Genomic DNA, 421,598 nt, shown 5'->3' with positions numbered 1-421,598 from the left:
TCCAAAGCTACTGTAGAAGATGAAGTCCCAGCTCATATTTTGATGGGTTGTTACTGGGTTGACATGCTGGTACAAAATTAAGTCCTTGTTTCATAATTTCATTGTAATAGGTAAGGGCCTCATACTGCTCATCAAAACTAGAATTTTCACTGATAAAGGAAGATTCATTCATTTGGTAGGTATTGGGAATGTAGTGGTGGAACAGTCAAAAGTCTCTTGCTTTGTATAACTTACATTCTAGAGTAAACAATTAACATATAATCAAGTTGCCTGGTGCTTCTGGGAAGAAGTTTGCATGCATTTTGTTCTGAGTTTCATGGGAAGACAGAGGAGAAATTAGGTGTCATTTTGTTTCATAGATTACCTCCATGCTATGTTGAGAACTGTGTGAGGCAGAGGCTAAGAAAGCAAACCAAGAGACTGAGCAGAAAGCTATTGCAAAAGCAGATGTGATTCAGACTATATTGTAGGGGTGGAGGTGTCTAAAGTGGTAGGATTGGTGATACATTTATAGGTAGAGCTAAGAGGACATGGTGAAGTGCATTTGTGTGGGGAATGGAGGAGGAAGAAAAGTCAAGAGTAATTCATGGAGAAGGGTGATGAGGTTTGCTGAGTTGAAGATGGGAGGAGCAGGTCTACAGTTGTGTTTTTAGGCTTGCATTCGTCCAAGTAAGTATGTTCAGTCAGCAGATGGATATGGAAACGTTGAGCTCCTAGAGCCTGAAAAATAGGTAGTATTTAATCCCATACAATAGGAGTAAGTGTAGAGAGAAGACAGCCAAGAACTGAGCCTTGCAGCAATTCAGTCTTTGGAGGTTAAGAAGACATCTTTAGTAATATTAAATGAGTGATCAAGTAATCTTATCCCAGAACAAACTCAAGCATTAGATTTTAGGGAAAAAAAACAGAAAGCTATGACATTGGACTAATTCCTACTGTAATTTTGGAAAATGAAACCTAATTCTTTTTGAAACTGATTTAATTAAATAGTTTTATTGATGCATTCTATTTCTTTAGTAGTGAATCTAATTAAGCCTACTTTTTGGTACCTCTACTCTGCTAACCAAATAAAAGATAAGTAACTGAAGAAAATATTTTTTACAATTACATCTTTTTATTGATTGATTGATTGATTTTTTTGTGGTACTGGGGCTTGAACTCGGCCTACACATTAAGCCACTCCACCAGCCCTTTTTGGGAAGGGTTTGTTTTTGAGATGGGGTCTTGCAGAACTATTTGCTCTGAACCACGTTCCTCCTGAGTAGCTAGGATTATAGACATGAGCCACTGTCACCCAGCAAGAATTAAGGTTTTTAATGCAAGTTATCGTTTTTTTTTCATTTTTCTTTTATTATTCATATGTGCATACAAGGCTTGGTTCATTTCTCCCCCCTGCCCCCACCCCCTCCCTTACCACCCACTCCGCCCCCTCCCTCTTCCCCCCCTCAATACCCAGCAGAAACTATTTTGCCCTTATTTCTAATTTTGTTGTAGAGAGAGTATAAGCCATAATAGGAAGGAACAAGGGTTTTTGCTGGGTGAGATAAGGATAGCTATACAGGGCATTGACTCACATTGCTTTCCTATGCGTGGGTGTTACCTTCTAGGTTAATTCTTTTTGATCTAACCTTTTCTCTAGTTCCTGGTCCCCTTTTCCTGTTGGCCTCAGTTGCTTCAAGGTATCTGCTTTAGTTTCTCTGCGTTAAGGGCAACAAATGCTAGCTAGTTTTTTAGGTGTCTTACCTATCCTCACCCCTTCCTTGTGTGCTCTCGCTTTTATCATGTGTTCATAGTCCAATCCCCTTGTTGTGTTTGCCCTTGATCTAATGTCCACATATGAGGGAGAACATACGATTTTTGGTCGTTTGGGCCAGGCTAACCTCACTCAGAATGATGTTCTCCAATTCCATCCATTTACCAGCGAATGATAACATTTCGTTCTTCTTCATGGCTGCATAAAATTCCATTGTGTATAGATACCACATTTTCTTAATCCATTCGTCAGTGGTGGGGCATCTTGGCTGTTTCCATAACTTGGCTATTTGTGAATAGTGCCGCAATAAACTTGGATGTGCAGGTGCCTCTGGAGTAACAGTCTTTTGGGTATATCCCCAAGAGTGGTATTGCTGGATCAAATGGTAGATCGATGTCCAGCTTTTTAAGTAGCCTCCAAATTTTTTTCCAGAGTGGTTGTACTAGTCTACATTCCCACCAACAGTGTAAGAGGGTTCCTTTTTCCCCGCATCCTCGCCAACACCTGTTGTTGGTGGTGTTGCTGATGATGGCTATTCTAACAGGGGTGAGGTGGAATCTTAGCGTGGTTTTAATTTGCATTTCCTTTATTGCTAGAGATGGTGAGCATTTTTTCATGTGTTTTCTGGCCATTTGAATTTCTTCTTTTGAGAAAGTTCTGTTTAGTTCACTTGCCCATTTCTTTATTGGTTCATTAGTTTTGGGAGAATTTAGTTTTTTAAGTTCCCTGTATATTCTGGTTATCAGTCCTTTGTCTGATGTATAGTTGGCAAATATTTTCTCCCACTCTGTGGGTGTTCTCTTCAGTTTAGAGACCATTTCTTTTGATGAACAGAAGCTTTTTATTTTTATGAGGTCCCATTTATCTATGCTATCTCTTAGTTGCTGTGCTGCTGGGGTTTCATTGAGAAAGTTCTTACTTATACCTATTAATTCCAGAGGATTTCCTACTCTTTATAGAGTTTGGGGTCTGATATTAAGATCCTTGATCCATTTTGAGTTAATCTTGGTGTAGGGTGATATACATGGATCTAGTTTCAGTTTTTTGCAGACTGCTAACCAGTTTTCCCAGCAGTTTTTGTTGAAGAGGCTGCTATTTCTCCATCGTATATTTTTAGCTCCTTTGTCAAAGGTAAGTTGCTTATAGTTGTGTGGCTTCATATCTGGGTCCTCTATTCTGTTCCACTGGTCTTCATGTCTGTTTTTGTGCCAGTACCATGCTGTTTTTATTGTTATTGCTTTGTAATATAGTTTGAAGTCAGGTATTGTGATACCACCTGCATTGTTCTTTTGACTGAGTATTGCCTTGGCTATTCGTGGCCTCTTGTGTTTCCATATAAATTTAACAGTAGATTTTTTCAATCTCTTTAATGAATGTCATTGGAATTTTGATGGGAATTGTAATGCAAGTTATCTTACCAAGTTGCCCCTTGTAGATTAGTGACTTACTTCCCTGCTAGCACCTCTAAAGGGAAGTTATTCTTGTAATTATTCTACACTGAGAAACTTTAGGATTCTTCTATAACCTTTCCAAATGAAAATTTTGCCAGAGGAAAAATATTAAGACATGGCATATCTGTCTTAAAATGTAGTTTCCTTGCCTGGCAAATTAACTTGCAGACATAGTTTTTTGTTTTGTTTTGTTTTTGCTTTTCACATTTCTACTTTAAGCCTGTTTAATTTAAAAAACTAAAGCTTTACACTTTCGCCTTGCTATAATTAATATCACTTGATTTTTCTGATTATAAGACAGACCACTTTATAATTATATTCTTCTGCCTATGAAAATTTAAACACAAGTTTCTAATGTCTGGCTTGCTGGTTTCCCTGCCCCCCCCAAGGTCTGCCTTTTAATTCTAGATTTATTTAAATTTTTTATTCTGTACATCTAATAGGATATCTTGTGAAGCTTGCCATTTTGTGGGTTTTGTGGCTCTTTTCACTTAACAAAGCCTTTTCACCTGTCTTTGAAATTTTATACTTCTAATACCCCTAATGAGACAGTTTTTTTACTCTTAGAGAAAAGATGACATGCAAGGTAGTTGCTGTGGTAAACTTAAGGTGAATCTTCTGTTTCTCTTTTACTCCAGTGTTCTTGACCTACAACAAGGTTACATAAATAAAAGCTGCAAAATAAACAAAGGTTAATTGTTTTGCAGCAAAAAGTTAGATGACTTTAGGTGAGCTGAATAAAAGGTAAGTACACTATTCATTTTCTATATTGTATTCCAATTTACCACAAGTTTGGCAGTTTTAAAACAATAGACATTTGTTACCTCACAGTTTCTGTGGGTCAGGGGTTGGCACAGCTTACCTGGATCCTCTGCTCTCAGACACAGACTGGGTACTATCTGCAGGCTCAGCTGGGGGAGAATCTGCTTCCCAGGTCCCCTTTGCTTGTTGGCAGAATTCATTTCCCTTTAGCTATACAATTGAGAGCTCTGTTTCTTGCTTGCTGTGACATGTCCACCCTCAGCACCTGGTGGCCCTAGAATCTCTAGTTCTTTGCCTTGTCGGCTTCTTCAATATGCCTGATTAACTCATCAAGCTGGCAAGGAGATCTATAGTTCCATCTAGCTAGTGAGACCGAGTTACTTAGTTTTCCTGTCTGATAGCTGCTTACTCCATGTGAAGCAAGGCTGGACTAGTGTTCCCAAGTGGTGGCTGTTAAGACCAGGTTTTCCCACGCTAAGATTCCACCTCACCCCTGTTAGAATAGCATCAGCAACACCACCAACAGGTGTTGGCGAGGATGCGGGGAAAAAGGAACCCTCTTACACTGTTGGTGGGAATGTAAACTAGTACAACCACTCTGGAAAAAAATTTGGAGGCTACTTAAAAAGCTAAACATTAATCTACCATTTGATCCAGCAATACCACTCTTGGGGATATACCCAAAAGACTGTGACACAGGTTACTCCAGAGGCACCTGCACACCCATGTTTATTGTGGCACTCTTCACAATAGCCAAGTTATGGAAACAGCCAAGATGCCCCACCACTGACGAATGGATTAAGAAAATGTGGTATCTATACACAATGGAATTTTATGCAGCCATGAAGAAGAACAAAATGTTATCATTCGCTGGTAAATGGATGGAATTGGAGAACATCATTCTGAGTGAGGTTAGCCTGGCCCAAAAGACCAAAAATCGTATGTTCTCCCTCATATGTGGACATTAGATCAAGGGCAAACACAACAATGGAATTGGACTATGAGTACATGATAAAAGCGAGAGCACACAAGGGAGGGGTGAGGATAGGTAAGACACCTAAAAAACTAGCTAGCATTTGTTGCCCTTAACGCAGAGAAACTAAAGCAGATACCTTAAAAGCAACTGAGGCCAATAGGAAAAGGGGACCAGGAACTAGAGAAAAGGTTAGATCAAGAAGAATTAACCTAGAAGGTAACACCCACGCACAGGAAATCAATGTGAGTCAATGCCCTGTATAGCTATCCTTATCTCAACCAGCAAAACCCCTTGTTCCTTCCTATTATTGCTTATACTCTCTCTACAACAGAATTAGAAATAAGGGCAAAATAGTTTCTGCTGGGTATCGAGGGGGTGGGGGGTAGAAGGAGGGGGTGGAGTGGGTGGTAAGGGAGGGGGTGGGGGCAGGGGGGAGAAATGACCCAAGCCTTGTATGCACATATGAATAATAAAAGCAAAAAAAAAAAAAGACCAGGTTTTCAGTGTAGTCCAAGACTTCAGTAGATGTTTAGAAAATGTTATAATATTGCAAACTCATCACCTTGCTTGTTTTGAATGAGTGCTGAATTAAGCCATTCTGTATTTGTGAAGTTCTTTTGGACTCCCAAGGACGACATCTATAACATTTGTTCCCTCATTGCGCCAGCCTTTTAAAATCTTTTCATATTCTGATTTTTTTCTCTTTTTTTTTTTTTTTTCTTTTTTGGCAGTAGTGATGACTGAATTAAGAGTCTCCTGCTTGCTAGGCAGGCACTCACATGTAAGCCACTCCACCAGCTCTCATATTCTGACTTTTATCCTAAATACTACTTTTTTTTCATCTCTTAAAAAAAAAAAAAGGAATTGTTTTGTCTTCCTGACCTCAGCAGGTTAATGCCACAATTCAATGTGGACCTGCATGGGAAAGCATCACAAAATGACAAGTCAATTTTTTAAATTTATATAACCAAGATTGCTTATAGATTAAGGGAGCTATTAGACATCTAATAAATGTATATGATATGTAATAAGCTAACAGGATTTTGAACTTCATTTAATATATTACATATCTAAATAACTTTAAATTTTTCTAATCTTGTACGAATGATATTTTTCTTACTGATAAATGCCTGTGGGCATCTAGTGCTAAATAAAGACCAAGAAATAATAAATAAGAAAGTAATATTGGCTTACAAAGGTAATGTTTTAATTTGTTTCCACTCATACTGCCTCAAAACTCAGATTAAGACAAAGAGATTACCTATGACAAATAAATATGTAGACATTAGATCCTCAAAGAAATAACTTACTTGTTCAAGTTTGGACAAAAGCATTTCATTGTTCTGTTTGGTTTCAGTGATGGATTTTTTCATATTGAACCAGGATTTCTCCCAATTTAATAATCTTGAGTTGGTAACAACCACTATTCAATGCAAAAAAGCTTTAAAAAGCTTTAGATTATTATGAGATCGCAATAATCAAGATAAGTAGGGTTATAGGTAACAGAAAACCCAATTCAAAGTAAGTAAGACCAGAGGAACTGGAGACAGTAAGCACTGAGAATGCCTTTGAGCATGTTGTTCGATCTTGAGTAGAGATACAGGCCACAAGCTGCACCAAATGTGGGGTCAGGTGAGAGATGTTTTTAGAAATAGAAAATACTAAAGGATACTTGTAGATGGAAATGATCAGCCAGAGAGGAGAAGAAGGTCTACAGTGCTAGAGAGATGTCCTTGAACAGATGAGTGGGCATGAGATCGAAGGCACAAGTGGCAGAACTGCCTTGGACTGTTGTATACACTCCAGTGTAGACAGTATGTCCGTGATAACAAGAAGGAAGTGAAAGGTATGGATAAAATTGTTTGGTGTGTGGTGGTGGGAATATGTAAAACTTACTTCTTATTGATTCTATTTTCATTTAATTAGGAAGCAAGATATCAATTGAAGGCAAGAACTGGAGGAGAGGTTTAAAGAAAGTAAAAAAATTATGAAAATAGATGTCTTGGAGTGGAGGATAGGAAATTAAACAGACCAGGAATATAGTTCCAAGTATCAACTCCAGACACAAAAATGTCCAGTAAGAATCTACCTATAACTTGCCTTCTGTGTGTGCACCCATGTATGCATGCCTGTGTATGCTGCAGATTGAACCAGGGCCTCCTGCATTCTCCCAATTTGCTTCACCCCAGCCCCCTGGGTCTCCTATTAACAGCCTAGAAATCTTCCCTTGAAGCTCCCTGACAGCTTCCTGTAAGGTTTGACATCAGTCCTGGATTTTCTAATATGCTTGGCCTGCCTGGGAAGGTGACCTTGGGTCTGCCTTTCACAGCACTGTTTCCTTGGCAACTAACCAGTTAAGCTAGATGAGGAATGGGGGCTGGGGAAATGATTTAAATGGTAGAGCATCTGCCTAGAAAGCATGAAGCCCTGAGTTCAAACCCTAGTATCATACACACACACAAAAAAAGTAGCTAAGGAATGTTTTCATCTTATTCTTAATAGTCTTTATTTTATATATACATAAATGTGTGTACATACATACATATGTATATACATACACACATATTATTGTACTGGAGGTACATTGTGGTATTTGCAAAAGTGTTTACAATGTATCTTAGTTAAATTCACCCCCTGCATCATTCTCCTTTATTCTCCCCTACCCCCACTCTTAGAATAGTTTCAATAGGTCTCATTTTTCCATTTTCATCCATGAGTATATAATATTTCCACTGAATTCAGCCTCCTTTACCCTTTCCTTATATCCTCCCCGGCTACCACTGGTAACAACCCCCAGACAGGACCCGTTTTACCTTCCTGTCCTTCAGTTTTGAAAAAAGATTTTTTGTTGTAATTGTTTGTTTAAGATAGCTATACAGGGAGTTTCATTGTACCATTTCCATGTATATATGTATTACAACCCTAATTGGTTCCTCCTTAGATGAGGAGTGGTTTGTGCTGGGAACTACCTACCTGTCTTATTTGCTGTGCAATCCCTAATTCCAATGTTCACTTGGACTGGGAACACTGGGAGCTGACACCAGATCGAAAACTTGTGAAAGACCAATCAAGTGAATCTATGAACCTTGATCTTCCTAAGCAGCACACATGCATGAGGGGTGCGTGGGGGGAAGCAAGAAACCGTATACATGGGTAACCCCTGAGCCTCTGGATAGCATACAGGTACTATGAACATAGTATTCCTGTCTTATATCCTTCTACAGAGTTGTTTTTTTAAGTATTAGAATAAAGTCTATGGACCTTATATGTTTGATTGACAGTCTAAACCTCTGACCACTGCTGACAAGGGACAGAATTGTGTTGGAAGAAGGATTGGTACTCAAATCCTTAGCTCAATTTATCCTTTCCTATCTTTGTGTTTGGAAGTGGCTCACAGACCCATGTACTAGCAAACCAATCACTGTCAAAGGAAATGAGACTTCCTTGATGCCTTGTCAAAATGCAGTTCACCCATGGCACGTGGTGGGTGAGAGGAGCACCTCCCCAAGCACACAGCTTTGTGGGAGTGGGCAATTCATGAAACATAGCTTATGTTAAAATGAAAGGAACTGGGGCTGACAGTGACAGGATACTGGGTAGGCAACCAGGTGCACCAGCTGTATCTAGAAGGCATGTGCACTGGGTAGACGAGAAACCACTCTCAGGTCACTATAGTTCTTTGTTGAGACAGAGCTACTAGTGTCAGAAAGTCCTACTTACTAGTTGACTCACGTTAGACCAGATGGCTAATGCAAGCACCAAAGTAATCAAATTTCCCATCCTCTAATATAATCCTCACATTTATATGAAATTCACATTTTAATGGTATTAAAATATTTTGAGCCAAGTGGCTCACACCTATAATCCCAGCTACTTGGGAGATGGAAATAAGAAGATTGAGGTTTGAGGCCAACCCCCACAAAAGTTAGCAAGACCCTATCTGAAAAATAAAAAGCAAAAAAATAGATTGGGAGCATGGCTCTCGTGGTGGAGCACTTGCCTAGCAACTACAGGGCCCTGAGTACAATCCGCAGAATTGCCAAATGTGTGTGTGCGTGTGTGTGTGTGTGTGTGTGTGTGTGTGTGTGTGTACACACATATATATTTAACTGCTAAGTCCAGCCAAATAATTTCTATTACACATATTTTTTGTGATTTCCTACCATGTTTGAAGTGCTGTGAATTTACCAATGTCCAAGGAAAAGTGGACATACTTGTAAGTGGCTTACTTTTTTTTTTTCAGTACTGGAGTTTGAACTCAAGGCATTGTACTTGCTAGGCAGGCACTCTACTGTTTGAGCCATACTCCCAGCCCTATCAGTTTATTTTATATTCATTGGTTCTTTTTTAACATGACTCACCTGTAGACTTAGCTCCTTAGAGGCATGTGTGCCACAGTTGGCGACCACTGGTCTTATTTATCCTATACATCTAATACAGATAAGATACTTGAAGTAGTGCAAAGAGCAGGCAGACCCTTGCTCTTACACTTTAAATTTTCTGAACAAATGATTAAACCTCTATGAGTCTTAGTTTCTTCCTATCTAATAGGGTTGTTGTGAAGATTAAATAATTAAAATTTTAATACATGTAAGTCTATTTAGGCTGTTTTGCCATGGAAACCTGAGTCCCAAATTTTAGTGGCTCACACCACCAGAGGTACTTACTGCTCACATCTTGTCCTTGATGTGAGAGCTGTGGCTTTGCTCCCAGTTCTTACTCATTCAAAACCAATGCTGGAGAAGCAGCTTCTGTCTGGAACAGGAAGAGGGAAAAGAGAGGTGCCATAATCTCACCATGGCTATTAGAAAGAACTTCTTCTCAGAAGGACATCACTTCCATTCATGTCATTGGACAAAGCAAGTCATGGCTGAACTAAGATCAATGCAAGCAATCATTCTGTAGGGAGAGGCCCCAGAGGGAGGGCAGTGAATATTTTGACAACCATATACTCTTATCACAGCACATAAAAGCATAGCCATCAATGTTAGTGCCCTTGCCTCTTTATCACCCTGGACAATCAGACTTCTACAGTCTTTCAACATGGACTCACACCAGTGACTCTCCATGAAGGCTCCAGGCCTTCAGCCTGGGACTAGGACTGCATCATTGGTCCTCCTTGTTCTGGGGCTTTCAGATGGAGGTTTTCTTGGACTGAGAAGCTACAGCTTCTCTGGCTCTCCATAATTGGACTATCTAGCCTTCAGTCGTCAGGAGGTAGAGGACACATAGGTCCTAAGGGAATCCAGAGCCACAGACAGATGGAGCTTGGTTCCCTGAATGCGCTATATGAAGGAAAGCCATGCCTGCCAAACAGGAGCCGTCACCTTGGACTTTGGAGTCTCCAGCATGACCCTTAGTGAATTAATTCTTTCTGTTCATCAAGAGACATAGCACACAACAACTGTAAATTCTCGCCTATTGAGTCTACGTAAATGAACAATACATGGTTCCTGTCTACAATCTCAGGAAAATATGGGAGAAAAAAATCTAAAAACTGTAATAAAGACAAATCTCACAAGAAAAAAGGAGTGTAGACTCAGACCACCTCTGTTTGAATCCAACCATCATTTCACAGCTGTGTGGCCCTGAGCAAGCTGTTTAACTTAACCTTCCCTGTGCCTCAATTTCCTCATCTATAAAATAGGAATAATAAGGTCTGTGCCACAGAGATGTGGATTAAATGATTCAGTACACAAAGTGTTAGAACAGTATGCCGTGCACAGTAAGCCCTATCTTACAATGAGATTAACTGTCATTGCTGTTGCTGCTACTTCATAGAAAAAACTGGCTTGAAGCCAGGCACAGTGGCTCATGCCTATAATTCTGGCTACTTGGGAGGCTAAGATCAGTAGCTCAGTCCCAGGCAAAAAGTTCATGAGACCCCATCTCAATGGAAAAAGAAAAAAAGTTGGTCACAGTGGTATTTGCCCGTTATCCCAGCGACAGTGGGAAGCTTAACATAGGAAGATTGTGGTTCCGACTTGACTGGGGAAAAAAGGGAGACCCTATCAGAAATAGCCAGAGAGAAAAGGGCTGGAGGTGTGGTTCAAGCAGTAGAGAACCTGCCTAGCAACCAGAAAGTCCTGATTTATAACGAGTGCTGGCAGAGTGGCTCAAGTGGTAGAGCACTTGTCTAGCAAGTACAAGCCCTGAGTTCAAACCCCAGTATCACCAAAAACAAGGACAAAAAAAAAATCTCCGCAATGTTATTCTAATAGTGGCCTTGGATCTATATAATTGGCAGAACGGTTATTTCTGGAAATACTGTAAAGGGTAATAGTTGAAAAGATCGACTCAAAGCCAGGCATGATGGTATATTGCCTGTAATCTCTGGGGAGGCAGAAGCAAGAGGAGCCAAAGTTCAGGGCCAGCTCCTGCAACGTTAGGAGACCCTACCTCAAAAACAAAATAAAAACAAAAGGGCTAGGAAGGTGTGACTAAAATGGTAGAGTGCTTGCCTAGCATACTCAAGGGCTGGGCTGAATCCCTAGTACTTCGGGGACTGGAGGAAGCATTTGACACAGGAGCTGGACCACTGGGGTCAGACACTAACTGTTCCACTTTTATCTTTTTTTTAGGAGCTGGGGATAGAATCCAGGGCCTTCCACATGCTGGGCAAGCACTCTACTACTGAGCCACACCTCCAGCCCTAACTTTTCCATGATTAAGCTGTGTGCCTTTGGGAAACAACTTAACTCCTGTGTACCTCAATTTTATTATGAGAATAACAGCTGTACCTTATGATGGTAGGAACATTATGGAAATTACATGAATCAGTGTATGTGAAGTTGTTAGAACAGCACCTGGTGATAAATAAAGGTTCAATAAATGGAAGGCACATAGTGGAAATGCTTAATAAGTATTAACTGTAAAATAACTATAGTAAGTAAGTATAGTTTTCCCAAAGGACTTGGAAGATTGGCTATTTGAATTGGTGTGAAAGTGTCTCCTATGAAGTCCTGACCCAATGTGAAGACTAGAGTTTGCAGTGGACGCCCATGGCTGTGTAGTGAGGCTACAGGCTTAGTGAGTCCAGGCACCTTCCTGGGACGTTGCCCAGCTCAGAAAGGACTGCTTCCTGTAGGTGGGCTGTCCCTGGGTTTACACCTCATGACATGTACATGTGAAAGCCAATGCTTACCCTGCTTCCAAGATGACTGAACACTCCACACATGGAGTTCAGGACAAATGACACTTTGTACCCTGAGATAAACCAGCAAGACTGGAGTCCCTCTGATTCTACTCTCCAAAGTAATGAAGCTGTGATTATTTCCTGTTAACCCAGACACACTAACCAAAATCATTTTATACCAGGCTTTTGCTAAGCTGTTGTCTGAAGCTTTAGAACCTTTGAGAATTTGATAATCATGTACAGAAGATGCTATTTGCCCTCGAGAGCAGACTAAAGCAATAGCTGAGCTGCTTTCCATGTGCTTTTCCATCAATGCTTCTGTTTGGTTTTCTAATTTGGAAACCTGATTTTAAGTCTGACTCCCTCTCTTTGCAATTTTATCTTTCCTTTTCTAAGTGTTTCTACCTTGACTATAGCTGATTGAACTAGGGGTACATTGTCTGGCCCACCCCTGAGTTCCAATGCTTCGATCAATGTTTGGCAGACATTGGGTACTCTAAATTGGCTAGAAAAATGAATTAATTCTACTCATTCATAATTGCAGGGGAAGAAAAACAATCCTTGCTTTCTACCCATCTTAAGTTCATTGACCAGGGCCCCAGTAAATTAGACTGATTAAAGACAGATTAACAAGAGAAAAATACACAAATTAATTTTCATGACACGGGAACTGTTATCAGGAAATGTAGACCTAAAGAAATGGTGAAAACCTGAGCATCTTACTAGATTTGATGAAGAATAGAAAATTATGGGAAAATGCGATGAGACAAAAAGACTCTATGTGAACTAAGAGAAGTGAAGTTGGGAAAACTCAGCAAGGCCTGTTTTGAGGTTCCTCTTAGCATCCTCCATGTCAGAGATAAGGATGTTCCTGTCCCTGCAGGTGTAGGGAGGGCACCTCTCAGGTGAGACTCTTATGACCCGCCTCAAGGGAAGGTTGGGGAGTCTTTCCTGCACACAGTCTTTCCCACATTCCTTCAGTTTAGAATATCTAATATGCCAAGGGGCCATATATTGGAGCCATTTATTCTGAACCCCTCCATAGCCAAATTACAAATCTGTAAGACTTGGTACCTGATTTGAGTTCTTCCGATTAGAAACATTAGGTGAGTCATCTTGAATGCTAAGACTTAAAAAATGATAAGCACCTGACTCCATGGAATGGGTTTCATTGGAGCTTCTCTTCCAGTGGGCCAACCACTCGGAATTTGTGCAGCCTCAGAAGTCTCCATGTGAGGTGATCCGGGCTGGTTTCTCCCAGCAGCTGCCTTGGGTTGTAATGAGCCATGAAGAAAAGGAGATGGACAGCCCTGTCTTTCTCCTGTCTCCATTCAGAATGCAAAGGCATGGATTTGCTTGGTTTTGTCTGTGACTTTTTCTTTCTTTCTTTTTTCCTGGAGTAGTACTAGAGTTTGAACTTGGGCCTTCAGATTGCTAATTATGTGAGACTTTTATGAAACATTAATTATGCAGAGGAAGTTTGCTTTAAATTGTCTTTTCCTTCCAAACTTTTCAAAGGAATGCCCACAGGCAGCTAATCAATGTAGGAATTTTTCTTATATTATCCACTAATTGCTTGTTCATAATAAATCTCTTATTTAATGAGCATTTTTCTCTGGTGAAGTGCTTACTCCTTGTTCAAATATGGAGACAAGTCATTTCCCACCTCAGTTAAGCAGTAAACTACATATGTATAGCTCATTTTTGTTTACTGTGCACTAATTTTATTTACCTCTGTCTGAAAGAGAAATTTATCCTTAAACTAAAATGCCATTTAATAAATTTAAGTGCTCCTCCAATTTGTAAAAGATACAAATTTACTGTCCGTTTGTTTCCAGAGAGTCCTGAAGTTTTATTTCCTTGTTTTATGAGTTCTTAAGTTTTCTCCTGTGTGTGTGTGTGTGTGTGTGTGTGTGTCTGTCTGTCTGTCTTAAATATGTAGTTGAGTCATTTGAGAGGGTATCATTCTTTTATAAGTTTTTTTGTGTTATTTATATATATTGACAGTACTGGAGTTTGAACTTAGGACCTCACACCTGCTGGCAGGCACTCTACTTCTTGAGCCACTCAGCACTTTTTTATGCTGGGTATTTTCAAGATAGGGTCTTTTGAACTGTTTTCCCTGGGCTCATGATCCTCCTGATATCTGTCTCCTCAATATCTGGAGTTTTTTGTTTTTTTGCAGTTCCGGGGATTGATTTTGTTTTTTGAGAAAATCATTTTCAAATGATGGAGCAGCCTCTTTGACAGTGTTTTATTATCCCCTTTGATCTGTATTTAGTTTTGTAGAGGATTCATTTGTAATAGTAAACTTTTAAGGCACAGAACATGGGGCAACCATTGGTCCTGCCTTCAATACAAAACCAAGAGTCCTTGGTTTAAGTGCCTCACTGTGTCTAATTTACTGGGGCAAGGAAACATTTGCCTTAAGTCTCCTTTATGACAAATCTTCTGCTGCCTTTTTTGTTTTTGTTTTTGTAGTACTGTGGGTTGAGCCATCCCTCCTGCCCTATGACAAATCTTCTGAATTGTACTCTCTATACTGTTTCCTCGTTTTCTGACTTTCATTTGTTTTATATTAGTGTTACAATGCCTACACTTCTGGGATAATTTCATATATTTTTCTTTATGAGGTGATATGTGGGATCTTGGATGAAATAGACTCATTATCAACTCATGTATTACTACAATCTGACACACTACGTACTACAATCTTGCCAACAATCTGATTCATTATCACTCTCTGCACTTGAGGTCATTCTCATTCTCTCTCTAGAGGTGACCCCCTTTTAGTCTATTGAAAGTGTATTTAATTGAAATTGCCACCATGATTAAATTAAAATGCAATCAAGTTGTGAGAAAATTGCATGTCTACATGAATACAAAGTCATAGTCATTGTCAAAGGATGCTAGGATAGATAAAATGACCTTGGAAATGGCCGTGTTACAGATATCTGCACACTGGGCTCTATCCCTGTTAAGGAAGTACAGACAAGGTTTATGTCTTCAGCATTTCTTACTGCACCAAAGTTTCACCAGTTAGTTACTGAGTATGCCTAAGTGATTCTGATTATTTTTAAAATCTAGAAATGTATTTTTTTCCGGTTGGGCACAGCACAGAAGTTGAGCTTACTGTTAATGGCCTGCACGCCCAGTCCCTGTTAATGGGAACCACTGGGATCTTCTCCAAGCCCTTGAGTATTAGATGAATTTTTTGCGGTTAGTGTAGCAATGGTCTTTAAGTTTTGAAGTCCCTAAAGTCATCCCTTTGACTCAAGCAGCCACTTCCTTTCAGCAATGGTAGATTAGATGGCTTCTGTGCTAACACCATGAAATTTTTGTTTAGTTTTTATTTTTAGCAGATTTTTAAAATTCTATATCTGTTTTGTGACTTGCCTTGGCCAGAATTAATTAGTAGGTGTCACCTGTATGACAGTTGGTGCACTGGTGGTGGTGTGGGAATCTCAAGCTGAGATACGGGACACTGAGGCAGATTAGCAGGAAGCAATGCTTATGGTGCCAGCACAGACCCAGCGGACTCCTGTCCAAAGGCTGAGCCCCGAGAACAAAGGGGTCTCACCTTATACACCCTTGCAAGCAGGTTACAGAAGCAAAAAGCAAAGCTTAGCCCACATATGGCTGCATGTGACTTCATTGGCTATTTCATTCCCCCAGTGTTATGTGACCTATTTTATGTTTTAATTTTTTAAAGTTTTATCTCTCTGCTTTGCCATCCCTTCCCCCCTGTGTCATTATCAGAACATGCCTGTTTCTCTTCTGGTCCTCCTCCCTGTTACAGCGTGATTTGATTGAAATGGTCAGATCACATTTGACTTAGAGGGGCAAGTGTCCTGCTCCATTATGGTGTCTGCCATGAGAATGGATATTGGTATGGGCTGTACCTCTACCATCACGTAAACACGGCAAAGCCTTTGAAAAGCAGTGAGTTAATGTCAATGCTATCCCATTTTTCAAAGTAGAAAATTTCAGTGTAAGAGAAAGCAAGAAGGTCGGGCACAATGGCTCACACCTATAATCCCAGCTATTCAGGAGGTAGACATCAGGAGGACCATGGTTCAAGACCAGCCTGGGCAAAAAAGTCCATGAGACCCCTATCTTAACCAATAAGCGAGGCATGATGGCACATGACTGTCTTCCCAGCTATACAGGAGGCTCTAGGAGAATCACAGTCCAGGCTAGCCTGGGCAAAAACATGGAACTCTATTTAGAAATAGCTGAAGCAAAAAGGGCTGGAGGTATGGCTGAAGTGGTAAGAGGCCCTGAATTCAAATCCCCATAGCACCAAAAAAAAAAAAGTCATTTGCTTCCACAGTCTCCTCCCCTATTGTTACCTAGTGAAAACCTAAATAAATTCTCCAGCTTCACTTGCACTTAATTGACTTAAAGATCACACAGGTGGGCAATACATTATTAGTTGCCCTCTGGCTTTGCTGTAAATAGTGCCTCCACTGTGGGTTGTGATAACAGTTGCCAGGTTACTTTTCAGCCTGCCATCAGGAGCTGGTGGTGTGTCTTCAGCTTAAGCACCCGGAGTTCTCCAGCCAAGATGAGGAGGCCGATTAGCTCAGCCCACAATACAATAAAGGCCTGCTTCTCCCTTTCTTGGGGGTGCAGCCTGGTCTGTTGGTGCTGGCTGCCTTCTGCTCATGAGCTGAAGCCCCATTTTCCACATGCTTGGCTCCATCTCATTTCTTTGCTTTCATGCCAAAAGACTCCAAATCCCTGGTAGCATTAGGATTTAAAAAATGTATTCTCCTCTCGAATCTAGGTCCTTGAAAGTTAATGTCTCTAGAGAAAACTATTAAGCCTGCATTTCTAATTTCTATTCTCACCATAACAGCTTTTACAATATTAAGACTCTGAAATATGAAGAATTATTCCCAGAGGAATTAATGAAGCCAGAGGAGTGCCACATTAAGCAGCTGGGTTTTTTTTTTTTTCTCCCTTTTCTCCTGTTCTTCCCATTCTAACACATGCTTTGGTGATATGATCACCCAACCTGCTGGGTATTTCCTTTTGTTGCTGTTGGGTACTTTTGGTGGTACTGGTGCTTGATCTATCTTTCTGTTATCTATCTTTATTTTGGGGATGCTGGGCACCAAGCATGCTAAGCACCCACTCTACCACTGATGCACCTCCTACATCTTTTCTTTTTTTATTCGTTTTGAGACACAGTTTCCCTATGTAGCCAAGGCTGTCCTACTGAATTGAGATATGTTGAATAATTCAGTCTAGATCCAAAATATCTCATTTGAGGTTTGGGGTCAGGACTCGGGTGGTACAGCACCTGCCTAGCCAGTGTGAGGCCCTGTTTGAACTCTGCACCAGATAGATAGATAAGACAGATAATCTTGTAAGTCATCTGTGGTAGCACACACCTGTAAATCCTAGCACTTGAGAGGCTGAGGCAGGAGGATTGCAAATTATAAGGCACAGAGAGAACTTAGTGGTTACTTAAGATGCTTATAGCCCTCGATCTGGAATGACAGAATTGCTCCTTCTGTCATTTTCCCAATCTCATCTACGGTATTGCACGCCATTCTGTGAACAGTCTTAAGGGGCAGGGACTGTGTAAAAACTGGAGGAAGTTGAGAACTATCCTAGGATACTAGGAGAAATTAAACTGATATGGCTAAGCATGTAGAAAGGGAATAATAATAACACAAAGGAGCCAGGGGCAGGTGCAACGCCACATCCAGGTACATTTTGCCAAATATTCTGCTCCACCATGGTCCCGGAGTAAAGGTTGACGACTGACTAGAGTTAAAGCTACCTCTTGGTGTTACCAGTGAGTGGTCTCTGAAGACCCTGGTCAGAAGATTCTTGTGTCCTGAACAAAGCTTTGAATGGAGATATACCTATTGCAAAACAGAACAAAGTTTTATTGCAAGTAGAGAGAAAACATTGATAGGAGTTTTAAATAAAGCATGGCAAAAGAAAAGCAGTAGTCTCTGATCAGAAACCAAAAAACCCTGATCTTTGGTAGAGGGGTGATTTATGTACCGCAAGGATAGGGAAAAATCTGAGTGGTCTTTGTAGAATGGGCTAGGACGTCTACAAAGTAGCACTGGGTCCACTCTTCCCCCAGGACATGGTTTTCCTTTCTGTGTCTTTTCGTATCTGTTGTTTCTGGATGTTGATGTTGACGCATCCTAGGGTAGATAACTCAAAAACACTCTGGCTTCCTGTGACCTTGGTGGATTATTTTGATCCTAATGGAGGCTGTTCAGTGTTTTACTCTCAGAGACCTTAAAGAATCCTGCATTTTCGTTTCTCATTGCTTCATGGAGCTGGGCTAAGGAGGGGTTGTTTCTTTATTACTAGCCTGCCTCATTGGTACAGCAGTCAAAGTGTTGCAGGATTCTCGAACAGAGACCGGATGCTAAGGCAGTTCCGTAGGAAGCAATGTTTATTGTGTCAGCACAGACTCAGTGGACTCATGTCCAAAAGCTGAGTCCCGAGAACAAAATGGACTTGCTTTATATAAGTTTGCAAGCAGATTACAGAAGTGTATGGGTACATACTGTTTTATTGGGTACTTTATCCTCAGTGCTACATGACCCATTTCATGTCCAGCTGCCTCAAGTTTTAGTTTCCTGCCATGCTGCGCCCTCCTCCCTGCTACATCATTCCCCCCCTTTGATTCTCAGACCCAACTAGGGTCAAAGAGCATGTAAAGCAACATTACATGGGCTTTTTTTTTTTTTTTAGTGGCCTCTATGATAGTCCTGATAGACCATAATGCCAGGGGGACCAGACAGGGTCATATTAAATATGTCCCCAAGACAAGAACCGTTGCCCCTCTCAGAGTCTTGAATCTGCCCAAGGTAGAGAACCACCCTGTGAACAAGTCATTAGGATTTCACCCTTTCCAAGTGTGGATGGGGACATGGGCAATCTTTTTTATTTTGTCTGTGATTTCTTTATGACTTTTTTTTTAAAAATCATCAGTCTACAAGCAGCAGTTGCTTAGGCTAAATTTTTTATAGACGCAAGCAGGTAGTCTAGAGCTAAGCAGTTTTCATAGGTATCATTGTGCATTTTAGTGCTTTGTTTTGCTAACAAATTGAGGGCTCTGGAACCATGAGGGGAAGCCAGATCAGTAAAACCAGACAGTACCTGCACATTTTGTTCCAAAAGAAACAGTTGCTTATCCCACCAGGAGGTGGGATAAGTGAACAATTTCTTAGGCTTTTTAAAAAAATTTTTATTTCATTCATATGTGCATACAATGTTTGGGTCGTTTCTCCCCCCTTCCTCTTCCTTACCCCCCCAACCATGCTCCCTCCCTTACCCCTCCTTACCCCTCGCTACCATGCAGAAACTATTCTGCTCTAATCTCTAATTTTGTTGTAGAGAGAGTATAAGCAATAATAGGAAGGAACAAGGGGTTTTGCTGGTTGAGATAAGGACAGCTATACAGGGCATTGACTCACATTGATTTCCTGTGCATGGGTGTTACCTTCTAGGTTAATTCTTTTTGATCTCACCTTTTCTCTAGTGCCTGGTCCCCTTTTCCTAGTGGCCTCAGTTGCTTTAAAGTATCTGCTTTAGATTCTCTGCGTTAAGGGAAACAAATGCTATCTAGTTTTTTAGGTGTCTTACCTATCCTCACTCCTCCCTTGTGTGCTCTCGCTTTATCATGTGCTCAAAGTCCAGTCCCCTTGTTGTGTTTGCCCTTGATCTAATGTCCACATATGAGGGAGAACATACGATTTTTGGTCTTTTGGGCCAGGCTGACCTCACTCAGAATGATGTTCTCCAATTCCATCCATTTACCTGTGAATGATAACATTTTGTTCTTCTTCATGGCTGCATAAAATTCCATTGTGTATAGATACCACATTTTCTTAATCCATGCGTCAGTGCTGGGGCATCTTGGCTGTTTCCATAACTTGGCTATTGTGAATAGTGCTGCAATAAACATGGGTGTGCAGGTGCTCTGGAGTAACCTGTGTCACAGTCTTTTGGGTATATCCCCAAGAGTGGTATTGCTGGATCAAATGGTAGATCGATGTCTAGCTTTTTAAGTAGCCTCCAAATTTTTTTCCAGAGTGGTTGTACTAGTTTACATTCCCACCAACAGTGTAAGAGGGTTCCTTTTTCCCCGCATCCTCGCCAACACCTGTTGGTGGTGGTGTTGCTAATGATGGCTATTCTAACAGGGGTGAGGTGGAATCTTAGTGTGGTTTTAATTTGCATTTCCTTTATTGCTAGAGATGGTGAGCATTTTTTCATGTGTTTTTTGGCCATTTGAATTTCCTCTTTTCAGAAAGTTTACTTCATTTGCCCATTTCTTTATTGGCTCATTAATTTTGGGAGAATTTAGTTTTTTAAGTTCCTTATATATTCTGGTTATCAGTCCTTTGTCTGATGTGGAGCTGGCAAATATTTTCTCCCACTCTGTGGGTGTTCTCTTCAGTTTAGAGACCATTTCTTTTGTTAACCAAAGATTTTTAGTTTTATGAAGTCCCATTTATCTATGCTATATCTTAGTTGCTGAGCTGCTGGGGTTCAATTGAGAAAGTTCGTTCTTATACCTATTAATTCCAGAGGATTTCCTACTCTTTCCTATACCAACTATAGAGTTTGGGGTCTGATATTAAGATCCTTGATCCATTTTGAGTTAATCTTGGTATAGGGTGATATACATAGATCTAGTTTCAGTTTTTTGCAGACTGCTAACCAGTTTTCCCAGCAGTTTTTGTTGAAGAGGCTGCTATTTCTCCATCGTATATTTTTAGCACCTTTGTCAAAGACAAGTTGGTTATAGTTGTGTGGCTTCATATCTGGGTCCTCTGTTCTGTTCCGCTGGTCTTCATGCTGTTTTTGTGCCAGTACCATGCTGTTTTTATTGTTATTGCTTTGTAATATAGTTTGAAGTCAGGTATTGTGATACCTCCTGCATTGTTCTTTTGACTGAGTATTGCCTTGGCTATTCGTGGCCTCTTGTGTTTCCATATAAATTTAACAGTAGATTTTTCAATCTCTTTAGTGAATGTCACTGGAATTTTGATGGGAATTGCATTAAACATGTAGATTACTTTTGGGAGTATCGACATTTTTACTATGTTGATTCTACCAATCTATGAGCATGGGAGATCTCTCCACTTTCTATAGTCTTCCTCAATCTCTTTCTTCAGAAGTTTATAGTTTTCCTTGTAGAGGTCTTTCACATCCTTTGTTAAGTATATACATAGGTATTTGATTTTTTTTGAGGCTATTGTAAATAGAATTGTTTCCATACATTCTTTCTCAGTTTGTTCATTATTAGTGTATAGAAATGCTAATGATTTTTCTATGTTGATTTTATATCCTGCTACCTTGCTATAGCTATTGATGGTGTCTAGGAGCTTTGAGTAGTTTTTTGGGTCTGTAAGGTATAGGATCATGTCGTCTGCAAATAGGGATATTTTGACAGTTTCTTTACCTATTTGTATTCCTTTTATTCCTTCTTCTTGCCTAATTGCTCTGGCTAGGAATTCCAGTACTATGTTAAATAGGAGTGGAGATAGTGGGCATCCTTGTTTAGTTCCTGATTTTAGAGGGAATGGTTTCAATTTTTCTCCGTTAAGTATAATGCTGGCTGTAGGTCTGTCATACACAGCTTTTATAATGTTGAGGTACTTTCCTTCTATTCCTAGTTTTCTTAGAGCTTTTATCATGAAATGGTGTTGGATCTTATCAAAGGCTTTTTCTGCACCTATTGAGATGATCAAGTGGTTTTTGTCTTTGCTTCTGTTAATGTGGTTTATTACGTTTATTGATTTTCATATGTTGAACCACCCCTGCATCCCTGGGATGAAGCCTACTTGGTCATGGTGAATAATCTTTTTGATGTGTTGCTGAATTCGGTTTGCCATTATTTTATTGAGGATTTTTGCATCAATGTTCATTAAGGAGATTGGCCTATAGTTCTCCTTTTTGGAGGTGTCTTTGCCTGGTTTTTGCATAAGTGTAATACTGGCTTCATAAAATGTGTTTGGCAGTTTTCCTTCCCTTTCTATTTTGTGGAACAGTTTAAGGAGGGTTAGTGTCAGTTCTTCTTTAAAGGTCTGATAGAATTCAGCAGAGAATCCATCAGGCCCTGGACTTTTCTTTTTGGGGAGACTCTTGGTTGCTGCTTCAATTTCATTTTGTGTTATAGGTCTATTCAGGTGATCAATATCCTCTTGGTTCAGTTTTGGATGATCTTTTGTATCTAGAAATCTGTCCCTTTCTTTAAGATTTTCGAATTTATTTGAATATAGGTTCTCAAAGTAGTCTCTGATGATTCCTGGACTTCCATGGTGTTTGTTGTTATCTCCCCTTTTGCATTCCTAATTCTACTAATTTCGGTTTTTTCTCTCCTCATTTTAGTCAGGTTTGCCAGGTGTCTGTTGATCTTGTTTATTTTTTCAGAGAACCAACTTTTTGTTTCATTAATTCTTTGTATGGTTTTTTTGGTTTCTATTTCGTTGATTTCAGCTCTTATTTTTATTATTTCTCTCCTTCTATTTGTTTTGGGATTTGCTTGTTCTTGTTTTTCTAGGAGTTTGAGATGTATCATTAGGTCATTGATTTGGGATCTTTCAATCTTTTTAATATATGCACTCATGGCTATAAACTTTCCTCTCAGGACTGCCTTAGCTGTGTCCCATAGGTTCTGGTAGGTTGTGTTTTCATTTTCATTGACTTCCAGGAACTTTTTAATTTCCTCTTTTATTTCATCGATGATCCATTCTTCATTAAGTAATGAGTTGTTTAGTTTCCAGCTGTTTGCATGTTTTTTGTCTTACTGCATTGTGATCAGATAGTATGCATGGTATAATTTCTATTTTCTTATATTTGCTGAGGCTTGCTTTGTGCCCTGGGATATGATCTATTTTGGAGAAGGTTCCATGGGCTGCTGAGAAGAATGTATATTGTGTAGAAGTTGGATGAAATGTTCTGTAGACATCTACTAGGTCCACTTGATCTATTGCATATTTTAGATCTTGGATTTCTTTATTGATTTTTTGTTTGGATGACCTATCTATTGATGATAATGCGGTGTTAAAGTCTCCCACAACCACTGTGTTGGTGTTTATATATATGCTTTTAGGTCTTTCAGGGTACGTTTGATGAAATTGGGTGTGTTGACATTGGGTGCATACAGATTGATGATTATTATTTCCTTTTGGTCTATTTCCCCTTTTATTAGTATGGAATGTCCTTCTTTATCTCGTTTGATCATTGTAGGTTTGAAGTCTACTTTGTCAGAGATAAGTATTGCTACTCCTGCCTGTTTTCGGCATTGGCTTGGTAAATCTTCTTCCAGCCTTTCATCCTAAGCATATGCTTATTTCTGTCAGTGAGATGGGTCTCCTGTAAGCAACAAATTGTTGGATCTTCCTTTTTAATCCATTTTGTCAAACGGTGCCTTTTGATGGGTGAATTAAGTCCATTAACATTAAGCGTTAGTACTGATAGGTATGTGGTGATTCCTGCCATTTAGTTGTCTTAGTTGTTTGAAAGTTTGATTGTGTGTACCTAACTTGATGTTACTCTCTACTGTCTTGCTTTTTCTTATCCTGTGGTTTGGTGCTGCCTGCCTTTTCATGGTTAAGTTGGGTTTCACTTTCTGTGTGCAGAATCCCTTGAAGAATCTTTTGTAGCGGTGGCTTTGTGGTCACATATTGTTTTAGTTTCTGCTTATCCTGGAAGACTTTTATTGCTCCATCTACTTTGAATGATAGCTTTGCTGGGTAGAGTATCCTGGGGTTGAAGTTATTTTCATTCAATGTCTGGAAGATCTCACCCCACGCTCTTCTTGCTTTTAATGTTTCTGTTGAGAAGTCTGCTGGGATTTTGATGGGTTTACCTTTGTATGTTACTTGTTTTTTCTCTCTTGCAGCCTTCAATATTCTTTCCTTAGTTTCTGAACTTGTTGTTTTAATGATGATATGTCGTGGAGTAGTTCTATTTTGATCTGGTCTGTTTGGTGTCCTGGAGGCCTCTTGCATCTGTATGGGAATATCTTTCTCTAGTTTGGGAAATTTTCCGTTATTATTTTGTTGAATATATTATGCATTCCTTTCGCTTGCACCTCTTCTCCTTCTTCGATGCCCATGATTCTCAAGTTTGGTCTTTTGATGGAGTCAGTGAGTTCTTGCATTTTCTTTTCACAGGTCTTGAGTTGTTTAATTAATAGTTCTTCGGTTTTTCCTTTAATTACCATTTCATCTTCAAGTTCTGAGATTCTGTCTTCTGTTTGTTCTATTCTGCTGGATTGGCCTTCCGTTTTGTTTTGCAATTCTGTTTTGTTCTTTTTTCTGAGGTTTTCCATATCCTGGCTGTTTTCCTCTTTAATGTTGTCTATTTTTGTCCTGAGTTCATTTATCCGTTTATTCATTGTGTTCTCTCTTTCACTTTGGTGTTTATACAGTGCTTCTATGGTTTCCTTTATTTCTTCTTATGCTTTTCAAATTCTCTATTTTTGTTGTCTTGGAATTTTTTGAGTGTCTCCTGTACATTTTGGTTGACCCTATCCAGTATCATCTCTATAAAATTCTCATTGAGTACCTGTAGGATAACCTCTTTCAGATTATTCTTGTGGGCTTCATTGGGTTCTTTGTCATAGTTTATCTTCATTTTGTTGGAGTCTGGATCTGAATATCTGTTTTCTTCATTTCCCTCTGGTTCCTGCACTAATTTTTTGCTGTGGGGAAACTGATTTCCCTGTTTTTTCTGTCTTCCCATCATTGCCCTTGGTATTGTTATTGTCCCTGTACTGTGTGTGATTATTTTCTAGCTTGTAATAATAACAATGGTGATATTTAGAATGGAAGGGTGAGAGGAGTGGGAAAGCAAAGAAGGTAAAGAAAAAGGGAAAAACAAACAAACAAAAAGTTTCAAAGATATAAACAGGAAGAGATAGTGTACTAATCAACAGTAAGCTAAACAGGCATTAGAGAGACAGAGAGAAGATTGAAAATAAAGAAATAAAATTTTAAAATTCTCCAAGTTCAAATACAATGAAGTGTCAGTCTTAATAATTTTGGTGTTAGTCCCTCAGCCTCCAATCTAGGAGATGGTGTCTCAGAAGTAGTTCTGTCATTGTCTCATCAAAGGGGAAAAAAACACACAATAAAAAAACACCACAAAGTGTCCCAAGTTCAAATGCAATACAGTTTCAGTAAGTTTTTCAGCTTGCAGGTGTAGTTCGGTTGTTGTCTCATCAAAGGAAAAGAAAAAAAAAAAAGTCTGGAGACAGGTCTGTGAATGGCTATCTGAGGCTGTGGCTCATCTGCCCACTGCTGTCAGCCTGCTGTTGCTGGAGGCTTTATTTATGCAGATCTGAGGAGTGAGCTTAACACTCACCTGGCCCTGCAGGCTTTGTTCACTCAGAGTTCTCCTGTGCGTGAGCCACTGCTACAAGCTTTCCCCTTTCCAAGCACACTGGGGGAGGTGACACTGCACCCACTTTCTCAGGCCTGCGTGTTTATTTACAGCTCACGTGGGAAGTGGGTCTTTCCCCCTCTCCTGTGGAGTTTTCCTCCCACTGCCACTTTTACAAGCTTTCCAGCTCCTGGTTGCTGGGCGTGTGCTGTGCTCCTGCCTTCTCCAGCTGGGTTGTTGTGTGGGATTTCCCCTCCCCCACCTTCAGCGCCCCGGGTGCCCTGACCTCTTTGCTACGTGTCTTTTTTGTCATTGTTTATTCAGTTTTTTTTCTCTTTTTTCCCTTGGTGGGGATTGGTCTGTCCAGGGGGTTATGCTGATCTGGCCTAGGGTTATCTGTGGGAGTACCATGTGCCGCTTAGCTCACCTTGTGGTTGGTCTTCCCAAGCGTTCTGGGAGCTGGCGTCTGGCGGCACGGGAGCCCTCCTGGTTTCTCCATTTAACGTTGAGTGGGGATGCTATGTGCATGCTGGGGGTGTGGGAGGAGTCGAAGTTTTGCCTCTTCTCGGTATTTTTTCCTATAAGGTGTATCTCCAGTGTCTCTCCAAGATTTTACTTTAGGAAGCACGCATTCTGCCTCCTCCCTCTAGTCACCATCTTGGAATCTTCTTTCTTAGCCTTTTGTTATGTGTAGATTAGTCAGCTTTCAGTGACTAAAGCAAGGCTGTTGTCTCGCTGCCTGGAGGTAGCTGGAGATTCTGGAAGGTCCTCCTGAGGAAGGGCACAGGTATTCTGGAGGGTGATTTTACATGGTGAAGCCAGATCAAGGATGCCCTCCCACTCCATAGAAGCTGGCTTCACTCAGCTGTGGTGGATCCAGGGAACGATCTCTGCTACCTTAACTGAGCAGGGGTAAACAAAATAACATCAAAAGGGTCCCTGCAAGGGGTTTTAACAGTTGGAAATTCCATTTCTTTATCCAGATGGCATCCCCTGGTTTGTAAGAGTGTGTGGGACTTGTCTAGCTAATGGGAAGTCTCTCCCAGACCCAGTCATTGATTTTCAAGAGAGTCACACTGAGGGTCTGCATCTGTTGTCTCAAGGTGAGGTCACCTATTTCTTTGAGGTCCTCTTGTATACTCATCATTAAGGAGGGTGATCATCCACAAAGGACTTTCAAGGGTGAAAATCCTATCTGTTCATGGGGCTAGACCTAATCCTTAGTAATGCTAGGGGTAGTAACTGATCCCACTGTAGATGGGTCTCCTGACACAGTTTTTTCAATTATAATTTTAGGGTCTTATTTATATTTTACTTTTTTTGAAATTTGGGGGCTGTAGGCCATATGCAACTTTTAGGTGATTCCTAAGCCCTTAGCCATCAACTACACCACCTTGACCACAAAGGCCAGTCCATTATCTGACCCAGTAGACACGGGTATCCCAAACTGAGGGCTGATCTCCTTTAGCAGGCATCTGGCTACCTCCTGGGCTTTTTTAGTCTGCATAGGAGAGGCTTCCACCATCCTGAGAAGGTGTAGATGAACGCTAATAGATACTTGCACCCTCAGACTTGTGGCATTTTAGTGAAGTCTACAGTCAGGTTTTTAAGAGGAATTTCATCAACATTTTGTACCTGGGGTGGTGCTCAGTTCCTGTCAGGGATTGTTTTTGGCATTCAGGCTACATCTTTTACATATTACCTTACTTATTCTGGAGAGCTTGGTGACATAGAAATGTTGGGCCAGGGTGACCTTGAGGATTGTCCACCCTGAATGGGCTCCTTCATGGAACTGTTTGACAAATGTGGGAGCCAGTGACTCAGGGATGGCAATGTGACCATCAGCAAACTTCCACCATTCATTCAGTAGAAAACTTCCCTTTTTACTCTTGAACCAGGCCTGTTCTTGTGGTGTTCTGTGGGTCCCATTTAGCTGAGGGCCATGGGAACAAGGCGGTGGTCAAGGCAGTTGGGGTCAGTCCCCTTGTGAGGGTTGTTTGTTTGGCCTCTCTGTCAGCTCTCTGGTTTTCCCAAGCAATTGTTGAATCTCCTTTTTTGTGTCACTGGCAGTGTGTAACTGACCCCCATTTAGGGGCCCATAGCATTTTGAGGATTTTTTTGTCCATACTTGATATTTTTTCCTCCCTGGTTAATGAGTCCCCTTTCTTTATATAGAACCCCATGGACATGAATGGTTGTGAAGGCATATTTAGAGTCAGCATAGATGTTTACTGTACTCCTGCAGTGAGCTGGAGTGCCCATGTGAGGGTGACAAGTTCATCCTTTTGTGCAGAAGTTTTAACCGGCAGCAGGCAGGCTTTAATGACTGAGTTCAGAGTTACCACTGCATACCTAGCAAAGCATGTGCCATCCCAAACAAAGCTGTTGCCATCTGTGAAGTATTTAATGTTTGGATGGCCAATAGGCTGACCAGTTAGATCTGGCCAACTTGAGAAAACCTCATCCATAATGTCTAGGTAGCCTAGCTCCAGGGACCCTAAATTAACCATGAAAAAGGTGGCCGGGTTTACAGTCTTAACCTTCAGCCGAATGCATGAGTTTTCACATAGCATACTCTGGTATTTGACTATCCAAGAGTTGGTCAGCCAATAATTTCCCTTGTGCTCTATGAGTCAGGACAGAGTGGGGAACCTGGACAGTGAATTCTTGCCCTAGGGTGAGTTTGTCTGCTTTTGCCATCAAGACAGTGGTAGCTGCTGGGGCACGCAGGCAAGACGGCCAGCCTTGGGAAATAGCATCGAATTGTTTTGACAAGTAAGCCACTGGGTAGTGCCAGAAGCCTAGTAACTGAGTTAGGACCCCAATAGCTGTTCCTTTTTCATTCATGAACTTACAAGAAAAAGGGCTTCATCACATCCAGCAGGCCTAGAGCAGGGGCATATGTGAGTGCCCTCTTGATTTTTCTAAAGGCTTTTTTTTTTCCTCTTTTTAGACTAAGGGGTTCCATTTTCCCCCCTTTTGTGGCTTTACAGAGGGGCTTGGCCAAGAGAGAGTAGTTATGGTTCCAGATTTGGCAGAAACCTGCAGCTCCCAAAAACTCTGATTGGTCAGCAGGTCTTGGGGGCTGGAATGGAACAGACAGCTTGTTTCCTCTTGGGGTCAAGCCTGCATTGCCCTTGGGACAGGTGAAACCTGAGATATTTGATGGTGTCTTGACAAATCTGGTCCTTTTCTGAGAAACTTTGTATCCTGCCTCCCATATAAGAGAGAGAAGGAGGTGAGTCCCTTTTATACAGTCCTCCCAGGTTGGTCAGCCAGCAAGAGGTCATCCACATACTGGAGGAGTGTACAGCTGTGCTGGTCAGCTGAGAAAGCTTTGAGGTTGGATGCCAAAGCAGTTTTGGAGATAGTGGGGGAGTTTCTGAAAGCTTGAGGTAACTGAATCCAGTTTAGCTGTCCCTTTTTTCTAGTGTTGGGATTTTCCCACTGGAAGGCAAAAATAGGCTGGCTCTGTGGGGCCAGGCAGATGCAGAAAAATGCACCTTTATGATCTAGGCAGGTAAAAAACTTTGCCTTAGCTGGGACAAGACCTAAAAGCTGTGGCGCAGAGTAATGGTTGCTGAATTTACTGCCCAGAGGTCCTGAACTGACCTGAAATCCTCAGTCCCCAGTTTTTGGATGGGTAATAAGAGAGTGTCCCAGGGTGACTGGCAAGGTCAGAGGATCCCATATTTTAGGAGTCTGTCAGGGTGTTTTTGGATTTCAACCAGGGCCTTGTGGGGAATGAAGTACTGTTTTTGGCTGATGGGGGTGGCTCCTGGCTTTAGTTCCACCACTACTTGGTGCACATTTTGGGCCAGCCCAAGGGGATTATCTTCCACCCATGTGGAATCTTGAAGGGAAGCTCAGAAATCTCAGAAGACCTTTCCTCAGGGACATAGAGCCACCACTTCTCTTCTTATGTGACCATGAAGATTAGTGTCCAAAGGTTAAGTCCCGAGAACAAAGGGAACTTGCTTTATATATCCTGGCAAGAAGTGTATGGTTACAGAAGTGTATGGTTACATACTATTTCATTGGCTACTTTATCCTCAGTGCTATGTGACCTTCCTCATGTCCAGATTCCTTAAGTTTCAGTTTCCTGCCATGCTGCCCCCTTCTCCATACTACAAAAGGTCCCCGGCAATGATCCCAATAGGGACTTTCCCAACTCTAGAAGCTAACTAGAGGCTTCATGTACATCTCATTATAGTTATGGGTTCATGTATACACCTTCCCTCAAATCTGAGGGCACTATATTAGGAAAGCTACTCCTGGTTCCTGGAAGTACCCTCTTATCTCCTGGAAAACTTCACAATTATATACATATCCTTAGTACATCCACAGAAGTACCTAAGACTAGGGCTCGGGCACTTGACTGCTTGGTCAATCTGCCTTCACTCAGTTTCCTTTGGGGATGTATTTCCACTTTATAATCACTTCTGCTTTAATAAAATATAGCTTTTGCTTAAATAAATCTGCTCTGTTAATGACTTCTTTATGTGTCATCCCCTGAATTCTTTTTTTGGTGAGACCAAGGACTTGCCATCTGTTACCCCTGATAAAATTGTGCCATGTAGACGATTGGGGAATTGTAACTAGGGGAGTTATCTTTATTTGAAGGATCATTGAGATGCAGGCTAGATCTAGTCAATGTGACCTCAAACTGTTGACCCAGGATCACATTTTAATTTCACATAAAGAGTAACTATTTGAAGGTGAAAGCTGCCCAGAGAATGAATATGAGCTGGGCTATTTTGAATGAAGTGTATTCTCCATTGCTAGAGGTCTCTATAGATGTTGATATTTTTCTGATAAGGCTGAGGAGCACTGGAAATCTTGTTTAAATGAAGATAAACTGCTTCTTTCAGTAGGTCTGCAGCACAGCCTGGGTTCTTCCATGGTCCTAACAAGCTCCAGGTGTTGTTGATGCAATGACTTTTAAGGTCCTTTTCATGGTGAGACTCATTTCTATGAAGTAGCTACATGTCTCCTATACTGACTCCCTTTGTCCTCTACATGTGATCCTCTTAGAACCATGTGTAAAGATAACCTTTTGGAAACTTCCCAAAGAAGGCCAAAGTCCCTTAAGAATACCATGTATTTAATACTCTCATGTGTTTTTGTTTAACATGTGGACAAAGACTTTTAGGCAGGCACAAAAAATGTCTTGTTTTGCAACCCACAACTCATTGTACAGTATGAGTTTTGATACATACAAGAAGGAACATGGTGCGGGTGCTGGTGGTGGCTCAGGCAGGTAATCCTAGCTACTCAGGAGGCAGAGATCAGGGATTTAAGGCCAGCCTGGGCAATAAGAGCAAAACCCTATCTCAAAAATACCCAATACCCAACACAAAAAAGGGCTGGTTGAGTGGCTCAGGTGGTAGAACACCTGCCTAGCAAGTGTGAGGCCGAGTTCAAACCCCAGTACCAGAAAAAGGCAAGGAAAAAAAAAGAATATGGTGAAAAGAAAAACAATTCCAAATACCATGTAACAATATTTGATTCAAGAGGGATGAATAGACTGTGGTCACTGTTCATAATTAAGATGTGCCAGAGTTACTGTCCTCTTTCCTACAAGAGGGACTATATATCTGGAGCCAAATCTCATTGCTTTTGCTGTGTCTATCACATAGACAGATTAGGGAGACAATGTAACTTCCCCTCCCAACTAAGGCAGGAGGAAAATTTAAGTTTATGGCTTCATAAACTTATGCCCCAATGAAAAGGGTTAGAATACCCTCTCGTTTTTGCTAGAAACATCCCACTTAGTTTCTTCAAAGCCTCGGGTGTGGAGGGTGGGACAGACTCCTCCCTTCATCCACCATGTCCCCAAGTTTGGCAGAGATTCCAGGTTCCCTCTCCCTATACTGCTCACCTCCTTTTCCTTCCTTATAGACTCCTTGATTCTTAGCTACACATATGACTTCCCAGAAAAAAAAAAAAAAAAGACCCTCTTTCCTAGATGGCTTTGGTCATTTTCCTGATTCCTCTTTAAAATGCTGATGATGAAATTCCACTGGAAATAATATCATGATGTGAAGTTTTTATTGAATCATGTCATTGAAAGGGTATACCGTGGTACAAGGAGCCGTGAGATGATGGCTTGGATCTTCAGCTGTGTCATAGTCATTGGAAGAAGAGGCTGCTTTGGGCTACAACACTCCTGAAGAACTTCTTTAATCACGAGTCTCCCTGCCCATCAGGGGTGAAAGACACTGGAGGGTTACCAGCCAGAGAAAGATCAATTTCTGTTGTTGGTAGAAATGGTGGGGCTGTGGTAGTTTGTTTGTCCTCCGGTGGTGTCCTCTGTTAAAACACAAATCACAACCAAAATGCATTTAAAAATACCTGACATGTAAAAAATCATATAGCGAGTATTTGCTCAATAATAATATTTTAAAGTTCTATATGTAGGAAAGGAAAATGTTCAACAGATACTGTGTTTTTTAGTTTCATTGACTTGTTATTGACTTCTACTTCTTTGCATGTGTGTGATAGAAATCAATAACATTTAAGGTGTTTTATTTTTTGTCTTTTCTTTCTAGGTGCTAGGATAGAACCCAGAGACCCGTGCCTGCAAGGTAAGCACTCTACCACTGAGCTACATCCCAGCCCTACAGTGTTTTTTCCCTTCCTTCCTTCCTTTCTTTTTTGGTGGTTCTGGGGTTTGATCTCAAGGCTTCAAGCTTGTTAGGTAGGCACGCTACCTCTTGAGCCACTTCTCCAGCCTTGTTTTATGCTGGGTATTTTTGAGATAGGATTTGAAGAACTATTTGCCCAGGCTGGCTTTGAACTGTGAGTCTCCTGATCTCTGCCTCTCAGGTAGCTAGGATTATAGGCATGAGCACCAGCACTCAGTGTGTTTCATTTCTTTATGCCATTTGTGTGTGTGTATGTGTGTGTGTGTGTGTGTGTGTGTGTGTGATACTGGGGTTTGAACTCAGGGACTTGCACTTGCTGGGCAGGTGCTTCACTGTTTAAGCCATTCCACCAACCTGAGTGTTTTATTTCTTTAAAAAGAAAATTGAGTGTTCTGTTTCAAACCTTGTTTTCCTAATGCTTCTTCCGGGGAAAAACTAGAACTGGACAAAATAATTCTTTTAAAGCATCTGTTTGAAGTTGGTGGATCTAAGACAGTGAGGTTTTGTAGACCCAAGATTATGGTGAGGCAAGCATCCCAGGGAAGCTTTTGGCTTCTCCTCAAGACAATTGGCCATTCCAAAAGTATGGGTAGAAATTTTGACAAATACTCAGGGTTGTGGAATAGAATACAGTCAAGAGATACCAGAGAGAAGAGGACATGTAAGCAAACTAGGAGTGAACCAGGGGACTTGTTCTAGTCCTCACTGTCTCTGACTAATTTAAGGAGGATTGGGAAGGTCATGTCCAAGCCTACAGCACAAGAGGAAATAAGTAAATTCTCTCTGGTGGAAAATCTTAAATACCTTCTACAATTTTCCTAAACAATATCCCTGTCCACTCAATCAAAATAACCAGGCCTCCTCAAAAAAAAAAAAACACAAAGGCAAGACTCAGTGAAAAACAAAGAGAAAAAGTAGACAATAGAATTAGGCCTTCAGGAGATCCCCAAAGAGGAGTTGCTAGACACTTAATTTAAAATAACTACAATTAAAATGCTAAGAGATTCAAGAATAGGATGATAACTTTTAGTATCAAATGGACATTTAGAACTGAAAAGTAAAGAAAAAACCTAAAATTAAGAATTCAATAGATTGGTTTAATATTATAGTAAATAAAACAGAAGACAAGATTAGTGACCTGGAAGTGAATCAGAAGGAAATATTCATATGGAAGTGCAGTCAAACAAAAGGATGGGAATTAGGCATGGGAGACAATATGGGAACCAATGTGTATTTGTAATTTAAGAAAAGTAGAAAGGGAGCAGAGGAATAATATTTGGTGAGATAATGGCTAATAATTTTCCAAAAATGATGAAAAGTATTAATTCATAGTGCTAATGAAGAACCATTATGAATCCTTGCAAAAGAAATACAGTTATACTTTATAGTAAAACTTCTGAAAACTAGAAATTTAAAAAAGTAACTTCAGAGATATTTTAAAGCTCAAAGTTATGTGGATTCAAATGAGTGTTTTGTTTCTTAAAAAATTTCTTTCTCAGATAATTTTGGTAAGGAACATGTAATAGAAATTTGATAGTAAAACTAACTATCTGCAATATTTTCAAGAAATTGTATAATAATTCTTTTCAGATGGATTCACAAGGTTTAATTCTTCCATAAATTAGCAATTTTGGTAGTATGAGAATTTTAATCCATAAATAATAATTTAGAGTTTTATTAAACAGAAGATGTAAATTGGAAGAGTAGCCAGCACAGCAAAACCATCAAACACAATTTCACATTTCCTGTGTCTTTCCCTTTATTTGTCTGAGCTCTCACTCCCCTTCTAAGTACTGATAATGATGGAAAGAAAAACAAACTTACCTGGTTATTTAAGAATTTACATGCTCTCTGACATTCCTGCAAAAAAAGAAAGCAGTGATATGACATTTAATTGTTGGGGAACTTTAAGTTTAAATATATTTTTTAATGTTCTGAAGAAAATAATATAATACTTTTGGGGCTTTTGGGGGGAGCAGTTCTAGGACTTGAACTCAGAGTCTCAAACTTGCTAGGCAAATACTCTACCACTTCAGCCATGCTCCCAGCCCACAGAATTTCTATAAATTCTGAGATTGATAAAGAAGCTGTTTTAAGCCAGGGGTTGAGGTCCACGCCTGCAATCCCAGCACTTGAGAGACTGACACAGGAGGATAATGAGTTCAAGGCCAGCCTGGGCTACATTGGTGAGTTTGAGGCCAGCTAAGGCTTCATAGAAAGACCCCGGGAAAAGCTGTTTTATGTAACTTGAGCCATGATATAAAAGAGAATTAGGAGTTAGCTGAAATGAGTAACAGTACGAAAAGTTTTCAAGATGGTAAAAAAACAACCTGGGGACCGAGGAACACAGTCCTTTAGCTGTGACCATCTGTTCAGACTACAAAAGGAGGAAAAGGTAGCACGCCAAGGTGGTCAGCAGAGCACCATGTGTTAGCAGTTCTCTCTCAGCAGGAATCCGAGCCTGCAGAGATGCTCCAAGCATCTTTAGAAGATGGAGAGTACAAGCAATGCACTAAGAGGCCACAACTACAGATCAGAATCTGTGAAAGACAATTACTGAACAAAACACAAATTTATTTCTGAGCTTGCTTGGCAAGAAAAGAAAGGAAGGAAGGGAGGGAAGGAGGAAAAGAGGATAGAGGGAAGAAAGGAAGGAAGGAAGGAAGGAAAAGCACAGGATCCTATCTGGAAAATAATTTAAAGCAAAAAGGGCTGGGGATGTGGCTGAAGTGGTAAAGTGCCTCCCTAACAATCATGAAGCCCTGGGTTCAAACCCTGGACTCCCCTCCTCCTGGGAAAAAAAATTTAAAAAGTAAAAAAAAAGCAGAAATTTGTCAATTGAAATAAAATCCTCTAAGTGGAACTTATTACATGTAACTTTTATGGGGAGTTTTGACTTTCATAATGGATGTATTAAACAAGTTTACAATGTGAAGTATTAAAAGCCAATATAGGACCGTTCTTTGATAAACCCTCTGAAAAGTAAAGCTATAAAATTAAGTAGAAAAACAAATACTCTAGTAGTTTATGACTAGTTACTCAATTGACTTCTGTTTATTTCTTTATTTTACTTTTGATACATAATAATTGTGCATATTTATGGGGCATTCTGTGACAATTCAATATATACATACAGTGTAAAAATGAGCTAATTAGAGTAGATAGACTTTCCATTTCCTTAAACTTTTATCATATCTCTGTGTTTTGAAACTTCAAACTCCTTGACTTTTATTTCAATCAGAGTTTGCTAAACTTTTAAATGAAATTTGGTGACTTTTGTTGCCCCCTTACTTGCAAAAGGGAAGTAGCTAAACAAGTTGTGCATTGAGAAGAGTGTCATTCCCCTAGAAGAGGTGACACAGGACTGTGCTGTGATGAAAAACGTCGCAGCTCTGGCACACTCTATTTTTCTGGAGGCAATTCTCCACAACTGGCAGACACTGCCCACAGAATTCCTGGGTGTTCCATTTAGACTATTTCCTATACTTTTACCTTAGGTTTTTACTTTGGAGAAAATCTTCTCTCTAAATCATAACTTCCTGGGGAGAGTCAACAACATCCCTCATATACGTTAAAAAAGACAGAATGAGAGCACAAGCAATTACCTTCCAGGTTAAGAAAGGATAATAACGACTTCCAGGACGAAATCTTTGTGCCTGTGAAAATGGAGAGCAGAAAGCATGGAGACCAAAAACATTTGCAGGAATGATAATCATAGTAATGAACTAGGAAATTTCATCTCTGAGTTTCTGGAAGGCAGGCTGTATGCAATCCTGGCACCCGGTATGATTGACTGACTGCCTCTTGTAGATATTCAAGAAGAATTTGTTTACAGAGTGAGTGAATGACTCTTCGTATGTTAGTTCAGTCACTCACCCTTTTTAAGACGAAGTAAAAACTGGAGTTGTACTCTTGCTTCCCATGTCACCTCTAGGCTCCTGATTGTCTCCAAGTCCAGCCACTCCAGAGCAATCACCACCCCCCAACTTCCCCTCCTCCCACCCCCTCAACTCCCTCACCCAAGGCTCCTCAATCTTGGTTTCTTGATTGCCCACTGGAGAAATCACCTGAGAAGCGTGTAAAACCACTGATGCCTAGATCAAATCCTAGAGCAGTTCAGTCAGATTTGGGGGAGCGGCACCCAGACCTCAGGACTTTCTGAAGTTTCCCAGGTGATTGGGAAGGAGAGGCAAGAGAGTGTCCCTGTTTCCCTGGCTTCGAATGTCTTTTCTAACGAGGTCTTTTAAAATAGATTGAAGGACTACTTTCAGGTTCAAAGGAACTCTTAAAAGGCCCCCATGCTGGCTCCTTCTTTTTGAGGCGATGAGTATAAGGAAATGAATAAGGTATGAGCCAAGCCTAATTTGCAGAAACAGACATTCAGAGGATACTTACTGAGGTGCAGTGAGCTGTGAGCACAAGGAAAGCAACCAGAATCAGCGCCTTCATCTTTACTCTTTATCTACGAGGAAAACAAGAGTGTTATTTCTTAGCTCAGGAAACATGGAGCCCTTTCCTGCTTACATGACACACTAGTTCCAAGTCAAGGAAGAGCTGGGCTGCAGATCATGCTGCTGAGAGCTGGGGGAGGGGTACAGATTATGGCGTGAAGACTCTGGAGGACATTGAGCAATTAGAACACAGATTATAACTCCTGTGCCTGAAGAATGCCAATTTACGATCTGCATCATTCACATACACTATAGAGCACTTAACGGTTATTAAGAATATTTTCCAATGAGTTTAAAAGAACATAGTCAGTCATTGCTATTAATTGTCACAAAGGATGTGAAAGACCTCTACAAGGAAAACTATACACTTCTGAAGAAAGAGATTGAGGAAGACTATAGAAAGTGGAGAGATCTCCCATGCTCATGGATTGGTAGAATCAACATAGTAAAAATGTCGATACTCCCCAAAGTAATCTACATGTTTAATGCAATTCCCATCAAAATTCCAATGACATTCATTAAAGAGATTGAAAAATCTACTGTTAAATTTATATGGAACCACAAGAGGCCACGAATAGCCAAGGCAATACTCAGTCAAAAGAACAATGCAGGAGGTATCACAATACCTGGCTTCAAACTATATTACAAAGCAATAACAATAAAAACAGCATGGTACTGGCACAAAAACAGACATGAAGACCAGTGGAACAGAATAGAGGATCCAGATATGAAGCCACACAACTATAAGCAACTTATCTTTGACAAAGGAGCTAAAAATACACGATGGAGAAATAGCAGCCTCTTCAACAAAAACTGCTGGGAAAACTGGTTAGCAGTCTGCAAAAAACTGAAACTAGATCCATGTATATCACCCTATACCAAGATTAACTCAAAATGGATCAAGGATCTTAATATCAGACCCCAAACTCTTAAGTTGATACAAGAAAGAGTAGGAAATACTCTGGAGTTAGTAGGTATAGGTAAGAACTTTCTCAATGAAACCCCAGCAGCACAGCAACTAAGAGATAGCATAGATAAATGGGATCTCATAAAACTAAAAAGCTTCTGTTCATCAAAAGAAATGGTCTCTAAACTGAAGAGAACACCCACAGAGTGGGAGAAAATATTTGCCAACTATACATCAGACAAAGGACTGATAACCAGAATATACAGGGAACTTAAAAAACTAAATTCTCCCAAAACTAATGAACCAATAAAGAAATGGGCATGTGAACTAAACAGAACTTTCTCAAAAGAAGAAATTCAAATGGCCAGAAAACACATGAAAAAATTCTCACCATCTCTAGCAATAAAGGAAATGCAAATTAAAACCACACTAAGATTCCACCTCACCCCTGTTAGAATAGCCATCATCAGCAACACCACCAACAACAGGTGTTGGCGAGGATGCAGGGAAAAAGGAACCCTCTTACACTGTTGGTGGGAATGTAGACTAGTACAACCACTCTGGAAAAAAATTTGGAGGCTACTTAAAAAGCTGGACATCGATCTACCATTTGATCCAGCAATACCACTCTTGGGGATATACCCAAAAGACTGTTACTCCAGAGGCACCTGCACATCCATGTTTATTGCGGCACTATTCACAATAGCCAAGTTATGGAAACAGCCAAGATGCTCCAGCACAGACGAATGGATTAAGAAAATGTGGTATCTATACACAATGGAATTCTATGCAGCCATGAAGAAGAACGAAATGTTATCATTCGCTGGTAAATGGATGGAATTGGAGAACATCATTCTGAGTGAGGTTAGCCTGGCCCAAAAGACCAAAAATCGTATGTTCTCCCTCATATGTGGACATTAGATCAAGGGCAAACACAACAAGGGGATTGGACTATGAGCACATGATAAAAGCGAGAGCACACAAGGGAGGGGTGAGGATAGGTAAGACACCTAAAAAACTAGCTAGCATTTGTTGCCCTTAATGCAGAGAAACTAAAGCAGATAACTTAAAGCAACTGAGGCCAATAGGAAAAGGGGACCAGGAACTAGAGAAAAGGTTAGATCAAAAAAAATTAACCTAGAAGGTAACACCCACGCACAGGAAATCAATGTGAGTCAATGCCCTGTATAGCTATCCTTATCTCAACCAGCAAAACCCCTTGTTCCTTCCTATTATTGCTTATACTCTCTCTACAACAAAATTAGAAATAAGGGCAAAATAGTTTCTGCTGGGTATTGAGGGGGGGAGAGGGAGGGGGTGGAGTGGGTGGTAAGGGAGGGGGTGGGGGCAGGGGGGAGAAATGAACCAAGCCTTGTATGCACATATGAATAATAAAAGAAAAAAAAAAAAGAATATTTTCCAATGAGTTTAAAAGAACATAGTCAGTCATTGCTATTAATTGTCATGGGTATCATTGGCCCCATGTGCTCTGTGTGATAACATTTACTATTTATTTAATGCATTAGTAAATTCTCATAAATACAAAGTTTTCTGTTTTCTACTGTGCTATTGCAAATTTCATTTTGATATGTTAGTTTTTCATATAAAAAAATTCCAAAGCGTGAGTATTAAAGAGTTTATTTATTTATTTTTATTTTTTATGTGGTGGTAGTGGGGTTTGAACTCAAGGTCTTCTTAAGCATGTGCTCTACCACTTGAACCACTCTACCAGCCCGTCTTACACCTTTTAAATAATATGTACAATGACCTTTTTGTTGTGTAGAGGTAAGAGAAAGAATTCAGGCATTTTGAACATAAATATAATTGTCACACTTCTCCATGAGAAGAATAATATTGCTTTTGTTAAGAATATATTAATTGATCCATTTTCATGAATAAGAGATGTCATTCATGTCTAACGCTTATAATAAAAGTTAATTCTGGGCGTGGCATGGCAGTGCATATGTGTAATTCCAGCTACATGGGAGATGCAGGTAGGAGGATGGCGATCCAAGACCTGCCCCAGGGAAAAAAGTGCAAGGCCTTCTCTTAAAAAATAAAAATCAAGAAAGGTCTGGGCATGTGACTCAAGTGGTAGAGAGCTTACCTAGCAATTGTGAGATCCTGAGTTCAAACCCCAGTACAGCCAAAAACTTTAAAAAATAAGAAAATAAAAATTCATTCTGGGCTAGGGAAGTAGCTTAGACCTAGAGCACTTGCCTAACATGCATGCACAAGATATTGAGTCCAGATTCCATCCCTGGCACCAAAAATGATAATAATTCTGACGTTTGAAATGCTTTTTTTTCTATTTTACAAAGAGATCTCCTACAGATACAATTTTAAAGCAGAAATCAAGACAGAGAAAAGCAGCACATATCTAATTCTCTTACAGCTGTGATAGGCCACATGAGAATCCATCCTGAACCCTAAATGGCAACGGCTGGTTAAGCATGTTAGCAGCATTTGACATGGGAAGAGTGACTGTAAGAGGGACTCGAGGTGATAATTAAAACCAAACTTATATGCACACATCACCCACTGCAAAGCCCACATTCCCCATGCTCACTCTTACACCTGCTGACATTCTCCTCATTTTCTTTTCATATACTGCTGGAAACACATAGGAGAGACGAAGGAATATGCATTTTCAGAGTAACTAAAAAATTCATTCTATAGAATCTTTGACTGTTCTTCTTCCACAACTGGTTTTTACATAAACTATTTAAATCCCTAATATAACCCAGAACAAACATCTCAGTAACATTAAAAATATATGCCAAAAAATATGTATATATATATATATATATATATATATATATATATATACATGTGAGCATAAAGACAGCATTTAAAGAACCAAATAAAAACACAAGCTCTGACTATAAAAGTGAATTAAAATGGTATTGTCAATGTACTGAGGTAAATTTGCTACCTTCTAGTTGTCCACCTCTTTTATAAGGTAAATTATTTATAATTGAAAAAATGTTACCTTATTCTGCCAGGAAAGATGAACTGTCTTAATATCCTTCAGATTCCCTCTGCAGCTGTGTTTCGAGATCAGGATAATGCAAGGTATTTATATGTGTAGATGCTAATGATAGGTAATGTCAGTACATCTAAACAAATGAGTTCTGATGACCCTCATTTACATATGATGGGACAGGAGTTTCTTTGGCAGGTCAGCACTTTCTTTTTTTTTTTTTTTTTTAAATTTTTTTTTGGTGGGACTGGGGGTTAAACTCAGGGCTTTGTGTTTACAAAGCAGGCACTCTACCACTTGAGTCACTCTTCCAGTCCTTTTGGTCTGATTATTTGGGAGATGGGGTTTTGAGAACTATTTCTTTGAGCTAATTTTCCAGGTGGGCCTTGAACCACAATCTTCCTGACCTCAGCCTCCTAAGTAGCTAGGATTACAGGTATAAACCACTGGTACCTGGCTAACACCTCATTCTTTGTGAGACTAATACCCTATTCCTGTTTGATTATTATACATTTCTGTGATTATTCATAGCATGAATAATTCTTTCAGGAGACTCTAGGGTTTTCTAATGAATAATAAGAAGTGCAACAATTAGAAAAGTACCATAATGTAGTACTTTGGATAGAAGATGTATCTTCAGAATTTCAAATTAGAAGACAAAATAATTCCACTGAAATCTGCATGAAGTGTGCAATTTCAAAGCCCATTCCCCAATCTCATTGGGTTGGGAGTCAAAGGATTTTGTACAGCTAAGTAGAGGGAGAACTAGACTGTGTCCTGTCCATACTCAGTGCTGCCCATGTTGCCTCCAGCTGGTGAAGAGCAGTTATCATCCAGGGCTTTCCTTTCCTCAGAGTCCAGCCACAGGAATAAGAAACTCATCCCTTTTCAAGTAAAAAGTCATTTGTGTCCAGTATGTGTAACAAGGTAAACATTCATCTTCTTTCAGAGAGGTCTTCCACTCTCCTCTTCTGTAGGCTCCCTTCTAAGGTCCTGACAGCTTAGTTTGGTATCTGCAGTATTTTTACCAAAGACTCGGTTATTCAGCCTTCAGCCACATCCCTGTGGGGCATCAGTAGCTCAGCCAGTCAGTTCCTTGCCATGCCCAATTCCTTTGCACAATGTTTCTTCAGAGGAAGCTGAAGCATATGTAGCAGTAGGGACTAGAGAGTGTGGTTCTGGTCCTGTTGTGAGGGGAGCAAACGCAGAAGTGACTTTGGGAATGCAAGGGCAACAAATAACAGAAGAATGTGAAGGGAACAAATGGCAGAAGTGACTTTGTCTTAGATAAGAGGGACAGGAGGGCATCCTTAAAAGTAAACATCTAAGGAAATGTGAGGAACAGGCCTCTCACCCACCTAATAAAGTACAGTGATCTCTCTCCTAGATAAGAGAGACAGGGGAACATCTTTAAAATAAACAGCCAAAGAGATGCAAAACAGGATCCTCAAGGAAAGTAACACAGAAACCTCCCAGCAGGATAGCAAAAGGAAGTTATAAAACGTAAATGGTGGAGCTCACGGCCAGGGCAAACTGACCAGACCCTCCTGGAATGTCCAGTTCAATAAGGAGAGGGACACGGATAGGTGCCAACCAATGACAAATGTAGTTTCAAGTTAAAATAGCTGGACCTCTTAAGTCAGGCATTGCCTTATATCATCTAGTCTTCAGCCTTTCTTTGTCTTAGCACTTTCACTAAGTCCTATCCCTCAGGGTGCTTTGCTATCTTTTCAATAAACTTTGTGCTTGATTTACTCTTCACTCCTGGTTCAGGAGTCTTGAATCATCCATTTTGCCAGGACACGAACTCAGGATTAACCATCCAGTATCACTGCTTAGGACAGACCTAGGTTAGGACAGCTGAACAATGAGAGGCTTCCTCTACATCCCCTTTTAGAAGCAGGTGTGATGCAATCAGTGTAACAGAAAAGTCTCGAATGGTTGAAATTTTTGGGTTTTTTGTTTTATTTTGTAACACTTGGGAAATCCACTAAATGATACCAACTATTCTGTCATGGGCATGTATTCTCTGTGTGTTTTTTAAGTGGATTTAGGCTGGTGTCTAAGCCACCAGTTGGTCACTTGCTAGAACAGGCAGAACAGCTAGTTTTCTTAAAGCTTAGTAGGTATGACTAAGTCCAGAAGCTGGCCTAATTGTTAATCTACATTCCCTTCAAAATAAAAAGAATGAAGTACAATTAATTTTTGAATAAAATTCATTAAATTTTTTAAAATAGTGCATTTTATAACCAACACATGCCCCTTTTGAAAATTTGGACCATATAGTAAAGAGCTACAATTTATCAGTTTCACTTCTATGTAAATCTAAGAGAATTGGAAGCATATAGCATGATTAAAACTTGCACATGAATGTTCACAGCATATTTTTCATAATGACTAAGGTGGAACCAACACGAATACCCATCAACTGATGAGTGGATGAACATATGGGATATTCTCAACAGAATTCAGTAACTGATACATGCTACAGTCTGGAGTACATTGGAAACAACTATGCAAAGCCAAAAAGGAACAGATGCAGAGATCTCACATCATATGACTATATTTACATGAAATATTCAGAATAAGCAAATCCACAGAGGCAGAAAGTAGATTAGTAATTGCCAGGAGCTGGGTAGTAGAGAGAATGGAGAGTGACTACTAAGAAGTTTGGGGTTTCTTTATGGGGTGATGAAAATATTTTGTATTAGAAAGAAGGATACACAACTCTGTGGATGTACTAAAGACCACTCAGCATTACGCACTGCAAATTATCTCAAGGAAATTTCTTTAAGAAAAACTTATATTCACACATATTAGTGAAAAATACACATAGGAATGAAGCACAGAATCTCAATCATAGAGGTGACCATTGGTAACTTTTGATGCAATTCTACTAGTCCTCTATGTACATATTATTATGTGGCTGAAATTACTTAGTAGAGTCTTGCTTTATTAGGTCCTTCTCACTCTAAAGGCAACCCACTTTCAGTCTATTGAAAGAATATTCCTTTTCTAATAAACTTCACTATTTTACTAAAATACAGATATAGCAATGAACTATAAACCCTTTGTGAACACTGATTTTAATAAATTCTGGAGTTTATTGGATGACAGATGAGAATATGAAAAAAGAAGAAAGGGTGTGATGGAATACAGCAAAGGACCAAGAGTGATTATCTTGCCTGTTACCAGGGACCACTGTTTGCATGCCTGATCAGATTCTTATCTGTAAAGAAATGTGTAGATCTTTGCTTGTCAGTCATGGCAGAGAAGTTCACATCATGGTGGCCAGGAAGCATGGAAAGGGAACAGGAAAAGTCCAGAACACACCCTCAGTGACCTACTTCCTCTAACTAAGCCCCACCTTCTGAAGCTCCCAGAACCTCTCAAAATAGCACCTCCAGTTGGGAACCAAACATTCAACACATGAGCCTATGGAGGAAAATTTATATTCAAACCATAATAAGATCTCAGCTTAAATGTCAAATGATAAATTTTCTCCATATAAAAATTCTTCTTAAAATAAATAAAAGGATAAATAATAACTCAATAGAAATACAGACTAAGAACATGAATAAACAGTTTGCAGAAAAAACACAAATGGTTTACAAATTGACAATATTTAAAACGCATGTAGACTTCAAGCCAGCAATTCTACTTCTATGAATTTATCTTGCCAATGTAGTACAAACAGCTAAACAAAAATGGACAAGAGTGTTTACCACACTGTTGTTTATAATTATTGAAAGTTTATCTTCTATCAGTTGAAGACTTTATGGTAATTCAGAAAATGGGATACACTAAACTAGCCATTTAAAAGAATGAGGTAGATTTATGAAAAAATTAGCAACACATGGTGTTAGGTAAAAAACACAAAGGACCGATCATATAACTTCACATGCACTTCAAAAGAAATATGTACCGATGTATTTACGTGTGCCGTTAAACACTGCTGGAAGGAGTCAGAAGCTGCTAACAAGCTTTCTCTCTGGAAGAATAGTGATGTTTCAGTAATTTTTTATATTGTCTGAATTTTTAGCACATACTAAAATACATGTCATTAGTTGCAAATGTGTTTAGTACATTTTAAAAGATTCTGTTTATCTGTAAAAGTGAGGATAATTTGTTGAGTATTGTTAAGGAGGCCACTTTAGAATAAAGATCTCCAACATTTCGATTGCTAATGTTCCAAGAATGACTTTGGATCCTAAAAAATACCTCCTCTCCCCAGTTCCAAGGCAAACGACACCAAACTACTCATTGCTGCGCTTCAGTTCTGCGTCATTTTCCTCTGTATCTTTATAAGAAATCTCTCTTTACTTGAGTTAACAGGGGTCGGTTCCTTTCAATCAAGACCCAAGTTAAACTACACATATATTTTTTAAATGGTAATTTCTGTTCTACTGAGATGTTTTCTGAGTTTGGCTATAGAGAATCTACTATTGTATTAATTAGTCCCCAATTAACCTATATCTAAGAAGACACTTGTTGATCAGTAAGGGTTATGAAAACAATGTTCTCCAAGTAAAATGAGGAAAGTGAAAAATTGAGACACTCAATAAATATGAGAGGATAAATGAAAACCATCTTGCAGTCTCCCTCTCCCCCGAGAGGAGGTTGGTGGAGAGAATGACAACAAAGATGGTGAGAGCAATGAGAATGTTATTAGAAAGAAATCTAGGCTGGGTTGGAGAGATACCCTAAAAGTAGCCAGGTGCTAGTAGCTCACGCCTGTAACCCTAGCTACTCAGGAGGTGGTGATCAGGAGGATCACGGTCCAAGGCCAGCCCAGGCAAAATGAAAGTGAGACCCAATCTCAAAAAATACCCAACATGGGGGCTGGTGGAGTGGCTCAAGTGGTTGAGTGCCTGCCTAGCAAGTGTGACCCTGAGTTCAAATCCCAGTACCACACACAAAAATTCTAAAAATAAAATTATAATATGATCCTGCTATACCACTACTGGGATTATATCCAAAGGAGTGTAAGTCAGAATACAATAGAGATACCTGCACCCCATGTTTATTGTAGCACTATTGATAATAGCCAAGTTCTGGAATCAGCCTAGATGCCCATCAATCGATGAATGAATAAAGAAAATGTAGCATAAATACACAATGGAGTATTATTCAGCCATAAGGAAATAAGCTCACGTCATTTGCAGAAAAATTGGTGGAAATGAAGACCATCATATCAAGCAAATAAACCAGACTTAGAGAAAGATAAATGTCACATATTTTCTCTCATATGTGAAATCTACACTTTTTAAAAAAAAAACAACAGAATAAAAAAGTGCTTATTTGGGAAAAGGAGGGGCACCTATGGGAGGACGAAGGAGGGGTAAGAGAAGATAACAGAGGGGTGCATATGATCAAAGTACATTAAATACTTGTATGAAAATATCATTATGAAGTCCATTATTTTGTACAGTTAATTAACCCTAATAAGAAAGTGAATGGGGAAACAATGGAGAGGAAGGCAAAAGAGGAGAGAGGCAACATGAGAAGGGATCCCCCAGCCATTGCTGGCTTTGAAGATGGAAAACAGGGCTAAGTGATTCGAAGGGTGCATAAGCAGGAAAAGGCAAGGAGACAGAGTCTCCTCCAGAGCTCCAGAAGGGAACAAGCCCTGCAACAGTAGCCCTGTGAGACCCGTGTTGACTTCTAACACCCACAAGTATGAGAATACAACCAAGTTGTTTGAATCTACTAAGTTTGTGGTGATTTGTTATAGCAGGTAGGACACAAACACAGTCTACCAGTCCTAGAGCACATGCTTTGTGATTCTTAATCCGCTTTTTTTTGTGTGTGGTCCAAGTTTAGGGGGCCTTGCTTAAAACATGGCTTTAAATCCATTCAGAAGGTGGATTTAAAGAATGTAAGAAATACTGGTAAAACTTCATCTTAGTATCTCATTTTTCTAAAATATGGCAAGCAAATACTGCCTCGAATCAAAGTATAACAGTGACTAGGAATTACAAAAAATCAAATTTTATTCCAGAAACATTTTTTTGTTTGTTTGCTTTTGTGGGAATGGGGTTTGAACTCAGGGCTTCGTGCTTGCAAAGCAGGTGCTCTACCATTTGAGCCATACCTCAGTCCATTTTACTCTGGTTATTTTGGAGAGGGCGGGCAGTCTTGTGAACTGTTTTCCCTGACTGGCCTCAAACTGTGATCCTCCTGATCTCAGCCTCCCAAGTAGTTAGGATTACAGGTTTGAGCCACTGGTGCCCAGCTTCCATAAGAATTTTAAGTGAATTTGGTCAATGTGTTATCATGTTATTCTTCTGCCAAGCTCTGTTATGCTTGTTGCCTACTTCCAAATTTACTTTTTCATAAAAAAAATTAACTTACAAAAATTTTTTTATTTTTAAAATCCTTCTTATCTCAACATCCAGTGTATGCAGTCAGTATTGTGAGCATTTCCTGTGAATGAGGCACATCAAATCTCCTTTCCCTTCCATGGGATAAGTCAGCAGCCCAGGGGTTCGAAAGGTGACAGCTAGCCCTTGGTTCTGTGTTCTTACATAAGGGCAAATTAGCCTCACACTTGGAACAAACACACAGGCTTAAGTATAGTGGTTAAAAATGGTATTTAGCTCAGAAACAAGTGTCTCCACTTTGTAATAAAAACCTTGGAGTCTTTGATGTTTTTTGACAATAACTACAGCCTCTTTGTCTCCAATTTATGATTTTTGCTCTGGTTAAGATAAATACAAAACAAAATGAAGGTCTACCCTCAAAGGTAGAACCTTTCAATATGACTGCACACAAGACTTACTTTTACAAATAATTGTTGACGCTCAGGTCATGCCTACAGAAATTCCAATTTAATTGATCTGGGTGGGGTCCAGGTATCGATATTTTTAAAAACACTTGCCTCCCCAGACGACTCTACTGTGGAGGACCACTGTTGTAAGGGTGACTTTCCCATCTCCTTGCATCTTTGAGGTTGGAAGTCCTTGAGAATTCCTGCAGCTGGAGTTTGCTAAGATATCATAGTATTATAGGACAAGCAGCAGGCACTCTGTTCATGCTACATGTTACTTCTAGAATAGGAGAGCAGACAGAACATCTCACTCTTTTGATTAGAGTTCAGGATGGCCCAGTTTCCCAAAACTCGGGAAATGGACACATACTGCAGAATTGGTACAGATCTCTCAGAAAAGAGATACAGTAATGACAGCCTAAAATGTGCACTTGTCTGAATTTCCGGTATAGGAAACATCTGTTAGTAAATACAGCTGAGGGTCCTCGTTGTTGCTCTCCTGAGATGGATAATGACTCACTAGCTGGAGTAGGACACGCTTTGAGAGCTGCTGTTCTGGGGTGGTTTTGACAATACAGCTCACATATAGTTGAGTCTTGCCCTTCCACCCCCCAGATCTGTTTTCACTTGCTGATAGGTAACAGTGTCAACCAAACAAAGAAAACTGGAATTCCAACACTGCTATCTGTTCCACCCTCGGGTTTTCCATATGCCCTGTCATTGAAGATGGGAAATGCAGGGGAAAATGATTGAAATAAGAATACCCTCCCCATCCCAGACTGTAAGGAAGGCTCTATCCAATAGGCAAAGCAAAAACTCCCTATTGAGGCCCACTGAGGACCTCACATTACCTGGAGCCATAGATGTAAGCGGGGAAGTGGAGGACTCCGCTGGTGTGGGAAGCATTTTCAAGGGGACTTGCCCTAAAACAAGAGCAATCAGAACAGGAAAAAGAAGCAGCACCCTCAAATAGCATTCTATTTGCCTGTCTAAAGAGATAGCCCTGGGCTGATGTGAAGAGCTACTGTGCAACAAGACACTGTCTGCCCGTGAGTAAGATTTGCATTTGATGCAGGCACAGTACAGTACTCAGTGCCGTTACTGTGGGGATTCCAGAGGCAAGTGACCCAGAAATGCCTAATGTGCACTGCAGAGGACAACACAAGTCTGACAGTGGTGGCTCATACAAAGTGTGGCGTTTTACCAGCATCATCACCTCACTCAGGAGCTTGCTAGAAAAATGCTACTGAACGTGCTTTAATTTTAAATTTTGGTAAAATATATATAGCATAACATTTACCATTTCAAGCATGTAAATTCAGAGCATTAAGTACGACCACGTTGAGCAACCTCCCCACTCTATCTCATAAGGTTTTCATTTCCTACGCCGAAACTCTGTACCCTAAATGACCTTGGAAACAAGATCTCCTGGTGATTCATAGGCATGTCAAAATTTGGGAGGCTCCAGGCTTAGGGGACTTATTGGTTTGATAAACACAACCACAGCTTACTGTGTGATTAATGCTGTGCCAAGCATTCTGCATGCCCTGTCTCATTTGAGCCTCCTGAAACCAGAGGGCTAGGCCAGAGGCCCAACTCTAGGGGTTCTAACATGTCAGGTCGTGCCCCTCCCCCAGTACACCAATAGAGACAGTAGTGGTGAAGGGCAAAGAAAGGAGATTTATTACATGGCATGGCTAGCGCAGGAAGAGGCAAAGTGAGCAGTTCAGCCCATCTTCCAAGTACAGTCATGAGCTTTAGCTTTAAATAGAAGAAGAGCTGGGGTGGGGTGGGGTGAGTGTGGTGTGCATAGTTTAGCATCCCAAGCAAAGTGTGCCCTACTTGGTCATTATCTCCACTTTGGTTCTTGGAGGAACGCCAGGAATGTTGTTATTACTGTCGTCACTTCAGGGGAGCAATCTTGTTCCCATGAGTTGAACAATCCTGTTCCAGGGTGCAGTCTCACCATCACAGGTCATTGTCCTCATTTGGAGGGGTGGGCTGTCCTGCCAGGCTCTACTGTGCCTTTCCTTCAGGGTATGTATCCTCAACTGTCCTCATAAAGGCATTATTGATTAGTCCTGTCCTACCTGGAATCCGACATGATTGCAGGAGACTCAGGGTAAAGAAGACAGATACAAAATGGAGGTGGGGATGCTAAGCTTTTCTCCTGCTTTTAGTTAATTTGTGGGCCAAAGAAAGGAGTCATTGCTTTTTAGCAAAAGCAGTTTCTAAGTATTTGTTATACTCCCAGCAACCTGAGGAAGAAGTATTCTCATAAGTTCCACTGTACAGTCAGGGAAGCAGGCATTTTTTCCAAGCTTGTGCAGCTAGTAAGGAGTGGAGTTCAGATATCTGGGGTCTGGTTTCAGAGCTGCAAACCCCAGAAGATCTGACCTGGAAGGTGCTCAGGACTCTCTGGCAGCTCTCCCTCACTCATATCTGAAACTGGGAAGTTTACAAGACCCAAATCCTTATCTAATAAGAATGGATAAACACCCGGCAGGAAGAGAAGCAGGTGAACAATTCCACTGGAGATGTTTGGGACTGCCTGACACTTGAGTCAGCAACTGGGAAGTCAGCTGTGATCAGAAGGACACTGAAGGTGCACAGCTGAACAAGGACTGTCCTTCAGGCATTAGACACCATTCAAGGACTTCTGGCCATTAAAAGTTAAAAGACCAAGCCCTAGTCTTTTTTTTTGGTGGGGGAGGGGGAATGAAAGTGACAGTAAAATTTATCAGGAAGGCAATACACTGTGAATAGACTGGAAGTCAGTCATGCCTAGAGAGGGAAGAGAACAACGATTATTTTTACCCTGACACCAGCTTTTATTGAGGTGGAAGGGGCTTGGAGGCTGAAGCCAGGATTAAGGATAGGGTAGGTCTATAGATTTATAATATATCAAGTATTATTGGGCCCATCTCAGCCTTAGGTCTGGTCTTTGTTTTGCTAAGTAACGATCTATCTGAGTGACTCAGAAACATTTTGTGACATCGAATGACCTTGATTGTCTATTTTGATCCTAACAGGGCTGGTAAGTGTTTTTCTCTCAGAAACCTTGAAGAATCCTCCGTTTCAGTTTAAGAATCTTCCATTTCAGTTTTCTTTGCATGTGCCATCGCTCATGGCTAATTGTTACCTAACATTCCCCACTCAGGGACTAGAGACCCTGATATCTTTTAGGAAATGGGAAGTCAAAGTCATCTGGGTACTTCCTGTTGGTATGGAGCATAGGCTTAGGCCAGAAGTCTCTTGTCCTTCTAAGTCTGTCTTAATGACCGTCTCAGAACTATTCATTGATCAAAGAGCAGTTAGACCAATGGCTCACAACCCTACCTGAACAGCAGAGTCCATCATCGTGGAGTCTTTTAAAAATTCCTATGCCTGGGACCCGGGTCCAGAGATTCTGAGTTAACTGGGCTCAAGTGCCTCCAAGGCTCACAGTTGAGAAGCACTGAATCAGACCAAGTAGAGCTAATGCCATTTTTGTTTTTGAGACCATAACTTGCTACATCGCTAAGGGTGGCCTTGAACTCCTGGGTTCAAGTGATCCTACTGTCTCAGCTTCACTTTCCCCCAGTAGCTGGGGCTACATATGCACACCACCATACTCGGCTCTTGTTCTGTTCATCTTTGTCTCTGTAGTGCCTAACACAGCGTCGGGGCACTTAGAAACTGTAAATGCTTACAGGATGCAGGTGTGATTTCATTGTGGCCCCACCATACAAACAACTGCTAGCACATGGGTAGCACTTTGCGGGTTTCAAGATACTTTTGTATATGCTCCTTTCATCTAAGTCTGTTAAAAAGTAAACTGGGGCACAATAAAAATTTTAAACACTTTTTTTTTCAGCAAATAGCAATTCATGAATCAGGCAGCTCTAAACCAGAAGTGAGTCAGGGGTTCTATTTCCAAAGCATGAGGACAAGCTTTTATAGAGTGACTACCTAAGCAACACAAGGAAAATATTTGATCATAAAGTTGCTTTTTTTGTTGTATCCCTCTAGAAAAATTCTAGCTACATAATTGTGTTTATTGGTTGCTTCTGATTGGCTAAAGTTAAGTTCTGTTTTTCTTTAAGATAGACATATGCAAGAAATAGCTCAAGTTGCTGTGCATGGTGGCTCTCAGCTGTAATCCTAGCTACTTGGGAGGCTGAGATTGGGTGGATGGTGGTTCAAGGCCAGCCTGGGCAAATAGCTCTCAACCCATCTCCAGAAATAACCAGAGCAAAATGGACTGGAGGTGTAGCTGAAGCGGCAGAATTCCAGCTTTGCAAGTGGCAAGCCCCAAGTTCAAATAAACAAACAAAACAAAAGAATAGCTCAAGTTAAGTTTTGTTTATGTTTGCAAGCCAACTGGCTTTGTCTGCTCAAGGATTCCTTAGTCTCATTTCCACTTTAGTTTACTTTAAAAAGTCTCATGACTTCCCTGGAAAATATTGTTATATGATGCCCATTTTACAGATGAGGAAACTCAGGCTTAATGAGATTAGGTCATTTTCTTCTCAAACCAAACAAAACTAACAAATGGCCTCTTGTCCACTTGCAAGGTTAGTGACTGGGCTAGTTAGGTTGATTCCAGTTGTGCCCCGAGAAAGCTGATTTGATTGCTTGCTTTGGCAAGAATATTACTTTTTCCTCCCACCTTACACTGACATCCACTTTTTAAAAAATGCTTGTTATAGAAAAATTCAAATTAAAAAAGTAAGAAAATAGCTGGGCACGGTGGCTCATGCCTGTAGTTCTAGCTACAGGAAAGGCAGAGAATTAGAGGATCACAGTTCTAAGCCAGCCCAGGCAGAAAGTTGTCAAGACCACCATCTCAACAAAACAAACTGGGTATGGTGGCTTATGTGTGTTCATGCCAGTTAAGTAGAAGGTAAAGTTAGGAGGATTATGGTCTAAGACCAGCCCTGAGCCAAAAACAATTTTTTTAAAATAAGAAAGCAAGACCCTATCTAAAAAATAACCCAAAGGAAAAAGTGCGGCTCATTTGGAAAGCACCTGCCTAGGAAGAGCAAGGCCCTGAGTTCAAACTTTAGTATTGCCAAGAAAACAGTACAATTAGCTCTCATCAACAATTTCAACAATGCTCACCACGGAGACAGACTGGCTTTGTTCACACCCCGACCCTCTGTCCCAGCAAGTATTTTAGTATGTATCCACAGGGATTTAAAAATAATCTGTGTCATTACAAAAAATGAAAAATAATTCCATAATATCATCGATATTCTATCATTATTCATACTCTCTGATGGAATAAAAAGAAAATAACTGTTCCTTTGATTAAGGAATCCAAATAAGTTCTATATGTTATATTGCTCACTCCATCCTAAGTCTCTTTTAATCTTATTTTTCTTCTTCCTCTCTTTTTGTTTATCCCTTGTCATTTATGTGTTGAGGGAATCAGGTCATTTGTCCTAACGTGTCATTGAACACATTGCTTTGTGCTGTGTACTCTGAGTTTAATAGGTAGATACAGAAGCCGGGTTGAGTTTGGTTTAATTTTTTTTTTTTTCAGAACTCCTTCCTGGATGCTAGAAAAGAGTCGCATATAAGGTAGAAATTTTTGGAAACAGTGCCAAGATCAAGGCTAGGCAACTAAAACACATAAATTTATGTCCCAGAATTAAGAAGAGACCTGTGTGATGGCACCATGATGTGCCCGGTTTCTGCTGGGAAGGTTTCTTTTCTGACTCTGGTCCAGGTTTAGCCCTCCCAGATCAGGTCGGATGTCCCTGCATCCACCTCTGCCATTTCTGCCTCTGTTTCTTGATTTGTACCTTCTGGCTGTAACCCAGGAAGTAGTTCCATCGGTCTCTTTCCAGGAAGTCAGTGCTTCCCTGTAGCCCTACAAAACACTGATTCTACCTACTTGCACTTTCTAGCAGCTTCTGTGAAACACAGAGCTCAGAGTGACACCTAGTGGCATATCTACCTACCTATCTATCTATCTACCTATTATTTTTTACACCGAGGTGGCCCCTTTTTAATGGAACATCAAACCAGCTTGATTTTAAAATATGTGTGTTTTTAAAAAAATTTTTAATTACAAAAGTAACTCACGATCATAAGAAAAACCTTAAAAAATACCAAATAATATCACTGGGATTAGATTTGTTTCCAAAATTTCACTCAAATCTTTCCTGGTACATCATTGGAATAGAAAGTGAAAGTCACACCTCAACCCTAAGGCCAGGCATAACCACAGTTAATGGTAGATCATTCTTTTAAAGGCTGCATAGTATTCCATAGAGTGGGGAGGATAATTTATTCCTTCAATTCTTCAGATAAAGAACCTTGGGTAGAGGCAGGAAAGATGGGTTTTTAGTCCTGGCTGTGTCATTAAATAGGTCACATACCCAGCCACCTTAGTTTACAAATAAAATTAGGTGGGAGACAATATTGGATACTAATCAATAAAAGAACCTATTAAAATATACCATGGAAATTTCAGCAAAAGCTATATATGATCTCACTTAGAGTTACGAGTTTATGAACAAGTTTATGGTGAAATTGGTTTTGGTCACTCTTGAGAGCAATCTGGCAATATGTATCAAGCCAAAAATGTTCATACCTATGGTGGTTAGTTTTGAATGTTAACTTGACTGGTCACAGGGTGCCCTGAATTTTGGTTAAGCAGCATTTCTGGGTGTGTCTATGAGAGTGTTTCTGGATGAGATGAGCATTTTAATCAGTAGACTGAGTAAAATAGATTGCCCTTCCCAAGATGAGTTGGCCTTGCCCAATCAGTTAGAATAAAGGCCAAGTAAGAAGGAATTCCTTTTCTCTGCCTTGCTGCTGTGGAGCTGGGAGTGGACCTTGTACTATTGACTCTCCTGAATCTCAGGTCTTGTGAGTTGGATTGGAACAGACACCACCGGCTCTCCTGGTTCTCCAGCTTGCCTACTACAAATCGCTGGGCTTTTCAGCTTTCATAATCATAAGACAATTCCTCATAGTAAATTTTACCCATATCTATATTTAACTGTATCTCCCATTAGTTCTGTTTCTCTGGAGATTCCAGACTAATACAACAATCTTTCACAAAGTAATTCTATTCTGGAGGGGTTTGTGTGTGTGTGTGTGTGTGTCTGTGTGTCTGTATGTGTGTGTGTTACTGGGGTTTGAACTCAGGGCCTACGCCTTGAGCCACTCCACCAGCCCTTTTTGGTGATGGGTTTTTTTTTTCAAGATAAGGTCTTGCAAACTCTTTGCCCAGAATAGACTCAAACTGAGATCCTCCTGATCTCTGCCTTCTGAGGAGCTAGGATTACAAGCATGAGCCACCTGTGTCTGGAAGAAGGGATGGGGGTGGGTGGTACCGGGATTTGAGCTCGGGGCCTTTCATGTGCTGGGCAGGCACTCTACCACTTGAGCTACTCCCCTCGCCCAAGTAATCCCATTCCTAAGAGTTTTATCCTAAGAAAATGTAGAATTCAAAAGATTTTTTTATAAAGCAAGCTATATATACAAAGTTACTAACCACAGTGTTATTTATAATAATGAAAACCTGGAAATCATACACGTTTAACAATTGGAGAGCATCAAAGACAATTACACGGCCATTATATGAATAATTATGGAGATTATGTAGCAACATGGGAAGGTATTTGCAATTAGATGTAAATTTATTTTAAAAGCAGAACATAAAATTACATAATAACTGTAGTTATAACAAATAAAAAAGTAAATAATGAAAACATTTATATGTTTGGGTCATAGTATTATATATATAATTTTTACTAGCTTCCTTTTGCCAACATACCATTTTTAAAACAATAAATAAAACGTGTAAGAGGAACACAATGAGACGGTTGAATTATCAGTGGTTCTTAACTGGTATAGACATCAGAATTTAAAAGTACTTATATCTGAGCTCTACTCTGCGAAGATTTTAAGATGGGGCCGGGGCAGCTATATATTTAAATACACACACACACAATATACCCACCCCTCCACACCCGAATACACAGGTGATTCTGATGCACATTGGCAGCAAATTCTCAGCATAACATTCCCCAAGTCTATGCAGAGCAACAATCTTGGCACTGCCTACGAGGCACTGTGGGTGATGAAGACCAAGCTATTCTCAGCATGGGCCACTGTCATTAGTGTCTGTGGACTGTGGGCAATCTGAAGCACTGCCGTCTGAGCAGGATTGCTCCACAAGGCGAAAGGCCTCCAGGAACTCGTTGATGTCGATGTGGCCATCCTTGTTGAAATCGATGCTCCGTGCAAGGTCACAGATACAGTCATCCGTGACGTCAATGTTCATATGAGAGCTGAACAGATTCCAAGTCTGTCTGAACTCATCCAGAGAGATGAACCCTTATCAGAGGGGAAAGGTCACTTCATGAGTCTGTCTAGTCTTCAGTGTCCACTGTCTCTGACATTTGTACAAGGGCACCTGCTCCCTACTGTTAGACACAGAGGCCCAATGACTACTATCTACTATAAACTCTCAGGATGACCTTTGGTGTCTTAGCTATGACACCAAAAGTACAAACACCAAAAGAAAAGAATTGATAAACGGGACTTTTTCAAAGTTAAAAACTTTTGTACATTCAAGAATATTACCAAGAAAGTGAAAAGAAAATTTACAAAAATAAGAGGCATATACCTAATAATGTCCTATTACCCTGAATATATACATAACTCTAACAACTCAAATAAAGATAGGGGCTGGAGGTATGGTTCAAGTGGTAGAGCACTTGCCTAGCAAGAGTGAGGCCCTGAGTTCAAATCCCAGGACCACAAAAAAAAGAGACAACGAATTTAAAAAATTGACAAAAGAATTCGAATACACTTTTCTTTAATGAAGATGTCTAATCAGACAATACTTATATGAAAAGATGGTCAACATCATTAGTTATTAAGGAAATGCAAATTAAAACTATAACAGGGTACTTCACACTTAACAAGATGGCCATAACAAAGATTTAAAAAGCAAAAGCTAAAAATGGGAACTACTAGGTGTTGGTAAGGATGTAGAGATGGAACTCCCACACAGTGGTGGGAATGTTAAAAGGTATGGCACTGTGGAAAACAATTTGGCAGTTCCTGAAGAAATTAAACATGGTTACCATATGACCCAGAAATTGCACTCCCAGGTACATGCTCAAGAGAATGAAAACATGTTCACACAAGAAGTTGTGTGTGAATGTTTGTAGCCGTATTATTCACAATGGCCAAAAAGTGGAAAAAACTCAATGTCTATCCATTGATAGATGGATAAATAAGATATGGTATACCCAAAGTGTAAAAAGAATATAGAAACTACTGCTACAAGATGGATGAACCTAGAAAACACTGTGCTAAATGAAAGAATTTAATTAGCATACCAAAGGCCATATATTGTATGATATTTATAGGAAATGTCCAGGATAGGGAAATCCATAGACAGGAAGTAGTTTATTGATTATCAAGAGCTAGGGGAAGGTAGAGGCTGGGGAGTGGCTGCTAATGAGTGTGGTTTTCTTTGAAAATGTTCTAAAGTTAATTAGTGGTATATAAACTAGAAACCACTGAATGGTGCACTCTAAATGGATGAATTATATACTATGTGAATTATACCTTTAAAAAGTAGTATCCTTAAAAAAAGCCTTTGGACCAGGGTGAGGATGTACAAGACCTTCTTGTAAATTTTTGTAACTTTCTATGAATTTATAATTATTTCAAAATTAAAAATTAAAAAATACTTTGGGCATAAGATTGCAAAAGTCTTTCTGTTCTGGGCACTCTTCATTAGTTTGTGGCAATATTTAATGAAACTCTACAGGATATCACATCTTCTAATAATTATTCTTCCTCTAGGAAGTTCTCAGTCAGTTTACTTTCATTGTTCTCTGCCCCACTCCTTTCTATACGGTGTTTGTTTGCTTTGAGAAAGGATCTCGCTATGAGCCTCTGGGCTCAAGGAATCATCCTTCTGACTCAGCCTCCCGAATAGCTGTAGCAGCTTCTTGTATTGCTCAAGTACTTTTCCAGTGCCTGCCACTTATATGCATCAGTACTACTTAGTTTGCTCCCAAAATGCTTGAGTGGAAATATCAAGATGAACTGCAGACTGAAGGGTTTAAGGTAAAATATTTTCTGTGCATTGAAAGTGACAGAACAATGAGTGCATTTACCTGAATGATCACTGTCTATCATCCTAAAAATAGTCTCCAGGTTGGATCGGTTTCGATACAAGGTTTCCAGCAAACTTGACTGTATGTTCTGTAAGGAAAAAAACTCGTTTTCTTTCTATGTCTTATGTTTAGGCTTATCCCAATATATAACTAAATAGCACGATCAGCTCTGACAATCACACTTTTGAAAAAAACAAGCTATTTTACCATCCCTTCATTCTTTCAACCCCCTTCCACCTGCCAAATAATTCAGGGGCATGAGAACTACTTAGCTCATGATGGCAATGTTCTAAAATTGATTGTGCTGCTGGTTGCAAGTGTTTGTAAATACAGTCAGCCCTCCTTTCTATGGATTCAGCATCCATGAATTCAACCAATGGAAGATGAAAGATTTTGGGGGGACATGTGCAGGCTTTTGTTTTTTCCCTTGTCATTATTCCCTACACAATATAGTGTAACAACTACTTAGGTAACATTTACGTTGTATTTGGTATTATAACTAATCTAGGGAAGATTTAAAGTATACTGAAGGATGTGCGTAGGTTATAAGTAAATCCTATACCGTTTTATGTAGGGGATTTGAACATCCAGATTTTGGTACCTGATGCAAGGAGTCCTGGATCCAGTCTCTCACAGATTCTAAAAACCATTGAACTGTGTACTTGAGTAGATAAATTACATGCTGTGTGAATTATACTGCAATGAATCTGTTTTTAAAAAGTACTTTACCCGAGGTCTTACCTGTATTACATATTAAACAAGTATTTGTTTACTAAATACTTTTTTAAACGGGGAAGTAGCAAATGTTGAGGAGGCAAAACAGGCCTGAAAGTCAGGCAAACCTGCGCTTGTTTTTTAGTTTTGGTGCTGGAGATTGAACCCTGGCCTTGGCATGCTAAGCACTTTCCCACTGAGCTACACCCTCAGCCCAGACCTGAATTTGAATCACAGCTAGGAAGTTCTGTGACTGCAGGGAAATTGCTTAACTGCTGTGGGCGGTGTTCTCATAGACCTTGTGGAGCTGATCAGACCTACCTCTTTGAGTGGTTTTAAGGATTAACTGAGGGAATGTACATAAAACCATTTAACACAAAGTCTGACCCATAGAAATGCAACGAGCAGTTGTTCCTTCTCATCCCTCCCGCCTTTTGGGTTCTAAGTACTGGCTGTTTCTGAATCCCTAAGGGGTTTCAGAGTCTACAATATGCTCTCATCTGCCATTTATCACACCATTACCTCTCGGCTCAGCCGCTCTTTGGCCAAGTCCTCCAACCAGGACTGGTATCCCAGCATGTTATCTGTTGAGTTGTTCACCAGCTGTGGCCTCAGCATCCGCCATGGCAGCCCCAGGTGCAGCACAGACTCCACAGCTGCCGCCCAGTCACCCAGGGTGATTAAGCCTGCAGGAGAGAGCTGACCTGTTGACTTGTCACCTAGGAGTCTGGTTTCCTGCCCCACGCACCTGCATTTTTAATCACGTATTCTTATTTATACTCTCTTCAGATGATAGAAACGAAGGGCATTGTCACTATTTTTGTTGGTCATGGCAGAGTTTACTGGAAACTAACCTTGCCAGATACAATACAGGATTGCCAATTAAACTTGAAATTTAGACAGACAAAAAAGTATAAGTGTGCCAAATATGGCATAAAAAGTATTTGTTGTCTGTCTATAATTCAAATTTAATTAGATATCCTAAATTTTTATTTATTCAGTCTGGCAACATGACTAGAGGCCATATCAGATGCTTGTAAATAATAGCATAAAACACTGTGTGTATACGGCATTGGATGTTTATTTAAAAAAATCAGGGCTGGGGGGTGTAGTTCAGTGGTAGAGCACCTGCCTAGTTTGTGTGAGGCCCTGGGTTCAATCCTTAGCTCCACCATAAATAAATAAATGAATAAAACAAAAGCCAGGCATGGTGGTACACATCTGTAATCCCAGCAGTTGGGAGGCAGAGGCAGGAGTATCATGAATTTGAGGACAGACTGGGCTACATAGTGAGTTCAAGGCCACTCTGACCTATATAGTAAGACCCTGGATAAAAAGACCAAGGGCTGAAGATACAGCTAAGTGGTAGAATGCTTGTCTAGCATGGCAAAACCCTGGGTTCAATCCCCAGCATAGCATAACAACCCCAAAAGACAAAACCAAAAAACCCTACAATATGTGTATTTGATAGGTCAATAGCTGGTCAAAGTTCAGTTAGATAATCTATTGAGTTGAAAGAGAAAATTTTTAGCTTGGATAACACAAGAAGAGGCAAGTCCTCCATCTTCTGCTAATCTCAGCCACACTTTTTTTTTTCTTTTTGTGGTACTGGGGCTTGAACTCAGGGCCTTCACTTTGAGCCACTCCATCAGCCCTATTTTTGTGAAGGTTTTTTCAAGATAGGGTCTCTCGAACTATCTGCCCGGGGTTGGCTTCAAACCGAGATCCTACTGGTCTCTGCCTCCTGAGTAGCTGGGATTACAGGTGTGGGCCCCTGTCACTTGGCTTAGCCCCAGTCTTATAACTTCCTCCACTTGTTTTTTATTAATTTTGGCCTTGTTAGCTTTCCCTTGGTTACATTTCTTTTCACATCTCCATCTATATTTGGACAAGTTCATGTTGTGTTAAAAACATAATTTAAAAATTTACCCCTGAAATGAGACATGAAATTGCATAAGACAGAGGAAGTAGTTGAAAGGAGATTTTTGATCTATTTTTCTTTTTTGGTGGGACTGGGGTTTGAACTGAGGGCTTCATGCTTGTGAAACAGGTGCTCTGCCATTTGAGCCACATCTCCTGTCCACTTTTCCCTGATTATTTTGGAGATGGTCTCAAACCGTGATCTTCCCAATCTCACCCTCCCAAGTAGGTGGGATTACAGTTGTGCGCCACTGGTGCCTGCCTAGACTTTTGGTCTTATAGTCATTTAACAAATATTTATTCGCTAATTGCTGTGAGACAGAGATTTTCTGGCTAGGCTCCTTCCTCTCTGAATCTTTTACTTTCTTCTTACCAGTTTTATCTGCATCGTACTTCTTAAATTCACTAAGGAGGGCTGAGGAGTGAGCAAACAACTTTTCCCGAAGAGCTCTCAGAGCCGACTCCTCTACCCTGCTAATCCTGGGACAGGAGAGAAAATGGAACATTTTAAAGGTGGGACTAGAAAAGAAGTCAGGGGGGTTACTGCATTTTTACTCTCTTTCTTTTTGTTTTTGGAGGTACTGGGGTTTGAATTCAGGGCCTCATGCTTGCTAGGCAAACACTCAACACTTGAGCCACTCTACTATTTCCATTTTTAAGGGTTTGTTTGTTTGTTTGTTTTAGTTATTTTTCAAATAGGATCTCATGCTTTTGCCCAGGCTGGCCTCAGACTGCCATCCTTTTATCTATGCCTCCCACGTAGCTGGGATTCCCGGTGTGTACCACCATCCCTTTCTTAATATCTCAACCTCGCAAGGTCAGTTTTTGAGGGGAGAGATCTATCTCCTTCTTCTCCCCATTGTTCCCTACTTTCCCCTGTTGTGTGAAATAGGGTCAGTTTGGAATGATGCTGTCATCCCTAGTGTAGGATAATGACTGGACCAATTCTGAACAAAGATCATCTCTGGGGTAAAGTTGTTTAATCAGCCTATGCCTTGATTTCTCCATCTATAAAACAGGTATGAAAAGCCTACCTACCTTAAGGATTATTGTAAAGATTAAGTAAGTAAATTCATGTACAGTACTTATGAGAAAGCTGGCACTCAGAAAGCACTCGACAAACTGCATTTGTTATCATACCAAATTTTTGTGCTCTCCTTGTATTTCATTATTATGTTAAACAAAGGCAAGATTTATGAAAGACTAGTTTTCTTTTTTGTGGGTACTGCTGGGGCTCAAACACAGGACTTCATGCATACTAGGCAAGTGCTCTATCACTGAGCTATGGCCCCAGCCCAGTTTTCTCATTCTTATTGGGTCAATTGAATAACACTCTGCACAGCATTTGGCTGTAAAGTAGATGCTAAATAAATATTAGTAATTGAGAGAGCAAGATTATAGAAGATAAAGAGCAAATGGACTTTATTTGTAAACTAATCTCACTGAGGAGCCAGCTGTTCTATAAACAATGAGCAGCTAATCTGTCTTTATAAGTGCCCAGTTGTTTTTTTAACATTTTAATCATGTCCAATGTAAATGTTCATTGCAGTTTAAGGTATGTAACATAATAGTCCATACATGAGCTCCATAAGCCTTTTAAAAAGTGTGAACCACCTAAAACTCATTCCCAATTTCATAGGCATATGGAAAGAATTTGTTGTCTTATCAGAGGCTAACAGAAGTTTGGGACCCCTAAAAGCTTTAAGAACCAATTAGGCAAGGCCTTTAAACTATTTCCAGGTAAATTGTCATCATCACTAGTTGTGCTGGGATGGAGTGTGGCAATGCCCTTGAAAGCTATCTGAGTGGATGAGATGCTCATTCTGTCAAGTAGCACATTAAGCACAGATTCTCTTGATTGTGCCCCTGTGTCTACTGAAGGAGACAGACAATTATGCCTCTATGCCATCATCTCGACAGCCTGCGCTGGGCTATTCTGTTATTGTGAGAAGTGGATTTAAGCCAGCAGTAAATGGGCTCTGCATAAGGGTTCCTCTACGAAAAGCAAGTGAGAGTTGGTGGACATTGATGTCAACTGCTGCTGCTCAGAGGCTGTTCCCCTTATTACTAAGTTAACCGCTGGGCTCCAGATAGTTGATGTCATTGGGTAAGTAAATTCTGGGAAAAATCAGGTGATATACTTCATTAATGCAATCAAAAAATATTTCAAAGAGCTGGATGCTTTTTTATTACCTTATTGAAACTCACCATTTATAGGACTCCCTACAGTAGCTTCTTTTGTAGGGACAACACCTAAGTCCTAGGGAATCATAGCATTCTACTGCTGGAGTCTCCCTGGGGATTCTAATTTGGTAGAGATGGGTGAGGCTGGTTTTTCATAAGGCTCCATGGGTGACTTTTGCAGTGCTCTACCACTTGTACCATGTCCCCAGTCCCACAGTAGGTGTTGATTTTTACTTGGTCACTTTAAATTTTTACGCAATTCTTTTTGCGTAAGGCTGACTTGTATTTAATAACCTAAAAGTGATTTAAAGTAATCCACTTTTATGGTACTCCTGCAATATCTATGCTAAATACAGATTTATGCCAACTTTGTCTATTTTGATTTTTAATTCAATTAGGCTGAATAATTAAAAGCTTGATCAGTAGACTGAAGTCGCATCATTAGCATCTCATATGTTCTGAGGCACTCTTCTCTGTAGGAGGCAATATTGAGTAGTCATTGAACGCACAGGTTCTGAAATAAGACTGCCCAGGACAAGACTGTCTACCTTTCCTACAGGCCAGGTACAGAGTTAAACTCTGTTCCTTAGTGATCTTATCTATCAACCTGAAATTAACAATAACATCTATTTCATAAGCTGATTGTGAAACAATATATATAAATTCTTCAAAACACATAGCATATGGCAAGTTCTCAAGTAGGGTTAGAACTCAGAATCACAGGAGGGTGAATATGGTTGCACTACTTTCTATACATGTATGAATATGGAAGTCATTTTAAGAAGGGGATGAGTTGAAGGAATGGCTCAAGTAGTAGAGCACCTGCTTAGTAAGCTCAAAGCCCCAAGTTCAAACCCCAGTAGCACCAAAAGGAAAAAAAAAGGAGAGAGAGAGAGAGAGAGAGAAAGAAGAGTGAGGGATAATGGAGGGGGTGAACCAAACAGGGGTACAATATATGTATATATGGAAATGTCACATCAACCTCCCCCCCCCCGCATAACTATCATATACCAATAAATACTTAAAAAAAAAAGGACTCAGAATCCTCTCAACAGACACTATTTGAATAATATTATATGTTTTCTTCCCTGAAAGAATGCATCTTTTCATTGAAATCCCTTGCCAAATCTCCAGGTAGAGAAAGAACCTTTTGTTGTGGTTTATAGGGGTAACACAAACCCTATATGGACAAGAGAAAATATAAGAGGCACCTTAGAAAGACTTGGTGACCTGATAATGTGGACTTCACCTAACATGCACCCAATGGGAATAATTTTTGCAGGAAACAAAGTTATTGCTCCCATTAGTGATGGTAGAATGATGGAAGAACTATTAAGAATATACGGAGAAGGAAGAGACCTACTATGATTGGATGTGGTTTGTTCTATAAAGGTTCATGTGTTATAGGCTTGGTCCTCAGATATAGTGGTGGGACCTCACAGGGGTTGAGCCCAGTGCAAGGTTCTTAGGTTGGGGTGTGCTCCCAATGGGCTTTAGGTAGTTCTTGTGGGACCCCGGATTTAGTTCTTGTGAGAGAGTTGTTATACAGGGGCACCTGGCCCATCCCTCAATCTGGCTTCCTGTTTCAGGATGTGATCTTGCCATCTAATAGTCACTCCTGCCATGATGTCATGTGTTATCAGGCCCTCACCAGAATCCAAACCAATGGGGCTTGGATTTTCAAAACTCTGTGCTGAATAAATTTCTTTTCTTCATAAATAGCTTGACTTGAGTATTTCACTAGAATAACAAAAACAGACCAATATAAGAGCTCTGGATTATCCATTCTAGATGTTAATGCTGATATAGCTAAATGCTAAATTCTTACACAGAATTTGGATAAATTAAATGGTATCTGATACCTCAGAAGTTCTATAAAGTGCTACAATATTTTTTTCTGAAAACCACTCATTGAAAAGTCTTGCCTTTGCCTCATGGTTAGCATGTGGGTTGCCTTGTTAGCTTGATATTGCACAATATGGGGGCTCAGTGCTGGCCCCAGTTTGACGTAGGCCCCTCTGTTGCTGCCAACTTCATAATAGTTGGAGGCAGAAAAGATGGTTAATACCTGAATCAAACAGAAGAGAGACAGCATTCATGCTCATGGAAGAACATTTCATCCTCAATCTCATATTGCCAACCTAATGTCAAAGGGTGATGGTCCTCCTTACACCCATCTGTGGATCTTTTTCCTTCCTCTTCCCTCCTCCCTCCCTCTCTCTTTCTTTCCTTCTTTCCTCTTCCCTCCTTCCTTCCTTCCTCTCTCCTTTCTTTCCTTCCTTCCCCCTTCCTTCGTCCCCTCCTTCCTTCTTCTCTCCCTCTCTCTCTCCTTCCCTTCCTCCCTCCCTTCTTCCCTCTCTCTTCCTTCCCTCCTTCCTTCACTATTCCTTCTCTCCCTCCCTTCTTCCTTCTTTCCTTCTGCAGTACTGAGGTTTAAATTCTACCACTTGAACCACATCCCCAGCCCTCTTTGTTTTTTAAGTCATCAGTGCTATTAGGGAATTGTGACTCAAGTCACAGACACTGATAAGATATCCACACCCATGTTTTCACATCTTATCCCACCCCCCCAAAAAAAAAAAAAAACACCTCATTTGGTTGACTTAGAGGCAGGTTGGGTCTTGTGAGTTGGAATGGCGATTACAACTGACAGACAAAAAAGTTCTTAAAGTTGACAAACTCTCTCAAAGCAGTTTTCTTTGGAGTTTTGTGCCACCTGGGAGTCTCAGAAAAGTTTCTATTGTCAATGCATTGGAAGACACTGAATCTTCCTGGAGATTTACAATGAATCTAGGGGATAAAATGTTCTCACAAGGAAACTTGTATAACCATTTAACCAAACATTTCTTTCATTAGTTGAATGCAAACCCGTTACTCTCCTATGGAGACAGTGTACTATCGTAGTGGTATAAGCTAGACACATACTGCAGAATTTGGAGATGCTCAAAGATTAGCCAGAACACTAATTGTGCTTCTGAGAAGACAAACGATCCTGAATTCCTGCCTGGAACAGTGCAGAAAACCAGCTACCCGTAGAGTTGTTTGAGACATGGGACAGCAAGCCATGTGACTTAAAGATGTGGCTGGGAAAACACTGGCCTCATATTTCCATCAATAAAATGGTGCCACATCTGTCCCTTGCCCTCAGCGTATTGGTGAGCAGTGGTCTCAGTCAAATTTTAAAGGGGCTATGAAAATCAAAGGATTATAGAGGACCTAGCTGGTTTGAGCAAGTGTGTAACCAATATTAGGCACAGTTGGTTGGTAGAAACCAAGAGCTTTAGCTCAGCCAGACCTGAGGGGAGCTCTTTGGGCCACTTTTGTGACACACAAACCAGTATTGGTGTGGAAGCTCCACCCACCTTGCGGTTGTGGCAGAATTCATAGCCTTCAGGTTTGCATTCATGTGAACGGATCAGAAATTGCAGTTTGTACTTCTGTAGCAAATGTTCTGTTACATCAGGCCCAAAATAACAGCCTCCTCCTCGAATAGTGTTGGCCTTGCAGCCCTCCTGAGCCATGGGATCACTCCACAGGATGTCTACCACCTGGTCAGACCAAGACAGATACTTGTTCAGAGTCTCTCACATGAAAAGAGGAAGGAGAGGAGGAGGAAAATATTTGAGTAAAAATAAGTGAATAAATTTCCATACATTCAACTTTTGACATGGATTTATACCCTTAAGGCCTTATCATTATTATTATTATTATTATTATTAATTTTTTGACACTACTGGGGTTTGAACTCCTGGTTTCATGCTTGCTAGGCAGGCACTCTATCACTTGAGCCACTCTGCTAGCACCTTTTGTGTTGCTTATCTTTGAGACAAATCCAAACTTGTGCTTGCCCACATAGTTAGGGTGACAGATGTGCACCATTGTACCCGGCCATTGGTTGAGGTGGGGGTCTCACAAACTTATTACCCCGGCTGGTCTCAAATCACAATCCTCCCAATTTCTACCTCCCAAGTAGCTTGGATTATAGGCTTGACCCTGTATGGAAATGACAGAAGAGTCTCTCCAGCAGCATTCACAACACCCAGTTGTGGTCCTGTCAACATATAGCCAATATTTTTTCCTTAAAGTAATTTAAGAATTTAAAAAAGAATTTGCAGAAGAGCTGATCATTTTTTCCAGAAGCATAGCTTCTACCCTATTGTTAATACTTAGGAAGACACAGGTTGCCAGTTTTATGTGACTCAGATGAAAGAACTGTATATATTGGTTGTTGACTCCAACATACTTTCTGAATGTACTTTTAAGGGGGAGAAAACCTTGTTTGATTTATAAATATCAGCACATTGTTACTCAGTCATGTTTTGCAAAGGAGAGATCAGAATTAAACATTTTTAAATTCTAAAGTGGTATTGAAACCCAGATTGATAACTTTGGGAGAATGTACGCTAATCTCTCTCTCTCTCTCTCTCTCTCTCTCTCTCTCTCTCTCTCTCTCTCTCACATATATGTGTATATATTTATATATATACATATATTATAAAACTTCAGAGTAGGCCGCAATTCTTCCTCTTTCTCACCATCCTCCACCCATTCAATCTGCGAATTCTACTAATTTTAGCTCTTCAAACAATCTGAATTCTTTTCCTTATTGGATGAACCATATGAAATCACCATTCTTGGAGGTGAAAAACGACTGAACCCTAGCAAATTCATGTAGTCTAGAGCACAACTGCATGGGCTCTCCTTCATCATCACCCATCCCTATTACTACAACAGTCTTTCAAGGCACCTCCCTGCCAGTCTTGTCCTGTGAAATGTGCCCTCCTGAGTCCTCTGTTTTGGGAAGCACTGTGCCAAATAGAGGAGCATCTATGCAACATCCATTCTCCTCCTTCTTTACCCTCTTTCCCAGGGTTCCTTGCAGCCAGAGATTGGGGGAAGCTGCTGACTACCCTTCTGGCCTTCAGCTTCAGCAGCCATCTTGCTTAGACATACAAAATAGCACACAATGTTCCTAATAAATTATAGCTCACCTTCTTACCCATTGACACTAGGTGGCTAAACCAAGGATTCTCAAGCAACAGAGCCTGCCCACAGCCTCTTCCCATCCTTTCTAAAAATCGAAAACGTGAATCATTAGATAAGTACTAATGTCCTGAGGCATTCTAAACCCAGAGAGAGTGATGAAGAGGGGCCCTAAAATATTCCCTGAATTTAATGGAAGGAGGCAGTTGGTCCCTCCTGATGGCAGCCAAATACTAGGAAGCAGCATCTGGTCATACTCACCTGCCTCCACTCCTCCTGAGTGGGCTCTGGCAGCTCTTCAGCGTCACGGTCCCCCTCTGACGCCAAGGGCAAGGACTCCTCCCTCTCCCCGATCACTGGGAAGCCTGCTTGCTGCCGGCACCGCTCCAGCTCCAGGTCCACAGAGTGACGCACCTGCCTCAACAGCTCCTTCCGGCCAAGAGGGACGCTGCAGGGGATGCTGGAGGAGCGGCTGGCCTTGTGGGCCTTGGTGACCGAACTGAGGTGAAAAGGCGAAGAGGGGAGAGAGCGGCTTTGGGGCAGAAACCATGGGATGGGTTTCTGTGCAGAGTGGGTCTGGTTGGCTTTTCTCTTCTCCTCCACCTGTTTCTCACTTTCCTTTCTCAGTTTGCACCTCATGGTAGAAACAATCTAAACATGTGCAAAAAGATAGAGATGCTGGAATGAATGGTAGGCTCTTTCTGAGTGCCATGCTGACATCCAAGTCAATCCCAAACACTGGGGTCCATGGCCAAGTACTGGTCTGTGCACTGCTTGCTCCTAGCTTTGGAGGAGACAAATGCAGACCTTGAGAGAGAGCCTTAGAAACTTTCATAACAATTTGAAATTTCCGTGACATTCAAACACATAATCAGTGGGCTCATATTTTTTACTTATGTTTCATTTTTAAATAATTCATATTCATTGTATTTTACAAAAGTAAAGATCTGTGACAGATTGTGAAATTATAAAACCTGACCCTTTACCAGAGAAGTTGAGAAACTCTAACCTAGGTCATCATTTTCTCTCTAGGTACCTAGTGGTTTTTTTAGAGGAGGATAGGAAAGGGTAGCTGTCTCTCTCTCTCTCGCTCTCTCACTCTCTCTCTCTCTCAGAAAGTCAAGCTTTGATTCTTTCCTATTGTTCCACAGATGATAAAACAAAAAAGAAGAAAGTCTCCCTGTGATACCATCTATGGTTTCACTTTCCAGAATTTCAGATACCTGTAGTCATCTGTGGTCCAAAAATACTAAATGGAAACTTCCAGAAATAAACAATAATAAATTAAAAATTATATGCTATTCTGAGTAGCATGATGAAATTTCATGCCATCCCACTCCATCCCGCCTGAGACATGAATCCTCCCATTGTCCAGCATATCCAAGCCATATATGCTACCCGACTGTTGATCGCTTAGTCTGGGTTATCAGATGCCTTACCACAATATCACAGTGTTGGTGTTCAAGTAACCCTTATTCTACTTAATGTCCACAAAATATAAGAGTGGTGATGCAAAGGAGGTGCCAGGGCATAGACCACAGAAGGTCAGATTAACTCTGGTACTATGTGGCAATGCTGCAGGGTACATGGGAAAAAGCCCAATATGTACAGGGTTTGGTGTCATCTGTGGTTTCTGGCATCTTACAATGTATCCCTAGTAGATAAAAAGGAGTACTGTATTGGCAGAAAAATAAGAAAAGGAAAAACCAGATTCTCAGTGTGGGAGAGACACCTCTTAATGACATTTTACAGGAAAAGCTATTGTACCTATTATTTTGCCTGTTGAGGAAGGATAGTATAAAGTGGGGAAGGGGCTGTTTTTCAGCCTGTACCAAAGCAGATAAATACTCTTTTTCCAAAAGAAATTGAGTATAGACCCTCTCACTGACTGACAGCCATCATAGAGCTGGGATCAGGTCAAGAATATAGAGGAGCCAGGTATGATGGCACATGCCTATAATCTCAGTTACTTGGGAGGAAGAAGTAGGGGGATCATGGTCTGAGGCCAGCCTAGGCAAAAGCATGATATACGAGACTCTATCTGAAAAAAAAAAAAAAAACTAAAAGCAAAAAAAGGGCTGGGAGTGTGGCTCAAGTGGTAGAGCACTTGCCTAGCAATCACGAGGCCCTGTATTCAATTCCCAGTACCAAAAAAAAAAAAAAAAAAAAAGGTAGAGGACACAAGTAGAATGAATTTTGATCAGAGGAAAGACAGGATCAGACTATGGAGCACAGTGTGGCATTGAATAAAAAGAAAGAACAACCATTCCTGGGATGCCTGAGGGCTATGGTGAAAACTGAAGGAGGCAACCTCCATAAGGACATCAATGACAAAGGTCTAGTTCATGAAGGGAATTCTGTGAGCACATACTCAAAGAGTGAGACCCTTCTGCAAATAGATCTAAGGTCTATAGTACATGAAAGCCACAACCCAGTGTAGACTTGGCCTAAGACAAGAGCATAGAAAACGTGGGTCAGTGGAACTGAACGAGGCTGGAAGAGGAGTCCATATTACATAGAACAGAACAGAGGCTCTTCTCTGACAGTGGACAAGGGCTAGTCACTCCAAGGAAGTTCCAGTCTTGGCCATAGACAAAGGAAGACCAGGCAACAGCACCTCCCCTCACCCTACTACCAACTCAGAGTGAAGGCCAGTCCTCCAGTCCCACCCCTTTCAATGCTCGGGTAGCTGTAAGGATGTTAACTGAATAACCTAAGTATCCCCAGCTTTGATTCTTAAGAAGACTGATGGGTTGTATTGAGCCCTTCCCAAATAGGTGCTATTCTGAGCACTTCACATAAATTAACTTATTAACCTTCATATCACCCCTATGAGATAGCATCATCATTTATAGTGCAGATAAGAAAGCTAAGACTCTTCCAGGACTGAATCCAGCTAGTCTGACTCTGGAGCCCATGCTTCTCTGCACTTCCCGCCCAAGTGCTCCTAGACTGCACAACTTGCTTCATCACCCTCTCCACAGCTTTGAAAATCAAGTATTAGGAAGCTAATTTTTGCTAAGTCTTAGATAATAAATTATTCTTTAGTACTCTTTCCAAAGTTCCTCCTACTTGTATGTTTTCATGATTCAATAGGATTCTTCTCATGAGATAATCTGCTCTTCTGTGACTTGCTGTCCCTGCCTCCTAATGGAGATGCAGCTGAATAGAATATTTGAACTGAAAGTCTGCAAGAAACCAGGATATAATAGATATGAAAGTTGAGAAAAAGTAGGCTCTATAGTAGTATTAACATTTGTTAATATAGAATTAACAAAGGAAATACTAAGAACTGGTTTTCGGTCCCTTGGGCTCCATGTTCTCTTCATAAACATGAAAGGCGCCAGGGGCCAGTGGCTCACACCTATATGCCTAACTACTCAGAAGGCAAAGATCAGAAGGATCATGGTTCAAAGCCAGCCCGGGCAAATAATTCATGAGACCATATCTTGAAAATAACCAACACAACTCAAGTGATAGAACGGCTGCCTAGCAAGTATGAGATCCTGAGTTCAAACCCCAGTACCATCAAAAAAAAGAATAGGAAAGATTCTTTCATATTCTCTACTTTTACACAGAAGTAGAGAGGAGTTTTGTCAGGAGGATTTCTAGAGGAAGCCATTGACTATTACAGACCTCCCTATCTCCACCTCTGCTAAAGAGTTATCCTTTAATCCTTTTCCTCTCCAAACATTAAGTTTGGGTGTACAGGGACATGGAACTTATCTTTTAGTCACAAACCACATGGAGCCATGTCCAGACCTGATAGATAGGACCTGCGACCTTCTTGAACTTTGAGGTGGCTGCTTGGTGAGCCTTGAATGCAGTCTTCCTTTGGGAGAGAATAAGCCTGGTTCTATGTGTGAGAAGAAGAGTGTACATCAAAATTTGGGGAGACAAAGAGTCAAACTAAGTTAGAGTGTTGCTGCCCTACCCTCTATATGTCTTAATATCTGTCTACCCTTCCTACTTATGGATAGAATCCATGATACTTACTTGGGCACATAACAACCTGAAATGAAGATTATACTTGCAAATTTCCCTTTCAGCTAAATGTAGTCATTTGATTAAATTCTGATCAATTAGATAGAAAGAGAACTTTTGTGTACAACTGGATGTCCATAAAAGGAAAGAACACGCCTCTCTTCTACTCTTTAATTTCTGCTCTCTAGAATGTGGTGGTGATGGCTTGGAACTCAAACAACAATCTGGATCATGATGCAGCATGGTAGATGAGCAAGCTTTGAAGTCTGAGTCCCTATGACTTTGTGGTGTCACTCTACCAGCCCTGGACTGCTTGCCTCCAACCTTTATTTACATGAAAAAGATATAAATATTTTAAACCACTGTTATTTGGAGTTTTCTTTTACATCAGCCAAATATGAATACAATTTCTGCTTGGCCAAATTATAAATACAATTTCTACTTCAGTCAAGTGTAAATATAATTCCCACTTTTGTAAGGCACATATATGTTCACTTAATCTTCATCGCACCTGTGATATATTTACTCATATCCCTATTACACAGATGTAAATCTAAGATTTCAGTAAGTTAGATAACTTGTCCAAGGTCAATGAACTATAGGCAACCGAATCAGAATTTTTACCAATTTCTGTCTGACTTCATAGGCCATGGTTTAACCATGCACAAAGATATTAAATATCTTTGTGGCAAAGAATATTCTCCCAATTCCATTTCCTTCTTCTCTCTCATAGGAGTGGAAACCCCAATTTTTTGCTTGACACATGGCCAACCATAAAAAGACTTCATTTTCGGCCTCTCTTCTAGGGAGCAGCAGACCACATTCTGAGCAAGGCGGTGAGAGTGGAGAGGTGCGCAAGTTCTATATTGTGTCCTTGAAGACCAGGACAGCTCTCGTTCCCCTTCTCCCCCTCCCCTATTGCCTGGAACGTGGGTGTAGTAGCATGTTGTGTTGTGACACAGATGAAGGTGTGGGGACGACTCCCTAGGATGGGAAGCAAGACAGAGAAGCCTGGCTCTCTGGATAACTTCACAGAACAAAACTGCTATCCCAGCCAGTAACTGGCTGTTCCCAGACTCAAACCCAGACTGACTCTAAATCCATGCTCTGTCATGTACACCTCATATATACAGACTTTCATATCCATTAGAGTTGCCCAAAGTTGGGGTACCCTGGCTCTTATGGTGATGCGCTCCTCCTGTTTGGAACTGTCAGGAAAATGTCATCAAGGATGGTGTAGCAAAGGTTCCTACGTGGGACAGGCAGTTGGGGTGCAGGTGCATAAGGTGCCACTAGATAATAGATAAGAGTCTATTATTAAGAGAAAATAAAACCTTTGCTTTTTTAGGTTTCTACTTCCAAACTTGTTGCTAGTAGAATGTAATACAGTCCTTCTCCCACTCTCCACCTCCTCTCCCACTCCCCGCTTCCAACACACACATGTTATTGTAAGTTCTTTCAGGACAGGCACTGTCTCCAGTTCATCTTCCTATTTTCCCTAAAATTTTCTTTGTGCATGGTGAGCGCCCAAAACATTTTTGTTGAGTTTATTTGAAATTAGTCTCTATCTTTGTATCTGCCTAGTATTCCCCACTCCCTCGAATGTGGAAGGTACTAAATATGCACGTGTTGAGCTTGATTAAAGACACCAGGAATTACTTGGGAAATGGAGGTTTTTCAAGTGACAGTGATAGAGGGGTAGTGATTAAAATTATCTAGATTAGAGATGGCAAATACATAGCACTAGCTGCCACTCCCCTCTTGCACGCTTATGGTAGACATTACTAAACAATTATAGCACACTTGCTCCCTGAGCCCAGTTGTGGATTCTCAACCTTTCTCTATACTCTTCCAGTCAACAAGGGTCACATGCAAGATGACATTTATTTTATGTTAGCAGTGAACCAGGACATTAAAGTTAGCTGTGTATTATTTCATTAATTAGTACCTTGTGCCTATCTAGTTTAGCCAAAAGCTCCAGGTCAGTCCTGTCTGACACCCCACCATGAAGAATCAGGACTTTTTCATCAACCAGAGTGGCCAGCGGAAGCCAACAGAATACATCTTGAAGAGTTCTTAATATTTTCTTTCCATGTGTCTGAAAATAATATTAAGATGTTAGGCATCAAACAACTCACTCAACTCATCTGAACTAAGAGAAACTTTTGTTTGTAAAGGCAGCTTACCTTATATTTATGCATCACTTCCTTGGTAAAGCCATATCTAGATATAGAAGCAAAAATAGATATTAAAACAAATTTAGTGACAAGAGTTAGGACATGATAATATTTTTCTTAAAATTCATATTCTAGATATATGTACTTAAAATATTTAAAAGAGATTGAAGAAAAATCCCTAAACAGTTTACAATTATAACATTATTTATGGGTAGAGAAAAAATGAGATATTTCAATTTTCTTTCTTCCTTTTCTTTATCCATATTTTCCACTTGTTCTTTTTATTTTTCCTCCCTCTCTCTCTTTCTCTCCCACTCCCTTGTACTAGGTATTGAACCCAGGGCCTCGTGCATACTAGGCAAGTGCTCTATCATCTGAGCCATGCCCCAGCCCCATGTTTCCCACTTTTTCTATGGTGAATCCTTGTTGTTTACAGAATAGAGAGTATGAATGTGTGAAAAAAAATTAATGGTCTTATTAGGATAGAATAACATATATAAAATTTTAAAACCTTTCAAAATATTATATGCTGCTTATTCTAGTTTCAGAAATTAGAAAATTACTTTTAAATTGCATCTAAAAGAAGAAACTCTGATGAAATAATTTTTTTCACAATTGCAACAGGTAAGCATCAAATACCCAAGCAGGTTTGGGCTTGTACCGTAAGTTCACCATATGGTCCTCATGGTTTCCTCTGTTAAGATGAAACTCTTTTGGGTAAACCAACATGAAGGCAAAAAGAACCATCAGGATCTCTACTGAATCCTTGCCTCGATCCACAAAGTCACCATTGAACACATATGCCCGCTCTGGTGACGGGAGGCCATTCTGCCCAACGCAGAGATGAGTCCAAGAAGATCCCAGTGAGAGAAGAGGAAGAAAAAAATCAGGTTAAAGCCAATGGGCATCTGACCATCCCGTCAGGTCTATAGCCAATTCTGTGCTTTCTGGGTTCTTTCAAATGTGAAATGTCAGTAAAAGATGGAAACAATTTCTAGGGTGTAATATTTCCTTCCCAGTGAGACTGAGGTTATAGGATGCTCACCAGAACATACTCTTTATACAAAGACAGTGTTGCCATGTGGTGGGGAGCAAAGGGCACCAGACTCATGATCTGAAAGCCAGCTTTAAGTTCCCACCACATCATGATAATGACGGTGATGATGATGGTGGTGATGGATGGTATAGAGTCCTTCAGGAAATGCTTTGGCAAGTTTAGTGCACATATAAAGTAATATTACATTAATAAAATATTATTCTATTCATACACTTTGTTATATATTCTACATTTACAGCTAAAATAGATATGAAAATAGCTTCTGGCTGCTTTGTTAATAACCAATTTTCTTTATCTAGAAAAAAGAAAATCAATTGATAAATGATGCTTCTATTAATTTAACTAACATTTGTATTTGTTAAACAGTTTACAAAAATATGCTTGAATATAATGCAATATTGACTTTTATTTGTAATCTTTTTACTTTTTTTGTGGGACTTGGGTTTGAATTCAGGGCTTCGGAGGCTGGGACATGACTCAAGTGGCAGAGCGCCTGCCTGGCAAGCACAAGGCCCTGAGTTCAAACCCCAGTACTGCCAAAAAAAAAAAATGGTGAAGATGAACTCGGGCCTTCATATTTACAAAGCAGGTGCTCTGCTGCTTGAGCCATGCCTCCAGTCCTAATGCTAACTTTTATATCATGTATTTGCTGCAGAGAAGCATGAAGCCCTGAATTCAAACTCCAGTCACACACACACACACACACACACACAAGCACACAGGCACACACACACACACACACACACACACACACAAGCCCAAGTATTTGCTGCATAGAAGCAAACGCTATTTAAAATAATATTTTAAAGCTCCAAGCAAGCCAGGTGCCAGTGGCTCATACCTATAATCCTAGCTACTCAGGAAGCAGAGATCAGGAGGATCACAGTTCAAAGCCAGCCCAGGTAAATAGTTAGTGAGACCCTATCTTGAAAAAACCCTTCACAAAAAAGGGCTGGTAGAGTGGCTCAAGGTGTAGGCCCTGAGCTCAAGCCCCAGTACTGTAAAAATTCAAATAAATTTTAAAAACTCCAAACAATACTAAAGCATTTATTTAATACACACTGTATTTGAACTTGTAAATTAAGCCTCAGAGAAAGAAAGGAACTTAATTTGAACGTTCATACCTTATAAAATATAAATATTAAGTCATCCAACTGGCCATGTAAATCTCCTAACAAAGAAAAAGAATATCAGTTCTGACTGACCTTTACAGTTGTTTCTAATTTTTACTGTAGAAAAGAAGAATACTGAACCCAGAAAAGTCTGATAAGATTAAGAAACTGACAGCTACTGATTTTTCCATATGTGAGATAGGGATAAATATTAATTTTCCTGTATTGCAGAGATAGTTAATATTGAAATCAGAAAACAGTTTTTTCTGCCTGATTATCATGTAGAATATGATCTACAGTTTTATTGAAGTAAAGACAGGACAGAGCAATGCAAGGTCACAACCCAGATGGGAACTGGAGAGTTTGCCACAGTGTAAGTAGGAAGCTGCCATTCATTTCTGGCCAGTGCTATGAGATTTTTGAAGAGAAATTGCAAAGTTTAGACCTTATGAAATTTTTGAGTGTTGGAACACTGATTTAAAAGTTTAAAATCACTGTAGGTCAAAAAGGACACGTCTGCAGGCTGCATGTGCCCTTGTCATGCCAGTTCACAACCCCTGGTATGTGACACTCTCCCTCGCTGAAGGAAGGGGCATTCATCTACATGAATGCTGAACATCTGCAAAAGCTAGGGAGCTGAAGAAAGTGGCTAACAGGACTTCTTTCTGCCAGAGGAATGTATGTGAATGGAAGAAATAAGATTCTAGGCATTGGGGCTTGCTTGGGTGCCAATAAGTACATTGCTTGCTAATAAGGAGGGTCTGGTTATTTGCAGGAATTTTGTTCTGAGTGGGGATTCAATACGAATTGCTTGGGAAAACAGAGCAGAAGTTGAGCCTCCTGCTCCAAGGCTCTCCTCAGAACCACTCTCCTTTAAGAAAATGTGGGGCAAATATGTAAATGGTCAGTTTCAGGGTGTGCACTTTGACCTACTTATTGCCATCTATACCTCCCAACTGGTCCTTCCTCCTGGAAGAGTTTTCTAGTTTGTATCTAGCAAGGGAAGCCATCCCTACCAGCTCTTACCACACACTGTGATCTCCTCGATGTAACAGGTTGAGATCCGGTTGATGTTTGGCAGTTGTGCCAGGTGTTTCTTGGTCTCATACAAAAGATTCAAGACATAACGAGCATGAAGCTGCTGCTAGGAGGAAGAGGAGAAAGGGAACAAGATGATACTGCTGGCCTTACCTCTGTTGCTTAAGGATTCTATCATCTAAGTCCCCAAAAGTAACTTCAGTAAACTGCTCCCCATACTCTTCAAAGATCATTTCTTTTTCACCCACATTCCATCTTTGTTCTTGCTTTTCATCATCCCCATTTGTCCCTCCTGAAAAATACTGAACTCATTTCCTCTTTCTTTTTACTCTACAAAACCCTTCCTTGCCTATAGCTTAGGAGCAGCCCAAGCTTGACCTTGGATCAGAAGCCAAAGTCTAAGGTGTTTTTTATTTATTTATTTGTTGTTGGCCGCCCCCACTAGAATGTCAGCCACATAACGTCAGGGATTTGTGTCCGTTGTGTCCCCCTGCCCAGAATAGTGTAGGGCACACTCAATAATTATCTGCAATATGAATGAAAAGAGAGATCATATGATTAGGAGACGCTTTCAATCATAATAACTGGCCTAGCAAAGGGCAAGTGCCATCTCTAGTTGATTCATGGCAGGAACACCCTAAATCCAGGACCATTTTCCTGTGCACACAAGACAGAGTTGGTGGGAACCTGGCTCCCAGGTAAGCGTACTTGTTTCAGTCTGAAAGCTTCCACCAGGGAAGTTGCATGATCAGGAAGAAGTGGGAAGGAGAGGCGTGGCCCTGTGTAATTGTCTGGCACTTCTATGGATTCATAGTCACTGTGCCTCTCCATCTCAGCATCCAGCGGGAATCTCTCCTCAGTGAACATTCGGTTCAGGAAGCCCCCTAGTCCGGATAGAAAAGGTGGGTCAGGTTATGGTCAGACACGAGGTTTGGGGGTAGTTCAGTGCAGTCTTCCCTGGACTGTAATTGAAATGGGATCTGGCCATTGTGGCATCAGCTCCAGCCCAGGAGATGCAAAAGACAAGTTTAAAGGAAATGAGAACAGGTAGGTTGGACAAGAGGAAAGGGTTATGTTTTATGTGAATAAAAACATTAGCTGAAATCTGCTCTCCTTTTTTTTTGGTTCAGGGGAGTTGAATTCAGGGCTTCACCCTTACAAAGCAAGTATTCTACCACTTGAGCTACACCTCCAGCCCATTTTGCTGTGGTTATTTTGGAGACGGGGCGGGAGGGCGGGTGGGTTTTCACAAACTATTTGTGGGGCTGGTCTCGAACTGTGATCCTCCCAGTCTCAACCTCCCAAGTAGCTAGGATTACAGGTGTGAGTCATCAGGGCACGGCCAGTATCTGATCTTTGACTTTAAAAAAGATCAACACTGTCAGAGTGAGAAGAGACAGAAATGTAGAGGCCTGGGCTTGTAAGGAGGAAGAAAGGACAAAGCCAAGGTGGGAAGGGTTCACAGGCATTCAAGGTGCACCCAGTGAGGCAGCAGAGATTCAGGACATACGAGGCCCTGAGCATCCTCACACTGTCAGCCTCAGGCTCTCTAGCCCAACGGCTGCGTTCCTGGACAGTGGAGCATGAGCAAGTCCGAAAGGCTGTGGAATCAACAACCCTTTCAGCAGCCTTCAACTAATGACCGAAGAGCTAACATAAAGATGCCAGCTCCCTCTGCCTGCAGCTGGGATCGTTCCAAGGCTTCCTTTGTGCGCTATTTCACAGGAACTCCCGAGTTGCTGGGTGACTACCCTACTCTTTGTTGGCTGCCTCCCCTTTCCTGAATCCCACCACCAGTGTTTCCTGCACCTAACAAATAAACTCCTTGCACACAAACTCTTCTTTCCAGATATGTTTTGGAGAGAACTCAGAATAAAATTTCACTGTTATTCACCCCCTCTACACACACACACACGCACACACTCATTCCCTAGCTTTCACCAGAATCACGATGCTTTCCCCTTTCTGCCTTTTAGACCCCGAGGCAGGAGGATGTACCATATGGTAGTCCCTACTCACTCTCATTGTGGCTGCTGGGGGTGAAGTGGTCCATGAGGTAGCTGAAGAAATCATGGAGCTGCAGAAGAACCAGATGAGACTGGCTTTAGAAATGAGGGGAAAGAAAGCCCAGGAGTGGTCCAGACCAGTTGCACCTTCTGAGCATATAGGCCTTGCCCAAGGGCTAGAAGGCAGAGTTGGAGGTGCCCTGCCCCTCCCCACATACCTTGACCTGGTCCTGCTGGCCAGCATACTCTATTGACTGGAAGATGCTCCAGGTGCATCGCCGCCTCATCTCCAGGCGAGCCACATAGCGCCGGTACCATCTCTGGATCAGAACCGCCGCCTTGAAGGCTTGGACACAGGTGCAGATGCAAGCCTATGAGCTGGGACTCCCTGCCCTAGGGTGGGGGCAGGGAAAGATGGGACCCAGACCCTCTCCCACTGTGCATGTGGGGACAAGATGGTGCGGACAGCACTACCCACTGATGCCTGCAGGAAGTATTTGTCTTACTGTTAGCCACAGAGCTTTTCCCCCTTCCCATCCCACCCCATCTTCATTCTTGCCATTCGTTTTTTTTGGGGGAGGGTGGCAGTACTTGAGTTTGAACACTTGAGCCACTCCTCCAGCCACATTCTTGTCATCCGTGATGGTTATACTAATGTCACTGGAGGTCTTTTGGATTCCCACTCAATAAAAGCATTTTCATGTATACTAACCCCGTCCTCACCCCACCTCTGTATGAAGGTATACATTCCCCTCCACCCCCAGTGGTGCCTAAAACCACAGATAGCATTGAACCCTATATATACATTTTTTTCCTTATTAAGTCAGGAAATTTACCTTTTCATTAAAAGAAGGCACTTTACAGCTTATCTCTGATATATCTGCTATGCCAGCATCCTTACTGTAGTGCTTTAGGGCTGTTGTTAAGTAAAAGGGTTACTTGAAATTCAATACTGTGATACCGGAACAATCGATCTGGTAAGTAAGTTGACTGCTATGTGACTAATGAGCAGGTGGTATATACCTCATGGATACATGGGCAAAAGAGATGATTCAAGTACTGGATGAGATAAAGCTGGACAGGGAGAGGTTTCATTATATTGTTCAGAATAGCATGCAATTAAAAACTTATCAACTCTCCATCTTATATTTTCAGATTGTAGTTGACTGCAGTAACTGAAATAGTAAAGAACAAAACCATGGATAAAGGGATGGGCACCAGTGGCTCTTGCCTGTAATCCTAGCTACTCAGGAGGCAGAGATCAGGTGGATCACAGTTTGAAACCAGCCTGAGCAAATAGTTAGGGAGTCCTTATGGAGAAAAAAAAAATTGCCATCACAAAAAAAAAATGGCTGGCGGAGTGGCTCAAGTAATAAGAACACCTGCCTGCCAGCATGAGGTCCTTAGTTCAAACCCTAGTGCTGAAAAAACAAAGCAAAACAAAAGCCATGGGTAAGGGGAACTGGTGCATAGAGATGGAAGTGGTGGATTCTGAAAAAGTATAAAGTGGAAAGACAGTGAAGATGTGACAGGCTTCAAGAGCTGGAAAAATGTGATGGTGGGTACATGTTTTGATATGGTGATAATAATGTCAGGAGGTCTGGGTCCTACACCTGGAACTGCCCTGCCAACCTGTCTGGATTCAGGCAAGTCACCTTGTGCTGCAATGTCTTCATCTAGAAAAGGGACTTGACTAGATGAACACTAGGAAATCAAATGATAAACAAATACTCAACATCCCATTCAATGTCAGGTGTGATGAGCATTTCCCAGGCTCGTTCTTGTTATCCCAGTTCTGTGATCTGACTATGGGCTTAAGCATTCCCACCACAACAGGCCCACTGCACCTACAGGTGGCTCCTTTTTCCAGGTCCTGTGCTAGGTGACCATGAAGGGCAAGTTGGAATGCATTATTTCCTGTTGGGACCTGTGATCGAGTATTGGTGTCAGAGAAGGGAACAGCTGTTCACATAAATAACTAGATTCTTCTTAATCTCCTGGACCTGGATCTGCTGCTGCTGATGAATGGATTATTTATAGATAAAGCTGGATTAAAAAGGAAATCCTGGGCTGGAGGTGTGGCTCAGTGGTAGGGAGCTTGCCTAGCATGTCTAATACCTGGCTTTGATCCTCAGCAGTACAGATTTAAAAACCTGTGGGTTAATTCAGGTCAATATCCTGAACAGTAGACAGATTGACTTAATATAGTTAGCTCGGATTAGGGAGATAAAAAGAATTATTTCTTATTTCCTGAATAGGAAAGATGATGGTGACAAGGGGAAAGAGAAGCTGTGGGATTTAAGCAGAGCTAAATTTGATTTCCTATGAAATAAAAAAAAAAAAATTCATACTAAAAGTGTTTGTCAGAGGTTCTTGCTAAATGAGGTCCTCGTGATGACGTTGAGGCTCTGCCAGTGGAGCTCTTGTAAAACTGAGTCCAAAACCATGGATGAGATGTGCAGGGTGGGTGCTAAGGTAAGCTCACAGATTCCTGCTCCTTGCCCATACCTGCAGTGTCAGAAGCTATACACAGGTGGAGCCCAGAAAGGACTGTGAGGTTCAACAGGTTCCATGATTCTTAAGCTCCAGGAGGAAGTTTGTAGACTTCAAAGGCATTGCTCCTAACACCTTGTCCCAAGGCAAGAGCTGCCAACGACCACTTACATTTACATCCTTTGTCCTGCTTTGGCTTCTTAGGGCAGGGGGAGTGGCAACACCTCTCTTTTGCCCTCTTTCTCTCTTCCTCCCAGTTCTCAATCCCGGGCCTGGGTTACTTTAACTAAGAAGGGTGCTTTTCAATAGCACAATTCTAGATGCTTACACACCTTTTACTTGGGTTATTTAAAGCTTTTCCTGGGGTGCTAGTTATAAATGTGCCTGGCTCTAAAAACCCCCTGTGCAAGGGAACACTTATTCTATTTTATGGAATGAACTGTTGCCTGATTCTAAATTCAAAAGAAAAGTTAATTAGACTTTTTAAAAACAAAAAATTCCATATGAGTGCTGGGGGGAGTAGCTCAGTGGTAGCCTCGCATGGCAAAAGGCCCTGGGTTAGATCCTCAGCATGATGAAAACAAAAAATGAAAAACAAATTAAATCCTCCATATATAAGAACACTGTGAGAAAGCTATGAATCAAGGCAATGAACAGTGGCGTGCAGTAGAACAGATAGATTACTTATAAAAACTCCGTTTTTTCATGCTGCCCACTTACTTCCATTACCTTAGAATATTTAACTCTCAACACACCTCTGATTTGAAGCAAAAAATGCTTCTAGGAAGAATTTTCTTTCTCTAGTGGAGGTACAAGCTTGACAAAAGGTAAGCAATAAGAAAATGAATTTTGATTCCTTTAGGGAAAACAGAGGGCCTAACATTGACTTCCAATCAGAGATGGTATGCTTAAACAGACGTGTGGAATTTGCCTCCTGCCCTCTCCCCCACCCACCTCGCCTCCCAATACATAAGAAAACACTGCAAGGTCCTTCAGGTGTAGCTCAGCAGTACAGCATGTGCCTAGCAGGCTCAAGGACCTGGGCTCAATCCAAAATGAAATAAAAGGCTGGCAGAGTGGCTCAAGTGGCAGAGTGCCTGCCTAGCAAGCATGAGGCCCTGAGTTCAAACCCCAGTACCACCAAAAAAAAAAAAAAAAAAGGCAAGAAACAAGAAATGCTGCATTAAATGACTTGAAAAAAAATAGCAGATAGCTGAAGTCAAAATCCTTAAAGAGAAATATCTAGATCACAGAAATGAAGATAGACTCTGTGGCCAAAGCTACAAGGAAACACGGGCCAGACGGTCTCAGTAGCTGGGGATGGGAGTGAGTCCTCAGCTCTGTGCGCTGCACTGCGCTGTACCTGGGCTGTCTGTGAAAGGGCAGAAACCAGGGAAGTTTTGGTATCTCGTGGGAACCAGTAAATCTCTGCCTTCCAGCCCCAGTGGCAGCAAGGAGTGAACCAACCTGAGCCCGGAGTCCCTGGTGAGGCTGAGGCAGGAGGATCACAAATTTGGAGGTAGCCTGGGCTATATAGTGAGACCCTGTCTCAAAGTAAGACAACAACAACAAAATCTATGACAAAAGTATGAAAAGTTGGCTGGACAAGGTGGCACATTCTTGCAATTCCAGGACCAGACACATCTCAGTAGCTGGGGCTGGGAGCTACTTCCTGCCTCAAGAGGCTGAGGCAGAAAGATTGTAAGTTCAAGGCTAGGCTAGGCTACATAGCAAGACTGTCTCAATAAATAAATAGATGAGTAAAATAAAAACAAAAATCAAAAGAGAAAAAAGGAAAGTTAGACACACAAGATTACTTAAGCATCTACCAACGGGGAACTTGGTTGAGTAAAGAAAGCTTCTACACAGTGGAGGCTGAGAACTGTGGTGTCTCCCTCGGGCTGTGGTGTAGTCCACAGAATACACAGTGAAATAAGCAAGGCATAGGACAAGGTAAACTGGATGCTGCCATTTAGCAAAGAAAAGGGAATATATGAATACACACCCATAATTAGCCTATTTTTTAAGAAAATGGAAAAAAAAAACCAATAAAACTTTTATAGTTACTTCTCGTCAGAGAGAAGGAGCCAAGTGGAGAGGACAGAGATGAAAGATACACTTCCCAATATCTCTTCTATAGATTTGGCTTTGGAACTGTGGCTGGCAAAGGATGATGGTAAATCCTTTGACATTTCCCTCATCTGTGGTGGGGTTCTACATCTGCTCCCCTGCAATCTGGGTGGCTCTGTGCCCTCAGGGACTGAGTGAATGCAAAGGAAATGAGCCTGGGGCTTCCAGGCTCAGATCTGAAGAAGCTGGTGGCCTGTGCCTCCGGCCTCTTGGAGTTTTCTCTTTGAATGCTCACCCTAGGGGCAGCCCCTGCTACGGAAGGAGTTGGCTATGCTGTGAGAAGCGCAGAATACACAGAAAGGTCTTGGAAGATGAGAAATCAAGGCACGGTAAGGACCCAGACGCTGCGTGAGCCATTTTAGAAGAGCTGCAGCCCCAGTTCCCTGGCATCAAACAAAGCACCCTCTGGGCCCTTGGCAAAGTTCCAGCCCACAGTCATGAGCACAATAAGATAGTTGTCTATGCCACTAAGAGTTGGAATAGTTTGTTACACAGCAGAAATTAAGTGGAGCAGGAAATAGATAAAAGGTTTACAAAATTACAAAGCAAATGTAGATCAAAATGAAAGGGAACTTAACCTTATATAAATTGGTGGCATAATTACACAAAAAGGAGTCATTTCAAATAACTTTTGAAAAGTCAGTCATTTGTACATCCCTAGTGGATATATCCAGACAAAAAGAATTACAAAGAAGCTGCTTTTGCTGAGGAGCACTGACTGCTTACTTGGACCCAGGAATTTAAAACTAAAGACAGAACAGTTAGATGATTGCTGTGACCCTTTTCCATAGAAATGGGAGGAAAGAACTGACAGGGCAGAAAATGTAACCGAAACTACAAAAGGGAAAAACTTTTTGTGTAGGTCAGTTTGCTGTTTTTGATTAAATTGACATTCTTTCTCTCTCTGTCTACATCCTAGAGAATTCAAAGTTAACTCCCTTTGTTCTTTAATTAGACAGGCAAGCTCTCTACCCCTTATCACTCTCTGACCAGGAAGACATACAGCCTCAGAGAAGAGATGCCCAGCCACCTGGAGAGACAAAGGCCAGCGGCCACAGTGAACATGCCTCTGGTCACTCGGTCAAGCTGAGCCCCTGAGCTCCCCTTTAAAAGGTAGACGTTTTCTCTCAGAAGTGGCACAACGGTGCTTGGAGAAGTTGATTTTCTCTGCACCCTTCTTTGTCTCTTCTTTGTTATTTGTAAATTGTGAATCAGCATCGAGACCAGGGGACGGTTTTCCATAACATCCTCACAGACCTACCCAGCCCTCACAGCATGGTGATTACTTTGCAAATGAGAGAAACAGTAACATCCCATTTAGCAGGCATGTCACAGATTTAAAAGTTCTGCCATGCTCGCATTTCAAATAAGACCCACGATATTGAACATGGGTGGGGGCAATTGACATCTGCATCTTTAAAATTAAAAGAGTCATCAAAATTGCTTTGCAGGGCTGTTGGGCAGATAAACAAAATAACGTGTGTCAAGTGTTTACAGCAGTTCCAGGTATGCTGTGAGCATGAATAGAGGATAACTGCCTTTGTGTACTACCTGCATTTCACAGATGGCTCACCATTCCTTGAACAGTGGCAGGCAGCCAGGGATGAGCAGGGTGGGAGCCCAGGTTTCTAACTCCAATGCTGTGACCATCATGAGTCATACTCCAGATCTTCCTGCAGGACTGGACAGTTGGTCCTCACTTTGGAGGACTATCTGTGACCAGTTCTAACCAGTTACTTTCCAAAAAGGTAAAAGTCACATCCAGTTTCTTTCTTACTTTATTTTTTGTTTGTTTGCTTCGACTTTTAGAACAGCCTTCCAAAGGGTATAAAAGTCCAGATAGGGCCTAGCATGGTGGAGTATGCCTAGAATTCCAGCTGCTCAGGAGGCAGCGGTAGGAGGAATGCCATACCAGGCCAGCCTGCGGAAAGTTAGCTGGAGAAAAACAAACTAACTGGGGTGTGGCTCAAGTAGTAGCACTGTTGCCTAGCAAGTATGAAGTCCTAAATTCAATCCCTGGTACTACAAAAGAAACAGAAAAGAAAAAACCTGCAGCTTCATCCACCTCTCCTGAGACCCGATCTTGACAGGTTCACCTCCATTTATAAACACTCCCTCCATCTCAGCACTCAGATAATTCACAAACAGCTTACCTTGGATATTTCCAAAGCACCCACAAATTTTGGTGTTAATGGTAATTAATAATTACTTGGAATGCTTTGAAACTGGTCTGATACTTTATATTAAATATTCATTTAATATTCATTACAAATATGTTACAAGAGCTATTATTATTATTGCTATTATTATTAATCCCCCTGCCCCTATTTAAAAGTAAGGAAACTGAGGCCCCCAAAAGGTTAAAAAGATCTCCTAACTGGTATATGATAATGCCAGGATTTGAACCCAGACCATCTGGCTCTTAAATATGTACTGCATAATACTGACCATCTGCATTTCATTAAAAAAAAAAAGCCTTGCCATCTGTACTTGTGAAAGGGTTAACCTGGCATTCTCACCACTCCTCATCCCATGCTGTTGGTCTCTGCCTCCCCCCAAGCAGCCCCTCCCTGTGTACCTATGGCTAGTTTTGGAGGTGAGAAACACATACCTTTCTCTGCATTCTGAAAAGCAAAATGATGTTGGGTAGATGTGCTGCTCCCCATCGTTGGAGCACAATGTTCCTGCAGGACACAGCAGATCCAAGAGACAGTGAGCTGTTTGCTGACAAAAGTAAGGGGGATCCGTCATACGAGTTAGGCAGAGCATTAGTTCTGGTGAACCCCTCTGTCTGTGAGTCATGTGAGAGCATCTCCTTCCTGCTCCATCTCAGTGCACAAGGAGCTCATCCCCTGAGAATTCCCTCCATCTGTCACCCATCACTCTCCCATTTTCCACCTTTCTACTGGCATGTCCTTTGCAGTATAGAAACATGCCAGTTTCCTCTGCATTTGCATCTTCATCATCCTTTGATCTCCTCTATGCCTCTAGCTGTCACCCAACCTCTTTTCTCTTCTCCTCCAGATTTCTCACAAGAGCACACCATGTATTTTCTCCTTAGTTACTCTTAAAACTAAATTTTCATCCTCATGATCAGTCAACACTTTTGACACTTTTGTCTCTATCATCTTCGTCTTTTCAGGTTCCACCTTGCCAGAATCAAAGGCATCTGTCTCCATAGGCTTCATTTGGATTCTATGCCTTTGGACTCTCCTGAGTCTGCTCCCACCTCCCTATGTTTTCTCTCTCCTTCCTCTGTCCATCCCTTAAGTGTCATTTTTGTGCATGTTCTAGTCCCAACTGTCTGCTCTCCTCACTGTACATCTTCCTGGACAGTTAAGCCAACTGTTCTGGGTTCAACAAGCACTTCCCACCTCTCAAGTCTACACTTCTACCCAAGATTATCCCTAAACACCAGCCCCATCCATCCAGCTCCATGCTCATTAGAATGTCTCAGACTCCATGTATCCCAAGCAAAATCCATCCTCCCAAAGCCTACTCTCTCCTCTTGCCTTTCTTCAGCTCTTTAACATCCATGACCTTTGTGCTTCTGCTCTTACTGGCATGTTCTTTCTAGCCCACTTCTCTTCACCTGGCTAACGATCTTTATATTCCTCAAGGCCATTGTAGACATCATCCTCCTTAGAGAAGCCAGTTTCACTGCCCCTACTCTGAGCGCCCGGACACCCTCCTCGAAGCTCCACTCCTGAGTGCCGTGTTATAACTGGGATCTCTTGCTTGTTTGGTTTTTGGCTTTGGTTTTTTTCCATGCTGGGATCTAACCCAGGGATTCTCACATGTTAAACTTTTGTTCTACCACTGAGCTACATCTCCAATCCCATATTATAGTTTAACATCTTGCCTATCATTATAGACTATGAATTCCTTCAGAGCAAGACTGTGTAAGCAAAATTCATCACTTTATCTCAGGATTTAGCAAATGCCTAACACATTGTAGGAATTAAATAAACAATAATGGACTAGACTTTTACCGTAGTTATTCTCACACAATGAAGATAACTCTTTCTCCAGCTCTTCTTCAGGAAGCAACGTGAGATGCACTGATTTAACGGCATGAGCCAGGTATGGTGGCACACACCTGTGAGTCCCAATTACTTAGGAGTGGAGGCAAAGAGGATTGCCATTTGGAGTCAGCCTGACAAAGGTGGGAACACCCTTTCTCAAAAACAAAATAAAAACAAACAGGCCTCGAGTGTGACTCAGGTGATGGAGCAGTTGTTTAGCAAGCATGAGGTCCTAGAGTCAATCAATCCTCAGTACAGAAAAAATTTTAAAAAGAAGGAAAGAAGGAGGGAGGGAGGGAGGGAAGGAAGAAAGGAAAGAAGGAGGGAAGGGAGGAAGGAATGAAGGAAGGAATAAGTAAAAAGGAAAGAAAGAAACAATGAATTCCATTTTTTTTTCTTGTTCCCCTCCCTCCTTCCTCAGGTTTTCAAGTTTATAGTAGTGGGATTGTCAAAGAGTTGTTATCTTTTCCTTTGCAAATCAAAATGGAAGACTTGCCTTGTTGATGTTTGTCAGATTATTTTGAATAAATAACCAAAGAAAAGAAGACTATGACTTCTTTTGTGTGTGTGCAAAATAGTTCCCAGTTACATAAGATACCACAGAAGTGGAATGAGCAGCCATTATGACCAAACCAACCAAACTCCCAGTGGGTACCCGCTTGGCTTTAGAGCTGGCAGGGACATCAGAAACCGCTGACTCACAACTTACTCTGATACACTGGCAGCTTGCTTGCAGAACCATGTTGTGTGTTGAAGAGAGTCTGAGTTTTAAATGGGCAGAAGTGGGTGAAAATTCCAGCTTAGCCTCTCATTACATCTTGGACATTAAAACTCTCAAAGACTCAGTTTTCTCATCTATATATCTTTGAGGATAATAAATAGTATATTTAAAGTGCTTGATATAAATGAAAACCTTAATATATGTTGATGGACTGAATCAGATCATAATTATTTAAAAATATCATCAACTGAAAACATGTGCCTGGCTCAATTTTCAGAGCTCCTAAAAGATGTACTGTTTAAATGCAGCATGAACAAGGAGGATGGATGCTGACTTTTGCCCCCCTCCCACCAAAGGTTACAATGGAATAAATCCTCTTTTGCTTCCTGGCACCTTTTTTCTTACAAGTTAATAAATCCAAAAATGATGGCAGAATAAGGTGCTTTTGACAGTTATCTACCCTATAAAACATTGTTGGAGATAGAAATATGGCACTGCTCCAGACTGAGGAAGTGATACTGTCACAGGCCAATAAACTAAGAGTGAAAGTAAGGAAGTCTTCTATCGGGTCATAGTTACATAGGATTGTAACTAACTCTGGGTCACCAAGAACAGAAAGGATGTGCCGTCATACACCATCTGTCAGGGGCAGGAGGACCCAACTGTGATTAGAACAAAAGGATATATGTGTCCCTGCTTGGGGTTCCATGGCCTCATCTGCTTCTGTGCTATGTATGGATAACAGAAACTGCATTATAGGACTGTCATCAGGGGCAGTGAGGTTATACAAGGGGAGGACTTTGCAATTATATGACATGGTCATGAAAAGTATAGATGAGCAAACTTCTTAAATGATACTCTCAAAAATCTCCTAGAGTCAGGTAGGGCAATACACACCTGTAATTCTACCACTCCAGAGGCTGAGGCAGGAGAATTGCAACTTTGAGGCCAACCTGGGCTATAAAATGGGATCCATTTTTTTTAATTCATATGTGCATACATTGTTTGGGCCATTTCTGCCCCCTGCCTCCCCCTCCCCCTCCTCCATTCCCTCCCTCTCCCCCCCACCTCAAAGCAGAACCTGTTCTGCCCTCTTCTCCAATTTTGTTGAAGAGAAAACAAAAGCAATAATAAGAAAGACAAAGCATTTTTGCTACTTGAGATAAGGATAGCTATACAGAGAGATTCCTAGCATTGCTTCCATGTACAAATGTGTTACAACTCAAGTTGATTCATCCCTACCTGACCTCTTCACTAGCTCCTGATCCCCTTCCCATATTGACCTCTGTCGCTTTAAGGTTTCTGTATTAGCTCCTCTGCAGTGGGGACATCAGACACTTTCAAGTTTTGGGTTTCCTACCTCTCCCCATTCCTCCCATATGCGCTTTCCCCTTAGTGTGTGACCCATGTCCAATAATATTACTGCATTTGTTTTAAACATATGCAGTCTAAAGTCTGCATATGAGGGAGAACATGTGATTATAAAATGGGATCCTGTCTCAAAAAACAACAAAAAACCTCCTAAAATACCTCTCTCCCCACAAAATGAAAATCGCTTTAAGTAATTTCATTTACAGAATCAACCAAATACATCATGGAGCACTAAAAATAATGAAATTGTGTTCAACCATGACAAATAGCAAGGCAAGTGATTCTCTGAAAATATTCCCAAGAAGAAAAGCAAATTGAAAATCAATGTGCTGCTTTGTAAGCAGGAAGCTTTGAGTTCAAACCCCAGTCTCATCAAAAAAAAAAAAACAAAAGAAAAGAAAACCAATGTGCTAATCCTAGCTACTCAGGAGGATTACACTTCAAGACAAGCCCAGACAAATAGTTCATGAGACCCTATCTTGAAAATGAGCAACACAAAAAAGGGCTGGCAGAGTGGCTCAAGTAGTAAAGTGCCTACCTAGCAAGCATGAGGCCTGAATTCAAACCCCAGTTTTTCTTTCAAAATGAAAGAAAGAAGAGTCTGTTTAATCTCCTCTCACCTATATTTTTTGAAAGTATATAAAAATCAGAAGTATGATAGGTAGAGAGATAAATAAGAATGATGGAGGGGGTGACTCTAAGGCACATTGTAAGCACTTTTATAAATGTCACAATGTACCACAAGTACAATAAAAATGCTAATAAAAAGTTTTAAGAGAAGAAAAAATCAGGCATATATAAAAATCAAAGAATATCATCAGTTAATAGTGATTATCTCTGCAGATAAAGGTTGAGTGGTTTTCTTCTCCCTCTCTCTCTCTCTCTCTCTCTCTCTATATATATATATATGTATATATATACATACATACAGCCTCAGCCTCCCACATGCTAGGATTATAGGCATTTACTACCACACCCAGCCACCCAGCTTGAGATTTTAATTTTTGCCTAAAGTCCTATCACCTTTAATATGCCTAATCTCAGAAGCTAAGAGGGTCAGGCCTGGTTAGTATATGGATGGGAGATTTTCACTTTTAACACATAAGTTAGTTCTTTTATAACTTTTATCACTAAAAAAATCAATAAATGATTTTTTCCCAACATTTTTATACAGAAGAAAAAAATTAGGACTGCTGTTAACTAAGTAGGCCTACATGTGGCTGCTTAAGAAGTTGAAGTCATCTACAGACTAGCAGAGAATGTTCTAAAAGTCACTAGAAAAACGAATAGAAAAGGAAATTAAAATAATTATGAAGAGAAAACTTTAAAAAGTAAAAACTTCGAAAGGATATAGAAAGTGAACTTGATGTAGCCTCACCCTGTTAAATTAGCACAGTTTGGTCATGACTAGCGCTTCTTCTGAGGGTGATTTCCCCAGCTGAGCCATCTTTTCAGGGTACTGATACTTCACACCACATGGGGAGCCTCCTTGTCCCTCTAGCACTTCACTTAGCATCACTTGTACCCAGCATAATCTTTTTTTTTTTTTTTATGGTGGCACTGGGGTTTGAACTCAGGGCCTTACTCCTGCTAGGCAAGTACTCTACCACTTGAGCCGTACTCCCAGCCCTTTTTGTTTTATTTTATTTTCAGGTAGGATATTCTGCTTTTTTGCTTGGGTGGATCTGACTCTGATCCTCTTATCTCTGCATCCTTCGTAACTGGAATTACAATGTGCACTACCAAACCCAGCTTGTTTATTTTGTTTGTTTACCTAGTTGGTACTGGTTTTGAACTCAGGGCCTATACCTTGAGCCACTCTGCCAGCCCTTTTCTTGTGATGGGATATGCTTTGAGATAGGGTCTCATGAACTATTGGCCCAGGCTGGCTTCAAACCTTGATCTTCCTGATCTCTGCCTCCTGAATAGCTAGGATTATAGATGTCAGCCAATGGTGCCCAGCCCAGCTTGTTTTTTGAGATAGGGTCTCACTAACTTTTTTGCCAGGGCTGGCCTCCAACTTTGATCCTCCCTGCATTACAAGCCCAGCATTATCATTAAAAAAAAAATAATGTAGCATGAAGCCAAGAGTTCAAACCCCAGTCCCACCAAAAAAAAAAAAAAAAAAATAGGTTAGCATTTATCTACCCTTTCAAGTGAGCCTAATTAATGGGAGGAAGGTCAGAACTTAAAGACCCTGAGCAAAGACCTCCTCTAGGTGAGTTGATGAGGTAACAAGGGCTTTCTCTGGCCTCTGTCCCCAACCAAACCTGTTTTTATATCCTGAGGAAAATATATTTGTTGTCCTCATGGTCTCACCCATTTCTGTGCTGCGGGCTAGAAAAGTTCCTTCTTACCTTCTTGGGTGTTTGTACTATGGCACTCAGAGGCAGAAACCTTCAACACACAGGTGTGATTGCCATCCTGCCTTCAGAGTTGGCTGAGGGTCTGGCTGATCTGATTTCTTCCAGGTCTACAGGTTCAATAAATAAGGTGCTGCTGCCTTAGTCTGGCACATCTGTTCTCTGAATGGCTGGAATGACATCCATAGGCCTGGCCAAGCATTCACAGTGACAGCAGTAGGCGCCCTGGCCTCAGTCAGATCAGACCTCCAAGGAGGATTGGAAGGAAGGGAGAGGCTGTGGAGCTGGGGGTGTCTCTGCACACCCAGGTCCTGCACTCGGAAACGGTCTCTCTTCCTCTCTCCCACCCCGCCCAATCCTAAATCTTACTCTCCAGGATTAGGAAAGGACTCAAAGCCATGTCTGAGAAGCCTGAGCTCCTTAACCCAGAAATAGAGAAGTGCTGACGAGACAAAGCCTGCTGGCTCCAGAGTTCAGACACCATGCACGAGGCCTGTGGCACTCTTCCCTGTGACTGGCTTTTTTCTGTTTGTAAAACCTGACTGAAAAGTCTTGCCTTTTCTACCATACTTTTCCCTTAGGACGTAATTAACATTGTTGTTAATCCATATTCCCAGATAGTTTAATTTTTTAATGAATGTAAACATTGTGTGCATGCTCATAGGTACTAAATGTTCTACGCAAAGAAATTTATACTCGGTGCCTAAGTCTAGTAGGTTAAGCTTGTTATTATGTTATTTAAATCCTCTGCATCCTCTCTGATCTGCCTGTCTTTGGGAAGTGTTTTGAAGATTTGTATGATGAGTAGAGATTTAGCAATTTCTCCTCTTCCTCCTTCTTCTTTTAGTAAAAGTAACAGTAAAGTTTATTAGGAGAGGAATGGGGGGTGGGGAGAGAAAAGAGAGACAGAAGCATTTCCTGTTCCCCACACAGAAAATGGGGGTAAAAACTCAAGCGATTTCTTCTTATATTTGAGTCTACATTATAAGTTTTGAAGCTGTATAAGCAGGTATTACATTGAACTTTGCAGGATTCCCATTAGCAACTACTTAATTATAATACATGAAGGCTATTTTTACTTTCCTGGTAGAGGAAGTATAACTCAAGTGGTAGAGTGCCTGCTTGGCAAGTCTGAAGCCCTGAGTACAAATCCCAGTCCCACTAAAAAAAAAAATCAAAAAGCACTCTGCCCTCTTAAATTCTTTTTGTCTTGAATTTTCCTTTTGTCTGCCATTAATATTTTCACATTGGCTTGTTTTTTGTTTGTGGTTAACTGTCAGAGCCAGCAGTGGGACCGTGCCTGTGTGATTTGGCATCTGGCCTTGTGAGAAAGCTCCAAGGAACTGAAGCAAAGGTCTCAGAACCAGATGTCCAGAAAAATAACAGTGCTCAAGGTTCCCCAGATGGCTTCATGTCTTTCAGATGTAAATAAGAAAGTTATGCTGACCGTGTGCTTCTCCTGCCTCTCTGTTCCAGTTTTAAAAGAGACACAACAAAGATAGAGTTAATTTTAACTGTGCATCCCTGTGCTAATGTAACCTTGACATGTAATACTTGGCATGCTTTTTCTGGCCAAATGCTCTCTGTGAAAAAGGAGTTTAGAAAAAGCAGAAATGATCTTCAATAAAGTGGCTATTGAGCACAACTCGAGAGTACCCCCCCCATCTTTTTTGGCTCCAGTCACCCATGCCCTACCGATAAATGGCAACAGCTGGTGCCCTGAACAGGGACCTGAAGGATAATTTTGAAAGTGATGCGGAGACACTCATAGAAGGAGGTGAGACAAGATGGGGCAAAATCAGTGCAGAGTCTAGCCTTTTCTTTCACTCATGCATCATTTTTTATTATGAGGAGGAGCTCAAGTTTCCAAACAGCAGTTAAAGGACTGCTTAGAAGTAATTTGTGAGTACAATCCTTGGTTTCCTAAGGAAGGTACTTTAGATGAAGAACTTTGGGAGCGAGCACATAAAAATGTTGAAAAGGCATACAAACAGGGAGAAAAGATAACCTGTTCATTTTTGGATAACATGGGCTCTGGTTAAATCTGTAATTCTTATACTTGGGGGAGAGAGAAGGGAAGAAAATTTAGAAAAAGAGACTGCTGCATCCCTTCATGAATATGAATTAGATGAAGGAGATACGGAAAAAATCACTGAGGGTGCTTTAGTCATGATTTTACTGTGCCAGAAGAAACTGAAAGTAAACCCCCATTGCTTGCAGCATTGGCAATTGCAACGGCTCCTCCAAGAGAAACTGCTGATCTTTGGCCTCCTCTACCAGAAGACGAGAAATGGAAAGAGCACCCCTATAGGGTAAACATCGAAGAGGAAATGTGTTATTTACATATTCGCCCTGACATGGGCTTGGGAAGAAAGAATGACCCTCCATTAGCAGCTTGCATTCCCATCCCCCCACGGCCACATGAATTGCTACTGCTGTTTCCTGTTATGTTTAATATGAATGGCAATAACACTTATAATGGATTGGTTATGAATTTATAAAAGACTTTAAAAAGCCTTGTGCAACTTATGGTCCTGCTTCTCCTTTTGGTAGAGAATATTTGGCAGGATGGAGCAATGATGCTGGGTAGATTCCCTGTAATTTTCATATTGTGGCAAAAATGACATTATCATCAACAGAGTTTTTGCAGTGGAAAATGTGGCTATCTGATGAAGCCCATGAAAGAGTTAGAGCTTTAGGGCAGCGAGGCAATGTTGGGGCTCTTTCATATGAGATGCTGACTGGTACAGGTGCTTGGTTGTCACAAACCCATCAGGTTAAAAATACACCCCCTGCTGCCTTGCCTCATGTGTGATGTCGCTTTTGCTGCATGGGACAAAATTAATATGGGGGCAGAATATCAAGGCAGCTATACAAAAATACAACAGGGACCAACTGAACCTTATTCTGATTTTATAGGAAGATTGGAGGAGTCCATAGAAAAATAGGTGAGAGGAGATCAAACGCATCAATTGGATTTTGATAATGCTAATGAGGATTGCCAAAATCTTATTCAACCAATTAAGGAGACTGGTGATATTATGGACTATTTAAAGGCCTGTTGTAATATGGGTACTTTCAAACACAAAGCCAGAGTTGCCGCTTTAGAAACCATGGCAATACAAAAACAAAAAACAGCCAAATGTTTTAATTGTGGTAAACCAGGACATATGAAAAAAACAATGCAAATTACTGGCACAAAATAATAATTATAACAAACCTGGTAACCCTTCCCTTCCTGGGATATGTCCAATATGTAAAAAGGGACAGCATTGGGCCAAAGAATGTTGCTCAAAAACGGATAGAGAAGGCAATCTGTTACCAATAAAAAATGTTCAGTTGGGAAACAACCAATGGGGTCACTCTCAGGCCCCAACAAGTATGAGGGCTACTTTTTTCCCAGTTCAGAGGGATCTCAATTAACTATTTCATCTCTGAAGCCTGCTACTGCCAGGAGTGCCACCCTTGATATTCCCTGTCCAAATGATATTGACATTTATCCCAACCTGTGTCCATTTAAACTTTCAGCTTATATATATGGCCCTATTCCTGAAGGGACAGTCGGACTGTTGTTGGGCTGAAGTAGCTTAACTATGAACGGGGTGACTACATACTGGAGTAATTGACTCTGATTATAAAGAAGAATTGAAGATAATGGTCTCTGTCTGTACTCCTTGGTCTTTTAAGAAGGGAGAGCATATTGCTCAATTGTTGCTGTTGCCTTACATTGGCATTTCTAAATCTTCTAATGTGAGGCCCGGGGGATGTGGCAGTATAATAAACAAATTAATTATTCAACATTAATAAAAGACAAAATCAACCTTTGTGCACTTTAAAGATTAATTGAAAAACCTTTACTGGATTGTTAGATTCTGGAGCTGGTATTTCTATTATTTCTTCAGACCAGTGGCCTCATACCTGGCCCACTAAAGATGCTGATTTTTCTACACAAGGAGTAGGTACTATGATGGCATCACAGTTACAACAAAGTGCCCAAAAACTTAAATGTGAAGGTCCTGGAGGTTTACAGGCCATTCTTCAACCATATATAGCCCCAATTCCTATGAATTTATGGGGTCAAGAGCTCTTACAGCAATGGAATGCTGAAATTTATATTCCCACAACATATTCTAAACAATCTTTACAAATGATGAAAAGAATGGGATATGTTCCTGGGAAAGGTTTAGGAAAAAATTTACAAGGACAATCTGATATCATTACACCAAATATTAAACATGATCGCCAGGGACTGAGTTTTTCTTAGGGGCCATTGAGTTTATAAATCCTGACCCTGTTGCCATTCAGTGGAAAACAGATTCTCCCATTTGGACTCCTTAGTGGCCCCTGAATAATGAAAAATTGCAGGCTTTAAAACAATTAGTTCAAGAACAATTAGAGCACAAACATATAGAACCTTCCTTTTCTCCTTGGAATTTACCAGTGTTTGTTATTAAGAAAAAATCAGGAAAATGGAGACTTCTTATAGATTTAAGAAATATAAATGCATCTATGGCAACTATGGGAGCTTTACAATCTGGATTGCCTACTCCTGCATGTATTCCTAAAGAATGGCCTTTGATTATTTTAGATTTACAAGATTGCTTTTATACTACATCTATATATCCCAAAGATAGGGAGAGGTTTGCATTTTCTGTTCCCAGCTTAAATCAGCAAGAACCTTTACAAAGATATCAATGGACAGTGCTGCCACAGGGTGTGACTAATTCCCCCGCTATGTGTCAGTATTTTGTAGGAAAAATATTACAACCTATTAGAGTAACATTTCCTGATGCATATATCATCCACTATATGGATAACATTTTAATTTCTTATACATGTTCTAAACAATTACATAAAATTTTTGAAACCACACAAAAAGCTTTACAAGTAGGAGGATTGGTAATAGTTGCTGAAAAAATACAAACTACTACTCCTTTTCAACATTTAGGTCATGCAGTTGAGCGACTCACCATTCGTCCTCAAAAATCTGCCGTATGAAACTCATTAAAAACCCTAAATGATTTTCAAAAGTTTCTAGGAGACATTAATTGACTTCGTCCTTCTTTAGGTATACCAAATTATAAATTTACTGATTTGTTTTCTATCTTAGAAGGTGATACTGCCTTGGACAGCACTCGGACTTTAACACCTGCTGCTGAAAATGAATTACAATTTTTTGAGTCACAGTTATCTGACTGCCTTACTAACAAACAGTTTGGAAATCTGTTACCCTTTAATGATAATTTAAGTCATAGTATAAGCAATTATTATGGATATATAGGTAATCATTACCCAGCAGGTAAGTTATGGGATTTTTTTAAACAAACTCCATTTATTATTAACACTATAGTAAAATTAAATCCTATAATTCATGCTTCAGTTTATTATATAGATGGATCATCTCTGGTAAAGGAGGCATACATGGACCTGATTTACATGAAACTATTCAAACTAATTATTCTTCTGCACAACAGGTAGAATTAGCAGTTCTGATTTATTTATTGCAAAAAATTACAGATTAAACCATTAAATATTGGCTCAGATTCAGCTTATGAAGTAGGACTGTTTCCTGCTATTGAAACTACTCTTATTTCTACTGCTCATAAAGTTATAAGAACATTGTTATCCACCTTACAACATCTAATACAAACCTGCACTTATCCCTTATATGTTACTCATATTAGGGCTCATTATAATCTGCCCAGCCTCTAGTGCGAGGAAATGATGTTGCAGATAAACTTGCACGTACAGTGTTTTCTTCCCTTGAAAAAGAGCATCAGCATTTACATACTAATGCCAACAGATTACACATGCATTATAAAATTCCTCTTCATACTGCTCATATCATCAAATCTTGTCCTGTGTGTACTCCTTTACATTGTAGATCTCACCACCTGGCGCTAATCCTCGAGGTCTACTTACTAATGAATTATGGCAAATGGATGTGACTCACACAACCTTTTTTCCACAGCAACCATATTTACATGTTGCTATTGATACTCATTCTAAATTCATTTGGGCTGTTCCTCAATGCAATGAAAATGTTCAGGCTGTCATTGCCTCTCTCTTACAATGCTTTGCAGTGATGGGCATGCCTTCTAAACTTAAAACAGACAATGGACCTGCATATACAGGTCATCAATTTAAACAATTTTATATGGAATGGAACATTGTTTATGTCACTGGCCTCCCTTACAATCCACAAGGTCAAGCTATTGTTGAAAGGGCACATAGAACTTTAAAAACACAATTGTTAAAAAATAAAAAAAGGGGGAATTCCCCGAGATACCTTAGCATTAACACTTTTCACTTTAAATTTTTTAAATTTACCTCAGGGTGATATTTTGACTGCAGCAGATAAACAGTTTGGTGGACCTCCCTCTTTGCCAGACATACAAATCCTGACTTGGTATAAACCTTTTAACTCTTGGGCTCTAATTTAAAAAGGGCAAAGTTTATGCTTGTGTTTCTACAGATGTCCATGGATCCTCCAAAACATTATGGGTTCCTCTTCGGACCATCAGGCCCAGGAAAACCAATGAACATTTCCAACAAAGTGATGACCGCCCCTCAGAGGGAGACTCCTAAAGATGAACAAATGGAACAGGCTACATGCAAGATACATGCTCTTACTTTTTTTTTTTTTTTCATTTTTCTTTTATTATTCATATGTGCATACAAGGCTTGGTTTATTTCTCCCCCCTGCCCCCACCCCCTCCCTTACCACCCACTCCACCCCTTCCCGCTCCCCCCCTCAATACCCAGCAGAAACTATTTTGCCCTTATCTCTAATTTTGTTGTAGAGAGAGTATAAGCAATAATAGGAAGGAACAAGGGGTTTTGCTGGTTGAGATAAGGATAGCTATACAGGGAATTGACTCACATTGATTTCCTGTGTGTGGGTGTTACCTTCTAGGTTAATTCTTTTTGATCTAACCTTTTCTCTAGTTCCTGGTCCCCTTTTCCTATTGGCCTCAGTTGCTTTAAGGTATCTGCTTTAGTTTCTCTGCATTAAGGGCAACAAATGCTAGCTAGTTTTTTAGGTGTCTTACCTATCCTCACCCCTCCCTTGTGTGCTCTCGCTTTTATCATGTGCTCATGGTCCAATCCCCTTGTTGTGTTTGCCCTTGATCTAATGTCCACATATGAGGGAGAACATACGATTTTTGGTCTTTTGAGCCAGGCTAACCTCACTCAGAATGATGTTCTCCAATTCCATCCATTTACCAGCGAATGATAACATTTCGTTCTTCTTCATGGCTGCATAAAATTCCATTGTGTATAGATACCACATTTTCTTAATCCATTCGTTTACATGCTCTTACTTTTAAGAAGAAATGTTTTCATCCATATTATGTGAAAAGTTCCGTCCCTACTTGGGGACAAATTAAAGCATTATCAGCAAAAGGTGAAAATGTCTTACGATCCACTCGAAGTCCTATCACTCCAAAGAATCTTTTCTTGGCCATGGTTGCTATCCTTATCTGTGCATCTGCAGTAAGTGGACAAGTGTATTGGGCCTTTATGCCCCATCCTCCTCTATTAAGATTAGTGGAACGGTCTGAAAGGGGGCCTGTTGTTTTTACTAACGATTCTGCCTGCCTCCCTCCTCCTTGGACAAGCACTGGACCAAATCACCCTTCAGAGGAAGGGACTGCTATGAATATGTCCTTAGGCTATGAAATTCTGCCTTTGTATGTTGGTCATCCAGCTCCTTGTCTTCCTGTAAGCATTCAAACATGGCTTAACATAAAGCCTCCTACACAGGAAAGCCATACTGGAATTGAACTATTTGAGACATTGTCTTTAAATTTTACAGAAATTAATAATACTAACATGGGAAAACCCAATCTCCCAATATGCAAGACTAGATCTTAAAAACACTGGAAATATTCCCCTCCTCATTGGAGCAATTGTTATGCCAGCGCTGGAAAGTTACTTGTATCCACTCATAGTTTCTCTTTTATTGATTGGGTCCCTCATGGATGCTTTGCACAGAATTGTCCTGAAATTGGAATAGGACGGTCTGTGATTATATTAACAGAATTGATTGGCAAAACAGTCCATTACATAGAGAACATCATGAAAGGACTAATGGCATGACATGATGGGGGAATGTCATCCCCAAGACCCTGATTGCTAATACAAAATATTACTTACCCGGAGCAATCTGAAATCTGAAAATTGGTTGCTGCCTCTGCACCGATGACCTATTGGAAAGGAAACTTTTCCAGAAGCAAATATTCCTGGTCTGATTATAGCTTTGATTATAATGCATCTTTTTGTACATAAGCATGTGTCAGCTTACCATATGTCTTAGCTCTTGGAACTTTTAGTTTTAATTTTACTTTAAAAAGTGTTGACTGCTTTGATTGCAAATTATACACCTGTGTTAACAATTCTTTGTCTATTAATTGGTCCTCTCAAGCATTGTTTATATTAAGGGCAAAAAAAGATGTTTGGTTGCCTGTAAACTTAACAAGAGAATGGCAACACTTTCCCTTAGAAGGTTTAATGTCTAAAGTAGTGTCTGAATTATTGACAAGATCAAAAAGATTTATTGAATGGGTTATTCTTGCTATAGTTGGTCTGATTGCCATTGCTGCTACAGCTGCCATGGCAGGAGTAGCGTTACAGACTTCCGTTCAAACACATGAGTTTGTTGCACAATGGCAAAATCAGTCACATATGCTATGGACTACCCAATCTAAAATCAATGAAGAGATAGAAAGCAAAATAGGAGACCTACAACAAGCTGTTCATGGCTAGGGGATCAGATAGTTAGCATACAACACCAACTAATGCTTTCTTGTGACTGGAATGTTACTATGTATTGTGTTACTCCAGCAAAATATAATGCTTCCTGATATAATTGGGAACAAATAAAATATCATTTACAAGATCTTAGAGGTAATATCTTAGATGTGGAAGAATTAAAAAGGGACATTTTTAACACATTCAAAAATAAATTGGCTGGCATTTCTTATGAAGGCTTGGCAAAAGGTATTGCAGACTCTTTACAAGGTATGGATCCTAGGTCTTGGCTTCAATGCATTACACATAGTCTATTACGAGCCAGCATTATTTTTACTGTTTGTCTTGTCATTTTTTTGTATAGGATACTCCTGTCTCCAGTGACAATTAAAATCTTACAAAACTTCCAAAGCCATGGTCACACTGGGATTGCTACATTTAAAAAATAAAAAAGGGGGAATTATCGCAGCCCGCAGTGGGACCATGCCTGTGTGATTTGGCATCTGGCCTTGTGAGAAAGCTCCAAGGAACTGAGGCAAAGGTCTCAGAACCAGATGTCCAGAAAAATAACAGTGCTCAAGGTTCCCCAGATGGCTTCGTGTCCTTCAGATGTAAATAAGAAAGTAATGTTGACTGTGTGCTTCTCCTGCCTCTCAAAGATAATTAACAAAGATAGAATTAATTTTAAGTGTGGTTCCTTGTACTAATGTAACCTTGACATGTAATACTTGGCATGCTTTTTCTGGCCAAATGCTGTCTGTGAAAAAGGAGTTTATAAAAAGCAGAAATGATCTTCATTAAAGTGGCTATTAAGCACAACTTGAGAGTATCTCCCATCTTTTTTGGCTCCAATCACCCAGGTCCTGCTGATAAACAGCAACAGTTAACTGCTATCATTCTCTCAACAGATTGACTGAAAGACTGACAAAATCCTATATTATTGAGTGTAAGGGAAAGGTGGACTATTGTCCAGCTACTAATGGTGGAAATGCAAATTGTTTCACCTTTTCAAAATTAATTAATATTTAATGTAAATGTAATTTATTAAATTATGTAGTTACTAAATTGAAATATGTAAATCACTTGATCCCAAAATTCTACTTTTAAGTATCTTATAAAGTTATACCCAACAAAAATGTATATAAAGGGGACCAGGCATGGTGATTCATGCCTGCAATCCTAGTTACGCAGGAGACAGATGTAGGCGGATACTGGTAAGAGGCCAGTATCAGGCAAAAGCTTGAGACCTAGTCTGTAAAATAACTAAAGCAAAAAGGGCTGGGACATGGCTCAAGTTATAGAACACTTGCCTAGTGAATGTGAGGCCCTGAGTTCAAACTCTAGTACAACACACACAAAAAAAGTACAGGCAAAAAACTTAAAAGGTATATAAGGGATTTTCATTTACCATAGTGTATGTAACCATGAAATATTGGAAAGTAACTTAGAATTTGTTTTGCATTGTATTAACATTTTCTAGTTTCTGTATTGATGTGCTGACATCTTAGATTCCGAGAGAGAGTGTAAGGCCTCTCTTGTGAGCTGCCTTTCCTATGCAAATCAACCAGTAAGAACCGTACCCTCCAACATCACCTTTTAGTCCTGGGCTTTTACACCCAGGGCCACTATTTCCCTGTCCAAGTTACTCCAAGGCCAGGTATCAAACAACTAGGAGTAGCCCCTATATCCAAGAGTCTGCTGGAATTATTCTATCTGGTCTTTTTGTTTTTGTATTCTGGTGCAACTGGGGTTTGAATTCAGGGCTTAGTGATTGCAAAGCAGGTGCTCTACTGCTTGAGCCACACCTCCAGCCCATTTTGCTCTGATTGTTTTGGAAATGAGATCTCTCAAACTATTTGCCTGGGCTGGTCTTGACCCATGATCCTCTTGGTCTCAGCCTCCCATGTAACAAGGATTACAGGCATGAGCCACCAGTGCCTGGCTCCAACTATCCAGTCTTAAACCTGCTTAGCCTTTCTACCTTGCCTTGCCCATTCCTTCCCTTGAAAGCCCTCAGTTCCCCTATCTTTCTGTGCTTGTGACCCAGTGTTCTGTCCTAGGGCTGTGCATGGCATGGAGTGCCTTTCGTCTCTTACAGACTGTGAGTAATAAACTATCTTCTCAATGGCAATTGTCTCCTATTTGTTGGCCTCAGCATACGTGAATAAAAATAAAATCTCTGTCTAAAACATATGCATTGTGAAAGTAAAAGAGTGATCACAATGAAAGCAATGTTAAAAAAGCTTTTCAATATGGAACCTGGAAACCATTAAGGGTACAGGACTTATGCCTGTCTCAGTCTGCTTCCTGAGGCTGTGAGCACCTCTACCCCTTACTGCAGGCATCTCACCCTGTGTCCTGTGTTTTATAAACATTGTTTCTTTCTCTCTCTACCCCTTTCACTGGGACTGGAAACAAAGTCCCTGTCATGAAGTCCTCCTGCTCTTTCTCAGCTTCAACAAAGTTTCCACCATTAACAAGAATAGTTTATTATTATTATTATTCATTTATTCAAATGTGCATACATTGTTTGGGTCATTTCTCCCCCAAAAAATGTTTGTTTCTTTGCAGTAAATCAGCAAGCACTGCTTGCCTACAGAGATGCTCCCACTTTCCCTGTCTCCTTGGGAACAGTGCTACCCGAATCTATGTCTCCCAAATTGCAATTTATAAGGCCCCAGATAAACTTTTACAGTCTCAGAGCTTCAACTGATTTAACACTTTTTTCCTCAAAAAGTCTTAACCCAAGTCCCACCAAAAAAAAAAAAAAAAAAAAAAAAAAAACCAAAAAACAAAACCAAAAAACTCTTGGTGAATACAATGCAGTTTTTTTTTCTCTAGGGAGAATTATTGCAGAGTGCTATCTACAAGTAGGGAAGAGAGGCAGAGGATTGCAGGATATGTTGTTTGATCTATTTTTATCATAGGAATCTGTTACTTGTATACTTTAAAAAAGAAGATATTTTACAAATCAACTCTCTTCATCTCCCATGCAACCACTGCTATCTTATTTTTTTTAAATACTTTTTTCTTTAAAAAAAGTATTTCTTATTTTTAATTTATTTTATCATGGTAGGAACACATGAGATTTACCCTCTCAGGTTTTTTATTTTTTTGAGACGGTGGTCTCACTATGCTACCCAGGTTGGCCTGGGCTTAAGGGATCCTCCTGCCTCAGCCTCCCAAGTAGGTGCAACTTTAGGTACATGCCAAGCTTGCCCTTATAGGTTTTCATGTGGACAAGACAGTATCATTAACTGCAGGCATACTGTCTCACAGCTGAGCTCCAGAAGTTACTCATTCTGCCTAACAGACTTTACACCAGCTGAATAGCCCATTCTTCCCCCACTCGGCCCCTGACAACCACCTCTCTATTCTCTTCTGAGTTTGACTCTGTGTGTGTGTGTGTGTGTGCGTGTGTGTGTGTGTGTGTGTGTGTGTATGTTAGAATTCAGGTCCTGTATCACTTCAGCCACACCCCCAGCCCTTTTTTGCTTGTTTTTTGCCAGGGCTGATGTAACAAGGATACAGACATGCATCACCACACTCAGTCTGAGTTTGACTATTTTAGATACCTCATGCAAGTGTAATCATGCAGCATTTGTCCTTCTGTCTTACTTCACTTAGCGTATTGATCTATGTTGTCACAAATGAGTGAAGGAAACCCAACTAAGATCACCGTTTTATAATGTCTCTTTGACAAGAATCATTTTGAGCTAAATGTAATTAAGAACTCACATACATAGGAAAAGCTCTCTGCCCTTCACCTATTTGCCTAAAAGCAGGACAACAATTTAGGAAGGTGTCCCCTCTTCCCTCTCCATCAAGGACAAGTTAATTACTAGAGAAAACTCTAGACCTGTAGCAGTGGAGGCATCTTCACAACAGACTTTTCCCATTAGTAGTATTGTTTTCCCTTACATTTGCATTCCCACAATTTGCCACCCCTAGGGACTCAAGGTCCTTTTCCTTTGTCTTGCCACTTCTGACTGGTTTTATTGCTCCTTTACTGAGATGCTATATAAACTCAAGTTCTAACTAAACCTTTGTGTTCCTCATCTCAGGGAACTCCTTTGTGTTACATGCATTACACATGAGAATAAACTGGTTTTCCAGGTGTTTTTCCGTCTTTTCTCAGTCTAATTTGTAGGGCTCTGGCCTAAAAACCAAAAATGGGTGGAATTGATAGAACAATAATGTCGCCATTTTGTAAATCGGTGGCCATTTTACCCTCTGGTCTCACTTGAGAAATGGAGCCACTCCCAATGACAGCCCTGCCCTTAAACAGAAATTCCCACGCTCTAAGACAAGCTCCCCCCCTACTGGAGACTCCTGTGCATGTGCTAACTTCCTTAACCTCCCTCCTCTATAAAAGCCACACCTGGCCCAGAGTCAGCGCTGCACTATCTTTCCCCGGCCAGCCTGGCAGTTCGGGCTTGCCATTAAACTTTGCTCTTGGATGTGAGACTTTTCTTGTGAGCTTTCTTTGTGAGTGGCATTTTTCCTAACATTTTGGTGCAGTGACTCGGATCGGGTGCACTTCCAGTGCTGACCTTGCTCTCCTGGCCCCCTCCCATCTCTCTCCTCTCTCTCTCTCTCTCCAAACTCCCAATCTCTTCCTCTGGGATCTGAGCTGCTTTGCCAGAACCCCTGATCCTAGAAGACACCCTCATTGCTCACAGGGAATTTCCTCTGCCCCAGCACACCTCCAATCACCATCCACCACCAATCCTCCCTCAAGGTCCTCTCACGGTGAGTCCTTGCACTCAGAGCCATGATCTCTTTCTCATTTCCTCAAAATCCTAGTGCTAGGTCTTGGCTTGCTCTCATCCCTGGGGACCGGGTCCCCTAGGACTTTGGGCCCTCCAGTGACAGAGACGTCCCTCTCAGGTGTTCCACCTCTACTCCCTCCTGAGGAACCTATATCTCAGGGACGCCTGTCATATCCTCTCCTCAGTTCAGCCTCACCATGGGAGTTGGACTGTCCAAAATTCCTTCGGACTCTCCATTGGGATGTGTCCTGGCCAATCTTAGGCCTCTTCACGTAACACCTGATCTTAAGCCACAAAATCTCATTTTTCTCTATAATCAGGCTTGGCCCCAATATCCATTAGACAATGCCTCCAAATGGCCACTTAATGGCAATTTCGATTCCAATATTTTAAGGGATTTATACAATTTCTCTGAGCGTGCTGGTGAATGGAAATACCCTATGCCCAATCCTTTTCCTATCTCTGCACCAAACCCTCCCTCTGTATTTCCTGTTCCCCTGCACAGGTTTTATTAGCCTCTAAACTAGCTTCTAAATCAACCAAATCCTTTCTTGAACCTCCTCTTTCTCCATGTAAGCAGACTTCCTTGCACTGCTCATGCTGCCTGTCTCTTCCTATCTTCCTGAGGGACTTTCCTGTTATGGTGTTGAGCCAGCCACTCCTTGACAACTCTGGCTTCACAGCAATTCTGGCTCTGGGGGAGTTCATGCTCCCTCCCTGTGGGCCGAGACCAAGCCCGGGGTTTATTCAGGTATACCTCATGCTACATTGGGCGAGTCCTGTTTGATTATGGCATCTGACAACTGCTTCTCTTCCCCCCCCCCCCCGTCTAATGCCTGAGACAGTGACTCAAGAATGGAGGTTTCATGTTGTTGAAGTGTTCCAGTACCAGTCAATGGGAGCGACCTAGAGGTACAGGTGATGGCTAATCCCTCAGGTGTATGTCATGCCTCCAGGCTCTGCTTTCCCCTCCCTTACCTAAGATGTCAGGACACCTTTCCTGCTCCCTCCATGGTCCCACCGTGTGTCCTTTGTCTCTGTCTGCCTTCCCCTCCCTGGGCTTACTGGAACCCTGCCTCCCATGAAAAACTTGAATCATGGTACCTTATGACTTAAGTTATTCCCACTAGTTTGCCAGGCCTCTCGGTCCAAAGCAACTTTAAATCAACTGCTGGGCACCAGCGAGGCAAAAGCATTTAAAAAAAAACTGCGGCTGCCACATTCATGCCCTAACTCCACCCCCACACAAGGGGAGGAAGGAAAACAAACAGGGTGCTCATGCACAGGGTTGCCAGCCCCTGGGCACAGCAGGAACACCTGCCACAGCTAAGAGAATCCATAGAGAGGACCCAACACACATCCTAGGCCACCAGCCACACATGGTGGTGGCTGCGGCCCGCCACCACTTCCCCTAGAATAAATGTGCGCAGGCACGAGTTCACAGGAATGGGGGAGGGATAACAGGCTGCAGGATCAGACCTAGGCAGACAGGGTCGCTTGTCCCAGGTGTATGTGTGTGGGGTGGGTGGTGCCTTGCGCAGGTCCTGCTCCCAGCCCCACCTCATGCCTCAGGCCACCAGACTCACCCCTTGTAAGACAATTTGTAGCTTAAGGTTATAGTCCCAGGAACAGCAAAATGGGCATTACTGTGGTCTCTGAACTTCTCATTTAAAATTTTCTATACTTTTGGCCTCAGCATAAATTTTCCCTCCAAATATTAGCAGTAGTCGCCCCTTATATTCTGTAAAAGGAAAAAAAAGTGAACTGAGGTCCCCCATACAAATTTTCTTTCATCTCTGAGACCACCCAGCTTGGCTCCATAATTACTATCTAGATACTCAAACACTGGCCAATCTTTGTAAGCCACAGGATAAACATGGGGAAGGAGGACCAGAAAAACCCATTATCAATGACAAGACCCCCACCCCTACTGCTCCATCCCGCCCTAGCTTCTAAGCCACCCCAATATTCAGAACCTCCTAATGGGTGCTTCCCCCTTCAACAGGCAATGGTAGGAAGAGGGCGAGTCTATGTCCCCTTCCAGTTATCAGATCTAAGGGAGATTAAAAAACATCTGGACAGCTATACTGATGCCCCAGACCAATACATCCAAGCTTTATCTCTGTGATCCAAACCTTTGAATTGGCATGAAAGGATATTATGCTTCTACTAGACCACACTCTTTCCTCATTAGAAACGCAATGGGTAGAAATTCCTAGTCTCAAGGCAGTATGTGTCTGGCAAGAGTAACTTCTTTTGATATTCGATTTTAAAAGGGCACTGGATGATAGCAATTAAATAATGTTTATCCCACATGGTCCTAAAAGATACATGAATACTCTGGGCCACTGGTAGGTAGTAGCAAGGGGCATTTCTTCCTAGACATTCCAATCCCCCTCGTTGTTCTGGAACACTGAACAAGAACATATAACCAAAACTCCTTTGTTCATGCTTTTAACCTTTTCTGACTTCATCCTCAAACAAATTTCCTTTTTTTTTTGGTGGTATTGGGATTTGAACTTAGGGTTTCATGCTTGCTAGGCAGGTCTCCTACCACCTGAGCCCATTTTGCTGTGGTTATTCTGGAGATAGGGTCTCACTTTTTGCCCAGAACAACCTGGACTGCAATCCTATTTTATACTTCTTGCTATAGCCACCATGCCTGGCTTTCCCTCCACTGTTGACATGGGGGTCTCATGAACCTTTTTGCACCAGCTGGCCTGCAACCATGATGCTCCTGATCTCAGCCTCCCAAGTAACTGGAATGACAGGTGGGTGCCACTACAACCAGCTGTAAACAAATCTCTTTCTTTTACATGTGAAATAAAACATCAAATTCTACAAAGCAGAGTGTCCATGCCTTCAAATCTTAACACTTAAATGGCGTGACATCTGGGAGAACTGCATCCTGGACCACTATTCTGACTCCCTTGACTTCAGGGAAGAAGAAGTAGGAATACAACATTAAATATCTTAGCAAAATTTTTTTATTCTTCTTGCCAATCTCTCTTGACATTTAATTAACAAAATGATAAATAACAAGAAATGATCTTGGCTTCGTATCACTTTAAAAAAGCATTAAGAAAGTAGCTGTTTAGAAAAAAAGGAGGTCCACAGATTTTTTTCTTTAAAAAAATTAGAATCATAAAAAGTGAGAATCCTATCTCAAGAAAATATGTGATCAATATATGTCAGACTAACACACCTTCCAATAGCCTTTATTCAAACTAGAATTCTCTGTCTTTAGAAGAAACTTTTAAAAAATGTTTTCAGTGATAGGATAGAGCCCAGGGCCTCCCGTTGCCCTACTGGGCTTTTCCAGAAGTACTTCACAACTAACAGAAGTCTTGCCAGCTTACTTTTTTTTTTTTTTTTTTTTTTAAACTCTCTTAGTGCTAGGGATTGAACCCAGGACCTCATGAATGCTAGGCAAGAGCTCTACCACTTGTGCCTGCCAGCATAACTTCTTTAGTGGGTAAGCAGAGGTATGATAACAGAATCACAAGAAGCCAGGAAGAAAGGGGGAGGGTACAGCCTGATAATTACCCTTCAATCGTTTAAGCCAGGATATAAACTGCATGACAACACCTCTTACCCACTGCATCAAAACATCTCCACAGTGACCTTCCTGCCTCACTTCCCAGGGTTGGAAAGCTTAATGAGGAAGGAGCCTGTATTGTTTGTGAAATGACAAAATACTTTCACTTTGTCTTAGTTTTTGAAGTGCAGCTCTTCAAGAATTTCAGTCTTTAAAAAATCACCTGTAAGGAAAGAAAAAAATAAATGTATTTAATTTAAACAGTGGCTTTTAACATTCCCACATTAAACATCAAGTCAGGTTTACACAGTCCAGAAGATCTGTGTGTAATAGGGTGGGGCCCTATCAGAAGGTGCGGCCCGGAAGGTCTGAGTGAGGGACAGCAGGAAGGAGACCCCGCCTGCTCCTTCTGTCCTTCTCCTCACTGATGGGCTCATGGGTGCCCAAAATAAATTCTGCAAGTATCCTTTGCCTTTAGAATTTGTCATCTGGGGCTGCAAAGGCATTGGCCTCACATGTACTTATTCACAGATTTATTTATTTATTTATTTTTAATTGTTTTATTATTCATGTGTGCATACAAGGCTTGGGTCATTTCTCCCCCCCTGCCCCCACCCCTCCCTTACCACCCACTCCGCTCCCTCCCTCTCCCCCCAACCCCCTCAACGCCCAGCATAAACTATTTTGCCCTTATCTCTAATTTTGTTGAAGAGAGAGTATAAGCAATAATAGGAAGGAACAAGTGTTCCTGGTTGAGATAAGGATAACTATACAGGGAGCTGACTCACATTAATTTCCTGTACGTGTGTGTTACCTTCTAGGCTAATTCTTTTTGATCTAACCTTTTCTCTAGTTCCTGGTCCCCTTTTCCTATTGGCCTCAGTTGCTTTAAGGTATCTGCTTTAGTTTCTCTGCGTTAAGGGCAACAAATGCTAGCTAATTTTTTAGGTGTCTTACCTATCCTCACCCCTCCCTTGTGTGCTCTCGCTTTTATCATGTGCTTAAAGTCCAATCCCCTTGTTGTGTTTGCCCTTGATCTAATGTCCACATATGAGGGAGAACATACGATTTTTGGTCTTTTGGGCCAGGCTAACCCCACTCAGAATGCTGTTCTCCAATTCCATCCATTTACCAGCGAATGATAACATTTCATTCTTCTTCATGGCTGCATAAAATTCCATTGTGTATAGATACCACATTTTCTTAATCCATTCGTCAGTGGTAGGGCATCTTGGCTGTTTCCATAACTTGGCTATTGTTATTCATAGATTTATTACATGTACTTTTGACCAAGTGTGGCCCAATAAATAAATAAATAGCCAGGTGCAGTGATCACGCCTGGAATCACAGCTACTTGGAGATCGGGAGGATCACAGTCAAGGCCAGCTGGGGCAAAAACATGAGACCCTATCTAAAAAAATAACTAAAGCAAAAAAGGGCCGGGAGTGTGGGTCAACCAGTAGAGCACCTGCCTGGCAAGCACAAGGCCCTGAGTTCCAACCCCAAATCTCAAAAACAAAAATTTTTAAATTCTCAGGAGGGCATTACACATCTGTTACAGTAGATGTAGAGAAGCACCATATTATTGTCGGTTTTGTTTAAATCGTTGTGTGATCTGCTGAGTGTTTCCCTGTCCTTCATTTTGTGAAAATCTGCCTCCCAAAAAGAAAATGGTGCCCAAAACAAGGTAAAAGTGAAAGTGCTTAATTTAAACGATAAAGTGAAATTTTTAGATTTGTTGAAAGGCAGCATGTCTTTAGCAGAAGTTGGGCACCATTATGGGAAAAATGAATCAAGCATCTGCAGCACTCAAGATTAAAAGCGTAAAATAAGATCTTTTTGGTGAGCAGTATTACTGTGTGGTTTCAAGTAATGGATGCTTGGACCAACTGTATGTACAGTATAGATAAATTGGGAGTAATTTTAGAGTACTGAACGCTACGTATCCTGTGCATTAGTGTGTCTTCCTCAACAGTGGTCTCCTTGGAACCATATACCTGCAGATACCAAGGGGCCACTGTATTGTGAGCCTCCATGTATGGGAAGAGATAATACTTGCCCTGAGAACAGGGGATTTTAAGGGGGAAAGGGCATAGATGAAGATTTCAGTTTCATACAAACAATTTAAAATAAACTACCCATTAATGATGATCATATGCCAAATGCTTGTCAGACAATATTCTGTACATTTTAAGGAGGCTACCACTTTCCAAGCCAAATTCCAGCCCCCTGCACCCCAGCCCTGCCCAAACAACAACAACCTGAACAACAATCTCGGGCAAACCTTTCATGCACAGGTGAATTCATTCTTCTGCTTACTTTCAGCTCAGGTTTCGGATCCTAGTCATGTACTTGTCTGGGCTGGCTGCACTCATTACGGTAGTATAAATCGTGTAGCTGAAAAGAATGAGATGGATTTTTACATCTGCATCATCCCCCCCCTTAGTGTTCCAAAGAGGAAAGGGGAAATATCAAGGCCTTCCCTAACACTTGGGATCTAAGACAAGAATACAAATAGAGGCCCATATATGTCAGAATGTGTAAAATGACAAATCAAGAGGTCAAAATATTCTTTCCTTCTATTTTGACAACACTATGGAAGACTAAGTTGGAATTTAAAATTCTGACTCCTCAAAGCTCCATGCTGTGTCAGTGAGTGAAAGCCAGCCATTGGCCCTCAAGCCAGCTGTGTCCTATCCCACAAGGAGCTTCCTTGTACATAAGTCAAACCTCAGCCTTCTCATCTAAGCTGTATCCATACCCCCTCAGCAGACAGCCCCCTCACAGTCCCCATCAAGACAGGGTGTCCACAATGGCTGTTCATTACCATCAGGGGACACCGTTCAGGGAAGAGGACCACACAGACCCTAGAAATGGGCTTGGAGTTGTTCAGGCTGAGAATCCTAGGGTCCTGAACACTTGTACCAGTCACTGTGTGGGCATAAACCCCTGGCACAGTGGACTCCTTGTATGAAGAGAGGATCATGACTAGAAAAAGACCAGAATGTAGCCTCAAAATCTCAGGGATTAAGGGAGATGCCCCCCCTTACCCAGATCCAAGGCTGAAAAATGCAACGTCATTTATTCTACACTCTGCATAGGAAGACACCTAATCATGAGCTTATGTGTACACACACACTTTTTCCCCTTCACTCCCTTCTCTATCACTGGTCTTAGAAACCAGCATCTGGAGCTGTTCAGACACAGGCAAACTTCCAGGCCCTGAGCCCCCAGCTGAATCACACATCCAGCTGAATACAGCACTATGAACACCTAAACAGCTATCAACAGCTAACAAACTTTCTTCAATAGTACCTCAGCTGTTTGCTTGCTTTAGTCTACTCTCAATCACTGTTTTAACTTTTTCTCATCTGGCAGGATGGACTTCTATTCCCATTGGTGTGTACAGCACAAGGAAACAGCAGAAAGCCAACTGTGTAAATTCAGACTTGGTTCTACTAAGCTCACATACCCAATAACCTTGAGGTTGATCATTACTTATAAAGGGCCTGAGAATCTGAGATCTGTGTTTCCTGGGGCTCAGTGGTGACTGTCATGAAATGCAGGTCCTGTTGGGTTTTCAACTATACCATAGAGAAAAAGAATGCTACCTAATAAACTGTTTATAACTTCTAACAATTTTATTTTGACAAAATATTTCAGAAGCCACCTAAATACTCATAGCCACTAATTCAGTAATTGTACTTCTGGGAATTCAGTCAGGGAAATAACTGAATGTACAAATATATGTTTCATAGTTTTAATGGAGGAAAAACTAACAAGTAGCTAGGCGCCAATGGCTCACATTTGTAATTCTAGCTGTCGGGAGACAGAGATCAGAAGGATCACAGTTCAAAGCCAGACCAAACAAACAGTTCAAGAGACCACATATGGAAAATATGCAACACAAAAAAGGGCTGGCAGGGTGACTCAAGTGGTAGAGCACCTGCCTAGCCAGAATGAGGCCCTGAGTTCAAACTCCAGTACCACAAAACAAAAACAAACCTAACAAGTGAAGAATGCTTAATCATAATTTGCCATTATGAAGCTATTTAAAATTGTGACGGCTATTCAGAGCATAGAAAATGTTTTGTTTTATTAAAATAAATATAACTTTCATAAAATGAATTTAAAAAAATAGTCAGTATATAATCACTTCAAAACTGTAAGAACAGAAAGATAGTTTTAAGCCCCTATTTATTATGTATTTATTTTTATATGGCTGTATCTGTGATGCTGGGAGCTGGACCATGCTAGGCAGGTGCTCTACCACTAAGGTAACCCCCAACCCTAACCTCAATTCCCCCATGTACTAGGGATTGAGCCAAGGGGGCCTCATGCATCTATAACTTGAGCTATGCCTCCAGCCCTTTTGTTTTTATCTTATTTTTGAGAAGGGTCTTGGTATTTTTGCCTCTACCTTGAGAGTAGCTGGGATTACAGATATGCCTCACCATACTTGGCCTTGATCTCTATATTTAAAATGAGTATTAAAAGACCAAACTTGTGCTTCACTAGGAGGAATACATTTAACAGTGTGTTGAAGTTGGTTCCTATAGGCTAGTAAGAGTCAAAAAATATCAGTAAATTTGTGAGCCAATCTTAAGTTTGAAATCAGCCATGGTGGAAGTATAGGTTACGTATCACTATTCCAAAACTCCAAAATCTAAAAGGCTCCAAAATCTAAACTTTTTGAGTGTTGGGTCAGCATTCAAAATCTCTTTGGATTTCAGATTTTCAGATTAAAGATGCTCAATAGGAAAAGTCTAGGCAAATATTCCAAAATCCAAAAACTCTAGAATCTAAAATACTTGTGGTTCCAAGCATGTTGGGTAAGGGATACTCCAACTTGTGTTTATAACATGGAAATCAACAAATGCAAATCAGGAAGTTGTTTTCCTTCTTCCCCCAAAGAGCCAGTTTACTACAGACCACTGAGTGTGATTTGTAACCCGAATAGCACATTTGTTCTTAAGACTATTCATTTTAAAACTATTTTTGTGTTCTTACAGTTTTAATTATGCAAGTGATGACCATGTTTTTAAAAATTAGTTTTATAACAGTTTCTTTTTAACAAAACAGCATTTTCTAGGCCTTGAATAGTTCTTATAATTTTAAATGGTGGTAGAATACTAATTTGTTTTCTGTATTTGACTGTTAGAATACTGGCAGGCTGGTGGAGTAGCTCAAGTGGTACAGCACCTGCCTAGCAAGCTCAAGGCCCTGAGTTCAAACCCCAATAACACAAAAAAGAAAAAAAGAATATTGTTTGTAGGTAGCCGGTGGCTTGTACCTGTAATCCTAACTACTCAGGAGGTAGAGATTAGGAGGATCAAGGTTTAAGAGCAGCTCACACAAAAAGTTCATCTCAACAGAGAAGGCTGGGTGCCTGTCATTTCAGCTACTGTGGGAAGCTGACTGGCCTGCACAAATATTGAGACCCTACCTCCAAAATAGGTGGCAGAGCACTTGTCTAGCAAGCACAAGGCCCTAAATTCAAACCCTACTACCACCAAAAGCAAAATATTGTTTGTGAAATAAAAAATTTAACTGTTACTCCTTTCATTAGACCATACTTAAAGAAAAAAACTTTCAGGGAGAAGGGCTAAGAAAGAGTAACACAGGGGCTGGAGGTGTGGCTCAGTGGTAGGCAGACTGCTTGCCTAGCAAGCGCAAGGTCCTGAGTTCAACCCCCAGACTGCTGACAACAACAAAAGAGTAATATAAACGTACATTATGTGCAAAGTGTAAATATCCCAATGAGGGCATCAGGGTGTGAAGCCCTCGGTTTCATCCTCAGCATTGGGAAAAAAAAAGAAAGAAAAATGAGGAAAAAAGAAAAAGTTTCAAATAAGATATTTTGGAGATATATTCCTATTATGGTGCCAAGTGAAAAAAAAATATGCCAGTTTGGAAAATGTCATTATACTCAAGAATCTTAAGGCACCCAGACACACTTATTCCAGATGACACCAGGAAAAACACTATTTCATGTAAAATAGGATCATTTCAGGGCTGGCGGTGTGGCTTAAGTGGTAGAGCACCCACCGAGCAAGCACAAGGCCCCAAGTTCAGACCTCAGTACTGCCAAAACCCAAAAAGGATCATTTCAAAGGAAAAATCGACTGGGTATTAGAACCTAAAAAAAACACGTTTAGGTCTCATTTGTCTTTTTAGGTTTTATTAGGCTATTTCTTGAAGAATGCTAGTTTGATACTCATGCCGTAGAGAAAGCAGAGATAAGAAAGTAGGAAATGCTGGATTTGGGAGTTTACTAAAACAAAGGAAGGAAATAAACTCTGTTTTTGCTTCTTCTATTTTAGAAATTAAACCCTATCACACTAAGCATAAGAAGGTGTCTATACTGCCAAGGAGCTAGTTTTCAGTGTGGATAAGCCAGTGAGTCCCATTCTCAAGGCCACTTCTAGAGTGGGTGATGAGGAGGAATCACTGTCTACTCAGCTTTGCTGAAAGGTGGCGGTGAGTCTCCAGAATTTACTGCACAGCTTTGGTGGCAGCTGCCTCTCAAGTTGAACTAAAAGTTTCCTGCAGTGTGGGTCCAGAGCTTCAGGAAAAGTGTATGGGTAAAATCCCAGGCTCCATGCCGGAGAAACCATGCCACAGAATGGTATTATCAAGAGTACAGGCTAAAGATAGAAATGCTAACTTACTGAATTGTCTGTGGAAGTAGGAACAGCACAGGGGCAGGTATGGAAACTCCGTGGGAAGATAAAGGAAAGCCGAAGGTGTCCAAAGCTGAGTACTAACAGAGAGCTCATGAACCCATGATGGTGTTGATCACTGTGAGGCAGCTATCAGGCTGAGGCTCTTCTCCTTTCAGTCACTCCATTCCCCTTACCTTTGGTTTTCTTCATGAATGTCTCACCTAACTGGAGATATATTTGTTTATCTCTGTCCTCTCCCCTCTCCCTCACTAGTACATTGGTACCAGAAGACTTGGTTTTGTTCACTGCAATATCCACAGCACTGCATACCTGGAACAGGGGCCCTCATCCTGGTGATGTGTAGGTGAGGGCACCTTCTGGGGCGACAAATGAACAGATGTTCTTAACATGTCACTTACTTGTTATAAACTGGAACCACCGATAAAACCTGCATTGGAAAAATATTACAAGAATTTTAAAAGGTAGAAGAAATACATGTAGAATATCTTTTGGAAGAATATAAACACTTAACATTTCAGTGTATCTGGGAGTGACAGGTACAGACCTTTTAATTTTTGCTCTTTTTCTTTTAGACAATGACCATATATTACAACTATGTTTATTTCTTTTAAATATGAAGGAAAACTTAGGTGAATATTGGCACTTTAATCTGTACAGAAACAAGTTTGGAATATGTTATTTGACTTTAAAAAATGTTTTCAACTGGATAGAACTTTTACTGCAATGTTTTGTTTGAGTTTGGAGAATTTTTCTTTGTCACTATTAAGGAAGAAACACATACACAACAACAACAAAGACAACAAACATCTTGGGTAAGGTGGACATAGGTGATACCAGTTACCTGGAAAAGCGTATCCAGGCTGAGGTTTGCTTGCCCTGTGGCGTTTAGGGCTTTGATGGCAGGTGTTCTGTAAGGACAATGGTCAAAGGTCACTAGGCATTGCAGGAAACCCCGAATCCCATCAGCTGTCATTTGGGAGGCTCCATACAAGTCCTAGTCTCATTATCTACCTTTCTTCAATAGATTCTGGCTCCCAGGCATGACTGCTGCTTTGGCTAGGTCTCATCAGGTGGGATTCATTCTATAGCTGGGCCTCTTGGCCCCATGTGCTCCAGGAAGCTGGGACAGTTGTGCAGGACTAAATCGTTGCCACTGAATATGTGGGCAGTAAAGCCAAGCCAGGTATACAGCTACCTGCTCTTTGGAGACACACTGACTAGAAGAATTTTCAGTTAGAAGGGACAATGAAAGCCCTGCATTGGTTTATCTACTTAAAGGGAATGTTTTACTTCCAAAAAAAATCTTACTTTTGAATCTGACCCTCTCATTTTATTACAAGTAGGTGAGGAGAGGCCCTCTCATAGTGAGGTCACATAGTGAGTCACTACCTGTGGGATCCAGGGCTCCTGACTGCTACCACCACCAGCTACCAGGAGGCCCTCCCTACTACCTCCTCCACACACCGCATTTCCTACCCCAGTCAAGGCAGTAGTGAGGGGACCAGGTGCACTTTCTGGAAGGGGACAGCACTGTAGGTCTCTCCAGTCCTCATGGTAGCAAGGGGGACATTCTCCTGACCACAAGAAAACAATGCAAATCAGAAAGTACAAAGAAGCCTACCTTCGGTCATCTCTCTTAGGTGCTGGCTTCCAATGGTCATAATTTGTCTCAACTCGGAACCACCTACAACAGAACACATCATCTTGTCTTAGCCAAGGTCATTCAGGACCTAACTATGGAGGAGATGTTTACAAAATAAAAATATCTCTAGTTTCACCAAATTAAAAAAAAAAGATTTGATTCAATTCTACTTACGCTCCATTCAAAGGATCTAGAGGCCAAATGTCTGCTGGGCCACCTCTGTTTCTGGTGATGACCACTCCCTCCCGGGGGGATGTACCACCAACGATGTAATAAACATCAGCAATGAGGGGAGTCTTGGCCAATTTGAATACAGCTGCTTCAAAGTTTTCTGCCTCACTCAGGGTCTGAGCAAAAAGACAAACCAACACTGACAACAGCACCCCACACAATGGTCCACACAGAATAACAGACAAATGGTCCAGAGCACATTCTCCTGGAATATTAATTCTGGGCTACAGCCTTGAGTGGCTCCGGCCTTATCCTCTAGTCAACAAGGCTCCTGACAGCGAGGAGCCTCCCCTCCCTGTCTTCAGGAACAGGGAGCCAACAACAGCAGGAATTTCTCCTGAAAGGATAGAACTGTGGACAAGTCCTAGCCTTGGTTCACCAAGCCTGGGCTGGGTCCTTTCTAGGTGGAGCACCTTCACAAGGACTCTCTTGTTTCTCCATTTAGTTTTTTCTTTCTACAGGTATTTCTTTCTTTCTCTTTCTTTCCTGTTTTCTTTTTTGACAGTACTGGGGATTGAACCCAGGGCCTTGTGCGCACTCTACCACAGAAGCCATGTCCCCAGTCCCTTTTGCTTTTTTAGTTTGTTTTTCAAATAGGGTCTCCAGCTAACTTTCCCCGGGCTTGCCTCCTATCTCTGCCTCGCAAGAAGCTGAGATTATAGGCCTCCTCCACCATGCCTGGCTCGCCACAGGTTTTCTCAAATATTGGTGTGTGCTTGGCACTGTGCTAGAGTGAGGCTAGAGCAGTAAATATGACTGACCTGGTTCTTGTTCTTCTCAGACCTCCAAGGGAGACAGAAAAGTTAGCAGCAATGGTGACACAGTAATTAACAGGTGCTGTAAGTGTTATCATTGGTGGTTATGAAAGTCATAGCAGGGACAGTAGAGGCTGCATACCAGGGAAGTTCTATAAGGGCTAAGTCGGAAGGGACAAAAAGTTAGATTATGAAAGCAGTGGCTTCAGGATGATGAGTGGGAGCTGGGCAGAGAGTTCTGGCTCCACGGATTCAACTGGCAAAGGCTTGGGATGAAAGAGTGCATGCATGCTACATTAGAGCGGGGAGCTTAACTGGTGTCTTGACTGCCTGAGGGTCCGTGAAGACTTCCAAAGATCTGTGGCACTGACAAATCCTCAGCTTTCATCTGTGCTCCTTCCCCATGTTAATCTATCTACTCAAGAACACGCTGCAGAAGGGGCCTGCCTGTCACACCGCCACTGTCACAATGTCTTCTACCACTTCCAGAGAGAAGCACACTTTATGCTCACACCATCCTCTTAAGGCACACTATCAAGGGTGGGGTGGGGATAGCGTCACTCAAAATATTGGTGTCTGCAAAGGCTCCTTCATTCAGCATATAAATCACTCAACCCCTGGCAGAGATTTGTGACTTTTCCCTGCCTTACCCTATCATTAGGGTATTTTGACTTGAGTTGGTTTGTTCCAAACTCAGCAAAATTACAAAGCGAAGCAATAGGAATGATGGCATACCTGTTTAATTATGTTTCCTATCCCATTGCTCAACCTCCATTAAAGAATTAGTTGCCTATAACAGAGTTCTGTGAGAATAAAGCACATCATATCAATAAAGAATCTTGAAGACGCAGTGACAAAGTCAGGTAGGTGGGGACTTAATCTGTCTCAGGAGATGAAGCAAATAGGAGTGACTGCTCACTGGCATGGACTTCCTTTTAGAGAAATGAAAATGTGTAAAACTGACTGTGGTAATGACTGCACAACTCCGTCAATACACTAAAAACCAGTGAGTTGTACACTCTAAGCGAATTATGTGGCATATGAATGATTCCTCAATTAAATATACATATCTACATTATGACCCAGCAATTCTGCTCTTAGGTGATTACCCTAAGGGCAGAACACACATGTTCATAAGGATACTTAAGGATTTCCACAGCAGTCTTATTCATAATAGCCTCAAACTGGAAACATTCCAATGTCTATCAAGAGGAAAATGGATAATCCATGGCATATTCATACAACTGAGTATTCCTCAGGAACAAAAAAAGAAATGGGTCTTGGAGTGTGGCTCGGTGGTAGAGCACCTGCTTAGCATGTAAGGCCCTGGGTTAGAGCTCCAGCAATGCTGAGGGAAAAAAAAGACAGGGCTGCAATATGAGATGCAAACAATATGGGTGAGTCTAGAACATAATTACGAGTGGAAGAAAAAAACCCACAATTAAACGATGTCATTTATATGAATTCTAAAATGGGCAAAATTTTATCATCTCTGATGATAGATGCCAATGATCTGGGGCACAGAAGTAGAAGGGGTGGGATGGGGCAGGGGTTTGGAATTGATTGGAAAGAAAAGCTAGGTAGGCCTGGAGGCACGGCTCAAGGGTTGCTAGAGAGGCACTCTACCACTTGGGCCATGCTTCCAGCTATTTTTGCTCTGGTTACTTTTGAGATAGCATCTCATGTTTATGCCCAAGCCAGCCTAGACCTCCATCCTACTATTTATGCTTCCTAAGTAGCTGGGATGATGTGTATATGCTCCACCCCAACCAGCTTTCATTTTTGAGAGGTCTCTTAAATTTTTTGTCCCTGATGGCCTCAAGCCTTGATTCTATCTATCTTCACCTCCTGCCTAGCAAACACAAGACCCTGAGTTCAAACCCCAGCGCTGCCAGAAAAAAATAAAAAAAGAAGAGGAAGAAAAGAAAAAAGAGAAAGAAGCACAAGGGAAACTTCCAGGGACCCAAAAATACTCTGTGTCTTGTTCAGTTGCTGGTAACATAGATGAATGGGTCCACGCAATTGTCAGGAACATCACACTGATCCCTTAAGATCTGTGCATTTCACTGTGCATGAATTACATGCAGAACTTTAAAAACATGATTATAGTATTTAGATTCCGGTGCATAGATTTAAATTAATGTTGTACTCTTGGCGGTACTAGAATTTAATCCAGGGCCTCCTACTTGCTAGGCAGGCGCTCTACCACTTGAGCCACTCTCTCAGCAATGCTGTACTTTTACCATTTATAATACACTATCTATTCTGCTGATGGAAAACTTTAGAGGTCATCTTAAGAACGTGTGATAGATGCATACATGTCAATGTCCTCAGGGAGTGCCCACTTGTAATTTGCCACTTCCCAACCCTTCCCTATTCCCTCTTCTTCCTTGAAAACACCCAGTCACCTCTGCACAAATCAAAGCTGAGTTCAATTCACACTGGACTCTTGTCCCTACTGCAAGAATGTATTAAAATCTGGCCTTGCTGCTTTAATAAGTATCTGGCTTTATTTATCTTTACCATTTATTATTGAAAGCTTTATATACATCTGGCAAACAGCTGCTTATTCTTCTCAGGACATTCTTACATCAAAAGCAATATGGCAACATGATCATTCTAGTTTAGGAGATGAAGTTGGGGTGAGGTGAGCCCCACAGTAGTTCTACTCACAGTGCGGAGAAGCCAGCTGATCGGAGAGTGTCCCTGAGAAAGGGCGGCGATCACATTTTCCCACCACCAGCCTTTATCTGCAGAGTTGGGGAGGAACCATAAGCTTATTGCCCAAGCACCACTAAAAACTCTAAGGCTAGCCAGGTGTGGTGGCTCACGCCTGTAATATTAGCTACGCAGGAGGCGAAATTGGGAGGATCAAGAGGCGTGCAGGGACAAGAAGTTCATGAGACCTTCTCTCAAACAATGAAAGCTGGGGGAGGTGAGGCATGCATGTCATCCCAGCTACTCAGGAAGCATAAATAGGTCTAGGCTGGCTTGGGCGTAAACATGAGATGCTATCTCAAAAGTAACCAGAGCAAAAATGGTGAGCAGTATGGCTCAAGTGTTAAGAATGCCTGCCTATCAAGCCTGAGGTCCTAAACTCAAATCCCAGAAAAATTGTTTTAAGACCAGGTGCAATGGCTTATGCTACTCAGGAGGTGAGACGATTAGGAGAATTGTAGTTGGAGGCCAAAAAGTGAGACCCCCATGTCAGCCAGTATACTAGACATGGTGGTGCACATCTGTCGTCTCAGCTACATGGGAGACTTTGGATTGCAGTCCATGTCAGAACAAGCAAAAACTCAACACCCTATCCAAAAAATAACCAAAGCAAAAAGGGCCTGGTTGTGGCTCAAGTGGTAGAGTGCCTGCCTAGTTCAAGACCCTAAATTCAAACCCTCATACTGCCAAAAAATAAGTTTTTTTCCCATATTATATATGCTGATGGAGTAAGGATGGTTGATGAAGAGTGATTTTAGTAGGATCAAGTTTTCAAAGATGAAGCTTGAATTTCATGACAACCGGATGTGTGAGTGTGAGTGTGTGTGTGTGTGTGTGTGTGTGTGTAAATACATACAATAAATACAGAGGTTCTTCTGGCATGCAAAAATATGCAGATTTCATTCAAATTTGGCAAGCTTTTGTTGTTGTTGTCACTGGTTTTTGAGACAGGGTCTCCTGTGTAGTCCAGGCTGGCTTCAAACTTGAGATTCTGTTGCTTCCTCTCCTGGATGCTGAGATTACAGACCTGCACCACCACGTCCAACTTCACTCAAGGTTTTTTTTGCAATACTTAAGTTTGAACTCGGGGCCTACACCTTGAGCCACTCCACCAGCCCTTATTGGTGAAGGGTCTTTTCGAGATAGGGTTTCTTGAACTATTTTCCAAGGCTGTCTTTGAACCTTGATCCTCCTGATCTCTACCTCCTGAGTAGCTAGGATTAAAGATGTGAGCCACTGGCACCTGGCTTTTCACTCAAGTTTTGAAAGCAGAATGTTTTGTACCTGTATACAATGGTAATTACACTAAAATAAGTCATTCTATTAATTATTCCAGGCAAAATTAAATTATACTCCTTTCAAGGGAAGCTGTTCAATAAACATTAGTAAGAATGGTACACCTTTACACACGGCTGTAATGCCTTTACGTTTGATTGTACTTCATTAAATTTGTATGTTACAGACTCAGCTCAGTTATTTTACTTATTATTTATTTATTCTGGTGGCCTTGGGGTTTGAACTCAGGGTCTCGTGATTGCTAGGCAGGTGCTCCACCACTTAAGCCACACCTCCAGCCCTTTACTCAGTTATTTTGAGCCACTGATATCTCAGGTTCTATGGATTAGTTTAACAATTTGAGTCACAAAAATATGGAATTAAAGCTGATCATTTTAAATAAATGTACATGTGTTTATGAAAATTTGTAAAACCCTTACACACTGTCACGCTGTGGTTTAGCACTGCTGGTTGAGACTCTGTCTTACGGCTGATATTTGAGGAAAGGCTGAGTAAACACAGTGGGATAAAGAGCTGAGCATGGTGGCCGGTAACCTGCTCTCAGCCTCGCCTTCCAGTTAAGCCTTACCTAGGCTAAGAGTAAACCTATCAGGGGCTGGGGGTGTGGCTCAGTGGTAGAGCCTTTGTCTTGCATGGGAGGCCCTGGATTTTATTCCCAGCAATGCAACAATTAATAAACAAATAAAAACAAACCAAAGTATACAAGAACACAACGTCAACCACCTTTCTCCTTTACTCAGTGGCAAGGCCCTGAGGACAGAGGCATGAGTTTGCCTAGCTCTGTGTTTCCCACATATTGTGGAACTGAACAATGTTAGCAAAACAGAGCAGGCCACACAGGGCCCAGGGCCCAGGAGATCAAGATGATGGCCAGCTGCCTTTCCCTTCCACTTGCTGTCATTTCATCTCATAGCCTCAGTTTCCTCCTCTGCACCCTAAATGGGGTTCCTAATAGCAGATCTACCTGTCTCACAGGACTGTTGAGAGTCTAACCAGAAAATGTGAGCGTACCACAATAAAGTGGTTGCAAGTGTTGCTTGTAGAACAGCATGGATACAACTTCCTAACAATCTTCTGACTCCATCTTAACCCAACACTATCCAACCTCTACAGAGAAGCCAAAGTGATAGTTAAAAACGTAAATCAGGCCAGGCTTGGTGGTATCCGCCTGCAATCCCAGCACTGCAGACAGAGGTTGAGGCAGGAGGATGGCAAGTTGAATATATAGCTTCCATTATGTTTAAAATCCTGTGCAAAGCCACGATGAGGCTTTGCACAGTGATGAGAATTTGCACAGTGGCACAGTCTCCTCTCCTCCTCTGATGTCACTACCCCTTTATTCCATCCTGTAAGCATACTGACCTTGTTTCATTTCTGGAGTCCAGCAAGCATTCTCCTACTTATCATAAGACCTCAGGAATGGAATGGTCCTCCCCATCCTCTGCAGAGCTGACTCAGGGATCCCACGGGCTGGGCTTTCCCTGACCCTTGACCTGTAGAAATTCACACCCAGCCCCACCCTACCTCCTGCACTCTCGACTGTCTTCTCCCTCACCACATACTCTGTTCCTATTCTGTTGTGTGAAAGGAAGGGTGTGGAGAGAACCAAGCAGGGACATGGTTAAAAAGGTTCAGGAGTTTGGATTACCTCGCTCATCGCCAGAAATTGTAAACTTGTGCGGACTCTGCCCGGTCCACAGTCCTACATAGCCGATGAAAGTGGTCCCTGTGAACTCGACCTAAAGTCAAGAGAGAAGACAGCATGTTTCCATTCTGATAAAACACACGGCGACATCACATGCTTTCTCCTGCAACTATCTGGGTATTTTTTCTTGTACGTTCCAACACAATAGAAAGAACCTCTGCAACAGCATTCTGGAACAGGGCTCTCAACCTTGAGGCCCATGGACAGAACTGAGTGGTGTGAATTGGACTGAAGAAGAGGCACACCTTTATTCTCACTGACCTCTGACTGACATGGAACTGCTTCTCTGATGGCACAGAAGCCATGCAGTAATAGTGGCACCTGTGATTCTGTCCACAGTAGAAACTGCAGGTATTTTCGCATGCATGATGGTAGTCGCAGATAACTAGAAATCCCACCTCCCACAGTTGTCACTACTTGAAATCATGGTAGTTATGAGATGCATTGCTAAGTTGTACCATTTAATGTGTTAAAAAGTCTAATATTAAGGCCAGGCTCCAGTGGCTCCTGCCTATAACCCTAGTTACTTGGGAGGCTGAGATGGGGAAGATCGTGGTTCCAGGCCAGCCCAGAAAAAACATTAGCGAGATGCCATATCAAGGAACAGCTGAGCATGGTGGCATGCGCCTGTCATCCCAGTGATGGCAGAAGTGTAAAGATAGGAGGATCTCGGTCCAGGTCAGCCTGGGCAAAAAGTGAGACCCTACTTCCTAAATAACCAGAGCAAAAAGGGCTGGAAGCATGGCTCAAGCTCAAAGCCCTGAGTTCAAACCCAAGTACTTAAAAAGAAAAAAAGTATAATATTGAAGTAACTGTATTCGAACACAACTGAGTTTCTTTGTAATCCTGTGTATTTTATGTATTTACAAACATTATTCACCAAAAGGGTTCAAGCACAAAGAGGTGTCATCACAGAAGTAGCAAAAGGGTCGGAATTTAAAACTTTGTGTGTGTGTGTGTGTGTGTGTGTGGTTCTGGGGCTTGAACTCAGAGCCTACACCTTGAGCCACTCCATCAACCCTTTTTGGAAAGGGTTGTTTTGAGATAGGTTCTCTCAAACTATTTTCCTGGGCTGGCTTCACACTGCAATTCTCCTGATCTTTGCCTCCTGAGTAACTAGAATTACAGGTGTGAACCACTGGCGCCCAGCTGACTTTAAAACTTTCTGACTTAATTATCAGAGATAAATATCGCATATTTCACAACCTTTGTGACACTAAGGGAAACAAGTGGGAATGCTCACTGATAATCATCACATTTACATTTTAAGTTTTTAAAGTCATTGCGTGTATTTTTTTTTTTTTTTGCAGTACTGGGCTGCTTATAGGTTCAAGCAAGATCCTATGTAGAAAAATACTTCAAAAATTCTGAGCACTAGACTGTGGTTCTTAATTTAGCAAAAGAATTTATTGATGTGAGTCCTCTGCAAAAGGATAATACCCAAGTGTAAGCTTACTAATCGCCTGAGCACCGAGAGGGAAGCCACCCCAACAGACTTTCTCCTGGGAGCACCAGAAAAGACAGGAACGAATGAAGCAGCAGTCACTGGAGCAAGTTTTAGAACACTTGAGAGAGCCCATTTTTATTGCATTTTTTCCTTTGTGTATTTATAAGAACACTTTCTCATTATAGAATAATGGAGAAAAGTGTAAAGAAGTAAACGGATTATCCCACAATGCAGTAATAACTTAACATTTTAGATTTCCTTCAAGAATTTATTAGGCACTTACAATATCACTGTTACCACTTAAGATTGTTTTTGAAGTAAATGTTCAGCTAGATATCAATAATATGCTTTGTGTAGTCAATGAACAGTGATTAATGCTGTCTTTCTAGAAGTTTTAACAATCATGTGACAACAATAAATATTACATTCTAGTCTGGGTGGGAGGACAGTACTGGAATGTGAACTCAGGGCCTCCCATTTGCTAGGCAGGTGTTCTACCATTTGAGCCACGCCCCCAAACTTCTTCTGCTTTAGTTATTTTTTGGATAGAGTCTTGCATTTTTGTGTAAAGTCATCTAAGGACCACGATTCACCTACTTATACCTCCTGCCATAGCTGGAATTGTAGATGTAAACCACCATAACCAGCTTGTTAGTTGAGATGGGGGTCTTGCTAACTTTTCTTGCAGGCTAGCTTTAAACTACGATCCTCCCAGTCTCCCCCTCTTGGATAGCTCAGAATCTATATTCCTAGCACCACCGTGCTTTTAAAGAGACCATGCTAAAAACAAAATAACCTAAATGTAATTTTTTGAAGATCATACACAAGAGAGTGTTTGTATAGATCACACCTGTAGAGTGAAGGCCCATTTTTTATTTGGCCATTGTTTATCAAGCACATACCACATGTTTTATATAGATGACTTCATCTAACTTTAATAGCTACTTCAATAAAGTAGTTATTGACTCTCTGAGCTGTAGGCTACAAAACAGGTACAAGTAACTCTTCAGGTTCACAAGGGAAGTAACAGAAGCAGGATTCAAATCCAGGACTGCCAGCCCCTAGAGCTGGGGGTCCTTGTCACTGCAATACTTGGCCCTCCCTATTCCTGAAGCAGCCTGAACAAGGGTGGGCAAACAGAAGAAGCTGCTTCAGCATCACATATGACAGCATTATCACACCTAGAGAATGTCCTAAGGTCACTCTGTAAGTTCATGCTCAGTGACAACATATATCTCTTCTTTCTGTGGGCACAACTGATGTAACCCTCTCCTGGTTTTGTCGTTCCCAGGAGGTTGATGGTTTTCTATCTTACAGTGTCAATGCACTGAAGTTAGCAGACCATCCAAATGACTGGAACTGTGGGCCAGAAAGGTTTTTGGATATTTTATCTTATCCCACATGACCATACCTGCCCATTCCTTAAAAACTGCACATCCACTGTCAGTCTGCGTAAGACATTTCCAAAAGGATAGTCCAGATTCCGACCGTGATAAATGTGGCCTCTGGAGTCCTGAGCCACAATACTGGTGCAGAAGCTGAGAGAAGGGAAAGGACCAATGTAGTGAATGAGACAAGGAGGACAAGCCTTCAACGTAACAACTTTTCCTCCTTGCAAGTGACATATATGCTATCATTCCTATGGATTCTTGAATATGGATACATAACGCAAGCTGAAAAACACAACTGAACCCAATTCCTGTGTTCACTCAGTGTTACTAGACCTGTCCCTGGGCACACACGGATGTCATCACAAACACATCTAATGAGAACTTTACCTTGAACAACATCCTGAGAGAAACAGACCCATGCTGGGCCCAGCTAGACCTCTGAACTCTGCTCTTTCCTCTGCTTGGCTGTATGTACTCTACTAACATAGTATTCAAAGCTAGCTCAAGTTCGCCTCTCCATACTGTGAATTTTTACAGCAAGTACAATGGCATTAAGCCATTCAGTTTCCACAATTGTTTCATTTATCCACTTGGGGAAATAGCCAGCTTGTTATCGGCTGACACTGCCTGTCCCTCCCAAAGATGTAAGAGAAAAGGCTCTAAGAGAAAAGATGTAAGAGCCAGGCACCTGGGGCTCACACCTTTAATTTTAGCTACTTGGAAGGCAGCGATCAGAAGGAACGAGGTTCAAAGCCAGCCCTGGGCAAGTAGTTTGTGAGACCCTATCTCAAAAATACCCAAAGTAACCCCCTGGCAATGAGCAAAGAGACACCTCATTGGTGGTGTTGCTCTTTTATCAGTCAGGGGCAGAGCAGATGACAGTCCTTTGTTTGTCCTAGCTTGATGCTTGGGTCAGTGGCCAAAGCTGTTTCATGCCTAGGGCACATTTAAAAAAGAAAGAAAGAAAGAAAGAAAAAAACCCAACATAAAACAAGTCTGAAGGAGTGGCTCAAGTAGTAGGGCACCTGTCTAGTAAGCATGAGGACCTGAGTTCAAACCCCAGTATCACAAAAAAAAAAAAAAAACTCTCTGGGGAAGGTTTGTTAAAACATCTCAATATCCATATCCACTGAAAAGATCTAATGTTATGTGAATAATCCAGTATCTTCACACAAATAAAACTGACAGGACTGATTCTTCTTCCTTCTTCTTCCTCTTCCTTTCTCCTTTTCTTTTGGCAGTGTCCTCTATATTACTCTATATTATTAGTTTCCTTCCTCCCTGCTTCCCTTCCTTCCTTTCAGTGGTACTGGGGTTTGAATTTGCAAGTGCTCTATCACTTGAGCTACCCTCCTAGCCCTTTTTTAGTTTATTGTTCAAATAGGGTCTCATGCTTTTGCCTGAGGCCAGCCCTGGACTGTGATTCTCCTACCTCTGCCTCCCTAGTAGCCGGGATTAGAGGCATGTCCACCATACCTGACTCCCTGATTTTCTATAAGATTAAATGATACTTTTATAATTAGGGGAAAAAAAACAAGCATTACATAATTTTTTGGTTTGTTTAAAGAAGAAAGGTTGGTCAGGTTTTAATTCCTTTCAAGGTTTCTGATCTTAACTTCAAAGGGTTCAAGTCAGGGAGGGGACAGATAAAATATGGGAACTGGCTAATGCAGTTTGCAGAATCTCTCTCAAGGTGATTTTTCAGAATTGGCAAGACAACCATCATTCCCATCATGCCAAGTACTTCAGCAGGATGTAGCACACAAGCACAGTTGGGACAAGTAAGATGGGCTCTGCCTTGGGAGAGGCACTGCAAGGCTCTGGAGACTTGTGGGCTTTTGGTAGCAACCTTAGCACTCATTAGCCACTACACTGCCAGCAAGTTGCCCTCTCTGAGGTTTGGTTTCCACATCACAAAACAGAAAATACCATTTTCCCAGGAGGCTGTGTCCATGAAGGGCCTGGGACCAAGCAGGCTCATAAAGGATAGCTATGTCATCCCGATTCAAACATTCAAAAGGCCTTACTTCAGGAAACAAGAACAGAGTATTTCCAACCGCCCCTTATTTTTTTTTTTGAGATAGGATAGGGTCTTCCTACATAGCCCAGGCATGTTTCAAACTCAAATTCCTGCCTCAGTCTCTTGAGTGCTGGCATGCAACACCATGCCCACACAACATTTCCTTTGCTAATGCTGATTCAATCTGATGGTGCTTTTTTGCTATTAGGCAATTGAATACCTTAATCTGAGATCCAAAAGTGAGCAGTTCTAGGGTTTGAACTCAGGGCCTCAGACTTGCTAGGCAGGCACTCTATCACTTGATCCACTCCACCAGCTCTTTTTGTGCTGGGTTTTTGGAGACAGGGTCTTGTGAACTATTTGCCCAGGCTGGCTTCCAACCACCATCCTCCTGATCTCTGACTCCTGAGTAGCAAGGATTATGCCACTGGTGCCCAGAAAAAAGTGAGAATTTTTTTCTAGAACTTTTGCTTTAATCTGTTTACATAGCATGACTCCAAAAAAAAAAAAAAACAGTGAAAATAATCAGTGGGTTTTCACTGAAAAAGCTCCATGTCAAAATAGTTGGAGGTAGGAGAAGAGATGGTAAAATTAACTTAGTTCAGTTGAAAAGCACTTTAAAGTAGCAGGCTCACATTGTCTGTGTCTGAAGGCATTTCCTTGAGGAGGAAGGAAGTCACAGTGCTTCTAAGTGTTATGGAAGATGCTAGTTTGGTTTTAACAGCCCAAGACCTGTTTTCCTCTGAAGCTATCACTAGCTACAAGGTGTTACTGCACCAGGTGCCAAATGAAGAGTATTAAAGGCAGAAAGCAAGTAAAACCTGTCTTAATTCCAGGACCTGGTGCTAAGTCCATGAACTCTGCCTGCACTTTGCCTGAGATCAGCCACATCTCTCACACTGCTTCCAGTTTTGCTTTTAGTGTTACTTTTTAACTGTAGTCTTATTAGATACAGCAATGCTTCCTGTCACCCAAACCCTGGCAGGAATAGACTCTGAAACACCAGTCAGAATCACCAGATAAAACTTCCTGGAAAAAAGTACATTTTGAACAGTTTTGGAAGTGGGATGATGCTACCTGGCTTGCGGAAGAGAGAAAACAGAGTTTCAGGTAGGGGCAAAAGTCAGTGTTTCGTGGAAGAAGCTGCTTTCCTTCTAGCAGCTCAGATCTGCTGCTCAGATTTTCTTCCAGAGGCAGGGAGGAATGTGGTCAGCTCAGTCACTACTTGTTTTTATCTCACTGAGAACATGTCCCCTCCCACAGTAATATGACAGAAGTCCCTAGCAAGGCGCAGGTTAATCCGTGCTAGCATTAGCACCGGGCACTCACGCGGAGGACTCGTAGGCCAGGTTGACCAGGAGACCCTCTGCCAGGCTGAGGTTCAGGAAGTCGCACATGCCGCGGATCTCGTCCGTGAAGGGCTGGGGCAGGAAGCTCTCCAGTTCCCCGATCACCTTTCCCATCAACGCGAGTACCCATTTGGGGACTCTGTCGCTGGAAACGAAAAGGCATGAGGTGTTTTAGCTGCTGGGAGGACGCAGGGTGCTAGGGTGCGTGGACAAGGGGAGCAGGTGAGTGACCAATGTCTAGGTTCTCCCGAGGACTACCAACCCGTGGGGGGTCCAAGAGGGAAAAGGGAAACTGAGAAAGGAGGGCGAGTGAGGCTGGGCCCCAACGGGGAGACTCGAGGGGCCCGGGGACCTGCGAGGATGGCTTGGGTTGCGTCCCTTACTCCCGGGTGACAGCTTCGCGCCACGCTGACCCGGAACGGCTCGGAACGGGCGTGCCATCGGAGACACCCAACTTGCAATCCGAACCCCGGCCGCCCCAGCCCGCAAGCCGGGTCCCCAGCCCGCAGGCCGGGTCCCCGCGCCCGCGCTCACCCGATGACCTGCGCCACCGCGGCGCGCACCAGGTCCGGGTCGTAGTGCCGCAGCACCGGCAGCCAGCGCAGCTCGGGGGCCGCGTCCAGGCTCACGTTGAAGAGCCGCGGCGCCGGGGGCGACACGGACGACAGCCCGGGCCCAGCCAGCAGCAGCAGGAGCAGCAGCAGCGGCGGCGGCGCCAGCGCCTGGCGCGTTCCCCGACCCGCCGCCCGCATGGCTCGGCCTCCGCTGCCACCGCTGCACGGTTGCTGCAGCTGCGAGTGCGGGGAAAGAAGTAACAGGCGCCGGGGGCGTGGCCTGAGATAGCCACGCCCCAAAGGCTCGTACCCATCCAGCCTCCTAGCCCCGCCCTCGGTCCTGTGTGGACGCGCCTCACTGCACAGGCACTAAATGCCCAACGACCCCCTCGCCGCCCAAGAGTGTAAACTGGTTGGGGTGGGGATTAAGATTTTGAGTACAGAAAAGCCACTGGGGAAAAAAAATCCTAATCCACATTGTCCCTCCCCAGCTACATCTCTTTTACTCATTTTTTAGTTCTTCAAAGGTTTATTTGGATTTTGTAAGGGGCAGGAAAGTTTTGCCTATTAAATACTCACTTCCCAGCTTTTCTTTAAAAAGCTAAAAAACCCTTTTGTTTTACCTTGTTTTTAGCTAGTTTTTGCAGATAATATCACATTTAACCATGGAAACAAGTCAAAATAGGTTCTACTGACTCATCCCATTTTACTAATGAGGACTATGGGTGAGGTGAGGCGCTCTGCCTGAGATGATACGGCTTTGAGCCTCCTCTGCGTTGCTCCAAGTCAGGCTGACTTCCAAACTCACCTTCATAATCTCCAACCTGAAGTTTCCTCATCTCCTCTTTGTCTGGCCAAAATCTGGGAGCCAAAACACTTGTAAGTCAGGAAGATCATCAGAGTAGAGCCAGAACAGCTGTGGTTAGCACAGCTGTCTATGTGAAATACAGTAAGCGTGGACAGGAAACTTGGAAAATTATTTTTTTTCAGGGATCCCCCTCCCCTGCAATAGAATACACCATTACTACCTCTGATTTGTCCTATTTTGATGGCTTACTTGCTACCGGGCTCAAGTTCCTTTTGTTGTCTCTGTTTCTTGTTTCCTTGTTTCAAAGCAGAATGCCCAACATAGACTCTAACTGCAAAAGATGAGCTAGTGCTTAAGTTCAAACAGGACACAAGATTCTTCTAGTTTATTTTTAAATTTTTCTTATTGTTGTGCTGGGGGCACACTGTGGCATTTACAAAAGTTTATACAATATATCAAATATATCATACTTGAATTCAACCATTCTCCTTTATCCCCCTCCTCCCCCCATTCCTGAAATAGTTTCAACAGGTACCATTTCTCCATTTACATCTTCTAGTTTAAATAAATACACACAACTCAGGTCCTCTGAGCATCTGCAATTTAAATCTGTAAAGGGGAACTTCCAGGCCTCTGGACCCCCAATCATGCCATGATTCCTCCCCAGTAAATCAATGCATGCAATCTGGGTGCTAATGGTCAACTGTGACCACCAAGACCCCCTTTTTGAGAGGCTTCCTCAATCCCAGACACAATCTGGCTAGAACAAAGACCACAGGAAGTTCTCAAATGTCACTAACACTTTCATATTCCATATGATTTTCTTGGTTCCCATGGGCTGGTTTCAAGCCTCTGTTCTAGCTTCTTCTAGGTCTTTCCAGTCTTAATTTGCTCATTTGCAAAGCTTGAGTAACAGCAGTTACCTGTGTAAGCAAAGTGCAGTGAAGATTTGCCAGTGGAGCAAACAGATTATCTGAGTTCAAAGAGGTGTGCTTGCATTTTTTTTTTAAGTCATTTCCAGGCACTTTAAGACTGTTATTTAAAAAGATTAAAGATTAGGGGCTAGGGATGTAAATCAGAGGTATAGCACTTGCCTAGATGCACAAGGCTCTGGGTTCAACCCCCAGCACTGCAAAGAAAAATAAATTTAATAACAGGCTGGGTGCAGTGGTACTTGCCTTTGTCCCAGGTACTCAAGAGACTGAAGCAGAAGGAGTGTTGGAGCTTAGGAGTTTGAGACCACAGCCAGATCCCATCTCAAAAAACAAAAGAAGCTGACTTACACAGTGAGGCCCACATCTCACCCCTCCACCCCCAGGTTTTCAAAACACCCATGACAACATCACTGAAATGTGTTGATTTTCTTCTTTCAGGGTGGGACTGGGGTTTGAACTCAGGGTTTTGCATTGGTGAGGCAGGGGCTCTACTGCTTGAGTCATGTGTCCAGCCTCACTCAAATATATTGATGAGTAAATCTAGTGTGGTAAAGTGTTATTTGCAATTAAGCTGCATTAACCATTAACCTACTCCTGTTAAAAGGTTACATTTACAGGACAGCTTAACTGTTAAAGGGAGATCTGAAATCACAAAACTATCAGCTCTCTTCTTTCTCTGATTTCTCAGATGCTGTGCATACTGTTTGACTTATTTCCAGACCAGAGTCCAGTCTTAAAAAAACTTTTATAGATAGATGTAAAGAAACTTTTTTTTTTTTTTTAGAAATGTGATATTTTCTTAAGGTAAGCACCTCATTTGGTCCAGTTTAACAGCAGAGTGTGGAGCCTAATTCTCCTCCTCTTGTTGCAAGCTAGACTTGCTTCTACTAAACAGAATATAGCTAGCAACGGTGCCCTACTTCCAAGAGGTCGTAAGAGACCCTGTGGCCTCCTCTTTCCTCCCTGGGATTTCTCACTCTAGAGAAAGCCAGCTGTCATAGGCTAAGAATACTTTCAAAGTCCTATGAAAATGTCCATGTGCTGAGGAACTGAGGCCTTTTAGCAAGAACCAGAGAGGAACTGAGCCTTTTGGCAAATAGCCATGCCAGTGAGCCATCTTGGAAGTGGATCCTCTTGCCTCAGCTAAGCCACTCCCAAACACTGCACCCAAAGAAAGTGTAAAATACCACTCATTGCTTTAAACCACTAAGTTCTGAGATAATGTTATGTGGCAATAAATATCTAATACAGACTGGATAACACAGAAGTGGAGTCTTACTGTAACAGGATTCTAAAACTGGATTGCTTTGGAACTGGTGGGTGGAAGCTGAGAGAATTTTAAGTATTGTTAGCCAGAGTCTACATTTCCTTGAATAGACTATTGGTAGACACTGAAGGACCTGAAAGACTAGCAGTCAAAGCGCATCAAGAAGTGAGAAAAATGTCCCTGGTTCCCGTGTCAGGTAGTGAAAGAATGTTTCTACACTACTGTTGCCTATAGGAATGTAGAAAGAAAAAGTACTTAAGGAACTGGTCCTCTAGCCAGATTTCCAGGCAAAGACTGCTCATAGCAAAATGTGACAGGAGGGAGAGCAGCTACAGCAAGGACTGTTAGTAATGATTCAGGAATGGTTTCGAAAATCCCCAGGCCCAAAGTGTGTGGGGACACATACAGCTTATCACAGATATGGCATTACCTATCTCAGATTATTTGCAACATCATTGATAAAAAATATTATCCAGAATATATAAAGACCTCCTCTACATCAGTAAGAAAAAAAGCAAAAGGAAACCTTTTTTTTTTTTTGCCACATGGGTGGCACATTACTGTAATCCCAGCACAGGGGAGGCTGATATAGAGGATCATGAGTTTGAGTCCAGCTTGGGCTGCATGGGGAGACTTCACTGCCTCAGAAAAAAGAAAAAAGAAACAAAACTCACAAGCAACTATGAACAAGTGGTTGTATCACCCTCACCAGTAATCACGAAGTTGCATTTCATATTTGAAGCTAACAGCGTTGTATTGATGTGGATGTCATGAAATACAAACTCCTGAGTTTTGAGTGGGAATACAATGCAATTCAGCATTGCCTAACATTGAAAAATCACAGACTCTACAATTCAGTAATTCAATTTCTAGGTTTCTATCTAAACTTTGGTCAAAGAAAAAAACTTGACCACACCCTAGAAAACATGTTCAAAGATGTTTATTGCAGCAAGGTTTAATAAATAGCAGAAAAAGTGGAAACAATCTGACTGCTTTTTGGTAGAGAAATGATAGATTATGGATGGATGGATGAATCAAGAGTGGAACCTATGTAACAACTAAGATGAAAAAAGAACCCAAGGTTGAGTTACATAGTCAGCAAAAGAATATAAACAATGATACTGTTTATGAAAAATTTTAAGATACTAAAAAAATTTGTACACACGCACACATGCGTGTACGCAAAGTAGCTACAGGAATGATAGGCATCAACTTCAAGATAATGGTTATCCCTAAGGAGAGATGGCTGAGAAGAGCTTTATTTATTTAAATATTTATTTGCTTATTTAACCCACGGTCTCACTATGTAGTCTAGGCTGGGCTTGCCTTAGCTTCCCAAGTCACTGCATTACAGACATGTGCCTCAGGCCCAGTGTCTAATGTTTCATTCTTTAAAAAAAAAAAAAAAGAATATGACAAGACATTAATGGTGAATAAAATTGGGAAACAAACGGTTCAGTATTTTCTACATTTTTATTTAAAAAAAAATCATAATTAAAATTATGTTTAAAATTTTTAAGAAGAGGAAGACTAGGTATCCCTAAAACAAGAAGTTGTATCAGATAGCATCATTTATTCAGTTTAGCTTCCCCCATAATTATTTTCAACTTCCCCTTTTGTAACATTTCCCAGAATTATGGTTCCCATTATCATTAATTTTCTTTTCCTCCTTGGCCTAATTTCCTTTTAAAGCACCCCTGATAATAACTTCTATCAAGAATAGCAAGTCAAACCCAAGTTGGATCTTGCTAAGATTGAACAAGAAGTGTTTTAGATTAAAAAAGAAAAATGCCTAGTATAGGCTAGGCATGGTGGCTCACACCTGTAATCCCAGCTACTTGGGAGGCAGAGATCAGAAAAATGCCAATTCAAGGCCAGCCTGGGCAAATAGTTAGTCAGACTCCATCTCAATCAATCAGCCAGGTGTGGTGGTGTACACCTGTGATTCCACCTTCATGGGAAGCAGTAGATAAGAGGATCTCTGTCTGAGGCTGGTCCAGGATAAGACCCTATATGAAAAACCGCTAACATAGAAAAGGGATAGAGGTATGGGTAGAACCCTGCCTAGCAAGCACGAAGCAGGTGCTCTATCACTTGAGCCACGCTCCCAGCCCATCACTTTCTATCTTATATTCTGCTTCTGAAAATAAAAGCATGGCATTTTTTTCACATTACTATAGTGTTTATACCTTATCTCCTTCTTCTTTTTTTTTGGTGGTACTGGGGTTTGAACTTAGGGCCTCATGCTTGCTAGGCAGGCACTCTACCACTTGAACCACTCTGCCAGCCCTCCAGCCCTGTTTTGCATTGGGTTTTTTGAGATAGTCTCCAGAATTGTTTGCCTTGGGCTGCCATCAAACTGCAATCCTCCTGATCTCTGCCTCTTGAGAAGCTTGGATTATGCCCAGCTCTTATCTTCAGTTTTTATCAGTGATTGTTTAATGGCTGAATACACCCAGCTGCTTATTCCATTTCTGACATTTTCTTGCACCTGTTCTTGGCACTGCATATTATGCTGCACTGAACATTTCCCTACAGATAGCTTGTGGTAGACACTGGTGACAGTCTATGCAAAATCCATGTCCCCCTCTTCCTTGCCAACAGAAGCTCAGCTCTGCTGGGATGATTAAGGTGCACCTGAGAGGTCAACAATCCCATTTTCTGCTTTCTGGGTTTCTTTTGTTAGTAGGGTGGCTATGTACCCAATTCTGGTTAATGAAACCTAATGAGGACTGCTGGAGGAATTCTCCCAAAGCTTTTGCTTTCTCAATAAAAGGGACAGATATAGCAATGCCACCTTGCCTCTTGTTGCTGTTTTAAACACAGAAGGCAAGGTATCAGAATTATCTTCATTTCACAGATGAAGAAACTGAGGTGCAGAAGTGATGAATAACTTGTACACAGTCACACAGCTGTGTCAGAGCCAGCATTCTAACCCGAACAAAGCAGGAAAGGAGCCTAAAGACCCGGTTGGCATCACCAAGCACCAAGTGTCCACTTTCACACACAGGAGGCAAACTGCTATTTGGCTAGAGTACTTTAAAATGTACGTTCTGTTACTTGTGGTGAAACACAATCACAAATGTAGCTCTTGCCATATTTTGGATCATTTTCTATGACTAAACTCAGAAGTGGGACTCAGCCAAAGGTTTCTTAGGTTCATGGTTCAAATGACAAATTATTTTCCCAAAGAACTGTACTAACAGCACTTTTGCTGACATTAGGAATTGACTAAATCCAAAAGGGTCCCAGAGAGTGACTCTAGCAACCATCCAGTAACTCAGAGAAGACAAACAATGCTGGGGCATTTTCAAATCAATCCTTGCCTTGCCTTTTAAGTGCAGTTCCAGGGCTAGGCTGTAGCTCAATGGTAGAGCACTTGCTAGCATCCACGAGGTCCTGGGTTTTATCTCCAACACCATGCACACAAAAAGAGTGCATTTCTTCTCTAATTATAGAGAAATTTCATTAACAGTGACTCTCAGTGTACATTTACTGGTTGCCTCAAATGATTTTCTTTTGTTTCTTATACAATAGCATAAGGGGAAGAAAAAAAACATGCATGCTGTAAAAAATTGAGAGAGTAGAAAAAAGAAAAAAAAAAATCCTACAACATGATCCCAACATCAAAGGAAAGTATGTTTAATATTTGGCATATTTCCTCCAAGATTTCATTACCTCCCATTTTCTTACATGTACATTGGATTATCCCATAAATATGTATAGATTTTATTTATAAAACACATTTCCCCTTGTAAACATTTTAATGATAATTCCATCACATGAACAAGTCATACTTCAACCATTTATTTACATACTGCGATCAGACTGACAAAACATGCAAGCAAAATCACAAGAAAACAGGACTGTGGCATAAAAGTGCCCTCTACAAACATGAGTTTACGTCATTTAAACAACACAGCATCAGCTGCATGCTCTGCTTCTGTTTGCATTTTATACAAAGACTGTATGAGAAAACGGAAGACTATTTCCAAAATCCTGACCTTGGAAGAGAAAAAGTTCCAGGTCACTGCCCTACCTTCTTATGCATATTCAAGACCATTTTTACATTTCAGAAAGAACGATTCAGCGAAAGAATGTCAATCAGAACTACATTTACCACACACAGTTTAAAAATGTTATTTAAAATAGCTTTCCAAGTGGCAGAGCACCTTCCTAGCAAGCAGAAGGCTGAGTTCAAATCCCAGTACTGAAAAAAAAAATTAAAAAGCTTTACAATCAGAATATTTTGATTAAACATTTTAAACAGAATTGTAATGTAATGGTCTATATGAATTATAAATTTTCAAGAATATAAAGACACCACAACCTTTAAAAACTATATCAAAATTATACAACTTTTAAACCGTAACTTTCCTTTTTAAGGATACAGGAATATATTTCACATTGCTGCCCTGTCTACCATAAGTACCAATTTGTCAGCAGCTGAACAGCATGCTCCTTTGTTAGGATGTCCAAAGCCTCTGCCTGTGCCTTTTTTTTTAACTGACAAAACTATATATGTTGTTTTAATTTCTGTATCTACTGTGAAATGAGTAAGATAGCTAACACATTCATCACTTCATGTATTTTTTTTTTTTTGCAACTGTGCCTTTTTGATAGCTCTATAAGCTGCCTTGTATTACAAAGGCAAAAATGTGAGACTGTAAAGTTCAAGTTCAGAAACTGATGATTTCTTCAAGGTTAAAGTCACTTTGCAAGGTCATGTGCAACCTTTGCTGGCTGCATTCAACCTGTGAGAATCTGATCTTGACAGTAAACTGAAAAATTCTCAAGAGAAGATTTTCACACACACACACACACACACACACACGGGGTGGGGGTGGGGGAATCTTGGGTTTGAACTCATGACCTCAACACTTGCTAAGCAGGCACTCTACCACTTGAGCCATTCCACCAGCCCAAGATTTATAAATAATAAAGGAAATCAGATGGAAATAAGAGCCTATGGGATCAAAGACTAAAGCAGTTAAGGATATAGCTATTAAAGACAGGTATCTTTCTGCCTTGCACATAAGCCACTGGCTAGTTAAGAACAGAGTGAGGCCATGGTAGAAAAATGAACTTAGAATTCAGAATGGACTTTGGCTTCTTAGAATCTAAGTGGAGTGGAGTATACTACAGGAAGATGAAACTTCCAGGCACCACCACAAAACACACAGCAAAGCTGTGGATCCTAGCTGCTATATTTTGAACCATTCACTTTCTGGACCCCAACACATGAGGAAATGCCAGTTTAAGAATTAAAAAAGAAAAGGGAACTGCTTTTTCTGAAATACACAAATTTGCATTGGACGCTTCCTGTGAAGCAGTCAAGTTGCTGGCAGTTGACTCTGATAGCTTGACTAATCCTGGACCTGTGATCTGGGGAATCTTGGGCAAAGTCTCAAATAAATCTGAAGTCAAACTCAAAGTGAATAGAATAAACTCAAAAGGGAATAAGAAAATGTAATTTTAAGAACTGCTTTCTAATTTTGAGTGGGCAGAACATTGCCCTTTGCTCTAATTTGAAGTAACATACAATAATTTTCTAATCTCCCACAAGATCTTCTAAGAAATCTGAGGCAAAAGGCGCCAGGCTGTTTCTAAATGCACCAACCTGCAGGCACAGAGACTACCCTTGAAATCGGCTCAAGCATGCCTGTTAAATACACAGCACTACATACAACCTCATGTACCTAGTCTGACATTAGAAAGCTTTTAATGAGAACAAGGCAAATAATGGGCTGAAACTTAAGAGTGAAAGGAACCTGAGAAACCAATGTGAAGAGGCAGCTCAGGGCTAGGGTGTGGCTCAATGGCAGAGCAGTTGCCTAGCACACATGAGGCTCTGGGTTTGATCCCTAGCTCTGCCAAGAGGAAAATACAGAACAAAACCAACAACAACAAAGAGAAGTAGCTCAAATGATACTAAAGGCATTTCAAATGACTATTTACACTTAAGGCAATTTTAAAAGTGAGATCTTAACCAAAAGTCTTCCTTTACATAGCATTAAAAAAATATTGAACTGTCGATACAAAATCTGTACAGCAGGGGAGACCTGTTTTCAGCAGGTAAGCCTATTTACAAGTAAGAACCTCTTACTCTTGTAACATTGTCCTGTTTTGTTTTAAGAGAATATATAACTCTTATTCTTGCAGTTAGTCCATTCCTGCAATTCATAGAAATATGGGCCTATCTCCATAAGACAATTATTTACACTGTAAATACACCTGTTCCCACAAGCCTTGAGTGAAAGGGTTATGTCTCCCTTAATTTTATATCTACAGTGGTAATTAAATTAGTAGGCACTTAATTTCTTTGTATGAATGTTTAATGAAAACAATGTTTATACCACCACTATTCACTTTTCAAACATTCCCACCATTACCTATCTCCAAATTAAGAACACCAAATTGTTACTGAGTTTACCATGGCTTTCACAATATAATGCTTCTTGACTTTTTAAATGTTTACTTTTTAATGATTTGCCAATTTTTAGATTAATAACACAAAATTAGCATTCTCCTTGGAATGGAAAACTTGCTGGGAAGTTACTTCATTCTCTTTCTCTTTTTCAAAAGTGCATCTCGTAGTGCTAGCTGGAAGATAAGGAAAAATAATAATACTTAATAATAATACATAAACATGGCAAATCTTGAGTATTCTATTACACTAATTCTAAGAAGTTTACCGAAAAGGAATCAGAGTCCGTAAGTCATCCTAAAAAACCAGTCAATGAAGGAATCCCTAAAAGGTCAAATCTGTATCAGGGGCGGGGGTCTCCAGGGATGATACATGCACAATACCTTTCTGTCTACGTGGCTCTTGGTATTTTGGGAGTTGTGGGTGGGAAACAGTCTAAATTAAAACTAACAGGCAAGTAGATCTTTCTTCACAATCAATAAATGAGGCAACATGGACCATTTAAAGATTTTTAATAATCTTTCCTCCAAGTAACCAGAATATTAAAGAAAATCAAGAATAAATTCAAATTAAAAAAAAAAAAAAAAAAAAGGCACCAGGTACCAGTGGCTCACGCCTGTAATCCTAGCTACTCTGGAGGCAGAGATCAGGAGGATCATGGTGGGAAGCCAGCCTGGGCAAACAGTTTGAGAGACCCTATCTTAAAAAAACCCATCACAAAAAAGGGCTGGCAGAGTGCCTCAAGGTGTAGGCCCTGAGTTCAAACCCAGTACCACCAAAAAAAGATAAAGGTAAGCAAAGCCAATGTGGTCAATGTGCATACTTTACTGTGTGATAAATACCACTCCATTAATTCCCAAGCACTACTTTTTGTCCTACAAACTTTAAAAAATCTTTAGCTCTTAATTTTAACCTTTTGCTTTACTAAAAAAAAATTTCTGGAGACCAGACATGGTGGTGCACACCTGTTATCCCGGCACTCTTAAAAAAGAGCAGTCAAAAACGTGAGACCTAAAACCTTGAGGCTACTACAGGAAAGAGCAGGGAATATACTGGAAGCAACAGGCATAGGCAATGACTTCCTCAGTAGAACTCAAGTGGCTCAGTGACTAAGAGAAAGGACTGACAAATAGGACTACGTGAAATTAAAAAGCTTCTGCGCAACAAAAGAAATGGTTTCTAAATTGAAGAGGCAGGACACAGGATGGGAGAAAAGTTTTGCCAGTTATACATCAGACAAGGGATTGATAACCAGAATATACAGGGAGTTCAAAAAACTAAACTCCCGCCCCCAAAAAAAACCAATGACCCAATGGAGAAATGGGAAATTAACTGAACAGAGCCTTTCTAAAGGAAGAAATCCAAATGGCTAAAAACCATGAAAAAATGCTCACCATCCCTGACCATAAAGAAAATGCAAATCTAAACCACATTAAGATTCCACCCTACTCCTGTTAGAACAGCTATCATCAAAAACACTAACAACAACTAATGTTGGTGAGGATTTGGGGAAAAAGGAACCCTCATACACTGCTGGTGGGAATGTAGGCTAATATAACCACTATGGAAAAAACCAAAAATAAATCAGCCATACGATCCAGCAATACCACTCCTAGGGATGTATCTGAAGGAATGTAAGTCAGCTTACAAAGGCATCTGCACATCCGTGTTTATTGCAGCACTATTCACAATAGCTAAGCTATGGAAACAGCCAAGATGCCCCACTACCGACAAATGGATTAAGAAAATGTGGTATTTATACACAATGGAATTTTACTCAACCACAAAGAAGAATGAAATTTTGTAATTCACAGGTAAATGGATGGAGGTAGAGAACATCAGACCAAATACAAATGCAGCAATATTATAAAACACTGGTCACACTAAGGGGAGGTGATGCATGGGAGGCACAGGGCAAGGGAAGGAAACTAAGAATTTGAATTTGGCTGTACAGGAATGAATAAAGAAACCTTAAACTAGTTGAGGCCACCATGGGAAGGGGACTAGGGTGCAATGAAAGTGGATTAGAGGAGATAAACCAACTGGGGTTATAATACATACATGCATGAAAATATCACAAGGAAACTCTCTGTGTAGCTAGCTACCTTTATCTCAAATAAGCAAAAATGTCATGTTTTTCTTTTTATCTTCTCTTCTACATATCGGAGAACAGGAGGACAGCACCCTTACAGACAGTGGAGGGGGAGCAGGCCATCATCAGAGGGGGAGGTGGCAGGGAGAGGGGGTAAGCAGGTGAATATGGTGCAAAAAAAGTGCACACATGTATGTAAATGCAAAAATGATACCTGCTGAAACCGCTCCAGGAACTGGGGGGGGAGGAGATAAAGGGAAGTGATGGAGGGGGTGAATTCAAGTATGATATATTTGATACATTGTAAGAACCTTTGCAAATGCCACAATGTACCCCCACCCAGCACAACAATCAAGGGGGAAAAATGCACAATATATACATGTCTGAAATACCAAGGCAAAAAAAGTTTGAGGTCAGTTTAGGCTACAAGGGAGACCCTGTTTTAAAACAAACAGAAAAACCCAAAATCAAAGCCTACACTGAATAAAATCAAATTCCAAACAGGAAAGTTTTTGCAAAAGGACCCATACAGAAAGGATTATACCAACAGAACTGTTTGTTATCCTAAAACTGGAATATTACCACACAAAAGTATTGCTCTTTGAAAGGTTCCAGAGAATTGATCTTAAAATTAAGATCAATTAATTTCAGTATTATATTTCACAGATAAAATGACAGAATTTTAGCATGAGAAAAGATCTTAGAGGTAATCTAGGTTGCTTGCCTTCACTTACAGAAGAGAAAAATGGGGTGAAGCCCTCTGTTCACATAGCTATTCTAATCAACTCAAGCTAGGATTTACATGCCCCAAATGCCTCCCACCACCATGCTCTCCCACAGGCTCCATGAACCCAAGGCACAGCTGGCTTTGTACTCAGAGGCTACAAGTCGTCTCAAACGTAAAGTGCTTTTAGAACTACAATTCTGTTCTTCCACCCAGGCTTGAAGTTGTACTCACCTGCTTTTCACGGAAGGAACGCCTGGTTTTGGACCGGACATTCTGGCTATATCGCATCATCATAAAGTTCTTCTGCTTTTTCTTCTCTTTATTTGTGGAACTGGAAAATGGATTTATTTTGGTTTTCTTCCTCACAAATTCCTTTCGATCTGTCTTCCCAGCCTATCAGCACAAAAAAATTCGTATTTCTTCTTTTAACACACTTCAGAAGTTATATAATCAGTGCTTACATATTCTCTGTGCTATGGCCCTCTACTGGGTGCCAACAAAGGACACAACGTGGACAGAACACAGTCCAAGATCCCCAGTGCTCAGTCCAATGGAGAAATGGCAAGAGGTATAATGAGCAGTGAGAGCTCCATGGAAGGAAAGGTCATACTTCAATCTGGTGGGGTTAGAGAGGTTCCCAGAAAGCCAAATAAGCTGTTTTTTGCATGGTGGAGGAAAAAGAGAGGAAGGATAGAATATTGCAGGAAGTAGAGGCAATCTTTGCAAAGGTATGGAGAAGTTTCAGTACAAATTGAATGCAGAGGGTGAGAAGCTAGTGTGGGTAATGCCCAACACATTAAGGTATAGAAAACGAAGTTGGAAATGCAGTCAGGACGTAAATATGAACAGCACAGCATGAGCTAGGGGCAACTCTGACTGTAAACATTCCCGTGTTTCTATCAGTTTGATAAGCATGCTCAGCTTCCTGGCACGTGAGCGTGATGCTGCCTTTCTGCGATCTATATATTGTTTTGGCTATATGTACACAATGGTGAAAACTCGTCCAACTCAATACCTACCACCTGTGCATTTTATTCTATGCTAATTATACCTTTAAAGCACTAAAAAGTTAGAATGTATGGCTACATGAATCTCGGATTATATGTCATTTTGTCTGCTTTCTGTGTAGGGAAATTGCCTCACTCACCATTGCAGTTGCTAGTCTTGTCTCCTTGTCAGACTTTGGCTTTTTATGAAGGCGTTCAATGTCCCGAAGAGACAGTAATTCACCTCTAAAGAGAGGAGAAAAATAAAATATGAAATAACGGTAGAATTTCTCTTCCTGATGCTTTCATTACCACTCTAGCTGACTGATGACCTGGTGAAAGTGCCATTTTACCTGGACTCCTCATCACTGTCTATTTCAATGTATTTTCTCTTCTGGGCTTTCCCAGGGGCGGCATTCAGTTCTTTCCTCATTTGAGCCATACGAATTTTCTGGAAGTCTTCCTGAGTTAAAACTCGACTCGTGCTGATGGCTGCAGCTTTGGCTTTCCGTTCCTCCACAGGCATGTTGTTCAATTTCTCTGTCTTCAAAGCATACAGGTAAAGGATTAAATGGCTACAGCTCAAGGGAGAGCTTAGCCATTCGCTTAGCCATTCCAATTTTAGTCTACCAACAAGGCCCAGTGAAAATTCATCTTAATAACACAAGGAAAATGCACTTGTAAAAGGAGATTTTATGACTTACAATTTCTTGCTGTTCTTCATCGGAAGAGTGGTGCACATCAACCCACTCACCATCAGCATCTTCCTCCTCACTGAGACTGGCACTTTCCCATCCATCTGTGGGAAAAAGAGCTCAGTGGTCAGAACTACTACTTTACGTATCTGTGTATTCAAATCAAGCAATGAAAAAGTAAGATAATAAACCTCAAGTAAAAACTCCACTGACCAAAAATTACCTCGAGTAGATACTCCACTGACCAAAAATTAAGCAATACTTATTGTTAAATAAGCTATATCAATTTAATTAAGGAATGGGAACTAAGCACTGATCAAAATCTACTGTAACTCAAAACTTAAAATCACTTCCTCTAACCCTCACAATATTAAAGAGGAACAGACTCCCGGAGTTAAGTCACATGTCAGAAAATGCAGCCTACAATGAAATCACAAAAATCATGTCTGACTCTAGAGTCCACTTTTTCCACTGAATCAACTGTGCCCATCAAAACTGCACTTGAATATTTAACTTGGGCACAGAGTTCATCCAAATATATTCATGTGCAAGAGACTAGCTTCAGTTATTCAGAGAACTGAGATGATTTTGGATGTTAAAAAAAACAAACAAACCTTGTAGACACCCCAATAAAGTGGCCCCTATGATCTAAAAGACAGTGTCCCAGCTCTGTGGTCTACACACAACCAGTCATGTTAAGATCTCCAATCTTTCCATGTGGTTTTGCCCTGAATGACAAAGTAAGTGAACCTTCAGGGGTTGGGAGTGTAGCTCAAAGGGAAAGGGAAAAGGAAAGTGAAAGGGAAGGAAAGGAAAAATGAACCTTCATCATTTTCAGCATTCTCTTCTTTCTCAACTTCTAGAACCTCTGCTCCTGGAATGTAATCTTTAGCATCTAATTCTCCATATTCTTGTACTCTTGCTTCTAAAGAGGCTTCAGTAGGTTTACCCTAAAGTATAAGGAATGGTTTATAAGAAGATGCTGAGATTGCAAAACATGTGATCAGGGAAAGTATTCTCTAGGATATGAATTTAGAAGGGAATACCATAAAAATTGGAGATTACATAATCAAATAACAGTCTGCTTATGTCTTAAGTCAAAGCAAATCCCCCATGTCCACTATTTTCTCACTCTGATCCAAACCAAGGAATTGGATAACTGTTCTGATTTTTTAAGGCTTAAAAGAACTGTCTTTTTCAGTCACATACATGTGTCCCTGCTCCCTGGATAGAGGTGGGAGCTGGATGGGAAACAGCCTGTTCCATACTGGAATCAGCTACTGACTGATCTTTGAGAGAGGAGTTGTTTTTTTGTGTGTTTTTTTTTTTTTTTTTTGCAGTACTGGGGTTTTAATTCAGGATTTAAGCTAGCAAAGCAGGTGCCCTATGGCTTGAGCCTCGCCTCCAGTCCAATTGACTGATCTTTGAGATTCCAATCTGTTGAAAACACCAAAAGCTCTCAAGGTGAAACAGCTTGATAGGTCTTCAAGACTCAATTATCAGCAAAGAGCACATGCCAGCTACAAAATATTTGGGGCCAAGGGATTTGATCAAGTGCATTCTAACCTTAAAGAACAAAACAATGTACATCATCATCAATACTTAACATAGAAATATCACAAATACTAAAATTCAAACTGTAGAAACTTACTCTTACTTTCTGAGACCTTTCTTATTTATCTCTTTATTTTTCCATGTACTGGGGTTTAAACTCAGGACTCATACTTGTGAGGCAGGTGGTCTACCACTTAAGTGATACTCCCCAGCTCTTTAGCTTTAGTTATTTTTCAGGTAGTGTCTCGCATTTTTTGCTCTGTGATTAGTCCGAACTGAGATAATGCTCCTGAATTCTGCCTCCCAAAAAACTGAGTCAGTCAGGTGAGACCAAGGGAAGCACACTTTACCTACCCGGAATTTCTTCTGCAACATCTGTGGATTCAGTGTCCGGAAGAGCTGAATCAGAGTTCTAGCAGACATCATTACATCTATAAAATAATAACTCTGATTAGAAATTCTGCAGCAAAGATTATAGTGAGATAAAAATAAGTCACACTGCACCTGTGGCCTATAGAAAATAATATGAAACTTACTCTTATCTTTGTGTGTTTTATACTGAGCCAGGTCTTGGAGAAGTTCTTCAGTCATGGCTAGAGGACATCGAGCTGTTATCTCTTTTATAGCATTGATTCTAGAAAAGGAATTAAAAATAATGAGAGCAATTTTATTTAGTTCAATTTAAGAACAAAAGTAAATCAAAAGGAATTCAGGACTGGAGGCATGGCTCAAGTGGTAGATATTCTACCTGGCAAGCACAAAGCCCTGAGTGTCCCCAGAGCTCTCTCCAATCAAAAGGAACGCAAGTTGTCTTATATGGCTTAGGTCTCTAAAACTGTAGTATGTGAGGGTGCCAGTCTTAGAGGGCTTTCATTCCAGACAGTTACTGTCATTTCTTCTACTACTGGAATAAGGAACAACAGTACACAAATCCATGGCAGCATCTACTTGCCAACCCTAAAGAGAGATGGAACTAAGTCAGGTAAGAAAGAGGGGCTGGTAGAGTAAGTCAGATAAGAAAGTGGGGGCCAGTGGAGTGGCTCAAGTGGTAGAGCACCTGCATAGCAAGTGTGAAGCCCTAAGTTCAAACCCCAGTACTGCCAAAAAAAAAAGAGAGAGAGAGAAAGGGTAAAATCAACAGGGCTATATATGACATCAATATTTTCCAAGGATATAAAAAGTAACTGTTTTGGCTGTCACTTATTTATCTGGACAGTTCAGAAAATCCTTGAACCAGTGCTTATATTTATAATTTTTGAATTAATAAAAGGGCACTGCTCTAAAATTAGAGGTGATTTAATAATAAATCATTTGTTCCAAGGTTAAGACAAATTCAGGTTGAGAGAATAACATAAGCACTTAGGTTGCTCAACAACCACACATGTGAAGAAGTAAAACTGAAAAACCAAATTGACGATTAAAGGACCAATACCTCTTCTCTAGTTCCTGCCTCAAAAATTCTGACCAGTAAAACAAAACATGAAAGTTGGGTATTGGTGGCTCATGCCTGTAATCTTAGCTACTTGGGAAGCTAAGATGGAAAGCATCATGGTTTAAGGCCAGTTTGGGTAAAAAGTTTGCAAGACTCCCTTCTCAACTGACAGCTGGGCATGGTGGTACACCTGTCACCTGAGTGACAGGTGGGAAGCTTAAAATAGAATGGTAGTCCACACCAGCCTGGGCAAAAAGTTAAAAAAACAGTGGTTATTTTGGCTAAAGCAGTGGAGCGCCTGCCTAGCAAACATGAAACCCTGAGTTCAAACTCCAATACCACCAGCCCTCTTCCCTCCCCAATCAAGTCTTGAGAGAAGACTGAAGAATGTTTTAAACTGCTTTCCTACAGGTCACAATGCCAGCTGAAATTGTACACCTTGGTAACTTAAAACAAACCTAATACACAAAAAACAACTACTGCCCCCAACCATTTCTACATACCCCACTGTCATCACTTCTCCAGAATTCTTGTCAGTTACAAAATTGTTGGCCACAGTCATGAGCAATGACTGAATGATCTGAATTGGGAACAAAAGAAGAAACAATTGCAGGTGATATATCTGTGTTCACTCAAACACCTGAGAGTAGAAGATCAGCAGATTATTCACTGGGGAAAAACAGTCCTGTGTCTTAAGTTTGGGATAAGGCAGGAATCTAAAGTAAGAAAGTCAGAGACAAAAATACTCCCCTCTGGAGTTCAGTCTTTTGAGTTATGCTCAGGCTAAATTTTATTCTCCTTTAACATTATTTTCAATAGGCAGAAAAGCCCCTGCTTTAATAGAGGATAACCCAACGCTCTTTTAATCAAAAAAAGGAATTACCTGCTTTGACAACTAATCACTATAAACTAATTTGGTTATTAACCAAAATCAGAATTCTCAACTTGTTGAAAGAAACCACTGTCTACGAACTGTACAACTGAGCATCTGTGTAAATATCCTTGGGAGTTAGTGTCTTCTCTCTTACTGTGGGAAGTGGCCCTGATGCATTGACAGTGGCACTGCTCCGCATGAACTAGATCCAGATGTCAGGCTAGGAATTCTCACCTCTGGGGGTACAAGGTGATGAGAAGCTTGTGCAGCAAACAGAAGGATCTTTGTTACTTCTAAAAACACAAGAGATGAGAAAGGGCAGTTCATGGATCTGCATAAACACAGCAAAAAAATTCCAGCCTTACTGCTATTGTTGCTACTCCCAGCTATCTGCATGGCTCACCCTTTGCCTCCTTCAGGTTCCTGCTCAACTGCCACCTCATCAAAAGGTCTCCCATGACTACACAAACTAAAATAAAACTGGCCCCATACTCTCCATTGTCTTACCTGCTTTTTTTCTCTTATCTTTACCTGGACATATCATATACAACAGTATCTGCATCTCTCTCTAGAACATCAGCTCCATGAGAGTAAGGTAAGGACTTTGCTTTGTGGGCAGTGTAAAATTCTTAGTGTCTAATGCACTGCTGGCATAGAAATCACTAAATAACTACTTGTTGAATGAATAAATAAACAGAAATATATGTATAATCATATACTCTCTTTTCAAAGGAGTAGCACAGTATATGTAGAGAATACCACCTTTGACAAAAGAAAGAAGTGAGGCAAATCCTGATCTGTAATTTATTTGATAAGCGAACTTAGCTGAGTTTTTTTCCTTTTATTCCTACATCTTGAAGGATTCATGTGAGGATTTGACATGATGATGTATGGAAAGCACTTTGCATAGTACTTAATGTTAAATCCTCAATAACTGTTAGTTTCCTTCTTAACTTGGTAACAATTCAAAAACAAAACAACCATCTCTTTTTTCCTGCTTTTATGTTGTTTTTAACTGGGAAGGCACTGAGAGCAGTAAGATAAAATCCTGTTATCACAAAGTTAAAGTAAAAGGTCAAACTCCTAGAATTTTCGACATGAGCATTCAGGGTATCACAAAAAGACTGGCACTGAGAAGCCATTTTTTGTTATTATCGTTTTTTAAAACAACTTTTTCTTACAACCGACATATGGCAGAGTCTAGATAGAAAATACAGGGTTTGGTAGGCAGGTATTCTATAGCTTGAGCCACACCTCCAAGCCCTCTTATCTCCATTTTTAATGATTTTAGAACAGTAGACTATATGGTTATTCTAATGTTAAGGTCACCAAGGGAACAGGAAAGTGGGCAGTTTACCTCTCTGATGGGGCTGCAGAAACCTTTGCACAAAAGGATAAAAGTTGAAGAGGAAAAGCTGTGGAGAAAAGAATGTGGCACTTTTATTATTTATGAAACTGAAGCCTGGAGTTTCATCTTTCCATAATGCATTTCTATCACCAAGATTAACCCACTGGGAATCATTTTTACTTCTGTTGTTTCCATAAGCAATTTGTCCTAGGATGATTCAATACAATTTAGTAACCAAGGAAAGAAACCCTCTCAACTGGCCTTATGCTGATTCCTTCATATGTAAAGGAGGAAGAAAGTATATACAGAATAAAGGGAGAGAGGCAAACAAAATATAACACTCTTCCATTTTTAAAACTGGTGTGGCTATAGAATTGATGTTTTGGTGATCAAAGAAAGGAATAGCATTGACATTAAAGTTCTAAAGCAAGGGACAGAATAAAAATTCATAGAGTGTGGTAGTGCACATCTGTAGTCCTAGCTACTCAGGAGGTGGAGGCAGAGGATCACTAGCTGAGCACACTAGGCAGGCATTCCACAACTGAGTTATAATCCCAGCCCCATTTTATTCTTTTTACTTAAAAAAGTTTATGCTGGGTACCAGTGGCTAGCTATAATCCTATCTACTTAGAAAGCTGAAACAGGGAGAACCAAAATCTAAGGCCAGCCTGGGGAAAAAGTTCACGAGATCCTATCTCAACACTAGCCTGAGCAAAATGGACTGGAGGCAGGGCTCAAGCGATAGAGCATCTGCTTTGCAAGCATGAAGCCTGAGTTCAAACCCCAGTCTCACCAAAAAAAATTAAAAAGTTTAACATCACTTCTTTGTGGCCTAAATTTTTGGGCATATCTCTTTTTCCATAATGGCAGCTAGTCTAAGAGTATGTGTGAAGTTATCACATGTATACACCGTGTGTGTGTGTGTTTATGATATGTGTACAAAAATACCACTAAGGAGGTCTTGCAATCTAATTTATTATAAAGGAAGTAAGCAGGAAACTGAGCTTTGCAAGCATAACAATTTGCTACCAGAGAGATCTAGAAGTCAAGAAAGCCGTGAAGGATTAAACAGAGTGTGAAAGATAGTAAGAGTCAATAAAAATATGTGGGTTATTCTGGCTTAGGAAAATGTATATGTGATATAAAGTGAAGAAGAAAGTACAAAGAACACAAAATAGTTATTCATAAACTGCATGTATGTACAAATTAATATTCAGACTTATTCAAAAGAAAACAGTAGCAAAAATAGGCCTTTTCAGATGGGAAGACTGTATTCTTCTGCTAATTGTGTGGGTATAAGAGGTTAGGAACTGAAGTTATGACACTGTGCTACCTAATAGCTTTCCTTTCACCAAGAATTTTCTACTTGAAACATCTACCAAGAGAAACGGAATGTACTTCAAACCTCGTGAATTCCCACCAATCTGGAGATTAGGCTCATGAGCATCATCCTCACTTCAAACCTCTCCTTAGAGTTCTCTAGCTGCTTCAGTAGTTTTTCTGCAAAATCTGAAAAGGAGGTTAAAGAAGTACACTGTGGTCCATAGCCTGTACATTATCCAACAGGCACAGGGAAAAGCCTCAATATTGCCCAAAGTCACATCTTCAGGATTTTCAAGCTTTTAGCAAGATTCTAGACTGACTGACAGGTACTCCTCTTAATACCTCTTTAGTGTCTTGCTTATGCAAGTGCAGTCTACAGACCAGTAGCAGCCAGTCCATCAGGGACCTTCTTAGAAATGCAGAAGGCCCCACCCAAACCCCACTGAATCAAATGGGCACTTTAACCAGTTACCCGGGTAATCTGTAGACACATTAAAGTTTGAGAAGCACTGATCTACAGCAAGCATTAGCAAATGTTATAGTACATTAAAGACAGCACTTAAAACTCCCAACATCCACCAGGCACCAGTGCCTCATGCCTATAATCCTAGTTGCTTGGGAGGCTGAGATCAGGAAGATCACAGTTCCAAGACAGCCCAGGCAAAAAGTTTGTGAGACCCTATCCCAGAAAAAAGCTGGGTGTGGTAGCATGAGTCTGTCAGCAGCTGTAGTGGGAAGTATAAATGAGGAGGATCGTGATCCAAGTCAATCTGGGCAAAAAGTGAGACCCCCCATCTTCAAAATAACTAGAGCAAAAAGGGCTGACTCAAGAGGTCGAGCACCTTAGCAGGTGTGAAGTCCTCAGTTCAAAACCCAATAGTGAAAAAAAAACATCCAGCCATTTCCCATACCATCTAAATTATAATCCTAGGGTTAACAGGACTCAAACATCAGTACAGATCTATAAATTCTCTAGGCGGTTCTAGTTTGAGAGCTAGGGTTTTAGAACAGAGCTTCTTAGACTTTTAGTTTCCACAGACCAAGTTTTTTTCTTTTTGTTTTTTTTGTATTGGGGTTTGAACTTAGGGCCTTGTGCTTGCTAGGCAGGCACTCTACCTCGAGTCACATTCCTGGTCCCCACAGATCAGCTTAAAAAAAAGACCAATAGTGGACTACCAATTTTCATTGGTTAAATACAGTATCTTACTACTTTTGTGTTATTAAAGATATGAATCTCAGAGAGACCTGATCATCCCCATTTTTCTTATTTTGTTAAAGACTGGGAATCACTGCTTGACAACATAATTCTTTAGTTACAATCAAGTATAACAACTAGCATTTATTGATTGCTCGTAAGTACTGGGAATCTTATACTTCCTGACAACCCTGAAAACAAAAACCCAAACAGACGGTGATAAGGCCAACAAAGAATTTGGGAAATCATAATTATAGTACCTTGGGGATCATGAATCAAGTGAATAGCTGAAAAGTTAAACACCTCAGGCTTTTTCTTCTTCTTTTGTTTCTAAAACAGAGGGAGAGAAAAAACTTTTCATTCTGAACTACAGTGATAAATGTCTATGGAATTCAAAGTGTTAATGTGTTAAAGGCTGTTATCAAGTCCATCACACTATTTAAAAGAAAAATGGGACTGAGAGCATGACTCGAGTGATGGAAGGATTGCTTAGCAAGCCAAAGGTCCTGAGTTCAATCTCCAGTACCAAAAAATAAATAAATAAAAACTACTCGTGACAAATACAATAAAAATTATTTTAAAAAATGCAGTTGTACAGTGTGCTTAGCATGCACAAAGTCCTGGGTTCAATCCCTAGCACCAAAAAAGAAAGAAAAAAAATTCTTGTTCTAGAGATCTTTCAACTGGACAAAGTAAAGAGTTTCTGTCTTTTAAGAGTAAACCTTAGTCAGGCACTGGCGGCTCACACCTATAATCCTAGCTACTCAGGAGGTAGAGATCAAGAGGATTGCGGTTTAGGGGCACCTGGACAAATAGTTCTCCAGACTCTATCTTGAAAAAAATCCATCACGAAAAAAAGCTGGTAAAGTGGTTCAAGGGGTAGGCCTTGAGTTCAAACACCTGTCTGCAAAAAGAAAAAAAGCAAACCATGGAGCTGGGCATGGTGATCACACCTGTAATCTCAGCACTTGGGAGGTTGAGGCTACAAAGAGAGCAGGTTTGAGGCCAGTCTGAGCTACAAAGTGAATTTGAGGCTAACTTAGGCTACATAGCAAGACCCTGTCTCAAAAAAAAGATTGAAACTTGTGAATGGTCCAGTCATTAGTACCTATAGGACTTGAAGGGATTTAGAAACATAAACATTAAAAAACATACAAAGGCCAAACTAAGGATATTCGGATTACTCATTATAAGGAATCACATGTACTTCACTCCTGTGTCTTCTAATAGGACATCTCTAGAAAAGATGTCCTAGTAAAACCTTTTGATCAGAGCAATACAGTGAATTTAATCACACTGATTTGTTCAAGTCACAGATTTTGCTACAGCCAAATATTTATTCACTAAAAATTAGTGCTTAAATATTCATCACACACATGGTTCAGTTTTTACAAATTGCTAGTCCTCAATTTCAAAGCCTTGAAAGCTCTGGCTAAAAACTACATATTTTGCACTGCAGTGATCCCTACCTCAGTTCTCTGGTACAAGACTCACCTTGAGCACTTTCATTGCCTTTTCCAACTTTTTCTTGTTTTTTGAGCTCTTCTTTCCTGTGGCATACTGTACTAGTAGGTCTCTTGCTGTGGGTCCTTCATCCTGAAGAAGAAACTACTTTGTAAAACTGGAAACAAGGAAAATCTGCACAGAAGCAACATGGGAACCTTTCAACTACCTTTTGGTTCTTATATTCTGCACACACCTATTAAAGATGATCACAACTTCTAAAATCAAGTAAAAACTATGCATGCATGTGTGCAAAACAAGGCATATACAACCATTTTCACTGCAGCAGTGACTTTTATATTCTGCTTTTCACTTCAGTGTCATAAGGACAGCACAACTTTGTTTTATTTGAAAGAAACTGGAAACAAGTATTTATTAATAGGGCAATGCTTAAAAAAACTATAAAACATTCTTATTCTAAAATATGTGGAGGTTGTTTCTTAAGAAGACCTAAATGCACTGTTAGTACTATATATATTGACACAAAGAAATCAAGTTGAAGAATACATGCTATTCAGATGAGTGTATGGACAATGAGTATATGGAAATAAGCCTCCTACACACATAAGACTACATATACATATCCATATAAACGCACAGGAAACAAAATGATTACCTGTGAGGAAGGAACTGGGAAGTAGAAACAACAAGAAAACTTTTATAGTATCTGAAATTTTTCCACAGTGAAAATGTGGAAAAAGTGATGTGGTTACACATCACTTAAAAGATGTAATCACCTGTTTCAGATCTAGTTACCAAAATGATAAAATGGGTAAGGGAGATTTCTTTTTTAAGGAATTTCTTCTTTTTTAGTACTTTAAAAAAATTTCACCACATCATAAATCTTGATTTTTCTTTTAAAGGAACCATGATTTTATTCCCCTTCCTTCTCCCACTGTAAACTTCTGCGATATTGATATTACCTAAAAAAATAGGTTGGCAGCCATTTTTATTCTAAATTTATTTAGCAAAATAGAGGTATAGCTTTAGAACTAAAAATAGAGAATAGGACGGATTTTTTTTATTATTCTTATTATTTGGCCAATCTACTTGCTACAAAAATCTCTACATGGCAGAACTCAATAAAGGACAAAAGTAACATACAAATTTCTTTTTACTTGAGCAGTAAAATTCAGAAGCATCTGTGACTAAACTAACCTCAGATTCTGAGTCGCTGTCCTGTTTCTCATCTTCATCTTTCCCAAGGAAGAATGTCAAAGCAGCAACTAATATCTAAAGACCAATCAGCAAAAAGTCTATTTAACTCAGCTTACAACAAAGAACAAATACTTTCCTTCACACTTTATACAAGTTAGGATCTGAAGAAAAAAAAAATCCAAAGAGCAGTAAGATTTTTGCTTTTTCTCAATTAAATCTGTATATGATGTCGCTTGTCCCATAAATATGTAATTTTTGAAAGTCTTTAACTAGGGCTAGAGGTATAGCTCAGTGGTAAAGGGCATGCTTAACATATACAAGTCCGTGTGTTCAATCTGCAACACTCCAAAAAAAACAAAATCGAAAAAACCCCAAAAACCCTTAACTACATAAAAACTTAGATTTTTATAGTATCCTTCCTTTTTCCACTGTCAAGAATTTGTATATCCCCCACAAGAAAAGTGACATCACAGCCCTTCAAACACAAAGTCAAATTTAGTCCTTTAATTTCTATCAACTGTGCCCAAGCCCAATAGGAGAAAAGAATCACAGGGAAAAACTTATTAATTATCTTGTGATACTCACACTTGACTCCTCTAAAACACAGATGACCCAGGAAAGCAGTCTGAGTACAAAGCAAGCAAGCATTATTAAACAGACTTCCTTGTCCTCATGCCACTTCTTCCTCACATCACTGTGTCCTCACCTTCCATCCACAGAAACAGACCACTCTACAACAATGCTTATACACAGTCTTAGAAGTGCTCACCTTGGTGACCTTAGAGAAACATGCAGTTGTGATAACATTGACGGTTTTGGCATCATTCCTGGAAGGAGACAATGAGTGTATGGAAATAAATTTTCATTCTACTACACTTCATAATACAGACAACGGCACAAAATAAACAACGTAATGAATACATCTGCATTAGAATTTTTCTACTCTAATATTTTAAAGAATCATGGGTTGCTAAGTTAGTCAACTACAAGTGGAACATTTAAGTGAATTTTAGCCCACTCTTCATTTGACCTTAGCCAAAAGTCTGAGAAGTGATTAAATTTTAGCTCACTCTTATGATAAAAGATTTACAGCCATTAAGATGACATATTGAAGAATTTTTAATTATTAGCAACCTACTCAAGGTAAGTGGGGACAATTAATTAAGGAATAAAACCCTGCAATACAGCAAAATTCCAACCTTATAAATGCACGTTAAATAAAAAAGACCCTCACCTTTTACCATAAAATATTAACAGTGATCATCTCTGGGTGGTGAGATTATATGTAATTAAAAAACAAGCAAGCAAACAAACAAAAAACCCCCACTTTGCTAGTCTCTCCAAATGTTCTGTTGCAATGATTATTACTTTTACAGTTAAAAAAAAAAAAAAGCAAAAATCATGACTTAAGGACCGCAGCAACAAAATAAAAGTATATAAAGCATGATATTTTACTTATACAACATGAATTACTTTAAAAATCTTCAGAGTAGCAGACCAGTAGCACAGATTTTGAGGTCAGACAGACCTGGGTTTAAATTTCAGCTCTGCCTCTTAATAGCTAAACTCTATCTATTAATCTCTACTTTGTTACCGATAAGATGGAGATAATTCCCGATTAGCTACACTTCTTCTCAAGTTATTCTAAAGGCCAAATGAGGTAATGTAAAGTGCCTAATCTCAGCACATGCTCAAGAAATGGTAGCCAATGTTATCAATCTGTACTTTAAATTCCAACTTAATCTTTGACAGAGGTATATTAAAGAGCACAAGATCAAAATAGATTGTATTGAGTTCTGCATTATTTACAAATGAAAAGAAAGATCTGCTCAAGAGAGAAATTCATGTTTCTACTACCAGATGTTCCTTCTGTAGAGTTCAATCATCACATCCAAAGACATCTTGGCTGCAGTTGCATTGCTGTCTCTTAACATGGTATACATGAAATTCTGCAATATCTGAAGAACAGAGAGAGAGGGCTGAATACACTGATGGCACGATGCTGCAAGCACAGAAAACAAAAGGGTACTTACTACATTCACTTTATTGTTCTTGTGTTTTGCATTTATATTCTTGATGTCCGTCACAATATGTGTGTATAAAGTCTGAGGAAAAGAAACAGAACATACACATGAAACCTAACCAACATTTCTGACCTTGCTAAATTTGAAAAAAAAGTACAAATGTACAGAAAGACTTAATTTTACCTACTGCTCATTCTATCACAAGAGATCCAAAATAAGCAAGCAAACAAACAAAAAGCAGCTAAAAAACAAAGTTTCCTTCAAAAGGTCAAACATGGAACTTTTATTACCAATAATTCCACTCCTAGGTATTTACCAAAGAGAAATGAAAACCCATTTCCACATCAGTGTTCACATAAATATTCATTGCAGGATCATTCATAATAGACACAAAATAAGCAACAAATTGTCCGTTAAAATGTGTTATATCCATACAATGAAATATTATTTGACAATAAAAAGGAATGAAAGTACCTATACATGCTACAACATGGACAAACCTTAAAGGACATTATGATAAGTAAAAGAAGATAGTCACAAAAGACCACCTATTGTATGACTCCACTTATGTGAACAAGCAAACCTATAAAGGCCAAAAGTAGATTGGTGACCACCTACGGCTGGAAGAGATGGGGGTGAGGGAGGTGGGGAGGACTGACTGCCAAATAGAATGGATTTCTTTTAGAGTGGCAAAACTGGTCTAAAATTTGTTGTGGTAACAGTTGCCTAATTCTGTGACTATATTAAAAACCACCAAAGCAGATAAACTGCATGTTAATTATACCTCAATAAAATTATTAAAAGAGAAAAAGAAAGTTACTTCACTTACTGAGCACCTAAATGAATGCATGACAATTCTGGGAATACAAACATCACTGATGCCCAAACATGCTCCCATGGACCACTGCTAGTCTACAACTTAGACCAGAAGTGTTATGTGCTTAAATCAAATAGTAGCAGTCTCTTAATAACTTTGAAAAAATTTTAGATCAATGAATGTAGACTTAAGTTTTTCTTTCTTTATTCTGTTTCATAATGGCTGGGATATAGCTCAGTGGTTCAGGGCTTGCCTAGCAAGTGCAAGGCCCTGGGTTTAATCTCCAGCACTGCATGAAGAAAATGTGCTTCATAAACCTTCAGCTGCTGGTCAAATACAAAGTCATGAGAAAAATCTAACAAGAAGAAAAGTTAAGTTTTATTGGGTAGAACAGGTAGCTACCAGTGTTCACGTCCTGATTTAGCTAGTCAGCATAGTACAGTTGTTAAGAGTTTGGGTTTTGGAGCCAGACTACCTGGGTTTATATTCTGGCCCCTCCACTCAGAAGCTGGGTGACCTTGGGCAAATTACTCTATCTCTTTGGTCCTCAGCCTTTTTATATGTCAAGTCACAATAGCAATAATCTCTATATCAGAGGTCTTTGTGAGGCCTCTACACAAAGGCTGAGGGTGGTGTTTGGCCCACAGTCTGCACTCAGTATGTGCTAGCTATTAATACCATACTGCACACGCACATGGTTGATTTTCTTCTACTAAAATTACTCTTAACTCATCCAATGATGTAAAGCATCAAGGATCCAAGTGACTCTGAATGCTGTGTGTTTTGGTCACCTTCAGAAAGAAGAAGCTGCAGGAAGAAAACGTTGTTGCTCTTACCTTTCGCAGAAGCTTATCATGGCAACGCAGAAGTTCAAAGAAGAGCTCCAGCAAACCTGACGGATTGATGAGATTCTTATTTCTCAGCAAGATCAAAGCTTTGCAAAAGGTCTCAGGGATGAAAAGAAAACACACTATAAGACAATGGTAAAGTTAATCAAACGAAAAAATGGATCATACATGTTCCAAAGAGCTTTATGCTTTTTACTAATGAAGGCACTATTGTAAGCACCAGAACAGTCTCTGGGCACTTGTGAGGCTGAGGCAGGAAGATCGTGAGTTCAAGGCAAGCCTAAGCTACATAGTGAGACCCTATTTTTTTTTTTTTTTTAAAAAAAGACAGTCTCTGCCCTCTCTTGAGCTTACATTAGGGTGGAACAGAACAGGAGATCCACATACATAGGAGTATCTTAGATAACTGTCATGAAGGAAGTAAAATAAAATAAACAAGATTGGTAAATTCTGATTAAAGAAGGGCAACTTTTCAGAGAGATGTCAAGTAACGCCTCTCTGAGTGTTTTTTTGCTTTGCCTTCTTTCAGTGCTGGGGATCAAACCCAGAGTCTTCTACATGTTAGGCAAGTGCTCTACCACTGAGCTACAATGCCCAGTCCAAGCAAGGTCTCTGTGGAGAATGTCTTAGTATGACAAAAACCCTAATGGCCAAAGAATCCACAGGATAAGACAGTTGAGGCAACAATAACATAATACCCTAAATTGGAATAATCAACGTAAGTCTGTGGCTTCACACGAGGCATTCTTTTTTAGCACTGTGAATGGCCCATCAGTACTTGTAACACTCTTGATTACCACCAACTTCCATGTGGAGCCCTATCACCCAAATTTTGGTCTCTAATACTTCTCTCCATTAGAAGAAACAAGAAATCCTTGGAGAATAGTTGATTCCATATCTTGGGGCAGGAAAAACAGTAAGAACGGGTTTGTAACTATTTCTGCCAGAATATAAGGATGCTTCCAAAAACAGCAGGAGCACTGCTGTAAGTACTAAGAAACTTCCCCCAGCCATGTGGCAACAATATAGATAGGAGACAGTAAGGCTCAAAAAGAAGTCAACAAAAAGTACTTTAAGAGAAAGTTACAATGTCAAATAAAAAGAAACATAAGTTCAATCTTTACTGACTTTATTAAGTTAATATACATATGTATTTGTTTCTTCCACCAAAAAATATGTCTCTATCCATATAAGCAGGAAAGAGTAAACAAAAACTTGGAAAGGATTCCAAAAGTGCTGAATAAATAGCCAAACAAACTAGGTAGAAAGAAAATATAGCAAAACCCCATCTTGAAATAAACAAACAAATAAATAAAATGAAGTAGAGAAATATATGCACACATGTATTTAATAAACATGCCCACAGACCAATTTGGTTGGATACTGCCAGTCATGCAAAACTTAAAGAATATCTAATTAATTGGAAAGACACCATTCTCTTCACCAAAACCTCAAATCTGAATGACTTATGAGGACTTGAAAAGTTATCCAACAAAGGAGAAAGCCTAGGGCTGGTGGAGTGGCTAGCTGAACAAGTATGAGGCCTTGAGTTCAAACCCCAGTACTGCCAAATAAATAGGCCAGGTGCTTAAACCTGTAATCTTATCTACTTGGGAGGCAAAAATCAGGAAAATGGCACTTCAAGGCCAGTCTAGGCAAAAAATTAGCAAGACGCCATCTCATTCAATAGCTGGATATGGTGGCACATGCCCGTTATCCCATCTACAATGGAAGCATAAATAGGAGGATCACGGTTCAGGCCTGCCCAAGCATAAAGTGAGACCCTATCCCAAAAATAATGAAAGCAAAAAGGGCTGGGAGCATGACTCAAGCAGTAGTAGAGTGCCTGCCTAGTTAGCATGAAGTCCTGAGTTCAACCCCAGAAAGGAAAGGGGAAAGGGTGAAGCAAAGAAAAAGCAAAAGCAAAAGAAAAATAGAAGCCTTTCAACTGATGGGAGTCTGAAGCCCTTGGGCTGCAACGGCCCACGTTCCTAAGTCAATTGCTGAAAACCCTGGCTTGTCTGAGATGGTATTTTCCTCTTGGGGCCTAGTTAATTTAAAAAAACCCGCCAGGTGCTGGTAGCTCACGCCTATAATCCTAGCTACTTAGGAGGCAGAGATCAGGAGGATTGTAGTTCAAAGCCAGCCCAGGCACAGTTCACAAGACTATCCCAAAAAACCCTATCAAAAAAATTGGGCTGGTGGAATGGCTCAAGGTGAAGGCCCTGAGTTCAAGCCCCAGTACTATAAAAACAAACAAACAAAAAAGAAACTACAGTTTCTGGCCATGGTGGGGCATGCCTATAGTCCCAGCTATTCAGGAGGCTAAGGTGGGAGGATTGCTTGGCCCAGGAGTTCCAGACTGGCTTGGGTAGTATGTAGGATCCTGTCTTGGGGAGACAAAAAAAATCCTAGAGAAATATAAAATGACAGAATTACATAAAGCCTGGGAAAATTTAAGAATAAGAAACACAGTGGAACCTATGAACTTCACATCTTACAAGTTTTGGTATAGGATACTGACATGTTTGTGATCAAAATTATTTGTGCAAGTACCTGCTGTAAAGGTGTTAGAAGGGCAGATGTATTAAATTTGAAAATGCCTTAGGTTGGGCTGCCTGGAAGCAGAGACTGACTTGTGACAAGTATTGTAGGAGTGTGCTCTCAGAAGGGAAGGGAAGTAAGCAGGCCAGAGCAAGAAAAAAAACTCAGCCAAAGATGTGTCCTTGGCTAGAGACTAGCTTTAGTCCAATCACTGGGAAGCACAAATTTCAACAGAGCTAGATCTACCATGAGTTAAGGGGCTGGGCTTCCTAGCTCAAGATAATCAGCTAGGAGGGCAATTCCCCAGATCTAGGACTCCCATTTAGTTTAGGCCAAGGCTTCAGAGGATGGGCATCTGAGAGTCATTAGCAGATGACATTCATAGCATGTGGCAGAAACAGGTACACTGAGCTGGTACAGAAGATCTCCAACAGCACCCAAGGTCAATGTGCAAATGTTTCAAGCTTAAATTGGCTGTTTAAATGGACAAGTTTATTGAATTAAGTACTATAAAAACTACATGTTATAATTAGTGTTCTTCAGGCATATGAGATTTAAATGAGTAGAAGGAATTGTCTATTCAAAAGAGAGAAAAGAGCACCCCAGCAGGGTTAGCATATGGGAAGAACAGAAAGATCAGAGAGAAAAGTAACAGAAAAGGAGATGAGCTACGAAACAAAGGTGGGAAGCAGATCACAGGTAGGACTTGCAGGCCATAATAAGTTTGAATTTTATTGTAGGTATAAATGAGAAGCCATGTAAGAATTTTAGGACAGAATGACTGTTCTGATTTACATTTTTAAAACAGGGTTAGCTGAAGGTTGCTCTCATTTAAACACATTATTGTGTGCAACCATGAACACAATACTGCTCCTACCATTCGAAGATCTGGATCCAAGACAGTGTGATTGTAGGAGAGAAGATCTTTCAGCTCTTGAGGAAAGCTACTCAGCTGTTCTGGGTAGCAGTGGCCAATCTGTAACAAAGCAAAGGGTCTTCTGAAGTCTCTCTTTCTCTCCTGTAATTCAGATGAAGAAGGAGAGCGAAGGCTGTTCCATGGACGCAGATGGTTTGGAGCCACCAGTTTTTCCCTGTGTGCCATTTCCTCCTCGCATTCTCACAGCTCTATTCTCTGTAAAGTGTGTGACACGACCGAGAACTGGCCTGTCTGATGAATTTGGGGGAAAACCCTTGATAGTTTTCTTCTGGTTGGTTCTATGAAAAGATGTAGCAAAATCTTCTAACACGCCACAGGAAGAAAATAAAATCAGCAAAAGGGAAAGCTTTAGGAAAATTTTAAGTTTCTACCCCAAAATGGAATGAAGTATTACTGAAAAAAATATTCTGCAAATTGTGTAGAATTGACTTTTTATTTTTTTTAAATTTATTTTATTCAGAAATTAGCTTACCTGTGCCAGAAACATAACCAGCTCTGCCAGTTCTTTGCTTGGCTTGTTTGGTTGTAACTTGAAAATCTCCACATTAGATCTGTAGTGATTATACTGCTGGAGAAACTGTAGAGAAGTAAAATTTAAGTTTGTAATCCTCTATTATGTGACTCTCCCAATACAGAAAAAAAGTCTTTGACAATGGCACAGAGAAAATGATGGGACTAAATATATAAAATACTTCTTTTTCCTTATCTCCAAATGAGTTTTGAAAAATCTAAGCACATCACAGACAATCCAAAGATCCTTGAAATTATCATTAGAAGTTTAGGTAGTGTGGTGTAAAGTACAGTAAACAAGAGTCAAAAAAAACTCAGATTCTGGCCATTTTGTCATTTACAACATGAACCACGTATGGAGAGCACTCAAATCAGCAGAAAAATACCAGGCCAGAAAATGTGAAGTATATCTCAAGTACATGAAGCTCTCCTGTCAAAAATTCCTCTTTGAAATACCCACAAAGACTTTAACAGGATAGGATGTGTTAATGAAATGACAATAGCTTCCATCTACTTAGCACTTGCTATGTGCAGAGCTTATTATGTACATCAGCTCATTTAATTATGCTTAGTCCCGACAACAACCCAACGGTTTAAACATTGGAACTGGTCAGCCAAACCTCAGTTCCATGCCTTATAGTTACTCTCCTTCCATAGTCCAAGTTTTATTTTATTTTTGTGGTGCTGGGGATTGAACCCAGGGTATCATGTGTGCTCTACTGCTCAGCTGCACCACAGCCTCTCATAGTCATGTTTAAATTGTGGGTGAGAGAAAGAAGAGATAAATCTTTCTACGAGAAAGCCCTCACTAGTCAGTGAACTCCAAATTCACTTTATCTACTCACCTGTCTGACATCTGCTTACATTTAATTCATTTCCCTGACAAAACTCCTAGGCCTCCAGTTTTTTCCAAGTATAGGGAGTCAAAAAGTAGACTGCATGATTCACATGAGACCATATTTCTTGAGTCCACACCTCCACTGAGAGGGTTGAGAAAGCCCCAGTACTCTTTGTGCTATCTGTCTTGAGATGATAAAAACTAATCTTATTCTGCCCTTTATGTGCATCAGTAATCACAGAAGTCCAGGACTCCCAGGCCATTCCTCATCCCCCATACTCTAATCTTCATGCCAGTGTATCCCAAAATTCTCAGGGTAGGAACATATAACTCTTTTTAAGCAGCCCAGTCATTCTAATGCTCCATTGACTGTGGTTCTCTCCTGAAACATGGCTACATCATTTTCTTTCAGCATGTTCTCCTTGATGCTACTTCTAGAGCTCCAGACTAATTTTGTTCTTTTCCTTAATTGTCCCCACTCCCAGTGTTGAATCTTATGTCTCTAGTTCTGCCCCATCAGTAGTATGTAGATTGCTGTTTTATTTCTACCATCTTTTGAGACAATCTGAATTCCACTTCACTCTCTAACTTCCAGCCCATTTCCCCCTCTTCAGAAAAACTCTTTTAAAGAATTGTACAAGCCGGGTGCAGTGGCTCACATCTGTAATCCTAGCTACTTGGGAGGCTGAGATCCAAAGGAGCATGGTTTGAGGCCAGTCCAAGTTCGAGACCCAATCTAAATCAATAAAAAAGCTGGTATGGTGGCATGCACCTATCATCCCAGCTATGTGGGAAGCATAAATAGAAGGATGGTGACCCAGGCCACCCCAGGCATAAATGTGAGACACTATATGAAAAATCCTAGAGCAAAAAGGGCTGGAAGCATGGCTCAAGTGGTAGACTGCCTGTACAGACTCTGGCAACCACTAGTCCTCTTCCTGTCTCTATGGATTCACCTCTTCTGGACATTTCATAAAAATGGCATCATACTCCAACCATTTTTAAAGCTATTCTAATCAGATTTCTGCACCCATTTGTTTACCCAAACTGCTCCTATCAAGGTAGCCAATGATATTTACATTCTTAAATTTATGGGTAATTTTTCACTGCTTATCTTATCCCACTCATCAACATCTGACATTCTTGCTCCCTCCCTCTGAGAATACCGTTGGCACTTGGCTCCTAGGACACCACCTGGTTTTCTTCCTACTTCATGGGCAGTCTTTCCAGTCCTTTTTGCTAGTTACTCAGCAGCCCTCTAGCCCCTAAATGATGGGAGTCCCCAAGGTTTTCTTTGACCCTCTGGCCAAAGACATCACCATTTCTTACTGTGGATGATTCCAAGCCTCTTAACTGACATCTCTACTTCTACCTTTGCCCCCAATGTATAGTCCATCCTGAAAACAAGCCATGGTGACCTTGTTCTCGCAAGGCTGTTCAAATATTCCTCTGCTTCAAATCCTGTAAAGGCTACCATCCCACTCAGAGCAAAGCTGAAGTTCTTAAAAACAGCCAACTCTGTAAAATACTGCTTTATCTCATTGCGTATCACTTTCTCTTTCCTCTTTTCCCGAGTAGAACTACAACAACCTCCTTTATGTTCCTCAAACCTACCAGGCACGTTCCTGCCCTAGGGTCTTTATATTGGGTGTTCCTTCTACCTAGATTGCTCTTCCTCTAAATAGATGCACAGCTCTCCCTCACCCCCTTCAGACTTTTACTGAAGATCTTCCCTATCTATCCTGTTTAAAAGTTCAAGGTCTCCTTCATCCTTCCCCCCACCCCACCAGGCATTCTTGTGTTTTCTTCATAGCATTTACCATCACTTGAATCATTTGACTTGCTATTACATATCTGTCTCCTCCTACTATAATGAAATCTAGCAAGGGTAGGATTTTTACCAACACAATTCACTACTATAGTCCCAGTGTTCAGCACTGTGAGTAGCATACAACAGGTAATCAACAATATTTTTCTCAAATAAATGAACTTTGGTAAATGGCACTATCATCTATAGGTGCAGAAATATACATTAAAAAAAAATCTTTCATTCCTTCCCCCTCCTTCCATTCCCCAATCCACTGCCCAAGGAAATCCTGCAAGCTATACCTCCACATGGAGTAGTGCCAACTTGCCAACTTTTCCCAATTCTACTTATAATTTCAGTGGCACCAGGTCTCTCCTTGCCTGGACTACTCCAACACCCACTAGAATACCCTGTTTCCAGTGTTGCTCCTCTACAATCCATTTTATATAGAACTTTCAAGGTAAAAATTTTAAAACATAAGTAAGGTCAGGTCACTTCCCTGCTTAAACCACTTCTATGGCTCCCCAAAAAGACCCTGAGTGACGTGCATTTCCCACATAATCGCCCTCACTGCCCTCCTCTATGCCCACTACAGTTCAGTCACACTTGTTCCCCTCCAATTCTTTCCACCAAGAAGTTCTGCTCTTGTCATTCCTGTCTAGAATGCTCTTGACCTGTCTGGTACAATATCACCATTGCAGAAAATCCTTCTCTGTTCATGGTGTCTTGGTCAGCAGCCTCCTATTCTATCATATTCCCATCACAGTCCTTACTGTATGTCTACCCTTGCTAGAACAGAAGTCCAAGAGAAGAAGGCTTTTCTGTCTTTTTTTTTTTGTGGCACTGGAGTTTGAACTCAGGACCTCACGCTTGTAGCAGGCACTCTTACCACTTGAGCCATTCTGCCAGCCTTGTGATGGATTTTTTCAAGATAGGGTCTCGTGAACTATTTGGACAGTCTGGCTTCGGACTGTGATCCTCCTGATCTCTGCCTCTTGATTAGCTAGGAATAAAGGAGTGAGATACAAGTACCTGGCACATGGCCTCAGTGAGCACACAAATGGTCAACAACAGAAACAGAGTTGTGAGTTAGTTGTGAAGCCAATGCTCTCAACTTACTTCTTTGTCAATAACTGGACAGTACTTTAATGATCTCAAAGCATTGCCTACATTACTAATTACTTGTACATGCTTCTTACTGTTCACTGCCTTGATGCCTGAGAAGGCTCTATACTTGTGACCTGAACAACTGTTTGCTAAAAAGCACTCACATAAATAATTGTATGTGAAAAGATACAAATTTGAGGGAGAAGGGCAATCAGAAGATGAACTGCAGTAGCTATTGAACAAACCACAATGGAGCAAGGAAGCAGCACAAACAAGCAATTGCAGTAAATGCCCAAGAGAGAGATGTGTGTAATGCTTATGAGACAAATGGGTGTCGGAAGTACCTACCAAAATGAATCAAAATTAATTTAAAACCCCACCACCTTAATTTTGTCACTTCATAGCTCAAACTCATTTAAAATTCACAATTCATGAGGTCAGTACATAAAGCCCTTCACAATCTGGGCCTCATTTTTTCCCAAAGCAAATTCTGACATCCACGTCATGCTAGCTTCCAATGAGCTAAGAATCCTGGCTTAACTAGATAAACTAAACTCCAGATTCTGACTCTAGCATCTTGAGAACTTCCTACTTCTTCCTGGCACAGCTCAGGCCATAGAGCGGGCTCTTGGAAAAGGACAAAAGCATCTTAATCCACCAGTCATCCACTAATTCATATTAGGAGTTTCTGAAAAGGCGAGGCTGACAAACCTGATGGGAGCTGGAGGCTGAGAATAAGCCCCTTATCTCCGCCTCTAAACTAAACCCTACGGCAAAAGGAAGTTTTTAAGCGGTGTTTCCAAGGTAGTAGGTCCACAGATCAGGTAGAAAATCCAAAGGCACCGCATGTTTTTAGGCAGTGAGAAACAAACTCTAAGGCTCCTCCAAACCCTTCTCCACTGGGAAGCGACCCCTGAACCTCAGAGGAGAACACACGGGGCCAGAACACAGGGGGCCAGAACCCCGGCTCCACTCCACGCCGCCGCGGCTAGTAGATATCTAACCCTCCGCGCCTGGCCTGCAGCGTCGGCCGCGCCCCACTCCCACCTCCTCGACGTATGCCGGTGGGTCCCGCTTGATCAGGTTCTGTAACTGCGGCAGGTTGCTGGGCAGTTTGTTGTTGTTCCTGCTAGACATGCTGGCAGCAGACTGGCTCCCCGACGAGCCCTTCTAAGCAAGTTCGCAGAGCCGCCGGCTGCTATAATTAGTCCCAGTCACGATTTAGACTCTTCCAAGTGAGACCGGAAGCAGCACGTGGGACACTCGGAGGAGGTGCCAGATTGAGTCTTCCGGCGGGCTACGGGAGCCTCACGGCACCAAACTTGCTCGCACGGCCGGAATGCTTTCTCGGAGTTTGTACGCTATCTCCCCCTACCGTTGAACAACTGCTACTACTACCTCCACACCTTTATTTTCTTTGACATACATGAGCACATTTCATCATCACAACACTCTTATGGGACAGACAAATGAGGATTAGTAGTTTACTTTTAATCCCACAGCCTAAAGTAAGAAACAAAAAATATGATGTATGCATGTGGGAGTAGTTAGCACTATCCCATTTTAGGGAGGGGAAAAAGAGTTGGGGGATAGTGGTATTTTGGGTATGCCTTTAAATATTTGTTTTTATTTATTCACTTGTGCTGTTTCAACTCATCGTGGCCCAGACAAAGGGAAAGGGTGTGTATTGGATATACTATGGTCTTATTGACTGGTTAAAGAATGCAAATTTGTATTAAAAATTTGAACATGTTACAACCTTTGCAAACACTCTTCAACTAGAGTTTTATATTCAAATCCTGAATGTAATTAGAACAGGCAAATTAGTTTCTTCAATTCTATTATATACATAAGTAAACATGGGTAGGTTGAATAAATGAATAGATAAATGAATGAAATTGTGTGTTGCTTTTACCAAAATATGCTGTCACCCACTGTGTTCCTGCACTGTGCAAAGTGCTTTCCTCATATTAAGCTCCTTAATCCTCAGAACATCCCTCTAAAAGAGGCCATTATTATCTTCATTCTACAGGTGAAGAGACAGGCTCAGGGAGGTTGACTGCCCAAGTTCACAGCAGTTGAGGAATCTGGGATTTCAATCCAGGCACTGCTGATTACAACTACAGGAGAAAGAAAAGCAGCCTGGCAGCTGTTGGGTGGTAAGGGGCACCAATGTCAGGACTGTGGTGCTCCCTGTTTAACCTGAGCAGTTTCACAGAAGACCAACTTCAGTCAAGGTCACCAGTAACCATGATAGACTGAGTCCAAAACAAGACAACTCTGGAATCACATCCTGCACAACAAAGAACACACATCACAATGTATTATTCCTCTGATTTTGGAGAGTAACTATTTTATTTATTATTGAATCAAGTACTTGTGAAGTTAAGAAGTACATGCAAGCAATGAATCCTTTTCAAAAAAATTCATAGATTTAAAATTTTTTGGTTAAGTTGTATTAGGAAAAAAGCCATTCTCAAAACAAAACATATTGAAATTATTTAATATAATTCTTGTTAAGATCATAGCATGTGCTACAAATATTTATTATAAGTTACCAAAGTGTGGTTTGTGAATCAAACATTCAGACCATGCAACAAGCTTTTATGAAGCATATCTGTATGCCAGGCACTAGGCTAGGGGCTGGAAATACAAAAATTCCAAGCAAAATAATGCTTCCACATAGATCTTGGTACAAAATTTAGGATTCTGGCCAATCCTACAAGGGAGGTTGAAAAATAAAGTCTGCCAGCTGGACCAATGAAAGCTTGAGTAGAGGAAGGAGAAGCCTTGTTTGTTTTGAGAACAATGAAAAGGTTTTGTGAAGATGTTTGTATATGAGATACATCTCGAAGGATGGCAGCGTTTTTATATACACGGATACAAAGAGGAGAAAGAAACAACTCAATTAGGGTAGGTAATAATCTCCATAAACGTTTATTAGCATAATTGATTTCAAAAGAACCTTGGGGTGTTCTTGGAGCGTTTATTAGGGGTGCTTAATAAAGCCAATTCTCGCCCCAATTTCATGACTTTGTTATATTTGCAATACACAGTTATGCCATGTGATGATCAACTGAAAATTTTCTTCAAATTGTTGCTAAATATACTCCTTTCATTCATCTGACCCCATCCAATGCAATACTATCTGGGAAGGATGGGTTTGATGTACTGGTTATAGTTTTGAATACACATCAAAATAAGATGAATATCCCTGAGTTCTTCTACAGCCAGCACCTCTGCTTTCACATGATCTCTTCCCTTGCATTTAGTTTAGTTTTTGTCAGTGCTGGAGTTTGAACTGAGGGCTTTATGCATGCTAGGCAAGCACTCTACCAATTGAGCCCTGCCTCCCGCCCTTTTTGCTTTAGTTGTTTGGTTTTTTTTTTAACTTCTATTGTTTTATTATTCATATGTGCATACAATGCTTGGGTCATTTCTCCCCCCTGCCCCCACCCCCTCCCTTACCACCCACTCCGCCCCCTCCCACTCACCCCACCCCCTTGATACCCGGCAGAAACTATTTTGCCCTTATCTCTAATTTTGTTGTAGAGAGAGTATAAGCAATAATAGGAAGGAACAAGGGTTTTTGCTGGTTGAGATAAGGATAGCTATACAGGGAGTTGACTCACATTAATTTCCTGTGCATGTGTGTTACCTTCTAGGTTAATTCTTTTTGATCTAAACTTTTCTCTAGTCCCTGGTCCCCTTCTCCTATTGGCCTCAGTTGCTTTTAAGGTATCTGCTTTAGTTTCTCTGCGTTAAGGGCAACAAATGCTAACTAATTTTTTAGGTGTCTTACCTATCCTCATACCTCCCTTGTGTGCTCTCGCTTTTATCTTGTGATTAAAGTCCAATCCCCTTGTTGTATTTGCCCTTGATCTAATGTCCAAATATGAGAGAGAACATACGATTTTTGGTCTTTTGGGCCAGGCTAACCTCACTCAGAATGATGTTCTCCAATTCCATCCATTTACCAGCGAATGATAACATTTCGTTCTTCTTCATGGCTGCATAAAATTCCATTGGGTATAGATAACACATTTTCTTAATCCATTCGTCAGTAGTGGGGCATCTTAGCTGTTTCCATAATTTGGCTATTGTGAATAGAGCTGCAATAAACATGGGTGTGCAGATGCCACTGGAGTAACCTGTGTCACAGTCTTTTGGTATATCCCCAAGAGTGGTATTGCAGGATCAAATGGTAGATCAATGTTCAGCTTTTTAAGTAGCCTCCAAATTTTTTTCCCAGAGTGGTTGTACTAGTTTACATTCCCACCAACAGTGTAAGAGGGTTCCTTTTTCCCCGCATCCTCGCCAACACCTGTTGGTGGTGCTGTTGCTAATGATGACTATTCTAACGGGTGAGGTGGAATCTTAGTGTGGTTTTCATTTGCATTTTCTGTATTGCTAGAGATGGTGAGAATTTTTTCATGTGTTTTTTGGCCATTTGAATTTCTTCTTTTGAGAAAGTTCTGTTTAGTTCACTTGCCCATTTCTTTATTGGTTCATTAGTTTTGGGAGAATTTAGTTTTTTAAGTTCCCTATATATTCTGGTTATCAGTCCTTTGTCTGATGTGTAGCTGGCAAATATTTTCTCCCACTCTGTGGTGTTCTCTTCAGTTTAGAGACCATTTCTTTTGATGAACAGAAGCTTTTTAGTTTTATGAAGTCCCATTTATCTATGCTATCTATTAGTTGCTGTGCTGCTAGGGTTCCATTGAGAAAGTTCTTACCTATACCTACTAACTCCAGAGTAGTTCTTACTCTTTCCTGTATCAACTTAAGAGTTTGTGGTCTGATATTAAGATCCTTGATCCATTTTGAGTTAATGTTGGCATAGGGTGATATACATGGATCTAGTTTCAGTTTTTTGCAGACTGCTAACCAGTTTTCCCAGCAGTTTATTTATTCCTCCATCGTATATTTTTAGTGCCTTTGTGAAAGACAAGTTGCTTATAGTTGTGTGGCTTCATATCTGGGTCCTCTGTTCTGTTCCACTGGTCTTCATGTCTGTTTTTGTGCGAGTACCATGCTGTTTTTATTATTATTGCTTTGTAATATAGTTTGAAGACAGGTATTGTGATATATACAGCATTGTTCTTTTGACTGAGTGTTGTCTTGGCTATTCGTGGCCTCTTGTGTTTCCATATAAATTTCACAGTAGATTTTTCGATCTCTTTAATCAATGTCATTGGAATTTTGATGGGAATTGCATTAAACATGTAGATTACTTTTGGGAGTATAGACATTTTTACTATGTTGATTCTACCAATCCATGAGCATGGGAGATCTCTCCACTTTCTATAGTCTTCCTCAATCTCTTTCTTCAGGAGTTTATAGTTTTCCTTGTAGAGGTCGTTCACATCCTTTGTTTAGGTTTACACCTAGGTATTTGATTTCTTTTGAGGCTATTGTAAATGGAATTGTTTTCATACATTCTTTCTCAGTTTGTTCATTGTTAGTGTATAGAAATGCCAATGATTTTTCTATGTTGAGTTTATATCCTGCTACCTGTTATAGCTGTTGATGGTATCTAGAAGTTTCTGAGTAGAGTTTTTTGGGTCTTTAAGGTATAGGATCATGTCATCTGCAAATAGGGATATTTTGACAGTTTCTTTACCTATTTGTATTCCTTTTATTCCTACTTCTTGCCTAATTGCTCTTGCTAGGAATTCCAGTACTATGTTGAATAGGAGTGGAGATAGTGAGCATCCTTGTCTGGTTCCTGATTTTAGAGGGAATGGTTTCAGTTTTTCTCCATTAGGTATAATGCTGGCTGTAGGTTTGTCATATATAGCTTTTATAATGTTGAGGTACTTTCCTTCTATTCCTAGTTTTCTTAGAGCTTTTATCATGAAATGGTGTTGGATCTTATCAAAGGCTTTTTCTGCATCTATTGAGATGATCAAGTGGTTTTTGGCTTTGCTTCTGTTAATGTGGTTTATTACATTTATTGATTTTTGTAAGTTGAACCACCCCTGCATTCCAGGGATGAAGCCTACTTGGTCATGGTGAATGATATTTTTGATGTGTTGTTCAATTTGGTTTGCCATTATTTTGTTGAGGATTTTTGCATCAATGTTCATTAAGGAGATTGGCCTATAGTTCTTCTTGGAGGTGTCTTTGCCTGGTTTTGGGATAAGTGTAATACTGGCTTCATAAAATGTGTTAGACAGTTTTCCTTCCTTTTCTATTTCATGGAACAGTTTAAGGAGGGTTGGTATCAGTTCTTCTTTAAAGGTCTGATAGAATTCAGCAGAGAATCCATCAGGTCCTAGACTTTTCTTTTTGGGGAGACTCTTGATTGATTGCTGCTTCAATTTCATTTTGTGTTATAGATCTATTCAGGTGATTAATTTCCTCTTGGTTCAGTTTTGGATGATCATATGTATCTAGAAATCTGTCCATTTCTTTAAGATTTTTGTATTTATTTGAATATAGGTTCTCAAAGTAGTCTCTGATGATTTCCTGGACTTCCATGGTGTTTGTTGTTATCTCCCCTTTTGCATTCCTGATTCTACTAATTTGGGTTTTTTCTCTCCTCATTTTAGCCAGGTTTGCCAGGTGTCTGTCAATCTTGTTTATTTTTTCAAGAACCAACTTTTTGTTTCATTAATTCTTTGTATGGTTTTTTTGGTTTCTATTTCATTGACTTCAGCTCTTATTTTTATTATTTCTCTCCTTCTATTTGTTTTGGGATTTGCTTGTTCTTGTTTTTCTAGGAGTTTGAGATGTATCATTAGGTCATTGATTTGGGATCTTTTAGTCTTTTTAATATATGCACTCATGGCTATAAACTTTCCTCTCAGAACTGCCTTTGCTGTGTCCCATAGGTTCAGGTATGTTGTGTTTTCATTGACTTCCAGGAACTTTTTAATTTCCTCTTTTATTTCATCAATGATCCATCCATTTATTTCATCAATGGATCATTTAGTTTCCAGCTGTTTGCATGTTTTTTGTCTTTACTTTTGTTGTTGAGTTCTAGTTTTATTGTATTGTGATCAGATAATATGCACAGTATAATTTCTATTTTCTTATGTTTGCTGAGGCTTGCTTTGTGCCCTGGGATATGATCTATTTTGGAGAAGGTTCCATGGGCTGCTGAGAAGAATGTATATTGTGTAGAAGTTGGATTAAATGTTCTGTAGACATCAAGTAGGTCCATTTGATCTATTGTATATTTTAGATCTTGGATTTCTTTATTGATTTTTTGTTTGGATGACCTATCTATTAATGATAATGGGGTGTTAAAGTCTCCCACAAGCACTGTGTTAGAGTTAATATATGCTTTTAGGTCTTTCAGTGTATGTTTGATGAAAATGGGTCGTTGACATTGGGTGCATATAGGTTGATAATTATTATTTCCTTTTGGTCTATTTTCCCTTTTATTAGTATGGAATGTCCTTCTTTATCTCATTTGATCAATGTATGTTTGAAGTCTACTTTGTCAGAGATAAGTATTGCTACTCCTGCCTGTTGTCGGGGGCCATTGGCTTGGTAAATCTTCTTCCAGCCTTTCATCCTAAGCCTATGCTTATTTCTCTCGGTGAGATGGGTCTCTTGTAAGCAACAAATTGTTGGATCTTCCTTTTTAATCCATTTCGTCAAGCAGTGCCTTTTGATGGGTGAATTAAGTCCGTTAACATTAAGCGTTAGTACTGATAGGTATGTGGTGATTCCTGTCATTTAGTTGTCTTATTTGTTTGAAGGTTTGATTGTGTGTACCTAAGTTGAGTTTACTCTCTACTTTCTTGCTTTTTCTTTTCCTGTGGTTTGGTGCTGCCTGTCCTTTCATGGTTATGTTGGGTTTCACTTTCTGTGTGCAGAATCCCTTGAAGAATCTTTTGTAGTGGTGGCTTTGTGGTCACATATTGTTTTAGTTTCTGCTTATCATGGAAGACTTTTATTGCTCCATCTATTTTGAATGATAGTTTTGCTGGGTAGAGTATCCTGGGGTTGAAGTTATTTTCATTCAGTGCCCGGAAGATCTCACCCCCTGCTCTTCTTGCTTTTAATGTTTCTGTTGAGAAGTCTGCTGTGATTTTGATGGGTTTACCTTTGTATGTTATTTGTTTTTTCTCTCTTACAGCCTTCAATATTCTTTCCCTAGTTTCTGAACTTGTTGTTTTAATGATGATATGTCGTGGAGTAGTTCTATTTTGATCTGGTCTGTTTGGTGTCCTGGAGTCCTCTTGCATCTGTATGAGAATATCTTTCTCTAGATTTGGGAAATTTTCTGTTATTATTTTGTTGAATATATTACACATTTTCTTTGATTGCACCTCTTCTCCTTCTTCGATGCCCATGATTCTCAAGTTTGGTCTTTTGATGGAGTCTGTGAGTTCTTGCATTTTCTTTTCACAGGTCTTGAGTTGTTTAATTAGTAGTTCTTTGGTTTTTCCTTTAATTACCATATCATCTTCAAGTTCTGAGATTCTGTCTTCTGTTTGTTCTATTCTGCTGGATTGGCCTTCCGTTTTGTTTTCCAATTCTGTTTCGTTCTTTTTTCTGAGGTTTTCCATATCCTGGCTGTTTTCCTCTTTAATGTTGTCTATTTTCATCCTGAGTTCATTTATCTCTTTATTAATCGTGTTCTTTGTTTTACTTTGGTTTTATACAGTGCTTCTATGGTTTCCTTTATTTCTACTTTTGCTTTTTCAAATTCTGTATTTTTTTGTCTTGGAATTTCTTGAGTGTCTCCTGTACATTTTGGTTGACCATATCCAGTATCATCTCTATAAAATTCTCATTGATTACCTGTAGTATGTCTTCTTTTAAATTATTCTTTTGGGCTTCATTGGGTTCTTTGGCATAGTTTATCTTCATTTTGTTGGAGTCTGGATCTGAGTATCTGTTTTCTTCATTTCCCTCTGGTTCCTGTACTAATTTTTTGCTGTGGGGGAACTGGTTTCCCTGTTTTTACTGTCTTCCCATCATTGCCCTTGATATTGTTATTGTTCCTGTACTGTGTGCAATTAAGTATTTTCTGGCTTGTAATAATAGCACTAGTGATATTTAGAATGGAAGGGTGAGAGGGGATGGAAAGCAAAGAAGTTAAAGGAAAAGGGAAAAACAAATAATCAAGTAGAAAAAAAACAAAACAAAGAAACAAACAAAAAAAGTCCCAAAGATATAAATAGGGAGAGACAGTGTAGTAATCAACCATAAGCTGAAAAGGCATTAGAGAGACAGAGAGAGGATTGAAAATAAAAAATAAAAAGAGTAAAGATAAGAATAAAAATTAAAAAATAAGTAAATGAAAGAAAAAATATATAAAATAAAACAAAATAATAGTAAAAAATAAAAAATAAAAATCTCCAAGTTCAAATGCAATGAAATTTCTGTCTTAATAATTTTGGTGTTCGTCCCTCAACCTACAATCCTGGAGATGGTGCCTCAGATGTTGTTCTGTAGTTGTCTCATCAAAGGGGAGACATAAAGTAGAACAAAAGTGCACAAACAAAACAAAACAAAACAAAAACCCACCAAGTGTCCCAAGTTCAAATGCAATACAGTTTCAGTAAGTTTTTGAGCATGCAGGTGTAGTTCGGTTGTTGTTTCATCAGAGCTGGGGAGAGAGAAAAAAAGAGTTTGTAGACAGTTCTGTGAATGGCTATCTGAGGTTGTGGCTTCCCTGCCCGCTGCTGTCAGCCTGCTGTTGCTGGAGGCATTATTTATGCAGATCTCAGCAGTGAACTTAACACTCCCCTGGCCCCGCAGGCTTTGTTTACTCAGAGTCCTGTGCGCAAGCCACTGCTACAAGCTTTCCCCTTTCCAAGCACACTGGGGGAAGTGACACTGCACCTGCTTTCTCAGGCCAGTGTGTTTATTTACAGTTTACATGGGAAGTGGGTCTTCCCCCTTCTCCTGTGGAGTTTTCCTCCCTCCATCACAAGCTTTCCTGCTCCTGGTTGCTGGGTGCACAACCCCCCCCCCCCACACCAGGTCCAGCTTGTTTATTTACAGTTCCAGGAAGGATTCCTCTCCCCGCCTCTTTGGAGCTCAGGGCACCTCATCCTCTTTGCCATGTGTTGTTCTTATTGCTTATTACTCAGTTTCTCTTTTTTCCCCGGGTGGGGGTCAGTCTGTCCAGGGGGCTATGCTGATCTTGCCAAGGGTTGTCTGTGGAAGTACCGTGTACTGCTTAGCTCACCTTGTCTGTGTCTTCCCCAGTCATCTGGGCGTGGGCGACTGGCGGCCCTGGGGCCCTCCTGGTTTCTCCGTTTAACATGAAGTGGAGATTCTCTGCGCAGGCTGGAGGTGTGGAGGGGTCAAAGTTTTGCCTCTTCTTGGTGGCCTTGCCTGCAAGGTGTGTCTCCGGCGTTTCTCCAAGATTTCACTGTAGGAGGCACGCTTTCTGCTTCCTCCCTCTAGCTGCCATCTTGGAATCCCCCTGCTTTAGTTGTTTTTCAGACAGTCTTGTGCTTTTTTTTTTGTTCAGCCAGTCTTACACCACAATCCTCCTGCCTACCATACTCAGCTTATTTGTTGAGATGGAGTCTTGATAACTTTTTGCCTGGGCTGGCCTAGAACCAGAATCCTCCCAATCTTCACCTCCCTAGTAGCTGGAGTTACAGAGGTGAGCCATTAATCCAGGCCTTAATTTTTATTTTTAACTGATGTATAATAATTGTACATATTTCTAGGGTACAGTAGGTAATGATTAGGTCAGGATCAGATGAGAGTGTGACATCCTGATACATCTATACAATGCACAATGGTTAGATCAGCATCATTGGCACATTCACCATCTCAGACGTTTATCTTTTTTGTGTGTGTTTGTGTTGGTACTAAGCAGTGGGATTGTATGGCATGCAAATAGTAGAAATGAGACCAAGCCATATAATGTGAACAAGATAGGCAAAGATCCTTTCACTACAATTTCAGCTTATGAGCAGAAGGTAGCTAAAACTGATCTGATGGATGATCAAACCTCACCTATCAAAGAAATTCAATTCATTGAATTTCTAGGAAGGCTAAAGTTTGGTAATTGTCCATTGGTCAAGGGCATGGTTTAAAAAGATGTTTTCCTTTCTTGTGCTCTAGCATTCTGACCTTGGGGTTTTCAGGCTAATGGGTGATGAGTTAACCCAGAAACTTCTGAGCTACTCACCATCTTGCATAGACACAGGCTGAGGGACTGTATGCTTGAGCTGCTGAAAAAGCACAAGGGTGGGGAAGACAAGATCCAACAGTCAATAGGCCAAATTAACCCTGTATTATAGTCTTGGATAAAAAGATTTTGGGGGCTGTGTATGTAGCTCAAGTGGTACAGCACTTACCTAGCGTGAACACCATTGCTTACATATTCAATCCCTAGCACTACAAAAAGCAAAAAAAAATTTTTTTAAGTGAATAACATGTCTACATGCAGAGTTGAATAGAATTTGACCCAAGAGTTTAGATAGCAGAGGAAAACAGACACAGCATGAAGACAGATATAACAAGCCTTTTATCCCATTTTATCCACCCACCAAGTATGTGCAGGCTTAAGTGAAGTGTCAGTGTTTTAGCAAAAGCAGCCTTCACGTTTTTATAAAAGAGCCTAGGCAACCATTATCACAACCCACCTGTCAGGGGTTTTATCAAAGATAATGAGAAACTAATAATGTATTGCTCAGTTGTATGACCTCTGAAATTAGTGACTTTCAAATGAACTAAGAACAAATGCTGTGATTTTGGTATGACAGACTGTCTGACAGTGGAGTTGATTCTGGAGGCTTATCAGGGACATTTTAAGGGCTTTACCTAGGACATTTTATAGGACAAGGTTTTCCCTCACTAGCAATACCTCCTTGTCTGTCTTTGTGTGGCCAACACGTACCCCACTAGTTTTAACTCGGTTTGCCTTAAGAGGCTCCTAGTCTGTAAACATTCTAGCCTGTGGCCTAATCTGGTGTTTTATGACAAACCTGTTGGTTGAGCATTAAGTATGGAGGCAGATAAGTGCAGATTGTGCTTTTAATGGGTGGAGGGTTCAAGGCCCAGACTTGATTTCAGTGGCCCTTACCTATGTCAATGAGGATATCTGTAAATCAAGAAGAGGACCCTCATGGGAGGCAAGATCAGTTGGCACCTTCATCTTAGACTTTCCAGCCTCCTGCTCTGTGAGAAATAAATGTTTGCTGTTTAGGTCACCCACTGTTCAGTAATTTGTTATCAAAGTTCAAACTGAGTCCAAGGCCTTGTAGGATCTGACCCCAGATGACCTCTCTGGGCTCCTCTCCCATCACCCTCCCCTTCGCCCACTTTGCTCAGGAAAACTGACTCCTCACTTCTTTGTTTGTCAAGCCTCAGGACTTTTGCAAGTGCTATTTCTTGACTGGTGCCCCACAAGTCTTGCTCTCTTTCTTCTCTGCTCAAGGACAACCTACTAGAGATGCCTTCCCAGACCTGCCACCCCTCCCTCACCCTATACCCCTTCCTCTGCTTTATTTTTCCCCATAGCCCCTATTGGCCTGCATATAACATGTATTTACTAGTTTAGTTGTTCATTATCAGTCTTTCTGCTCATAATAGGAGATTCATGAAGACTTTCTGGGTTGGGGATATAGCTCATGTAGAGTGCTTGCCCAGCATGTGTGAAGACCTGGTTTGATGCCAGCACTAAACAAAAAGACAATGTTGGGCATGGTGGTCCCTGTCTGTAATCCCAGCTTCTGAGAAGCCATAAAGCAGGAGGATTATGGTTTGAGGCTAGCCCAGACAAAAAGTAAGAGAGACCTCTCATTCCTCTCATTTCAACCAAGAAGCTGGGCATGGTAGTACATGCCTGTGGAACCAGCTACACAGGAAGCATGGGTAGGAGGATTACGGTCTGACACTGGCCCCATGCAAAAACACAAGACCCTATCTGAAATAACTAAAGAAAAAAAAAGGACTAGGAGTGAGGCTCAAGTGATAGAGCAGCTGACTAGCAAGTATAAGGCCTTGAGTTCAAATCCCAGTACTGCAAAAACCAAAACAAAAATCAAAGTAAAGTTGATTATAAGTAAATAAACAAATAAAATATTGTTGGCAACAATTGTTAGATTATCCACTGGGGGAGCTCCTGCTTTTTTTAAGGAGAAAAAAAAAATCACAGTTTGACAAAATAACCACACACAAACAGGAAACAGACACAGAAGAAACTCTAGACCTTTCCAAAGCTAATTTTATTTTTCACTGTTCTTTTCCCTTTTTCTTTTTTTCCATATCTATTGTGAAGTTTCCCCATAATCCCATTTACTTCTTCAAAATCTATCAACAACAATCTTGGAGACCAGTTCTTGCCTCAGTCTTTGACTTTTTTTTTTCTCTTTTATACTACAACTGAGTTCTTAAAGTCAAAGTTTCTAAAAAAACCACTAATTTGTTTTTATTTTCTCTGCTTCTTTCTTTCTTGTTTGCAATACTAGGGTTTGAACTCAGGGCCTACACCTTGAGCCCTTTTTCTGTGTAAGGTACTTTCAAGATAGGGTCTCATGAACTATTTGTCCCGGCTGGCTTTGAACTGCAATCCTCCTAATCTTTGCCTCCTGAGTAGCTAGGAATACAAGTGTGAGCCACTGGATTCCAAGTATTTTCTATTTTTATACTTTAAATTTCAAAGGGTAAAAACATTTAGTTTGCTTTCTTTTTTGCACTTTGTTATCTTAAAAAGGTTTTAGGAGGATATATGTGATTAACAACAGACCATACATATTTAACGTATACAATTTGATAAGTTTGAGTGCATACAGAGACCCGAGGAACCACTGCCGCAATCAAAGTAACACAAATCCTGCACCTCCAAAAATTTCTTTGTGTCCCTCTGTGTGTGTGTGTGAGAACATTTAACCAACAACCCTTTTAACAAAATTTTAAGTGCACATCACAGTGTTGCTGACTATAGGTGCTCTTCTGTGCAACAGATCTTTAGGGTGGTAACATTTTAGTTGGCTTTGGAAGCTCTCTTGATTTTGTGCAGGTAGAGTTCTGCACATTGTAGTAATACTTAGCCCCCTGTGGGTATCATAAACAAAGCCTTGCTCTTATCCTTTCACCAGATTTTTTGGGGGTGCTGGAATCTGTTCACTACCTTATTCTGTAAGATCTGATGTGACCACTAGATCAATTTAGACCATGGAAAGACTTAATGTGTTTGCATTTGGGTATTCCTGACTTTCATTGTTATTGGAAACCATTAAGAAAATTCCCTCCAGGGAATCCAACATCCTCTCACATTGCTGTATAATTTTTTCGTCTCATGGGAAATAGAATAGGCTGTGGTAGTATTTTTTCTTCTTTTTTATTATCATATATTAATTGTGTGAAGGGGTTTCATTTTGATATTTCCATACATGCATATAATAGACTTTGATCAAATTCACCCCCTTTATTACCCTTTCTGACCCCCTCCCTTTTTAAAACAATTCATAAATTTCATTATTCTGTTTCATACATTCGTTTGAAGTACTTTGATTACATTCACCGCCCCCTCCCACCTTAACCCTCATATTTTAAAATTTTTAAGCAAGGTACATAAAGATCTGCGGGTGCCTTTTCAGAACAAGTTACAGTGGAGAGAACATGACTAGAATTTGCCTGTTTGTCATTCCTTATGAATCATGTCTGCCTCCTTTTTCCTATCTATGAAATATTAGGAAGCAACCTGTGCTTCTGCATCCCAAGTGATACGAGTCATGGTGACACATCCTTAAGGTTTCACAACTTCTTCTTCCAGGAAATAAATCAAACTTGTCAGAATACGTTTCTCTCCACCCCCAGAATGTTCTCTTGGATATGACCTCAGGGATCCAGTCAGTATTTTCTCTGCTGTCTGACCTCAGTCAGAGGGACCCACAGGAACACCTGGACAATTGGAGACTCCTGCTTTTAGGCAGAAGAACAGAGTGAGCGGGAACCACCTGGCACATGACTTGACATTGCATTTGCCAGGGAAAAAAGAAAGAATGAAATCCTTTTGGAGTCATCCAATTTCTATCTCACTGTAATCAAAATAATATAACCAAAAGGTAGCCTCCCAAATACTGGCAATTCTAAACCAGTTCATAAGGCAGCTTATTCTAAAATAAGAACATTTACTTTTATTTATAATTTTTTTTTCATTACTGGGAATTGAACCCAGGGCCTAGCCTTTGCTAGGCAAAGGCTCTAACTTAGCCACACTCTTGGTCTTTTTGCTTTTAGTTTGTTTTTCAGATAGGATCTTGATCTAACTTTGCCCAAGCTGGCCTCAAACCATGAACCTCCCACCTCTGCCTCCTGAGTACGTGAGATTACAGATATGTACCACCACACTCAGCTTGTTTTTGAGATAGGGTCTCACTAATTTTTGCCAGTGCTGGCTTTGAACTGAGATTCTCCTATCTATTCCTCTCAAGTCTTTTGCTATTCTTTTTTTTTTCTTTTCTTTCTTCTAACAGTACTGGGGTTTGAACTCAGGGCCTACACCTTGAACCACTCCACCAGCCCTTTTTTGTGATGGGTTTTTTTGAGATAGGGTCTATTTTGAGATACAGACTATTTGCCTGGGCTGGCTTCAAACCTCAGTCATCCTGATCTCTGCCTCCTGAGTAGCTAGGATTACAGGCACAAGCCCGGTACCCAGCTCTTTTTGCTATTCTTGATCTCCAATATCCTCCTTAGCTACCAGAGACATTCTTACTTCTTTATTATTCAGGGAAATTTAGAAATTCATGAGGGAAGAAAGCAACTTTCCATTTTTCCACAAGTAACTTTCTCCCAACTAATTGAGAGATTGCTAGCATTAAAATTCAAAAGTACAGTTTCCAGATTAAATCTGAGTCCTTTACCAATTAGTCTAGGGTATCAACTTCATTAAGGTACAAGTTAACTAGTATAGCAAAATCATTTAAAATTTTAATCAGAAAACAACTTTTAATAGTTGAAGTCACTTTAGTGGAGAGAGAAGTCATGGATTTCAGTGTGGCTAGGAGCATCCCAGGATAGAGTCTTGGAAGAGCAAGACTTGAATCACATCTGGGCAGGAGTCAAATAGAGGGGGTGGAGTCTAATGTGGATGAATAAAAGAGAATGAATTTAGCCAGGCACCCATGGCTCATGCTTGCATTCTAGATACTTGGGAGGCAGAAATCATGAAGATTGCAGTTTGAGGCCAGCTGGGGCAAATAGTTTGAGAGACCCTATCTCAAAAATACCCAATACAAAAAAGGGCTGGTAGGACGGTTCAAGTGGTAGAGCACCAGTGTGAGAACATTGCCTGTCTAGTAAGTGTAAAGCCTCGAGGACAAACACCAGTACCACAAAAAAAAAAAAAAAAAAAAAAGAGAGAGAATGAACTTGGTCTGGGGACACGGCTCAGTGATCGAGCACCTGCTTAGCAAGTGAGAAACCCTGAGTTAGAACCCCAGTACCACTGAAGTAAATAAATAAACAAATACATAACTAGATAAATACATAAATGAACCAAAACCATTTTTTTAAAAAAGAGAGAGAATGAGCAAAGCCTATGTAGAAATGAGCCTAAGTTTATATGACCTTGGTGAGAATGGTTGAGATGGATTTGGAAAAGGCCTGGAAGAAAACTTAGGATGAAGCATATCACTCAACTAAAGTATACATCCTATGTGTTTTCTAAGTGCCAGAGACTGCATGCGACAGTAGGCACACAGTGGGAGAAGATGAAGTTTCTGCAGTTGAGGAACTTAAATCTGTGTATGTGAAAGTGGGGAACAAGAAATAATCCATAATATCTTAAAAAAGATAATTTCAGATCATCACAAAGTCTGAGTATTTCATCTGATTGTGATAAAAGAAAATGACACAGATTAGGGCCACCAGACTGAAAATTGTGTACGTGTTTAGGTAAAACTAGAACAGGCATCTCATCTCTGTATATTTTATCCTTTTGTTAGTTCATATATGCATTGTTAGCATTTTCCCCACATGAATTTCTTAGCAGGAATTTTTTTAAAGCCATGTGCCTGCCCACTCTGTGAAGGAAAAAGATATAAAGTTAGCTTAAGTTAGTGCTCTATCCTATAGCCCTTAAGTCTAATTGCACACACTATCTAGACAACATGCAGAAAGTGGGCTGCTGAGTGAGGTTGTATGTCAACCACTGCCACTTAAGGAAGTCTCTCTTTTTCCTCAGAAAATCAGTTTGTGACTCATGACCACCTAACAAATGCACTGAGTGAAATTGATGGAGTTGATAGTTGCTTTAAAATTTATAATAAAGTCAGGTATGATGGTGCACCCTGTAATCTGGATGCTGAGGCAGGAGGATTTTGAGTTTTAGGATAGCCTGGACTACACAGTGAGACCCTGTCTCAAAAACCAAACAAATATTTATACTAAATCTTCAGTTCTTATTTTTTAAATAAAAATGTAAGTTCTAAACACCTTCACTTCATCCATTCCCTCATTTTGGAAACTATTCCAACAGAAAGTGTCTGGGGAGAGGATGGCTACTTTCCTGAGGATGATGAGGGAAGAAGAATCTGAAGTGTCGTTTAAGCTGAAACTTAATGATAAGGCAGAAAGAACCATGCAAAGAAGGTTGACTTAGGCACAGGTTTATCAGTTAGGGAACAGTCATTGGACATCATGGGAATAAGAGATTTACTACAGGACTCAGTGAGGATGTTGGGAAGTGAAAGTATCAAGGTACAAATCAGGAGATTGGAGAAAGAATCACTTACTGGTTCATCAGAAAGATGGACAATTCAGAGTTTGTGAGAAAAGCCAAAACCTGAGCCTGTCTAGCCGCTCTGATAGATGGGAAACTGCTGCTTCTGTAGTCCACTGGTGAGGACCTGGGGCCACTGGTGATCACAACAATGAGGAAGAGAACAAGAGAAACTGAGACCCATTGGATTCTGTCTGTATCTGTCGATAAGGCTTACAAAGACTGATGTCAGGTCACCTCTTCATTTCTGCCTTCCAAATCTCACCCATGTTCCTCCTTTGCTAACTCTAACCTCTAACCACACAGGAAAAGAGATTTTGGGAAATGTGGCTCCCAGGCTAACCAAGTTGACTTGGCACAACCCAGCACAATGGGGAACAGCGTATACAAAGGCTCGGTGTGCTTGAGAGACAGAAAGGAGAGGCTGGAGCTCAGTGAAGGAGGAGCATGGGCAGAAGCAGGCAGAGCCCGGCAGATGTAATGTGGAATCCAGTAGACACAGTATGCTTCGATGTGGTTCTAAATGGCAGGACTTAAGCAAAATGATGTTATTCTCAATGATTCTGGCTGTCATGGATGGTAGGAAAGCAAGAGAAAAACTGAGAAGAAAATGGTAGCAAGGAAAATAGTATGGAGTTTCATTATGAACATATACATAGAGAAAACTGGCCAGGGAGTCTTTTGGTCTCATTTCTCCAGCATATTTACTCAGAAGATCTCTCTGTATATGATATATGAGATGCCCTTTGTCAAGGGGAAGGTGCTGCAGAGGTATGTGGTCAAGGAGGCTCTGGTACTTTCTATACACCAAGATCTATGCTGAGCTTGTCCCTCACAACAGTCCTGAATGAGGAAACTATGCAAAAGTCGGCTGTAGTGTGCTTGACCATGGCTACATAGCTAAACAGTGTGTTTAGCTGATTAGTACCCAGATATTTCAGAATCCAAAATTTTGGCTCTTTCTCCAGCATCCTCTTGCCTCTGACATTAGGCCCTTTTGAAAATTTATGTCCACCATTAGTAGCTGATATCTGTCCAAACATCACACCTGTCTTGCCTCTCGAGAGTATTTTAAATGTATAGGCTAATATTCTCTGTCCACTTTCAAACTTCTTGGAGATTCCACATCATATAATATCTCCAGCCAAGTTTCCTAGCTGTATTAGCTTCCTCTTACTGTGAGAAAATACCTGAGTTAATCAATTTAAAAGAAGAGAAGGTAAGTTTGGCTAAGGGCTTCAATTCTTGGTGACTTGGCCTTGCTGCTTTGGGTCTGTGGTGGTACAGCACGTCATGACAGAGGCACATGGTAAAGGAGGCTGTTCACCTCATGGCTGCCAGGAATCAAAAAGAGAGAAAGAATAGGGGCAAGGCTCCCAATATTCTCTTCAAGGAAATAGCCTTTAGTGACTTAACTTCTCAGGAGGACCCTCTTTTTTTTTTTTTTTTATTCATATGTGCATACAATGCTTGGGTCATTTCTCCCCCCTGCCCCCACCCCCTCCCTTACCACCCACTCTGCCCCCTCCCGCTCCCCCCCACCCCCTCAATACCCAGCAGAAACTATTTTCCCCTTATCTCCAATTTTGTTGAAGAGAGAGTATAAGCAATAATAGGAAGGAACAAGGGTTTTTGCTGGTTGAGATAAGGATAGCTATACAGGGAGTTGACTCACATTAATTTCCTATGCATGTGTGTTACCTTCTAGGTTAATTCTTCTTGATCTAACCTTTTCTCTAGATCCTGGTCCCCTTCTTCTACTGGCCTCAGTTGCTTTTAAGGTATCTGCTTTAGTTTCTCTGCGTTAAGGGCAACAAATGCTAGCTAGTTTTTTAGGTGTCTTACCTATCCTCATACCTCCCTTGTGTGCTCTCGCTTTTATCATGTGCTCAAAGTCCAATCCCACTGTTGTGTTTGTCCTTGAGCTAATGTCCACATATGAGGGAGAACATACGATTTTTGGTCTTTTGGGCCAGGCTAACCTCACTCAGAATGATGTTCTCCAATTCCATCCATTTACCAGCGAATGATAATATTTCGTTCTTCTTCATGGCTGCATAAAATTCCATTGTGTATAAATACCACATTTTCTTAGTCCATTCGTCAGTAGTGGGGCATCTTAGCTGTTTCCATAATTTGGCTATTGTGAATAGAGCTGCAATAAACATGGGTGTGCAGATGCCTCTGGAGTAACCTGTGTCACAGTCTTTTGGGTATATCCCCAAGAGTGGTATTGCTGGATCATATGGTAGATCAATGTTTAGTTTTTTAAGTAGCCTCCAAATTTTTTTCCAGAGTGGTTGTACTAGTTTACTTTTCCACCAACAGTGTAAGAGGGTTCCTTTTTCCCCCCACATCCTCGCCAACACCTGTTGGTGGTGGTGTTGCTAATGATGGCTATTCTAACAGGGGTGAGGTGGAATCTTAGTGTGGTTTTCATTTGCATTTCCTTTATTGCTAGAGATGGTGAGAATTTTTTCATGTGTTTTTTGGCCATTTGAATTTCTTCTTTTGAGAAAGTTGTGTTTAGTTCACTTGCCCATTTCTTTATTGGTTCATTAGTTTTGAGAGAATTTAGTTATTTAAGTTCCCTATATATTCTGGTTATCAGTCCTTTGTCTGATGTGTAGCTGGCAAATATCTTCTCCCACTCTGTGGGTGTTCTCTTCAGTTTAGAGACCATTTCTTTTGATGAACAGAAGCTTTTTAGTTTTATGAAGTCCCATTTATCTATGCTACCTCTTAGTTGCTGTGTTGCTGGGGTTCCATTGAGAAAGTTCTTACCTATACCTACTAATTCCAGAATATTTCCTGCTCTTTCCTGTGTCAACTTTAGAGTTTGTGGTCTGATATTAAGATCCTTGATCCATTTTGAGTTAATATTGGTATAGGGTGATATACATGGATATAGTTTCAGTTTTTTGCAGACTGCTAACCAGTTTTCCCAGCAGTTTTTGTTGAAGAGGCTGCTTTTTCTCCATCGTATATTTTTAGCACCTTTGTGAAAGACAAGTTGCTTATAGTTGTGTGGCTTCATATCTGGGGAGGACCCACCTCTTAATGGTTACACTGCCTCCCAAGAGTGCTGCAGGCTGGTGACCAAGCCTTTAACACATGGGCCTTTGGGGGCCAGTGATCTAACCCATAGCACTAGCCTCTTAAATAACTTATCTGATGTTTAGGTCTGCACCATATCTACTTGAACTGCTTATACATGCTTCATAATATTTGAGCATATATAATTTTATGAGGTAGAAAAGGCTTATGACATTTTTGGTTTTCTGGGTTTACATCGCACTGGAACTGTTTTACCTTTGATGATTAGGAAGAAAATTGAATTCCACATAACTTCTTTTATTTTTGGCAGTACTAGGGCTTGACAGGGCCTTGTGCTTGCTAGACAGGCACTCTACCACTTAAGTCATGCTCCTAGCATTTTTTTTTTTTTGCTTTAGGTTATTTTTCAGGTAAGGGTCTACCTTTTTTTCCCAAGGTTGGCCTCAGATCATGATCTTCTTTTCCATGTAGAAGGGTCTCAATATGTAGCACAGCTGGTCTTGAATCTGTAATCCTTTTGCCTTAGTACAGGCACATGTCACCATATACCTCTTATAAGTCAATGTTATTATAAGGCATATATTTTTATAGAAGCTTCTTCTGTCCCCAACATGTCCCTTAAAGGGTTTTTATGTCTTTCTCTCAGTTAATGTTATACATCATGAGATAAAAGCTAAAAATTAAATGAATAAGGACACATGAGATTACTGCTTAACATGCAATAGTTGAAAGGCATACAATAGTTCAAGACATTAAAAACCCCCAAGATTTGTTTTCTGATCAATAGTCTATTTATTGATATCATAATCTTTAACAAAAAGTTTCAAAGTACAAAGTATAAATGCCAATACTGCTTTGGGTTACAATTTACTTGCTTAGAGAGGAGACATGTATCTGTAAGTGATGAATGACTATAGTGTGGCTATATATATTTATCATAGATACTTAGTGAAAATATGTCATTTTTGGTTTTAGTTATACACTGTCAGTTTTACCTGTGAGATACAAGGTACCTGGGTCACAGACTAACACATTATGGAGCATGTTTAGATTTTTCAGATGAGTTACATGGAATACTTAATGCTTCATGATTAAGTATTTTTGGGTGGGATCACCACTGGGCAGCACTCAAAATCATCTGCAGTGACATTATTTGGGAAAGTGAGCATAGGTTTAAATTCCAGCCAGAGACATCTCTCGCTCAGTTCAATGAACTTTCTCTCTGAGGACTTTCCAAGCCCCCGGAAGCTAACTTGGTACCAACTGCGCCTCCACCTTGAGAGTTTGCTGTTCCCTCTCGCTCTTGTATCTTACCATTCCTTTTCTTTAAGTTGGTTTGATAATTGATCATTGCAATACTTCGCAAATTATAAAATGAGGTAAACTGGCAATAAAATGGGTATTTATCTAAAGTGAGTTGTCAAAAGGATTTTGGTGGCGTGGCTATGTTGTTGGATCATAGAAAGCTGGAGCTTGTCAGAAATGGTATTGAGTAGGGAAAGGCTGGACACTGGCTGATCAGTAAAGCCCCTTGTCATTGTAATTTTATGAATAGTTTAGAATACTCACAAGTGTTTTCAACATGTGCTTCTTATTTGTTTGAGAAGCCAAGTTAACATCCTGTCATAGTAAGAGAGGATGCAGTTTCCTTCCTGGTCCCTGCAGTGACAATGACAGAGGATAATGAGAAGAGGTTACCAGGTACCAGACAATCTGGAATAGCCAGGAACAGCAGTGTCTGCTGTAAGTGTTCTGATACCTTCCTAAATGTAACAGCTACAATTAGGAAATTATTCAAAAACCTAGTTTCACTGACTTTTAAGCATGGTGGCACATTTAGGGAAATAAATTATGTCTTTTACCCTCAAGGAACTGACAATCTGGTTGAAAAGAGAAAATAAACACACAAAAATTAGTTATGTAACAACTAAGTGCTAACTTATGTGGTACTAAAAACAAGTGAAATAGGAGTTTTAAGATAATTTGAGCATATGGAATGTTTTTAAAATTTTTATTTATTTATTGTAATGTTAGGGATCAAACCCAGGCTTTGAGCATGCTAGGGAAGTGCTCTACCACTGAGCCCTCCAGAAAGGTTTTATTTAAGAGGCAGGACTTGAACTGAGCCTTGAAGACTGGATCAAGTGGAAGATGGAGTCACATGACCTCACAAGCCAAACAGAAGGTTGTGAAAGCCAAGTGCTGGTGATCTCCAGTGGTAGATCTCCAGAAACAACCAGCAAAAGTCCTTCAGATGAGTTGTGGGAGAGGCCTGTAAGCTGATTCACACGCACATGCCAACAACCATGGCAGTTTGGTCAAGTCCAGCTCAGTTCCAAACTGCTTGGCTCAGCATGCAGACTAGACCTGGGCTTGCTGACATCCACCCCAGAATACTCTCTGGAGGCCACAGTTTGTAGCCCTAGAAGCCCAGGCAGCTGTTGTGTGTGGGATGTGTTTGTGTAAACATTTGTCCAGATGTGGATATTACTAAGATTGTGGTGACAAACATGAAGAAATTTAGTTGGCTGGGATAGAAGAACAAAGACTATGATGGCCTCTAACAATTCCTAATAATTGGGTTTTAAAATTAACTCTGTAGCTTTAATTACAATTTCATAATAATGCTTTAAGTTTTCTAGTCAAATTAATAAATTTGTATATTAGAGGTTTAGTAATTTCTGCTGGAATTATCTCAGTACAATTTAAAAAAACATTGAAGCATAAAGTACTTGTTGGTAAAGAAGTCTTTTATGTAGTCTTCTTTTGATGACGACGTTGAGATTTTTTAGCTTTTTGAATTTTCTTCATTTTTGGATGTTTTTTCCCTTTCTTTTGCTTTTTCTTTTGGCTGGTCTGCAAGGAGAGGTGAAAAAGGACAATGATTTTGAGTCATATCTTTTTTTCCCTTATATTCAAACTCTTCCTGACTAGGTATAGTCTTTTTTTATTCTAAAAACTGGCTACTGGCTTAAAGTTGCTTTTCTCTCAAAAGGGTCCCTTTGATTCTCCATTTGTTCAACTTTGAGAAGGAAGCAACAGCTTTCCAATTGTTCTTCTTTTTGTCTGTTCTTCTGGCTTATTATAGACCTTACCCCAATCTATCTATCGTCCACCTGTACTGACCCCAACCCTCTGAATCTGGTAACTATTAACACTCATTTTTACATATGAGGAGGCTAAGGCTAGGACAGGGTGATTTGCCCAAAGATGGACAGCTAGTTTGTGAAAAAGTCAGTAGTCTGTCAGACTCAGAACCCAAGCACATATTCTATGGCTCTCCTCAAATCCAACTCGTTAGCATGTCACATAGGATTCTTCCCACTTTTTCCTGGTTCTCGGTCTCTGCTCTCTTTATATAAACTTCAGTTAGACTACTTGAGGCTCTCTGAGCACAGAAAGCAATCTCATGATTCTACTCTTCTATTCATGCTGTGCTTACCTTCCTGCTAAACTACTTATCCTTCCAGATCCAAATCAAACATCACCTGATACGAGAAGTCTTTCTTAATACTTTTTCCCTGTCCTTCCTCCTGGCAAAAAAATTACTCCTTCTATAATCTATATACCCATATTTTAAATTTCTTCTGTTATATCACAATTAGTATTATTTGTTGTTTTAAAATACCTGCCATAGAAGGAAAGGACTATATCTTATTACCTTGGTATTCTCAGTGTCTTACATTTCAATTCAATACAACTTAATGAAAAGATAAAAAATGCATTCTTAATAGAACTACACAGATCCTTTGTTTTCTAAAGTTAATTTCTAAAAGAAATTTTTGTTCCTCCTCTTCACCAACCTGTTTCTCCCACTCTTTCACCAATTTCTTCACATATATTGAATCTGGGTTTAGACATGTTTGATTACCATTCTTCATTGTAGCACTGCCAAAAACAAAACAAAAAAAAACCCGAGATTAATTTTTTCCTTATTAATAATTTTTGCAGAAATAATGAAAATAAGCATGGAATTGCTGAATCTTCTAATGAAACTACTTAAAAGATAATATAATATTAAAGCAAGGTAAAGTGGTCACTTTAAAAATTATACTTCAAAGAATACTTTCAAGATCTTTTCATTAATTTTCCTGTACAATCTGAGAATAAGAGTAGCTATTCCACATATCATCCTTGATTTAGGTATCAAAGGAATAAAATATGCATGTCCTTTAACAATAACAATTATAACTTCTGGAAAGCCATTAATAAGACATAAAGACAACACTGCCACAATAGGAGTTTGAAAACAGCAAAATAACCTACATTTCTAACAATAGGCAGTGGTCATATAAGTTATGACATACTCATATGATGAAACACAATTTGACTATTAAAATGACATTATTAGACCTTGGGGGTATGGTTCAGTGGTAGAGTACATGCTTAGCATGCACAAGGTCCTGGGTTCAATCCCCAGCATTATCTCCTGCAAAAGCCATCATTTAAAAAAATGACATTATTAGAGATTTACTGACATGAGAAAATTTTCATAATTATACTATGAATGAAAAATCACATTATAAAACTGTACAGTAGACTGTCTTCATCCACAGGGAGAAATATTTTAAGATATTTTACAGATGCCTGAAACCTTAGATAGTACTGAGCCCTATATGCTATTTTTTCTTATATATATGTATTCATGATAAAGTTTAAGTTATAAATTAGGCATGGTAAGAATATAAAAAAACAATAAATACTACTAAAATAAAATAATTATAGCAATATATTATAACAACATTATTAAAAACTTATTGCTTATTTCTGGAATTTTCCATTTCACATTTTTGGGCCATGGTTGACTAAGGGTAACTGAAACTTAGGAACATGAAATCAGCAGATAAGAGGGGAAGTACTATATGTAGTGTATTATTTTATTGATTTTATTTATATGGATATATGTGGATATATATGTATGTGTATATATGTATAATATAAACATACACACAAAGCAAATGAGGGAACGTAGGAAGATCATATACTGAGGGATTCATAGCATTTATCACTGGATGATAGGCTTATAAGTGACTTTTATTTTCTTCTTTTCAGCTATAAGCATTAAACATTATCTAGGAAACTATTTTCAAACAGAATCTATGTTTTTCTGAATTGCAATACTAACTAGTCCCAAATAAATGTAATTCTTTTTGTTCTTGAAAATAAAACATTTTCTACAATGAACATGTATATTACCCTTGATTTCTAATCTCTACCAGAAATTTCTTATTTTATATGAGAAGAAAAGAAAGGAGCAGACCATCTGAATTTTAACTACTTGTCTGTATGGGCAAGTAGTCTGAAGGTGATGGTCATACTAAATTCAATGTCTCTGCAATATGGCATATGTGTGTTAGATGGGTTTTACTTACATGATTTCAATTATTTCACAGGAAGGACTTGGGGCAAATTGTTTAAGGTCTTTTAAGAATTTGAGGTTGATCATTTCTTGCTTAGTGTCAATGCAGGAACAACGTAGATTCCTCATTATTGGGGTTCCTATAGGAAAGAAAAGAACAAAATGTAAGAGTTTAGGTCAAGGTCTCAATTGATATGATCCATCAAGCTGATACATTTGATGTAATCATAATTATTGCTGTCATTTTCTGAGATGTCTGTAAATCATTACCACAATCTTTTGAAGTAGGTATTATCTCCATTTTGTAGATAAGAAAGCTAAGGTTCATAAACATTAAGTAAAGAACAAAGTCATACAGCTTTTAGTGGGTAGGAGTAGGGTTTCAGTTCAAGTCTCTGAGTTCACAAGTGTTGCTCTTAACTACCTTACAACGTGAGGTGAAAAAGAAACATTCACAATATTTAATATGCCTATTGTAAGTTAAACACACAGATAAATAATTCAGGTGTGCTATGTAGATCAGTTTCTTAAGCAATTCCCAAATCCATCTATGATCTGACCTTAGTGGAATGGAGTTGGTGTAGTTTGGACAGAAAGGTCTACTTATAATAACCGATTACCATTTCCAGCCTCACCTTCTCTCTTCCCCTATTGCCTTGATTTTCAGTAGTGCTTTAAACATTTGAAAAGTTTGTTGTTGTTGTTTGTTTGTTTGTTTTTGCAAGCAATAGTGGGGATTGAACACAGGGCTTCGTGCAAGCTTGGTAAGCATTTTACACTTAAGCCCCATACCTCCACCTCCTAAGTAGCTGGGATGATTATAGGCATGCATTACCATGAAAAGTCTTTAAAATACTTTCATACTTTAATTCTTACATTAATTTGGCATGTAGTTACTTGGTGATTACTATGACACATGTTAACTACAAAATTTCCACGTTACAGAAGAGAACACTGAGCTATAGAAAGGTTATTTGCCCAAGATAACAAAAGTAGTAAATAGATTATGGACAACTTCTCTGCTTTTTAGGTTCTCAGTTGGTTAGCTGCAGATATATTTACCACGAAGTGATATCAGGGTTATGAAAATAATTTAGGACATAGTCTTTCATCTCATTATCAGCTGCCAGGCCTGCTGATTTCATCTCCCTTACTATAAATTACCCATTTAGGTGAACTGAAAGTAAAACATGCAGAAATTCCCTTAGATCTGAGAGATGTTTTCTCACTGTTAAATGTTTAAACATTTATTGACCATTTACTAGGAATTCACATACCTAGACTGAGAAGACTTGTGTTTGACTTCACAAATTAAAGTTGCAACCTTTGGACAACTGGTCACATCACCAAGATGCTTTTATGATTATGAGTATCCAATATTACTTTCTAATGCACACAGAACATTCTTTATCTGGTGAACTAAGAGGCTTTCAATATGATTCACATCTCTGACTTTACTAACCTAATATTACTCAAAATTTCTTACCTTGAACTCCAAACAGAACCAGGAAGACGATGGCCAAGAGGAAAGGAACACCACTTTTCTTCATAGTGGAGGAATGGAGTTCTACTAAGTCACTCCTATGTGGGATTTCAAGTCTGAGAAATTCTTTAGTGAATATGCTATTGGGAATCACATTTATTTAGGAAATCCATTTTCCTTCTAAACTCTGATTGGATGGTGTCATTAACTGATCTAGCTAACTAAACAAAACAATCTTCACTGGGTTGGGGGAAATCCTACTTTCAGATCCAAGGGAATTTCTGCATGTTTTATTTCCATTTCACATAAATGGGTGATTTGTAGTAAGGGAAGTAAAAGCAGCAGAACTCACACCTGCTCACCTGGGTGGGGAATAGATTACAATGAATATATTAAATGTCATAAAATAGGGATTAGAGATATGACTTCCAGATGGGAAATATTAAAGTCTGGGGTAGTATTTCCTTATTATTTGAGGCATGTTCTTCTGTATAGTATATGGTTACAATTATCTTTTTTTATATTGTCCACCCAACAACTTCAAGCACCTTAATTTCTTCAGAGACAAGATTATTTTCTAGTAGTGTTAACTTCAGTTAGCATAATGGTTCGATTGCATGTAAGAGTTCCAAGTTAACACTGGCTTATCTAAGCAGCTCATTTTTCCCTGAAAGAGGTAGGTGGACTAGTGCTTATATGGTGGCTCTTTTCCAAGAATTGGTCCAAGCTCCTCCAATCTCCTTGCTTAACTACTATTTCTAGATTGTTGCCCTCATGAACCTAGCCAAATGTAGCTTGCTAGCATGCCCAATTTCTAAGTACAGGATAGTAGGAAGGCAGAAAAGAGGCATCTCACTCCTTCTTACGCCCACTCTAGAAATTGCACCCATTACTTTCCATGCAGCAGAACTTATTCACATGGCCACAGGACACACCGAGCTGCAGGGGAAGTTGAGAAATGTGATCTTATTCTAGTTGACCAGCTAAAGATTGGAGGTTCCATTACTGAAAAATGATGTTTCTCCCTTGGGGAAGCTGAACTAGGGCAGGAGCCCAGGCCCCTCAATGGGCCCATGACGTCCCCTGACTTTGTGTGGCTTCACTCTTTCCTAGTTGCCATGTTAACATTGTAGCAGACACTCCTCCAAGCCTCAAAGATGGAATGGGCTTGTGTCTGAAAGCAGTCGCTGCCACTCCCACCCCAAAACTCACAAGAGGCATGTGGACAAAACTGAGACAGATGGGCTTCCTTAAGCACAAATACTGGTTTTTGTTATCTTTCTGATGAAAAATGTTCTGATGAACAAAGAAGTAAAATCAGGGAATCCCTGGCCTTGCCATAGAAAAGCCCAAAGTACTCAAACATCCTCAAAGAGTTAGAGTATTTATTTTTTGAGGAACCATATAACATATCCAGTAAGAAGGGTGCCAGATGTAAGCAATTTTATGAAAGAACAGAAGATAATTCCTAATTTAAAAGTAAGTCTTAGAAAGCAATGGCTGAAAATTTATGTAGCAGCTTTTGTTTTGGAAAGAAACAAGTTGAAAACATGACAAATGTATCAGTGTTTCATACTTCCTATCCCGAGTTTATTGTGAATGACCTATTTGAATTGGTAGAAATACGGTAACTTGATGTGCGTAGGAAAATCCTACCTGTCACTGAAAATAGAGTTTGTTCTTTTGAAGCACAAAGTATTAAGAAAAGAAACACACTGTGGCCATCACAACTTCATATGATTCTTTTTTTGGGTGGTACCAGGGATTGAACTCAGGGCTTCACACTTGCTATTTGAGTGCTCTACCACTTGATTTACTCCTTTCCTCCGCCCCGATCTCTCCTCTACCCCATTCCCCCCATCTTGTCCAATTTGCTTTAGTTGATTTTGTGTGTGTGTGTGTGTGTGTGTGTGTGTGTGTGTGTGTGTGTGTGTTACTGGGATTTGAACTCAGGAATTCATGCTTGCTGAGCAGGCACTCTATCACTTGGGCCACTCCACCAGCCTACTTTGGTTGATTTTTGATGGAGTCTTGTGCTTTTTTTCCCAGCTGGCCTCAGAGTGTGATCCTCCTACCTCTGTCTCCCAAGTATCTGGGATTATAGGCATGAACCACCATGTCCAACCCTCATCCAAATCTTATTACTGAGGTCAGCCAGCTCTAGGATGAAATTTAGTGTAGTTTTGCATAAATATAACTGTTCTACTACCTACATCTTTTGCTTTTTCCAAATGTTTCAATATCACCGAGTGTCCCTGATAGTAAAAGACTGGCTTTGAACTATGAGAAATTGTACATTCATGTCCATTTTCTAAGGGGTATAAAGAGCCTACTATTTTCCAAAAGAAAACTAAACATTCAGTAGCAAGCAACTTAAAAAATTTTAAAACTGTTATTACATCTGCTCTGGAAGTTCAAAATTCTTCTGGCAGCAGAAGTTAGGGCCAAGATAAGTAAGACAATGCTAATTAGAAATAATGGACACTTTTCCTCAGAGGATATTACTCTCTGGAACAGGAAGGAAGTGGGAGGACAGGAAATTACAGGATAAAAGACCAAAATAGGAAAAAAAAGTTCTCTAAACATGACCTGAGAAAAAAGAATGCGAACAAATGAAAACAAAAGAGTTTTTGTGGTTTTTTTTTTTTGTGAAACTATGGTTTGAACTCAGGACCTAAAGCTTGCAAAGCAGGAGCTCTACCATAAGAACACAAATAACAAATGTTGGCAAGGATGTGAGAAAAAAGGAACCCTCATACACTGCTGGAGGGAATGTAAACTAGTATAACCACTATGGAAAACAATATGGAGTCTCCTAAAAAAACTAAAAATAGAACTGCCATATGATCCATCAACTCAACTCCTAGGGATATACCCCACTACTGATAAATGGATTAAGAAAATGCAGCACTGGGTTTGAATTCAGGGTCTCATGCTTGCCAGGCAGGCATTCTACCACTTGAGCCACTCTACCAATCCTACAATAGAATTTTTCATTTACAAAATCAGAGAGCAGGAGGGTGGAAAAGGTCCTGCCTAGGCAGGCTGGTACCAGTGGGAGGGGGAAGGAGGTGGGGAAAGGGCATGGGAGGGTGAATACAGTGCAGATACTGTGTACACATTTGTGTAAATGGAAAAAAGAGACCTGTTGAAACTATTCCAGGAATGGGGGAAGGGAGAATAAAGGAGAATGGTGGGAGTATGATACATTTGATATACTGTAAAAACTTTTGTAAATGCCACAATGCATCCTCATCCAGCACAACAATAAAAAAATGAAATAAAATAAAAATTTAAAAAACAGCTTAGGGCTGGGCATGGTGGTTCACACCTGTAATTCCAATTATATGGGAGGTGGAGATCACGAGGAACTCTGAGGTCAGCTTGGGCAAAAAGTTAGTGAGACTCCCATCTCAACCAACAAGCTGGGTGTGGTAATCCATGTCTACAATCCCAGCTTCATGGCAGGCTTCATAGGAGGATCATGGACCCAGGCCAGACCTGGTGAAAAGCAAGTCCCTAATCTAAAAACTAACCTAAAAAGCAAAAATGGTTAAAGGTGTGAGTCAAGTGGCAGAGTGCGTGCCTAGCACGTGTGAGGCTGAGTTCATGTACTATGCTCCCGCTAAAAAGAAGAGCTTAGAAGTCTTAGCACCATAGGCCTTTACTGCTTTAAGGCTGGACAAAAATATCGGCAGAAGACAATGAAAGTATTGAAACAGTCTGACCAAGAGCTTGATAATATTAGGAAAAAAATTGGAAATATTCTTTAGTCTATAATATAGCTCGTAGACCAACTTCAGCCAGTCATTGGATACACCCATTAATATAAGAAAAAAACCTACAGAGCTGTTATTTTTCTATAAATTGACTCAATATACTATGCCATGCACAGATCTTCCTCTTCCTTCTCCACCCTCCTTGTAGACTTCCAAGAATGGGGTTTCAATGAGGTAGCTTATGCAACCTCCTTTTAAAGATTATCCTAAAGTAATCTCCTTGGAAAAATAAATCAAACCATTAGCATATAAATCATTTTTCTCTTCCCTCTCCTCCACCAGGGGCTCCTTCTCTCTCCTCTCCCTACATTGGTTGGTTTAACTCTTGAATTGTATCTAACTTCGGAGGCAGGCGACACTCCAGGTATATCAGAACTTTAGTAAAACAAAAAGAGTGAAAAATATTTCTGGAATCAAATAAAAATCATCTAGACAATGTTTCTCAACCTATTTTTCATTATACACTCCTCTTCCCTAGGAAAATGTATTTAAATGAACAGAAATCTAAATTAAACCAAATTTCTCCTTAAAAAGAGAAATTGAGTACTAAGAAATAAATTTTGTTATGTAGGGCTGAACTTACATGGGTCACTAATCATTGCAAAATCTAAGAAATCTTAGCCTTCCAAAACCAGTGTTTGTTTCCTTGAAGAAATATTACCTCCCTTTCAAAATGCATTCTACAGAATAAGGGAAAAGCAGCATTAGTATAAAATGCTAGCACCTGGTTTCTGTACGAATTACTAATGCCTAAATAGAATATTACAGAATTGTTTTTGAAGCAAACCTGTGATGACTGTTAGGAAAATGCCACACACCGCACACAAAGGAGTCTCACGAGAGGTATGTCTAAAAGTTTAATAAGCAAGGGCTAGGGATGGGCAAAGCGAGGTGGCAGGAGATAAGGGACAGTGGGCTTTGTTCTGCAAGGAATGAAACCAGCTGCAGCTCAGGCTGCAGAATGGTGGCGAGGGGCAGTTCTTATCAATGACCTTTGATAAAAGCTTACTCATGTGGTCATGCTTAATCCTGGTAGCGACTGTGACCCTGCAGAAGGCAGCGCTGGGTTCAGGTGCCAGCTTTGTAGAATGCTTCTGTGAGCCTCCGCTCTGTCCCCCGGGGACGCCAACTCCACAGGTGGTAGCTAGTGATTGACAGCAGCCATGCTCGCCAACTGCAAAGCTAGAGCCAGCGGCCAGCCCTCCTAGCGAAGCACGGGAACGCGAAGCTTCTAAGGAGAAAGCCTGAGGCCCAGCATGGTCGGCCCAGTTCACACGTGCAGCCTCTCTCGGCGTCATTCGCCTTGTTGGCTCCTTCCCAGCCCACGGTGTCTACAGGTGACCTTGTCGTGTAGCGTGCGGGCCGGGCATGCCTACGTCACCTTAGTCACTCAGGCAGGACAAGGACATCTTCTCCCAGGAATCAAGAAGATTCTAGAAGCTCGGCCCAGACTGCACTCAGTGCATGCGTTCACAACTCTTGAGAAAGGGAGCTCAGCAGGTCTGGCCACTGGCCAGGGCCTCGAAGCGCGGGTTGCAGGCCGCCGACCCCTTCCTGCTGGGGTCCGCTCACTGCGCATGCCCGGCCAGGCCAGCGTGCTTCCAGAACCTTCGTCGGCCCGCCTGCACCTGTCGCCTCACGCTCGCGCTGCAGGCGTCTGTCGTCGCCGGGTGTCCCGCTGCCTGCGCTGGTCCACCAAAGGAGGAGAGAAGCACTTTGGAGAGAAAAGGTAGTGTGTGCACCTTCGCATGGCCCCTCTGTCCCTGAAGGACCCTGGGGGGGACCAAGAGGCCCTGGTCCTGGGGACGGGAGGGAGGGGCTGCCCGAGGGGACCGCCAGCAGAGGGGACAGCGGGAGGGAGGCCGTTGGACAGCGGAGGCCCTCGAGGCCCGTGGCCTCGCCCATGGCAGAATGGCGGGCTTGCGCGTTGCTCCTCCGGGTTGGGGGAAGCCATGGCCGTTGCCTGCCGTTGGGGCCTGGGGGACGGTGTTCCAGGCCTCGGCTGTGACAGACGGCCGTTCTGGCGGGCGGCAGGAAGGAGAAAGCCACCACGGACGACTCACTTACGGCCAGTCAGGGCTTTTAGGGGAAACAGAAACCTGCGAGGAGACATGGCAGGCGTTTGCCAGAGACCTGGGAAGGCAGCCAAGGACCACCAGGACGGCTGGAGCCCACAGAGGCGTTTGCTTCCCTCTGAAAATCCCCCGTTCCGGTCCCCGCGGAGCCCAGGGTGATGTCACTGCAGGAGCCTTGCGGAGCTGGAGCCTCAGCGCTCCCGCGGGCTGTCTGGCCTTCCCCTGGTGTTTTTATTTATGGAATCAGTGAGCTCGGTTTAATTATGTGAACAGTGTGACATTGTGGCTGTCAAAGCGAGGACGGGCGGGGGAAGTTCCCCTCATACTGAAACCCACCCCCAGCCGCGTTTGAATTTCTCACGTTGCGGACTTCCCCCTTCATGCAGCAGCTATTGCTCCTAGAAAAAGTTCCCGGCTTGAAAAGGCATCTTTTGAAAGCTTCAGAAAACCCAGCTTAGCATTCTGACTCTTACTGGTCCCTTTTTTCTCTCCATGCAAGGAGTTGTTTTTTTCTTTCCAAAATATAGTCTGGCAAACGATCTGCCGACAAATGATAGTTGTGGGGTTTTTACAACGGGTCTGAATCTCAGGTTTTTAAGAGAAAAGAACAACCCCTTCCTTCACTAATTTTACTATTCTGGCTTCTTTGTTTATATTTCTCATGTAGAGCCGGAGGGCTGGGTTAGATTTGTGAATAAACCATCTTGAGAGAGACTGTCAGGACATCGTGTAAGGACAGCTGTGGCTAAATGTTGGCAGTAACACATTTTTGTTCTGTGACTTTTTGACAAGTCAGTTTATAATTTGGTGACATGTAAGTATAGTTGTTAAAGAAGCTGTTGTTTAACCTGAGGAAGAATTATCCTAAAAAGACAGAAAAGGGTTTTGTTTTTTTGTTTGTTTTTTGGCAGTACTGGGGTTTGAACTCAAGGCTTTGCACTTGCAAGGAAGGCATTCAACCACTTGAGCCACACCTCCAGCCCTTTTTGCTCTGGCTGTTTTTAAAAATTTATTTTTTATTGTGCCGGGGGTACCCTGTGGCATTTACAAAAGTTCTTACAGTATTTCAAATATATCATACTTGAATTCATGCCCTCCATCATTCTCCTTTATCCTTCCTCCTGCTCTGGCTATTTTGATCTTGCTTTTTGCCCAGGCCAGCCTGGTCCCTTGATCTCCAGTTTTATGCTTTGATGACAGGTACACACCACCATGCCCTGCTTTTTTCATTGAGATGGGGTTTCACTTAAAATTTTTTTAAATAACTACAAGGAAAAAAATCCATATTCTTGGAACCCTTATTTACTGTTGTGTCACTCATTTCAGTTTATTGATCAGCCTTTATTATGGTTCTAAACTCTGCTGCCACAAATGTTAACAATAATTTCTTCCCTCAAAGAACTTTTAAGTTTAGTGGGTGAAAACAGTATGCAGATTAACTACATAGGTGAAATGCAAAGGATTGTATAAAATTATTGGGTTCAGAGAAGGCCTCAACAATGGCAGATAGTTCAGACATAGTTGTTAGAGTTGGGTCTGAAAGGGAGAATTACCTGGAGTTTATTACTTAAATTTATTACTTGGAGTTTGTTATGTGAAGGTAGTTAAGGTGAAGGAAAGATACTATTCTGAGCAGGGAGCATAAGAAAGTATGCCAGATTTCAGAGCTGCAAGCACTTTGGAAAAGGTGGAGGTCAGAATGAGAATGAGGGAATGGTGAGGAATGGGGCCAGAGATACAACAACAACAGGAGGATGAAGGGCCTTGTAAATCTCTAGGTGAGGACACATGGACGGCTTTTAACCAAGGGAATGACACGAAGAAATTTAAACCTGTCTCATTGAACGATACCTAGTAGCTAATCTTATTTCACATAAACATTTCCTTATATCTACATTTTTTTAAAAATAAATTTTAAAATATTTCAGTAATACAATATTACTTCATTATTTCTCCTTTTTTTTGCGGTACTGGGATTTGAACTCAGGGCCTATACCTTGACCACTCCACCAGCCCTTTTTTGTGATGGGTTTTTTTTCTGAGATACTCCTTGTTGGAATTTCAAAGATGAAGTTTAAAAACATTTCTAGGCAGGGAGTTGTGGTTCACATCTGTAATCCCAGCTGCTCAAAAGATGGAGATCAGTCAGGAGGATTGTGGTTAGAGGCCAGTCGGGGCAAAAGAATAGCAAGATCCTGCCTCATCCAACAAGCTGGGCATGGTGGTGGCATGCCTGTGGTCCCAGCTGTGTTAGAGACCATAGGTAGGAGAAGCATGGTCCTAAAATATGAGCCCCTACTTGAAAAATAACTAAAGCAAAAAAAAGGCTGGCAGTGTGGCTCAAGTGGTAGAGCACCTGCCTAGCAACTATGAAGTCCTTAGTTCAAACTACAGTGTGAATCAAATACCCTGCTTCAAGCAGATAGATCCTTTGCCGGAGCAGACCCACGGATCAAACGGGAGCCAGCAAGGGGTTCATGTGCTTTGTTAGCCATTGTAGCCATCAGCCAGTCAGTCAGCCGTCATCATCATGAAGCAGTAGCTCAGTAGCAAGCCCCCATCAGCAGCAACAGTTGGTCAGCAGCAAGTGTTTCGGCTGCTCTCTGCAGTGGATTTTATACTAATATAGACAAAAGTGGGACATGAATCCAGACACTAATTACATAACTAACTGACTTTGAGTGGTTACCAAATAACAATGTACTTATATCTAGAGTTCACCTGTGTACAGGCGATTAGCTTAATAATCACTTTCCCTACACCGATGTAGTCAGAATTTTTTTTTTCTATGTATTTTTCCCCACCCCCTTTCTATATTTTCTGTAACCTTTTGACAGATCCTGTGCCAGGAAGATTAGACAAATTTTGTAATACCACTACTAATATGTAGATGTGTCTGTTTCTCAAACCTCTTACCATTTATGTTTACTTTAGTTCATTTACTGTATGAAAATTGGTATCTGAGATTGTCTTTTTTTTTTTTTTAGACATACTGACCTTTTAGCTTGTGTTGGCTTAGTACCTGCCTAGTCTGCCTTTTGAATCTGAATTGTTAAGTATAGTCAGAGTACAATAGACTCTCCTTATCTGGGGGGAAGACATTCTGGGCTCTCTGGTAGAAGCCTGAAATTATGGGTAGTACCTTCTCCCCTGTATGTACATAAATAAAGTTTCATTTATAAATTCGCCACAGTAAAAGATTAATAACAATAATAAAATGAAACAATTATAACATACTATAATAAAATATATGTGAATGTGGTGACTCTGTCTCTTTCAGAATATCTTACTATAATCACCCTTGTTGACTCTGGGTAACTGAAACTGAATAAGGGGGCTGCTACTATATTGGTATTATAAATCTATGTCAGTTCTTTATGGGTTTTGGGTAGAAATTTAGTACACTTTTAGTTAAAACAACTGCTTTTATTTTGTTGCCATCTTTTCTTGATTTTTAAAAATTTAATATAACCCATGTTGTGGGTTGAATTATGTCCCCTCAAAATCCTTGTGTTGAAGACATAACTGCTAGTGTTGTCAGAATGTGACTGTATTTAGAGATTGGGTCTTTAAAGAGGTAATTAGGTTAAAATGAGGTTCCTAAGACCCCTAACATTGGACCTGTTGCACAAAGATATCAAATCAGTTGTCTTAAATATGCTTAAAGAGCTAAAGAGTACTAGACAAAGAACAAAGGAAACCAGACAAAATTAGGATGTCAATAAAGAGGTAGAAATTACAAAAGGGAACTAAATTAAAATTCTGGATCTGAAAAATACTAAGCTAAAGTGAAAAAAAAATCACCTGAGGGGTTTGATAGCAGTTTTGAGCAATTAGAAGAAGGCAGCAGCTGATTTGAAGATAGGACAATCAAAATTATTGAGTTGAGAATGAAACATTAGAGGGCATGGATTTACCTTCCTCTTAACAGCTATTGTTGTTATTAAAATATTAAGCTTAGTTTTGAAATATTTTTTATTTTCAAAAGGCAGACAGACCCTGCTTAAACCTTCATTCTATTTTCACATAGCCCCCTACATGTATATCATGATTTCTACATGGAAGCAAACCATGACTAATTACATGAAAAATCATCATTGTAATTCATGTACAGGAACTTGAATGACCAACATCTGAAAAACCATGCCCCTAGTTAAGATTGTCAACCACTTACTGATTTACCAGTCCCTTCAACTATCTCAGCATAATAAAACTAGCTATTTGTCTATCTTACTAATTATTACTGTTCTTGTCATACATTATCCATCAGATACAGTAACTACATTTTCATCTGTTAAATATACCGAGATGTAAATTATGGCTGGATTATTTGTTGTCTTCATGTGAACAGAGCCTCCATCTTCTTTATGTGCTTATTTTTACATGTAGGTTGAGGCTTATACTATGGCTCACAGATTTTCTTAGAAACATGAAGTAGTAGAATTATCTTATTGTAGTTATAGCTACAGCATTTATAGGTTCATCTTACCATGAGGATCAATGTCCTTCTGAAGTGCAATCATTACCGTCCTCCTCTCAGATATTCCCTTATATTGACACCAACATAGTAGAATGAATCTGAGAGGGGGAGTGTTTCAGTTGACAAAGCCATCCTAACAGTTTTTTACTTTCCGCTTTATCCTACCATTTAGCATCAAAGCCATAGTAATAGCATATCTTGTACTCCTCCATAAGACAGTATCAAACAACCCATCATGAATAATTTCTAAGTTGACCAAAATTCCATTCCACCCATATTATCCTTGGCTTCCTGATTCTAGTTTTAATATTATTTACATTAGTCCTATTTCTCTCATAGTCTGGTAAACAGTTTGAAAGTAGGTACTTTGGATATTATAATGGGAGAATGTCATCATTCCTTCTGTGCTCATCTGGTGACTCAGAACTTGTAAGCTCCTCTTTTTTTCCCAAGTTTACTTTCTCTTAAGGTTCAAGAACTTTCTAAGGTCTTCAGAAAGTTGACTTGTCTTTAAAGATAACACTGATTTTCAAAGGATTCTAGCTGTGGCACACGTCAGTGTGCCATATTTATTGAATAAATATCATTCATTAAGTCAACAAGTATTTATGGAGCGCTACTATGCACCCAGTACTCTTTTAGGTGCTAGGGATATAGTAGTAAATAGTACAGGTGTAGTCCCTGCTCTTGTAGACCTTTGTGGGTATAGAAGAGACACAAATATTTACAGGCAGTGATAAGGGCTATAAGCAAAATTAAAGGAGAGTAAATAGAAGTATGATGAAAGTGGTGTTAATTTTCAGTAGATTGGTGAGGAGAACCCACTCTGAGAAGGTGACATAAATGGAGACCTGAATAAAAGTGAGAGAGCAAGCTATGGAAATGGTAGAATATGTTTGAGGCCAGTGTGGTTGGAGTAGAAAAGTAAAGGAAGAGAATGATAGGCATGAGGTGGAAGAGTTATGCAGAACTTTGCAGACCATGATGAAGGAGTTTGGTTTTTATTATGTGTGACGAATGCTCTTGGAAGGATGACAGCATTTTAACAGTATCACCCTGGCTATTGAATAGATGGTGAATAAATGGTGTCAGGCAAGAGGGTAAGTAAGGAAACTAGTAATAGTGAGCACGCTGTTATTCCAGTGACCTGAAGTATGTGTACTAGTAGCTCATTGAATTTTAATACAAGCCACTAAGTTTTAGCTTAGCATGGAGTAAGAAACTCTAGTATGTATATGACTGCTTTTCAGGTCATATCTTTCTGAGAGATAAGTAATTTTGTGGAGGTCACTAAAAAGATAAATCCTAGTCCTTTCAGACTAAAACTTGTAATTTAGTGTCTTTGAAAAATCATTTTCATTTGCTTGAACTTTTTTCCTTCCAATTAAAAGCAGCAAAGTTCTTTGTAGAAGATTTGGAAAATAAAAACAAAAAGAAATAAATCTTCTATAATCTTATTTCCCAGGACTAATGTCTTAAGGATTTCAAAATCATTTGACTTCAAACAGCCTTCATCAGTCCCCAAATGCTAATATAGTCAAGATTTCTTTAATATAGTTTTTCTTTCCAGTATTGAGAATTAAACCCAGGACCTATGTATATTAGGCAACTAGCCAATAAGCTCTACCACTTGAGCTATGCCCCTAGCCCTTATTGAGCTCTTGGTAGTTGTTTCTCTTAGAAACATTTCTGGATGATTGCTCTTTCTGCTTGTGTGTGTGCGTGTGTGCGTGTGTGTGTGTGTGTGTAGATGTGTTGCTTTCAGCATGCATATGTGCTGCTGGGGATCAAATCCAGCACCTTATACATGCTAGGCAGTCACTCTACTACTGAGCTACAGGCCCAGCCCCTCTGTTTATTTTTTATAGATTAGTCAGGCTTAATGATTTGTTCAGAATCAACAGAGTAGCCATTTGTCATTTACTTAACTGCTCTTTTGACATTGTAAGCCAGTCCCTTAATGAAGGGAGAACAGTGTTAGCTAGTTATCAAGTTCCAAATATGGAGCAGTGATTGACGAAGTATGATCTGACAAAGGAACTTAAAGAGACAAGATTATAATCATTTTTCATTTTCCAGGTCTCCCTTTTTATGGGAGGCAATTTTTTTTAGATCAGATGCAACATTTTGGTGACTATGGTCCATATATTTCCCTAGAAAAAAATTGTTCTAATGTGACCATACTATAGTAGATGCAGCTATTTGTTCATTATGTACATCACATTTTATTTGCATCAAACATGGGAATTTTCTACCCAAGAAAGGGATTCTTTTTTACTTCTGATCTAAGTTCCCTAAGGTAGTAAAGTTTTGTGGGTTTTTTTTTTTTTTAACGTATCTGTCAAGACTTCTCTAAGTTAGGTTTCTGCATAAGTCCTATTTTCTGGCTTATAATTGTTAAAAATCACATTTAAACATTCTATTTGTGGCAGAAATGAGTACATTTTCTCTAAAGTTTCTACCCCTAATTGCAATTAAATAGTGCAGTGTGATTTATGGTGGACAGGTAAAATGTGGACTGCAGCTTTTAGAACCAGGTATTTCACTTCCATCTTTTCTCTGTCATGGCAACCTTTGGTTGAGATAGAGGGAGACTGTATTTCTGAGTTGAAGAGAAGCCTCATCAAAGTATATGGAACTTCATATGAGCAGGAAATAAGCTGTCATTGCATTAGGTCTTTAATACTTTGAGATACTACAACATAATCTATTATTCTTACACAGTCATTTCTTGGTATGTGCAAGGAATTGGTTCCAGGACTCCAATGGATACAAAAGTCTACAGTGCTCAAGTCCTTTATATAAAATGATGTAGCATGTACATTTAACATACATACATCCTCCTGTATACTTTAAATCATCTCTCAATTACCAAAATGTGGTAATTCTCTTATTCTTCCATTTAGCTATTGAAGTTATTTATTTCACAAAGACATCTCACAACTGGTCATTTTTTGGGGGATTCATTCTTTCTTTTTTTGGCACTGGGGTTTGAACTTAAGGCATTATTCTTGCTAGACAGATGCTCTTACTGTTTGAACTACTTCACCAGCCCAGTTCTTTCATTTCTTTGCTAATTTGTTTTGCCTTTTTAGTATAAAGTAGAGCATATGTTAGAAAGAAAGGGAGAAAATAAGAAAGAAAGAAAAAAGAAAGGAAGAAAGAGGAAGAAATGTAAGGAAAGGAAAAGAAAAAGAATATGGAGATACAGATGAAAGCACAAACTGTCATCTGCCCACTGTCTGGGTTAAAAATAGAACTTTACCAGGCCAGAAGCCTCTTTGCTTCTTCTTGATTCCATTTTCTTCACTCCTTAGAAGTACATGCCATCTTGAACCCTACCTTTGTTTTTTTTTTTTTTTCCACTATATCTGTCTTTACTCCTTAATGAAATGTTACATTTGCCTGGTTGAAAACTTATAGGAGGATGGGGGTGTGACTCAAGTGGTAGAGATCCTGGTTAGCAAGCATGAGGCCCTGAGTTCAAACCCCAGTACCACCAAAAAAAAAAAAGAAAAGAAAACCCAAAAAACTTATAAAGCTTGTAAGTGCTTATAAAGCACATTGCATGTACTCTACTGTGACATCCGGCTGTTGCTGCTTCCTCTTTTTTGAACCTGAGGATTGAATCCAGTGTTGTAGCACTGACCTACACCTCCTCCCTTTGTTTTTTTTTTTTTTTTTGAGACAGTCTCACTAAGTTACCCAAGCTGGCCTTGAATTTCTGAACCTCCTGCCCACCCTTCCAAATAAGCCTGGGATCACAGGCTTATGCCACCACACCAGGTGAGTGACATACTTCTTTTGCACAAGATTGTTTTTGAGATTCATTCATACTGATGTGTATAGTTGTACTTTATTTTCACTCATATATATTTCATTAAATAAACATACCTCAACTATCCCCTTATGGGAATCTTTTCAGATTTTTACTTTTTTTTTTTTTTAACAGTGCTGCTATATAGCATTCTTTTTTGAGGGGACAGTTAGGATTTGAACTCAGGGCCTCATGCTGCCTTGGCAGGTACTCTGTCTCTTGATCCATGCCCCCAACCGTTTTTGCTTTCATTATTTTTAAAATAGGGTCTGAAATTTAGCCTGGGCTGGCCTGGACCATGATTCTCCTAATTATGCTTCCCATATAGCTGGGATGACAAGTGTGTACCACTATACCAGCTATTGGTTGAGATGGGGGTCTCTCTAACTTAATGGCTTTGAAGTTCAAATAGCATATGCATCAGTCACCATGTCCAGCGCTGCATGCTGCTATATAGTATTCTTATACTTGTCTTATACCATAGACAAAAGAATTTATCTGTGGTATAGACACAGCAGTAGAATTGCTGGGACATAAAGTATGTTCATGTTCAATTTTAATGTCAAACTGTTTGTCAAAGTAGTCATAACTATTTTTTCTTTCACCAACTGTGGAGGAGCATTCCTCATTGCTCTGCATCTTTGCTAACCATTGGTGTTACCTCACTTAAAAGTTTTTGCCAGTCTGATGGTGTGAAGTGGTATTCTGTAATGATTTTAATGTACATTTCCTTGATTTCAAATAAGGCTGAGCATTTTTTCACATTAAGGGTTTGTGCCCTTTTCTTCTGTGAACTTCTTACTCCCACTTTTCAGCTGGTTGTCTCTTTTCCTTTTTTATCCATGAGAATTCTTTATATATTTTAGGCACTAAAACTTTGCCAACCGATTGTCCTGCAGTATCTTCTTAGTAACTAATTGGATGTGTTGGTGAGGGACTTGCAGTATGGAATCACTCCTGGTTTGTGATTTGGGGAACTGAGTGAATGATGGTATAATTAAACTAGGACATAAAATGGAGAAGAAAAAACAGATCTAGGAGAGAAGGGAATTAATTTAAGATATTTTGATGGACCGGAGAAGTGGCTCAAGTGGTAGAGCATCCGCCTAGCAAGTGTAAGGCCCTGAGTTCAAACCCCAGTACCAACAAAAAAAGAAAAAAAAAAGAGATTTTGGAATTTGAAGTTCCTGTGGCGTATTCAGGTAGCAATGTCTCATAGAAACTTAGGGTATGGTGTCTCTGGCTCAGGCCAAGTTCTCTTATGACACATCAGTCATGTAGGAATCTTACAGGCCTTTCACAAGGCTGGAGTTAGAAGGAATATGATAATTCTCCAACTCATTTGTCCATCCAAGCTATTGATTCTCCAATCCAAGCTTCTTATGAAATAAATGCCCCAAATGACCCACACACACTTCTTCTTAGTTATAATTACTTTATTATCTTTTCTGGTCTCTCAATATTTAGATATTCCTTTTTAATATTTCCAACAGAGTGCATAATTTTTATTTTGAAAACCATCCAGCACCTTTTTCTTAATAACATTAAAAACTGTTGTCTAGATTTTAAAACTACTCCAATTACTCACTAATATGTAGTACCTATTTACACAAGTTGCTCCATATACAGCTAAGAATTCTACTTTGTACAATCTTTCATTAAATAATATATACATATACATTTCCAGACATTTCTGTCTTCCTGTTGGTATTTGGACTTATATGCATATAACCACCAAAAGAATATGGGTCTCTTGGGAGGATAGCAGTAGAAGTCTATAGAGGAAAGATTGTTCTTAAAAAAGCAAATTGTATTATTGCTTTGGTTGCATACATTTTAGTTATTTGAGATTCACACAACTCTGATAAATCTAGAAGTGAAAAGATCTCTTAGTAACCCTTAGAACATAGAGGTGAGAGAGTGTCGAGGTTTGGCACATTCTCTAAGATGCACCTCAGCATAGCTTGGTAGTACAGTACCAGTGAGGAGTTATCACTAGCTATTAGTAATAAAATTTGGAACTCTATTACTGGCGTTATTAATAGTTCAGGTTTGATAAACCATCCACCTTCTCACAGGAGTAGCAGCAACTAATTTGGTGGCTGTTGTTGGTCACCTTTTAGGAGAATTGCAAACCAGGGACAGTTAGGGCTTGACATATACTCTGTGTAGGAAAGTAATGGGAGAGGCAGCTTCTTTGTGGTCCATCCTTATAAGCAGTAGAGTGATTTGCTTCTCTGGTTTTAAGGAGATCTTTTAGACCTATAGGAAGAGAAAAGGGGGTATATTGAGTGATAGAGTCTCATTTCAGTCCAGGTTCTGCTTAAAACATACTGAGTTCATAGATAACCCAAAGATCTTCAGGTAAAAGATTTGGTGAGCTTTTCTGCTACTACTCAGTCATTGTGGATTATAAGGGCTGCTTTTTTTTTTTAGGCAAGGAAAAAGTTTGGGGAAATTTGGCAGTTTTGCTTAGTTACAGCTCTGCTTCAAGGTTGAAGTTATTACCTGTCAACTTCCAGATAATGTCAGGATAACTTCAGGTGTTTACCACATAAGATGGCACTTCAGTGTATATATAAATGGAGGTTGAAAAGGGCATGGTGGTGTCTACTTTTAAGCCAAGAGTTCCATAGCAAAGCCCAGTAGTAAATGTTTCTAACTTCCCAAGGTCTTCATTTCCTAAACAGCAGTTTTCTGAAAGCAATAGCAAACATACCTTTCTTTGCTAATGGCTTTCAATACATTCTTGATGGCCTTGGATTCTGGATTGAGACATCTCTTTTTCCCATTCTTTTTCATTATGGCACTGTAGAAGTAAATAGTGAAAATATTTAAAATAATGTTGGGCTAACAAAAGAGATGGAACACACAGTTCCAAAGTCAGACATTTAAGTTTCACTCTAGATATTTTTCTTTGCTATTCATTAGTTTTAGAGTCAACACAAACCCTTAACTGATCTTTTGTAATTATTATCACATACTTAACATATGATTACAGCCCAGGAAGTGATTATCAGATGGGATTTTTACTCACATGATCTCAACACGTGTACAAGATTGACTTGCAGGAATAATTTCAAGTTTTTCAATGGACCTTGGGTTAACAGGTTGATTACTGATCTCAATGCAGGTGCAACGTATAGTTCTAGAGAGAGGCATTCCTTTAAGAAAAAAAAAGATGGATAGAGCAGGGGAGGTTAGCACAGGGTTTCATTTTAGGCATTTAATGTGTATTGAGTAGTTTTAGCAGAGCCCATATTCCATATTGTCACATGGTCACTTATCTGAGGAGGGATGGAACCCATTGTAACACATGTCTGAGTAATTAAATAGTTGATTATCTGGAAGAAGGGAATTGCAACTTGTTGACTATAAGATCTGTTAATTAAGCTTAGTTAGCTCAGGAAGAATCTATCTAATCCTCTTTTCCTTCCCTCAGTTTTTTTTCCCTCGGTCCTCCTTTTATTCTGTTGCCTTCTTCCCTTCCCCTTTCTTTATTTTATTCTGCTTGTTTCCCTGATTTCAACCATTCATATATAAAATGGTTGTAACCAGAGAAAATTTCTGCACATTCTTATCTCATTCATTGAAACACAGTGAAACTTTCAAATATACTGCTTCTGCATTTTTAGAATTTATTCTCAGTCCTACATCTGATTTTGTAAATTAAATATACCTTGATGTTCCTTACCTTCAGTTACACTCAGTGTCAGAAAGATGAGGCAGCAAATAAGAATGGCACTTCGGTTCATGGTGTTGAGACTGGAGGTTCCTCTGTGGTAGGCTCAGAGCTTGTCTAACCAGTTGATGAGTGTCTCACAAAACATCGGGCTACTATGCAGTATTTATCAATAAAGGCATTTTCCCTCCCTAACTCTGATTGGATAACATTATAGTTGAATCAGCAAAATCTGTTGGCTGTTCTTTGGGGAAGTCCCATGTTGCAAAATCGAAGGTATTATTTTTATTTATTGTGGGCTCTGAGTTATGGAATTTCCCTCTGTCTCCTTTTTTTCAATGAGTGAGTTAGGTTTCACTTTCCAAACCATGAACTGTTTCTTGAAAAAGAGAACTTTACTGTACATAGAAATCATGTTTTTAATAGAAAGTTAATCTTAATCCTTCACCTCCTGTAAAATATCAACTTAATTTTTAAGCCAAAATCCTAAATACAGTTTTAAATTTTGAGTATGCCTTAATTATGTTTTGCATCAATGCAGCATAAAGCATAAGTAGGAATATACTGCATTATTTACTCTGTGGGTTTCAGAGATATTATAGTTTGCTGTTCCCCCCCCCCCACAATAACCCTATAATGAAGGTAGTAGTTATTTTCATTTTATTGATAGAAGAATTGTATTGGGTCACATAAAGGTTGCCATTCATTTATTTTATGATGCATTTTCCAACATTTATTTTAAACTTTTGTGATTATTTTCAGAGTCCATTAAAAAAATATCCTCAGGAATAGGAATTTTTCATCTTTTGTAGGTAAATATTTTTGGTAGCAGCAAGTTGTAGCTGATGATTAAGGACAGGTGGTTTAGTGGGTAGTGCTGTTAAGTACTATAAAGCAATAGAGGTAAAAAATAATGAGAATTCCATAAATGCTTCGGCCATCATTAGAATAAGTGACTAGCCTCCAACATAACTATTTTGAGAGAAAACACTAATCATTTAAACATTAATTTCTGGTGTGTTAAAATAAGTTTTATGTCTTAGAGTCAGCCTCTGAATGAAAACATTGTAAAATGACATCTTATAATGGTGTGAGGGCTGGGAATGTGGCTCAAGTGGTAAAGTGCTTGTACAGTAAGGGCAAGGCCCTGAGTTCAAATCCAAGTATCACCAAAAAAGGTAGAATAGTGTGAGAAAAGGATTCATTGTTATAATAGGGTTATTGCAAAAACAAAAATAATTTTTGAGGAAATAAATTTTGAAGGGGGTATGAGTAGATACAGACTTGGGAGAGCACCTTGAGACAGAAAAGAAATGAGTTAATTTAATATAGGGCTCATCTTTAGGAGACTTCAAATACAAAGCAAATGGAAGAAAGTCTATCAGTTTTTGAACTGGTAAGAAGACTAATTGAAATTAGCACAGTAATAATTGGATGATAAATAGGGACAAAATTTGGTTTCTTGGCATTCATTCTACAGGCTGGTTATTATGGTAGATGGCATTAGTAAAAACCAAGTGATAACCATATAGTGGTAGTTAGACTTGACAGTTGAAATTTAATAGTATCCAAAGGATATAGTAGTCATCACTTGTGTTCTTTGCAAGTGTGTGGCAATAGGGAATCTAAGGTGCTCCAAATGCAAGCCTGACCCTGCAATGCAATAGCCAAGACAGTTGATATTTGGAACCTAGAAAAATACATGGGAGGTCTTTCATGGTCAGGTGGCTGCAACAATATAGGGTAAGCCAAGGGATGGCAGTGATTCCATTTGAGGATCAGGCTAGTGAACCTGAAATGTACTTAGGCCAAAACTTGGCATAAGACCAAAAATGAAGCCCATCTGAAAACTAGGCACACACTTGGAGCCTCAAATCCAGGAACTCTTTGTCATTAAAACAGGGAGTAAGTTGCTGTTTGAGGACAATGAAAGTTGCATGAGTTCAAAACTATAGGTTATTATATATTCCAGGGATTGGAACAGAGCTAAGATTTCAAGTGGGAAGTCAGTGGATTTAGGTAGAAAAACAAAAGGAAGAGAAACGAGGCAGGGGCTGACGAAACCAACAAGATTTTTATTTAGCAAAAATGCTTTGCTTCTGATGAGGCTTAAGAGAAGATGGTGAAATGGGGCAGGGGTGGGTCTTCCTATACCTGTTTGTGCAGAATAAAAACTGAACTACAAATAGGATGCCAGAATATTTCAGAGATATCTCTGACATCATGAATAAAAGAAATTCTGAAAAGTTCAGCATTAAAAAACTAAAAAAGATGTATGATGATAGTCTTATTTTTGTTAGTATCTAAGTTCTCAGCCAAGATGTTATCTGTATGGCAAAGTAAAAGGGAGATTAAGGCAGGTACTTGTTAAGTGGTCTAAAAATCTTTATTGAGGAAAAAACATTTCATATTCATTGAGTTGATTTTTGTTAAACATTGTACAGAATTAGCTGTGTGTCAAGTATTAGTTGATTTATTTAATCCTTAACAACCCAGGAACTCTTGATTTTTAGTCAGTGTTCTCATACACTTTGTTATGCAGCTTCTCCAGAGAGATATTCATATCCCCTTTATTTGTGTATATGATTTCCACTTTTTTGTTCAATTGACTGAAGTCATTTTTAATGTTATTTTGGTGTTTTAGGAACTAAAACACCTAGAAAAGGTTTAAGGCTGACCTGTCTTACACTGAATTTCTTGCTAAAATGAAAAATACTGTGTGATACACATGTCTTACACATATGTGTATGAATACATACATATGTGTTATCCAGTAAACAATTAGATAGGCATTTATTCACTTGTAGTGTTTTAAAAATCGTTTTCTTGCCTAAAACACACCATATTGAGTTGGTTTCTGTCTTCAGGTGTTGCATACATATCCTGGAATTTTTGTGACTGGGAGAAAAATACATCCATTTCTTCCTACATTCTGAAACTTGTATTTCAGTTTTGTTAAAATACATAAATTTGTGTTTAAGAGGTTTTATTGAAAAATTTCAATTATCTTAGGTATTATGCAGCATCTTGTTATTTCTGCAGCTAAATAATTCCTGGGTCTTACCAGTTTGCTAAACTGTTCTTTTAATAGAAATATAGATGCCTTCAAAAATCTTTGATATTTTTAACTGTTATGATGTGTTGAATCATTATGAAATGTCTTCCTTTGTCTCTAACAATTTCTGTCTTAAAGTCTATTTTGTAGCTACTCTGGCTTTTAGTTATTGTTAGCACAATATATTTTTCTCTCATCCTTTTATTTTCAAACATTTGTGTCTTTGACTCTAAAGTGTATCTCTTATAGATCATACATACTTAGATTATGTATTTTAAATCCATTCTGACAATCTCTAGTTCTCAATTATAGTATTTAATCCATTTACATTTACTGTAGTTAGTGTAGGTTTTAACGTCTGCTATTTTGCTGTTTGTTCTTAATATATCTTGTCTTTCTTTTCTGTTTTTCCATTACTGCCTTTTTTGTATCAAATTGACTTTTTTTTTTGAGATAGGGTCTCATTGTGTATAACCAAGGCTGCCCTTGAACTCACAATTCTCCTGCCTCACCCTCCTAAGTGCTGAGATTATAAGTATGTGCCACAACACCAGATAAATGTATTATTTTCTAGTATTCCATTTAAATTGCCTTGTCTTTTCTTTTTTAAATGGCTTTATCAAGATATAATTTATATACTACACAGTTAACCCATTTAAAATATAAAATTCCATGTTTGAATATTCTCAAAGACTTGTGGGAACTACACATCTCTTAGCCAATCTCCTACCCTTCTTAGCTCTAGGTAACTATTAATTTACTGTCTCTCTTTATAGACATTTCATATAACCTGTATCCTTGTCACTCTTCTTCCTCTACACCAACCCAGTCATTCTTCCAGTTATTTTCACCTTTAGAATGATTTTGCCTATTCTAGAACTTCATCTAAATGCAATCATTTTGGTATGTATGCTTTTGTGCAAGACATCTTTCTGTGTTTTAAAGATTCATCTGTGTAGTTGCATGAATCAGTAATTTGTTTCTCGTTATTGAATTGTATTCCATTTTGCAAACAATACCAGTTTGTTTCTTGTTGATGGACACCTGGACTATTCACATATTTTAGTTATGTATAAAGCTGCTATGAAGAATTTTGTATAAATCTTTTTGGGGGTATATGCTTTTATTTTTCTTGGTTATATATGTAGCAGTGGAACAGTGATATTTCAAAAACATAAATGAACCTTTCATTCCTCTGCTTAAGATTTTCCAACAACTTCTACTTCTTAGAATAAAATCCAAAATTTTAACTTTGGCTGGTATGTATAGCTCCAACTTCATCTCACATCATTCCCTCTTAACCCTTGCATTCCAGTCACAGTGGCCTTTACAGCAGCAGTTTTCTCTATTTGGAATTCTTTGCCCACATTGTTTGCATAGCTTGTTCCTTCTGGACATTTAGATGTTGGCTAGATTATATGTTCTCTTCCCACACAGTCTGAAGCACACATGACTTATTTTAATTCCTTGCATGGCATCTCTTAACCATCTGATATTTGGTTAGCTTATTTACTTGTTTAATGGCTCTTTCTTCACAGTAATTCTATTGTAAATCCCAAGAGGACAGGGATCTTTTAAGTCTTATTTATAGTTGTATCCCTAGCAACTAGAACATCACTTGGTGTATGGGAGGCATTCAGTAAATATTGGATGGATGGATGGATGGATGGATGAATGTTTATAGATTTTAAATAACAGCATAAATAAGAATTGAATTTCTTCAAGAAAATCAGAGTTCCATACTTCAACATAGGTATTAGTATTTTCTTTACACTTAGGAACTAAATTTAACGTAAGAAGACTGTGATGTCCCCAGATGTTAACATAGATTTATGTAGTTGCAGTCATTATCAGTATTCTTCAACACAGATATTCTCAGCTAGTTATAGGCCAGAATCTTCATTTCAGGGACTCTGGTGTAAATATACAAAGTGTTATGTCATTAAAGGTTACCTAATTACTTATTGTTAGTAACTATAATTACGTGTTAAATGAATGAGAGAGAATGCAATTCTCCTCAGTGCCTCTACATATATGGCCACGGATGGTGTTAGAATAATGAGAATTATCTTTCCATTGTCTTTCCTTGATGGACTTGCATTCTAATGTGAAAGACCAAAAACCATGAAAAAATAAATAACAGTAAAAGAAACTGTCACATTAGTGCCAAATGAGTGATATGGATAATAAATAATATGGAGGTTCATAGGAGAGCATAGTCATTGAAGCCAGAGCACTTAGAAGAATCTTCAGGAAAAAAAATAGTTAGGCTTCAGATGAGTCTTAAGTGTGAATTGTAGTGTTAGACAGGAGGGGGAAGCATATGCCAGTACAGAAATGCCATAAAAAATAGTATAGAGGGAAGCCAATCAACCAGTAAGGAAGGTTTGTAGAGTCTCATAGTGGTGGTATACTAATGTCTTGTTAGGATCCTATAAGATCTGGACTTCAGTTTTACAGGTTCAGAAACTCCCATTTTCCCCAATCATTCAGAGTTCTCAGAGAGTTAATTATGTTAATTAAATCTTTGAAAGACTAAGATGCAAGTTAAAAAGACAGTATATTCATTTATAATGAGGACCTTAGCAGTGACGGAGATGATTGGTTCTGGTATCAAAGTCATTCCTTTTCTAGGGTGAAAGTACCTGGGAAGTTGAATTAGTAATCAATACATTGCCTGGTAAGAATAGAACCAAAACAAAGGATCCTTATCTTGTTGAGAATGGGAGGAAGGTCTGCTAAGGGGAGAACCTTACAAATCTGATTAACATGGAAAATCATTCAGGAAAAATCAAATTTATATAGACAGTAGTAGTATATTATTTGTTTCATCCACAGTCAACATTGCATGGATCATTTGAATGAAAAAATGAAATGGTAACTCTTTATATTTCTCTCAATTTCTGCAAGACTTTTCATATATTCACTTTCCTTCTATTCATTAATATCAGTCTAGTTTTGAAAGAAAATGAGAGTTACGGAACTAACCCAGTTTCGTTTCAGTTTCAACTGCCTTTGATTTGTTTTTAAAGCCTTTGATCATGGCATCAGGCCAAAAAACAAAACAAAATAAAACACAGCCTGTCCTGAAAGGCTTGTAAATACAGACCCTGAAAAAAAATGCTTTCCGAGAAATTATTGTGCTTAGCTGAAACGTCCTAAAAAGTGAACAGGAGGATGCCAGTGATTTCCCTAGACTGGGAATCCCCTCAGCTGTTCAGGATACTCCTTGAAAAGTATGAGAGAAGAAAGCAAAGTTTTCCTTTCTGTATAGTTTTTTTTTTTAACATTCTTTTTTTTTTAAATTTTATTGTTCATATGTGCATACAAGGCTTGGGTCATTTCTCCCCCCTGCCTCCACCCCCTCCCTTACCACCCACTCCGCCCCCTCCCTCTCCCCCCAACCCCCTCAGTACCCAGCAGAAACTATTTTGCCCTTATTTCTAATTTTGTTGTAGAGAGAGTATAAGCCATAATAGGAAGGAACAAGGGTTTTTGCTGGTTGAGATAAGGATAGCTGTACAGGGCATTGACTCACATTGATTTCCTGTGCGTGGGTGTTACCTTCTAGGTTAATTCTTTTTGATCTAACCTTTTCTCTAGTTCCTAGTCCCCTTTTCCTGTTGGCCTCAGTTGCTTTTAAGGTATCTGCTTTAGTTTCTCTGCGTTAAGGGCAACAAATGCTAGCTAGTTTTTTAGGTGTCTTACCTATCCTCACCCCTCCCTTGTGTGCTCTCGCTTTTATCATGTGCTCAAAGTCCAATCCCATTGTTGTGTTTGTCCTTGATCTAATGTCCACATATGAGGGAGAACATACGATTTTTGGTCTTTTGGGCCAGGCTAACCTCACTCAGAATGATGTTCTCCAATTCCATCCATTTACCAGCGAATGATAACATTTCGTTCTTCTTCATGGCTGCATAAAATTCCATTGTGTATAGATACCACATTTTCTTAATCCATTCGTCAGTGGTGGGGCATCTTGGCTGTTTCCATAACTTGGCTATTGTGAATAGTGCCGCAATAAACATGGGTGTGCAGGTGCCTCTGGAGTAACCTGTGTCACAGTCTTTTGGGTATATCCCCAAGAGTGGTATTGCTGGATCAAATGGTAGATCAATGTCTAGCTTTTTAAGTAGCCTCCAAATTTTTTTCCCAGAGTGGTTGTACTAGTTTACATTCCCACCAACAGTGTAAGAGGGTTCCTTTTTCACCGCAGCCTCGCCAACACCAGTTGTTGGTGTTGCTGATGATGGCTATTCTAACAGGGGTGAGGTGGAATCTTAGCGTGGTTTTAATTTGCATTTCCTTTATTGCTAGAGATGGTGAGCATTTTTTCATGTGTTCTTTAGCCATTTGAATTTCTTCTTTTGAGAAAGTTCCGTTTCTTTATTGGTTCATTAGTTTTGGGAGAATTTAGTTTTTTAAGTTCCCTATATATTCTGGTTATCAGTCCTTTGTCTGATGTATAGTTGGCAAATATTTTCTCCCACTCTGTGGGTGTTCTCTTCAGTTTAGAGACCATTTCTTTTGATGAACAGAAGCTTTTTAGTTTTATGAGGTCCCATTTGTCTATGCTATCTCTTAGTTGCTGTGCTGCTGGGGTTTCGTTGAAAAAGTTCTTACCTATACCTACTAACTCCAGAGTATTTCCTACTCTTTCCTGTATCAACTTTAGAGTTTGTGGTCTGATATTAAGATCCTTGATCCATTTTGATTTAATCTTGGTATAGGGTGATATACATGGATCTAGTTTCAGTTTTTTGCAGACTGCTAACCAGTTTTCCCAGCAGTTTTTGTTGAAGAGGCTGCTATTTCTCCATCGTATATTTTTAGCTCCTTTGTCAAAGACAAGTTGGTTATAGTTCTGTGGCTTCATATCTGAGTCCTCTATTCTGTTCCACTGGTCTTCATGTCTGTTTTTGTGCCAGTACCATGCTGTTTTTATTGCTACTGCTTTGTAATATAGTTTGAAGTCAGGTATTGTGATACCTCGTGCATTGTTCTTTTGACTGAGTATTGCCTTGGCTATTCGTGGCTTCCTGTGTTTCCATATAAATTTCACCGTAGATTTTGCGATCTCTTTAATGAATGTCATTGGAATTTTGATGGGAATTGCATTAAACATGTAGATTACTTTTGGGAGTATCGACATTTTTACTATGTTGATTCTACCAATCCATGAGCATGGGAGATCTCTCCACTTTCTATAGTCTTCCTCAATCTCTTTCTTCAGAAGTGTATAGTTTTCCTTGTAGAGGTCTTTCACATCTTTTGTTAGGTTTACACCTAGGTATTTGATTTTTTTTTTGAGGCTGTTGTAAATGGAATTATTCTCATGTATTCTTTTTCAGTTTGCTCATTATTAGTGTATAGAAATGATAATGATTTTTCTATGTTGATTTTATATCCTGCTACCTTGCTATAGCTATTGATGATGTCTAGAAGCTTCTGAGTAGAGTTTTTTGGGTCTGTAAGGTATAGGATCATGTCATCTGCAAATAGGGATATTTTGACAGTTTCTTTACCTATTTGTATTCCTTTTATTCCTTCTTCTTGCCTAATTGCTCTGGCTAGGAATTACAGTACTATGTTGAATAGGAGTGGAGATAGTGGGCATCCTTGTCTGGTTCCTGATTTTAGAGGGAATGGTTTCAGTTTTTCTCCGTTAAGTATAATGCTGGCTGTAGGTTTGTCATATATAGCTTTTATAATGTTGTGGTACTTTCCGTCTATTCCTAGTTTTCTTAGAGCTTTTATCATGAAATGATGTTGGATCTTATCAAAGGCTTTTTCTGCATCTATTGAGATGATCAAGTGGTTTTTGGCTTTGCTTCTGTTAATGTGGTTTATTACGTTTATTGATTTTCGTATGTTGAACCACCCCTGCATCCCTGGGATGAAGCCTACTTGGTCATGGTGAATGATCTTTTCGATGTGTTGTTGAATTTGGTTTGCCATTATTTTGTTGAGGATTTTTGTGTCAATGTTCATTAAGGAGATTGGCCTATAGTTCTCCTTTTTGGAGGTGTCTTTGCCTGGTTTTGGGATAAGTGTGATACTGGCTTCATAAAATGTGTTAGGCAGTTTTCCTTCCCTTTCTATTTCGTGAACAGTTTAAGGAGGGTTGGTATTATTTCTTCTTTAAAGGTCTGATAGAATTCAGCAGAGAATCCATCAGGTCCTTGACTTTTCTTTTTGGGGAGACTCTTGATTGCTTCAATTTCATTTTGTGTTATAGATCTATTCAGGTGATTAATTTCCTCTTGGTTCAGTTTTGGATGATCATATGTATCTAGAAATCTGTCCATTTCATTAAAATTTTCAAATTTATTTGAATAAATGTTCTCAAAGTAGTCTCTGATGATTTCCTGGACTTCCATGGTGTTTGTTGTTATCTCTCTTTTTGCATTCCTGATTCTACTAATTTGGGTTTTTCCTCTCCTCATTTTAGTCAGGTTTGCCAGGGGTCTATTGATCTTGTTTATTTTTTCAAAGAACCAACTTTTTGTTTCATTAATTCTTTGTATGGTTTTTTTGGTTTCTATATCGTTGATTTCAGCTTTTATTATTATTATTTCTCTCCTTCTATTTGTTTTGGGATTTGCTTGTTCTTGTTTTTCTAGGAGTTTGAGATGTATCATTAGGTCATTGATTTGGGATCTTTCAGTCTTTTTAATATATGCACTCATGGCTATAAACTTTCCTCTCAGGACTGCCTTAGCTGTGTCCCATAGGTTCCGGTAGGTTGTGCTTTCATTTTCATTGACTTCCAGGAACTTTTTAATTTCTTCTTTTATTTCATCGATGATCCATTCTTCATTAAGTAATGAGTTACTTAGTTTCCAGCTGTTTGCATGTTTTTTGTCTTTACTTTTGTTGTTGAGTTCTACTTTTACTGCATTGTGATCAGATAGTATGCACGGTATAATTTCTGTTTTCTTATATTAGCTGAGACTTGCTTTGTGCCCTAGGATATGATCTATTTTGGAGAAGGTTCCATGGCTGCTGAGAAGCTCTCTGTATAGTTTTGACTTTGACTTCTCAAAAGATTCCCTTAGACAGTGTTTGGTAATACTGGTTACATACTTTTGAATTATACTTTTCTTATTATTCACCACCAGCCAGAGCAGAAGGCAAAAATGAGTGCTGACCAAGATGGTGATAGACCCTTATGATCATGCTTGGGAGGACTGAGAGTTGTTTTGTTGTGGAAACATTTTAGACCAATCCTCATCTTGTGCTGGGGACAAATACAGAGCCTTGCATATGCTAGGTAAATGCTCTGCCACTGAGCTACATCCCAGCCCTGGTATTTTTGAGATAGGGTCTTGCTATGTAGCTCAGGCTGGCCTCAGACTCAATGTCCTCCTAGTTCAGTCTTGAGAGTGCTAGGATCACAGGTGTGTACCACCACATCTGGCTCCATGAAATAATTTAACTTTCTTCACACTTGGGGTGATAGGTTGGGAATCTAGGTATATGGTACACAATTCTGCCTCTTGCTTGTTCTGTAATCTTGAACAAATTGTTAGGTCTCTCTATGCTTTAGTTTTCTTCTCTTCAAATACTCATTGTAATACTTAACCCATCTACCTTTCACGTTATTCTGAAGATGACAGTAGGTCAAAATGGTTTTAAAATAAGTTTAATGAATTTTTTACTAGCCAAAATTTGAGAACTATAGCCAACTCTCTGGCTAAGTTTCAGCTTATCTCCTAGGAACAAGAAATGTATTCTCTGGATGAAACAATTATTGCTGAGTGGATGTGTCTGTTAGTCTACAACATTAACAAGCTATTGTCATGATTTATGGTAAAACTGAGAATTGGAATCATGTAGCAGTTGCTCAGAGGAAAGGGCTTATATAGGTAGGTTGGCTTATCTGTATGAGATCAATAAAAGCACATAGTGAATTTACAAAAGAAGACAAGGATGCCCACTTCACCCCTTTTCATTGTAGTGCAGGTCCTAGTCTAAGTGATAAAATAAAAAGAGACGTTGAAGTCATAAAGATCAGAAGAGAAGAAATAAGATCTTGCATATGATAAAGTTGTTTGCACAGAAAACCCAAAAGAATAACAAGTTTCAGAAATAATAGCAGACCTAATCAAAGTGGATGGTTAGATGATTAATGTATTATATTTTTTATACCAGTAGCAAATAATTTTAAATGCTATTTAAAAAATCATTTATAACTAGGTATGGTGGCTCATGCCTGTAATCCCAGACACTCAGGAGAAAGAGATTGGGAGAATCGCAGTTCAAGGCCAGCCCAGCCAAAAAGTTAGCAAGACTCCCATCTCAATTAAGCCTGGCGTGATGGCATACTTCTTTGATCCCAGCTACTCGGGAGGCTGTAAATAGGAGGATTGTGGTCTGAGGCTGGCCCTGGATAAAAAAGGACTAGGGGCATGGCTCAAGTGGTAAAGCACCTGCCTAAGCAACCATGATGCCCCAAGTCCAAAACCCCAGTAGCACCAATAATAATAATAAAATAACATAATTGTAAGTAAAACAATATTTAACCACATGATATTATCCTGTTGATAAAGCTCAGCAAAACTAAAAAGTTAAATAATATGTTTAGCCATGTAAATTTAAATGATAAAATTACTTCTAAAAAGGAAGTTGTACAACAGTGTGAAGGTACTTAATGGCACTGAGCTGTACTTAAAAGTGTTAAGACAGCATATTTTATGTTACGTATTTTACCACAAGATTTTAAAGCAGTTCAGGTTATTGTTTGTCTTGGGGGTTGGGAAAGGTTAGGAAGAAAAATAGATTAAACCTATTAAACCTATCTATTAAAAATAGATAGGTTAGGGAAAAAATAGATGACTATATTTTAAGTTACTGCTGATGTTCCTGATTTGAGTGATGAGCTCATGGGTCTTCACTATATCACAAACATAAATGTGTGATTGCGTGAATTAGGAATGACTGTGTTTATATCAACAACTAACATGACAAACTACATACCTGAGGTTCATTAAAAAATCATTTTACTGGGGAAGACACACAGGGAAAACAATTTACTACAAAGTTCTCATTTTAGGGAACTAGCAAGAGTAAGTTTTAGATTCCTGTTCCTCCATTGGAGAGGAGCCAAAGAAATGGCTCATAATTATGCTAGTACTTTTCTGAGTCCTATCATTTCTAAATACTAGGAAATTTCATTTCCAAGAACTTCTGTTATGTTGAATTGTAGTAATATTTTGGCTTAGGAAAGTGATTGAGGTGTTTAAGTCAGCATATTATTCAGAGATCAAAGAGCTAAAATGGGAGAGCTGGAAAGATTATGGTTAATGAAATAAATTTAATAGGTGATATGGTAGGAGATAAAACCAGAGATTGGAGAAGAACAGGACATGGAAATCGGCTTCCTTTCTCCTTCTTCTCTCTTGTCTGTCTCTCTCTCTGCCACCTTCCTTGTGTCTTCCTCTCCTCCTCCATGAGAGCAGGAAGACTGTGAATTAATATGTTTTGACAAATCCCAGAACAGGGAATCTCAAGAAATACATGATTCTTAATACAGAGTATGAAAGGTGGCTGATTTCCATACTGGTTATCTATGTGAATCTGCTTAATGTTAGAATTTATTTTTATTAAGAATGGCATAGTAGACAAAAAACACATGAAAAAATGCTCACCATCTCTAGCAATAAAGGAAATGCAAATTAAAACCACGCTAAGATTCCACCTCACCCCTGTTAGAATAGCCATCATCAGCAACACCAACAACTGGTGTTGGCGAGGATGCGGTGAAAAAGGAACCCTCTTACACTGTTGGTGGGAATGTAAACTAGTACAACCACTCTGGGAAAACATTTGGAGGCTACTTAAAAAGCTAGACATTGATCTACCATTTGATCCAGCAATACCACTCTTGGGGATATACCCAAAAGACTGTGACACAGGTTACTCCAGAGGCACCTGCACACCCATGTTTATTGCGGCACTATTCACAATAGCCAAGTTATGGAAACAGCCAAGATGCCCCACCACTGACGAATGGATTAAGAAAATGTGGTATCTATACACAATGGAATTTTATGCAGCCATGAAGAAGAACGAAATGTTATCATTCGCTGGTAAATGGATGGAATTGGAGAACATCATTCTGAGTGAGGTTAGCCTGGCCCAAAAGACCAAAAATCGTATGTTCTCCCTCATATGTGGACATTAGATCAAGGACAAACACAACAATGGGATTGGACTTTGAGCACATGATAAAAGCGAGAGCACACAAGGGAGGGGTGAGGATAGGTAAGACACCTAAAAAACTACCTAGCATTTGTTGCCCTTAACGCAGAGAAACTAAAGCAGATACCTTAAAAGCAACTGAGGCCAACAGGAAAAGGGGACTAGGAACTAGAGAAAAGGTTAGATCAAAAAGAATTAACCTAGAAGGTAACACCCACGCACAGGAAATTAATGTGAGTCAATGCCCTGTATAGCTATCCTTATCCCAACCAGCAAAAACCCTTGTTCCTTCCTATTATGGCTTATACTCTTTTTACAACAAAATTAGAAATAAGGGCAAAATAGTTTCTGCTGGGTACTGAGGGGGTTGGGGGGAGAGGGAGGGGGCGGAGTGGGTGGTAAGGGAGGGGATGGGGGCAGGGGGGAGAAATGACCCAAGCCTTGTATGCACATATGAATAAAAAAAAACAAAAAAGAATGGCATAGTAGGACTGGAGGCCTGACTTAAGCAGTAGAGTGTCTGCTTTGCAAGTGCAAAGCCCTGAGTTCAACCCCCAATTCCACACAGAAAAATGGCATAGTAAAATCCATACCACATGTTTTCATTTGTGTTAGTCTATGCTATTTTATTTATTGAATCTTAAGGACCACTTTATGAAATGTACCTGTTTCAAATAAGCTAAAATAAGATTCCATAGCAAGATTTGCATCCAGCAGTCTTAATTCTAGAGCCTCTTAACCAGACTACTACCACACTACTGCTTCCCTGTGTTACTTTTGTCATAGGCCTCTATTGGCAAATAAAATTTATGGGATGAATCAAGAAATGAGGATGCCTGATCATTTCAAATTTAGAAGCAACAGCAGTACCTGAGGAAGAAGCTGTTCTCTTGCCCAGTATGCCTGATTAGGAGCAACAGGGGTGTATATCAGAGAGTGATTTGTAAGGAAACAGGATACTCACAGCTGGAATTTTGAAAAAGATTTTACTGAAATTTTTCTTTACAGAGGTATAGGCAATATTAAAGGAACTGACAAGAGATGCTGAGGATGTTCCTTAGAGGCAAGGTAAGGAAAGGGTGTTCCTGGAACCTAATGATGTTTATTAACATAAATAATGTACTTTTATAAAAAATATATTTTCCAAAACAAATAATATTTTTTGGTGAAATCAGTTCTTTTACATTTTTGCAAATCTCTTTAATGTAAAGCTTAAAGTCCCCTAAATTCTCATAACTCCTTCTATATGTAATTTAAAAAAAATTTTTCTTTTTTGCTTCTGGGGATCAAATCCAGGGCCTCTTGCATGCTAAAAAGTGCTGTACCATGGAGCTGCACGCCTAGCCCAGAGCCCTTTAGTTTGACCATTTTCCATTAATCACCACGTTTTGTTGATTTTACCTTCTAAATATTTCCCCAAACGTTTTTCCCTTTTTGGTCCTCATCCACTGTGATTGTTAATTTTTCAATATTGTGAAAATTGTCTGCATGGTTGCTATGATTTAATTTGTTGCAATATTAAATGCAGTGTATCTTCTGGAAAACTTGTAAGAGAATGAGAATTTATCTTTTTAAGATGAATAACATCTTAATATTGTTATGAAAATAATATTTTGACTGTGGGCTTCTTGAAAGTGTCTCTCAGGGACCTCTTGGGGAGGACAGTGTCACACTTAGACAACGGCTGTGATTATCACAGAGCACATGGATCATTGTTTATATAAGTTAGAACCATTGGTGCAAAATAAAAAAAGAACAATAGTGTGTTAGTCAACCTATCATTACTGTGACAGGATACCTAAGATAATCAATTTATAAGGAGCAAAGGTTTGTTTTGGCTCACAGTTTCAGAGGTTTCAGTGCATAGTCACTTGACCTTGTTGCTTTGGGTAGGTGGTGGAATAGATCATGGTGGGAGCATATGATGAAGGAGATCTGATCACTTCATGATAGCCAGGAGACAGAGAGAGTGGGGAGGGGCCAGGGTCATATTATCCTTTTCAAGGGCATGCCCTCAGTGACCTCACTTCCTTCAACTAGGAAAAGTTCCGCTGCATAAAGGAACCACCAACTCCCAAGGTTCCACCACCTACCAAGAATGCCACCAAACCTTCAAAACATGGGTCTTTGGAAGACATTTAAGATATAAATTATGGTAAATAATGACAAAAGAAATTAATGAAGAAAAACAAAAGTTAAAAAATTAATTAAAAAATATAAATTGTGTACAAGATTATCACTTATAAAAATTAGATAACCATAAATATTTAAAGCACCTACAAGTGCTCTAAGAGTGTTAGTACAACAGATGCCAAATAGACAAATATGAGGTAGCTCACTTACTATATAACTGGAAAACTACTTCATGCAGAATCTGGTGAAAAACTTTGGGTTTCTGAGCATCTACCAAGGTATTGTATTATGAATGCTGCATTAGCACCAGTAAATACCACATTGTCTCAGTCCTGAAAGAAGAAATATATTGTAACACATCCATTTTCTGAAGGCCTCCATGGAAGCTCAGTGACTCAGATCCTAAGATTACTGAAATGCTTCTTACTCCTAGAAGGGGAAGACATTGTAGAATTATGTGTTATAAACGATGAAATGTACAGTGGACATATTAAAGAGAGGGTGATCAATTCTAAACTGTATAATGTGCAGACAATGGCCTCAAAAAATACCTAGGAATAAATCTGACTAAGGGAGTGAAAGACCTCTGTAATAAAAACTATAAGACACTGAAGAAAGAAGTTGAAGAAGACACCAGAAAATAGAAAGTCCTCTCATGCTTATGGATAGACAGAATTAATATGGTGAAAATGGCCATATTGGCAAAAGTGATCTACGGATTTAATTGCAATCCCCATTAAAATTCAAATGAAATTCTTATAGAACTACAAACAGCAATCTTAAAATTCATATGAAAGCACACACACACACACACAAAAAAAAAACCTGAATAGCCAAAGTAATCCTGAGCAAAAAGAGCAATGCAGGAGGCATCACAATATCAAAGTTCAAATTATACTGGAGAGCCATACTGACAAAACAGCATGGCCCTAGCATAAAAACAGATACTTAGCCCAGTGGATTAGAATAGTGGACATAAGAAATAACCTCACATAGCCACCTGATTGATGACAAATGTGCTAGAAACTTATGTTGAGAAAAGATAACTTCTTCAATAAATGGTACTGAGAAAACTGGATATACACATGTAGAAGACCCAAACTATCTTTTATCCTGTACAAAAATCAATTCAAAATGGATTAAAGCTCTTATGTAAGACCTGAAACTTTGAAATTACTAGGGGAAAAGCAATACATAGGGACAAGCAGAATATATAAAGAACTCCTGGGTATATACCCAAAGGAATTTAAAAAAAGTATGTAACAGAGATACCTGTACACCCATGTTTATTGATGCGTTGTTCACCACAGCCAAGTTATAGAATCAGCCTAAGTGCCCATCAGTAGATGAATGGATAAAGAAAATGTGGTACTCATACACAATTGAATATGATTCAACCATAAAGAGGAGCAAAATCATGTTGGTTCCGGGAAAATGGAGATAATCATGTTAGACAAAATGAGCCAGACTCAGACACACACCACATATTTTCTCTCATTCGTGGAGTCTAGATTTATGGGAGAAAACCCCATGAAAGTAGAAGGAGATTATTTGGGAAGAGGAAGGGATCTGGGGTGGGGGGAAGAGAGGATGATAAGAGGGGGTGAATTTTATCAAAGTATGTTATATGCATGTATGAAAATTTCACAGTGTAGTCCATTATTTTGTACAATATATGCTAATAAAGAATGAGAAAACCATATGTGAAATTCTATTAACCACAAAAAAATTCATCATGTTTTAATGAAAAAAGTGTATATGTATAAGATGCCTCAGGAATGGATTATAGTGGGTTATTTTTGAGCCAAGTCTTAGAATATGAGTAGGTAGTAGACAAATGGATAAATAAGAACATTTAATATAGAAAATATTTTGGAAACTTCATTTGAATATGACTAGAGTAGAGACTGCATGGAGTGATAATTAGTAGCATTCAGAGAGAGGCTTACATTATGCTAAGCAATGTCACCTGTTTTCTGAAGGCGATGAGGGGATATTCAAAGATTTGAAAAGGAGAATATCACATTTGTGTTTTAGAAGGTACTAAAAAATCTCAATAGGTAAAACATATTTTATTCAGGGACTATTGCAGCAGGAGAAAAGTGGTATCAGTATAGAAATGAGCTAAATTCCAGGTGCAGCATGGACAAATAGGGATTTATAGTCAAGGAGCAGTATGGAGGTGGGGATTAGTGAATGGTATTAAGGAAGTAGGGTAATTTTTGCTGAAATGACTTACCAGGGCTCTTGCTGAAGGTAGATCAGGGTATTTGGGTATCTCCCAAACAGTGGTGAGGGATGAGGAGTTTGATCAGATATGGAGGGTGATGAGAAGATGAAGGATTCTTTTTTTTCCCCCCTTTGGTGCTACTACTACCTTAACTTCAAATTCAAATCTTCAGCATTTTTCTTGATTCCTTTCCTCAGCTTCAAGCTATCACTAAATCTACAGAGTACTTCTCATTTCTATTTTGACCATTCCCTTCAGAGTTTAACCTTTTTAAAATTTTGATTTTAGTCATTTAAAATTATACACACTTGGTAGTAGTAAGTACATTCACAGGGCTGGGGATATAGTTCAGTGGTAAAGCATTTGCCTAGCATGAACAAATGAGCAAGGCCCTGGGTTTGGTCCCCAGCACTGCAAACAAACACACCTCAAAACATTCACAATTGTGATGGTTAATCTTGATTGTCAACTTGATGGGATTGACAGATACCTAGGGAATTAATAATATTTCTGGATATGTCTGTGAGGGTATCTCTAGAGAGGATTGATTTTTTTGGAAAGCAGTTGAGGAGGAAAGACCTCCCCTGGATGTGGGCAGCACCATCCAATAAGCTAGAATCAAAATGGAAAAAGAAAACTTGCTAGTGTATGCAAACTCCATTCTTCCTGAGCATGTGTGTCTATTGCTGTTGCTATTGCCATAAACAATGACTTGGCTTTTTCAGCCATTCAATGTAAACTCACACCAGCAACTCTCTGGAGTTGCATCATTGGTCCTCATTGTTCTGAGGGTTTCACCTCTTGGTCTGAGCAGCTATCAGGTTCTCTGCTTTCCAAAATGCAGTCAGTCATTATTGAACTATCTGGCCAATTCAATGGATCCCCTTTTATAATTACATTTATATTTTATTGGTTCTGCTCTTCTAGAGAACCCTGACTAAAACAGCAGTATTTTCTAACTAACATCAAGATCTAGTGCCAGAACATTTTATCTCAAACAGAAACCCAGTGTCCATTAAGCAGATATTCCCCCATTAAACACTCCTCATAGCCATTGCCAACTACAAATGTACTTTGTACTTTTAAGGATTGGTCTTAGAATTCTGGATATTTCATATTAAATGGTATCATACAACATGTGCTCCTTTGTGTCTTGCTTCTTTCACTTAGCATGTTTTCAAGATTCATCCTTACTTTAGCATTTTCAATACTCTGTTCCTTTTCATGGCTGAATGATATTCTTCAGTGTGTATGTATCACATTTTGTTTATCCATATCTTGATGGACATTTGAGCTCTTTCTACCTTTTGGTTATTGCATAGTGCTGCTATGTCATTTGTGTACAAATTTTTGTTTGAACAATTGTTTTGGTTCTTTTGGTTCTATACCTACGAGTTGGAATGCTAGGTTATATAGTAATTCTGTTTAACTTACTGCAGAGCCAGCCCTTATTGCTTTTCATACAACTGTTTCCCAAAGTTCAGGACAATAACAAGTGACTTGTTGCTAATGACATTTAACATTAGTGAATTATTCTTTTTAACTTCAGTCCCTCTGATTAAATCAAGGAGAGTCTAATTGTGAGCCTTTCAGACATTTCACCAGTTATGTTAATACCCCCTTTAACAAATACAGAGTAGGCCTGAGCCTCAGAACCTTTGGCATGTGACATTATCTAGTTGGACTTTAGTATTTTTTCATCGTACTTTGTTTTATTCCTATACCATGTAATACTGATTTCCTGTACAGTGGTAAAGGTTTGCTTTTCATAATTGAAATAATGTGGTACACAGATTGAAAAATATTATGAAGATAGAACAGAGATAATATAAAAATTGTAAATAATATTGAAATAAGCCTAAAGTTTAGAATAAAGACCTGAGCTATTTCCACATATTCCCAACTATTTTCCCTTCCTCAGTCTTTCCCACTTCCAGAAAACCATCTAGGCCATTCCCAGAATGAATTAGAATAACTTAGATAGGGCCACTCATTGATGAATGTTTAATGAATCCCCATTTCCTATGCCCTTTATCCTTTACTCCAATTAAGTGAACCTAATTATTATTCTTGGAAATCACTTTAGACTTTCCTATTACTGTTCATTCCTTCATAGCATGCTTGGTCTGTAAATTTCTCTCTCTCTCTTTCTCTCTTTTTCTCTCTCTCTCTCTCTCTCTCTGGTATTAGAGATTGGAACCAGGGCATGCTCAGAAAATGCTCTACCACTTGAGCTTTGCCCCAGCCCTTTTGTTTTTTTTTTTTGAGACAGGGTCTCATAGCCTTTGCCTGAGCTGGCCTCAAACTCATGATCCTCCTGCCTCCACCTCCTGAGTACATGTGTGTGCCACCATACCCAGCTTGTAAGTTCCTTTCTCCTTAGTTTCTGTTACTAGGGTCTGATACATGCCAGGCTCTGATATTGTGGGCTAGGAGTACAGTGGCTTTCTCACTGAGCTTATTCTTGTGGGTGAGCAGACACTAGGCACAGGAATAATTTTTTGTTACAATTGCAATAAATGGTATGATGAAAAAGCATATTATGAAAACAAATAAATGGGGCACCTAATCTAGTTGAAGAGAAGGGGAGGTTTCTTAAGCTTCTTGGAGAAAATGCCATTAATGCTGAGCTCTAAGTGACAGGCTTAGTGAGGAAATGGGCAAAGGGCAGAGGATGTATAAGGAACTGAGGTGGGAGGAACCTTGATTCAAACGTTATTTGTTTCATACACTTATTTTTTTTCCATTTATTTATATGTGCATAAAATGTTTGGGTCATTTCTCCTCCCTTCCCCCCATCTCCTCCCTCACCTCCTTGCCCCCCCTCCCTCTCCCCCCCCACCCCCTCGCTACCAGGCAGAAACTATTTTGCCCTTATCTCTAATTTTGTTGAAGAGAGAGTATAAGCAATAATAGGAAGGACCAAGGGTTTTTGCTAGTTGAGATAAGGATAGCTATACATACAGGGAGTTGACTTGCATTGCTTTCCTGTGCATATGTGTTACCTTCTAAAGTAATTCTTCTTGAACTAACCTTTTCTCTAGTTCCTGGTTCCCTTCTCCTATTGGCCTCTGTTGCTTTAAAGTGTCTGCATTAGTTTCTCTGCATTGAGGGCAACAAATGCTATCTAGTTTTTTTGGGTGTCTTACCTATCCTCATACCTCCCAAGAGTGCTCTCGCTTTATCACATAATTGAAGTCCAATCCTCTTAGTTGTGTTTGCCCTTGATCTAATGTCTGCATATGAGGAGAACTCATACACTTATTTTTCTGTGAAGAAATATAGGTATATGTTGTCTTCTCAGTAATAATGTACTGGTGTATAATACATAATCTTTTTTTTTTTTTTTTGCAGTACTGGGGATTGAACTCAGGGCCTCATGCTTGCTAGGCAAGCAGTTTGTACCTTGAGCTGTGCGCCCAGCCTGTAACCTACTTTTTAAAAATACCAAATTTATAATACCACTTTAACTCAGTGGAATTTTATTATTAAAGCTACTTTAAAAAAATCCTTGTAAGTAGACAAAGATTAATATAACATTCTAAATAAATTCCACAGAACTTATATAGAAGTCCCATTTTTTATATATAATTTTTTTTTGTGGTTTGAACTGTGGTTTGAACTCAGGGCTTTATGCTTGCTAGGTAGGCACTCTACCACTTGAGCCATATGTAATATGTACAGCTCTGCCTGATTAGAATTTGATAAAAATACTTTCATTTTTTACATGTATGCATGGCTATATAAAAAGTGCTGTGTCAGTCAAGGTTTTTTGTTACATCCAGAGAAAACAACTTGGCTACCATCAAGAGAAACTGGATTTAATTGGTAGTTGAAGAATCCACAGGAAGACTAGAGAATCAGGCTTGGAAAATGGACTAGGGCCTAAAAGAGCTAGGTAACAGAAAGAAATAATCAAAATCGTTCTATAGGAGCAGGTTTTAGGAAGCCACGGCTCTAAGATTTTTGCTGTTGCTGCTTCTGCTGCTGCTTTAAATAATTTTCTTGCAGTGCTAGCTGGAGTTCAAACTCCACAGTAGGAACAGTTCAGCTGACTGCTTGTTCTGGTTACAGGAAAGACCTCCTTTGGCTTCCCCCTTTTGGTCTGTCACCAAGACTCATAATAAGGGATTTGTCCCAAGTGAGAAGAGGATTTGGACTAGGAAGACCTCCCATCCTATGTAAAATAGTTGCTCATTACAACTACCCATTAAAATGTATTTCTAAAACAATTCTACAGGATGACATATGGCTGTGTGCTTCTCAAATACAAGGTAAAGTTGTTAAGAGTGTCCCATGTTCTGGAAAGTATATGGTTGTTTCTGATTTAAAGAGTTGTGGTAGCTTTAGCTTGTTAGCAAAAGATGATTTTGGTTTCTTTCAAAGAAAATTAGTTTTGGGTATTGGTAAATTTTATGGTAAAACACAATAAAAAAATGGATAAATATTTTTCTAAGAAACAAAATCACAGTAAAGATGATTGCCAGATCTGTACGAGTATTTTTTTCAACATATTTTTGGTGGACAAAAACATTTTGTGTTTAAAATGTATCCGAGACACTGCTACTATCATTTACAAGAATAGATAAAACTAAAATGTACGGGAAACACAAATACCATAATTGTTTTAAAACAGCTCAGTGAAAAAAAAGTTGAAAAAATAAAAAACCAGTGTTACTATTTCAATTATGAAATATTTGCACTCTTACTAGTTTTCCATAGCTTATAATGTTTTCAAAGTACATTTCACAAATTATAGTATTTTATAAAGCAAACAATGATGCATATGTACTTTTTTTCTATATATTTATGTGATACCTGATATTTAGAGAAAGAAAAACATTTGCATGAAAAATTATTTGAGAAACATTTTACTATTCACAAGGATGCTTTTGATTTATAAGGGCTTGACTCGAGTAATAAGTTGATATCGCCATTGTATCCACTAAAAGTAGTATGGAAGTAGAGCTCAAGTACACAGAGATGACTTTTAGAGACAGAAGTTTTCATAGTCACAATAGGATAATTTTAAGTATCAAATCTCTTACAAGGTTCTCTAATCTAGATGTGCATGGCTTTATATTCCAATAGGCTGGAGAAAGTTTTCTGTGGTAGAGTTCTTATAATTTCTGTAGTCACAGTTAACTTGTTCTAGATTTCAAATCCTCTCTTCCAAGACTTTGTTTCTGCTTTTTAAGAAATTCTTTCTTTGAACTTTCTGTAAGGAGAAAATGGGAGTTTTATTTACTGGGTTGTTTTTGTTTGCTCAGTAATTAAGAGTTGGCATGCAAAAACATATGGCAAGAAAGGGATGTTATCATAAACAAGGACTAACAGATCCTATTCACAAAGGATCATAGCAGAATCTTTCTGCAGTTATCTGTGTTTTTCAAAAGATCTTCCTTGGATAAAGCAATAGAAGCAATTGGGTGACCTACCTTGATTATAAGGCTTCCTTGCTTTGATCTTGGATTCATACAGCATTGTCCTTTCTGTGCTTTCAGGGTAATACTGTTAAGGGAACATCCAAAGGCATTTTAAACTTTGGGTAGAAAACAAACAAAGCAAACAAAAAAGCCTCCATCATTCTTACTTTCAGCAATCCCATTACTCACATCACTTCAATTTTATCACAGTTATTACTTGGGTAAATTATGGAGGCTTTCTCGATATCTGCCACTTTCACTGCTTTTACTCCAGAGCCTACGCAAAGACATCGCCCTGCTTTGAACATAGGGAAGCCTAGAACAGAACAGAACGTTGGTTAGTAATATATCTGATTGCAACAGATGGCTGTGGTTTGTAATCCTGGTGGTGAATGTGAGATGAGTTTCATTGATCTCACAATTTGTCAAATAGTACTTGATTCTGCTGTTACTGAGAAAAGATTTAAATAAGATGTCAGTTATTTTCTCTGTAAAGTTGTCAACAAACAATTTAAAAATAAAGGGAACCATGAAGGACATTAATTAGAGGTGAAACTTATTTGCCTCTTTTAGGCTTAAAAGTTTTTTCAGGAAGCTAACATAAGCCTATATAGAAAATCTTCTTAACAGACACTTAAAGCTACTGCTAAAGGCTCTTGCCAGATACTGTAGTCAAATAAAAAATTCCATGAAGTTTATCATCTGTAGTTTTAATAATCATCTCTAATGCCTTAAATATTTTCTACCACAGCTGTAACTTCTAATGGGTAAGGTTAAATAAAACTTGGCCATCTGTTTTAGAATAAAACTGGAATAAAAGACACTTGAAATGTTACAGAAGGAATTTGTAGGCTGAAAAGTAAAAAAGTACCATATACCTTGGACAATTGTAGCACAGAATATCACAGCCAAGACTGTACCTATGCTCTTCACATTCATGTTTCTTTATTGCTGCCGCTGCTCCTGTTCTTTTTTGATTCTGTGCTGGGAGAGAGTAGAAATGTTGAACCTGAAAGGAAATTCTTAATTGGTATATAAAGAGCATTTTATATAACTACAACCCTCTTATGGCAACAGGAATTTCCCACCTGAGTCATGTTCCTTTTTTCCAAGACTTTCTATTTTGTTTTCATGTCAGTGTCAGCTGTCCCTTAGTAATAATGAAAGTGATTTATAGCCAGGAACGGTGATTCATGCCTGCATTCCCAGCTACTCAGGAGACAGACTTAGGAGGATCAAGGTTAGAGGCCATCCCAGGCAAAAAAGTGGACCCTATCTTGATTAATAAGCCAGGTGTGGTGGTTCATGCCTATGATCCCAGCTGCCAGGAAGGCACTGGTAGGAGAACTGTGGTACAAAGCTGGCCCTGGCAAAAAGTGAGACCTTATCTGAAAAAATAACTAAAGCAAAAAGGACTGGTGGCTCAAGTGGTAGAGTGTATGCATAGCAAGCCCAAGGTCCTGAGTTCAAATCCCAATACTGCCTCCCCCACCATCCCCACTGAAAAAAAAAAAAAAGAAAAGAAATTGATTAGAATGTGGAAGTACTTGGTAAAGAGTAAAAGTGTCGTATAAAGGTAGACTAGGGTATACCACATGGGAGCCAGCCTTCTTAAGGTAGCTTTTCCTAATAAGGATTTCATTGTTGGACTATTCTGGGTAGTGGAGTTCTGATAGCCGTTTATTTCAGTGCTTTCATCCTCTGTCTTTCACATAACTATACAAAAAGACATTGATTTTATTATGACCCTTGCTTTTAAGTCTGAACTCATCATAGATAAGGTGTATATTATTTGACACCAGATGAACTTTATTTACCCTTATATATTTTGCCTATAACTTCATCTATAAAAATGTTTCCTTGTCCTTCTGTACTTGTATCCATTTCTTTTTGTGTTTTTAAGTTTTTACTTTATATTTTAGCACTAATGTTTAGTACATAAATTTGTATGAGTTCAATTATAGATTATTAAAAAAATTACCTCTTTCTCATGTAATGTTATTATCTCTTGGATTCTACTTTGATGTAATCCCTGTTTTCTTTGCCTTTTCCTCTTAAACCTTCTAAATCTGTTAGTTTTAACTGTGTCTCTTGTCGACACTTATAAAAATCATATCTTTAGACACTTACGAAAGAACTACATAATGAGCTAAGTTTTATAAAATATATTTATTGTATTTTATTATATTATTGATAATCTGCAGTCTTTTTTGGTGCTTCCTTGGAGTTTATCTTCTAAGCTTTCTTTGATTTTTTTGACTTAAATTTTTTTTTGCCTGTGTTGCTTGTGATTGAATACTAAAGCCCTTGGCAAATGTGGAGCACACATTTTAACACTGACCTACACTCCCAAACCTCTGACTTTAAAAGTTTTAAACTTTTTTCTTGTGTGATTTGAAAGGTACATATTGTTTTACATTTTGCTATCAATCCTTAAACTTGCATAAAGGCTTTCTTATCTGAATTTTTCTAATGACCTACATCAACCATTACCAGAACCAGTGAGGCTCCAGGGAGGAGGTCTTTAAAAGGAAAGAGGTCTCAGTCTTGTCCTTGAGTACCGAGTTTGTGACATTGTCACAATAAAGAATTTTAGGACACATCAAGTTAGAGACATAAAGCAAAGCAAAGGCAAAGTAAAAAGGTAGTACGCTACCCAGACACAGGTGCAGGCACATCTGATAACAGATGCAGTGAGTGTTCTAACATCAAGGGTACTTAGGATAAAAAACGTAAGTTGAGGGGCTGGCTCAAATTCACCCTGGGATGAGTGCTCCACTTTGTTTTGACACCTGATGTATTTAGTCATTTTTGGTATTACACTTGTATCAGTTAGGCCCAGAGATTTGAAGGTTCATTAAATTCATTAAATTTGGGTCATTATTTGTTTGAGCATCCCTTCAAACAAAGCATGGATTCTGCCAGATGCTCCCTTCAAGACAGGTATCCATCTCTGAGATAAATATTTTTCTTTGCAAATAGTTTTTATGCGCAGAGGAGTTATTTTTCCAAGTGTGTCTTTCTTTAAGATATCCTTACTCAATTCCCAGAGGATACTAATTATTTGGGCAAGTGGACAAGGTCAGAGGAAAGGAGCCGTACTTTTTCCTTTTTCTTTTTTTTCCTTCTTACTAACTGTTGACAGTTTATTGAGGGAGTGTACAGCTTAAAGACAAAGAAAATAGTGCCAGTGTGCTTTTAATCAAGCTATTCATTAATAGTGTTTAATCTCTGAATTCCTGGCTGCTGTTTGCCATGCCTCATTTTCCTTGATCTATCTTGCCTCACAACCATACGTAGTATCTTCTAGTTCTTCCTTTGCAAGAGTAGAGGCTTTCCCTACCTATGTGGCTGTGGCTTTGTCTGCTTTTCCTCAGAGGTGAATCACAATTTGAATGCTGAGGAAAGTTTATTTAGTTCTTCACTTCAGGACTTCAAATAACAGATCCAAAGTTATGTAGGATTTGGAGAGGGGTTGGTTTTGTGTTGTAGTCATTTCACCTGAATTCCTTGACCCTTAGAGAAAAGTGAACCTAACTAGGGTTTGGTAGGTGCTAATGCGGGTGCTCTCTCCTTCCCTAACACACACTTCCTTTTTACGTCCTCTTCTAGTGTTCCTGCCTTACAGTTTCCTGGAAAGCACTACCCTTTCTATAGAAGTTCATTTGCTCATTCACTCATTCATTCAACAAATGTTTATTTTAGATGTCTGTCACATGCCTGGCATTCTTACACCTGTTGGAGATAGAGCAGTGAACAAAATCAGCCAAATTCTTTCTTGTGTATTGTAAAATTTATGGCTTTTGCCTTACTGCAGAAGACATCTGTCTGATTTCTGCTGACTCTGCAGATGTGTGTGGGTGAAGTATATCTTCAGGATTGAGTCTGATGTGCTCTGTCCTAAAGACTCTGTGTTATCATATGAGGGAGATTTTCTTTCAAAACATTCCCTCATCTAGTAAGTCTGAGACATCTCCCATTTCTATTTATAAAATTTGGTCCTTCTACCATGGAATGCACTTTCCTCTAAGTCTTGATAGCTTCATGAAGTCTTGGAATCTTCATGAAGACTTCTTAATACACAATTACCTAATGATCTACTCTTCCAATTTAATAGAACTTAACTTGTCTTGTCTAGCTTTATCTAGAAATATAATGTAATCCACATGCATAATTTAAAATGTTCTAGTAGCCACATTTAGAAAGCTAAAAACAGGTGAAAGTATGTTCAATAATATATTTTATGTAATTGAAAACATTGTATTGTGCAATCAATATAAAAACATTAAAAGAGGCATTTTACATTTTTTTTTAGTATTTGGTTTTCAAATTAAACTAGCCATATTTCAAATGCTCAGTATTCATAAGTGGTTAGTGGCTACCATATTGGATAGGAGGATCTAGTTATATTCATTTGTCATTTAATATACATGCATATAAATTAAGTATGCATTGATATTTAATTTGAAACTAAGCTAGGGCTGGAGGAGAAGACAGATGCTATGATTTTTTTGTTTTAAAGAAACTTCTCAAAACAAAACAAAACAAACAAACAAAAAAGAAAAAAGAAACTTCGCTAAGCCAGACATAGTGCCATAGGCCTGTAATCCCAGCTGTGTAGAAGGTATAGGTAGGAGGATTGTGGTTGGAGGCCAGACCTGGGCGCATATACCAGACCCTATCTGAAAAATAACTTATGCAGAAAGAGGGTGTAGTTCAAGTGGCAGGATGCCTGCCTCACCAAGTGCAAAGTCCTGAGTTCAAACACTAGTAGTGCCAAAAAAAAAAAAAAGTAAAAAAATTTCTTTAAATTTCCCCAGTAGTTTTGTTTTTTTCTCTCTCTGTTTACTAAGTCATTATATCTCATTGCTCTTTCTCTTCAAGTGCAAAAAAAGATTAAACTATATTCTGTCTCTGAGTAGTGTTTTCCTTGAATTGGATTGTTCTGTTTTATAATTCCCAGGACTACCCACTCAAATAAGTTTCCCCTTGAACTTAAAGCAGTATCTCAGAAAATGAATCTAGCTTCCCTAATTAATCACAAAAGCCTTTCCACCTTAAAAATTCTGAAGTCCGTGATCCATTTGAAGTTTTAGTGATGCTCTCAAATTATTCAGCTAATATAGAATTTTAAAATGTTCAGTTGGGGATATAGCTCAGAGGTGGAACACCTGTCTACTTAGCATCACAAATTGAAAAAAAAATTTTCAAGTTTGAAGAGATTAATGCAAGTCACTTAAAGGTAATTTCCATCTCACTAGGTCTCTGAATAATATATTGCCTTCCCCCAAAAAGTTAATACCAAGGATATTTTGTTTAGTGAAAAGTGGGTTAAAATCGGAAACTAACATTTCCATTTGTTATAAATGAGCATGACTTAACAGAATACTATTTTAAATTTATAGTAGACAGATGATTCATTCCTACAAAAGAGGTTACCAGAGATGTGTTAGGCACCTAAAATAATGTGAATAGATGACTAGATTGGTGTAGAAAGCAGACTCTTAAATACTGTAGTATAGTAGCTGATTCTCTTTATAAAGCAGTACTGGCATTTATTTTCACAATAATCAGAAGGAAAGAAAAGACTATGAGTTTGAAAACTAAATACTTTCTTTTAAAATTTTAGGTAAAATTTGAAAGCCATATATGTCAAAATTTAGAACACAGAAGAAATGCTCAAGTTCATTCAGTAAACTAGCTCTTTTCCATGCCTCTGTACTCCTTATAGAACATTTGCTGTCATTTTCATTTATTTGAGCCAGGAACAATATGTAGTTCAAAACAACTTCAACATCACCATAAACTTCATAGAAATGGTTTTTCTCCCAACAAAGGCAACTCTGTGCATGGCCTTAAGTTGGCTGCTTGGAAAATGACTGCAGTTGACAACTTGCCAGTGCAATGTGGATGTTCATGTTAATTTTCCAAGTAAGGAAACAAACTGCCCATTGTTAAGGGACAGAAACATGTGAGAGACTAACAACTAACTGAAGGAAGCTTGGTTCAGTAAGAAGGGGAAAACTGAAGCTTCCCTTACCATTAGTTACTGCCTCTGCTACTTAGAGAAGCTCGAGGGGAGGGAAATAGATCCAGCTGATACTACTTTAGGTCTAGGTGGAAAGAGAATAACAAAAGCATTTTGCCTGGAGAGCTGCACCCTGCACGTGAATATTAGAAGAGCTATGTGTGCAAGGTATGAAGCTGCATTGGATTTATTAATGTTTTTAATAGACTATAAATAAACTGACCATTTATAAGGATCATTTCAGGACACAAGGTTTTCCAGTTTGAAACTTAACATTTTAAACAGGAGAGGTAGTCAGGAATGTAATAAAAAGGATTAAAAGGACATTTTTTGTTGTTGTTGAAGGTATTTTATTTCTTATATTAAAACTTAAATGACTTTCTTTTGATTCGAGACAAGAGTGCCACTTTTTAAGTACTTAGATAAGCTACGTGTTTTTTAATTTAGTATAATATGCTGAATGCTGTTTTCTTTTTAGGTAAAAAGCCAATAAACATTCCTATCATTTTCCTGTTTCTGACTTCCTTAACATCCTAGTTCCACCTTAGAACCTACATCTTTTTTTTTTGTTTACTTTCTATGTCCCTTGCTTCCCTACTCTTAGTTTTAAGGTGTGGGTAGATAAGCAGTAAAAGGTGTGGTCAGAGAGATGTAGCTCACTCAGCTCTGCTTGCCCACCTTCTCACCTTGCATCTGTACTGGATACATAGTGGTAGAAGGCTGGATGATAAAAAATAGAATAATTGCCATTGTTTAATATCTGTTGTATGCCATAGTGTGTACACAGTGTCTCACCAGTCTTCATACAATTGTATAAGAAAAGGTACCATTAACCTCTTTTTAAAGAAACAAACAGGACTTCAAGATTACACAACTCTATTTTAAGTCAACATTTTGTAAGAAGCAGAGTCAGAGGATAACAGCAATGAAACAGCACACTAGTTCCTTTCTTCTATGTTGAAACAGAAAGGACAGGCAACCTCAGAGTTCTGACCATATCTCCCAGACCCAGGTCTCCCTGGAAAATAGAAAATGCAAAAGTTAAGTATGAAATAATTTGAGATAATAGAATCTGAGGATTCTGGTGAGGAAGCAGTTAAGAAAGCCTGAAAAGGTCTATAACCCCATTTAATTTAAACTTCAAATGATTATTGTGCAATTTGTTAAAACTTGTCCTTTGCTAGTAATGTTTTTCCTCTATTTTCTCATCTTGACTAGCAATAGTAACTTTTGGAAAGCCTCAGAACAGCCAGTGCACATTTCCATGGACAGGTTAAAAGGTGAGAGGCTTGTGTTGTTTACTACAGTTAGCTTAGGTAGACAGAAACTGATCTGAGGCAGTAGCTGAAGTTAGCATAGTAAGCAGCCAGTGTGTCAACTCTTGTTTGCAGCGGTTTATATCAGATGAAGGCCATGTTTTCTCTCAGAAGTAACAGGGAAGGATGGAGAAGGAGGCAAAGAAATGCTGCTCCCTCTTTGCCATTTCTCTATCCCACTACTTTTCCTTTAGCTTATGTTTGGAATCTTTTTTAGAGTCTCGGTAACCTTAGCTGTTACCTTTCTCTTCATCCTAAGCCCCTTCTTTTCCAGAATCCTTGAAGTTTGAGTTTACATCTTTGGAAGGATGCCAGAAGTCTGCCCAGTTAGCAGATTGAGTTCTATAAGGGTTAAGCTGCTAGAGGGAGATTTTTACCTATACTGGGGTGGGTGGGTGGGGCAGTGGACACTCCCCCAAATCTGAAGAATATGCAGAGCCCAGAGCTGGATCTGGAAAGCCAGAGAGGTCTGCAAACATGTCCTAAAAACCAGGACTCAAAAAATAGATCTCAAAAGATAGGAAGCAAGGGTTAGGGAAAGAGAAAAGAGTAGCAGGTTTAGATTCAGGTAGTAGAGGGCCTGGAAATTGCTAAGAATCAACATTATTGTTAGTAGAAGTAAAGTAATTGTAGGTAGAAAGGATACAGGTTAGATGTGTTTAACTAGACCAGAAAAGTGACAAGTTCCTGTTGTCCTTCAGGCTGAGGAGGGAGTGAATCATAGAAAGAGATGTATTCCTGACATCTCTGGGTAAAACCTAGGAAGCGTTTCTTCCTAGCAAAGTAATGCCTAGGCTGGTGGAGTGTCTCAAGCAGTAAGAATGGCTGTCTAGCAAGTGTAAGGCCTTGAGTTCAAACCCCAGTGCCTGGGGGAGTGGGGGGGGTGGTGAATGACACCGTTAGAAAACTAATGTCTATTACATTAGATTTCGAGGTTACCCTGCTAAAATACTTTCCTCATAATGAACTTGAAATACAGATTCTGTCATGAGAAAAATCATCTTGGTAGAAAATAGTGGGACTTTTTTTGAAGTCTGATTGATCATTTATTTGTTATTCTTAAAGATTCTTATTTTTTGATGGAACTCAGAAGTAGAAGTTCTCAGAGAAGGTGGCTTTCATCCTTCGACTGGCATTTTTCTTTGGCTTTCTTCATTCTCATTCTTCATTCTCTTGGCCAGAAGTTGAGCATGTTCTGAAGACTCTTCCTTATTTTTCTTAATGTGTTGTTTCTGTAGTGCAATGTACTGTGTTTGTCTTGCAGGACACATGAAGTAACAAGATGATAAATCTTAGGTGTTTTGGTCCTGGATGATTTCCTTCCTCCCTTCTTCCCTTCCTCCCTTTCTTCCTTCTTCCCTCTCTCCCTCCCTCAGGGCCTTGTGCTTGCTAGGGAAGGGCATGTGCCATTTGAGCCACACTCCCGGCCCACTTTTGCTTTATTTTTCAGGTAGGGCATCCCATTTTTGCTTAGGGCCAACCTCAGACTATGATCCTCCTACCTCTGGCCTCCCCCATAACTAGGATTACAGGTGCATGCCACCATGACCAATTTATTGATTGAGATAGGAGTGGGGTCTCACTAATTTATTTATTTATTTTTTTGCCCAGGCTAGCTTTAAACCATTATCCTCCTGTTCTTCTCTGGAGTAGCTAAAATTTCAGGCATAATCCACTGTGCCAAACTGGTCCTGTGTTTCTTTCTTTCTTTGTTTAAGGGTTTTCTGACAGTGCATTGGCAGACATCATCTTCTTTAGAGAGATTGAAAACTTTGCAAATTCTGCTAGCTCTTTTGGGTCCAGGATGACAAAGCACAGTAGTATCTGTCAGTCCAGGAATATCCTTTCTTCTTCTTCTTTTTTTTTATAATAACCAAGTTGAGAATACTCATATTGGCATCCATACTGCAACATGGAAAACAGATATATATTTATTTGGTGTGACTGTAACAAAAGGGCAGAGTAATTTAATTGTAATTATAGAGATGTATGTATGTATAACTAAGAACATTCACTTTCTTTTGCTCCTTTGCTTCAAGAGTGGCTTACTCTCTCACAGGGATCAGCTGGAAATCTGTAGCCATTTAGCTTTACCATCATCCTCCTGCTTCCTGGGAGTTAAAAATGCCTTCTGAAGGTCTGACTTTCACAGACGCATCATCAAATCTAAATTTGGCATAGTCAGCAGCAGGAACCTTTTAACATATTACCCAGCAGATTACTCTGGTTTAATAAGTCCTGTGTATTCATTCACATGTTCATTTAAAATATGTAATAGTATAATTGCAGTGGGAAGTTTAAAAGGAGAAACATCTGGAGCCCCAGGCAGTGTTTTAGTGCAGTAGTTTCCTCCTAGTTTAAGGCTCCAGGGAAAATTCATTCTAGATCAAGTAGGTAAGCCTGGATGACTAGAGAACTGCAGATTTTTTTTTTTTTTTTTTTTGTGGTACTGGAATTTAAACTCAAGGCCTCACTCTTGTGAGGCAGGTGCTCTACTACTTGAGCTACACTCCAGCCTGAGAACTTAGGCCTTTTGGATCCAGAAATCTATTACAGCATACTAGCTCCCCTATGTGCAAAAGGTTTAAAAATAATTCAGAAACACGAAAACACTTCTACCCTCCCCAAAGGCAATCTGTTACTAGTTTCTTTTTTTTTTTTAATCCTTCAAGGCAAAATTTACTTTTGAATGTTCATAACAGTCAACTTGAGTTTTTATTCATACTATTTAAAGCTATATTATGACAATGTTTTATTTTGAATTTGGAATTTCATTATGGCATGCTGACTATTATAGATAGGAACTGTGTTGGAAACTAGGGAATCTTGTCTGAGTTGGTCAGACAAAGAGACATTATTAATACAGTACTAATTGCTCATACTACTCGGTGCAGTCTGAACGATGAGGTTCTGTAGAATCAAATTCAATTCAGTGTTAGCCAAGTTCTACTGCCACTCTCTTGAATGCTTTGATTAATTAATGGATGCCTTTTTCATTTTTGTATTACCTGTTTATTTTTAAAAACTGAACAACTTGTCAGCTATTGTAACAATAGCTTTCTTTGTGGTTTTTAAAATTGGAGAAAGAATAAGATGTGACTTAATTGTAGATTGGACCTTTAAGAGTCTAGATGAATTACTTAAATCTGATCTTACTAGTCTAATGTAGAACTGCACTTTCTTAATTTGACAGACGTAGAAGTTTCCACCAAGCACATGTTGCTCTGAAGACTTGAGTTAAATAGAAAGCTGATAAAATGCATATATTAACACTTAATGACTCAATAAGCTTCATAATTTTAGGAATCAATCATTACTGATTCATTCATGTATCTAGATACATTCATTTCTATCTTTCTGTTTTCTTAGTCAAAAAAAATCTCATTATTACTGAAGAGATGAAAAAAGTAGCAGGAATTTCCAGTTTTGTTTATCTACACAGTAAGCATGTAGTATGCTGCAGAAGCAATTTTTATTAATTTTTTTCTTTCCATAGGGCATTGAGTTAAAATTTGTTGGTGGCAATTGGGACTTCTTTTGTTGCCTTTAGATTCCTGGAGTGGGGGAAGAATCTAATAACACATACTTGCTTTGGAAGATCCAAAGGTCAGTGTTCTTTTAGTTTGATTTTTCTTTTTTTTTTGAGACAGGGTTTCACTGTGTAGCCCAGAATGACCTTGAATTCATGATCCTTCTACCTCAGTCTTGAAAAAGCTGGGATTACAGGTGTGTACCTCCACAGCTGGCTTGGTCTTATTGTCTTGCCTTCTTTTCTCTTGTTCCTTCACCCAGTCTTTATTCACATCTTCTTTCTCTTTATTTTGCAGTATTGAGGCTTGAACTCAGGGCCTACACCTTGAGCCACTCCACCAGCTCTTTTTTTGTGATGAGTTTTCTCAAGATAGAGTCTTGCAAACTCTTTCTCCTGGCTGGCACTGAACAGTGATCCTCCTGATCTCTGCCTCCTGAGTAGCTAGGATTGCAGGTGTGAGCCACTGGTGCCTGGCTTATTGAACCCCTCCCTCTTAAAATTCTTCTCCTTTAGTCTTTCTGTCAATATGTACATGGTTTTCCTCCTGCTTTGCTAATTTTGCCTTCTTTACAGGCCCAGTTTCTCAGCTATGTTCCTTAAATGTTGTTTGTCTTTCTTCAGAATGCAGACTAGGAAGTCTCCTCTATATTCTGTCTCTAACTATATCCTAGGTAGTGTAGTCAGTGGTTGTGTTTCAATAATTGTATGTACATCAATGGTTTACAAATTATATTTCTAATCTAGACCTCTTCTTTGCGCTCTAGACCTGTATATTCAATTGCTTACTCAACATCTTCACTTTGATTGATACTTAACAGGTACTTCCAACTCAACAAATCTATACCTAAACTCCTAAAATCTTTTCCTGTATCTCATCTGAGGCTGTGGCATTGTCTAATACTAACTGCAACCAGTTGTATAAGCCAGTAAAAAGGGAATCTGCAGTAGTCTCAACTGATTACTCTGCATCCATTCTTACCTTCCCTTATCTAGTCTCCAGAGTAGAGTCAGTGGGTTGTTTTTTTTTTAAGGCAGACCCAATCTTCTGTCTGGTGCTGTTGTTTTCCCTGGGCAAGGGAACATTTCAACAGTCTTGTAGGTTAAAACCAAATTCACTATCATAGCCCTGCCTGCCTCCTGAGCTTGGAATCTTCCACCACTTTGCCTCTTATTATTTGAGCACTAGCCATACTAACCTTTTAGTTCCTCAAATGTGTAGTAGTCCCTCCTACACATCCCACAAGGCTCATGCCTTTCTCTTTTCTATGCCCAAAACAGTCCCCATCACACTCCATATTGCACATACCATTCATCTTTCTGCTTTGAGGACAATGGTAGCTTTCTTTTAGTGTAGCTTTCCCTAACCCCCATCAAACTTGAACATGTTCCTTTATTAATGGATGCTCTCACAGAGATATATTCTTTTCTCAGCACTTAACTTCAATTATTATCTATTCCTCTGATTATTTAGTACTCGCTTCCACCGTTGGCCTTTGTGTGTGTGTGTGTGTGAGAGAGTGAGAGAGAGAGAGAGCGAGAGAGACAGAGTCTCACTATATAGCCCAGGCTGACCTTGAACTTGCTGTGTTATAGCATGAGATTTGATTCCTCAAATATTTTGTTCTTAGTTTTAAAGGAGAATCCATTTCTTTTCTCATTCAGGTTGTTGGAAAGATTAAGTTCTTTGAAGATGTATGACTAAGACCCCTATTTTCTTGTTGACTATGAGCTGAGGGCAATTCACAGATTCTAGAGTCCATCCATATTCTTTGGTTGTAGTTGTCTTCCTTGATCTTCAAAACCAGTGGTAGCAGGTAGAGTCTTTGGCACACTCAGCCTCTTCTTTCACAGCATCTTTATAACTGTTCTACCTTCTTCTACTTTTAAGTGCCCATGTGATTACATTTCATCAACCCTGTTGTCTTAGTCCATATTATCTTGCTCAAACTGAATATTTGAGTTGGGTATTTTATAAAGAGAAGTTTATTTCACAGTTCTGGAAGTCCAAGAGCATGTCACTAGCTCAGCTTCTGGTGAGGGCCATGTATTGCTACATGCATGGGAGAAAAATAGTAGTGTAAATGGGTTCTGTATGAAAGAGAGATCATGTGTACAACAAGACTGAGAAGAAGTTCCAGGCTTGGTTTATTACTCACAATAACTAACCCACTCTCATGAGAACTAAATTAATCCTTCAAGAGGGTGAGGCCCACGTGGCCTAATTATTTTTTAAGGTACTGGGGTTTGGATACACACTAATTACTTCTTAAACGTCCGCCATATCTTGATAACTTCCACATTGGGAATCAAATTTCAATACAAGTTTTGGTGGGGACAAACCATAGGTTTGGTACCTTAGTACCAGTGTATTTTAAGGTCTGCAACCATAACTCCACTTGCAAGGTTTCTTTTGCCATGTAATGTAATATATCCAGATTCTAGGGATTTGTATAGGGACGTATTTTTGACTTTAGCATGAGAAGATCTATTCTGTGTTGGACTTTTGATCTAAGAACTGTAAGATAATAAATTTATATTATTTTAAGCCACTAAGTCTATGATAATTTGTCACAGCAACAATAGAAAACGAATGCAGTTAATGACACTCAATTTTGAATTACAGATCAGATCTGATCTGTAATCTCAGATCATTCTCTGAACCATAAATTCAAGAGATCTTCTCCATAATACCCTGCAAGGACCTCAAACTCATTATGTTCAAATGAAACTCTTTTTTTCCCTAAAACCTGCAGATGCTTTTTCTCTTCATTGACATTGTTCCTATCCATTCAGATACTTCAGCCAGCTATCTGGTGATCATTTTATACTCCGTCTTTTCTCTTAGTCTTATTTTTCTACAGGACCTACTCTTATATAATTGTTACCAATCTTTTTCATTCAATGTAGTTACCACTGATTTAAGTGAAGCTGTCATCACTTCTCACTTGGATCTTTCATATAACCTCCCAATAAATATTCCTGCTTCTAGTTAAAAGTTCTGGCTAATTGATCCTTCTGTTCTATCAAAGTGACCTTTGTAATGGGATCATGTTTCTCCTCTGCTTGTTTCCCATTGCCATTTCAGTGAAGTTCAACTTATAAGCTTAGGTAGAAGACTCTTTTATGATCTGGTCCCAGTTTCCAACCCAGTTTTGAATCTCTCTGCTCCTTAAAAATATCATGCTGGTCAACTATAGTAGATGGCTTGCATTTTCTTGAATATGGCTGTCTTTTTATGTCATCAGTGCCTTTTCTGTACTTCTAATTCTGCCTGGAATGCTTGCCTTCTGCTCCTGCTCCTTCTCCTCCTCTTCCTCTTTTTTTTGCAGTACTGGACTGGGGTGTAAACTAAGGGCTTTGTGCTGCTTGAGCCGTACCTTTAGCCCTTTTTGCTCTGATTATTTTAGAAAATAGGGTCTTGTTTTTTGTCCAGGCCAGCCTGGACTTTAATCCTACTATTTTAAGCTTTCTGCTCTCTCTGGAATGACAAGGCATGTGCCACCCTGCCGAACTTTTTTTCCATTGAGATTGGGTCTCACAAACTTTTTTTTTTTTTGCCCAAGGTGGCCTGGAACCATGATCCTTGCATTCCTCTCTATTTCAGCCTCCTGTGCAGCTTGACATGACAGATATGTGCCACCTGGCCCAGCTATTAGTTGAGAAGGGTTCTCAAAACTCTCTGCCCAGGCTAACCTTGATCTAAATTCCTCCTGATCTCAACCTCCCAAGTAGCTAGAATTTCAGGCACAAGCCACCCCACCCTCCACCCTCCACTGAACTGACTTCTCACTTCAGTGCCTCTGCCCCATTCTAGGCTGTTGTCCTCCTTTGTGGAAGAGCACCTTATTCACAGTATCATAATTTTCGTTTATGTGCTATAAGCAGTGCATAAGGATTTTGAGCCACAGAAGTTGGTTTCACCAGGAATTTTTAGAGTTATTTTTCCTAGCTATTCAAAGGACAATTTTGGATGGCATTGTTTCAGGGATAGTTTAAGGGGACCCTTTTGTCAATTTTATATAAGAACTAACAAGATAGCATTTGAATTTGGCATTTGGAGTAGTAGTAGCTCACTGAAGAGTTACTTCAGAAGAAAAAGCTATTGGCTGGGCATGATTACTCATGTCTATAATCCCAGCTACTTGGGAGGCAGAGAGCTGAACGATTATGGTTTTGAAGCCAGTCCACGTAAAAAGTTAACAAGACTCCACCTTAATCAATAAGCTTGATGAGGTAGTTCACATCTGTCCTCCAGTTACATGGAGTAAATAAGAGGATGATGGTCCAGGCTGGCCCTAGGCAAAAATTCAAAAACCTACCTGAAAAATAACTAAAGTAAAAAATGGCTGGGGTTGTGGCTTAAGTGGTACAGCACCTGCCTAGCAAGCACAAGGCTCTGAGTTCAAACCCCAGTACAGTTAAAAAAAAATAAGGAAAAAGAGAAAGCCAGTACAGGTGATGAGACACATGTAAGCATGCTACCAGACCCACTCATCTAATCATCCACTATTCTCATCTACAAAAGGGATTACCCATTTTAATTTTGCTTCTCCTTTTTTTTTCCTTAAAAAAAAACAACTAAGGTTTCCTGTTCCAGAGGGGAATGAATTTATAATAAAAAGCATTAAGTTATTCTCAGTTCTCTTTTAAGTTCAACTGATGTTCCAACAGCAGTTAATTCATGGGGGTTTCCAGCCTTTGGCTCTTGATTACAACATTGACCTTGCCCTTGGACAGAGCTTTTTCCTTTGCTTCATGTTATGTAAAACGCTCCCCTATTTAATAGTGCCCCTTCCATGCATTTAAGAATGAAATTACGTGGCTAAAAGAAAAAAGAATTCTTCCTTTCTTTCCTCTCTTACCTAGGAAAGCATAACTTCTACAGGGCCTAGAGTAAATTAGATCTTGATTTGTGTCCTTAATCCACCAGGCCCTCTTTTGGTCATTTTGGACACCTTAGAGCTGCTAACAAGTGAACATAGCTTGTTTTCTATCCCATTTAAAATATCTTTCCCTCTTAAACCTATGCCAATTAATTTTGAATGAAGAAAAACATGGAAATAAAAATACTTTAGGAGACACAGCCTTAAATGGGAAGAGAATAGACTAGAGGGTTATGGAAAGTAGATGAATGAAGGAACAGTGGACTGGATCTGGGGTTTGCCCTAATAGAGTCTTTGTTTATGAGGCTGGCATGGGAATTGGATTAGCTTACTTTAGGAAGGCTGTCCAGTTCTGACCCATCTTTTGCGCTTTACTCACTTGCTCCAGACACACTCACCTCTGAACCTTCCTGGTTTTCCTCAGACATAGCAGGCAAGCTGCTTTTTTGTAACTCAACATTGTATAAAAGAAATATAATGAACTAGGCCTGGTGACGCTTGTATGTCATCCCAGTATTCAGGAGACTGAGACAGGAGTATGGTGAGTTCAAAGCCAACCTGGGTTACATAGGGAGACCATTCTAAAAAATAAAAAACACAAGGCAGGAAGGGAGGAAGAATGAGAGAACGAAATGAAACCCATATATATTATAACTTAAAACTTACTAGTAGTCACATATTAAACAAGTGAAATTAATTTTAATAATATAGCTTATATAACCCAATATAGTTTAAAGACATGCTTTACTTTTTTTCTTACTAGATGTTTGAAATCCTTTTGAATATTTTATACTGATAGCACTTCTTATTTAGATACTAAGTGTTCATCAGAAATACTTGATTTGTATTTAGAATTTATGAAATTTATTTTTTTTGATGGAATATATGATATATTTGATACATTATAAGAACCTTTGTAAATGTTACAATGTGCCACCACCCAGCACAACAATAAAATGATATTCAGTTGTATTTGTTTAGAGCTTTTTAGAGCAATTTCACATACATCCTTTTATTTAAGTGTCACAATCTGTCAGATAATGACTTTCTCAAGACATTCGGTGAGAGAGAAGTTAAGTGGTCAGCCTTTTCCTCTCTCTTCCTCACAGTATTACAGAGGTTCCAAATGCCAGCCAACGCTGGTCTTTTTCCAACATTTTTAGTAGGGGTTTGATTTTTTTTGAGACAAAGTTCCCTTATGTAACTCAGGTAGGCCTCCAACTCTAGATCCTCCTGCCTCAGTCCCCCAAGTTCTGGGATTATAGGCATGAATCACCATACTTGGCTTAAAGCTGGCCTTCTTTTTTTGGGTGGGACCGATGTTTGTTTGTTTTTTTTTTTCCCTCATTTATTCATATGTGTATACATTGTTTAGGCCATTTCTCCCCTCTACCCTCCACCCCCTCCCTCTGCCCTCCGCCCCAACTCGCTTTCAGGCAGAATCTGTTCTGCCCTTATCTCTAATTTTGTTGAAGAGAAAGTATAAACAATAATAAGAAAGACAAAGCATTTTTGCTAATTGAGATAAGGATAGCTATACAGGGAGATTCCTAGCATTGCTTCCATGTATACATTCTAAGTTGATTCATCTCTAACTGACCTTTTCTCTAGTTCCTGATCCCCTTCTCATATTGACTTCTGTCACTTTAAAGTTTCTGTATTAGTTCCTCTGCAGTGAGGACCTCAAATACTATCATGTTTTTTGGGCTTCTTACCTATCCCCACACCTCTTGTGTGTGCTCTCACCTTATCATGTGACCCAAGTCCAAATCACATTGCTGTATTTGCCCTAGATCTAAAGTCCGAATATGAGGGAGAACATAACTGATTTTTGGTCTTCTGAGCCTGGCTAACTTCACTAAGAATGATGTTCTCCGGTTCCATCCATTTACTTGCAAATGATAAGATTTTCTTCTTCTTCATGGCTGAGTAGAATTCCGTTGTGTATAAGTACCACATTTTCTTAATCCATTCGTCAGTAGTGGGGCATCTTAGCTATTGTGAATAGTGCTGCAATAAACATGGGTGTGCAGGTGCCTCTGGAGTAACCTGTGTCGCATTCCTTTGGGTATAGCCCCAGGAGTGGGATTGCTGGATCATATGGCAGATCTATGTTTAGATTTTTAAGAAGCCTCCCCATTTTTTTCCAGAGTGGTTGCACTAGTTTGCATTCCCACCAGCCATGTACGAGGGTTCCTTTTTCCCCACATCCTCACCAATACCTGTTGTTAGTGTTGCTTTTAATGATAGCTATTCTAACAGGGGTGAGGTGGAATCTTAGTTTGGTTTTGATTTGCATTTCCTTTATAGCTAGAGATGGTGAGCATTTTTTCATGTGTTTTTTGGCCATTTGAATTTCTTCTTTTGAGAAGGTTTTGTATAGTTCAGTTGCCCATTTCTTTACTGGTTCATTAATTTTGGAAGAGTTTAGTTTTTTGAGTTCCCTATATATTCTGGTTATCAGTCCTTTGTCTGATATGTAGCTGGCAAATATTTTCTCCCACTCTGTAGGTGGTCTCTTCAGTTTAGAGACCATGTCTTTTGTTGTGCAGAAGCTTTTACTTCCAGAGTGTTTCCTGCTCTTTCCTGTACCAAATTTACAGTTTGTGGTCTGATATTGAGGTCCTTGATCCATTTTGAGTTGATGCTAGTACAAGGTGATAAACATGTATCTAGTTTCAGTTTTTTACAGATGGCTAACCACTTTACCCAACATTTGTTGAAGAGGCTATCTTTTCTCCATCGTATATTTTTAGTGCCTTTGTCAAAAAATAAGGTGGACATGGTTGTGTGGATTCATATCTGGGTCCTCTATTCTATTCCACTGGTCTTCATGTCTGTTTTTATGCCAGCACCATGCTGCTTTTATTGCTGTTGCTTTGTAATACAGGTTGAAGTCAGGTATTGTGATACCTCCAGCATTGTTCTTTTTGCTGAGTGTTGCCTTGGCTATTCGTGGCCTCTTGTGTTTCCAAATGAATTTTAGGGTAGATTGTCCAATCTCTGTGATGAATGTCATTGGGATTTTGATGGGAATTGCATTAAACATGTAGATTGCTTTTGATAGTATAGCCATTTTTTCTATGTTGATTCTACCAATCCATGAGCATGGGAGATCTCTCCACCTTCTTTTTTTTTTTTCCCCAGTGGGACACTTTATTTTTTTAATTTCTTTTATTCATATGTGCATACACTGTTTGGGTCATTTCTCTCCCCTTCCCCCCAACCCCTTCCTTTCCCTCTACCCCCTCCCTCTCCCCCCCAACCCCCTCGCTACCAGGCAGAAACTATTTTGCCCTTATTCTCTCCACCTTCTGTAGTCTTCCTCAATCTCTTTCTTCAGGGGTTTGTAGTTCTCCTTGTAGAGGTCATTCACATCCTTTGTTAAGTTTACTCCTAGGTATTTGATTTTTTTTGAGGCTATTGTAAATGGAATTGTTTTCATATATTCTTTCTCAGTTTGTTTGTTTTTTTTTCATTTTTCTTTTATTATTCATATGTGTATACAAGGCTTGGATCATTTCTCCCCCCTGCCCCCACCCCCTCCCTTACCACCCACTCCGCCCCTTCCCTCTCACCCCACCCCCTTGATACCCGGCAGAAACTATTTTGCCCTTATCTCTAATTTTGTTGAAGAGAGAGTATAAGCAATAATAGGAAGGAACAAGGGTTTTTGCTAGTTGAGATAGGGGTAGCTATACAGGGAGTTGACTCACATTGATTTCCTGTGCGTGTGTGTTACCTTCTAGGTTAATTCTTTTTGATCTAACCTTTTCTCTAGTCCCTGGTCCCCTTTTCCTATTGGCCTCAGTTGCTTTAAGGTATCTGCTTTAGTTTCTCTGTGTTAAGGGCAAATAAATGCTAGCTAGTTTTTTAGGTGTCTTACCTATCCTCACCCCTTCCTTGTGTGCTCTCGCTTTTATCATGTGCTCATAGTCCAATCCCCTTGTTGTGTTTGTCCTTGATCTAATGTCCACATATGAGGGAGAACATACGATTTTTGGTCTTTTGGGCCAGGCTAACCTCACTCAGAATGATGTTCTCCAATTCCATCCATTTACAGCGAATGATAACATTTCGTTCTTCTTCATGGCTGCATAAAATTCCATTGTGTATAGATACCACATTTTCTTAATCCTTTCGTCAGTGGTGGGGCATCTTGGCTGTTTCCATAACTTGGCTATTGTGAATAGTGCTGCAATAAACATGGATGTGCAGGTGCCTCTGGAGTAACAGTCTTTTGGGTATATCCCCAAGAGTGGTATTGCTGGATCAAGTGGTAGATCGATGTCCAGCTTTTTAAGTAGCCTCCAAATTTTTTTCCAGAGTGGTTGTACTAGTCTACATTCCCACCAACAGTGTAAGAGGGTTCCTTTTTCCCCACATCCTTGCCAACACCTGTTGTTGGTGGTGTTGCTGATGATAGCTATTCTAACAGGGGTGAGGTGGAATCTTAGCGTGGTTTTAATTTGCATTTCCTTTATTGCTAGAGATGGTGAGCATTTTTTCATGTGTTTTCTGGCTATTTGAATTTCTTCTTTTTAGAAAGTTGTGTTTAGTTCACTTGCCCATTTCTTTATTGGTTCATTAGTTTTGGGAGAATTTAGTTTTTTAAGTTCCCTGTATATTCTGGTTATCAGTCCTTTGTCTGATGTATAGTTGGCAAATATTTTCTCCCACTCTGTAGGTGTTCTCTTCAGTTTAGAGACCATTTCTTTTGATGAACAGAAGCTTTTTAGTTTTATGAGGTCCCATTTATCTATGCTATCTCTTATTTGCTGTGCTGCTGGGGTTTCATTGAGAAAGTTCTTACCTATACCTACTAACTCCAGAGTATTTCCTACTCTTTCTTGTATCAACTTAAAAGCTTCGGGTCTGATATTAAGATCCTTGATCCATTTTGAGTTAATCTTGGTATAGGGTGATATACATGGATCTAGTTTCAGTTTTTTTTTTCCCAGTAGTTTTTGTTGAAGAGGCTGCTATTTCTCCATCGTATATTTTTAGCTCCTTTGTCAAAGATAAGTTGGTTATAGTTGTGTGGCTTCATATCTGGGTCCTCTATTCTGTTCCACTGGTCTTTATGTCTGTTTTTGTGCCAGTACCATGCTGTTTTTATTGTTATTGCTTTGTAATATAGTTTGAAGTCAGGTATTGTGATACCTCCTGCATTGTTCTTTTGACTGAGTATTGCCTTGGCTATTCGTGGCCTCTTGTGTTTCCATATAAATTTCACGGTAGATTTTTCAATCTCTTTAATGAATGTCATTGGAATTTTGATGGGAATTGCATTAAACATGTAGATTGCTTTTGGGAGTATCGACATTTTTACTATGTTGATTCTACCAATCCATGAGCATGGGAGATCTCTCCACTTTCTATAGTCTTCCTCAATCTCTTTCTTCAAAAGTGTATAGTTTTCCTTGTAGAGGTCTTTCACATCTTTTGTTAGGTTTACACCTAGGTATTTGATTTTTTTTTGAGGCTATTGTAAATGGAATTGTTTTCATACATTCTTTTTCAGTTTGTTCATTGTTAGTGCTGAATTCGGTTTGCCATTATTTTGTTGAGGATTTTTGCATCAGTGTTCATTAAGGAGATTGGCCTATAGTTCTCCTTTTTGGAGGTGTCTGCCTGGTTTTGAGATAAGTGTAATACTGGCTTCATAAAATGTGTTTGGCAGTTTTCCTTCCCTTTCTATTTCGTGGAACAGTTTAAGGAGGGTTGGTATCAGTTCTTCTTTAAAGGTCTGATAGAATTCAGCAGAGAATCCATCAGGTCCTGGACTTTTCTTTTTGGGGAGACTCTTGATTGCTGCTTCAATTTCATTTTGTGTTATAGGTCTATTCAGGTGATTAATTTCCTCTTGGTTCAGTTTTGGATGATCATATGTATCTAGAAATCTGTCCATTTCTTTTAGATTTTCAAATTTATTTGAATATAGGTTCTCAAAGTAGTCTCTGATGATTTCCTGGACTTCCATGGTGTTTGTTGTTATCTCCCCTTTTGCATTCCTGATTCTACTAATTTGGATTTTTTCTCTCCTCATTTTAGTCAGGTTTGCCAGGGGTCTATCAATCTTGTTTATTTTTTCAAAGAACCAACTTTTTGTTTCATTAATTCTTTGTATGGTTTTTTTTGGTTTCTATTTTGTTGATTTCAGCTCTTATTTTTATTATTTCTCTCCTTCTATTTGTTTTGGGATTTGCTTGTTCTTGTTTTTCTAGGAGTTTGAGATGTATCATTAGGTCATTGATTTGGGATCTTTCAATCTTTTTAATATATGCACTCATGGCTATAAACTTTCCTCTCATGACTGCCTTAGCTGTGTCCCATAGGTTCCGATAGGTTGTGTTTTCATTTTCATTGACTTCCAGGAACTTTGTAATTTCCTCTTTTATTTCATCGATGATCCATTCTTCATTAAGTAATGAGTTACTTAGTTTCCAGCTGTTTGCATGTTTTTTGTCTTTACTTTTGTTGAGTTCTACTTTTACTGCATTGTGGTCAGATAGTATGCACGGTATTATTTCTATGTTCTTATATTTGCTGAGGCTTGCTTTGTGCCCTAGGATATGATCTATTTTGGAGAAGGTTCCATGGGCTGCTGAGAAGAATGTATATTGTGTAGAGGTTGGATGAAATGTTCTGTAGACATCAAGTAGGTCCATTTGATCTATTGCACATTTTAGATCTTGGATTTCTTTATTGAGTTTTTGTTTGGATGACCTATCTATTGATAATGGGGTGTTAAAGTCTCCCACAACCACTGTGTTGGCGTTTATATATGCTTTTAGGTCTTTCAGGGTATGTTTGATGAAATTGGGTGTGTTGACATTGGGTGCATACAGATTGATGATTATTATTGCCTTTTGGTCTATTTCCCCTTTTATTAGTATGGAATGTCCTTCTTTATCTCATTTGATCAATGTAGGTTTGAAGTCTACTTTGTCAGAGCTAAGTATTGCTACTCCTGCCTGTTTTTGGGGACCATTGGCTTGGTAAATCTTCTTCCAGCCTTTCATCCTAAGCATATGCTTATTTCTGTCAGTGAGATGAGTCTCCTGTAAGCAACAAATTGTTGGATCTTCTTTTTTAATCCATTTTGTCAAATGGTGTCTTTTGATGGGTGAATTAAGTCCATTAACGTTAAGCGTTAGTACTGATAGGTATGTGGTGATTCCTGCCATTTAGTTGTCTTATTTGTATGAAGGTTTGATTGTGTGTACCTAACTTGATGTTACTCTCTACTGTCTTGCTTTTTCTTTTCCTGTGGTTTGGTGCTGCCTGCCTTTTCATGGTTAAGTTGGGTGTCACTTTCTGTGTGCAGGATCCCTTGCAGAATCTTTTGTAATGGTGGCTTTGTGGTCACATATTGTTTTAGTTTCTGCTTATCATGGAAGACTTTTATTGCTCCATCTATTTTGAATGATAGCTTTGCTAGGTAGAGTATCCTGGGGTTGAAGTTATTTTCATTCAGTGCCCAGAAGATCTCACCCCATGCTCTTCTTGCTTTTAATGTTTCTGTTGAGAAGTCTGCTGTGATTTTGATCAGTTTACCTTTGTATGTTACTTGTTTTTTCTCTCTTACAGCCTTCAATATTCTTTCCTTAGTTTCTGAACTTGTTTAATGATGATATGTCGTGGAGTAGTTCTATTTTGATCTGGTCTGTTTGGTGTCCTGGAGGCCTCTTGCATCTGTATGGGAATATCTTTCTCTAGTTTGGGAAATTTTCCGTTATTATTTTGTTGAATATATTACACATTCCCTTTACTTGCACCTCTTCTCCTTCTTCGATGCCCATGATTCTCAAGTTTGGTCTTTTGATGGAGTCAGTGAGTTCTTGCATTTTTTTTTCACAGGTCTTGAGTTGTTTAATTAATAGTTCTTTGGTTTTTCCTTTAATTACCATTTCATCTTCAAGTTCTGAGATTCTGTCTTCTGTTTGTTCTATTCTGCTGGATTGGCCTTCCGTTTTGTTTTGCAGTTCTGTTTCGTTCTTTTTTCTGAGGTTTTCCATATCCTGGCAGTTTTCTTCTTTAATGTTGTCTATTTTTGTCCTGAGTTCATTTATCCATTTATTCATTGTGTTCTCTCTTTCACTTTGGTGCTTATACAGTGCTTCTGTGGTTTCCTTTATTTCTTCTTTTGCTTTTTCAAATTCTCTATTTTTATTGTCTTGGAATTTCTTGAGTGTCTCCTGTACATTTTGGTTGACCCTATCCAGTATCATCTCTATAAAATTCTCATTGAGTACTTGTAGTATGTCTTCTTTTAAATTATTCTTGTGGGCTTCATTGGGTCCTTTGGTATAGTTTATCTTCATGTTGTTGGAGTCTGTATCTGAGTTTCTGTTCTCTTCATTCCCCTCTGGTTCCTGTACTAATTTTTTGCTGTGGGGAAACTGGTGTCCCTGTTTTTTCTGTCTTCCCGTCATTGTCCTTGGTGTTGTTACTGTCCCTGTACTGTGTGCAATTAAGTATTTTCTAGCTTGTAATAATAACAATGGTAATATTGAGAATGGAAGAGTGAGCTGAGATGGAAAGCAAGAAGTTAAAGAAAAGGGGAAAACAAATATACAGACAAGAGGGAGAAAGCAGAACAAGGTATCAGACAAGAGAGTTTCAAAGGTATAAACAGGGAGTGTTAATGTACTAATTGACAGTAAGCTGAACAGACATTAGACAGAGAGAGGATTGAAAATCAAAGATAAAAAAAATAAATAAGTAAATGAAAGAAATATCTATATATAAAAATGAATTAAAATAAAATGGAAAATAGAAAATTAAAAAAAAAAAAACCCAAAAAACTTCCAAGTTTATATGCAATGCAGTTTCATTCTTAATAATTTGGGTGTCCGTCTCAATCTCCAGTCCTGGAGTTGGTGCCTCAGATGTTCTGTAGTTGTCTCATCAAAGGGGATGCATAAAGTAGAATAAAACTACACACACACACACACACACACACACACACACACACACACACCTCAGATGTTCTGTAGTTGTCTCATCAAAGGGGATGCATAAAGTAGAATAAAACTACACACACACACACACACACACACACACACACACACACACATGCACACACACAAAAAGCCCCACCGAGTGTCCCCAGTTCAAATGCAATACAGTTTCAATAAGTCTTTCCACATGCAGGTGTAATTCGGTTGTTCTCTCATCAAAGGTAGGGAGAAAAAGAAAAAAAAGCGTCTGGAGACAGTTCTGAGAGTGGTATCTGCAACTGTGGCTTGCCTGCCTGCTGCTCTCAGCCTGTAGCTGGCGGCGTTATTTATGCAGGTCTCTGGGGTGAGCTAGCACTCACCTGGTCCCACAGGCTTTGTTTGTTCAGAGTTCTCCCGTGCGGGAGCCTCTGCTACAGGCTTTCCCCTTTCCAAGCACTGGGAAAGGTGACACTGCCCTGTTGTCAGGCCTGCGTGTTTATTTACAGTTCATGTGGGAGGTGGGTCTTCCCCCCTCTCCTCTGAAGTTTTCCTCCCACTGCCACTTTCAGAAGCTTTCCTGCTCCTGCTTACTGGGCGGTGCTGCTGCTCCTGCCGGCCGCCATGTTTATTTACAGTTCACGTGGGAAGTGGGTCTTCCCTCTGCTCCTGTGGAGTTTTCCTCCCTCCTCCACTCTCACAAGCTTCCCTGTTCCTGGTTGCTGGGCGCGCCCTGCTCCCGCCAGAGGCTCTCCTGCCCTCCTGCCCGCCCGGCTCGTTTATTTACAGTCCTGGGAAGGGTTCCCTTCCCCCAATCTTCAGCGCTCAGGGCGCCCCACCCTCTTTCCAGCGTGTCTTAACTGTTCTTATTGCTTAGTACTCAGTTTCTCTTTTTTTCCCGGGTGGAGGTCAGTCTGTCCGGGGGGCTATGCTGCTCTGGCCCAGGCTTGTCTGTGGGAGAACCGCGGTACCACGAAGCTCACCTGGTCCGCGTCTTCCCAAGCCGTATGGGCGCCGGCCACTGGCGGCCCCGCGGCCCTCCTTGTTTCTCCGTTTAACGTGAAGTGGAGATTCTCTGCACTGGCTGGAGATGTGGAGGGGTCAAAGTTATGCCTTTTCTCAGTGATTATGCCTGCAAAGTGTGTCTCCAGCATCTCTCCAAGATTTCACTATAGGAGGCTCGCTTTCTGCTTCCTACCTCTAGCCGCCATCTTGGAATCTCCCTCTCAATTTCTTTGTCATTGGTGTATAGAAAAGCTAATGATTTTTGTATGTTGATTTTATATCTTGCCACCTTACTGTAGCTGTTGATGGTGTCTAGGAGTTTTTGGGTAGAGTTTTTTTGGGTCTTTAAAAGGTATAGGATCATATCATCTACAAATAGGGGTATTTTAACAGTTTCTTTACCTATTTATATTTCTTTTATTTCTTCTTACCTAATTGCTCTGGCTAGAAATTCTAGTACTATGTTGAATAGGAGTGGGGTTAGTGGGCACTCTTGTCTTGTTCCTGATTTTAGGGGAAATGGTTTCAGTTTTTCACCATTAAGTATGATGTTGGCTGTAGATTTGTCAGAAATAGCCTTTACAATGTTGAGGTACATTCCTTCTATTCCTAGTTTTCTTAGAGCTTTTATCATGAAGTGGTGTTGGATCTTGTTGAAGGCTTTTTCTTCATCTATTGAGATGATGGAGTGGTTTTTGTCTTTGCTTCTGTTGATGTGCTGTATTATATTTATTGATTTTCATATGTTGAACCACCCCTGCCTTCCTGGGATGAAGCTGACTTGATTGTGGTGAATGATCTTTCTGATGTATTGTTGGATTCGGTTTGCCATTATTTTATTGAGGATTTTTGCATAATGTTCATTAAGGAGATTGGCCTATAGTTCTCCTTTCTGGAAGTGTCTTTGTCTGGTTTTGGGATGAGTGTAATACTAGCTCATAGAATGAGTTAGGCAGTTTTCTTTCTCTTTCTATTTTGTGGAACAGTTTAAGCAGGGTTAGTATCAGTTCTTCTTTAAAGGTCTGATAGAATTCAGCTGATAATCCATCAGGTCCTGGACTTTTCTTCTTTGGGAGACTCTTTATTGCTGCTTCAATTTCATTTTGTGTTGTAGATCTATTCAAGTGATTAATGACCTCTTGGTTCAATTTTGAATGATCATAAGTATCTAGAAATCGTCCATTTCTTCAAGATTTTCAAATTTACTAGAATATAGGTTCTCAAAGTAGTGTCTGATGATTTCCTGTATTTCTGTGGTATTTGTTGTTATCTCCCCTTTTGCATTTCTGATTTTGCTGATTTGGTTTTTTCTCTCCTCATTTTAGTCATGTTTGCCAGGGGTCTGTCAATCTTGTTATTTTTTTCAAAGAACCAACTTTTTGTTTCATTGATTCTTTTTTTTTTTGTTTCTATTTCATTGATTTCATCTCTTACTTTTATTATTTCTCTCCTTCTGTTTGTTTTGGGATTTGCTTGTTCTTGTTTTTTCAGGAGTTTGAGATGTAGATCTCATTGATTTGAGATCTTTCTATCTTTTTAATACATGCACTCATGGCTATAAACTTTCTAGAATTTATAAAATTTAAAGTAGAAAAGTAGATGCACATATCTGAGTTGTTCCAAACTTTAAGACTTTCCAAGAAACCAGTTATTTTTAAATTTAAGTTTAAGTAAACTGAATCCAATAAAAATTCAGTTTCTTCACCACCAAGTCATGTTTAAAGTACATGGTGGCTAGCAGCTACTGGAGAGTGCAGTTCTAGCTATCATTGTAAAGAATGCTTTCCTACAGATAACCACTCAACCAACTCTCTCACCTCCACAGTTTTGCTCAAATCTTAATCCTGTTATTGAGGCCTAACTTGACCACTCTTTGTAGTACAAGGTGTCCCTAATTCCCCACATTCTACTCTACTCCTGATCACACCACCGTATTTCACCTCTTTCACATTGTACAATTGCTCATTTGTTTATTGCCTCTTTCTCTTCTCTCCACGCCTTGCTTCCTGAAGGCAGACATCTTTGTTTTGTTCACTGATACATCCCAACACCTAGAATAGTGCTTGACTCAGTAGATGCTCAATAAACATTTGTGTATTAAATTTATTGGGTGATAAAGACTTGTTAAAGTTGCTAATCAGTATATACCAGATTCAAGATGTACCTCAGGGGGTAGGGGCATGGCTCAAGTGGTAGAGGGCCTGCCTAGCAAGCACAAGGCCAAAAGGTTCAAACTCCATTACCACCAAAAGTATCATTGAACAAATCTCTCTTGAATGCATCTTGAATACATTCTCTGTACCTGATAGTGTTTTAAGCTGTTAGTAGTAGGGAGAGAAATGAGGAGTGCAAAAGAAACTTAGAATTTAGTAAGGAAGAAAAGATTAACCAAAAGAAGAGAAAATGTGAAAGATGTTGAATTCCATTGTAAATACTAGAAAATTGACTTAAAATATAGCACCCTGGTTATGCTATATATATATATATATATATATATATATATATATATATATATATATATATTCCTTTGAATAAGAATAGGTATCTAAGTAGTTATATGTTTATATATCATTAACTATTTGACAGGAAATTGAGGGACACATCAGACAGGAGAACAGAACTATAAAACCTGCACTTGAAGATTAGTTTAAAACAATAAACTAATTAATATAAAAAGATAAAATAATTTTAAGCTCTAAAAATTAGATTTACACAATTCTTTTAGAGATTCATCTATTATACAAAACTCTGAAAGAAAATTATTTTTAACCTAGAATTATATAACAAACTATTAACTATTCACATTTCAGTAAATTGTATCAATACATACAGTATCCATATATTAAATATAATAAAGTAACATAATCATGCAGTATTATAGATTGCATATCATAGGGATGATGTATTATTTTGAAAGTATTAAAGAATTATGTTTTTTATTTCCTCTCTAAAATTTGTTCTTTTTGTACTCCAATAATCTTTAAGATTAAGTCACAAGTGGTCTAGAGGAGGGAAAACATGGAAAGTGTCAGAATGAGAAGGTTCATAGGATAGAGGAAGAGAAAATAGCATATAGGAAGTGTACATAGTAAGAACTAGAATTAAGACTTTACTCTAGAGCAGAGAAAAAAGAAGAGGAATCTATCAGACTCCTATGTCCTGTCTACTCTGGACTAAAACTCTAGAAAGGGTTGATCTGAGAATTTCAGACACCTTGATTAGAAAAGAAAGTATATCAGATTTTAGGGACTGATGGAATGGCTCAGGTAGTAGAGCGCCTGCTTGGCAAGCACGAGGCCCTGATTCAAGCCCCAGTACTGCAAAAAAAAGGAAGAAAGAAAGAAACATCAAACACCCTGATAAATTTGAGAGAGTCCTTCAGCTAGAAGATTTTTTTTTAGCTGTTTTCCTTTTATGTGTCCTAGAGAATTTTCAAGGTCTATTAGAAAAGTGCTGTCTGAAAAGTCAGAAATAGCAAAATAGTAGAATGAATTGAGAAGAGATCAAAGGTTCCTTTCTTGTTTTTTACAAAATTAAGGTTGTTAAGTGGAATTCCTGGGTTTGCCTTTAAGAGAGCCTAGCTAGTAAAGGGAACTGGGGCACAAACCAGCTTACAATATTCCATAAGAATGTGCCTAGTGAGGGTAAGAGGACTCATCTAGAGTTTGTGGGAAAGACACCTGATGAGGTGAGAGGGTATTAGATACTGTTTCACTTTAGGTTACCCTGTGTCAAGAGACTACAGTGATGGGATTTACCAACTGGACACCCTGATTCTGTAGAAAATACTAAGAATCTGAGACAGCCATTAAATGTCACTATTGTAGAAGACCAGACTAGTAGCTAGAACCACCAGAGAACAAATTACAATTTCCCCCAGTATCAGAGTGACACTCTGAATTTTAAATTTACTTTGAGAAGATTGTTTCAACTAGGAAGTAGCTCAGTTTTAATTGGCAAGATTAATGTTCTTCCATTCTGTTCTTCCTAACAGCAGTCCTGCCACTGAAGTACAGGTGTCTTGTTCTGGTATTGATAATTGGCCTCCAAAGAATTGTCTTATATTTCCTTTCGTTACTGTAATGTCCTGCCTTGCCTCGCCCCCTGCTGGCTCTAAGATATATATGTTTTGCATTCATCTTACAACTCTAGGTTCCTCTGGATCATCCAGCCCTCTTTCAGGCTCTTTCCTGGGCCACTGCACATGGCAGATGCTTTCCTTTGGTAGTCTTTTGTGTACCTCTATCGCTACTCAGATAAATTTCCATTTTGTCCAAATACAGGCAAGATAATTTTTGTTGTTGATGATTGTTAAATAACTGAATTTAGGTATGCTTTATCTAAATAAAATTAATCAGTTTCAATGTACAGTTCTGTGACTTTGACAAATGTGTGTTATGTAACCACTGCTACAGTTAACATAAAACATATGCAAGGAAACCCAAAGAGTTCCCTTATGTGGCAATAGTTCAGTCCTTTAAAAAAGAAGTTTTATTGAGATAATATTCACATACCATACAACGTACCTATTTAAAACATATAGTTACATGGTTTTTAGGTTATTCATAGTTGTATAGTTGCCATTAAAATTATTTTTAGGATACTAATATATGCAATAACATGGATGGGTTTCAAAGCATTATGCTAAGTCAGTTGCAAAAGACCACGTACTAACTATATGATAATATTTAAATGGAGAATAGTCAAACCTATAATGACAGGAAGCAGATCAGCAATAGCCAAGGAAGAAGATTGAGTGCAAAAGTGATAGAAAACTTCTCTGGGGATGATGAAATGTAAAATGAAACCATATCTATGAGTTATCTTCCTTAGTTACCCCTTATGTGTCTAGACCTAAAAATACCACTTATCTTTCTGTCTCTGTAGATCTGTTTTGGTTATTTCATGTAAATATAAGTGCATTGTACTTAATTTTTTATAGCTGAATAATATTCTGTTATATGGACGGATATACCACTGTTTATTTATCCATTCATTTGTTAGTGGACATTTGAGTTGAAATCTACAGCAACTATGACTGTGATAATAATAATATCACTATTAAAAGGATAATGGGAGAAATAAATATGACCAAAGTACATCTTATATATATGCATGAAAATATAAGGAAGCCATTATTTTGTGCAATTAATATACATTACTAATAATAAGCTAGGTGTCTAGCTAAGCTAGAGCAAGAGGATCAAGGTTCAAAGGCAGCCCAGGCAAATAGAGAGACCTTGTCTAAAAAATAACCCTATACAAAAAAGGACTAGCAGAGTGGCTCAAGTGGTGTAGAGCCTAGCAAGCGTGAGGCTCTGAGTTCAAACCCCAGTACTGCCTAAAAATATATATACACTAATGAAAAGAAAATTTAAATATTCTGAACATTAAAAAATTAACCAATGTAATCTTTTGTCTCCCAGATTTAGTATAAAGCCCACCAAGAAGAGCCTATAAAGCTATATTCTCTCTTGAGTGTTTGCTTTAGCTCTGTAATAAAACCTCCGATTCCTAAAAAAAAAATACTGCTATGAATATTTATGCACACACCTTTGTGTGGAAATATGTTTTCATCCATCTTGGGTATATGACTGGGAGTGGAATTATTGGGTTCTTTGGTAAATCTGTGTTTAACATGTTGAGGAAGTGTACTCCTGTTTATTACTGAATAGTAGTCCATTTAAAAATGTATTTATTCATTGATTAACATTTGGGTTGTAGCTATCATTTTGACTATTATGAATCAATCTTCTATGAGCATTTGAATACAAGTCCATATGAACACACCTCTTTTTCTTGGGTAAATTTCTAGAAGTGAGATTTAAATATGTTTAGCTTCATTTAAAAAAAAAAACCTGCCAAATATGTCTGCAATCCCACCTTCTCAGGAGTCAGAGCTAAGGAGGATTGTAGTTTTGAGAACAGCCTGGGAAAAGAATGTTAGTGACACATTATCTTGAAAAACAAGTTGGGTATGGTAGTACACGTCTGTAATCCTAACTTCTCAGGAGGCAGAGGTAAGAGGATCACAGTCAGGCTGGCTGGGCAAAAACACGAGACATTATCTGAAAAACAAACTAAAAGCACAAAGGAGCTGGGGACATGGCTCATGTGGTAGAGTACTTGCCTAGTGAGCATGAGGGCCTCAGTTCAAATTCCAGTACCACCACAAAGCAACAATAAAAAAGCCCTGCCCAGATAGTTTGTAAAAGTAGCTGTACCCTTTTGCATCCCCACAAGCAATAAGAGAGTTTCATTTGTTCTGCTCACATCACATTTGATGTCAGCTTTTAATTTTAGCCATTTCTAGTGGACGTAGAGTGGTTAGAATTTGCTTTTACCCAATGACTAATATACGTTGAAAATCTTTCATTTCTTGTTTGTTAGTCATCTGTCTTCCTTGGTGAAATGTCAATTCAGATATTATGCCCATAATCATTAAAATCAGTCCTTTCCTTGTTTAGAGAAGCTGCATCCTTGGCTCATCCCAATTTTGCTTCTTCTGTATCTACATTCAGTGGAATTGAATGAAGGTAGCTGGAGAAAACCATCTTGACTGGTTTCATTTTGAAGTCATGCACACCCTTAATGCAGCTCTGCAGTCATACTGCTTCGACTCTCACTTTTCAGATGACTGTTTCATACCTTTCTTCATTCTCTTCAAATTTCTGCCACTTCAACCTTTATCTTTTGCTACTACTTTTTGAGAAAATGAAGCAATTAGAAAGGAATTTTCACCATTACAACCTCTACTTTCCAGTGTCTGTCAATATATTATGCCTTCCTGCCCATTTATATGAGGCAAACTATTCCTGCCCTATCTAAGACCACCTCATCTATGTATATGCTAGGTCTCATCCTACTTTGCCTACTCAAGGCCACTGATCTGGTCATTCTTCTCTCCCTGTCCCAAATTGTGATTTTTTTCCATTCTCTACTAGATCATTATCCAAATATGTTGTTATTTGCCATCTTTTTTTTTAAACTGCTCTTAGAATTACCACTTCATCTTTTCCTAACCTCATCATCAAGACCATGGCCCCATTTCTTTTCCCTTTCTTTTTCCCTCCTCCTCTCCTTCCCTCTCTCCCTCCTTCTCTTCCTTCTTCCTTCTCTAACTTTTTGAAAGAGTTGAGTGTTGAATGTATTGGCTATTTCCAAACTCTCTTCTTTCCATTCTTAGACATTGCAAGCAGGCTTTTTAATCAAAATTGCTCTTATCCAGGCTGTCAGTTTTCTGACAGCCAATGACCTCAGTAGACTGAGAACTCACTTCTCAGTTTTTATCTTACTTGATGTCGAAGAAAAATTTGACACTTTTAGTCCTTCCTTTCTCTTGAAAATATTTTCTTCATTTGACTTCTGGGACTCTTGGTCCACACACAGTCTCCTCCATTTCAGGCAGTGACATCTCCATCCTTCTAATTATTCATGCTAACAACCTCATCCTTTACTTCTTTCTCTTGTAGCTCACATTTGATGTCAGTTCATTACTATTGTTTCAACCTTCAAATATACCCTGAATTTAATTCTAAACATTTTTATTAAATAATAAATTGCTGTCTGTAGGTCATTCCCATTTACTTTTTTCATTTATAATGTTCTTGAAAATGTAAGACTTTTAGAACACACAAGTACTTTTTCTTATCAAAAAGTATTATGCTTTAAAATAAAAATGAAAAAAAAGACAAAAAAGTATTATGCTAAACTTAATTCTTCAAAAATAGAATATTTAACAAGTTCTGTAAAAATGGCCTGTTTCTAATAACCACCTGAACAACAACAAAAAATATGTCATGATAGCTAATTTTAGATGTCAACTTGACATCCCTTTTCATCATAACTCTTGTATTATTATAATAAACTGTAAAATAGTCTTCCTACTTTTACCCTAAAGTCTATTATCAGCTTAACAGTCAGAATGATCCTCTTTAAAAATAAGTCAAGATAATATCATACCTCTGCTCAAAACCTCATAACTTGTTCCCTTTCTCTTAAGAGAAAAAGACAAGTTCCCTGCATTAGTACTCTTCTGTTCCACTCATTTTGACCTTCTTGTTATTCCTGACAAAGCCATAAACAGTCACTTGCCTCATGATTTTAGCACTTGCTATTCTTTCTATTTGACCATTATTCTACCACAATCATGACTGATCTCCTTCAACTCCTTCAGGTCTGTCTTTATATATCTGTCACCCTTTTCAGTGAGTCCTTCTTAACCATTCAATTTAAATTGTAAACTCCCTGTGCACTTCCAGTCTCCTTTGTAATATCTTTAAAAACAAACAACATAAAAAATAGCACTTGTTATATCCTAACATACTTACACAATTTACTTATTTATGCCAGCTATTATTTGACTGCCTCTTTCCACAAGAATATCTTCATGAGGGCAAGATGTTTACTTTGTTCACTTAATGTGCCACCAGTACTTTAAACAGTGCTTGACTATTGTAAGGACTCAAATATTTGTTGAATTAATGAATGGAAGCAAGACATGAAGAGTTGAAAACTAGAACAAACCAGGAATGGACAATACCATATTGAAAATGAACAGCAACAAACTTGTTTTGAACTTCGTCTAATGTTTGTTGCTATGTTTTTTGTGGTTTTTTTTTTTTTGTAGATTCAATCTTTTGTATGATATATAGATGAATCTGGCAAATTTTCAGAGACCAGAGACAGGAGAACCTCACTGTCTCTTCCCTGTAGGCCCACATGCCTGAGACTTAAAAGCAGTTCAGTGAGCCTAAGGCCAAACATGTATGGAAACTCTCTTTTTCCTTTCTAAGGAAATTCCTTTAAAAAAGAAAAGACAAGAAAAGAAAATGATACTATTCCTGGGAGTTTTCTCTGTGTATTTAATCTTGAGTTGCTTAGCCAGAGGGTGGGAAGAAGGCAGATGTTTTAGAATGGTCTCAAGAGTAGAGATGGATTTTTTTAGCATTATAAAATTAGTTTATACCAAGTAAAAAAATTTACAACATTGACCAGATACAAAAATGTCTCCCAGAAACACTATTAGTTTTTCAAAAAAAAATACTCCTTTAAAGAAAAAATGAAATAAAATGAAAAATATATAAATATGTTTAGTTTTTTCTTAGCAAAAAGAAAAACTTCTAAAAACAACAATGAAAATTTGTCTCACTACAAAGAGTACATTATTATTAAAAAAAACACCAACTTAATAAAAAAGGGAAAAAATAAAAGTGAACAATACTAGAATAAAGAAAAGGTACAAGTAGGCATGGTGGTACATGCCTGCAATCCCACCTCTCGGAGGTTGAGGCAGGAGGATCATGGGCTCCAGGCCAGTCTGGACTATGTAGTTAGACCCTATCTCAAAAAAGAAAAGAAAAGGAAGGGAAGGAAATGGAAAAAGGGGGTGTGGGGGGAAGGTACATGTTTGATGATAGAATAATGATATCAGTGAATCACAGTGGTTGAAGTCTGCAATAAAAACAAATCTGCAATAAAGATGTTTAAACAGTATTGTAAATAATAACAAATACTCAAGGTTAAGTTACAACTTTCAAAAAAAAAATCTACTAGTTCAAGTGTCATATCTAGGAAAGACCATCACAGAACCCTTGTTACCCCAGGGGCCTTTTAGTCAAGTTGCAGGTCAGAACACCTCTGTGGTTTTGGGTTTTTTTTTTTTTTAATATTTTTGAAGTACCCTGTATTTTAATATGGCATTAAGAACTTGGGGGTACATTTATTTACAAAATAAAAGAGAACATGTTATAATTTGGTAAAATTTAGGAAAAGTTCTCTTTAAAAAAGAGATGTATCTCAGTGGCAGAGCACTTGCCTAGTACACATGAGGCCCTGGGTTCCATCTCTAGCACTGGAAGAAACGATCAAAAAATGCAAACAAAAGGCCTCTTTCACAATCTCGTCAGTTGTGCACAACTGTGGAAAAACCACACAAATATAGAAAAAGACAAAAACACATCTAAACTGGATAAAAGCAGTTATTACCAAAAAGCTCAGAGGTAACATTCTAAAGGTGAGGATTCTAATAAGCATTTTTAATCTAATTTAAACAAAACTATTTCACCTGGGCATGATAGGACACATCTGTAATCCCAGATTATTTGGGAGGTGGAGGCAGGAGGATTGCAGTTCAAGACAGACTAGGCTACATCATAAGACCTTGTCTCAAAAACCCCAGAAGAACAAAAAAATGGTCTTTCTTTTTGGGAACAAACTCTTTTGAGAATGAGTAATTATAACTAAATATTGGAGAAAAGAAACAAAATACAAGAACAACCAATTACATTGGCTTTCACAAATCATTTCATTTGGGAGTAAAGGGAAGCAGATGAGCTGTTTCAAATCATCTGAAAACCTGTCATATAACATAGATCCAGTCTTCCAGATATGAGTCCTGGGAGAAAGGTCAAACCCACAGTCAGACCTAAGAAGTTGTGGTCCAGGAAAAAAAGGATCCCTCAGTGGCTTTACCCTGTGACCAAGGGAGGGCCATGAGCCCACCGGGCAGAGAGGGTGTCCCTAGCTGTACTGTGATACAGGTATCCTGTACTGGCCCCTCCTGAGTCTAAATGTGACAAGGGTGCTGTGGAGACCACACAGGATCCCCACAACCTCCAGTCCTCCAGTTTCAGCAGGCCCTGGAGAGAAGAGCCCAGTGAGCAAGCTCAGGGCTACAGTAAAGTTTGTTTGGTGAGGGGTAAAAAAAGAAGTCAGACATACTGACCTTCAGGCTAGGGATGTAGCTCAGTGGAAAACAGCCTGTCTAGCATGCATAAGGTCCTGATTGGATGCTTAGCACCACCACCAAAAAAATCCTGTGGAAGCTTTCTGCAGTCTCTTCTGACCTCCTTTTGGCAGCTGGCTGTATCCCTAAATCACAAAGTATGTTGTTGGGGTTTTGTTTTTAATAGATGCCTTAGACTGACTAGAGTTTGTTGTATTAATTTTATTTTTCGTAGTACTGTGCTTTGAACTCAGGGCCTTGTGTTTGCTAGGTAAACACTCTACTACTTGAGCCATATCTCCAGCCCTTTTTGTTTTTAGATAGGCTCTTGCATTTTTGCCTGTGTTAGCCAGGACCATGATCCTCCTACCTTAAGGCCTCCCTCAGAGCTGTGATGACAGGGATTCACCACCATGCCCAGCTTAGTGGTTGAGGTAGTATCTCACTAATTTTTTGCCTAGGTTGGCCTTGAGCTGAGATTCTTCTGATGTCCAAGATCCTCCTGATCTCTGTCTCTTTAAGTATCTGGGATTATAGGTATGAGCCTCCATGCTGGCCAATAATACTGTAATAGCAATAAAAGTTATCTTAGCATAAATTCACATAATACTAAAAGACTTAACCAAAATCCTCAGCAAAATAAAAACCAAACATGAAGGAAAAATAAAGATTCAGCTCATGAGGTATCCTTTCAAGTCAAAATAGAGGACTGGAGGTGTGGCTCAAGAGATAGAGCTCCTGCTTTGTAAGCATGAGGCTCTGAGTTTGAACCCCAGTACCACCAAAAACAAAGAAGTCTTACCAAGTCAAAATAGGAAACAAGTAAAGGCTTTTATTTCTTTGAGGGACCTCAACTAATGATTGCTGAATTGTTGTGAAGTTTTTGCTGCATCTGCCACATGCTCATAAGTATAGCTTTGATAAGCCTTGTCTTTGGTGGACCCTCTTAAGTTTCTGAAAATAAGTGCATGCTCCTTTCAGAACAATAACACAAAAACAAAAGAAATATATCAATGATGTATTTTCACAAATTACAAGTCAGCTATAAGACCTTAATGTACCTAACTGGGGTGTGGTGGTACAAGTCTATAATCCAGAGGCTGAGTAGGAAGGTAGTGAGTTTGATTCCAGCGTGGTTTATGTACGGAAGCTGTGCCTTAAAAAAAAAAAAACAGTACCAAGGAGACAAAGGTATGAGTTAATGTGCAAATTTAGTGCCGTTATATACTCTGCCCACTTTGCCTTATACTAGAGATTGAGTTCAGTAATATGACTGTAAAAGTAGTAGTAATAAATAACTAAAAGACCAATTTCTTCTCTAAAATTTGAGAATATACAGATTTTGAGAACACACTGTAGGCCTTGAGGCAGTATCCTCTATCTCTCTCTCCCTCCTTGTTATCTACTCCAGTATGTTAGGCTGGGTTAGCTCTGGGCTCAGCTCCAGCAAACAGGACATGATATGATAAGGGTGGTCACTTCCCTTTTTGGTCAGCAGTTTGTGGAACTTCTGCCCAGCGCAGGAATGTGTGCCTGCTTGCCCAGCAGTGTTTGTGATAGTAATACATGTAATGCTGGCACAGAAGTAGGCAAACTTTTCACCACATAAAAATGCATTTTGTAAGCTCGGGTATACTTCCTGATAATTTAAAATTGTTTCATTGAAGTAATATATGTATATGTATGGAAAAACATGTATCATAAGTGTATGACTTGGTGAGTTATCACAAATTAAATAATATGGCAGTGTAATTGGTACCCAGAACCAAAATGCAGTTAGCATTCTATAAGCTTCTCTTGAACCCCTTCCAGTTACTACCTGTTACCCAGGGTGACCACTCTTCTGACTCGTAATGACATAAATGTATATTGCCTGATTCTTGTACTCTATATTAGTTGTGTCTCTACTTTTGCTCAAAATTTTGTTTGTGAGATTTACCCACATTTTATGTATTGTTAGCTTATTCATTTTCAATACTATATAAAATCCATTGCATAGATATATTACAGTTTATCCATTCTACTGTTAGGATTTGGATATTTTCAGTTTTGGGTTATTGTGAATTGTGCTCCTGTCAACATTCTATTAGTGTATTTTGATGTAAATATGCATGAATTTCCCAGGACATTTCAAGGTTTCTTATCCCCTAGTCAATAAAATGTTGAATATTCTTCATCATTATAGCCAACATATTTACCATGTGTGCCTTACTCAAATGACAACTGTAGTTGTAGGCAACTCCTTTCCTCCCCAGTGTTCTCACAGGACTTTGTCTACACTTAAGAAAGATTATTGTCATGTTATGTTTGGGTGTAGTATGCATCTTTGTGTCTTTTATTCAGTTATGAATGCTTTTCAGTACTTTGTTTTACTTGCTCATGTATCCCATACATGGCACAGTATCTACAATTTACGTCTGTAAGCTAGTTGAGTGAATGGTGATAGCTATCACCACTGACAATGATTAACAAAGCAAGTCCTATTTTTTTTTTCATTTTTCTTTTATTATTCATATGTGCATACAAGGCTTGGTTCATTTCTCCCCCCTGCCCCCACCCCCTCCCTTACCATCCACTCCGCCCCCTCCCTCAGCAAGTCCTCTTAATTATGTGAATCTTGCAGCTTTAGTCTGACATCTCAGTATTAGGAATGGGAAGTGATTTCTTTCTGAGAAGCCCAGAACTGTGGGCTCAGAACTGAACGTGCCGATGGTTAGACACAATTGCTGTGGCTTTAAGCCTCTTGGAGATTTAAAGTGTTAACTTAAGTGATTCCAAGACCTAGTGTGGGGGCCAGATATAAATAGCAGAACACAAGTGGAGTAATGTGCCACTGCCAAGCTGCTGCTGGGGGTGTTTATAAAAAGAAAAGCATTCACTTCTCAGCTCTCACTGTCAACAACATCCCATCCTGAAGACATGCTTACCACAATTGAGAGTGGGAAATCTGTTTGAGACCTAGCATCATTTAAACCTCTTTCAAAGGCACAAAAGCCAGGTAAACATTTTGACTTATTTGCACTCAGCTTGTATTCAGAAGTGAAGCATTATCAAGAAAACTTTGATCCACTGCTTGCTTGGCACATACTGCCTTGTGACAGGTATCTACCAAATGTCATATTCTGAATATTTTGTAGAAAGGGAAGTTTAACACAAAAGTAGCATCTTGGTACTAAATTTTAATGTCTTTAGTGTTAAAAAAAAGTGCTTTTGAAGAAAGATGGGAATCTGGGGTCAAAAAGAGCTAATAAAAGAAAGACTACCTCCCTTTCTCTATGCTGTTCATTCCCATTTTCAGAATCCAGAATGTGGTGATTGATGGGATAAAGTAGAGGTTTTATTTCATTTCTAGTAATGTCAACTTTGTTGGAGGTATGTGGGAGTAACTGAAAGCTAACCTGCTGCATCCTTTTAATTGAATTGATTAAGGGCTCTGGGACAGCTTCAGTCTCTGAAGGCCTCTTTACCCTCTTATTTACCTCTTATAGTATCATAAATGCTGGTATGAATACTGGGCATTTAGCCAGTGGAGTTATATATAATCCCCTTAGAATTGGTGCCTACCCAGTTTCTCATTCTTGCCTTCTGAAAGTTATGCAAGACACTTGATTTACATTTAGACTTCTTTTGATTGTGAATATTTGGAAAAAGGAGGATACCTTAGGTAATCAGACTTGTACCACTTCTGGGCTCATCAACTCTTCCCTGTCATCCAGATGGGCCTGGCTTAGTTTGCAAAGAAGATAGAAGAATGGAAGATGTACATGAATACGTTCCTAGAGAATGTCTAGAAACTGGAAGCAAGAGGACCAGTTTGAGACTGGTGTTTCAGTTTGATGTGTTATTTCCTGTGCATGCTGAGTGGTGATTCAGAGATAGGAAAAAAAAATGTCTAGCAGTGACTCTAATGGAAAAACTGTCTTGAGCAGTAATGGAAATGGACAGATTTAATCTTGAGCAAATCACTGAAGTTTTCGTTTTCTCATTTCTAGAATGAAAGAAGGTGTTAGACCACCAGACAAAACCCAGTGGCTCTTGCAGCTATTAGAAATTCATAGTCATTTCCTGACCATCACAATATCCTCCCACAATGTAAATATATAGTGTCATCTTGCTGTCTGCCCCTCTAAACTACTTTTTTAAGTGTACTGAGTTGCAACTTTTTTCATTTTAATTTAGAAGAGAAAAATGAAGATGGGACATTTTGAAATGGTCACCATGCTGCTGGTAGCCTTGATTCTAATGGACATCTTCCAGGTAATGCTGGGAATGGGAAGCATGTGGCCACTGGAATGGAAACTCTTGATATAATATTGCCTGAAGGTGGGATAGGTAAATGAATTTATTATAAGTGGCTTTTTTCCATCTTGCAGATGTATATATGTAAGCCTTAGAAAGTTGAAAAATTAAAAGTGAAAAAGACAGCAAGAATCATCCATAGTACCTATTCAGAGGGAAAGACTCATAAGGTGTCAGTGTATATAGCCTTCATGGCTTTACTTTCTCAGTTTGTATATATAATTTATAAAAAATAGATTCAAGCTATACACAGTTTTTTTTCCACCTTGCTTTTAAAGTTAATACTGTGCTACTTATCTCTTCATGTCAGTAAATATCCTGAAAATGTTATGAGTTTTTCTCCAAATAAAATAATGTTGTGATGTTTGGTTACATGTTTTTTATTAAGCTATGTAATGACTGTTTCCTCATAGTTTGTGTGTGTGTTTGTAGGTTTGTTTTTTTCAGTCCTGGGGTTTGAAGTCAGGTCTTTGCTGTTGTTGTGCAGGCACTCTACCACTTAAGCCATGCCCCAAACCTTTTTTGCTTCAGTTTTCAGATAAGGTCTTGCAGGGTTTCTTTTTTTTTCTTTCTTTCTTTTTTCTTTTTTTTTTTTTTTCCTATTTTGGCATGGGATTGGGTCTTGGACCATGATTCTCCTACCTATACCTTCTACATAGCTGGTATTATAGGCATACACCACCAATGCCCTGCTTGTTTGTTGAGATAGGGTCGGTTTCACTAGCTTTTTGCCTAGACTGGCCTCAAACAGTGACCCTCTTAGATTCCATTTCCCATGTAGCTGGGATTACAGGTATGAGCTACTATGCCCAGCTCCTCATAACTCCCCCCCATAGAAATTTTATAAACTTACTTGCAGTTAAATCTTTAAACATTCTGTAACATATTTTATGTAAAATATAAATTGGGTATCTCACTTGATTTCCCCCTGCATTGTTAGCTGTCATATTAACTATTTGTGTTCTGATCTTGAATGCCTTCTTTAAAATATCTTTAAGCCTTAAAAATTTTATCTATTTTTGAATTTGATTTTATGATCCATTGTCTACAGAATTGTTGTGTATTTTGTAGCCTGCACATTCTGTTGTGTAATTTTTAAATTGATTTATAATTCACATACTATAAAAATTCACCATTTTAAAGTGTGCATTTCAATGGTTTTTAGGTATTTACTATATTGTGCAACCATTATTACCATTTAGTTGCATAACATTTTCATCATCCTACAAAAAAACCCTTTACCTATTGGTAGTTAGCTCTAATTCCTTCTTTCCCCATTCCCTGGCAACCAGTAATCTACTGGGTTTTTTTTTTGGAGGGACTGGGGTTTGAGCTCAGGGCCTCACACTTGCTAGGCCTACCACTTGAGCCACTCCACAAGCTCAGTAATCTACTTTTTTGTGTGTGGATTCGCTTGTTCTGGACATTTTCATTGGAATGGAGTTTTACAATATATGGTCTTTTGCTTAGCATAATGTTTTCAAGGCCCATCCATATTTTAGCATATATTAGTATCTTATTCTTTCCATTAGATGGCTGTATCATATTTTGTTTTATCCATTCATCAGTTGAGGGACATTTGGATTGTTCCCACTTTCTATTATGAACAGTCCTCCTATAAACATTTGTGTTCACATTTTGTATGAACATAAATTTTCTTTTAAATTTTTTTATAATTATTGACTTGTCTGGGAATAATATAAGCACTAACAGCATTACATAATAGCTTTTGTATATATGTAGGAAATACATATGTAAATGAAAATTTCATATACATTTCCTACATATATGCACTATGCTTTTACACTGCATGATAACCAAATTACTCATTATGAACATATGTTTCAGTTCTCTTTGGTATATACCTAGAGTAGAATCACTGGGCCATATGGTATTCTTACGTTTAACTTCTGAAGTACTGCCCCACAGTGGCTGTACTTTCTTACAGTCCTACCAGCAATGGAACCCTAATAAGGGTGCCAGTTTTTTTTTTTTTTTTGAATCCTTGTATTTTTGTTTGTTTTTTACTTTTTTTGGGGGGATGGGCATTTAAGTACTGGGGCTTGGACTCGACCTCATGCTTGCTAGGCAGGTACTCTACCACTAAAGCCATACCCTCAGTCCATTTTGCTTTTTAGTATTTTTCAGATAGGGTGTTGTGTTTTTTTACTTGGACCAGCCTCAGACTGGGATCCTCCTACCTTTGCCTCCTGAGTAGCTGGGATTACAGGCACAAGCCACTGTACTGGACCTGTTTTTGAGATAGGGTCTCACTAACTTTTTTGTTCAGTCTGGCCTCAGACAGTGATTCTCCTATCTCTACCTTCTAAGTAGCTTGGATTACAAGGATGTACTACCATACGGATCCCTTGACTTTGTTGACTCATCCTAGTTGGTGTGAAGTGGTGCCTTATGGCTTTAATTTTCATTTTAATACTCTTTTGTAGCATAATTTTAATGTATTTTTTATCAAGGTTTGTAATAGTTCCACATATTTGCAATAAAATTTTGGTAATTGAATTTCATCATAATGAGCTTACGTTCCAGTGGATAAATTAGAGGAAGAAATTATAATTAACTTATTTGCGTAATGTTTCATACCTGTTTTGAGTATCCATTTAGTCGTCCCTGAATAGTGGTAGCTTTTGTGAACTTTGTAACTGCTCAAGGCATGCACCGTACAGAACACACAATCAGCTGTGGTGTCTGGCCAGAAAGGCTTGATAGCTAAAATTAGACATATGGACACTGGTTTTAAGCATAGGGAGAAAACAGGAACATATTGGATCAACTCTAATGTGATGTAAGGAATGTGAGAGGTAGTTTCAGGTCTGATGTCTTATGTTGAAGTCTTGAAGATAAATCAGGCATTGGTGCTCAAGTTGAACTCTGGTACATTCTGTGCTGCAGAGGAAGGTGCATTTCTTGACTGTGAGACAGAAGTGATTTGATCTCCTGAAGCTCAAATTCCCATGTGAGAAACTGACCTACAAACCCAGGAGTGCAGAGGTCCCTGTGACTTCCCCAGCAGAATGTCCTGTGGTTAGTAGTCCAGATAGTTTCTGGTGCTGGCCCAGTTCCCTTACCCAGGAAATGGTGTTAATAACTGTCTGCCCAACCTTTCATAAGGCTTTGTTTTACATGTATTTTATTAGTGTATATTAATTGTACAAGGGGTTTCATTGTGATACTTCCATGCATACGTACACTGTGCTTTGATCAAAATCATCCCCTCTATTACTCTTTCTTACCTTCTCCCCCATTTTTTTACAATTTTAATGAGCTTCATTCTATTTTCATTCATGCATATAAAGTACTTTTAGGAAGACAAAACACTTTTAAAAGTGCTATATAAATGCCCGCAGTCTTCATCATTAGAAACATTCTATCCTTTAAAGGCAGCAGAACATTTTGGTTAAGAGGACAAAACACTGTGACAGGATTGTCCAGGCTCAAGTTCCAATTCTATATAAGATTCAATCTCTCTGTGTCTTTGCTTTCTAATCTTTAAAAAGTACAGGTGGCTAATATAGTACTTACTTTATAGGCTTGCCATGAGGACTAAACAAGTTAATTCCTATAAAGTACTTAGTGTTTGGCATATAGAAAGAACTCTGATGATGTTTGTTAGGCCTTAGAAATTGGGTGCCCTCAGAGAGTGACTGAGAAGAGGTATCTAGGAAAACTTCACAAATGAACACACGACCTTAAATAAGAATTATGTTGTTATTGGTCGTGGTTTTAGGCAATATGTTATAAATTTGGCCTTAGGCATGTCGTGTGTGAAGGGTCTTTGGGCATTCAAGTGGAGTATCAAGTAGGCAGTTGATATACAGGTCTGACCCTTGCAAGACAGGTCAGAGATATTTAGATGATAATCAGTATTATAGACATGTGTATAGTTGCCTAGAGGTAGAGTTGAGAATTACAAAATAATTAGCTTTGAGAAACTCTTAACATTTTGTGGCTAGCTAGAATATGTTGGACATGTGAAGGAGTCTAAGAAATTCTCCCTTAGAACTGTATGGGTGGTGGAATGATGGGAAACCAAAATAGGGAAGATTGAGAGGTAATTGGGAAGTGATGTACAGATGACAAGGATATTTCTTTCAAGAAGTCTGATTGTAAGGAGGAAAAGAAGTAGTAGGAAGAAGATATATGATCAAGTTTTTGTTTTTTTTTTTAAAAAATTGGTATTCTCTCTATTTCTCCCCCACAAATACACACACACACACACACACACATAAACACACATTTTTAAATGAATCATATACATGGAACTTGTAACTTTAACAACTCCTCTCTAAATGTCTCCACAAATTTCCAGTTGAGGTTGCTGTGCAGACTTATGCAACCATGCACTATACAAGTATGAAATAGTAGAAAAAGAAGCATTGTTGTTTTATTTGTAGAAACCCATAATTTGCTGAGTGGATTCATTCATGTTGTTGTGTTGTTTTTTTGATCCATAATTGAGAATGTGGGATTCTTATTTAGTTCACCTGAATATTTTGTCAGTTTCTGTGCTAGGTGCTTAGAATTCAAAGATAAATGTGTTAACAGATTCTGTCCTGAAACCTTACAGTATAACACATAATTACTATCATGAAATAATAATTAATAACCACAGTTTGTTGAAGGGCTGGTATGTGCCAGGCATTGGTTAAGGGCTTTGTATGTATTCTTTATGTAATTTAATCTTCACAACAATCCTGTAATTAAAATATTATTTTATCTACTTTATCTTCATTTTTAAATGAAAAATTGAGACTCAGAAATGTCATTTAACTTTCCCATGTGGGAAATGAGTAATGGAAATAGAATTTGAACCCAGTTATATCTGGCTTCAAATTAATGTTAATACCACCCTGCTTCTTATATCTGTGAGTATGTGTGTCATGTAGATGATGCATTACGCCTTCCCATTGTATGTGACAGAAACACAGTTCAAACTAGTACAAAAAATGGATAATTTGTTGATTTTTATGATTAGGGTAAAACAGCTAGAATAAGGACCTCACATATGTTTTCTTCCTCTCAGTTCTGCAGGTCTTTCTTTGTTACTTTTCTTTCAGACAAGATTACCCTATGGAACTCAAAGGATAATTACTGAAAACCCCAAGCTAATGTTGTCCTGAGAATTTATGGTTTTAGAGGAAGAAAGATCCATTTTGGGGGACAGAGGGGACTTTGAATGTTCTGATTGCTAGACCTTGATCACCTGATTATTCTTGGGTCTGAAGGTGCAAAATCAGACCTATCCATGTCATATGGACAAGGAAAGGGGGCATGCCCAGAGGAAAAAAGTAATACTTGCCATTCTGTATTTATCTATTCTGTACAGTATTTTTACACATGATATTTCAAGTTATTCCAACAGTCTTGAGGGTTTGAGGAAATATAGATAATGATATTGTTCAAAGACAGGACTGCCACAAAGGTCTTCAATTTCCTGTGTACTACAGTGTTCAGATAAATGAACTATAGGTACAAGGCTAACTATAGGTAGCCTTGTACCTATACTTAGCATTTAGTCTTTCATACAAATATGTCATAGATGAGAAAACTTATCAATGGCAATGAAGTATACTTCATACATAAAGGTTGTAGGAAAGGAGTGATTCTTGGCTAGAGATGAAATGGTAGGGACAGTAATGTGAGAGAAAATTATATACACTAATGCCTTATTTCAAGAATATTACTTTCTTTTTCCTTTGAAGGTAAAGGCTGAAATGTTAGACATGGCAGATAATGCATTCGATGATGAATACCTAAAATGTACAAACAGGATGGAAACAAAATATGTTCCCCAACTGCTCCAGGAGGAAAAGACAAACCATCAACTCTTAGAGACTGTGTGGGAAAATGCAAAAATCAAATGGGAAGCCCGCAAAACTCAGATCTCTCTCCCTATGCGTTTTAAGGATAACCATGGAATAGCCCTGATGGCATATATTTCTGAAGCTGGAGAGCAAAGTCTCTTTTACCATCTGTTCAACAAAGCTGTGGAGATGGCTGGGCAGTCTCGGAAGGACTACATCTATGACTTCCCATTCAAAGCTTTTCATTTTTACCTGACAAAAGCCCTGCAGTTGCTGAGAAGACCTTGTGAGGACAGTTATAAAAATGTGGTGTATAAAACAAGTCGGGATACTTCATTTACATTTGGAGGCCTAAACCAAGTCAGACTTGGCAATTTCACATTGGCATATTCAACTAAACCCCAAGCTAATGACCAAAAAATTGTGTTAACCATCTACACGTGCTTTGGAGTTGCTGTTGAAAAATTTTTTGATAAAGAAAATGAAAGAATTGTTTTAATACCACTGAATGAGATTTTTCAAGTGTCACAAGAAGGGACTGACAATAACCTTATCCTTCAAAGCACAAACAAGACCTGTAGCTATTACGAGTGTGCATTTCTAGGTGGTAAGTGTCTGTGTTGTGTCTGTGCTTATCTGGGATGAAAGGAGTGAGATTTGGATCCAGGGAAAGGTCAGGTAAGGAGACTGAGAGGTGTTTGAAAAGAGGAATTATACTGGTAGTTTCTAGGCTAGCCCCTTTCATATACTGTTCTTTATCCAAAATTTAATTTTTATCAAATTCGTATGGCTTAAAGTTAATAAATAAAATAGAACCGAAAGGCAGTAGTTCTCAAACAGAGGCAATTTTGCCCTGCAGGGCCATTTGGCAATGATCAGAAACACTTTTGCTTGTTATAATTGAGAAAGGTGGAGTTGTCATTGACATGTAATTGGTAGAGACCAGGGACATTGGAAACAATGCATAAGTTACACCTCCCTGCCCCCTAACACACACAGCAGAGAATTATCTGGCCCAAAATGTCAGCAGTGCTGATTTTGAAAAACCTTGCTATAGGCTTACAATGAAAAGTAGCAGTCCCCTGCCCACAGTTTCTACTTCTTAGTGGCATTCATTTTAAATTATTTGATTTTTTTTCAGGTGTTCACTGTCATGCTACTAAGTAAATAGTGTGCTTATTTCTGTATTTAAAAAATGTTTAGACATTGAATTTCCACTAAAGTAAATGAATATTTTGCCCTAATGTACCATATATTAGTTAAGAATCTTCATTGTTTTCAGATTTGGCAGAAAACCTGATTGGTAATTTTCATCAGTCTAGACATAAGCTGTCTGGTGCAGTGGCACATCTACATCATCAGTAACTCAGGCTCTTTCTACTTGTTTTGTGTGGGACTGGAGTTTGAACTCAGGGCTTCATACTTGGCAAAGTAGGCAGTCTACCGCTTGAGCCACCATCTTCAGTCCTCTTTTTGTTCCTGTAGCCTTAGAGTGTTGGTTTGTAGGTTCATGTTTGCAGTGTGACTGTTTCATCTCTAGGTATCGATCCATGTCCAAGACAGAGACAAAGGGTCTGGCAGCCAAAACTATCTATTTAGTAAGGGAAATAAAAGCTTTCCCAGAAGCTTTTATTAGATATCTTGATTACATATCATTTACTAGAACAGATTCTTGGTCACTGATCGCTACAAGAAGAGCTTGGGAAAGGTAGTAGTTAGGTTTTCCAGCCTCTATAATGTAGGGAAGAGAGAAGGGAATTAGAAGTGGCTGTTAAGGGTGCCAGATGTGGTGGCACACAGTTAGGATCCCAGCATTGAGGAGGTGGCAGCAGGAGGACAATCTGGAGTTTGAGGTCGGCGGGTATACATACAGAGACCCTGTCTCAAAAAAGGAAAAAATGGGTTGGTGATATGGCTCAAGTGGTAGAGTGACTGCTTTGTAAGTGTGAAGCCCTGAGTTCAAACTCTAATCCTAAATAAATAAATAAAGCAAAAAGAAGAATAAGGAAGAAATAATTATTAGGGTAATTAATTAAAAGTATCTGACATCCACTAGTCTCCTCCCTGACATATGTGCATTTCCCCTTTTCCATTTTTTTCAATGTAGTCAAGACCAGTCATAGCTAAATCAAAGAGCTGTTTTTCTTTTCTCTTTTTTTTTTAATCAAAGAGCTGTTTTTCTATGCTTAATAACTTCTTTTCCCCCAGGGTTATTTTATGAACTTGTTTTCCTTTTTTAGTTTTCTGTATCTCATCATTAATTCATCTCCAAATCCTTTGACAGAAATAGAAGTCTCTTAATGCATTTAGATATATAATCTCTTATTTCCCCTCCTGCTCTTCCTCCCTTTCCTCTTTTGTCCAGAATATACCCACTCCTGGATTCTTCCTTCATCTCACTTTGTGAAATGCTCTTTGGACTTGGTAAATATCATGAAAACTCTCCATACTACTACTCTGAGATTATGCTTCTCTGTGAGAAATACTCTATTTCTTGGATTTATACCTCTTTCTTAAATTATTGTTTAGTTTAGTTTGGTAGGGTGGGGCTGAAGGTTCTACAACCATTTTCTGAGAAACGATACATTGAGGTAAATTTTCTAAGACTTTGCATATCTTAAAGTCTGCCTTTAAGCTTGAACAACAGTTTTTGTAGATTTGCATTTCTATTTTTTTAAGAGAAAATAGATTTATTAGGACACCATTAAGAGAAAAGACAAATGGAAGGGCAGCTATACAAAGGAGCATAGTGCATCCTGCATTTCTATTTTAGAAATTATTTTTCTTTGTAATTTTGAAGATGTTTCTTCAGTGACTTCTAGGTTCTGGAGCTGCCATCAAAAAGTGCAAAGCTTTTTTAATTACTGAAACTTTGAGGCCTGTTATAGGAGTTTTTGTTGTTTTTTGTTTATGTGGCGCTGGGGATCAAACCTAGAGCATTGTGAATGCTAGGCAAACACTTCCCCCACTGAGCTCCATACATCCTCAGCCTAAGTCTTGTTCTTTATTTTTCTGGAAAGTTTAGGGTGTTTTCCTTATTCCCCAAATTCTATAATTTTATGGTGTTGTGCCTTGATGTATATGAATAAGGATTAATAAAACCCTTTCTCCTTTTTCCTATGAAAATGGCCTGCTGATTTCTAGTACTGTTTCTCTGTAATTTGCTAAAGGTGTAATGATAGCTGTGTAACCGTCAACATTGCCTGTGGTAAACAAAACCCCAGCATCTGAGCTGGGAGGATTATGAATGAACTTTAAAAACTTGGGGGAAGGCCATAGTTTTGGGTTTTTCTGAATGTGGTGCTACATATCTGGGTGTTCTTGTCAAGTACCGGAAGGAGAACAGGACACTTGAACCAGTACTAAACAACATTAGTAGGTTCAAGAAATACTGTCTTCTTATGTGGCATAAGACTACTAAACTAAGGAGGCTCCTTTACCCACCCAAGTAATCTTGTCTCCTTGTAACTGACCTAATCATTTGGGGGTGCTAAAGAATATTCCTGGACTACTGTGAGACTTACAATGACTTGCATTTAATGCTGCCCTCCTGCTAAACAGTATGCTGTGTTCACTGCCTTGCATTCTTCTGTAAAACTCAGAAAACTGTTGAGGAGGTAGCCTTTAGGGGTCTTGTGAGGATGACTGTCTAGCTGAACCAGAGACTATGGCTGCTGGGTCAAGTAGTAAGTACTATAATAGACCCTAGAAGTAAAGTAGATTTTTAGACCTAAACTTACTGTGCCCAAGATCCTGAGAGATAAAAAGGCTGGATAGGGATAGCTGGACATGATGGCTCATGCCTCTAATCCTAGATAGACAGCTAGATCATGAGGACTGTGGTTTAAGGCCAGCCTGGATAAAAAGTTAGTGAGACCCCATCTTAACAAACAAGCTGGGTGTGGTATTACATACCTGTCACCTCAACTCCACAGGAGACATAAGATTGTGGATGAGGCCCTCCCTGGACAAAAACTCAAAACCCTATTTGAAAAATAACTAAAGCAAAGAAACAATGAAGTTATGGCTTCAAGTGGTAGAGACAGCCTGCCTAGCATGCATAAGGTCCTGAGTTCAAACACCAGGACTACCAAAAAAAAAAAAAAAAAGCTGGGTAGGAAAGTGGTGATGGGACATCATTCCACGGTGGGGTTGGGGGTGGGGGTTGATATGCTTAAAATTGAATGGCTGAAGCCATATGGCCATGTGCAAGGTTTAAGGAAGCACTCGCTCTCAGGGCCTTATATTTACTATACATGTACTTGCATAATATTGAGAGTGAATAACTCACATTTTATATTCTGTGGCACCTCATTTGCCTCACCCTAGTTCTGCATTTGAGACTCAGTGAATAGGCAGATGAAGAATGAAATGAGGAAATTGTTTTGTTTTTTTATACAGGGTCTCACTATACATAATGAACCCAGGCCGATCCTGAACTGCTGAATCTCCTGCCTCTGGCTTCCAGGTGCTGAGATTATAGGCATGCACCATCACTCTAGCTGGAATGTGTAAATTTATGTTGAAAGAAAAAATGTTCATTCTCTTAAAAAGACTATACATTGGACCTGACCCCAAACCAAGCCAGCTAGAGCCATCTTATACCAGATCATAGGAGCTAATTGTAGGCATGCATCTTCTTAGTTTCTCCTACATCACCATAGCTTAAAATTAGCCATGGTTCAATTACATATTCTATGATCAGTAGGTGCCTGAAACCAAACCCTATATATACTATGTATTTTCCTATATATGCATACTTATGGTTAAAAGTTTAATTTATAAATTAGGCAAGTAAGAGACTAACAATAACTAATTATAACAATATACTATATTAGAGGTTATGTGAATGCTATCTCTAATGCCATCTCTGTCTTCTCAAGAATATTTTCATACTATGGTTGATCACTAGTAACTGAGAGCACAGAAAGTACAACTTTGAAGAAGGGGGACTACTTATACCATAAAAATGAGCAGACAACAAAAACCAATGTGTTCCTTTCTCTCCCCATTGAGTATGTTAAACTTTACCAGTGTGTCACAGCCAGAAGTCCAGTTGTAGCTGTGTCAACAGAAATCATACCATTTTTGGTGCTCCTGTTGCATTTAGCCAAATGCTATTTTGGAGGCCTTGGTTTTATAAAAGCCTAGCTGTAAGCCAGATTTAGCACTGGTGTCTAGTTCGTCAGCTGAGGTAGGCAGTGAAACCCACTGATTCCATGTCTGTGAGTGGAATTATGATATAACAAAAAGAAGCACAGCCATTGGATTGATCCTGAATGAGCCAGGGTTCAGACCCTCATGGAGGAGTGCATTATGAGCCCTGTATATGAGAAAGGGGAAGAATAGAGGAATGGGGACTAGAAATTAGGCAGAAGTCACACAACAGTTCAATGTTCAGAAAAATCACAAGGGGAGCCCTTTCTGGAAGCTCACAGTGTACCATGTTGGAGAGCTCTAACCAAGTCAATCACTGCACCTGGGTATGTTGATTGAAGCCTAGGCTGGAGTACAAAATTTAATTCTAGTATGTAGTCCTCTGCTGCTATCTAGAGGTAACTAATGAGAATGCAAAATTGAAAACTCCACGAGGCAAGCGGGGGTTGTAGCTCAGTGGTAGAGCACTAGGATGGAAGTCTGCCATGTGAGAGACCTTGGATTCCATCCTCAGCAAAGCAAACAATAGCAACAATAAAATTTCCTAAGGTGATTAGGTAGATAACAACCAGAATCTTGTTCTATAGAGCAAGATATACCTATGCTTCTGGGTAAGAAAAGACAGTGCTTCTAAAAGGGATAATTTTTTTATTGTACCAAATTAAGTGTGCTAATCGGTCTTGGGTTATTATTGTGAACTTGTCTGTGATTTTCAATATAAAAATATATTGTGGTCTTACAAAAACTAGTTAGCTAATACTTACCTGGCAGGGGAGATACCATGATCACAAAAACTAGTTAGCTAAAAACTAGTTCAGTTTGTTAGGAAGTGAGATTATTAATATTCCATTAGATAATACAGTTTCTGATGGTCATAGATATTAATTTTGGTATCAATCCAAGATTATAAGAGTGAAGTCTGAGAAAAGAGTTAAACTTAGTTATTCTTCAAGAGAAAATTAGAAAATGATTTCAGGTTAACCATCTTTGATATTATTTTTCTAGAAAACTTGATAAAGGTGGAATATCAGCTCTATAATCAGGCTAAACTCATTATTAAAAATGACCCCATTAAAAAACTATAACTGGATTGGGGGTACTGTGACAAAATTAGAATTTCCTAGTGAAAAGCCGTAGCTTTGGGATTCCTTGTACCCTACAATGCAAATATGACAGGTTGACCAGAAGACTTCTAAGAAGTGAAATAGAGCACATATCCCCTGAACTCTCATCATTTTGATATACAGAGTAGACATAAATGATCTGGAATTTTGTTTCTGTAGACAGGGCAACTTGTATAATGCTCTACATATTTAGAGTTGGGAAGAGGGAATATTAATGTTTCCTATGGCCTTATTAGAAAGGAGGAGCCTCTGGACTCTTCTAGTGGTTAGTGCCAGCCTACTTTATTGAGCTTATTAAGATCTTTTCAGCCACCTGTCTGCTAAACCATCAAAAGGGGCAAAGATGTGCTCACTTTGGCAGCACATATACTGAAACTGGAATGATACAGAAAAGATTAGCAAGGCTCCTGTGCAAGGATGATACCCAAATTTGTGAAACATTCCATATTTAAAAAAAAAAAGAAGGGAAAAGATTTTATGGGACTACTCAAATTTCTTATAAATGCACTCCCAGCCTTGAGGGCTTCTTAAATACATGTATCTCCATTGGTTCTGATTGATATCCATTAGCATTTCCTGGGAGTAGCAAAGTGTCTATAGTAGTGTCTGAAATTATCTGGGATTAGGGCATCAATCCATATAGGACAGAGAGGAAGTGACATGTTCATCTCACCACTATGAATCAATGCCTAAACAATTTAGAAAGCTGTTTGGGTTATTTGTATATATACAGGAAGTGAGAACTATTCAACTCCCTGCAGACTCTCACCCACCTGATTCGTTCATCACTGTTCTATCAGTCAGGGTTCAATCAGAGATACCAAACTAACAGAAAATGTGTGTTTAGATATATATTGAAAGGAATTGACTTACACTGTTAAGAGAGCTAGCATGGTAGTTCTGAAATTCCTAAACCGGGCTGTGAAGAAAGGAAGTTGGAACTCCAGGGCAAAAGCTGTTTACCAGCAGAATTTTTCTTTTGGAAAGCCCCGGGCTCTTTTCTTAAGGCCTTTCAACTGATTGAATCAGACCTGCACAGATTATTTTGAATAATTCCTATTACTTAAAGTTAATTGACTGTAGACTTAAATCAAATTAGTGTTTGCTGGTTTGTTAATGGTTATTGTTTTGTCATACTGGAGTTTTTAAACTCAGGGCTTTGTACTTGCAAGGCAGATGTACTACAACTTAAGCCACATGGCTATCCCTAAATTAGTGTTTGATTGAAGCTGAGAATTGGCTGTATCTAGACAGGTTGACAGAAACTGCCCTCAACCTGTGCTAGTCATCCTTCAGTGCAGAATAAATTATTCCAAAACTTAAACAACAACGTTTATTATCTCTCAATTGCCATGGCACATAAATTGAGGCATAGCTTAGGTGGGTCCTTTTTTTTAAATAAATTTTTATTAGGATGTATTTGTTGTACAGGATGTATTTGTTGTCACATTGTGACAGTTCCAAATAGGCTTATATTCTACATTGGTTAGATTACCCCTACTGTCTCTCCCCCCCTCAACTCCTCTCCGCCCCATTTAAAACAATTGCAAGAGGTTTCTTTATTCTACTTTATATGAGTATGTGAAGTTCATCAACCATATACCCTCACCTTAATCTCCTTCATCCACCCTGCCTCCTCCCACAAGTACTCCCCCCCCCAACTGTACCTTTTTGACAGTCCTGTCTTTCAGTATTAATATTTAAGTCAGTGTTCAAAGGGGTTTCTCAAATGTATCCATGCTGTGGGTATACTTTACCTTGGTCCATTCAACCTCTTCCATTGCGCTCCCTTACCCCCTTTACCTCTTAACCCCCATTTGTCAGTAGTTTTCAATACATATCCTTACAATCCTCTACCTTCACAGATGTTATGTTTTATGCTGCTGTTGATGCTGTATCATTCTCTTTTCCTTTCCTTCCCTGAGTTCTATAATGTAGTTTAATTATTACAAACATGTTCTACATATGAGTGTATATTTTCATGTTTATTTTTGTGTATATGTGTATCTTTTGGATCTGTCTTCCATGTATGAGAGAAAACATGTGGCCTTTGTCTTTCTAAGCCTGGCTTGCTTCACATAACATGATGTCCTCCAGTTGCATCCATGTACCTTCAAACCACATGTCATTGTTCCTTATGGCATATTTTCCATTATATATATCACATTTTCAAACCACATGTCATTGTTCCTTATGGCATATTTTCCATTATATATATCACATTTTCTTGATCGATTGATCAGTTGTAGGGCATCTGGGTTGTTTCCAAAGCTTGGCTCTTGTGAATAGTGCTGCAATAAACATCACCATACAAGTGTCTCTATTGTATCCTGATTTAACGTTCCTTTGGATATATACACAGGAGTGGTATCACTGGATTATGTAGCAGTTCTCTCTTTAGCTTTATGAAGAATCTCCATATGGATTTCCATAATTGTTGTACTAATTTGCATTCCCACCAACAGTGTTGCATCCTTGCCAGCATTTGTTGTTGTTATTGCCCTGGAATATGGCCATTCTTAACTGGGGTGAGATGAAATTTGTATCTCTTTTATAGCCAGGAATGTTGAATACTTCTTCATATATTTACTGGCCATTTGAACCTCTTCCTTTGAGAATTCCCTATTTAATTCATGTACTCATTTCTTCATTGTGATGTTGATTCTTTGGGAGTTGAATTTTTGAGTTCCCTGTAGATTATGGATATTAGTCCCTTAATCAGATGAGTAGCTGGCAAAAAGATTTTCTCCCATTCTGTGGGCTGTCTCTTGATTCTGGTGACTGTTTCTTTTGCTGTGCAGAAGCTTTTTAGTTTGATGCACTCCCATTTGTTCATTGTTTCTCTTAGATTCCGAGCCTTTTGCATTTTGCTTAGGAAGTCAGTCATTCCCTACGCCTATCTTTTGCAGTGTATTTCCTGCTAGTTCCTATAGTTGTTTCAAAGTTTTAGGCCTTGTGGCTAAGGTCCTTAATCTACTTGTGAGTTGATTTTGGCACAGGGTGAGAGACAGGGGTCTAATTTCAGACTTCTACATGTGAATATCCAGCTTTCCCAGCAACATTTGTTGAAAGAGTCTGTCTTTTCTCTGCTATGTGTTTTGGGCTCCTTTGTTGAAAATCAGTTGACTGTAGCTGTGTGGGTTTATGTCTGGGTCTTCTATTACACATTGGTCTTCATGTCTGTTTTTGTGCCAGTACCATGCCGTTTTTATTGTTATGGTTCTATAGTATAGTTTGAAGTTGGGTATTGTGATATCAGCATTGGACTTTTTGCTAAGAATTGCTTTGGCTATTTGAGGTCTTTTGTTTTTCCATATGTATTTTATGATAGATTTTCCTATCTCTGTGAAGAATGTCATTGAATTTTGATAGGGATTGAGTTGAACATGTAGATTGCTTTTGGTAGTTTGGCCATTTTCACAATGTTGATTTTACCAATCCCATGAGCATGGGAGATCTTTCCATATTCTGATGTCTTTGACTTCTCTCTTCAGTGGTTTATAGTTTTCATTGAAAAGGTCTTGGTTTCCTTTGTTAAATTTATTCCAAGATACTTTATTATTTTTGAGGCTATTGTAAATGGGATTGTTTCCCTAATATCTTTCTAAGTCTCTTCATTGTTGGTACATAGAAAGGCTACTGATTTCTGTGTGTTAATTTTGTATCCTTCTGCTTTGCCAAAAGAGTTTATGATTTCTAATAGTTTTTTGGTAGAGTTTTTAGGGTCTTTTAGGTATATGAGGTGAGTCCTTTGAGCATGTCTCTCACAACACTTCAGTCTTGACTGGAAAGGATCTGCTTCTTAGCTAATTTGCATTTGCATGGTTATTGGTAAGATAAAGTCCTTCCTGGGGTGTTCAGCTAAGGCCACAATGCCTTATAAACTGTTGGCCAGAAGCCTCCATTGGTTCCTAAACATAAGAGTCTCTCCATAGAGCATCTCACAACATGGCGGTTAACTTCAATAGAATGAGCAAGAGAGAGAGTACCAGCAAGCAAGTCTTTTGCAGTCTAATCATGGAAGTGATGAATCATCACTTTTGCAGTATTGTGTTTGTTAGAAGCCATTCACTTGGTTTAGCTCACACTCAAGGGGAGAGGATTACATGAGGGCGTGAATACCAACTGTCAGGATCTTGGGAGCCATGTCAGAAATTGCTTACCATAATCCCAAAGCAACCTATTATAGACTGTCACATCCTTTTGGGGATGATCCAGGGTGGTTGTCTTTTTCCATAATGATGAGTTCTGCGGTGACCTCTAGGGGCAGAGAAAACTAGCCACTGGAAACAAAGTCAGCATCTAGTCTTATAAACTAGATAATATAGTATCTGTCTGTTTTTTGCTGAGGTCATATGAACTGTGTATTCATTTACCAAGGTAAAAGCCAGTATTATAAGAATAGCCATTCATATACGAAGGTTAGAGCAAGCACACTTACACAAGTATTTCTTTCTTCCAGTTCCCTTCATTCTCTTATTCCTGGTGTTTGGGAACTCAGCAAAGACAGAATAACATGGCAAGTGTGTCTTACAGATTGAGCTGAAGACAGCCATGCCAATCAGCCCTGGAAAGGTCTTCATTAATGAAGCTGATGGTGTTTTTTTGTTTTGTTTTTTTTGAGACAGGATCTCACCGTGTAGCCCAGGTTGGCTTCAAACTCACTATGTAGCCCAGGTTGACCTCAAATTCAAGATCCTCCTGCCTCAGGCTCCTGAGGTCTGGGATTGCAGGTGTGTGTCACAATGTCTAGCTAGGCTGGTAGAATTTCTCATATGAAGTTCTTACACAAATTATCTACTTACTATGAAAGATTGGCTTATAGATTCACACAGTGTAGTAAAGACAATGTTCAGACATGCTTCATCTGCTTTGTCCTTTTCTAGATGATTTCTTTAGGTGCCATCATTCATACATGCATGCATGTGTATAACATAAAGACTGAGCTCTCAAGCCTTGTCTGTTGCATGTGTTTCCATAGAAAGGCACTGCATATGGATTTATCTTTACTGATCCAATTCTAAGTGTTCCAGTAGATTAACCATACAGCTAGGGCATTAGTATTGCCATATGAGTCTATATAAATGTATATTTTAGTTGGTCTCAAGGTGTTTCTCAGTTAGTCTCAAGGTGAACTCTTTGAAGTTCAGCTCATCACCAAGCGCATTCAAGGCAACAGTTCACATCATTACAGTAGATGGATTAGCATTCCATTGGATTTGCCCAACCTGGGGCAGGCTGTTTTTTATCAGGGAATTGTGTTATCTTTTCAGGTTCAAGTAAGACTTGAATTCAAGTCTTGCTCAAGTAAGACTACCATTGAACCAGTAGTTCAGAAAAAGTAATAAAGAAGGCTGTTGGAATTCTAATGCAGAGGTTATCAAACTTTTTTAGCTCATAGTGTCCTTAAAGTCATAATTTTTTTCACTGTGTCCCTAGGCTAAAAGAAATACCCTAGAAATACTACTAGCCCCATTTACTAAATAAAATCAAGTAATTCAGTAAGTATTTATATCCCAACATGTTGGTAACTGAAAAAATAAGGCACATACTTTTTAAGCACTATTGTTAATGGAGTGTGTGTGCTGACTGGACATTTTACAGCTTCTCAGACTTTGGAATCAGCCTCATTTCCTATTCTGCAAATTCTTGATTTTTGACACAATTGATTAAGACCCATCTTTGCAAATACATGATGTCATCAGAACAGAATATAATATGACATAATATGTAACTTTGAAACTCCCTTCTTAACTCAAGCTAGCACTCCATAGTGTCCAAACAGATATATATTTATCTTGAAATTAAGTATAACTATCTTGAAATTTTAGCTGCATGTGGTGGTGCACACCTGTATTCCTTGGCTACTGCAGGTAGAGGCAGGAGGATTGTGAGTCTGAGGCCAACCTAGGGTAGTGGGGAGAGCTTGCTTCAAAAACAAAAACAAAACCCAAACCAAAAGGGCTCGAGTGGGGCATGACTCAAGTGTTTTAGTGCTTGCCTAGCATGTACAAACCCCTGGATTCAATCCCCAGCACCACAAAAAAAAATTAAAAATATTCCTGGTGGCCCTATGAATTTACAACAGCATTCAGGGGTGGCTTAGCCACTGTTTGGAAACTATTGTGTAGCCACCTGAATTTGGCTTCTAATTGGAGGTATAATTTCCATATGACAATGGAACTTTTAGGAGCTGTACTACCTTATGGGAGTTTAGTTCAGAGACAACCCATTGTATGATAAAATGTTGCTTTAATGAGTCATGACTTTTCTTTCAATCTGTCGTCTCAGTTAGATTAGGTAACAGTCTAGCAGTAGCAGCCCTGCAAAATACTAGAAGTGCTTGAATTCAAAAGCCCAGTGGCTAACAAATACTGTGTGGTTTTGCTTCCAGAGATTCTAATTAGCTATGAATTGGTTACAGATATTTGTAATTTCTTAGGATCAAAAAGAGATAAGGGACTTCTAGGAGAGCTTTACTATTATTTGGATGGTTTCTAAGACTTCTTACTGTACAGTTCCCTGCCAAAATGTCAGCCATTTTAAATCTCCAGCATTTGACAAGTTCAGGGATATTTGGGGTTTCTTTCTGGTAGGTTCAAAATCTAGTCCTACCCCTATTCAGTCCATCCCCATACTTAAAAAATTTTAAGCAGCTTTATTGAATATAATTGATGTGCAACAAACTCTGAATAATTACAGTAAGACTTAATAAGTTTTAAAGTAAAATTTAATAAGTATATACCCAGGAAGCTATCACCACATCAAGATAAGTGAACTTTTTTTTTTACAGTCCTGGAGTTTGAACTCAAGGCCTTGTGCTTGCTAGGCAGGCACAAGATAAGCGAGCATTTTATATCCACTCCTAAAGTTTCTTCATGTCCCTTGGAAATCCCTTCCTCCCGTGTTTTCTCATTTCTCAGCACCATCCTCAGGCATCCTCTGCTGTGCTTTCTCTCTCTAAAGATTACTTGGTTCTGTCCAGAGTTTCATTCAAATGTTATCATGTCCTTGTTTGCCTAGCTTTTTTCACTCAGCATAATTGTTTTGAGATTGATCCATGTTGTTGCATGTATTAGTTCATTCCATTCTGTTGTAGAATTGTGGATATGCCACAATTTGTTCACCTGTGATGAACAACAGGTAGACTATTACTAGTTTGGGCTGTTACAAATAAAGCTTCTATAAACTTTATTTTCAAGTCTTGGTATAGATATGTACTTTTATTATATTTGGGTAAATACCTTAAGTGTCCATTGCCTCAATTATATGGTAATCGTTTGTGTAGATTTGAAAGAAGCCCCAAATTGTTTTTCCAGATTAGTTGTACCATTTTATATTCTTAGGAGTATATGAATTCCAGTTCCACATCCTTGCCAACATGATATGCTGTGTCTTGATTTTCATTTTCACAGTTCTAAGTAGATATGTGATGTTACCTTATTGTGGTTTTAATTTGCATGTTTCTAATGAATAATAATGTTGAATATCTTTTCATATACATATTTACCACTTAAATATATGTAGTAATGCATCTGTTCAATATTATGTCCATTTTAATGGGGTGGTTCATTTTTAATTATTTCCTTGAGAGTTCTTTATATTCATATATTTATTCAATATATATGCTCTTTATAAAATAAATGATTTGGAAATATTTTCTTCCAATTTGTAGCTTGTCTTTTCTCAATATCATTTAAAGAACAGAAGTTCTTAATTTTAATGGAAAATAATTTACAGTTTTATTCTTTCATGGATCTTTCTTTTGGTACACTAAGAAATACTTGCTTAAAACAAGGTAACATATTTTTGATAAAAATTTTATAGTTTTAGCTCTCATATTTAGGCTCCTTTTAATTTTTATATGCTGCCATGTATATGTCAAAAGGTTTTTTTTCATACAGATGTCCATTTGTTCCAACACTATTTGTTGAAAAGACTATTCTTGCCACATATGGTGGTACATGCTTGTAATCCCAGTAGTTAGGAGACGGAGTCAGGAGAATCATAAATTCAAGGTCAATTTGGGCTTCATAGCAAGAGCCTATCTCAAAAAGAAAAAAAAAAGAAGACTCTTCTTTCTTTCCCCACTGAATTACATTTTCACCTTTGTCAAAAAACCAGTTGCTCATGTATGTGCAGGTCTATTTCTTGACTGTCTAAATCTGTTGCATTGATTTGTCTATCTTTATTCCAGTACCATATATATTGATAGCTGTAGCTTTATAATAAACCTCATAATTAGGGAGTATTATTCCTATTACTTTATTCTTTTACTATAAACTTGTTTTGATGATTATAAGCTCTTATGTTTCCTCATGAATTTTTGAATCACTTTGTTCAGGTTCTATAATTTCTGCATAGATTTTAGTTAGCCTTGGCTTGAATCTATAGATCAATATGGGGACATTTTAATAATAGTTACTTTTCCAACTCAAGAACATAGCATAAGTCTCCATTTATTTAGGTCATCTTAATTTCTGTCAGTTGTGTATTACAATTTTCAGTGTATGCAAGTCTTCTGTATCTTTTGTTAGATTTTTCATTAAATATTGTGTATATGAAAAAGTCTATTTCACCTTTATTTTTGAAAGGTATTTTCACTGAGTAAAGATTTGAGGCTGGTAGAGGTTTTTCCTTCTTTCCTTCCTTCTTTCCTCCTCCTCCTCCTTTTCTACTGTCTTTCTGTTAGTGTGTGTGTGTGTGTGTGTGTGTGTGTGTGTGTGTGTGTGTGTGTGTGTTGGCATGGTGGGGATTGAACCCAGCCTTTCATCCATGCTATGCATGTATTCTACCATTAAGCAACATCCCCATCCCCAGTCATGGTTTTCTTTTTTTAAATTAGGATTCATTAACAGTACAAGTGGGTTTCGTTGTGAAAATTCTAGATGCTTACAGTGTACTTTGAACAAGTTTACCCCCTGTATTGTGTTCCTTAACTCTCCCTCCTTATCAAGTAGTAATTGATGAGCCTCGCTATGCTGTTCTTCATATACATATGTATATGTAATATACTTTGATCCTCTTCACTGCTCTGTACCCGCTCCTTTTTCCCTTCCTCTCCCAATGATTGCCCTCAGAATAGTCCTCATGTTCCATTATTATTCTTATTGTCATTTTAGATGTACATCTCTGCATATGAGTGAAAACATGCAATATTTAGTTCCTTGCATATTCTGGATATTAATTCTTTATATGATCATTATCTGCCAAAGATCTCCTCCCATTCTATGTGTTGTCTCTTGATTCTTGTAATTATTTCCTTTGATATGCAAAAGCTTTTTATTTGATGCAATACCATTTGTCAATTCTTGCTCTTATTTCCTGGGCAGTTTGAGTCCTATTCAGAAAATAATTGCCTATGCTTATATCTTCAAGAGTTTTTCCTGTAGTAGTTTCAAAGTTTCAAGTCTTACAAAAATCTTTGATATGTTTTGAATTGATTTTTATAAAAGATGAAAGACAGGGGTACTCTTAGTCTTTTGCATGTAGATGACTAGTTTTCTGAGCAACATTTGTTCAACAAGCTGTCTTTTTTTCCAATGCATGTTTATGGCTCCTTTGTAAAAAATCAAATGACTGTACCTGTGTAGCTTTATTTTTGGGTCTTCTGTTCCATTGGTCTTCATATCTGTTTTTGTGCAAATACCATGCTATTTTTGTTACTGTTGATTTTGTAGTATAGCTTGAGGTTCACTACTATGATACCTCCAACATTGCTCTTTTTGATCAGGATTGCTTTGGCTATTTGGGGTCTTTTGTGCTTCCATATGAATTTTAGGATTCATTTTTCTATTTCTGTGAAGAATAGCAATCATATTGATGGGGATTACATTGAATCCATAGTCTGCTTTCAGTAGTAGACATTTTCACAATATTAATTCTGCCAATCCATGAACATGGAGGTCTTTCCATCTTCTGATTCCATATTCATTTTCTTCCTTCAGGTTTTACAGTTTTCGTAATGTCTTTCACCTCCTTAGTTAAGTTTACTTTTAGGTATTTTTTAAGGCTATTGTGAATGGAATTGTTTTCCTGGTGTCCTTCTCAACCTGTCCATTGTTAATATACAGAAAAGCTACTGATTTTATATGTTAATTTTATATCTTGTTACACTGCCAAAAGTGTTTATCAATATCAGATTTTTTGGTGGAATCTTCAGGGTCTTTTAAGTATAGGATCATATCAGCTGCAAAATAAGAATAATTTGACTTCTCTATTTGAATGTCTTTTATTTTTTCTCTTGTTTTATTGCTCTGGCTAGGAATTCCATTGAATAAGAATAGGGAGAGTAGACACCTTTGTCTCATTACTTACTTCAGTGGAAAGGATTTTAGTTTTTCCCTACAGTTGCCTGTAGATTTGTCATATATGGGCTTTCTTATGCTGAGGTACATTCCTTTTATTCCTTATTCTTCAGAGCTTTTATCATGAAAGGATGTTGAATTTTCTCAAGGCCTTTTCTACATCTATTGATATGATCATGTGATTTTTGTCTTTGATTTTATTTCTGTGCTGTATTACATTTATTCATTTGTGTATGTTGGGCCATGCTTGCATCACTGGAATGAAACAAACTTGATCATGTAGTATGGTCTTTTTAATATGCTGTTAAATTTAGTTTTGAAAGTATTTTATTAAGAATTTAAGAAAGTATTTAAGTATTTTATTAATAAATTATTTATTTTATTAAGAATTCATTACTCATCAAGGAAAATTGGTCTACAATTTTCTTTTTTTCTTGTGTCCTTACCTGGTTTTTGGTATTAAGGTAATACTAACTTCATAAAATGAGTTTGATAACACTCCTTCCCTTTCTATTTTATAGAATAGTTTGAGGAGCATCAGTGTTAATTCTTCTCTAAAGAGTTGGTAGAATTTGGCAGTGAATCCATCTAGATCTGGGCTCTTTTTATTGGGAAACTCTTTATTCTTCAATATCCTTGCTAGTTATAGATGTATTTAAGTGGTTTATATTCTCTTGGTTCAGTTTTGGTAAGTCAAATGCATCTAGCCATTTATCCATTTCTTCTAGATTTTCCAGTTTATTAGAATATAAGGTTTTGAAGTATTGCCTAGTGATCCTATGGATTTTATTGGTATTTGTTGTGTCTTCTTTTTCATCCCTAATTTTACTAATTTGGAGTCTTCTTCCTTCTTTTGGTTAATGGGGCTAGAGATTTATCAATGTTAACTTTCAAAGAACCAACTTCTTTTTTTTTCCTTTTTCTTTTATTATTCATATGTGCATACAAGGCTTGGTTCATTTCTCCCCCCTGCCCCCACCCCCTCCCTTACCACCCACTCCACCCCCTCCCTCTCCCCCCACCAATACCCAGCAGAAACTATTTTGCCCTTATTTCTAATTTTGTTGTAGAGAGAGTATAAGCAATAACAGGAAGGGACAAGGGTTTTTGCTGGTTGAGATAAGGACAGCTATACAGGGCATTGACTCACATTGATTTCCTGTGCATGGGTGTTACCTTCTAGGTTAATCAAAGAACCAACTTCTTATTTCATTGATTCTCTGTTTTTTAGTCTCCATTTCATTTTCTTCCCTAATCTTTATTATTTTCTTCCACCTACTGGTTTTAGGTCTGCCTTTTTTGTTTTGTTTTGTTTTTCTAGGAATTCGAGGTACATCATTAGATTATTTATTTGAGATTTCTCTTTTATTATGTGAGCACTCATCACTATAAACTTTCCTCTAAGCAGTGCCTTTTTATATCCTAACAGTTCTGGTAAGTTGTTTTTTTCACTTGTGTTAGAGTCTAGGTACTTTGTAATTCCCCTTTTCTCCCCTATTTCTTTGATGATTGTTCAACAATGTATATCATTCAGTCTCTGTGTATTTGAATATTTTCTATAGTGTCTTTTGCTATTTATTTCTAGTTTTATTCCATCGTAGTCTGATAGAAATCTATTTTGGAAAAAGTTTCATGGGTTCCTGAGAAGAATATGTATTATGTAGCTGCTGAATGAAATATTCTGTAGATGTCTGTGAAATCCATTTGGTCTATAGTGTCATTTAATTTGAAGTTTCTTTATTGTTATTTTGTTTGGATGGACCTCTCTATTGGTGGTATTAGAGTAGTGAGGTTTCCCACTATTATTGTGTTGGAGTCTGTGCTTGTAAGTCCAGTAGTGTTTGTTTAATGAGCCAACATTTGATATGTACATGTTAACAATTGTTATCTTCTTTCATCGGATTATTCCCTTTATTAATATCAGTCGACCTTCTTTGTCTCTTCTGAAGTATGTTTTACCATGTATTAGTATATAGCTACTTCTGCCTGCTTTCAGAGTCTGTTGGCTTGGAAAATCTTTTTCCATCCTTTCATCCTAAGCCAATGTTTATCTTTGTCAGTGCATTTCTTGTAGGCAACAAATGATCAGGTCTAGTTTTTAAATCTAACTTGCTACTGTCATTTTGTTGCCTTTCTCATGTTTACTTCTTTCTTTTTTAATTTTTTATAATTTTTATTGTTTTATTATTCATATGTGCATACAATGCTTGGGTCATTTCTCCCCCCTGCCCCCATCCCCTCCGTTACCACCCACTCCAGCCTCTCCCTCTCCCCCACCCCCTCAATACCCGGCAGAAACTATTTTGCCCTTATCTCTAATTTTGTTGAAGAGAGAGTATAAGCAATAATAGGAAGGAACAAGGGTTTTTGCTAGTTGAGATAAGGATAGCTATACAGGGAGTTGACTCACATTAATTTCCTGTGCATGTGTGTTACCTTCTAGGTTAATTCTTCTTGATCTAACCTTTTCTCTAGCTCCTGGTCCCCTTCTCCTATTGGCCTCAGTTGCTTTTAAGGTATCTGCTTTAGTTTCTCTGCGTTGAGGGCAACAAATGCTAGCTAATTTTTTAGGTGTCTTACTTATCCTCACACCTTCCTTTTGTGCTCTCGCTTTCATCATGTGCTCAAAGTCCAATCCCCTTGTTGATCTAATGTCCGCATATGAGGGAGAACATACGGTTTTTGGTCTTTGGGGCTAGGCTAACCTCACTCAGAATGATGTTCCCCAATTCCATCCATTTACCAGCGAATGATAACATTTTGTTCTTCTTCATGGCTGCATAAAATTCCATTGTGTATAGATACCACATTTTCTTGATCCATTCGTCAGTGCTGGGGCATCTTGGCTGTTTCCATAACTTGGCTATTGTGAATAGTGCCGCAATAAACATGGATGTGCAGGTGCCTCTGGAGTAACAGTCTTTTGGGTATATCCCCAAGAGTGGTATTGCTGGATCAAATGGTAGATCGATGTCCAGCTTTTTAAGTAGCCTCCAAATTTTTTTCCAGAGTGGTTGTACTAGTTTACATTCCCACCAACAGTGTAAGAAGGTTCCTTTTTTCCCCACATCCTCGCCAACACCTGTTGTTGGTGGTGTTACTAATGATGGCTATTCTAACAGGGGTGAGGTGGAATCTTAGTGTGGTTTTCATTTGCATTTCCTTTATTGCTAGAGATGGTGAGCATTTTTTCATGTGTTTTTTGGCCATTTGAATTTCTTCTTTTGAGAAAGTTGTGTTTAGTTCACTTGCCCATTTCTTTATTGGTTCATTAGTATTGGGAGAATTTAGTTTTTTAAGTTCCCTATATATTCTGGTTATCAGTCCTTTGTCTGATGTGTAGCTGGCAAATATTTTCTGCCACTCTGTGGGTGTTCTCTTCAGTTTAGAGACCATTTCTTTTGATGGAAAGAAGCTTTTTAGTTTTATGAAGTCCCACTATGCTATCTCTTAGTTGCTGTTTTGCTGGGGTTCCATTGAGAAAGTTCTTACCTATACCTACTAACTCCAGATTATTTCCTACTCTTTCCTGTATCAACTTTAGAGTTTGGGGTCTGATATTAAGATCCTTGATCCATTTTGAGTTAATCTTGATATAGGGTGATATACATGGATCTAGTTTCAGTTTTTTGCAGACTGCTAACCAGTTTTCCCAGCAGTTTTTGTTGAAGAGGCTGCTTTTTCTCCATCGTATATTTTTAGCACCTTTGTCAAAGACAAGTTGGTTATAGTTGTGTGGCTTCATATCTGGGTCCTCTATTCTGTTCCACTGGTCTTCGTGTCTGTTTTTGTGCCAGTACCATGCTGTTTTTATTGTTACTGCTTTGTAATATAGTTTGAAGTCAGGTATTGTGATACCTCCAGCATTGTTCTTTTGACTGAGTATTGCCTTGGCTATTCGTGGCCTCTTGTGTTTCCATATAAATTTAACAGTAGATTTTTCGATCTCTTTAATGAATGTCATTGGAATTTTGATGGGAATTGCATTAAACATGTAGGTTACATTTGGGAGTATAGACATTTTTACTATGTTGATTCTACCAATCTATGAGGATGGGAGATCTCTCCACTTTCTATAGTTTTCCACAACCTCTTCAGAAGTTTATAGTTTTCCTTGTAGAGGTTGTTCACATCTTTTGTTAGGTTACACCTTGGTATTTGATTTTTTTTGAGGCTATTGTAAATGGAATTGTTTTCATATATTCTTTTTTAGTTTGTTCATTATTAGTGTATAGAAATGCTAATGATTTTTCTATGTTGATTTTATATCCTGCTACCTTGCTGTAGCTATTGATGATGTCTAGAAGCTTCTGAGTAGAGTTTTTTGGGTCTTTAAGGTACAGGATCATGTCATCTGCAAATAGGGATATTTTGACAGTTTCTTTACCTATTTGTATTGCTTTTATTCCTTCTTCTTGCCTAATTGCTCTGGCTAGGAATTCCAGTACTATGTTGAATAGGAGTGTAGATAGTGGGCATCCTTGTCTGGTTCCTGATTTTAGAGGGAATGGTTTTAATTTTTCTCCATTAAGTATAATGCTGGCTGTAGGTTTGTCATATATAGCTTTTATAATATTGAGGTACTTTCCTTCTATTCCTAGTTTTCTTAGAGCTTTTATCATGAAAGGTGTTGGATCTTATCAAAGGCTTTTTCTGCATCTATTGAGATGACCAAGTGGTTTTTGTCTTTGCTTCTGTTAGTGTGGTTTATTACATTTATTGATTTTCGTATGTTGTACCACCCCTGCATTCCTGGGATGAAGCCTACTTGGTCGTGGTGAATGATCTTTTTGATGTGTTGTTGAATTTGGTTTGCCATTATTTTGTTGAGGATTTTTGCATCAATGTTCATTAAGGAGATTGGCCTATAGTTCTCCTTTTTGGAGGTGTCTTTGCCTGGTTTTGGGATAAGTGTAATACTGGCTTCATAAAATGTGTTAGGCAGTTTTCCTTCCCTTTCTATTTTGTGGAACAGTTTAAGGAGGGTTGGTATCAGTTCTTCTCTAAAGGTCTGATAGAATTCAGCAGAGAATCCATCAGGTCCTTGACTTTTCTTTTTGGGGAGACTCTTGATTGCTTCAATTTCATTTTGTGTTATAGATCTATTCAGGTGATTAATTTCCTCTTGGTTCAGTTTTGGATGGTCATATGTATCTATAAATCTGTCCATTTCTTTAAGATTTTCGAATTTATTTGAATATAGGTTCTTGAAGGAGTCTCTAATGATTTCCTGGACTTTCCCCTTTTGCATTCCTGATTCAACTAATTTGGGTTTTTTCTCTCCTCATTTTAGTCAGGTTTGCCAGGGGTCTGTCAATCTTGTTTATTTTTTCAAAGAACCAACTTTCTGTTTCATTACTTCTTTGTATGGTTTTTTTGGTTTCTATTTTGTTGATTTCAGCTCTTATTTTTATTATTTCTCTCTTATTTGTTTTGGGATTTGCTTATTCTTGTTTTTCTAGGAGTTCAAGATGTATCATTAAGTCATTGATTTGGTATCTTTCAGTCTTTTTTGTATATGCACTATGGCTATAAACTTTCCTCTCGGGACTGCCTTAGCTGTTGTCCCATAGGTTCTGGTAGGTTGTGTTTTCATTTTCATTGACTTCCAGGAAATTTTTAATTTCCTCTTTTATTTCATCAGTGGCCCATTGTTCATTAAGTAATGAGTTATTTAGTGTCCAGCTATTTGCAAGTTTTTTGTCTTTACTTTTGTTGTTGAGTTCTAGTTTTATTGTGTTGTGATCACATAGTATGCACGGTATAATTTCTATTTTCTTTTATTTGCTGAGGCTTGCTTTGTGCCCTAGGATATGATCTATTTTGGAGAAGGTTCCATGGGCTGCTGAGAAGAATGTATATTGTGTAGAAGTTGGATGAAATGTTCTGTAGACACCAAGTAGGTCCATTTGATCTATTGTATATTTTAGATCTTGGATTTCTTTATTGATTTTTTGTTTGGATGACCTATCTATTAATGATAATGGGGGGTTAAAGTCTCCCACAACCACTGTGTTGGAGTTAATATATGCTTTTAGGTCTTTCAGGGTATGTTTGATGAAATTGGGTGCATTGACATTGGGTGCATATATGTTGATAATTATTATTTCCTTTTGGTCTATTTCCCCTTTTATTAGTATGGAATGTCCTTCTTTATCCCTTTGATCAATGTATGTTTGAAGTCTACTTTGTCAGAGATAAGTATTGCTACTCCTGCCTGTTTTGGGGGGCCGTTGGCTTGGTAAATCTTCTTCCAGCCTTTCATTTTAAGCCTATGCTTATTTTTGTCGGTGAGATGGTTCTCCTGTAAGCATCAAATTGTTGAATCTTCCTTTTTAATCCATTTCACCAAATGGTGCCTTTTGATGGGTGAATTAAGTCTGTTAACATTATGTGTTAGTACTGATAGGTTTGTGGTGATTCCTGTCATTTAGTTGTCTTAGTTGTTTGAAGGTTTGATTGTGTGTACCTAAGTTGAGTTTACTCTCTTTCTTGCTTTTTCTTTTCCTGTGGTTTGGTGCTGCCTGTCCTTTCATGGTTATGTTGGGTTTCACTTTCTGTGTGCAGAATCCCTTGAAGAGTCTTTTGTAGTGGTGGCTTTGTGGTCACATATTGTTTTAGTTTCTGCTTATCATGGAAGACTTTTATTGCTCCATCTATTTTGAATGATAGTTTTGCTGGGTAGAGTATCCTGGGGTTGAAGTTATTTTCATTCAGTGCCCGGAAGATCTCACCCCAAGCTCTTCTTGCTTTTAATGTTTCTGTTGAGAAGTCTGCTGTGATTTTGATGGGTTTACCTTTGTATGTTATTTGTTTTTTCTCTCTTACAGCCTTCAATATTCTTTCCCTAGTTTCTGAACTTGTTGTTTTAATGATGATATGTTGTGGTGTAGTTCTGTTTTGATCTGGTCTGTTTGGTGTCCTGGAGGCCTCTTGCATCTGTATGGGAATATCTTTCTCTAGATTTGGGAAATTTTCTGTTATTATTTTGTTGAATATATTACACATTCCCTTTACTTGCACCTCTTCTTCTTCTTCGATGCCCATGATTCTCATGTTTGCTCTTTTGATGGAGTTGGTGAGTTCTTGCATTTTCTTTTCACAGGTCTTGAGTTGTTTAATTAATAGTTCTTTGGTTTTTCCTTTAATTACCATTTCATCTTTGAGTTCTAAGATTCTGTCTTCTGTTTGTTCTATTCTGCTGGATTGGCCTTCCGTTTTGTTTTGCAATTCTGTTTCGTTCTTTTTTCTGAGGTTTTCCATGTCCTGGGTCATTTCCTCTCTAATTGTCTATTTTTGTCCTGAGTTCATTTATCTCTTTATTAATTGTGTTCTCTAAGTATCTTCTGTAATGTTTGTGGTCATAAATTCTTTCTGTTTTTGTTTATCATGTGAGGTTTTTATTTCTCCTTCAATTATGAAGGATAGCTTTGCTGGATACATTAATCTAAGTAGGGAGTTACTTGTTCTCAGGGCTTTGGAATATATCATTCCATGCCCTCCTTGCTTTTAGCATTTCTGTTGAGAAATCTGCTGTTGTTCTGATGGGCTTGCCTTTATATCTGATTTACCGCTTCTCTCTTGCAGCTTTCGACATTCTTTCTTTGTTTTGTATATTTACTGTTTTAACTATAATATGTATGGTAGTGTTTCTTTTTTGATGTTGCTTGTTTAGAGTTCCGAAAGCCTCTTGTAACTCAGTGATCCTCTCTTTCTTAAGATTGGGGAAGTTTCTGCTGTTATTTTATTGAATGAATTATCTATGTGTTTAGATTTTTACTTCTTCTCTTCTCTTTCTTATATAAGGTTTGGTCTCTTGATGGTGTCCCAGAGGTCTTACATATTCTGTTCATACAAAAAATATTAGTATTTTTTGTCTTTGTAATTACTCTACTTTCAGTCAGTGATACTTTATTTTTAACTTGTTCCATTCTGTTAGCAAGACTTTGAACTGAATTTTTAATTGGGTTATTTCATTTCTAAGATTTTGATTTTTTGAGGATTTCTGTATATTCATTGAATTTTTTAATACTCTGCATTGTCTTCCTTATATCATTCAGCTGTGTTTTTTAAAATTCTCTTTGAGTTTAATCAGCTGTTTATTTGTATCCTCTTTGAATTCTTTCAGGTGCTTATACATGTCCTCTTTAATTTCTTTGATCATTCTTATTCTTTTGAGTTCATTGTTTAAAATTTCATCCACTTGCCACTCAAGTCCTGTTTTGTTTTTTGGTGGGCCTGGGGTTTGAACTCAAGGCTTCATGCTTGCAAAGCAGGCATTCTACCACTGAGCCACACCTCCAGTCCATTTTTTGCTGGTTATTTTGGAGATAGGGTCTCATGAACTGTTTGCCTCTGCTGGTATGAACAGTGATCCACCAGATCTCAGCCTCCTAAGTAGATAGGATTACAGGCATGAGCCATTGCACCTATGGGACTGGGGTTTGAACTCAAGGGCTTCATGATTGCAAAGCAAGCTCTCTACTGCTTATTCATTTTTGTGGAGTTCTTAGCTTATGGAAGAGATGTGTTGCCTTGTTTTTCCATTTAACTTGTGTTTCTACCCTGGGATTTATCATTTGAGTCGGAGTTTTTGGTTGGAGGTTTTTAATCTCCTATGTCCTTTCAGTTGGCGTTTTCATGATGTTTCAGTAAGACTATAGTGGCTGGGTTGTGGATGGTGTATACAGTACTGGGGTTTAAACTCAGGGCCTACATGCTTGGTATGCCACTTGAGTCACTCTGCCAGCCTGTTTTGTGTTGAGTATTTTTGAGATAAGGTCTCATGAACTATTTGCCTGGACTGGCTTTGAATCATGATCCTCCTGATCTCTGCCTCCTAAGTATTTAGCATTATAAGAGTGAGCCACCAGTACCCAACTGTGATGTACCTTCTTGTTACTAGACTTGGAGGAGGGTGTCACTCAGTAGTTATAATACACACACACACACACACACACACACACACACACACACACACACACACACAGGCAATGTTGTAGACACTGAGTTCAGCTCCTTCCTCCAGTTGGAGAACTTAGCTGCAGAAGCTATCAGCCACCGTAAGATTACAGCAATCCCTAATAAAGACCAGTCACATCCATTTGCTCCAATATCTTTTGAGAAGTAGAGGAGCAAAGATCTAGAAAGACCTTAGTTAATAAAAGTAGTGATAGGAAAGAGAGATAGGGAAGATAATACTAATGAGTAATTCAAGGTGTATGGTGGTATAAGGCTGGAAAGGATGATAGTTAAGATTAATAGACTGGAGTAATAAGAAAGGTGAATGAAAAAGGTAAAAGGATTTAGTTAATGGTTTATTGAAGAAAGGAGAAAGAGAAAAGAAAAATTAAAACAATCTTAACTATCTAAAAGTATAGAATGGGTAGAAGAAAATGTAAGTGAAAGGGGTATTCTAATAATAGCTGGAAGGAAAGTATAAATGGGGGAACAATAGGAAAGGGAAGGAGAGCATATGATTTAAGATTGAATATTGGAAGATGGGTGATATAGCTTGTATGTAATGACTGTAAAGAAAAAGAAGGGAAAAAAAGCAGAACTAAAAGAAAGTGAGAGAGAACAACAAAAATACCCAAATCAAATATACAAAAAAGAAAACAGATAAACAGAAGAGTCAGAATTTTCAACTGCTTTCCAAAGCAGCTGAGTTTTTTCCTCTCAAATTCTGATTTAGTTTAGTTTTTTCCTGTTCCATTTTAGATATTTTTTACTGCTTTATATGCATGTTCTATTGCTTCTACAATAAATTACCAAAAATTTAGTGGCTTAAAATAACAAAGACTTAGTTCTTACCATTCTGCAATTTCAGCAATCCAATATGGACTTCACTGAGGTCAGTGATAAGAGTATTTGCCTAGCATGCATAAGGTCCACAGCACTACACACACATACAAAATCACTTGAAGTGCTTACTTAAAATGCAGTTTATAATCTATCCCCTCCAGAAATTCTGTGTCAGTAGTCCTGGCCAGGGACTTGGTATTGTCATTTTAATAAGCACAAGGTGATTCTGAAGTATGTGTCTAGAAAACTACACTTTGAGAAACACGCTTCAACATGTTACAGACAAAAAGCAAAGACTTAAAATTTCTCTAGTGCCTATTCCCCAGGCTATATCTTTCTACTATATCAGGAACCTTCTCATCCTCAGTTTTCCTTACTTTTACCTTAACCTCAGCTAAACTTTGGGTGAGGCTTGGCCTACCATCTCCCTCTGAGATCATATTGTGAAATAATCTCAAACTGTTCTTAAAATTTCTAGTCTAATATACATGAATTTAACATTAGGGCACTAACCAGATTCTAATAGACCCATTGTTTGCTAAATACTGGGACCAAGTTACCCAGATTTTTGGTTCAAATTCTACAAATGGAGCAGGATTTGAGAGCAGATCATAGAAGAACACATGTCTCATAATGTAGCCAGGTCTCTCAAGGACTCATCTTAGGTAAAGAGACTTATCCTTAGGCAGCTGAACTTCTAAATTAGATCAATGAATTGATCTAATTCTCTTCTCTTCTAATTCTCTTCTCTCAGTTGTAGAGAAGAGGCCATATAGCATTGAGACCTTCATAGGGGCACTCTGGGAAGCCCTTTGTGGCTCATACTGGCACCAAATCTAAACACTCTTTCACTGACCTTCTTGTCTTACTGCTGTTGGGCAAGCAGGTAGATTTCCCTTTCTGTCAAGTCTCAGGGGAATCACTGCAGTGCTAGTAACTTTTTCTAGGGCATCACTAGTGAGAGTGTGTAGGGCCTTGTAGAGGTACTTACTACTAAATGCCATGTTACTATTCTCCAAAAATTGTGGATTTCCTTACCTACAAATGAATGTACTGAGGCATACCAACTGTTTCTGTACATGATTGTGAAGGATCTTTGTTCATATATTAAAGGATCTTAAAATATGATTGAGATTCTTTTTCTATAATAGATAGGAATTGTTATAATAGAAGGATAGGTTTATTGTTGATAATGCAGTATTTGAAAAGAGGATTAATTGGGCAAGTAAATTTCCTCCTAAGTTTTGTAGACTAACCATAAACTAGAATGATAAAGTGCTAGCACTAACCATAAACTAGAATGATAAAGTGCTAGCCCTAGATGGGCCCTCAAGGGTCTTTAGACATAGTCTCCTAATGAAAGGTACAAATAAGGAAATTTAATTTCAGAAAAGGTAGATAGTTTATCAGGTCATACAACTATTTGGCAGTTATTCCGTGAATACAATAACCTAATTTTTCTGCAATTTTCATCCCACTAAATTATGAGTCTGATAGAGTAGGAGTTATTGACAGATTATATTACTTTAGATTACCAGTAGCCACAGACCAATGAAATCTTTACTATGGTAGATTATGTCTAAAGCTTTATCTTTTGTGTTGCAGGACTGAAAGCTGAAAATTGTGTCGAGAACCTAGGTAAGATATGCTTTAAATGATTTATATCTCTGTAATGGGAATTTTATCAGTGTTACTTCTCTTGAGTCAGAGCCACCCCACCATTGTACTGGCATACCGTCAGCCATCATTTTTTCAAGGCTAAATTTTGTTCTTGTTCCTATACCCAAGTCCACCTCCTTGCTGCTTGAAAGTAATACTCAGGAGATGAGAGTTGGTGGGGAAAAAATTAGTTTTATTCAAAAGCCACACCGTGACAAATTGGGAAGAGCTATTGTCTCAGAGTCCTATTTGAGAGAACTCAGGTATGTGAAGGAGTTTTTAATGAGGAGGAAAAGAAAGTAGTGGAAGGCTGTGTGGTGAGTCACACATCTGTGTTTAATAACCATCTCTGTCAGGGAGTGTTTTTTTCTTTTCTGCTGGAATATCCTTGAGATAACAGCAGATTTTAGTTTCCTATGCCAGTCCCTATAATTCCTTAGAAAATACATTATTTGTTTGCAATTTGCAAAGTTGCCTAATCTATAGTAGGGTGGCATAAGACATGGTAGCATAGCTATTATCGCTGTTACTCTATCGTTACTGTTTTCAGGAAGAGAGCTCTGTCTGTCATAAACTCCCCACTCCAACCCCACCCTTGCCTGTCTTTTCTCTCAAATACTGCATTGTCTTATGCATGAAAGGAACCTGCCATTCTTACCCCAGCCTGTCATTACAGGAACTTAAGGATTCCTGAATGCCTTGTATCACTAGATATTTTCCTTGTGGCTTGTATGCAGAGAGATAGACTCCCATTCCTGTATTTTGATAGCTCATGAGATAACATTTGGATGACTATTGAAAGAATGAAGTAACTGTGGCTCAAAGGAGAAGGATGGACTGACAGAACAATCATGTGATCTTGTTATCAGAAATTCAAAAATAATAACAGGGTTTTGAGGAAAAGGAAATAAGGTTTATTATTTGTCAGATGAAGAGGACAAGGAGTGTCAACGTCTGAAAGCCCTGTTTTCCCACTTCTGAGAGAAAATGTCCACTTTTTAAAGGGGAAGGTCAGGGAGTCAGTTTGAATACAAGGTAAAACTCATATCCCACAATAGGTGCCAGCCTTGGTTCTGCCAGTTCTCCCAGTGTTTCTACCCACATTCTCAAAGCTGTATGTCTTGGTTGACAGGTTTACTTCTTCTTGGTGGCCAGAGAGAGATAAGGAGGAGAAAACTGCCTGGTTTAATTGAAGAGTAAAGAGTGTTAACCTTGGTCTCTCCAGCATGGGGAGATTGTGGCCAGGGTGGGGGGTGGGAGGGTGAGAATTGAGAGACAGACACACACAAAGGGGAAAAATATCAGTTTGAATAACAAGCAGATTAAACTGGCCAACATGCAAACTGGCTACACCGAAGATTTTTTTCCTTTTTTTTTTTTGGTGGGACTGGGGATTGAACTCAGGGCTTCACACTTGCAAAGCAGGCACTTTACCACTTGAGCCACTCCTCCAGTCCATTTTGTTCTGGTTATTTTGGAGATGGGGGTCTCTCAAACTATTTGCATGGGCTGACCTTAAACCATGATCCTCTGGATCTCAGCCTTCCAAATAGTTCGGATTACAAGTGTGAGTCACTGGTGCCTGGCAGTTTTTTCCCTTTTGTAGTCCCAGTTACAATCTGTTTCAGCTTCCTCAGGGGGAAAAAAAAAAAAAAAAGAGACTGTAACAAAAAACTAACATTCAGAAGGAGACCATGGAAAAGATTTGGGAAGGTAAACAGTATATTCTTGAGAGTATCTAGGAATTGCATTATAAGATTTGAACCAAAGTTGCCAAAAAATGCCTTGGACTAGTTCAGGCTCTCCAAGGATTCTTTTGAAGATTTCCTTATTAAAAAATTTGAAAACAAGGATCCATTTTTAGCTGTTTCCCTGGCTAGCTTTTCTGTGAATTCTTTTTCGTGTGAAAATGAATTTACATCCACTTATCTTTGAATTCGAATTTTATATTTCTTAAATATAAGCCAACTCAAATCTTTATTATGAGGAAACATTAAAAATAGACTGAATATGACATCATATCTAAGCATACAGCATGTAATGAAACATATTTGTATTTCAGAATATATTCAGCCCATCTATGTCTATCACTCTGGTGAGTATACTCTTATTTTTAAAAAAAATAATCCTTACAAGAATATTTAATATCTTTCCTATTTAGCAAATGCATTTATTAGCAGGTCTAAAGTAGTAATTTTGAAAATATGAAGGGGGAAAACAGAACCTTTGCTGGGCAAATTTACCTCCTTCCAGTGAGAGAATTGGGTTTGAGGAGATCTCAGCAATATGGAAACTTTCTGGGGAATGAGAGTGGTGGGACCTGAAGAGCTAGTCATACATGACCAGGTCTGTGAAGTACAGATCTACATTTAGTTAAGATTGTTTATGTGGCATCAACATTAAAATGTAAATGGAAAACTCAACATGTTGACAGCTCTCAAATACACTCATGTTTGATATGTCTGCTGAGCATAAAACACCAACCTAGTTGAGAACAAAGAAAATTGCATTTATTTGGAATTACTTAGGGTTGGTATTTGGGAAAACACAGATTTCAAGCAATCTTGAAAATGCTCCAAGGTTTTACAAAATGGCAGCTGCATTTTTAGCTTAAACTATAAAAAACTTGAAAATTAGATCACTTGTTAGTCAGAAATTATCAGTGTGGGTAAAAGTTAAGCCACTTTGTAAGAAAGGGAAAGAGTGCAGTTGTATTCTTCTGGGAAGTCTGGGAGAAGGAGGTCCATTGTACAGAAGGTCATCAGAGATTAACAGTGTTTCAAGGGTCAGCTCCAATCTAGGAGTACAGGTCTGCAGCCCATGTGGGACCTGATTAATAATGACTTTCTGGCTCTATTTCAAATGCCCCAAATCAAGGCTACTCCGTTTTCTTGAAAGGTACCATTTGACTAAAATATCTGGGTGACTACATTTTTTTTTTCTGTTTCCACTTATGGAGATATAACTAAATCAATTCTTTGCATTTAAGTTCCTTACTATGCATTAGGCCCATGTGGCCTTAAGTTTTTCTTTATTGAAGAGAGAAAAAAATTCACCATTTCCAAAACCACAGTTTACTTCACGTTCAGGAGGATGCTTTCTGTCCTGGTAGAAGCCTTTCATACACCCGAGGACATGCTTCGCAAACTACCTAATTCTTACTGGCCCATTGCAGTCACACATTCTAATCACTTCATAGGGACCTCAGCTAACAATTCAAAACAGACATTTTTTTTTCTGCCTCCTTGACACTCCTAGGACACTAGCTATATATAATGGTTTACCTTATTAGAAAGGGCCAAAAGAGAGTTCCAGCTCATTAGCCAAGGAACATTTAGACTCTAGTTGACAGTTAAATGCAACAGCAGCAGTTTCTGGGCACACTAAGTGGTACTTAATGGCTACATTACCCTGAAAATAGTTTTGCTTTAGCAATAGTTAAGTCTCAATTCTTTTGATCCATTGCTAAAACTAATGGGGTTTTGTTTGTTTGTAATACAGGTGAGGAAAACCAGAAGCTTGAAGATGCTGGTATGACATTATCAAAAACTCGGGGGGTTTACATTTTGCAACAGAGCTCCTTTTATAGGTAGGAGCAGGTAGACATGCCATGGTAAGAAAAAGTGGATAAAAGGCAAGCCCACCTTGCTTACTTACTTAGTGTATCAAGTAGATTCTTTACAAAAATGACACAGCAGCTCTGTGTCTCTTGTTTAGTAATCTTTATAGTCATCCAGAACATAGAGGACAGTGCAACAAATTATTCCACAAACTCTTGTGATCTATAGCATATAAATTTAATTTTCAAGGTGTTTGTTTGTTTTTTAACTAAACAGTTTTCCTTTTTTTGGTGGTACTAGGGTTTGAACTCAGGGTGTCACACTTGCTAGGCAGGCTACTTACCACTTGAGCCACTCTGCCAGCCCCGTTTTTGTGTGTGTGTTGAGCATTTTCGAGATAGGGTCTCTTGAACTATTTGCTCAGGCTAGCCTCAAACTGCAACCCTTCTGATCTCTGCCTCCCAAATAGCTAGGATTACAGGTGTGAGCCACCAGCACTCGGCTTACTAAATAGGTCTTATTTGTTTTCCTTAGGAATAAAAAGCCAGGGCCTTATTTTTCTTACTTTGAATTTGGCTACAAGATTATGAGGAGACATGAGGACTCCTAGGACTGAGCATGGATAGTTTGGGGAATTAATTAAGCTAGATTAGAGGGACTTCATTTATTGTTTTTAAGTTCCATGCATAGTACCAAGCACTATTATATAGTATTTCCTTTAATCCTCATTCATTATAAACCTCCAACAGCTTCTTTTGCATAAATTAAAGACTTCAAGCTCATAAGGATTAAGTAACCTGTCCAAAGCCTTATGAGCCAATAACCATAATGACAGGGGAGCTAAATCAAGCAGATACTTCAGCCCAGTACCTTCATTTAAAAATTAGATATCCTAGGACTGCCTTATGATGATAAGGTTGGAGAAAGTCTTAGAAAGCCTTTGAAAATTCTTAAAGTCAAGCTTAAAGGAGTTTGGACTTCATCTGATTGGAGAATGACAATACTTTGAATGGTGTTTGTTTTTTGTGCTGCCTTTATTTTTTGGAGGGTTGGAGGTGCAGGAAGTATAGACAAAGGAGTACTAGTAGCGCAAGATAATACATCAATACTAACCAATGTATTTTTTTCTGCCTTTAGGTATGAAAAGCCTTGAACCTACTCCTGAACCTGGTAAGATAGCTTTCTATTTACTCTCTTAAGCATAAGGTGACAATGATTCCTTGGGCATTAAAGAGAATATTGTCATGAGAAAATTTTCATGAGTATTTCCCTTATAACTGTGTGATTTAGTTGTGAAAGTGTAGAGAAAGGGCCTTTGCTCCCTAGCATTCGTATGCTGCTGTAGTAGGAACATTTGCTCTGCTGGGGGCATGGGTAAGGGCCGGGATGCTGGAACCTGAATGCAGTAGTCAGCACCTTCCAGGTTCTACAGCTGAAGCTGCTCAATAGAAACTTTGGCTTCTTGCACAATTGACTGTTAGCTTTGGTTAACAGCTCATTATCTGAGACCTCCGGGTAACAAAACACAGTATTCTTCTGGCACAGACACACACAGTGCAGTGCTATGGTAGAAGAGTTCTCTAAGCTTGGTATATACTATACAATGAGGGTTTATGGAGTCAGAACTTTTCAATCAATAGCCAGAAGCTAGTTTCTGGGACCTGTGGGACTTGTATTTCCAGAGCTCATCACACGAGAGTTTGAAAATTATACTTACTGAAGCATCTTCAAGTCACTGAAAATTTCTTTTTAGGAATGAAAACTCCAGAACATCTTCCACTTCCTGGTGAGTAATGGCACACAGGCATGCCAGAGGGGAAGATGCCAATCTGAAGTGTATAGACATAACTGTCACCATTAGACATGCAGGGAAGCCTAAGTACTCTGTAAATGAAAGACCCATGGCTTTTAACTGACCAAGTATTTGTTCCTTAAGACTTGTAGTTCAAGTGTTCTTCCACTGTATTTGCCATGACAGATTTAACCTACCTTTTGTATATACAAATAAAAATGCTTTATTTTTTAAAGAGAGAGTTGTAGCTGAGAGCAAGGCCATTGAGGGACCTTGAGCTTTTGTGGCCAGAGAAAAGGAGCAGTGATTCCGGTCAGGTTCCTCAGAACTTTATGCTTACAATGGGTGGGGGAAAGTTCCCAAAATTAATTTTTTTCCTGAGACAAGAGAGTATTAAGAAAAGGGGTTGGGGCACAGATGATGTATTTTACCAGAGAACTCTAGACAACGATGACACTTCTGTGCCTCAGAGTTGTCATCTTTTAAATGTGGTAACACTTGTCACACTGTGGTTGCCGTAAAGGCAGGATTTGGGTTAAACAGCTGGGTAGACAGGCAGACCTGGCTTCAAATTTCTCCTCTGCCACTTTCCTCTGGGTAGCTTTGTATAAGTCACTTAACTTTAGTGTGCCCCTGCATCTACACCTGTTAAAATGAGGATGCTTTTGTCTTTGAGGACTAATGGGGGATCTACTGAAATAAAGTATCTGACAAAATGAATAGTAGTAAAAAGTAGCTGCCATTATTATTGACTGAAAATCTTTTTCTTATTTAGGAATAAAAGTGGTACAACCGGATAAAATGCTTGGTAACAAATCTTTTATTGGGGGTGGAGGCACCAAGGGGTTCTAAGTCCTTTAACATAATCATTTAGTTAGCGCAGGCTTAAGGGGTTTGGGGAAGACTGGACACCCAGTTTGCATGTTAGAAGTGGGGAAAAGTTGAGAACTCCTTTCAGCACGAACAACAAGCTGCTATTAAGGTTCTCTTGGGCCAAGCAGAGAACAAAGTGCTTGACCTTAAATTGGAACAGTTGCTGTCCAGCTGTGCTTGTCTATTCCAGAACGAGGCAGAGGTTTCCCAGGGTGAACTGGATCTGTGAGGGAATCTGGAGACACAGGAATATCATCATTAAAAATGATGAATGAAAAACTGCACAACATGCTAATATTGGGACCAGCTATTCTGTGCTCACAACACTTTCCCTTCCTCTAACAGACAGACCAGTTAGTTTTGCTAAGAATATGTTGTATTGTGCCCTTTCCTGGAAAGCTGTGTGTAGTGCAGGCTTTTTAAAGGCCATGTCAAAACAGTACACAGGATCTAATTTAATCAAGTAAGATTGTTCTTGCCATTTCAGAAATGAGGACCTGAAACATAGGAAGATTAATGAACCTTGAAAAGGGTTAGAAAGAGACCACCAAGACTCATATGTTTCAAGTTTTGTTCCCCTTCTGCCAAGATGACCCTTGTCTTTTAGCCAGATTTAGTTATACAGCTCTATTCTAGGCTACTAGAATTGGCATTTGGGTTTAAAGCTATGAAAATATGGTAAAATTAAGAGCAAAGGCTTTGAAGTCAGACATTGGTACCCATTCATTACCTGTGTGATAGGATGTTTTGAGGATCATCTGTAAAATACGGATTACTATACTTACCTAATAGGATTGTAAGATAAGAGTGTACATAAAGCATTTCCATAATGTATGACAGATAATAAATATTTAGTAAGTGGAAGGTGTATTGATGTTGTACTTGGGAATCTGAGTTCAGTATGTAGAAAAATGACTTTTTTTAAAACAAAATACTAACCTCTGTTTAATAAAAGCACATATTCATGGGGAAAAAATTCAGAGTGCAAATAAGCAAAAAAACCAAACCTTTCTTGAACCCCACATAACCTGTAAATCTTTTACCCTGCCCCTCAAGCCCATTCTCAAAGAAAACCAAGTTCGCTTAATCTTTAATCAGATCTTTCTCTTCTGGATAAATAGATATATAACGCAATTAACTCAAAATCTCTTTACATTTTAGAAGACAGAAGTCAAGGAAATATCAACAATCCTAGTAAGAAATATCTCATTTCTTTATCAGTTGATAAATATGTTTCTGCAATGTAGAAAAAGTGAACAATTTATTTTTCCTTCATAAAAAGAACAAAGTTAAAATATGAGTTTAGAATCATAAGAATATACATATTCAAATGCTTATATGTATGTTTGTGGTGGAGGCAACTTGAATGTTTCTTAAATTTTCAACTGTGCTTAGAGTGTGCTATTTAGAACAGTTCTCATTCCTTTCAATTCTTTTTTAAATAGCAAATATTTTTATAAAGCCTTTATAGTATTCTGAAATAAAATCCAGAGTAAGATCTTACTCATAAAAGTCAGTCTAATGTCCTGGCTATAATTTATGACATATATTTTGATACATAAATGCTTATATTACACTGACTCATAGAAGTAGATAGAGGCTTATTTATGCAAATATATTTGGATTTGAGAAGACTGGAGGCTGTTCTATTTAAGTATAAGGAAATCAAAGTGAAAAACCACAACAGACACTAGATAAAAATTTGTTTAATGTTTTTTGAAAGTATCAGAAAATATTTTATGTGAAAAAGTGCCTTAGGTTCTGAGTTTGATCACCATAAATAGGTTTTTAACTTTTTGTCTAGCAGTACATTTGAAAGTTGCACAGGAAGTAGGTTCATTTTTCATTATGCAAGAACATCCTGAGTATTTCAAGATACCTAGCCCTCTATCTCCACCCCATTGTTGCAACAATTAAAAAAAAATTTGCTAGGCAGGCATGGTGGCGGCACATACCTGTTATTTAAGCTGCTTGGGAGGCTGAGGCAGGAGGGCAAGTTTGAGGCACAGCAAGATGCTGACTCAAAAATTAGAAAAAAGGTGCTGAGCACTGGTGATTTACGACTGTAATCCTAGCTACTCAGGAGACCGGAGCGCAGCTTGAAGCCAGCCCTGGGCAAATAGTTCTGCGAGACCTTATCTCAAAAAAAACCCATCACATAAAAGCGCTGATGGAGTGGCTCAAGGTGTAGGCCCTGAATTCAAACCCCAGTACCACACACACACACACACATCCCATCCCCCCCCCCAAAAAAGTCGGGTATGTTGGCTTAGTGCCAGAGTGCTTGCCCAGCATGTGTAAGACCATGGATTCAATCTCCACTATCTCCGCCCCTCCCAAAAAATTCCCTTGACAGCTGTCCAAATTTGCCTGTGAAGAGGCTTTACTACCAACTTGAAAACCACTGGTCTATAGTAACTAATGCATGAGTGCATCTGCTCATCCATTTCCCTCTTTATATCTACAACTGCATGTATTAACTATAGCAAGTAAACTGACAAAGGTTTTTTTAAAGCCTTACCAGCTATTTTTCTTGGAAAAATATTTCAGGAAGTATGAATGGTTATCCTATTTGAATAAACATCCAGTCAGCCCTTCCCGTATAAATCAAGTATCTGAGTTTAGAGCAGTGTGAAACAGCTTATCCTATAAGATGGGTTCCGCTGCTCTTCTCTAGTTCAGACAAAAGAAAGAGAAGCACTTTTTCCCCCAGAGCCATGTTATGTGTGTAAGAAAAAACATTTGTCAGCTTGCAGAGCTTAGTGTTTAAAATGCAGATATACATCCAGTTGTATTACTGGTAGCTGTTTGAGTATGTACGTGAAGTATATTGTCTTTGTTTGAAATAGAAGAGATACAGTTAACATTGCATGTATAAATACAGAAAATGGAAATTCTAGAGAACTAGAACAAAAAGCAATTGTCTTGGCTATATATAGAGTTAAAAGCCTGTGAAATCCTAGATAAAACCTAGAGCAGCATGTCCTGATGATATATGTGGAAATTTAGCCCATCTGTAATTGACTATACTTATTTGAAACATTCCCAGTTGAAAGTATTTCAAGTAAGTTTCTAACTCAATTTCAGTGTTGTTTGTATGTTCAGAATGTATGGTAGGAGTGGATGATACTTGACACCAAAAATGATGTGTTAGTGACTGTGTGTTCTCATTAATAGCTGCAGGTCCAGTTCCTGTTCCAGGTCCCAAGACCCATCCTTCTGCATCCTCTGGCAAAATGCTCCTTCCACCATTTGATATATTCATCATTTTAATCAGTGCTTCTGCTGTAAATCTTTTTGTTGCTCCATAGTTTGATACACTCATTGTCTTATTCTTTACTTGGAATATACTACAGGGATCCCACCCACAGGAGGTCAAAAGGAATGATGTATTTTTCCCTTGTTGGCCAGTCACTTTATAAAATGAGAACTGTGTATTTATTTATTTATTTTGCAATTCAGAAAGTTGGTCCAGATATAATGTCACAAAATTAACTTTCATTTATTTCTGTATTAATCTTACAAATGAAAAAAAAAAAAACCCAAACTGTATATTTTGCTCAGATTCAATAAAAGACTTGGATTACTAAATTATTTCTATAGAATTGTCAGATAGTAAAATGTTCATTACTAACATCTAATATGTCAACGTAAACTTAATACCAGAATCGTAATTTTAGATTAAGAAACAAACTTTGCTTTCAAATAATAGCATCACTTTTCCTTCAGTCTCTTCATTATGCCTCAGTATATGAACAATTACATTTTTATAAACCCAACAGTTTACAAAATGTTTCATATAATCTCATGTTAACTCAGGAAGGTAGACAGGGAACTAGATAAGGAAAAATGAAGTTCTACAACCTAGTACCCTTTTCCCCTAGGTACTGTGGTAATTGAGTAGTGACTGTTTTAGGCATAGGCTTTGGGAACAGACTTATTTATACTTTGCCAGTATCTCAAAATGGAATTAAGGCCTCTTGCTACAGAAAATCTAAACTGCATGTTAAGGATTCAGCGTGAGGGCTAGCGGAATGACTTAAGTAATGAAGTGCAGGCCTAGCAAGTGTGAGGCCCTGAGTTCAAACCCTAGTACCACAAATTAAAAAAAAAAAAAAAATTCAGTGTGCTTTCATTCTACCAGTTACCTCTCTTACTCAAAAATTTGAGGGAAATCTGTCTTCAAGAGCTACTAGCCAGTTGAGTACTATACACAGTATTTCAGGTAAATTGACAACGGAACACAAATTAGTTACTTACTAAGCAAAAGTGGGTCTTTCTTCCACCTACCCAAATCTAGAAATTGATATAAAGTTTTAGACTGCTGTAATAACAGAATAGCACAGAGTAGGTGGCTTATAAACAGCAATCGTGTCACAGTTCTGGAGACTGAAAAGTTCAAAATCAAAATGCTGGCAGATTCAATTTCTGATGAAGGAAGGCCCTCTTCTTGGCTTGCAAAGGAAGCTGTCTTTTCACTGTGTCTTCAGTGAAAAGGGGTGATTGATAGAAGTAGGATACTAATCCCACTCACCAAAGGCTCCACGCTCATAACCTGATCACCTTCCCAAAGCACCACAGCCTCTAAGTAGTATCACATTGGGTGTTAGGGTTTCTTCAGTTTGAACCACCCCAGTTCATCAGTTGCTCAGAAGACACCTATAATTCTGTAAAAGTCCAGCTGTCCAACCAGCTATATAAACAAGGAACACAGGTTTTGCCTTACTCGTTCATGTATGTCATCACCAGTGAGATAAGATACCAACAACGACTGACCCTGTCTTTTAAAGGCAGATCTCAAGTCCTGTCTAGTATTTACCTTGTCGAACTAAGAACCTTAGCAATATCAGAATATGAAAAATGAAAGGTTAATCGTGCATACCATGCTTACTAGTGATCCACCCACTAGATTATGTGGCTGAGTACCAATTCTCATCACTTAGGTCAACAGTTCTTCCTACTGAAAAGGGGCATGCAGGAAAGAAACTTTCCTTCCATACCTGGCCATGTAGATGAGAACAACAATGTGCCTATCTTCTGAGGAGAAAATGAGCACAAAAAAAAGAAATTCCTCTCCAACACTGCTGGAATTGCAACAATGGGTAGGAAAGTATGATAAAAGAAGGGTGGTGTATAGAGTAGTATGACAACTCACATGGCAAAAACTTGGCAAAGTGGCTGTAAAATTCTAGCAGCTAACCTGGAAAGAATGATTGATTTTAAAATTCTTAGTCTTCTACACAATTGCAGCCTAGTCTGCAACAACTGAGGAGACATTCCTTCAGTGAGCCCTCAAAGGATGACTGAATACAAGGGCATCACATCCTGCACCATCCCCATAGTAAACACAACAGCAAGAATCATGGGGCTATTTCTTGTAACACCTCTCAGTATCAGCCAGAGCACCACACAGAAGTGCAGTTACAGCATTTCAAGAAGTGCCTACAAATTGCAGCTCAGGTATACAGTCTGTTTACATAAGGCCATAAATGGCCTTTCCCACAAAACCAAATAAAGCACCAGACAGAGTTATATAAAAGTAATTGCAAATTAAGAATTTATTTTAAAGTCTTCATCTTTTCTAGAAACAAGGTTTAAAAAACAAAAAAAATTGCAAAAATGGTAATTTTGTTATATCCTAATTATGTGTTCTGTAAATTCCAAATTAGTAAAATAATATAAAAATATATTTTCAAATCTTTATAGAACAAAAAGAAAACCTCATTAATCATTAAATACTTTTGGATTTTTTTGCTCCTACAGATGAATTCACAAATATAAAAACTGATGTACATATACACTTTGAACTACAAATCTCCAACAGCCAAGTAATTACACAGTTTTGTTACATATAAAGTTAATATACTTCATATTTACTTGCTATGGAAAGCAGAATGAAAAATAATCATTGAACACTGTGATTATGTTTAATGCTGTTACAAAAATGTACAATAGTACATATACTTTTGCTAATTACGTATTTCTCTTTTAAAAGTTAATACAACTTTTACATGTAACTCTTTGAAGAACTGTGAGGTGACCAATTCAGATTTGGTGAACAGCAATTTGTCAGTAACCTCAAAAATCCCAGCCAGGAGAAGAGCCTTTCTTTTTTCTCCATGTGGTCATCTTAAGAAAGGCCTGATACAGTAGGAGAAGACATTTTACAAACCTCTAATACAAGTTTATGAACTGTCAACTAAAGACACCGCCTCTGATGTGGATGGTTTCATTCAATCCGTGTTCTACCAACTTTATATCTTCTAGATCATCTTTTATGATACTTATCAAGTGGCTAAGGCCTTCCTGTTGTTGTTTCAAATGCTGGAATGAATTATAGAAAATAAAACATATTAATGCACTACTCTCAAACTGTAGGCTACTCAGATTTTTTTTACCAGCAGTACAGACGTAGTAACTAAATGTAACAAGCAACACATGTAAACATCCATAGTACATCTTTTGTCAGTAACTTTAGCTGTGTAAGCCATATTCTAAGGAACAATAAAATCAAACAATTATATATAAACAATATCTTAAAAATGTTTTTTAGATTAACTATCCCTTTTACCTATGACCAAAAACAGTATGATATTAAAACAGAATTCAAAGAAGGTACTCAAATACAGATCACTAGCAAACTAAACATTTTGAAACCAGAATTTTCATGTTTTGAAATATAGTGATGATAATGAGGACTACAGATGCTAACATTTTTGGCATTCTTCACATGTGCTCTAAGGTACTGTTCTTAATAGCTTTAATGGTAATTAGGTGAAGCTTGGGTGGTTGGAAGTTCTGGTCTATCTTGAACCAGGGCTGAAGGGATCAATAACTCAACCTATTTATAACTTATATGCAGCATACAAAGTGGGAAGGTATGAACCTAGAGCAGCTGCTTTCCAATTTAACATTCATACAGATCACTCTTATCTTGGTAAACTTTGGAGTAAGGTCTGAGATTTTGTACTTCTAATGACCTGCAGTGCTACTGCCCCCTACACTTTATGAGCAGCAAGGTCTAGGTAACTTTGGTGTCTCTACTGCTTCTAAATTCATCCTTGGAGTATGAGGAGAGGTGGGGGGGGATGATTCACTTTTTAAAAATTGTGGCAAAGTAGGCATAATACAAAATTTACCACTTGGACCATTTTTAAGTGTACAGTTCAGGGGTATTAAGTACATTCACACTGTTGGGCAGCAATCATAAGTGACAGAGTTTCCTTTTATGACTATCTTACTTCACTTGGCATAACATCTTTCAGATTTGTTCATGTTGTAGTGTATGTTAGACTTTCCTCCTTTTAAGGAGGGAATAATGTTCTATTGTGTGTGCATTTACACAGGTGTACAAATACCTAATTCAAATCCTTGTTTTCAAATTCCATGGGTATACATCTAGAGTTGGCACTGTCAGATCATACGGTAATTCTGTTTTTAGTATTTTGAGGAACCACCACACGGTTTCCCATGGAGACTGTACCATTTTACATTCTTAAACAATGTATGACAATTGTGTTTTTGCCACATTTTCACAAACACTTGTTTTCTGTTTTTTAGATAACAGCTATGCTAACAGACTTGAAGGGGTAGGCCGACACTTGTAAAAAGTACCTCTCCTATGACATTTACCTGCTTGATTTCTCGTAACAGATCCGCATCTACATAATATCTTTCTTCAGATTTAACTGCTCCAAAATGATTCTGCATCCTGATCTGGGACATCAGTTCATTTAATCGGCCCTAAAAATGAGTCAGAAATCAACTACTAATAACAGCAACCACTTTTAAAAGAGAATGGTTTCTTTTGAAAGCATGGTTTCAAAACCAATTAAACATTTCCAACTTCTCCTCTGTACATTATTTGAAACATCAGTGCAAGCCAAAGAATCATGACAGTTTACTTTCAAAAGGAAGTCTTAATTAAAGAGAACAAATGCTTAATAAACACAGCTATAGAAAAATTATATTTTAAGACTACTTGACACTTTCCTGAAAATCCACCTGTAATAAACTTTAGTTTTATGGTCTTAGAAGTGCTTGCCTTGAACTGAGTGGGTGCATTGAGTTCACACTGAATTGTATCTAGCTGAACCCGCAGCTGCTCTTCATCAGCCTGGATGGCATAACCACTCTTCCTTTGAATTTCCTGTTTGATCAGGACCTATACAAAGAAAAGCCACCAGTACTTCTCAGTTATGCAAGTAATTTTATTACAATTAATTCTTGACAAAAATTAGCTGAAAACTACACTAGCAATAGAGTGGAGTGCAACAGTTTAAGCAAGACCTGAATTATGTTTCTGTCCCTATCAATTAGGCACAAATACCACACATTGGTTTACGCTTAGCAATTGGAGTGGCAGTGTTAGGGATAATTATTTTAAAACAATGTTTTTTATGGCTTTAAAAAAAGCAACATGAACAATAAGTAATTTAAAACCAGTTTTAGACATTTACAGTCTTTCAGAATCAAGTGCATTTATGTAAAAACATAAGCCTATAATATTTAAGGTTTTTTTGTGTGGTTTAATTTGGCAGTGGGGTTGATTAGTATGGAAAGGATATAAACCAACATTTTCGGGGTATGGGCCCGATAGCTTAATTTAGCTGACCTTACTTTATTTATTTATTTATTTTTCCTTTTATTATTCATATGCGCACACAAGGCTTGGGTCATTTCTCCCCCCTGCCCCCACCCCCTCCCTTACCACCCACTCCGCCCCCTCCTTCTCCCCCCACCCCAATACCCAGCAGAAACTATTTTGCCCTTATTTCTAATTTTGTTGTAGAGAGAGTATAAGCAATAATAAGAAGGAACAAGGGTTTTTGCTGGTTGAGATAAGGATAGCTATACAGGGCATTGACTCACATTGATTTCCTGTGCGTGTGTGTTACTTTCTAGGTTAATTCTTTTTGATCTAACCTTTTCTCTAGTACCTGGTCCCCTTTTCCTATTGGCCTCAGTTGCTTTTAAGGTATCTGCTTTAGTTTCTCTGCGTTACGGGCAACAAAGGCTAGCTAATTTTTTAGGTGTCTTACCTATCCTCACCCCTTCCTTGTGTGCTCTCGCTTTTATCATGTGCTCATAGTCCAATCCCCTTGTTGTGATTGCCCCTGATCTAATGTCCACCTATGAGGGAGAACATACGATTTTTGGTCTTTTGGGCCAGGCTAACCTCACTCAGAATGATGTTCTCCAATTCCATCCATTTACCAGCGAATGGTAACATTTCGTTCTTCTTCATGGCTGCATAAAATTCCATTGTGTATAGATACCACATTTTCTTAATCCATTCGTCAGTGGTGGGGCATCTTAGCTGTTTCCATAACTTGGCTATTGTGAATAGTGCCGCAATAAACATGGGTGTGCAGGTGCCTCTGGAGTAACCTGTCTGACCTTACTTTAGAGTTGAGTGTGATATGGTAGTGTGTGTGGTGCTGAGGAGGGTCAAACCCAGTGCCTGGTATATGCTACATAAGCACACTATCGCTAAGCTACACCTCCAGCTCAATTTAAGTTTTTAATATAAATTTTTATTGGACTTTTTATTCAGATTATAAAAGTAGTATAAGTGTGTCAAGAAATACTACTGAGGGCTGGGATGTAGCTCAGTCATGGAATTGTAGAGTGCTTACCTAGCATATGCAAAGTCTGGGTTCAATCCCCAGGATCACCAAAAAAAAAAAAAAAAAAAAAGTTCCCATGAGAATTCTGTTCAAGTTCCCCCAGACTATGCTCCTCTATCTTTTTCATAAATATATATACAGTGGTTTCTAGTCATTAGGTGGTGTTTTTAAAAATGGGAATTTATACACATAATTAACAAAGTAATTAAAAAATTTCATGAAAATCCTTAGTATATTCCGATTTGTTATTTTTAATAACTGCATGCTTTTTCATCTATTATTAACCAAAAACTTAATCATTACTGTCTTGATGGAGTTTTTGTTTTTTGGGACAGATCTCATTCTGTAGTCTAGGCTGGCATCAAACTTTAGATTCTCTCGAGTTTGCCTCCTCAGTGCTGGGACTGCAGATGTGTGCCACCATGCCCAGTTCTACTTTTATATGAACAATGCTGTAATAAACAATTTTTGTATATGCATCTTTGTTTACTGGTGTAGACACCTGAGAATGAAACGGCGGGGGGTCATAAGTATGTATGATTGCAGTTCTAATACAAGTTGCTACATTGCTTTCCTAAAAGATTCCAACAATTTAGATTCACAAACTACATATGAAGAGTAACTTTATACCATATTGCTGTCAACAATAAGTGGTGGCGTTTAAAATTTTTCTAATTAAAAAACTGTAAGTGGAAGGGAATCACGTCTTTTTTCCCTTTAATTTGCAATTCCCTGATGCTAATAAGTTAAGTACTTTGTAAAGCCAAGCCTAGTGGCACAGGCCTATAATCCAAGCACTTGGGAAGCTGAACTAGGAGGATCCCAAGTTTGAAGACTGTCTGGGTTGCATAGGGAGCTCCAGGTCAGCCTGGTTAAACACAGTCTCTAAATAAATAAAGAACGAACGAACTTTCTATTGTATTTGTTCTTCTGTGAACTGCCTTTACACATCTTTTGCTTACATTCCAATTAGGTTTTCTCGTCAAATTATGGAATTTCTTTGTATAATATATATATTAACACTATAGCTTAAAATCAATGCTGTTTGCAAAATTTCCTTTTTCTGTACCCCTGACTGTTGACACATGGCTGCTAGTATCTTCTGCTATACAAAATCTTCTAATTCTTATGTAGTCAATTTTGTTTTATGATTTCTAGCTTTCTGGTCAAGTAAGTCTCTCTCCAATCCCTAAGTTGTACATGTAGCCCCACAGGATTCTTAAAAGTCAAGTCTTTAATCTATTTTCATACATAGTGTGATACAATGGTCTAATTTTATTTCATTCTAGACTGAGAGCCAGTTAACTCCACATTATTTGTTAAGTAATCCTACTGAATTGAAATACCACCTTTGTCAAATGTTAATGTCCAGACAGACTTGCATCTACTTAACAGATCTTTCTTCCATTCCATGGATCTGTCTATCCTATGCCAATACATTGATTTGATCATAACAATGTTTAAAATAGGTTCCCTTGAAAACTAGTCACCTTCATAAACATTTTAATCAATTTTTTGAAACCTGTAATTCCTTTTTTTTATTTTTTTGGTGGCACTGGGGTTTGAACTTTGGTCCTCTTGCTGCATAAGCCACTCCACCAGCCTGTAATTCCTTTTTAAGCCTTATAAAGTAGATTTAAATCTTCTCATGTAAGAATATGGTTTGTCTGTTTATAAAGACCTTTATCCAGACATTGTATTTTCTTCATAAATTTATTTCTAAGTATTTTACAGTTTTGTCATACTTAGTGAATGGTACATTTTGTATTGCCATGTGTAAAGAAAAGCTGATTTTTATAGTTTTGTATCTAGCCAGCTTACATTAATTCTATGGTTTGTTCCCTTAAACCAGCAACAACAGATCAGTCTCTTTGAATGTTCAGTTCTTTTCCAGTGTTTAGTTCTTTTCCTTGCTCATTACACTTATGATCCATGACTGTCATGTTTTGCCATTTGGAAAATCTGATATTTTTGGTTATAGTCTCTCATATTTTCCTTTAATGTGCTGATGTAGTGAATTATATTGATAAGAGTTCTTTATAATCCACACATAACAAAATTCACGTGTTTTAGATGTACACATTTGTCAGCTTTGACAAATACATATTGTCATGTAACCACTGCCACAATTACAAGACCCCAGGTTTAATCTCCAGCAGCACTACCAAAAAAAAAAAAAGAAAGAAAAAGCAGAACAAGGGGTTAAGGACACAGCCCATGCTTAGTATAGTATGCCTAAGGCCCCGGGGGGGATCTCCAGCTCCTGCACCAAAGATATAAAATGTTTTCATCACCCCCAAAATTCCCTTCTGCTTCTATCCTGAGTGGCAAGCACTGATCTGTTCTCTGTTCCATCTTTTGTGTGGCATGTCATATAAATGGAATCAAGCATTATGTACTCTTTTCATCAGGCTTTTATTTACCTTTTCACTTAGTGTAATTCGTATCTTTTTAATTAAAAATATCTGTGTTCTTTTTTGAGGTACTACAAATAGAGATGCAAAATGGTACCACTACTTTAGAAAAAAGGTTGTTACTGTATGCTACCATATGACCCAGCAATTTCACTCTAAGAGAAATGGAAGCATCCCTCCACATGTACACTTGTAAAACAAATATTAATAGCAGCGTTACTAATAGCCAACAAGTGGAAACAACCAAAATGTCCATCAATTGATAAGCAGAAAAATAAAATGTGGTAATATTCATACAACGCAATACTATTCAACAATAAAAGAAATCAAGTACTGTTACATATTACAACATGAACCTTGCAAACATTATGTTATAAAGAAGCCCATATGACTCCATTTAGATTTATAGGCAAATTCACAGACCCAAACTGGTTGCCTAGGGCTGGTGGATTTGAGGTAAAATGGAGTGATGACTGGAATGGAGCTTCTTTTTTAGGGTGCTAAAATATTTAAAAACTGATCATAGTGACAGATGCATAAGTCTGAAGATACTAAAAACATACCACTGGACTATACCCTTTAAATGTTTAGTTATACGATATGTGAATCATATCAATGAGGCTGTTAAAAAATACAGGAAAGCCATCTATATTTTTCCTCTATTGTGCAGAATAATTAAAATAACACTAGAATTAGCTCTTTAGGAGTTAGACAAAATTCAGCAATGAACCTATGGCCTTTATGTTTTTTTCCAGATTGATCATTACTAACTTTTCCAACTGTTTGGTATTTCTTTAAGTTTTTTTTTTTACTTCTCTGGAGATTACTTTTGGTAATTTTTATTTTCATAGGAAATTGTCTATTTTCTCTAAGTTCCAAACTTGTTCTGAAGTGCAGACAGAATTTTCTTACTCTTTTCTATTTATCTGTGGTAATGTTTCTTTTCTCACTAATTATGTACATTTTGCTCTCTTTTTTTCCTTTTTTTGGCAGTACTGGGGTTTCTAGGCAGGTGCTGTACCACTTGAGCCAGTCTGCCAGCCCTTTTTTTCCTTCTTCAGGCTCATGGAATAGTTAGCTATTTTGATGGCCTTTTCAAAGTTAACAGCTTTTCAATTTATTCTTTTCACTATTTTTAAATTGTTTCACTGATTTCACATTTATCTCTTATTGGTTTCTTCTGGCTTTTCTTGGTACTAATTTCTTAATGCAAGTATATATATATTTTTTAAATTAAGACTTTTTAAGCCTACATATCTTCCTATTAGTACAGCTTTTGCTGTGTCCTATTGGTTTTGATATGTAGTATTTCTGTTTTCATGAGTTTATAATTTCAGTTTTTGTGTCTACTTTTGTATTTTCACTTGTTAATCTGGAAATTCTGTTATTTTCAATCATTAAATGGTTACCCTCCTTTTTCTAGCACTCAAAATCAAAAATGTTTTTCTATATTTTGAAAATCAGATGCCAGTGAGCTTATACATGCTTTCTTTCTGTAACGATACTTTGTTTCTTCACTGTTTTCCCTCACCCTCACTAGGCTGTGTACTTTAAAATATTCTTACTCTCCTCGCCCAACCTTGTAAGATCTCTCCTCCAACTGCTATGTTTCACTGAGAAAGTTTGGTACTTTCAGACTATTATTTCTTTGTAGTCTTTTTTCCTATTACAAAAAAAAAAAAAAATCCACATTTAACAAGTATGTCACGTCACCTTATAAATGTTGAAAAATAAATGCAAATTATTACCTGTAAGGTTCTATGGGAAAGATCCATGAGCTTCCTCTTGTATTGTGCAATTTTGGCCATAGTTGTAGTTTGATTCTTTTGTAGCTCACTAATATCTTCAGATATTATCTGTTGAAAAAACTTTATTTTTTAATTTTTAAGACTAGGTACCATAGCCCAGATAGGCCTGGAATTCACTATCCTCCTGCCTCTACCTCCCAAGTGCTGGCACCACATCCAACTGAAAAAAAAAAAAAAAACGGATAAATCAAGTACGACTATCACGGGTACACCTACAGGCAGTCTAATTCTGAAGTAAGCTTGACATTCATCTCTCAAAATATACCTTTAATTCTCCATTTTATATTTCTTCCCTTATTATACATTGAGAAATTAAAAAGTACCATTCAAAGATTTATTTAGAGCTCCAGTATATTTAACAATGATGCAACTTTTAGTAAAAATAAAACATTTCAGAAGTAAGAAATTTCAAATAATATTAGGGAACAGAACCAACAATCCAGACATGAATGGAAAAAAGTTGAGATGATGTGGGAGTAAGGAACTTAGTCTTAATAGACAATCAACCTGAAACTATTGCAGAATACTTGGAAGGAGTAATCAGAGTGGACAGAAGAAGGAATGACATTAATTCTACAACTGAATATATTTTTATGCCTTTGGATCTTTGGTTTGCTCTCTGCCTGACCTAAAATCCTGCCTTATGAAGTCTTTAAATTTTAACAAAGTAGGTTAAAATCTCCCTGGTACATTAAAGTACCCCAATCAGATTGTCCCCATCATCATTCTATGCCACTGGTTTATACTTATGTGTTATAGAGAACAAGAAGACAGCAAGACATTTTAGCATGTCCACCTCTGCACATCTCCTTTTAAGGGAACAGATACACAAAATTAGGTGGCCACATTACCACCTACATTATTTACTGAAAATTTAGGAATTAAAAAGAAAAAAGAACATAAGATTTTTAAAGAGAATACTTAAAAACTATTTTAAAAGACATAATAGACCTCACTGATTAAAAAGATATGCCATATACATGGATGAAATGATTTAACACTGTGATTCAATTCTCCAGATTTAGCAATTCCAACCAAAATTCTAGCATTTTGAATAAAAATCCATAAGGAACTTAAAAAAAAAAAAAAGCTGAAAAGAACTAGAAAGGCTGGAAGCTCAAATCTATTACGTATTAAGATATATTACAAAGCCCTAAGAACAAACAAATGTGGAACTGGTGTGAGAACAGACTAAATGGCCACTGAAACAAGAGAGGGTTTAGAAATACAACACACATATACAGAAGTATGGTATAACTGAAATTAGATAATTGGGGTAAAGCAAATTTTTTATGGATATTTAAAAAACGGTTCCACTATTTAGAGAAAAAGTTGCATTTACAACATGTACTGTATATAAAACAAACTCCATGAAGACAAAGGATTCAAATATGAAAGTTAAACTCTAAAATGTCAAGGAAAAAAATGTAGGAGCTTCTTAAGCCTTCTGGGGTAAAGAATAATTTAAGCAAATTAAAAATTATGGCTATCACAATTTAAGGAATTCTATTTCTATTCAACTAAGGACACTAAAGACAGAGTTAACAACGATTAAAATTTAAAATGGTGAACTACTGAAATCCAGTAAAGAAAAGATAGGAAGCCCAGTTCTGTACAAAATGGATTAGGATTTCCACCTAATTTCTTTCAATGACTATGGCTATAGAACCTGGATGGAACACACGGCAAAGTTATTTGAGGACTCAAATATAAATAGCTGCTGAAGATCAGGATTGAAGGTAACACTGAACTGGTGGTGAGTTTACAAATTTTTCCTCTCAAGGACCCTCCAGACTAGCTTCAACACAGCCCAAAAAGTGAAAGTGAGCATAACTGCTGACAGAGTGCTAAGCTTAAGCCTACTCATTTGATTAGGAGATGCATTATAATCATTAGTAAGAAACAGGGTCTTACTATGTTGCCCAGGCTGGCCTCAAACTTCTAGGTTCAAAGGATCCTCCTGCATAAACCTCCTGAGTAGTTGGGACTACAAGCTCATGCTACCATACCCAGCCACTGTAATTATTTAAAGAATAGTTTTTGAACTTGAGCACTATTAATTTTGTGCCAGACAATTCTTTATTGTAAAGTAGTGTCCTATACAGTGTAGGATGTATAGTAGCATCCTGGCCTCTTATCACTACACACCTGTAGCACAAACTGCCAAATACATTGTAGGAAAACAAAATTACCAACACCACCACCACCTGCCACTAAGAACTATTACTCTAGAGTAACCTCTTAAAAACAAACAAACAAAAACCTAGGTGAAATACAAGAATTAAAAACAAAAGAAACAGAAAACAAAAATATGGCAAGCCTAAAGCCAAACATCATGCTATCTACAATAAACTCACCTATGATTACAGATATGTTTAAAGTAGTAAGGCAGACAAAGATAAACACTTATCAATGGAAAGGCAGAATGACTATATTAATTTCAGATAAAGCAGACGCCAAAGAAAATCACCAGGAATAAAGAGTAACATTTCAGCGAGGCAAATATTCCTGATGAACACACATAACAAACTGAATTCAAGAAAACATTAAAAAGACCACTCATCATGACCAAATGGTATTCACTCCACTTGGTTTAACACAACACAAATTAGTAAACATAGTGTATATACACACCTCTCTCTCTCCCCCCCATTAACAAAATGAAGGACAAAAACCATATGAACAGAAACAGAAAAAGTATTTGAAAACTTTAATCCCTTCCTGACAAAAACTTTCCTGATAGGTACTTGAAGGAATGTGCCTCATGAAGCCGTGTATGCCAAACCCATAGCTAACCTCCTATTGAACATAAGAAGTTGAAAGATTTTCCTCAAAGATCTGAACAAAACAAGGATGCCCACTTTTGACACTCCTATTCAATAAAGTGCTAGGAATCCTAGTTAAATAAATTAGGTAAAGCAAGAAATAAAAGGCATCCAAACTAGAAAGGAAGAAATTGTCCCTGTTTGCAGATGACATGATCCTACATCTAGAAAACTCTTAAAAAATCCACAACTTTTTCAGATCTAATAAATGAATCCCATAGTTACAGGAATCAACAAAAATCAAGTGTTTGTATACAGTAATCAACTATTTAAAAAATCAAGAGAACAATCCCATTTACAATACTGTGACAAAAAAAAAGGATAAATTTAACTACAGAAGTAAAAGATCTCTATACTGAAAACTACAAAACAATGATGAAAAAGGAACTAAAAATACAAATAAATGGAAAGATGCTCTGTGTTCATGGATTTGAAGATTCACTGTTGTTAAAATGTCCATACTACGCAGAATAATACATAGATTAAAATACAATCACTATCAAAATACCAATGGCTTGCTGGGTGCGTGGCTCAAGAGGCAGAGCTTCTGCCTAGCAAAGTGCAAGGCCCTGAGTTCAAACTCACGTACTGCCAAAAACAAAACAAAATTAAAAACCACCAAAAAATTGTTGATTGGGAGGTGTAGAACAGTAGTAGAACATTTTATTTGCCTGTCACATGGGAGGCCTTAGGTTCAATTCCCAGCACTGCCAAAAAAAAAATCTAAAATTTGAACAGAAACAGAAAGGACTCAGAATTTGAGCAAAAAAACTGGGTTAGGGCATCACTCTGACTTCAAAATCTTATTACAGAACTATAGTAATCAAAACAGCATGGTAGTAACAAAAACACCCAACGACCGACCAACAGAACAGCCACATGATTTTCAATAAAGATGCCAAGAACACACAATGGAGAAAGGACTCTATCTTTTCAAATGTTTTGGGGGGAATGGAGGTACAGCTCAGTGGTAAAGCACTTGCCTAATATGCAAAAGGCTGTGTGTTCAAACCCCAACACCACAAAAATGATTTTGGGAAAACTGGATATCCATATGAAAAATTAGACTACCAATCTCTCTCAATATACTAAATTAGCTTAAAATGGACTGAAAACCTAAAAATGGAGAAAAATTTTTCCAAAATATACATGTTATTCCCGAAATTTATAAGGAACTCAATAGCAAGAAAGCCCATTAAAAACGGCCGATAGAGATATTTCTCAAAAGAAGAAATACAAATGACCAACAGGTGTTGGCAGGAATGTTAAATTAGTACAGCAGCTCCACAAAAGTATTAAAAACAAGACTACCATATGTTCCAGCAACCTCACAATTGGATATATATCCAAAGGAAATAAAAACAGCATATGGAAAAGATACCTGTATCCCAATGTTTACTAAGACATTACCCAAACAGTCAAGATACAGACTCAATCTAAGTGTCCTATTAATGAAAGAATGAATAAAGGAAATGTGGGAGGTATGTGTGACACACACACAAATATATGTACAATGAAATATAAGAACAAAATTCTGACATTTGCAACATGGATAAACCTGGAGACTATTGTGTTAAATGAAATAAGCCAGGCACAGAAAGACAAACACCAAATGATCTCACTCATGTGGACTCTAAAAAAGTTCTCTCAGGTAAACAGAGCATAGACCGGTTACCAGAGTGGCTTGGGTGGTTGGGGGAGGAAAGGAGAGGAGAGATTGGCCAATGGATATATTACAGCTGGGAATATTTTAAAAGTCCAGAATGAGAAAATACAGAGATAAGAAAGTAGATTAATGATTACCTGGGACTGCGGATGGGCATGGGGCAGGACAGGTTAAGAGGCAGGGAGAAAAATAGGGAACGAGTGACTAATGACTATGGTACTTCCTTTTTGGATGATGAAAATGTTCTAAATTGATCATGGTGACAGGTGCACAACTTTTTTTTTTCTTTTTGGCAGCAATGGAGTTTGAACTCAGGGCCTCACACTTGCCAAGCAGGCACTCTTACCACCAGCCCTAGGTGTGCACAACTCTAAACTAAAAATTACTGGATATATTTTAAATGAGTGAACTGTATGATACATGAATTATATCTCAATAAAGCTGTTTTTTTTTAAGGAGACATTACATAATAATAAGAGGTAAATTTGCCAGGAAAACATTATTATAGATAGTAAGAACAGAACTCCAAAAATACATGAAGCAAAAATTGATAGAACTGAAAGGAGAAAAAGACAAATCCACAACTATAGTTGATAACTTCAACTCTCCTTTCACAACAGTTGAACTAGTAGGCAGAAAACATCAACAATACAGAAAAACCAAACAACACTATCAACCAAAAGTGAATCACCCAAGACTTTTCTTTATGATAGGTTCTAGAGTTTGAACTCAGGGCTCTACACCTGCAAGGCAAATGCTCTACCGCTTAAGCCATGTATCTAGCCCTTTTTGCTGTGGTTATTTTTGAGATAAGAGTCTCACTTTTTGCCTAGGTGGGCCTGGACTGCGAACCCCCTATTTTAGGTTTCATGCCTTCACTGGGATGACCCACGCACACCACCATGCACGCCCTGCTTTTTTCTGAGATGGGGGGGTCTCACAAACTTTTTGATCAGGCTGGCCTCGAACCTCAATCCTCCCAATCTTATCCTCCCCAGGTAGCTTGGATTACTGACATAAACTACCAGTGCCTAGTCAGAAAATTCTTTTTTTTGGTGGGACTGGAGCTTGAACTCAGGGCCACACCTTGAACCACTCAACCAGCCATATTTTTGTGATGAGTTTTTTTTTTTTCAAGATAGAGTCTCTCAAACTATTTGCCCGGGCTGGCTTCAAACCACAATCCTACTGATCTCTGCTTCCTGAGTAGCTAGGATTAGTCATGAGCCACTGGTGCCTGGTTAGAATATTCTTTTCAAAGGCTCCTGGGTAATAAAACCTTAACATTGAGAATGGTCAATTCTCTGACTGTAACAGAATCAGACTAGAAATCAACAAAATACTAGGAAAATCTCCAAGCACTTAGAAATTAGACATACTTTAAAGTAATCCATCAGTTAAAAAATATCCAACAGTAAAAATTACCTCTAAAGGGAAATTAGAAAATATTTTAAACATCAAAAATAAAAATATAAAGTTATGGAGCCAGGACTGGTGGTGCACACCTATAGTCACAGCACTTGTGAGGATGAAGCAGGAGGATGTAAGTTTGAGGCCATCCTGGGCTATACAATGAGACCCTGTGACCAATAAAAAAGAAAATGTAAAATTATGTAAAATTCAACTTAGAGTAGGAATTAATAGCACTGAATGTTCTTACTGAAAAAGAAGGCTCTCAAATCATTAAGCTATTACCTTAAGAAATAGAGATAGAAAAAAGAAATGGAAGAAAGCAGATTAAAGGAAACAGTAAGACGAAAAAATCAGTTAAACCTAAAACTTAATTCTTTGAAAAGATCAATAAAATGGACAAATATTTAGCAAGACAAAAGAGAATAGCTTCTTTGATTTTCCTGTGAAGAACTCCTAAGAACTTTAGTCACACCACATTCAGTACTGTAGGCAACTCCTTTTAAAAGTAGTGTTCAGGCCACAAATGGTGCCTCTTGGGAGGCGGAGATTGAGAGGCTCACTGGGCAAAAAAGTTAGCAAGACTCCCATCTCAACATGTAAGCCAGGCATAGTGGCATACTCCTATGATCCCAACTAGGCAGGAGGATCATGATCTGAGACGAGCTGTAAGCAAAAACTTGACAGCATGGTTTCAGTGGCAGAGTGCCTGCCTAGCAAGCACAAGGTCCTGAGTCAAAAGTAATCTTGATAAATTTGGTACATGAAGCCAAACATAATAAAGGGTGTAGAAACTGTCATATTTTTAGACAGGGAAGAGAGTATCAAAGAGGAGAAATCATCATGATGTTCAATATTTGTAGGGATGTCACAGGAAGCAAAGCAGTTACATGCAAAGTAATGCCAGAGAAAACTGCTAACAAGGCAGAACTTGATCAATGTAAGAGAAACTATTCACAGAGCTGGCTATAGCTGGACACTTCATAAAGCAGTCAGCTTTTTACTACTTAGAGTCTGAATGAAATCAGAAGTCCATGTTAGAGAATATAGAGGTGATATCTACATACCACACCTTCAATGTACCTGATCTCATCTATCTTGGAAGCTAAGCAGGATGGGTCCTGATTAGTACTTGGATGGGAGAATGTGGAGGTGACCTGTAAAAATCTTTAAGTATTTGATTATAAAAATCTTCTTTAAGAAAAAAAATATTAAGTAGATTTAAGCATTCAGTAATTTAAATTTGATTCATTAACATAATAACATACCAAAACAATTATATTATGACAACATGAAGAATCATAATTATAGCCTTCATTTTGATTAGATGCCATAAATAAAAGCATTTAATAAAATAATATGCAATTTCTGCCTAGAATTGGTAGAGGTGAATTAATCTGCTAGGAGAACAAATCTAAATTCATTACTAAAATATGTCAAATCAGATTTATATGACTTGGTAGACACTAAAATAAAGAAGGCAGTTATATAAAACTGTAATTGTTAATTTGCAGGGTTTTGATTCCCTATATGAGAAATAGTGCACATAATAAAATGATTAATGCCCCTAATTCCTCTTCCTACTAGAAAGCTAATTGCTTACATCTAATCTGGTCTGATGCTGCTTAGTCATCTGATCTTGAACCTTTAGTCTTCGGAGAAGTTCTTTGAAACCCACCATTGGTACAGGAATTAACCTGAAATGCAAGTGGTCAACATTAAGATCTTATGCTTATTACTATAAAATACGAGATTTTCATAATAACATTCTTCTCACATCAAATTTCTAGACCTATGATTATGAAATTAAGTGTTATATTTTATTAAACTTCCCTAGTTTACAAAAGAGGAAATACAGTTTACTCAAAAACTTGCATAATTTAAATGTAAATGTAATTAGGGAACTAGCACTCAGATTTCTTCATTCCTAGTTTTCACTATACTATATTGTCTTGCCATAGCAGATATTTAAAAAAAAAAAAAGAAAGAAAATTAAGTAAGCTCTCCTCAAATGTAAGAATTAAAAGCTCAGTTCACATTTGTTGGCTTCTCTAGTAGTAATATAGCTCATATACAAAACAAGGTGAAGATACACTTACTTTTCAGAATCAGGGTTATCCACCTTGGCTTGTTCCCAAATAATAGGATCAACACCTACCACAAAGAAAACATTTTTTTAAAAGTTTTTTCTAAAAGTTTTTCTAAAATATCTATATAGGAAAGGCTTTCCTAAAGTAAGACCCTAAACTCAAGAAGTTATAATGAAAAACAACTGCCACATACAATCACCACAAAAATAAACATTTTTATAAGATAAAACTAAAACAAAAATACAGATTGAAATATCTACAACCCATAAGGCTAACAGATTAGCTTCCAAAATAGAAAGAAACACTGTAAGTCAAAAAGGCAAAGAATCCAGTAGAAAATGGACAAAGGAAACAAGTAGGTAATTCACAAAAAATATAAACATGTAGCTAATAAACATATTAAAACGCTTTCAACTTTACTAGCCATCAGGAAAATGCAGATTAAACATTAGTTTTTGAATTTTTTTTTTTGCTATCAGTGGCAAAAAAAGAAAAATCATACAGTTCTATTAAGAATGTAACTGGCAGAGCTTTCTTTGCAAGGCGATTTCACACTATCAAACATACATGTCTAACATACATAATATTAAGTCAAATTTCAATACCATAAAAAAGTATATATTCAAGTGTTCTAAGACATATTTATAAGAATGTTAACTGCTGCATAGTTTATAATAGTGAAAACACAGAAACAACACTGGTTAAGTAAGGTGTATTTGTAGAATACTACCTAGTGTTTAAATAGAGTAAAATTTACCTTCATGTACTACCATGAAAAGTACTAAGAAATACTGTAAGTGAAAGGACAAGCTGCAGTAAATGTAGAGTGAAGAATCCTTTTATAAAGGAATGACATACATGTGCCTACATTTAAAATCACAAATAGGGCTAGAGGCATGGCTAAAGCAGCAGAGTGTCTGCCTAGCAAGCCTCCCAACTACCTAATTACAGGCATGAGCCACTGGCGCCCAGTAAGCACTTATTTCTAAATCTTTCATTTTCTCTACGCTATGACTCTAGATTCTAGAAACATACCAGCAGGAGGATTTTGTAAAAGCTGTTTGATCTGTGCAGGAGAAAGTTCTGTTCTAGTCATAGAAAGTGTTACACCAAGTTGTTGCAATTGTGTTTTTATATTGGCTTGCTCAAAATGGGCATGGAGTGTTGTAGCTGGAACTCTTCTTGAGGTACCATTTGGAGAACGTTCAACAACATAAATGACAACTTCTGTCCTGGAGAAAATAACCAATTTACAAAATACTGAGCACATAATTCATACCCCCAAATATCAACACAGCATATGATTTTAGAAGGGTACTTAGCTGAATTCACAAATGGTTTTAACAAAGAAATAAAAGTGTATTTTTCTTAAGCCTTGGAAAATAAAACTGTATTATGTTATGTTCACTTGAGGCAGGTAAATAAAATTTATTTTTAAAAAGGTTTGCTCAATTACATAGTCCTGTATAAATGTTATTTAATACTTTTTCCACAAATGAGAAGTACTGTGGAGATTCTGTAGAAACGTATGGATTGCTTCTCTGCAATTAAGACCCAAGAAGTAAAATCTGACTCAATTAGCATATCTAATAACATTCATCATTATAAAAACTATGATTCATCTAACTCTAAGATCCTAAAGTGTCTTGCTATTAAGACTAAAATTATACATAGGTCAAGGGTAGTAAACTCATATTTATATACGAATGAACAATAATCAGTTAATAAAATTTTCCTGTAATATCTTTGTGGCACTTAATTTGTACATGGCCATAATCAATGTCTCCTCCTGGTCCTGAATAAAAATTATAAAATCATTAGCATCTAATAAGTTAGGAAATCCAAAATAAAGAGGTATTTTTCAAATAGGGTCTTATATTTCTGCCTGGGTTGGCCTGAACCACTATTCTATTTATGGTTCCTATCTAGCTGAGATGACAGGTGCATGCCACCACACTCAGCTTTTTATGGGGTCTTGTGAACTTTTTGATAGGGCTGGCAAGACCTCTACCTTCCAAGTAGCTAGGACTACAAGCATGAGCCACTGTGCTCAGCTCTGCTTTAAATTTTTTTTTTTGCAGTAGTGGGATTTGAACTCAAGACCTATACCTTGAGGCGCTCCACCAGCCCTTTTTTATGATGCATTTTTCAAGACAGGTTCTCTTGAACTATTTACCTAGGCTGCCTCCTGAGTAGCTAGGATTACAGGCATGAGCCACTGGCGCCTGGCTTGCTTTAAGATTTGATTTGTGCTTCGGCAACAAAAACCACCACTGATCACTCTCTTTGGACCAGGGCACACAAACAGTATATTTAATGTATACTTACTGATCATCTGGCAATGTTTTAATACCCTCTACATTTACAGTAAGGGTCTGGTTTCCTCCCAAAACTTTATGCAGTGATTCTACCAACTGCTGCTGTTGGCTTCGAACATCTGTTTCTTTTTTGTTGAAAACTAAAACCACTAGCCCATCTTCATCTTTATTATTGGGCATACAACTATAACCTACTGCCTGTGAAATGACAAAATAAATAATATCAAAAATATGTACAGATCTTAAGTTTAATATTAATAGTTTAATATCTGCTGGGGGCAGGACAGTTTAATGTATAGTAATGAAAGGAATCAATCTTCCCATCATTCTATACTTAAGGAAGTCACACAATTATAGCAAAAACTTTATTGACCAAGAATAACATAAGCACACAGTAAAATTAAAATTTGCTTTTTGAGATAGTAACTAAAGAACATTGGCCTCTGAAAGTTTTTGATACCCATTCATTGTTGGGTGTTTCTGAAACTATGAAACAAATTTGCATGTCATTATAAATATGACTGCAAGTGTTATGGACTAAATGCATTTATTTCATTATATATCTGATTCATGGAATCTTGAACTAAGTTTTAGATATATAAAGAAGTGATTTACAAATAAATACTTTAAAGTAAAACAATGACACTGTTAAGTTACAAATGCTATGTCTATTTTTACAGTTTCATGTACCACAAAGCTATGAAATAGGTTAGTTTTTATAACATTAAACATGAACTATACGTTGCTAAAAACTGTTTCTTTTAGATAGAAGCCTTTTAGCCTTTATTACCACTTACAACTTTTTAAAAATATTTAAATTCACTCAAGAGTACATTATGTACTTTTACCATGCATTGATTATACACCATCTTTAAAAGAGAAAAAATTTCAATTGTTATATTCAACCTTGTCCATTATTGCATATCTTATCACTAAACAAAACTATTAAAATTTCAACTAATGCACTAAAACCGATAGATAGGACGAACATCCCTAATCTAAACTTTGAAATGCTCCAAAACCTGAAAACTTTTGAGTGTCAACATGATACAAGTTATACACCTGACTTCATGTAATGAATGGGCTACAGTACACAAGTGCATTAAAAATATTGTTTAAAATTACCTTCAAGGCTTATGTGTGTAAGCTATATATGATACATAAATGAATTTCCTGTTTAGACTAAGGTCCCATCTCTTAGGTATCTCATTACACATATGCAAATATTTCAAAATCTGAAAAAAATCAGTAAATCTGAAACACTTCTGGTCCTAAGGAGCTAATGGCGTAGCTCAGTAATACAGTGTTTGCACAACAACCACCAAAAAGAGGCTAAAGTATAAACATGATTACGATACATTAATTTGTTTTGAAAAATACATTGCCAGCCAGGTGTGGTGGTGCATATGCCTGTAATCCCACCACTCCCACTTCAGAGGCTAAGGCAGGAGGACCGCGAGTTCCATGGGGTAGTAGTGAATTCAAGGACAGCCTCAGTTATATAGCAAGATCCTGTCTTTTATTTTATTTAAGGGGAAAAAAGGGGGTGGGTGAGTGGAGGAAGGAGTGGCCCAAGTAGTAGAGTGTTTGCCCAGCAAGCTCCATAATTAACACAAACCCTCCCATCCCCCCCAAAAAAGAAAATACACTGCCAAGTGACCTAAATACTCCCACTGGCAGATGAACAGATTATCAAATTTAAATGAGATGGTTATTTCATAACCAAGGAATCAAAACAGTAACAACCAAAAAATGCATGATATGGTTTGACTCTGACATCCAGCTACCATAGTGGCAATAGGGTCAAACATGATAAGGAGAACTCCTGTGCACGGGCACTTCCTGGCCAATGTGAGACAAACACAACTGAAATCTAGTTTTGAATCTTCTATTTACAGGTGCCAAGTAGACCATTCTCCTGACATTTTTAACTTAGTTATAAATCACATTCTAGCTGCAGCTCAATTTTGTTTTATTCTGGTCACTTTGGAACCACACGTATATAAAAAAATCACTTGGACTTTATAATTTCTATATTTTTAAAATATAAGTGTAATCATATCACGTTCAAGAACTATTAAGAACCAAGCAACTGTTTTCAGTCTGCATCACATTCTCACATATATACTCTTTAAGTGAAGATCTAAAACAGTATTAATACCTTAAATCGACAAAAGGGATTTTCTTGTGTAAATTCCACTGGAGGAATATTATTGTTGAAATATCCTTTTCCTGTTCCCCAAAAAGCCTGCAGTTGATTCCATTTTGCCAAAATAGCATCTCTCTCATCTCCCAACAGTGTTGGAGCAGAAAGAGCACTTGCAGTATTTATCAGCTGGTTGGACTGGGTAGGAGCTTGTGTAGGCTGACTGAAGAGACCACCCAATGCTATAAAAAAAAAAAATTCAGATCCTAGGTGTAGTAGGCAAAACAATGCTTCCCCCCCCACCCCACATACATATTCACATCTACAGAACCTATATACATGTTCTCTTAATTGCAAAACAGACTTAGCAGATATAAGCACGTTGCAACAGATTATCCTGGATTATCAGGGTGGGTTCAATTAAGTGTCCTCTGACATATCAGAAGGAGAGCATTGGAATGAGATTTGAAGATAGAGGAAGGGGACTGGGGATACAGCTCAGTGGTGGAACACTCGCCTAGCATGCGAAAGGCCCTAGGTCCAATCTCTAGTATTGCAAAAACAAATAAACAAAAAGATGAAGGAAGAGGGCACAAGAAAAGAAATGCCAGAAAATTCTAGGAGCTGGAAAGACAAGGTAATAGATTCTCCACTAGATCCAAAAATAACAATCTTGCCAACTGCTTCATTTTTAACACAGTGAAACTCATTCCTGGATTTCTAATCTATAAAGAGATCAGAACTATAAAGTAATAAATTTGTTTTCTTAACCTACTTTATGACAATTTATTATGGGAACAGTAATAAACTAGTATAACTAGGACAAACTTTATAAATGTGCTTTCCTAATGATGCTATCTTAATATAGTTAATTCCATTGTCAAATTCATAGTATTAAAATTACACACATAAAAAAAGTGTGAAGAAAGAGACAGGGAGGGAGGTGGGGAGGGAGGACGGAAAAATGCTATGGACGTGGTAAAGCAAAGTTTATGAAGTTGCAGGATTTTTTTCCTTTTTTCCATTTATTTCATTGGACTTTTCTCTTGAACAATCTTTTGTTTCTGTTATATTTGTATAATAAATACAATATGGGAGATATGAAATGAGGTAAGAACAATCATTATGTCATTATCAGCTCAACAGTGTATAAATTATAGCTAGATACCTTTGTCTTAAGCTCTGAATCTTAGACTTATTCCCCTTTGTTAAAAAATGTGGTAAGTACAAGGCACCTACAAAACCAACCCCAGAACAACTCCAGGCCTAGGGCAGTGGGAACACAGACACAAGAGCTGAGCAAAAGGATAGGAGAGAGAAGACAGAGATTATTTGGGGGTTGAAATCTAATCTTCACACTGTACATTCACTGTTCTGAAAAACATTAACCTTTATTAAATCAAATTTCCAAATCTCAAAAAAAAAAAAATGTGGTAAGCAGGTGTCACCAGTGTTGTATGTATATATACACTCATTCATTCAGTCACCATGTATTAATGAAATAAACATTTACTAAGCACACATAAGTGTCAGGCATAGAGCTAAATATAAGGATACAGTAGTAAAAAGACAAAGTTTGTAAACAAACTGAACACACACCAAAACAAGTAATAATTGTGATAATCTCCTCAGAGCAATACAAAGGCTATGCGTGACTAAATAAGGGAGCTAATCAAGCCCGAGAGAGGTCAAGAGAAGGCTGTTTCATTAGAATTTCAGTTAAGGCCTAAAGAAGTAGCAGCTAGGTCATGAAACATAGGTAAAGACAAATAACATGTACAAAATCTCTGTGGAGAAGAGAAGAAAGTTGCAAGTACAATAAGAAGTACTGGAGGAGTATGAAGGAATAAAAATAGACTGGAGTGTCAAAGAAGTTAAGAGCTCCCATTTACCAAAAGTAAGGTGAACATCAAAAGGAATAAATTACAAGTGGCTCAAGCCTCTAATCCTAACTACTTAGGAAGCAAAGATCAGAAGGTTTTCAGTTCAAGGCCAGCATAGGCAAAAAGTTCAGTAGATGTCATTTCACTCAATGCCTGAGTGCCTGTCACCCTGCTACAAAGAGAAGCACAAATAGAAGGATCATGGTCCAGACTGGACTGGGAAAATGTGAGACCCTGTCTTAAAAATAACAAACACAAAAAAAGATCTGGTGAAGTGGCTTAAGAGGTAGAGTGCTTGCCCAGCAAGTACTAGGCTTTGAGTTCAAACCCCTAGTAATGTCAAAAAAAAAAGGGGGGGAGGGAACAAATACAATTAATGAAACATATTTATTAAGGTCCAGAAGAATTTTAGTGAGGAAAGAAGAAATTAAGAGAATTGTCAACTTTGCAATTCCTAATAAAGTAACTGCTTAAGACAATTATCATCAATGAGACTATCAGGTTAAAGGCTGACAAACTTGACAAAACAGATCAGTTGTCACCATCTGAACCCACTAATAGATCTTAGCATCACTAAAAATGGGGTGGCTTCTTAATGTGGTATGACAGGAGGCACATAGCACCTCCTGCATCATAGCAGTCCTGTCCAAAAAAATCAAATCCCCAAAGCTAACTTCATTTACCAGAATTATGGTTTTCTTTTTTTTTTGGCAGCACTCTGGGCCTCACACTTGCTAGGCAGGCGCTCTACCACTTGAGCCACTCCACCAGCCCCTATTTACCAGAATTATGAAGTATAAAATTAAATATTATCACAAAGACATAAACAGAAAAATAGAGAACTTGTCTAGTTTCTGCAACAATTCACGAGGTGGAAGAAAGGAGAATGAGATATTCTCAATACTAAAAAAATCTTAACGAGATGTAACAATGTGTGACCTTATTAAGATCATAAAGACCAAAAGAAGACATTTTTGAGACATATGATGATATCTGATTATGGACTAGGAATGAGGTAATACCAAGTAATTATTAGGGTTAGAATGACGTCTATGTTTTTAATGAGAGAAATACAGTACGGTTAGGGTAAAGAGATGAAATGATATGTTTGAGATTTGCTTTAAAGTACTTCAGCAATGCCAAAAAAAAAAAAAGGGGGAAAAGGAGCTAGATAAACAGTGTGACATATTCTGACTTCTGATGACTCTAGGTAACAGAAATATAGGACTATTTTTTTGGTTTTGTTAGAACTTTTCTTAATTAAATAGTTAAGTGCTTACCATACTTGAGATAATAAATGACCTTAGCTATTTGATAAGGAATAGAAACCAGGGACTGGAGACTTGGCTTTGTTATACAAAGTGTGAGAATAAATTGAAAATATTTTAGAACACAACTGAGGTTGCTGAATAAGAATTTGTAGTGGTCAATCTTCTGTACTGTATGATTTTTCTCAAATAATATCTGGACAGACATTTGGGCTTACAAATGCTTACAGCTTTTTCAGGCAAATTTGATACAAAACCAAGCAAATTTAGCATATAGCCATGACTCACGAAAATGGAAGGCCATGGAATCTAAGCTAGAGAGAGTAGCATACACAGGAAAGAGCACCGAGTGTCAGTTAAAGCCTCTGATGAAGTAAAGGATACATATATGAAAGTAGATGAAAATGAGCAATAGATTCTGGGATGTTAACATAAGTGATTTTGGAATCAGAATAGTTTCAGATGTTGCAAAGGTCCAGGATAAGAATTGTGACTAGAGAAGGTCTTTGGAATAAAGAGGAGAAGGCATGGCCATTTGAGTACATATCCATGTAGAGGCTACAATAATCAAGACTGGTGGCAGAAGTTGGAAAGAAAAGCCAGATTAATAGTCAATTGGCAAATCTTTCAATAAGTATAAGGAACTGTTTAGGAAGTCAAAAGATAACTGAGATTAGATATAGTAAAGACAGTGCAGCCAGAGAACAAGCAACTCAAACAAGCAGAGGTCTTAAAAATAAAGCAATGGCTCCACAATAGCCAACATTACACTGAATGGAGAAAAAGTGAAAGAATTTTCTCTAAAATCAGGAATGTAACAAGGGTGTCCACCCTCTCCACACTTGCTCAATATAGCGTTTAAATTCTCAGCTAAAGTAAAAAGGCAAGAGAAAGAAGTATAAATAGGAGAGAAAACTCAAATTATCCCTATTTGCAGATGATATGATTCTATACTTAAAAGACCCTAACACCGCCATCAGAAAACTCTTAAGATCTGATAAGAACTTTCAGAGAAGTAGCAGGATATAAAATCAACATACAAAAATCAGTAGCTTTTCTATACACCAATAAGGAACATGCTGAGAAAAAAATCAGGAGAACAATCCCATTCAATAACAGCTTCAAAAACAAAATAAACCTAACCAAGGAGGTGAAAGACCTCAACAACAAAAACTATAAAACAATAAAGAAAAAAACTGAAGACACTAGAAGATGCAAAGACCTTCCATGTTCATAAAATTAATATTGTGAAAATGGCTACATTACAGAAAGCAATCAATTGATTCAATGCAATCCCCACCAAAATTTCAATGTCATTCTTCACAGAAATAGAAAAGGCTATCCTAAAATTCATACAGAAGCCCCAAAGACCCTGAAAAGTCAAAGCAATCCTGAATAAAACAAGCAATTCTAGAGGTATCACAGTATTTAACTTCAAATTCTGCTATAGAGCCACAGCAACAAAAACAGCAGACTGCAGGTGTAGCTCAAGAGATAAAGCACTTGCCTGCTAGCAAGCATGAGGCCCCAAATTCAATCCATAGTACCGCAAAAGAAAAAAAGAATAATAACAGCACAGTACTGGCACAAAACCAAACACATAGACCAATGGAACAGAAGACTCAGAAATAAGCCCACACAGTTACAGCTGTTTCTTTACAAAGAACATACCAAAAACATACAGCATATGCCAAAAACATACGCTGGAGAAAAGACAGCCTCATTTAGAAGATTGAAACTACAACCCTATCTCTCATCTTATACAATCAAAATGGATCAAAGACCTTAATGTAAGATTTGAGACTAGAGGAAAATATAAGGAAAAATACCTGAAGATATGGGGTATAAGCAATGGCTTTCTAAAGAGGAATTAACAAGTAAAGATTATAGCAAATTAAAAAGCTTCTACACAGGGAAAAAAAAAAGATGAAAGTAGAAGTACTATTTGGAAAGAGAAATTAGAGTCTAAATACTGATCACCTCTGGCTGCTAAAATCAGTACAAAAAAGGATAATGTGACATTATATGCCTCTTGATAAAAAATAAACAATCTTATAACACAGTCTTATAAAAAAAAAAAACCCTGAACTATCAATATAAGTAAGCCTGTAATTCCAACTCAACTACTAATAAATACAGAGGAAAAAGGAGTATGTTAAACTATACCACAAGAATGCAATCAGTAAAGTGCTGACTAAAAAACTCTACAAGGCAAATGATCTGACTTCTTTAACAAATTAAGACAAAAGAAGAGCCCACAGAGATTTAAGAAAGACAAAACTAAACAACATTGTTTACACACTTGAATGACAAAGCTATAAAGAAAAGGAAATGATCACAAAAGACCATGGCAAAGCGTCTGGCTGTTAACTGCTTATCAAACATGAGGCCCTCAATTCAAACCCCAGTACTCTAAAAACAAACAAACAAAGACCGTAGTTCCTCAGACAGAGCAATAACTGTGAGGGGATTATGGTGGGCTCTGAAATGACTGACCAGGGTCCATCTCCTAACATGGTTACAGAGGTGCTGACTTTATATATACTTCAATAAGTTGCACTCTGGTGCAGTTTTCTGTATCTGTGTTATTTTTAAACTGTTTTTCTCTTTTTTCTGCAGTACTGTGTTTGAACTCAGAGTCTTCCACTTGCTAGACAGGTGCTCCACCACTTGAGCCATGCCCCCAGCAAAACAAGATTTTAAATGAATGATCCTAAACACAGGGACCTTATAATCCTAATCATGCCAATCAGTCTTCTCCTTAGTTGCTATCATACATAAACATGAAAAATACCTTTTGGAATTCTTTGGAAGGTATTTATAATTCTTAAAAAATAAATTAAGGAATTCCAAGATGGCGGCTAGAGGGAGGAAGCAGAAAGCATGCCTCCTAAAGTAAAATCTTGGAGAGACGCTGGTGATACACCTTACAGGAAAAACCACCGAGAAGAGGCAAAACTTTGACTCCTCCACAATTCCAGCCTGCGCAGAGCATCTCCACTTCACATTAAATGGAGAAACCAGGAGGGCCCCGGGGCCACCACCAGACACCAGCGCCCACACGGCTTGGGAAGACGCGGATCACAAGGTGAGCTAAGTGGTACGCGGTACTCCCACAGACAATCCTGGGCCAGATCAGCATAGCCCCCTGGACACACCGACCCCCAGCCAGAGAAAAAGAGAAATGCAATAATAAGCAAGAACAATAAAAAAGACATGTAGCAAAGAGGGCGGGGCACCCTGACCACCAAAGAGGGGGGAGGGGAAATCCCTCACAACAAGCCGCTGGAGAAGGCAGGAGCGGCAGCACACATCCAGCAACCAGGAGCGGGAAAGCTTGTAAAAGTGGCGAAGGGAGGAACACTCCACAGGAGAGGGGGAAAGACCCACTTCCCACATGAACTGTAAATAAACACACAGGCCTGAGAACACAGGTGCAGTGTCACCTCCCCCAGTGTGCTTGGAAAGGGTAAAGCTTGTAGCAGTGGCATCGGGCCCAGGAGAAATCTGAGTAAACAAAGCCTGAGGGGCCAGGTGAGTGTTAAGCTCACTCCCTAGATCTGCATAAATAACACCTCCAGCAACAGCAGGCTGACAGCAGTGGGCAGGTGAGCCACAGCCACAGATAGCCATTCACAAACCGTCTCCAGACTCTTTTTTTTTCCTCCATTTGATGAGACAATAACCGAACTACACCTGCATGCTGAAAAACTTACTGAAATTGTATTGCATTTGAACCTGGGACACTTTGTGGGGTTTTTTTTGTTTTGTGCTATCATATTTTGTTGGGTTTTTTTTTAGTTTTTTCTCCCCTTTGATGAGACAATGAGAGAACTACTTCTGAGACACCATCTCCAGGATTGGAGGCTGAGAGACAAACACCAAAATTATTAAGACTGAAACTTTATTGCATTTGAACTTGTAGATTTTTTTTGTATATATTTTTTCATTTATTTATATTTTTATTTTTTATTTTCAAACCTCTGTCTCTCTAATGCCTCTTCAGCTTACTGTTGATTAGTACACTATCTCTCCCTGTTTATGTCTTTGAAACTTTTTTGTTTTGTTTTGTTTTCTACTTGTTTATCTGTTTTTCCCTTTTTCTTTAACTTCTTTGCTTTCCATCTCCTCTCACCCTTCCATTCTAAATATCACCATTGTTATTATTACAAGCTAGAAAATACTTAATTGCACACAGTACAGGAACAATAACAACACCAAGGGCACTGATGGGAAGACAGAAAAACAGGGAAACCAGTTTCCTCAGAGCAAAAAATTAGTACAGGAACCAGAGGGGAACGAAGAAAACAGATACTCAGATCCAGACTCCAACAAAATGAAGATAAACTATGCCAAAGAACCCAATGAAGCCCACAAGAACAAACTAAAAGAAGAAATACTACAGGTACTCAATGTAAATTTTATAGAGATGATACTGGATATGATCAACAAAAATGTACAGGAGACACTAAAGAAATTCTAAGACAACAAAAATAGAGAATTTGAAAAAGCACAAGAAGAAATAAAAGAAACCATAGAAGCACTGTTTAAACACCAAAATGAAACAAAGAACACGATTAATAAAGAGATAAATGAACTCAGGACAAAAATAGACAACATTAAAGAGGAAGGAACTCAGGATATGGAAAACCTCAAAAAAAGAACAAAACAGAATGGCAAAACAAAATGGAAGGCCAATCCAGCAGAATAGAACAAACAGAAGACAGAATCTCAGATCTCAAAGATGAAATGGTAATTAAAGGAAAAACCAAAGAACTATTACTTAAACAACACAAGACCTGTGAAAAGAAAATGCAAGAACTCACCGACTGCATCAAAAAACCAAACCTGAGAATCATGGGCATTGAAGAAGGAGAAGAGCAAGCAAAGGGAATGCGTAATATATTCAACAAGATAATAACAGAAAATTTCCCAAATCTAGAGAAATCTATTCCCATACAGACGCAAGAGGCCTCCAGGACACCAAACAGACCAGATCAAAATAGAACTACTCCACGACATACCATCATTAAAACAACAAGTTCAGAAACTAAGGAAAGAATATTGAAGGCTGTAAGAGAGAAAAAACAAATAACATACAAAGGTAAACCCATCAAAATCACAGCAGACTTCTCAACAGAAACATTAAAAGCAAGAAGAGCTTGGGGTGAGATCTTCCAGGCACTGAATGAAAATAACTTCAACTCCAGGATACTCTACCCAGCAAAACTATCATTCAAAATAGATGGAGCAATAAAAGTCTTCCAGGATAAGCAGAAACTAAAACAATATGTGACCAAAGCCACCACTACAAAAGATTCTTCAAGGGATTCTGCACACAGAAAGTGAAACCCAACATAACCATGAAAGGACAGGCAGCACCAAACCACAGGAAAAGAAAAGCAAGAAAGTAGACAGTAACCTCAACTAAGGTACACAGAATCAAACCTTCAAACAACTAAGACAACTAAATGACAGGAATCACCACATACCTATCAGTACTAACATTTAATGTTAATGGACTTAAATCCCACATTAAAAGGCACCATTTGATGAAATGGATTAAAAATGTAGATCCAACAATTTGTTGCTTACAGGAGACCCATCTTACCGACAGAAATAAGCACAGGCTTAGGTTGAAAAGCTGGAAGAAGATTTACCAAGCCAATGGCCCCCAAAAACAGGCAGGAGTAGCAATACTTATCTCTGACAAAGTAGACTTCAAACCTACATTGATCAAACGAGATAAAGAAGGGCATTCCATACTAATAAAAGGGGAAATAGACCAAAAGGAAATAACAGTTATCAACCTATATGCACCCAATGTCAACATACCCAATTTCATCAAACATATTCTGAAAGACCTAAAAGCATATATTAACTCCAACACAATGGTTGTGGGAGACTTTAACATCCCATTATCATCAATAAATAGGTCATCCAAAAAAAAATCAATAAAGAAATCCTAGATCTAAAATATACAATAGATAATGGACCTACTTAATGTCTACAGAACACTTCATCCAACTTCTACACAATATACGTTCTTCTCAGCAGCCCATGGAACCTTCTCCAAAATAGATTGTATCCTAGGGCACAAAGCAAGCCTCAGCAAATATAAGCAAATAGAAATTATACCATGCATTCTATCTGATCACAATGCAATAAAGCTAGAACTCAACAACAAAAGTAAAGACAAAACACATGCAAACAGCTGGAAACTGAATAACTCATTACTTAAAGAACAACGGGTCATTGATGAAATAAAAGAGGAAATTTAAAAGTACCTGGAAGTCAATGAAAATGAAAATACAATCTACTGGAACCTATGGGACACAGCAAAGGCAGTCCTGAGAGGAAAGTTTATAGCCATGAGTGCATCATGGCATATATTAAAAAGACTGAAAGATCCCAACTCAATGACTTAATGATACATCTCAAACTCCTAGAAAAACAAGAACAAGCAAATCCCAAAACAAACAGAAGGAGAGAAATAATAAAAATAAGAGCTGAAATCAATGAAATAGAAACCAAAAAACCATACAAAGAATTAATGTAACAAAAAGTTGGTTCTTTGAAAAAATAAACAAGATTGACAGACCCCTGGCATCATGACAAAAATCAGGAGAGAAAAAACCCAAATTAGTTGAATCAGGAATGCAAAAGGGGAAATAACAACAAAAAACATCGAACTCCAGGAAATCATCAGAGACTACTTTGAGAACCTATATTCAAATAAATTCGAAAATCTTAATAAAATGGACAGATTTATAGATACACATGATCATCCAAAACTGAACCAAAAGGATATTAATCACCTGAATAGATCTATAACACAAAATGAAATTGAAGCAGCATCAAGGGTCTCCCCAAAAAGAAAAGTCAAGGACCAGATGGATTCTCTACTGTATTCTATTGGACCTTTAAAGAAGAACTGATAACTACCTCCTTAAACTGTTCCACAAAATAGAAAGGGAAGGAAAACTGCCTAACACATTTTATGAAGCCAGTATTACACTTATCCCCAAACCAGGCAAAGACACCTCCAAAAAGGAGAACTATAGGCCAATCTCCTTAATGAACATTGACGCAAAAATCCTCAACAAAATACTGGCAAACCAAATTCAACAACACATCAAAAAGATCATTCACCATGACCAAGTAGGCTTCATCCCAGGAATGCAGGGGTGGTTCAACTTACAAAAATCAATAAATGTAATAAACCACATTAATAGAGCAAAGACAAAAACCAATTGGTCATCTCAATAGATGCAGAAAAAGCCTTTGATAAGGTCCAACACCTTTCATGATAAAAGCTCTAAGAAAACTAGGAATAGAAGGAAAGTACCTCAACATTATAAAAGCTATATATGACAAACCTACAGCCAGCATTATACTTAATGGAGAAAAACTGAAACCATTCCCTCTAAAATCAGGAACTAGACAAGGATGCCCACTATCTCCACTCCTATTCAACACAGTACTGGAATTCCTAGTCCAAGCAATTAGGCAAGAAGAAGGAATAAAAGGAATACTATTAGGTAAAGAAACTGTCAAAATATCCCTATTTGCAGATGACATGATCCTATACCTTAAAGACCTAAAAAATTCTACTCAAAGCTCCTAGACACCATCAATAGCTATAGCAAGGTAGCAGGATATAAAATCAACATAGAAAAATCATTAGCATTTCTATACACTAATAATGAACTGAGAAAGAATATATGAAAACAATTCCATTTACAATAGCCTCAAACAAAATCAAATACCTAGGTGTAAACCTAACAAAGGATGTGAATGACCTCAACAAGGAAAATGATAAACTTCTGAAGAAAGAGATTGAGGAAGACTATAGAAATTGGAGAGATCTCCCATGCTCATGGATTGGTAGAATCAACATAGTAAAAATGTCTATACTCCCAAAAGTAATCTACATGTTTAATGCAATTCCCATCAAAATTCCAATGACATTCATTAAAGATATTGAAAAATCTACTGTTAAATTTATATGGAAACACAAAAGGCCACGAATAGCCAAGGCAATACTCAGTCAAAAGAATAACACTGGAGGTATCACAATACCCAACTTCAAACTGTATTACAAAGCAGTAACAATAAAACTGCATGGTACTGGCAAAAAACAGACATGAAGACCAGTGGAACAGGATAGAGGACCCAGATATGAAGCCACACAACTATAACCAACTTGTCTTTCACAAAGGCGCTAAAAATATATGATGGAGAAATAGCAGTCTCTTCAACAAAAACTGGTGGGAAAACTGGTTAGCTGTCTGCAAAAACCTGAAACTAGATCCATGTATATCACCCTATACCAATATTAACTCAAAATGGATCAAAGATCTTAATATCAGACCCCTAACTCTAAAGCTGATACAGAAAAGAGTAGGAAATATTCTGGAATTAGTAGGTATAGGTAAGAACTTTCTCAATGGAACCCTAGCAGCACAGCAACTGAGAGATAGCATAGATAAATGGGACCTCATAAAACTAAAAAGCTTCTGCTCAACAAAAGAAATGGTCTCTAAACTGAAGAGAACACCCACAGAGTGGGAGAAAATATTTGCCAGCTACACATCAGACAAAGGACTGATAACCAGAATATATTGGGAACTGAAAAAACTAAATTCTCCCAAAATTAATGAACCAATAAAGAAATGGGCAAGTGAACTAAACACAACTTTCTCAAAAGAAGAAATTCAAATGGCCAAAAAACACTTAAAAAAATGCTCACCATCTGTAGCAATAAAGGAAATGCAAATTAAAACCACGCTAAGATTCCACCTCACCCCTGTTAGAATAGTCATCATTAGTAACACCACTAACAACAGGTGTTGGTGAGGATGCAGGGGGAAAAAGGAACCCTCATACACTGTTGGTGGGAATGTAAACTAGTACAACCACTCTGGAAAAAAATTTGGAGGCTACTCAAAAAACTAAACATTGATCTACCATTTGATCCAGCAACACCACTCTTGGGAATATACCTTAAAGACTGTGACACAGGTTACTCCAGAGGCACCTGCACACCCATGCTTATTGCGGCACTATTCACAATAGCCAAGTTATGGGAACAGCCAAGATGCCCCACCACTGACGAATAGATTAAGAAAATGTGGTATTTATACACAACGGAATTTTATGCAGCCATGAAGAGGAACGAAATGTTATCATTCGCTGATAAATGGATGGAACTGGGGAACATCATTCTGAGTGAGGTTAGCCTGGCCCAAAAGACCAAAAATCGTATGTTCTCCCTCATATGTGGACAACAGATCAAGGGTAAAAACAACAAGCGGATTGGACTTTGATTACATGATAAAAGCGAGAGCACACAAGGGAGGTATGAGGATAGGTAAGACACCTAAAAAACTAGATAGCATTTGTTGCCCTCAACTCAGAGAAACTAAAGCAGATACTTTAAAGCAACTGAGGCCAATAGGAGAAGGGGACCAGGAACTAGAGAAAAGGTTAGATCAAGAAGAATTAACCTAGAAGGTAACACACATGCACAGGAAATCAATGTGAGTCAACTCCCTGTATAGCTATCCTTATCTCAACTAGCAAAAACCCTTGGTCCTTCCTATTATTGGTTATACTTTCTCTATAACAAAACTAGAGATAAGGGCAAAATAGTTTCTACTGGGTATCGAGGGGGTGGGGGGGAGAAGGAGGGGGCCTGGGGGAGTGGAAAGAAATGACTCAAACATTGTATGCACATATGAATAAAAAAATTTAAAAAAAATAGCATTGCAAAAATAAATAAATAAAATAAATTAAGACATCTGCTCACATGTTTCAAGCAATGTTAGGTATTACTGTTATGGTTTTCAATCTGAAGATAAAAACTTCATACTCACTAGTTTGTTGCTGTTGCTGCTGCTGTGTATTAAATCCTCCAAATCCCAGACCAGTTCCCAAACCAGTACCTAAACCAGTACTAGTTCCTGTTGCTGTGCCAAAACCAGTACCAAATCCAAAACCTTTGTTCTGAGTACCACTGAAGAGTCCTTTGAATGAAAAATCAGAATTGCACAAGTTAAAAAAATAGACCTCTACCACATTTACTTCCACAAATGACTTAAGATGGCCTCTTACCAGTAGCGCCTGTGTTTGTTGGGGCAGAAAAGCTGAATGCAGAACCTGCAGTTGTAGATGTTGTCCCAAATCCTCCAAACCCACCTAAATAAAAAAGGACAAAAACAGAAAAGAAGACTCTTTTTTATATATAAAGACAATTTATCTTCTAAGTAATCACTACATATAAAGTAAAAACATTGTGGTCTAAATTTTCCTTTCTCTACTTTCAACACCAATTTTTAAAATTTTATTAATCAAGAAGTTAATACATTACAAGAAATACGCCACTAAGTAGTTTAAATATAAATACCACAGTGCAATACACATCTTCAATTAAAGGGGCAATTAACATTTACAGATGAGAAAATATATTAGTTAAGCCTATTGCCATAACTTCAAAATGATTATGTACATTCTTTTAGAGTAAGAATTGCAGGTCCAAATGCCTAAAAGATTTAGACTAATAAAATAGTGAGACTAGGTGTTCAGTGACATGTGGAAATGTTTAAAAAGTTTAAAAAATGGCAGCATCTCTCCCCAAAATTCCAGCCGAATGTTGCAGAAGGATAGTTTAGTACTGTCATATGTTCCCATTTTTCTCAAAAAAAAAAAAAAGGAAATCTGGATCTTTTTTCCCCCTTTTCCTTTTTGGTGGTGCTGAGATTTGAACTGGGCCTCACATTTGCTCAGTTGCTCTACCACTCTAGCCATGACCCCAGCCCAAAATGCTTTAGTTATTTTTTCAAATAGAGTCTCTGGTTATGCCTGGGCATAATCATGGACTGTGATTCTCCTATTTACATGCCCTGTGTAGCTGGGATAACAGACACAGGCCACACACCAAGCTTTTTATTGGTTGTGATGGGATTTCAGGAAATGTGCGTGAAGGAGCTATCCTCAAACAGGGATCCTCCCAATCTCTACCTCCCGAGTGCCTGGGATTACAGACTTGAGCTACCATGTCTGGCCAAACCCAGAGTGCTACCCATGCTAAGCAAACATTCTACTCCTGTGCTATATTCTCACCCCAAATTTATAAGCTTTCAAATTCTAATTCAACTTTTTTTGTCTGCAGTTAACTCAAATATTTTGAAATAGTGCCAAACATATCATGTCAAGAGACTGCACTGCCAGTTTGTGACCTTGTTTTTGGTGAATTAATTTATATCTACATTAGCTTCTACTTCTACTTAGTCTATGCCAAGACTGAACAACTTTCCACAGGAAATGTACCAATTATATTTACTGCTATATAGTAAGAATGTGTTTCTTGAAGGAAGTGAAGGAAGTGGCAAAAAAGAGAGCAGAACCACCACAGGTCTCTGCATCACCAGTGGCAATTTTGACAAATTTCATTTTTAGTTAAGTCTAGAAGCAAAATCTCAACCATATCTAATAACATATGAATGGAATAGAATGCTACCTAATCTCAAATTGTATTGTTTGAGCCTTTACAGTGGATCACATGCCTAATATCCCGGCTACCATCAGGGGCTGTAGGTAGGAGGATTGCTGTCTTAAGGTTTTTTGCCCCAGGAAAAAGTTAGAAACTTCACCTGCTTAGCAAGCCCTAGTTCAAACCCCAGTACTACAAAAAATACAAAATAAATGTTTTACTTTTTAAATTTTTAACTTATTGACAGTCTTTAGCTGATTATTAATGTGGTGTCAAAAAAGACTTTCAAAACAAATGTTGGAACCATTAATGGCAAGTTATATCTCAGATTTTCAGAGATTCTAATTTTACGTATTTCTTGTAACAAAATAAATTAACCAATATTGTAACATAAAAGATATAAGAAGAAAAATCCAATCACTTGCTATTTATCATAGAATTCTGATTTGAAAAATTAGAGTAAACTGAATATGTAGGCACAATGAAATATTTTATTAACTTATACGTTCTATTGCAGTACTGCAAACTATGCATTTTGATAAAAGCCCTCCAAAGTATTAAGATTATTGTTAATCTGTGTTTATTATTCCACACTTCCATAGAATAACTATGATAGAATTTGAATTGGCTACACAATAAAACCTGTCAGTATCTTATCATGTTGAAATTCACAATACCAAAATGTTTTATTCCTAATAGTGAATCTGCATGGATACAAAATTAAAAATAAAGAGTTTCTATCAGCCTTTTGCTTTTAAGGCTAACTTAATTAGCATATGAAAGCATTCAAAACAGTCATATTATCACAAAACTTAACAGTGATAACCCCAAATGAACATGAAATCAAGCAAATATCAACAGGCTTATTTATTGTTGTTCAATTATGAGCTGGGTGGGTTTATTCGGAAACACAAATTTCAAAATAAGGTTTCTGTTTTACCCAGTGCCAATTTTAAGCAAACAAGGAAAAATAAGTATCACTATCACATGCAACCACTTCAAATATATCTTAATGGGTTATTTTACCTTTTAAATTTTCAAATAGTTTTCATATTGCTTTCAACTCAGATGCTAAGGTGATATTCACACTGTAGTAACAAGTGAATGAACAAAATTCCTGCCTTCCCAATTAAGTTTTAAGATGTAAATAACATTTACCAAATGCATATAATTGGCATGGGCATAAGTAGCATAACAAGAGAATATGGATGATAAATTCATATACGAGCAGCTAAGGAACAAGGTTTTTCTATGGAGTGAATGTATTTAAAGTAGACATAAACCTATTTTATTAGGGTTACATATCCATTATTTTGCAAAATTTTAATGGGCTTCAAACAATCCATAGATTAAAAATATCTTCATAATTATCTTTTTGAATGCAAAGATGCCTACTCTACCATTTAGAACTCAGTATTATATACCAAATTAAATTGCTCTCTGAAAATTTCCCAAAAATCTAGTAAAGAATTGGAGATTCTTTCTACAATTATGTATCTTATAGAAATGCATCCTAATCTGCTAAATTGACCAAAGAAATACACTATTATTATTATTATAGAGATGAAAAAACAAGACAGTTTACTGCTGTTCGTATAAGACTTGTTTCTCTTGGAAACACAAGGACAATAAAATGAAATTCCGATGAAAATGCAGGGAAAAAAATGACTGCAGGAGTCCAAGAATCCCAGAAAAACGGACCTGACTAGTGAGCTTATACTTTGGAAGATACAGCTAAAAATTTGAAAAATACATTCTATTCTAAATCTTAAAAATCCATACCGGATTCTTATCATTTGAATGACATATTCTGCTCAATTAAATGCAAATTTAAGGGAACGTTATAACCTTCAAGTCCTCCCCAAACCACATCTTTTAGTAGCCAAAGCTCTACTCAAATGTCTTTGATTTGACATTAGAAAATTTATTTCCCCTCCCTTACAAGACAAGCCGCTGTTCTTTCCCAAACTCTGGGAACCACGAAATATTCTTGGACTCCAGCTCCCAACACTCGTTAACACATACGACCCGCAGTATCTACCTGCACTTGCCAGACTGTTACCAAAATTGAAAGGAGTCGCCGAGGTAGTAGAAACACCGAAATTCCCAATATTAAAGTTCACTGCAGGATTAGCAGTTAATCCGAAACCCCCAAAATTAAACCCACTGGCGGTAGAGTTGGCCGTCTCAAGCCCACCAAATCCTGATAGGCGTGTAAGCAAAGAACCAAAATTTTAAAGGGGGAGGGAGAGAGAAGAAGAAAAGGAAAAGAAAGATAAGGATTAGAAGAATCAGCAAGAGCTTTCACAGAAGTGCACAAACCTGACTTCTCTCCGAACAGGTTAAGAAAGCGGAGGTGGTGGGGACAGACGGAAGGAGCAGGAGCTGGAACTCCTGTAGCGAAGACCGCAAGGGGCCGGGACGAAGGCGCCCGCCGCTCCTGGGCCGCTCCCGAGGGAGCTGCAGAGCAGCCCCGGGCTCTCCAGCCTTATACCCGCGTGTCCCGGAGGCTGAGGTGGAAACGGGGTTAGCCTCCAACCTCTCCGAGTCCCACTCCCCAGTGGCTGGAATTGGACCACAGGAAGGACGGGGCCCTGAGGGGACCCACGCGCGGCGCGCGAGCTCCAGGTTGGGCCTCGAGTACCCCGCGGCCTCCTGAGGAGCCGCCTCGGCCCGCTCTACTGTCGCCCGCCCTTTTCAAATGCTCCTAAAGTCTTCCGTGCGGCCGGGAGACCCACGCCGGACAGTCTCCGACCAGAGGGGTGGGGCGGACCAAACGCTTCCCGTCCTCCCAGGGAGAAGGGCTAGGGGAAACTCACCCGCGGGAGCTGCGGTGGCTGCAGCGGTGCCGGAGGTGCCCGAGGGAGCCCCAAAATTGAAGGCCATGTCGCGGGAGCAGCGGGAACGGAGAACCAAAACGCTGCTCCCGCGACGTGACGCCCAGCGCACCCCTCTCTTCCGTCCGGCAGGGAAACTGCGGGCGGTGCTACAGAGTTCCGCCTCCTACCACCTAGCAAAGGAGGCGCCAAAGGACCTAGGCGCAGCGGGTGGAGGGTCGAACGGGAACGCCCCCGACCTGCTCACTTCCGGGATGTTTTGAGGCTTTGCGCGGCGTGAGGTCACAACTAGTCTATAATGCTGGGAAGGCGGCCAGAGTGTGCTGACTGAGAGCACTTAGAAACTGTCTTGTCGAGGTTGTTTGGCAAAGGTCTGCAGTTACTGTCGGGATCCGTGGTGACAGCTTGGAATATGCACGGGCGAGGGACGAAGCCACCTTCCATACAGTGCGCCTAGGAGGTTGGGAGGCCCGGTGGAAGTGATGGAATCCAGGCCTGAAGGATGAGTAGGCTCGGCAGAGGTAGCTAAGAGGAGGCGTGTTGGAAGCATTCAAAGGTAATGGGAACAGTAGCAGCACGTTGTGTTTACTATGTGCCAGGCTTTCTAGTAGTCACTTTACATATTTTAATTTAATCCTCAATTGTCTTGTGAGACGTTTTCTATATTACCCCCATTTTATACAGGAGGAAATAGGCACGGAAGGGGAGTTTGAGTCCAGAATTTGTACTTTTAACCACTCAGTGGAAAGGCGAGCACTGAACAAGAGGTGGAGAGTGGCCTTAATGAAGAAAGTGAGGCTTCTAACCGCTAAAATCTGTGCCCTCATTGCACTTGTAGTATCATTTTTATCCTCAAAATAACCCGATTCAAGATTCCGTTATTGACCGCTTTCCCCAGGTAAGATGAGGACGGCACTTTAGAGATGCTAAGCAGCTTACCCAGGGTACCCAAGTCGTATTGGTGTATTCTGGAGTCTGGTTTTAAACTCAGGTTTCTTCAGAGCTGCAATCTTTAATAAAAAATGCTCTTACATTTTATTTTCTTGTACATTATGATAAGGATTTCAGATTCTTTCCTGGGAGGCAGGATGAGAAAGGTTAGAATTTTAATTACCAGAAATGAAAATGTCTGTAGTATGGCTCAAGTGGCAGAGCACCTGCCTAGCAAGCGCAAGGCTCTGAGTTCAAACTCCAGTACTGCCAATATATATATATATATATTTTTTTTTAAGTCAGAAATGAAAAACTCCATAGAAGAGTTAGAATATAAAGGTTAAGAACTCTTCCAGAAAGTAAAGCAAAATGAGAGAGGGATGTAAAATAGAAGAAAAATAAGATTAGAGTACTAATTCAAAAAGTCTAATACCAATGTAATATCCAGAAAGTACAGAGAAAAAAATATGTTCTTTAAAGTTTTTCAAGACTTGACCTCTTCCTGTCTTTCGGTTATTTAGAACATATTAAGCTCTACTGTGTGCCTGGCCTGTTCTGAGCACTAAATAAGAAAGGCATGGTTCATGTTTTTGTGAACTTACAGTTGATCAAGAGAAAGCCAGACATTAAATATAAAATCCACTTGTGATGACCATTAAAAAACGCAGTACAAGGAAACAGTTATTAAATAAGTCAAGAAAATTTCCCATAGTTGAAAGACATTTATAGATTGAAATAACTTACTAAATGCTTATTACAATGAGTGACTATAAAATTAAAGTAAGGCACATATCTGAAAATAACATTACCATGATGGCGGAGAAGCTTTCAAGAGCAAAACACGTCACACAACAGATCAAAATGATTTTAGATTTATCTATGGCAGCACTAATTAGAAGGCAATAGAGAAATGCCTTTGAATTTCTTAATATAAATTATTTTCAATCTAGATTCTTTTCCCAAACAAGATACAGATTAACTATGACAGGAGAATAAAGATATTTTCAGACAATAAATTTCTTTAAAAAAAAAAAAAAGCAAAAAAACTTTCTATAGCTAAGGCAGTTACCGGAGGATGTGCTCCACCAAGGTGGAGTCAGCTATGAAAGATGAAAGGATGACAATTGTGCCTCCTTAGAGAGCTACCAGCCCAGACTGTACCAGGTCAGAAGGTTCTGGGAAAGCCTTCTTCATAAGGATGAACAACTTAAGAGCAATATAGGCAACCAGCAAGGACATTTGGGGTTGAATTGGTGATAAATACATGGAATAAATACATGGAAAACTAGCAAATGAGACAATGTCTCAGTTAATGAGAAAGGAAAAGTAACAAAAGGTTACTACATGTCTGGTGTCTGGCTTGAACAACAGAATAGATTGTGATGCCATTCTCCAGTAATTGAAGAAGACAAGGAGCATGACTTCCTTTCTTTACTCATTGACTTGACAGGCTGACTGGGGATATCCAGCTGGTGTTTGGGTAGTGGGGGTGATGTTGATCAGAGAGGCTCAAGCATGGACTGTAACTGCAGTCAGGGAAGTAAGTGGGATTGGCAGGGGGAAGAGTATCAAAGGAGAGAAGGTTGCAGCTGAGTACCAGTTTTAAGTAAAAGGCATAGCCCTCCTGGGAACCTGAGATAGAGTGGCCAAGTCTAGCCTACTGCCTGTTTTTGTAAACTATGGCTTCATTAGAACACAATATATCATTTATTTCTATGTTTACCAACCCTGCTCTTACCCTCTGGAGCAGCCCCTGTGGTGCAGTGAGTAGGACTGGCTGAGCATGGCCTGGGCCACCCCATTGTGGGCTGCATAGAGAGTAAGTTCATTGTGACTGGGGTCCCCCTTTCTCCTAAAGAAGGGCTATACCCAACTTAAGATTTCCATGGGACTGCTGCCTTCTCCCCAGCCATGGAGACAGTGACAGTGGCATTCCCAGACAACTGTAAAGCATTGGCACTCCAAATTCAAACCACATGTTGCTCAGCAGCTTGTAGATGTCCCCATTGGTAAAGCTACTTCTTCATGCTTGTCCTATAAGAAAAGGAGTGAGTAAGAGGACATGCCCTCATTACTGAGACCAAACAGTGCTGGGGCACTGGGACAGCAGGAGGATGGAGTGTCTGTGCCTCCTTTTTTCTGGCAAACGTGGCCCTGTACATTTTTATTTCCCCACATAAAGCCCATTCCTTCACCCAAGCTATGTGACTTTGTGGCGTTCTCACAAAAGGGTTACAAATGACAGCTGTCAACTCAGAGGAGACCCATCTTGCATGCCAATGGGGACACCAAAGGGACCCACTTAACACAACAGGTTCCTAAATAATCACCCTGGTCAACTCTTCCAATTCATTCTTCACCCTGAAGCTAGAATGGGTCCTTCTAAACAACCTTGTTGTCTTACTCACCTTACCCCCACAACCCAATTGAAAATCTTCACTAGTTTACCATTGGTCTTAAAATAAAGCCAAAATACCAAAATCTTTAATATGGTTTAATGAGACCTAGTGTGGTGTAGCTTACTCCTTCTATCTGAAATGCTTTACCAAACTCCACTTCCTAGTCATGTTCCTAGAGCATCTTACAACTTAGCCCAAGTTTTACATTTACCTATATGATTATTTGGACACTGTTTTCCCCACAAGACTATGAAGTCCATATGTCTCTTTCTGGTCACCTATAGCCTAGTTTATTATAGTGCTTCACATAAAGTAGGTGATCAATAAAGTTAGATGAACACATTTTTAGGTATAATGTAGAAAAGCTGGACCTTGGTACCATATGCCGTATGATTGTGTTTATGTGAAATGTCTGGAAAGGCAAATCTATACATATAGAAAGTAGATTAGTGGTCATTATGGTTGAGGTGAGAACAGTGAGGGGCTAAACTGGCATGATAGATTTTATTGAGGTGATGAAAATGTTCTAGAACTACACAACTCAGTAAATTTATTAAAATTGTACATTTAAAATGTGTGAATTTTTATTGTACTATTTATTTATTTGGTTTTTGTTTTGTTTTTTTGAGACAGAGTTTCATTATGTAGCCCAGGCTAACCCCAAATTCAAACTCTCCGTGCCTTAGCCTCCCAAGTGCTAGGATTATAGGCATTCACCACCATGCCTGGCATTCAAATTGGTGAGTTTCATATTATATCAATTATGTCTCGATAAAGGTGTTTTAAAAATACTTAAATAGTTGAATATGAAAGAAGATAGTTATTACTAGAACTGGGACTTTTCTCTTGTACTAAATGTGTATATATGTTTTGTATTCTATGCCACTCATCCTATATCATATCTTCTTAATTATTGTTCATGGATATGTTTTTAATACTTTATTAGTCTTTTGAATATAGTTTCTGTATTTTTTTAATCTTTCATTTGGGACACTGGTCAACTGTCTCCCTCTCCCCCAGTGTTATTAATTCTCTTAAATAGTTACTCCTCTGGGACTTCCAGGGCTCTGAAGAAAACCTTGAGCAGAAGAGCAGAGTATGGAACCTTCTTGGAGTGGAACTCCTGGGCTGCCTGTAACTGTCCACAACTGAACAGAAATCAAAGGTGGTCAGAGGGGTGTGACTCAGGGCTGTCTGTCAGGGGCATTTTTCAAATGGAACTCCACAGACAACTAGACAGATATCCAAAGACACTATTCCCAATGTAATTTTGTATAAAGTTTTTTTATTAGTAAAACATTTCATTACATTAAGAATAGAAATAAAACAGGTCGAGTCACATGATGTGAGCCAACTGTGTAAGCTCCATGAAGAGAATTGTGGTTAGTATTCTTAAAGATAGGCACAAGCAATTTTCTCCAGCCATAATGCCCAGAGGGGCAAGTATTAGGATCACCTTTGCAGAATTCATATCTTAAACAACTTAAGTTAAAAATTAGCATACCTTAAATATAAAACCCCAATAGGGGTTAGTTGTGTAGTGCTTGTTCTACTTGACCATTATTGATCTTTCTAGATCATGAAGAAATAAAGTCTAGTGGGAAAAGTCTATAGCTAAAAGTGGCAAGGCCTATTTCCTGTTCTGTGCTCATCTCTCAATTTACCCTGCCTGCCATTTTGTGATGGTTACAATGCTGACAGGCTTTCACAAAGCCTTTGGGAACCTTTCCAGGGTAATGGCAGCAAGAGAATGAGCACAAGGACTAGTTTGTCATTTTCCACCTAAAACCAAATGGTGGTATATTTATTCTTCTTAATGAGCCTATAATTTTTACTACAATTTAGACTTTTCAGAAGTAAAATATCAAATTTGATTTTAAACCATCACTTTTAAGAATCATGATGCAAATATGGAATTAATATATTTTTGGCCACCTATGTGATTCAGTCTAAATGTACACTTCACTAACTGGTATCATTTACTGTATCTAAAAATTTCCTCACAGTTGATTATATAGTGAAAACAGGACTAAACCAATGACTGTGCATTAGCTTATCAGTACATTAACGTGGATAAGTAGATGCATAAAAAATAAGATATGCCAGTTATCTAGTTAAATATTGACAAATTCTAAACATCTAGATATTTGGCATTATTAAAGACTAGATATTTTTTAATTTAGTTTTTTGCATTTTGCTGATTTGGGGTATTTAATGTTTCTGTCTTAACTTACAGGAAAGTTGAGAGTTTAATGAATCGTTCCTTCAAAAAGGGGAAAATATCACATGCTACTTTAGTGTAGAGAAAGGAAAAATTGGGGCTTGTAAATTAAAGCAATTTATTATCTCCAAACATGCATAAGAAACTATGTAAGTGAAATCCCTGATTTTTTTTCCTTCATTGGCTTATACTGTAGTCCAGTTTTAAATAACAAAAACCAAAGACCCATATGATTCAGTTGTTAGGAAATTCTGTAAGTACTTTGCCAGATACAGTATAGGCTTCTCCATTTAAAATGAGTAGTTAACTTTGAGAATCAAAGAAAATGCCCTTAAATATGCTTGAAGTCTGAACACTGTGACTTAACAGTGGTTTCCAATCTTTGGTTATACAGTACTGAAAGCTAAGAAGCCTTTTGAAGAGCAGTAGCTCTGCTTCTGGTCCCAGTGGACTTTTTTTAAACCACTTTCTGTGCAGTACTTTAATCACTCATTACCCTGTCAGTAAAATGATTGTCACAGTAAGCTTAGGGCACATTTTTCTCTACTTGATAAGTGACAGTGAGCCACATAACACTGGAAGGAACTGTATCTGAGGAAAGAACTTAAAAAAACTGTCTCAAAGTTACCAAGAAGACTGCTCAGAAGAAATGTCTCTCTAATCTAGACAGGCTTCCTAAAACTACATGTAATTTAGGCTATGGGTAGATGGGTAGATTTCCTATGTTCATATTTTTATAAATAATCACAAATCATATCATAATTAATACAGTATATTTTGGCAGGGGAAAAACATCAGTCACTGGGTATATTCTCCAAGAACCATGTTTCCACATCAAGATAATTTTGACTAAAAAATAACAGTTAATGGTCTGCAAATGTCATAACATTTAGTTCTACTCTACATGAAATATTTTTACTTATACTTACCAACATTATTCATGCATTCTCTTGGTTCACAAAAGTACAACTTAAAAGTCTTTAGGAGCTAATCATTATCCACTCACAGGTACCATCCCACCCAATTCCTTCCCCCATTTGATTCTTACCCACTATAAAAGTAGTTAGAAGAACAAAATAAGTTTCCTAGAGGAATTATGGACTGAAGATTAACATGAAATACACTACATAATGCTTTGAAAGAGAAAATCCTGTACATTTGAATGATATATTAGATGAGGCTACCACTTTCCCTGGGTTCCAAACGCTTATTTACTTCCCTTTGGGGGAGTGAAATGAAGGAATACAACATAAAGCAGTACATAGGAATTCTGAGGACAAAGTTGGGTGAATGAGGCATACTGGAAAGGTTAAACCAAGTAGCATTAACAAGTGATCCAGAGACATTATACCTACAACAGCAGTCACAAAATTCCATAGCTACCAGACCCCAACAACAAAGTTATTATACAAGAGTTTATTAAATACTTGGTAGACACATGAAAATAATTTCAGAGACCACATGACTTTATAAAGCATACTGGCTAGCCATGTCAGCCTACTCTTTATCCTCTGGCCAGAATGATCTCATCACTTGCCAGCACTGCGTCTTCTCCCTCTTCCTAACAGGTCAGAAGCCTGTGTGAATATGGGGTTTTCCCTATCGTGGTTCAGGTCAGGACAGCTCACGATACTTCACCAAGCTCAGGTGATGTTAAGTTCAGTTAGGTTCGTATGAGGGGTGCTCTTTCATCTGCCGTTCCCTGAGACACAGAGAGAAGCCAGAGATCATGTCAGAAACATCTCCCCAGATGGGAAAAGTTGGGGTGGGGGAGTGGGAGGAGGTGGAGGAGGAAAGATTGACAGGCAGTTCAGGTTTATTAATGTAAAGCAAAATGAAAATACATTCTCAAGGAGGGATGGAGCAGGCTCAGGAAGGAAGGTTATGCTGAGGGTGCTGAGACCTTAAGCTTTTATTAGGGTCTGTGTGTATACAGGAGGTGGTCATTCCTGGAAGATTGGGTTATGTGTCATTAACTCCTGGGGACAGTGTTATGCATCATTAACTCCTTCCACAGTTTGAGGGGGAGGGTGTTGGCCTTGGATGGTTAAAATCATGATTGTTATCTTCCTTGGGCTGTGGGGGTGCCATGTGTCACAAGTCATTCTGTTAACATCAGTTGGCCAGGATGTGATTTTCTGGTCGACATCCAAGCCATGTTCTGAGCCATTAGATTTCCTAAGTCCCTGCCTAACCCCTATGTCAATGGGAGCGGTAACTAATATTTCCACTAGGTTTCATTTGTACTTAAGAAAATTTCAGTGACAGCAAAAATACAGACTGGAAGACCCATGATAGAATTGATAAAAGAGTTTGCCTCATGGCTAATTCAGGCCAAAATGACTAGCATGGATTAGAGACATGATGGAAGAATATGGAAGGCAGGGTGATACAGGCTAATTTTACTCATGTGGTTTCATCCTATGCCATTTCCACTTTATGTTTGTTTAGACTCTAAGTTTAGGGTACAAAGAGAAAAAAGTCCACTCTGAAAAGGGAAGTTGCTAAGCATTTAAGAAGGGCTTCTACAGAAAAGGCTCATGTTAGGTTTAGACTCTTGGTCACTTAGCCCAACTTATCTGTTTTCCCATTCCTCTAGGAAAGTACTCCAGTGTGCCAATCTTTTATTATACAAAGGTGCCTCAATCATAGTATCATCTGATACATCAGGGATTCTTTCCAAACAGGTCTCTGGCTGCCTTGTTCTATAATATTGGAGCTATTTTTATCATAGTTAATAATAACTTAGTGAGCTCTTATTGACAATATGTTTACATCATTTAATCCTTACCAAAAATTAATAAAGGTGGGCCCTATTATCATTCCATTTTACAAATGAAGAAATTGAGGCACAGATGCTAGGGTCATATAGCTGTTTATTGGCAGAACTGAATTTGAACCCAGGCAGTATGAAACCAAAGCCCAGATGCTTAAATGGTACGTATTCTTCTCTTTTCAGGTTATTGTTTTTCAAAGATTACCTCCCACAGGATATATCAAGGGGTTCTATTCCCACCAAGAGAGCTCCCATCAAGAGAGCTCCAAATACTAGAATGCACTATTCTATCACCCTGCTTTTGATGCACCACCCCATAACACCCAGCTTCTAATCTAATAATCCAGCCTACAGCCCTTCAGTAAAGCACAGTTGAGGAATTCATCAAGTAAAGTTGCCCAGTAAGAGAGAAGTTCTTCAGCCATTACTCACCTCATCCATGGATCCCTGTCCTCGGCAAGCTTGCCATGTGAAGATCAAACCAAAAAACACACCCAATGCCATGATGATGTAGGGTATGTTGGTGACAATCAAAGTGATGTTAATCACAGACTTTAGTCGACTTGCGGTCTCCTTATCAATGAGAGCACTCTAAAGGAGCAAGAAAATAATATTCCTCTGATGACTAAATATCTGGGATATAATTTGGTTTTTTGGCTATCTTTCTTTCAAGTCGTCAAACACAGTTTGGTTTTCTTGTTAGGAAGCCAGATATACTGAAATCCATTTATGAATTAGAGTAACCAGAGAGGAAATTTATTTCCTAATATCTTTTCTCCTGAAGGCATTTATTCCCCTTAACATAGGTTGGAAAAGAGGGGAAAAGTACTCAGAAATGCTGAGATACTATCTTTTGTATCAGACAATTCCAGATCAGCATTACTTCCTTTCAGAAGTTATCTCTGGTCACGTCAAGTTTGATGAATGACCCATTCTCTTAAGTTTTCACCATACTCTCTAGATCCTCCATTGTTGTCCTGTATGTTTACCTGTTTGTTTCCCAGTGGCTGTGGAAAGCCTTGAAGGCAAGACATCTCAGTCACCTCCACATTGGATATAGCACCCAGTAGGTGGTCAATTAATACTGGCTGACTACATGAATGAATGAAACACTCCAATAATGGCATGTGGGCAGTATCACTTCTCTCTTGACTTCATCTGCAGTCATCAGGACCAGACGTCTTGACAGAAAGTATTTGGTTAAGTTGTAGGGCTGCCAACCCAGGAAGTACGGTAGAATAACACTGTTCAGTATGCAGCAGAGGTGTTATCACCTAGTGTTATGGGTAAGTTATGTGAAGAGCTTAATTCTACAAAAATTATAAGCAACAGTCTGGGATGTGGCTCAGTAGTACAGCACTTGCCTAGCATGCACGAGTCCTGGGTTCAATCCCCAGTGCCAAAAATGAAAAGACAAAAAAAAGTTATGAGCAACAATTCTGGCTTAATTTGCATTAAAGCAAGTTAGGGGATTGAGTTCTATGGTAGTCAACACCTAGCCAAGACTGCTCAGGTCTTTTTTCTCCCTTCGTAAAAAGGTGTTAGAGCAGCAATTTCCAAGGTCACTTCCAAGTCTAACACTTCATTTTTCTAGAGAAGAGAAAAATCAAGCTGTTTCTAGGCAGCAACAAAAGCACAAGCTTTCATTCCATGTTCCTGGATTCAATGTACTCATTAACAAAAAAACAAAACCTGGGGTGACAAGGACTTCAAAAGTGCCACTACTGCCAGCAGTGCTGGCATATGAGAATAATCATCGAGCTGAAGAGGATGAGGCAGGAGGATGGTGAATTAGAGGCCAGCTGGGCTTAAAAAAAAAAAAAAAAGGCCATTACTATTAACTGCTGTGATCTCAAGCTGACAGAAGAGGGCCTATCTGCATTTTCACAACCTCTGGTTTTCTTGCCCCTTCCCACAAACAGTCCCAGTTTGGACCTATAAATTGGTGCATTCTGCCTGAATTTTCCCTATGAAACAAAAGATTCATTATAGAATTGCAATCACAAACCCTTTAAAAGTTTATAAAAATGGCCAGCAGGATAACACTAAATGAAGAAAATAAGGATATAAAATCTCATCTATACTACGATTTCTACTAATATTGAAACTAGAAAAATATCAGGAAGTAATAAATGAAGATAGATGTCAACTGTATTGTCTCTGAGCAACAAGTTTATTGGCAAGTTACTTTTAAAATATTTTTCTTTTTTCATTTCCCAAAAGTTCTATAAAGGGCACAGATTTTACAAAATGTGAAACATGAACAGTTTTTAAACTTGTCATTGGAAAAAATTTTACCTGTCACCTTTTTTTAAAATTAGAAACAATTAAAAAATTTTAAAAACATTAAAAAAAATTTTAAAACATTAGCTGACTTTAGATTTTCCAAATAGTAATTTTAATGTTTCCTTTTCTTGCTGTTATTAAATTTTCTACAAAGAGCAAGTATTTTTAGGGAACAGAGAAAAATAAGAACTAGGGCCAGGTGTGGTGGTACACAACTTTAATTCCAGCTACTTGGGAGGCCATAGGTAGAAGGAACATGGTCCAAGGCAGGCCCTGCAAAAGCTTGAGACCTATCTGAAAAAACAAACTGAGGGCCAAAAGAATGGGTGTGGCTCAGTGGCAGAGCACTTGCCCAGTAAACATGAGGCCCTGAGTTCAATCCCCAGTACCACCACCAGTAATAATAGTAATATTAATGGTAATGTTATATATTATTCTTATGTAATAATATGAAGAACTTTTTTCTTTTTTGTAAATTTTTTAAAATACTGTTAATAACAGAAGTCTGCCAATTGAGAATTTATTGAAGGAGAAAAATTTGCATTTTTCCATCAAAACTGGGTAGAAGGGGGAAACTGAAGAGTTATAACTACAGTAAATCTGATATGTGATTTAGAAAAGAATTTATCACAGGGGCCTTAAGTTGGCAGGGTTTCAAAGAAGAAGACAGAAAGGTTTAACTGGCCATCTCTTTGAGTGTTGGCTATTTATCCTGCCTCTAAGAGCCTGGTAGTGCTTTGTTTCACTTTTTCATTTTGTTTCTCACATTATCAGCTCCCTAGAAGGGAGTTTTACCCAACCTAATGTTCTAGAGAAGAAAACTTTCTGTCATTTCTCCAAATCAGCCTCTAGACACAGGCAGGTTCACATGTGCATTTAAGAGGAATTTTCTGAGGACAGCCAGTGTTTAAGAAGTCATATCTTAAATTACAAATAGCTAGAATAGTAGCCATCATAATGGAAGTTTTCCACACTTGGCCAGTTCAAACATAGATGTGGCTCCTGCCTCTCAGCACTTACCTCATTGAGATACATCACTGGGAAAACCATGGTTCTAATGTTTCCAGTTTCACTACAAAGACAAAGAATGATGGTATTTTAGAGACATGCTCATTATGATGGTGCACTCACCTGAAGAAACATGTTCACATGAAAATTCCAGTACTCATTTTCATTCAGTTACCTGGAATTCCCTGCAGACTCTTAGTTATGTTTGCAAACACATATAAATCAGTGTGTCAGCTAGCAATTGCAAGGGCTGCATGTTCTTGTGGTGTTTTATCAAGGCACAAGCTACTCAAGCAAACCCATCAAATGATCACTGTGCTCCCTAGAATCACCACAGAGAAGACAGCCCCGGCAGACCAATGCTGCCAATCCTTCGAACGTTGTGTAACAAAGCCACCTAAGTACTATGCAACACAAGCCAATGGACTGTTGTGCTATTTCTGTACTAAGTGTTTTGGGGACATTATTTAATTCAGTTTTTATAGCAGCCACACGCAAGAGGTATCATCACTGCCCCAGGTTTATAGATGAGGAAATTATGGCTCATAGAAACTACAGAATTTATCTAGGATCATCAAGAGCAAGTGGCGGAGCCAGGATTCTGTTTCCATTTTGATTCTAAGTTTCCACCTCTGAACTACGAAATTAAACTGCCTCAGATATACATAAGTGACAAATGCATTCTGCATATCATGACTGCTTCTTAGAAAGAACCTGTGACAAAATGTGGTTATGATACAGAAGCCTACAATCCCAACACTCAGGAAGCTGAGGCAGAAGAATCATGAACTCAAGGCCAGCCTGGGATACATAGCAAGACTTGTCTCAAAAAAGAAAAAGAGAACGGGATTAAATCTGATTAATTCAACTGAGGAAACAAATTAAGATTTATAGATAGATAGATGATATATAGATGAGAGAAGATGGTATATGTAGTTTTGCATTCTGCTTTGTCATTCAATATTATAAGCATTTTCTCACATTCAAAAAATTCTCACTGATCAGTTTTTTGGACAGGAAGTTATAATTAAGGAGTGATTTGTAGATGGAATATGGGAGGGAAAGGCTGAATGCAAGATACTATTTTAACTGTCCAAATGAGAGCTTGTGGCTGGCTCCATATAGAAGTAGAGGAAGTAGAAAGAGAGGAAGAATAGTAAACTGGAGTCAAAGTGGGTGAGGGAAATGCTCAGGGAAGTGGATAAAAACAAACTCCATATCCACACAGCCTTAACAGCTGTTCCAGCAAGTTAGTTAAACTAACTTGCCTTGGTTTCCTCATCAGTAAAATGAGGACAATGCAAAGTTGTAAGTTAATGTATGTGAAGTGCTTAGAACAAGGCCTCATCAGTGGGAAGCATTCTCAAAAGTGTTTGATTAAATGAAACAAGTAAATGTCAAGAGCAAGGCACCCTTGAAAGTGCCTATCCCTGAAGGGCAGGGTGAGCAGCTGGAAGAGGTGGGCTGTACTCTAACCCCCTCTCCCCCCCACCCCACCCCCACACACATTAACCCCACCAGAATGTAGCAAAATTAGTGTCTGCCTCAAGAGGAACAAGCTCAACTTACATAAAGTCATCCAATTTTTTGACATAAATGTTGATTTGGAACCTCTTGGCTGCTCTTAGGATAATTCCAGTCAACTGCAAATCAGAAAGGAGAAGAAAACATTAGTATTTGTTAAACCACAAACATAAATTTTTCAATACAGCATCTTTTCTCTCTCTCTCTCTCTCCCCCTGCCCCTCAACACTTGCCTGGTAGAGCATCATTTCTGTGTTCTGATAATACAGAACATGTTTGGTAAGTGGTACAAGGGAAAACATCCCCAGAACAGAATGAGTACTGATTGTATTAGGTGGACCAATGCTTAAATATGGATGTGAGTCCTTGGAAATTCTGTTAAAATGCAGATTCTGATTCAGAAGGTCTGGGGTAAGGCCTGAGCCTAGGCATTTCTAACAGGCTCTCGGGTTACTAACACTTTACATAGCACAGCCAAACAGCCCGCAGATCTTTGGTCAGATTTGAACATTCAAGCAGTTGTCCAGAGCTAAGAAGAGGGTGGTGGTCCCTGCCAGAGAATGGCATCCAAGTCTAGGATCCCCAAGAGAAGCAGCTGCAGCCATTGCCTTCCCCATCTTTGCACTAAATTATGGAACTGTGGCCATTCCTTGCCACATCCCTTGTTCTTAGTTTGGCTGACAAAAGGGAACTGACTGACTGATGGATAAGAGAGGAAGAAAGTCACACCTACTCTCATTCATTGGTTTCTCAGACATAGATGTGATAAACATAACTAAGAGTGAAAGGCCCATAAAATGAGGTGCTAAAAGAATTTCTTGCTTTTCTTTATTGGCCCTTGGTGTTCAAAGTCCCAAGAAGGAAGGTATCTGACCTTTAATTTAGCTTCAGTGAGAGAAGCTCCTGGCAGTAAGGAGAGGGAGATCTTTTCAACCTTAGTGATCTGTGCCCCAGTGGGAAAAATGTATGTTCAGGTTGAAGGTTGGCAACAGAATTGTGACCAGGTTACATGGGTCCAGTCTCAGGTGCTTTTAATGACTGCAATTTCACTTCTGTTTTTATTGTGTGTGTGGTGCTGAGGATGGATGCATGCCAACCAAGTGCTCCACCACTGACCTGCACCCCCAGGCTCACTTTCTTTTTTTAAAGCAGAATTTGCTCATCTTTTTGCATTTTAGATGCACAGAATTCAGCCTTCTAATTACAAGGCTATGAGATCATGCCTCATGCATTGAGCTACTCTTCCCTCACTTGAATACATCTATGTAAAGAAGACAGTATGTTTCTTAAGAATGCTGTAATGAACATTACATAGAAACAAAACAAAACCTCTGCTCTTACAAGGAAGAAGTATGTACTCACAGGATTAATGTCCACAAATGTCTCATGATCTTCCTTATTTGGATGCATGCCATCTATGGCAGAAATGAACTTCTCATCTGCTTGGTAAAAGTGTGGGAAGGACATGATAATGGGTGCACCTGTGTGTTGAGAGAAACAGGAATGAATGCTGTTGTTTTTAAAATCTGTCTATAAATTCTGACCACAAACTTGGTTCCTAAAGCAAAAACACACAAATGCAAACCATATATTAAGTAAACTTGGGGACGTAGGCAAGCTAAACTTCCTTTCCATACCTCCTAGTTCAAGATTTACACTTCATTTTCTGCCATTTCATGTACCCCACATTATCTTATTGCACATTATATACTGAAGACCTGGCTAAATTTATTCTTCAATTGAATCTATAAAGTGCTTTATATGCACTAAGTAATACACCCAGTAGCCCTTTGAAACTAGAACGTGGGAGGCTGAAATCAGGAGGATCACGGTTCTAACCAGCCTGGGCAAAAAAGTTTGTGAGGTCCCATCTCAAAGGAAAAAAGTTGGCTGTGGTGGTACATGCCTGTCATCCCAGCCATGCAGGAAGCGTAAAATAGGAGAATTGCAGTCCAGGCTGATCTGGCAAAAAGCAAGATCCTGTCTTCAAAATGGCCAGAGCAAAAAGTGGCTCAAGCAGTAGAGCGCCTGCCTTGCAAGCACAAAGTCCTGAGTTCAAACCCCAGTACCACCAAGAGGGGTGGAGGGAAGCTGTGGTTCACAGAAGTTACAAAATTTTCCCAGGGACATATGTGACTGTTGGGTTATGGAGGAAGAATGCTAATGGAATGAGAATGCCCACTTTAAAGTACTACTTGAATTATAATTTTCTACCCATGAATAGAATTTTTTGTTTGTTTCTATTTTTTTTTAATTGTTTTACCATAATAGACCTTATTCTCCTGAATATGTTGATGCAAGCATTTTTTAAGAGCGTGTCTGTTTGTTTTATATGACCAGCCGCTTCCCAGATCAAGGTCTGCCCGCATAAATATTCTGGGTTCGTTTGTTTTCTTCTGTCCTATTCATTTTAAGAACCAAATCAAGAAACAAATTATTAAAGGAAATGTATTCTAGATCTAGATATAAAATTTCAAACAGACCCAATCACTACTGGCAGGGATATTATTTTTGGAGAAATGAGCTCACTGGCAGGTGATTCAAATTTGCTTATACATCCACCAGCCCATGGCTCAAGGCACACATTATCTCCCACGTGCACACCATTTGCTTTTTACTGGCTTTTTCACAAAGCCAGTTTCCTTCCTTATGACCTACCATGACCTTTAAAATGTATTTTTTAACTACCTATGGAGGGCTTAATAGTTCTGAATGATTTACATATGTTATCTCTCATCCTCACACAACCTTCCAAGAAGATACGATCACCCCCATTTTATGGATGTGGAAACTGATGTCTGGAACCTGTCCTTAACCAATGTGGCCAATTTGCTAACAAACAGAATAGGACTTAATCCCAGATCTGAATAAACCCAGAAGGTTCATCCCACTAAAATATTCCCCTAGAGAATGCAAAAACAATTGAGGGTAAGCCTGGGGTTTAACTTTTCAGTCCAAATTTGGGGATACAGAAGAAGAAAGAGGAAAAAGGATTGTAGCAAGAAGTTTGAGTGTTGCAAAATAGAATCTTCCTGATGACTTTGGCAACAGAGGAAGAAGAATATTACCAACACTGCAAGAAAAATATATCTACATTTATGCCTTGACATGATTGAAGGGGCAGGGACACTACTTCAGGATTGTTTACCCAGCAAAGGAATGGGAGAGATCAGAACCAAGAATGGGTCCCCATTCCTGTTAGTCTCTACCTTCAGGTAAGGGGAACTGTTCTCTTGCACAGTGGTCACCCAATATCTAGATACCATCTTCATGAATTGTCTGGAGAGCTCGTTAAGAATATAGATCTGGAGTCCAAGGACGTATGTTTTTAATAGCTCTTCAGCTATGTAAGGCCAGGTTTGGGAGCCTCTGCCTTGTCAGACAAGGATAATAGGTATACAGTGACTTCAGACTTATCCTGAAAGGAGATTGTAAAGCCAATTAGACAAGGGAGCAAAAGTTAGCATATTACTTTATTCAGGTTCAGAAAATGGGACCTGTTTTCAGGGGAAAGGATCACAAAAAGGAAAATTTTTCCAGAGGAACTTTAAAGAGGAATTACAGCCTAAAAGGGAACCAATTTGAGTATGAGAAGACCCTAAGTTCTAATAAGGATTTACTCAGAAATAAGAATTTTATAAGAAACATGTCCCCTCTTTCAGTTCGTTTTCCAGAGTTCTATAAAAAGAGGATGCTGAATGTCTATCTAGCTATGCCATTGTAAATAATTCTGCAGTGCATAATTAATTGTTAAAACTCATCTTCAAGAGGATGAAGACACTTTTGTCAGCTGTAACACTGAAAATTCTGCCTCATTCATGAAAAGAAGCAGAGGCTCAGGCACTAGATACACTGGGAAGTTTGTGGTCAGGGTTTAAAACTAACTGTTTCAAAAATCATTGAGAATCTTTGCCAAGATATGTATTTTCTTAAAACTGAGTTGTCCAATTTCTCTTAGTGTTGTTTGGAACATGAAATCAGTTAATGCTTACATGTATTAACTACATTTTTCTGAGATGGTCTTGTTGTGTAGCCCATGCTGATCTTGATTTCTGGATTCCCCTGCCTTAGCTTCCTGATAGCGGGTGTGCACAAATGCATTATTCTTGAAAGGAAAGATTTGTTGTACATACTGGGCTGGCACTATGTTCTCTGTTGCACCCCAGACTGCCTGCATTCTAGACATCTGTAGTCATGACCCCTCTCAGAGTTCTTACCATTCTTACAGATGCTGACATTCAACACTCCTGAACCCAGACAATTTCCTTCAGGTAGACAGAAGCCAGCATTGTCGGAGGTATTGGCTAATATTTCTGCAGGCACCTTATACCGAAAGGCAGGCAGTCCTTGCACACTCTCAAAGTCACTGAATATAATATACACTGACCTGTGAGGATGGAAGAATAAAAAGTCAACACAGGCTCCAGTCAATGAGATCTGCCTGAATCAGTAAGTTAGCAGCAGGGCTCAGATACAACACAGCTAGAAGCTATGACCAAGTGGAAAATGAAGAAGCACAAGAAGGCTTGTGAGGAGCTCCACCCACTCACTGTGGAATAAGATTGAGGAAGAATTGTAGTAAAAGTGCTTAAGAGGTTGCAACTCTGGTAATGTCCAAAAATGGCCAAGAAAAGCAGAATGGGTGGTGAGAAATTAAGATAACATTTAAGCTGAGTGCAGTGGCATACACCTATATTCCCAGCTACTTAAGCTGAGGTAGGAGGATCACTTGAGCCAGGCTGGGCAACATAGACCCCATCACAAAAACAAAACAAAAAAGAGAAGAAGATAACATTTAGAATGGAGATGCATAATAAAATAAGTGAATAAAAGAGTCCTCTAGACCAGCCTGGACATATGGCAGTGAGGGGACCAAAAGTAAAGCAGAAGGAAGCAAGAGTAAGGCACAGGTAAAACAAGTGAGAAAGGGCACCACATGGCTCCAAGTGCAGAGTCTGAAGGATTTCAAAAATGCCATATATAGGACAGATATTTGATTGGATGTGCCATATGCCTACATTTCAGTCAATGATGGATCACATATGTGACAGCAGTCCCATGAGATATCGCCTAGTGACATCACAGCCACCTTTGGTTGTGTACGTACACTCTGTTTTGCAGACAATGATGAAATGATACATTTCTCAGGACCTATTCCTGTCACTAAGCAACTCATGACTGTACTTTGATGCCCATTTCCCCATAAAAAAGTGTCCTTGTTTTGCTGCCATGGCGTTCAACCTGATTCTGCGCTTAGTCCTTACTGCATTTCAAACGTGGTTCCTTATATTATAATACTATCCCCTTACGTTTGCATAGCATCCACATACACTGTCCTCACTGATCCTTCATTTGAAGGCCAAGAGAAATAGCTTCCTGGGCCTCACTTTTCATCTCTGCACTAGAGGTGTTGCTGTATCTCTCACAGTGTTGTGAATAACATGGGAATTGGTGTCCATTGTGCATATCACTTCACAGCATTTTTAAATGAAATATTTTAGGCAAACAAACAAATACAAATACCTTTGTATCTACCATTCAGATAAAATAAACATACAGTGGATAAAACTGATGCTTTCTATATAATGCATTTTGTTCCATTCCTTCTCTTCCTGCCCCTGAGGAAAGTACTGTTCCAAATCTGGGATTTATCATTGAGACAGGTCTGGGTCTAGGTATTATATTTTTACCTATTTGTGAATTCATAAACAATATGTTTTGTTGTTTGCTATTTTAGAATATGGTATAAAGAGAAGCTAGGGGTGTCACGCAGTGGTAGGGCACTTGCCTAGCTCATGTGAAGCCCTGGGTTCAATCACCAGCCCTGGAAAAAAATATAAATAGTATGCCAGTCTTTTTCTGTAATTTGGTTTTTCATTCATTATAAGTTTTATTACATTAATATACATAGATTTGGCTCTTTTTAAAATCCTGTATGATGTTCCATCCCATTTATTTATAGACTTCTCTTTTTTTGAAATAAGGACTATCTGTGTACCCTAGGCTGACCTTGAACTCTCCATCCTCCTGCCTTAGCCTACTGGTGCTGGGATGAACAGATGTGCACCACCATGTTCTGCTATATTCTTCCCCTTTTCTTTCTCTCTCTCTGTCTGTCTCTTTTTTGGAGACCAGGTCTCACTATGTAGTCTAGGCTGGCCTCAGTCTTTTGAGTACAAGGATTACAGATTGTAGATAAATGGTACCATAGCCAGCTACTCTCCCTTTTTATAAGCATATATGGCTTCCAACTTTTCACTATCACAATGTAATGAACATTTTGTCTGTGTCTCCTTGAACATATACACAAGAGTTCCCAGCCAGGAACCTACGTATGAGAGAACTGCAGAATCATGAGCCTATTTCACTTTGGCTTTACTAAACTTTGCCAGATGGCTCTCCAAAGTTGTTATACCAGATAAGAATGTGTTTCCTCTAAGCCAAATCTTTTATAAATTTCCTGTGGCCTTCTAGGTTCCCTATTGGATACATCTGACCCTCCTTCAGTCCTTCCACAGATATTTACTGAGGAAAGCAGAGCAGTTTGCTGGAAGGCAAGGGAGATATTCTACAGTAAAGGTGGGAAGAGTCTAAAAGGATCTAAGCCATGGCACAGGAAGCAGGGGGAATGGAGAGAGAAGACAAATCCCAGTGCTGTTTCTGAGGAAGAATTCATAGCTGTGGCAGGACTGAGTGAATGTAGAGGGGAGGGAGCTTTCCACTGTCACCAGGGTTTCTGGCACCACTGACCAGGTAGGTGGTGCAGTTATTCGAGACAGGAAACCATCAGAACAGCAGTGTGCAGAAGTGTGGGCATAACCATCAACGGTGTTGAGGGTTGCCAGGTCCCTTCCACAGTGAGAAGTTGCACAGGAAGCCCGGGGTGGAGAGGGGGGAGGGGCTTTGAGAGTGAAAGCAGGGAAAGGAGTGACAGTCTGAAGGGAGAGGGGATTCTGGGTGGAGAGAAGGACGCCTTCTTCCCACAGAGGAGACTTAGCATGTTCCTTTGTAGAGTAGGGGAAGGCAGGAGGCAGGGTGAGATCATGGAGGCAGGGTGAGATCACAGAGCTGGAGAGAGTAGACATAATCAATAGGGAGGTGACAGCCAAGCAAATACCCATAAACTATGAAATGTGGATGGCAGTATCATTTACTTATCTCCTGTGTACAGGTGGCCTGTTAACTGGAAGAAGACCAAGTCATATTTCATACTTGACAGAACATCATAACTAAGAGCCGACATGTGCAACTATATACTGTATGACAGGCCTTGGGCTAAGCATCTCACTAACAGTAACTTACATGTTCTTCTAAGAACCCCCAAGGTAGGTTACTATTTCCTTATTTTACAAATGAGGAAATGAGACACAGAGTGGTTAAATGACTTGTTCAGGGTAACACAACTGTGCATGGTAGAGATAAGATTCAAATCAACACAGCTAGGTTCTGGAGTTTGCACTGTGACCCACTACACTATACTTTCTCTTAATGTACCCTCAGCATTTATCACTATTATGCATAAACATCCATACATAATAAATGTATTTGCATATACCCTTTACATTTTGGGTAGCCTTATAATCAAACACTATTTTTTAAAATGAACTTATTAAAGCTTTTACCTGCAGAAGTCAGATGGGAAGACATAAAGGACTTCATCTTTAGCTATTAATGGGTGAAAAGAATCTCCATCTGTTCCATTAATCATATTGCACTGATCCGTTGTCCACCAGTCAAGTGACCTGCAATTGATAAGCACAAGAAAGGGCTTAGATTTTAGATGGGATTTTAGACTGTTTTAGATGATCAGGGCTTTTCCAGACGTAACTGGAGCTGGCTACCCACAGTATCTTATTCATAGAAAGACACAAGAGTGTTAAGGATTAGAGTAAGAGGAGAAAAACTAAGCCCTGACCCCAAACCAATTTTGATAATGGTAATAGCCCCAAAAAGTGTATCCTACAAAATTCCTCCCTTCAAAAAGTGTATCCTACATAGAGGTTTAGAAATACTGATTTACTTAAAGCATAACCCAGCTGAGCATTAATAACACAGGCCAGGGGCAGATGGACTCTGATAGACACATCCAGCTCTTTAATATTTATGACAGACCACTAACTCAGCCTACACTAACAGGTCTCTCTTCCAAAAATAACAGAAGACTTCCCAAGGATCACAAGGAAAAATCAATATAGAATTGATGTCATGCTCACTAAAAGCATATTGGAGATAACATGTTTTATTTTAAGTAGTTTTAAAAATAATGGTCCATGTAATAGACTAAATGTTTATGTCCCCTCCAGACCCATATGTTGAAATCTTAACCTCCCAAAGTGATGGTAATAGGTCCTGGGGCCTTTCGAAGGTATAAGGTCATGACAGCAGAGCCATGATGAGTGAGATTAGTATCCTTATTAAAGAGATGTCGTTGACTAACTTGGCCTTCCTCCATGTAAAGTCAAAGTGAGAAGATGACCACCTGTGGGGAACCAAACCCTTTCCGCTACCAAATCTGTCAGGGCCTTGGCCTTGAACTTTCTGGCATACAGAACAGAAAAATGAATTTTTATTTTTTATAAGTCATGCAGTTTATGATAATTTGTTATAGCAGTTAAAACTAAACTAGTACAAAAAACAAAAGAAATTAAAGGACAGGCAATAAATAGTAATTCTCTAAATTTCTGTTTAAGATGGCACTTGAAGTTCATCAGTGTTTTAAAAATATGTGAAGTCTCAGAGAGTGTGCCACCCCACAGGTCCTTAGTGAAAAAGTTTATAATGCTGGATTTCTCAGTCTACTAACACTGGGCTTGAGAAGTCTGTGGTATGGCTGTCCTCTGAAGATAGGATGTTTTGCAGCACCCCACACCTGTACTCAGTGGATGCCAGTAGTGCTCCTCAAAATTATGTCCAGATACAGATGAATGGCCCTTGGTTGAAAATTGCTAAACTAATGGATCATGTTTAGGAAGAAAAAAAAATAAACCTATGAGTAAGACTTGAGAAGAAAAAAATTATACATTAATAAAATACGTTGGCAAATTTAGTTGAGTATTTACTATAAAAATGATTTTGATGACTGGGAATAGTGACATATGCTTGTTATCCCAACACTCAGAAGGCTGAGGTAGGAAGATCGTGAGTTTTAGTTCAGCCTGGACTACAAAGCAAAACCTTATCTCAAATGATGATGATAATGATGACAGTAATGATGATTTGCTGGGAGTGCAACTGAATGGTACATTGCTTGCCTAGTATGTGTGAGGTCCTGGGTTCCATCCTTAGCACAGCAAAAGAAGAAAAAAAAAAGTTTATATTTACTTAAGAAAGTGAAACAAGCCTGGTGTGTGGCTCATGCCTGTATTCCTAGCTCCATGGGAGGCATAGGCAGAAGGATCACTGTCTGAGACTGGCCTGGGAAAAAACATGAGGCCCTATCTAAAAAAAAGTACTTAAAGGAAAAAGGGCTGGAGGCAAGCAGTAGAGTCCTGAGTTGAAATTTCAGTACTGCAAAAAAAAAAAAAAGACAAAAGAAAGAAGGAAGGAAAAGAAAGAAAAGTTGTAGACAAGAATAACAAAAGAAAATGTGCATTGTGGGTGTTAAGAAATCAGTAAGATTATTGTCTTGTTTGGAAGGAGAAGAGAGAATAAATAGCTTTACATTTTTCTGGGAAAAGTTATTGTTAAATGTAAATCATAAAAATCTTGATGTAGAGAGATGGTGGAATAGCTCAGTGGTTGAGTGCTTGCCTAGCATGCACAAGACCCTAGGTTCAATCCCCAGTACACAAAAATCTAAGCATTGAAAAGAATATACAATAAGTCCAAATAAGCAAATAACATATCACAAATGTACCCATAATTACAATACGTATGTGAGAGGATTAAATTCTACTGTTAAAAGACTGGGAAACAAGATTGGTATAAAATATGTTTCCCCTAGCCCAGAACCCAGTCACTTAGTAGCCTCCAGAGGCAACAGTGTGCCTGTTTCTTCTATAAATCCTTCCAGGAATCAGGTACTTGGTTGGGGAGGGGCTGGTGGAGGGAGGTAATGTGTGTGCTATGGTTTCCATTTGGAATGTTCCCCAAAGGCTCGTGTGTCCCCAGTGCAGCAATGTTCAGAAGTGGAGCTTTTGGGAAACAATTGGATTGTGAGGGCTCTGATTTCATCATGGATCAAACGTTTGGTAGGTTCATATTTTGAATGGTTATTGGGAAGTGATTAAAACTTTAGGAGGTGAGGCCAAGTTGAAGGAAGTAGGTCACTGGGGGTGTGCCTTTGATGGTTATATTTTGTCTCTGGCTCCGTCTTCTCTTTCCTTCTTTACTGGCAGCCATGAGGTGAGTAGCCTCCTTACCACGTGCTCCACCTCCATGATACTCTGCCTCACCTCAGACCCACAGCAATGGAGCTAGCTGACATTGGACTGAAACCTAAAATTGAGAGCCAAAATTAAACCTTAACTATTTAAAGTTGATTTCTCAGTTATTTTGTCACAACTACTGAAAGCTGACTAACAGTGTGTATGTAAATGTATGTTGATGTGTATGTGTATTTGTGCTTTTTAATAAACAACTCTTGGGCTGGGGATGTAGCTCAGTTAGTAGAGCAGTTGCCTAGCATGCTCGATATCCTAGTGTTGATTCCCAGTGAAGTAAAGTGTCATTTTTAACTCCTTATCATTACAGTATCCATGTGGTTCATCACTGCTGATGTTAGCCTTCCTGTTAGCCTTGCTCTTGGGCTGAGGCGGTGTCTGGCAGGTTTCTCTACTGTGCAGTAAATTCCCTCCTTCCTCATTCCATTCTTGGTATATTTATTGACAGGCAGATGCTTGGACATGCTTTTTAAATTTATATTTCTTAGATGAACTAGCACATTAGGGATACTGTTCAACATCTTGCCTTTTGTCTTAATAATTCTTGGAGAGGAAGCTGTATTTTGTTTTGCTTTTTAAACCAGCCAAATGACTTATATGTAAGTACTGATGGAACAAGTTAACCATTAATTCCCTGGGTTTCCTAGAATCTACCTTTGGAAGAGAAAGAAATGCACTTCACAGATATTAGTTAAGCTTTCTGTCAAATTATTTGTGAATTAGGAATACTAGAAGTGATCATGTGAAAAATATATTTATATTACACATAAAAATGTTGAAGTTTTTTTTGTCACAGTTTCTTTCACAAAAGATACACATGATGAATTTCTCCCAGAATTTGAAGCCAGAATGCAGTCTACTTCTTTTGAAGTGATACATCCAATAAACCCCACAAAGCTCATTGTTTATTCCTCTTGCCTGGATTGCAGGGAAGTTCAGAAGTAAATTTAATGTTGAAGAACAAAACTCCTCTTATTTTAGGCAGTTAATAATTAGCCTCCTGTTGCCTCAAAGTTTTATCGTTTTTCTGACTTAAAAAAAAAAGATCATTTTGTTTTCTATGTAGCTTTATTGGAAACTGCCTCTGCTCCTTTTTGGAGGTATTTATATTACTTAGGTGGTACTGGGGGTTTGAACTCAGGGACCCATGCTTACTAAGCAGGTAGGTGCCCTACCACTTGAGCCACTCCACCAGCCCTGGAAGTAGTTTGTTGATAAACTGTAAGTATTAAATAAAAATATTTCTGAAATGCTATAATTCTGAATTTTAGAGGAAAAACTCTTCAACAATCCACAACCATGAAATTGAAATAAAAAGAACCAGAATTTTCCCTCTCTCCAAACAAGTACTTGTTTGAAAGTCTTTCTGCTGTGGCTGTACATCATTGTGTGACTACTAAGGAACAGTGAGAGCTGGCCATAAGTCTGCAAATCATTAATATTTATTAATATTTAATTCCCAAAGTATAATATCCCAACTTAATTTGTAAAGTAATAAGTTGAAGACTCCTTACATATTTATACATTCTGTACATTTGCTACTTTTTTTGCAGTGCTGCAGATCAAACCCAGGGTCTTGTACATGCTCAGAAAGTGCTTTATATCCCCAGCCCTAAAAAGAATTTAAACAATAAGCCAGGCACCAGTGGCTCACACCTGTAATGGAGCCTACTTGAGAGACTGAGATCAAGAGGATCACAAGTTCTAGGCCAGCTCAGGTAAAAAAAAAAAAGTTCTCAAGACCCCATCACAACAGAAAAAAAAGCTATGGCGGCATATGCCTGTCATCCCAGCTATGATAGGAAGCATAAAATAGGAGGCTCGCAGTCCAGGCCAGCCTAGGCAAAAAAGCAAGACCCTATCTCCAAAATAACCAGAGCAAAAAGGGCTGGAGTTACAGCTCGAGCAGAAGAGTGCCTGCCTAGCAAGCACAAACCCCTGAGTCCAAATTCCAATACTGCCAAAAAACATTTTTTAAACAATGCATATTCAATTTAAATGATCAATGAAAAATTATGCTAATAAATTGTTTGACTTACGTTTTCCCATTCCACTCCACAATTTTTGTGAAGTTAAGGTAATTGTCTTCTCCAGTTAGAAAAACATAGTCTCCATCATTAGTTCCATTTTTCTGAAAGTAAGTATGAAAGTTTACAGTGACTACAGTGGTTAATTTTATGTCACCTTGTCTAGGTTAGGGTGCCCACTTGCCTACTCAAATACCAGTCTAGATGTTGCTGAAAAGGTACTTTGCAGAAGTCATCAAAACCCACATCAGTTAACTTTAAGTAAAGAAGAGTGTCCTCAAGAATGTGAGGGATGCATCACATCACATCCATTCAAAGCCTGTAAGAGCAAAAACCGGTTTCCAGAAGAAGTCTCCACAAGACTGCAACATAGAAATCCTGCCTGAGCCATGATTTCTGGGAAATTGCATAAGTACTAGCTCCTTTATAAAAAATTAATAAGAGCACACCATTATTGAGCATTTATAGTATTCCTGGCATTGGTTCTAAAATTTTGCATGAATTATCATGAAATCCTCATAACCACATGAGATAGGATGGTTACAAGTCTACTGAGCTCAATGACACAAAAACAAAAAAGCAAGCTGTATATAAAATTGTATCTAAGAAATTCTGAGATGATATGAAGAGGATATACGTGACAAATAGACTGAAGCTACTAGCACCAAGAAGGCCTTGAGGGAAGCTGTGTAGGATTCTCTCATTATTTCTTGAAGGGGAGTCTAGTGTCAGCTTACCAAGAGAGCTGTGCTTCTGGTCCTGTGGAAGCTGTGTTCTTATGGGACAGGACCTTTCAGGGAACACATTATCAGGACTGCTGCCCCAGAGTAAAGAATTTAGAGTTGGTGAGACTCTACTTTTAGGACCTCCCACTCACTGTTACAGAGATAACACTTAAAACCTGCTTGCTTTGTTAGAACAGCTTCTAAATTTTGTATACCCTTGAGGCTCAGGTGGAGGATGATTGCCCTTTGCCACAGACAAGGTGAGATGTCAAGGGATTGCACATTGAAAATAAGTTCCTTGGTGAGAATAAATTCCTTGGACAAGCAGAGCCCAAAAATAGCTACAAATTTAATGATGAGGAAGCACCTTTCAGTCTTGGAGCCCTAAATCTAACACTTTCTTCCTGAGGGGTTAATTTTGTCTATTACTAACTTCCCAACTGTGCATTTTACTCAAGGTTCTTTTGTTGTTGTTGATTACAAAACCACTTTCCTGTTCTGGCTTCTTTTCAGATCGTATAAATCTTTTGCCTTTTACCAAAACCATTTTCTTATTTTTTTTCACACATTCTACAAGGCATATAGAACTTTGGGCAATTTTGGTCTTCTCCTAGAGGAAGTCCGGTGTTAAGATGGAATCTGGCTTGGGATGCCCCCTCCCCACTGTCAGCTGTTAGAGATGGTTTGAAAGAAAATTCAACTTACCTGATAGAACAGGCCAAAATTGGGAGAGATATCAGATCTGAAAGTATGGATGAGAGACAAGATCTCATCTTTGTAGCCCCAGAGCAGTTCGTCAACCGTGTGAGTCACAAAGAGCTTCTGCTGATAGGCTTTCAGCATGGCCTCAATGAGCACCCTGAGGAAGCGGGCCTGGGCCCATTCTATGACAGTCTGAGGAGGAGAGGCAAGTTAAGACAGGAGTGTCCTCTATTGCCAAGTCACCCCCACCCTACTCTCTCTTACTACCTCTCAACAAAGGGGGCCAGAAACCAAGATGTAAATGTTGAGATTAAATAATTGGAAAACCGGCCAGTGAGCTCCTCCAGCTGCATGTGGAGGAACAAGACTCTTCAGGTATTGCCCTTTTTCATATTACAGGTTTTAAGTGTGAGCTCAGCATTCCCACTTGCAGGCTCCAAGTTATCCCTGCCACAGGAGAAAAGCTCTTGTAAATACTTCAGAGTCTTTAGACACAAGGTGGCGCCACCTTCCCCTTGAGCCAATCTGGTGCCTGGAACCTGGTGATAAACTGTACCAGTAGACAGCAGAGCCTGGAGGGACAGGATCTGGGATCTGTACTCCAGTCCACCATCAGTGTCTAGTGGCATATGGAGGATTCACTTAGCAGTGAGTGTGGGAGCCTCAGAAGAGGTGGTGTAGGTGAATAAGGAAGTTTTCTGGGTCTCAATAGAGCATGGGTGTGGTACAGGTGTTACTGCCTTATAAACAGAGCCTAGGGAATCACAGCCCAGTCTCTGCCATGTGAAAAGGGAGGAAATAGGCAATTCATGTACCTTGAGAACTTAAAATACAAGATAGGTTGGACAAGATTGGGGGCATTCATGGTGGTGTAACTATAGACAAAATAGAAATCTGATCCAAGAAGTGGTATGCAAATTCTATTGCTAGAATTTCTGAGTCAAAACAAAGGGGTGAACATTTTTTTAAATTTCTAGCTAACAAAAATTTATTACTTATCTACATAAGTACACTCAAGAAAAAATCATGAAAACAAATCCTAAAATTTGTATTTTATTATCATCCAAAATGGCCTTATTTGATAGAGTATAGGAAAAAAAGTCTAAGATTTACTTTAAAGAAAGGAAGGGGAAAATAAATATATTTTTCTTTGAAAAAAATATATATAGTAGTGCTGGATTAAATTCAGAGATTCAAGCATGCTAGGCTAGTGCTCTTTCATTGAGCCACACCCCAGCCTTGTGTGTGTGTGTGTGTGTGTGTGTGTGTATGTGTGAATTTATGCATGTATATTTTAACACAACTACATAACTAGCTCCTAAATTATGCAAAATCATAATAGCCTTATCTTTTCCCCTTTTAAAATCCACAATAATAATAGTAAAATGCCTACTTACCAATACAGGAATATTTAGTGTTCTAATTAAGTCAATTTTGGGGTCTCCAACAGATTGGTTTCGTTCAAAAACATATGCCTTATTGCTAACAGCAGATATTGTTGTTCCATTATCTCCAAATTGAACATTTGCCTTGTTCCTGAGTTCCCTAAAAGAAAAAGATTGTGTTCAAAAAAATGGATACCACTTTAATAAGCAAGACTGTCTCTTTTTGTCAGTATCAAAGTTATAGTTTTCAATATATCATTCCCAATATAAGCCAGGTGCCAGTGGCTTGTGCCTGTGACCCTCGCTACCTAGCTACTCAGGAGGTAGAGATCAGGAGGATTGAGGTTCGAAGTCAGCCCTGAGCAAACAGACCCTATCTCAAAAATACCCAATACAAAAAAGGGCTGGTGGAGTGGCTCAAACAGTAAGAGCTCCTGCCTAGCAAGCATGAGGTCTTGAGTTCAAACCCCAGTGCTGCCAAAAAACAACAACAAAAGACATTCCCAATATCCCAATATATCATTATTTCAAGAGACTGAAGATACTAAACCCTTAAAAACTGCAAATTAAGTGCTAGAGGTGGGGATCAAGTGGTAGAGAGTTTGCAAGGACCTGAGTTCAAACCCCAGTGCTGCCAAACCCCACTACCCTGCACATTAAAGCTAAAAATGTGAGAAGGAAATGAATCCTAGGAATCTTCTCAAAAAACTTGTTTTCATTCTTTTTTTCCACAATTGGGAAATACAGCAGTCAAGGGGCACTTTGACCAGAGAATCAAAGCCAATGAATTCTCTCTTGGGTTACAATTTGGTCCTGAAATATTTTTAAAAGTTTCAGTTCAGTTCATACATTCAGTTTGAATTTCAACTTGTTTAATTCTTGTGTTTAGTTGTAACCTGAATTTAATTGAAAATTCACATGAAAAATTGAGGCCCAAGGGACTAGGGGTGTGGCTCAGTGGTAGAGCAGTTGCCTAGACTGCAAAACCCTGGGTTTGATCCTCAGCACTGTAAAAATAAAAAATATAAAGAAATACATAAATAATTGAGGCACAAGGCTTAGTAAGTTAGAAGAATGCATCCCTGTTTCTGTTCCACAATTCAGTTTGGTTGAAGTAGTTTCCCCACATGAGGCACTAGGGCATCTCTTAGAAAGAACTTGGTATATAGTAGGTTAGGACAACTGTGGTCAGCACCAATGTTTGAGTACAGCAGACCCTTGATGTCAGTGGGTCTCTGTTCCAAGGAGACCACCACCGAGTAAAACCCACACATGCTCAAGGTGCAGAATTCAGTGCTGCACTGTGGATGCTTGAGGCATTTTTCCCATAATGCCATCCAACTTCCACTAAAGACATGCTGCCTTTCAACAAATGTCACATTTTCACTTTATCTCTTAAATTAAGCACATTTCCTTTTACCTCGCTTTTTGGACACCATTTGATTTGGGGAAGGCAGTTTTTCACAAAATGAAAGACAGGGAAACACATCAGGTCACATAAGGATTTAAACACATCTGATGACAATGTGTGACTGACAGCTTCTCTACATCAACTGAGCTGTGGAGCCCACATGTGGGAATTAAAAATTTGGTTTTTGAAATTTTTTACTTTTTTTATTATTTTGTTTTGACTGTGCTTGATTAAACCTGAGTGAAATGAAGCCACAAATAAGGCAGACTTACTGTATTTCAAAATAGCTGGTAGAGAGGATTTTCAGTGCTTCCAAAACAAAGAAATAATAAGTGTCTGAGGGGATAGATGTGCCAATTACTCTAATCTGAATACTGGATTGTATTCATGTATTTAAATGTCACACTGTACCCTCTAAATTACTCAATTAAAAAGAAAGTATATGTACAAAAAGTGCTTGCATCAAGATGAATAATATTTTCATGCAATATTTATTTTGGGTTTGTTCTTTTGTCTCTTGAGACAGGGTCTCACTGTACTACCCAGACTGATCTTGAATTTACTAAGTAGTCCATGCTGGCCTCAAACTCACAATCCTCCTGCCTCTGCCCCCAGAATGCTGTGATTATAGGGTACCCCACCACAACTAGCTATGCAGTACATTTTTAAATCAAAATTAAGGCCAAAAAATTCATGATGAGAAAAATGCAAATTTCTTTGAAGAAACAGAATTTGATCTTTTGTTCATCAAATGCCTTAAGCAAGTCCTGGGCCTGCCTGGTACAGAGTAGATAAAAAAAAATTCCCATATCTATTCCTTCCTTCCTATACCAATGAAGACTTTTCAGTTTGACACGGTAGCCACTGCTCACTTGTGACTAGCAAGCACTTGAACTATGGCTAATTGGAATTGAGATGCATTATATGTGTAAAATAGACCAGATTCTAAAAAATGATACCAAAAGCAGAAATGTAAAATATCTTACCTTTCTAATATTGATTACATATAGAAATGATGTCATTTTATGTATAATGGGCAAAATAAGAATATATTATTAAAATTAATTTTGCTTGTTCTTTTTCCTTAAAAAATGTGGATAGTAGAAAAACTTAAGTTACATATGTGGTTAGTGTAATGTTTATATTGGATAGAGATAATCTAAGAGTTTGAAATTAAGAGAGGTTCAGAAGGCATCAGGCAGCTGGTCTTCCCACCACTTCCTCCCAAGGCCGTTCCTGACCACACAGCACATGGGGATTTTTCTCACCCATTTCTGGAGTTTGCTCTCTATCCTAGTCTTTGGCCTTCAGTGATAAACTGCTGAGTGACATCATTAGGCTATAAAAGAATTACCATGTAGCCTCAGTAGATAGCAAGCAAGCTGAAGGCAGAAACTTGTATATTATTTCTCTTTATAACTCTTAAATTATTTCTAGATTTTAAAATAAGAATAGATGAGAAAATAATAACTAATGCATGCATATAGATTCATAAGAATGACTGAGTCTTGGTCGGACAAGATGGCTCATGCCTGTAATCCCAGATACTTGGGAGGCAGAGATCAGGAGGATCCCAGTTCAAAGCTAGCTGGGGAAAAAGTTAGCAAGACCCCATCTCAACAAAAAAGCTAGGTGTGATGGTGCACATCTGTCATCCCACAGGAAGCAGAAACAGAAGGATCACAGTCTGGGTCAGCCAGAGCAAAAATTTAAGACCCTGTATCAAAAATAACAAAAGCAAAAAGGGCTTGGGATGTGGTTCAAATAGTAGAGCACCTGCCTAACAACTGTGAAGCCGTAAGTTCAAGTCCCACTACTGCCAAAAAAAAGAAGAATGAGTCTTTGTAGCACCAAGCTATGCACGATAATCACTTAGATTTGACATTTGCACAGTTTCTTTTTTAAGGGTTTAACTCACATGATTTCATTTTACTTTTAATTCTTTCAACAAGTCCATAATACCAATACAGTATTATTGCCCTATATTACAGATGGGACACAGGATACAGATAGGCAGAAGAGCCAGAATGTGAACCCAAGCTGTCTCATAGCAGGTGCTACTCTGTGTCAGACCTCCTAAAGGGGATTAATGAATGTTGGTGGAGTGAAACAATGAATACCTCTAGCAAAAGCCAAATCTACATAATTATGACAAAGAACAACAATTATATGTCCTTCCAGTCCACAAGTAATATGTGATGAATCAGACTGAGATGGTCCTGTTCAAACATGCATGCAATATGAAGTTAGAGAGTTTTGGTTGTCTGGCTTCCAGTCCTCTTCCTGTGATAGCCTTGATTCCCTTTCTTCTCCTGCAGTGCCAGACCACTAGTCCAGGTGCCGAAGGACCCCAACAGAACCAATTCCTCTGGCCTCTAAAACCCTGAGTGCAGCACCAGAAAGAGGCATGACCTGGTAAAGACCCCCACCTCTGGTGATGCAGTGTGTCAAGATTATGCAGACGCTCCTGTGACTTGATTTGGATCCCACATACACACTGCAGACACTGGGGGTTAACTCAGGATCTCATGCTTGAGCCACATACCCAATCTTTTCACTTTTGATGTGTTTTTCACATAGGGCCTTCTGTGCTAACCTTGTCAGCTGACCTCCAGCTGACCTAGGACAGTGATCCTCCTGCCCCAGCCTCCTGAAGCCAGGGTAATCGGTCACACTATTATGGCTCAGCACTTTTGACTGATGGATTTCCTTCTTACTCCATTTATCCAGAAGTACATTCTCTTACTTGCAACCAAAGAATCCCCCATGAAAATCATGACCTAGTCATTTTATACAGAGGAAAACAAACCAACCAGGTTTAAAATTCTGGTCACCTAAAATATCTCTGATTTTTCACAGATGTTAATCCAAAGTGATTTGTAGAAGATGGAAGAGGAGAGGAAATTTCAAAGCCAAACCCATGCTTAGCCAAGGCTGGTGCCTACAAAGAAGGGAACATTTGTCCCTGTCCCCAGAGCCTCCCTGGAGTGAGCGCAAGGAAGAAGCCTGCCACAGAGTGAACTGCTTATAACTCGTGTATGCTTAGGACCCATGTTGGCCTCGCTCACCTCTGAGGAACCAGAAGTAGAAAAATGACCCATGGCGAACACCAACTTGCACACAGAGAAAGCCAGGCTAGAGAGCCAGGAGCTGGGACTCAGAATAGGTTCAGGAAGTCCAGGGGTGAACTTTGCCAAATTGTCTGTCTAATCTCACAAATCAGTGAGCGTGCTAAGGCCTTCTGTCTTCTTCACCCAAGTCCTAAGTCATGAGCCTACAAGCCTGAATAACCCCAAGCATAGGACCTGCTTCATTTATGTTTAATGACTTTAGAGATAACTTTTAAAATGTTTGCTTTATTGCTTACCCTATGACTACCTGATGTTTAAGGGGAAACTGAGCACGAAGATACCAATCATTTGAAGCCTGTAGCTTGACTTGATTTCTCAATAAGTTTAATAAGTCGAAGCCAGGGTTTTCCAAACCATAAAAGATGTAATTCCCCTGGCAGGATGACTAAGTCTGGTCACTCACAGCCAACTTCATGACTTCCCTCAGCCACTTGTAGTCCTACACCCTACACACTAAGGCGTGACTGATGCAGGGCCTTTACAGAGCATTGCCACTGAGAAAAGGGAGTAGGACCTGGCCTCCCAATCCACAAAGGCCAAAAAACCACAGAAGGAGATGGCTAGTGGGCCTTCCTTTCATACCAACATATGATAGCCCAAGGAAACCAAAATATTTCCCTTCTAAACACTTGTTGCTCTGGCAATGCCAGAATGAACAAAGCACAAGGAGAAGGGATTTTGGTAACAGTATAACAAATCTGGTTACCTTAACAACTGACACCCTAAGGCATGACTAATCAACAACTGTCATCTAGAAGCAGGGAGGCTGCTGGTAAACAGGAGATTGAAAGCCAGATAAGATCAATCACTGCCCTACAACATACTAGAGAAGACTAAAGAAACATCCAGAAATACAGACAAGAGTTTGAAACAAAACAGATCTTGGGCCTTAGACATCAAGGTTTGGTCTCTTATTTAAGTAGATGCTAATAAATTTCAGACTACAGTTTGACACATATTAATCACAGTGGTAGTGCAAGTAGTTAAGAAATGGTTAAAAAGCCAGCATCGTGGCTCACACCATTCAGGAGGTTGAGGCAGGATGATCACTTGAGCTGAGTTTTGAGACTAGCCTGGGAAAGACAGCAGAACCATCTCATTTAAAAAAGAAAACAAGAAATGGTTGAGATATGCTCCATGAACTATTTAATTAGACAGGAGAACACAGGATCTATTTTAGAAATGATTTTAGAAATAATAGCCTTAGATAAGGAATGGAAACAAAAAGAATCATTTTTAATTAGCTGGAAAATTAATGTTTGTGCATTTAATTCTTCTGAGATGCTGGATAAATTGGATGTGTACAATGTTATTATAAAACCCCTATCCTTGGGCTGGGGATGTGGTTTAGTAGTAGAGCACTTGCCTCGAATGCTGGTGGCCCTGCATTTAATCCCCAACTCAGGGATAGGGAAGATGGGATATCCTTACCTTTTAGTCATGTTGGTTCCTTCATTCATCCAATCCTTTGTTGAGAATTACCAAAAGGAGCGACTAACCTTGTTGGGCACCAGTAGCTCATGCCTGTAATCCAAGCTACTTGGGAAGCTAAGATGCTGAGGATTTCGGTTCCAGGCCAACCCTAGGCAAAAAAGTTTTTTGAGACCCCGTTTCAACAGAAAAAAATCTGGGCACAGTGCTGTGTGTCTGTCATCCCAGCAATGGCAGGAAGCAGAAAACAGGAGGATCAAGGTCCAGGCTGGTCTGGGCAATAAGCAAGATCCTACCCCATAACCAGAGCAAAAGGGCTGGAGACATGGCTCAAGAGGTAGAGTGCCTGCCTAGCAAGCGTGAAGTCCCAAGTTCAACCCCAGTAAACCCCCACCCCAAAAAAATGACTGAGCTCATTGGATAGAAGTGTAAGTTGAGAGCTGACTGGCAGGTTTTGCATTTAATCATCCAATCCTGGCTTCATTGATACTTGCCGTGGAGCTAAGAAGAAGTTACTCATGCCTTCTGTTCCTCAGTTTCCTTATCTATAAAACGGGGGTAGTTATCCACCCACCTCATAGAGGCATTGTGGGTATTAAGTCCACATGATATGCACGCAGTATGTGCATCACCTGGCACATACTAAGCGCGTAGGAAACACTAGAGGAGAAGTCCTGGTTCCTGCCCTCATAGAATCCACAGTACATCATGGAAGCTGCTATCACATGCTTCCTCCCTCCAGTAAGTGCTCTGTTGGCTGACTGCAAGGTGCTGTTGGGACATAGGGACAGAAGTCCCACATGGAGGGAGAACACTGCAGAGGTGATTTGAGAGAGCAGCAGCAAGTAGGAAAGAGGTTGGGAAGGACAAACACATCACACAGAAATGACCATTGAAGTTCCAGGATGGATGACGTGACCAAGCCTGGCACAGGAACTGAGGAGCTCCTATGCTTAACTTTCTACACCCCTGCCTTGTCAGCTAAGGAAACCCTGGAAGCTTCCACCCCAAAGAGAACAATGAGTGGGAAAGAAGTAGAATTTTGTCCTCAACATTCATAAATCATAGCAGAGACAGACTCCTGTAACAAAAGGCAGACTAACAAGAAAAAAACCAATCAAATTTGTTAAATACATGCAGTGCACATCCCACTATAGAAATCTTTTGTGCATGGTAAGCACATGTGGGAATCTTTTTCTATTTTTCTTAGTTTTGAGCAGTTCGTCTTTAAAAATTATTCCATGTAAAAATTGTTCAGTTTCTATTTTTTTTTCTTTTATTATTCATATGTGCATACAAGGCTTGGTTCATTTCTCCCCCCTGCCCCCACCCCCTCCCTTACTACCCACTCCGCCCCCTCCCTCTCCACCCCCCTCAATACCCAGCAGAAACTATTTCGCCCTTATTTCTAATTTTGTTGTAGAGAGAGTATAAGCAATAATAGGAAGGAACAAGGGTTTTTGCTGGTTGAGATAAGGATAGCTATACAGGGAGTTGACTCACATTAATTTCCTGTGCATGTGTGTTACCTTCTAGGTTAATTCTTCTTGAACTAACCTTTTCTCTAGTACCTGGTCCCCTTTTCCTATTGGCCTCAGTTGCTTTTAAGGTATCTGCTTTAGTTTCTCTGCGTTAAGGGCAACAAATGCTAGCTAGTTTTTTAGGTGTCTTCAGTTTCTATTTTGAAGAAAACAAATACATTTTTTAGCTACCAGATCCTATCACAGACGAGTGAGTCAGGCTTTGAGAACAGGTGGGCACTCTCTGGCAGCAATGGAAACAATAATGATGGTGTTTTGAAATTTGCTATCATCTCTTTGACTTTTGTGTGTGTGTGTGTGTGTATAGCATGGCTCAGAAGTAAGTAAAGAATCTAAGGAATAACAGGACACAATTTGAAAGTTTAAACAAAGTTCTTACCTCTGCTAAATTTCAAGGAAGACAATTAGATCCCTAAGAAATCAAATGTGAAAAGAATATAACTATGAGAAAATAGGCTTACCTATCAAAACTTTGGTGGAAGTAGGACTTTTTTTTTTCTTTTTTAGTTAACACATAATAATTATAAATATTTATGGGATGCAGTGCATTTCAATGTATGTATATAATATAATGTCCTCCAGGACCATCCATTACCACAAATGATAGATTTTCCTTCCTTTTTTTCTGTCTGAATAATATTTTATTGTGTATGTCCAACATGTTTTCTTTATCCACTCGTCTATCCATCAATGGTCAGCTTGGCTGACTCCATACCTTAGATGCTGTGAACAGTTCTAAAGTAAACATGCAAGTACAAATGTCTCTCCAACATGGTTTCATTTCCTTTGGAGAGATACCCAGTAGTGGCACTGCTGGATCATATGGAAGCTCTATTTTTAATTTTTTGCCTCCATACTGTTTTCCATAATGACAGTACTAATTTACATTCCCTCAAAACAGTTGGTGAAAGAGGAAACAGGATCTTTTTTAGGCTGAGAAATGTTAGAGAAATTCATGAAAGAATAGACTTAATTACATATAAAAGTTTTAAAAATTAAAAATGTGGAGCCCAGTAGGTGTCATAGGTCTATGATCCCAGCACGCAGGAGGCTGAGGCAGGAAGATCATTCTACATAATGAGACGCTGTCTCAAAAAAAAGCAAAACAAAAACACAAAATCAAACAAGTTCCACTTAAGATGCATCCTTCACATCTTTTCTTCTTACCATCAAAGCAGTAATACAAGCCTAAAAAGGAAATAAACTGCATACACAGCAAACTAGAAACCTAAAAAGAAGATATAATGGGATATTATAATTTAACAAACACAGGAGATAGGAAAATTAGTTGAAAGGCCTTAGACATTTTTTTTAAATTCTTAAAATGTTAAATAGTAGGAAAAATAGAAAAAAATGACAAAACAAAAATTAAATCTCAAAAAGATTGCAAAAGCCGTGGGTTACCATAAATCTGATACACATTTTAGGCAAATATGTCACCAAGCAAAAGGTTCCTGAGGCAAATTCCTATTAACAGACCTGTTACTGGGCTGCTCAATCCACAGCTTCACAAAAATGCAAATAAGACACTACATTCCTTAAACCAGACCAACTTGTTCTTACAAAGGACATTCATATTCTAAACTTGCCAATATGTGACACTTTAGGGAAATGTACCAGTTGTTGTGTGTCATAGTCAGGCCCCCTGCGGCCTAAGGAAAACCTTCCCCTCCCTCAGAGATTTCCTGACACCAGAAGGACCCACACTGACCAACACTGACTGAGGGGAGTGGTCACACCTCCCCTTTCTTTGTCCCACACCCCCAGGCACACGTGAAGAGCCATGACTTGGTTGGAGGGAGCCCATGGAATTGGCAAACCCTGGGACAGGAGGTACTGGAATGTTCAGTCAGTCAGCCTGCACAACAGCACCATCAAGTCACAAGTAACAGGGATCCAGCGAATGACTGCAAGAGGCAATGCAGACACCAAAGGGCTCTATATAGGGGCTGCAAATCCCAGACCTCACGTCTCAGTCAACCAGCCAGCAGCTCTCAGCAGCCTGTACGTTGTAACAAAGCCACTCATTTTCAGAACTTGATCCCTTCTTCTCAGACTTATCCTGAAGTTTCCCTGATTAAGCCTGTGGTTCCAGCTGAGCAAATGTGTCCTGTGGTTTTAATCAGTCTCGCCTGTGTCCTGCAGTTTTAGAGCACCACGGAGACTATTTCCTTCACTCACTCCATACTTAGTCTTAGACATCGGCTGTTCAGAGACGAAAGGACTCAGTACCTGCTCCTCACGGAGCGTCCAGAACTTGTTAAAATTACTTAATTACTGTTGTAACAGACACCAGGGACAGAGCATCCTAAGTCAGGACAAATCTTCAGAAGAGGCAAACTCGAGCTTAGGAAGATGTGAAGGTCAGGAGAAGCGTAATCATGATGAGTTCGTTCTTGAACCGGACAGCTGCAGGTATACAAACATGGGAGCGTTCTGGGAGCTTATACATAACTGGAGTATGGTTAGAGGGCTGGGGATGTGGATCAGTGGTAGAGCCTTGCCTAGCATGAGCTGAGTTTTAACCCCCAGGATTACTAAAAGTAAATAAAAATGTAAAAATTTAAGAATAGTTAGAATTTATCTAACGTAGTAGCCACTAGCCACAGGTGGCTGTTGTACATTCAAGTTAAGGCTAAAATCAGGCATGGTGGTGCATGTCTGTAATCCCAGCACTTGGAGACTAAGGCAGTAGAATTCAAAGCCATCCTGGGCTACAAAATAAGTTCCAGCCTAGCCTGGGATACATAACAAAACTCAGTCTCAAAAAACAAAACAAAACAACAAAATGTACATGTGATTTCAAAAAGAAAGTATCTCAATAATTCTGAATATTGCTAACATATTGAAATAGTACTATTTTGGGTTTTATGGTGTTAAATAAAATATTCAAATTAATTTTGCCAGTCTTCTTTTTTTTTTTTTTTACATTTTTGTTTTCTTTCTTGCTTTTTTTATACTAGAGTTTGAACAACTCAGAGCACTCTACCACTTGAGTTCCCAGCCCTCTTTTTACTCTTTAAATGTGTCCACTTGAAAATTTTTAAATGACCTGTGTGGCTCACATTCATCTATCAGAAAGTTCTGGTTAACATATCAAATTCTAGGTTAAAGCTGGTTGTGGTGTTGCCTACCTAAAAATCCTAGGACTTAGAAGGCTGAGGCAGGAAGACCCTCAGTTCCAGGCCAGCCTGGGCTACATAGCAAGAGCCTGTCTCAAAGCAAAAACAAAACAATACTAAGCTGGTAAAAACATCTCTGTTGACACCCTTGACAAGTACCTGGCCATCAGCATGGTGATGGTCACCATCACCGCTGGATGTCACCACCAGAGTCACTGCTGAGTTCAGAGCACAAGGCTGAGTGCTGCTGTGGTTCGGGTCAGGGTTCCCCAAAGGCCTGCATGTTAAAGCCTTATTCCCCAGAGCAGTGCTATTGAGAGGATGTGGTATCTTTAATTGGTGGGGCCGATGGGAGGCCTTCATGTGATTAGGGATATGTCTTTAAGGGGATTGTAGGACCCTAGCCACCTCCTTTCCCTCTCTCCCCACCTCTAACCATAAAGGTCCAAACATTCCACCATAAAGTGCTGCCAATCACAGACCAAAACCTCCAGTTTTCTGTGAGCCAGTTTTCTGTTTGTAAGTTAATTATATCAGGTATTTGTCATAGTGATGGAAGCTTACACAAGTGCCCAATAAATAAAAATAAAGAGAGGCTAGATCCACAGAAAGAACCAAATCTCTAAGGCCTTGGACATCACCAAGGGAGTCACTATGACCGTAGGGGTTTGAGGGAGGAAATATCAGATGTGCCCTTTGGAAAGTTACTGTGGCAATAGTGTGGATAAGAAATGAGGGCAGAGATTAAGACCAGACACAGGAACCTCATGGAGGCAAAAATGAGACAGTCAGTGAGGGACTGACTAGTCACCTTCAACCACTGAATCTGTTCTCAGAGGTTCTCAGTCTTCCCATAGGCAGTCTGCAATGAAGCCTCGACCTTTTTTTTTCAGATCAACATTTTAAATTCAGAGGATAAAATACCCAGGATTACAAAGAAAATCAATTTCAGTTGTCCCTTTGTGTCCCCAGAGGATTGGTTCTAGCTCCCCACCTTCACATCCAAATCCTCAGATGTTTACAGCCCTCAGATAAAATGGCATAGTGTTTGCATATAACATATCCTCCTATGTACTTTAAATTATTTCTAGGACACTTACAATACCCAATGCAGTGTAAATAGTTGCTACACTGTTGTATTGTTTAGAAAGTAATGTAACAAGGAAAAATGTATACCTGCTGAGTACAGAAGTAGCCATTGTAGGCAGTACACATCAGCAACAACAAAGTAATTTTTTTTCCAAGTATTTCAATCTGCAGTTGGTTGAATATGTGCAAGGATACAGAACTCACAGACACAGAGAGTGCACTGTATTTTGAAATACAGTTATCAGTTAAGAAACAACATGTGTTCTTCTTTTGTTGACACTTTAAATAGCTGTAATAGCAGGTCTGATCATTACTGAAGTTTTAAAGTATTTATGAACATTGACAATATTTCCAAGGCTATAGTATTTATAGTTCATAAACACTGTGTTTCCAGCAATGGTGAGGGTGCAGGTACTGCTAATACCAGCCATGTGTTGCACACCCTGACACTTGAAGGAAACACTGTGAGTAAATATGAGGCTACTGAGGAGAAAGGGCCGTTTTTTTCCTATTCACGTTACTGAAGACCCTGAAATTTATTCAGCAACCCCCTATGGATCTGTGGAGTCCAGGTAAAGAAACTCTGGAAAATGTTCCTGGATTTTCCCTAGAAGTAATTAGTTAAGCCCTGTGTAAATTGGAATACGGAGGACTATGGTAACAGTCAGACACTGATTTACTTCTAGGGTTTATTCCTATGACCACACATAAAAGAGCACACCTACACCAAGACACACAATGACCCAGGAGACATCTCAGCAGAGAAATACTGAGTTTGCTTGAGGTATGATTAGGATCTGTGGGTTGTTTTTTGTTGTTTTGAGATAGAGATCTCGCTATGTTACCCAGGCTAGCCTTGAATTTCTGGGCTCAAGCAATTATCCTGCCTTAGCCTCCCCGGTGCTGGGACAACAGGCAACACCACCGTGCCCTGTTTATAATCCACATCTTTTTCTCCTTTTTTCATGGGACCAGGATAATGACATAGGAACAGGCAGAAGACTCAGAGGGGAAATAGTGTGTTAGGGCAGTCCTTTAGTTCTCAAGGGGAGGTTCATTCCTTACAAGGAGGCAGAATCTCTTACCCTAAGGAATTTTGTTAAAACACCACCACCACACAGGACACTTAGATCCTAATCCTGCCTCAATTCTTGCCAGCAGGAGAGCCTCAGACAGCGTTTCTTTAGGCATGGAAGGTTTTCTTTAGGCATATAAAACATTTTATTAACGATGAGGACCCGGCTAGCCACCATGAGTACACGTGTAGACCGGCTACTTGGGAGGCTGAGGCAGGAGGATCACTTGAGGCCAGGAGTTAGGGCCAGCTTGGGCAACACAGCATAGTCCTACCTATAAATAAAGAAACAAATTAAAACAAGGACATGCTTTCTTAAAATTCTTTTATGTAACAACTGGGCTCATCATTAGGATTCTGGATGTTGATTTATATAGACTAAAACAATAAATCCACCAAGAACATCGATAATAGCAAACACTTAGTGATCACATAGTGTGTGTTAGGCAGTAGTCTGAGAATTTTATAAATACTGACTGACTCATTTAACAATCCTATGTGGAGGCACTATTTTTATCCTCATTTTACAGATAAGGAAACTGAGCCACAGTGAGCCAGGAAGTGGCAGAGGTGGGACTTAAAATGGGTCATCTGAGCTGGGGGCCGAGCATGAGCCCTTGAGGCAGGGACCAGGGTTTCTACCTCTGAACCCCTCACGTGGAGAATAATACTGATTCATAATGAAGGAATCAGTCAACTACCACTCATTGAGCAATAGATTATGACAGACTTACTAGGTATTTTGACAAGTTAGCAGTCCTAAAGAAGAAAGAACTTACTGTCTGCTTCCTCTACTAATATAATTTTTTTAACTTAGCAAGCAGAGCCTTTATTGAGAAGACTACTGGAGGGGAGGAAAGAGGTGCTACTATACTAGGGAGAAGGTCAATATTGCAAGAGAGAAAATGCTCTGAACATAAGAGCCCTGTCTCTTCTCATCTTCTAGAAAATGATTAACACTGTTCTTCTATTTCTCACATTTGAAACTGGTGGTCCCTGCCCAAGACTCTAACCTACCCGCCACTTGGTTATCTCTCATACCCAGGATAGGTGGGGCTTAGAAAGAAGTGGGTCAGTTACTGAAAGGTATCTCAGACCAACAGTGAATTCTGGAAAGTGTTTTAAATCTAGGTATGCAGGGAAGGGAAATGGGGGAGGTCCTAAAAGTCATAAAGACTACCAAAAAGATTTTAGAGTAGGGGAAGGAAAAAATAAGATTACCAAGAAACCCCCAAAGACTACCAAGACAATCCCAAAAGCACCCAGGATGGGGAGTTGTCCTTCATGGCTTAACCATGGCTTAACATGTCTAAATATACCAGGCTTGGATTCAGCCCAGTCCAGAGCCACTGTCTCTCTGTTGAGGAACCACACACGACATCAGCAGTGTTTCAGGTGGAATGGAAGCAGACTTGTACTCCCCATGAAGCTCACTGGGCAATGCTGACGGAAGCTGCAAGACGAGGACCACACTGGGTCATTCTGTATTTCCAGTACAGCAGGGAGAACTCACCTGTAGGTGTACGGCCCCACTTCTTCTAGCCGGGGTTTCTCTCCTTGGAGGATCTCCTCTGGATTGGTGACATTGAAGAAATAGAACTGGGTATACACAGGCAGAGGGGGCCTCTCCCAGGAGTCAAAGATCTGGGTGCCATTCCTTAATACCATAGTCTAAGGAAAACAAAACAAAAGGAGAGTTAAAATAAATAAATAAATAAATATATATATATGGTCATTGGCTTTAAACATGAAACAGAAGGAAGAACACTCCCTACTCTAACTTCCTAGCTAGTTTATTTTAATTATTTCATAGTCATTCTAGAGAACATAATAATAGGGTTCACTGCCCTATGAAGCCATAGGTCTTCAATAAATAGTTGAGGTTAAGGAAGTATGGTGCACAAAATCAAAGGCCCTGTGGCTTTGTTAGTCTTGAAGTTTCCATTGGTGGCACAGCTGCTATAGACTTTAGGCTCTTCTGGAAAGAGCCATGTAATCCCAGCTTGCAAGATGAGAGGACAGCACCAGTTTGGGTTCCTTACATTTGAGATGGAACAACATCCATCCCTACTAACTCCATCACCAGGGGCTTTATGTTCATTTTTATATTCAATCCCCAGAAAATCCATAAAGTAGAGATGCCTATCCCTGGTTCAATCCCAAAGAAACTGAGGTTAAGCGACTATGGTAGACTAACCTTTGCCCACAACCCTTCTTTCACTTCTACCCTTCCCAAGTGTTATAGGTTGAATTATGTACCCCTCCCACCCCAAATTCACATGTAGAAGCTGTAACTCTCTCAGTACCTCAGGATGTAACTGAATTTGGAGAACAGGCCTTCAGAGACGTGACAGAGGTTAAATGAGGTCATGAGGGAGAGATGGGATCCAATATGACTACTATCCTTATAAGAAATTTCATGGTGGCCCATGCCTGTCATCCCAGCTACTCAAGAGGCATAGTAAGAAGATCCTCATCCAGGCTGACCCCAGGAAAAAAGTGTGAGACTTTATCTGACAAAGGGCTGGTCCAACCTCAGTATTGCCAAAGAGGGAAGGAGGGAGGGGAGGGAAAAAGAGAAGAAGGAGAAGATGGAGAAGAAGGACAAATTAGGCCACAGACTTACACAAACCAAAAAAAAAAACCATGTGAAGACACAGTGGGAAGGCCATCTACAAGGTATGGAGAGTGCCCTCAGAAGACACCAGTCGCACTGTCAAAGGACAAAATCATAACAATTTAAATACCTTAATTGGCTTTATTTGCCATAAGTTAGAATAAGTGAGGAGGTTGGTGTTATAGACAGGAAAAGACTAAAGAAGCAAAGAACAAAACCTTGCATCTCAGTACTTGGGAAGCTGAGGCAGGAGGATCAACAGCTGGAGGCCAGCCTGTGCTACATAGTGAGACCCTGTATCAAAAAGCAAAAAAAAAAAATTCTAAGAAGAAAAAGTGGATTGGTCATTTCAAAGTTACTTTCCTGTAAGCAGGGATGGAGAGACAAAAATAATAGAAAAATATATAATTGACATCATCTTACTTCCAATTCCCTTTTTTTCCCCATAAAGATTAAATCAGAGGGACCTCATTATATGGATTGAGACTAGCCTGTTTGAAAGGTTTGGTTATCTGTCTCTTGATTTCTCAGGTCAGATAACTTAGTTTCAGTTTGGTGGAACTTTAGTGTGAGTGATTGCATTTTGATTTTTAGTCTGGTCTTTTGGGGACTAGTCTCAGGACTACAATGGCCTCCTGTAATTTTTATTTAACACTGCCATCACCTTGATCTCAGACTTCTAGCATCCAGAACTGTGAGACAATAAACGTCTGCTGGCAAAGCCACCAGACTGGTATTTATTATGGCATCCCTGGCAAACAAATGCTGCCCTACCCCATGGCAGGAGCACCCTCTCACTTCAGGCTTGGCTAAGAGATGAGATTTGGCTAACAGAATGTGGGTGAAATAGCAATGAGCCAATTTGAAACTCAGACCTTAAGAGGCATGGTAAGAGTCCACTGGTCATCCTGGAGATGCCACCCTCTGCCACAGATAGCTGTTGATCTTTCAGCCTACATCCTAAAATAGGAGCACGTAGGCTACACCTGAAGCTGACCAGAGAAGCCTGGCGTGAACCAAGGTTCTCTGAAGAAGCTGCATCTATATTAAAAATTCTGCACATTAAGACATTAAGATGTGCCGAGATGCACTGTTGTGGATTGACAGCCAAGATTATCTTGGGCTATTTTAAGCCCTTTACTAGGCTTCACTTTTGTATCTGATCTAACATTCTGACAATTATGTAAACGGAGATAACGTCTGAAACCCATAGAAGAGATTTTCCCCTCTGATATTCCCACCAATGTCATTTATTTGGTAAGTGTATTGATTTATAACTTTCTTTTTTTCTGTGACTATAAAAGTTCATGTAACCTCTTCCACAGTGGAACTTGTCATTCAGGGCTACCTTGAACCCATGTTCCATGGCCACTTATGTTTGGCTCACAATAAACTATTTCCTCATTTCTTTTAAAGCAGAGTTGTCATTTTACATTGACACTAGTTAGCTGAGCCAGTCAAGCTCACAGTGCGGTCAACTTACACCCTCACAAGTATGAAACTGATGATACTGGTCCAAGGCTTGGGATGGGGCTTGGGAGCTGTTTGTTAGTCACCATTGCTGCAAAAGCCTGATAAATACAGAGGCAGAAGTTCTTAGTCCTAACAGTCCTCAACATGTTAATGGAGAAAAACCTTGTGTTTTCTTTTCTCTCAGTCTTCCTTTCCTTCACCCTCTCCCTCTCTCTCTCTCCCCATTCCTCTGCCCCACCCCTCTTTCCCGCTCATACTGGGGTTTGAACCCAGGGCCTCATGCTTGGTGAGTAAGCACTCTACCACTCGAGCCATGCCCCCAGCCCCAAATCTTGTATTTTCATAGTGAAAGTTATTGAGGGACACAAGAACGATAAAAGCACAGATGGAAAGTAAACCAGTGCTCATTTAGGCAGCATATATACTAAAATTAGAGTGACACAGTGAAGATTAGCATGGCCCCTGTGCAAGGATGACACGCAAATTTATGAAGCATTCCCTATTTAAAAAAAAAAAGAAAGTAAATAAACCAAAATGTGAACCCTGATTAACTGAATATTGTGAATTTGGATCACTGTGATTTTCTCCTCGGTGAGATTTTGTTTTTTCCAGCTTTACTTACAATGAGTACAAAACTTCACGCTGAGAAAACAGGAGAGGAAAATGGGGTTTACTGGTGGCCACATTAGGCCCCAAGTGAGACAGTAAGACCCAGACTGCAAGCACGGCCGCCCATGCTACCCTCATCGCTCCTCTGACAGTGGAGCTTAAGTGACACCACACAAAGGAGCCAGCTTTCTGAACTTGTTGGGAACCACTCACTAAAACCAAACTGTGACAGTGCATGTGACAGGATATCAAGTTTGCGTAGTCCAGGCCCCCACTTGTTTTATTTCTCTGTTGTATTGTTCTGTGAGACAGGGTCTCGCTGTATAGCCAGGCTGTCTTTAGGCTCCTGAGTACTGGCATTACAGGTGCATACTACCACACCCTCAGGCCTGTGAATACATGAATGCAACTGTGGAATAAATGAATGTAGAAAACTAGGCAAGTCGAAGCCTAGTTGGGTGCTTTAAGGTAACATTTGGAGATGGCAGGACATTCACAGCCTCAGGTTGGCCATTCTGCAGAGCTGGGGATTACTTGTGATTAATGTCCATCCATCAGGTATCTATCCAAACAAAACATTGCTGAAATATTCTTGGTCTTTACCACCAGTACTGATTTGAGTTTCAATCAGATTGAAATGATAGGAACATTTAAAGACAAATCGGGGAATCCCTTGAATTTCTCCAGCCTCCAAGGTCCCATTCACAACTCTCATTTACAAGGCTTCCCACCTATTCCCCAACCCTGACGGTTCCCTGCCCAGGCACAGAGAGACTTAACCAGTCATTTAAGGCAATTAATTACCTAAGAGCTTTATGATCTTTTATCTCATCTCCTAAACACAAGCCTAAGCTATCTGAAGGGAGGAAAATGATAGTCAGTTTAAGCTCAGAGTGCAAGAAAACACCAGAAGTCAGGGGTGATGGAAGCTACCTATAATCCCAGCAATTAGGAAGGAGAGACAAGGTCTTGAGTTTGAGGCTAGCCTGGGCTTTATAGGAGATCCAGTCTCAAGAAACCAAGGAGGGGGTTGGGAAGGGAGGGAGGGAGGGAGGGAGGAACATGCTCAAGTTGAAGCAGGAAGTTTAGCCCTGGAGGCTAGCCAAGTTCATTTCCACTTTCTGATTCTTTGGGGTTCATTCTGAGGTGATTTTCTTTCACAAATAAGGTCTCTAGTCCTTTCTGACTCTAAATTCTCTACACACTATGAAATTCATCAATAAAAGTGAGTAATGAATACAGTGTGCCAAATCAACCATCTTGGCAGAGGAAAAGAAAAGAGCAGAAGCCCAGTGTAGGGTGGGGGTTGGAGGGTGGCTGCTTCTGGGGCACCTGGAGGACAGATGGCCCCAGCAGCACTGCATGAGGCTCACCTTTGTTCTGCAGGAAGACAGCAGAGGCCATGGCGACTTGGCTCTCTTTGTTTCCAGTTCTTCTCATTCCTTTAGGATCTATCGATATTTTTTTGTTTTGTTTTGTGGTGCTGGGGAGCAAACCCAGGGCCTCTGTGCCATATCCCCAGCCCAATAACATCACATAAAATCTGATTTTCCCTTTCAAAAAAAAAAAAAAATAAGGGAACACTTTTTTCTGCTTACAGAAGTACTTTCTTTGTTGCTTAAAATTTTCAAACAATGCAGAAAATCAATAGGACGATAGGATGAATGGAAGACATTCATGCTCCTAACCACATAGAGAAGTGCTATTAGGCATCTAAAGTAGCTACACGGAAATTTTAAGAATAACTAAAAATCTTTCAAGCTGGGGGTGATGGTACACACTGTAATCTCAGCACTGGAGAGGCTGAGGCCAGCCTGGGCTTCATAGTAAAACCTGGGAGATTAACCAGGTTCATTTCCACTTTGATTCATAAAAAAAATAAAAAATATATTTTTTAATCTCCTTCACACTTAAGCCAGTTTAGCCTTCTAAAACATCTCTTTCCTGAGTCAATTCAACACAGGTAGTGTTACACAATGGTCAGAAGTGTCAAATAAAAACCAAATCTGACTTGGGTAAAGAAAGGCTACTTGAAAGGATTGTCAAGGCCAGAGAGGATATTGCAGCCAGGAGAATGCTCTGACACCTCCAGGAGTCTCAAGGGTTAGGCACTTGAGGAGTGGGAGGAGCTAACAAGGTTAGAGAGAATAGGATGTGGGAGGAAGTGGGTGCTGGTGAGTGGTGGGGGCACACGGTGATTAGTGTTTCTCCCTGAGGCCAGTCTAGTCCCCAGGGGCTACATGCTGACAACCAGCATGATGTGTGACAATTTGAGGGAGAAAGGACTTGAGATTTCATCTTTTTGTTAAAGATCACCTCAAAATTGTGAAGTCCAAGCCAATCAGCGGGTGTGAGTTGAACAGATGACTAACACTGAGGCTTATCTTGCTTGATTTGCATCCAGCTCTTAGGCAACCAACCAAAAATCCACGGACAAGTGGAAGAGTTTCCAGATAGAAGGAGGGCAAAACCATTTCCAGAAGTGGTGTAAACATCTGTAAAAGAGTCTGACTTGAACTGTCCCTCCAACTTTCAGGATACAGATAAACGTTTAGTACACTTGAGTCCTTAACCAACAAAGCAAATAAAAACACTAATGGTTAATGATAAAAAAGGAGTCCTTGACAGTTTGCCAAGGGTCTCAGCTGGAAGCAGGTTGTTACGCACTGTCTGCCTGATGCCATGGTGCTCTCTGCCCTCATCACTTCTTACCAAAGCCAATGACATCCCAATAAATCCTTCAGCCCACTTTTATTCCACTCACATCTCCCCTCAGCAGTGATAGCTTTTCCTTCACCTTTGAGGTGTGTCTTTTCCTTCACCTCAATGCAGGATGTTTGTGAAGAAACCCTCTGTAAATCCCAGAGTAGACCTTGGGTTGCAAGAGAGAGAGGAGACAGGAGACAGAGAGAGAGAGAGAGAGAGAGGGAGGGAGGGAGAGAGAGAGAGAGAGAGAGAGAGAAGAGAGAGAGAGAGAGAGAGAGAACTAAGTACACAGGGAGAAGGAGAAGGAGAAGGAGAGAACAGAGGGCAGTTGTAAACCCATCTGCCAGCATTTCTAAAACAGTTGCATCTTTATTTTTATCTTCTGACTTTCAGTCATGACCACCCCCAGCTGCAATCACTGTGTGCAGCTTTATGTACTTGGGTCAAGAATTCCCATTGTTTCAGTTTTTATCAGAGTGACAGCATCAAAAGAAGGGAAAGAAAAGGGAAGGAAAGGGAAAGGGAAGGGAAGGGAAAATAATTCCCATTTTACAGATAAGGAAATGGCAACACAGGCTTTCCCAAGCCACAAAGCCAGTAAATTAAGTCAAGTCAGACTAAATTCAGGTCTGTGGTGTTGCAAAGCCCATGCTGGGCTACCCTACCATGTGGTAGAGTATCTGCAACTTAGACTCAAATAATTAAAAAAGAAGATTATCAGAAAGAGATGATGTAAATATAGAAGGATATTAACAGCTGATTACTTGAAGTGAATAGAAATATTCTACAAGATATATGTACACTAAAGTATTGTTTGCTGTTTATGGCAAATTCAAACTTAACTGGGTGTCATCTTTTATCTGGCAACCCTACCACAGAGGGATCATGAATCCATGGAGAAAGTATACATTGGACTCTGAACGGCCTGGGGAGTCACCCTTATCTCTTGAGAAAGGAAAGTAAGACAGCTGTGTGAGGTCATGGTCAGCTCCAGTCCACTGACACATGAGGAACTGAGAAAGAACTGAACCCCACATTCTCCAGGTAGCTGCCCAGCCCCCGCTGTGCTAATGTATCCAGAGAAATTGCTTCAACTTATGTCACCAGCCAGGATCTTTTGCTTTATACTCCCAGTTTCTGTCCCAGAGATACTGGGCATTCAATATTCCCAGGAGCTTGCCCTGCAAAGGAAGGACTGAGACACTAACAAGTAATAACCTTAGCCTCAAGGCCAGAGAATACTTGACACAGGATGTCATTCATTCCTCCAGATACAAGGAGCCAGTATTCCTGGTCAGCAGCCCTGTGCCAGCCTGAACATAAAGCCATGGCTTGCAAACAACTAATCTCACCGAGGGTTCTGCTGTGGGAATGACAGCCACCAGACAAACCTGGCAGTCAACTGAGTTTTCTCAGTTACCCCTAATTAAAAAAAAATCAGCTAAGGTCCTAAATCAGATTCACAATGTGCCTGTGGATAGTCTTTATTAATTTTAGCCAAGAAGAGCATGAAGAATTTTTCCAAATACAGTACTATGATACTATCAGTGAAAGAAATATTAGAATGGCACCAACAGCCAAACTAATAAATTTGGACTGAAAACTTACTTTTCTGTTAATCAGCCAAAATGTATACACGTGCCTAACAGGCAGAAGCCCTGTTTTCAAGACAAAATTTAGGTAAGGATATAAAGGCATGGAAATAAGAAAATACCATACTTGCCTAAGGTAAAAATATCTACACACAATAGTAAATTATCAATCTACAGAAACTTGTATAGTCAGATTTAGGAGAGACATTTAAACCTGTAAATAATATTATCACAAATGGGCAGAAAGTCGTTTGCTGCTTCCAAATGTTCTTCACAAAAAGAACAGCTGGCAGCCGTTGGGGGGGCGGGGAGGAAGGGGCCCAAACAATGTGAGTAAATGTAAAAACTATAAAATAAAAAAATTTTTTAAAGAGACTATTGGTTGTTGTTACCTTAAATCAGGTAAAAGGCTACTCCATCCTCTCCTCACCCACTCCATCTTGCTTATTGTAGAAAAGTTTGACAATAAAGAGAGTAAAAGAAACTTTAATTTTCTTGTAATCCATACTACTACTATTGACACTCAAGCTAATTTCCCTTTGGTCTTTTGACCATGCATACATATATGTATTTTGAAAAAATTGAGATCATAAAATGTGTATTTTTGTTTTATTTTGACCTGGACTATGTGTAGCCCAGGTTGGCCTGGAACTTGCCATCTTTCTGCCTCTAACCCGAGTGCTGGGATTACCAAATATACCACCATGTCCGACTATGCTATCTATTAATTTATATCAAGTTTTTTTCACTTGTTTTTTGTGATTATCTCACTCTTAAAGATTAAAAATATTATTTTACAGCTGTATACTTGAACATTATACTCTGATAAACCGGTTTAGTCATCCTCTGAATACTGTTGTTTCCACTCTGCAGTGAACCTTCTGCAGTTTCTCTGTCCAAGTCACCAGCTAATTTCTTAGAATGGGCTTTTAGAATTAGAAATATTGGGTCAAACTTTTTACAGACGCATGAGCCTATGCTGGTGCAGCAGGGAGGAGGACCAGAAGAGAAACAGACAGGCCTGTGTTCTGATAAACTAGCAGGGGGGAAGGGATGGCATAGCAGAGAGATAAAACCTAAAGAATCCAAACGTGAAGGTCACATAGCACACTTAGCACTAGGGTGAAGTAGCCTATAGGATTGCATGTAACCATATATGGGTTAAACCTTGTTTTGTCTTTTTTTTTTTTTTTATCATCTCTGTAACCTGCTTGCAAGGGTACATAAGGAGAGACCCCTTTGTTCTTGGGGCTCAGCCTTTGCACATGACTGCTGAGTCTGTGACAGCGCAATAAAGCGTTGCTTCCTTGCCTCAGAGTCTTGTGTCTCTGTTTGAGTTTCTCATAGCACTGGTTTCAAAGATTTTTGAAATTTTTGCTTATTTAATAGTGGCAAAAAGTCATGTTAAATAACTGAAAAGCTGGGTACTGGTGGCTTACACCTATAATCCTAGCTATTAAAAAAGCAGAGATCAGGAGGATCAAGGTTCAAAGCCAGCCTGGGCAAGTAGTTCATGAGAACTATTTCCAAAAAACCAACACAAAACAGGGCTGGTAGAGTGGCTCAAGTGATAAATCGTCTGCCTACCAAGCTTGAGGACCTGAGGCTGAGTTCAAACTCCAGTATTGCCAAAAAAAGTTGCTGGAAAAGCATATATATATGTGATTACAAATGTACAGCCAAGGTTGAGAACTGCCAGCCTAAAGGGAAAATTAGCAGTTACAAGAAATATATATATATATATATATTTATCATGTATGAGATGAGACTGTTTTAAAACCAAAGTTAATAAACTCTCCAACTAGCATAAATCTTACAGGTGAATGAACAGAAAGCTGATCAGAAGCAGGACAGGTAACAGCCTGCCTGAGCTAAAGGCAGGGCTGTGGAGTCACGGGTCAGGCTGCTGGGTGATGTCCAGGTGATGGACCAGATACAGGCTGTCTGGGCTTTGCTGTGAGCACATGCATGACTTAATACAGCCACTGGATACATTACCTCCAACGTGGCCTGACAGTGACCCTTGGGGAAGAAACGATCACAAAAGTCCTTGAACCAGCTGTCCTGGGGCGAGCGACTTCCAAAAGATAAAAATAAGCACTTAAGGAATTGCATGAGGCCTTCATGGGAATCAGCAATACTTTTAAGGAAACTGGGAACTCAAAGTCACTGCTGGTTGGTCTTTAAGGTCAACAGAGGGCTACTTAATAATGAAACACAACTTAAGCACCCATGTTGGTGTTAAAGTCTACATTCACCCAGAGATAATGCAGACCAACTTTGAGAACCCGACTGAATAGTGTATATATGGTTCTCATTGAACTCCATATCAGTAACAGCAAATACAAAACACCAGTAGGTTTGCTTTGCTTATAAAAACTGCTCCCTGAAATGAAGTAAGCCTAGCTGACTTACTTTTCCACTACTTACATTTATTCTCTGATGCACTAAAAAAAATAAGCTATCATTAACAGTCTCACTGCCTGACCTTATTTTGGCTTAGATCCAAATGTATTGGCATTCACTTTTTTGTTTGTTTGTTTATTTGTTTGGGACAGAGTTTTGCAATGTAGTCGAAGCTGGCTTCAAATCCTCCTGCCTCAGCCTCCCAAGTGCTAGGATTACAGGCATGAACCACCACACTCGGCTTGGCATTCATTAGTTTTTCACTATTTTTTGTCACAGTTTAACTCATTTTTCTTTAATTACAACTGTCATAATTTTAGCTAATGAGATCTGACAATTCACATTCAAATGCTAGTTCACGGATGAGCTGCTACTCTGAAGAAATTATTTATAGGACCACATGGTAAAATAGCTATCCTAGAAAACCTCCTACTACAAAATACCCACTAGAGTATTTTTTAAATAAGGTTCTACGTAATTACAAATGTGCAGCCAAGGTTGAGAACTGCCAGCCTAAAGGGAAAACAAGCAGTTTCAAGAAAGAATGTAAATGTAAGAACTAAGTGAAAATTGGGATAATGTGAAGGGTGGGGAGCGACTGAGGGAGTGACTGAGGATAAGGATTCTAAAATGTGAATAAATAAAAAATGTGACCAGGCTCTGTGCAGTCATCTCATTATCCCACAGCTTGTTTGGTTATGATGTTATCTGTTAAGTTGAAGCACGTGATGCATTCCTCACCTACTTATTTACATCCATGTCTCCTCTCCCTCCCATTACTGCTAAAAGAAAATATCCTTCCAGTGGGATTTACAGGGGTGGAGAGTATGGAGAGATGTCATCAAAGGATTCAAAATTTCAGTTACATAGGAGGAATAAGTTCAAGAGAGCTATTATGTATCACAGTGACTATAGTCAACACCAACATATTGCTGTCCCTGAAAATAGTGAAGACAGCAGATTTTAAGTGTTCTCACCACAAAAAACAAGTATATGAGTAATAATATACTACATGGATTGGTTTAGCCATTCCACAACATGTACACATAGAAAAGCACCATGTCGTACACCATAAATACATACAATTTTTACTTGTCAATTTTTAGTTTTTAAAATAAATTTTTAACCATGGAACTCGTGATAAGTAATGACATGACTTGTGATGAGTGTAATTCTAGCATTCTGCCTCAATCTCTGGACAGGGTACGGCACTGTTGAAGGAGTCAGGTGGGTGAGGTAAACACATGAAACAGCATTCACTTCTACACAGAAATATACCCTCACCCATTTTTGTCATGAGCCAAGATGTTTCTCTGCAGACAACAGAACAAGCATGAGGACATAATGACACAGGGCACCATTGCTGGGTCTTGGGAGCCAAGAGGGGTGTAAAAGATGGTGGACATTATGATTTGAATGCTTGTGTCACCTCAAAATTCCTACGTGGAAACCCTCAACCCCAAGGTAATGGTATTAGGAGTAGGGCCTTGAGGAAGTGATTTGGTTGTAAGAGCAGAGCCCTCATGAATGGGGTTAGTGACATAAGAGAGACCCAGAGAGCTCACTGCCTCTTCCCCCGTGTGCAAGTTAGACTGAGAAGACCTCCATCCATAAGGAAGTGGCCCTTCCTTAGGCCCCAAATCTGTCAGTACTTTGATTTGGACTTCTGAACTTCCACAACTGTGAGATATGCATTTCTGTTGTTTATAAGCCCAGTCTACGGTATTTTGTGAAAGCAGCTCAAACACGCTAGGACAGTAGGGTCAGACCCTACTCTGCACGGACTGCTGCCATACAGGACTCGCTGGGGCCAGCACTGCAGGGCATCCATATTCTAGAGAAACTGGAAATCAGGATCACTGGGTGAAGTTTCTAGATTTTGAAAGTATAAACTATTCTGAGGCAAACACGTGACCACCATCACTCCCTACAGAGTGGGACAAAATGCAAAGCTAAACAACAAGCAAACCCAAATTATGTCATTCCCAAAGACATAATTTTCATCCATCCATCCATCCTTCCTTCCATTCATCCAAGAATTTTATGGACCATCTATTCTCTAGTGTGTGTGTGTGTGTGTGTGTGTGTATGAGTGTGTGTTGCTTGGGATTGAATTTAGGGCCTCCTGAATGCTAGGCAAGCGCTCTACCACTGATCTACACTCCAAACCCCTGGCCATCTGTTTTGTCTAAAGCATTGCAGTTGGCTATATAAGAAGAGGATGCAAAATTAAGTATGACAGGACCCCACCTTTAAAAAGTTTTCAAGGTAGTTTAAAATACTAAATTATAGTGGTGATTCATAACTCTAATCCTGGTTACTGGGGAAGCTGAGACCGTCCTAATCTCAAACCCAGTCCTACCCAACCCCAGAGAGAGAGAGAGAAATTGAATTACATTGAGTAATTCAATCCTAGAGGTGACAATGTCCTCATCTAGTCTGATCGGCACACAGGGAAAGACAGATCCGCCGAGTCACTGTTTTTAACACTGGATTGATTCAGTGTTAATCAATCACTGGATTGATTCATGGGCACACTAAAAGGACATAGTGAGTAACACAAAATTCTGGTGGTTTGAAAACACTAGTAATATAGTTTCCAACTTTATCTTACAGAAATATAAAACATGGATATTATGCATTGTATAAAACATTTTAAAAGTCAACATTATTAATTAAGCTGGATTAAAATGGTCTGTGGACCCCTGGGGGTTCCTGAAACCATCTCTGAGAATTCACAGGGTCAAACTATTTTAATAATTTTAATAGTAATACTAAGTCATCATCTGCCTTTTTTACTCTCATTCTCTCTGAGAGTCAAGTAGATGGACTTTTCTACAGGCTACCCGTCATGTTAAATCATCCTGGCTCTGATAGTTAATGGAGTATGTAGCGGTGTACTCTTGTGTTTAAAATGTTTTTTTATCAGTTTTAATGTTAATATTATAATCATCAACAAATATAACCCACAGAAACACAAGTTCTTTGGGGTTCTCAATAATTTTTAAGAGCACAAGAGGCCAGAGGCCAAGCAGTTCGAACTGGATTATGAAGTCTGTAACGCCAGGACTGTGTCTCACTTGCTGTAGGAGCCATGGCCCTCAGCACTCACTCTGCCTCACAAATGGTATACTCTGTAAATACTCGCTAATAACAGGTGACTGCCAAAGCATTTACCTAAAAGTGCTTGTAGAAACAGAAAGCAAACACCTAGGAGATCCTTATTTCCCTTGGTTGTTTTACACTCGTTACCAGCTCTCATAAGTTGTCCTCTCTCGTAACGGTCCCCTCTCCTGTACCCTGTACATCTATATATGTATTTCGATGAGACAGGCCATAAAGGTCGCGTGTCTTGGCTGGCATCCTGTGTTTTCCTTAATGAGCTTATTTCCACCTGCTGATTCTTCTGTGTGAACAAGCAAATGTCTGGCAAAACAGATTGCCTGTGCAGAATGAAATCTTGCACTTTATTAGACAGTAAAGCAAAATGATTTCCATACACAAGAATCTTCCTCCTCAGTTTAAAAAATATCTTTCCTTTAATGGAAATTTATGGAATAACAGTAATTATTAACATTAATATCCTTAACTAGGAATCCCATCTCAAAGAACAAAGGCATGGGCTAAAATAATCGTTATGCAAACCCCTAATGGATCTCATAGTTAGCTCCTTAACCTGGTCCCATTCCTCATGAGTCTGAATCAGCAGGCCTGGGGTGAGGCTTGGCATTTTCTACATTTTCGTAAGGGATTTTGATGCATTTCCCTAGAGCCTACACTGAGAGCTACTGGTCTACTCTATTGTCATCATCATAAATAATACATGCACTCGTGGTCTACGTGGATTAGTAAGAGGTTGAAGGAAGCCTAACATGATTCTGCTATTTCAAGATCATGTTTCTAAAAGCTAGGGAGGGGTTAGGTAATTCTGTTTAGGAGTTAAAGAATCCTGTAAGGAAAGAAAGGCTACTGCTTCTATTTATAGCTCTCTGATTTCTGTCTGTGCTGAGCCAATCACATTACTCTGTAATGAACTTGGAAAAAGAAACTAAAAGATGAAGCATGTCCATGGGAGGCTCAGCAGCTGGGAAGCTATGCAGAGCCCAGCTTGCGAAGCCCCAGGTGAGTAAACAGCCAGGGCAGGATGAGTAAGTAGAGGAAGCTGGTGGTGGAGAAAGCAGAGTGACAGACGCAGAGTATACCTGCTTCCTGCTGACTTTCCAGTTTCTGTTGTACTCTCGGGAGGCCTGACTATGCTGAGTTTCTAACTTGTGGGTGTCTAACAGCTTCCCCTTCTAGTTTCATAAAAAGAAAAAAAAAATCCTACCCTGCTTGAGAGAGCTTGAATGGGCTTCAGCTACTTAGGGAGTATGGTTCGACTTTAATGCCAAGTGGAGGGTACTGTGTCATTGGGGTGGGACGGAAGGTAGCCATAGAATTTATTATCCAAACCAAAAATTTTTGGTAGGAAAGACAGTGCTAGAGCAAGTACATGTAAGTCAGGCAGGATGGTCCTAGGCAAATGGGACATATGGTCATCCTTGAGGTGGGAAAAGTGGATTCAATATCAGGAGACCAAGTATGCATGCCAAACTCTCTCCCTCTTCACAGGCTTTAAATGTTTCTAAGTTTCCTTGAACCTCAGTTTCCCTGAAAGTAAAATAATACTTTAATAAAGTGATCTCTAAAGGGTTTTTTTTTCTGCTTAAGAAAAATCTTAGACTAAAAATCTAAGTCTTCTTAACTGTGAATTGAGGCAACTCAGAAGATGAGGTCAATATACAAGTAGGAGCACTTCGAGATTATGTAGTTAGCTGTGGGTGTAGCTTGGTAGTAGCTGGCTTGCCTAGCATGTGCAAAGCTCTGGGGTCAATCCCTAGCACTGCAGAGAACAAAATGAAAAAGATAGACAAAAAAGTCATTTATTTTGTACCTACAATATAGCAGGCACTGAGCTAGGTGTTAAAATAAGTAGTTGGGCTATCAAATTAAATACAGTATCAAATCCTGCCTTTCCAAGCTCCTCGGAGTCAAACAGCTTGCTGGGTTTCTGCAAAGCCCTGTCCTCAGGAGTCTGAAAGGCCTGACAAAGAAGTCTTTGTTAATGCTTTAATATTCCCCAAAAAGTGTGGGCTGAAGAAGTGCTACTATGCTTCTTTTGCAAAAGAAGATTGAAGCAGCAACTGTTTCAGGGCTTGTCCGATATAAAGCAGTTACCAGTGAGGTCAAGAACATCTGGGTTCTGGAACAGAGGCTCCTCTGAAATTGTCTTTTGCTCCCCCCTTCCCTTCTACCTCTCCCTAATCCATTGCCTTAATCTGGACGGTAAGGTGAAAGCCATTAGATCTTTCCTTAGAGTCACAGAACCCAGACGGCCTTGGGAACACCCTTCCTTAGTAACTTGCTGCAGAAAGTCAAAGCCACTGCCAAGTTCTGGAGAAGACACATGCCCTAACTGAAGAAGACCCTGCCCAACCTGCCGCCTCGATGTACCTCCTTTCCCTTCCAGAAAGGCCCTTTGCACCCCTGAGTCCTGCAAGATAGGGGTTTGGAGGAGTTAGCCAGCCCCTCTATTTTCTTTGGGGCTGACTTTCAATAAATCTGATTTCTTCCTCCCAGCTCTTGTGTCCTGAATTTGGTCACTTTGAGCAGTGGAGCAGCCTGGGCATTTGATTCCAATAACATTTCCTTCCACTGTACTCCCTGGCCAAAGTAAAAGTCCTCCTTCAGTCGCTTCTGGTCACTGCAGAACTCAAGGGCAGTGATCAATTGAGACAAATTCTTCTTGCAGCAATTATTTTACTAAATTTCCCACAGTTAGCCAAACCTACATATTTGAATTTCATCCCTTTTCTATCTCCTGTTTTTGATGTAGACAAGTTAGGGCATGGGGTATCTTCAAATGAAAAGTAAGACCTGGCAGTATCAGAGTGGACCATATTCCAGATGTATTGAAGTCAAGTTTGAAGGAACTGTTCCATAGTAACAGTGATGGAAATAATGACTATTGCTTCCTAATTAGTCACCCTTCAGTCACCCATTCCTTGCCTGACACTGCAAAGTGCTCTCCACTTAGCCCCATAGAAGTACACACATAGATGCAGATCCAGGTTTTGTGAGTTCTGAAGCTTATACAATTCCCCTTCCTTGGGGAAAAAAAGTTTGGATCCAGAATTAGGTACAGAGATTTAGAAGGGCCTGAGCAAGTGAGACAGTCAAAGTTTAAGCTTTGTGAGCTTCATGGTAAATGCACCACTGTGCTTAAGATGGCTAACATCTCTCTCCCCGACTTTTACAAGTAATGGAATTGGAGCTCAGAGAAGTTAAGTAATTTGTCCAAAGTCAAAGTTTGAATAAAATGGCAAGTTAAAGATCTAAACATAGGGAAGCCAAGAGCAGTGGTACATGCTTGTAATCCCTGCTACTTGGGAGACATAAGCAGGCATGACTTCAAATAAAAATAAAATTGTTATCATTTATTATACATTGGGTATATCCCAAGAAAATCATACCCATGCATTCTGCCCATTTTCTTGACTAATTCTTATAACCTTTCTGTCTACATTGAATATTATTATTATTCCTGCTTACAGATAGGGGAACAGGAATCAAGGAAGATTAAGCAAGTAGTACATGGTCAACCAGTTGGCACATAGAGGAGCCAGTATTCATTTTGTAGTGTTTTCACCTGCAAAGTCCTGACTCACTGTCCCTTGCTAATTACCACCCTTCAGCTTACCCAGCAAAGAGCAGAACAGCAATGAGTGGCATCTAGTGAACTTTCAATATTACCACATCTATCCATTGAAAGAAGCCCTGTCCTTTCATATCTTATACCACACTGGCTAGTACTCCTGAGCTGGGCAGTTCTGAAAGTCCCCTGTGCTGTGGCTTATCAGTCAGACAGAGACCATTCTTTGTGGAGAAAGGCATTTAGAAAGACCGATACAAAAAAGAATAAAGAAACAAAGAAAGAAAGACCAACACAAGCTCAGGCCCTACCAAGCTGCCCCTCCTCTAAGAAATGGAGACCCCAGAGACTCTGAGAGTGGCTAGAGTTGAGGCACTGGAAGATCCCCCATCCTGGAGGGCTCCCCTGAAACAGCCTTTTAAAGCCACACAAAACAAGTTGTACACAGACAATTCACACGTGCCTAACTCTAGTCACTTAAAGCAAGAGTTTTTGCATCCTCAAAATAGGTCTAGCCGTGGATTGGGATGTGGAGAGTGGAGAAAGGATTGAATTTATTTTTTCCTTGAATACAGCGCTCAGGCAAACAATGGTCTTTGAGAAGCTCAGACAGTGGGCCTTCCCTTCCCTTGGCAGTGTGAATTTCTTAAAAATTAAATGATGCTTTGCCATAGCACTTTAATTTTTTCCTTTAAATTGCCAGATTCCAAGTAATTGATTACTTCTGGGAATGCGTGTTGAGGAAATGTATCTGTTGCCACCTGGAATAAGACACTTTACTAGCAGGAGTGCAGTGACTAAGGGATGAGGCCTGGGCTTTGGTATCTGTTTGACAGCAGGTGCAGATCAGTGTGTTTGTGGAGGGGAGGATCATTAAGCATGAAGTTATTGGTGCTAACAAGAAAGAGTGGCCCAAGCCAGTTGCAGTGGCTCACATCTGCAATCCCATTGGACTGGAGGTGTGACCCAAGCAGTAGAATACCTGCTTTATGAACACAAAGCCCTGGGCTCAAACTCCAGTTCTACTAAAAAAAAAGGAAGAAGGAAGGAAGGAAGGAAGGAAGGAAGAGAAAGAAAGAAAGGCAGTCCTGTAATCCCAGCTACTTGGATGGTGGAGATTGGGAAGATCATGGTTCTGGACCAGACTGGGCAAAAAGTAAGCAACACCCCATCTCAACCAATAAGCTACACAAGGTGGCAAATGCCTTTCATTCCAGTAACTTACTCAGGAGATGTAAATAGGATTGGGGTTCAGGCCCTCTGGGCAAATAAAAACCCCACCAGACCCTCTCTGAAAAAGAACTAAAGTAAAAGTGCTATAGGGGCGTGGCTCAAGTGGTAGAGGCTTCAACAGGCACAAGAGCCCTGAGTTCAAAACCCAAAGTGCCAGAAAAAAAAAAAAAAAGATCCTGTAACTCTCTCCTGTTCCTCTTTCCATACCGCTTGGTGGATGTGGGTGAAAGGGAAGAAGAAAGAAATGACCAGGAAGTCAAAGAATGGAGAAGCCTTACAAGCCTAGCTCTGAGCCCATTCATCCACGGGAGAGACAGGTCCAGATTCTTCAGGGATCTAAGAGCATCTGTGTCTGAAAGGGGTGACTGTCTGAGAAGAGCAAGAAGGATGCTGAGATCGGGTAACACAGGCTGTCGCTGCAGGATACAAAGCCGCAAAGACCGCACTACGCAAGCACTGCGATGGCTGAAATGTCGCTCTGTCCAAAGGTCTGGCCTGCTTGTCCAGGTTCCTGCCCAGCCCAGGACAGCAAGAACACAATAGATCGCACGCCCACTCCTTATCCCCAGCCCCACACCGCTTCAAAGCCGTGGCAGGCAGCCAATGTAACCAACCTCTTCTGCGGTGCTTTTCATTTAATTTCCTCAAGAAGCGGGAGGGAAACGGTAGGGGCCCAACAGAGATTGGGTGTGTGGAGGGGGTGGGGAGAAATGCAGACGACAGAACGTAAGCGAAAGCTTTTTCAAAGTCACAATCCATAGTCTTACTTATCTTTATAAAGGACCACAGGCCTCTCCAGGCCTCCCCATTCTTCAACCCTCACCTCCAAGCCCAGAAAAACAAGGAGGGACGAAAGGGGACCCAGTATGGAGGCTTGAACCCCCGATGCAAGGTCTTTCCTGCTCAAGTTCCACGGTTGAGAGGGTGACCTGGAAACGCACTCGTACACACGCACACGCACACGCAATCTGCCCCGCTCACCTTCTCGATCGTCTGGTCCATGGCCTTCTGGAAGACCCGAGCCACAAGCAGCGTGACGCTGGTCACCAGCAGGAGCAGGGACAGTGTCCCCGCCGTGTAGAAGCAGCATCTGCCCATGCTGCGCTCGGCTCCTGGGCCGGGCCCGGCGGGATCTAACCGCGAAAGAGGGAGGCGCGGCGACCGCGGCCCCGCAGAAGCGGCGGGGTGACCCGGGACCCCCGGCGCCCGCGGCCTCCGGGTGCCCGGCTGGGGTGCGCGCGGCCCTGGCCCGGGCGGCGGGGACGAGCCGGCCTGCTTTCGCTTTCGGCGGCTGGAGGTGGAGGGAGCGCGCAAGGCTGTGACGCTCGCCGCCCGCCTGGCTGCAACCCTGGGAGGCGGCGGCCAGCGGCTGCGCGGGGAGGCGGGCGGGGCCGGGCGGAGGCCGCGGTCATGTGTCCCGCAGCGGAGCCCGGATTCGGCCCGCGCCGCACCGCAGGTCCTCGCAGGCCTCCGAGCGGTTGCGGCTGCGGCTGTGGCTGCCTGACCATGGCCGGGCCTGGCCGTCGTCCCCCCTGCTCGCCGCGGACTCCGCGGGCATCCCAGGGGCTGAATTCGTCTGCCCTTTGTTCGCTGTGCTCATAGGGTCTACCATCCATTGGATAAGCCCTGGATTTAGGACGGATGCGACATTTCCTCTGCTCCAGAGGCAAGATAGCCCGGACACTGTCAAGGGCCATTGTACCCCAACATAACCAGTGCTTTCACAAGTCCGCGCTGAGATCTGTGCCAGCGGCGCCTTCCGCCTGAATGAACCAGGATCCCACAGTTGAACTGGGTTTG

At 39.1% G+C, this 421,598-nt stretch overlaps 9 protein-coding genes, 1 long non-coding RNA gene, 3 other non-coding genes and 1 pseudogene across 23 annotated transcripts; 6 read left to right on the top strand and 8 right to left on the bottom strand.

The window, feature by feature from the left end:
- Window positions 1–30,563: 30,563 nt before the first annotated feature.
- On the top strand, window positions 30,564–30,689 carry LOC141411279 (small nucleolar RNA SNORA40). Its single transcript, XR_012436071.1, has one exon. It is a non-coding gene; the product is annotated as a small nucleolar RNA SNORA40 (small nucleolar RNA).
- A 24,253-nt stretch (window positions 30,690–54,942) lies between these two features.
- Window positions 54,943–87,081, bottom strand: Ppef2 (protein phosphatase with EF-hand domain 2). The gene is made up of 16 exons (XM_074041986.1): window positions 85,763–87,081; window positions 78,747–78,874; window positions 78,542–78,599; window positions 77,231–77,406; window positions 76,511–76,625; window positions 75,497–75,543; window positions 73,977–74,143; window positions 73,325–73,361; window positions 73,087–73,236; window positions 67,416–67,805; window positions 65,534–65,719; window positions 64,097–64,239; window positions 60,361–60,467; window positions 58,590–58,753; window positions 57,354–57,441; window positions 54,943–55,551 (listed from the first exon to the last, which is right to left on the bottom strand). Exons 1-16 carry the CDS (start codon window positions 85,815–85,817, stop codon window positions 55,313–55,315), a joined length of 2,250 nt encoding a protein of 749 aa, XP_073898087.1. The 5' UTR covers window positions 85,818–87,081; the 3' UTR covers window positions 54,943–55,312.
- Window positions 87,082–108,126: 21,045 nt separating this feature from the next.
- Naaa (N-acylethanolamine acid amidase) lies at window positions 108,127–130,857 on the bottom strand. Of its 2 annotated transcripts, none has more exons than XM_020186169.2 (11): window positions 130,470–130,857; window positions 129,916–130,080; window positions 126,587–126,713; window positions 123,672–123,762; window positions 120,683–120,759; window positions 117,198–117,370; window positions 117,003–117,065; window positions 116,223–116,289; window positions 115,780–115,808; window positions 110,980–111,092; window positions 108,127–108,918 (listed from the first exon to the last, which is right to left on the bottom strand). In XM_020186169.2, the coding sequence occupies exons 1-10, from the start codon at window positions 130,685–130,687 to the stop codon at window positions 111,017–111,019; spliced, it is 1,086 nt and encodes a 361-aa protein (XP_020041758.2). In that variant the 5' UTR covers window positions 130,688–130,857; the 3' UTR covers window positions 108,127–108,918; window positions 110,980–111,016. The 2 variants fall into 2 exon arrangements, with proteins under 2 accessions (XP_020041758.2, XP_073898086.1); XM_074041985.1 differs by having other exon boundaries at window positions 111,015–111,092; window positions 130,470–130,722.
- Window positions 127,372–127,515, top strand: LOC141411276 (small nucleolar RNA SNORA48; annotated as a pseudogene).
- A 6,433-nt stretch (window positions 130,858–137,290) lies between the features above and the next one.
- Window positions 137,291–167,508, bottom strand: Sdad1 (SDA1 domain containing 1). Its single transcript, XM_020186167.2, has 22 exons — window positions 167,293–167,508; window positions 162,456–162,560; window positions 161,924–162,022; window positions 158,491–158,601; window positions 156,847–156,918; window positions 156,671–156,771; window positions 155,583–155,640; window positions 154,814–154,888; window positions 153,647–153,748; window positions 152,413–152,482; window positions 151,040–151,143; window positions 149,644–149,701; window positions 148,521–148,579; window positions 147,916–147,992; window positions 146,517–146,614; window positions 146,335–146,411; window positions 145,250–145,376; window positions 144,436–144,530; window positions 144,085–144,275; window positions 143,893–143,977; window positions 142,977–143,138; window positions 137,291–140,102 (listed from the first exon to the last, which is right to left on the bottom strand). The coding sequence occupies exons 1-22, from the start codon at window positions 167,380–167,382 to the stop codon at window positions 140,055–140,057; spliced, it is 2,064 nt and encodes a 687-aa protein (XP_020041756.1). The 5' UTR covers window positions 167,383–167,508; the 3' UTR covers window positions 137,291–140,054.
- Window positions 167,509–187,753: 20,245 nt separating this feature from the next.
- Cxcl9 (C-X-C motif chemokine ligand 9) lies at window positions 187,754–193,959 on the bottom strand. The gene is made up of 4 exons (XM_020187740.2): window positions 193,807–193,959; window positions 192,334–192,460; window positions 190,765–190,849; window positions 187,754–189,817 (listed from the first exon to the last, which is right to left on the bottom strand). The coding sequence occupies exons 1-4, from the start codon at window positions 193,868–193,870 to the stop codon at window positions 189,713–189,715; spliced, it is 381 nt and encodes a 126-aa protein (XP_020043329.1). The 5' UTR covers window positions 193,871–193,959; the 3' UTR covers window positions 187,754–189,712.
- Window positions 193,960–199,217: 5,258 nt separating this feature from the next.
- On the top strand, window positions 199,218–319,109 carry Art3 (ADP-ribosyltransferase 3 (inactive)). Of its 6 annotated transcripts, none has more exons than XM_074041983.1 (11): window positions 199,218–199,311; window positions 275,298–275,375; window positions 281,138–281,846; window positions 309,237–309,269; window positions 311,353–311,385; window positions 312,792–312,821; window positions 313,988–314,020; window positions 314,604–314,636; window positions 315,418–315,450; window positions 316,677–316,709; window positions 318,693–319,109. In XM_074041983.1, the coding sequence occupies exons 2-11, from the start codon at window positions 275,307–275,309 to the stop codon at window positions 318,824–318,826; spliced, it is 1,140 nt and encodes a 379-aa protein (XP_073898084.1). In that variant the 5' UTR covers window positions 199,218–199,311; window positions 275,298–275,306; the 3' UTR covers window positions 318,827–319,109. The 6 variants fall into 6 exon arrangements, with proteins under 6 accessions (XP_073898084.1, XP_073898083.1, XP_020039643.1 ...); XM_074041982.1 differs by lacking the exon at window positions 199,218–199,311 and adding an exon at window positions 240,709–240,882; XM_020184054.2 differs by lacking the exon at window positions 199,218–199,311 and adding an exon at window positions 273,974–274,116.
- Window positions 209,372–211,793, bottom strand: Cxcl10 (C-X-C motif chemokine ligand 10). Its single transcript, XM_020187738.2, has 4 exons — window positions 211,649–211,793; window positions 210,992–211,118; window positions 210,674–210,763; window positions 209,372–210,216 (listed from the first exon to the last, which is right to left on the bottom strand). The coding sequence occupies exons 1-4, from the start codon at window positions 211,707–211,709 to the stop codon at window positions 210,198–210,200; spliced, it is 297 nt and encodes a 98-aa protein (XP_020043327.1). The 5' UTR covers window positions 211,710–211,793; the 3' UTR covers window positions 209,372–210,197.
- Cxcl11 (C-X-C motif chemokine ligand 11) lies at window positions 233,970–235,708 on the bottom strand. Its single transcript, XM_074041082.1, has 4 exons — window positions 235,565–235,708; window positions 234,876–235,002; window positions 234,699–234,771; window positions 233,970–234,478 (listed from the first exon to the last, which is right to left on the bottom strand). Exons 1-4 carry the CDS (start codon window positions 235,623–235,625, stop codon window positions 234,419–234,421), a joined length of 321 nt encoding a protein of 106 aa, XP_073897183.1. The 5' UTR covers window positions 235,626–235,708; the 3' UTR covers window positions 233,970–234,418.
- Window positions 287,866–287,972, top strand: LOC141411128 (U6 spliceosomal RNA). The gene has a single exon (XR_012435969.1). It is a non-coding gene; the product is annotated as a U6 spliceosomal RNA (small nuclear RNA).
- Window positions 319,110–321,055: 1,946 nt separating the features above from the next.
- Nup54 (nucleoporin 54) lies at window positions 321,056–359,441 on the bottom strand. 3 transcript variants are annotated; one of them, XM_074041977.1, is made up of 13 exons: window positions 359,286–359,410; window positions 358,508–358,669; window positions 355,089–355,172; window positions 354,851–355,000; window positions 341,837–342,063; window positions 339,686–339,873; window positions 338,393–338,589; window positions 337,367–337,421; window positions 336,871–336,964; window positions 329,307–329,414; window positions 323,560–323,679; window positions 323,148–323,258; window positions 321,056–321,839 (listed from the first exon to the last, which is right to left on the bottom strand). In XM_074041977.1, the coding sequence occupies exons 1-13, from the start codon at window positions 359,350–359,352 to the stop codon at window positions 321,711–321,713; spliced, it is 1,692 nt and encodes a 563-aa protein (XP_073898078.1). In that variant the 5' UTR covers window positions 359,353–359,410; the 3' UTR covers window positions 321,056–321,710. The 3 variants fall into 3 exon arrangements, with proteins under 3 accessions (XP_073898078.1, XP_020039641.1, XP_073898077.1); XM_020184052.2 differs by lacking the exon at window positions 358,508–358,669 and having other exon boundaries at window positions 359,286–359,441; XM_074041976.1 differs by lacking the exons at window positions 358,508–358,669; window positions 359,286–359,410 and adding an exon at window positions 358,789–358,912.
- A 7-nt stretch (window positions 359,442–359,448) lies between these two features.
- LOC141410947 (uncharacterized) lies at window positions 359,449–368,276 on the top strand. 2 transcript variants are annotated; one of them, XR_012435760.1, is made up of 4 exons: window positions 359,449–359,859; window positions 359,988–360,201; window positions 363,269–363,375; window positions 367,816–368,276. It is a non-coding gene; the product is annotated as an uncharacterized lncRNA (long non-coding RNA). The 2 variants fall into 2 exon arrangements; XR_012435761.1 differs by lacking the exon at window positions 359,988–360,201 and having other exon boundaries at window positions 359,460–359,859.
- Window positions 363,901–421,051, bottom strand: Scarb2 (scavenger receptor class B member 2). 2 transcript variants are annotated; one of them, XM_020184051.2, is made up of 12 exons: window positions 420,780–421,051; window positions 401,985–402,142; window positions 387,684–387,831; window positions 386,290–386,478; window positions 384,872–384,963; window positions 380,073–380,192; window positions 376,668–376,837; window positions 373,813–373,931; window positions 372,496–372,569; window positions 370,939–370,990; window positions 368,065–368,223; window positions 363,901–366,558 (listed from the first exon to the last, which is right to left on the bottom strand). In XM_020184051.2, exons 1-12 carry the CDS (start codon window positions 420,894–420,896, stop codon window positions 366,520–366,522), a joined length of 1,437 nt encoding a protein of 478 aa, XP_020039640.1. In that variant the 5' UTR covers window positions 420,897–421,051; the 3' UTR covers window positions 363,901–366,519. The 2 variants fall into 2 exon arrangements, with proteins under 2 accessions (XP_020039640.1, XP_073898080.1); XM_074041979.1 differs by lacking the exons at window positions 401,985–402,142; window positions 420,780–421,051 and adding an exon at window positions 393,645–393,988.
- Window positions 404,962–405,068, top strand: LOC141411137 (U6 spliceosomal RNA). The gene has a single exon (XR_012435978.1). It is a non-coding gene; the product is annotated as a U6 spliceosomal RNA (small nuclear RNA).
- Window positions 421,052–421,598: the final 547 nt, after the last annotated feature.

Source organism: Castor canadensis, chromosome 9 (assembly GCF_047511655.1).
Source record: "Castor canadensis chromosome 9, mCasCan1.hap1v2, whole genome shotgun sequence".
In the NCBI taxonomy this organism is placed as follows: Eukaryota; Metazoa; Chordata; class Mammalia; order Rodentia; family Castoridae; genus Castor; species Castor canadensis.
The sequence above is the reverse complement of the archived record's forward strand: the minus strand, read 5'-3'. Positions and strand labels throughout refer to the sequence as shown.

Bases quoted from the DNA above. Each gene is read 5' to 3' on its own strand.
- Ppef2 (XM_074041986.1), bottom strand. From the start codon at position 85,817: ATGGGGAGCAGCACATCTACCCAACATCATTTTGCTTTTCAGAATGCA. The intron at 77,407-78,541 runs GTGAGTAGGGAC...TATCCGGACTAG, and splicing joins CCCCAGCAGCCACAATGAGA to GGGGCTTCCTGAACCGAATG. The intron at 60,468-64,096 runs GCAAGACTTTTC...CTCCTGTCCCAG, and splicing joins ATGCTAACCATGAGGCAAAG to GATTAGCAGGGTAGAGGAGT.
- Naaa (XM_020186169.2), bottom strand. From the start codon at position 130,687: ATGCGGGCGGCGGGTCGGGGAACGCGCCAGGCGCTGGCGCCGCCGCCG. The intron at 130,081-130,469 runs GTGAGCGCGGGC...TTTCGTTTCCAG, and splicing joins GCGGTGGCGCAGGTCATCGG to CGACAGAGTCCCCAAATGGG. The intron at 115,809-116,222 runs GTAACTGGTATC...TTTCCAATGCAG, and splicing joins GCCTGGATACGCTTTTCCAG to GTTTTATCGGTGGTTCCAGT.
- Sdad1 (XM_020186167.2), bottom strand. From the start codon at position 167,382: ATGTCTAGCAGGAACAACAACAAACTGCCCAGCAACCTGCCGCAGTTA. The intron at 156,919-158,490 runs GTAAGAGCAACA...TCTTTTCCTCAG, and splicing joins ATGATAAGCTTCTGCGAAAG to ACTTTATACACACATATTGT. The intron at 140,103-142,976 runs GTGAGTACAACT...CTTATCTTCCAG, and splicing joins GTTCCTTCCGTGAAAAGCAG to CTAGCACTACGAGATGCACT.
- Cxcl9 (XM_020187740.2), bottom strand. From the start codon at position 193,870: ATGAAGAAAAGTGGTGTTCCTTTCCTCTTGGCCATCGTCTTCCTGGTT. The intron at 192,461-193,806 runs GTAAGAAATTTT...TCTTTCCTATAG, and splicing joins GGTTCTGTTTGGAGTTCAAG to GAACCCCAATAATGAGGAAT. The intron at 189,818-190,764 runs GTTGGTGAAGAG...CTCTCCTTGCAG, and splicing joins TGAAAGAGTGGGAGAAACAG to ACCAGCCAAAAGAAAAAGCA.
- Cxcl10 (XM_020187738.2), bottom strand. From the start codon at position 211,709: ATGAACCGAAGTGCCATTCTTATTTGCTGCCTCATCTTTCTGACACTG. The intron at 211,119-211,648 runs GTAAGGAACATC...TTTTTCTTAAAG, and splicing joins GACACTGAGTGTAACTGAAG to GAATGCCTCTCTCTAGAACT. The intron at 210,764-210,991 runs GTGAGTAAAAAT...TTACTTCTACAG, and splicing joins TGTACACGTGTTGAGATCAT to TGCCATAATGAAAAAGAATG.
- Cxcl11 (XM_074041082.1), bottom strand. From the start codon at position 235,625: ATGAATGTGAAGAGCATAGGTACAGTCTTGGCTGTGATATTCTGTGCT. The intron at 235,003-235,564 runs GTATATGGTACT...GTTCTGTTCTAG, and splicing joins CTGTGCTACAATTGTCCAAG to GCTTCCCTATGTTCAAAGCA. The intron at 234,772-234,875 runs GTGAGTAATGGG...TTCCCTTAACAG, and splicing joins TGTGATAAAATTGAAGTGAT to TATTACCCTGAAAGCACAGA.
- Art3 (XM_074041983.1), top strand. From the start codon at position 275,307: ATGAAGATGGGACATTTTGAAATGGTCACCATGCTGCTGGTAGCCTTG. The intron at 312,822-313,987 runs GTATGACATTAT...TTCTGCCTTTAG, and splicing joins CCAGAAGCTTGAAGATGCTG to GTATGAAAAGCCTTGAACCT. The intron at 315,451-316,676 runs GTAACAAATCTT...TTTACATTTTAG, and splicing joins ACAACCGGATAAAATGCTTG to AAGACAGAAGTCAAGGAAAT.
- Nup54 (XM_074041977.1), bottom strand. From the start codon at position 359,352: ATGGCCTTCAATTTTGGGGCTCCCTCGGGCACCTCCGGCACCGCTGCA. The intron at 342,064-354,850 runs GTGAGTATGAAG...TTTTTTTTATAG, and splicing joins GCAGCAACAGCAACAAACTA to CATTGGGTGGTCTCTTCAGT. The intron at 329,415-336,870 runs GTAAGCAATTAG...TTTTTTCAACAG, and splicing joins AGCATCAGACCAGATTAGAT to ATAATATCTGAAGATATTAG.
- Scarb2 (XM_020184051.2), bottom strand. From the start codon at position 420,896: ATGGGCAGATGCTGCTTCTACACGGCGGGGACACTGTCCCTGCTCCTG. The intron at 373,932-376,667 runs GTAAGAACTCTG...CTCAACACACAG, and splicing joins TGTCAGCATCTGTAAGAATG to GTGCACCCATTATCATGTCC. The intron at 366,559-368,064 runs GTGAGTAATGGC...TCTGTGTCTCAG, and splicing joins GACAGGGATCCATGGATGAG to GGAACGGCAGATGAAAGAGC.